At 41.9% G+C, this 494,498-nt stretch overlaps 5 protein-coding genes, 6 long non-coding RNA genes and 3 pseudogenes across 60 annotated transcripts; 4 read left to right on the forward strand and 10 right to left on the reverse strand.

Moving 5' to 3' along the window:
• Window positions 1-292: 292 nt before the first annotated feature.
• LOC144306877 (uncharacterized) lies at window positions 293-15,001 on the forward strand. Of its 2 annotated transcripts, none has more exons than XR_013373937.1 (5): window positions 293-579; window positions 9,440-9,551; window positions 12,465-12,559; window positions 14,343-14,510; window positions 14,748-15,001. It is a non-coding gene; the product is annotated as an uncharacterized LOC144306877 (long non-coding RNA). The 2 variants fall into 2 exon arrangements; XR_013373936.1 differs by having other exon boundaries at window positions 14,756-15,001.
• Window positions 15,002-35,310: 20,309 nt separating this feature from the next.
• Window positions 35,311-41,239, reverse strand: LOC144306356 (uncharacterized). Its single transcript, XR_013373426.1, has 3 exons — window positions 41,142-41,239; window positions 35,693-35,839; window positions 35,311-35,459 (listed from the first exon to the last, which is right to left on the reverse strand). It is a non-coding gene; the product is annotated as an uncharacterized LOC144306356 (long non-coding RNA).
• Window positions 41,240-129,373: 88,134 nt separating this feature from the next.
• ECI2 (enoyl-CoA delta isomerase 2) lies at window positions 129,374-150,138 on the forward strand. Of its 6 annotated transcripts, none has more exons than XM_077886171.1 (11): window positions 129,374-129,470; window positions 130,831-130,973; window positions 132,725-132,868; window positions 135,582-135,680; window positions 135,914-136,099; window positions 138,079-138,148; window positions 143,127-143,229; window positions 143,919-144,039; window positions 148,068-148,157; window positions 148,949-149,092; window positions 149,790-150,138. In XM_077886171.1, the coding sequence occupies exons 3-11, from the start codon at window positions 132,725-132,727 to the stop codon at window positions 149,943-149,945; spliced, it is 1,113 nt and encodes a 370-aa protein (XP_077742297.1). In that variant the 5' UTR covers window positions 129,374-129,470; window positions 130,831-130,973; the 3' UTR covers window positions 149,946-150,138. The 6 variants fall into 6 exon arrangements, with proteins under 6 accessions (XP_077742297.1, XP_077742294.1, XP_077742296.1 ...); XM_077886168.1 differs by having other exon boundaries at window positions 129,380-129,470; window positions 132,715-132,868; XM_077886170.1 differs by having other exon boundaries at window positions 129,380-129,470; window positions 130,921-130,973; window positions 132,715-132,868.
• LOC144306683 (testis expressed protein 56-like) lies at window positions 136,132-167,665 on the reverse strand. Of its 8 annotated transcripts, none has more exons than XR_013373792.1 (8): window positions 167,056-167,665; window positions 158,203-158,401; window positions 150,192-150,414; window positions 146,029-146,144; window positions 138,967-139,028; window positions 138,406-138,567; window positions 137,834-137,901; window positions 136,132-136,308 (listed from the first exon to the last, which is right to left on the reverse strand). XR_013373792.1 is itself a non-coding variant. In XM_077886174.1 (5 exons), exons 1-4 carry the CDS (start codon window positions 167,648-167,650, stop codon window positions 146,046-146,048), a joined length of 1,116 nt encoding a protein of 371 aa, XP_077742300.1. In that variant the 5' UTR covers window positions 167,651-167,665; the 3' UTR covers window positions 136,132-136,308; window positions 146,029-146,045. The 8 variants fall into 8 exon arrangements, 2 of the variants coding, with proteins under 2 accessions (XP_077742300.1, XP_077742301.1); XR_013373790.1 differs by having other exon boundaries at window positions 137,826-137,901; XR_013373791.1 differs by lacking the exon at window positions 138,406-138,567.
• FAM217A (family with sequence similarity 217 member A) lies at window positions 167,394-183,594 on the forward strand. 8 transcript variants are annotated; one of them, XM_077886159.1, is made up of 9 exons: window positions 167,394-167,616; window positions 169,665-169,897; window positions 174,867-174,989; window positions 176,008-176,095; window positions 178,281-178,365; window positions 178,526-178,539; window positions 179,160-179,234; window positions 179,322-179,389; window positions 182,069-183,594. In XM_077886159.1, exons 1-9 carry the CDS (start codon window positions 167,599-167,601, stop codon window positions 183,282-183,284), a joined length of 1,920 nt encoding a protein of 639 aa, XP_077742285.1. In that variant the 5' UTR covers window positions 167,394-167,598; the 3' UTR covers window positions 183,285-183,594. The 8 variants fall into 8 exon arrangements, with proteins under 8 accessions (XP_077742285.1, XP_077742288.1, XP_077742289.1 ...); XM_077886162.1 differs by having other exon boundaries at window positions 167,395-167,716; window positions 169,634-169,897; XM_077886163.1 differs by having other exon boundaries at window positions 167,395-167,716.
• Window positions 183,595-187,301: 3,707 nt separating this feature from the next.
• PRP4K (pre-mRNA processing factor kinase PRP4K) lies at window positions 187,302-224,242 on the reverse strand. 17 transcript variants are annotated; one of them, XR_013373781.1, is made up of 19 exons: window positions 224,028-224,241; window positions 215,452-216,654; window positions 212,733-212,909; window positions 208,702-208,857; window positions 207,211-207,292; window positions 205,664-205,874; window positions 202,257-202,330; window positions 200,633-200,723; window positions 199,839-199,986; window positions 198,600-198,737; window positions 197,853-198,006; window positions 195,230-195,344; window positions 194,493-194,644; window positions 193,048-193,134; window positions 190,669-191,963; window positions 190,061-190,146; window positions 189,731-189,803; window positions 189,230-189,275; window positions 187,302-187,479 (listed from the first exon to the last, which is right to left on the reverse strand). XR_013373781.1 is itself a non-coding variant. In XM_077886156.1 (15 exons), the coding sequence occupies exons 1-15, from the start codon at window positions 224,162-224,164 to the stop codon at window positions 191,760-191,762; spliced, it is 3,129 nt and encodes a 1,042-aa protein (XP_077742282.1). In that variant the 5' UTR covers window positions 224,165-224,241; the 3' UTR covers window positions 190,464-191,759. The 17 variants fall into 17 exon arrangements, 2 of the variants coding, with proteins under 2 accessions (XP_077742282.1, XP_077742284.1); XR_013373777.1 differs by lacking the exon at window positions 189,731-189,803; XR_013373779.1 differs by having other exon boundaries at window positions 187,302-189,275.
• A 2,418-nt stretch (window positions 224,243-226,660) lies between these two features.
• LOC144306687 (uncharacterized) lies at window positions 226,661-227,708 on the reverse strand. Of its 2 annotated transcripts, XR_013373803.1 has the most exons (4): window positions 227,470-227,708; window positions 226,970-227,181; window positions 226,754-226,818; window positions 226,661-226,704 (listed from the first exon to the last, which is right to left on the reverse strand). It is a non-coding gene; the product is annotated as an uncharacterized LOC144306687 (long non-coding RNA). The 2 variants fall into 2 exon arrangements; XR_013373802.1 differs by having other exon boundaries at window positions 226,661-226,818; window positions 227,470-227,705.
• Window positions 227,709-227,965: 257 nt separating this feature from the next.
• LOC144306686 (uncharacterized) lies at window positions 227,966-384,833 on the forward strand. Its single transcript, XR_013373801.1, has 5 exons — window positions 227,966-228,106; window positions 230,521-230,617; window positions 235,319-235,486; window positions 324,557-324,604; window positions 384,381-384,833. It is a non-coding gene; the product is annotated as an uncharacterized LOC144306686 (long non-coding RNA).
• Window positions 245,017-246,310, reverse strand: LOC144306690 (uncharacterized). Its single transcript, XR_013373805.1, has 2 exons — window positions 246,264-246,310; window positions 245,017-245,212 (listed from the first exon to the last, which is right to left on the reverse strand). It is a non-coding gene; the product is annotated as an uncharacterized LOC144306690 (long non-coding RNA).
• Window positions 246,333-317,960, reverse strand: LOC144306688 (uncharacterized). The gene is made up of 3 exons (XR_013373804.1): window positions 317,868-317,960; window positions 317,180-317,258; window positions 246,333-246,868 (listed from the first exon to the last, which is right to left on the reverse strand). It is a non-coding gene; the product is annotated as an uncharacterized LOC144306688 (long non-coding RNA).
• On the reverse strand, window positions 250,602-365,494 carry LOC144306684 (ATP synthase peripheral stalk subunit d, mitochondrial pseudogene; annotated as a pseudogene). The gene is made up of 2 exons (XR_013373795.1): window positions 365,487-365,494; window positions 250,602-251,132 (listed from the first exon to the last, which is right to left on the reverse strand). The product of XR_013373795.1 is annotated as an ATP synthase peripheral stalk subunit d, mitochondrial pseudogene (transcript).
• Window positions 288,979-289,849, reverse strand: LOC144306484 (large ribosomal subunit protein eL8 pseudogene; annotated as a pseudogene).
• A 15,525-nt stretch (window positions 384,834-400,358) lies between the features above and the next one.
• LOC144306685 (uncharacterized) lies at window positions 400,359-428,993 on the reverse strand. Of its 12 annotated transcripts, none has more exons than XM_077886181.1 (10): window positions 428,611-428,993; window positions 414,860-415,457; window positions 414,595-414,651; window positions 414,124-414,247; window positions 411,599-411,657; window positions 411,435-411,496; window positions 404,723-404,928; window positions 403,775-403,996; window positions 402,987-403,106; window positions 400,359-401,930 (listed from the first exon to the last, which is right to left on the reverse strand). In XM_077886181.1, the coding sequence occupies exons 8-10, from the start codon at window positions 403,878-403,880 to the stop codon at window positions 401,704-401,706; spliced, it is 453 nt and encodes a 150-aa protein (XP_077742307.1). In that variant the 5' UTR covers window positions 403,881-403,996; window positions 404,723-404,928; window positions 411,435-411,496; window positions 411,599-411,657; window positions 414,124-414,247; window positions 414,595-414,651; window positions 414,860-415,457; window positions 428,611-428,993; the 3' UTR covers window positions 400,359-401,703. The 12 variants fall into 12 exon arrangements, 7 of the variants coding, with proteins under 7 accessions (XP_077742307.1, XP_077742308.1, XP_077742306.1 ...); XM_077886182.1 differs by having other exon boundaries at window positions 414,860-415,196; window positions 428,611-428,992; XM_077886180.1 differs by lacking the exon at window positions 414,860-415,457 and having other exon boundaries at window positions 414,595-414,678; window positions 428,611-428,991.
• Window positions 428,994-444,486: 15,493 nt separating this feature from the next.
• On the reverse strand, window positions 444,487-446,062 carry LOC144306327 (26S proteasome regulatory subunit 4 pseudogene; annotated as a pseudogene).
• Window positions 446,063-494,498: the final 48,436 nt, after the last annotated feature.

Here is a 494,498-nt window from a genome sequence, read left to right on the forward strand (position 1 = left end):
GGAAAATGACTCCTGCTCATTGGCATGGACAATGGAGAATGATAAGAAGACTTGAGTCAGGGAGACTAGTTTGGAGGCTGAAGGCATGGTGAAGGTCAGAGAGGAGGGCAGCCTCAGCTAAGACCAGGACCAGGAGGAGAAGAAAATATATGAAAGGCTTGTCTGAAACAGAATCAGTGGATGGGTGACAGGTTTGGTGATGAAAGAATTCAGGGAAATCTAAATATCTAGGCCAGATGACTGGGAACATTATGATGCAAGAAAGGCCAAGAGCCACTACTCCAAGGAAACTGACTTGGGAAAGAGCCACTAACCAAGAGAGACAGAGTTGCCTTAGAAATTGTAAGGTGTTTTGAAGCTTCTTCTTAAACACCCCTGCTGATGACCTGGAAATTTCCTGTGTAACTGACAACCGTCCTCAAGCTCTGGAGCATGCAAGGAAATAGGGAGAAAGTATGAAATACCTGCTTCTAATGGTTCCCAGTTTGACCCTCCACAATGGGGTTCATGCCTTCAGCTAAAATAAGAGTTGCATGGTGGTGAAGGGGACAAACATGAAACCGGCCCTGACCTCTACCTGTAAGTCCTTAAAGTCTTTGTAGTAGTGAAATAAATATTAAATAATGATTAATATCTATAAAGAGACATTATTAACATTATTAAATTAAATTGCTATTAACAGTAGCTTTGTAAAAGCTTTATAATTATGGCTGTCTTAATCATTAATGTTATTTACCAAATGGCGGAAACTTCTGCAGTGTTCCTGATTTCTTAAAAGGCATAGGAAATTGGTAGAAAATGCCATAACCCAAGATGACAATGGGGTTATCTTGTTGGACATTCAACGGAGAGAAATAATGTAGGTAAAGAATGACTCTTTAACAAAATAATCGTTCTCCTTTTAAAAATATATATTTTATTATAAAATATATATTTATTAAAATACATATTATTTATTTATTTATTTGAGAGAGAGATTGAGCATGAGCAGGAGGAGGAGCAGAGGGGACAGAGAGGGACAAGCAGACTGCACTGAGTGCAGAGCTTCACAGCTCAATCCCAGGGTCCCAAGATCCTGACCTGAGCTAAAACCAAGAGTCGGAAGTTTAACCGGCTGAGCCACTCAGGAGTGCCAAAATAATCTTTCTTCTAAATGCAAAAAAATAACACTAGATCATTGTAAAACTAGTAAAAATAATTTTATTAAAGATTTTATTTATTTATCCATGAGAGAGAGAGAAACAGAGACACAGGCAGAAGGAGAAGCAGGCTCCATGCAGGGAGCCCGATGTGGGACTCGATCCCGGGACTCCAGGATCACACCCTGGGCAGAAGGCAGGCGCTAAATCACTGAGCCACCCAGGAATCCCCAACTAGTAAAGATATTTTTAAAAAGAGTAAAAGAATAAAATAAAAGCCAAAGCCAAACATAATTCCCAACAGCCATAATTATTACTAATATTTTGATGTATTTTTTCCTTTTTTCTATAGATAAATATATTTTTTAAAAAGACATTTGGGATCATATTGCATATAATGTTTTCTCTTTTTTTTTTACACACTGTTATAATTAAGGTTTCCTCCACTATTACTAAATATTCTTCAAAAACATAATGGTAATAGCTCTTTTCCCTTTACATGTTCCTTCAGTGAAAATCCTGTGGTGAATATAAAATATATTGCTGATGTTCTGAAGATACATAATCAGGTGTATATTTACATGCAATCCCAGAAACTTGGCTTTCTTGTCTCCTTCTAGTCTTGATTATGTAGATCTTTCAGTAGGAGCTCTCTTAAATGACCTTCAGTTAACAACACTACGATTAACTGATTCTTGATTTACTCTCTACTTCCATGGGCAGCTGAATTCTTGCAGTTAGTAGACTGCTAAATCCATGGAGACACTTCTGCCCTCACCAGTTCATGTCTATGCTTACCAAGAGTTGGTTGAATTTATTCCCAAACCTGTTTATGCTGCTTGGACCTACTATAATCACACAACTTAACTTATACACTGTACAAACCAATGAAACCTCAGTGGTTTGAAAAGAGTGGTCATTTCCATGAATATCAAGGAGAATGCTTTGGAAATATTCAATAAAGACAAGTTGCTTAGAATATTTTTGTTTGAAAATAGGTGTGGGAAAAATCAATCGTTTCAATACACTGGCAATCTATAATTCCAAACTGAAATTTGTTTTTAATAGTATTTATAATAACTCACAGAAAGTGGTATCTCTGTATCCAACAAAACATGTTCAGAATGTGTAAGTTGAAAACTACAAAACATGAAGGAAAGAAATAAAAGAAAATGTAAATAAAAGGAGAGACATGTAATATACATTGACTGAAGGACTCATCATAGTAAAAATGTCAATTTCCCCCCAAGTAGATCTATGGATTTAGTGCAATCCCAGTAAAAATAGCAGTTGTATCATACATAGACAAGCTGATTCTAAACTTGAGAGGAGAAAACAAATTAAGATAGCTGAAACAATTTCAAAAAAGAATAAAATTGGATGGATTACATTACTACAGTAATCAAGACAGTGTAATTTGGTGAAGGGATAGATCAATGGAACATAATAGAGTCTAGAAATAGATCCACACAAGCATAGCTAACTGATTTCTGACAAAGGTACAAAAGTAGTTCAGTGGAGGAAGGATAGCTTTTTAACAAATGTGTTGGAACCATTGGACATCCATATGCAAAAATATGAATTTTGACTTGTGCAACACGTCTCATACAAAAGTTAACTCAAAATGGGTCAGAGATCTAACAGTGTACAACTATAAAGCTTCTAGAAGAAAATCTTTGTGACCTGAGGTTAGGCAAAGGAACATGACACCAAAAGTACGATCCACACAAGAAAATATTGACAGATTGGACTATGGCAAAATTTAAAACATTCACTTTACACAAAACATTGTTAAAAGAATGAAAAGGTAAGCTACAGACAGGGAGAAAATCATTGCAAATCACATATCAACAAGACTTTATTGAGAACATGTCAAGAACTCTTAAAATTCAACTATAGGAAAGTAATGATGCAGTTTAAAAATAGGTTAAAGACATGAACAGACACTTCACCAGGGAGGCTATAAGGTAATAAATGAGCACATGAAAAGATGTGCAATGCCTTTAAATTTCAACCATGATGAGATATCAGTATGCCCCTCGAAGTATAGCTAAAGTTAAAAATACTGAAAATAGCAAGTGCTGTTTAAATCAGAGCAACTGGAACTCTGATATATCACTGGTGGGAATGCACTCAGGAAATTGGTTTGGCAGTTTTTGATTAAGTATATACGTATCATCTGACCCAACAACCTCACTCCTACGTATCTACCCTTGAGAAATGAAAACTTATGTTCACACGAAAACCTAAACACAAGTGTTTGCAGCAGCTCTATTCAAAATAGCTAAAACTGGAAACAAGCCACATGCCCTTCAACAAGTGAATTAGATAAACAGACTGTGGTACATATGTACAATGGAGTATTACCTGGCAATAAAAATGAATGAACTGCTAATAAAAGTAAAAGCTTGGATAAATCTCAAAAGCATTATGCTGAGTGAAAGCAGTCAGGCTCAAAAGTTGATATATTCTACAATACCATTATATAACATTCTTGAAGAGACAAAACTATAGTGACGGAGATCAGATTAATGGTTGCCAGGGATTATAGGGTAGGGGAAGAAGTCACTATAAAGGTGTCCCATGCAGGAATTTTCTTGGATGTTGAAACTGTTCTGTACCCTCATTATAGTGGTGGTTCCACGAATCTATACAGGTTTTAAAACTTGAAGAACTGCACACCAAGAACAAAAGGTCAACTTCAGTGTATGATAATTTTAAAAATAAATTTTCAAAATTAGGTGTGGTCAGGACAATCCTAGAAAAGTAGAGTGAACCTAACCTTCTATATCTAGACGATTTCTGCGCTCAGGTTGTTTTGAAAGTGTTTTAAATTCTGGCTGCACTTAAATATGCTGGAATAATCATGGAAGACACATTATGGCCAGGATTTATTCAAGAAAGATAATGAGGAACTCTTAGTCAGAAGACCATACAGAAAGAAAAAATCTTGGCCTTATCTCAAAAGATTACTGAGTTCATGCTGACATAAATTAAAATTATCATTTTTTACGCTTCCCTATGAATTTCTACTAACCACTGAACTCCTGATTTCGTTGGATAAACATTTTATTAGGGACATTGTATTGCAGTTATTTACTTTTTTAAAAGTATCTGAGATCCCTGGGTGGCGCAGCGGTTTGGCTCCTGCCTTTGGCCCAGGGCGCGATCCTGGAGACCCAGGATCGAATCCCGCATCAGGCTCCCGGTGCATGGAGCCTGCTTCTCCCTCTGCCTATGTCTTTGCCTCTCTCTCTCTGTGACTATCATAAATAAATAAATTTTTTAAAAAAGTATCTGATAGTTCATGTGAAATACTTTATTTTGAAACACATTTTCAAAAAAAAAGAAACACATTTTCTTAATGGTATTTTGTTACATCTTCCTCTTCATCTTATGACAAATAAATTTGTATTTTAGGTGTACACCATATGCCCTTGATGCAAATGGATTTTGCGGATAAGGCATAATATTGTTTAAGAATATATGGTCCTGGGAGAGAGGTATGGGTGAAAACCACACAACGTTTGTTCCCAGCTTGGTGCCTTTGTTGCTATGTAGTAAGGTTAAGATAATGACTATAAGATTACTTATTGATTTAAGCTCCCAATAGTCAACCTTCATTCATAGAACAGTTCTTTCCACCCTCTTCCGATTAAATTATCACTGAGTGTTCAGGCATTTAAATTATTAGCACAAAAGTAGTGTACTTTTGATAGAATCACTCAGCTGAACTGAGAGGAAAATCTTTAGTCATGTCAAAGAGAGAAGATGAAGTCACCTGTAGTTTTCTTCAAAGTCTTGCCCACTCCACAGAGCCATCCAAGGGTACTGGATCATCTCTGTTGTAGCCATTATAATAGCAAAGCTTCGAGGGTAGGGATAGTGATTCCATGCAGAAATTTCTTTTTGGTATTTCTTAGGAAATTTGAATGTTTTAATGTATCCCAAGAAAAACCAATCAAGAAATTGGGGAATCTGGAAAAAGTATAGTTCTCCTGCAACAATTAAACAACAATTAAAGTTTACCAATCTACTTAGAGAGGTTGCTGGTTCTAAGTAATTCAATGACATCAGACAAGAGCTGACGTCCAGAGGCAAAGGTTAAGGTTGACATTTCCAGGAACTGGGACAGAAACACAGATTGGTCATGATCTCATCAATGGGAGCTGCTGTAGCTGTTGCCTTGTGGGTGTGTTGGCTGCTGCTAGTGGTGAGTCACTCTTGCAAATAAAATAAATGTTGATGAGTTTGTGTTCATTGTATACTTTACAGATCTGTAAGTGATATTCTAAGGAATAACAAGTTTTAGAAGCCAAATTAGTTCTTCAACTGACAATTTCAAAAGTAATGCTGTGTAAGGCTACTAACCATGCTAGGAGACCCCAGTGTTACATGATTCAAGTACTATTCCCAATATTTGCTGGCATTTTCCAATGTTTGAATATTGTCTGTAACTGTGCTTATATGTAGTAGCTACAGGCCACTCATGTCCATTAAACCCTTGAAATGTGGCTCATTCAAATTGAGATGAGATGGACTCCATAGAATACATATGAATAAAAAGAAGCAAAGTATCTCATTAACAATTTTAATATTGATTATATATTCATATAACATTTTGCATATATTGGTTTAAATAAAATGTCATTAAAATTAATTTCACCTGTTAATTCTTTACTTTTTTAACATGGCTACGAGAACATTTAAAATATACATGTGTCTGGAGTGCTTGGATGGCTCAGTCAGTTAAGCATCTGCCTTCAGAGCAGGTTATGATCCAGGGTCCTGGGATCAAGCCCCACACTGGGCTCTCTGCTCAGCAGGGAGTCTGCTTCTCCCTTTCCCTCTGCCTGCTGCTCCCTCTGCTTGTCAAATAGATAAATAAAATCTTTTAAAATGAAATGAAATAAAACAAAATACATGTGTCTCACATATGAGCACTGATCTATAGGTTACAGTCCCTTGTAGATACAATGAAAACTAACTTATAAAATTTACAAAACAATCTTTAGATATTCATAATAATGAGTAAAGAGTGTAAAGAATGTTGGAATTATTTTAAGTATGACATGATTTCTGGAATTCCAAAATCCTAAAGATTACTGTCAGGAACTTGGAAACACTGTCAAGGGCACCTGCTTTGGAGTACAACACTCAGTTTCTGCCTCAACTCTGATGCCAGACTTCCTTGTATGTAATGGGATGAAAATAAACACCACACAGTGTCATGAATATTGTTAAAAAAAATAATACCCGGCACCATTCTTCCCCCTGAGCTTCTTTATGGTTCCTGGAAGCCCCACAGCTCGCCTGCCTCTGGGACTTGGCGCCTGTAGTTTGCAGTGTCTTGCTCATTCTCCTACCAGCCAGATGAGAGTCCTTATTCCATTCGAGTAAAATGAACAGGCAACTGTTATAGAGTGCCAACTTAGGCCAAGACCATCTTCTGTGAGCTTTGTGGGGTCCACAAATAGATCCTATTATCATATACCTTTACAGACAGGTGTATCGAGGCCCAGAGAAGTTAATTAACATATTCTAGATAATCCACTTCGTGAGTAGCAGAGCCTGGATTTAATCCAGGCAACCAAGTTCTAGAGTCTGAAGACTTCTGCTTCCCTTCCTCCATCTCCTCCCTCCCTCAATTCTTGCCCTTCCCTTTCTCTTTATTGAGCCTTCAAGCTCAAGCACTTCAAGCCTTAGCATTCCCTAGTTCAGGGCCAGTTGCCATATGTGTCCACACCGGGCCCCCATTTCCCTCATTCTCTGTCCTCCCCATTTCCATTCCATTCCTTTCTTACCCTAGTGGCAACTACCATTATGTTCTTAATGTGTTTCTTTTTATTTGGTTATGTTCTTGCAGAACGTGGGGTGCCTAGCTGGCTCAGTCGATAGGGCATAAGGCTCTTGACCTTGGGGTCCTGATTTCAAGCCCCACGTTGGGTGTAGAGATTGCTTAAATAAATAAACTTAAAAAAAGGTTCTTGCAGAATGTATATAAGCCTCATCTTGCTTGTCTATAAGATAGAGTAATAATAGTACCCACTTTGTAGGTGTGTTTGGAGGAAGAATTGATTGCCTATGCTATAAATACATCAGCAATGCCACCAGCACTCATAAGGGTTCATTGACCACATGGAGTTTTGCCAAGTCGATCTTTTTTTATTTAAGGAAATGAATTCTATTTTTTTAAAGATTTTATTCATTTATTTATGAAAGACACACAGAGAAAGAGGCAGAGACATAGGCAGAGGGAGAAGCAGGCTCCATGCAGGGATTCCAATGTGGGACTCGATTCCAGGACCGCGGGATCATGCCCTGAGCCACCCAGGTGTCCCATGTCAAGTCAATCTTGTAAATTTATTCCTTTTGGTAGATTTACTTCGATTTCCCTGATGAGTGAAGGTTTTAAGCAAGTTATATACTTGTTAGCCTTGTGGGATTCCTCTTCTGTAAATTGCGGTTCATGTCTTTTGCCCATTTTTTCCCATTGTGATTGCTGTCCATTACTTGTTGACTCAAGGCCCTAGATGTTCTAGACATAGATCTCTCATTGCTTTTAAATTTCAAGTTTTATTTAAATTCTAGTTAGTTAACGTATATGGTAAAACGGGTTTCAGAAGTAGAATTCAGTGATTCATCACTTACATAAAACACCTAGTGCTCATCACAACAAACACCCTCCTTAATACCCATCATCCATCTAGTCCATCCCCCACCCATGTCTTTCCATTAATCCTTAGTTTGTTCCCTATAGTTGTGCATCTTTTTTTTTTTTAGAGGAAGAAAGAGATAGAGATAGGGAGAGAGAGAGAGGAGAGAGAGAGAGAGAGCTCATGTAGGGGGAGGAGAGACAGAAGGAGAGGGAAGGAGAATCTTAAGCAGGCTTTAAGCTCAGTGTGGAGCCTGAGGCCCTAAGATCATGACCTGAGCTGAAATCAAGAATCTGATGCTTAGCTAACTGAGCCACCCAGGCACCCCTATAGTTAAGAGTTTCTTATGGTATGTGCCCCTCTCTTTTTTTTCTGCTTCTCCCATGTGCATCTGTTTTCTTTCTTAACTTCCACATGAGTGAAATCATATGGTATTCATCTTTCTCCAACTGACTTAATTTGATTAACATAATACCCTCTAGTTCCATCTGCATCATTGGAAAAGGCAAGATTTCATTCTTTTTGATGGTTGAGTAGTAGTCCAGTGTGTGTGTGTGTGTGTGTGTGTGCACTCTCTCTTGCAGCCTCTGTGTTTGGCCACAGTTTCCACATCCAGTCACTAAATGAAGCGGTCTCTTTAGGCCCTATTCCTGTCATACATGGGACAGTTTGGGTCCTTTGATCAGGGAAGACCGCTTTCTGGATAGCACTTCACAGTTATCTCTAATGCACATTCATTTGACCTTTTTCCTATGTTCTAACTCTCATTTATTAATTCTTTATTTGATAAAATATTTATTGAGCACCCATCATGTGCAGTCAGAGTTCCAGGCATTGGGATATAAGAGTGAGCAAATAGGCATAGTCTCTGCCCTTAGAATGCTGGAGGGATGAGGGAAAACAAACAAAAACTAGCAAGATATATGTCCCCAAACTTGGAGACAACTGAGTTGTTCTTCAGAAGATGGATAAATAAAAGTGGTCCATCCAGACAATGGAATATTATTTAATGTTAAAAGAAATGAGCTATCAAGCTATAAAAAAGACATGAAGGAAACTGAAATGAACAATACTAAGTGAAAGAGACCAGTCTGAAAAGGTTCTATACTGTGAAATTCCAACTCTCTAACATCCTGGAAAAGACCAGACTTTGGAGGCAATGAGAAGATCAGTGGTTGCCAGGGGTGTGGATGAGGGAGAGATGAATACATGGAGCATGGAGAAGTTTTTGAGTCAATGAAAGTAGACCTTGTGATATCATAATCATGGAAATGTATCATTATGCATTTATCCAAACCCACAGAATGTTCAACACCAGGAGCAAGCCCTAATGTAAACTATGGACTTTGAGGGGTGATGATGTATCAGCCTAGGCTCACTGATTCTAACAAATGTAGCACTCTGGTGGGGGATGTTGATAATGAGGGAGGGGGCAAGGGGTCTATGGGAAATTTCTGCACTTTACACTTAATTTTGCTGTGAACTTATATATATATATATATATATATATACACATATACATACATATCTACATATATGTGTATTATGTAAAATGTGTCAGCTGGTGCTAAGTGTTATAGAAAAAAATAAGCAGAGAAGAAGTTGAAAAGTAACAAATGCTTTTTTTTGAATGTTTGGTCCTAGAAGACCTCATTGAGGAAGCACATTTGAACAGAGACCTGAAGGGAGTGAGCCACGAGGACATCAGGAGGAAGAGCATCCCAGGCAGGAGAACAGCAAGTGCAAAGATCCTGAGGCAAGAATCAGCATTGTATGTGTTCCAGGGACAGCCAGCAGGACACTGTGATGTGTGAGAGAGAGAGATGCAGGACCGGACAGGAGCTACAGCATTCCGGAGCCAGTCTGTAGACCATAGCAAGAACCACTTCATTCTCTTGATTGACATAAGACATTTTTTCTTGAGCTAGCACCGTAAGCTCAATCTCTTTTCAAGATGACTGGCAGTTCATGTCTGATTCATTGTGTATGATTTTATGGTTTAAAATAAATTTAAAATAAAATTCTTTTATCATTCTTGGAGAGATCATCTCCTCACCACCCACTAGTTATAGGCTGTTGAGCAGTTTAAGGAAGGTGGGAATCCATGGAAAGGGTAAATTAGCTCCTGTGTATAGAGAGACTATAATCATTATTGGAATTGTGCACATCGACACAAAGATTTTTATTTTTAATTAGCAGAGATAAGTCATTTGTAGCCAACTGAGAGTTTAATAACTCTTTTCAATAAGATTGTTGTAAGAGTTTGGAGAAATTAATCCTTTGAAAGCTGGGATGTTAAAAAAAAATAAAGAAAAGAGAGAGAAAAAGATTTCTTTAGTGCTAGCCCTGTCATTTTCTGCATAATTTAGTGCAGTATTCTATTGGTTCAAAATGTTTTCAATTAAGAAAGACAAAACTTCCTATCCCAGATTAATCAAAATTCACTTTAAGTGACTTAAATTAGTAACAGGAAAGGAAGTTTCATCAACTTGAAAATTAAACTAAGCAGCATTTGGTTTGTTATTTGGAAGTGCAAGTCAAAGGAAAATTTAATAAAATTTAATAGAACGTCTAAATAAAACAACACATGCTTTAAATTTCCTATCACAAAATTCAATAACAAGTATCATGTTAGACCATGTATCAGGCCGCATGGTTAGAAGACATCTCTGAGAACATCCCTTGATCCCACGGGAAGCAGACAGGTCGCGATTGTGCCCTCTTCCTTTGTCCAAGCTGGACATGATTTGCTGTTTCCCCATGAAAGTTATTTTTCAGTAGCTTGTGCCCACTGGGTCCTCCCTACCACATGGCTTTTGCATGCTGTTCCTTCCACCAAGGACACCCTTCCATCCCTTCTTCATTTAGTTCTCTCCTACTGGTCTTCAAATCTCGTTGTCACCTCCTCAGGAAGGCTTCCCTTGGCTTCCCACAACAGAGAGCCACTGTCCCTCTGTTTGTAGCTCTTGTCAAAGTGGCATTTGTGGGGGCAGCATCCATGCTTTTAGTCCACACCGTGTTTTTAGGGCACCTCAATGAACATTTGTTAATGAATGACTGATAGGAGGATTTGTACAATCACTAGGAGGGTGATTGCTGTTGAAATACTTGAACAAGCAGATGCAAAGATCCAAAAAAAAATGCTTTAACTGGGAATTCTGGCTTTATTGTGATAAAGCTGGATCCTTAATTTTTTTCTTAATGAGCAGGTGATTTTGTTTTCCTCAAGGTTTTTGATCCAAGATTTAATGTTGTCAGGGCAAGGTAAAAACTGCTAATGGCTCCTCCTGTTATTTTTTTTTTTAAGATTTTATTTATTTATTCATGAGAGACACAGAGAGAAGCAGAGATACAGGCAGAGGGAGAGGCAGGCTCCCTGCGGGGAGCCTGATATAGGACTCAATCCCAGGACCCCTGGGATCATGACTTGAGCCAAACCAGATGCTCAACCACTGAGCCCACCAGGTGCCCCTTCTCCTGTTCTAATAAAAATCCCCCAAAGCCAAAGAAAGGGTGCTTTGTGATGACATTGGATGTGTACATCAACCAGGTCAAGTTTGAGATCAACTCTCACTTTTACATTTTTGGCAGCAGACTTTTCCTTATCCCCTTCACCATATGTGATCAAGAGAACCTAAAAATAAAGCATAGGGTCTGCTGAGGGAGGCAGGAGAGAAGGAAAATGAGGCAGGAAAAAATATGCAGGAAGGAGAATTATAACCACATGGAATTCTTTTCTAGAACATTTTCTGTAGAGTAGCTGCTATACAGCCAACTCTTCATCTGTTTCCTTAGTATCCTTAGCTCTTTGCCCAAAGGAACTCATCTTAGAACTATTACTGTCTTAAATACTTCCAAACACAATTGTGATAGATTGTAAATTCCCCAATAATTAAAAAATAGTTTGCGTACATGAAAATAAATGGAACACCAACATTAACTAGAGAAAATAAGCTTAGTATCACAGGTAGGGCCCCTCGGAGCCTCTGGAGGCCAGAAGGTTTCTATCTGGTCCAGCATTTTCACAACCGTGGTTCAGAGACCATAGCATCAACATCCATGGGGAGTTTTTAATATCAGAATTTCTGGGAGAAGCCCTAGAGGTCCTTGTTTTTAACATGTTGCACAGATGATTCTTACAAACTGCCTGGTTTGAGAACCGCTGATCTAGGCTGGCCCTCTTGTTTCATAAATGAGGAAGATGAAGCATGTTCCTGGAATTGTCCAGCCAGTGAACAGTGGGAGGGAGACTGGACTCTTCCTCTGTGGTCGCCTTCAGGCCGAGCACTTTCAGCGAGGCCTGCTAGTGATAAGAGGAGAAGACTACTTCCTGCAGAATTGCAATATTGCTGCTTCTTGTTCACACTGTTCTTAAATCGCTCAGGCTAGTAACGTCTTCATCATTGGAGCTCACTACAGCACCGAAGGCTGGGATTGGGGAAATTGAAAATACGCTCCCCAAGTGTTCCTGCTCAGCCCTTTGTAACGCAGGCCACTCTAGATGGGGAGAGGGGCACATGGTGGCAGAGGGAAACTCACTTAGAAAGGAACTTAAAACCCCAATGAGTGCAGTCAAGCCACGGACACATAGCCTTTAGGTAACAATTTCCCTCTGTGTTCGCAATGGTACCTACTTCATCATTAAGTCGAAATTTTTATTTTTTTTCAGACTTGCTGCAAAACTTCACAGCTTGCCCGGAATGTCACTAACATTTTAAAAGTTCAGGCCCTGTCATGTCTTTGGGGTGTGCAATCCTCAGAGAGGTCAGTGAAAACCACAGGACTGAAAGACTGTGTAATCAACGCAGGCAGCAAAAATCCCATCGCTCTTTAGAAAGCAACTTATTTATTTGTTTTCCAGAACTGAGAGTTATGTTTACTGAACATGAAGTCCTAAGTAGGAAGTATCACTTTTTCATTGTGGAGGCTTGGGGGCGGGGGAAAGAAATAGTGATTACTCAGAATAACTTTCCCATCTTAACCAAGGTTTAACTGTAAAGGATGAACTTGAGAAGTCTCCCCTCTGGGAACAGAGCTATTCATAACTCTAGAAAGTACAACAGGCACCCTGCAAAGATCACTGCTGTTGTCCCTCCTGCCCTTCATCACCAGAGCGGTTGGTACAGCAGCAAATCAGTGCCTGCATGGGGCAGAGGAAGGCAACAAGGCAGGCGGATTTATTCTAGTTGAGAGGAGGTTACAAGTGGTTGAAAGTCCTCCTGGAAACCAGACAGTCAGCCCGTATGTGGGAATGTGAGTGGGGGCTACCTCTGGAAGGACAAAGTCTTTCTGAGAATGGATGATCCCCAGGCTGGATCAAGAGCGAGAGCCCACCCTCGCCCCTCCCAGCTAGGCCATCGGACCCGGAAGCCAGTGCCATGGTAGGGGGGCACTTGAGCCAAGGTGATGGCATTGGTAGGAGGCTACCATAGTTATTCTCACCTCAGTCAATTCCTTCTCCCTGGCACCCCATTTTTCTCTCCAGTCCCACCCAAACCAAACACCCCAGGTACCCACCCCACATTGCATTCTTTAGCCCTATGTTTCCAGTTATGGGATCTCAAGTATTTAAAATTTCATTTTAGTGCTAAAAAACCACTTATGAAGACCCTGGACTGTCTTAAAAGCAAACAAAAGTTGATGACATGTTGGTGACCTTCACTGCTACCATGACACCCATACTTATCTGCCACCTTGTTCCAAAGCATAAGTTCCGAACAAGGTTTAAACAAGAAAACACAAACTCTCCCACTTTGTACTGCCTGCCAGTTTCAACCCCCCACCCAATGCCCGAATGGCCTACAGGATACACGGGGCACATTTTTATGAGGAGACGTGAGCAAAGTCACTGAGTCACGGTAAACTTCCTCCGGGATTTATTCTTGGATCTCCTCCCATTCTTTCTTCTTCTGGGTAGTTGCCCTTGTGAGGCCCTCTAGCTGCAAGCTCTGATGGAATCTGAATCTCCTCAGACCCTGGGTACCAAGGGAGAGCACATGAGCCGTAAAGTGACGTTAAAAATGAACATATCAGATGACTAAGGCAATTAAGGCAAAATATTCTAAGACAGAGGGGGATGCAATGAGTCAGCACGTAGCTCTCTGGCAGGAAATGCAGGAGTCCAGGAAAACAATACAAAGGAATATTCACTTTTCAGTTTTTCCCCACAGCTGAGGAGGCATAAAGCTAAGAAAATCCCTCCACTTCCATGGGGTGATGGTTAACAACTATTCTTCTTCCTGGCAGCTTGCTCACCATGGTCATAGCTCCCATGGAGGCTTCAGATGCCACAAAGCTTCAAAAATGCTGTGACGGGGTGACAGGCAGTGGTGGGTGTGCCCAGTGGGAGCTATAAATATCCCGGCGGGGAACTGTGATGACCAGCTGGGCCAGGCCTGGCCTGGGCTCCCCACGGAGAATCAGTGGCCGGGGGAATCAGATGTGACTTCTCTCCCTATGTCTTTCGCTGATTATTTCAACAAGCATTAGTTGGGTCCTATTTAGTGAGGTCCTTTGTGATATGTCAGGGATGTCGTCTCTTCCTCAGGCTGTTTTCTACACAGTATCCTGCATAATCTGGTTCACATCTGTACAGACTTGGTGGCCTGCTCTAGTTTGCCAAAATCCCAGGACACGAGAGTGCAAAAGTCCATCACTCCGGTGCAGAATCCAACCAGATGAGGACGTACTGTGGCAGGACTTTGCAATGGCCACGGTAGAGTTTTGAGTCACTATTTTTGCAATTCCAGAGCCCACCCTTGCCCCAGAACACTGTCTATACTCTCCCAAAGGGGGCTAAGTTAGATCCTACTAAGAGGATGAATGTTGTCCTTCGTGACATGAGAGGTTCTGTGTCAATCACCCCCAGGGCCCAATCTCCCTGTCCTCTCCAACATGTCATCTTTGTTTTTGTTTTTGTTTTTTTAACATTTTATTTATTTATTCATGAGAGACACACAGGGAGAAGCAGAGACACAGAGGCAGAGGGAGAAGCAGATTCCCTGCAGGGAGCCCGATGCAGGACTCAATCCTGGATCCTGGGATGACGCCCTGAGCTCAACCCTTGAGCCACCCAGTTGTCCCAACATTTCACCTTTGCGAAGTCAACTTAAGGTAGATATCTTGACTTTGGGAAGAATAGAAAATTGTTGCTTCTGTCATCTTTAATGGTATGTGAATGGCCTTGAATACAAGTCTCAAATACAATGAGAAAGGATTGTCTTATTCTATTACATGATATAATAGTATAGACCTAAAAAGGATTTTGTATTTTTAAGCATAGCATCATGTAGGCACTGTGACATGGCCTACAACTACAGAGTAAGAGGCAAACCAGCACTCAAGACCCTTGCTGATAGAATGATTGAGTTCTTGAAATAAAATAAACATAAATATCATGGCCAAACCTCACATCTTGAAGAAAAGGACAAGTACCCATGAAGAGGAACAGCATGAGTGCCTGTCCTGGGAGGATACAATGGGACCAAAAAGGGGTTATCTTTGCGAATTTCATTGTCTTGTAAGCCCAAGCATCCACGGACAATGCCGCCGTGGACCTCGGGAGAGATTGCCTCATTTGTCAAGAGCTCAAGCCTGAAATGCACCCAAGACCTCAGAAATAATTGCCAAACAAAAGTGGGGAAGACCAACCCTCAACTTAGTTTATCTGACAAACACCTTTATTTTCGCACAAAAGTGGAAAATGGATTGGCTGTATTTGAAATAAGCCTTATTTCAGGGAATTCCCCATCTATTTATGATAATCCTATCGCAAATGAACCGCTGCTCAAATGAAATGCATTTACCCTGGGGCTGTTCAGTGAAATCGTCTTATGAAGACAGCGTCAGTGGTTGAGGGTTAGCCTTTCAATAATGCCTTATTTAAGCTAAATGGATTTTGAAGGCCCTATTAAACTCCCAACAATTTTTTTAATTGAGGGTGGTGATGGTTTAGCAGAGATTTGAAGTGATCTGGAAATTACGATGCAGAGGAAATAGGAGGGAACACATTGAGACATCCTCTTGTTTCTGGAGCTGTCATAATCTGAGCACAAATAGGAATGTCAAGAGGAGACTAACTAATTATTTTCCCCCCATGGAGAAAGAAATGACAGCTATAATCCGAATAGTGATGCCTGAATCAAGACATTCAATCTTTTGTTTAATTTAGCATCCCATGGTCAAGTTCAAAAAACTCTTATCTGAGACAGGATTAGAAGGCACACAGTGGTGATGGGAGTGAGGTTTCTGCCCCAAATGCTAGCAGACAGCTGTGCTCTGAGGTCTCTTTGGGCTCCACAGAAATTTCCTAGGTGTGAGCTAGTGCTCCGTCTACATCTGCCCCTCTTTGCACCTCATATGGTGCATCTGTTTCTAAACACAGATGCTGATTCTATCGCCTAATTTATCAGACTGAGCACACAAGGAGTGACCCATAATCAGTGCCTGATTAATATTTGATGAAAGACAGGAGTCCCCAGAAGAGGGGGGTAGGTGCTGTAGCACCCAGGCCAGGATCTACAGCTCTCACTACTCAACTTCTGCTTCTCAGCAATTCCAGAAGTTACCCCTGTTGCAGTGTTCAGGCTCCATAAAGATATACTTTTCTTGTTTTTTTGTTTTGTTTTGTTTTGTTTTATTTTTAATCACCAGGGAAGCCTTTTCTTCCCTGGGCTCATGAGCACTCCAGGGGAAGTTGGTCCTGGTGAATTAAACACAGCTTCTCACTCTCACTACTCACACCCCTGGCTAAACCCCACTTGTGGACCAAGCTCGGACTTCCATCCTGGGGATTCCTGATCCCGGGCAAAGCACAGGATGTGCTTAAAGCACCCTCTCAAGCATCTCTGATGCATACTTCTTAGACTCTAGTGGTCTCACACTCACTTAGAGGGTTTATTAAAACTGAGATGGCGGGACGCCTGGGCAGCTCAGCAGTTGGGTGTCTGCTTTTGGCCCAGACAGATCCAGGATCCAGGATCCAGGATTAAGTCCCACATCGGGCTCCTTGCAGGGAGCCTGCTTCTGCCTCTGCCTGTGTCTTTGCCTCTGTGTGTGTGTGTGTATCTCTCATGAATAAATAAATAAAATCTAAAAAAAACCCCAAAAAACTGAGGTTGTTCCGTTCCATCCCCAGAGCAAACGGGTAGGTCCTCAAATTTGCATCTCTAACAAGTTCCCAAGTGATGCCGTGCTGATGCTGCTGGTCTGGAGACCCTACTTGACAACCTCTGGCTCTAACTTGACCCCAGGGGCCCATGAGGAGCCCCAGTTGTCCTCAAGTTCACTCCACCACATTTATAAATCACTTTCGTACTTTAGAACTTTTCATGCCTTAGCCTATAGCAATCCAGACTCCTCTACGCTGGAAGTGTTGCTTGTCCATCAGCTAAGTAGCTCTGGGAGCTGAGGTGGCTCTTTCAGGCCGGGCAGGATCTGATTCATCACCTGACTGCGCTGGTTATTTTGAACATTTCAGAGTCTGCTGCTGGCTCCAGCTCATATTAAATGTGTGGACTTGGGGATTGAATGTGACTTCCCAAGGAGCCTCATAGCCAGGGAGTCATTACCGCCGACATTTGGCACAGTGCCCGGGCAGCCTAGATTCTAGAGAAATCCCTCCTGCTCAGTTAAGGAGCCTGTCACCCGTGAAATGCAAACTTCCAGACCAACCCGGATGTTAGGTGGGGCCCGCCTCCCAGAAGTGCTGCCTTGGTGAGAAGAATCAGAGAATGTGGCCGGGACCCCTCAGGACCACAGAGGAGCCATCTGGTGACTCAGGAGGTGAGGCCATCAGGATGCTCAGATGAACCCTTTCTCTGTGCTATGGCTGAGGCCTCCATGACCACAGCCCCCAGACTCTGGATGATATGAGTCCGGCTGCACAGCACCCACCAAGGTCCCCGAAAGCATTAGCGATCTCCTACAAAAAGGACCAAAGTAAGGGCAGCCAAGGAGCCGGTGCTGCCTCTGGGAAGAAGTGATGGAGTCTTGCAGATCCCCTCACCCCTCATCCCTTTCCACTTGCTTCATGGCCTATAGGGTGGGCTGCTCCTTCCACATGAAGCCAAGTGGCTGGGTTTTGGGGGCTCTCCTGAGATTAGGGTGCGGAGGGACAGCTAAACACTAGTGCCTACACTGCCCTGAGGCCCCGAGTGGAGGATGCGATTCACCCACCATTGAAAGTGGGGCCTCTGGTCCTCCTTGTTGGGGATTAGATTTGAGCCGAGTGGACGCTGCCTGCTGGAGTGGGGCAACTCACAGAAAGTGGACACCATGGCGCTGAAGGAGCTTCAGCAGCAGCCAACAGGAAGAAGGGGTGTCACCTGCATCCTGGAATCTGCAGCAGGGTTGGCAAGAAGGGAGCCCTGAGAAACAAAGAAAGCCCCCTCCAGAAAGCAGGGCTTGGAGCATCTGCCAAACCCAGAGGATTTCAAAGCAGAGCATGCAGTGCCAGCCATGGAAGGCTTTGTCCCCCATAAGCAGGCCCTGAAGGGGTCCCAGGGGCAGCCATGTGGGGGACAGGTGAGTAAGGAAGAAGCCCCCAGGTTCCCTCCCCCATGCAACTTGGGAGGGAGAAGATATCACCTTCAAATGAAGTTTGGAGTTTTACACATAAGACTAAACATTTTATTTTTTTAATTTAGAAAAATGTTTTAAAGATTTTATATATTTATTCACAAGAGACAGAGGCACAGACAGAAGGCGAAGCAGGTTCCTCACAGGGCGCCCGATGTGGGACTCAATCTCTGGACCGGGATCATACCCTGAGCCAAAGGCAGATGCTCAACCACCAAGCCACCCCGGCGTCCCAAGACTAAACATTTTAATTATGGAAATGAGACTGTTTTGGTGCCTAGAGGCATCAGAAAAGGCTTGGGACATGCTCAGACTTTATCCAGGTCCCAGGAAAGCATCAACCCAGAGAGGGACTTCCAGGACCAGTGGGAAGACTCCAGTTTCTGGAGGATAGTGGTGTGTGGGGTTCAGCTCCATTCTTACACCTAGTGCATTTATCCCTCTATAATGCTCCTCCCCACACACAACTAGAAGGAGATCTTTTCAAAATCAAAGCTCACATTTTTGTGCATTTTACTGTATTCCAGGAACTGTACTGATCATTCAAATGTATTTTCTAATTTAATTTGCAAGCAACCCTATGATGTACCATCATCTGTTTTACAGATGGTGAATCTGAGGCAGATTTACCCAGTGACTTGCCCAGATTATGAATGGTGGGGTAGGTTAGGACCAAGGTTGCAGGATGCCAGAGTCTGAGCACGGATTCCTCCCCCGTACTGATTCTCAACATGGGGCAACAGTTGGCATGACCGGAAATGTTCTTGCTCATGTCTGGGGGTAGGGGTGGTGTGTGCTGTGAGCGGCTAATAGGTCAAGGCCGGGGACGCTGCTGAACCTCCCACAGCACACAGAACAGCAAAGAATGATCCAGCTCAAAACACCAATAGCAGGTTGGGAGATTTGCCTTCTTTTGTTTGTCAAATGGAAAATAGTTTTATTTTTCTGATTATAAAAATAATATATCATCATGAAAAATCAGTCATTTTAGAAAAAAAAAACATTAGAACATGAAAATTACCTGTAATCTCATCATCAGAGATAACTACGGTTAGGGTTTGTTTATATGCATTCAGGTTTGTCCCTGGATGTACCCGTGTGCACACACACATTTTTCTTTCATCAGCCTTTTCTTTATTTATGGTTTTCCTTTTCCAAAAATGGAGTCATGTTGTAGACACTGATCCCTACGCCAATATTTTTACTCAACCATACATTGTAATAAAAACTCATATTGTAGACTTTTTTCTTTGTCAGTAAACACAGATCAGTGGTAATTGGTTCACGAAGCAGGCACTCTCCCCCATAGCAGAAGTGTGTTGGAAATTTTTGGGGCTGTTTATTTGGGGGGGGGGGTTCTTAGAATTTAGTGGTTGTGGACCCACCGCTGCTGAGCATTCTATATTGCATAACTCAATCCTTCATATGAAGAAGTAACCCTCATAATTTTGAAACATCACCCCAGACATTTGTGTAGTTGAAAAGCCTGTATCGAATGATTTGCATCAGGATCCAAGGTTCATTTTAATTTAGAGGCGAATCATTTTTGCAGGGTTTTCACATACGTTACGTATTCCAGGAATCGCAGAGGGGTTCAAGGGAGGGTTGTACCTTGCTTTGTCCATTTTGGATAATCCCACCACCAATAGCAAAGCAGCTAATGAGATCTGAGCTCCCAGTGCACCCTAGCAGCTGAAGGGTATACATTTGTACCTGGTATATTCCTGATGATTCCACACATAGGGGCCAACCTTGACCTCCATATGTCTCCTAGTGTACGCCTGTCTGTACAATTATATATATAGAAACATTTTGCTGTCAGTTTCCCTCCTTCCATTTCTCTTTTAGGTTACAGTGAAGGCAATATATTGATCTTTTAAACTTACGTGTGTGATTCATTGTGTCATTATATTGATTTTTTATGAATCATGTGTGTAGGTTATATTATCTATGAATTTTATTTCATGATAGTAAAGGGAACATTATAAACATTGATTATAAAAAGGGGTCATGGGGTATGACGGAGCTCGGAACCACTGATTTATATCATTATCATTATCATTAATGTAACCTCACTCCTGGGCATATTTTCACCATGATTTATTTAACCATCTGCCACTGATGGATATTGAGGTGTTTTGGTTTATATAAGCAACACTCTAATCACATTTATAAATATATCTCTGGGCACTGAAAGAATTCATAAGAGTGGAATCGCTGAGGCAAAGGGTGTGTATGTTTTGCATTCCAATAGAGTTTTGCCAAAGTATCCCACTAAGAGAGTGTAAGACACACTTGTGTGGGGCTCTGCTGTGAGGAAGCCATGTAAGGCCGCAGGCACTCTACGGTACTCATTCTTTGGCTGTGCTGGACAGCAGTGGCCCAGATCCTGAACCCAGCAGCAAGTGAGGCCCTGGGAGCTGTGTGTCTGTGCCTAGCAGTACGCACTACAGCATGACCACAGAGCAGTGTGTCTGTCCAGCAGCCCCTCTGGAGTCAGTGATTATCCTTTAATTCCTTCCCAGCATAAATTGGCATGAATGGATTCTGTTGTTTGCAACAAATATTCCTGACTCATGTAGAAATCTAACTCAGTATCAAGTGACTGGTTTACTTGTCACTTGATGGTGTTTTTCTCCACTTGGATTTTATTGTTTTTTGAATTGGGTCCTCTAAAAATTCATATGTTGAATTCCTAATTCCCAATTCCTCAGAATATGACTTTATTTGGAAATAGGGTCATTGCCAATATAATTAGTTAGGATGAGATCCTACTGGATTAGAGTGGGTCCTGCTCCAATATGACACACAGGAAGAGCATCATCTAAAGACGGGGGTAGAGAGTGGGCTGGTGCTTCTACACGCCAAGGAACCTCAAAGACAGCCAGCAAACCACCAGAAGTCAGAGGAGAAGTCTGGAACAATTTTTCCCTCACAGCCTCAGAAGGAATCAGCCTGATGACACCTGGATTTTGTACTTCCATCCCCTGGAACTGTGTGACAGTAAATTTTGGTCATTCAAGCCACTCAGTCTATGATATTTTGTTACAGGAGCCCTAGAATACTAATACAGATTCTTGAGTTTCAATTACGGAATTTGTCATATCCTAACAGCAGGGGCTCCGTTGTTGCTCAGCAGAATTGTTGAATGATGAAGCCTGAGGTAAGATCAGGAGTCAGCTGGTCCACCCCCGACTCTGACATACAAAGAATGAAAACCCCAAAGGCCACGTGACTCCTCCAAAATCAGACAGCTGGTGGCAGCAGGGCAAGGTATAGAAGACCTGACTTTTAAGTTGTGTCAAACATCATTCCCACTGAGATGGGAACTGAAAGGGCAGCAAAGCTCCAGAGGTAGGTTTGGACAGAAGCCGCCCTGCAAGGTTCATAGCTACTATGTTGTTTCCCATCAGAATCACCCGGGGAAGTCTCTAAAAGTACAGAGCCTTGGCCTCTCCCCGAGACCCACTGAATCACATTTCTGGGAACGGAGTCAGAGAATCCTGTATTTTAAGAGCTCAGTCAGGTTTAGAGAATCTTTTTTTTTTTTTTTTTAATCTTAGAGGAAGAGGTGGGAGAGGGGCACAGGGAGGGGGAGAGAGAGAATCCCAAGCAGACTCCCTGCTGAGTGTGGAGACCCATGCAGGGCTTGATCTCACAACCCTGAGATCATGACCTGAGCCAACATGGAGAGTCAGACACTTAACCGACTGAGCCACCCAGGCTCCCCCAGGTTTAGAGATCCCAGCACACAACCAAGGAGAGTGAGTGGGGCCTGGGCTGAGGGGCAGGCAAAGCTGGGGTGAGGGCTGCCAGCTGTGTGACCTTGGACACCTTACCCAAACTCTCCAAGTCTCAGCTTCCTTGCCCGTAAAAGGAAAGTAATACCGCTTACTGCCTCCGTAGTCTGTATAGAATTGAAAGAAAATTCACGTACAGCACAGAGCAGTGTGCCCAGCACATAGTAAGCACTCCTTAGAATTCAGCCACTACCGTGCTGTTATTCATGAAGAAGTGAGCGCGACATTTACCAAGCCTCATCTTTAGGCCACATCGCTCCCTCCTGACATCCGAGACCGGGACTACTCCTGTTATCTTCGCCTCTAATAAGGTCAGAGTCTCATGCTGGCCTCCCCAGTCAAAATCCTACTCACTCTGCAAGGTCAAGTGTCACTTCCTCTTGACACCTGTCTCAATCCCCTTCCTGTGTCTTCAGCCCCTTGCCCCAGCCTCTGGAGGCTGTTTCATTGCTGTGTTGATTGTCCCACATCTGTCCCTGTTACTAGCCTAGCCCAGCATTGAGCACTGGGTCTAGCACAGAAGAGACGCTCAGGAAACTTTCCCCTAATCAGATGCATTGTGAATGCTCATTCCAATCCCAGCAAGGCCCTACTGGACTTTTCTAAGCTGAGACTCAGGATTCCAGGTGACAGTGATCCGTTGACAGCACCTTATAGAGGAAGTCAAAGGGTCACCAACAGAAAGGTTTGAGTCAAGAGTGGCACTCAAACTCAAACGTAATTATTAGGGAATGGCAAAAGGATTCCGGGTCATGGGTTTCTGGAAGACTCTTTCAGAGTCCGCAACAGGCAGCATTGTGCATCTGGCCGTGATCTCCAGGGAACCTGGGTAGCGGATCCTGACTCTGATGGGGAGAAACGCTCTGATTCCCCAGAGGAATGAGTGGCAGTTAAGGAATAAAAACATCACCTGTGTGCGGGGCTATATTAATCATGGTTGTGCTCTGCGAGGATCCTGTTCCATAGAAAGCTCTATGTGCCTACATTTCTTATCATGGATGGTTCGGGGTATTAGGTCAGGCAAGATGAAAGAGGGAGAGAGAGAAAAATTGATGAATGGTATACTGCTGGGCTATTTTTCTCTTAAATATCTTCCCTTTTTTTTATATCTGTTATAACATCTTGACCTGAAAGGAAATTTCTATCTCTCTCTCCTCTTACTGAAATGGGGCTGCACAGGTTTGAGGTAGACGATGTCACTCAGGTGGACCATTATGAACAAAAATAGAGGCAGCTCTCGGGGGCTGAGGTAATAGATGACACAGATGATTAAAACCTGGTGGAAATCTCCAAGCTCCTATTTACCATAACTCTTCTCTCTCTGCTTTCCCAGGCTTACCAGCCCTGCCAACGGTCTGGCAAATGCCTAGGAACCTGGTGACTTGAGACTTTTCTGCCATTGGACAGTGAACTATTAATTGCAAGAGAGAAAGAAGTGTTCCATTTCTTTCTAGAGAGCGTATTCCTCCCAAAAGCTAGTCTTTAAACTTTGCCTCCTCTTATCCTTACATTCCCTTGATGTCTGTTATTAATTGCCTGTTCCTCCTCTGCAGTGTCTTTTAAATTTATCCCTTTCTCTCCACCCCCCACACCAATTGTCCCATTAGAATTTCACTGCTTCATGCCTGGATCAGTGCAACCCTCCTTCCTGCTCCCAGACTTCTCACATACAACCTCAGCCATGTCTCAACGGTCAAACACCAACATACTATGCATCCTGACATTCAAAATCCTGTCGATTCTGACCCCTCTGGGCCCTGTCCGATATCTCTCTGCCCATCTACCATCCAACCATCCATCCAACCATCCATCCATCCATCCATCCATCATCCATCCATCCATCCACCCATTTGTCCACCATCCATTCATCCATCCATCCACCCATTTATCCATCCATCCATCCATCCATCCATCCGTCCGTCCGTCCATCCATCCATCCATATCATTCATCTATCCATCCATCCACCCATCCATCCATCCATCCATCCATCCATCCATCCATCCATCCATCTATCATCAGCCTTTATTCTCTTACATAGGTCTTTACCTGAATCAGGACCATGTTCCCTCTGCCCTTAGAAACATTTCTGTCCATTCCTGAAGCCATGCCTTTTTTTTCCTAAGTCCTACAAGATGCTCTTCACATAAATCACAGACCTATGTCAACAAGCCTGGGAAATGCTGCATACCTCAGCCCCTCTTGGGGTTCACAATGCACATTTATACTTTAAAAACCTTTTGAAGTCTTATAGCCAAATATGTGTTATTCTTTCTACCTCAAATATTCCCCCAAGCCCCCCGACTAACTAAATCTTTACTCATCTTTTAGACCCTGTTTGGATGTCACTTTTTCAGGGAACACTGCCCTCACGCCTCCTCTCAACGTAGGTGCTGCTCCATTACAGCTTCTAGAGCATCTTCCATTCCTCCTGCAACCCAGTCACCCTATTTGTAACCATCATAATGTCTGTATTTCCAGCTGGAATGCAACTTCCACGAAGGCAGGGGACACCACTCTCTTTTTTGGTGCCTTATCCTCAACAGACAGCACAGTATCTGGCATACAGTGCGTTCATACACATTATCCACCAACTAAAGAGAAAAAAACAAAATGTAACTTTGGGAAACATTACAGCAAACAAATGCTTTTGGCTTGAGAACGTTTCTCCCTTTTTGTACAATAGATGTTGCTCCACCATGAAACACCCTTAAAAGATGTTTCCCTTTCCCTTTGCCTAAAATGCTTCACCTCCTCAACAGACAGCAAATCCTATCCCTCACTATTAGTTAGAACTCTTTTTGTTGCAAGCCACAGAAAATCCAGTTAAAACTAGTTCACATAATAAAGGACTCTGAAAAGTCTAGAACTAGGACTAGTTTCCAGTAAGGGTTTATATAGCAAATCAAATGATGTCACTGGTGGCCTGGTTTCTCCCTGGCTCCCCTCTGTCTTCTATTTGCATTCCACAGTGAGGCTTCCTCCCAGTGCCCACATCCTGCCCCCGGGTTCCCCCTTTGAAGTAGAGGAAAGGTTGTCCCACTGCCTCATATCATACTGAGTCTATTCTGATGTCCTCTAAGCAAAAGACATGAAGCTTTTCTTTCTAGGGGAGTTCAAAGTCTGGCAGTGACTCAACGGTTGGGGACAGGAGTCCTCTGGAGGTGTCTTCGCTCATCTATCTGGCAGTTGAACCGCAACTGGATTCGCAACTGGGACTATGAGCCAGAACTACCAAACGTGACCTCTTGCTGTGACTTCACAGCATGGTGGCCTCTGACCTCTCTTACATGGGGGCTCGGGGTTCCAAAGGCAAGTATTCCTAAAAAACCAAGGTGGGGCTTACCTTTAATGAACTAGCCTCAGAAGTCACAAAGTATCACTGCCACAGTAGTCACAAGCCCACACAAATTCAAGAGGAAGAAACAGATGGCCCACCACTCAATGGGGGAGTATCAAATCATATTGTAGAGTGTGGGTTAGGAGATATCACTGTAATCATCTTTCAGAAATACAATATGCCACACACCATTACATTTTTTGAGTCTCTAAGGGCAGGGGCTTTTTATAAATACTGCTTGAACCAGCCATTGAATCTAAGAATAGGAATAATTTGCCAATTATATGTTAATTTAGTCTGTAACAAGATCAAACAAACCTTTGTTAGGTTTTCTATTTAAAGTGTTTAAAAGATTCAGTTCTGTTAGAATATGCATAAGAGAGATAGATGGCTGCATGCAAGATTAAAATAGGAAGATTCTAGGGACAACCACTTGAGGACTTGAAATAATCATTGGAAGTAGATTTGGTCTTAGGAAGAAACTGCGTCTAGGAACTGTCCAGTTTTCCAAATTCTCCATCATCTGCTCCTCCTCCAAATCTTCGCCTTGAACTCAGTTCATACCAAATTTCCTGTGGTTTCTCAAAGCTTGCCACAAACTCACTCACCTCAGGACCTTTGCATGTGCTAATCCTCACAACTGAGACTATTTCTAGTCCTAATGCTGGTCTAACTTAGATGACACCTACTCCAGGAGGCCTTCCCTGACATACTCTTTTCTACCATCACAAAATGTCCCATCTTTTGGGTACTGCCTGGCCACTTGTTTGTCCCCTCCACTAAACTGTACACCCTATGAGAAGACAAACAAAATCCATCTCATTAGCCATTATATGGTTGTGCCTGACACACAGGAAGTCTTCAAAGAATATGTGGCAGACGCTGTCATTGCTCAGTTCCAGCTGCCAGTATTTACACTATTTTGGCTGAGCACTTTCTGTGGCCACCAAAACCTGTTTTGCCTACTACAGTTGTAGCACCAAAGTTCCAGGGAATCCGTGCTCCCTAGAAGCAGTCCTCAGTCAATGACTAATGGGAGCTGGTGTACGAATATCCCTATTCCCTCAACCGTTGGGTGGGATAACTCTGGGGCCTGTATTCTACACTGGACTCCAAAGTGTGCCAGCTGACCCAGCAACACACCCTTTATTGGATTCTTTCCTCCCTCTTATTTTCTCACTTCACAACTGGCGGTTTCTTCAGGTCTCCAGCAAAGCACTTGCTCTCCAATCCTTGACTTGGGATCTGCTTCCCTGAGAACCTACCTTAGGACAGAATGTTTGTTGAGTGAACGAGGGAGCCTCTGTTCTAGTCCCTCCCCCTCTCGCCACAGCACAGCTGGTGCATGCAACCCAATAGCCAGCAGCCATGCATGATCCGAGCCAGGAAGAGCAAACACCTAGCAGGAAATTTTAAACCTTCATTTCTGTCTCCACTGACATGTGTAATCAAGACACACACACACACACACACACACACACACACACACACAGGAACATTATTTTACTTAGAAGTGCAATGTTGAGAAGTGGCACTGGAAAAGATGGTTAAATCAGTAAATAACATGGCACCTGTGAATGAAATTAGCTTTAGCAGTCGAAACAAAAGGCTGGCTAGATCAATTTCCAGATGAATAATACCGCTTGCTTTTCATTTGCTTGGCACTTGACTGGCATTACACAATCTTTCTTCCATCCTGCTGCAGAAATGGGGGTCAAAGGCACTCTAGGATTCACCCAACACTGGAGAGGAAGCTGATATTGGAGGTAGGAATGGAATTTAGGGTTTGCCTTCTTTTTCTCCTCTCAAGCCATTATTATAATTTGGAAAGAGATTTGCAGTGGATTACATACTGCTCTGGGGTCAGTGAGGGTACTACGCTTTTATTAGCCCACCATACTTCCCCTACAATTCTCTCTCTTTTTTTTTCCTTCCAGTTAATTAATAGGTGTTTGCTGGATATGGGAAGAATAGGGCACATTTCTCTGGGGGATAAACACTGGAAAAGCTTGAAACGTATGAGGCTTAATCCTGCAAGGGGCCCTCTAAGGTCAGGAAACCAATGATCCAGGATCTGATGTTCTCTTTCCGCCACAACCCAGCTCCATATCTGAGGGGAGAGGAGGGCACAGAGAGGAGCAGCGAGCCCTAGAAAAAACAATATTTGTACTTCCCTCCTCTGTCAAAAGAAATAATCTTTAAATTGAACACAAATCTAGAGAGGGTAAAGAAATCCAAGAGCTCAAAGTATGGAGGAAGAAGGAGTTATTTGGCCATATTCAGAGAGTGTGTGTGTACACCTGCACCTGGGCACGTGAAGGGCATGTTTCTGATGTTACTTGAATCTGTCTCCTCCCTGATGCTGACTGCCAAGTCCTCTTGCTTCCAACGCCCTCCTCTCAGACCCAATCACCCACCAATTTTATCAATCCAAATCCTACCATTGGACTCTCCTACTTAAAACTAGTGGTTCTCAGTTGGCTGCAGGGGCGTGTTGAAATGCCCACAGAGCCAGAGGGAATGGCAGGGACTGGGACAAACAGAGACTACCCCCACCACCGCCTGGTTCTTAGGAGAGGCAGCTATAACCAATCGAGTGCCAGCTCGTTACAGGACCATGAACCCAATGATGTCAGATCTGGTTCTTCCAAGGGACGCCAGAAAGGTACTGACTTCTAAAACTTTGTGAGAGCTAAACAAAACATGTCCTTAAGATAAAATAATAATAATAATAATCATCATTATCGTCATCATCATCATCATCTCATGGTCACTAGCTTGCAAGCTCCTGCCCTCAGGATGAAATGTAAAGCCCTTCTACATGGCTTCCAACGCCTTCTAGGGTCTTATCTATTCTTGTTTCTGTCCCAGTCATCAGGTTAACATCCAGAATTGAAAGGGGAGAGTATAGACTCGTCTTGAGTGGAGTCCTCAGAGCAAGCTCACCATTTCTGCTCAGATTGCTCATTACAGGCGGCCTTGAAGGGTGCTGAGATTATGGGAACACCAAGTCCCCCTGGGATTCCTTCCCGGTGCACATTCCCCTCCAGTTCACCCTCTGGAAGTTCAAAGACCCTGTTTCCACCAACAGCATGGTCTTCAGCAGGTTCTCATCCACCTGGAAACTTGCATTCATTTTTCAAAACCCAGCATAAACCTTACTTCTTCCTCCCTGAAGACTCTCCAGAAAGAATTACTCCTTTTTCCTTCCGTACCTTGCACTCATTGTCACTATCATATGGTCCCAAGGTGGTGTCTCTATTGCTTCCCGTTTCTGACTCCCCCCCAGACTGAGGCCTCTCTGAGTCCGGGCCTGCGCCTTGTGGTATTGGTGTCCTCAGGGCCTGGTTCACAGAGCCCTTCTTCTACTTCTGTATTCCAACATCTAGAATCATCTCTCACACCTCTGCGAACACACCAGACATTCAGTAACTGCTTGTTGAAACGAAACCAAACTGAGAACTGAGAATTCACGTTGCCAGGCTCCTGACTCACAACTTCCTTATAGAATGCACCTCGCCCGCCACCTGCCTAACCCACTTATGTAACCCAGTTTGGCATTTCTGATTCCTCACTCGGCCCGGGAGGTTTTGCAATGGGCCGCACCTGCTGTGGGGTCGGGGACAGCCGGGGGGGAGCAGGTGGGCAGCCGAGCGCAATTATGCAGAGCCGCGGCTGGCCAGATTGGAGAAGGGACAGCTTTGTCAGGGTGCCTGGATGCGGCACCTGTGCCGAAATCAGAGCAAAAGGAAAGGGGATGCAGTGGCTGGCCAGTGCCTGCCTTGGAAGTGGTGCCAGAAAGTGGCAGGGGTGGGGCCCCCAGGGTGGAGGAGGAGGACCGGTTTCCTAATAGTGGGGATTTCTGGGGAGGAGGAGTCACGGGAAAGACCTCGCACAGGGTGGATGAAACAAGCTTCTATTTTTGTCGAAGCCAAGGGCAGTGACTGTACTGAAATGCCCTGGCCTTGTGGGCAGAAGGGTGAGCCGGGACACCCTCTGTCCCTTCCTGCCCTGGGCAGAAAGCTCAGAAGAGGCACTGTGCCCCCATGTTCTGGCACCAGCTGGCCAAACCCACAGACAGGCAGTCCATCATCCCCGAGCGCCTGGCAAGTGAGCAGAGAAGGAAGCAATTCTAATTCTAAGTTTGATCCGCGCTCTGGACTGGATGGAGCCATGTGAGTCCATAGGAAGGAGGGGGGCTAGCCCAGCAGTCTTTTCTGGACTCACAGGCCCTGGGGAAAATTCCCCAGGGGCAGTGAGAAATATTTGGAAAAGGTTCCTTTAACCAAAAAAGGAATCTTGTCGCTTTCAATATTTTGAAACCCAAGAGCCAGGCGCCTGGGTGGCTCAGTCGGTTAGGCATCCGACGCTTGATTTCGGCTCAGGTCATGATCTCAGGGTCATGGGATGGAGCCCTGCCTGGGGCTCTGTGCTCAGCAGGGAGTCTTCTTAGGATTCTCTCTCACCCTCTCTCTCCACTGCTCCCTTACCTCTCAAAAAAAAAAAAAAAATTAAACGCAGGAGAAAATGTCTTCTTTGAACCAGGGACTTTTTTTTTTTTTTTTTGCACTATTTTATTTTTATTTTGCATTATTTTCGTGTATTTTTATTTGCATTACTTGAGTTAATCCTCGTAACGCTTCTTGGGGATGGGTCCGTTTTCAACCAACAGAAACTCACGTTGGCCCCAGAGAGCAGATAGCTCCCTGAGTGAGTGAGGTGGCCCCCAGCCCTCCTATTCTTACATTCATTCAGCTTCTTTTTGGCCACCAGAAGGAAGGAGAAGACTGGGGTGAGGTGGAAATAGGAAGAATAGAGAAGGTTATAGATGGGATGCTGCCTATTTCCCCTGGAGGGGCTTCAATGCGGTTGCAGTATGGTTAAGGATGAAAGGGCCTGAGGTTTTTTTGGATTTTTCCAATGATTTGGAAAATCACTTTCCAGTGATCCAGAAAGACTCAGGACTAGGTACGATTTAGGATCAAGAAGACCATTCTCTTCGTCTATACAGAAATGGCATTGCTCTGGTGCTCAGTCTCTGCTCCTCTGGGGAGACTTAAATGAATCCCCAAATGGCACTCTTACGTGGTTTTGGCAATCCAGCCATGAGTGTCTCCTGGAGGCCTAGCAGAAACAAGGTGGGGTAGGGGTGAGGGCCAAGTGCAGAAGAGGCAACAGGGGACGCTCTAGCAACTCTAATCTGTCATTAAAATTAAGTGTGACTTTGGGGCACTTGGCTGGCTCCATCAGTGGAGCATGCGACTCTTGGTCTTTGGGTTGTGGGTTCAAGCCCCATGTTGGTAGAGTAATCATTTAAAAATAAAATCTTAAAAAAATGTAAATGTGACTCATATTACGGACACATGCTCACAAAGACACCTAAAAACCCAGATCACACCACTTTCAGAGACATTAAGTACTATTTAAAAACGGCACACCAAAGAGTGGCACGCGAACGGAGAACACGCAGGATTCAAAATGAGCACTTGCTAATACTCTGGGAGAGCATCGTGGTACGCAAACCCAGAACTTTGCCTTTTCATCACACTTCCACCTATTCTTTTGTGGCAAATAGGTCAGTCATTTGGATATTTGGTTTTTTTTGCCTTGGCATTTCCACCTTTTAGTGAAATTCATATTTTACTCCTAATAACTCACTAAAAAGAATCATATAGAAATATAAATAGTTGAGCTTGTCTGGTAAAAGAAAATAATTCATTTACAAGGCAAAGCATTCCATTTTAAAAGGTAGTTGGAGGAAATAGGAGCTATCCACACTGCGGAAAAACAATAATTGTGGTTATGTGAGTTAAGTAACTGTTGAGGTTTGTGGCTTGTTTTGTTTTTTAAGAATAACACTGGAGAAGACTAAATAATGTTAAGATGGCAATACTCCCCAGACTGGTCTACAGATTCAACACTATCCCAGTCAAAACCTCAGTTGCCTTTCTTGCATAAATTGACAAATTGATCCTAAATTCATATAGAAATGCAAGGGACCCAAAATAGCCAAAAGAGTCTTGAAAAAGATCAAAGTTGGAAGACAGAGTTTTCTCAATTTCAAAACCTATGACAAACCTACACTAATCAAGACAGTGTGGCACTGGTATAAGGATAGACACACACTGAGAGTCCAAAGATTAACTCCTATGTTTATAGATAATTGATTTTCAACAAGGGTGTGAAGACAATCCACTGGGAAAAGAATAGTCTTTTCAGCAAATAGTGTTGGGATGACTGCATATCCATACGAAAGAAAGAAAGAAAGAAAGAAAGAAAGAAAGAAAGAAAGAAAGAGAAAGAGAAAGAGAGAGAGAGAGAGAGAAAGAGAGGAAGGAAGGAAGGAAGGAAGGAAGGAAGGAAGGAAGGAAGGAAGGAAGGAAGGGAGAAAGAGAGAAAGAGAGAAAGAAAGGAAGGAAGGAAGGAAGGAAGGAAGGAAGGAAGGAAGGAAGGAAGGAAGGAAGAAAGAAAGAAAGAAAGAAAGAAAGAAAGTATCTGTACCTCACATCATATACAAAAGTAACTCAGAATGAATCAGACACTTAAATGCAAGTGCTAAAACTATGAAATTCTTAGAAGAAAACAGGAATAAATCTTTGTGAACTTGAGTTAGACATGACGCCAGAATCACAACAAAAAGAAAAAATAGATAAACTCCATCAAAAATAAAAACATTTGTGTTTCTTGGATACCACCAAGAAAGTGAAAAGTCAACTCACAAAATAAGAAAAAATATTTGCAAATCTTATATATGATAAGAATCTATATTCAGAATATATTTTAAAAAAAACTCTTACAACTCTACAAAAAAAGATAAATAACCAGATTTAATACTGGGCAAAGGAGCTCCTGGGTGGCTCAGTTGGCTAAGCGTCTACTGTTGGCTCAGGTCGTGATCTCAGGGTCCTGGGATCCAGCCCGGAATCAGGCTCCCTGCTCAGTGGGGAGTCTGCTTCTCCCTCTTCCTCTGCCTGCTGCTCCCTCTGCTTGTGCTCTCTCTGTCTCTCTCTCAATAAATAAGTAAAGTCTTTTAAAAAACAAAAACAACAACAACAAAAAACCCGGGCAAAGGATTTGAATACACATTCCTCTAAAGAAGATGTACAAATACTCAATAAGAATGTGAAGAGACGTTTATCATTACTAAGCATTAAAAAAATGCAAACCAAGCCTCAATGAGATCTCACTTCACACCTACTAGCAAACCCTTGTTCTGGCTTATAATAAAAAAGATGGACAAATAGCAAGTGTTGATGAAGATGTAGAGACATTGGAACTCTTACACATTGCTGGAGGACATGTAAAAACGTGCTTGCCTTCTGGAAAACAGTTTGGCAGTTCTTTAGTTAGTTAAACACGGAGTTAATAGGAATTCTAGTCCTGGGTATATACCCAAGAGAATTGGAACTATGTATCCACACAATAACTTGTACATGGTTAAGTTAGAATTCAATGTTCAAGGGGAGTCTCAATGGTTAAGAGTCAGACTCTTGGTTTCAGCTCTGGTCATGATCTCAGGGTCATGGGATTGAGCCCTGTGTGGGGCTCTGTGCTGGGCATGCAGCCTGCTTAAGATTCTCTCTCTTCATTTCCCTCTCTCTGTACCAAAGTCCCCAGCCCCATTCTTGTGCACTCTCTCTCTCAAAAAAAAAAAAAAAAAAGAAAAGAAAAGAAAAGAAAAGAAAAAAAAAGAAAGAAAGAGAGAGAGATAGAGAATTAAGTGTTCACAGCAGCATTATTATTCCAAAAAATGGAAACAAGTCACAGGTCTGTTATCTGTTGAGTGGATAAACAAAGGTGATCTACCCATACAGTGGAATATTACTTAGCCTTAAAACATGAAGTATTGATACATGCTACAACATGCATGACCCTTGACAATACTGCGCTAAGTGAAAGAAGCCAGACATAAATGCCCACATGTCATAGACCCCACTTCCACGAAGGTAAAATAGGCAGGGACACCTGGGTGGCTCAGCAGTTGAATGTCTGCCCTCAGCTCAGGTCATGATCCCGGGGTCCTGGGATTGAGTCCCACGTCGGGCTCCCCGCAGAGAGCCCGCTTCTCCCTCTGCCTGTGTCTCTGCCTCTCTCTGTCTCTCTCATGAATAAATACATAAAATCTTTTTTTAAAATAGGCAAATCAATAGACATGGGAAAGTAAATTAGTGCTACTAGGAGCGAAGGGTTTGGACAGTGAGAGAAGGACTGCCAATGGGTACACATTTCTGTTTGGGGTGATGAAAATGTTCTGGAGTCAGATAATGGTAATGGTTGCACAACTTTGTGATTATATTAAAACCACTGAATTATGCACTTTAAGAGGGTGAATGTTACAGCATGTTAATTATAGTTCCATTAAAAAAAACTCAGGTGTTGGTCAAAATAATAAGTAAAAAGGAACAACCCTCAAGAAGTATGGCCTGCATAACCACTAGCTCAAGAAACAGGAGTCTGGACTCTTCCAAGACAGAGGGCTTACCTGGCCCTCAAAGAAAACTGGGGGAGGACCCTCCATCATCCCTCATGCTCAGACAGCTGCGTACTTCTCCCCAGAGCTGGTGCAGAAAAGAATTTTGCAGCCCAGTTCCCACAGCTGACCTCCCTATGCTGTTACATTCCAGAAATCCGGTTATTTCTAACACACATTACATTTTCTCATGTATTACCCAAGTCTAAAACCTCAATCACCTTAAAGAATTCAGACTGCAAAGGAAGAGACCCAAAGTTTACAGATATGGCCATTGCAGCATGTTGTAGAACACTGAGAAACTGGAAAGGATCTACCTACCCAACAGTATGAAATTGGTCAGGAAAACTATGGTATGTCCTTGCAACGGGATATTACGGAACTCCTGAAAGTAATAAGTAGTGTTTAGTGACACGGGGGAGAGGCTTAGGTTAATGACAAGCAAAAGTACGACAGATACAGAATCGTATGGGCATTATGTTCTCAACTCTGATAAAAAAAAATATACTTAGGAAATATTCCATGATCTTAATAATGATCATCTTAGTGGCTGGATATTTTCATTCTAAATTTCTTTTCAGATCTTCCACAGTAAGTATGCCATGTTTTGTATTGGGAAAAAAAATTATTTGGAGGAGAAATCCCAGGTGGCAAAACAGAAGAATTTTAACACAGCCTTGGATGTACTATGGGTACCGCATTGGCCGGAATCTGTCCCAGGGCCACTGCTCAGTTGTCCTGTGTGCTCAGAGAAAAGGCAATGATGTGAGGAAGCACAGGCAACCTCTGCCACAGGGCTGCAAGCGTGTACAGGCATTGGTTGAAGATCACACAGCTGATAAGAGTGAGAGCAAAGGTTCAAAATCAGGGCTGAGTCTTGGTCTTGTCTATCTTGTGGTTCTACCCTCTTCCAGGTCCCGACAGTCCTTTCGCCTCTGGAATGTTCTCTAGTCTGTTGATGTTAGACTCATCATGAGGGAGAGTAAAAAAGTCTGATGAAAACATTCATGCTTAAATGCAATTTGAACTTTCCTACACCCATCAACAATTTCTTGTACAATATTTTCTTCCCAGGTTTTTTTTTCCCCTTGCTTCATTTCTGTAATTCTCCATTAAACATTAATGTGAAGCTGATGTAGGTAATTGCCGAAGCACTGTATTGTGCATCTGAAACTAATAGAACGCTGTATGTTAACTATACCAGAATTAAATAAAAACTTAAAAAAAGAAGAAGAAAATAAAAAGAAATACACTGATATGTTAAAAAAAAATAATAAAACCACTAAAGGGAAGCAGACACCAGTTTTAAGGCAATTCATTACTGTGCTTACGATATAGGCCATCATTTATAGGTTCGTTTTTGCAAAAGCCCGACTTCAAAGGCTCTTCCCTGCTTCATAGGGCCTTTCCCAGACGTGCGCTCTGCTGCCTCCGAGTGGTGGGCAGTGCTTGGCTCTTCCTCAGGTTCTGATGGTGAGCTTTCCCCAGAAATGGAAAAAAAAAAAAAAAGAAAGAAAGAAAAAAAAGCTGAGTGTAAACAAAAACTTGATTGACTAATTATTATCATTAAACAAAAGGCCTATAATTCAAACATGATTTAAAGAAATACAGATGTGCCTGGGGATATTTATTTGCAAATATTTATTTTAAAAAATGAGAAGGGATCTAATTAATATCATCTTGACACTTCAAACACATTTCCTTATCTAACCTTCACACGAACCGTGCTGGGACAGGTCTTCCTATCAGGGTTCTGTCGACGGAACCTGGCACGTGGGCTAGTGAGTGAGTGGGCTGCGGTTCATCTTCTTGGCAATCTCTTGTTCTGGCTCCTAATCTCTCTGACCCATTTCCTTATCTGTAGAATGAGAAAGGAGTGAAAAATAGTAACAAACAAACAAATAAATAAAATACCTACTTCTCGGAGTGCAGGGAGAGCTGAATGGGATGACAGATCCACAGCACGGAGACATGATTATGACAACTCTTTCATTTACAGATAAGGAAGGTAGGCGCAGACAGTCAGTTTCTCCAAGCCACTCAGACAGAATAGTAAGGCTGGGGCTTGAGCCCAGGCTTCTGTAGGTCCGATGCCTGAACTCTTTCTCTCACCTCTTACTGCCTTGAATATTCTAGGAGACACAAAGACTCAGGCATAAAGATGCCTACGCTGGACCAGCTTGTAGTTTGCAGGTAAGCATCCTTTCCATTTAATTTATAAAATGCCTCAAGGTGCCTGGGCGATGCAGTCGGTTAAGTCGATCAGACTCCGGGTTTCCGCTCAGGTCTCCGGTGGTGACCTCAGAGTCTTACGATAGAGCCTTGTGTGGGGCTCCATGCTCAGCAGGGGTCTGCTTGGGATTCTCTCTCTGCCTCTGCCTCTCCTGCTTATGCTCTCTCTCTCTCTCTCTCTCAAATAAATCATTTTAAAAAACAAAATAAAATAAAAATCGAATGTCTCAGTCACCGTCTACTCAAACTCTACCGCTTTTTAAATTGCTCTTCATCCCAAGGTGTGGGGAATCGAAAGCTTAGCTCATTTACCTTCAGTCTTTCTCACCCCAGAATGAATGCTTATCTGGAAATACTGGAGTTCCTGGAGCCATCTCTCTAACATGCAGTAATAATTGATCAGAGTCTCCACCCACCTCCTGCTGGACAAGGGTGAGAGATCCCAGGACCTGAGTTCCAGCCCCACCACGTACTAGTTATTGCACCTCATGTGATTTCTCCTGCCCGAGTCTCAGGTTCCTTCACAAGGAACTGGAGACACCTGTAGTACACCAACTCACCTCACAAGCTTGTGGGATCAAACGAAGTGGAACCCGTTGCAAATTACAAAGTTCTGTGTGATTGCCACAATCTATCGCCAGGCAGTTCTTCAAATAGGAGACAGATTTCTTTCCTTTGGCAATAATCGTGAGTAATATATTCCAGGATGTTTTGCATTTTCCTGTGCTTAAAATAAAACTGAACCCAAACAAGAATGCAGACATGGTCCTGCGTTCTGCGACTCTTGCTGAGTATCTCCCATGTGGGAGGCCCTATGCTTAGTGCACTGGAGATGAGATGTAGTCCCACCCCCAACTACTTCGCCGTCTAGTGGAGGAGGCCAGACATTTATATAAAATGTTGTATACTTGAAGAGAGGGACAAATACTGTGTGAGAAAAGTCGAAAGAAGCAGCGGTTACTTCCAGTTTAGGGAAATCTGGGAAGACTCCTTGGAGGACAGAATATTGGAGTTGGGTCTTAAAGTCGGCTAATAATGGGGCAAGTAAAGAGCACTACCTGAGCAGAGACTTGGAGGCAGGAAAATGCAGGCTATGTATGGAAAGGGAGGAGTACTTGGACTTAACTGAGTCAAAGGGTACAAAAAGAAAAAGATGGGAAACAGGGACAGGTTTGAGGGTACTTGAAAGTCTGACTGATGGCTTATTTTTTGAATAGGAAATCAAAGATTCATCCAGCACAGGGTTTGCAGGATGCCCTTGAGTGGGTGTAGAGACCAAGGGCAAGCAGAACACTTTGGGGGTCATTGCAGTGGTCCTGTGATGTGTAAGGGAATTCTGAATTTAGGACAGCAGCAGAAACAGGGATTCTATACCTTGTATCTCTATCTTATAGGTACAGAATGTCTTATGATGTCTGTTATTGTCTGTTTTTGTGTGTCTTATTCTGGATTCTAATTCAAAAGACTTGCCGGAATAAGACATACAAAAAGGCTGGGACTCTAAGAACCGGTAAGCAAATCAGGGTTTGTTTCAGGATTTTAAATGCATCTGTTTAACAAACATGGCCCAGATGTGTGCTAGGGGCTGAAAATACCGCAGTGAGGAAGATAGACAAGTTCCTTTGTGGGAGGGAGGCAGACTCGAAACAAGTAACCCAGTACAGAAAGGAGGGAGTAAGTAATAGGGTGATATGACACCGTGTCCAGGGGGGCAGGGCAGGGGTGTGGAAGGTAGGGGAGCGACTCAGGTAGGTGACATTTTGACTGAACTTTAAGTGATGAGTGTAAGACTGCCAGGGGAAAGTTTGAAGGAAGAGTAATCTTCACAACTTTGAATCCAAATTACTTTTTTAGGGAGTTACCTTTTGCCATTAAGACAACAATGTGTGGCCCCCAAACAAGGGACAATCTCTTATTTGCTATCTGGTAGAGTAGATGACCTCGCTTGTCACTTGGGTATAGTAGATTCTCAACCTCTAATATGACTTCTTTCTCCCAACATGACTATGGGCCAATTTCCTATCCCTTCTTCCAAACAGATGACCTTTGGGTGTCCAAAGGTGTGTTTTTTATTAAGTTTCTCTAAAAGATTAGCTTTATAGATAACATTTAGCACCAAACCAAAGTATCCCAGAAGCTCATATACATTGGATAATCAAGACTTCTACATTGATACATGATATAACAAATGTCCCTGCTCCATTTAATAGACCAGTAGGCAGTTTTCACAAAAAGACAGGTGAATTTCTAGTCCAAAGGGTGAGTCAACCCATCTGGTATGACAAATGCTGTTTCTGGCTTCATTCCTTGTCTGAGACCTTTTGCCAAAACCTTTTTCATGAATCAATAGTTAAGATAATCTAAGCTGTTCCCAATAGATTCAACAGTGCATTGGTTCCAGGCATAAGACATCAATTTGGTTTGGATATAAAATTTAATATTCTATAATTCACAGAAAATCTAATTCATGTACCATCTGGTTTTGGAAGAAAGACCTCTGGAAAAATTCAGGGGCTTTCAGGATTAACATTTCTTATCCTCTTCCTGATCTCACTCAAGACCTTTCCACTCACACTAAAAAGTAATCATCTGTCTGGCATATTACCCCTTATTTCAAAAATGATAAGTTCATTCCACCTGGCTTACTTTGTAATATGTCCATGAATATTCTCGTTCCCTTGCCCTGACTAATAGTCTGAAGCCACATTACATGTTTCCTGCTCCCTAGCTGAGGGCTATGAGGCATATACCCATCAGGTCACCACCTGGTTAATCTTCCTGAACCTCCCCATTTGATACTTTGCAACCTAAAAGGTTTACAAAACGTTTATCTCACTTGGTCCTCATGCTGACCCTGAGAACATTCCCATTTTACAAATGAGGCCATCAAAGCCAAGAAGGTGACAGGTCTACCAACTGGGATCCTTGGTCTTTGGTGTACTTCCTGCCCAAGATATGTAACATGCCTACTCCAGAATGCAGTTATGCTCCTGGGACCTTGCCATTAGAGCCTGTCCACCCAGCTTTCCAACCTCTTCTTCTCTTCTCCCATCTCAACCATCAGTCCCAGGGGAGCTGGTGTTTCTACCACTCCCTGAGCCTGTTATGCTCCAGGAGGCTTTATCTGGCCGCCTGGGATCCATCCCTAGAAGTTGGTGGGTGGGTTTTGGGATTGAGTAGGTACTTTGCAAGACGGCATGTGGGGTTTTGTATGCATATGCTTGTGTGAATCTGTCTAGAGAAAGAATCTACAGTTCTTATCGGATCCTCAAAGAAGTCAAAGGCAGCCTCCAACCCCAAATAGTTAAAAATTAATTTTATACACTGCTTTTCTTTCACCAGATCTCTCCACTCTCTTGACCTATCTACATTTCATAATTTCTCTTCAGAACCAACACAGGCTCTCCAGATCTCCCTTTCTAGTATAATTTAATTGTTTTCTTCTCTCCAAATATTAATTCGAAAAGGGAGAACCCAGAGTATTCCTAGGGTGGCCTGTACATATGCAAATAATGTGTGATTACTTATCCCAACCAGGAGCACAATGACCTGCAAACCTGAGTCATCCCCTTCAGGGTTGATCTGAAGCCTTTCATTAGTACAATGCTTCCTAAGAGATAAAGGGTGGGAAGAGCTGAGTGAAATATATTTAATTACACTGATACAGATACAGTATCAATTATAAAAAGAAATCCTCTTACGTAGGGATTGTATAGTGATATTCTAGATGAAAACACAAAACTGGTAAAAGTTCAGCCTCTCACTCTCAAGACACCAAAGCACACCAACCCCACTGCTTATTGGGGACATAAAAGCACACAAATCCTTGTAAGAGATTTGGTCTAGGGAGTTCAAGGGGAGGGGCTGGAGTGGTGAGGTGAGTGGAACGTGGGAGGGGACTGCAAAGGATGGTGGCAGGTACTGGCTGTTGGTTCACCAGCTTTGGCCTTGACATCCTTCTAGACTCCCCGCCTTATCACACATTCCCTGACATTCTCTCACTCTGTTTGCCTGAATATCTTCTGCTCCCCTACACTAGTCCATCTTCTGAATGTGGCATACACTATGTCCCATCAGGAATCTACTATATTTTGGGGTTGCTCTTTGGGTTACACTCCCTCTCCTTCTGACTCTGCTGAAACCTTGCCATTTCCCATGAGCAGTGCCGTCACTGAAGCCCTATGCCTAAAGCTGTAGATTATCTACACCCTATATTGCTGGGAGGTGGAGGCAGCCTCTCCACTTCCTCACTGTTACTCATTAATTATTATGAAATCCTTCCTCTTATAGGCAGGCCCATGTCACCTGCTTCTGCCACTCTCTGCCTTATCTTGCCACCTGGTACTTCCAGCACATTCATTAAAAACATGGGCATTGCCATGGGGTGCATGGTAGCCCACCCCACCCCACTCCCAACCCCGCCAGAAGATATGTCCACATCCTAATCACTGGAACCCATGAATGGAACTTATTTGGGAAAAGGGTCTTCACAGATGTAATGAAGTTAAGGATCATGAGAGGAGGAGATCACCCTGGATTATCCTGATGGGCCTGAAATCTAATGACAAGAGTCGTTATTAGAAGCACACAGAGAGACAGAAGAGGAGGAGGGAATGTGACCAAGGAGGCAGAGGTTAGAGCAATGGGACCCCAAGTGAACGAAGGAATGCTGGAGCCACCAGAGGGAGGAAGAGGCAAGGGCTGGAGTATTCCTTAGAGCACCTGGAGGAAGTGCAGCCCTGATGACACCTTAACCGTGGACCTGCAGCCTCCAGAACTGTGCAAGAACACATATCTGTTGTCTCAAGCCACCCCGGTCGTGGTAATTTGTTGTAACAACCACAGGAAACAACCACAGGGAGGACCAGGTTGCATAACTCCCATCACCTTGGATAATAATAAACAGCTAATATTTACTAAGTACTTACAAAGTGCTAGGTATTGTGCTGAAGCCTGTTCATGGATCATGTGTGGAATTCTCAGAATGACACTGTAGCACAGGTACAGATAAGGACAGGAAAGCCCTCAGGAGAGAAGTGCATTCCCACCGTCACACAGGCCAGTGTGATGGACCAGCCGAAGCAGGTTGCCTGTCTGGCTACAGCCCATGTGCATCACCACTCAGTGACATTGCCCTTAACGGGGGACGTGGGGTCCACTGGGACCTACAGTGCCACTGGCTCTGTAGCACCTCCACCCCCTCTCTAGGTCACACAGCCTCCGTCCTCCAGCATGGTTGTCCCCAGACCTGCTCTTCCTCTGCTTCGCCAGCTGCAGGATCCCACTTGCTGACCACCCCCCCAACACACACTTTTAGGTGTCTCATATATTCCCTCCCACTCCATTTGACCTTTGGTCTCTAGGCCAGTAGACTTCAAAGTGGACTACCTGTATCCTTGTGAGCATGCAGAGACTTTCTAAGAGGCAAACAGGCAAGAGTAGTTTTAGGGAGCCATATTTTAGAATCTGAGTTTCCATGGGAACATAACTTGCATCATTCAGTCACTGCCACAAGAATGTTGCGCAACAAACCACCCCAACACATAGTGACTTAAAACAGCAATCGTTCATACTCATGGCAGCTGTGGGTCAGGTGGAGGCCCCGATCTAGGCTGCAGCTCTGCCGTTTGCTGTGCCAGGACTGGCTCCAGGTTGGGTGATCAGATTTACAGAGCCCTACACTCAGACAGACCTGGCACTTGGGCTTTAATACTCTGAGATGAACCCAAGGCGTTCATGTTTTGTGAGTAAAGTCTGATGAAACATGCACAAGAGGCTTCAAGCGTCAGTTCACCCGTGGTGCTTCTCTCATCTCCCTGCCCCCCAGGATAGGTGCTTAGCCATCAGCTCTCTGTTCATGCCCAGTGACCACTGCTGCCCGCTGTCCCCATGGGGTTCTGGACATGGGCACAGGGAGGGCCAGTCAGGCATGTGCTCGGGAGTGTCTTCAGGTGGGGCAGGGTAGTGGCTACTTAGGCAGTGTCATGGCACATTATTGGGCAATGAGCAGGGACTTTTTGCTCATTCTCAATCCAAATACCAAGTGCATCCCTGCATGGAGCTTTCTGCCCTTTGGGTGTTGCCCATCCACCATGGACTGAGGTGGTGAGGCAGGAGAAAGAAGGAGTGAATCCTGTTGCGCCACATTTTTATTTTGCAATGGGCCCTACCATTATGTGACAGGCCCTGGTGGGGCCAGCTTAGTTCCGTATCTCATTTGGGGCCCAGTGAAGGGCAGCAGCTACCCAGAGCATGGTCTTCTCATAGTACTAGAACCCAAACCAAACAGTGCGAGCACTTTTCAAGCTTCTGCTCACATTTGTCCAGTCAAGCAAGTCACCAAACCATGCTCAAGGCCATGAGTGGGAAACACACCCCACCAGCCACCAGGCGGCCCCTGGTGAGGGTGTGGCCGCATGATGTTATGGACAGTAGAAAAGTAGGAGTCTCCTTCTAAAATGAGTCTCCTTGGGATCCTGGGTGGCTCAGCGGTTTAGCGCCGCCTTCAGCCCAGGGCATGATCCTGGAGTCCTGGGATCGAGTCCCGCGTCTGGCTCCCTGCCTGGAGCCTGCTTCTTCCTCTGCCTGTGTCTCTGCCTCTGTGTGTGTGTGTGTGTGTGTATCTCTCATGAATGAATAAATAAAATCTTTAAAAATAAATAAATAAATAAATAAATAAATAAATAAATAAATAAATAATAAATAAATAAATGAATGAATAAATAAAATGAGTCTCCTTCAGAATGGAGGGCCTGATTCCACTAGCCCTTCTTTCCACCTCCTGTCTCACAAGCGTCCTTCTTCCACCTTACCAAAGAAAGGCAGGGGTGTGTGTGGTTCAACCAATGATGCACTAGTGTAATCCAGGAAAAGGGGTGAACATTCCCAGCTTAATAGTCAGAGGAAATATTTTAACATCTTATTTCAGTATATGTAAATACTTTTGTTATGGGGAACTGTGATATGGTCAACAACTAAAGACTTTTGAGCACAAGAACCTACAATTCTTTAGAGAGAGTGGGATCAAAATATGAAAAGGAGTAAAAGGAATGTTGAAAAACCCCTTTGTTAGAGAACAGCTATGCTGGTGGCTATTAAGGCAGTATGGCATTTAGAAGAGCCACAGCTAAGTCAGAAATGTAACCATTTTATTTTAACATGTAAATATAATAAGCTAGAAATGACGTTCTTTGCTACTACTTGAATTTAAGATGAAAAATTTTAAGTGTTAACTTAGAAATGTTGGAGCAGGTACCTGGTTTCTCAAACCATGTCTCCCCCCAACTGCCCCGCAATCAAAAAAAAAAAAAATGTAAAGTCCACTCCTCAAGAGCAGAAGAACCTTGCATTTTTATCCAACCTACCACTTTGAGACTTTACTTTCTTCCTTAACCCCATAAGTATAATAAGCCAGACACAGAAAAATATGGCATCACTTACATTTGGGATCAAAAAGGATAAATGCTGAAGTCACATCAACAGAGTAGAATGCTGGTTGACAAGGGCTAGAGGGTTGGGAGAAATGGGGAGATGGTGGTCAAGGGGTATACAAACTTTCAGCTCTAAGGCGAATGACTCCTGGAGATCTAATGGTGACTACCGTCAACATTACCGTACTGTATACTTGGCATTTGCTAAGGGAGTAGATATTAAGCGTTCTTACCACCCAAAAAGGTAACTATGTGAAGTGATGGATGTGTTAATGAACTCAATTGTGGTAATTATTTCACAACTATACGTATAAATCATCAAGTTGTACACCTTAATGAAAAACATCACCCTGTACAACTTGAAAAAAAAGAAAAACTTCTAACCACCATCAATCATGGCGTAATTTATCTCTTCTTGATTTGAGGAGGATGCAACTATCTAAATCATGTCAAATTTTTCTTCTTAGGACCTGTTTGTGACGTTCTGTGGCAGAAACCCTTGCAAATAGCTTCTTGTCAGTCCTGACATTTTTTTTTTTTTTAACAAGCCAGGTCTCCTGACTCTTTACAAATAAAGGGTGTTGGGTTGCCTGCCTCCTTAGGACTCCCCATCATCATTCTGACAACCAAGAGTTTTTGAAGTTTTTTCTTCTATATGCTGATAAAAAAAAAAAAAAAGTGACACATGCTTCCACTATCTATTTAGACATGTGCCATTAGGAAATCCAGTGATTTCTGTGTTAGCATCATCCTTCCTATCAGAAGGGAGTCATTTCCTCTTATTTTTATCTGGGCAATTTGTCTTGTGAAGTGGTTGTTTAGACTGGTTCTAATATCTGTCCTTTAGGAATCATCAGTAATTTCTTTTTTTTTAATGATTTTATTTTTTTAATTTTTTTTGAAGATTGCATTTATTTCAGATTGAGAGAGAGTGCAGGTATGAGCAGGGGAGGGGCAGAAGCAGACTCCCCACTGAACAGTGAGCCAGACAAGGGGCTCAACCCAAGGACCCCAGGACCATGTCCTGAGCTGAAGGCAGACACCCAACCCACTGAGGCACCCAGTAGCTCCTCATCAGTAATTTCTGATTCAACTTGCTTCAGCAACATAGCTTTCGATAACAGTGTGAGATGATCAGTCTATAATCCATTATAACACCCTTAAAACAAATGTAACAGCTTAAAACATGGAAGAGGTGTAGCCCATCCCAGGTTCAAGCTTGCAAGCCAGAGAGAAGAGGGATGCCTTTTAGGACACTACCTGAGCAATCATGGCTGGTGTGCTAGCACAAGTTAGTGCACTGACACCATTGTAAGTCTATTGACACCATTGTTCCAAGACCATTACAGTCACCTGTGCCTGTGGTACCTCTACCATCACTAAATGTGTGTCTTCCTCATGTCTGAATAAGCTGGGGATTTATATAAGAGGCCATATTTCTGTCTTATCCAAGTTGCTTAAAATAAGCCTTAATGCAATTAATATAGGATATTGGGCTGCTGCTGTGATGGTTAATTTTATGTGTCAACTTGACTGAGCTAAGGGATGCTCAGATTGCTGATAAAGCAATATTTCTGAAAGTGTCTGTGAGGGTGTTTCTGGAAGCATTTAATTTAGGAGACTGAGTAAATGGATCTGCCCTGGCCAATGTGGGTAGGCATCTTCCAATCCATTGGGGCCGCCAATGGAACAAATGGGCAAAGGAATGGTGAATTCACTCCCTCTTCTTGAGATGGGATGTCCATCTTCTCCCACCTGTGGGCATTGGAGCTTCTGGGCCTTTGGGCATCAGGGCTTAGACCAGCAGTTCCCTGGCTCTCCGGACTTTGCCCTGGGACTGGGAACTACACCATCAGTACTCAGGACTTTGGACTTGGACTGAATTACACCATGGGCTTACCTGGCTGTCCAGCTTGCAAACAGCAGATTGTAGGACTTCTCTTGCTCCACGACCGTGTGAGCCAATTCCCATCATAAATCTCCTCTATTTGTTGTGTTTCTCTGGAGAATCCTGTCTACTACAGAGGCTGTGAGGAATGGTTGCAAAAGGAGCATTTAATAATGAGAATCTTAGTTATATCACAAGAAGGGATTGCTGCTCTGCCTGTGGCCTAACCCCACTGTTAGACCTCTCCTTTGGAGAAGAGACAAAGGAGGAGCAGCTCAGAGGCAATCTCTGCAGCTTGGTGCAAATGAAGCTGTCATTCTTTTGGCTGGCAAAATATAACCTGCCAACCACTCTACCAAATAGATATGCTTCTCAAAGGTGCTAACCATTCTATTATCTCTATTCCCACCTCTGATTTAAGAGCCTCAGAGGCTAGTTTGTAGTTTACATTTCAATGAGATCACAGATCAATTCTGACATGTCAGAAAATCCAATAAGAAGAGACACTGGAATTTATGTGTTTATTTAAAGCTTGCTGGTAAACAATTACATACATCTTACTTATAATAATCTACTACAGTTTATAAGTTACTAGCCACAGCAGGTTGTGGGGTTTGTTTGTTTGTTTGTTTGTTTGTTTGTTTGAGATAGAAAAATAAATTAAAGTCCCCAGAACCTGTAGTATGTCTTACAGTCCAAGATGAGAAGCCATGAAAACAGGGGCAGGAAAAGATTTCTGTGGTCTCGTGTGTGTGTGTGTGTGTGTGTGTGTGTGTGTGTTTTCTTCTCCACTTCTGCAGAGAGCATAGCTAAGGAATAGGACACTGTGATAGTCAACCAATAGCTATTTACTGATATGTACTTTGTACAAGGCTATACCCAAGGGCTACGCAAAAGTTCAAGGTAGCACCCTTTCAGAAAGCTGAGTATCCATCTGAAAATCAGGCTAACAGCACAAGACAGAATGTGCTAATTTTCAAAGGAACATCAGACAGTAGGAGCTGTTGGAGATGGAGGGGACAAAGATGTATGCCTGGCCTGGGCAAACAGGTGAGGCTCTCCAGAGAGGATGGCATTTAGTATGAGTCTTGAGAACAGGTAGCCTTTGGGAGGCAGGGACAGGGGGAAAGAGGACATTCAGGAGGGGAAACCACCTGAGCCAAGATACAAAACTGGAGGTACCCCTCCAGAGGTATGTTGGGGAAGAGTGATGATGGCTCTCAATAGGGCCAGAGGGATGAGGAGATAAGGCTCAAGGGGAGGTAGAGGCTAGAATTGGAGGAATTGGAATGCAATTCGTTCTCTGTAGCTGAGTAATGCTCTAAGAGGCACGGGTCTAGAGTATTTTTTGGAGTGCCTACACCCTGGAAGGTACACTGGGGGTGGGGGGGTGAAGACTTCAGGAGACTTCTTCATCCCTCCAGCTTCTGAAAGACCCTTGGGTACCATATAGTCTTAGTATACTAATTGGCTCCCTGGTGTCTTCATTGAGGGAATGGGAAACTAAGATGCCATCCTCCCTAACATTGGTAGACATTAACTAGGAATTCCACTTTCCCCCCTCTCTCCATCAGTTCTCAGGATGAAAACGAGAAGCCAAGAGAGGAAACAATTTCCAAAAGTCTTTCCTCACAGACAAGAAATGAACTAAGCGAAACACCAAGAGGATTGGGGCCAGCCCTGCGAGGAGAAACTTCATGCACTAAATCGAGCTGCTGTTCTTTACCAGATGCTCAGCTAGGCTCCGAAGACACAGCGATGAATGAAGCAGACAGGGTGCAAGGCCTCGTGGGACCAATACGCCATTGAGGAAGGCAGATACTAAACAAATGGAGGACAAGTTTAGGAAGCTGTAAGAGGCTATCACAGGGGGTCCGAGGACTGTGTCTGAGGAAGTGGCTCCAGGCTGAGATCTGAAGGACCAGAGAGCATTAGTCAAATGACAAGGGGCTGCCATTGCGAAGACCCTACTCCTTCATTTATTCTCCAACTTCACTGCTGGAAACACTCCTTTAATTATTTTGACAACCTTTACTCACAGTGACTCCGGTCGCCTAGTAATTCTCTGAAGGCTGAACAGTCTGTGCAGATAAGGTGAGTCTGCAAATATTTTTTCTCTTCATGCTACAGAGGCATCTTCCAGACCCCAAGATGTAGGTCAGCTGGCACGTCCTGAGTGTTTGCAGATGCTGTGAAGAGGCTTTTCATATGGTTTGGTTTGCAGTTAACCTTGGACAGTGTTCACATGAAGCGACCAGTGACCTTTAAGCTGTCAAATATAGTGTCTTTGTCTTCAGGCCTCATCCTCCTCCGCACTGCGGGTCACTGCTCTGAAATTCTGACTTCCTTGGTTTCCAGGACACTGAATTACTCTTGTCAAACTCTCTGGCCCGTTCTTCCATCTGCTGTCCCTTCTACTGTGTCAGATGGGATTAGGTTTGGCTGCAAACAACAGACACCTATAATAACAGTGGCTTAAACAAGATAGACGTTCATTTCTCCCTCATGTCTGATTCTGGGGATCAACAGTTCAGGGCCAGGATGGCAGATCCACAAAGTCACCTAGAGCCCTGGCCCCAAGCCAGCTTCCATGGTTCCATCTTTAGTGTGCAGCACCCATTCTTGTGATCCAAAGAGGCTGCTCCAACTCCAGCCTTCCACATCCAGGAAGCAAGATAGAACATAGGACAAAAGGGATGCCTGGGTGGCTCAGTGATTGATCATCTGCCTTCAGCTCAGGTCATGATCCAGGGGTCTTGAGCTCGAGTACCACATCTGGCTCCCCACAGGGAGCCTGCTTCTCCCTCTGCCTATGTCTCTGCCTCTCTCTGTGTGTCTCTCATGAATAAATAAATCTTAAAAATCTTAAAAAAAAAAAAAAAAGAACTTGGGACAAAAAATAAGAAGACAAGAGACATGCCAACCAGGATCGGTTCCTGAAAGCAATTGCGTGACAATGATTCTTAAAGCTCTTGGGCAAAACAGTCTCATGGCAACACCTAGTGACAAGGGAAGCTGGGTCTTAATAAAGTCTTAATAATAATAATAACTAATCCCATACCCAACTAAAAATGTGGGCTCTGTTATCATGGAAAGAGGTGAAATTGGATCATAACGGACAACATCTAGTCTCCATGCATACCATAGAAATCCACAGGATGAGAAATTTTGACTTGATCCTTTTTCTTTATAGCTTCGCACCTGCCAGTTCAAAAAAAATTTTTTTATTCTATATATAAGTGATACCATACTGTATTTGTCTTTCTGGGTCTGGCTTATTCATTTAGCATAATGTTCCTCAAGCTTATCCATTTTGTTGCAGATTGCAGGTTTTCCTCTCTTTATGGTTGACTAATATTCCATTATGTATATAAATACACCACATTTTCTTTATTCACTCATCCACTGATGGACAATTAAGTTGTTTCTATTATCTTGGCTACTATGAATAATGCTACAATGAACATGGAACGTAGATAGGCCCTCAAGATACTGGTTTTATTTCCCTTAGATACATATCCAAAAGTGGGACTGCTGGATCATATGGTAGTTCCATTTTTAATTTTTGGAGGAACCTCCATACTATTTTCCAGAGTGGCTGTACCAGTTTATGTTCTCCCCCAACAATGCACAAGGGCTCTCCTTCCTCCACATCTTCGTCAACATTTATATCTTATCTTTTTGATAATAACCATCCTAACAGATATGAAGTAATACCTCAAGGTAACTTTGATTTGCATTTTGCTGATGATCAGTGATATGGAGCACCTTTTTATGTACCTGTCACCTTTGGAGAAAAACTGTCTATTCATATCCTCTGCCGAGTTTTTTCATTGGATTATTCGGGAGTTTCTTTGTCAGAGAGTAGTGTAAATTCCTTCTGTTTTGGATATTAACCCGTTATTAGATATATGGGTTGCAAATATTTTCTTATTCCGTAGGTTGCCTTTTCATTCTGTTGATAGTTTCCTTTGCTGTGCAGTAGCTTTTTAGTTTGATAGTCCTGCTTATTTATTTTTGTTTTTGTTGCTTGTGCTCTTGGTGTCATGTCTCAAAATCATTGCAAAGACCAATGTCAAGGAGCTTTTTCTTATTTTTTTTCTGGATGTTTTATGGCTTCAGGTCTTAGATTTGTCTTTAATCTATTTCAAGTGAATTTTTATGAGTGATATAAGATAGGGGTCCAGTGTCAACACTTTGCAGTTGTCCCAACACCATTTATTGAGGAGATTATCTTTACCCCATGGTGTGTTCTTGGTGCCCTTGTCAAAGATTAGTTTGCCACCTATGTGTGGATATTTTTCTGGGCTATTTTGTGCCATTGGTAAATGTGCCTGTTTTTATGTCAGTACTATACTGTTTTGATTACTGTAACTTTGTACTATAGTTTGAAATCAGCTTTGCTCTTCTTCCTCAAAATTGTTTTGACTTTTCAAAGTCTTTTGTTGTTCCATATGAATTTTAGGATTGTTTTTTCTATTTTTGTGGAAAATGCCTTTGGAATTTTGATGCCTTTTGGAAATTTGTGTTGAATGTGTAGATTGCTTTGGGTAATGTGGATATTTTAACAATATTAACTCTTCCAAACCAAGAACACAAATTATCTTCTCATTTATTCATGTTTTGATCAATTTCTTTCATTAATACCTCATGGGTTTAGATTAAATTTATTCTTTTTACTGTTTTTGATGTTAATTTTTTCAGATAGTTTGTTTTTAGTGTATAGAAATGCAAATTATTTTTGTATGCTAACTTTGGATCCTGCAACTTTCATGAATTTATTAATTTTAACAAGTTGGGGTTTTTTGTTTGGGGCTGGTAAGAGCACTAGAATTTTTAGAACAACAAATGGGCATTGGCTTCAACTTTAAGTCACCAGCTGCATTACCCCCTAACAAGAGAGTCAGCCTGTCCTTTGAAGCTTTGAAGGCAGTCACTGACTTCTCCTCTCTAGCTATGGAAGTCTTAGATGACATCTTCTTCCAATAGAAGGCTATTTCATCTACACTGAAAATCTATTGGTTGGTATAACCACCTTTATTAATGATCTTAGCTAGATCTTCTGGTTAATTTGCTATGGTTTCTACATCAGCACTTGCTGCTCCACTCTGCACTTTCATGTCATGAAGATGACATTGTTTTGTGAAGTCATAGGATTATCTATAAGATTAGGTCATCCAGGGACGCCTGGGTGGCTCAATGGTTGAGCATTTACCTTCAGCTCAGGCATGATCCCAGATCCTGGGATCAAGTCCTCTATCTGGCTCCCTGCAGGGAGCCTGCTTGTCCCTCTGCCTGTGTCTCTGGCTCTCTCTCTCATGAATAAATAAATCAATCTTAAAAAAAAAAGATTAAGTCATCCACAGAGACAATTTTACTTCTTCCTTTCTTATTTGAATGCCTTTTACAGGCATACCTTGTTTTATTGCACTTCACTTTCTTGCACTTCATAGTGCATTTTTTTCTTACAAATTAAACATTTGTGGTAACCCTGCTTCCAGCAAGTCTATTGGCATCATTTTCCACAGCATTTGTTCACTTCCTGTCTCCATGTCACAGATTGGTAATTCCCACACTATTTCAAACTTTTCTAAGGATTATTATTTTTTTATGATGATCTGTGATCAGTAATCTTTGATGTTACTATTGTAATTGTTTTGGAGAGCCATGAACCTCCATGTGCCCATATAAGACAGTAAGCTTAATCCATAAAAGTTTTATGTGTTCTGATCTTCCACTGACCTGCTGTTCTCCCATTTCTCTCTCCCCCTCCTCAGGTCTTGCTATTCCCTGAAACACAACAATACTGAAATTAGGCCAATTAATAATCCTGCAATGGCTCTTAAGTGTCTAAATGAGAAAGGAAGAGTCTCATGTTTCTCACTGTAAATCAAACGCTAGAAATTATTAAGCTGAGTGAGGAATGTGTGTTGAAAGCCAAAGGAGGCCAAAAGCTAGGCCTCTTGTGCTGAACAGCCAAGTTGTGAATGCAAAGGAGAAGTTCTTGAAGGAAATTATAAGTGCTACTCCAGTGAATACATGAATGATAAGAAAAAGAAACAGCCTTATTACTGATGGAGAAAGTTTTAATGGTTTGGAAAGAAGATCAAACCAGCCACAACATTCCTTTAAGCCAAAGGCTAATCCAGACCAAGGCCCTAACTCTTCAATTCTGTGAAGGCTGAGAGAGGGGAGGAAGCTGCAGAAGGAAAGTCTGAAGCTAGTGAATGTTGGTTCACAAGGTTTACGGCAAGAAGCAATCTCCATGACATGAAAGTGCAGAGTGGAGCAGCAAGTGCTGATGTAGAAACCATAGAAAATTAACGAGAAGATCTAGCTAAGGTCATTATTAAAGGTGGCTATACCAATCAATAGACTTTCAATGTAGATGAAATAGCCTTCTATTGGAAGAAGATGCCATCTAAGACTTCCATAGCTAGAGAGGAGAAGTCAGTGACTGCCTTCAAAGCTTCAAAGGACAGGCTGACTCTCTTGTTAGGGGGTAATGCAGCTGGTGTCTTAAAGTTGAAACCAATGCCCATTTGTTGTTCTAAAAATTCTAGGCTCTTAAGAATTATGCTAAGTCTACTCTGCCCATGCTCTATAAATGGAAAAACAAAACCCGGATGACAGCATATCTATTTACAGCATGGGTTACTGAATATTTTAAGCCAACTGTTGAGATCTTCTCAGGGAAGAAAAAAAAAAAAAGATTCCTTTCAAAGTATTCCTGGTCATTGACCATGCACCTGGTCATGCAAGAACTCTGATGGAAATGGACAAAGAGATTAATGGGGTTTTTTTAATGCCTGCTAACATAGCATCCATTCTGCAGCCCATGGTTCAGGTAGTAGTTTTGACTTTCAAGTCTTATTATTTAAGAAATACATTTGATAAAGCTTTATCTGCCACACATAGTGATTCCTTTGATGGATCTGGGAAATATAAATTGAAAACCTCCTGGAAAGAATTTGCTGTTTTTGATGCCTTGAAGAACATTTGTGATTCAGGGGAAGAGGTCAAAATATCAGTGTTAATGGAAATTTGGAAGAAGTTGATTAAAACCCTCATGGATGATTTTGAGGGCTTTGGGATTCCAGTGGAGGAAGGAACTACAAGAGAACAAGAATCAGAAGTGAAGCCTAAAGATGTGACTGAATTCCTGCAATATCATGATAAAATTTGAACGTATGAGGAATTGCTTCTAAAGGATGAGCAAAGAAAGTAGTTTCTTGAGAGAATCTAATCCTGGTGAAGATGCTGTGAAGATTGTTGAAATGACAACAAACAATTTAGAATATTATACAAACTTAGTTGATAAAGCAGTGGCAGGGTTTGAGAGGCTTGACTCCCAATGAAAGATGTTGTACTGTGGGTAAATGCTATCAAACTGCATTGCATGCTATAGTAAAATCAATCATGAAAGGGAGAATCAGTTGGAGGTACCAAACTTCATTGTTGTCTCATTTTAAGAAATTGTCACAGCCACTCAATCTCCAGCAACCACCACCTTGATTAGTCAGTAACCATCAACATGCAAGCAAGACCCTCCACCAGCAAAAAGATAATGACCTGCTGAAAGCTCAGAGGAAGATCAGCTCTCTAATCAATAAAGTCTTTATAATTGGGGAACATGGTATTTTTAGACACAATGATATTGTACACTAAATGATATTGTACAGTAAACTGTAAGAATACTTTTTATTTGCACTGGGAAAACAAAAAAAAATTATTTGACTCACTTATTGTGATAGTCACTTTATTGTGATGGTCTAGAACCAAACCCACGATACCTCTGAGGTATACTATTTCTTTTTCTTGCCTAGTTAGTCTCACTAGGACTTCTAGTACTATACTGAATTTAAGTTACACACATGGACATTCTTTTCGTGTTCTTGATCTTAGAGGAAGAGCTTTCAGCTTTACCCAAGTGAATAGGATGTCAGCTGTGGGCTTGTCATATAGGGACTTTATTATGTATATTCCTTTCATACCTAATTGTTGAGAATTTTTATGATGAAAAGGTGCTGAATTTTTGTCAAGTGCTTTTTCTTGCACCTATTGAGATGATGATATGATTTTTTTATCCTTCATTCTGTTTATGTGATGTATCTATCAGATTTATTGACTTGTCTAGATTGAGCCATCCTTGCATCCCAGGATAAATCCTAGTTGATAATGATGTATGATACTTTTAATGTGTTGTTTAGTTTTGCTGATATTTTGTTGAAGATTTTTGCATGTATGCACATAAAGAATATTGGCCTGTAATTTTCTTTTCCTATAGTGGCTTTGTCTGACTTGAGTATTAGGGTAACGCTGCCCTCATAAAATTATTTTGGAAGTATTCGGCTCTCTTCAAGTTTTGGGAAGAATTTGAGAAGGATTAGTATTGATTCTTCTATAAAAGCAAACTGCAAATAATTAAATTATTTCCCACATGCCCTCTTTGTTCTCTGTGTTTCCTACTTTTATGCATTGCCATTCTTTCTCTGCCCCATTCCCACTTCCCAGTCTTGCTGTCATGTATGGCTTCTCCTCGTCTCCCTCTACAAGGGTTTGATCTGTGGTCAAACCCTTATTATCTCTTATCTGGATTCCTGTACAGCCTTTTGGCTATTCTCCAATCTTCCAGATGTATGACTGTCTGATTCTAGATAATCTAGAATGGGTCACCACTTTCTTTTATTCTAAAACATTCAAATGTCTCCATGTTACTTACAGAAGAAAAACCAATACTCCTCAACCCAGTGCTCGGCCCTCTATTAAGTGTTCCTAGACCCTCTTCCATTCTATAAACAGTGTTGAGTTTCAAGTATGTGGCAGACTCTATTCTAGGAGGGTTTTTTTTTTCCTTAATGAAATTCTAGGAGTTTGAGGCCCACCATGAAACACACACATGCACACACACACACACACACACACACACACACAGTCTGTGGAGCTTACATTCTATTTTTCCACTGTTTGAGAGTTCTCTTCACATACCCTTCATTCCCTGCAAACTGATTTGCCTGCTGTCTGGGGCAGGCTTCTCCTTTGTTTTCTCTCTCTCTCTCTCTCTCTCTCTCTCTCTCTCTGGAATACTTTTTTGCCTATTCCTTTATAATTGTGATTCTCAACCAGATGACTTTTTTTTTCCAGTGAAGGACATTTGACAATGTTTGGAGACACTTTTTGTTTGTCACAACAGGATGGAATCCTACAGGTACCTCATGAGTAGAGGTACCTACACTTTTAGCCTGCAGTGCTGCTAAAAAAAATCTTACAATGTACAGGACAGCCCCCTGAGTATTAGAATAGAGAATATTCTAGAGAATATAGAGAATTACCTGGTCCAAAATGTCAGTAGTGTTGAGGTTGAGAAACACTGCTATAGATAAAGCCAAGTTATACCCACCCTTCAATGCCAGCTCAAATTTCTCCTTCAAGAAATATTCACAATTCTTTCTTCCATTCCTGTTTTCTCAGAGCTATCTGCTGGCCTAGCTGAATTCCCATTCCCTCCGTGTGTAGCTCATGGTGGTACTCATCGCTTTTCATGAACTTTAAGAGTCTGCAAGGGTGGATTTTCACCTGATGGTTCTGAATTCTCAGCGACCAGCCAGGGGCTTAGTCCACAGAAGAGGGCACCCACATTTTTGTTATATGCATGAGTGGGGAATACCCAACGTCTGTCTCTTTTCCCAGACTTCAGTTCCTAGGAATTAAGCAGCCTGAAAATTCCCGCTTCAGAGGGGAATCTGCCAAGCCCCTTCCAGCCATACCTGGCTGAGACTCAACTGGCATCAAGCCACAAGAAAGACTGCCTCTACCAGTCTGGAGGAAAGAGGCCGGCGGAAAAAGAAACTAAACAAACATGGCAAGAAACATGACTCTGTGTGCAAACAGAGGTTCCCTACAAAAATAATTGAAAGCAGGAAGGACATTTGGTTGGAGGGAGCTTGACCAGTTTTATAAATGTGTTAGGGTAACTAGGAACCTCAGCTGCCCTTGAAGTCACTGCCCTAACAGTGCAGAAACCAGGAGCCACATGCAGCCACAGCCAGGAGTGGCTCCCAGCCAAGGAGTTCTGTGCTGTCGCTGGGCCATCGCCCGATGAAGGCCTGAGCACAGACACACTGCTGTTGCAGGGTTCAGAATTGTGTGTCAACCATCACTCATTAACTCAACTTTTCCTGTCTAAGTCCTTGAGCTGTCTGGGAGGCTGAAGTGTCTTGGCAGGCCTAGGAAACTGCTGGATCTAAAGAAATTGGCTCAGTTATCTCAGGCTTCTCCTGAATCCAAATGCGCCAGCTTCAGCCTCTTCCTCTTGAGCTGCTCAGAGCAGGGAGCTCTGCTATGCACCATTTTTTATCTGCCTGGCAGCTGCAATGGCAAAAAAGTATGTGGAGTCCCAGCTCTGAATCCCTAAAGTAGACACAAGGGAGCTTTGGAGCTTTTGCAAAAGGAGTGATTGAAGTCAGGTGGAGAAGAAGAAAATGACTCAAAGCTGCAGCCAAAGCCCAAAGACACAGAGCGTTTGGTGAGTGCTTTACTGCTATGTTTGTTCCACCTGGGAGACTGTCACTCAACCAATTTAATGCAGAATGGATCTTACAATTAATAAAATAACATAACCAACCAACCAAGTTAGTTCTCTCATCCATTACCTAACTTTGCTTCTACATGCTCTGGGAGACAATGAGTCAGGGAGAGCTGTGCTGACATTTTTTTTTTTTTCCCTTACTGAGGATTCTGGAGGCCTGAGCTGAGGAGGGGGATGAGGTGCTGTCTAGAGAGGGAATGTTAGTATGGTTCCCCAGGCTCTAACTCTTGCCTCTAAATTGGCCTTTCAAACAGAAATACAACACCAGCCACAAATATAAGCCACATATGTAATTTTAAATTTCCTAGTAGCTACATCAAAAACACATAACAATAATTAAACTAATTTTAATAAAATATTTCATTAAATTCAACATATCTGAAATATTATCATTTTAACATGCAATCAACATAAATAGTATCATCAATAAAATGATTTGTGTTCTTTTTATCATACTAAGCCTTTGAAATTCATTGTGTATTTTATACTTACAGAATATTTCAGTTTTAACTAACCATATTTCAAATGCTAATCTATAGGGTGGATCTAGAATATTTCAGGACTTTCACAAGTCATCAGTTGGTGCTCAACCACTAATGCATTGCGTTATACACCAGGGGGCTAAAGGAGCACTTGAAATATAATGAAACAGAGAATTTTTTTTTTAATTTACAAATCTCCCCCCAAGGGGAACACATACCACATGTGGCTGAAAGAAATACTCTGAAAAGCTTGCAGTGGCCAGGATAAGGGTAAGAGATGAAAGTGGGAAACCTCTATGGAGAATTTTGGGGTAACAAATTGACAGCTGAACTTGAACGTCTCAGGGATTTCAGTGACACTTGAACTGAGAGCAACCTTTAATTATTTTTCTATGACCAAGACAGAGGACACAGGGAGATATAACAACAGTGACTCATTTTATTACTGAAGAAATTATAACAATTTCAATGTCTAATGAGAGGAAATTGTGAACCCATATGAAAGAATATTTTATTATGATGAAAATACTATTTAGAAACATGGGCATGGGGATCCCTGGGTGGCTCAGCGGTTTAGCACTGCCTTCAGCTCAGGGCGTGATCCTGGAGACCCGGGATGGAGTCCCGTCGCGCTCCCAGCATGGAGCCTGCTTCTCCCTCTGCCTGTGTCTCTGCCTCTCTCTCTGTTTCTCATGAATAAATAAATAAAATCTTTAAAAAAATAGAAAGAAACCTGGATATGTATATAATATAAAATTGTCCAGTGGAAGAGAAAAGCAGAATGAAATGTAATTGCATGTACAAGCTGATCTATGTTTAATAAATGCAAAAAAAAAAAAAGAGAGAGAGAGAGAGAGAGAAATGCACCAAAATGTTGCTGTTGCTTTTACTAAGAAATAGCATTAGGGGTTATTTTCCTGGACTTTCCAATGCTTTTCTAATAAACACATATTACTTTGAGAACTAGGACAAAAGGATAAAATAAAAAAACAAAATCCAATGATTCACTTGTCAGAATTCCCCTACTATACAACTAGTAAGTACATGTGTATGTTTGTAGTTTGTATGTCTAGGTAAGTATGCAACTGTGTGTGTGCATGGGTGTACATGAGTGTACGTATATTTCCCTGAACCATCTCCTGAGCCTGATCCCAGAGTAATGCTCAGTAGATCTGGAGAAAGGCAACCTTCTTCCACTTGAACATATTTCCTTGGATTCTGTTAAATTGGCTACAGTAACCTTTCTGAAGCCATTGCAGACTCATTTGTAATCCCCACATCCCCTATTTGATTTTTGAGTGACTATATCTCCCATGAACATTTTCAGCTAAGAGTAGAATGGTTTTCTCCTTCACTTTATGTGTAAATAAGAAAATAAATCACCTCTGACTTCCAAGTTCTCGACCTAGAGGCAAAGAACTCAAGATGATTATGCAGGAAAAAAAAAATTAAGCCCATCACTATCATGACATCTAATCATATCAGGCTGACTACACAGCTTTTCAAAGGATCATTTTTCAGTTGCCTGTTTCATATTATAGGGTTAAGAGGAAGAAGGAAAGCTGACAGTAAATTGAAAGTAGAAATTTTAAACTATTCAGATGATAAAAAAATGTTTAATCATTAAATATTTATGGCTGTGACATATTCAGCTAAGAGATATGTGCTAAAAAGATAAGAGTTTATAACAGAAAAATCATATATTGTGAGAAATCTCTTTTTCCAGCAGGATGGCATATTGGATACCCTGAATAACTCACCCAAATAAAATAACTCATATATTGGATAAGAAATCTTTTAAAATCTTTTTTGAACATTAAGTTTGTGTAAAGTACATGCCAATCTCCAAAGTGAAGTGAAACGAGGAACTTGAAATGCCAAAGCCAGCATCCTTCCTGGAAAATTTTGGCAAAACCTAGAATCCTTGAGCTTGCAGTTTAATGATTGCACCAGTACAGGGAACAGAAGGAAAAGTCTGGAGCACACCCCAGATAAGGACTGAGATTGAGATTCTCATAAATATTTCAAACTCACAGTGAAGCCCCACTATGCAGAAGGGCACAGCAGGGAAACTGCCAGTCCTAAGGTTAGCAGGAACAAAAATAAAGTAATCCCCTGGGAATTCATAACCATAAATTGAACTTATGTGGATTCAGGTTCCTATTAACTATGTAGTCTGAAAAATCCCAAAGGGAAAAATCAACTTGAGGTGATCATTGATTGGTTCATATTGCTCCAAGGTGATTGGCAGGAAAAATACAAGTCTTCAACTTCAGCCCAGGACTCAAAGAATCTCCATAGATAAATTTCCAGGAAAAATGAACAGTTCATAGTAAAAGATAACAAAACTCAAGAAAATAAGGCACAGAGACGCCTGGGTAGCTCAGCGGTTGAGTGCCTTCAGCTCAGGCCGTGATCCCAGGTCCCAGGATCAAGTCCCACATTCAGCTCCCCGCAAAGAGCCTGCCTCTCCCTCTGCCTGTGTTTCTGCCTCTCTCTCTATCTCTGTGTGTGTGTGTGTGTGTGTGTGTGTGTCTCATGAATAAATAAATAACATTTTTTAAAAAAGAAAGAAGGAAGGAAAATAAGGACATTCTAATGCCCTAAAAGAATGAGTTCATTTTATGGACAAATCCTCCCAATGAATAAAGAGTAAAAATTTTGGATTAAAAAAAAACCACTGGGATAATCCCTTGCCAACAACACAGAATTGGTTAGAAAAAATAAATAGTCTCCACAAAAGCATTTTTTCCCAAGAAAAGAGAAACAATTATGAGGATATAAATGAGGTGCAATAATAAGAATGTATGTTTAAAATGCTTGTGGAGCATTCAAGTGAGAATGTCCAGTGGCAGCAGCAAATAAGAGACTGAACCTCAATGGAGAGGCTGGGGCTGGAGATATGGCTGTAGAAGTTGAGGGCATAAAGAAAACATGGAAGTCCAGGGGACTTGGCACAATATTTTTCAAGATCTTAAAGAAAAAGTAAAAACTTGTGAACTTAGAATCCTATACCCAGATAACATGTCCTTTAGGAATAAAAGGAAAATTGAGACATTCTCAGAAGGAAAACAAAACAAATTTGTCACCAACACTCTTACCCTAAAAGAATGGCTAGAAGATGTTCTGTGAACAGAAAGGAAATTACAAAAGAAGGAACCCTGGAATATTGGGATGCATAGAAAGAACATAATAAGCCAAAATATGGGTAAATACAAGAGGCTTTCTTCCTCTTGCATTTTCTAAATTATGTTTGATAGTTGAAGCAAAAAAGTATAGCACTATCTGATTTGGTTCCAAAAAAAATATTTATAAAGGCATCAAAGATTTGACAAGAAAGCAAGGTATTATCAAGGTATCTAAAATCTGTATCTTGGGATAGAGGTTAATGAACATAAAAACAATTAAAGGTCTTCTCTTCTGTCTATCAGAGCTTAAGAATAAGACAATAGAGGAATAGAAAATGTTCTACAGATAAAAGCTGAGAATTTTCCAGAATTATTGAAATATATCAATGCTCAGATAGAAGCCAAAAAAAATATGCCCCCAAGTCAATATCTGACTTATTATAGTGTAATTTCAGAATACTGCATAGATAGAGATCTTAACAGGAAGCCAAAGACATCGTCCACAAATAAATAACAACTAGACTGACTGCTAACCTCTCATAGCAACAATGGAAATAAGAAGATAATGAAATATCTTCGATAAGCTGAAAGAAAAAATAATTGTCAGTGTAAAATTCTGTAACCAGAATACTAACTTTCAAAGAAGAGAGCAAACTATTGTGATGAGCAAAAATTAAAGGTTTGTCACCAGAACGTTCTCAGTAAATTAAATTCTAAAGGCTGTATTTCAGGTAGAATAAAGGTGATCACAGATAGAAGGTCAGAGATCCAAGAAGGAATGGTGAGCAAAGATTCTGGTGAGCATGTGGATAAATTCAAACAGACATTGACTCTGTCAAATAATAATTATAAAAAGTTGGAAAATAGGCTACAAGTTAAAGTACTGGAAAACTGTAGTATATGGTATGGGATGGAAGTGTTTAGGGTTAATGCATTTCAAGGTTGTTATATTATTGAAAAGACAGAAAAATAATGTAAAACTACAAGTACTTGAAAGTCAAATATGGAAAACAATAAATCAAATGAACATTAACAAAAAATCTGAGTATTTATATCAATATCACAAAATACAGACTTTAAGGCAAAAGATATTACTAGCAATAAAGAATGTCACTTAAAAATGATAAAAAGTCTCAATTAACCACAATTCTAAATTTGTATGCAGTTAATAACACAACCAGCCTCAAACTATATGAAGTAGAAACTGACAGATCTACAAAGAGAAACTGTTAAGTCCACATTTATAGTAGGAACTTTTACTCCTTTGTTAGTACTTGGTAAATTAAGAAACAATAAAATCGGAAAAGATATAGAATATTGGAACAGCACAATAAATAATGTCCATTGTTCAAATGGACAAAATATAACATTCAAATATACAGGAAGCATTTATGAAAATTTATCACATGTTGGACCTCAATGCATTTTAAAGAATTGGTATCATACAGCCCAAATTTAATGACCACGATGTACTTAAATTACAAATGAATTATACAAACAAGACACAATTACATGCTATTTACAAAGATGCAAATAAAAAGGTAAAATATACATATCATGAAAACAGTAACCAAAAGGTAGCTGGAGAGGTTATGTTGATATCAGAAAAGTAGTATTTAGGGCAAAAATTATTACTAGATAAAGAGGGACATTTCATAAAGATAAAAGGGTAAATTCAGAAGGACAACATAGAAATCATAAATTGATATACACCTAACAGTTAGCTTCAAAATATAAAAAGTAAATGACAGAGCTAAAAAGAGAGACAGATTTTCTTTTCCAGTCATAATTGGAAATTGTTTTCATGACCATACAGTTGGATTCACACACAGTAAACACAGGCACTTCAAAAATAAAGAAATAACACTATTTGTACCACAGAAGCCCCTCTAAAACCCCTTCCCAGTCAACTCTCCTTCCCTTGACTTTTTAAAATAGATGTTAGTTCTTAGAGCAGTTTTAGATTTACAGCAAAATTGAAGGGAAGGCACAGAGATTTCCAATAACCCCCTTGCCCCACACATTCATAACACATTCATTATCAACATTCTTCTCACTCCAAGTGATACATTTGTTATAATCAATAAACCTTAATTAATGAATGCATCATTATCACCCAAAGTCTATAATTAACTTAGCTGAGGATTCACTCTTGGTTCTGCAGGTTTGGACAAATGTATAATGGCACGTATCCACCATTACCATATCCTACAGGATAGTCTCGCTGTCCCCAAAATTGTCTGTGCTCTGCCCATTCATCCCTCCCTCCCCTCTAACTCCTAGAAAACACTGTTCCTTTGTTTTTTACTGCCTTCATTATTTTGCCTTTCCCAGAATGTCATATAATTGGGATCATACAGTAAATAGCCTTTTCAGATTGGCTTTTTTCACTTAGTAACATACATTTAAGTTTCCTTCATATCTTTTTATGGCTCAATAGCTCATTTCTTTTTAGCACTGAATAATATCCCATTATCTAGATGTACCACAATTTATTAATTCACCTACTGAGGGACATCTTGATTGGTTCAAAGTTTTGGAAATTTTTAATAAAGCTGCTATAGACATCAGTGGGCAGGTATTTGGTTAAAATAATTGGGGATTTTAATACTCTCTCTCAGTACCTGATAGACCAAACAGGTAAATATATCAGCAAGAATATAGCAGATTTAAACAATATGATTAACCAAGTTGATCAAATTGACTTGGGTAGTAAACAAAATTCAACAACTATAAACTATGGATTCTTTACAAGAGCACCTGGAACATTGATCAAGATGGACTGCATGCTAGGCTATAAAGCAAGTCTCAATAAATTTCAAAAGATAAAAATCACACAAAATATGGAATTAAACTAGAAATCAAGTTTTTTTAAGGTCATTAGAAAATACCCCAAAATCACAAGAGATCATAATACATACACCTCTGTTGGTTCCCAGCTATTTGTCCCTAAGAATGCCATGTTTTATTAACATCTCCATAACTTCCCCTGCAGGTCAGGAAGTTATCCTGCATCAGACCACTATGGCAACTTGACCCCAAGTCTCTGTGTCCCAAAAGGTGTACCAGAGCAAAAACTGCCCTTTGGGAGATCCCTGTCCCACTATTTGTTTCAGTTGCTAGCGGAGAGCTACTCTAAGAAGAGCATGCAATCAGTTACCACTGCTTTGCTTAGACATTGGCCAAGGAGGTTTCTCCAAGAAGAGTTTGACCTTAGCTTTAAAAACCAAAGTAGACCCTGAGGGAGATAACAGCTGGCAGCTGGCAGATGTCCTTACTCATAGCAATTGGGCAGGTTCTTTTCTTGAAGGATTATCCAATTGGCATTCTCATGTCTGCCATGGCTTATACTGGAAAAGAAGGGTTGGAAAATCAATAATCCAAGTATCCATACAAGATGCTAGATTACTGGAAAGTAAATAAAATTAAGGGAGGAAATAAAGGTAAGAGCAAGAGGCAATGAAATAGCTGATGAATAAGAGAAAAAAATCCACAGTCAAAAATAAGTTCTTTGGAGAGACTTAATAAAACTGACGGCCACTAGCAACACTTATCAAGAAAAAAGAGGGAAAAAAGAGAAAGAGAAGACAAACTATGAATATCAAGATTCAATATATACTAAAAAGGAAGTAAAAAGATATTATGAACGATTTTATGCCAAGACATTTGACCACTTAGATGAAATGGATAGATTCCTTGAAAAGTACAACTGGAAGAATAACACACACATATGCAAAAGCAAATTGAAGTAGTCCTGTATCTGTTAAAGTAATTGAATCCATAGTTTAAAACCTTTCCACAAAGAAAACTCTAGTCCCAGATGGCATCACTGGTAAATTCTTTCACATATTTAAGGAAGAGGTCATACCTCTCTTATACAAACTCCATAGAGAACAGAGAACGAGGCAACACTTCTCAACTCATTTTATGAGCTGTGGCCCTAAGACCAAAATCTGTAAAAGGTATTACAAGAAAGTAAAATTACAGGCTGGTTTTCCATCAGACTAAGACAAAAAATTCAAAACAAATCGAATCCAGCAAGTATGATTTATCCCAGGAATGCAAGATTGATGCATTCAAAATCAACCTATGTGATTCACAACATTAACAGAATACAGGATAAACAAATAATCAACTTGGTAGATTCATAAAAAGCATTTGATAAAATTCCATACTCATAATAAAAAACCCTCAGTGGATGAGAACTAGAAGGAGATTTCCTTAATCTGATAAAGGGACGATCTGGAAACCTCCCACTAACAATATACATAAAGTCAAAATATTGAACACTTACCTCTGACTTTCAGACTGAACCATACAGGGATATCCAGTTGTCACTGCTGTCAACTTTGTGTCAGTGGTTAGTCTCTGTAATGTGGCTGGAAAAATAAATTAAAGATGCAAAGTCTCCATAGGAAAATGTAAAACTCTCATTTTAAAATAATATTTGAATACATAAAATATTTAAAACAACCTACAACCCTGATGTTTCTAGCAGCAATGTCCACAATAGCCAAACTGTGGAAGGAGCCTCGGTGTCCATCGAGACATGAATGGATAAAGAAGCTGTGGTCTATGTATACAATGGAATATTCCTCAGCCATTAGAAATGACAAATACCCACCATTTGCTTCGACATGGATGGAACTGGAGGGGATTATGCTGAGTGAAATAAGTCAATTGGAGAAAGACAAACATTATATGTTCTCATTTATTTGGGGAATATAAATAATAGTGAAAGGGAATAGAAGGGAAGGGAGAAGAAATGGGTAGGAAATATCAGAAAGGGAGACAGAACATGAGAGACTCCTAACTCTGGGAAATGAACTAGGGGTGGTGGATGGGGAGGTGGGTGGGAGGTGGGGGTGAATGGGTGACGGGCACTGAGGGGGGCACTTGACGGGATGAGCACTGGGTGTTATTCTGTATGTTGACAAATTGAACACCAATAAAAAATAAATTTATTATTTAAAAAAATAAAAAATAAAAAATAAAACAACCTACACACTTAGAATAATGGTTGAATTCAGCAAGGTTATTAGACACGTGGTTAATCTAGAAAAGTCAAATGATCTAGGAAGTAGCATCAACATTCTAAAACTTGCCTTGAAGTCTTCCTATCCTTGGCAATGTATTTTCTCCATTCCGATGATCTTCTTAGTATAGATGGGAGAAAAAATGACTAGAGCAATTTCCACATTCCTTGGAGGAGGGCAAATGGTGCTCCCAAAGGGGGAGCAGTCTTTTGTTTAGGGGAACAAATCTTTAGAAGGCTGTTAGTTAGGAAGAGAACCAACCCAAGAGCCAGAAGTGGTTTAGAAGTCAATTAGTGGGGTTTACAGATGACAAACTCTAGGAATTCTCAGAAATATTTAGGAGGGGACTGGATTTATTAGAGCCAAATATGGGATATGGATCCAGGTAATCCTATTTGGATACCCAAAAACTGGTGATTTGTAGTTATTTGTAGAATCAGGGACATTCAGTTTACACTCAATTACTATATTGATAATAAATAACATTTGTGTGAAGATATAACATGACCTGGCTTACAAAGCATTTTCACTTTTTACTATGTTATTTCACAGGTGATTCATCACTACTTTACTTTCCAAATCTATCCCCATATTTGGAAAAGACAATGTATTTTTTCTTAAATAATATATTTAATGATATTTAAGCAAGACCTAACACTACTTTAAACTAGAGCTATACAGTGATTTATTTACAATTATTAAATAACTCATTCTCTCTACAAAAAGCAAACATCTCAGGTTGTTTGAAATAACTTTTTTGTTAAATTGAATTTATATGCAATCTTTCAGGAGCATCTTTATTAAAGAGCCTTGCTGATACTCTCTAGTGGCATAGGCCAGATGGTCTTCTGAGCCTCCTCCTCTCAGATCCCACAGTGTGTGCAAATGGAATAGAGTGAATAAAGAGAAACTCAGAAAGACTCCTGTGCCAAAAGAGAAATGAAGTAAATATCCCACTTCCCCCAGCAGATCTGAACCCGTGATCACCATGGCAGCAATGGAGGTCATGCTTGTGATGAGCAGAGGCATCATTAAATGGCATTTGCTTTATCAGTGAATAACTGATATCATCTGTTTTTTCTTCCCCTAAACTGAAGCTAATCAGTTCTCTTTACCTCAACAAAGTGTCCATTTTCTACATTAACTATAAAAGCACTTTCAAAGTTTTGCCTGATGTGGCCCACAGCAATGAAGGAAAGAAGCTCCATATGTGAACAGGAGGTTGGAGCCACCTAAAATTCTGGGGGGGAAGGATAAGGCTAATGTTAAAATATAGTTTTTTAAAAGGTAAAAAACATGATTCTCATATAAGTATCAAATGAACCTGCTTTTCATTAATGAAGGAACTAGCAGAATTGTAAAGCTCATTCAAAGAGAATTGGAGGTACTGAGCAAATACAGGTATTGAAGGAAATAATGCTGTAATAAGGTTGTTAAGTTAGATATAAAGCTGGTTACAACAGGGCAATAAAACCATAATGTTTGTCACTACCTTTTCTAAAGGAGAAAAATTGTGTGCATCTCTGGGCAAAAATCACTTCCGCTTTATAAGTCTAGAGGTTAACATCTTGAGTTCACAGAATCTGAGCCCTAACCAATACTAAATAGTAAGCAAAACAAAGGTACAACTTCCGTAGAGTTGTTGAGTATGACAACAAAGGCACATGGTCATCCATTTACTTTATATCTAAGTTGGGATATTTTTTCTCAACACTTAGAATTCATAATAGAATGAATATAATAATCTTGAAGTACATGGTTGTAAGGATTTAGCCTTTTCAACCTATAAATGGCAACAAGTTTCACTGGGATTTATGTCCGTATTGGTGTGTTTGTTTGATCACTTACTTATTTTTGCAACAAGCAGAGACTCCAGGGCTGACTTGCTTTCTCCAGAGGAAACGCTTTTTTGTGAAAATATCTGATCTTCTTTCCTTTGCTATTACTGATATCTTTACGGAGGAAAGACTCTGCCAGAAAAAGTACAGAGTTCAGAACATTCAGACCTTTCCCTAAACTGGACAGCCAAATTTAAAGAACTTGATTATTATGTCCTAAAAAAAAAAAAAAAAAATACAGGAACAAACCTTTAGGAAAAGAGGTCAGAAAAAGAAAAAAGAAAAGAAAAGCTAATTCTTGAAAGGAATAGTTTGAAGTTCATTTACTTTCTGTAGGAATTTACCTATCAAAATTTACTAGAGAAAGTAGTTATGAAAAGGCAAAACAGACGCTAGGGTCGCCCTGGGGATGTGAGTACGCTTCAGTCCTTGGCTTTTGCTACAGGAGTTAGGGGGCAGTTACATGGGAAGTTCCACGATGCAGCACATGGGGGATCCATCCCTTGCTCGACTTGGGCAGGAAGGGGCTCTGAACACAGAATGCCAGCTACACAGGGAGATCACAAGCAAGAGAGAGCACACCAGGGGAGAACACAGCACTTTGACGAATCAGACAGCCAGGGGGTCATGGCGCTGTGCAGCCAGTCCCCTTAACTCATGAAACAGCCATAACATCTTGTAGAGATATTTGGAAGGAAGTGAAGGCTATACTATAAAAATCAACAAATGAAAATTGATGCTCAGTGACTCTTTCATGTCCAGGCTGGTTTGGAATTTTAAATCTGAAGCCACAAATGCTAACCCGTGAGTACTGTCAGTCACATGGCCTACATAAATGTCATGAGCCCTGTGGGGGTTGTGGGGAGCTACACTCCCTGTTCCGCTGAAGGTGGACAGCCACTTCCCTGGGCCACTGATTGCTGCCATGTGAGAACAATGGCCTCGGGTTGCCAAGTCTTCAGAGTGTTTTTAAGCTGGAATCTCAAGGTGTATGGGCAATCTCCTAGTTCTAACTTTGACTCAGGTTTTTTTTTTTAAATACCAGTGAAAGGAAAACAAAGCATATCTGTGAGCCAAGACTTTGTGACCTCTGCAATGATGGTTGCCTTTCTTCTCATATCCAATATGCTCTATAAAAATCTCTCTTTCAGACCATCTGATCTCCTTTCCCAGATGCTTCATCCCCAGATTATCTCTTCCTGACTTGCTTCTTTGCATGGAAAACTCTCTGCCAAACTTTTGATTTAGCCTCTCCTAAGATTTGCCTTTCAAATCATTTTTCTTGGCTTATCCATTGCAGTCTTTTAATGAGTGATGTTCTATCTCTGTTTGACCTTGGTATCCAGAGAATACACCCCAGATTCGGTCTGGCATCCCTACTGCCACTTGTATGAACAGAGGTTCTGAGCTAGAGCATGTCTGTGCCTCTGTGTGTGTGTGTGTGTGTGTGTGAGAGAGAGAGAGAGAGAGAGAGAGAGTGAGAGAGAGAGAGAGGGAGATAGGTGAGGTGGGTGAGGAAGAGAGAAGGAAAGAAGTAATAAGAACACTGAATTGAGTTGAGAGAAAGGGATTTGTTCCAACACACAGATGGGATATGAATAGCATGGAACATTGAGAATTCAAACTTGACAAATTAAGACTATTCCCTTAGCCACACTGGTTAATAATTACTCGCAGTGGCTCTCAACTCTGGCTTCATATTACAATTACTTAGGAAGGCTTTATAACATACAAATGACCGGGCACTACCCCCAGGGATTCTGATGCAATTTGTCTGCATTATATGATTTGGCATCAGTACTTTTTAAAAGTTCTCCAGTGATCTTAATGTGCAGCAGGGTTACAAACCACTGAGTGCGGAAAAGCCCCAGAGCATAATGGTTCAGAAGGTGGACTTTAAAACCAGCTTTGAAGTGAGCTTCAGCTCCAATTTTCTCACTCAATAGCTATGTGACCTCGGCCAATGTGCCTACGATGTCTAAGGTTCACTTGGTCATGTAAAACACAGAAACAAATGCCTACTTCATGAAGCTGTGTTGAATGAGGCACTGTTTGTAAAGTGCTCAGCAAGTGTAGAATAGATGATGGTGATTATTATCGGCAAGTGCGAAGGAGACCTGCTGTTCTCCATTGATGACCATTGATTATTTGACAATATTTTACATAATCTTGTGATTTAAAAAGAATTTGTTAAACACTCATATTAAAATACTGCTGGAGATATGTGTGTGTATGTATTTATATACACATATGTGTACTCATACATGAAAGGTTCTTGTATATGTACATATATGTATGTATACGTATATATACCCATACACACATGTGTGCGTGTACATGTACTCATTCATACTGTTTCAGCAAATCATTTCAATGATGAAGTAGAGATTACAGCTGAAGAAGTCCTTCCAGCATTGTAACATGGACATCTGGGCAGAACAAGGTCCTTCCACACATTATGCTCATGTGCAGGGAGGCAATACAAAAAGAAATACATATGGCTATTATGTACATGATAATATAAATATATAGAACTGGTAATATACATATATAGAACCATCCTAGCAACCTAACAAATTTAAATTAAAACAACAGTGAAATGCCTTTGTTGTCCATCAGATTGGCAAAGACTTTTTAACAGCAGCATGAAGAAATTTGAATTTTATCCACTGATAGGATAGTAAATTGGTGTGCAAATATTAGAGAAAAATGTAGTGATATGTGTCAAAAGAGCTAAAAATACAAGTATCATTTGGTTCAATAATTTCACTTCCAGAAATTAATCCTAAAGGAAAATAATCAGAGATACATGAAGTTTTATATGTAATCATCATTATCATAGTGCTATTTATAATAGCAAAATGGTTGAGAAACAACTTAAATGACAAATGGAATACAAATAAATTGTGGTGCATCCATATAATGGAACACTACAAACCCATTAAAAATCATGCTTTCAAAAACTACTAAATGACTAGAAAAATCCTCACCAAAAAGTATAAGTAATAAATATATACCCAAATAGAAAAAAATTACAGGAAAAATCCAAATTGTTAGTAGTGATTATCTTTGGGTGGTGGGATTGTATAACTTCTGTATTTTTTCCAAATTTTCTAAGACATATATATTATTTTTATAATAAAAAATGCATTATAAAAGTTTTAAATATTATATTGACAAAAGAAAGTAAAGCAAAATAAACAACTTCCTTGATAGAATCCTATTTTAATAAAGCTTATTTGTGTTCTTTAGACCAACATCACAAGTAATTTCTGTTCCAGACATTTGAGGACAATGAGAGAATCTCTTGCCAACAACATAGAATTGGTTAGAAAATAAACCCTTTCCCAAAAAAATATTTTTCCCAAGAAAAGAGAAACAGGTGTGAGAATATGGAGGAAACACAATAGCAAAGATGAATGTTTAAGGTGCTCATGGGGCATCCAAGTAAAGATGCCCAGTGGCAGCAGAAAGTAAAGGACTGATGCACAAGGGGAAGGTTAACCAGAGATATGGCTCTAGAAGCTGAGGACATAAAGATGAAAGCAAAGGATATGATAAGTTTACTTAAAAATACGTATGTAAAAGGACTAGGTATTCAAAGACTGAAGTCTGGGGGAAATTATCATTTAAGAAATGGGAATGGGGATGCCTGGGTTGCTCAGTAGTTGAGCGTCTGCCTTCAGCTCAGGGGGTGATCCCTGAGTGCCGGGATCGAGTCCCACATTGGGCTCCCTGCATGGAGCCTGCTTCTCCCTCTGCCTGTGTCTCTGCCTCTCTGTCTCTCATGAATAAATAAATAAAACCTATAAAAGAAAAGAAAAGAAATGGGGATGGGAAAGACAGCAGTGGTGGTAGCTTACTTTTAATTTCCTCAAACTCCTCCATAAAAGTAATAAAATAAAATTTTAAGAGTAGGATGATGAAAAGGCCCATGGACAATATCTACAATATAACGAGGTTGACAAGATGTTTCACAGATTTCAAATCCATGTAGGTGCAGACAAACATGGGCATCTACAAGGTCTACATGGCATTAGCATCTGTAACCAAAGGAAGTTGAGGGAAGCAACGGGGTATCTGATAGACCCAGGAACTCCAAAATAACCATCAGTGGCCACTTTGAAAAGCTCAGCATGCCAAACTAGAACACAGAAAAGGAACCTGGAAGGGGTTTGCACATCCCAATTACTTGTGAGTTGGAGGGGTTTTGAGGAAGGTGTGCAGGGCTGAAATGGTCTATAAACTCTTCTCAAAACAATAGCCAAAACTCCCTTCCAAGTGTCCCACACTGAGGAGAAACTGCTGAAAACAGAATTGAGCAGGGCAAGGACAATTGGCACAAAGGAAGAAGAAAGTGCAGGTAAATGTGGAGGAGGGGAATGGAACCAAGAAATAGAAGTAAGCAAATTGCCGTATTTTTTAACACAATGTAAATCAGTAAAAGAGGGAGGACCGTGAAGTCAAGAGAGCTCTCTTAAACCAACTAGCTCTAAAAGCTCGGGAAAACTAATTTCACACGAATATGATCAATAGAAATGAATGAGGTGAAAGAGATAAATAAACAGGATAAAATCCCTCAGAAAGAATCCCACAAAGATAGAACGGTATAACAGAACATATCAAAGTGAGCAAAAAGACATCAAAAATGGTAAAATATATGGAAGAAAAATATGTTTTTGAAATAGCAGCTCAAATAGTGATAAAACCATCAAAGAATTAGGAATATAGAAAAATCATTTCAGAAGTGAAAACTAAATTAGAGGGAACACAAGAGCACATAAACACAACAGATATGGAAAAAGAACATTAAAAATTAAAATAAAAAATTAAGGGAAAGATAAATTGGATTAGGTAGAAAGTGATTAATTTAGAAGACAGGCAAAGAAATTGCAATAAATGAATAATAGAAGTCTCTGCAAAAGAAAATTAAAGTGAGAAACAGAGCAAATACTAAAAACCATAATTCAGGAAAACTTTTCTGAAATGAAAAGAGATTTTAATATATCTAAACATTGATGGGGTACTTCACATGCCTGGGAAAATTGGCTCCTATTCATCAATATCAAGGTGTATTCTAGCAAAATTATTAGACATTAAAGAAAAAGGGGAAAATGTTAGTTATCCCTGCAAAAGTAAGTTACATAAAAGGGAAACAAAATGTGATTACCATCAGACTTTTTGATGGCAATACTTCTTTTCTAGAAGAAAATGGGATAACATATTTAAGGTACCCAGAGGAAGAAAATGTGAGCCAAGGACTTTACATCCAGGCAAAACTTATTTTCAAGTATAAAGGCAGCAAATTGTCACCAGCGCGTGAGAACTAAGAGAATATTGCTCTCCGGAGTCCTTCTTTAGAATTGACTAGAGAAACAGCTTTAATCAACCAAAATCTCTTACACATCAGCTTAAATGCTGGCAGTGAGCATTAAATATGTATTTAAATGTACAGTGAGTACTGACTATATTTAAATGTACAATAAACATGTATTTAAACATACAGTTTATTTATTTTAAAAAGATTTTACTTTTAAATAATCATACCCAACATGGGGCTCCAACTCACAACTCTAAGATCAAGAGTTGCATGCTCTACCAACTGAGCGCCAGGCATCCCTAAATGTACCCTTCAAATGTACAATATATTTAAATGAAAGATATGAGAGCAAAAGTACAAAAGAGCTCTGTGTCTTAGCAGTGTCGATTGTAGTGCAACTATGAAAAAGGAGGAATACATATGTCAAAAAATGTTTAATTGTAATTGCCTTTAATAATTGTACTGGCAAAGTGATGAGATTGTTACTCTGAAAACGTTTTTGGAAAAGCAAATTAATGACTTTGTGATATGTAATTCTATCATCGGTATGTCCTTGAGAGCCAGGATTCTTAGTTTGGGAACAAATGGATGTAAGTATACAATAGGAAAGGTTAATCATCCTATACTCCTGAATTTAAAAAGGAACTAACATCATAAACTCATGAGGTGTTTTTTTAAATCTTCAAATACCCTAGTTCTGTCCATCGAAAAGCCCTGAACTGATAACCTAACCGGTAGCCAAAGAATGTCACTTAGTTTCCAGATTGCAGTTTGGAGAAAATGGCTGATTCCAGGCATGGTGCAGCAAATGTCCAAGATGAGCCTGGAAAATCATGTCATTCAGCAAGAAAGCTACCAAAGACTCTAAGGGCTTGTCAAAGAATGCAGGAACCAACTTGAAAAGAATCCTACTGACCAAAGGTAGAACAATGTGACCATCAACAAAGATGATCGCTGTTGTCAGGTAAAACACACCAGATATTATGTGATCCCTAGGTTTATGAATTGTAACCATCAACCCCCTTAAAGACCACCCTAACCCTAATCAGTTGCCTTTGGAGGATGCTAGGGAATTGACTATTTTGAAAGCTAGAAAATAAAAGGAAGATTTCAAGCTATCATTTTGCCTTTCCTTTGAAAATTCTACCACTGGGTAATCAAATTGTAAATGAGGGAAAGTTCCTCTTTTGAAAAGTATTCCAGCTAAAAAATAAAGGAGCGACGGATAGGACTATCACCATTTTGCAATATCTAAAGAAGCAAAGGATCTAGGCATTGATTATCGGTGGCTGCTAACAGCACAGACATTAGACATTATGTGCCTCTCAGTGAAAAATAAAATGCTACCTAAGGGGGCACGTAGGAATTAAAATAGACTTAGGAGACTCATTTTGAAATAAAGCAAACAGACAGACCTAAACTATAGTGTAAAGTGATAGTATGTGGGTGATAAAATTATAAAGAAAAGTACGTAAGTGATAATGTAAAAATCTGAGAGTGGTTACTTAAAGTGAGAAGTGTGGGACTGATCAGGGAAATGTGTCTGCCAAGATCCCATTCCTTGACCTGGATGGTAGTTATAATGGTTACTGCCAAACAGAAGAGAGTGTGTGGCTTGAGAAAGAAGAAGGAGGGCAAGAGAATCAATACCTAGGGCAAGAGTGGAAGAAGGAAAAAAAAGCAAGGGATGGGAAAGGAGTGGACAAAGATCTAGAAGAAAACCAGAATAAAGTGGTCTAGAACCCAAAGAAAAAGGAGGAAGGTGTGAGTGATGTAGACACCAAGTAAAATAAGGATGGTTCTCCAGAAAGACACTGATATCCTATATGACCTCACAGTGACATCTCACAGGACTAACCACCCACATCTTGAGAAGTACTCTTGCCCTGACTTAGGTCATGTTCTGGTTCCATTCTCACTCTGTGCCTGGATCTTCACTGGGACATTTTCCTGCTCAATACCATAAATGTTGGGGACGTCTGGGTGGCTCAGTGGTTGAGTGTCTTCCTTTGGCTCAGGCCGTGATCCTGGGGCCCTGGAATCGAGTCCTGCATCAGGCTCCCTTCAGGGATCCCGCCTCTCCTTCTGCCTGTGTCTCTGCCTCTTTGTGTCTCTCATGAATATAATAATAATAATAATAATAATGGGAATTTTGAAAAAATACCATAAATATTGGATTTCTTCCAACAACCTGGCATTATTTTCTCTTCCCTTTTTAGGTATTCTCCTGTGCCAATTTCTAATGCTCCAGTGACTTTACTATCACATCTAAGGTATTAAACCTGTGTCTAAATAAATAAATAAATAAATAAATAAATAAATAAATAAATCTGTGTCTCTAGCTCTAAACTTTCTCTTTAGCTCCAACTGCTTGTTGAACATTCCCACAAGGATTCCCACTGGCAAACCAAGGCCAATATCTAGGAAACCAAATCAATCTGCTTCCAACCATCACCTCCTCCTCTTCCCTGAAATCTATAGTCACGGTCACCATGCTTTCTATCACATGGCTTTGAAATCTTGTGATCATCCAGGCTTTTTCCTTCTCCTTTCTTTCTAAAAAGTGCCCCATCCCAGAAAGTCTGCACAAAGAATGTCTCGTGAACCAACAACCAACGTCTATTTCTCCTGCTACTTCCCCAGTGTAGGATGTCTTCTCTATCTAATCAACCCAGCCCCCACCACCTTGGCTGTGCTGCAGTCTTATCGCACCATCTTTCTGGTCCATTCCATTCTGCCTACCTGCTTTTCCAGAACAGTTATTTTGACTATAAGAGGAAAGCAAGATTTTCTGAACATTCCTAAAATCATACCAAGTAAGTAATCCTCACCAACTATAGCAAACTATCATTCAAATAAAGGAAAACCAGTAGTGTGTTATGTGTTGTGGCAGATGTGAAATAAATACAATATTCTTTTTTTAAAAAAATACAATATTCTTGTATGAGCAATAGTTTACTGTTATCAGAAAATAAAGCAACTCTCCTTGTTGCTACACTCTTGATTTTAAGAGATTCAAAAGGAAAAGCATGGGTATAAACAGCATGCACAGAGAAGACAGGCCCAGGGACACTGCTACAGGAAAGGGGGACATGAGGGACATGTGCTGTATTATAACTGACACTGAACACCATGGTACATTGTCCTGATCCTTGGCACAGACCCATCTCACTTCACTAACACTGGCACAGAGTCAGCATCACAACTGGCTGAAGGAAAGTATGTCAAGGGTCCGAGGCACATATTAGAACAACTAGTCACTGTAAGGAAGCCCTTCTCCTCTTTTTTTCCTTTTAAAGATTTTATTTATTCATTCATGAGAGACAGAGAGAGATACAGAGAGAGAGGCAGAGACACAGGCAGAGGGAGAAGCAGGCTCCATGCAGGGAGCCCGATGTAGGACTCGATCCCAGGTCTCCAGGATCATGCCCTGGGCTGAAGGCAGGTGCTAAACCGCTGAGCCACCTGGGCTGCCCTTCTCCTAATCCATCACAGGAGGACACTCTCAGGCTACACCCCTCTCCTCATTAGCATAGTAATCAAGTAATCATGTGCCTCCTGATTTTGGGTATTCTGAAATCTCTGTCCCATTCCATTTAATATTTAATCCATTTTCTGCAAAGCTGAAAATTACAAGAGCAAGAGCGAGTGTGTGCATGTGTCTCTGTGTGTGTGTGTGTGTGTGTATGTGTGTGTATGTGTAGCAGTATCTAGAGGAGACAAGCATTAGGGAGAGGATCTCTCAGTGGTTCTAAAACTTGGCTGTACATTAGAATCATTTGGGAAGATTTTTAAATCCCAATGTACAGGCTCTTGCCTCCTCCCCAAACCAAGTTCATCAGAATCTCCCTGCATCGGTATTTCTTAAAACTCCCCAGGTGATTCACATGTGGAGCCAACGTTGTGAATCACTGTCTTCTCCCACAATCACTGAACTCTGCCTTTCTCTTGGATCATCACCAGTGCTGTAAAATCATGCCTTACTCTCCCCTATACCTTAAAATTCTTTTTTTGAGGGGCATTGAGTAACAAGGCTGCAGATTGAGTTCCCTTAGGTTCACCCTGGTATGGCTTTGCTCTCCTCGCTACTTATTTTGAGAGATTGACCTTGGCCTAAAGTGAGAGTCATACTTGCCTCTTTCTACTTTAATGTGCTGTTGTTTGGTGTGATTATCTGTGTGCAGAGAAGCAGCAGGCTCCCTAAGGACAGGGTCACATTTGACACCTGCCCCTTCCCAGCACTTCACATCATGCCTTGCACACAATAAGTGCTCTATGTATGGCCTTCTGATTTGTATAGGGTCTTCCACTCCCATTAAATAGAAACAAAAATACTTTTAAAATTTAACACACTTTTTTTTTGCTGCCTCTGACCATATATTTGTGCACATTTCTAATGTAATCCTGAGATAAATGCCTTCTCCCCTCACCTCTCTTGTGGTTTCAGCCACACCCTGCCTTGCCAGAATGTTCCTTCTGGGTTTGGTTTCCATGGAAATCTGTCTCTGGGGGACAAAAGTGTATCTGCTGAAGAGCCATAAAAGCCTGTTGCCTCCTGGTATAATGAAGTCACCACAGGAGTAGAGAAAGAGCTGGCAAAGGGTTGGCATCAACTCCAGTGGGAAGCCCATGCTCTTCATGCCGGTTCCATCCAGGTCTGTAGGGTAGAGATTATTTTTGAAAGCTCAACTCAAGACAGAAGCAAGTTAACAGTCGCCTTGTCGCACAGAATCAAGAATACTCTTAAAAACTAAATTTAACTGAATAAACTTTAAAGGTCTTCTTGACTGTATTCAATGATTCCCCTATTGAGCAGATAGAAAGGAGCTCTGAGGAGCTATACGAAATGAGTTTTGCAGGCATAAAGGAGTGAGGCAAGAAAAGTATTCTAGCAAAAGCAGGTTTATCAAGCAAATTACTTCACTAGTGCTGGCCAGGTAATTCCTGATTGACTGATTAGATTCCATTCCAGAGAGAGAACAAAACTGTAATTAATATTAGGTCTCGGTTTGGTGACATGAAGCTTAACATAAGTGACTTCATTTTGGGTCCATTGTCTTGTTCTTAACAATACCAATTTCACACACTCCTACATTAGAATGGTTGCTCTTCAGAGAATGATGTGGAGAGAAGTGAGAGGAGACGCAGTGGGGCTTTCGGTGGCGGTGGCGAAAGAGTAAGCCTTGGCCTGCTACTACTACCTAGAACAACGGAAGGCTGGGATGCAATCCCTAACCGTGCCCACAAGGTGTCACAGTGATTCTATATAAGGCTATTCTTCATCTTCATGAGGAAAAAAAGTAACTGCCCAATAGCTAGCTAGTAGTCCTCAAAGATGCTGGAAAACCTCAGAAAATCCAAGATGTTGGCATGTTGAAAAGGAAGTGATGGCATCAGGGACACAGGCCATCCAAACAGAGCCCTCCAGTCCATCTAGGTCGCACTTACCATTCACTAGGAGCCACAGTTCAAGACACAGCACCAAAGATGTGTTTCAAATTCATTACTAATAGGAACAGTGACTGGCAGAGATATTGTAATAGCGGTCTTAGTTTTTAAATGCTTTCATTTAGGTTTTTAAATATGCATACACTTAAAACCACTCTTGAACCTAATGACTATTTTTTTTTTCAATCAGGCAGTCAGGATGAACATTTGGAAATAAACTGTTGGAGGGGGTAAAGGTAAAAGTTCATGCCCAGCTACCTTTCAGAATTCTCAGAGATGATCCCAGGCCCCAGGTAGAAATGTGCATCTCTGAGTCCTGCCTGTTGCTTTGGCCACAATAGCAAACTTTACAATAAGCCACTCCAACTACACAGAGATATTTTCCCTGTCTCCTCTGCTTAATCATTTAATAAATACTTATCAGCTTTCACCGAACTATACACATGCGATAAGATAAATTATATTGGGCACCTTTATAATCGAAGATGGTGGTGGTTGTAGCTGAGACCACTCAGCTATTGGGGCATTCTTGCTGTTTGAACCCTATGAACGAACCAGCTGAGACCTGAGCACTGTGGCAAGTCAAGGGGCGGAAGTTCAGAAATCAAAACTCAGTTCACAAGGTGTCATAGTAATCGACTGAATAAGCCTCAAATAGGTATATTCAAATGCGTAACACTCAAACCCTAGGTCCGGATACTAGATTTTAATATAATTGACTCTGCCTTTTTTTGACTCCCTCCTCCTTCTGCTCCCTCCCCTTGTCTCTTCTGCCCTTCTATTCCAGCAGACACTCTATTTTGGTTTATTCTATCCCATCTCTTTATTACCATCTTGTTATTTTACTGTTGAGATGTTTCCATGGTGATGCGGAAGCACACCTGCATAGAGATTTGGATAAGCTCTTAGGCTCTTAGCATGCCATTGAGGTTGTTTAATCCACCTCTGGGATCCAATAAGTCCAAAGAGTGGTTGAGTATCCCTCTTCTATCTCCTGCATCTGTGTGCTTTATGGGTGAAGAAAGTTGAATATTCTAGAGATAAGCACTTACCAACGTGGGTAGAGGAAGCCCTCCTCGAAGGTGTGTGTTTCATGGCCATAAACCTGTCTGTATCACATATTCATGAGGATCTTCACGTCAAAAACCTTGAGATTGGCATGAAGGGACAGTCTGGGGAGCCACCTTGGGTGATGTTCCCGAAATGTTCCCCTCAAACTCATCCTTTAGGAATTCACTCCAGTCTGCATAAGAGAAAGAATAGACTACTTTGGGGGAACTGTTCCTGACAAAATTGTGACTTACCTAAGATTTTCCTGGAAGAGTTGCGCTGATTAATTTGGGGTAAAATTATTCCCTCCACCCAATTACCCCAGTGGTCAGAACTATAGCCAAAAAGAGAGGGGGGAACATCGCAAAGGTAATAATACAGAGATCTTTCACTTAATCAGTTATATTTGTTGTAGGTCTCTTCTATGCCCCATAATGGATAAGTAAAGAGTGTAGTAGAACTGTCACTTGGGGCTGGTGAGGACAAAGGGAAGAAGAAAGCCAATGATGGAACACCAAGAACGTGTTGAAGCCTGCAGAGGTGGGGCACAATCAGAACCCAGCATCAAAGAAAGGATAAGAAAGAGTTTAGAGAAGGGGTAGCTCCACTGAGCGTGGTGCCACTGTTATTCTTAGGTGTGCTCATGTGGCCGAGGGAAATTGGAGACATCTAGGTAATTACAACACAGTGTAGTGAATGCTATTAATAGAGGCAGGAACAAGGTCATGTGGGAACACAGAGAAGATAAGTTTCTTTCTTGTCCTTCGGGGAAAAGACAGCAAGAAAGGAATGAACTTTGCTTTCGATAGTGATTGCTCCTGGTGGCCACGTGGAGCCCCAGGGGGGAAGGGGGGCTGACTGAATGAGGTAGAGCAGGTGCCCAGGGAAAGGGGGGGGACACTGGGATTGATCAAAAGCATACAGAGACCCTTAGGTGGATCCAAACGGATTGCTTCAAACACTTAGTGAAATTGCCCTTGGTCATCCAGAAAAGTACTCACAAGCAAGGAACATAAATTTAAAGAGGAAAATGTGCAGATAAATGTGGTCTAAAAAGTATTTAACTCACGGGTGTCTGGCACCATCTTTCAATTATCTGCAAAAGAATCCCTTGCTCCTTAATTACAGTTTTCTGGAGTCCATGGGGCTTTCGGAAATAAGCATATCACATGGTTGGAAGCAGGGGCCCTTCCTTGGGATAAAAGTGTAACAACGCATCAGGACTAGGAAAGGGAGCTAGGACATACCTCACATCCCCGCTGGGCCATGGCTGCACACCTCTGGTGCTGGCCACTGTGTCCACGAGCACAGAAGTCTAGTCCAGGTGCCACCAGGTCCCCTATAGAGGAAACTAAGGGTAAATTAGCAAAAGAGGAGGATGTTGGGCAGTTTGCTGTTTTGCTGTAAATAACACTTTAAACACTGTACAAAGAGCCTCAAAGCAGAAGTAAATGAAAGTCATTTATCTGAAAATCTGGAAACAACTGCGGGAAGACAGACTAAGGGGAACTGTAACTTTAGCAAAATTTACAATAAAAGGGAAAAAGAAACTGTCTGAAGTTAACTTTGGAAATATATAAAATTAGTAAAATTCTTCATGACTGTGTCATAAGAAAGTATTTATTATAGATTAACAAGATGGCCACAGTGAACAGAAAAGCCTAAGACAAATTCTATCAGATTTACCAATCAATTTGGATTCATAGCTTATATTTCTGGTACTTTCTATAGCTTAAGTAAGCTCCATCAGGGCTGAGAAGGATCATGTGCTGCTGCCCAGAAAGGAAAAAACTGAAAACAGAAATTGGGCAGAGTTGATGTTCTTAAGGGATTAGCACTTTCCGGTGCTCTCAAAACTTGACTAAGGAAATATTAATTAGGTGGTTCTTCTTGACCTTTAATTTTTCTCACCTTCACTTTACTAAGCCCCTTTCCTGATATTTCCTATCATTGTATGACCACTTCTTTTTTTTTTTTAAGATTTTTCCACCCTTTTGTAGTGATGTGCAGTTTCCCCCGGCAGAAATAAAAAGCATTAAGCACTCTCGGTGGTGGCTCTTTTCCTGGTTTTGCTCACCTTGGACTTTAGATTTTTAAATATGATTGATGAGTCAGGGTTTGTAGGATCCAAATATTTACAAATAATTATAGTAGTTTGCTTTTTTTTTTAAAAAAAAAAAGATAAATCTCAAGACTTTAAGCAGATAACTAAAGTGTTAGTTGAGAATGACTACACTCACTGCATAACAAGAATTATGTTGAAACCACAATATATGATTATAAAGGAGATATATTGCATTCTGAAATCGATTTCCTGGTTCCTCCAAGGAAACTAGAGATAATTAGACTGAGCCCACCCCTGAGTGCCCCACATTGTTCCTAAGTGCTTTGATTTGGAGAATGCTGAGATAGATAATAGGTGAGAAAGTTCTAGACCACATTGCTCCAGTGAAGTACAGGAGTAGAAGGGAAAAGGTACAAATAATCTTTCAAAGCCTCCAGGAAAAGGTCTAAAACATGTCTCAGGATCATTTCCCCAGAAGAGAGAGAGAGGGAACTGGGGTAAGCCAAGCCCTTTACACTTTGATTGTGAACTGCTTCCACAGGATATTAATTCCCCAGCACTTTCACGCTTCTGTGGTTCTGTAAAAGCCCAAACACATGTGTTGCATTGGGTGTATGAAAGAGGTAACCATACATGTGAGTGAGGGAAAAACGGACTAGTCAATAAATGTTGGGCTAATGACTATCCATATGGCACAGATAAACTTAGTTCCCTATCTCACACTATACACAAAAATAAAGTCCAGATGGATTAAAGACCTAGATGTTAAAAAAAGAAAAAATATATAAAAAATCATGGGCAAATATCTTTATGACATCCAGATATGGAAAGATTTGTTAAGAAGTGGAAGTCATAAATTAAGATATATGTGTATATATATATATATATTTGACTTCCTTAAAAATTAAAACATCTGCATCACAAAAAAACCACAAAGAACATGAAAAACCAATCTACAGATTCGAAGACATTACTGGCAGCCAACAAATATGATAAAAGATTAATATCTACAATTCACAGTTATCCTTTCAATTGACAAGGAAAAGACAGCCCAGCTGATCAATGAACAAATGCTATCAACAGGATTCACAGAGAAGGGAACCAGTGTCCAATAATCATATGAAAAAAAAATGTTAAATCTCAATAAACTTCAGGAAAATGCAAATGAAAACAATAAGATAATGTGCCATACACATCAAGGGGGTGGAAAGTTGTGTGGAGTAACCCCAAGTATTAGCAAGGAGGTGGAGAAGCAGAAACCTCCGGACACCGCTGGTGGGAGGAAGAAAGCAACTTTGCAACAGTGGGGGCGGGGGGACGCGCATACTCTACAGGGGGCAGTTCCACTCTAAGGATGCACCCTAGAAAATCTCTCCCACAGAGAATCCAGGACACATGCAAAGAGATGTCCGCTGCTGTGGGTAATAGAAACTAGAAAGGGGAGAGGAGAAAGGGAGGGAGGGAAGAAGGAAGGATCCAAATGTTCCTGAGTGGGGGCAATATATAAATACACGATGTTACACTGCATATGAAATACTGTTCCGCAGTCAAAATGGCCAAGGTAGGTATAGGAACGTGGTTAAATCTCAAAAAGCATACTGTTTGGTGAGGTGGGAAGGGAATTGGCAAAGCATACTTAGATGATACCATGATACTGTGTAAAGTTTTTAAACAAACAAAAAACGGTGTAATTGTCTCTGGTTACAAAAGAACCAGACCACGTGGTGGAAGGTTGGTGGCCTGGAAAGGGGTGGTGTGGGAGATCCCAAGGAGGGAGATGGCTGCTCAGGAATGTTTTAATGCTTCTTAAGAAGATCTAAGCAAAGGGCATCTGGGGGGCTCAGTGGTTGAGCATCTGCCTTCAGCTTAGGGCGTGATCCCAGGGTCCTGGGTTCGAGCCCCACATCCGGCTCCCATGGGGAACCTGCTTCTCCTCTGCCTGTGTCTCTGCCTCTCTTTCTGTTTCTCTTATAAATAAACAAAATCCTAAAAAAAAAAAACAAAAACAAAAAACAAAACAAAACAAAAAAAAAAAAAAACAAAAATGATTTAAGCAAGTAGGGCAAAATCTCTGCTTGCATTTAACATCAGTGAAGGATACCCAAGTCCTTGTTATATTATTTTTGTACTTTCGGGGATGTTCCAAGTATTTCCTAATTTAAAATGCTGAAGTGCCACTAAGTCAGAAAAATAGCTCTCACATTCGAGGTCCTGTGCTGGGGTCTTCCCACACTCGGATAGTCATCGCTCTCCAGGACATCAGCATCACCCACGATGGTCCCTCATCTGCATCTCCCGCACTTGGCTCCGGAGCATTCCTGTTCTCCCCAAAAGTCATCAGTATGAATCAGATTGATTTGCTAACCTCAGGACAAGCCAACCTTGTGGCTTACAATATTATTTCATTAATAAATAACCAAAGAAAATAACTAATATAACTCCCCTCAGCAATTTTTTTATTTATATTGATATGTATATTATATAACTTTTTTGGGTAGATGTTAACTGTTTTTATTCCCTTTATGACATAAAAATTTATTTAATGTATTTTTTTTAATTTTTTACATATTTTTTTAATTGGACTTCAATTTGCCAACATAGAGCATAACACCCAGTGCTCATCCCATCAAGTGCCCCCCTCAGTGCCCGTCACCCAGTCACCCCCACCCCCTGCCCACCTCCCTTTCTACCACCCCTTGTTTGTTTCCCAGAGTTAGGAGTCTCTCATGTTCTGTCTCCCTTTCTGATATTTCCCACTCATTTTTTCTCCTTTCCCCTTTATTCCCTTTCACTATTTTTTATATTCCCCAAATGAATGAGACCATATAATGTTTTGCTTTATGATTGTGCTTGTAAATTTTTTTTACAATGTTATCCTATTTATGATTTTGTAAGTTCTATTGTGTACTTTATAATTTCATGTCTAGAATTATACACTTGCGTAGAAATATAATTATTTCTACCCCTCTGTTATAGGTAAGTAAACTGAGGCTGGGGGTTACCGGGCCTGGTCTGCTTCTCACGAGTACTGGGGACAGAGCTGGAGTGTAGACTGAAGTCTATATTTCTCTAAAGTCGGAGTTCCCTTTCTTCTCCCTGAAAGAGCATTTGCAGACAAGCTCAAAGTTTCAATCTGAGACCTCAAGTTTTTATCACTTTATGGGTTTTATTTTGGTGGTGTGTACTGGAGGGGAAATAAAAGAATTCTTGAAAGAAAGAGGCAGAGGGGCGTCTGGGGTGGCTCATTCGGTTAAGCGTCTGCCTTGGGCTCAGGAATGGTCTCAGGGTCCTGGGATGGAGCCAGAGCTTCTCTCTCTGCTGCTCCCCCTATTCGTGCACTTGCTCTCTCTCTTTCTCAAATAAATAAGTAAAATCTTAAAAAAAAAAAATAGTAAGGAGGAAGGGATCACAGAGGTGCGTCTCAGGTTCAGTTGGAAGCATCATTGATAATCGGTGTCTTTATCAGCAGACAGCATCGTCTCTAAAGCAGGCAGCGATCAAACAGTGCTGCTCCTGCCCGGGACCTGGAGCTGCCCCAACTCTCAGTAGGAGGAAAGTCACATTTGGAACACAGGCCCTCACTACAACGGATGTGTGAACTGTCACTTCTTGCCCTAATCCTTCTTTCTTCCCCTATGTTACCTCATTTTTGTACCCCTAACAGCTCAGGGCTCCTCCACTCTCTGAGACAATCCTCCGCCCAAGTGGCCCAACACCATAGGATCAGCATCAAGTCCATGTTGCTGCTGCCATGGCCCTACCCTCATGCCCCAAGCCCAGATGCTGTCTCTCCTGAGCTAGAGCACCTGCCCGGCACCCGGGGCCGACCTCCTGCAGCCCGGGATCCCTATCGGTTCACAGGCCCCACTGGATGTTCCTCATAAGCCCAGGTTTTATTTAATCTCAGCTCCTCTTCCTACATTTCCTACATGCAAGCTCTATGGCTTCAATCATGTTACTTGACTTTGCTGGGTCTCAGTTTCCTCACCAGGAATAGAGATAATAATAATGAGGAGCTTAGAGATGAGAGATGAAAAGTGTACATTAGTGCACTGTCTGCTGCTAACAGGTGCACTCACTGTAGCCCTTGCTGGACGTGAGCTCGTGGGAGTGCCAGCTTGCCCTCCGTGCTGCTCTCACCTCACAGCACTTTGTCCTGGATTCACCCCTACCCTGTCCTGTCCACCTGGAAGGCCCTTGGATACCTCTTCTCTGTCTCCACACCCTTCAATTCTGTCTTGTTTCTACAGTTGGATTAACTTCCAGGGCCTATGGCTGCTTCTGCACTCCCAGTGCCCACAATAACCCGGAAGGCAAAGACAGGGCCAAATACGGATCCTGGACTCTCCTGGTCACTGTGTCCCTGCAGTAAGACAGACATCCAGGCTGGACCCTGCTTCAACATATAATGGAAATGACGACAGGCTGTTCTGTAAATGATGTTTGCCTCAGGGATAGCAAAGTTGGTGAGCTAAGAAGATGCAGCCAAATCAGAGCCCGCAGGTTTAAGACCCATCATGGACCTAGGTCCTTAACTGCAAAGGCGGGGGAAGGATCACGGTTTCTCAACCTTGACGCTATTGGCATTTGGCAGATGTCTGCTCTTAGCACTTTTGTTCAGCATTGTACTGGGGGGTCTAAAATTGGAAGAAGGTCTTGAAATAGGGCAAGAAGGTGGGGATAGATGATGTAAGGTTGAAAAGCAAGAGGCAATGCTATCATTATTTCCAGACAAATTTGGGAATATATATAAAATCCAAAAGGAAAAATTTACCACTTTTATTTCTATTTATATTATTATTTTAAATGTATTATTAAAAAGAAGTAAATTTAGTATTGCTGCAGCTCTAAAGACAATGTGCAAAAATTAACTTAATTTCTATATACTACCGGGCAAGTATTAGAAAATGATATTTTAATCTGAATAGACATTTTTCCAAAGAAGGTCGACAGATGCATGAAAAGATGCTCAACCTCACTCATATCAGGAAAATGCAAATCAAAACACAAAGAGATATCACCTCACACCTGTTAGAGTAGCTACTATCAAAAAGACAAAAAACAACAAGTGTTGGGGAGGATTTGTAGAGAAAGGAATCCTCTTGCACTGTGGGTGGGTGCAGCCACCCTGGAAAACAGTTTGGAGGTTCCTTAAAAAGTAAAAATAGAACTACCATCTGATCCAGTATTTACACTTTTGGCTATTTATCTAAAGAAAACAAACACACTAACTGGAAAAGATACGTGCGCCTCTATGTTCATCACAGCAGTATTTACAGAGGCCAAGATACAGCAACAACCCACGAGTCCATAGAAAGATGAATAAATATAGTTATGTCTATCTGTTGATCTACCTATAGATTGATAGATAATGGAATTATTATTCAGCCATAAAAAAGAAAGAAATCTTGCCACTTGGGACAACATGGATAGACCTTGAGGGTATTAGGCTAAGCAAAGTAAGTCAGAGACAGAAAGACACATACCATATAATATCACTAATATGTGCAATCTAAAAACAAAAATAAGACCAAAACGATGAGCTCATAACAGATTGGTAGTTGCCAGAGACAGGAGTGGAGGTGGGAGAAATGGGTGAATGGAGTCAAAAAGTACAAACTTCCAGTTATAAAATAATTAAGTCACGGGGATGTAATGTACAGCACAGTGACAATAGTTAATAATACTGTATCGCATATTTGAAAGTTGTTAAGAAAATGTTAAAAATTCTTATCAGAAAAAAAAATTTTTCTTTTTAGAAAAAAAATTTTTGTAACAATCTATGTATGGTGACAAATGTTAACCATATCTACTGTGGTGATCATTTCACAGTATATACAAATAATGAATCGTTATATTATATACCTGAAGCTAACATAACGTTATATGTCAATTAGGTAAAAAAAAGACATTTTGGAAATGCTACACAATAGCATTAGAATAAAATAAATATGTAGGATAAAGCTAATGGAAGATTTATAAGAACTCTATGCAGAAAACTATATTTTCTAGAAAAAAATGTAAAAGCCTAGAGAAATAGAGAAAATTTTCATGTTCACAGATTGAAAGAAAAATGTTGTAAATATGTCATTCTCACCAAATTGAACTATGGATTCAATAAGAACCAAATCAAAATCCCAGCAGAGTTTTGTGGGGTTTTTTTGGTTTTGATTGATTTGGTTTAGTATGGAAAGATTCACGCTAATTCTAAATACATATGGAAATGTCAGCAACTATAATTGGCAAAACATTCTTAAAAACAGAAGACATATGCCCATATACATGAAGGCCTATTACAACAATTAAAATCACATGCTATTGAGGGAAAGCTAGACAAATTGGCCAATGGGATAGTGTTCAGGAACAGACCTACATATATATTGCAATAAATAAATGTTTTCAATAAATGGTTCTGGGACTATTGGATATCTCTTATGGGAAATAATAAATCCTGGCCCCTACTTCATACCATATGCAAAAACGTGGTCCAGGAGGATTTTTTTTAATCCTCAATAAATATGAGAGGTAACATAATAAAACTTCTTAAAAATAAAACAGGGAATTACATTTTTAAAAAAATCAACCCTAAAGGAGAAGATTATTGAATGAGAAAAGTGAAGAACCTCTGTACCTCATGAAAGCAAGTCATCAAAAGACAGCAAATATTTGCAACCATATAACTGACATAAGATTCATATCTGGACTAAAATAAACTATTACAAATCAGTAAGAAAAAAGGCAGGTAACTCAATAGAAAAACAGGCAAAAACTCAAATAGGCATACAGTGAAAGAAAATATGTAAATGACCTGATGATATACAACACCATTAAGTTAGTCATTAAGCATATGCAAATTAAAATCAATGAAATACCAAAGTGGCTCACATTTTAAAACTGACAATATCCAGCACTGGTAACAATGTGGAACGACTGGAATTGCCAGCGACGGCATAAAAAGTTGGTGCATTGGGACGCCTGGTGGCTCAGCGGTTAAGTTTCTACCTTCAGCTCAGGGTGTGATCCTGGAGTCCTGGGATCGAGTCCCACGTCGGGCTCCCTGCATGGAGCCAGTTTCTCCCTCTGCCTGTGTCTTTGACTCTCTCTCTCTCTGTGTGTGTGTGTGTCTCTCATGAATAAATAAAATCTTAAAAAATAAAAAAGTTGGTGCATTTATCAGGGAAAATCGGCAGTATGGAGGAAAGCTGAAAAAAAAAAAAAAAAAACATTTCCTAAGACCACAAATCCCATTCCTACACAACTGCCTAACAGAAATGCACAAAAACGTACGCTAAATGCGTTAATGTTAGTGTTTACAACAGCATTATTTGTACAACAAGAAAGAGAAAGGCACGACATCCAGGAAAGCAGGGGTAGGGCTCAGGAAAAAGACAAGGGGGATTCTGTGAGTAAGAGCAAACAAAAATCCTAAGACATCACACAGTGGGGCCCCGAAGGCAACCAGCACAGGGAGAAGGTAAAGGGAAATCTCCAGAGGGGGATCTTTGGCAGGAAGAATGGAACCAATGGTATATTTAATGTGAGTCATCTTGAGGAAAATTGCCCAGGGAGGCTGTGAGATGTTGTGATGTGTGCGAGGAATTGGCAATGAATGCAAAGAAAATGGAGCAAATAAGACACAGGTAACTGTTAAACTTTCAAGGGAAAAAAAAAAAAAGGTAATGATCTTAGTACATGACAACTTGCAGCTGTGAATAAAATCTGTCCATGTGTGTTAATATTCTGAATACTGTTTTCACCAATTTGGAGTGACTACACGGACGTGGGAAAGGGGCATTCAGATATAAAGACCCTGTTAGAAAGGTAAGTCCCCGTTGGTCACAATAGGTAGTGAATTAGAGAAGGTCTAAAATTTGGAAATAATTAGGATGTGCAAGGCCAGATGAGACAGAAAAAGGAACTGAAAGTTATCTGCAGCAAGAATTTGGAGGGAGACAGGGATTCATTGCATTTTCATAAACCTTTTCAAACTATTTGATTCTTTTAAAATGCTGGGCTCATATTACTTTGACAAAATAGACAGTAAGTAATTTAGCAAAGAATAAAATGAGAAAAAAGTCTAAAAGAACATAAACCAAAATATTAATAGTGTATATCTTTTTAAATTTTTTAAAAGATTTTATTTATTCATTCATGAAAGACCCAGAGAGAGAGGCAGAGACACAGGCAGAGGGAGAAGCAGGCTCCCTGGGGGGAGCCCGATGTGGGACTCGATCCCAGGACTCCGAGAGCGGGCCCTGAGCTGACGGCAGATGCTCAACCCCTGAGCCACCCAGGCGTCCCAATAGTGTATATCTTTAAGTCATGTGCTTATAGGTTATTTTTTCTTTTTGCTCCTTTCATTTTTCTACAAGGGATATTTTTAACAGTAAAAGGATACGATGAGTTCTCAGGCAGACTATTTCATTTATCTAAAGTCATAATTGTCCTACCTCCAGAAACTCCCAAGGGAACCAGTACAGGTTGCTTAGCGATAGAATCAGTGCTCAGGAGGCCAGTTGAGGCACTGGGGAGAGAAACCAAGTGCCCATAGAGCACCAGGCACAGTTCTTAATTTCTGAATCTGTCAGTGGGCAAACCTGAAGGTGGGGCAGGGACCAGGACGGGGGATGGTGGCATATGGAAGCTGGGCAGAAGTTGAGCACTCAGGAGTCCAGGGCCAGGCTGCCATTATTTCAAAAGATCTATCATTCAAGAGGCCCTGTCTTCTGGGCTTTTAATGCCCAAAGGATCTGGTTTTAGGGAGAGTCCTTGAAGCTAGGAATAGCTGAGGTCTCATCTTAAAAGGGGAAACTAGAGAATTAGGCTAGCAACCATTCTACACTCAATGAGTTTAGAAAAACCCAACAAGGAGAAGGCTCTCCCCAGGCTCCAAACCCTAGTTTCCTGAACACTTGAGAGCAGCTCAGAAGGGAACCCAGTTATTGTACCTGAGCCCCTAGGAGGGAGCAAGTTCATTTACAGCCTGTGCTAGTGTCCTCAGGCTACCATAACAACACGCTACAAGTGGAGTGGCTTAAGCCATGAGAATTTATTGTCTCACAGTTCTGGAGGCCAGAAATCCAACACCAAGGTATTGGCAGGGTTCATGTTCCCACTGAAAGTGCTAAGAAAAGGATTTGTTCCAGGCCTCTCTTCCAGCTCTGGTAGTCTTTGGTGTTGACAGCGTAATTCCGATCTTCCCGAGGCCTTTGGTCTTTTCATACAGACACCAGTCATATTGGTTTTAGGACACACCCTATTCTAGCATAACCTCATCTTAACTAATTACATTTTCAAGGACCCAATTTCCAAATGAGGCCACATTCTGAGGTCATGGAGGTTAGGATTCCAACATATGAATTAGAGGGGAGGACATAATGCGACCCACAACACAGCCCCACATTGACGTGGGTGTAGGGTCTGGATTCAACCTCAGCCAGCAGTAGGGCACACCAGTGGACCCCATGTCAAGGAGCTAAGGAAAGCAGAGGCATGATTAAAGAGCAAAGCCACAGCACTCTCAGATGTGTTTCTGAGGTCAGATGAGGGAATGGCCTTACCCACTTGATTTCAGATGTGTCCCGGGGATGTGGCACAGCAGGATGCTACAGAGGAGTCCTCATTACCATCACCACCATGGTCCTATCCTGAAAACTCATAGCTGCCAAGTGCTGAGCACTTACAGAAATGTGCTGTTTTACGTGACTTGACATAGTTAATCCTCAACCCAGACCGATAGGGTGGGTGTGACTCTTCACCCCATTGCTTTTTTATTTGTTTTTACATATTTAATTAATTTATTTATTTCAGAGAAGAGAGAGAGAATACAAGCATGAGCAGAGGGAGGAGCAGAGGGAGAGGGAGAAGCAGACTCCTCACTGAGAAGAGAGCCCAACTTGGGGCTCAATCCCAAGACCCTGACATCATGACCTGAGCTGAAGGCAGATGCTCAACCGACTAAGCCACCCAGGTGCCTCTTTCCCCATTTTATAAATAAGGAAACTGAGGCTCACAAGGATTAACTAGTTTCGTCTGAAAAAAAAAAAAAAAAAACTAGTTTCGTCTGGGCTCACCTTAATCACTCTGCCTGTGACGACTCTAGGTCTCTGGTGGAAGAAGATGCTGAGGTTCGGTGGGAATCACTCCGGCATTGACTGTACATGTCAGCCATGGACTTGGGAGTGGGAGGTTAGGACACATGCGCTGTGTACGTGCTGTGTCTTCCACTCCTGTGGTAGAAGCACTAAACAGAGAGTCCGGCGAGCTGGGTTCTAGGTCTGGCTCTGCTCTTTCCACGGACTACAGGTGTCACTCAGCTTTCCGTGCACCAATGGTCTCACCCATAAAACAGAAACAGTGAGTGATTTAAAATTTCCCTACGTGTCCTAAAATTCTACGGTTTCTGTAAAGAAAATAATTCACTTACTCTTCCTGTCTCCTGAAGAACAGTTTGTAAATGTGTAAATTTACATATATGTGCCTCTTTGGACATAAAATACAAATATTTTATAGGGAAAAAAGAGCATATATTTCTGAGCAGGATTATCCAGCAAGATTGCAGGATTTCTTGCCCAAAAGAGGAGTAAGTTTATCAGAGAAATATCTGTCCAGTTGTTGGCAAGAGCCTCTTGGATAACTTGTATTCAAAATAATGTAAAAAGTGGGTGCTCCTTTGGTGGGAGCTCTCACTGTCCCATCAACACCCCACTGGCGCATAAGAAGGAGTTCCTCCCTCGTTTGTTGTTCAGTCTGGGGTTGGGTGACCATAGGTGGGAGATCATTTGCATTCATCTCAACTATTCAACTGTATTCTTCATTTCTCAGAGGAGCTAGAAGGATTAATGACTGTCTGGCAATTTGACATTTGTAAGGCATTTTGTAATCCTCGAAGCAAAGACACCATAACCATGTAAGGTCTTTGCCAGGCTGAAATAACAACCTCATCTCTCTCTCTCCTTCAGAATCTGCCAATAAGCTCTCTCTACATACAAATCCTGTCATGCTGCTGTGAGAGAATTTAAAAGAAAAGCCATGCAAACTTATCCCACCCTTTCCCCCCCGTGATTCACCATCATTCTCAAAATAAGTGCGTCTTTATATCTGAACTTTTCAGACCTTGAGAGCTCGGGGCAGGATCAGACCATCTCTGTCCTTTCGGAAGTTGGCTCCACCACTCCACGGCAGCCAGCCTTTGATCAAAAACTTGTCACGAGCAAAGGGCAGGCTGCTTTTGTCCTCCTCTCTACTACAGGCTCCCCCCTGTACTAAGGGTTGCTCCCCGCGAGCCCTCCTGGGGAGCAGGAGCAAGGAGGCAATATGTAAGCACACGCACACACGGCTACCACCAAAAGTCACTGGATAAGTGCCTGCTAGAACTGCAGTAGGATATTAGCACAGAATGAATTAGCTCCCACCAGAATGAATAAAAATCAACAGACCGACCATACCACGGTGCTGGCTTACCTACCGGTGCCGGCCGAGCTCTCGTACGCTGAGGGGGAGAATGTGAAACGGTGCCACCACTTTGGAAAACAGCTTTTTCTTAGAAGGCCGAACGGACACATACCCTACAATCCAGCCACTCAACTCCTAGATAGTCACCCAAGAGAAGTGAAAGCCTACACATACTACCTTAGCAGTGTGTGCACACAAATGTGCCGCATTATCCGCAGCAGCGTTCTTTTAATGATAGCCCAGATCATGGGAAAATGGGAAAATAACCCAGACGCTCATCAACAGGTGAGTGCTACTTTCACACGACAAATATCTACCCTCCAAGAAAAAGGAATAAACTGTGGACACGTGCAAGTGATATGGCTCAATCTTAAAATCGTATTGCTGAGTTAAAGAAATCAGGTCAGAGTGGGGACGTACTATATAATTGCATTTATGTCAGAGTTAGAAAATGCAAACTCAACAATAGTGACAGATAGATCAACAGTCGCCTGGGGAGAGAAGGTCCCCAAAGGGCACAAGGACATCTTTGGAGGGGATGGATAATGCTCACTATGCTGATCCGGGTGGTGGCTTCACAGATGTTTCCAGATAGCCCAAACCAGCCAGCCGTACACTTTAAGTATATGCAATTTATTTCATGTCAACTGAATATGTTTTCTTTAAATGCTGTCTTGATCCAGTGGAGACCCTGGAGAGGGGCTGGTGGTGAGGGCCCCTTCGTGAGCAGCGGATTAAGCCCCCCCTGGGGCTTAAGACCTCCTCCCTTATCACACCCTCACACTCCCGGCCACTGTCCATCTGCCCCATCAGACAACTGGGACCTGTGCCCCAGAGCCCACGGAGTTACCCCAACTGGCCAATCCTAGGCCTGCCTACCCTGCCTCACCTGTTCCTACCTGCAGACCACAGTCCCCGCCCCCGCCCCCCGGCTCCTGACTGACCCTGCTGCTTTCAGGGAGGCCCCGCTTGGCCTGGGGAGTTCTCCCCGGGGTGCCGCGGGTGCGACAAACCCACAAGGCCGGAGTGTGGGGGTCAGGCCCAGGCCCCAGCCCACTCCCCAACTCCGGGGCTGCCTAAGTGCAGGAATGCTTCACCCAAGTCTCTGAACTTCCTTTAATGGGCAGAGAAAGGAGCGGGAAAGCATAGACCCTGGGGTGCTACAAGCTCACCCCTGCAGGGAAATGACAACTGGGAGCCCAGGGTGCAGCGGGGCACAGCGGGGCACAGCTGGCCAGGGGGGCGAGGGAACGCCCCGGGGACCTGAGGCCCACCCAGGCAGCTGGTGAGTGCAGGGGGGCCGTCCTGTCTGAGCCCCCCCAGGACTGCAGGGCACCCTCTCCTTTCCTCTGGGTCCCCACACCTTCGCCGCATGTCACTTCTCCCCTCTCGCACACTGGGCCCGCTCACTGCTGCAGCCCCCCCCCCCCCGCCCCAGTTCTACGGGAGCCTGGCTCAGGAGGCACGGGGGGGGGGGGGGGGGCACACAGGGGCCTCGGGAAAATTCTGCCCCACTGGCAACACACCTGTCCCTTTTAAGCTCCAACTCGACCGAGAAGGCGAGCTAGTAAAACTCTCTGACCTCACTGTGTCCACCAGACTGTGAGACAGGCCCTGGAGGGTTCGCGTTCATTTCTCCGAAAATCAATGCTTCAAAAACTAATTCACCAAATGACCAAATTTGCTGAAGGGCTGATTCACCAAAAGCCAATGTGCTGAGTTGTTGATTGAGGCTCACAAGTTATTGATTGGGGCCCAACGATCCAGGCCAGGGGCTTGTCCCCAGGGCCAGGGTCCAGAGCTGTGGAGTAATAAACAGATTTTGCTTGGTGTCCCTTCATCTTCCTTGTACAGCTGTCCCCAAAGCCTGGAGACACCATCTGCTGTGAGTCCAAGGATTTGGGGATCGTATGTTCCCACTATTGCTCCCTCAGCCACTTGCCCTGGAGAGGAGACCCGACACTAGGGTGGCCCTTTGCTGGATATCTCATCACCATATTGCGACCACCCTCTACCTTCCACTCCTTTACATAATCTCAACATTGTAAGAGATAAACCTGTAGATAATTTATTGGGGGGGGGTATAAAAGCCCTTTTATAAAGTCATTTTTTTAAACAAAACAAAAGTTCACAAAAGAAAAAAAGATACATAAAAAGAATAACTTGCTTCATATGTCCCAAAAAGAGAAAAAAATAAAGGGGATCATGCTCAACAATAAAGGGTTCTTTTTCTATTCCATTTATTTATTTATTTATTTATTTATTTATTTATTTATTTATCAGAGAGAGAGAGAGAGAGCATGAGCAGGGGAGAGGGGCAGAGGGAGAGAGAGAAGCCCAGACTCCCCGCTGGGCAGGCAGGATGCTCAATCCCAGGACCCTGGGATCGTGAGCAGAGCCTAACTAAGGCAGATGCTCAACCGACTCCGCCACTCAGGGACCCCTTTCTTATTTTTTTTTAATACAAAATACATAACTTAAAACAGAGCTCAGGAGCAGACACACAGTCCTGGAGACCCTCAAATAAAAGAAAGCAAGAGTTTATTTTCCTTTGCCTGTGCAGATACATGCAGAGGCGGGGGTGTGTGCAAACCAAGTAGCACAAAAGAGCATCTTCCGAATCTACCAACGCAGGTTGCCTCTGTGACTCACCAACATGGTAAATGAAATCACGTTCATCTCAACTTCATTTAAATTAAAAAAAAAAATCTTGTAAATAAAATGGTGATGTCGAAACTTTAACGTCCCTAGTACCTGCTGCCAATAGGCCTGCACCGTGAAGGTGGGGCGAGAGTGGCCACACCTGGTGTGTGATCGCATCGCCAACAGCGCGGCAGCAGCAGGGCAGGGATGTCCCCTCTCAGCCCATGGACTAACTACATTCATCCAAACAGGCTCCGCTCTAGAACCCTTCTTGCTCAGGCTAAGAACTAAAATCGAGGAAGACTGGGAGTTTCAGAGCCGGCAAGATGAACCAAGGCAAACAATTACTGAGAACTTGGCTGCTGCTTCACCTGGCAAAGCTTGGCCTTCCCTTAATACCTGCGTATAATTTAAATAATAACTCTGAAATGCGCTCTCACTTGCATGGGAACTAGATTCTGCAGACTTTCTCATGGTCTGCCTGGAGCGCTGCCCCTTGCCCTCAGGACTGAGAAGCGATTTGTCACTGAGAGCCACCTGGTCAGCCCCCATGGAGGACAAGCCGGCGGGGGCCAGTCCCTGTGCCAGGTGAGGGTGGCAGCCCCTCGGTGAGGGCAGCTCGCCTGCTCGGCAATCCCCTCTGAGCTTCTTGGAGACTTTTGGGACCTGTTTTCCTGATTTCTTTCATTACCCAGCATTTGACAAACTTTTTACAACTTTTCTAAGACCAATGTTTTATTAACTCAGGGGTCGATTCCATTTGAGAACTTCCCATGCTGTTCTACTTCCCTTCTGGACCTTTTTTTTTTTTTTTTTTTTTTTTTTTAAGATTTCATTTATTTATTTGAGACAGAGCGTGTGGGAGACAGAGCCCAAGCGGGAGGGAGGGACGGGGGACAGGGAGAGGGAGAAGCAGGCTCCCCGTCGAGCAGGGAGCACTATGCTGGGCTCCATCCCAGGACCCCGAGATCATGAGCTGAGCCCAAGGCAGATGCTTAACCCACCGAGCCCACCCAGGCACCCCAACCCTCATGTGCCCCTTGGCATCGGCCTCCCCACTCCACATGCCAGTGCCCCTGAGGGCTGTTCCCTGAGTGGAGGCCATGGAGCTGCCCCTCTTCCCCTAGCTCCCTGCTCGCTTCAGGAGAGGGAGAGCTGACTGTGTATTTAAAAGCTAGCTCATCAGAATATCTTGTGTTTGATCCCTCCTCCAAATGTTCTAGAGCAGGAAGAGAATGAGGGTGGCAGGGTACCTGAGTCAGGTGCGAGTCCCCACGGCCCCCCGGTGGAGGAAGGCGGAGGGCATGCTGTTGGGTGGGTCTGTCGTTCCTCAGTTTCTCTACTATGACGCCTTTCTGGAAAGCTTTCCAAGCAGTAAGAGAGCTCTATATCTCCCGAGCCGAAAGGCCCATGCACCGTGGCAGTGCTCTGTCTAGGTGAACATGACCATTGCCATCCTATTCAGCCTGCCGCTTTGAGCTGTAAGTGTCTCAGAGACCTGCTGTCTCCCTAACCGTCTTGGTGCCTCTGAGATGTGTGGAATGAGAGAGCAAAGTTCAAGGACAAACAGAATCGATATTGGTATTGAAAACTAGGCTGAACTTTTTTCCCACTACAAGGACTGGAGTCCATGTTTTTGTTGAACTTCCTTGTCAACAGCTGAAACTCTCTCCAATGACATGATACTCTACATAGAAAACCCAAAAGCCTTCACCCCAAGATTGCTAGAACTCATACAGCAATTTGGTAGCGTGGCAGGATACAGAATCAATGCCCAGAAATCAATGGCATTTCTATACACTAACAATGAGACTGAAGAAAGAGAAATTATGGAGTCAATCCCATTTACAATTGCACCCAAAAGCATAAGATACCTAGGAATAAACCTAACCAAGGAGGTAAAGGATCTATACCCTAAAAACTATAGAACACTTCTGAAAGAAATTGAGGAAGACACAAAGAGATGGAAAAATATTCCATGCTCATGGATTGGCAGAATTAATATTGTGAAAATGTCAATGTTACCCAGGGCAATTTACACGTTTAATGCAATCCCTATCAAAATACCATGGACTTTCTTCAGAGAGTTAGAACAAATTATTTTAAGATTTGTGTGGAAGCAGAAAAGACCCCGAATAGCCAGGGGAATTTTAAAAAAGAAAACCAGAGCTGGGGGCATCACAATGCCAGATTTCCGGTTGTACTACAAAGCTGTGGTCATCAAGACAGTGTGGTACTGGCACAAAAACAGACACATAGATCAATGGAACAGAATAGAGAACCCAGAAGTGGACCCCCAGCTCTATGGTCAACTAATATTCGATAAAGGAGGAAGGACTATCCACTGGAAGAAAGACAGTCTCTTCAATAGATGGTGCTGGGAAAATTGGACATCCACATGCAGAAGAATGAAACTAGACCACTCTCTTGCACCAGACACAAAGATAAACTCAAAATGGATGAAAGATCTAAATGTGAGACAAGAGTCCATCAAAATCCTAGAGGAGAACACAGGCAACACCCTTTTTGAACTCGGCCACAGTAACTTCTTGCAAGATACATCCACGAAGGCAAAAGAAACAAAAGCAAAAATGAACTATTGGGACTTCATCAAGATAAGAAGCTTTTGCACAGCAAAGGATACAGTCAACAAAACTAAAAGACAACCTACAGAATGGGAGAAGATATTTGCAAATGACGTATCAGATAAAGGGCTAGTGTCCAAGATCTATAAAGAACTTATTAAACTCAACACCAAAGAAACAAACAATCCAACCATGAAATGGGCAAAAGACATGAACAGAAATCTCACAGAGGAAGACCTAGACATGGCCAACACGCACATGAGAAAATGTTCTGCATCACTTGCCATCAGGGAAATACAAATCAAAACCACAATGAGATACCACCTCACACCAGTGAGAATGGGGAAAATTAACAAGGCAGGAAACCACAAATGTTGGAGAGGATGCGGAGAAAAGGGAACCCTCTTACACTGTTGGTGCAGCCACTCTGGAAAACTGTGTGGAGATTCCTCAAAGAGTTAAAAATAGACCTGCCCTACGACCCAGCAATTGCACTGTTGGGGATTTACCCCAAAGATTCAGATGCAATGAAACACCAGACCACCTGCACCCCGATGTTTCTAGCAGCAATGTCCACAATAGCCAAACTGTGGAAGGAGCCTCGGTGTCCATCGAAAGATGAATGGATAAAGAAGATGTGGTTTATGTATACAATGGAATATTCCTCAGCCATTAGAAATGACAAATACCCACCATTTGCTTCAACGTGGATGAAACTGGAGGGTATGATGCTGAGTGAAGTAAGTCAATCGGAGAAGGACAAACATTATATGTTCTCATTCATTTGGGGAATATAAATAATAGTGAAAGGGAATAGAAGGGAAGGGAGAAGAAATGGGTAGGAAATATCAGAAAGGGAGACAGAACATGAGAGACTCCTAACTCTGGGAAACGAACTAGGGGTGGTGGAAGGGGAGGAGGGTGGGGGGTGGGGGTGAATGGGTGATGGGCACTGAGGGGGGCACTTGACGGGATGAGCAAAGGTGTTATTCTGTATGTTCACAAATTGAACACCAATAAAAAATAAATTTATTTAAAAAAAAAACAGCTGAAACTCAGAGCTGAGCTCCTGAATTTGGGAACAAATGCTCTTCCAGAGATGCCTGGAAAAATCTCAGCATGAGGACTAAGATAAGTCTAATTGTCCCCACACTACACAGGTCTTGGAATGGACGTGGATGACAGTCCCACAAGGGTTTGGCCCCGTAGCAGCCTCAGTCCCCCAGTAATCCTCCCCACCCTCTGCGTGTAGACCCCAGATATTTCTCCTTTTTACTATTTTTGCTTTTCACTTCTCAGAGTTTTCTTTATAATCCCTTGTGCTCTGCTCTTGCTCAACTTTTGGAAGGACTGCCTTCAATTATTATGGGCCTTTTAGCCAATGAGCATCTGGCTGCTTTAAGTCTTCAGCTTGGACTGAAAAAGCCAAAACTAAGAAGAGACCCGGAGAGTGGTCATAGGCTGAAACAAACCAACCAACAAACCAAAATACACTTAAGTGCAACCTCATATGTTCTGCTCTAAAGAAATAGGTTGATGTCAAGGCCTGAGTTAATAGCAGGCAGCTCTTATCTGGATGATGTGATCCTCTAAGGCTAAGAGCACTCTGAGATAGGAGGTAACAGGGCTGAGGAGGAGGCAGGGAAGGAAAGGGGGGTTTTCACCTGTATATGAGGCAGGTGTCTCTCAACTCATCTGATAGTCCCTCCTTTGATGGTCTTTAAGTAAACAGCCTAGATGTGACTAAGCCTCCAACATGGCTCTAATAAATCAGATTTATAAAGCCACCTGCTTAGAAACATCAAGCATTGTTGGAGTGCAATGTCCACTACGCACGTGAAACCATTCCTCTGGAATGCAGGCCAGTTTTCTAAGTAAGAAGGCATGTCTTCTCACTGACTCGTGAAGACTGAGGGCCTCAGGGATTAGGACAATGCATTTGTCAGAACTTCGTTAGCAAGCTCTTTCTTAGGAATTAAGTTATCATAAATTATTTATTAAGTACATAAGAATTTGTTGGAAGGTACTAAAGTGCATCATGTGATCCAGGGAAGGGTCAACCAGCACGCCATAAGTCAAGTGGGGACGTATTTGGGCCTTAGGAATGATCAGTGTCAGAGTCCGGATGTCCCCAGGACTCTTATCTCTTTCTGTGCCTTCCCCCAGTGGCCTCCCCTCTCCCTCACTGCTGGATAGCTCTCTCCAACAGACAAGAAACACAAAGGCCACCTCCCAAGTCCCACATCTTGCTACTCTTACCTCCACAAAGACCGTGTTTTATTGACAAATCGAAGCATTCCAGAGGAGGATTCTCAAAGGCTTAGTGAGGCAGTGCCCGACTGAGCAATCACGTGTAGTCAAAGGGATGTGGGGCTCCACTTAACTCACCCATAATACTAATTAACTGAGGGCAGAGAGAGGTAGAGTAGAGCATTCCATGAATATGGCAGCTCCCAAGAGAACCATAGAGATGGACTGTAACGGCCATTCCCAGAGGAAGGGAAGGGGCTACACGTCCCTTAACACAGATGTCCAATGCAAGTCCTTCTCCTGGATGTCTCCCATTTTCCCTCAACTGACCTCAAGAAAAACCTTCTGTGATCACCACGTAGATGAAGTGTCCTGCCTATGCTTCCCCGCACCCGGTATAGACATCAATCCCTATACTGGGCTTCTGGTCAATTGCCTGTGGCTCTACTCGAGACTGTGCTCTCCTTGAGAATGTGATGGTGGCTATATCTCTTTGCATTTCTAATAGGCTAACCCAAGGCCTGGCATGTGACATGCTTTTCACAAAAATTTGTTGACTAACACATCAAAGAAACTTTGAGAAATAAGGGCCAGTACAGAGGTGATGGGAGAGAGGCTACAGACTCACTAGCTAGAAAGCAGCTCCTGCGCCATTGGTGCAGGAGATAAGACACTTCAGAAGACCCTGAGGGCAGCATCACATGCCAGCTCAGAGCAACCAAGGGTATTCCCAGAGTCCTCAAGAAAAGGGGTGGATTTCGTTAGTTTATGTATATATTTTTAAGGTTTTATTTAAAATGATGACAAAATAAATCTCCATTTCCTTGATTTCTGTGAAATTGTGCTTTCCTGGTTCCCTTCTCTGTTTATTTTTAATGAAGGCGCACAACAAGCCCTTACCACGTGCCAATTATTGGACAAAGACAATACTAGGTATCAGGGCCATAAGGCATTCACAGCCTGTCAAAGCCAGGCAGGGACTTTAAAAGCAGAGGACAGTGTGTTCTTGGTCAGGCTGAGGGACCTGGAAGCTTTCAGGAACAACAATACAGAGAGTGAGAAGGCGGGCTTTTGGGTTGCAAGCACAGAATCCAACTCTGGCTAACTCAAGCAAAGGGAGATTATGGTAGAAAGACACTAATGAAGACAGACTCAGGAAAGGCAAGAGTCAGAGCAGATCCAGAGATCCAGGAGTCCAGCCAGCAAGGGACTGCCGACCATCTGTCAGAGCTGGGTGAAAGAGCTCCTAGCATTTCTTATCCTTCCTTTGATCATGTTTCCAAATCCTGAGATGAGGATCCAGGGGCCCAGCCTAAATCCCACATCTTCTTCCCCTTTGCCAGGGGAGGCTAAAACCTGTAACTGGCAGATCCACAGTCTTGCACATACTGGTGGAGAGAAAATGCCCCCTAAAGAATAAGGAGGACGAGATGCTGATAATAAAACAGGAAAGTAAGTATGGCAGAGACTAGCTAAGTGAGGAGAAAGAGGAGATCCCGGCAATTGTATGGAGATGCAATTGCTTCTGTTATTGGAGCAAAAGGCCAATGTCAAGATTGAGCAAGAGGAGTATTGTGTGGACCGGCTGCCATGAATTTTCTGGGCCAACTTACAGTCTGGGCTTTCTCCCAACAGCCTGGAGAACCACTGGAAGGTTTGAGGCAGGGAAGTTGACATGATGAGTTTGTACTTTACAAAGATCCCTGTCAGAGATGGAGCTGGCTGGTAGGGGGGCATCTGGAGGGAGGCAGACCTATTTGGAAGCTACTACAGGTTCCAGGTGAAGGTGGTAAGGAGCAAGGTAGGAGAGGAGGGAAAGAGAGAAGCAGGAACCAGGAATGACTGGTGGGATGGAATCCTAGAACTTGATGTCTGGACCTGGGAAATGGGAGCAGGGAATCGAGGATGTCAGGATTTTGGGCTTGATGACTCAATGTGTAGTGACAAGGATAAAGGCAGAGAAGTAGCTTGGGAAGAGGACAAAAAATGGTGAGTTCAGTTTGGGATATGTTGAGTCTGAGGTTCTTATGAGGCTTCCCAGGGTCCTAAAACCACAAATCGACCCCAAGTGTAAATAAACAACACTAAGAATGGCAGCATTATTCCTTCTTTCATTCATCAAACATTTACTGACCACCCACCATGTGCAGGTGGTGGGAATATAGCAGTTAACACAACCCCTGTCTTTAAGGACTCACCATCTAGTGGAGAGAAGCTAACAAAAGAATACAGCACACTGAGATAATGTGCTATTACCGAAGTAGAGTAACAGAGCTACAGTAAATTTCCTCATTTACTATTACAATTTGGTCTAAAGCCAACTCTAAATGGAAGAAAGATTAGAAATGATTTTCAATAAAGACCTGATGTCATTTTCCTGTGATCCCTAAAGTTTATATTTTCAACTCTCCAGAGGTCTTCAATTTTCACACTAAGACATGAAATTAGCAAAAAAAAAAAAAAATCCTCCATAATTCATTTTAGTTTGTTTCGATTAAATCAGTCTATTTTCACACCTAAATATATATCACATTACTGAACACCCAGTAACTGAAGGGAGTTGCGAACGGCTGCAATAAACAACAAGCTGATGAAAACCTAACTTGATAGAAAGCCAAGCGGGAAGTGAACCCCAGTCAGTCTCATGACCGCCATACGCCCTGACACCAGAGCAGCCCTGGGAGTATACTGCAGGCAGGAAATCTGGAATATCCTGCCCCTTGCTATTCCCAGGCCTGGACCCAGAGGATAATTTATTGCATCTTCATAGACAACACAGATCCCCACAGTCATTTATTTTCAAAAAAAATGATGATGCCAAACTCATCCTGGGAAACATACTCTGAAAATGTGTTTTAAAGTATGAAGTGTGTTGTGAAGAGTCGAGAGCACAGGTGAGTGGAAAGCCTTTCTAGCTGCCCCGGATTCAGGAGTGATACATGCTTGTGGTTGGCAGCTGGCTGCTCTCTAACTGGAGACACACAGCCGTCTAACTGGTGTCTAACTGGTGGTCACTAAACACATCTACTAAATGTTTCCCTGGTGCTTCACTCTGATGGTTAATCTTATGTCACCTTGGCAGGGCCATGGTGCCCAGATACTTGGTCAGATATTATTCTGGATATTCCTGTGAATGAGGTTTTAAAAAAATTAAGATTTATTTATTTATTTGAGAGAGAGTAGGGGGAGGGGCAGAGGGAGAGACTTCAGACTCTGCTGAGTGTGGAGCCCGACACAGGGCTCGATCCCACTACCCATGAGATCACAACCTGAGCCAAAGCCAAGAGCTGGATGCTTAACTGACTGAGTCACTCAGGCACCCCTGTGAGTTTTTTTTTAATGAGATTAAGATGTAAATCAGTGGACTTTGAAATAAAGCAGATTATTCTTGAGAATGTGGGTGGGCCTTGTCCAATCAGTTGAAGGCCTTAATGAAACAAAGACTCATCTATCTCTCCCAAAGGAATTCTTCCCACAGACCGCCACTGTGTTTGGAACACAACTTTTACCTAGGCCTCCAGATTCTCGTCCAATATCCTGCAGATATTGGACTTACCAAGCCTCTACAATCACATGAGCCAATTCCTCCAAAATCCCCCACCTCCATCTCTTCCTTTCCCCCCCCCCCACACACACAAACTGTTAGTTCTGTTTCTCTAAAGAACCCTGACTGTACATTTGGCTTGTCCTCAGCAGTGTTTTCTGGATACTGCCCCCAGGACTGACAGTGCCTATTGCCCTAAATCCCACATGGTTTCTAGAACCTGCCCCTTTGTGGAGCAGAAGGAAAGGTGGGAAGCAGTTGAGTGGCAAAAGCAAGCCCCTCTCTCTGGCTTTCTGTGATCCTTCCCTAACATTGGTGCCCATCTCAAGTCACCTCTGAGAATTGGGGGCATCCAACCGTGTGGGATTTCATATGAGAGTGGCAGGAAGGGACCGTACCAAAAAGTTCCAGTCCATCCAGGCCATCACTAAGGGACCAATGAATGCATCACCCCTTGCCCCCCCTCCCACATTCATAAACATTTCAGGAGCACCAACCGTACCCCAGCTGATGTTGGAACAAGGGATGCAAACAGTAATAAAACAGAGCCGGCCCCCAGGGGATCAGAATCTCATATCCAGTCTCTTATTTTTCTTTATAACAGAAAGCATCATCCAGACAGCAGAATTTCAACTACCTTTTTAATCCTTTCAGAAACCATTTAAAGGAGAAGCTTCAGAGGAAAAGCTACAGATCATCAACTAGGGACCAAATTTTGACATCCCATAGTCTTCAGGTGACTCTACCCAGGGGCTGGGTAAGTGCTGAAGAACCGGAGGCACTTATTTTCAGATAAACACAGCAGCATACTTAGAGGCTGCTATTAAATGCATCCTCTGTCCACCCAGATCTGGAGGGAGACAAAATTTTAAGGTTCTTCAAAGTGAGGATTAATCCCTCCTGGTGCAGGTTTTTTAGACATATGTAAGATTTTTTGAAGCTTAAAAATCCTATTTTTAATTTGAGCCAAAACACAGCATTAGGAGGGAATGCAGGCTTCATTTTGGAGCGAAAACTGCAATTCAAAAACTTGAGTTCCCCGAAGACGGGGCACACATGTGTAGTTGAGCGACTGTTGTCAGTAGATGGCAGCAGAGGGACTTCTGTGATTTCCGTCCTTGGCCTTGAGAGGGAAGGGGAAGGAAGGGAGTGGAATCCTGACCCCCCCCCCCCCACCCTCTGTCGGTGATTGCAGTGCTTTTTCGGTTGGCATCAAATATGTCAAAACCCCATAGTGCGGATTATATAGAGAGATATATAAAAAACATTACCCCGTGGTGTAGAATTGATTAGAATACAGCATCATCCATTTAATACGTGGGCTGGAGTTGGGGTGGGATGAGGCACGGAGAATCTCCTAGATCCCAAACCCACTGGTCTCATGTGGCATTTCCTTGGCATTCATGAGCAGTGGTGGTATCCTAGTTTTACACCTGTTGGGTTTTCGGGAAGTGTCTTTCTCATAGCCCAGTGTCCTGGACACCCCTGGGTTCAAAAGTATCTGCTCCCCAAGTGTGTGGTATTTGTTACAGCAGCCCTAGCAGACTGATACAGTCTCCATTGTAATTACTCAGCTTTGCCATTGCAGAATGAAAGCCTCCACAGGCGATGGGTAAACAAAATAGGTGGTTCTGTGATCCAATAAAACTTTCATTTCAAAAATGGTGGGAGCCAGGCACCACAGTTCAACTCCTGATCTAGCCTGATTCATCGCGTCCCTTGCGAGTATCATTAATTATGTAGCATGTAAAACTATAAATGAGGACAGGCCCAGCGAATGGATGAAAACACAAGTCAGAACAAGTTCAAGGCTTTGGGTACTATGATAACAGATACTATTCTGTATCCAATTTGCTTCTGCAAAAAAACAGAGATTTTTCTCTTAATTGCACTTGAGGAGATATTGTATGGTTTGCCAAGGAAAATAGTAATTCTACATCATTTCATTTTCTAATTAGTAATGGGAACTGTTTGTGTACAGGAAAGTAAACCAAGTACTATAGCCTACCACCACAAAATCACTGCTGGCCCCTGTGCTGTGGAATGTCCTTGGGTAGAGTTCAAGATCTCTGACTCTGCAATCTTTGTACAATAGGTTGCCTGGGACAAATGCTCTCTTAGATAAATACTCTAACATTTTATGATTCTTTTTATTGAGGTCCTAATCAACACATAGCACAACGAAAGGCACTGAGGAAAATATGAAAGAAACAAACTTGGCTACTCATAATCAGATGAGACAATCCATAAATAATTAAAAACCGTATATCAGGGGCACTTGGGTGGCTCAGTTGTTTAAGCTACCAACTCTTTCAATTCAGGTCATGATATTGGGGTTGTGCAATTGAGCCCCATGTTGAGCTCGAAGCCCAGTGGTGATTCTGCTTGTGATTCTCTCTCCTTCTGCCCCTCCTCCCCACTCATTTTCTCTCTCTCTAATAAATAAATAAATAAATAAATAAATAAAATCTTTAAAAAAATACATTATAAAGCACTATATTCTATACCCTGAGGCATCACAGCTTTGTAGATACAATGAGAATTCAGAGGATAGATAAAAAGATCAGAGACGGGGGCACCTGGGTGGCTCAGTTGGTTAAGCATCCACCCCTTTATTTTGGTTCAAGTCATGATCCCAGGGACATGAGATTGAGCCCAGCATTGGGCTTCACACTGGGCATGGAACCTGCTTAAGATTCTCTCTCTCCCTCTCCTTCTGCCCCTCACCATCCCCAAAAAAGAAATGTTTGAATATCAAAAAAAAAAAAAAAAAAAAGATGAGCCCATATCAGAGAAAATATAAGAGTTTAGTTAATGAAAGATGTCTGGTGCTTTGACAGTGGAAAGAGAAAGGCACTTTATTTTATTTTATTTTAGTGTTTCATCTAAGACTGAGATTTTTACTGTATTATAATGGAATACATTCATAAATAAGTCCAGTAATACAGTGATTTCTCCTTATCTGCAGTTTTACTTTCCATGGTTTTATTTATTTATTTTTCTTTCTTTCTTTTTTTTTTTCATTCAAATTTTGTTAGTCAACATATAGTACAATGTTGGTTTCTGGAGTAGAACTCAATGATTCATCACTTGCATACAACACCCAGTGCTCATCATAACAAGTGCCCATCTTTTCATGTAACTATTAGCCATCTGGATATCTTCCTTGGAAAAGTCTTTATTCATATCTTCTATTTCTTAACTGGATTATTTGGGTTTGGGGGCATTGGGTTTGGTGAGCTCTTTATAGATTTTGGATACTAATCCTTTATCAGATATGTCATTTGCAAACATCTTCTCCCATTCCAAAGGCTGCCTTTTAGTTTTGTTGATTATTCCTTTGCTGTGCTGAAGGTTTTTATCTTGATGAAGTCCCAATAGTTCATTTCGTTTCCCTTGCCGCTGGTGATGTGTCTAATAAGAAGTGGCTATGGCCAAGATCAAAGAGGTTTCTGCCTTTGTCCTTTTCTAGGATTTGATGGTTTCCTGTCTCACATTTAGGTCATCTATCCATTTTGAATTTATTTTTGTGTATGGTATAAGAAAGTGGTCCAGTTTCATTCTTCTGCATATCGCTGTCCAATTTTCCCAACACTATTTGTTGAAGACTGCTTTCCATTGGATATTCTTTCCTGCTTTGCCGAAAAATAGTTGACCATATGGTTGTGGGTCCATTTCTGGGTTCTCTACTCTGTTCCATGTATCTGCTTTTGTGCCAGTACCATACTCTCTTGATGACTACAGCTTTGAAACATAGCTTGAAATCTAGAATCATAATGTCTCCAGTTTTGTTTTTCTCTTCCAAAATTGCTTTCGCTATTCAGGGTCTTTTGAGGTTCTATACAAATTTTAGGATTGTTTGTTTTAGCTCGTGAAAAATGCTCATGGTATTTTGATAGAGATTGCATTAAATGTGTAGACTGCTTTGGGTATTAGAGACATTTTAACAATGTTTATTCTTTCAATCCATGAACATAGGATGCTTTTTCATTTCTTTGCGCCATCTTCAATTTCTTTCATAAGTGTTGTATAGTTTCAGAGTACAGATCTTTTACTTCTTTAGATTTATTCCTAGATATCTTATTGTTTTGGGTGCAGCTGCAAATGGGATTCTTTGATTTCTTTTTCTGCTGCTTTGTTATTGGTATATAGAAACGCAGCAGATTTCTGCACATTGACTTTATGTCATGTGACTTTGCTGAATTCATATATGAGTTCAATTTTTTGGTGGAATCCTTCCAGTTTCCACAAAGTATCATGTCATCTGCAAATAGTGAAAGTTTGGCTTTTCCATTGCCAATTTGGATGTTGAGAAAGGCATTTTAGATGTGAGAAATGATGTGAATACAAGAATGAAGACTTGTAGAGGTAGGCAGCCATTGGAGCGACAGAAGCGTATCACGAAAGACACGGAAGCTAACACAGTGGTTCTCAATTGCAAGTGGGAGAAGAGGAGTGTGAAGTAAAATTAGCTAGGAAGTTTCCTAAAATACATACGCTATCACTTCCAACCAGAGCACAACCTAAGAGATAAGAGATGGGTATGATTTGATAGACCTTCCCCGGTGATTCTGATGCCCCATGCCATTCTAATGGGTCAGAGGTCAGTGGTTTTCAAAATGCAGCCCATGTGCATCTACATCACCTGGTAACTTAATAGAAATGCAAATGTGTATGCCCCATCTCCAATGAACTGAGATAGAAACTCAGCAATCTGTGTGTTAACAAGATGTCCCTGTGCATCTGATGCATGGTAAATCTGAAAATTCTGGGCAGGAGGCCAGTACTTGGGGAGCTTTTAACAATTCTCCTGGGCAGGTATCTCAGCATGTATTTTTTTAAAAGATTATATTTATTTATTTTAAAGAGAGAGAGAGCGAGTGCAAGTGGGAGGAGGGGCAGGAGAGAGATAATCTAAAGCAGGCTCCGTGCCCAGGACAGAGCCTGATGTGCGGCTCAGCCTCATGACCCTGAGATCATGACCTGAGCCAAAAATCAAGAGTGGGATGCTTAACCAACTGAGTCCCCCAGGTACCTCTCAGCATGTATTTTTAAAAGGAAGAAAATACTGATACCTGCTACAATGTGGATGAACCTTGAAAACATGCTAGGTGAAGTAAGCCACTCACAAAAGGCCATATATTGTATGTCCACATTTATACGAAATACTCAGGATACATAAATCAATAGAGATCAAAAGCAGATTGGTAATTGCCTAATGGGGTTTTTTGGAAGGCAATGAAATGTTTTGGAACCAAACAGTGTGGTGGTTACACAACCTTGTGAATGTACTAAACGCAACTGAACTGTACACAGTGGTTCATTTTAGGGGATGCCTGTCTCAGTTGGAAGAGCATGTGACTCTTGACCTCAAAGTTGTTGAGTTCAAGCCCCACATTGGGTGTAGAGATTACTAACTAACTAAATCAATAAATAAATCCTTAAAAATTTTTTAAAAAGAAAATACAGTGGTTTAATACATTTTGCAAATTTCACCTCCATAAAAAAAATAAAAACTAAAAAATATATAGAAGCCCTTCTAATAAGAGCACATGGTGAGAATGAGCTCACATGTATGATTTTACTGCCAACATTGCACTATGGTCCTGGACTGTTGGTTTTCTCCATGTGTGCCTGTTCCCACTCTCCTATATCAAGCAGAGAGACTGGCTTTGTCTCTCTTACCTCAAATTTAAGTTTGTGGCTTAAAGCCAAAGTCTTCTGTAAAAGTCTAAGGAATTTGCAATGGTCATGTCACGGGTTGATGAAGAAGAGGAAAAACTGAAGAGAAAGTTTGAGGGTGCCTGGAGACATGCAAAAGATATTTTCCCCTAGGCTAAGTGGAAACAAGGGACTTTGGGTCCAAGAGAATAACAAGTAGACCATATTCCTTGGTGGTCCCTTTGGGAAGATGACAGACCTTCACAGCATTGAAAGGTAGTCCCACCTCTGCAATAACTACTGGGTACCTTGAATATCATGTAGGCTCAATCAATGCAGCTTCTAGCAGAAACTGTTATCCTTTGGATCAGAGGATCCATCTTCTCACTATCACATAAGCTTGTGACCCTAGAGAGGGAAATAATCTTAAAGTTTGCATTAGACAGGATAGGAGCTTTGAACGGAATTTAGGTTGAATTTAAGTTGATATTTAAAGATTAAGAAATGTGAGTCTTCTTAGAGCACACGCATGTAGACTGTGTTAATAGAACCACGTTGGGACGCCTGGGTGGCTCAGCAGTTGAGCACCTGCCTTTGGCCCAGGGTATGATCCTGGAGTCCTGGGATCAGGTCCTGCATTGAGCTCCCTGCATGGAGCCTGCTTCTCTCTCTGCCTGTGTCTCTACCTGTCGCTCTCTGTGTCTCTCATGAATATATAAATACATTTTTTAAAAAAATAAAGCTAATTCTTTAAAAAAAAAAATAGAAGCACCTTGCAGAGACCAAAGTAATGGAGCTAATATAATAGTTCATCTTTACTTTAGGCTGTAGGCTGTAGGACTACATCTGGAGTGTTGTGGCTAGGAACATTGATGAGGTTAGCTAAAAATAACCCTTGTAATGATTACAGTAGTGGTTAACATTTGCCATGCCCTAGGAACTCTTTTAAGCACTTATGCCATTATCTTCCACTGCCTTACCTTACTTTACATTATCCTTTATGCCATCTTACAAATTTATAAACCCATTTAACCAATATGGCAAGTGACAGAGCTAAGGGCTTAAGGCTTCTAGATCGCAACCTGAGCCAAAGGCAGATGCTCAACCACTGAGCCATGCAGGTGCCCCTGGAGTCTCTTTTATAAGGACACTAATCCCATTCATGAAAGCTCCACTCTCATGACCTAATCATTTCCCAAAGCCCCCCCCCCCCCGCCAAATACCAACATAGGTTTCAACATATGAATTTGGTGAGGACACAATTAGTTTATAGCACCTGCTGATATGTTAAGAGCTATACACATTTTTTTTTACTTCAGAGCCAGATCACACATTTTCACCCTCTCATCTGAAACAACTGGGGAAAATGAACAAAATATGCGAAACAATGGTTTTTGGACAATAGGTAACATCACAAGCAAGTCATCCCAGAGAGAAGGGAAACAAAGTGATGCCTTCAATTACCTCCAACTTACTGCTTGGAGAAATATTCCAGACCATGACACAGAAAGGAGGAGCTTGGTCAAAGCCCATTAATCTGAGTTGAGGACGTAGAAGTAGGAGTCCAGGGAGGTCAAGGCAGCTCAAGTTCACAGGGCTGAGTATCAAAAGAGATAGCTGAACAATGAGACAATTCCAGAGACGTGCAGATAGTCCTCCCCACATATATGGTCATGACAAAATTACTCAAGGGCAATGAAAAAACTACCCAAAAGGATTAGAAGAAACTATGACCATTAGAGCAAATTATGACATACCAGGTCAGGAACAGTGCCTGCTCCCACTAGTCAGAGTGGAGAACACTGTAATTCACAGAAAATAGGTATGGGGAAAATCAGTATTAGACTAAACCCTGTTCTGACCATCCCAAACAAAACCTGGAAACAACACGCAAAAGAAGCAAACTGTTTCTTTGATAAGTTAAACACATTCTAGAACAAAACTCAAGAATATTTATGGAATATAAAAATATCTAGCACCAATCAAGATAAAATGCACAAGGTCTGGCATCCAATGAATAATTATCAGGCATGCAAAGAAGCAAGAAAATGTAACTCATTATGAAGAAAAAAGCAACCCATCCAAAGTGACCCAGAAAAGACATATACAATGAACAAAGACAAAGACATATACAATGAGCAAAGACAAAGACACTAAAATAGTAATTATTACTATATGCCATATGTTCATGAGACTAGAGAAAAGACTGAACATGGTAAGACCCAAATCAAACTTCTAAAGAGAACAATACAATGTCTGAGATGCTAAATTTACTGGATAGAACTAATGGCAATTTAGACACTGCAGAAGAAAAAGATAAGTGAAATTGAAGACAAAATAATATAAACTACCAAAAATCAAGCACATGCTGGGGAAAGAGGCTGAAAAAATGTACATAGTGCCAGTGGGTTGTGGGACAACTTCAAGAGATTAATGTATATGAAACTGTGGTCTCCAAAGGAGAAAAGAGAAGGTGATAGAAGATTTTTAAAAATGTGTTGAAAACTATGAATCCACATATCCAAGAAGCTCCATAAACCTTGAGCATAAGAAACATGAAGAAAATTATCCCACAGCACATCATAGTCAGATTGCCTAACACTAACACTAGGGATAAGGTCAATATGTTACAAGTAACTGAACTGAAAAAGACGCATTACATACAAAAGAACAAAGAGGAGGAGGATGGCAGATTTCTCACGAGAAACAATGTAAGCCAGAAGACAGTGAAATAATACTTTTAAGGTGCTGAAAGAAAAAGATCCTATCAATGTATTTATTTTTTCTGTTCTTTCTTTTTTTAGAGAGAGAGGAAAAGTGCACACAAGTAACAGAGGGGACAGGGGGAGGGAGGGAGAGAGAGAGAGAGAGAGAGAGAGAGAGAGAGAGAGAGACCCAAGTAGCCTCCATGCCCAGCATGGAGCACAGAGCCTGACATGGAAATCAATCTCACGACCCTGAGATCATGACCTTGAACCAAAATCAAGAGTCAAAGGCCCAACTGACTGAGCCATCCAGGCACCCCTCTATAATTCTTTACCCCCCCAAAAAAAAGTTTTCAAAATTATTTACATTTTTGTATAAAATTATTTATACTTTTTTATTAAATTTTAAATAAGTATAAAATAAGTATACATGATTATTAAATAAGTATACATGGGTCCATACTAATTGTATCTGCCTCCCATTGCTATTTTAACAATTACCATACACTTAGCAGTTAAAATAACAGAAATTCATGATCTTATAGTTCTGGATGTTGGAAGTCAAAGTCAGTCTTACTGGGCTAAAGTCAAGGTGTTGGTAGGGCTGTGTTCCCTCTGGAGGATGTGGAAAAATCTTCACCTTTGTCAGCTTCTAGAAGGTGCCTGTACCACTCCAGTCTCATCTTCCATCATCTCTTTCTCTTACTCTAACCCTCCTGTCTCTCTCTGAAAGGGACACTGATGATTGCAGTGGGCCCACCCAGATAATCTAGGATAATCTTTCATTTCAAGGTTCCCAAGTCACATCTGCAAAAATCACTTTTGCCATATAAGGTAACACAGTTACAGGCTTTAAGGGTTAGGATACGGACATTTTTGGGAGGCTGCTTTCAGCCTATGCATATGAATAAATAATAGCATGAATTTTTAAACTGGGGAGAAAAGACAAATCAGAGTTAACATCACCAGTGAGAATTCATGACAGTAGAATGTACCCCTGATATGATGTTAAGAAGGGCACTCTGTCTCTGTGGTATCTTTCCCAGAAACCCATAATTCCAGTCTTGTGAAAAAAAAATAAAATAAAATCTGACAAAATCATACTGTCACAGAGCAGAGGAGACTAAGGATAAATGAGGACTAAGTGCCACATAGTATCTAGGATGGGATCCTGGAATAGGAAAAACCTGTTAGTGGAAAACAAGGGAAATCTGGATAAAGTCTAGAGTTGAGTTATTAGTAATGCATTGATGTTAGTTCATTAGTTTGCCAAGTATACCAAGATGATGTGAGGTCTGAATATCAGGGAAACTGTGAGGGGCATTAAGGAGCTCTGTCTACTAATTTTATAACTTTTCTGTAAATCTTAAATGATTCTCAAATTTAAAAATTCAGGTGAAATGAAAACTATTCAAACGTACAAAAGCTGAAAGAATACATCACCAGCAGACCTACACTACAAGAAGTGTTAACGGAAGTCTTGCAACTAGGAGGAATGTGATACCACATGGACTACTGGTATACCTGTGGCCAAAAAAAGAACTAAAGGTACCAGAAATGGTTACTATATAAGTAAATATAATGACTCTTTTCCTATTATTTATATCTCTTTAAGAGACCATTAATAGGAGTGCCTGGGTGGCTCAGTAGGTTAAGTGTCTGCCTTCAGCTCAGGTCATGATCCTGGGGTCCTGGGATCAAGCACCACATCTGGCTCCCTGCTCAGTGGGGAGCCTGCTTTTCCCTCTCCTTCCTGCTGTTCTCTCTCTCATTATCTGTCTCTCTCTCAAATAAATAAATAAAATCTTTTAAAAAGAGATAATTAAGGACAGCCCGGGTGGCTCAGCGGTTTAGTGCCACCTTCAGCCCAGGACATGATCCTGGAGACCCAGGATCGAGTCCCACGTCGGGCTCCCTGCATGGAGCCTGCTTCTTCCTCTTCCTGTGTCTCTGCCTCTCTTTCTCTCTGTCTCTCATGAATAAATAAATTAAATCTTTTTAAAAAAATAAAATAAAAAGATAATTAATAATATAATATGGAATTTGTAACACATGTAGGAATAAAAGATGGGAAAATCATGGCACAAAAGTCAGAGGAGGGGGATCCCTGGGTGGCTCAGCAGTTTAGTGCCTGCCTTTGGCCCAGGGCACAATCCTGGAGTCCCAGGATCGAGTCCCGCGTCGGGCTTCCGGCATGGAGCCTGCTTCTCCCTCTCCCTCTGCCTGTGTCTCTGCCTCTCTCTCTCTATGTCTATCATAAATAAATAAAATCTTAAAAAAAAAAAAAGAAAAAAGTCAGAGGAGGCAAGAGAAATGGAAGGATATAGTTGCAAGGTTCTTTTTTTTTTTTTTTTTTTTTTAGATATATTTATTTAGGGACTCCTGGGTGGTTTAGTGGTTGAGCATCTGCCTTCAGCTCAGGGCGTGATCCCAGAGTTCCAGAATTGAGTCTTGCCTCCCCTCGGGGATCCTGCTTCTCCCTCTGCCTATGTCTCAGCCTCTGTGTGTGTGTGTCTCTCTCGTGAATAAATAAATACAATCTTTTTAAATTTTTTTATTTATTTATTTTAGATGTGAGTGGGGGAAGGGGGAGAGAGGGAGGAAGACAAGCAGACTCCCCACTGAGTAAGGAGGCCAATGTGGGGCTCCATCCAAGGACCCTGAGATTATGACCTGAGCTAAAACCAAGAACTGGATGCTTGACTGAGTGAGCACCCACGCACCCCTACAGTTGTGGGGTTCTGATGCTATATGTGGAATGGTACAATATCGCTTGACTGTAGAGAGTAATAAGTCAAAGATGTATACCATCAATTCTAAGCAGGCACAAAAATAACAACAACAAAGTTATAGCTAATAAAAGCCAGTAAAAGGGAAAATGTAATAAAAGGTGAGACAAAATATAGTCATAACTCCAAAAAGAAGAAAAAAAAGAGGAAGAAGGTAAATGGACAATAACAGAAGGGGAAAAAAAGGAAAAAATAGCTAGGTAATAGATTTATGCCCATACATATCAATAATCCCATTAAATGGCAGAGATTGGATTAAAGATAAATAATGTCCAACTATATGCTGCCTTCAAGAAACTCACTAAGTAAAGAAACACAAACCAAGTTAGGAGTAAAAGGATGGAAAAAAATCGTGCTAACACTAATCAAAAGAAGGCTGGAGTGCCTATATTAATATCAGACAAGGTAGATTTCAGAGCAATGAATATTACTGGCAATAAGGAACATCATTTAGGGGCACCTGGGTGGCTCAGTCCGTTACGTTAAGGAACTGCCTTCAGCTCAGGTCATGATCTCAGGGTCCTGGGATCCAGCCCCACATCCGGCTCTCTGATCAGTGGGGAGTCTGCTTCTCCTTCTCCTTCTCCCTCTGCTGGCCACTCCCCCTGCTTGTGCTCTCTCTCTCTCTCTCTCTCTTTCTGTTAAACAAATAAATAAAATCTTAAAAAGAAAATCATAAGGCAGCCCAGGTGGCTCAGAGGTTTAGTGCCGCCTTCAGCCCAGGGCCTGAGCCTGGAGAGCCAGGATGGAGTCCCACGTCGGGCTCCCTGCAGGGAGCCTGCTTCTCCCTCTGCCTGTGTCTCTGCCTCTCTCTGTGTGTCTCTCATGAATAAATAAATAAATAATCTTAAAAAAATAAAAAATCATCATTTTATAATGATAATGGAGTCAAGATAATCATTAAGAAAATATAAGAATCCTGAATATTTATGCAAGTAATGTTGGATTTTCAACATACAAAAGCAAAAGCTGATAGAACTGCAAAGACAAGTAGAAAAATGCCCAGTGATAGTGAAAGACTTCAATATCCTTCTCTCAATAAGTGCTAGAACAAATAAACTGAAAATCAGTAAGGCGAGGGAAGACCTGAACAACACTATCAGCCAAATTAACCTAACTGAATTCATTTATAGGACACTTTATGCAAAAATCGTAAAACACACATTTGTTTCAAGTGTACATATAACATTGTACAGACCATATTCTGGGCCATAAAACAGGTCTTGCCATGTTCTAAAGGATTTAAGTCATACAAACTACATTTTCTGACTACAATTAAAAAATCAACAACAGAAAGAGATCTGGAAAAAAAAAAACCCTCAGATATTTGAAAACTAAATAATAGATTTCTATTCCATTTTAAAAGTATAGCAGTAATGGATAACTTATGCCTTCTTTAAATCAGTATATTTCCCCAGAGTAGCCAGGAAAGCAGCCATCATCAATATTCAATATTTTATTAATTGCTGAGGAGCAACTAATCTGGCTAAAACTCCAGAGGCCCACTCAACCCTCTACTCCATTTGGTTTTGGTCCCAAGGAGGTGTGTGTTTCTTGGGGTTAGGAGGGCAGTTTTCTGCCAAGGGTGTCTTCCTACTGGAGATATCACATTGCCAAAGGTAGTCTGTGCTTCTCCCCTTCTTTCTTTTCGAACAGCTGTTACAACCAATTAGTAGCCTAGAATAAACTGACCAGTAGTCTTGACCACTAGTAGCCATGGCAGGAATAAGAGCAAAGGTGTTTTATCATTTTATTCTTCATAGGGCCAGAGCCATGAGCAGAAATCAGTGTTCATCTCCAGGGCTAAAAAACTGGTGGCTTGTCTGAGAGCAAAACTGATAATCCTATTGTTCTGGGGGATCTGTCTTTAGCCTTGTCATTTATTTAACAAAAACGTACTGAGCATTAACCATGTACTGAGCCCTGTACTAGGCATTCAGAGTATATAAGCCACAGTTCCTGACCTACAGCTACTCATGAGGTGATGGGTGAAATCAGGTGATTGAGAAATTTTAAAAGGATGCAATAAGTTGTCACAGCAACATAAGTGTGCTATGGGCTGCTACAGGAACACTAGGTACTTGGAATTTAAAGAAAGAACAGAAATAACATCATCAGGAACAAAAAAAAATAAGCTTAAGATGTCTATGTATTTAGTGTCCAGTAGAGTGATGAGAACAGATTATTTAAATGTTGAAATGACTCAAAATGATATCACTCAATACAGGCTCTCTTCTTCCATTTTGTTGGTGGCGGTGATGGTGGTAGTGGTGGTTGGTGGCATTTATTTCAATTGCTGAAATAAATCAGAACTTGTACAGCTGAATCAAAAATGTGCACAGGTGAGAATTTTCAGATTCCAATGAAAAATGTTCAGATCCCACTTTAATTACAGTTTCAGAGATGGTTTTCCCCTAAAATAATGTTAAAAATGCATGAAGAGTATGCCCTAAAGGATGTTAATTACTATGGAACTGGAAGTCTTTTTCATCACAAGAGATTCTTTTCTCACTCAAACCTGCACTTGGATCAACCACAAAAAAATAAAATAAAATAAAAATAAAAATCCTTGTTTGCAGAGCCTTTCTTTCCCTACCTAATTGTTCCCAGGCCAAAAAAAAAAATGCAGAAATATAATCATAGTATATAGGGTGGTTCAGCTGTGAACAATTTTTATATAATACAATAATGACTGAATATTATTCAGCCGAAGTGTAGTAAAACTCCATTGGGAGAACGGAGAAAAGGGGAAAAAATCCTTATTTGCTGCAGAACAAAATAATCCCTAACCACAAAAATCCAGATATAAAGAAATTTACAAGTAAAAGTATTATCTAGAAATAAATGAATTAATGGCTAAAGGAATTAAAAGCAGTACCTTTGAGAAAGGTATGATGAGAGATACATCAGGGGTGAGCTAGTTTTCATTATAAGCTTTGCTATACTACTGACATCCTAAACTTTGTGTATAAAGTTAATAAAAAATTTAAATATTTTAGGTAAAAGAAATATAAATTTTGCAAAAGAAAACTGCCCAGCCTTGGCTGATCACAGCATTTTGTACACTGAGACTCAGGAAAAGCTCTTGGGAAATACTTTCCTAACTGAAAAGTTTTCTCAGTGCCATGGTGACCGGCAATAGCTCTGCTCCCAGGAGTCATCTGGCCCTTGTCTCCACTGCAAACTACGTAAGGTGGCATGAAGAACATCACTTTTGTCCATTATATATTACACTTTGTAGATGTCTGAGAACTATTGAAGTCACTGATAGTTTCTGAGGTTTTAGAAGTATTTTGCTAGATTTCAGCAAGATATCATAGAAAGCCATTATTGCAGAATAACTACCTAATAACATATTCGTAGAGACACAAAATTGCATGTCAAAAAAGCTAATTAAAAGGTTTGTTTGGCCTAGCAGTGAGGTTCACCTTCAGTACATCACTTGTTGGGCTTTAAGTCTGATCTTTTGCATTCTCCTGAAGCACTTAAATTTATTCACCCTTCCTCAACTCTACCGTGAGTTAGCTGTTTGCCCATACAACTGTGTAGACCACAATCCAGGATTCCCAATCAGCCATTCTCTTTATAGGCTTCTAAACTTTGTTGTACATTAGAATCACCTGGGGAGTTTCAAATGATCCCAATGCCCAGATTTCACACCACAGCAATTAAATGAGAATGTTGGAGTGTGGGAGCTAGGCATCAGTACATTTTAAAGATCCCAAGGTGATTCCAATGCATAACAAAATTTGAGAACCACTGCAGTATCATAATTACTTCTTGGGAGTCAATTTTGCAAATATTAAATGGTGCCAACATACACACAAGCTGCTGTTCTCATTTTCCTTTGAGTGCCTGAATTTAGGGAAACTTTCTTTTATATGTCATATATTGCTGGTAGAAGACAGTCACAACTACTTCTGGGACAGGTTGCATTATGCGTGTTCTATTATGCATGTTGCATGCTGCGTGGAATTGATCTTCAGGGCCTCATGCTAGATGGATCCAGAACTGATTTCTAAGGAAAATCTGGGTTGGGAAAAATACAAGTTCTACACTTGGTCCACCATAGGAGTCCGTTATTGAGGCCCAACATAATCGTGAAGATTTACTCAGCATAAAGGTGATAATTCATTCTGAAGTTTCAGAACACTGGACATAGAGAGGAGATCGTACAAGCTTTCAGAGAGGAAAGCAAGACAAAATAAAGAGGTCCCGTATGAAAAGGTCTGTTATCAGAATATCTTTGCTTTCTTAATAGTAACACTGGTAGCCAGAAGATAATTGAGAGGCACACCATCTCAAAAATTTACTTTCTATACACAATGTTTAGAAAGCCACTGAAGATATGCTTTACAAAAACAAATAAGTAAATCACGAAAGAGAATGACACATAACATAAGAAACAAGATTTCTAACACTAGAGAGAGGCAAAGAGAGTACTTACCACAATGGTGAAGGGAGAATTCAGATAATAGCTGGCACCAATAGAAGGCAACAGGTCAAGATAAAAGGTTTAAGGAGAGACTTCTTTTGGAAGATAAAATGATAAACTACCTCATGCAGATGAACGTATTGAGAGGAGGTTTAGACAAATGGTGAAGAATTTAGGATTGAGTTAGTAATAAGTACATGGAAAACTTACCAAGCAAACAAGAACCTCATAATCACTAGGAAAAACAAACAAACAAAGAAACCATATAGGAGAGAAAAGTAATCACAATTACTACATAGTTTGGCTCTTAATAGCAAAAAAAAAAGGATCAGAATAATTAAATTCTGAATAGTAATCTACTTAGAATTATAACATGACCATATTAGAATGAAGGGACAGGAAAAGTTGGATGGAGGGGAAGGAAGTTGATAAGAAGAGTGGGAAGCCAATAGGCAAATACCTAAAACCCAAGAGTTAAAAAACAAAAAGAAGTATATTATCTTGAACTATGGCAGGCAGTACCAAAATCAGCTAGAAGAGTTGAAAGTACCTGAAATGGCAGGGGAGACATGTTGAAGATTGCTCCTTGCCTTGACAAATCTCAAAATATCAGTTGGCTCTTTAAATCATATATGTGTAGAACTTTAATAAAAACTTAAAATTTTTAAAGTTCTGAGGATTTTTATTTATTTGCCTGCTTTGTAATGTTAAGGTGAACTTCATCTGCCACTCCAAAAAAATAATCAGTACGATATGCATTTCCAACAAATATTCTGTGGAGTAGATTCCTGTGATGGAATTCATGCTACGAGGCTGGCACTGGCAAACTAGCAACTTCCAATGAGAAGCCAACCACATATGGTTTGCTTTCGTTTATATCTTTTGTGAGGGTTCAACTTGAATACAGTTTTTATACATATTACAATTCCAGCATAGAGCCTCAAGAATTTGGCTAGCCAATGATTTTGAGGGTCTGTGCTGATTAGTTAACTTTTTAAATTGTCATATGTTGGCTAATAGCCCATGTTATTAAGCCCTACATAACATAACTATAGCAATATAAAGTATCTTAATCTCAGAACATTATCAGTTCTTCTATTAGTAGATTTATTAGATATTTCCTATTAGTTGAAAATAAGCTATTACTACCCATTGGGGAGTATTCTGGGAACTAAATTTAAGGAACCACTAACAGGAAAAGGAAAGCGGAGGGAGAGGAAGCAAGAGGATGAAGGTAAAGAGAAAGGCTGGACAACTTTGACAAGTCAGCCTATGCAACTGGTGCATGAAAATCATCAATTTCACATGGAATACTGTCTCTGGTTCTCCTTATAATTTACATCTACTTGTCCTCATTTTTGCTGTTACACTTACAAATCCTCTTTCCATACTCAACCTTTGCATTTTCTCCATGTTCTGCTCTATGATGACATTGAACTCAGTCATATTTCAGTTAAAAATTCATTCAGCTTCACTCATTCTTCAGAACATTAACTTTTTTCCCCCTAAATTAATCTTCCTCCTTGTTATAATTTGCACACACTCCCTCTTTAGAGAAAAAAAAACAATAATCCCCACTTTCCATTGCCTGCATTGTGTACCTTTCTTTCTTACTACTTTTCTGGCTCACTGAGCACCTTTTTCTAAAGGTATAGGCTTCTTTCTTGTCAATTAAAATCAGCAAGAGTATCAATGATCTGTCCTAGCCTATGCTGCAGAGTTATTTACTGAAATACACTGTTAACCAGAATTTATCTAATAAAACAATTTCACAAAGGAGGTTATACAGATATTTATTTACACACATATGAATAAGAAATGAAGCATTCAAAATTTTCTCTCTAATCCAAGCAAAAAAAAAGAAAGTGAACAAAAGTTCCAGTCAAATTATCAGATTTTTTTTTCCTATGCTAACTTACCACAAAGGGACCCAAGACCCTGAATTTCACCGTGAATATAGCTTTACATGGTTTCAGTTGTACTCCAACAGACTATGAGATAAATGAAAAACAGCAACTCAATAAACAAGATACCAAAGTCCCTATTTCCTCATTGTGCTGAATGGCACCCTTAAATCCCTTAAATGAAAAGGGTATGCAAACTATACACGTGAATGCATGCGTTTTCTTTGGAAGATGTACCACAGCCTTTATGATTTTATTAGGTTCTCATTCCAGTACTCCACATAGATTGAGAATTACTGGCATAAGGTAAAAATAAGTACACTGAGCATTAAAACTAATTTAAAATGTAACAACAACAACAAAAAAAATGTAACAAGTTAAAACAGTCACCATAAAGATGATACTAAATTAACCACAAAAGACAAAAACTATTTTTTTTACAAAAACTATTTTAAAAAATAGTTTAATAAAGAAAAATTGGTAATAAGCATTTGACCGGTTGTGCATAGATTTCATGTACTTTTCTATAATTATGGTGTATTTCACCTCCAAAAAATGCTTTTTAAAACTGTACATCCCAACAGAAAGAGAAACCAGTGTTTGCAGTCCCTGAATAAATCTTAAAGGACTAGAAATTTTTTTAAAAAGGATTCGAGAAATAAAAGCATGATGTGTTTCCATGTGTAGGGATGAGTTTAAAATGTGGTTTTATTCTTGATTCTCACAAATCAAGAAATGCATGTTTAAGTATATATTTAACAAACAAAAATAAATGCCTATTATTGAAATTACCTATTATTTAATTTGTGTATAAAAGAGAAGGACAAGGAGGAAGGCAGGAAGGGACGAGGGAAAAAAGAGAACAAAGGAAATGAGACTGGCCATCCTCACGCACACACACAGCAAAAAATAACCACATGGAGACTAAAATAACTCTCCTCTTGGGACAAAAGGGAATTTAAAATTACTATCTACAAACTACATTCAAAACATATGGAATGTGATCATGGTGCCATTAATAATAATTCCCAGGTGATGAAGTTTTGGAATACAGGTGAGGTCTGGAGCTGACGACCAAGAAAGAATTCTTGAGACATCTTTGGTGCAAGATGGTGATTTTTATTAAAGTGTGGGGACAGGACCTGTGGGCACGAAGAGCGGCTGCCCCGGCCTCTGAAGGGGGGCTGACTATGTACCTGAGAGTTGGGAGGGGTGTGAGGATAGCGTCCTCTCTAAGGAATTTTGGAAGCAAGGTTTCCAGGACCCCGAGGGGGCTGCTACTGTTGGGAAAGGTCACTTATTACCGTCTAATAAAACCTGAGTCATGAGACCCTTCAGATGTGTATCCGTGGGCCATGTGCTTAGGGGATGATCGCCAGCATGTATCTTGGGGGGTAGAGATAAAGGAACTTTCTACAGGAATTTCTATATGTTAAAGTAGACTTACAGGATCCTGGGGGTCGGGCTCAGATTGCCTGTTGTCCTCAGCGCAGTATGAAACTCGAGGCAGTTGAGTCCGTAGAGGAAGGTCCCTCTGCCTGTTTCAAGGACTTGTCAATGTGCTGCCCCCAGGTCGTGCTTTGTCCTCAGCTGGCCCTGCTCCCCCATCACAACCGTTACCATTTTATAATATTTGTAAATTGCAGCAAATACAAAAGGAAAGATGAAACAGAAATAAGAAACATAGGAATAGCAGGGAAAAGAAAATGTCATTATTTGTGGACAACACAATTATATTCCTAGTAATCTAAAAGTTTAGTTTAGAGTCTGTAGAGTTCCCTTCACTTTTGGCAACTTCTCCCCTTTCCTGGAAACTGTCCCTGCGCCCTGCCATTTTGTCCCTCTGGGCACTTAAAGAATGTCCCTCTGGTCACTTGAAGAATGGTTAGTGCAATGGGACTCCACTGTCTGGCAACAGTTGACTGATGGAGGAAAATCCTTAGTCTGAGTCCCTTCCCCAGATATGTGGACTTGACCCTGCCTTAGTCCTCCTTGGAATACTTAAACTGTGGTGTGTGAAACGCTGGGGTAGGTAGTGGCCATAACTGACTGAGACTCTCTCCTGTTCTCAGACTCCAGGAAGCATTCCTAAATCCTTAGAATACACTTTCCTTTTCTTCACACTAATTCAAATTCTATTTCTGTTACTTGCATCCGAAAAGTTTTAATTTGTGCGTCTACAAAGCTTATTTATTTTTGTTTAAGATTTTATTTATTTACCCACGAGAGACAGAGAGAGAGAGAGGCAGAGAAGCAGGCAGAGGGAGAAGCAGGCTCCCTATGGGGAGCCCGATGCGGTCTCGATCTCAGGACCCCAGGATCATAACCTGAGCCGAAGGCACACGGTCAACCACTGAGCCAACCCAGGCGCCCCCATCTAGAAAGTTTAAGTGAATCAACTGCAAACTGTTATTTTTTTTTTAAATATTCATTTCTAAATATTTGGGGGGCTTTGATGGTTAGATTTTTTTTTTAAGGTATTTATTTATTTATTTGTGATAGTCACAGAGAGAGAGAGAGGCAGAGACACAGGCAGAGGGAGAAGCAGGCTCCATGCACCGGGAGCCCGATGTGGGATTCGATCCCGGGTCTCCAGGATCGCACCCTGGGCCAAAGGCAGGCGCCAAACCGCTGCGCCATCCAGGGATCCCTGAAAACTGTTATTTATTTTTAAAATTTTGAAGTAATACCAAACTTACGAAAAGGTTGCAAGTACAATACAAAAAACTTCTTTCCTAAACCACTGGAGAATAGTTTTTGTTGTGATAATCCTCACCTCTGAACAGTCTGGTAAATATTTTCTATAAACCGGACATTCCCCAACATAAAAACAATATAAATATAAAAACCTCCACCTCCTTGATACATAGATAATGACCTTGCCCTACCAGCCTAGTGGCTTTAGGATAGAATTTTTCAGCAAAAAAAAAGAGTAAGAACTATTAAATATTTCTTAAATCTTAGAAAGATATATGAATACAAAACAAATTACACTTTTCTCTTTGAGTTTTTAATAGCACATGATTGATCACTAGGAAATACAGTTTGCAAGTATAAATTTCATAGAGATGGTTGCCAGAAAAAAAAAAATGCTATTGCATGTCAGAAACTTTCTGCCCTGGAATTTTTCTCACTGAAATAATTTTATAACATAATTTTTGATATTTCAAATTTTCTTGGAAATACATAAAAAATATTAAAACAGAGGCACCTGGGTGGCTTAGTTGGTTAAGTGTCCAACTCCTGATTTCGGCTTAGGTCATGATCTCTGGGTCATGAGATGGAGCCCTGCATCCAGCTCTGTACTCAGTGTGGAGTCTGCTTGAGAGTCTCTCTCATCCTTTCCTTCTGTCCCTCCCCTCACTCACTCTCTAAATAAATAACATCATATATATATATATATATATATATATACACACACATAATATTAAATATATATATAAACAAGAGTCATTATGCATAACTACTGATGCCTTTCCTGAACATCAGCAATAATCAGAAAATAACTCTAATTCAGATCTGACTTCTGAACTCCAAATTTATTTTCCCAACTCCCTACTTAATATATTAATTTGTATTTCTTACAATCATTTTACACTTAATACATTCAAAATTAAACTTTTGATTTATAATCCACCAAATACATTTTCTGTTCTCTCACAATGCTCCCCACCCTGCCCTCAGTCTTCCTCAGTCCAGAAAAACTTAAAGCCAGCCCTAATTCTTCCCCTTTCTTAACTTCCCCCAATAGCTCATTAGGAACATTTTGCTCCCAAAATATACCCCAAATCTGTCCACTTTGCTCTCCTCTGCTATTCTATTAGCCAGGCTCCGCCATCTCCAAGAACACCAATATGGTGCCCACATTGGCTCTCCACCGCTATAGTTTCTATCTCTGCAATCAATCTTCCACACCAGAGACATCTTTGTAACACTTGAAGTAAATCAGGCTGTTATTCATTAAATAAACGAAGAAACAAGAAGTTTTACAATTTAAAAAAATAGATCAAAAACTACCTGTTTTTTAAGAGAAAATATCTAAAAATCTTATCTGGGATGCTTTCTAGAATATCTGAAGGATTCGGAACTTTTGCATGTCCTCACCAACATGCATTGGATTCCAGCCTATTGCAATCATAGGGGCCTGATAGATGCCAAGGAAAAATTTAGAGATGTAGCTATCTACATGCAATTCATTCATATGAGGGAAATATAGCCCATAGTCTAGTCAACAAAGGCAAAGACAAGAATCACGGGAGAGGGGAGTGACAGGACAAATGATAACTGCAATGGACCAGGCAAATCATACTTTATACTTTCCAACTAAAAAGATCAGTTAGAAAATAGTAGTCAGTTTAGGTCATCTGCACTTGAGCAAGTTGACCAGGGGATCTGAAAACAAATGTTAACTGTTTCTGGGTTTTCCAAAAATCAAAGGCATTGAACTCTGCAGTGTAAGTGACAGGTTGCCAATGTCCTTCCTCAAATACCTCCATCTTGACTAGGTTAGGTCTCACCAATTCTCTCCATACAACTTTTCTGATACGAGAATTTCAAAAGCTACTTTAATATTTTGCAAAGAGCTAATTCAAAGTGAGTCTTTCAAGGCTAACAGTTTACTCTCAGACTATACTTGCAGTAATAATGTTCTCTTCTAATTCAAAAAAGATCATACCATCACCGGAATATACCCTACCCTTCCTCAGCTGGGATTTTGGTTAAGCATTTACCTCCACCACCCTGCACCTTACCTGTCCCCGCCTGTGAAAGTCTGCTCAACTCTGATCTGCTCTCGGAGCTTCTCAGAACCCCTCCTCAGTTTTGAGGGGATTCTCTGTCCTCTTTCCTTGATTGCACTACAATGATAGCACAAATAACTGCCTGGACCTTAGAAAGAAATCCACCTGAGCTCAGTGGAAACCTTAAACCAGAAACACTGCTGAGATGCAGATGAAGTCTGAAGCAGCTGGCTCCCTGTCAAAACCAACGTGAGGGACTCCCTGCCACAGCCCAGTCCTGCAGCCCCTGTGACCCAAAGTCAGCCACAGCTTTATGTCTTTACAACAGTCCTGGAGAGAAGGCATTACCTCTCTGGCCCATTCCTATAAGGCATGGGGCTTTCAGGGCTGCTGGCTAGTAGTTCAATCTATGAATATCAAGTTAACTTTCCAACTCAACTTACCTGGTTATCTGAATCTCACAGTAGATGGGAAGCTGCTGAGGGCAGAGGTACTGTTTTATTCTCTTTGGTCTCCCCTAGTCCTGAGTGCAAATGGATGCTCAAGAACTGTGGTTGAATCTAATTGTCTTAACTCTGGCTTAACACCTCCATTTGGAAGTCTAATACGTATTTTATACCAGTTGCATCACATTATATTTTGATATAATTACTACATTGTTTTAAGAGGCATATTATCCGTGATGAAACATTCTTCATTCCCACCACACTCAACTGTCCTGTCCTAGGCTTTAGTTTTATCTGAGTGGTACCACCATATCAAGCCAAATACCTAGAATTTATCCATAATTCTTATCTTTCCTTCATCTCCCAAATCCGTCCTTTCATCCTAAGGCCCTGTAGGCTGTCTATCCAAAATACATGCCAGTTCGAACTAATTCTCTTCATCTTTTCTGCTCCATTTGGTTCAGGTTCATCTCTTATCTGAACTACTACATTGATCCCCTAACTACTCTTCGCCTCTTTGATCCATTTTCTAGAATATATCCAGAATATATATGTTTAAATGGGCTTGAGATCAGCAATTAGGATTAATTGATATGAATATGAATTAATATGAATCCAAAAAAAGCATAGTAGCAAGAGACAAGTTGATCCTGGCTCCTGAAAATTAATAAAGGTGAGTACAAAGTTTAAGAAATCATTGCCTTGAAATCCGCAATTTAGCAAATTAACCCCAGCTACCAATGAAGATTTGTGGCCTTTGGTTTATCTGTCATTACTTTATTTGAGTTAAGAAGGAATTTATTGCCATTAAATACCCAGCACCAGCAATAGAAAACAGACCATGAATCATCTCGTATCTTATCTACTATCTCTTTAAAAATTTACCCTTTTACTGAGTCCTTAATCCTTTGACTATATTACACAGTAGAATTCCCTGAAAGATGCATAGCTTTAGAACTCTCCACCTTCAATGGAGTCCTTAAAGAAGAGCAATAGGGCAATGCAGTGTATATCCTAGGACAGTGCATACTACTGATCTCATTAAAAATCTTAAAAAAAAAAGAACAATAAAATAGAATCTAATCAGAGAGGACATTCCCCTTCCAAGGCCTTCATAAGCAACAGGAGAACCTGATCGTATAACAGGGTGGAGATTCGACCTCCGGATGAGGTCTTGACTGGGCTTCTGCATTTCTTGTTCTTATCGAGGAGCACTGCAGCCTGAGGATATAGTGGGAGGTATTACTGCACTAAGAGCTGGATGACCACACATACCACTGACATCTTCAGCGGCTCTCCCCTGGCTCAACACAAAATCCAAACAACTTGTGTGTATCTGGTGATCTTCATGCCAAGGAGAGCATCCAACCAATGTTTCCCTTTAGCTGAGAACTGGTTTCTTTGATTACTGGCCACAGGGCCATCATAATCATGTTTAAATGGCATGGCCTGAACTTCTGGCAACAATTTCATAGAACAAGGGCAGGCCCAAGATGAACTGTCAGGAGCTGTCGACCTTCTCAATCATCTCCCCTCACTCATTCACTGGCATTTAATTGTCTTTTTTTTTTTAAATAAATTTATTTTTTATTGGTGTTCAATTTACCAACATACAGAATAACTCCCAGTGCTCATCCCGTCAAGTGCCTCCCTCAGTGCCCGTCACCCATTCACCCCCATCCCCCGCCCTCCTCCCCTTCTACCACCCCTAATTCGTTTCCCAGAGTTAGGAGTCTTTATGTTCTGTCTCCCTTTCTGATATTTCCTACCCATTTCTTCTCCCTTCCCTTCTATTCCCTTTCACTATTATTTATATTCCCCAAATGAATGAGACCATATAATGATTGACTTACTTCACTCAGCATCATACCCTCCAGTTCCATCCACGTTGAAGCAAATGGTGGGTATTTGTCATTTCTAATGGCTGAGGAATATTCCATTGTATACATGGACCACAGCTTCTTTATCCATTCATCTTTCGATGGACACTGAGGCTCCTTCCACAGTTTGGCTATTGTCATTTAATGGTCTTTAGTGAATACAACCAGCAGGGATGCAAATGATTTGTCCAACAGGAAAAAAAAAAATCACCCCAGAGTCTATGGTTTTATTACTCTGTAAGACATTTTTTTATACTAACTATATAAACGAGCATTTCAAATTGTTGTTTTGTTTTTTGTTTTTACCATCCTTTGGTTCCCTAATTAACGAGTTAAGTAAACCTTTGACAAATGCACCTTCTAAATTTTTCAAATTCTACTTTGGCAAATATAGCTAATTTCCCACATCTCCCTTTTCTGTGTGAAATGTAGTAGGCACAAGCATGAGAAAAGTTCTCTTGTATTATGGAAGGTTTCACAATCCAAATATGCTCACCATTAAGGGACTTCTTAAAAATACTAACACGTCCTCAAGAGGTGTTCCATCTTCTGGAATCCAGAGAATTTCCCAGTATTTCTGCCACTTAGGACTAGTATATTTCCGTTGCCTTTGAGGGTCACCTAACTCAGTGGACGAGAGGATCTGGGCCTTTGAGAGACATCTCAGCCTCCCAACCACCACCTTGTACCATCTGAAGTTTTATTTTATATTTTTTATTTTATTTTTTCCATCCGAAGTTTTAGAATAATTCCAAAATGCTGTAGCTGGCCTTGGGTCTTGCCCCTACCTGCACCATTACCCAGATCTACTACCCAGAGGCATAAATACTAATGAGCCATTAGCATGAAATCATACAATTACTGGGGATTTCAACTGCGAGCTGTTGAGTTGAAACAGGATTCTGACCTCCAAGTCTCAGATCTTTGGGCAAGACACCTCATTAATCTTTCTTGATCTGCATTTCCACAGCGGCACAATGAGGCAACACCGTGCTTCCCACAGGCTTACAAAAAGAATGGCGAGCAGCCTGGGTCACTGTGTATAGGGAATCCAGTGTCAGCCTCAAAATCCGGCTGGCCCCAGGCCTACTCAGATGCTCCACCTTGAGCACAGTAAATCACACACATTTAGACACCTAACTGACTTTACTACATGACTCATGAGCCCGGCAGCACGCCGCCCTCTAGTACCTAGAAAGGAGTGCTGCTGAGCTGCAGGAAAGGAAAAGTTCTTAAAGGCTGAAAGGGAGCAAAGAAAATCTTTAGCAAAGAATGCATTGTGTTTGGCAAGGTCACCCTCCTAAAAAGAACCAGGAGGGTCAGTCTAGTAGGGACCAGCGGATCCCCTGTTGACCCTTAAAGGTCCCAGGGGGGAGGGGGTGGCCAGGAAGCCGCAGGTGGGGTGGGGGCCGGGTCTTCCTTTGCTGCCCCAGGGCCTGGCCAGAGGGGTCTGTATTTGGGGCCTGTGGTTTTCGTTTTGCCCCAGTTTAAAGCAGCGATCTTTGCGGTTCCCCTGGAAGGGGGAGGGGATGGCCCGAGGCCCTTCCAAGGCTCAACTATTCTTTCCGAAGAAAGCACTTTGTCAGGTGCGTGGGCAGAGCTCCAAGGAGGCCGAGGGTTACGGACGGCGGGACGGGATTTCGAGACGCTGAGCCGCCCGGCTCTGCTCCCAGGTGCGCTCCCAGGTGCGCTCCCAGGTGCGCTTCCCCGCCCGGAAGCCCTCCGCCCTCGGTGCCCCCTTAGGGCACAGCCCCGAGGCAGCCGGGGGGCGGCCCTCGGGCCTTCGCTCCTCCTCCGCCTCCGCCTCCGCCTCCGCCTCCGCCGGGTCGCGCGTCACCCCGGGCGCTGCCCCGCCCCGCCCCGCCCCGCCCCCGCTGTCCCGGCCGCAGCGCGTCAGTCATGGCCTTGGCGGGCGCAGTCCGGTGCTGGCGGCTGGGAGCAGGCCCGAGGTGAGCGCCGGGGCCGGGCGGGGGGAGCCGGGGGCCGGGGGCCGGGGGGCCGGGGCGGGGGCCCCTCCCTTACCTCGTCGGGGCAGCGCCAGGGCCCCGGGCAGGGCGACGGCGGGCGGCCGGTTCCTCGGGGCGGAGGCGGCCCCCGGCGGCGGGTGCGAGGGCCCGGGAACCCATGGGGTCCCCCCGCGGCGGGTACAAGGGCCCGGGGGCTCGTGGGTTCCCCCCGCGGCGGGTGCAAGGGCCCGGGGGGCTCGTGGGGGTCCACCCGCGGCACGTGCGAGGTCTCGGGGGCTCGTGGGGTTCCCCCGCGGCGGGTGCGAGGCCCCGGGGGCTCGTGGGGATCCCTCCGCGGCGGGTGTAAGGCCCCGGGGGCTCGTGGGGCCCCCCCACGACGGGTGCGAGGCCCCGGGGGCTGGTGGGGGTCCCCCCGCAGCGGGTGCGAGGGCCCCGGGGACCCATGGGATCCCTCTGTGGCTGGTGCAAGGGCCCGGGGGCTCGTGGGGTCCCCCCGCAGCGGGTGCGAGGGCCCGGGGGCTCGTGGGGATCCCGCCGCGGCGGGTGTAAGGCCCCGGGGGCTCGTGGGGTCCCCCCACGGCGGGTGCGAGGGCCCCGGGGGTTCGTGGGGTCCCCCCGCGGCGGGTGCGAGAGCCCCAGGGCGGCGGGTGCGAGGCTTCGGGTGCTCGTGGGGTCCCCCCGCGGCGGGTGCGAGGCCCTGGGGGCTCGTGGGCCCAGACGCAAGTGGCCAAAGGAGCTCAGCCCCCCCGGCTCTCCCACCCAGGGCAGAGGCCGCGTGGTCGGGGTGCCGCCCCCGGGGTGCCGCTCAGAGGACGCTCCCCTGTGAGTCGGGCCCCTGTGAGTCGGGCCCCTGTGAGTCGACACGCCCCAGGGTGTGAATGAGCCTCGGAAAGCGGCTCTGCGCAGAGCCAGAAAACCTGGGCGCGCGGTCGTTGGGACGCGGTGGGCTTACGAATGACTTTCTCGATTTTATGAATTAGATGGTTGTGTTTTGTCATTTTTTTAACTCCCTCTGAAAGAAGCTGTATGTCGTGAGAACTTGCGCACTTGGGCTCTCTTATGGACATTTTGTTCTTTCGTTTTGTCTTGGGAACTTAACGTGCATCATGTGGGATGCAGAGTTCTCCCGTTTTGGAGAAGAACCTGATTCAGTTATTTGATATAGAAATTATTGACGATTTTATCGAGTTGCTAGTATTTCAGAGTTTGATCCTAGGGTTCATTATACTCTGTGAAAAAGTTATATTATTGCAGAGGAAGCGATCCATTAGGTGTGAGCGTTCCGGAGGACTGTATCATTTTAAACCTCATTGATCCCATTAACTCTAACTTTATATCTCAGGGTCATTGTGGGGAGCATCTGTTTTTTTGTTTGTGGCCTCAATACCATGCACTGAAATTTTCTCCTCTGCCAACTAAAAAACTGTACCAGGTTGCGCTTGCTGTTTCTGCTCTGCTCCTAGCTGGCTGGTTAAACTTCCCAGGGTGAGTATGTAGTTACGGGGGTTCAGGGCAGCATCACACACTAGCATCCACAGCAGTTAGCATCCACAGCAGTTAGACTCCCCCCCTAGGTAGCCCCCACCAAGGGGCTCTTTGTCTGGAATGCCAAAAACTGCTCATCTGCTTTTTGAACATTTCTCTCGTATCTTAACCCATCCTTCCCTCCTTCCGATGTGGGAGAGAAGGCAAAAGAAAAATTAAATTTCCTCACTGCTCACAGCCCACTGACACGTCCTGGCAACAGGCGGATGCCCTTCCTGTAGGAGCCCCGCCGCCTCCGGGCTCAGGCTTTGCTGAGGGCCGCAGGGATCCGAGCCCGAGCCCGAGCCCAACCCTGACCCCAGGACCTGGGAGTCTCCTCTGACATAGAAAAGCCCTTTGGAAACATCCTCTAGCTCCACCCCCAAGATGCAGGTTGGTGACCCCCGCCCAAGCATGGGACCCGCCCATATCCACCTGAAGGGTCTCCTGCATCAGGGTTTATTAGGAATAAGTGACCTTTTCCCAGCAACAGCTGATCCCCTCAAGGTCCTGGAGACCTTGCTTCCAAAATTTCCTTAGAGACCTGCGCTCTCCCTCACCCCCTCCTAACTTGAAACTGTATAATGGGCCACTCCTCGTGACCCCAGGGCAGCTCTTTCTGCCCATGGGTCCTGTCCCTTCTAATAAAACCACATTATTGCACCCAGGATGTCTCAAGAACTCTTTCTTGGCCTTTGGCTCTGAATTCCAACTTCTCTCCTACATCGCTTCCATCTGTATGTTGGGACACACATTTTACTGGACAGAATTGACCTGATAATGGTTTATACTTTGTTCATCAGTGAGAGCAGACAGGGTTTCTGGTCCTTAGAACACAAAGGGCCAGTTTCTGTGCACTTAACCTCTTCAGGCCCAGCGTCCTGCTCACTTCCATCTTGCATGCCTTTCATTTAATTCTTCTTACCTGTGTCAAAATTTACAGGGCCATTCAGGTTCTGGCTTCTTTGGTCAGTAATTTGAATTGCTACAAATACTATGCTGGCTTATAGCTTCCTTTATTTTGAGATTACTACAGTTAGCCTCTGTATTGATTTCGTCTTCTAGGGATCATTTTGGAATCCACTGTTGGGGAGGAAGAAGCTTATTCCCCCCTCACAGTCCTTCCAGCTGGATTAACAATCAAATTGGCATGCGACAGATTAACAGGAGAAAATCAAATTTAGTTTCATACTATGGGGAATCCATATAGACGTGAAATTCCAAAGACCGGCAACCTGAGGCCGACAGGACTTCTATTTTAAAGCCTCTGTTCAGAGCTAAGGAGAAGAGTAGGGCCCTGAGGATACAAAGCAGAGGCGGGAGACCATTAGCAGAAAGGGGAGAGGAGGTCATGGGAAAACAAAGGTTCTCCCATTATGCAAAAAAAGTTTATTAAATAAGAGGAATCTCTGTTCATGGCCCTCTTCCAGGTACAAGCTCCTCTTTCCAACCTAAACTTGGGCAGTTGGTGGGGAGGCAGAGCTTTTCCTGAATCTTCCGGGCTTTGCTCACTTTTAGCTCAAACTACTCCTCATGCCTAAGTGTCCCATGTTGGGACTGCCTGCCCGTGGCTTCTGCACCACTAACCGTTGGCCACCAGCTTGTAAAGGGGCGGGTATAGGGAAGGGAACATGTTTCAGGAGAAATAGAACATTTGGGTATGCAAGGATTGGGAACAATTAGAAATCAGTCTTATTTGCAGTTCCCTGCAGATGCAAGCACTTTCACTGCACATGAGCAAAACAGCAATGGGAGCGAGTCAGAAGGATTTTGAGAGTGCGATGAATCAGGTGAAACTGTTGAAGAAGGACCCAGGAAATGAAGTGAAGCTAAAACTCTATGCACTGTATAAGCAGGTAAACATCTGAGGTCTGATGTGATTGAGAGACGTTTTGGGCAGATGGCCCCTCAAATAGATCTGCTGCGTGTTTTACTGAAATGCAGGGTTTGTGCTGCTGCCTTTCCCCTGAACAGTGTATACGTGACAGTTTTCGTATATTGGGCTTTGCAGTATTGTTAAGGCAGGAAGTAACCCATCGGGATCACTCTGGAGTCCAAGAGACTTAAAAGAGGTAACCACCAAATGTGTAGACCGATGAGGGAACAGAGGACAAAGCACATTGACAAGTCCTTGAAACAGGCAGAGGGACCTTCCTCTACGGACTCAACTGCCTCGAGGTTCATACTTCGCTAAGGACAGAAGGCAATCTTAGTCTGACCCCCAGGATCCTGTAAGTCTACTTTAACATATTATAGAAATTCCTGTAGAAAGTTCCTTTATCTCTACCCCCCAAGATACATGCTGGCGATCATCCCCCAAGCACATGGCCCATGGATACACATCTGAAGGGTCTCATGACTCAGGTTTTATTAGACGGTAATAAGTGACCTTTCCCAACAGTAGCAGCCCCCTCGGGGTCCTGGAAACCTTGCTTCCAAAATTCCTTAGAGGGGACGCTATCCTCACACCCCTCCCTACTCACAGGTATACAGTCAGCCCCGCTCACAGGCCTGGGGCAGCCGCTCTTCCTGCCCACGGGTCCTGTCCCCACGCTTTAATAAAAATCACCATCTTGCACCAAAGATGTCTCAAGAATTCTTTCTTGGTCGTCAGCTCCAGACCTCACCTGTATTCCAAAACTTAATCACCTGGGAATTATTATTAATGGCACCATGATGACGTTCTTATGCACACTACATACGTAGGGGTAAAGTAGTATGGTGTTTGGGATTCACTAAAATGAGCAAAAAAGGAAAGAGAAGGATGGACAAAAGCCCAAAAGTGATAGTTACTGAGTTGGGCTGAGTATTGGGAATTCATTATAATATTCTACTTTGATGTACGTTTGAAAATGTTTGTAACAAAATTTTTTTTTAATATATTTTATTTACTTACTCATGAGAGAGGCAATGACACAAGCAGAGGGAGAAGCAGGCTCCCCATGGGGAACCTGATGCAGGGCTCGATCCCAGGACCTTGGGATCACCCCCGGAGCGGGAGGCAGACGCTCAACCACTGGGCTACCCTGGCGGCCCTATAACAAAAATTTATAACTGAAGTTTTTAAGTTGTAACATGTGTAAAGACCGCATTGGGAAGTCGGCTGGTCTGGGCACCTGCGTGTGATGGGCACGAGCCTCCCTTCCTGTTCTCTGGGTGTGTGTCGTGAAGATTTTGACTTTGCTTAGAAAGAGGCCTGGCCTTTGGCCCTGACTTCTAGGAGGTAGTCCCTGAGCCGTCAAAATATCATGCCTGATACGGAGTGTCTGTCTGCCCTGAGATTCTAACAGCGTGAGTTAGAGCTGGGGGGAGGAGGGAGGGACGGGGGGGGGGGGGGGGTGGTTCTGACTGTTTAGCAGGCCCTGCGCATGCGATAGAGCTCCAGATGAGACCCTTGGACTCAGGCAAGACTCCAGTGAGCTTCCCTGGCAGGAGTACTCCCGGGGTGTTGACACACATCCATTCTGGGAGGAGTATTGCCGACCCGACTCCATGGTGGGTGTGGGAAGGACAAGGCCAGGGGCACCACGTTGCCTCCACTTCTCCAGGGCCTGCCTCTTGCGGGGTGACTCTTGTCTCTTTGTCTTTGGAAAGTCTAAGCCACCTCTACTGCTCTTGTTTCTCAAAGCCTCTTTCTTCTTTCCCCCTTTAGCTAATTAGGGAATTCAGAGTTTTTAAATGTGCCTGTTTGGGGCAGCCCGGGTGGCTCAGCAGTTTAGCGTCTGCCTTCGGCCCAGGGCCTGACCCTGAAGACCTGGGATCGAGTCCCACGTCGGGCTCCCTGCGTGGAGCCTGCTTCTCCCTCTGCCTGTGTCTCTGCCCCTCTCTCTCTCTCCCTCTGTGTCTTTCATTCATGAATAAATAAAAATAAAATTCTTAAAAAATAAATAAATGTGCCTAGTTAAGTGGAAAGCAGTTAGATGGGATATTCATCTCAAAACCCTCATTCCACCTACTCTCAAGTAAAATTTCATTGTTTTTATGTCCTACTTGCATAGCCTTCAGTTACGTTTGCAGAGGGCCAGTGGCTCTGGCCCCTGCCCATTCCTACTACCCTACCCCAGTACGCCTCTGTTCACTTAGCAGAAAGCCCACCGCTGAAACAGTGGTATTTTTCTGTACCTCTGAGTGAATGGGCTTACAGAACATACCGTAGGTTTCCACATGTTTGTTGGCTGGTTACTTTTGAAGATAGTTTGCTTGGATATTTTGATTGTGTGTGAAAAATGGGATCATCAATATAACACTAATGAACTATTAGAACTTTTTATAAAATACTTTGCCCAAACCCTTGTCTTGCATTGTTTTCGGATGCAGGCATTTTAACTTACTTTAGGGACTGGTAGCTGATGGCGCATTTGGTCTCTCCAGTCTTTTTTCTGTTGTGGATTTTTAGCAGCAGCATCAAAGAGAGGGGAAAGGGAAAGTTAAGTTGAATTCAAGTATTTTCTGAAAGTGTTTGGGAGGCGAAGGCGCATTCACACCAGATGTGTATTTTATGGATCTTAAATATTTGACACTCTAATTTGCATGGATGTTTGACTGATAGTCACCCTCTCGTTTTCACAGACCACTGAGGGGCCTTGTAATACACCCAGACCAGGTGTGTTTGACTTGATCAATAAGGCCAAGTGGGATGCATGGAATGCTCTTGGCAATCTGCCCAAGGTAAAAAATTTACTTGCTACTTTGCTTTTTATTTTACTTGCTCTACTCCTGAAGGAGGCTAGGTGCTTCTCACTATTAAACCATTGAAGATGGAACCTGTGAGGCCTGGACAGATTCTGTTGAATCAGACCTGTTCTTTCTTCATCGCAAGGTGCTGTTTCTGAGCATCGTAAGTTGCTCAAAATGCTTATTTGTTGACCATGGGCTGGAGCTCCTTGTCCTCTTCTCTTCAGGAAACTGCCAGACAGAACTATGTGGATTTGGTGTCTGATCTGAGTTCGTCTGACTCCTCTAGCCAAGTGAAGCCTGAAGCAGACAGGAAACAACCTGGATATGAAACCCTGGTGGTGACCTCTGAAGACAGCATCACAAAAATCATGATGAACCGGCCCGCCAAAAAGAATGCATTGACCATTCAGGTAACGTGACCTGCCCTGGGAGTTTGTCCTGCTTTTCTTGGTTCCTTCGGTGTATTTTACTCAAAAACTCATTGCTTTTTTTTTTTTCTGATCTCTTGTTTGATTTGTGCAGGAAGATTCGTAACAGTGGCTACTTCATATAACAGAGTTGGGCATTTGTTATTTAGAATTTGTTGACTTCGGGTAGGTTCTATGTGTCCAAAACTTTCCTAGTGACAGAAGCATAAATAAATTAAATTAAACATTTTTTTTTTATTTTTTAAATTTATTTATGATAGGCACACAGTGAGAGAGAGAGAGGCAGAGACACAGGCAGAGGGAGAAGCAGGCTCCATGCACCGGGAGCCCGATGTGGGATTCGATCCCGGGTCTCCAGGATCGCGCCCTGGGTCAAAGGCAGGCGCCAAACCGCTGCGCCACCCAGGGATCCCAAATTAAATTAATATAAATGAAACATATATCTATATAAGAGAATATGTGTAGAGGTTGATATAGACCGTCTCCGGGCTTTGCTCATGTCACTTAGACTGGAGAGTGAGCACTGCTCAAGTTGCATGCACCTTTGTTTTGTACAAGGAGAGGGAGAAAGGAAAGAAGACGTTCATCTTAAATATAACATAACGCAGCTCTGCTTCAAATGAGCTGCTTCACGAGAGCACCTTTGGTCTTTGAATCTTTCATTGAACTAGAATGATAATAAAAATAACCACTTCCACCCCTTCCATTTGAAAAATTATAGGGAATTAATTGGACACTTGGTGCTCATCTACAAGTAAAATTTGAGAGGGCTATAACCTTTCTCGTTGGGTTTATCATCTACATTGTACCAGAAAGAGCATGCTCACTTAAAATAGTGTTAAATAAGAATTTCCTGAAGTTGGCTATGTGCCATTGACTTATAGAACATTCGATTCTCAAAACTTCATTTCCCTTGCCCTTGCCTCATTTCTGTGTAATCATGGTGTTGATGATGATGATGATGAAAATGATAGTGATAGTAATAGCCACTACTCTTTACAGAGTGCTGAGTATATGTCAGCACTTTCCACACAGAGGTTTCTTTAATTCCCACAAGGAGCCTACTTTTAATACTATTTAACAATAAAATATTTAGGCTAAGTAGTAACGTGCTCCAATTCACATAACTAATAAGCCAGGAAACCTAAATTGAAACCCTCATATATCATATATCCATCTCCTAATCCCCACTCTTGCCAATTACCCTGTCATGCTGCGTCATCATAACCATAATAATAATGGAGTTATTTTGTCGTTCCCTCCCTCAGTGAATACGATTTCATCTTTACTTGTATATTATGTCAAGTCCAATTTTTTTTTCAGTGTCTGCATATCCATAAATATCAAGCCTCTTCATCATTCCCTCCACACTGATGTCTTATCTGAGGTAGATACGGCACCAGTGCATTAAAAGCTATAACAGTGACACATCCAAGATTTTCAGAGACGCTGCTGATTTAAAATATTGAGCCCATTGTCTTTGGCTACCATTACAGTGTCTTGAAATCCCAGCCTTTAACACTTTCTGGACTGCCTGGGACACATGCTCTTTTTTTGAGGTCCCAGCTGAAAAATTGCTTCTTGGAAATCTTTTTCTGGCCTCCTCCCATCCTACCCGTGCTAGACGCATCAGTGCTTCCTCCAATCTATCTGCATGTTAGAGCTCCCCCTCTCTATTAATTCCAAAAGCTCAAGGACTGTGTCTTACTTGTTCACCTTGGGGAGAGGTGAATATATCCCCCAGTGTCCACGAGAGCAGATGGTACATAATACACAGCAAGTAACTGTAAAAGGAATGAAAAGCCTTTTGAGTGTATTGGGCCACCGTTTAGTTTATGTAAATACAACCAGTACAACAGTTGGCACTTGGCAGAGGCCAGGCTGACTGAGTGAGTGAATCCCATGTGATGATTGTCATTTTCAGAGTCCCTTTCTTTTTCTCGTCTCCCCCATTCACATAGATGTATCGGGAAATCATGCTTGCTCTTGAAGCTGCAAGCAAGGATGACTCGACCATAATTGTTTTAACGGGTAAGACATTCTCTTGGATTTTTAAAAATAATTAAATTTCTATTTAGGGGGATTTCCTACCAGATAAGAAATGGAGTAAATAGCCCCAAGGTCTTTTCCAGTACTGAGATACTCTATTCTTTTTAAACTTTTCTTTTTAGTTTTTAATTTTTTCCAAGCTTTCTTACAACAAATTCAGGGAAGTTAGGCTCTATAATTACTCTTATTTTATAGGTGAGAACACTGAAAGGTTAAGTTTTGATAAATAGTGCTTTTACCATAGTTAACTTTTTATATATTCTTCACTTTTGGTTTCCATTTCCTCTTTCATCCAAGCTTTACGTAATAATGATAGTTCCTTAAATTTCCAGAAAGTTTTTGTTTGTTGGTTGGTTGGTTGGTTTTTGGTTTTCCATTTCTGTTATTGATTCCTGGCTTCACTGAATTATAATCAGAAATGATCAGTTCTATTAGATTTACTATTTATTTATTTTGGGTTGGGGATGGGGGTTGGGGAGGAAAGAGAGAGAGAATCTTAAGCAGGCTCCATACCCAGTGCAGGGTTCAATGTGGGGCTTGATCTCAAAATCCTGAGATCATTACCTGAGCTGGACATTCAAGAGTCGGACAGATGCCTAACTGACTGAGCCACTCAGGCGCCTCATTAGATTTATTTTTTAAAAATCTATTAAGTTTCCTGTAGTTTGCTCTAAATTGAACTCTCTACCGTCAAGATAAAGAACTGGAAAATGGCCAATTTTAAATATCATCCAGGAACTACTCCAAAATAAATTCATTCTTTTAAAGTATAGAATTAAAAATATATTGATTAGACTTACCTTTCTAATTTATGTTAGGTTCCCTCACTTCTGTTTTTTTCTTCTAATTAATCTCTCTTAGACTGAAAAAAGTAAATTAAAGGCAATTATTGCTATTGTGTTTCTTTCAGTTTCTCCTTCATGTCAAAAAAATTTTTTTTTGCTTTAAAGCAAGTTTTTATTTTTTTTGACACTAAAAGACTTGTGAATGGTTATCCATCATTATAAAATGGTTATCTCTTATCTCGTGTAATGCTTTTTGGCTTGAAGTCAACCTTGTCAAGTATTAATGCCATAACACCTGCTTCAGTACTCTTTGAACTTGACTGGCAAACCTTTACCATCCTTTTGGCTTTTTGTCTTTTTGAATTACTTTTTATAGTCTATGTCTCATAGAACACATTGTTAGATTTTCCCCCCTTTGATCCGATCTGATTGATTGATTGATTGATTGATTTAGTAAAGGACCATTTACCTATTTAGATTTATGTGTATGACAGATCTGTTACATTTTAGTTCTGGGATCTTACATGCTTACTACCTCTAATGCTTCTTTTCACTGTTATTTTTTATTTCATGGTCTGTTTTTATCTTTGTATGTGTTTTATTTCTCATGGTTTGAAAGGTTTTTCTTCTGCTTCTGCTCATTGCTTTTATAGCTTTGTATGGTACCCATCAATATGTCTATCTTGTATTATTCCCCTTGGATAGTGTCTGTTGGTTGCCCCTATAGGGAAGGGATGAGGAAGGTAGCATGCATTTCTCAACACCCCACAGACCTCACTTGCAAGTGTATAGGTCTGTTAAGTAGTGTTCCTTTGTCTTCTAGCATAGAATGTTGCCCCAGAGAAGTTTGGGGCTATTATTACTTTTGTTTTTAGCTCTTTTATAAGATCCCTGCCACCCCCAGAAGACCAGGGGATACGTTCCCATTCTTTTTCTTTTAGATTTATTTGTTTATTCATGATAGACATAGAGGGAGAGAGAGAGGCAGAGACACAGACAGAGGGAGAAGCAGGCTCCATGCAGGGAGCCCGACACGGGACTCGATCCCAGGACTCCAGGATCGCGCCCTGGGCCAAAGGCAGGCGCCAAACCGCTGAGCCACCCAGGGATCCCCAACTTTCCCATTCTTTATCACTTTTTCATAGGACGTGTATCCTGCTAAAACTGATTATGAAGGGCTTGTTTTAAGTTTTCTTTGATAATATCTCTGAATTTTTTTGTTTCAATTGGTCTGTTCTTTTTGAAAGAAATCCTAGTTATAGAAAAGAATTGTCTGGTCTGCTGGGACTATTATCTTCTAGTTTCTCTGAATTCTTAACTCTTGTCTTCTGTTATTTTGCTCACTAGCCTTGATCCTGTACTCCAGTTCCCTGGTTGCATTTTTAGCTTCTAATGCTCCATTTTACAGCTTCTAATGGCATCACTTCTTTGTGGTTGTGGTTTTCTCTCTAGCTTTTTTCCTGAATGCTTCCAGGCGCTTTTCTTCTCTGTCTCTTGTCCATCACTCAACTTGTGTTGAGTTCATGAGAAAGCCCAGCTGTTAACTTTTTATATGTACGTTAAGGACCAGCATCAAAGTGTCAAAGTATTCATAAAATTATTAAAAATAGTATTTATGATAGTATTTGCTCCTGATAGAAATGTAGGGAAAAAAATTAAAGAAAAATTTATATGTAAAAATACTGTGGATAGCAAATATAGCTGTTTCTCAGCTCCCCAAAAGGAACTGTCTAAAGTCTGACTACAAAATATGTCTTCTGAATTTTTCCTTTGAAATTTGCCCTTGAGCACATTTCAGTGTGGTCTCTACCTTTTGATTAGATTCCCCACTCTGACCTTTGTATCATTAAATCCAGGGACATTTTTCAGGCTTCATCTGACTTTCCCTCCTTCTTAAACTCGGTCTTCCCGAGGTTTCTTTGGCACAGCCTGCCCCTTGATCTGTTGTCTCTGATTCCTTTGTAGGTTCATCCTCTGTGTGGCCATCAAAAGCCTGAAGGCTCAGTCCTTAGCATGGTTTTCTTTTCGCTTCTTGCCCTCCCTGGACCCTGCATCCGTGTCCACTCTCCCAACAAAAGTCTACATGCCGGTGCTTCCCCCCTTGGTATCTTGGTATCTGGAGTCCCCAGGGCTCCCAACCTGTGTACCCATGTGACACTTTTTCACAGGTGTCACCTCCCACATCTTTCTCTCTGGAGCTTTTTCAGTGTTCCAGATCACACTGGGTGCCACATCTACCCTGTTCTTGTAGACCAGAATCCTAACATTCATTATTGACCTTGTCCCTCTCTCACTTCCCATGTCCAGTCTAATCCCATTTCACTTCATGAGTATCTCTGAAGTTAGCCCTTTTTTCCATCTCCTCTGCAGTAGTCCAAGCTACCATGGACTCTTGTATGAACTGAAATAAGCCCTAACATATTCCTCCCCCATTTAAAACTTCTTTAGGGGCACCAAGACAATTCAGTGGAAAAAAGAAAAATCTTTTGATAAGTGTTGCCAGAGCAACTAAATATCCAATGGGGGAAAATGAACTTCATCCCCATCTTACACCCTCTACAAAAATTAATTAAAAATTAGTTTAAAAGTTATGTAAGCATAAAACCCAGAAATATAAAGCTTCTAGAAGAAAACAATGTGACCTCTGTGACCTTGAGGTGGGCAGAGATTTCTTGGACAGGACACAAAAAACACTAACTAACCGTAAAAGTAACTTTACAACTTAGACTTCATCAGAATTTAAAACATCTGCTTATCAAAGACAATAGTAAGAAAATGAATACACAAGTACTACAGGCTAGGGCAGGGGGAATATTTGCTATACGTAAATCTGATTAAGGATTAATATACACAATATATAAAGAACTCCTTAGAAAGCAATAAGAACAACAATCAGATGTAAAAGCTAAAGGACTTAGACACTTCATAAAAGGAGACACACAGATTGCCAATTAACACATGAAAAGATGCTCACTATCATTGGCCGTCAAAAAACAAATTAAATGCACGAGATATTTCACCCAGTAGAGTGACTAAAATCTAAAAGATAATACAAAATATTGGTAATGATGTGGAGCAACTGGAACCTCTACACGTATCTAATAGGAGATCACTTCTGAAAACTGTTGGCAGCATTTTATGGAGTGAAACATAGTGGTGTATCAATCCGCTCCTGAGCAATTACTTCAGATAAATTAAGCGTGTATCCACAGAATGCTTTGTAACCCAATTCACAGTAGCTAAAAACAATTCAGATGTCCATAAAGAAAGTGTTGACTCGTCATACAGTGGAATACTACTCAGCAATATAAAAGAATGAAGAACTGATATGAGAATATAGGTGAATCTTTAAGACCTGGTTCAGCAAAGAGCACACAGACACAACAGCACATATTAGAGGATTCGGTTTATAGAATTTCTAAAATAGACAAAAGTATTCTGTGGTGACTGAAGTCAGAAGGTAGTTGCACTAGGGCAGGGTGGGGGTGGGATGGCTGGAAAGGAGCTGCAGGAAATTTTCTGGGATGGTAGAAATGGTCTACATCTTGTTTCAGATGGTGATCACACAGGTATTTGCAGCCATCAAAAATCACTGAACCAAGCGTTTAAAACTGGTGTTCTTATATGTAAATTATGCTTTAACACAAACCACCTTCAGTGGCTCTTAGAATAAAAGTCAAAACTTCATGGGTCAGCAAAACCCCACACAGTCCGTCCTGCTTGTCCTCATCCTCCACTGGCTTCCCCTCTGGCTTTTTCTGCTGTGGCACACTGGCCAGAGTCCCCACCTTCACAGGACCTTTGCACATGCTGTTCCCTCTGCATGAACTCTTTCTAACCCTCTTCTTCTAGCTAACATTGCCCGTCCTTCAGCTCTCAGTTCAGTTGTTCCCTCCTTAGGAACATCCCTCCCTAAACTGCCTGATGAGAACAAATCCCCTGTTACATACCCTCGTGCCATCATCAAATACTTCTTTGTATCAGAGTTGCATTCTCCACATTTGCGTGTATGCTTTTAAATCAATGTCCAGCCTACTTACTAGTCTATAAGTTAGGACAGAAGCCCTAGCTGGCTCACCAGTGTACTCCCAGTGCGTGCCGTAGAGCCTGGCACACAGTACATACTCAGTCATTACAGAACGAATGAATTGTGAATCTGTTGATTCTATTTACAGGAAATGGTGACTATTACTCTAGTGGGAATGATCTGATGAATTTCATGAATATTCCCCCTGGTGAAATGGAGAAGGAAGCTAAAAATGGTGCCATCTTACTGAGGTAAGAGTGACATTTGTCTGATGCCAGAGAGCTCATTCTTACTCATCAAAGTGTGATTTAGTCCAGAAGAAGTAAGATAAATGCTTCTGTGTGTTAGTGTAATTAATGTGTCTTTGGACAAGCATATTTCTCCAGACTGCCCCTGTCAATATGTGGGCATTGATTCTATCACTTTAACTTCTGTTACCCGTTCAGCCTGCTGCTCCACAGGAGATTCGATTGCAAAGCACTAAAGTAAACTACAGTTATAAAAAAAGTTCTCTCATAATGAAGCAAGCAGAGCGATTTAGCAAATTCTCATTTGGCCAGAGGAATGCATGATTTCCATGACTGCTGGTAACGGGACAGGTGAAATAGTCTCAGCATAGAGGCCACGAAGGCCTCTCTCTTCCTAATTCATTTTGCCCTACAAGGTTTCGAATTCCCACTGAGCTATAATATTGTAGCATATACTCAGCCAGCCATCCTAATCTTGAAGTCTGCGACTGACAGCCCTGACCAGGCTGCCCAGAATGCGCGACTGAGCCACGGTCAAGCTTATAGGACCCACTGTGTAAGCTTCCATCAAATGCCATTCAGATGGGTGTCCAGCCTGGCCAGAGTTTATTTCAGACCCATGCTGTCTTGCTTGTGCTTCAGTCATATGCTTTGGGACATTTAAATGCGGTTTTGTATTTCCATTTCTGTAGGGATTTTGTAGGCTGTTTTATAGATTTTCCTAAGCCTCTGGTTGCAGTGATAAATGGTCCAGCCATAGGAATCTCCGTCACCATTCTCGGGCTATTCGATCTTGTGTATGCTTCCGACAGGGTAAGTCAGCCCCCAGAAACTTACTGAGTCACGAAGTAAAAATGAGGTCCTCTGAATTCTCTTTTGTTGTTGCTAGTAGTAAACAGATTATATAATTTATAGTAGAATAGACTAAATTTTGATTTTTCCCAAAGAATTACTCTAATTTAATTCAACGTGTCTTATTTGTCCTTCATTATTAACTTGGGTTTTCCTAAACACCAATATGGTTGTGAACATTGTCCCAACTATTTTGGTTCTATATTCTAATCAAATTATGTAACAGTCACTCAACTTTTGGTTTTCCAATTAATCTGAAATGGGAGATCTGGAAAGCTTGTTATGGTGGGGAAATAGCATTTTTTCATGTTCTGCAAGTGGATAATGTGATACTTTATTCCAAGTAAACAAATTGTGGACTTTAAAATTTTAGAGTATTTGAATTTTTTTAATAAGAAGGGACTTCCAAGCCCTCACTCCCTTCTATGCAAATAAGTAAACTGAAGTTCAAGTTACTTCCCTGAACAGTTTAGCCTTGGGTTCACCACTGAATTGCATTGATTCTAGTTTCTGTTCTTCTGATAGTATTAATGTATGTCATAGTAGAAAATAAAATGTTGAAAAATCTGGAAAAGCATACAGAAAAGGGTAAAGTTGAAAATCCCTTCTTATCTTACCACTCAGAGATAATCAGTCCCTTGACTCCTGGAACCCTAGGCTCTCTGCAGTTCTGTCGTTATGATCAAAGATGTGATGACCATTTGTCTCAGAAATTTTACTCTAGATTTTTTACTATGGAACTAAGAACCACTTGTAGGGTTATCAGATTCTTAGAGTACTTTTTGCTTATGCAGTGGTAAAATTTCCTGCTCTACAACCTTGTGGGAAACATTCGGTTTTTGCCACTGAAGAGATTCCTGGTTTCATTTGGAGATGTTTTCCCCACTGATAGACATAACCATATTTTAAGATTCTTATCTCTTGGGTTCGTTTTTTTGTTTGTTTTTGTTTTTGTTTTGTTCTTTTGCTGGATTCAGTTTGATTGGATTGGGCATGTTGTTAGACCTAATTGTTTTTAATAATTGTCCCATGAAAACATCAACTAAGATTCTAGGGGCCAGGCTGCCTAACCTTCATAGATGGAAGTTTCTGCTCATGTGAGAGGACTGATTGATCAACCAGTCTTGACCAGGGGTGGGGGTGGGGTTGGGAGTTCCAGACTTAAACGTGGGGGTCTCATTCTCCAGTACTTAGAGAGCAAACATATCATCCTATTTGAATATTGTCCTGATTCTCCCTCAGAATTAAAAATGACTGTCACATGTGTCTTCTTTTTCAAGGTTCCTAGGACTTCTGTCCTATGATACAAATTGGAATTGAAATTGAAAGAGAACACACATAGATCATTTAAATGCTGAAAGATTTGGCCCAGAGTAAAATATTTGACAAACAGTGACCACTTATAAGAGTTCACCCAACTGAATTAAACCAAGGTTCAATTTAAAATCAGAAAAAGACACAGAAGAAAGAACCTGTGAAGAAGAATGCATTTTATAGGATTTATCATTGACTTCATAAACAGATACCATATTGAATGTGGATTAACACTCATATAATTGAATCCTTCTTTATTATGGGCGGTAGTTAACAATGCCTATTAGTTTCCTTGTCGGCAAATTGTGCATTTTCCCTACGAGGTAATAAAAGGGTGGACATCTTAAAAATTATAAATACTTGAGAACTCACCACATACAGGGCGCTCTGTTGATGCACATTATGCATATTCGCTTAATATACCAGCAGCCCCGTAAGATAGCTACTTTTGTCTCCATCTTATAGAGTTTGCTATGGCAGAAAGAAGTTAAAAAGCTCCCAGAGTCACCAAGCAGTCTGATGCCACAGCCTAACACTTAATTACATCTACTGTTTCTGAAAATAAAAGCTAAATGCTTACTTATAAGGATGATTATAAATAAGTTAAATGTGGTTTACTATCAGTTTTTCACATACCTGTCTGCGGCCCTTAGCTATGGCTGGTGTTTCCTTTCAATTTCCCACTTACACGCCTTAGGCTGTGACTTCTCAGTATGTCCTGACTTCTCAGTATATCTTCTTGAATAAACTTTCTTTGAGGAGGAAATGATAGGTGACATTAGTAACTTTTTATTTTACATTTTTGTTTTCGTTTATATACTACATACATTATATATTTATGTCTTCTAACAATATTCATTAAGAAATAGCACCACATCTGATTATGGGAAGTGAAGTCTGAATGTTCTGTGTACATATTATCAATTACCAATTAATTTCCTTTCATAAAGACTTGTCATTCGTCAAGAAATACACAAAAATATTTGTTAAAAAAATTCGGGGGGACACTCCTGGGTGGCACAGTCAGTTGAGCTTCTAACTTGGCTTCCAGTTTAGGTCATGATCTAGGGATCATGATCCCAAGGCTCCATACTCAGCAAGGAGTCTGCTTAGAGTTTCTCCCTCTGCCCCTCCCCATTCCCTTCCCTCCCTCTCTCTCAAATAAGTGAATAAATCTTTTTTAAAAAGCAAAACAAAAACAAAGGACACCTGAGTAGCTCGGTTGGTTCAGCATCCAGCTCTTGATCTCAGCTCAAGTCTTGATCTCAGGGTTATGAGATCAAGCCTAGCAGTGGGCTCCGTTCTAGGCACTGAGTCTACTTAAAAACAAACCCAAAAACTAAAGATGGCTCTATAGTCTAAATAACCAATATTGAAATAGATTCTACTGTTTAAAGCCAATTTAATAACCTCTCTGAGGTAAAATCAAGACAGATGACAGAATGAGGAAACAATTTTCCAATTGGTATAATAAAGGCTAATCTCTCTAATATATTTTTTAAAATACAATTATAAAGCAATAGATCAACAACTTAGTGTAAAAATGGGCAATGGGGAGGAATGTATAGCCCACAGAAAATTAAGTATAAATGGCCCTTTACAACATAGGAGAAAGGCCCTATCAAGAAAATTACTTGCAACCAGAATATGTAAAGAACCACAACTCGATAATAAAAAGACAACCAATCTAACTTTAAAATAGTGGACAAAGTATTATAATGGTTACTTCACCAAAGAAGTTAAATAAAAAAAGATAAAAAGCACATGAAAGGATGCTCAATGTCATTAGTCGTTACAGAAATGTAAATTAAAACCACAGGATACTACTAACACCTCCTGGGATGGTTCAAGTTAAACAACTGACAGTAACAAGGTTCCCTGAGGATGTGGAACAACCGGGACTCATCCACTGCTGGGAGGAGTGGTCAACGATGCACACGTTGGAAATTGTTTGGGCTGCTTCTTCTAAGGTTTTTTTTTTTTTTTTTTTTTTTTTTAATTTATTTATTTTTTTTTCTTCTAAAGTTTTAAACCACATTTTGCCACACAACCCAGCAATTCCACCCCTCAGTATTTACCCAAGAGAATTGAAAGCACAATCATGCAGAGACCTGTATACAGATTTTCATTAGCGGTCTTAGTCATCCTAGCCAACCTACTGGAAATAACACCAGTGGCTTCAACTGGTGAGTGGATAGACGAATTGTGATGTCCGTGTGATGAATTCTACTCAGAAATGACAAGGAACAAGCTACTAATACAACAGCATGGTGATTCTCAGAAAGTCTTAATGCCAAAGACCAAAGGCTACCGAATGTATGATTCTGTTTATACTACATTCTAGAGAAGGCAAAAAGAGGGACAGAAAACAGATCAGTGGTGGTTTGGGGGTGACAGGAATGGGTGGACTGCAGAGGGCACGAGGAGCCCTTTGGGGTGATCTAGATACTCTACATCTTGATGAGGTGCTGGTTAAGTAAGTGTACATTTGTTAAAACCCACCAAGCTGCGTATTTAAGAGTGAATGGTGTGTATATATCGTACCACAACACTCCTACTTTTAAAAAAAAAAAAAAAGTTCCTCACTTAAGCATTGTGAGGATATATACAAATAATTATTTTTAAAAATCACATACAGAAAGTAATTTTCTTTTCTTTTCTTTTTCTCCAAATAGGCAACATTTCACACTCCTTTTACTCACCTGGGCCAAAGTCCAGAAGGATGTTCCTCCTATACTTTTCCCAAGATAATGGGCCAAGCCAAGGTAGCTTTTGGAAACCTTAAGAATAAGTTGTAATAAGTAACTTCTGGGGGCGCCTGGGTGGCTCAGTCTGTTAAGCATCTGGGGATTCTTGATTTCGACTCAGGTCATGGTCTCAGGGTCCTGGGATCTAGTCCCATGTCGCACAACATGCTCAGTGGGAGTTTGCTTGAGGATTTTCTCTCGCTCTCCCCTCCCCACTTGCACTCTCTCTCTCAAGTAAATAAATAAATCTTTTTTAAAAAATAAGTAACCTCTGTGCCAAAAGCAATTCTGTATTCTCTTTTCCTTGACAATATAGACAGAAGAAGAGTGAGTTAATTGCTCAACTCTAAAAATGTCAAGTATAGAAGAGTTAGGCTATGGGAAATATCTAATATGAGGGAAAATTAGAAACTCTCCACAACTCCTCAAACAAAGATCTGCTCTTGCAGCTGGGTGCCTGGTGCCTCATCCTCCACTGCTGTGTGGCATTAATCATTAAAGGACCAGGGCTGGGGCGCCTGGGTGGCTCAGTGTTTGGGCATCTGCCTTTGGCTTGGGTCATCATCCCAGGGTCCTGGGATCAAGCCCCATGCCTGGCTCTGTGCTCAGCAGGGAGCCTGCTTCTCCCTCTCCCTCTGCTTCTCACCCTGCTTGTGTTCTCTTTCTTTATCAAATAAATAAAATCTTTAAAAAAAAAAAAAAAAAAGACCATGAGGAAACTTCCCTCTGTTTCCTAAAAGCCCCTAGTTCTGAGGTTAACTGACTTGTGTATCATTAAGTTAGTGTCTTAATCTTGCTTTTCTTTGCAGGCAGCAGAGATGCTCATGTTTGGAAAGAAGTTAACAGCTAGAGAAGCCTGTGCTCAAGGACTTGTTACTGAAGTTTTTCCCGATAGCACTTTTCAGAAAGAAGTTTGGACCAGGCTGAAAGCATATTCAAAACTCCCCCGAAATGTTAGTGTTGGTTTTTGGTTTTTGGTTTTGGTTTTGTTTTTTCCTAGTAGAAATGGAAATAATTTCTTTGCCTTAAGAAAATAAGCATTTTAAAAAACAAGATATACCTTGGTAGGCTTTAAGCACATCTCAATTTGAGATTAAAAATAACTGTTACAGAAAAAAAAAATAACTGTTACAATGTTAGAAGTACTGATTTTCATTCAAGTTCTCAAATAAGCAGTTCATTTTTCTGATATGTATGAAGGCAGAGGGGCGGTCCTTTCTGGAGGTAACTTTGAGGAGAATGATAAGCCGTATGTGCCTGTGCCGAACACTTTCATTCTTGAATCCAGATGAGAAGCTGGATAGGTTGACTTTTAGGAGATTCTTAGCATGTATCACTTTCATTTTTACATGTGATAAACTCGCGACTAACTGCTCTGGTATTATTTCTGCTCAAAATGTGGTCCCGGAACCAGAAGCTTTAGCATCTCTCTGGGGCTTTTTAGAAATGTGTGACCCCAGGCCCTATCCCGCATCTACCGAGAAGGTCTGTATGCACATTAAAGTTTGAGAAGCACTGCCCAACGTTACACGTACATCTGAAGGCACAACAGAATTACATGATCAATGGAGAAACAAAAATCAGAACTATCGAATAATCCCACTCCCGTTAGAATGCCTCTTGACCTCACTGTTGGTTTTGTGTTTTCAGACCTTGCATATTTCCAAACAGAGCATCAGAAATCTTGAGAAAGAAAAGCTACATGCTGTTAACGCAGAAGAAAACAGCGTCCTCCAGGAAAGGTGGCTGTCAGACGAATGCATAAATGCAGTCATGAGCTTCTTATCCCGGAAGGCCAAACTGTGAAGCCTATTCTAGAAGAGTTAAGCATTTCAAAGAATGGGATATGCTATCATTTCTGATTTCTAATACTTGAACTAAATAAACCGTGCCTTTCTTCAGTGCTAAAATACCACTTATGATTATCATATACCACTAGCACAAATTATGTACAACATAAATAAATTAATTAATTAAATAAATAAAAATTAAAAAAATATGTACAACAAGCTTTAAGAATTTACATAGGATTTCAGTCATAGGGAGTCTTACATCTTTCGACATGAATCGCTGTTGCCAGGAACACTGAAACATTGTGCCAGGGGCCCTGCTTTGAAAAGCGTTCACAGCATTACAGGCTGAAATCATGTCTTCAAACACCACGATGGCACTTTGCCGTCCACAGAGGGTGACTGACTTAATTGGCCCAAACACGGACAGCCTCTGGATTACTGACTGAAGGTCTTCGGTGGGTTGCATGTTTTCTTTCAACCATCTAGCAAAGGATCAAATGGAGCAGTAGTAGTATTAGAAAACAAACACAAAAAAAAGATAAAAGAATCTTTGTTTCATTTCCCCCCATAATTTAATAAAAGGGCTTGAAGGGAAAATTGGGTTATTTCCCTGGAAATAAAAGCAGTGTTCTGGATCAGTTATTATATACTTATTTATCACATAGTCTTCATTCCTTTTTTAAAAAAATAGACTTTATTTATTTATTTGAGAGAGAGCACAAGCAGGAGGCAGGGGCAGAGGGAGAGGAAGAAGCAGGCTCCCCACTGAACAAGGAGCCTGACTCAAGACTCGATCCCAGGACCCTGAGATCATGACCTGAGCTGAAGGCAGACACTTAATTGACTGAGCCACCCCGGCGCCCCTACACCTACATAGTCATTCTTGTTTAATGTGGTATGTTCTAAAAGGCATGCCTGCAAGCTGCCTTAACTGTCTTCACAATTTTCTGTTTTGATTAGTGCCATATATGTTAATTGACAAAGACAAGGGTGTAATTCCAGTGGCTACCAAACTGGCAAGGAATATTTTGCTCTTCTAGATACCCTCTTTCCTTTTCAATCTTTTCCTTCAAGCATCAGCGTCCAGGTAGCCAACCCACTGAACCTATTACTTTTTAGGTCTTCATTTTTTCACTCCTAGTAACTGTAATCCAAATTTTTAGTCTTACAGAAAATATATGAATAGTAGTAGCCATGAATGTTTACTGAGCACTTACTGTTTGTTACTAGCATTCAATGGCCATCATCCCATTTTATCCTCAAAAAGCAATGCCAGAAATTGAAAATGAGGTAGGTACTGTCGCTACTACCTTTGTACAAGTAGGGATGTAGGGGCACAGGGATTTAAGTAGCTTTGGCAGAGTCCAACTCCCAGCAAGTTTTGGCAGAGAGTTCCAGTTCCTGTATGTTACCCTGAGCCAGCCATTGCCTACCCTCCCATTCATTTCAGCTAAAAGCTCTGGGCACTGCTTGCAAACGCCGAAATTGAAAGCAGATCGATTGTGGTAGGGCATCAAAACAGAGAAGCAACTGCACAGGGAGGAGTGTCTCAGATTGTGGGAAATGCAGAAACAGTTGCTGGGCTCTCCTGAAGGTGTGACTTCCACCTCAAAGGGAGACCCCTATTAAGCAGGGCTGTGGTGGCCACAGTGCAGAGGGCCAAATAAAACTTGAGATAAAAACATCTTTCTGACCAGGAAAAGGGGGATAGAGAATAAGGACAACCCCAGAGCAGAAAGAGAGAGAGAGATGTTCCCTAACCCTGAATGAACACACGCGGGTCTCAGGTTCATAAGACCGACAAACAGAGTAAAATCTTCGAAAACTGAACTGGTATTTTTTTTTTTTTAAGATTTTATTTACTCATGAGACACACACACAGAGGCAGAGACACAGGCAGAGGGAGAAGCAGGCTCCATGCAGGGAGCCCGACGTGGGACTCGATCCCAGATCTCCAGGATCACGCCCTGGGCCGAAGGCGGCACCAAACTGCTGAGCCACCCGGGCTGCCCTGAACTGATATTTTAACCACCACCCAAACAAGCTCCAGATGGTGTATGTAGTTTGAACCTTTAGCAGGTTGATTACTTGATAAAAACAGAAACAGCAACATTCTCCAGACAACTGTAACAGGGCACACAAAAACAATATTCTCCAGATAATGTCAGCAGGACCCTGGATCCATGCAACCCAATGTTCACATTGTCCGTGGTACAATCTGAAATGACATGCAAAACCCACGAAAATGTGAACACTGGGGTGAAATAAAAACACATGCCAAGAAAAAAAAAAAAAAAACATGCCAATCCTGAGATGATCTGGATGGGATTGTCATATGAGGACTTTAAAAGTGTATTTTTATGAGTGTTCCACAAGGTAAAGCACACTTGAAATGATTAAAATGATATGGTTCTTCACAGAAACACAAACTACAAAAGAAGTACCAAATACAAAATGTAGAACAGAAAATCTGAAATTAAAAATAATTCTCTGCAGGGTCTCAATAGCAGACTCGGCGACAAAGGAAGGAGTCAATAAACTTGGAAGATAAATCTACAAAAATTAATGTGAAAAACAAGAAAACACTGGGCAAAGATGAATATACCATGAAATCCACAAGATGGTGAACTAGGAAGTCCTAGGGCCTCATTTCTCCACAGAAACATCAAATAAACAACTACAGAAACTAAAGAGCTATGGCAAACAAGTGAATGTCCAACAAAGAAAAATCACATTGAAAATTAGAGGAAATCATGTGATGTTCTTACTTGTCCTTGTACCACTCACTACCCTACATGGTGTGGTTGGAAGAAATTTGCCTAATTCCTGGCTCCCTCCCATGGGATAGAAGGAGCAGAGTGGAACTTGCTTGCAGCCTTCTGGCCTGTCTGGGCTGCCTGAGGAACTGTTTGCTGTCCCGCCTGACTCACAGCTCAGAAGGGAAATGTTGACATAATTTGGATGTGAGACAAGAAACCATGAGAGGCAGTGGCACACAATGAAACACATGAAAAGTATAAGCTGACTGCAGACCTATGGATGCAGGGAAGGAGATCATCAAACAGGAATCCAGGGGCACCTGGGAGGCTCAGCCTGTTAAGAGGCTGACTTAGCTCAGGTTATGATACCAGAATCCCAGGATCAAACCCCACATCAGGCTTCCCACTCAGAAGGAAGTCTGCTGCTCCCTCTGACCCAATCCCCCCTTATGCACTGTCTTTCTCACACTCTCAAATAAATAAATATAAAACATTTCAAAAAACAAACAAACAAACACAGGAATCCAATAGAACACTTAAGGCACTGAGAAGAAGCCAGAGACTCTTCAGGAAATTAAGACATTTAAGAGCAGCCGAGGGAAAATTAAAAAAGAAAAACAAACAAACAAACACACAGACCTAGACAGAAAGCATGACCAGAAAGACATGAGAGGGCCCAGGCTGATCTGAAGAGTCACAGGCCCACTCATTATCTTAAGAGGGGCTTGTTTTTGCAAAAATGTCCAATTTTCAACAAAGGGTCATAAGGTATGCAAGGGAACAAAAACATGGCCCATTCAAAGGAGGAAAATGTTCAGAAACAATTTTTTTAAAAAGGCATCAGATCTACTAGACAAGAACTTTAAAACAAATGTCAAATACCTCAAAAGAGCTAAAGATAAACATGAACAAAGAGCTAAAGAACATCAGGGAAACAGTATGTGAAGAAAATAAGAGTGTCAACAAAGAGATGCAATTTTTATTTTTCTTAAACTAAACAAATTTTGGAGCTGAAAATGACAATAACTAAATGGAGAAATTTGCTAGAGCATTCAATAGCAGCTTCAAACAAGTGGAAGAAAAATCAGCAAACTTAAAAAGAGGTCATTTGAAATGATCAAGTTTGAAGAGCAAAAAGAAGGAAAAATGAAGAAAAGTGAATAGAGCCTAAAAGACTTACGGGACAGACTCCATCAAGCCGACCAATGTAATCACAAGGGGAGTTCTCGGCAGAGAAAGGGTAGTGAGGTGGGAGGAGGAGAGAAAGGGACAGGGTGATTATTTGGAGAAAAAAAAAAAAAAAAGAATGGCTAAATTTGAGGAAAGATGTGGATATACAAATCCAAGAAGTTCAATGAACCATCAGTAGGATAAACACAAAGAGACCTACAGTGAGACACATAAACAGATCTGGCAAAGACAAAAAGTGAATCTTGAAAGCAGCAAGAGAAAAGCAATTCATCACATAAAGTCATCTCCAGTACAATGATTAGCAGATTTCTCACCAAAAACCTTGCAGTCCAGAAGGCAGTTAGGATGATATATTAAAATACTGGAAAACCAAACCAAACCAACAATTATCAAATGATAGCTCTACATCTGGCAAAACTACCTGTCAAAGATGAGGGCAAAATTTAAGACATTCCTATACAAAAACTGGGGATGTTCATTACCAGTATCTGCTCCCCAAAAGAAATACTAAATGGTGTCCAAGTTGAAATGAAAGGATACTAGTAACCCAAAGCCACTTGAAAGTATAAAGTTCTCCGGTGAAGGTAAATACATACACATATATAAAAGCAGTATTTTTGTAATTTTGGTTTGCAACTCCACTTTTTATTTTATCTAGGATTTAGAAGACAAATACCTGAGATGTAATTATAAATCTATGTTAATGGGTGTGTAATATATAAAAGTAATTTGTGACATCAGTAACTAAATGGAGGGTCGGAGCAGCCATTACAATTAAGTTGGTAATAATTTAAGATACTTGTTATAGATTATAGATACAGATATAAAAAATATATAGGGGTGCCTGAGTGGCTCAGTCAGTTAAGTGTCTGCCTTTGGCTCAGGCATGATCCTGGGTCCTGGGATCGAGCCCCATGTTGGGCTCCCTGCTCAATGGGGAGTCTGCCTGCTCCTGCACACTCCCTCTCTCTCTCAAATAAATAGATAAAATATTTTTTGAAAATAATAACATATATAGTTAATAATCTGTGATATAATCTGTAATCTAGATTTTTATAACTATAGGATGTTATATGTAATCCCCATGGTAACCACACACACACAACACACACACACAGACACACACACACACACAAAACCCCTAGAAGATACACAAAAAGAAATGAAAAGAGAACCAAAATGTGTCGGTACAAGAAATCAAATAAGCACAAAGTGAAGCAGTAATGCAGGAAATGAGGGACAAAAAAAATATGTAAAACATAAAACAACATGGCCAAATAAGTACTTCCCTACTAGTAATTACTTCAAATGTAAATGGATTAAACTCCAAAAACCATAGACTGAAAGAACGGATGATAAAACCAGTCAGAATTCAATTATATAATGCCCACAAGAGTCTCACTTTAGATTTAGGGACATACGTGGGTTAGAAATGAAAGGATGAAAAAAATAATCCTTGCAAATAGCAAAAAAGAACAAGGATGCCTATGCTAATATCAGACAAAGGAGACTAAAAAGGTCCTATAAGAGATAAAGACATAATGGTAAAAGGGTCAATACAGCAAGAAGATAGAACAGTTATAAGCATTTACATGCCAAATATTAGGCCTCCAATAAATAGCAATACCATATGATATATAATAATAATATTTATATGTATATATATCTACACGATGTGCCGTATGGCATAAGGGCAGACCTATAAACAATGGAATAGAGAATTCAGAATAAAAGTTGGTGTACACGATCAAACGTTGTTGTTGCCAATGGTGAAATGATTTGACGAGGGTACCAAGACCATTCAATAGGGAAAGGATGATCTTTTCAGTAAATGGAGTTTTTTGTTTGGGTGAAACAAAATGTGTTATAGACAGACAGTGGAACAGCATGCAGCCTTTATTTTTTTTTAATTATCTGTCTTTTTTTAAATTTTTATTTATTTATGATAGTCACAGAGAGAGAGAGAGGCAGAGACACAGGCAGAGGGAGAAGCAGGCTCCATGCACTGGGAGCCTGACGTGGGACTCGATCCTGGGTCTCCAGGATCACGCCCTGGGCCAAAGGCAGGCACCAAACCGCTGCGCCACCCAGGGATCCCTTTTTTTTTTTTTTTTTTTTTTTTAATTATCTGTTTTTTGTTTTTTGTTTTTAATTTTTTCATGCAGCCTTTAGAAGGAAGGAACTTTTGTCACAGGCTACGATGTGGGTGAACCTTGAAAACACGCTCAGTGAAATAAGCCAGACACGAAAGGACAAGTACCGTATGGTTTTACTCATTTTAGGTGTCTAGATTAGGCAAAGCCGTAGAGACAGAAAGTAAAATAGTGTTTGCCAGGGGCCAGAGGAAGAGGGAACAGGGGGTTAGTGTTCAATGGAGACAGAGTTTCAGTCTGGGAAGATGGAAAATTCTGGAGATGGATGGTGGTGATGGTTTACACAACAACGTGCGTGTACTTAATTAATGCCACTGAACTGCACTCTAAAAAACACGGGAAAAATAGAAAAGTTTGTGTTAGGTACATTCTACCTAAATGTAGGTAGAATTGATACTGATAAAAATATTTTTAAAGCAACAATATTTTAAAAATATTTTTAAAAACAACACAATTCACCATATTAGTGGAAAAAATTAATTTGATCAACTTGATGGATATAGAGGAATCATTTGGCAAAACTCAGTGTCCATTATGATGAAAACTAAGCAAACCAGCAATGGTTATGGACTTCTTCAAACTGATAGAAGTAACCTGCAAAAGCCAATAGCCAACAAAATACTGAATTATTTTCCCCTGACAGTAAGAACAAGTAAAGGACGCCTACTTTTACCAGTCTTAGCTCTAAAGGATACCAAATGAATGTTTGTGGAAGAAAATGTGAATAAATATGTCATGTTTTATGTTTTAACAATCTCTGGCTATCTTTTCAGAAGCCAAACAAAGTAGGTTGTAAATTAAAATATGTTAGTTCATGTCAAGACATTTATGGCCTGAAACTGAGGTGTATACACTTTCCATGATTGTAAATTGCTTTTTCTTCTTTTGTTTTTTTTATAGCCCTCCAAAGTGTGGTCAAATAATCTTAACTCAAGTCATCAGGAATCATCACTTAAAATAATTTATACCCTTAATCTGGATACGAATGTCATGCCTTGCATTGTCCAAGAAGAAAATACCACAGTGAGAATTATTTTATAACGTATCTTTGGCTTCTTTGAATATGGATTTTAAGCCAAATTGCCAGGGTATGCCACTGAGGATACAGGGGGTGGGGGGGGCAAGTAAACAAGGAAATTATTTCCATAGAACAATGACCCCAGGGGGAGCTTCCAGTACAGGCAAAGTCATGAGCTGGAAATCCCTCCCTGTGTCTGTTACCTCGTAAGTGCTAAGTAGAAATTCTTTATTAGATAAGGTACAGCAACACATGCAGGGATACTAAAGAAACAAATATGGAAACATCATCTGTCTGGCATAATTAGGGAAAGAAGCAGACCAACAGATATAATTTGCCAAGGAACTGAAGCTTGTAACTTGTTGGGGGTTTTGTTTGTTTAAGAGGGAGCATGTGCACATGAAGGGGGAGGGACAGAGAGAAAGAGAGAGAGAGAGAGAATCCTAAGTAGGTTCCACAGCCAGTGCAGTGCACAGCCCAAAACGGGGCTTGATCTCAGGACCCCGAGATCATGACTCCAGTCAAAATCAGTAGCCAGATGCTTAACCAACTGAGCCACCCAGCTGCTCCCAAAGCTTATAACTTTTAGTGTCAGAACCCAAGCAATTCCACGACCCCACTGTTACCACCTGGTCTGAGGCCCACCATTCCTCTTCTGCTTCCACTCTTGCTCCCCTACGGGCCAGGGAGGTTTCAGATCTGATGCATCACCCCTCTTTCCAAGACCATGAAACGGCTCCCATCTCTATCAGTCGACTACACAGAAAGCCAAGTTTCTATTATTTATGTTATTGTGTCCTAGGCCCCAGGTCGTGCTGGGGCGAGCTGGTGCTTCCTGACTCATGCAGCATGAAAGTGCCACAGCTCCATGAGTGGGTCCCTCCAAGAATCCCATTCCAGCCTTGTTAGATCTCTGCTCACACCTGTCCCTGTCTCCCTGGGTTTTCTCTCACTGAGGGCTCCTCCAGACACCTGGGTGTGTGAAGATGGGGCTTATGTGCTCTTCTACATAGCAAGACTTGTCTTCATGCTTACCATATACCTCAAAAAGGACACGAAGTCATTGTTTTAGCTAAGGCATAAAGGGGGTGTCTGGTCACCCTGTATATTTCTCAATATGTTGGTGGCAGACAAAAATTAGACACCTACCTGACAACTATGGTTGACATTGGAGGCTCCTCCATTTTTTTTTTCCATAAATGGCATTTCTTCCACCCACGATTTGCATTGTTGATGGATTTTCTTCTCCACAGGGGTATGCTACTTGGCTTTGGGGTCGCATTAATCTCTTTTGGAAGTTGATGTCGTGCTAAGATCCTTTCTAAGCCAGAGAATTCAGGATTCTGACCTGGTAAGGGAATAAACATTAGTGCGATTCGGTGTGCCTTTCCATCTTTGCATAGCAAGAGTAACATGGCCCTGATTTGAGAAAGAATATCTATGCCACCTCGTAATTGCTATTGAGCTCTATGATTCCTTCACCACAAAAATATTGCCGAGCAACACTTAGGCCCTAGCCTGGTCCTGGACACCTAACAGACGCACAGCAAATGAATGAGTGAACGAACAAACGAACCAATGTGCTGCCGCCACCATAAATACTGAAAGCTATTTAAGCAATTTGTGCCTGATTCTCAAATTAATGGCAATTTGCTCTACAATTACTTTTATCTTCAGAGATATTAGCCAGACTCTGCATTGACATCACATCCACTGCTTCACATGGACCTCATTTGGCCTCTGACCAAATCGCTCATCTCAACGGCACCGGGAGCTTGTGCCAGAATGTAATTCAATATACTGCTTCCTCCATCAAAATAGTCCTGGTACCAGACGGAAGGAAGAGAGGGAAGGAGGGAGGGAAAGAAAGGGAGTCAGTAGAACTACATGGTGGATTTGGTGACGTAGCTGATTTACACTGAAGTGTAAGCTTCTTCTCTCTCTGCCAGCTGGTAACGGTTTGAGAACCAAAAGCCAGTGTGCAGGCTACACTACGCGTGGCTCTGCAATCCATCTGGGAGCAGTAGAAACTAAGAGCACGGTCATTGACCTAATACAGGATGAGGGCTGAGCCCCAGTGATTCAGGGGAACCCTGCGTAGAACTTAGACCAGAACCCATCCAGCCTCCCTTGTTTCTCAGACTGAAACACTGATGGTCCCTCCCACTCAGGCTAATTGGCACAGACCACAAAGAACCAAAAAGTGACTCAAGGGGCCATAGCTCGGCTATCTCACTAGATGATGTAATGACTAATAGATTGATCCTTAGAGGCACTGAAAATCCTTCCAAGTGACCAGGGCTGGAATCTGGGCCTGCAGCCCAGGGGTCTCAGGCCTGGCGCAGCCAGCTTCCTCGTACTGCTCTTAGAAGCAGTGTATTAGCTCAGGATCCCACAGCTGGGCCCCCAGAAGCTCTCACAGGCACTGGCATGATAGGGGTAGCATATGGTTTGCTTTGATTGTCAGAATTGCAAAGTCAATATTAAACTGAATTAATTAATCCAATTCAGTATTTGATGACATCCAGCTAAAAATATTTTTTTCATCTTGAATGAATTGTTCTTTATTGTCTTGTATACACATATGTTGGTATTGTAAACTGCCTCAAATCCTTTCTGTAAGCAAACAGGGATACCAGAAAGAGAGAAGAACATTTGAAAAATACCACAAATTTTCATATTCTCCAGGATTTAGTACTGGGCACCAAAATGAGATAAAAACTCAGAATTCACTTTGAATATTTAACTAGGTCTTACTGATGGCTTCCTTTGAAAATATAAGCAAGTTCCCGGTTTTGAACGAAAGCACAAAAACTATAGGGATCCCTCAAAAAATTATTAGAAGTAGGGGCTCCTGGGTGACTCAGTCAGAAAAAGGGCATGTGACTCTTGATCTCAGGGTTGTAAGTCTGAGCCCCATGTTGGGTGTAGCAATTAGATGACTTAAATAAAACTTTTTTAAAAAAGAAATTATTGGAAGTATAATTTTATTGAATATAAATTCATAAGTGAAATTTTACTTAAAATTACCTAAAATTTACCTAAATTTTGGACTGTGGGCTGCTTGGATGGTTTTTGTATTTCTTATTTTTATTTTTTTTAAGATTTTATTTATTAGAGAGAGAGAGAGTAAGTGAAAGAGAGAGAGCATGAGTCTGCAGAGGGAGAGGGAGAGGCAGGCTCTCTACTGAGCCAGATGTAGGATTCGATCCTGGGACCCTGGGATCATGACCTGAGCCAAAGGTCAACGCTTAACCAACTGAGCCACCCAGGTGCTCCTGTATTTCATATTTTAATGTATAGAATGCAATACATGTTAGATGGGTGGATGGATGGACAGAAGAATTGGCGGATGAATTAGTAATCACGTTACAAATCAGCGTAGATCAAGTACACAAGTACCTGAGCCAAGTCCACAAGCCAGTGTGTGTGTGTGTGTGTGTATGTGTGTGTGTTTGTACCAGAGGCAGTAAAAATAGGTAACTGACAACTTCAGATTTTAAAATTATTTGTTGCTTTTGCACCTTCTAATGGTCTTCTTTAATGTGCACATGGGAAGTCATGGATTTGGTGGCCATCAGTGGCCGGCTGGCGTGTGAACCGTACACACACACTGCTTCTAGAGTTGCCCCCGCTGGTCTCTCCTCTGAGTCCCCTTACTCCGTGGAAATCACTCTTCCTGTCTGCCCTGCTTCTCTCTGCATCCAATTAAGCAACCTCCCAAATGTACCTGGGGGACAGGGGCAGGGAAGCCATGAATTAACCAAGAGAGGTATCTTCTTAAGCATGAAAAACAACATACCAAAGCTTTAAACTTCCTCCCATTGTCTACTTTTTTGGTTTGGTGCCAGTCATTGAAAGAACTCGTTTGGAGAATGTATTCAATGTCACAAAACCGATACTAAAGCCATCTCAGGATAGCTCCTTACACGGCTGTGCTGGGACCGGGGCTGGGAGGAGGAAGGCGGCCTCTCCCATAGGCTTGCGATGTTTGGGGGGCAGTTATCTGAGCACGGTAGATCTAAATGCATATGGTATAATGGATCCTCATTTCTCATTTTATGTTGTTCGCATGATTTAACGTCCTATTATTTAAAATTCAAGAAAAAAAAAACCACCCTGTGGTTTCTAACTCTAAATCTTCAGCTCTTTTTTTCTTTCTTTTTCTGATGGCCCTGGGTAACAAATATAGTCTACTGCAGGCCAAGCTTCCCTGCAGGTGCAGATGGGGGGCACAAGGAGAAATAAAACTTATTTTTAAGGTCAGGTGAAATTTCTACCAGATAGAAGGCTTTAGACATATAGCAGTGAGACCCTGGAATCCATTATTGAATTCGTAATCTGACGGATGATCGGGTGAGAAACAGGGTCACCTCTTCCAGATGCACCTTCAGGGCCATCACTGAAAATGGTGTTCTGGAAACGAAACAGTCTTTTAGTGAAGAATTCAGGGTCGCAGAGGCTAATGTCCCCTCAGTGACCCCTCAGTGACCGGATTCTGCTCTAGGCCCAGGTCTTCCAAGGCGCACACATGGGACTCTGAGGAAACATTTCTACCTCCCAATACCATTCACCTCGTCTAGATCATGCACTTTCAACAGCTTTCCAACCACGGCCAAGAATCCCTACGGCCCAGCACCTCTGAGACAAAGGGACCTCAGTGATCTCGAGCAGCACTTTTCCCTGGCAGGAACACCACCAGTGGCTGAAGGTGCATCGATACCTATTAGTGTCTACAATGGATGCTAAGGCAACAAGACTGAAATCAACATATCATCGGAATACCACCGGTTGATGGTAAATCAACCCGCTTCTCCAACCTCACATGAACACTGGATGCATTTTCAATGGTAAAACTGCGTTTTAATTACAAAGATACATGAGAAGATTTCCATTGGAATAAATAAAACCAGACAATGGAAAAGTAGTGCACACAGTCAAAGGGAAAGTCTTCATTCCTCTTTCTCCAGAGGTAGATGCCGGCCTGAATGCGATGTGTCTCCTTCCAGAACTCTTCCCTCTGCAGGTACATACATGTTTGTATGTACAGGTGTATAGGTTTGGGGGCTTTTGGGGTATAAATTGAATCACTGTTTCTTATTTTGTTTAGAATTTTGTTTCTTATTTTGCTTATTTATTAATATTCTAAAGTGCGTTTTGTAAATATTTGAACGTCACCTTCCTTTTTTATAGTATTTCGCAATATGGGTGTATCTGTTTATTTAGTCATTCTGCTGTTGAATGACAAGAGGCTCTTTACAGTTTGTCACGGTTATAAACAATGGTTCAGTGCACACACTCCTTTCTGCATCTGAGGCACAGGTGTGAGAATTTCTAGAGGACACTAACTAGAAGTGGAATTGCTAAGTTGAAAGTCATGCGTAGATAATGGGACGTCAAAATGTGAGCTATTCTGTTGTTTCAGTTTTGTCCTAAGGCCATACAGTCTGAGAAAAATCCAGTAGGTGGCAGTTACCCACCTACACGCAACATACCTATCTATTTAAGAAAAAGCTAAACATTCTTTAAGGCATGGTGAGATTTCTTTAGACTGAGTTGTAATGCTGTGTAATGTAGAATCTCTCCTCCCGCTGGCGACTGAAGGTACTTTAATAGAACTACCCAGGACCCACGATTCTATGGTCAACTAACCTTCAACAAAGCAGGAAAGAATATCCAATAGAAAAAGTCTCTTCAACAAATGGTGTTGGGAAGCTGGACAGCAACATGCAAAAGAATGAACTGGACCACTTTCTTACACCAGACACAAAAATAAATTCAAAATGGATAAAAGACCAAACTGGACCACTTTCTTAAACCAGACACAAAAATAAATTCAAAATGGATAAAAGACCTAAATGTGAGATAGGAATCCAGCAAAATCCTAGAGGAGAACACAGGCAGTAACCTCTTTGACCTTGGCCACAGCAACTTCTTTAGACATGTCTCCAAAGGCAAGAAAAACAAAGGCAAAAATAAACTACTGGGACTTCATCAAGATGAAGAGCTTTTACACAGTGAAGGAAACAATCAATAAAACTAAAAGGCAGCTACAGAATGGGAGGAGATATTTGCAAATGACATAGCAGATCAAGGCTAGTAATCAGAATCTACAATGAATGTATCAAAACCAATACCCCCAAAAAAACCCAAAAAATCCAGCCGAGAAATGGGCAGAAGACACAAACAGATATTTCTCCAAAGAAGACCTACACATGGCCAACAGACACGGGAAAAATGCTCCACATCACTTGTCACCAGGGAAATACAAATCAAAACCACATTGAGATACCATCTCACACCAGTCAGAATGGCTTAAATTAACAACTCAGGAAACACCAGATATTGGTGGGGATGTTTGGAAAGGGGAACCCTCTTACACTGTTGATGGGGACGCAAACTGGTGCAGCCACTGTGGAAAACAGTACAACGGTTCCTCAAGAGGTTAAAAATAGAGCTACCCTAAGACCCAGCAATTGTAACTTGCCCAAAGGATACAAAAATGCTGATTTGAAGGAGCACATGCACCCTAATGTTTACAGCAGCACTATCAACACGGATAAAGAAGCTGTGGTGTGTGTGTATATATATATATATGGAAAAAGAATGAAGTCTTGCCATTTGCAACAACGTGGATGGCTAGAGGGCATTATGCTAAGCAAAATAAGTCGGTCGGAGAAAGACAGACAGCACATGATTTCACTTATATGTGGAATTTAAGAAACAAAACAGATGAACACAGGGGAAGGGAAGGAAACATAAGATAAAAACAGAGTGGGAGGGGCGCCTGGGTGGCTCAGTCAGTTGAGTGCCCGACTTGATTTCAGCTCAGGTCATGATCTCAGGGTCCTGGAATCCAGCCTTGTGATGGGCTCCCCGCTCAGTGCAGAGTCTACTTGTCCTTGTCCCTCTCCTTCTACCCCCTGCTCACTTGTTCACTCTCAGTCTCTATAAAATAAATAAATAAAATCTTTAAAAAAAAAACAGGGAGGTAAAGCATAAGAGATTCTATACTTAAGAGAACAAACTGAGGGTTGTTGGATGGGAGGAGAGTGGGGGGGATGGGGTAACTGGGTGATGGGCATTAAGGAGGACACTTGTTGGGATGAGCACTGGGTGTTATATGTAAGTGACGAATCACTAAATTCTGCTCCTGAAACTCATACAACACTGTATGTCAACTAATTTGAATTTGCTATTTTTTTAAAGATTTTATTTATTCATCAGAGACACAGAGATTGAGAGAGAGAGAGAGAGAGGCAGAGACACAGGCAGAGGGAGAAGCAGGCTCCATGCAGGGAGCCTGATGTGGGACTCATCCAGGGTCTCCAGGATCACGCCGTGGGCCGAAGGCGGCGCTAAACCACTGAGCCACCCAGGCTGCCCCTAACTTGAATTTAAATTTTTAAAAAATGATAAACGAACAAACAAATAATTAAGAGAACTACCCGGGGGAGCTGGGCTGTGTTCCCTAACACCCGATGTATTCCTTTCCTAGGACTGCCATACCAGTGTCACAATCTGGGTGGCTTATAACAACAACAACAACAACAAATGTATTCTCTCCCAGTTCTAGAGGCTGGAACTCCAAAGCCAAGGTGTCATCAGGCCCATGTTCCCTTTGAAACCTCCAGGAGAGAATTCCTCATTGCCTCTTCCTAGGTTTTAGTACCTGCCAGCAATCCCTGGTGTTATCCTGACTTAGAGCCGCATCAGTGCAATCGTTCCCTCTGCTGGCATGTGGCCACCTTCCCCCTCTTACAAGGACCAGTCATGTCGGATTAGGAACGCACCGCGCTCCAGTCTGACCTTACCTTAATCACATCCGCATGTCTCTCAAGACCCTATTTCCAAAGAAATCCACATCCTGGGATACTGGGAGGTTAAGACTTCAACATATCATTTTTGGGGACACAGCTCAGGAAGCACAAGATAAGTGGCTAGGACCACAGCTGCCTGTGGCCACAGAGGCAAAGGTCAGTGCTGAGAGCCAGTTGTGCTTTTGCCAAGTGGGTGAAGGTATGAAGGACAGGGGGCCAGGTTTTCTACAAGCTCTGTGCTGATCCCCTGGAAAGGGGTTAGCCTTGAGTCATCTTGAGTAGGATGTCAAGAGGGCTTCCGTCCACCGGTGAAGCAATCTTCACTGAAATACATCGGGGGCGCAGCCGACAGAAGCTGGGGCAGGGGTGGGGGTGGAGGAGGAGACATATCAGCAGGGGGTGAGTGACTGAGACACCTGCAGCAGGGGAACCCACCAATTCCCCGGGAAAGAAGAGGCCGGCTTTGGAAAGCTGCCACCCCTAGAGGCAGGCACGGCTGACAGGTGACAACCTGATATTTCACTGTCAAGGAAATCGTTTCAGTTCTTCCTACCCTCACGCTTGTCAAGCCAACAGCAGCCCATGAGCGGGGATGGAGGGATCCTCCAAGGAAACCTCCCGCACCACCAGGCATCCTCCCGGCCCGAGTCTCCGTCAGGCCGGAGCGGTGGGGAGCACAGAGGTTTTACTCTGGATGAGCGTTTGGGATTTGGACATTAGGGTGGGCTTTTTGTTATCTGAGTAAGACCAGGAGAGCTATGAGATCTGCTCATGATTTCACTCAAAGGTGATGAGCCAAGAACCACAGAATGGGCCAAAGGGGAATGCTGTGAGAAAAAAGAAAACTATTTTCTACTTCCTCTTTGCCAAGCTCACCTCATTTATTAAGCCAGTAACGTACATTTTAAATTTTTACAAAGACTTTCAAATCGTCTTCGAAAAAGCCTGCATCAATAGGCATGATCGCGAGGGCACTAATTTCCCCCACGTGTCCATCATTATTGATCTTTCAAAATGTGACCAGTATGATGGCCTAAAAAATATCGCCTTGATTTACCTTTTACTTCCTTGATTACCAGAGTGTTTGAACATCTCTCCCGCCTATTGATAATTTGTATTTCATCCTGTGAATTGCCTGTCTACGACATTTATCTCTTCTAGTAGTTCGTTCCTTATGTTTTCCTTGATTATTTTTACATAACCGTTAGTATGACCTGGATGATGGGGTCAATTCATAACACTGTGCCTTCAGGCGCCAGGGACTACCCGCAATCCAAATGGACAAATCTGCCATCAAGCCTTCTTCCCCCGGACTTGTGTCTTAATCACTGTGGCAGCTGCTACTTTGCTTTTTTAAGTTCATGGGCACAATCGGTTACCAGCCACCTTTGTCCTTCACTGAAGCTCGAACACTTTAGGAGGAGGCTCCTCCCAGTTCTGCGAATCAGTGCAGTTATCACCTGCCCTGAGGACTCTCCAAACCCCAGAAAAGGAAGGTCATTTATAATCTTCAGGGGATGTATCTGGCTTCTCTCCAGGGCGTTACAAACGGAGGCAGAAGCAGCAGGAAATAGAGCAAAGGAAGAAACTTCAGAGCCTGACCTTCCGCTTGGAAGTTCCCTCAGTCGTGTCAAAATCAAATCTCCGCCTGTAAATCTAGTGGTCACATCGCACTTAGTCCACTTCCCATCCTTCCACAGGTGAGCTTTGCCAAAAGAAGAGTGACACGTCTGTGGGTTCATCAAAGACCAGTGAGAGAAAAGCAATGTGAAGGGGTGATGGTGGGGCGCAATCGGAGAGCCCGGGGCCCGTGTGGCATATTCTGCATGCAGGGGGGCCCTGGGTCTCAAGGATGGAGCATGCCTGCCGTGGAGAGAGTCAGTCTCGGGGCGCCTCGGTGGCTCGGTGGGTTGAGTGTCCCACCCTTGGTTTCAGCTCAGGTCATGATCTCAAGGTTGTGAGATCAAGGCTCTGCGCACAGCGGGGAGTCTGCTTGAGACTCTCTCCCTCTCCCCCTGCCCTTCCGCACCTGCTAGGGCATGCCCTCTCGCCCCCCTTCCCCTGTCTCTCAAAGAAAGGAGTGGGTTCCTACTGTTGGCTGAAACAAGAGGCAGCTTGCACCAACATCAAGTGCACCCTCACCAAGAAGCCTCCCCCGCCCCACCCAGCTGCACCCACGTACAGTCTTGCTTGTCCTCCGTCTTGTAGGAATGGAGGGTGTCCACGAGCCGACTGGGCAGCAGCCTGTGGAGGCTGGACAAGGTCTCAAAGGTGCGACGCAGAACCTCAGGCTGCGCGTAGCTCTTCGGGGTCCCGGGTTTGCCCAGGAGGGGAAGCTCCAGCGTGGAAGGGGGGCGGGCGGCTGGCCCCGCGGGGACCCGCCTTGGCAGCGGGGAGGGCGCACCGGGCATCGGAGGCGGAGCCGGCGCAGGGGCCCCGCGGACCGCGCGTGCAGGGGGGCCTGGAACGCGCCCCTGGCGAGGGTCACAATGGCCCGAGCTGGAACCCCGCGCTCGCCCGCTCTTCAGCCCAGAGGAAGCCAGCCCGTCGGAAATAGCCGGCCCAGCCTTCCGGGGACCGCGGGCAGAAACGGGGGGCCCTGCTCCCCTCGAGGGCAGCGGGAGCCCGGGGCGCTCCCAGCCGGGAGCAGGGCCGCGCAGGCCTGCGGCCCCGGGACCCCCGAGGTGGGCACAGCGCCCCGGCAACGCCGTCGGGGGCGCGGGACATGGCCAGGCTGACCCAGGTGAGGGGCGCACCTGCTGCTGGTCTTTCTCCATCTCACAAAGCGGGATTCCGCCCTACCCGCAGGAGCCCTTCTTGGCGGTGGACCTGGTGACATCACTGTAAGCCACCCCCGTGCTAAGGAGCATAGTCAATGGTATTACAATAGCATCATAGCCTGAGCTAGCGCAGGCCTGAGCAAGACAGAAGGTGCGAGAACAGCCCCCAGACTGGGGGCAAAAGCACAGATAATAAGAAGCCAAGCCCCCCTCCCGGCTCTACCCCCAGGACTGGTGCTCCTCGCTCTGCCAAGCGCTAGGAGGCAGGGGGAGCAGGGGGAGCAGGGGGAGCAGGGGGAGGGAGGTGTGGGGCCAGCTGTCTGCCAGCCTTAACACCCTGGGCCAAGGGGGTCCCCTGGGGGTGGGGTGGGGGGGTGGCTCAGTGGATTAAGGCTGGTCTTCGGCCCAGAGCATGACCCCGGAGTCCCTGGATCGAGCCCCACATCCAGCTCCCTGCGTGGAGCCTGCTTCTCCCTCTGCCTGGGTCTCTGCCTCTCTCTCTGTGTGTCTCATGAATAAATAAATATTAAAAAAAAAAAAAAAAACCCTTGGCCAAGACTATATGCACATGGTGGTGACCTCATGGGACACGTCGGCATCCAGAGCAGAAGATGCAAACTTTTGCTTCTTAACTTGCAAACTAATTTTTCGGTGTGCACAGTTAAAAAGTGAGCCTTTTAAAAATAAACAAAAAAGGTATAGTGTAAATACAAATGTATGTAAAAAGACGTTCTAGAATCAGAGCCACTCAAGTATAATGGGATTCTTATCCTTTCATGGGTGTTTTTGGAAAGGGAAGGGAACTGGTGGAGTGAGGGGAGTAGAATAGGGAGTGAGGGGGAGACTTCTTTCTTCCAGGGGAACTTGAGTGTATTACTCTCAATATTTACACGATCAGAAAAGAACAAACCATGTTATAAGCCATTCCACAGGCCAAGGAAGCGATATATTAAAATGGATCCTTTTTTTTTTTTAAGATTTTATGTATTTATTAATGAGAGACACAGAGAGAGAGGCAGAGACACAGGCAGAGGGAGAAGCAGGCTCCACGCAGGGAGCCCGATGCGGGACTCGATACCTAGACCCCGGGGTCACACCCTGAGCCAAAGGCAGACACTCAACCGCTGAGCCACCCGGTATCCCAAAACTGATCCTTTATACTGCATGTAAATGGATATATGTAATATTTATATATATCACATACACAATCAACTATATATATCAATATATATCAATTTACATCCAGTATAAAGGATCAATTATAACAGCATTATATATATATGACGCTATTCTAATACCATTGACTATGTTCCTTATACTGTACCCTTCATCCCTGCCATATGTGCATAATCATTGCTCTAAATAGCAACTGTTAGAGTGTTTCTGCTTATCTGGCTTATTGACCTTGGCTGAAATCAGAAGTAGGCCACATTATGATATTTTATTGTCAAATACACTGATGGATAAATGTCCTTTGCAATGGATAAGACTCCTTCGAGGAATCCATCTCCTACCTTTTCTCTAATTGTGCTGTAGTGGGAAGAACACGGTTCAGGACCAGTTGGCAGTAGGCTGGCGACCCCCTGCTGCTAACTAGTCGTTAACTAGTCCTGTGATCTTGCTTTCAGGCCCCCAGGTCTCAGCCTACAAAACTAAGGTTCTCTGACAAAACGGATCCTTCTCTTGTGTATCTTGCTTGGAATTCAGCTTCTTCCAATTCTGTTCTCCCACAATCAATACATTTACGTTTCCACAACCACATTACTAATATATTATTATTTTTCAAAGAAAAGATGAGACAGTTCTCCTAAGCCAGAGGAGGCTCCCTTTCTTAGGGTGACAGTGAGTTGCTACGAAGAGCCAGGTGCGCCCCTTAGGTAGCAGCGCTGCGTTATTAGCTAAATTGATCCCACAGCACAGCACCTGCAGGACACCGGGTTGTTTTTCTAGCTCGGCTGATCTCTTATTCATGGCTTTTAGGTAAACGGCAATTCCTTTTTTTGTCCCAAAGAGGGCTGTTGTGTCTCCAGAACACCTTCCCCTTCCCCTCGGCCACGGTGGATGTGATAAGATCAGCTGGCTTCCAGAAGAGAAAGTATTCAGTAATGTTCAAAGGGAAAAGATCATCTCCAAGTTTCTTAAAGAAAGCGTTCTAAAGAGAGTGTTCCGATCAAAGCAGATGAGGTGGGACAGTTCCGACCACCAGAAAGAAGGCCCAGGCTACAGCTTTCCTGGCACCAGAAAGTAAGTCCCGATCCTGAAACTTAAAAATCCCAAGTACACTGGTGATGTAAGGCTAAGAAAACAAAACTGCAGGGCATAGGCATCTAGGAGGAAGCCAGAGGGCTCTTCAAACTGCAGAAATCAAGTTCTACAGAAAAATCTAAATATAGGTAGATATTTACAGTTGAGAATTTATTTAAAAAATACTGGCACTTGATGGGATGAGCACTGGGTGTTATGCTATATGTTGGCAAATCGACCTTCAATACAAAAAATAAAACAAACAAACAAACAAAAGTACTGGCTGCAACTTACGCAGGTGTAGAGTTTCCCGATGTGTGTGTTTCTCTTCTGGAAATCTATTCCTATGCATCACCACCACATTCATTCTAGGAATAAATAGATTTTCAACAAGATTTGGTACATTGTTTTGCATCTAAATGGTGGTCTCGCAAATGAGGGAGCAAAGTGTTCAAGGTTAATTTTTAAAAGAGAAACACAATTTCTAACTTTAAAAAATATTTTTATATGTATTTCCTAAAAAAGAATTCTACAAACCCAAGAAAGTTGGGACATTTAAGGTAAATGCATACAGAAATGGAGTCCTACGTCAGGGATAGATATAACTGGCCATTGAGAGCAAAGTAGAAGAAGTAGAAGCTGGAAAAAAGGGAAGCACAGGACTAGTTACCTCGCCCTACACGAAATACAAATCACCCATAATTGAACTGAAATGTTTCCCACTGAATAGACTCTTATTCACTTGAGAACAAAAAGGCATGCTATTAATTAGAAAATATGGCCCTGACTTTCTGAAAATATTTACATAATTACACCGAACAAGATTCCATCACAGTAGATAGCCAGCTGCGACGTTGACAGTACAGCAGGGACAAATAGAGGGAGGTGGAGGCAAATGCACGAGTAATATAAAAATATGAAAGGTTTTGAAAGAGGTGGAGCGGAATAGAAGGATTTCCCCGCAGAATAATTAGAAGCTAAGGAGTGTCGTCACTGACATTTCTTTGCATCACCCTGGACCACAAAAAGGAATGGGTAATCAAAGTGCTTTCCAAAAGAGTTTTCTGTTGGTCCAAATTGTCACTTCTCCGAGTGGGAGAAATGAGGTGAGCGGCAAGGCGCGCTTACCTGCCCAGTGATTGGCTCAAGGCTTTCCTTCTTTCCACCAATTCAGACCACCTCCCTCGTAATGAATGTAAGAGCTTGTTAAATGCCACGAGACAGAGGACTCGAGCTCTCCTTCCTTCACTGGGTTAGCTAATGAGGCAGAGGTTTAAAATATGGCAAGCCTGATGCTACCATTAAAAGCTGAATTCCAAAAATAAATAAATAAATAAAAAATAAAAGCTGAATTCCCGGAGTGGCCCTGGGATGGCCTGTATGGGATGTGCATTCTGTTGGGCCAAGGGCTGACGGTAGAGCTGCACCGAGCCACTGTGGGAAACAGGCCTCTATCCAAGGACCACCCCCTCATGGCTGCATGAGAGCCAGCTCAGACTCAAGGGTTTGGAGCGAGTAGGATTCTCTTAGTTGCTCACCTTATATTTCCCACGACCACCACATCTCACGCTTGCCTTTCCTCTCTCTCAGCCTTGTCTCCTCACCGCCCGGGCTGGGTGCTCTCCCGTAGAGAGTGTAAGGGGCCAATGCTGTCACCAGAGCTCTCACCTGCAATACTAACAACTTTATCAATTCAACAAGTGATGCGGGGGGGGGGGGGGGGGCATGATTTTTATGCTGACATCAAAGCATTCCAAAAGTCTCCAGAAAAAGGAAGATGAGCCAAATTGATAAAGTTTTTAGGAATATGTCCTGTCAAGAAAAAAAAGAGAGAGAGAGAAAGAGAGAGAGAGATTCTTAGAGGATGTATTTATGGATGACAAATCTCAGAGGGACTTTAAGAGATGAAGGATCAGCTCATGTTCTGAAACAAAAGGAAAACATGGAAACCAACATAAAGCAAGGAAGACGGGAGGTACGGAAGCTAAATAAATGGCATGCATGCATGCGTACACATAGGCACACCTCTTTTTTTGTCTCCTGTCTAGAGAACATAAAAGGACAAAATATTTCCCAGCTAGATATACTTGTAGAAAGTGTTAGCTGGGAGTACACGGACCCCAATACTTACCCAATTCACTGCTTTTCAAGTAACTGTAAGCTGGGAAAACAATATATTGAAGGCTCAGGTTGCTCATTCATGAAACAGGAATAGCTAGTAGGACCACCTTCATTGGGTTAAAAATATACTATTGGTTGATCCAAATAAAATGTTCAGCATTATGCCTGCCACATGGTAATCGTATCATAGCTAATGTTGTTTTTAGCAAATGTTATTTTTTTTAGAATAATTAAATGAATTCAAATACATCTTGAGTGCCTACTATATGCCAGGTAGCAGGCTAGATAAAATAAGGCCAGGTCTTGCCTTTAAGATACTGGAAAAGATAGAGAGTGAGATATGGTAAGTGAATAATCATAATGTAACAGTGAGAAGGGAATCATAAACAAATGACTCATAATAACCTGATTGGAAATCTTGGAAGAGGTTGTGATCTATTCTTCCCTGACCCATTTGTGAGGTAGATTTATAAGGATAGGACTTAGCTTAGGAGGGAGGAGGGAAAATAAAAAAGGGGAGCTATTATAGGAAAAGAAAAATGATGTATGTACTGGAGGAGAGAGAGTGTTTAGAAACGTTGCAAAATGTCTGAGGTGTTGGACAGGAAAGCACTGGAACTGATAAGCGGACCCTTAAAGCCTGGCTACAGAATTCGGGCCTCATTCTTTGGCATTGGGAGGGCGTTAGAGCAGGTCTGCGTGTTTTATCAGCAGAAGGGAAAACAGTCTGAAGGAGGAGAGGGCCTAGGAGGCCTCCCGGGAGGCCGATGCTAATCTTATATTCATTCTCCTATATTTACTGTGCACCTACATGTGCCTAGAACAGCTTGCAGGGGGCAGCGTGTACCAGTGAACGAGACCACCAAGGCCACTGCCCTCACAGAGTTTTATACGCTACTGGGAAGAAACGGGCCATAGAAAAGCACACACGGTTACCAAGACTGTGAGGAGGCCGGAGAACACGTTGAAGCAGGGTGTTATGAAATGGAGTCAAGTAGGCGGGAAGGCTGCTTGGAAGTTGAGTCAGAGAAGGCCTCGCTGGGAGGCAAACAGAAATGCAGAGGAAGGAGACAGATACCTCTGGGCAGGGGATGGGGGTGGGAGACCCGAGCGCTGACCAACCCTTTAAATTGTATGGGACCTATGGGACCTATGGTTTACGTGTGCATTTTTCTGGGAAGACTCTCAGAGGAGTGTTGCATCTCTTCCCCCCATTTGTTAAGAACCAGCACGTTGAGATGCTTAATGAAACATTTTGGGGCTCAAATCTACAGTTGGGTGTTCAACCCAACAGAACGCAATAGCGTCATCAGCAAAGGGCTGCAGCCGTGTCTTCCTCAGATGTCTGTGCTTTATTATAAAGGGCATCTCTGACACTTTTAGTATTTGTTTACTTACTTACACACATGTACCAGACATGTTCACTTACATATTTATGTGTTATATATGTATGTACGTAATAATGCCTATGTAATAGGATATCCATGCAGATGTGTGGCTATATATGTGTGGATATATATGGATATATGCCAACACACACATATTTCGGGGAACTGAACTAAGACATAGGCATTTGGGGGACAAAACTGGCCTCCTCTGTCAGCTAAGTATATCCCAGATAGAAAAAAGTAATAATACTCAGCTTTTTTTTCCCACTGTAAGACCCATAACTAATGTGGCCCAACCAGGGGTGGGCTTGCCCTCTGCTGGGGAGCCTTCCATCTTCTATTCTGGCTGTTTCACTATTCTGTCCCCAAGCGCAGCCAACTGTCTGCGGCTCTGCAGGTGATAGCCCGGCTGGTTAGGTCCCCTGTGCACTGGGCCCCTGCCTCGCTGCCACAGGTGCTTGCAGGGCTCTCATCCCGGGGTCAGGGTCAGGGACAGGGTTAGGCCGCGGTCAAGGGAAGGCCGTGGATGGAAGGCCGCGGAAGCAGGATCCCAGCCCTGACCCCAGCCCCTGCCTCACTGCTGCAGGTGCTCGAAGGGCTCTCAGCCCGGGGTCAGGGTCAAGGTCAGGGTTAGGCCGCGGTCAAGGGAAGGCCCTGGAGGGAAGGCCGTGGATGGAAGGCCGCGGAAGCAGGATCCCAGCCCTGACCCCAGCCCCTGCCTCACTGCTGCAGGTGCTCGAAGGACTCTCAGCCCGGGGTCAGGGTCAAGGTCAGGGTTAGGCCGCGGTCAAGGGAAGGCCCTGGAGGGAAGGCCGTGGATGGAAGGCCGCGGAAGCAGGACCCCAGCCCTGACCCCAGCCCCCGCTTCACTGCCGCAGGTGCTCGCAGGGCTCTCAGCCCGGGGTCAGGGTTGGGGGGTGCAGGGTTAGGCCGCGGCCCGAGGGAAGGCCGTGGAGGGAAGGCCACGGAGGGAGGACCCTGACCCCAGTCCCCACCTCGCTGCCGCAGGTGCTCTCAGCGCTCTGAGCCCGGGGTCGGGGTCAGGGTCGGGCGCAGGGTTAGGCCGCGGCCCGAGGGAAGGCCGCGGAGGGAAGCGGCGGAAGGAGGGCCGCGGCCCTGACCCCCGGCCGCCGAGCCCCGGGCGCCCCCCGCCCCCCGCGATGGCCGAGCGCGCCGGGCCGCCCCCGGGGAGGCTCGGAGGGGGGGCGCGGGGGCTCCCGGCCGGGCTCCTTGCCCTGCCCCCGAGGCGCCGGCCGAGCCCCGAGGACCCGTGGCCGCGGTGGAAGGCGCCCGCGCTGGGCGGTAGCTGCGGGGCTGCCCGGCGGCGGGGGGCGGGGGGCGTCCTCGGGGTCGCTGCCCCCGCCCCGGCCGGCCCCCGCGGTGCGCAGGCCTCCCGCCGCCCTGGGGCCCGTGCTCCCGGCCGCCCGCCGCCCGCTGCCCTCCCTGTCCTCCCGCCGCAGGAAGCCCGAGGCCGCGGGGGCGCCCGCCCAGCCGTTCGCGCCGCCCGCGGAGGGGCCTGGGGCTCGGGGCGGCGGCCGCGGAGACGACGGCGGGGACCACACGTGGGCCTGCGGCGCCCTGGGGTAAGAGGGGGCCCCTGCACCTGCGCTCCCCGGGCGGGGGGGGGCCGGGCTGCAGATTCCGGGGTCCCCCCCGCCCCCCGCAGCGGGGCTCCCCTCCCGCCCCGGCCGCGGCCTCCCCGGGGCGCCCAGCCCTGCCCCGCGGCCCCGCCAGGGCCTGGCATCCACAGGTGACCAGTACCCCCCCGTTTTTATTGATATTCTATTTATTTATCCGCGAGAGACACAGACACAGAGAGGCAGAGACACAGCGGAGGGAGAAGCAGGCCCCATGCAGGGACCCCGAGGCGGGACGCGATCCCGGGACCCCGGGGTCACGCCCCGGGCCCAAGGCAGCCGCTCCACCGCCGAGCCCCCAGGCCCCCCTGGATCTGGACCTCTTGATCCAAAACTTCCCTGAACCGTATTTTCTACGGATTTCTTGAGGGCACACCTCTCCCCGCAGGAGCCCATACACTGTAAAGGAGTCACGGATACTCTGGCTCCGCGGCTGTCCTGCGTGACTCTTTCCAGACGGTCCTGCCGTGACCCGCAGCCCGTCCTACCTGTTAGCCGGGGACTCCCTGCTGCTCCGGCCTCACACAGGTGCCCGGAGAGTTAGTGTTTGGGCCTGTGGGCCCTCGGTGTCCCCGCCCCGAGCCCCCAGGTCAGGCCCGTTTTCACACCCCGGCACCTGGTGTGAATGATGAAAAGCAGACATCCCGGGCCTGGTGTCTAAGTTCCAGAGAATTGGTCATGTTGGTTCTAATCTGCATCTCAGCTCTTTGATAGTGTCTCCATCCCCCGCCCCCCCCAAGACCTTAGTTTCCTAAGCTTCTGTGGGTCAGGCCCTCCAGTTTGCCTTTGTGGGAGCTTTGGGGCGCCTTGGGCCTTGCGGGGCCCATCTCCACCGCCCCGGCCGGGCCCTCGCAGCCCCCCGCCCCAAGCACCTTGGGACCTCTGGGTGCAGAGCCAGGCTCCCACTTTTCAGCGGCCCCTGAGGCACCTCACCCGCCCTGTGCCTGTCCCACCACCTGTGTAGGATTCTAAGGAAACAGAGGAGCAAAATTGGGAGAAGAAGCGGTGAGAGCGGCGGCAGCAGCCCTGGCGCCCCCGGCACCCCTCCCCAGGTAGGGCGGTGCTACCCTGGGCGGCTGGGCGCCCCCACCCCGGCCGAGCTCCCCCCACCCTGCCCCAATCCCTGCGCCCAGTGTCCTCGTGGCGCATTGGGAGGAGCCAGTGGGCCGTCTTTGTGCTTCTTTTAACAAAGGGAAAAGTCAGCCAGCAGCTCCCCAAAGCTCCAAAGCGGTTCTTGCAGCAGCTGGATTTGGGGAGAGGCCGCGCCTGGCTCCTCGGGCCGCGCCCACCTTTCCTCATTCCCTCACACGCACCCTGGGAAGACGGGGTCAGGGGGTGGGCTGTGGGCAGCAGCAGTTCCCAGGACCTCCGGGGGGGCGGCAGCACGCCTTCCCAGTTGACCAAGTTCTCGCTGTGTGACCTCAGCCGCGGTTTCCCTTCACTGTGTCCCCCCAAGAGTCTTCCCGCCACATGCTGTTTTGCCCGTTAGGGGACTAGGACCCCAGAGCTGAAAGAAGCCTGATCCTCTGTCAGGGAGGTCTTTAAAAATCCAAATAACTGAGACTCACCTCCATCCCCACGGAGTCAGAACTTGTCATTCCTCCCCCCTCCCCCCCAAGGATCATTATTTTTAAAAGATGTATTTAATTTAGGGAGAGAGCTCATGCACCTGTGTGCAGGGGAGGGGCAGGGGGAGAGAGTCTCAAGCAGACTCCTCACCTGGGACTTGATCCCATGACCTTAAGATCATGACCTGAGCCAAAATCAAGAGTCAGATGCTTAACCGACTGGCCACCCAGGCGCCCCTCCAGTGTTTTATGTATGTATGTATGTATGTATGTATGTATGGGGTTTTAAAAAAAAAGATTTTATTTATTCATTCATTCATGAGAGACACAGAGAGAAGCAGAGACACAGGCAGAGGGAGCAGCAGGCTCCTTGCAGGACTCGATCCCGGGACCCCAGGGTCACACCCTGAGCGGAAGGCAGATGCTCAACCCCTGAGCCACCCAAGGCGTCCCTCAAGTATTATTTTTAAAACACTCCCTAGGTGAGGCTCATGCAGAGACTGGCCGTAAGTCCGTGTTGTCTGGGGGAGCAGGGAATTCACCTCCAGAGAAAGATGACCTGCAGCCGACCTTCCGATGGTCAACTACCCTTCCCGCCAGGGGATAGTTTTCTCATGGGCCGGTTACGTCCTCATACTATCCTCAAGCTTAACCTGCTTAATCTCCCTGTTCCTCCTTTCGTTTGGGGTGATACCTAACATTTTAGTTGTGTATTGCTTAGAGTTTAATTTACAAAGGATTTTCTCTTTTGAGATAGAAAACAAACTGAGTTCACTCCTTAAAAATTACTTTAAAAAAAAATGAACTCCTCACCTCTTCATGTTCCCTAGTACAGGGTAGATTGCTACAGTCCTCTCCTGTACACGCCCCACATTCCCCCCCCCCCCCCCCCACAGCACCTGGCACGTGCCTGGAACATAAATAGTACATATTAGGGCCTTTCCCTATTCACTTTTTGGCTTGCTTTTGAACATTTCCCAAGTGGTTTTCAACATCCGGAGTCTAGAATGAGTAGCGGACTGGTCAGCGTTGAGTACAATGTGCAGATTAGAGAATTTTCGTTGGCGGATGGAAAGATTTCATAGGCTATCAGATGTGGTGCTCAGATACAGAAAACTTGGCAAATGTGCCATTGTGCGCCAGGCACACACTGAACTGGATATTTTATTATAGCTTTATTTTTTTTTAAGATTTTTTTTTTTAATTCATGAGAGACAGATAGAGAGAGAGAGAGGCAGAGACACAGGCAGAGGGAGAAGCAGGCTCCATGCAGGGAGCCTGACGTGGGACTCGATCCCAGGTCTCCAGGATCCCACCCTGGGCTGAAGGCGGCACTAAACCACTGAGCCACCGGGCTGCCCTATTTTATTATAGTTTTAAAACCAATTTTGAAAACCTGTGTGTCTTTACTTTTAATAAAATAAGAACAAAACCATAAGTTAATGGAAAAGCCTTTCTATCTCCTACTAGGTGTTACCAAGCTGGTAATAGTTTGAAAAGAGAAAGTGCATGCTTCTCAAAAATGCTGTTAGTGTCCTTATAAGAGGGAGAATGGGTCATGGAACTTTATGCCTTTCTCACACTTTAGCCACAGACATGAAAAATTATGTACTTGAGCTTTTAAAGTGTTCTTAACGTTAAGTTTATCCTAAAACAAATATTGTTTTAGAACTTGTCTCACTGGAATTTGGATTCGGAAGTACCTGCTCCTGAAAATAAAAATCTCCCACCTGGAAAGGATAGTGCAGCAGGTGGTAAGAAATCCTAGACGTGTGTATTTATATTTATACATGTTGCAAATCTATATTCATATTTATGATATCAATGGCCTCTCATATTAGAGGGGGTTTGTTTTTAATACAACCAGTTTTGTGTAACTATTAATTGTCATTTTTTCCATACATATTCTTTCAGGCAAAATTAACAAGGTAAGGATAAATGTTTGGTTTTAAATCGTTCACAAAACATTATTTTAAAACTATATGTTCATTAAAGAAAATTTTCTTTCTTTAAAAATTTCAATTTCATTTCTGTAGAGTTCTTCAAACAAGTCAAAGCTCTTTCTGTTCTGCAGGGCTGCAAACTGGTCATTAAGTTAATATATATTTTATCATATATTTTGTTCAGTGTGCCAATACCAGAAGTGGAAACTAATGTTGCGTGACTAGTGTTTTGTAGTCACTGCCAAAGGAGAAGTAGTCTCAGCTCTTAAGATATACTGAAGCCGTTAAGATGGTTACTATTTTGTTTTGAAGTAGTGAGGAATCTTTCATCTACTTTTTTTTGATCGAAATATAAAACACTTAACTGTTGGTAAAATAAAGTTAATCTTAATGATATTCGAAGCTCATTAGTTAACACTGCTGGTATTTGTAACAGATTATGCTAAATTGCTGCTGAAGTCAGTAAAAACAAATGATATCTGTATGTATAAAAGAGAGTATTTTATGACTTTATATTTCTTGGTTAGAACAAGAACTGTATATTCTTAGAACAATAACAGGAAATAGGGATGTATTGTGTTTAAAAGTCTTCTGCTTCTTTATAGAACCATTTGGAAATTCCAATAGATCAACTGATGCTAGAACTTAATTCGTCAGAGCATGCTCACAAAAGAACGCAGGTGAGATTTTATTCATTATACCCAAAGCATTTTTCTTGAAAATGCATGCAGTTACTAAGATGTTGTCCGTGGTTTTTCTGTTATCAGAATAGTAAACAAGGGATGTTTCAGTTATGGAGTTATCCTCTTAACGAAGGAAGTACCATGGAGAACAGGTGAGAGAATATTGATTTTCGTAAACCCCTAAATTAATGAAATACACTTAAATACACATGAGTTAAAAAAAATACTAAAAAAAGATACACGTGAGTTTACTCATCTGAAATACCAGGAGAAAAAAACAACCGGAAGAAAAAGTATTGTGTGCCACTTGTGGCAAATTATGGAAGCTCACCCTAAAACAGGAAGTGGCTGGCATACACTGAGGGCATCACTGGAATGTGAAGAATTCAGAGTTTTCTGTGCCCTTACAAGGAGAGTTTACGTGGGTAGAGTTGGAGCTTCTTGTTGAAGGGAAAAAGAAGTGTAACAGAAAAATCATAGTGCATCGGGTAGGAATGATTTCTGTCCCTTGCATATGTGAATCCATTTAACCGCCACAACGATCCTATAAGGCACTGTTGTCAGCATCCCTCTTTTACAGATGAGGACATGGAGTCAGGGTGACAAGGTATGTGACTTGCCCAAAGTCATGCAATGAGTGGATGGAAGAACCAGGCTCATGCAGTATATTGCTTCTCAGACCTTGTGTGGGTTTGATTTCTTAGTTTTTGGTTCTTAAACTTTGGTGCGTGTTGGGACCAGCTTGAACGCTTCTTACAAACAACCACAGGTTACTGCTACGTGGGGATGACATTTATTCAACACCGCGTCACTTTTACACACAGGATGTTGTTTGATGGAGCTCCTGAATCTGAACTAGAGAATTAGTTCCTCAGTTTCGTGCCCACTTTTGAGGGTAGGGTGGCTCACTGGATAGTAGCCGACTCCCCGGCTCCCCATCAGAGGGCCTTACGTCTGTGAGGCTCCCAGTAAAACTCACCTGATGCTGAAGTTTGAGGCGTGAATCCAAGATGTGCTATGGGGACCATAAGGACTAGTGTCCTAAGGGAACGTCAGTGTGAGGGGCATAGGAAAGCCACCTTCACTAGAAAGATCTCCCCTGGGAACAAGGATTTCAAGGTAAGAGGTCAAACGAAATGAATGGAGTTTTATCACACTAACACGGAGCAAACATAAACTGAGTCAGGAGCGGGGCAGTGGCCAGGATTACGAACCAGGGTCCCACCACTCAGCTCCACCACTTAGTAGGTGTGTGACCTTAACCACTCTGTGCCTCAGTTTCCTTACTCATAAAAGGTAGAAAGTAAAAGTCCCTATTTTATGGGGTTGTTGTGAGGACTGAACAGTATGATGTGTTTGATAGGCATTAGTCACTACTACCGGGGAAGCCTACGTATGTTGCAGAGTTAGAAGTCAGTGTCAATGAAATATCCTAGGACTGAGATTTTTCTCCTCAGTAGCCATCAAGAAGCCCAGAGCATAAAATCAATATCTTTCATCTAATGTTTTACATTTTGCAAAGTACGCTCATGTAATTGTCCTGCTGCTCAGCCCACCCCAAGGTCGGTACGATCATTACCATTCTGCTCACTGGTGGCAAAGGGGTTCAAACCTAGGTCCTCACGCCCAGATTTCATGGTCTTTTCAATAAACAACATGGACTGTGTCTATTATCAATTGTAGGTTTAAAGTGACTTCCTTGTGGTTTTACAAAGTTTACAAGTTAAATATTTAGCTAAATCAATACATTTTTACTATTTTCTACAGAAATGAAAGTATTTTTCAATATCCTTTAATTTGATGTGTTTAAACTGGCATGAGGGGCAGGCCGGGTGGCGCAGCGGTTTAGCACCACCTTCAGCCCAGGGCCTGATCCTGGAGACCCGGGATCGAGTCCCACGTCGGGCTCCCTGCATGGAGCCTGCTTCTCCCTCTGCCTGTGTCTCAGCTTCTCTCCTTTTGTCTCTCTCTCATTAATTAAAAAGCAAAAAACAAAACAAAACAAAAACCCCAAAAAAACTGGAATGAAAGGAAGCAAGAAGATAATGAGACTGTATATGTCAATTAATGCTTCAACTCTTCCAATGTCAGTACTTCAATAAGCTTGAAAAAAAAATAAAGTAAAAACCAGACTATAAACTCAGTATTCTATGGCATGGCTCTTTTGCAGTTTTCATTCTAATACACTACCTAGAAGCATTACTCATAAAATAAAAGAACACCATCGGATGAAAATTACTATGGGATAATTTTTTTTAATTGTATAGTTTTTTGGTTTTTTACTATGAAATAATTTTTGGTAAACATTGTTTTTGCTTCTTTTTATGTTAGCATGACTTTTTAAAACCACAACAGCTAAAGTAGAAGGCCTTCTTGAGAAACCTAATTACATCCTTTGAGTTTCCTTTTATCTAATACTGGGTGCATAAACATTTCACTATAATTTCACTTTGAGTTGGAGAGCCCGCTTCTCAGATGTCATCACTGCACGTACAATATTAATAACAGGCAAACATATAATTAGCCATCGTTAACCGGTGGCCACTCATACCATAGATGCAGCCAGCCATTTGTGGGTATGATGACCTGGTCACCTGGGCATGCACGAAGGGATGTCCAGATAATAATCTAATCTATATTTTTTTAAAAATGTATATAGTTGTATATAATTGAGCATATTTAGAAATGAACATACACCTGTTACAGATACACGGAGGCCGTTGGAAACTAAATGTTAACCAGACTTTGATAATTTTGCTTATTGATTACCATTTTAACAGCATTTTAAGTCTAGTCCACAAACCATTCATTAATTAAATCATTTTTTAAAGGGATTTCAAAAAGTCTGCAGTGGAAACTGGCTTTAATGTAACCAATAATCCCATGAGGCTCTTCACTCTGAACCACTCACTGACAAGTGCTTCATTCGATAAGCAAGTTGATCCTTACCCAGGACTACAGATGCCGTCAGGTCTCTGCTGGCCCTATGCCGATGGAGACTTCTTTAAGGACAGAAATGAGCCTTATATTAATTTATGTTCAACTGCAGAAAACAATAGTGGTGAATCTTTATGTGCCCCAAACTGGAACTTGAAATATGGAAACAGCAGTGTGGAAGAAAACTTAACAGACGAAAGTGATTTATCTGAAAATGAAAAAGCAAACGATAGTTTGCTCAGCTATTTTAAAAAGATGGACCTGAACTTAAAGCCAGAAACAATAGAAAATGTTGAGGAATCTTTCACAGAGGAACCAAGTGAAGTATTTCCATATCCCGATTTTCTCCCTTCTCCTTTCAATACCCTGGACTTGCACAAATTAGCCCTCTCAAAATCTGAAACTTGGAAAGCGACAGTGGAGCCTCCAGAAAGCTCTGTTGAACATTTGATCACTCGTTTACTGGAAATGGAAAGATTACAACATCTGACTATACAAAAAGAGAGGCCCAGACTACAAACTACCTTCTGTGCTCCTGCAGCTACTGAACGACCTTTCTCCTCCAAAGCTATCCCCAAAATGAGACAGCCCAAACTTTCGGACTCTCTGAGTCTTCAGACAACTTGTGTCAATAAAAGTCGTGAAAAAAGAAAAAGCACTTGTGGATCTTGCAAGCTTGAACAAAATGCTTCAAAATGGAATGGGAGCAATGCCGGCAAATGCAAATGGACTTCCAAACCACCATCTCTCAAAAGTTCATCCACCACCAAACAATTGGTTGCAACTTGTGATGACATTAGGAACCTCAAAAGCTCCATTTTAAATCCATGCCAAGAACTCTCAACCAAGGCCACTACTTCCCAGACAGCCCAATCATTGGTTAAAATGGTCTCAACCAGATGTCTGCCACCAAGGTCTCCGATCCCAGTTTCAGCTATACCTCTGTCTTTTCCCGAAAATCAGAGAGAAGAAATTAAGGCACCAAGGACCAAAAAGAAAACTTATCAAAAAAACATTGAATTAAACAAATCACTCTATATTCAGAAGTTAAACTGTTTATCACCTTCCTTTACAGCTAAGGATAAGTGTTCACCCATTGACCAAAAATAACTTTTCTCCTCCTCTTCTCAACGTGAGCAAGTCTTATTTCCAAGAAGCTTGACTAAAACATGCCTCATCATTCCGAGATGCAGGTATTACACACATGAAGAACTTGATGTGACGTGGAGTGGAACTCGTGAAAAGCACTGCTGAGATGTCTAATGTATAAATCCAAGGGCTTCCATACTGACGTACTTGGCAATCTTTTGCATGTTGTGTTTCAAAGGAATGTTTCACTTAGTAAATCAGTCAAAAGACTATTCTTTTGTTGTGATTGTTTCCCAGAATTCCATCATCAATAAATGCTGTAATCGACTTACTGCTGGTATATTTTTGTGTTCTGTGACAGTCTTAGGAGTGCAGTTACCTCTAGTAGGGACTTACTCTTTGGGTTTTCCTGTTCTGGTGGTATCTCTTTTTCTTTACTATTTCTAAAACCCCCTTAGTCTATCACTTTGACCTATTTAGTTGACCATTAACAGCTAAAATACTTGATTTTGTTGAATTAACATGCAAGATCCTCTAGATCCTCCCATGAATCTTTAAATTTTTTTCCTTTCCCAGGTCCTTTGTCACATACATGAAAGCGAGATCAGTTCTCCCGGGACCTAAAGAGAGCTGTAGGCATGAAACAACCCTCTTCCACTCAGACCTAACAGTTTTCAGAATGTCAAAGGAAAAATGAGAAAAGGTTGCTGTCCACATAGCAGCCAGAGTCTATTGTTAATGGCACTTTCCCCCTTAAGTTCTTTGTTGCTGGAAGTCTTAGCCCTGGTTAGTTCATATGCAAACAGCTAAGGCCTCTTTTTCTAACTTTCTTTTCTTTTTCTCTTTCTTTTTTGTATATATATATTTTTAATTGAAGTTCGATTTGCACCAAGGCTTCTTGACTCATTAAAAAGAACTGTGTGTGTGTGTGTGTGTGTGTGTGTGTGTGTGGAAGGGAGAGCGTGTGAAACAAGTGAAACAAACCAGTTGAGTCGGGGCTCTGGTGCAGGCCCGCGTGCACAGAATCTGAGAGTGGGGTTCAGGGACCCGCATGATAAACCTCCTGCGTGATTTTAATGCAGGGGGTTCTTGGATCACATTTTGAAAGATATTGTAAAGGACAAACTTGATGTAAAATGCACAGCTCAGTTTGGATGTTTGGGGGCGAGGGGATAGTATGTTTTGGTTTTTAGTGGATGATTGGTGAATTCAAATGAGTTTTCCTTAAACATTAAAAAAAAAAAAAAGACGAAAACTTCAAGCACTGCCCAAAGGAAAATGAGAAGTAAAAGGCTATCCCCACTCCCAGCCACCTGCCAAGGCATGGTCAGTATTACACTTAGTGGATCATCCTCCCGCCACCCCTCCCTCCCCCCCCGCCCGCCCCATCCCAGCAAGATGAAATATTCCAGATAGGGACAGGGCAGATGAATTAAAGGATGATTCAAGTCCATGTTGAAGAGAGCAACTGCAGCTTCAGTTTCTTCTATTTTTAGTAAAAGAATAAGGCTCAAAGAGTTCTTAGAAGCAGAGGACAGAATGCTTAGTTTTTAGGTTAATTTCAAAGGATTTTCTGGAACCATACCAACACAATAGAAAATAAGTGTAACTGTTCAGGACCTTATTATAGGACAGGATTTTACCTCCACCCCACAGCTGGTGTCACCATCCACAGAAACAGAGAATGGGTCACAGAACAGATGGTCTCGCCACTGGTCTTCCCCACCAGCCACCCTTCCTCCCCTCAAAGTTCTCATGGAGTCTTGAGCCTCATTCGGCAGCCCTCATCCCCCTTCTCGTTTCTACCTTCTTTACCTGCTTGGATTTTACCCACTCACCGTTAGGGTTGTAATGATGTAATTTCCACCTGTGAAAACATCAGGAAAGGGACATGCCTGTTCCACTGTACGTACCCCCAACAATCATCGCCCGGCATTGGAGGCGCCCTTCAAAGTACTTGATTAAGGAAGGGGCTTGGCCCGGCCTGGAGGACAGTTGGGGGACACGGCAGCTACGAGCACTGGCCGCACAGCCAGATGGAGTTTGAACCCAGGCTCTGTCACTTGACAGCTCCGCACTCAGGCAGGCCCCTTAAGCTCAGTTCTTCACTTTCCTAATGGGTAAGGTGAGTAGAGCATCTTTTATCTCACAGAATCATATGAGGATCAAGTGGCTGGCAAGTTAAAAAACTGATGAGGGAAACTAGGAGTGACACAGAAAGGCCACACTGAATGGAAGGAGCTGCCTCGGCACTGGAGTTAACAACTCAGATGATGAAGGTCCTGCTTCTCGCGAGGCCAGTGCCAGGCATCCGGTACATGGTAGGGGGTAGTGAAGACACAATCCCGTTTTCAAGAAGACCCAGAGTGGGAGTGGACGTGGGAGACGGCAAACAGGAGCTGGGGAGTATTTTAGAGGTAGAGGTAATAAAGGATCAGCAGTTATGAGAAACGGATCCTTGGTACTCAAGGATTGAGGGGTGGGAGGAGATGGATTCTAGGCTTTGAGGTCTGAGAGGTAGGTAGGCCAAATTCTAACTGGAAGCATAACCAGGCTACTTTATTTAGGATGCCATTAGACCCAAGAAAAAGGAGCTACTGAAAACACCTATCAGAGTTTTCAATTAGTCCCAATTGTTTTAAATGTAACTATGCAAAATACACATTAGCAGCAATGCTGACGTCAATAATGAGGCAAAGGCACTCATTTTAACATGATCATTAGGAAAAATAGTTGAAATTTTTTGTCTGAGCCCCTAAAATGAGGACAGAAGAGGCACATACATCGCAAGTAGACGTAGCCATCTTAAGTTCATCTTGTGAAATGATGGGAGTAAAATAGGCAATATTTGGCTAAGAGAAAAACTGACCATTGGGCGAGTGGGAGCAAACTCGAAAGACTTGGCTGTTTTTCAAACCCGTTCGAAGCCAACTTCCACCACTATCCTTGAAGAAACACTTGGTAGCTTCTAGCACACACACAAGCTGAAGTAATTCTATTTAGGCAATTCGAGTTGAATTTGGCTTCCTGGCTTGCTCATAAACTCCCCATGTTTTGGCTCTCCTGTATGGGCGCTTTTTCTTAGCTCTTTTTTGGATCTTAACTGTGGCAGATTCTTACTCATCAGTGAAAAAACATGTAAGAAAGTTCTCTTGAAAGCGTGCCATACCCCCTCCCAAGCCCAATGCACCCGGCATACTACTTTCCCTAATAAAACACAGGAGCTTGTGACCCTCGTCAGTTGCTTTAGACAGAGGAATACGTAGTTCTCAAACCTCCGCTGGCCCACGTAGAAAACTGCAGCCGGGGCCTTGGCAAGGCGGCTGGCCAGAGCCACTGCCATTATGGCCCATTTCTTACAAAAACCAGGGCTCGACCACGAGGTGGAGAAGGTAGCATCTGCTAGGTCAGGTGTGCCCCACGTAGCCAGACACTCTGGCCCTGCATCCTCCAGTCCCGCTTTGTGTGTTAAAAGATTCATTCAATCTCCTGGCCCTTCTTAATGCTTTACATTTTAAGCTGAGGACATTTCCTTAAAAGGAAATGAGGAGTGGAGAGACGAAGGATACAGTCCAGTATTTGTCAGGCTTCCCCATCTGCAGTGGACCAACTGGTTTACATCATTACAGCAAAGGGAGTCATCTCATTATTTATGTTTCTATTAGCATAATCAAATCAGAAATATATGTAACAAGAACACAAATACCATACCCTTTGGTGTGTTCTGCATGGAGTTGCTGGGAAGTATTTTGGGGTCTGTAAGGAAGATCATACCAAGTCGGCCGTTTCCTCTACAACTTTCCCCTTCACGGGTACTCACAATGCACATCAGGTATCTTCTGAGGAACTTTTAACACAAATATCTAAACTTTAACCTGGCAGCTGGCAGTCCTATTTGGGCACAAAATACCTTTCAAAGCACATCTATGAACACCAGTGAAATAGCATCTAAGAAACTTTAGGTAGGAAATGATGTTTTTAACTTAAAACTAAACATAAAATACCAAACTACAACGAAGGAAGAATCAGGAGACAGTATGGTAACAAGAGACATATTTTATTAGTTTTCCCAATAATTGGAAAACATTGCTGCTAAAATTTAAGTTACAATTCAAATGATACCATGATTAACTGGGATACACATTGAGTATTTTCAGAGACCAGCTTCCATATCTTGATCACTAAATGGAAAGATTCTTCAGAACAGTCCCTTACCCTACATACAGAAGGAGAAAAAAAAATTAAAGATGCCATGATGATATCTATCAAACTGGAAAACATTTTAAAAGTCAATTTAGCATACATTATTGACATGTAAAAAAAACACAAACGAATTTGTACCGAACATTTCCATAAGGAAGAAATGCCATCTAAAAGGATGATAAAACTCATGTTGAATACAAACTTGAACTAGGATACTACTACAAGAAACACTTTATGAAGCCCAGTTTCTAATCAGGTCATCATAACTAATGAAAGGAAATTATTCGAGTTTCTACTTTTTTCCTATCTCCAACATTTAAAAGGGCATTCTTTAACTACTTCTGTGATTCCGGTTTCATTTCAGAGATTCTATTTCTACCTAGCCAGCTAGCGTTACGAAATGATAAAGAACACAGAAGGAATGCAAATATGAAACAGATCTGAGAACATTACATTTCTTTGCCTCTATCACATACCATGAAACATACACATTTTTTGTATTGTAGAAATGTCCTGAGTATTTGTTTTGGAGAAAAAAGGTAATTATTATAATGGCAAATAAATTACAATACCTTAAAAAACAATTATTTTGAAAGTAGTAGAATGGAATGAGTTATACATTGGGGAATAAACAGGATGCTATTAATAAGGACTTAAGGGTGAATATAAATACTGGGAAGGTCTTTAAAATTTATGACAAGATGCTTCCCCCTTCCTTCAAATCTTTGATACCTCATTCAACCTGATTTCTGATACCTTCAAGTATAAGGTCCATCTAGAGAATGGGGTCTACAGTGTATCTGCTTTCCGGATCTCACCCCCCAGCTACAGAAAGAACTATGACGTTTTTGAGGATTATGTCCTAAGATTTAGGAACCCCGACGTCTGACAATCACATGGTATTTTTGCTCAGATGTGTATTAAACAAATGCTTTATCTGAGATTAACTTGTTTGAAAACTATACAGCTACTCTGAAATACGAATGCAGGATAAAGATAATTCACTAAATTAGAACCATCATCTAACAGAGGTCTTACGAAGTTCCAAATTTCTGCCTCAGAAAATTACTAATTCTAATAAAATCACGTATATGTATGTAAAGAATGTTTACAGGGTTCCCTTCAAGTAGACAAATCTAGGAATGCTAAATTTGGGAACAAAGATCTACTCTCACTTATGAAGAAAAACTGACAGTGGTTCTAAATATTTTGTCTATCTTAAGACCATGACTGGACCACTTGTAAAAAAGTTATTAAAAGGGAAAGTTGGGGAATAGAGTATTAAAGGAGTTGGGTAACACTGTTCTTAAAATTCCACTTTCTATTCTTTTGCATCTGCAAAGGAGGTAAGATACCTAAAGACTACTTTTTGATGTATGTGATCTTGGTGGTTTTTCTCACAACCCCTAGGAACCAATTTTGATGGCCATGTGTTCTGTGGAATCTCACCATTCAAGAGTCTTTCATAGTATCACTAAATCTGACCACAGTGTTTATTTGGGGGGGGGGGGCGGGGGGGTGGGTGGGTATGGAGAGGAGAGAGTGGGGAGCAGGGAGAGGAAGGAAGCATGATAAAACAAGCACTTTACAGATGAACACCACAACAGCACTACTACTCTAAGTGCCAAACATTAACGAAACCCAAATCATAATGCTGAAAACTAAAAAAATTAGACAAAAATTAAATGGAGGATTCTTTTTTTTTCTTTCTCTCTTTTTTTTTTTTTTTTTTTTTAATTTTAAATCTTTTATAGGACAGAAACCTTAGCTCATGTCTTCTGGCTGTCATCATCTTCCACTGAACTGCACCTAAAACACAAAGAACAAGTAACAAGCAACTTTGTTTTTTAAAGAATAGGTTAATAGTTTTGAAGGCATAAGATGAACTGTTTCTAGTGGAAGTTAACTTATTAAATAATTACATAAAACGAAGCCATGAAAATCACCAGAAGCATCAAAATGTTAACTATTTTGAGTGCAAATAACTACAAAAGACTCGAATATGCAGCATATTATCACCAAAATAAAGTAAGTCATGGTGGGAAAATCACTACCCATTTTATTTTGTTAAGGTAGACAAGCTGCACCTGTGATGCCTTATTTAAAAGGCATCACTCTACCTGAAGATGGAAACCACCTTTAATTTATTTTAGTAAGTCTAAACCATGAAGAGACGGGGTGTAGATTCAAAGTTGGCTTATTATATCATCTATCACCTTCCTGGCTGTAGTTCATTTCATGTCTTTAAATGGAGCAAAACCCACCAGAAGAATGCTGCTATTCTGATTTTCCATTCTTGAATGCACCAAAATGTGCATGCTTGTTGTAATTAGGTGCCTGGGTGAATAAAAAAATCCCATTTACAATTTAAAAATATTATTTAAACCCCTAAAATCTGGTTATTTTCCACAATGCTCAGGAAGACAAGCATTATATTTTACCACCCAAACAGAAAAGATGTACATACATTTCTGAAAAGTCTCTCCTACCATGTTAAAAATATGAATTCCTTTGTGTTGCAAACCCAAGCTGATTTACATGATTTGTTTTAAATTGTTGCTAAATGTTTATCTACACATGCTGTCAGAAATAACCTTGTTAAGAAGGTGAAGCTGGTGTCTCAGCAAATCAGACCCCTTGGAGAAGGCGGTGAGTGGCCTGTGCCCCGTTTTCCTTTTCTCTTTCCGCACCATCAAAAGGAAAAGTGAGAAAATAGCAGAAACATTAGTTAAATCCTGAATTACACCCCGTAACCTACAGGAATTATCTCACTACACTGAAAACTGACAATACTTGTAGGATTTTTTTTTTTTTTTGACGAAATAACTTAGAATCCTGATTATTACTAAAACGATTAACTTGTGGCTAGGCTTAATCTTTAACAAATAATTCTTTTAAAGACTTAAAGGAAGAAACGAAAGGTTGCTTTTTAACTATTTATGGTTTACCTGACTTACCAGCACTGAAGACAAAAACTTTTAAAAATGGCTACAAATGCCTTGTTCACAAAAGACTTTATTATCTAGTGATGCATACTGAGAACATACAGAAATCTGCATGGTCCACTTCACATGCAGGAGAACAATCTTCACTTTACAATAAGTGAGTGTCAACTGTTTTATGCAATAGACAACACTTTAAAGTCACATTCTTAAAGAAAAGCTTCATTTACAAAAGAAATAAAAGGTAAAGAAGCAATTACCGCTTTTAAAAAGCAGCTGCTTTGTTCAAGAGTGGAAGGTTTATGCCTGTATTGAAAGACAACATGATCACAAATAATGAAAACAATGAACAAATGAAAAACACTTTTACCATAAAGCAGTACACTTTCAAAATGACATACAAATAGTTAAAAATTTCATTATGTTGTCTAACTTTTAAATATGAGGACTTTCAGAATTAGGCCTCAACATGTGTAATTAGTAAAGGAAAACTATGCCTTGTTTCTACGTCACTACGAACTGTATTTAACAAAATGTATATAAAGTCTATAGCAAGTTGATTTAAAAAATTAAAGTTAATAAGAAACAGTACACTGAAGGCGCTCTATCCATCAAGCGCATACTCTTCCAATTTTAAATGTGATGAACAGAACAGAAACTGTAACTATGCCACAGTTGCAATGCCAAAAAATAAAAAAGATCAGTTATCACACATGCAGGGAATTCCGCCACAAAGCTAATATCCCTCATTTGTCAACTGTTCCAATAAAATAACATCTTAAAACACCAGTGATGTTGATGGTTTAGCTTACCTTCAGTGTACTGAATGTTGTACACAACCTGCTTTAAAAGAGGAGACCATCCCTGCAGGCAGGCTCAAGAAGGAACAGACCCCTTTCGGCACTGACTACACCAAGGGCATGCTGCTGTGGCCTGCACACACACACCTAGGAAAACGTGAATATAAACAGCATTTATGCTGGCCATTTTATCTGAAGACCAATATGAAGCCAAGTTTGCTAAAAATAAATCAACCACCCAGTATTACTACTCATTTTATAACAGATGCTTTTTGTCTTTTATGTGAACTGCAACCATATACATTAGCACTGTAATTTTGTGCAGTCTTGGCAATTAAAACAGTTCTACAGTGAAATTTCACATAAGACACAAAACAGATTAACTAACATTTCTAAAAGAAATATCACCCTTGGTGTTAATTCAAATATATCATGCTTCCTCAAATTTGCTGGAGAAATATTTATAAGTTTATATACATTAATAAACTGCTGTGAAATTTCTTCAGTCTTTGTATTTAATTACTCAAACCCTTGGAGCTTCTTCATCTCGTTTAAATTTTTTCCTGGATGAAGGCATGCTGTAGGGCCTGGTTGATGCTAATTCGTTTAGCTGGGTCCAACATTAGGATCTGGTCCAACAAGTCCTTTAGCTGGTGTACTTTTTTACGCTGGTCTTCAGGAAGTCGCTGGCACCCAATCAAGTCAGCCAATAGGTCCTTGGTTGGATTAATGGTGCTCATGACAGTAACTTTCTCCTAAAAATAATTTTTAAAAATGTGTATGTCTACATGAGTTACTAAGTATATGTACCTTAAACCAGACTGCTTGGTCTATCAGAACTTTTAATACATTGCTATATATAAATATATCATCATCTACTCATTTAAAACTTCCCCATGGCTTCCTCTATTCTCTACATCTTTTTAAGAAGCAACCAAAAAACCTGAATGAAATGAAAAAAAAAAAAAAAAAAAAAACCAACCCCAAAGTAGCTATGATAGTTTAAAAAAAACATACTGTTAATTTGGTAAAAAGATCAAAATGCTAACAGAAAGGCAGTCTATGAAAATCGACACACAGTTAAGTAATTAATAATAATTAACAGCAAACACTTGTTATTTGAACTGTCCTTTCCCTACCCTAAAGTGGTAACAGGAGGACACGGAAATGTTACGTGCTCTGACAAAGTTAGGAATAGACAATATAATAGGGACAAAAACAGAAAAGCCCTTACTTCAACCTGTAGGTTTTGCAAAGCCTGATACAGAATGTGTATTTCCCCTGAGGCTTGAAGCTGGATCAACTTTTTTTAGGGGATGAGGAAGTACAGGTGGCAAATAAGGTCAGGATGGTCTGTAAGCAGAGAGGTCTGACACAGCATGCCCTTCAGCTAACTGCCAGATGTGGAATGGTGGGGTTTACAGAGCACCTACCACGAGGGGTTGCAAACTGCTGAAGATGGCAGAGTTCCATCAGAGAGGAACCCAATGAAGAGATTTTAAGCAGGGAGAATAACACGATCAGATTTGTTTTTAAAAAGTTCACTCTGGCAAGCAGTACAGAAGCTGGATGGGAGGCCAGAGAAAGAATGATCCAAAGAACAGAGGAAGAGAGTCTAAATAGGACCTATAATAAAAATAGACTCATTATCCTAGACAAACATTTTTAAATCCCTTCCTCTTTCTCATAGCCTGATTGTGTTTGATTCAGGAATTGGCCAACAGCAAAAGGAATTATTTTTAGTGTTTTAAATGTTCACAGCTCCTAGTACCACCCAGTATTTAGTTCATTCACAAATAAGACAATCATTTCACGTAAGGACAGTTAAAAGAGACTTACCCTCTCTGTTACTTTATCAACTTCTATATACATGAAGTTGAGATTTTGATCAAAATGTTGGTCTTTGAATACGCCTTTCCGAATCATCTGGCAATAAAGCAAAACAAAACTTGGGTCTTGAACTATTATGAAATAGTCTGGCCTACCAACAATTTAACACATAACCAGTCACAATTAAGACTTATTTTGTCTCTCTGGGTTTGTCTTCTCATTTAGGAATCTTTTAGATTCCTTGCTCTAGAGAGTTTAACATCTTTGAAAAGGCTAATATAAATGCTGTGCCTAGAACTACTTAATAACTTGAAATTGTATTTTCCAAGGCAGTGACTTAAACCAACTATACCATCACATTGTGCTTTCACTATTCAAAACTGAGGCTTAAGCAAAGACAAAATCATTTGCTCTCAGATAGGAAAAATATAACACATTAGGGGCCTTTTCTCTTGGCAGTTTAAGAAACCCAGTGACATTTTAAAAATTAAGTTCCAACAGCCCTGAAATGATACAGGTCAGACCTCATTAAAACAAATACCAACGTTAACTAATTTCTGTGTAAATTATTCTAAACAAGTGCAACATGATTGAATTTGGACAGTACCTAAAAAACATAATGGCTTCTGACCTACTTTGGGAAAAATCTGTAAACTCCCAGAAATTCAGCAAATTAAGCTGAAGTCATCGGAAATCTAACATATAGCCCTCAGACAAGTTAATAAGTGCCTAAAATTTCTGCTTCATTTCTGAAACTAATTATTGCAGCTGAAGCATTAAGGGCAAGTTTTATGTTAGAAGGACGTCAATTTCAAGTGAGTTTTTCTTGGTACCTTCCTTTCCCAAATAACTTCCAATCTTTAATAAGCTGATTGCCATCAAGTTCCTTTTCCAATATTCACCCGTCATTCTCTGGCAACTGAGCCCTTCTTCACATCTGAACTAACCTGACCTGCATCTTTTTTCATTCCACCTCTCAAGCATGTTTGGTGCTGTTACCAATAACGGTGTGCTCCCAAGGCTGCTTCTCTGCCCATCATTAAAGGATAATAAATGGAACAAGGGAAGAACAAAGATATGAAACAGTCATATATACATGTATGGTTGCTTAACAAATGTATGCTCATCAATCTCTCTTCCTCAATTCCAATTCTATTCTGTAGGCCCCTACTCTTCTGCTTAAAAGAGTAAAGAAAAGCAAAGAGAGATGTTAGAGGGGAACAGGAAAATGGAGCTCTCTTATTCACTTCTGATAGCTCTTCGCTGACTAGAACCACTACCTTTAGTAGCAGAAATGAAAAAGAGCTAAGGAATCACAGTAGCCATATAGCTGCCTTTCTGAAATGGTTTTATAGCCACTAGTGAGTGGTGAGTGCAGTAATGCATTGGTCTACAGTAAACTATTGCTAAGACGTTAAAAAAAATAATAATAAAAACTCACATTAATGCCCTACCTTATTTGGCATCTTTCCTTTGAGGTCCATGGCGAGCTTCAACATATGGTTATTGGTTTTGCCAGGAAATAAAATTTTTCCAGTGTAGAGCTCATATAAGGTACAACCTACAGACCACATATCTATACCATAGTCATAGCTTTTACCTATAACTGAAAACAAAACAGAAGTTTTAATACATGATGATAGTAACAATCCACTATTTACTTTCATTAATAGGGGATTAATTTAGCTTGGCTTACATAACTGCAATCTTAATACCTCACTTTGGCATTAGCTTCATGTTTTTTTTTCCCCCACTAATTCTTAACTTAAAATCTTAAAAAATGAGGGAATGCAGAAGGAATTGAAAGGGGGGCAGGGGGCAGAGGAAGTGTGTATTTCTTTTATTTCACCTTTGGTGGAGGTGCTAACCAGCCTCAACCAAGGCACAGGAAGAGCAAAAAAAGGTCCCATACAATCCATAAATTTGATAATCAGACCTTGAGTAATCAAGAGCAGTCTTCTAAAGCCGAAGATTTTCCACAACTGTTTTGCTACTCTTGCCAGACATGATCAAGACTCCTGTCACAACTACCACCATTCCACCTGAGGAGGATGAACTTGCTACGGTTCCCTTCCTCATCAATGACCTCGTGCAGCTGCTGAAGTGCGATGGAAAACAGTACTTAGACATTAAATATGCTGTTTCCACTGCATATGATGGCCCAGGTCAAAGAACATTTGAAGAAACTTACTGATTTCAGGAGCACGATAAAATCTACTGACAAGATAAGGTGTTATGTCATTATCCGCAACATGTGAAGCCGACCCAAAATCGCAGAGCTTTAAAATAGTTTTTGATTCATTAACCTGCAAAACAGTTTATCATGGAAGTTTAATTCATGTCCAAAATAATTATGACAAGTAATCAGATAAAAATAACTGGCTTTGAGAAGTTACTTCCAATACTGAAAACAAAGTTACCCATTTTAAAATTCCTTTTCTAATTATGTAATAAGTCAATTTCCTAATTATAAAAAAATTAAAAGCTATTAAATATTTGATTACTATGAGTAAAAAAAAAACTTTTTTCAGTGAAGAAATACGGGCTAATACCAAGGACATTTAATTTTAACCAATGCTACTTAGAAAAGGGAGGGGTATAGTAAGAGAAAAATCTCATTGAAGCAAAGCATCTTCTAAAAATCCCCAGAATACCTGAATCAAGTCGAGTTACTATTTAAAGGAACATGAAGACAATTCATTAATAAGGATCAGATTTAGGTTAACTTTCAAGTGACTGTAGTTAACTTTCAGTTGCCAGAAAATTATGACAGCAATGAAAGCAGAGGATGATTCAGATTAAATCTGGACAAAAACAGAATAAGAACATTCTTCATCCGAAGCGGCTAGACCATCCCATATTTAGCAATCACTTCAAGTCTAAAAAGTATCAAATCCCTTAAATATAAAGAAGGTATTAGTTAAGAAAATGTTAAATATATTTGGCACAACTGATAAACACGAACTCTATATTAGTTATTTGTTTCTTTTTTCCTTTGTAAATACTTCAACATACACAGTAACAGTGACATCTGCTGAGAAAGGCTGGAGTTGCTCCCATGGCTGCTGCCACTCATGAGTCAGAAGCATGTTCAGGTCTAACAAGTGAAGATAATTCATATTCCAGAGTCCCTTCCCCCCTTCAAAAGAGACACACACAAATTCCGAGTTGGGACTTGAACTTGGCCTACAGTTCCCACCCCAAAGAAACATAACACTTTAAATAAACTAGGCACTTTCTATTGGGACACCAGAACACTTGGTCAGTGTTAGATTGGCCCATTAAAGAGGATATCCACAGAATTAAGCTAGTAACGGAAATGATTATTTTTCACGGACAATTTTTAAATGAGAAATTATCAGTTGAACTCCTGGGCTGGCTAAGACGCCTTAAATAATCACAGGATACCCACACTTATCTGCACTCTCCAGTTTGGCTACACAACCTCCATGAGAAACATGGAACTCCTACCACACTGATGGCTGAAATGCTGGGCTAAAGGGTTTGGATTTTCATTCATAAACTCCCTCTGGTTTCTGATGTCTACCTCCTCGTTCTCAGGAAGGAGAGAAACCTGTAATGTCTGAAGTCCATGTGTAAACTACCAGAGTAGCATTAACTCAAAGAAAATGAAGTTTTAAAAACAAGAGCTCCTAAGATACTGGCAAATGTCTTAACTTCTATGGTGGTTACACAGATGTTCACTGCATAATTACCTTTAAATTTTACATATTTTATACAGTCTTCGGTACAGATGGTGTATTTCACAATTTAAAAGAAACAAATGGAGATAAACATTAACTTTGAAGTTGACTAGACAGGTCTATAATTCACTTATTTCACTGTAATTACTTAGCTTCTCTAATCCCAGGTCATATTAGATGTGTAACACATTGTAAAGTCAAACAAAATCTACTACGATGAAGGTCTCATTATTAATGCGGTAGTCTGGAAAGAAATATTTTAAGATACTAAAAAAGAAGAAAGCTCTGAACTAACAGCAAAGTTATTGATGAGGAGTCCTTAACAAACTTTAATGGGATCATAATCTTTTAAAAGCATAGAATGTTATCAGCAGACAAGCTAGGAATTCACCAAGTTGTGAACACATCCCCAACGTTGAATACTTCAGTATGGGGTGAAGAAATGGGGCCAGGGAAGGAAGTAGTACGTGTACACTCACCGCTCCCTAATGGGAATGTATTACTTCTAAATTAAAACAAAAACAAAAACAAAAACCAAACAAAAAAACCACACAAACCCTGTGAAAGCTGTGTATTACCACACCAGAAGTCTCTACTAGGGAGGTAAGATTATGAAAAGGGATGCCTTTCAACCTTAATCACAACCGAGCTCTGCTGTGTTTGGGCTCCTCCTGGGCACCTATAAAACACTACTCCATGTATCTACTTAAGAAATAATTCATTTAAATGTCTCTAACCCTGTTAGACCACAAACTAGAGAACAAAGAGCCATGAACAGTCCTATTTCAAAATGCATTTATTCTACTTAGATACCAGAGGAAGCCCATCATTATTATACTAAGGCACTCTTGGGAATTGTGTGTACTCTAAATCTACCAATTCAAAGGAAAAATTGGGACAACAGCCTATTTCCTCTTTCTTTATACTTAACTATTTAACACTTCATGGACCAATTTCCGAAAAAGTAAACACTGGTTAAGTCCTTTCTAATGGGTAACTAATATGCTGAGTTGTTCTTTTAAGACATCATTTCTACAATAAGACAGTGGTAATCACGTTACTGGTAAGAATCTAATTGGATGCACAAGGCAGCCTGATCGTTTGACTTACCAGGATATTGTCTGGCTTGATATCTGCATGTAGGATATTGCATCTTTTAAGGAGCTTTAATGCCAAGAACAACTGCTGACTGTAGGATCTTACAGCTTTAATATGAAGACCAACATCCTTACCGTATTTTTTTAACACCTCTCGTAAATTCATACTTTTAGGAGAGAAAAAGAAAAAAAAATCACAAAATTAGGGGTGAAAATGGAAATAAAAAAGGCAAAAACATGTTTAAGTATAAAGTAAAATCAAATCCAAAATACAAACTAAAATTAAAGTTCTCTGTTCAAGAGCCCTCCCAGAAATTTAATAAATTACGCTGAAATGAGAGCACATGAACCTGTGTGTATATAAGACAATTTTCCAATAAAACTCAATTTTCAAAATAAATAGAAGGGAAGACATACAATGCCAAAATTCTTATTGATTTTAGAATGGGTTTATATTTGAAAGCCTAAAACCAAAGCTACACTTTTGAAGATCAAAATTGTTATTTCTACTCCACTACTTCCATTTCTTTTTATTACATTGTGAGAAATCTCTCTGTTGAGCTGAAGGCTACATGAGGTTAGTGCCTGACATATAGTACATGGTCGATGAATGTTTATACATTAATGATTGCCAAAAAGCTAGCTCTTAACCAAAAGTAAAAAAGAAAACCAGAGCTAACTGGAAAAAATAAACACACAGAAATCTGTCATGGCGTTTATCTAAATTTTTAGCAATGTACAGGTTTGACAGTGTACCTACCTTAGAGGCTCAAATACGAGACAGAGATGCTGTTTGTGATAAAAGTGTCTGAAGAGTCGCAAACAATGAAATTTGTCATCAGGATCAGCATCATTAAGTTTTTTCAGGAATTCTAGTTCTTTTAAGCCAGTTTTTTGCCTGAAAAGAAAAATAAGCTTACTTCAAAACTGAATGCAGCATTTAAGAAAACTAAACAATATTTTCTAGTATCCAGTCTCATCTATCGCAAGTGATACCTTATATTTCTAAAGTACCAAGAGCCAATCTGTTGAGGAATGACAAGTGTCTATGTCATTCACACAGTACTTTACACTTCCAAATATTGTTTTCATGGCACTTATTTCCACAATAATCAACAGAAAGAAACACTGGAGGAACAAACTCACCTTGCTTTAAGGAAATTCAATGTTGCATATTTTATTTTCAGGGAGGGGGGGATGAAGAGGGAAAGAGAGAATTCTAAGCAGGTTCCACGCCCAGCATGGAGCCAGACACGGGGCTCAATCTCACAACCTTGAGATCATGACTTGAGCTGAAATCAAAAGTTGGATGCTCGACAGACTGAGCCACCCAGATGCCCTCAATCTTTATATTTTTATTTTAAAAATGTCTTGATGTAAATGCTTTAACAAAAATGGAACCACACTAAGAGTCAAAGAATGGATGTCTTATCAAATACTAACATTTGATTTTCCTCTAAAATTCTAGTTCTAGGGATCCCTGGGTGGCTCAGCGGTTTAGTGCCTGCCTTTGGCCCAGGGCGTGATTCTGGAGTCCCAGGATCGAGTCCCTCCGTCGAGCTCCCTGCATGGAGCCTGCTTCTCCCTCTCTCTGTATGTGTCTATCATGAATAAATAAATAAAATCTTAAAAAAATAAATAAAATAAAATTCTAGTTATAATTTGTCAATAAGCCATATTTTTTAAATGACTTTAAAATATTTTCTAAGCCTAGGGCAGATGAAGATGTTGATATACATTATAACTGTTCTTTCTAATGTTTTAAAGCCAATGGCAAGTTGACTTTAACATCAGCTCAGTGTGTGGTACAGACTGTACTTATTAAAACTTATGGGTATGACAATTACTTCTATTTTACAAAAGACCAGGGGCAACAGATTCAATACCAGACTTGTCATTTTATAACTGCAATACTTACAGACTGTGTTAACTTTTAAAAAATGTTCACTTGTGAATATCTGTGTTTTTTGGTTTTATTATATAGGTCTTCTGAACTTACATGAGCTCATTGTTTCTGATGATTTTTACAGCCACTTCTTGGTTGGCTCTTGCATTATCTCTGGCTCGTACAACATTACTGAAGACACCCTGGCCAGTGTAGCCATACACATTGTAACGCTTATCTAGGACTTCACCTATGTTCACACCTATAAAAGTAAATTAAGAAATGGAATTTCGACCATATTAAGTAATTACTTAAAACCATGAGACACACATAATAAATCAAAAAGAAACAGTGCAGTCACTTAAAAAAAATGTGTCAAAGCTCTACTGTGTGCCTGATTTCCTGGACACCACGGAGAATCAAAGACGAGCCTCCATCAGTCACTCTGTCATAATGTGGTTCAAGCTGCATGCCCAGTCCCTATCAACTGAAGATTTTAACATTGAGTAGGGAAGAAACGTGCTCACTGAAGTGTTTCCAACTGTAGTCCTGAATGACAAATACTGCATGACTGGTATCCCAAGTTCCTTGTATGTCGTATTTCTTGGTTTCAGATCAAGACGAAGCAAGTGACATTCCCCTTTCCTCCTGGAGGATTATCTCATAGCTGAAAACAACTTTGAATAGATTTAAGTTGCACATCAAGTCTTTACCTCACTTCTATTCATGAAGCTCCTACGCTGCTTACTAGAATACAACATGGGTTCATGCAACTATTAGATGTGCCAACATTTTAAGTGATGGCACTGTAATGTGACTTTCAGAGCTCTCCAATGTGTGACTGCATCAAGCAATATATTTCCACAAAATGTAATGAACTCTAAAATTAATTAGAACTGTGAACTTACGGTAATAGCCTTCTGCATCTGTCCAGTTATCCCTGAGGTTGGGATTCTCTTTGAAATCTTTTCCAATGCCAGCAGCCCGAAGACGAGCACTCTGAAATGAAGCAGGTGACAACAGAGCGATTTACCTACTAATCAGGCGCTTCCTTTAAAAAGCAAAATGGGCCAAACCAGCTATAATTCAATATAAACATTTTAGCCAATTAAGTCAACTCTTACCATCACCTGTGTAAATGCAATATAGCTAAAAACATTATTACCCAAATCTCACATCACAATAATGATCAGAAAAAAAATTAACCAAGTATCTTCAAAAACTCTTAGGAATAGGACTAGGGCATTATAAATGAAAATAAGAACTTGAAACTTGATCTGGTTTTCCTTTTTCTTTTTTAAAGACTTTATTTATTTATTCATGAGACACACACACACACACACAGGCAGAGACACAGGCAGAGGGAGAAAAAGGCTCTGTGCAGGCAGCCCGACGCGGGACTCGATCCCGGGTCTCCAGGATCACACCCTGGGCTGAAGGCAGCGCTAAACCACTGAGCCACCCAGGCTGCCCTAGATCTGGTTTTCTATTGCTTTTAATAGACAAAGGAGGACAAAAATTACAGAAGGGCACTCAGTTAACCAGTGTTCAACTCTCTCCCCTACCAATTTCCGTATTTCTTTCACTGCTTTGTCCACGAAACATCCCTTGGCTTCTCTTCCCATATACCCATGAAATGTCACTGGCTGCACTACGGTTTGTGTGGGAAATTAACAGTATTTAGCACTTCTGAAGAGTATTACATCACTTTCCATGATACCAAGAAGACCCTGAACCATACATAGTCTAAGCAAGCGATTGGTGCTGATACTTTCAGTGGCTTAAACATCCTGTCATCCTGTCTTAACTTTGTTTTGGTGTTCTTGTAGCAAAAATACATACATTACTTAAGCCAATGACCAGTGTTTTCAGGGTCCTGGACAGATTGCTTAACCCTACTCCATTTTTAATGTTTCTATTTTATGTTTATCCCTCCACTCTCCCTTGCCAAAGCCTCCTTATTTTTTTGTGTTCTCTTGAATTTATAATGAAAATGGTCTCATACTTTTGAATATGTTAAGACTTTTCCAAGAAAAAGTACTGATAAAATAGCTTTAAAAAAAAATTTCTTAACCCCCTTCCTTGTATTAACATTCCCAACTCTTCAGTGAGTGTATTAGTATCCAAATCCTAAATTCTCAATCACCTACAATATCAAAGCCCAAAGTGGACTCTCTTCTAACACAGGCCTAGAAAGTACTGACATCTTATCTCAGCTAACTAAGCACCCCCACCGCCATTTGTAAATCCAAGAAAAAATTTCAAAACAATAACTACAAAAAAAACCCTACATGTTTAAATCATTTGTTTTTCTGAAGCTCTCAAATTATTCTGCTATACTCGTTTTTAAAATCTTGACCTAATTTTACACTTAAAAAATGTTGTGACACTAGTACAAAGAGTTTTCAGATACACCTCAGACTGTCCAAATGTTAACAGTTATTAATTTGCTTTATCCTTCTCTATATACAACACACATACTTAGTATATATTTTTAATAGCTCTGTTTTTATGACTTTAAAAGTTACTTACATCAAAATAGGCAGCAAACATATCATCAGATTCTGTAAACATATCAGGTGCCAAGAGCTTCTTTTGAGATGAACCTTAATGGAAAATAACAGTAATATTTGAAAAATGAAGGGATACGAATTAAAACACAAATAAGTCATCAACGTAAATCATTAGCAATTCATACTTTCCCCCCCTTTTGTACATCAGTTTTTCATTAACCAACTTAAAAGTCACTTTGTAACACTTTATATAAAGCTATCTATTTTTTACTAAAATAATGCATTTTAGAAAGCTGAAAGACCTAATGGCAGTATTTTCTCCACTGTTAAATATGCTAATAGCTAAATGATTATGTATTAAAATCAAAGTTCCTCTTTAAAGTATTTAATTTCCAAACTGCAACTCAATCTCAAAAAGTTAATACTCCCATTATAGATCTAGATCTGTATATATTTCTCCCCTAAAAAGTCCAATAACCCCAGAGAAAAACTGGGCAAAATAAAAGGAGCTAAAAAAAAAAAAAAAAAACCCAGGCAATGGTTTTAAGCATATGAACCTATACCCAATCTCATGTATAGTAAGGGAAACACAAGTTAAAATTACTATGAAATACCATTTCTCTTTTGAGACAGGCTAAAAAACCTGAAAGCATGATAACATTCTGGTAACAAGGCCCTGATAAACAAGTATTCAGACATTACTTGGGAGGCAACCGTACAAGCCTTACAGAGTAAAATTTGTAAATATAGCAAGATTATATTCATCGGATACAGCAACCCCGATTCTAGGAAATCATCTTAAAGACACCATGGTGAACATTAAAAAAATGACTTAATGTGCAATGCTACTGTAATTAATGCTCCAATGAATAATCAACAAGTGGATACAACACAAACATCCACTCTTAGAAGACAGAGTGAATAAACCTTGGTATACTGATTACACTGGAATAGCACATAGCTGTAAATAGGAATGAAGATCTTTTCATACTGATGAGTTTGTCTATTTTTGTGTGTGCTTGTCTAGGCAGCATACAACACACAGATGTGAAAGACATTTTAATAATCAAACAGAAAATTCCTAGAAATCAAAAGCAAACAAAATAAACCTAAATCTATCTGGTGTGTAGTATAACCATACAGAAGTATTTCACATGAATTTATACCTTGGAATGTATCCCAAAAAGAATCATTACATTTTCAATTTGCATTCACTACATTCAATATTGGTGATTATACTGAAAATTATGTACATGAAAGCCTCAAAATAATCTAAATAATCATGTTATTAGGAATCATGTTTTTCACTATAAAAGAAATAGGAAATCAAAGAAGTTAATAAAAACCCTATAATCTTAAGTTCGAATTGGCAATTTTTCAGTATGAACCTCCTCTTTCCAAAAATATATGTATATCCTAGCTTTGAACTGAAAAGTCCCATGAATGATGAACACACCCTAAGTGCCTTGTGAAGTCTAAATGGCATTTCTTATTAAATGGAACCAGGGTTTCACGGAGCAATAGCTGCTTCTGTTCTGGGATAAGATATGCACAAGGTGACTTGTGGTATCCTACAACATGGTAGAACAGGGAGTTTGCAAACTACAGAGTGGGGGCAAATCTGGTCCCTTGCTTGTTTTTATATGGTCTATTTTTACATTTTTAAAGGTTATGGGGAAAAACATAAGAATATTTTGTGACATGTGAAAACTATATGAAATTTAAATTATGGTGCCCACATAGTTCTGGGAATGCAGCTGCTTCTGCATTACGACAGCAGTTTGGTAGTTGGAACAGAGAAAAAAAACAAATTACGAAAGCCTAAAATATTGACTGACTTTTCACAGACAGTTGCCAACCTGTCCTAAAAAGAAACATATTAATACCAATAAATCCCATAGGATGTGGATCAAAAGCATATTAGAAACCAACTTAAAGGGGCTCCCTCCTCATCTCAGTTGGAGAGAGAATTTAAGTACATAATGATACCAAATAATAAAAACCTGACAAAAGCCACCTAAATCTCACTGGTCATCTCTGGAGGTTGTTAATGTACCAATACTATTTTATACTAAGTATTAGTCAATAAAAGCAAAATAATCAAGCATTTATCCCAACTTTCCCGTACAAACCATCTCTCTTGGGTAATCAAAGAACAGAAACCTCTTCTTTTATGGAATTACAGCTAACCATTCAAAAGGAATAATGGACATTTAAGAATTACCACTTCAGAGTGTGCCCACCTACCCTCAACCCCTGAGAAATAATGGATCTAAGTAATGATCACCAATGGCTGCTGAAGCTGCCAGGTCAACAGCTGAAGGGAAACTTCATGTGAGACAGATGTGATCATCTTATCTAAACACAAAGTCTCAACATCAATAAAAATAGGACAAGCACACACCACAAACCACCTGATGTGATGCAAGTACACACCACCATTTATGCAGTATTCTTGCCAAAAAAATTAACTTAAATCTACTCAAGTCTTTAACACTTTTATTCGATTCAAGAAACACTGAGATAGAGGAAATAAGATAAATGATGCAAGAATGTGGCAAAATCAGAATGGAAAGAAAAGTTTATGGGACACATGGCCCGAGTTATCTCCACAAGTATATGGAAAGAGGGGGAAGAGAAGGATGAGAATAACTCTTAAAGACGGAGATTAAGAGATATGTGCATCTTATTTGGATTTTGATTTAAACCAATTATAATTAGAAAGACATTAAAAAATGATCAATTATTTAGATATAAGTAGTGTTTTTTTTATTTTTTAAAGATTTTATTTATTTAGAGAAAGTGTCAGCAGAGGGAAGGGAGAGAAGTAAAGGAGGATCTTCAAGCAGACTCCCGGCTGAGTGTAGAGCCCAATATGGGGCTTAGTTCCAGGACCTTGAGATCAAGACCTGAGCAGAAATCATGGTTGAACACTTAACTGGACTGAGCCACCCAGGCACCCAAGAACTGTTTTTGTTGTCGTTGTTAAAGTCCTTATCTAGCAGAGATACAAAATGAAGTATTTATAGATGAAATGAAATCATGGCTGGGATTTGCTTAAAATACTCTAGCAAACAAAACAGAAGGCAATGACATTTTTTTTTTTTTTTTTTTTTTAAAAGAAGCTCTATGCCCAAAGCTGGGCTTGAACTCAAACTCAAGATTAAGAGCCACATGCTATGACTAAACCGGCCAGGCAGCCCTGACGGAAGGTAATGAATACATGGGATTCAGTATAATACTGTTTAGGTTACGTCAACTAGTCAAAAACATTTATAGGGAACATTTAATATTGTTATTATCATAAGACTTAGCAAGGGCAATGTTTCTAATCCTTTCCATATTTCCCCATCCTAAAACAATCTTTCATTATTTACAGAACTAAAAATTCAGAAAAAGAATGGTCCAAATAGAAATCTAACTTACCATTATTCTGTTCAACGGTCATTAGATTATGCTTGGCTTTTACTGAGGCCTCAAATGTATCAACATTTTCTCGTTCATACTCTTTAACATCAGCAGCTACCCTTTCCAGAATGTCATCTGGAGAGGGTGACCGTGTACAGGTACTGCTCTGGGGACTGCTTGGTTCAGATGGCACAGACATATTGCTATCTTCAGCAAGATATTTATATTTCTGTAACAAAAATACAACATATTATTTTCATAAAATCCAACGCATATTTGCTAAGAGGTATTGCACTGAAAAGAGTGTAAATGTTAAAAATTTTAAAAAGGTACTGATGCCTTGATTGAATCAGATCCGCAATCCCTTACATATAACTCCAAAACTCACAAAACTCTGAATAAGTTTTTCTATGTTTGGTGCACACTCCTTAGGAGACAAAGCCTCACCTAATAGATGTGAAACTATTTATAGTCTTTTTTTAAATCTCCCCCATTGTGAACATAATATGCCTCACTGCAGAAACACTAATGTGTTTGATAATGGGGTGCTGTTCCTGTTCTAGACCCCACTAGTGGGGCTAAATAATATACATAGATGCACCATATTACCTTTCTAAAATTCAAATAGTTCTGAGTTCTGAAGCACATCTGGCCCCAAGGGCTGGAGATAAGGGATTGTGGACCTGGGCAAGAACAAAAAAAGATTCAACCAAGTCTCTAGGGATATCAGTCTAATAACAACAATTTCATCAGTGCCCCAGAAAAGTGTTTATCTGAAACTCCAGTTTTGGCCCATATCCTCTGGTGATTCAAGTTCTTTCCTTTCCTCTGACCCACCAGTGCCTGATTTATGATTTGCTATGTATATGTAGGGGAGCTGGCACATCTCTTCTTTCCTTCTGTCTGCTGTCTTCCTTATAGGACCTAAACATTTTTTCACTTCTTCCAGAATGTGTTCTCAACTCCATCACTCACCCTGCCATTATTAGGAGAAAATTTTACACTTTACAGGGACTGCCATCCACAAAGGATCTAATGGCCATGGCTCTATCTCAGGATGGCCAAGATGTAACTGATAATCTATGAAGGCAGGTAACCTGATCATTAAATGACAATACAAAGATCTATGTACAATACCCCTTTCTCCACCCCATTTTCTTAATTACCTACCTCTAAACTACTTTTTAAATTACTGAGATGTTCTATTTAAGCAATCACATCTACACAAGGAAATGTACTTTTTTTAGTCATTAAAATGCCCCCCCCATAGAAAAAGGCATAATTTTTTGTGAAACAAAATTCCTCCAATTTATTCTATACTCATTTACGAGGGCTTTCTTAAAAAAAAAAAAGGAAGCTTCAAATGTTGTTAGAGTCCTATATGTAAAAAGGGGCAAGTATTTCAACTTTATTAGGAAATTATCTTTTCAAGTCTCATATAATTTCACATATATGATTTTTAAAGACTTACTCAATTGTTACTAACATCACTTCCTTATTAAAGTAAAAAACCTTTTACTAAGAATAATTGTTTAAGGATTGCTCAAAACTTTAATATCACATACCTGAACAATTGCCTGCCTCTGTATTCTTCTCTGTTCTATTAGAGCTTCTTCATCTTCTTCCTCTACATCAAAGTCTTCAAGGCTTAAAAAAAAAAAAAAAATATATATATATATATTATATATACACACACACACACACACACACACACACTTAATTTCAAACATCCTTAGGGAGCCATAAACCAGAACTATTACATAATTTAAAAATAAAAACTGAAAACACAGGTCATCCACAAGCTCCAGCCTAAGTCTTAAGCCATCTTACTCTTTTTCTCCCGTTTCTAAACTCTCTCAGTTGCCTGGTTTGGAATCCTGGCAACTAATTCAACCTTCCTCTGTCTCATTATTTTCATCATTTGTTTCATGGCACCAAACTAGGGAACAGAAGAAAGATCCTTAAGTTCAAAAGAGTAATCCCTGGCTCTACCATGACCGTGGTATTACTCAAGTCATTTCACTCAGCCAGCCTCAGTTTTAACCCCAACAGATTAAGAGAGTGAGACACACAAGCAACCAGTACCTTCTCTGGGTCACTGGGAAAGCTATGGATCCTTTCCCCATCAAAAACACACATGTAAATTTTCACATGCACTCTGAAGGGGAATGTGACTCTACCTCCCAGACCTGCCTGATTAGTCCCAATTTCTTCCCAAAGAACTCCGTAATCTTTACCATCCCTTCTCGCACCTTTTCTATGATCTGCTATTTTGCTGCAGATGAGTAAGCAAAGTGTATTCTCAAGGTACCAGGATCTATGTTTAACATTCCTCACTTAATTTGCATATCACTAGCTCTGACTGGGCTTTCTTGACCTTAGCACTATTGACATTTTGACAATTCTTCGATATGGAAGAGGGCGCTGTCCAGTATATTAGCAAATGCCGAACAGTATCTCCGATCTCTAACCACAAGATGACAGCCAAAAATACCTTTAGATATTGCCAAAATGTCCTCAGAGAGGCAAATTACCCCAGCCGAGGGCCACTGCTCTAAATTATCTTAGTTCTTGAGATGTTCCATCTAGACAACTAAATTCGCACTAAAAAACATTTCTCCATTAGACAATGAAATGTGTCTGTAGCTTTTACACTGTAACAGACATACCCATTACCAAATAGCCTCAACTGCAAAGTATGTAATCTTTTTACACAAACTAAGAAGTTTAAAAATTCGTATACCACCCCCTGCTCCTCCAACCACTACGAAACTGCTAGTCAAGATTGCTAGGGCTATTTAACAGATCTGTTGTCCCTAACAAAAATGAAGAGAAGGCTCATGATATTCACTCCAGTCCAACTGAAACCTCTAAATTCAGAAAAGCATGACCTCTGTCACATAACCTATAAGATATGCACAAAAAATTAACTTTCAAATTCAAGACCTAATTAATAGATTCACTTACAACATCCAGGTGGAAATCAAAGAATTTCAGGTCAAATAGTACTTGTCTAAATTGGAAAAAAAGGAAATTATGGGATATTCCATTCTTACTTATCATCAGATGAAGATTCTTGTTCAACTTTCATTCCTTCTGATAGACTTCCTTTAAATTTATCTTCCTTTACTTTGCTTCTGCTCCTACGTCTACGACCACCCCGTGATCGAGACCGCCTTCTCAAGCGTGACCGGCTCCTCCGACCTCTGTCCCTATTTTGGGGAAAAAAACTTATATATATATATATACACACATTTAAAGTACAAGGTGGGGAAGCTGTGGGTGTGCTGGGGGCAGGAGTATACAGCAACTTTCCGTATTTTTCCAAAGCTCAATTTTGCTGCGAACCTAAAACTATTTTAAAGATGAAATCTTTGGGACACCTGAGTGGCTCAGCGTTTGAGCATCTGCCTTGGGTTCGGCGTGATCCCAGGGTCCTGGGAGGGAGTCCCATTTCAGGCTCCCCGCAGGAAGCCAGTTTCTCCTTCTGTGCATGTCTCTCTCTGTGTCTCTCATGAATGAATAAAAATAAAATCTTTAAAAAATAAATAAATAAAAATGAAAATTTTTTTAAAAAGTTAATTAAAAATTTAAAGTAAAATAATGTATCAGAGAGACTGGAGTAATCAACTTAATTGAAGGTAACTAAAACACAGTTATTGTTCTTACTGGACTGTGAAAGGGGCACAAAAGAACTTTGTGGGCAATGGAAATGTTCTTGATTATGATTATGGGACTATGTGTTCATCAAAACTCATGTAACTACACCAAAAAAGGGTGAATTTAGTTTATGTGAATGTTTCAATAAACCAATATATATATATATATATATATATATATCACCAATAATAAGGTATAGAAAAGAAACGTGACAAAAAGTCTAATTATTTTGGTCTTCAGACATTTTTATAAGTGCATAAAGGTCTTGCCTCATGTTAAACAAAAACTATTATAGCTCAAGAATTAAAGGCAAAGTTTATGTTAGAAAGATGCTGTGGAACCTCCAAACAGAAAAGGCTGCTAAGTCTAGAAGGAACTGGCAAACTCTGTTAATGTCACATCTGACTACCTTGCTTATGTCACATTTCTCCAAAACCCTTACTAAAATGACATGAAAAGAACAACTGAAAAGAAAATCCTCAGGCAAAGAGACTGGGAAAAACTATGACAGCAGAAATGTCAAGAACATTAACAAATCAAATCTAAATATTAGTCCAACAAAATCAGACAAAGTAAATAAGAAACAAGTAAATTGCATGCCACAAAACCCAGGAAATCCTCAAGAATTGGAGACACCATATTCTGCTGGATATGTGAGGTAAAAGCTAAAAAGAACTGGTTGAAAGTCTTTAGAAATAGGCTCTTGTATACTCCCTTTTCTAACTCAGTAGAAAATACTAACCATCTCCCTTCACATTCTGGCAGAGTACTTAAAATTTATTTTATTGAGAGGTGTCGGTTGTTATAAAAACTGACCCAGGTAGCAGGGAGGCACAGTCCTGAACATGAAAGGATTAAGCGGAAGTCTACTTTATGAAGAACCATAACTCTCCTGGCAGCCATGTCAATGTTCTCCAGCAGATGAGAGGATTCTAGAAAACCGCTAGCCCAAAAGAAAAGAGCTTCAGTCATTGATATGCTAAAGAGATTTAATCACACTGAAGTGATACCCACTAATCCACAAATTCTACATTCTCAGAATGAAGAAAGCTTCCATTCAGCTTTCTCAGCAGCTAAGTTTTAATTGAGAATAGGCAACAAGAAGGACCCAGCTGTTTGAATGAAGTCCTCAAAAAGGTAAAGGAACAGCAAAAGGGATCTGGGAAGAAACAAAGTACAGGTAAAAAGAACTATCAAGAATAAAAACTCCCAAAAATAAACTCATTACCATCTTTGAGATGTTATTTCTATAAAACATGAGTAAAAAGGCATATAAAAAATTAAACAGCCGGTAAGTCTTAGAAATAAAAATACAGAAGCATAGGAGAAAAAAAAAATCAATAGAAAGGAAAAATTCAGACAAAAAGTAGAAAAGGACAAACATAAAAGATGACTGTGGTGGGGGGGAAACCAGTGGAATATAGAAGGCCCAATGGAGGGAGGGGAAGGGGGAGAAAATAATGGGCAGGAAAGCAAACAAAAACAAAAACAAAAGAGAGAAAATTTACCAGAATAGCTAGCTATCATCTTCCTGCTTTAAAAGGGCCTATATAGTGCCCAGCAAAATCAATGGAAAGAAAAGAACCATGCATCAAGGCACATTATAGCGGAATTCCAGAATGTAGAACATTTATTATAAAAGGAGAGGAAAAGAGAAAAATTAAGTCCTGTAAGAAATGCCCAAGCATCAGAATAGGACACTGGGCACCTTCCACTCAGGTCATCACCTCAGGGCCCTGAGATGGAGTCCTGCCTTGTGCCTGCTTCTCCATCTCTCACTCTTACTTATGTACGTGTCAAATAAATAAATAGATAGCACTTCTCAATAGCAATATTGGAAACTAAAAATCAGTGAAATAACAATTTCAAAATTCTTAAGAAGAAATGATTTCAACCTGCAATTCTATTCTTTGACAAATCAAATCAGCAATGAGGATTAAAAAAATAAAATAAAAAGGCTTTTAAGAAACAAAGGTCCCCCAAAGTGTCCTTTCCATAGGAAGCTATCAGAGATGCATTAACAAAGCAAGGAAGTAAAACATGAAGATGCTGCATACAGGGAAGGGAACCACAAAATAAGACAGAAACAATGGAATACTCAGAGGACAGAAAAGGGAAAACAAATTCTACAATGATGGTAATGAGCAGGCCTATCAGTCAGTCTGGAGACAGAAGGCTAGAAGCATTAGCTTGTCCCCTTCCTGTGACTATCTGCTCAGCAATGAGCAATATTGTACAAGATCATAATAACTGTAACTGGAAGCAGAGAGAAATGTGATCCAATTAGGTAGAAAAGAAAGTGTGAGGGGTGGGATTAAAAAAAGTAATTGTTGGGGCACCAGGGTGGCTCAGTTGGTTAAGCATCCAACTCTTGATGTCAGCTCAGGTTTTAATCTCCTGGTTTTGATTTCAAGCCCCACATGGTGGAGCTTACTAAAAAAGAAAGAAAAAGAAAAAAGAAAGAAACATAATTTTCCAAAGTAAGAAATAGATAATACGGCAATAACTTCAAAAATTTAAACATATACCACCTCAGACAAAGCCCTTCAAGAAATCTAGTATATGAAAATACTCAGATGATGTCAAGATGTACTCACTGGTTGGAATATAAGCCTTTGGAGTGCTGTCTTTTTAAACTACATTCATGTATTAGTTCAATTAAAAAACATTAAAAAATTGGCATATGAAGTCCATTTATATTTGAGTGAAAATATTTAACACACGGGGCACCTGAAAGGCTTGAGTTGATTAAGTGGGGAGTCTTTTGAGGTCTTCTCCCTCTTCCTCTGTCCCTCACCCAACTTGTGTATACACTCTCTCTAAAATAAATAAGCCTTAAGAAAAAATATTTAATGCATATATTTTTAAATGATTCCTGCTTCACAAATCAACACTTTGATTAACCAACTCCCTTTATGTGCTTCACGTAAAATGGTTTCTATTCTGACTTAAACAAGTGTTTTGCCCAGTCTTTCACAATTACTGAGGATATCATCTTGAGTTAGGTTTGTTCTAAGGGAACCAAATATAAATTAATAGAAAAACAGACACAGTATTTGCAATTACATAATGCCAGGAAACTGGGCTACTTATTTATTACCTTCTGATCTACCCTGTTTAAAAAAAAAAAACCAGTAAGCATCGGTCACCTATTTAGCTTAAGAAAGGGAAAAAAGCATTCCCCCTTTAAAAGACTGAGTTTTCAATTAATGCTGATTTATTTAAATTTGAAAGAAACATCTATTAAAGAAAAACCAGTGTGTGCTTGTGAAATATCACACTAGTAAAAAGGAAACTACACAGGATCACAGCTACAACTTTTCAGAGAAAAATGATCTTTAAGAAAACCTACCAACTGAGCTAATACAAAGCTTCAAAGCACACAGTTTAATAAATTATAAGGTCAACATATGTAACATATCTCTACCTCCTCCGTGGAGACCTGCTTCTTCTCCTCGGTGACCTACTACGTCTGAGTGGGGAACGAGACCGTCTTCTAATAGGAGATCTACTTGTCCTTCTTCGGGTCGGAGACCACCTATTGAGTGGGCTTGCATCTTTTGATCTTTCACGTCTACTGAGGAGATCATCTCGAGGTCGTGTTCTTAAGGGGACCAAATACAAGTTAATAAAAAAAATACATCGAATTAATGAATTTGTTTTGCATATAAAGGACATCTTAAGAAAGGGTACACTAACCTGAAGACAGTATGCACATATTAACATGTTTTTTTAACAAAACTTGAATTCAGAAAATCACAATGACATTTTGGTATTATGGTACGCACATAGTAAAAGGTCTACTTCCTCCTTCCCACAATTTGAAGAATTACAAAGGTTATTCATGTTGTTAAAGCCACGGATTCTAATTCCAGATAAAACTTGCCTAAGGGACAGTACTCCATTTCCTCAGTTTGAAGACTGTCCTCTGCCTAAATTTTGACATTTTTGCAATATAGTGTCTCATTTTTAATATATTACATATAACAGCATCTTACAATCAATGTTAACCTTAAAACAGCAAATGCATGTAAGGGATTAGAGAAAGGGACAGTCCATCTAGTCCAGGATATATGTATTGGTATATCCTTCCTAGAAAGACATTTGACAATACTTTATAAAATGTAAATGCACATTACCTTAGACTTTGCAATTTCACTTCTATGCATCTATTCTATAAAGAAACTTCACATATAACCAACGGACATCTTTGCATACAATTGTGAAAAACTGGAATCAACCAAAATTTTCATGTTTCTGCAAGGGAATGATCAGAGGTGACCCCTGAACATGTAGTTTTGAACAGCGTAGGTCTACTTACAGGCAGATTGGTTTTTTTTTTTTAACACAATACAGCACTGTAAATGTATTTAATCTTCCTTATGATTTTCTTACCTCTAACTTACTTTCTTTTAAGAATACAGTATACGATACTACAGCATACAAAATATATGTTTTCTAAGGATTCCAGTTAGGAATAGGCTATTAGAATTATGTTTTGGAGAGTCAAAAGTTATAGGTCCATTTTTGGCTGTGTGGTAGACCGGCACCCATAACCCCTGTGTTGTTCAAAACTCAAATGCATTACTGTGTATCTGTACTGTGAAATACGGTGCTGCTATATAAAGAGCTAAAAAAGATGTTTATGGTCATAGAAATGTTTCATAAAATAAAGCAAATCACATGTTAACATGTAAGACTCCACTTCTATAAGTAAGAACATTCATATAAACTGTATTTATGTCCATAAAAAAAAAAAAAGGCTAGGAGGACACAATAGTATGACTGGTAGTGGAGGGCTCAAAAAGGAGAGATTTTACAGGCTTTTGCCTATCTGAATTTCCCTTTAATTAGTATCTTTTCTGTAAGCAAAAAAAACTTTGTTTCATATATTCAACTCTAGTCCTTAATAAAAAACTGCTCAGAATTTCCTTTTCAAATGGAAAGCAAATTGAAACAAAGATCGTTTAGAAACACTTTAGAGAACATAATCAGCAACACTAACAACTCAATTTAGAAAGCTAAAGGAAACGAAGAAGGGGGCCATTTAATTACAGTGTCATAAAAAGCAAGAGTATTTAAGACACAGCACTTTGAAAACAGCATTCTTGAAATTTTTCAGAAAATAATTTAAACTTCAGGGTCATCTTGCATTTATACTTACACACAATACGTGGCTAGGAATTTGTATCTTTACATAGTATAAGCCAACATTCTTTTAAGCTAAACTTGGCTAATTTCACATGTCCAATTATTCAACATAGAGATTCTAAAAAAATCGTTTCTAAAGCAGTTTAAACAATTCCCACTCACTCTGCTAAAATCCTTCATGTGCCTTAATCACCTATTAGTTATATGATGCTCAGTAAACTAAATAATCTCTCAATCTAGTTTCTCATTTATAAATTGAATAGGAGAATCACTTCGCTTTATGAGAGAAAATCACGAGAATTTGAGAAAAAAACCCAATGGGGTAAAAGTATTATGCAAATGTGAATTATTACTATTATTGGTAAAAAAAAATAAAAATCATTTCTTACACACTATACTTCTTCCTAAACTTAAGCCTTAAACAATGAGATTTATGTAAAATAATTAGTAATAGAAAAAGATGTCCACATTTGCTTTAAATTTATTTTGGGTGCAAAAAAGATTTGGTAGTCCCAATTTATATTAGAATTCAAAATCATGCCAATTCAAAAGAATGGACACATCATAATCCTTAAATTGATACCTTTTTTTTAAAGTTAAAAATTTCAGCTTATACTGTAATAATCCTTGCTCTAGAAATTCCCCTCACTTCCCATAAATGGGTATACATAGATTCATCAGCCAAATCACTTGGATTTAAAGGAGTGTTTCTGTATATCGGATACTAAGTCAATAACTTAAAAAAAAAAAAAAAAAAAACCACACTGATTCTGTTACCAAGTCCAATATTTGTAAATCCCTTGGTCAAGTTTCTCATTGAAAAAAGTACAAATATTAATATAGTTAGTGGATAGGATCTACCTAAAACCATAAAACTCTACTTAACATCTTAAGATTGATTATACTACCTCATTTCTTGTCCACAAGTTCTAGTTTCTTCTTTTTAAAATATAGTGCATTGGTAAAAAATCACTAACATTCTAAAAACAAGTTACCTTGGAGAAGAAAGTCGTCTCCTTTCTGGTTCTCTTCGTTTTCTTTCCAAGGATCGGCTCTTGGCTCTTCTCCCAGGAGACAGAGTTCGGGAAGGTGATTTGCTCTGCTTAGACCTTCTATCATTTACAAGTGGAGATCTACTTCTTCTTGATTTATCCCGTTGTTTTGGAGACAAACTTCTTCTTTTAGGACTTCGACCAGGTCTTCTACTGGGTGACCGATTTTCTTTCCCAGAAGAAGCGTCTTTAGAGGGAGATTTAATTGGCTTCTTTTCTTTATCTGTGTCAGATCGTTTTGATTTTCTCTCTTTGGATCGTGATCTTCTGTCTTTGGATTTACCTCTTAAGTCAACTGGGGATCTGGATTTTTTGCCTCGATCACGACTTCTGCTTTCATTTATAATTGGGGATTTTTTTCTATCTTTTGATCTACTTTTATCTTCAATTTTAACTTTGTCATCAGGAGGAGACCTGGCCTTCCCAATTTTCTCTTGAGATCGCCTTCTAAGGGTAGGAGATTTTGATTTTCTTGCTTGATCTTGAGACTTACTTCTCTTGGATGGACTTTTAGACTTTTTCCTCTCCTTTGACTTGCTCCTAGTTGTCTTCTCTTTAACTATTTCAACACCACCCTTACTTTTCTTTTTATCAGACCTATGTCTAGTCCGTTCTTTGGATCTGCTTTTACTTCGCTTTTTTGTACTATTTTTATTGTCCATAAGTTCAAGTTTACCCCCCTTTGTACTTGAAGATCTGGTACTAGACCTATTTCCATTTCTTGCTTTTTCATGAATCTCCCCCTCTTCTTCAGAGCCAGACTCATAACCTTGCAATATGAGCCCCATCCCAGACTGGACCTTTCCTTCCATTAACTCATTATCAAGTTCAGCTTTAATCAAGGCTCTCTGTTTTTCCAAGTCTTCCAGCAAAGCTAAATCATCAAGTTTAGTTCTTTTAGCTGGAGACATACCTTCTTTGTCAGAAGCATCAATAACTTCTTTTCTTTTGTGTTTCTTATGTTTATGCTTATGTTTATGTTTTTTATCCTTGTCTTCTTCTGAGGAATGTTTATGTTTCTTATGTTTACTTCTGTGTTTATGTTTCTTTTTTTTGTGACGACTGTGCTTATTTTGAGACTGGTCTTCTGATACTTCTCCATTTTCTTCATTTACACTCTTTTCGGAATTATCAGCATCTTCCATCCTATAAATGTATCAAACACATTTCAAAATTATATCATTTATCAAGTGTTTAGTCGCAACAAAATAATAATAAAATACATCTCAGTGTAATACACAAAGTTTGTCATTGAAATATCTTCAGAGCAGCTTCAGATATTTTATTAAAAAGACATATGGCAACAACAGACTTAATGATTTAACTTTGTTTCTAATAGTTGAACTCAAATATATAGATTACATACATAGATTAATCTTTAATAGAAAAAATTTAAAAATCAGTACCGTGAAATGTTAATATTGATTTTAATAGTCATTCAGTTACTTGTTTTTAAATCATAATTCCCCACACAGATTTAACATCAAAGACACCCCTCCCCATTTTCTTTTTCCGTAAAACATACTGCAATATGTTGGGAGACTACTCTCTTTCTTCACTTTAGGTTGAGAAGTATACTTTTTCTTTCTAAAATCTTTACAGCCAATATTCAGTTATACCCAAAACAAGCACTCTTATCAGTGTGCACTGGTGGCTGGTTGTTGAGCGTAACATACCCCCAAGGGTTAAAACTTCAAAGTGAGCTGGCCAAGGAGTTAAGACACTCAGCCTGTGGTGGCCACTGAGCAATCATGTGGTACTAGATTCAATCACATCAAAGGGTCTCCTGCAAGTCAACAACAGTCCAATGTCAGCAAAAGCCTGTGGTTCAACTAGTATTTGTTCACTGTGCTAATCTCTTTAAATTTCAAATGAAAGATTAGTTTCCCAAAATATGCTCATATTGATAGGTACCATGCAAATAATAATAATAAAAGTAATTACATCAGAGGGGTAGCTTTTGCTTAAATGTTTGGGCTATGCTGAAATAGTTTATGATTCTAAATTATTTTGCTAAATCCTTACTGTTTATTAATCCCAGGTTAAAGGCTACAACAGCATTATTTAACCCTCTCCTTTAAAATCACTCCATACTAAATCATCACATTCCAGAATATGGGACTAACTCCAGATTTTAAATCATCTGGATGCAGACTATCACACTATTATTGGAGGAAGATATGGATTATTTTGTCAATGTCCTTCAAATTATGTACTCCTGTACTTTTAGTAAATTTATTATTTGTTCTTATTTTAAGAAATAAGGAATTCATTTTTTCCCCCCAAGAGTAAGCAGGGTAGAGGTGGGTGAGGAGGAGCAGAAGGAGAGGGAGAGAGAAAAATCTTAAGTAGGTTCCACACTCAGCATGGAGCCGGATGCAGGGCTCAATCTCTTGATCCTGAGATCATAACCTGAGCTGAAATCAAGGGTCAGATGCTTAACTGACAAGAGCCACACAAGGGCCCCAGAATCAATTTCTTCTAATATATATATACATATACATATATGTGTGTGTGTGTGTGTGTATATATATATATGAAATATATACTCACTATACCACTTAAGGCATTAAGAAAGGTAGCAGGAAAACAAAGATGTACAAGACCAGTATCTACCACCTTCAAGGAAATTACAGTCCAGTGGAAAAGAAAGTCACATGAAACACTGGAAGAATGCAATGATAAAGACCCAAATAAGGGCATTACAGAACACTGAAGATCACCTAGAATCATTCAGAAAATGGTCAAGGAGATCAAAGAAAAACCCAAGCTAATTGTTAGGAAGGGACTCTGAAAGGAGAGAAGGAATGTTTATTGAGAAGGTATGTAGATTATAAAGACTAATACTGTCCTAGAGAATGAGTAAGAAATTAACCCGAAGGGAAAAGAATACTTTACCTAGGAAATAAAGGTGACAAAGGCACAGTTATAAATAGCACACTATAAGCAGATCGGTGTTGCCAGGGATTAAACTTCTGAAGAAACTGGTCTAATAGTTACGATCTCAAATAGACCTAATCCAGGAGATAAAAAGATATTAAACAAGATTCTGGAAGTCAGTAGTTGAGACAGACTTTGAGGCTCACTGGGATCAGAGGCCCAGGATTAGGTTGCTGGATAGGTGGTCTATAAGGATACTGCCATTAGGCAGGAACTGGAAGAGAGGGGTGACACACCCGAGGTACACTTGCAAAGTTGTTAGTTGACAACAATGAGGGGTGTGGAGAACATGAAGAACACACAACTACTACCACAAGGCAAGAGCTTTGGTACTGTGGACTGTGAGAAAGAAGTACTTAAGAAAGCTGCAGAGAAGGCTGTATCTTCTGGTTCAGAGATTTTGGCTTGGACCGACTTCTCTCTAATGGGATACAAAGAAGACAAAGATTGTCTTCTTTGTATCCAATAATCCAATAATCTGGATCATCAAACTTTCTCAAAGAGCTAGAAAAAGTGTGGTATCTTTATGTGAAAAAAAAAAAAACCTCAATATGGTTCTATTATTGAGGGGAGAAGGTGAAATCACAGATTTAAGAAGATACAAAGACCTTTTAAAAAAAAATTTTATTTGAGAGAGAGGGAGAACACGAGCAGGGGAAAGGGCAGAAGGGGGGAGAGAGAGGATCCTTAAGCAGCTGTGCGTAACACGGAGACCAAAATGGGGCTCATTCCAGGACCCTGAGATCCCGACCTGAGCTAAAACTAAGAGTCAGACGTTTAACTGAATGAACCATCCAGGGGTCCTGATACAAAACATTTTCAGTTCTTTATACAGTTCTTTATACAGTTATATCGTCATATAGGTAACCACATCCCTTCCCTTGGCATCATCTCCCATCACACGACCTAAAAAAGTGGTGGTATGTATCTTTTTTCCTGAAACTTAACTTACGGGGGAAAAGTATGAGAAAAACTAAATGAAGCTAATTCGATATATGGAGAACCTGTTTAAAGGCTGAAAATGATTTTCAGGTATATAAAACCTCAGTGGCCAAAGTACACAATTCTAGTCAATAAGCTAAAGGTTAAACTACCTAAAGATCCTCTAATGTGTCTTCAGGAACCAGTCTCCAGAGCCAGACTGCATGGATTCAAATCCTGGGTCCAATACCTACTACTTATGTGGCCTTAGGCAAATTTTAAGATCTGTCTGGTCTGCAGGCACTTCATCTACAAAATGGAGAAAACAGCACCAACTTCAAAGCAAGCTGTGAGGACTGCATGGGTTAACGCGTCATTAAGGCTCATAACAGTGCCAAGCAGAAACTAAGCGCCCCCAAAGTAAGAGATTATTCTTCCTCAGAGACTGGATAAGTAAATTTACTTGCCATGACACTATGGAGCCGTCAGGGCGGATACTAGAACGTTACTTTAAGCAATATGGTCAAAGAGCAAGGATTAAGTCAAGCTAATTGTTCAAATGCTGTTTCCAACATAACACACCTAGCGTCAGTTTAGGCAAGTTACTCCTCCGGGCCTCAGTTTTCTCAACTGTACATATTAGGGAAATAATAGTATTGATAAATCAGAGGCTTGTTGTAGCGGTAAGTTCATGTATAAAATGCTACCAAAGTATTAAAGAAACACCGTATATAGGATAGAGAAGACGAAGTTTCAAGGAAGTTTTAAGGGTCTTCTTGCCTTTGGTCAAACACACATCAAGTTACTGAGAAGGCTAGTATTCCATTACTTGGAAGATGCTTTTAAATGTCAGACCATCTCATTACTCTGTGTGAAACTTGATTATTACTTCCTATCATATTCAGAGTAAAAACCAAATTGTTCACAAGGCCCCACACTATCTGCCCAACCTCCCCTACTACTTTCCTCCCACACTCACTGTGCTTCAGCCACACCACTTTCCCTAACAATAGGTAAATTCCTACCGCAGGGCCTTGATAACTCATACTTGCTGTTTCTCCACCTGCAATGCTTTCCCCACATATGCATTGCTGTTCCTTTGCCTAGCCTCAGGTCTGTGCTCAAATTACTTTCTCAATTTTTTCCCCACCGATTCCTTTTAATAATAATCCTCACCCTACCACACACGTATCCCCTTTCTCTGCTTATTTTTTCCTCTGAAGTAACTGCCACCACCTAATTCTTGTCTCTCCCTGTAACATACGCCCTACTAGAGACGAATCTTAATCTATTTAGTTCACTGCTCAATCCCTAAGGTCTAGTAAACTATCTAACCTATAGTAAGCAGGTACTCAGTAAGCAATCTGTTATGTCAATGAAATGATTTGTACTGGCTAACACATAAAAATTGTATTCATTAGACTATACGGCTGGGCTTATACTGGCTATCCTACACTCATCTCTTGTCAGGAAATATTTTGCTTTTGCTCAGTTATATCTCCAATGCCTCACACTGAATATAAGTATCTGGTGAATGCAACATCCCCAAATGATTTAACTATCTCCCTCCCCAAGAAAAGTCTATTCTTTGAATCCTTTCTAATGCTTCCTACAATTTACAAGTCTTTAAGGCGTTGCAAATCAAAATCCTTAAGAGTTTACCAACAGAAGTAATTTTCTTCAAAAGCAAATCTAGCTTCTAAAACTTCTGAGAATCCAAAGCTACATCATGGTGCCCAGTGCCACTCAAGAGTTATTTCCATGAGCGTCTCTAGTTTCTAATGTAACTTAATCGAAGAAATAAGGACTACATTACTGATGTAGACACTGTAAGGACTTAGGGCCTATTAGTTTAATCTTAATAATTTTAGACTTCTTTTACACTAGTGTTAGCTCACCCTCCTCAATGCAAATTCCATAGGAAATACCAATTGAAGTCAGCAATCAGGAAAACCTGAAATCAATGAGTCAAAGGCATATAACAAGCTTGTGCTAAGGCAGCTAATTTAGGTTCATCAACAACTTTCTTCTAAAATTTTAGGAAGAGGTACCCTTATTAAGAAACTTGATAGTCTTCTTGCATAGCTCCTATTTATAATAAATACAGGTATTTAAGTTCCATATACGTAAACTTACATTTTAGCAGTTACATTTTGCAGTTTAACACTTGCAATTTACACATTCAGCAGGTCTACGTTTAAACTAACGTGGTCTACAACAGGTTTGTTATAAAACAGGACTTACTGAGAATTGAGCAGTATCCTTCAAATCACATTATTTGGAAACGAAGCTGATCTGAAGTGAAGACTATATGTAAGTGTTAACACTATTTCTATCACTTATTTTGTTAAATGTAACAGTCATCCTTCAATGGTCTCTGGGCATCTGGCACAATGAAACAACTTTAAAGACTAATTACCAACCACTAACGTTATTTTAACTTCTCTTTGAATTTTTTTAAAAAAAAGATACTCTTAATGACATCTTATTTGGGAGGCATTCAATTTATGCTTTGGAAACAGAGAATGGTGAGCAAAGTGAATGCCATTACTTCTTTACAAAGAAAGTAATTAAACTCGTTTCTCTGACAACTTCAACTACTTTAATGCAGAATTAATGTAGATGTAAAAATAAGAATGGATCTGAAGGATCCAGTCTTAAAATGAACTCCTCCACCCCTCCTTTTCCAAATCGGGTGTGGAAAATTAAGCTTCAAAGAATTAGAACTGTCACATCAAAAAGATGGACCTTTCTGGAACACTGTAAGTCAATAAAAAGGATTTCAAACCATAAAGGCTATGTTTAAAAGGAGCCACAATGGGGGATCCCTGGGTGGCGCAGCGGTCTGGCACCTGCCTTTGGCCCAGGGCGCGATCCTGGAGACTCGGGATCGAGTCCCACGTCGGGGCTCCCGGTGCATGGAGCCTGCTTCTCCCTCTGCCTGTGTCTCTGCCTCTCTCTCTCTCTCTGTGTGACTATCATAGATAAAAAAAAAAAAGGGAGCCACAATGTACAGTGGGTGACTTACACAGTACCATAGTTAGGAGCAAGGCTCCTGTATTAAGACTACCTGGGTTTAAATCCTGGGCCTGCCACTTAGCGTGACCTTGGGCAAGTTAACTTAATTTCTCTATGCTTCAGTTTAATCATTTGTAAAATACAGGAAATAACAGTATCTACCTCCAGAGGGTCGTTATAAGGATAAGATATTTGCTCAGTGCTCTGAACAGTACCTGGTACTTGCTAAGTGCAAATAAGCAAATGCAGATAAAAATTTAAATGTTTAAAACCATCAAGAGGCTGAGTTAAGAGGATGGACAAAAGTAAAAGCCATTAAAAAGCTAAGTAAGTGTTCGTTATGAAGTCTCGTATTTGAATATGCATGTAAAACGACAAAAGCGCTCCTGAAAAATGAATCTGAACTGTACCTGAAATCAAATAAACGGACACGAGGCTACAGAACTTTGAAGAGACTGCTAGCAATAACAGCTGCACGACATTTGTACCGCACTGGCAGAGGCACAGAAGCCGTGCCACTCTGTCAACTCGATGAGAAACAAAAAGAGGTGAAGTCTAGTAGAAACTTCACAATCCGTCTGCTCTCTTCTAAGTCAAGTTGGGAAGAAACAGGGCCGCCTCCAAAAACCATTAATGAAAAGACTCAGCGTGATTCTCTGAGTAAAGCAAACGATTAAGGAGTCCAGAACTGAATGCACAGCAGTGAAATGCCGGGGAGCCCGTGGCAACAATTTCTCCTCTCCGTCCCCTAGTTGCTGGGAGACCATAGCCACCTCTTATCCTAAAACGAATTTAAAAGACAAACAGGTAATGCTAATTAATGCACAAAAACAGTCGCGGCGTGCACGGTCTTGGAATCCACTCTCTCTTCCGGGGGTTCTTGCGTGAGCCTTCCCAACCCGAACCGGAACGTAGAATAACTGCTCTCGAGCAAAGAATTAAGACTCTGCGGCATTATGCGAGTGACGGGCTCAACTTGGCCCGCAAAGATTCTCGCGTTAGCTTTGATCACAGACCTAGAGCGCTGGCGGCTTGGAAGCAGCTGGGACCTGTTCCCCTCGGGCTCCCAAAGAAGCCCTGCAACCCGAGGCCAAAAAACGTCAGGCCTCAAAAACCAAGAACTTGATCCCGGTCCGCCTCAAGTTTGCAAGTTGGCCCGTCGGCTGCCAAGGGGCGGAGGGGGGACGGAAGCCCCACGGGGCAAGGCTGGCCCCGGCTCCCCAGCTGCCCTTCTCCTCCCTGCAGCCAGGACGAGCACAGGGCCCCGCGCGCACAGCCTCGGGGCTCGCTCTCTGCAGCCGCCGCCGCCTGCAGCCCGGGAGCTCCGCTCGGCCCCGGGGGGGGAGGGGGGGGCACGAAGGCGCGACCGCACAGTGGCGGCAGCCGCCTGGCGCCCGGGACCTGTAGAGGCCGCTCGCGCGTACGCCTCCCGGGGCAACGACGCGCGGCAGGCCGCGGCCGCCTCCGAGCCAACAGCCGCGGCCTCCGGGGCCCGCCCGCCCCACCGCGTACCGCGCGGGGAAACGCAAACTTTGCTTCTCGCCGCGAGGCCTCAACTTTCCCGCCCGCCCGCGCAGGTCCGCGCCGCTTCCCGCCCGGCGGCCCCGGCCTGCCGCCCCGCGCGCCCGCAGACTACTTACTCTGGCTGTTCCCGCAGCGACAGGGTCTCCGCGGCGGCCATCTTGAACTTCCTGACTCCTCGGCGGCGGCGGCGGCGGCTTCCCGGGCGGCGGAGGCTGGCGGAGGTGGAGGAAGAGGGAGCGGCGCCGTCGCGCATGTGCTAACCGCGGAGGGGACCGTGGAGCTCGGAGACCGCTCTAAGAATCCGGATGGAGAAGTGCATCCGGGGACAGGGCGCACGAGCGCCGTGACGCAACTTCCGGGGCGGGGCCTGGGGCGAGGGGGCGTGGCGCGGGCGAGGGGCGTGGCTGCGCGCGGAGGGCCCCGCGGCACCTGCTAAGGGTTTAGGGGCGAGTGCCCCAGGTCTCCCCCGCGGCCCGGTGTCGGCGCCGGGAGGGGCGGCGGGAGGGGCGGGCTCGGGGCTCCGAGAACGGCCTTCGTCGTGCGGCCAAGTTGAGCGAATTCTCAAACCAGGGCAAACGGGGTGATCTCGCTCCTGGCACGCAGCGCGTGGGACGCTTCGTAAATGCCTTTTTACCGGCTGGTGGCAGGAAAAAGGAGAGAGAAAAATCCTTTTTAATGAAGGGGCATCAAGGAAAAGCCTGCGGCGAGACGTTTTGAGAATACTGCGAAGTTAGGACTGAGTCTACGACGCAAATGTTTTTTTAGACTGGGATTATGATGGATACATTTATTTGAAACTTTTCTATTTCCTTTCAGCCTTTGCTTAATTTAAAGGTAACCGATTCAGGAGTCGTTAGGTTTGCTGGTTCGGTGATATGTTTCGTCCCAAACACTACGTGATTTTCTTTTTCTATAATAATGAATTCTACGGTAATGGGGCCAAATATTTTTCTGAGAAAAGTTTTTGACTTTTACCACCACGCAGGTTTCTATATTCGTTTTCTTTCTCTCAAAAATACCTTTCTTTATTCTGTGGAACCCGAAATCAGGGTGACGATCGTTTTCCTTCCAGAAATCAGTTGAGTTTGGTTTAACCATAGAAATCTGACATCAACTGGGGGGGACACTTGATGGGATGAGCACTGGGTATTATGCTATATGTTGGCAAACTGAACTCCAATAAAAGAAAGAAAGAAGAAAGAAAAGAAAGAAGAAAGAAAAGAGAAAAAAAGAAAGAAGAGAGAGAAAAGAGAAAGAAAAAAGAAAAGAAAGAAAAAAAAGAAAAAAGAAAAGAAAAGAAAAGGAGAGAGAAAGAAAGAAAGATCTGATAGCAGGGGAAAAAAAATCTGACCTCAGAATATCTGGGCTTGTTATACATGCATCTTGGCTTTCCGAGGCAAAGATTTGCAAATATTCTTACAGAATGAGTCCGCCATTGGCTTTATCCTAAACGTTTACAATGTGAAGCACTTTTCCTTCGTGGACTCTGTTAATACAGAGCACTAATCCTTGGATAATTACGGATTTTTGTAGATTCCCTCTCCTTCCCAACTCCGCTGTAGCACTTCTTCATGCGGTCCTTAATTATATTGTTTTCTTGGTGAAGGCTTTTTCTTTCTTCTTAACAATGAGATTCAGATATAATAAACTGGAAGACTTTTCTCATGGGATAAAGTTTTCAGAAATATGTTAAGGAAGGCTTATATCTTCAACCATGTCTCTGTTTAAGAGCTAATGGTGTGGGACGCCTGGGTGGCTCGGCAGTTGGGCACCTGCCTTTGGCTCAGGGCCTGATCCTGGAGACACAGGATTGAGTCCTGCGTCGGGCTCCCTGCATGGAGCCTGCTTCTCCCTCTGCCTGGGTCTCTGCCTCTCTCTCTGTGTGACTCTCATGAATAAACAAATAAAATCTTAAAAAAAAAAAAAAACAAAAACTAATGGTGTATTGGTTGGGACTTCAGAGTTCTGATTGTTTTCTGCCTTGGGATTTTCATCCCTATGTATCCTTTCAAAAATAGTATGAATTGAGTCATATTTATGGTTTATTATATTCTCTGCCCCACCCACCAGGAAGGCAAGACCATGTGTCATTGCATCCAGACTGGCTAAAGTGTCATTAAAATAACAAATTATTTAGGGGGATCCCTGGGTGGCTCAGCGGTTGACCACCTGCCTTCCGCCCAGGGCGTGACCCCGGGGTCCCGGGATTGAGTCCCTCATCGGGTTCCCTGCATGGAGCCTGCTTCTCCCTCTGCCTGTGTCTCTGCCTCTCTCTCTCTCTGTCTCATGAATGAATAAATAAAACCTTAGAAAAAAAACAAATTACTTAAAAATAAACTTTAAGATTAAAATGGACAAACACCGGAGCGCCCGGGTGGCTCATTGGTTGAGCGTCTGCCTTTAGCTCAGGGCGTGACCCCAAGGTCCCAGGATCGAGTCCCATGTCAGGCTCCCTGCATGGAGCCTGCCTCTCTCTCTCCGTCTCATGAATAAATAAATAAAATCTTAAAAAAATAACATTATTTAAAAATAAATTTTAAGATTAAAATGGACAAACACTGGAGCGCCCAGGTGGCTCATTGGTTGAGTGTCTGCCTTCAGCTCACGGCGTGACCCCAGTGTACCAGGATCGAGTACCGAATCAGGCTCCCCTGCTTCTCCCTCTGCCTCTCTCTCTCTCTTTGTGTCTCTCATGCATAAATAAAATAAAAAAATAAAATAAAATGGACAAACACAGACATAGTGTAGGTATGTGCAACCCCGTACCATTTATTCTTGGAAATAAGAGCAAACCTGTAAGAGATCTCCTCTTGGATATAAAGTCTTGGAAATAAGAGCAAACCTGCAAGAGATCTCCTCTTGAATATAAAGAAGAATATCCGTTAAGGCGAAGGAAGTCTGGCACACCTGGCAACAGCAGGTAAAAGGTAACATACTTAGGAGGACTCAGTTCCGACGTGCCAAGCCCGGGTACGGGAGGAAACCTAACCCCCACGCCTGCGCGCGTTCCCACCCTGCTGCTTCCCCCAGGATCGTCGTTTGTCTAGACTCTACTTACAGAGCAGCCCCCTGCACAGCTCGTGGATGCTTAAACGGGTTTTGAGTCCAAGATCCTGGAAAGAGCTCCGGATGGGCATCCGCACGCATCTTGGTTTCCCGGGTCCAAAGGCTGTAGTCTCTTCCTTACCGCTGAGGACTGGAGAGCTTACAGGCAAGTCTCAGCTTCCTCTACCATAGTGTTACCTCCTTTGTCCCCTCTGCTCTAGGATTCTAAAAAAAATAAAAAAAAAAAATTAAAGATTTTTGTTTATTCATCAGCGACACAGAGAGACAGAGACACAGGCAGAGGGAGAAGCAGGCTCCCTGCAGGGATCCCAGGACCCCGGGGTCACGCCTGGGCCCAAGCCTGGCGCTAACCACTGAGCCACCCGGTGGAGAGGGGGCGGGGCCCGATTCTGAACAATTTAGCTGAATCCTTTACGCGTTTCCGACCAGTTGGTGTCCCTTGCACGGTTCCCGCCCCACCGGCCGCGCCAGGCGGACCTGTCGGGGATTCACCCAAAACTGTCGTAGTTTTTTGTTTTTTTTTTGCAAGAGCGGGGTTTGGTTTGGGCGGCGTTGAACGAGGGCAAGCATCGCTGACCGCCGGATAGTCCGGCGGACGTTCACTCCGGGACCCACGGAAGCCCCAGTTCGGCCTCGTAGCTCTCCGCACCCGAGCCCGGGCCCGCCAGGCGCCCCCGCACTCCCCGCCGGAAGGCCCCGGAGGCTCGGCCCCCGCGAGCATGCGCGTCCCGGCCCACCGCACCGCCGTCCGCCCGCGCGCCCAGGGCGGCGTGTGCCTGCGTGCGTGCGTCCGTGCGTGCGTGCGTGCGTGCGTGCGTGCGTGGAAGGGGTGGGCGTGCCCCAGGCTCCCCGCTGCCCCCGCCCTGTGGCCGCGCAGCCCGGCTCGGAGCCGCTGTTCTCCGCCCCGCCAGCCTCGCGGCTCCGGCCGCCTTCCCAGCCCAGCGGTTCTCCGGGCGCGGCGCCGGCCCCCGCGAGCGAGTAGGGCCGCGGCCGGGGCCGGGGCCGGGGGGGTGGGCGGCGGCTGGTCCTCGTGGCCGCCCGAGGCCGGAGCCAGAAGACGCGGACGCGCCCGCGGCGGAGAGCCTGGGACCGCGGCGCCTGCAGCCCCGCCGCCGGGACACCGCGGCCGGTCCGGGCCCCGCGGGCGGCGGGGGCGGCGGGGGAGGCGGGGACGGCGGGCGTCTTCGACCTCCTCTCGTCTCCCTCTTCCTCTCCTCTTCCTCCTTCTCTCCTCTTCTTCCTTTCCTCTTCCTCTGCTCTTCCTCTCCACTTCCTCTCCCTTTACTCTTCCTCTCTTCCTCATCTCTTCCTTCTCTCCTCTTCCTCTCCACTTCTGTCCTCTTCCTCTCCTCTCCCTCTTCTCTTCCCCTGCTCTCCCTCTTCCTCTCCTCTTCCTCATCCCTTCTTCCTCCTTCTCTCCTCTTCTTCCTTTCCTCTTCCTCTGCTCTTCCTCTCATCTTCCTCTTCCTCTCCACTTCCTCTCCTCTTCCTCTGCTCTTCCTCTCTTCCTCATCTCTTCCTTCTCCTCTTCCTCTCCTCTTCCTCTTCCTTTCCTCTCCTTTCCTCTTCCTCTGCTCTTTCTCTCCTTTTCTTTTATCTTCCTCTTCCTCTCCACTTCTGTCCTCTTCCTCTCTTCTCTCTTGCTCTCGTCTTCCTTTCCTCTTTTCCTCCTCTTTATTCTCTCCTTTCTCTTCTCTTTCCTTCTTTCTTTTTCTTTCTCTCCTTTCTTTCCACTCTCTCTTCTTTCCTCTCCTTCCTTCTCTTTCTCTTCTTTCCTCTCTTTCCTTTTTCTTTTCTTTCCTCTTTCTTTTTCTTTCCCTCTTTCCCTCCTTCCTTCTTTCATCTTTACTTCCTTTTAAGTGTTACTACTTCCGTCCAAGATCCACACTCCAGGGACAGTTGGAAAGTGCTTTTGAATTACGTTCCTCCGGTGGAAAAGACAGTTACATCTGGGCCATGGAAGCTACCGGGTCTCAATCCAATAAGCTCTTAATTGGCTAATTTTAACGAAGTTTTTGCAGACAAGAGTATTGTGAAATCCATGGAGAGTTCTCAGGGGTCAGAAGAATGTAGATCGCCTTTTAGATGAAACTCAGGTTCTTTATGCAGTTTAGATCTAGACCCCGAATCCGTAGCTGGGAAGACCCTGGAGGCTGAATTTTCTATTACGGGACAAAAGGTTTTTGCTTTAGTTCCACGAGATTTAGTTTTTTTGTTGTTGTTGTTGTTTCGGAAACAGAGTTCTGATGCATTCATGAAAATCTGCAACATATAAAAAGCAAAACAAAACCACGCAGAATTCTATTGTCCAAGCTGAACCAGCATTCACTTATTGGCTTTTGACCTATTTTCATATGAAATATTCAGTTTTCTTATGCTTACAAGTAGGATGGGACGGTTGGCTTTTTCACGTAACACATGCATCTACTTTACATGATCCTAGTTTCAAGAAACACTTTTAGAACTATGTGATGTCCATTTTTCTATCGTTAGTGGATATCTGTCTTTTGCACCATTGCATAGGACTGTCATGAAGCGATGTTTAGTGTTCAGAACATGACCGTTCAAGGGGGTAGACCTGGGCTTCACCAGTCGGCCACTTCAAGCAACTTAACCTCTCCGAACCTCATTTTAACTTCAGTAACACGAGAGTAATAGTTGCATCACAAAGGGTTGTGATAGGGGATCCCTGGGTGGCTCAGCAGTTTAGTGCCTGCCTTTGACCCAGGGCACGGTCCTGGAATCCCAGAATCGAGTCCCGCGTTGGACTCCCGGCATGGAGTCTGCTTCTCCCTCCTCCTGTCTCTTTCTCTCTCTATGTCTATCATAAATAAGTAAATAAATTTAAAAAAAAAAGGGTTGTGATAAGAATTAATTGAAATGGTGGATCACATATTAGCGAATACTAGCTATTTCTACATTTAAAGTTTTTTTTATATATATTTATTTATTCATGAGAGACGGAGAGAGGCAGGCTCCCTGCAGGGAGCCCAGTGCAGAACTCGATTCCAGGACGCCGGGATCACACCCTGAGCCAAAGGCAGATGCTCAACCTCTGAGCCATCCAGGCATCCCTCTACATGTAAAGTTTTTTTCATTTTTTAAAATTTCTTTTGTTCTTATTTTTTTTTTTTTTTTGTAACCTGCATGGTTTATTTCCAGATTTTGTATATGGCTAAATGCTATCACCACGCTGGGTGTAAGGGGTTTTATACACAGCCTTTTATACATTTCACTACATAAGTTAACCATAAAAACATAAATGTAGAAATACTTTTTTGCAATGAAAAATTGTATTTGTCTATAATTTACCTATAATTACCATTCACATGTTATAGTAGGGCCTATTCTTTCTCATTTTTTGTACATCATATGTTATTTTTAGGAATTGCATTATAAACAAAGGGCTCAGTGTGGAGAGAGAGCAGTGGTTAAGGAATAGGAAAAAAGCTGGAAAGGGAGGTAGTAGAATTTAGATTTCATTTCAAATTTACAGAATAAGTTCAGGGTTGAGGAATGACCTGATTTAATTTGTTTTGGAAGGTCCACTTGGCTGCTGTATGGAGATAGACAGCAGGGCACCAGAAAAGGAAAGATGGAATCCAGTCAGGAGTGTCAGGAGTGTAATTCCGTAATCCTGGTGAGTGATGGTGGTAGTTTCAACCAGGGGGGAAATGGAAAAACTGGCTGGATTCTGGATATATTTTTGAAAGGACCGGTTATAGAATTGATTGATTCATTGCATGGAGGGTGCAAGAGCCCATGACTTAAAGGTTTGTGGCCCGAGCAATTGGATGGATGCAGTTGCTGTTTACAAAGATAGAGACCGAAGGAGGAGCAGATCTTGGAGGGGGGGTGGGGAGAGGGAATGAAGAACTGTTTCAGTCAGATACGGCTTTGGAGTCTGTTGCTGTCTAATTGAAAGCGGGATCTTTTTTTCAAGATTTTATTTATTCATGAGAGACAGAGAGAGAGGCAGAGACACAGGCAGAGGGAGAAGCAGGCTCCCTGCAAGGAGCCCGATGAGGGACTAGATCCTGGATTCCGGGGATCAAACCCCCAGCTGGAGTCAGATGCTCAGCCACTGAGCCAGCCACTCAGGCGTCCTGAAAGTCCTGAAAGCAGGGTCTTAAAGACTTCAGTTATAGTTGTTTCTCCTTTCACTTCTGCATGAGATACATTCCTGTTTACAGACCTTTTCCATTTTGATAGACACTTTCATTTTTATAAAATGTCCCTCTAGTAACTTTTAAGAAAGTGTTTACTTTGTTTTATACAGTAATTTCAGCCGACTAGTGGTTGCTGCTTGCGTGACATCATTGCTGTAGTGTCTCCTGTAGACAGCACACAGTTGGATCTTGTTTTTTTAGTCTAGTCTAATGATCTCTGCCTTTCGATTAGAATGCTTAATTCATTTGCATTCAATGGTATTGGTACAGTTGGATTATGTCTCCATATTACTTTGTTCCTTTTATGTCTAATGTGTTTTTTATTCCTCTCTCCCTCTTTTACTGCTTTATTTTGCAGCAGGTGAATATTTCCTAATGAAGCAGTTTATTTAATGATTTTTGTTTACCTTTTCTCCTTTTTTTAAAAAATTGAAGTATAATTAACATACAATATTATATTTGTTTCAGATGTATTATATAATGATTCAGCAATTCTCTACTCAGTGTTCATCATGATAAGTGTACTCTTAATTCCCTTGATCTATTTTACCTATCCATCCACTTCCCTTCTGACAAACACCAGTTTTTCTCTGTATTTAAGAGTCTTATTTTTTGTCTCTTTTTTGTTTTTGTTTCTTTAATTTCTCATATGAATGAAATCATATATTTGTCTTTGTCTGCCTGACTTACTTCACTTAGCATTATACCCTCTACATCAATTCCTGTTGTTGCAAATGGCAAGATCTCATCCTTTTATGTGGCTGAATAATATTCCATTGTATATATGTACCACATCATCTTTATCTATTCATCTATGGAGGGACACTTGTGTTGCTTCCGTATCTTGGCTATTGTAAATGATGCTGCAATAAATATAGGGGTGCATATATATATATTTATATATATATTTTTAGATGTATTTATTTTAGATAGAGAAAGAGAAAGCATGCTTGTGGGGGGAGGGGCTGAGGGAGAGAATCATCAGGGAGACTCTCCATTGAGCATGGAGCCCAGTGCCATGCTTGATCTCACCACCCATGAGATTATGACCTGAGCTGAAACCAGGAGTTAGACACTTAACCAACTGAGCCACCTAGGCCCTCCTGCATATATCTTTCTTAATTAGTGTTTCAATTTTCTTTGGATAAATACTCAGTAGTGGAATTACTGGACCATTCTATTTGTAATTTTTAATCTTTTTTTTTAACTCTGTTTTTGTAATTTTTAATCTTAAGAGGAACTTCTATAATATTTTCTACAGTGGCTACAATAATATACATTCTCACCAGCAGGGTACAAAGGTTTCTTTTTCTCCACATCCTTGTCAACACTTGTTACTTCTTATCTCTTCAATTCTAATAGGTGTAAGAAGGAAGAAGGTATCTCATTGTGGTTTTAATTTGCTTTTTCCAGGTGATTAGTAATATTGAGTATCTTTTTATATGTCTATTGGCCATTTGTGTGTCTTTTGGGGGAAAAATTTCTATTCAGGTGCTCTGCCCATTTTTAATCAGATTATTTGTGGTGTGTGTGTGTGTGTGTGTGTGTGTGTTGAGTTGTATGAGTTCTTTATCTATTTTGGACATTAACTCCTTATCAGACATACCACTTGTAGTATCTTCTATTCATAAGGATGCCTTGTCATTGTTGATGGTTTTCTTTGCTGTGCAAAAGCTGCCTCTTTTTTTTTTTTTTTAAAGATTTTATTTATTTATTCATGAGAGACGGGAGATGGGGGAGAGGCAGAGACAGAGGCAGAGGGAGAAGCAGGCTCCACACAGGGAACCCGACGTGGGATTCAATCCCAGGTCCCCAGGACCATGCCCTGGGCTGACGGCGGTGCTAAACCACTGAGCCACCTGGGCTGCCCAAAAGCTGCTTCTTTTGGTATAGTCTCAATAGTTTAATTTTGCTTTTATTTTTGTTGCCTAAAGAGACATATTTAGCAAAATTTTGTGATGGCTGATGTCAAAGAAATTACTGCCTATGTTTTCTTCTGGGAGTTTTATGGCTTTATGGCTTCATATATCACATTTAGGTCTTTAATCCATTTTGAGTTTATTTTTGTGTATGGTATAAGATAGTGGTCCAGTTTCATTCTTTTGCATGTCCAGTTTTTCCAGCACCATTTGTTACAGAGACTGTCTTTTCTCCATTGCTTATTTTTGTCTCCATTGTCATAGATTAATTACCATATAGGCATGAGTTTATTTCTGGGCTATTTTGTTTTATTGATCTATGTGTATCTATTTTTGTGGTGGTACCATACTGTAGTGATTCCTATAACTTGAAATCTGGAATTATGATCCCTCCAGCTTTGTTCTTCTTTCTCAAGGTTGCTCTGGCTATTTGGGATCATTTGTGTTTCCGCACAAGTGTTAATATTATTTGTTATAGTTCTGTGAAAAATGCTGTTGGTATTTGATGGGGATTGCATTGAATCTATAGATTGCTTTGGGTAGTATAGACATTTTAACAATATTGCTTCTTACAATCCATGAGCATGGAATACATTTCTTTTGTGTCATTTTTAATTTCTTTTTTTTTTTTTTAAGATTTTATTTACTTATTCATGAGAGATACAGAGAGAGAGACAGGCAAAGAGAGAAGCAGGTTCCACACAGGGAGCCTGATGTGGGACTTGATCCCGGGTCTCCAGGATCAGGCTCTGGGCTGAGGGTGACACTAAACTGCTGAACCACCCGGGCTGCCCACATTTTTTATTTCTTTCATCAATGTTTTTTGGTTTTCAGAGTACAAGTCTTTCATCTCCTTGGTTAATTTTATTCATAGGTATTCATCATTTTTTTTAAAGTGGTTTTTTTTGGGGGGTGTGTGTTTTTTTTTTCTTTTAGTGGTTGCTCTAGGGCTTACCATAAACATCTTAATTTACTAGACTCAGTTTTATATTTACACTGACTTAATTCTGGTGAAATTAAAAACCTCACTACAATGTAGTTTTAATCTATTTCTCTGTTTTTTATGGTATAATTGTTATCATATATACACATGTTACAAACCCTATAGTACATTGTTAAAATGATTATCTCTCTTAAAGAAGCTGAAAGAGAGCATATACATATTTATAGCTTTTGTTATATTGATCATGACTTCTTTTTTTAAAGATTTTAAGTAATCTTAACACTCAACATGGGACTTGAACTTAGAGCCCCAAGAATGAGAATCACATGCTCTACCAACTGAGCTAGCCAGACACCCCTGACCTTGACCTTTTTATTTATGATTTTTGGTTCTCTTCATATGGGTTCATGTTACCATGTGGAGTAATTTCTTTAGCCTAGTACAGCTTTGCACCTACTCACCTTGTTTAGCAAATATGTTGTGTTTCCATGTATCATAGGCTCAATAGTACATTATGATTTAATTTTTCATTAAATTCATTTCATTTGTTCATTAAACTTCATTTCATTAAAATATTTTAAATTTAATGAATCTGCTTGGAATTTAAAATACTTTGTATTAAAAAACTTTTTTTTTTAATTGCAGCAATTTGTGAAATAGACATCTGCATGCACTATATGGTATGTTGTTCAATAGGCCATGTTCTTTGGCCTTGCTTTTAAGTAGGTAAATGGATAAACACATGGTGGTACATCTATCCAATGGAATACTATTCAGTGATAGAAAGAAATGAGGTATCAAGCCATGGAAAGACATGGAGGAATCTTAAGTGTACATTGCTAAGTGAAAGAAATCTTAGGGGCATCAGGGTGGCTCAGTGGTTGAGCATCTGCCTTTGCCTTAGGTCATGATCCTGGGCTCCTGGGATCAAGTCCCACATCAGCATCCCCACCCTGCCCCGCCCCGGGGGAACCTGCTTCTTCCTCTGCCTATGTCTCTGACTCTCATGAATAAATAAATAAAACCTTTAAAACAAGAAAGAAATCTTAGTATCTGAAAGAAGTCATAGCATAGTATGATATTATAATGATGGATACAGGTCATTAAACATTTGTCCATACCTATAGAATGTACATCACTGAGAGTGAAGCCTAATGTAAACTGTGGACTTTAGTTAATAATTCATCACGATTGGCTCATTAATTGTAAAGAAGACTATATCACACCAATGGAAGATGTTAATAACAGGAAACTGAGGGGGGGGGACAGTACAGTAGTTCCCCCCCCCTTCATGGTTTCACTTTCTACAGTTTCAGTTACCCATGGTCAACTGTGGTTCAGAAACAGATGATCCTCCTTTGATGTACCTTCAGAAGGTTAGTAGTAGCCTAGCACTATGTCACAATGCCTACATCATTCACCTCACTTCATCACATCACATGGATATTTTATCATTAAACATCATCACAGCAAGAAGGGTGAGTATAGTACAATAAGACGTTTTGAGAGAGAGAGACCACATTCACATAAGTTTTATTGCAGTGTATTATACTTGTTCTATTTATTAATTATTGTTAATTTCTTGTCTAATTTATGAATTAAGTTTTATCACAAGTATGTATGTATAGGGAAAAACATAGAAAGTATGTATAGGGTTCAGTTTACTATCTGAGGTTACAGGCATCCACTGTTGGTCTTGGAACCTATTCTTTGCAGGTAAGGAAGGACTACTGTATATGGTGATACTGTTTTTCTGTAATCTTTAAATGCTACAGAAATCTATAAAAAAGAACTCTTAGTAAATTTGTGAGGTAGAACTCTGTAGGTTATAAGTGTATCATTGTGTTAGTAGGTGGAGTCACAGGTAACTAAATGTCATTTCATCAACATTATTCCCTCCACATTCATAATAAATATTTTTAAATGATTTTATTTATTTATTTGAGAGAGAAAGAAAGAGTACAAGAGAGAGCCTGTGAGCAGGGCAGGGGCAGAGAAGGAGAGAATCTAAGGCTGAGTGCAGAACACAGTGGACGAGGGGCTCAATCTCATGACCCTGAGATCATGACCTGAGCTAAAATCAAGAGTTAGACACTTAAGCGACTGGACCACCCAAGCACCTCACACAATAGATTATTTTTAAAATTTTATGCCTGTAGTAAAGATTTAATATCAGCCCTTTTGTATTTTGATTATATCTCAATAAAACTGTGAGGAAAAAAAGATTTGACACCAGTCTTTTTTTTTATAATAAATTTATTTTTTATTGGTGTTCAATTTACCAACATACAGAATAACACCCAGTGCTCATCCCATCAAGTGCCCCCTTCAGTGCCCATCACCCATTCACCCCCACCCCCCACCCTCCTCCCCTTCCACCACCCCTAGTTCATTTCCCAGAGTTAGGAGTCTTTATGTTCTGTCTCCCTTTCTGGTATTTCCCACACATTTCTTCTCCCTTCCCTCATATTCCCTTTCACTATTACTTATATTCCCCAAATGAATGAGAACATACAATGTTTATCCTTCTCGGATTGACTTACTTCACTCAGCATAATACCCTTCAGTTCCATCCACGTTGAAGCAAATGACACCCGTCTTTTAAAATGCCTTTTCATGCATTCATTTCTCTAGGGTTTTTTTTTTTTCTATTTGTAGGTCTGTGTTGTTAAATTAATGAATTCAAATGTAAAATTTAGTAAATTTCATGTGATTCTGACGTTATCAGAGGAAAGCATAATGCCCAATCCTTTTGCTTCCCTAGGGGAAGACTTTGAATCTCATGTTGCAACTGGTAGAAATGCTTTCATTAGTTATATAAAGTACAAGCTTTGCCAGTGTATCAGCAGCACAAAGAAAAGCCTCAAGAACCAACCACATTTTGATTTTCTTTTAAAGGATAGGTGGCATTACAGTTTTCAACTAGAAATAAATTTTGAAACTGATGAAATATCAACAATTTTAGAGTATAAATTAGTCAGAAAACAAAGAAAATTCAAAAAAGATGCCTTTTCTGTTACCAACATAGAATACACCCAAACCCAAATTCTGTGTGTGGTCAAAACAACAGACCTCATGTACCCCCCACACATAAAGCAAGCACACTGTTTGAAGAAGCTGGACAATTTCTGCTAATGGGCTTTTCTCTCTTGTGGCTAATATCCTCTGAGTTAAAACCAGGTAGAAAAGATGCGGGGGGGTGGGGGCGGCAGCCCCTGGTGGCTCAGTGGTTTAGCGCTGCCTTCAGCCTGGGGTGTGATCCCGGAGACCTGGGATCGAGTCCCATGTCAGGCTCCCTGCATGGAGCCTGCTTCTCCCTCTGCCTGCTTCTCTCTCTCTCTCTAATAAATTAATAAAAAATCTTTTAAAAAAAGAAAAGAAAGAGAAAAGATAGGGGATCCCTGGGTGGCTCAGCGGTTGAGTGCCTGCCTTTGGCCCAGGGTGTGATCCTGGAGACCCAGGATTGAGTCCCACATTGGGCTCCCTGCATGAAGCCTGCTTCTCCCTCTGCCTGTAGACACAGTCTGTCTGTCTGTCTCTCATGAATAAATAAATAAATAATCTTAAAAACAAGGATAAAAGACCCAGTCTGAGTGCTTTACAACTGTCGGTTTATGATGAATTTCTAGTGTACAATCTCAGAACCTTGATTTAATTAAATGTCCAAAGTAGTTTCAAAACAACTGATAAAAGGCAGAAAAGGAAGAAATGACAAGAGTTCACCTGTTAAAATGTTACGGTGAAAGAAGCCTTCTATGTAGCCTGATATCTTAGACTGAAGTCGTACTTACCCTGGAAATGTCAAAAGAGACATTTTGGATTTGCATGTTTCTACTGCAGTTGAGAAATGACTGAATAGAACTCAAAGGGAAGACACTTAAAATTTCACAGGCTAGTAAGAGTGCTTGTATGGAAAAAGTTTTCTTCACTCAAAATGATTGGGGAAGGGGTGCATAGGAATTAGTCACCAAGAAAAGGGATCAGTCATTGTATTTTTTAATGTGTAGAATGTTTAGCTTTCTGTGAAGCTTAACATGTAACCTCAGGAGACTTGTCATTATGATAACTTGTTTAAGTCTGCACATAACTTTACTGGTAAGTTTAGAACCTTTTTTGTTGCTGTTCTTATTCATTCATCTTCTATGATGTTCAGCAAATTGTATTTTAGACACGAACAGTCAGGGCACCTGTATTTCTTAGTGCAACTTGCAGTTTCCATCATTTCAGGGAGTTTGATACAATTGGGTATGATCAAAGTGCGTGGGAGTAGAAAATGACTTTCTAGTGTATATATTACATTGTCTTAAACTGTGCTTGAATATATATATCCCTAATTTTGTAGAGTTAAAGACATATCTTAATAGAGTTACAGTGTGTTTGCTGTGAGTAAATACTGGTGAAGAATACAAGAATTGCTTGTATGGTTTGGGGCTACTGCTTTGATTTGTACTAAGGTGCTAGCAGTTTTACCACTTTCAATTTCGTACCATCAGTACAATGTCAGCACAGCCGGAAGTCCAGCAGCATCTTGGTGTTACAAGTATCCTCAGATCTTTGAAAGTTTGCATTACGCCACCTGGCATTTATGAAATACTCTTTCCTCACTAATTGAAAGAAAGCCATAGAGGATTTCCACTTTTACCTAAAGCAAAAATAGTGTTTAGCATTTGTTTTACAGCAAGCAGTTATAGAGACTGTGCACCCCAAGTAGAGAGGATGGCGCTGCCGAGCTCTTTCCCTAGAAACTATACTCAGCATCTCGGTGTGGAGCCACTACAGCTTTGAATTGTGTCCTTTGCATCCGTGATTTATCTCAATTTATTTTGTGCATCCATTAGCAAGACATGTTGTAAGGTATCAGAAAAGCCTAAGAGGATTTTATTGGGTCTGGGAACGCTTAAAACATTTTTTGTATAAATTAATGGTAATTCCTTCTTCGCTTCACCCCCTTTTGACTAATGGACGGTTTCATAGGAATGCTTTGCTTTTAGGTAATGAGGGAAACTTGTTTTATGAAAGTAGTTTTGACATTGTAGGCCACGGAAAATTTTTGGAAACCCCTCATGATTCATGGACCATACCCTGAGAACGACAATTGTAATTACAAAGGTTAATCAATAGACAAAATAGGGAGGATAAAATGCCAGTGTTAACAATGCCAGGAGAAGACTCCCAACTATATGGAGGACAGCAAAGCTCATCATTACACCAGCCACCAGGAATAGTGCATTTTGTCTACTGCACTTAGTACCAGAGTTGCCAAGGAAAACACAACACAGTTACGCACTGGATGGAACACTGCTTTTACTCATATCTAGGAAAGCAGAACAAGATCAGCTCTAATAGTGTGCTTTGGTCCTCCGTGGCAGCCCATGCAAGACAAACAGCCTGCATCAACCCCTAGTGTGCTGCAGGGGAAGCACCTGACACCTCCCCTGTGGAGCCTGAAATACAGAAAGCTAGGGGCACGTCTCAGGGCCTTCCACGCAGCCGCTTAAGTGGAATAAAGGAGTACACACTGAGCCTGAAACAGAGATATATATTCCTATACAAGGTGATAAGATCAACACAGGTCGTGTGGGCTCTTTGCCTTGGTAAGGAAGTGTTCCCACCCAAGGCCTGTCATGTGGATGAGACAAGTGGCAGGACTGTGGGCATGAACCTGCCTCGGCCAACAGGTGTGTCTTCCCTGCTGCTTCTCTTTTAGCCTGACTAGGCTATGTTCTTTACTTTTCTGTTAAATCATTTTGCTTTAATGTATTATGAAATGTTTTCATGTTGAAATTATTATAAAATACAATTGTACAGATGTTTGCTTTTAAACTTATAAAATTAGTAGGGGAGGGAACTAGGCATAATTTAAAATTTATAATCAATAGCAGTGAATCCAAAGTGTGAATAAATGCTAGATAGCTACATGCTACAAATGTCAAGACCAAAGAAAACATAAAATCAGAACTTCCTGGACATAGGGCATTTTTATACACCAGGAAAGCATGTTGTTAGTTTCTGTCACTGGTTCCTCAAGGTTTTTTTTTTTTTTTTAATTTTTTCTATTTATAGCCTTCTGCCATTTCAGCAAACTATTTGGAATAGATACTGCCTCCTTTTAGTGCTTATTAAACTGATGACAGACTTCCTGTTGTAGGTATGATTATTAGTAAAGAATCAGCAGATTTATCAGTGAAGAGATCTACAGAATTGGATGATTTCTACAAGGAACTATTCCTGTACTTTTCTTGTATCTTGAAAGAGATACTGGCTACTTGACTCTCCATTTTCAGTTGAAAACTCTTTCCTTTTTTTTTTTTTAAGATTTTATTTATTCAGGAGAGACACACACACACAGAGGCAGAGACACAGGCAGAGGGAGAAGCAGGCTCTTGATGTGGGACTCGATCCTGGGACTCCAGGATCACGCCCTGGGCTAAAGGCAGGTGCTAAACCACTGAGCCACTCAGGGATCCCCACTCTTTCCTTTTTTGGTAGCAACTTTGGTGTTCTCTGTGGAAGAAAGTCTACTATTTCCTCTGTTTGGTTGGCAGTACGCCAAGTTTTAAGTCCTACAAAGTATTTTGGAGAAATTGGAATTGCTTTGTATTAAATGTCCTAATGTGTACAAAAATTAACTATTAGGACTACACCAAAATAAAAGCTTTTGCACAGCAAAAGAAACCATCAACAAAATTAAAAATCATCCTATTTGCAAATAATATATTCAATAAAGGGTTAATATTCAAAATATATAAATAACTCTTATAACTCAACCTCAGATAATCCCATTAAAAGTATTCAGAGGACATGGATAGAAATTTTTTCTGAAGAAGACATACAGATATGTGAAAAGATTGCTCAACCTCACTAATAATCAAAGAAATGTAAATCAAAACCACAATGGGATTTCACGTTGCATCAGTCAAAATAGGTATTATCAAAAAGACAAGAAATAAATGTTGGCAAGGATGTGGAAAAAAAAAAGGAACCCTTGTTCACTGTCTGTGGGAGTGTAAATTAGTGCAGCCCCTGTGGAAAACAGTATGAAGGCTCCTTAAAAAATTAAAAATAGAAACCTCATATGATCTAATAATTCCACTACTGGGTATTTATGCAAAGAAAACAAAAACACTAATTCAGAAAGATACATGCACCTTATGTTCACTGCAGCATTATTTGCAGTAGCCAAGATATGAAAGCAACAACCCAAGTGTCCACCAATAGATGAATGGCTAAAGATGGTATCGTGTATATATACACAACGGAATATGACTCAACCATAGAAAATGAGATCTTGCCATTTGTGACAAAATAGGTAAACCTAGAGGGTATTATGCAAGTGAAATAAGTCAGAGAAAAACAAATACCTTATGATTTCCTTTATATGTAGAATCTAGAAAATAAATAAGCAAACAAATATTTGAAATAGACTCCTAAGTATGGAGAACAAACTGGTGTTTGTTTGAGAGAGGGGAGACGGCTGGAGGGAAGGGTTAGTTAAAGGTGATTAAGAGGTACAAACTTCCAGTTATAAATAAGTCACAGAGTATAGCATAGGGAATATAGTCTATATTATTGTAATAACCTTGTATGATGACAGACGGTAACTGCACTTACTGTGGAAAACATCCTGTGATGTATAGAATTGTTGAATCACTATGTTGTGCATCTGAAACTACCATTGTATGTCAACTATACTTCAATACTAAAAACTTCTTAAAAAGTATATAGTGTATAAGAATGGCTTGTAAATTCTTTAATGGTATAAACTGGAGGGTGCCAATGAGATGACTTCTAATTCTTAGATATATATAAGTTCATTCATTTTTCCAGGGACAAAATTGATAAATGTCAAGTTATAATATTACTGCTACAAGGAATTATATATATACTATCTGAAATACTTGAGACCATTCTACTGCATTATCAGTCTTATTTGGATATTCCTAGTGGTTCCCCTTGATTACACAATGTATGTAAAAAGTACATCGTAATCTATAAGGGTATATACAAATACTAGTTACTGAAAGTTACCAAAGTAAAAGAGAAAGAGATGAGAGCAAGGATAGGAAGCAAGGATTGAAGGAAGAGGAGGCTACCTTAAACAGAAATATGAGTTCTGGATGAATATGCAAGGATGATTTTTATATTTGAGGCAGTATTTCAATCTTTTGGTATTGTACCCTTTTATAAATTATGACTTTGTTCTTGTGCTTTTTTCATCTACATAGGACTTAGTTTGATATATTGATCATATGATCGTTGTGTATTGATCTGTAAACATGTAGATACAGATTTAAATGATATCTATAGTAACTAAAATTCATAGAATTAAAATAATATTTCATATTGGTCTTCACAATCATTTTTGAACATTATAGATAATTTGTATATTCCTGTGGTTTTTTAGGCAGATAAGATTTTGCCTGAGATTCCCAAGCATCTCAGTGCTCATGCCTACAATTTCTATTCACATTTGCACACTGAATGTGAAGGAAACAAATGACAACAGCAGCAAAGCTGCATCAGCATGTGAGTGGCTTCCTCTGAGGAGATAAGCTAGGAAATATGAAACACTATAAAGTGAAAAATAGGTTATTTGTGTTTCTCCCACCAAGAAATCATCCTAGTAACATTTTAGTACACTTCTTTCTAGTTCCTTTTTTTTTTTTGTGGTGTTTTCCTAAATTTTTTATTTTTTTATTTTTATTTTTTTTTTAGATCTAACATGACACTTCTGTAGGTTATTTTTACTCACTTAAAATTTAGACAGTACTTGGGGAACCTGGATGGCTCAGTCAGTTGAGTGTCTGGCTCTTGATATGAGCACAGGTCATGAGATCAAGCCCCATATCCCCCTCTGTGCTCAGCTGGGAATCTGCTTGAGATTTTCTCTCCTTCCTCTGCCCCTCCCCCACTCACATATGTGCACCTGCACACACTCTTTCTATAAAATAAATAAATCTTTATGACCCTGAGATCATGGTCTGAGCTGTAACCAAGAGTTGGATATCCAACCAACTGAGCTACACAGGAGCCCCTAAAATAAATCTTTAAAATAAAACAAAATAAAACTTAGGTAGAATTAGTGAAGGAGGGCAAAACTTGATGAAATCAAAACAAAAAACAATTTTTAAGATTTTACTTATTTATTCATGAGCTACACAGAGAGAAAGGCAGAAACACACAGAGAGAGGCAGGCTCCTTGCAGGGAGCCCGATGTAGGACTTGATCCCCGGACCCAGAATCACACACCCTGAGCCACAGGCAGAGACGCTCAACCACTGAGCCACCCAGGCATCCCAAAACAAAAAGCTTTTTTTTTTTTTTTTTTTAAGATTTTATTTATTCATGAGAGACACAGAGAGAGAGAGGTAGAGACACAGACAGAGACACAGGCAGAGAGAGGCAGAGACACAGACAGACGGGCAGAGACCCAGACAGAGGGAGAAGCAGGCTCCATGCAGGGAGCCCGATGTGGGACTCAATCCTGGGTCTCCAGGATCATGCCCTGGACTGAAGGTGGCGCTAAACCCCTGAGCCACTCGGGCTGCCCAACAAAAAGCTTTTTAATTAAAATATTCTACCTCACTGTTTTAAAAATGGAACTTGGATTTGGAAATAGTATAGAGCCCCTCCAAAATTACATACTCTCTTGACTTTTAATCAGTACACTTTATGAATAATTTGATAATCCTGAGACTATGAAAATTAAGAGAACTCAGGGTCTATGGTTTTTCACTTTATTGATACTAACATATTTTAGAAGGCTTTGAAATTCTTACTACTTTCTTACAACTTATAAGTTATAACTTATAACTTAGTAACTTATTACTAAGTTACTTTTTAGATACTCATAAATGCATTTAACACTAATATGTATCTCTCAGAATCTTTTAGTTGACTGTATGCCTTTTATAACATTCTTCAAAGCTTTTTATATAATTTGATTTTTGTTGGGATTAGTTCCTCTCTCTTTGGAAAACCTTCATAGAAGGAGGATAGGCCCCACCCAGAATTTGTTTCTGATGTTGAAATTGATGACCCCACAAATACAACAAGGAGGTATGGAAAAGTTTATGCACACAGTGGGGGCTTTCTGGGAAGAACATGGCTGGCTCCTAACCTGGTTTGAAAATGGTTTGAGAGAGCAGGGGAAGAAGATAGGGTTGGGTCAGGGGTGGAGTTCCTGTGCCTTGGTCCAGGCTTGTGTGGTCTGAATTTACATCAAAGAAGACAACATTTGGACTATATCACCTTGCTCAGATGTGGGGCAAGGAGGATAAGGAGGAATGTTGGGCTTGAAAGCTATTAATAGTCAAACATCAAAACTGACATCAAACTCTGTAAGCCAAATCAGTCTTCCTAACTACTGTTTGTAAATAATTTTGAAAAATTTGTTTTTCGTAGCATTTTCCAGAATAATAATAATGTAGTAATGATGATAGCAAACACTTATGCTTACTATATACTAGGCACTGTAATGAGTGCTTTATACATAGTAGTTAATTTAACCTTCATGATAAATCTATGCAGTAGGAAGTATTATCTTCATTCTACAGATTAAAAAATCTGCAGAATAGAGCAGTTAGGTCATTTTTCCAAGTACACATTGCCAGCAAGTTGGCAGAGACAGGATTTTAAAAGAAGATTTTATTTTATTTATTTATTTATTTATTTTTTAATTTATTTATTTATGGTAGTCACAGAGAGAGAGAGAGAGAGAGGCAGAGACACAGGCAGAGGGAGAAGCAGGCTCCATGCACCAGGAGCCTGACGTGGGATTCAATCCCAGGTCTCCAGGATCGCGCCCTGGGCCAAAGGCAGGAGCCAAACCGCTGCGCCACCCAGGGATCCCTAAAAGAAGATTTTAATTCTTTAGTTCTCTTTTCTTTTCTGCTCCTTTGCAGTGGCTTGTTGCGCGCGCTGCGGCATCACGATCAGGGGCCTGAGGATAAGGGGATGAGGAGAATAAAAGAAAAGTAAAGAGATGGGGACAGGAGGTTTCAGTGGATGATGTCCAAGCAGTGCCAGCTTTATTCAAGGTTTTACAACATTTTATAGCATGAGCAAAACAAAGCCGAGAAGGTGTTTATTTTTAGCAGGTTTGTGAAACTCTCCAAAGTTCCCTTTTCTCAGCATGCAAGACAGACTCACAGGTGCCAGAAGACCTTGGTACATAGATAAGCTTGTTGCTCCAGATGTGCATACTTCAAAGGAATATTGGGTATGGTAAACAGACCAGCAAGGACAGACAGACCGTTATTTACATTTATGCCCAGGTCAGAATAAGTTGTATCTATTGTGTTATGTGGGCGATCACGCACAAGCGAGCCCTGAGAACCACTGCTCAAGCCCTTTCTCAAGCGTCTACCAACTATTCACCCTTTAGCCTCTCGAGCCTTTTGAGTGAATGAGAGACGCAAGTCCGGGCCTGGTTTGGTTCAGTTACTCCAGCTAGTTCGTGGTCGCCCACATTTCCCCCTTTTTTGTTTTAAGATTGATGAAATGCAATTGAGCATCCATGTTGAATCTGTGCTGTCTTGCTTTGGCCTGAACCACACACCATGCAAAGAATGAAATAATCACAATAGTAAATATGATCATAAACATCCAGAATGAATATCATCATAAATTGCCTGTATTAAATCCGTGCAGGCCATCCAAGATAGGAGCCAACTTTTCAGCCGGGTTTGTCATACCTATCTGAGAATGACTGATAATGGAAATTTCCTTTTGCAACTTTAACAAATCAAGACTTATATTACTATGTAACCATATTCCTTGTAGATGTTTCCTAATTTGTCCCCATGTTACATTAGTGGCTTTTATAGGGGTGACACATATATGCTGAAACCCGTCCTTGGCAAACCAAGGACATCTGGGTTTTTAACAGGGATAGTTGATTCCCTAGGAATTCTACTGCCTCTTCAAGCCCATCAAGCCGACTGAGAACCTTTTGATCTACACGCTCCTGAGTAGACAGCGCATAAGAGATGTTTTTTGCTAAGTGGTTAACGTATTGTGCTGTTTGTATACCCTGGGATAAGGCCACAGAGGCTGCAGCTGCAGTAGCTGTAAGAGTAACCAAGGCTGTAATACCGGCCATCAACAGCCCAAGGAAGCATTTCAATCTTTTCAATTGTAGCTGCATTTCCACAGCAAACTGATGATAACCATAATTAGCATACCAAGGGCCTTCAATCTCAACAGGTAATAGTAAATAAGGCAGTTGCGTAGTTAAAAAGACAGTGACAGGACCTGTTTGAGGTGAGGGCAAGTGCACAGGCAAACAATTGGTTAATACACAATTTTTACATTCTAGCTCAAATTACATATCAGCTCCATTATTTTGTATAAAGGAAAAATTGGTCGTTCCATATCCCACCACCAATAGGAACGGCCTAGGCACACAAGCCCGTATAGTAAGATTCGAGTCCTCTGTGTTTGTGTAGCTGGTCTTAGCCATCTGCATCTTGGCCGGTCCCATCGCCACGACCAATTTCCAGAGTTCTGCGTGGTACATTTCTCCGACGGTGGAAAAAACTCCTCTGGGTATAGTCACATTATGCATTGGTCGACCAGGTGGATATGTAATATAGTGCAGGGGCTCCTTTCTTGTCATTCTCGACCAGTCCGTGATAGAAAATTCAGGGATGCCATGAGGAGAGATGACCAAAGGTGTCTTAACAGGGGGGCAGCCTGGGTGGCCTAGCGGTTTAGTGCTGCCTTGGGCCCAGGGCGTGATCCTGGAGACCTGGGATCGAGTCCCATGTCGGGCTCCCTGCGTGAAGCCTGCTTCTCCCTCTGCCTGTGTTTCTGCCTTTCTCTCTCTCTCTCTGTGTCTTTCATGAATGAATAAAATCCTAAAAAAAAAAAAAATCTAACAGGGACTTTTAAAATAATAATTTAACTTCTACAAACTTGTTATATAATAAATCTAATTATGAAGTGCTTTGAGAATTTAAAAAGCATTACTGAAAACAGTTTGACTGCTTTTAGGGGAGTATTTTACTTTAGCTTTTTGGGCTGCCTTGAAAGAGCTTTTGTTTCAATGCCCTTCTAAAGTCATATTAACTATATGTGACCAATTCCATTTTTTCTTGAAATCTGTTACAACACATATAGTTTCTTACACAAGAAATGTATTTTCAGTGAAGGAAACTTTTCTTTGATGTTTTGTTTTAGTCATTGTGTAATTTTAGCTTATCCAGGTGACTTTTTTGTTACAGTGTTAGATAAGAATCAAGATTCTTTTTATTTTTTTCTATCTTATGACTATCCAGTTGTCCCAACACCATTAAATTACCTTAGTCCTTATGCTAAGAGGTCAAATGCATAGGTATGTTTTTGGACTCTCCATTCTGTTCCAGTGCTCAGTGTGCACAGACCAATATTGCATGGTCTTAATTACTGTAGCTTTATAGCAAGTTTTTTTTGAAGATCTATTTTTATTTACTTTAGAGATGGGGGCAGGGTGGGACAGAGGGTGAGGGAGAGATATCACGACCTGAGCTGAAACCAAGAGTCAGACACTCAACCACCTGTGCCATCCAGGCCCCCTGCTTCATAGCAAGTTTTGAAGTCAGGTAGTATAAGTCCTTCAACTTTGTATTTTTTCCAAATTGCTTGGCTATTCTGGGTCCTTTCCATTTCCATATGAGTTTTAGAATTTGTCAATTTTTAGTTTTCTGAGTAACTATCTCTTCTTCATTTTTTAACAGTTTTTAAAATTGTGGTAAAATATACATACATAAAAAATATACATACATGATATTTTATCATCTTAGCCATTTGTAAACGTACAACTCAGAGACATTAATTATGTCCACAGTGCTCCGTACTCATCACAACTATTTACACACAAAAGCTTTTCATCATCTCTGGCCTTTTATTGTCAACGTAAACTGTATTCCCATTAAACAATAACTCCTCCTTTTCTCCGTCCCCATGTTCTAGTATAACCTTTATTCTGCTGTTTGTCTCTATGATTTGCTTACTCTCACTACCTAATATAAGTAAAATCATACAATGTTTGACTTTCTGTGTCTTATTTATTTTAGTTAGCGTAATGTCTTTGAGGTCCATCCATGTTTTCATTCAGTTTTATGGCTAAAGCATATTCCATTGTGTGTATATACACCACACCTTATTTGTCCATTTATTCATTGATGGACGCTTGGGCTGCTTCCATAATCTTACTACTATAAATAATGCTGCAGTACACATAGGGGTGCCTATATCCTTTCAAATTTGTGTTTTACTGGATCATGTGGTAGCTCTATTTTTAATTTTTTGAGGAACCTCCATAATATCTTCCACAGGAGCTGCACCACTTTTGCATTCCCACCAACAGTGCAAAAGGGTTGGTTTTTCTCTACATCCTCACCAACACTTATTTTTTTGTGTTTTTGATTTTAGTCATTCTGACGTGTAAAGTGATAGCTCATTTTAGCTTTTATTTGCAGTTCCCTGATGATTAGTGATGTTGACCATCTTTTCATGTGTTAGCCATCTGGACATCTTTGGAGAAATGTCTGTTCATGTCTTCTGCCCATTTTTAAAATGGATTTTTTTCTTTTGGTGCTGAGTTATTTAAGTTCTTTGTATGTTTTGGACACTAACTCTTTCTTGGATATGTCATTTGCAAATATTTTCTCCCATTCAGTAGGTTGTCTTTTTGTTTAGTTGATGATTTCCTTTGCTGTGCAAGAGCTTTTTTATTTCAATGTAGTCCCAATGGTTTATTTTTGCTTTTGTTTCCCTTGCCTCAGGATACATATCTAGAAAGATGTTACAGCCAATGTCAGAGAAATTACTGCCTGTGCTCTTCTCTAGGATATGACTTCAGGTCTCACATTTAGGTCTTTAATCCATTTTGAGTTTATTCTTGTGTATGGTATAAGAAAGTAGTCCATTTTCTTTCTTTTGCATGTTACTGTCCAGTTTTCCCAACACCATTTGTTGAAGAGACTGTCTTTTTCCCACTATATATTTTTTCCTTCTTTGTCAAAGATTAATTGACCATATAATTGTGGACTTGTTTCTGGGCTTTTTACTCTGTTACATTGAACTATGTGTCTTTTTGGGTCAGTTCAATATTGTTTTGATTACTACAGTTGTGTAAATATAACTTGAAACTTGGAATGGTGATGCCTCTAGCTTTGTTTTTCTTGTTCAAGGTTGCTTTGGCTATGAGGGATCTTCTATAGTTCCATACAAATTTTAGGATTATTCTTGTTCTGTGAAACATACTGTTAGTAGTTAGAGAGAAATTGCATTAAATGTGTAGATTGCTTTGGGTAGTAGACAATATTTGTAGACAATCAGGATCTGTAGACAGTCATATTTGTTCTTCCAATCCATGAGTTTGGAATATCTTTCCTTTTGTGCTGTCTTCAGTTTCTTTCATGAATGTTTTATAGCCTTCAGGACACAGGTCTTTCACCTCTTTGGTTAAGTTTATTCCTAGATATTTGATTATTTTTGGTGCAATTGTAAATGGGATTGTTTTCTTAATTTCTCTTTCTTCATATTAGTGTATAGAAATGCAACAGCTTTCTTCACATTGATTTTGTATTGAGCCACCTTACTGAATTCATTTATCAGTTCTAGTAGTTTTTTGGTGGAGTCTTTTGGGTTTTCTATCTATGGAATCATCTCATCTGTAGTTTCACTTCTTCCTTACCAGTTTGAATGGCTTTTGTTCCTTTTTCCTTTCTGATTACTGTGGCTAGGACTTCCAGTACTTACTGAATAAAAAGATGAGAGTGGACACCCTTGTCTCATTCCTGACCTTAGGGCAAAAGCTCTCTGGTTTTTACCATTGATCATGATGTTACCTGTTCAACTGAGCATTTTCAATCTCATTGTGATCCCTAAACTCATTGGCCCTTCCATATTCTCTTTTCTTTTTGTTCTTCTCTCTGCCTAGTTTAGATTCCATGTTACATTATTTCACTTATTCTCTTGATCATATGCTTGACTCCCTTGTCTCTCTGCCTTCCATAGCCTCTCCCTCCTAAAATCCTCACCCTGAGTAAACTCTGTTACCTGCCTTCCCTCTTTGGACATAGGAGGATAGGCTTTCTCACTTCTGTTTGTTTGTTTTTTAATGTTTTTAAAATTAGGTTTATTTATTTAGGTAATCTCTACACCCAACATGGGGCTTGAACTCATAACCCCAAGATCAAGAGTAACGTGCTCTTCCAACTAAGTCAGCCAGACACCACAAGCCTTCTTACTTTCGAAGGATAATTTCATGTGACATGGAATTCTTGGTTAGTGTTTTTGTTTCTCCCAACATTTAAAATACATCACTCTGCTCTCTTTATGCTTGCATAGTTTTCAGTGAAAAATCTGATATAATTAATATCTTTGTTTTGCTCTAAGTAAGGTATTCTTTTTCCTGGCTTCTTTCAAAATATTCTCTTTATCCTTGATTTTCTGCAGTTTGAATATGATATACCTAGTGTTTATCCTGCTTCTAGTTCTCTGCATTTCCTGCTCCTGTTATTAATTTAGGAAAATTCTTAGCTATTATTACTTCAAATATTTCTTTTTTTTTTCCGTATCATTATTTGTAATGTCCAATGTTTATAATATGAGGGCCGGGGCTGTCTCCTCAACTCAAGTTTATAAATTTTCAATTGGCTTGTGAGGCCAATAGGGATACTTCTTCTTGTCTAATTTGGTTTCTGGGAAGACTTCATTCAGGTCCTCAGTGGTCATCTGATCAAATGGAATTATGTTCTTCATCTTCTCCAGCTCTTTTTCATATTCTTCAATCCTGGCCTTTGAGAGGGACAAAAACTCAGCACAGCTTTTCACATCTTCTTTTTCCTCAGTATCCACCTGGACAGTGTATTTATCCTCTGGCACAGGAACCTTCAGGGCATTAAACTTCTTCTCAAAGTCATCTACCAAGCCAGCCTTTGCCACATTGGCCTTGTAGTAAGCCCAGTCGATAGCAGGTGGTTTCTCAGGAAGAGTAGCCAACCTGGAGGTAAGCATCTCATTCCAGGATTTCAGGGAGTTGGCAATGGCCTTCTGGTTTTGGGGTATGATCTCCCCAAAAGCTACCCAGTCAATGGTTTTTAGAGCAAGTTTTCGCCCAGCCATCTTGAGATCCTTCACCGACCCCGGCGGCCCACAGTCCACAGCCTACTTCAAATATTTCTTCTTTTTTCTCTTCTTAGCAGTTCCAATATATATATATGTTATACCTTCAGCAATTGTCTCATAGTTTTTGGATATTCTGTTTCATTTTTTCTTTTTTTTTTAAAGATTTTACTTATTTATTCATGAGAGACATACACACACACACACACACAGAAAGAGAGAGAGAGAGAGAGAGGGAGAGACAGGGGGAGAAGCAGGCTCCATGCAGGGAGCCTGACATGGGACTCGATCCTGGGTCTCCAGGATCAGGCCCTGGGCTGAAGGTGGCGCTAAACCGCTGAGCCACCTGGACTGCCCCTGTTTCATTTTTTTCAATCCTTTTTTCCTCTTGGCACTTTAGTTAATAAGTTTCTGTTGTCTTTTCGAGCTCCTGATTCTTTCCTTGGCCTTGTCTGTTTTACTGACAAGCCCATTCATTCATCATTTCTTTCACATTTTTTTTTGATTTCTAGAATTTTTAAAAATTCTTTTTTAGCATTTCCATCTGCCTATTTACATTATCCTTGCATGTTATCTACTTTTTCCTTTATGGCTCTTAGTATATTAATTATAGTAATTTGAAATCTCTGGTCTAATTATCCCCAAGTCCCTGGCATATCTGACTCCTGTTCTGATACTGGCTTTATCTCTTCAAACTGTGCTTTTTTGCCTTTTAGCATGATTTGAAATTTTTTGTTGAAATTCATTGGTTTTCAAATGAGATAGATAAGCCTTTATTATGAGGTTTTATGTCTATCTGGCTGAGAGTTAGGCTGTTTGTTGTAGCAGTGGTGTCAGAAGTTAAAAATCTCCTTTAGTGTTTTTGGTTTAGTGTTCCCTGTTGTCTTTGGGTATCCTTAGATATTCCCTAAATAAGTCCTGAGACTTGCAGTTATTTTAGCTATAATATCCTGTGATTTATAGAGGATCTCTACTGATATGGTGGTGGTAGGAAAGCATTCTATAGTCCTATGATTATATCTCAGTCTTTTAGTGATCCTGATTTGGGCATTTTCCTTCCCCCACATTGAAGGCTATAGGAGGATGGAGTTATTTCCCTCCCCTTAGGTATTTAAGCTAAGGTAAACATCCCCCACCCTCCATGCCCCCTCCAAGTTAGTTATGCTCTGATGAAATAGTTTACCTCCTGGGCAGAACTTGTTAAAAAGAACAGAATGCTCTGGGCACATTTTTTTATATGGTTCCTTTTCCAGTACCACTCCTGTAAACACAGGGGAATTTTTTTCTGACCTTCACAGTGGTAGGACTCATGGAGGTAAATCTTCTGTAATGTGGAATTGGCCCTCTAAGGTATTTTAACCTTCAAGTTTCTCCACACTAAAAGTCTCCAGCGATTTATCACAGTTTAATGTGATTCTTACAAGGTTGACTCTAGCTGCCAGCTGCTCCTGGGCCTTTATTCCTAGTAAACTATGATTCTTTGGATCTATTTGTCTGCTTCTGCAGTTTTGGGGGAGCAGTTTACCCCTGTGATTTTAATTTTCTGTTGTATCAAAGAAGAGTTCTTGATTTTTTGGTGTACTATTTTTCTTGTGAGAGTGGGTAACAACTTAAAAGCACTTTATATGTCTGACTAGAAACTACAGAAGTGTACTTGTTGATTTTTCAAAAGATCTTGCTATGATTTTGATTGGAATTGTTCTGAATCTATAGTTCAATTTGGAAAGAACTGACCTGTTAACAATACTGAGTCTTTTGGTCCATAAACATTGTATAGGTTTCCATTTATTAATATCTTTTAAATTTTCTCTGATCAGTATTTTCTAGTTCCTAGCATACAAGTCTTACATACACTTTATTGAGTTTATCCTTACCTGTTTCACATTTATTGGTGCCATGATATTTGTTAAATGTCAATTTTAATTGTTTACTGTTGTATATAAAATATAAAGGATTTTTGTATATTGTGTGTCTTGTAACTTTGTTAAATTAGTAGTTTTACTTTAGATCTATTAGTATTTTCTATATATAAACATCTTATTTTCCAAATAAAAACTTTTACTTCTTCCTTTCTAAGTCATATGATTTTTTAAGTTAATAGATTTTATTCCTTAGAACATTTTTAAATTTACAGAAAAATTGAGCAGAGAACAGAGTTCCCATATTCCTTCTCCACCTGCACAACTCCTGCTACTAGCATTTTGCAGTAATGTACACTTGTTACAAACAGTGAATCAGTATTGATATATTATTATCAATCAATATTGATACATTATTAATGTTGGTAAATTATTATTTACTTTAAAGTTCACTATTTGCATCTTATACTTCTAATGGTTTTAACAAATGTTTAATGTCATATATCCATTATTATAGTATCACACAGAGTAGTTTCATTGCCCTAAAAATCTCCTGTGCTTCCCCTATTTATCCTTTTTTCCTTTCACTAAGCCCCTGGCAGCCATTGAACTTTTTACTGTCTGCATAGTTTTGTTTTTGTGTTTTCTAGAATTATATACTTAGAATCATACAATCTATTCCCTTTGCAGATTTGCTGCTTTTATTTAGCAATATGTATTTAAGTTTTTTACATGTCTTTTAGTATGTGTGCAGAGGGCTTGATAATTCGTTCTTTTTATTTCCAAATAATATTTTTTGGCATGTACCACCGTTTATCCATGCACTGTGGAGTTTTCAGTTTTTAGCAGTTCTGAATAAAGCTGCTATGAAATATCCATGTGCAGGTTTTTATATGGTCATAACTTTTCAACTCACGTGGGTAAATATGTAGGAAAACAATGATTGGATCATACAATATCTTAATCTACTCAGCTGGCATAGCAAGATACTATAGACTGGGTGACTTAAACAATGGAAATGTATCTTCTCAGAGTTCAGGGAGCTCAAAGTCCAAGATCAAAGTGTGGGAAAACATAATTTTTGGTGAAGCCTCTCCTCCTGGTTTGGCTTTGTTGATGTGTTCTCACGTGTTCTACAGAGAGATCTCTGGTGTCTCTTCCTCTTCTTATAAAGACAGTTCTATCAGATTAGGGCCCCTCCCTCTGACCTCAATTAACTTGAATTACCCTTCCCTAAGGCCCTATCTCCAAATATAGTCATATTGGGGGATAAGGCTTCAGCATATGAATTTTTGGAGGACACAGTTAAGTCTATAATATACAGTAAAATTTTGTAGGGGTAGGGGTTGGAGGTGGATTCTTCTTTTTTTTTGGAGGTAGATTCTTAAAATTTATTGCATAGATCCTGAAAATATGGTATGGATTTGTGTAGTTGAAGAATATCTTTGTTTTACTTTCTTATGTGTATCACAACTAAATTAACAACTTCATATGCCAGACAGTTGAATGCAATATTAAGCATCATTTAATAACGTCACCATCATTGTCCTTCTAGGAATATAACATTTATTAATAACTAATTCATTAACATCTGTGTTAAGTGCTTCTTAAGGTTTACTGCATATAAAAATGATCTAGAGAATCTTATTAAAATGTAGATTCTGATTTAGTTGGTATGGGCTGAGGCCGGACTTTCTGCACTTTCTCCACTATGAAAAGCAGAGTTCATTTTTCCAGTATCATAGAAAAAGCATGTTTGAAGTATGTCAAAACAAGGATACCAGTTTAGGGGGTGAACAGAAGATTATATCTGATACTTTAAAAAGATCATTGAAATTGGAAAGTGGGGATCCCTGGGTGGCGCAGCGGTTTAGCGCCTGTCTTTGGCCCAGGGCGTGATCCTGGAGACCTAGGATCGAATCCCACATCGGGCTCCCGGTGCATGGAGCCTGCTTCTCCCTCTGTCTGTGTCTTTGCCTCTCTCTCTCTCTGTGACTATCATAAATAAATAAAAATTAAAAAAAAAAAGACTTTAAAAAAAAAAAAAGAAATTGGAAAGTGTTTTAGTCATTTTACTAAATAAGTCAATTATTTTAGGATTCTTACAAAATCAAGCTCCCAGTTTATATCAGACGTTCTGTGGATAAACTTTCAGTTCAATTCTACAAACATTCATTGAGTCCCTTTTGTGTACTTGGTTGCTTTGTTCTGGAAGCTGAATGATATCACTTAAAGCTAGGTAAACCTGAAATAGTTGTGACAAAATGAGACTGTAGTTACTGGCTGGGGACTTTTGTGTATCTGTGTACCTCTCCCATAAGGGGGCAGCAAAGCACCAGCATGATGTTATGTAGTCTTGCAAGAGGTTGGCTCCCAGAGAAAACTTAAGTAATGGAAAGCTTCCAAGTGTAAGGGGAAACGGAGGGCGTGATTACAGTTTTACTTGGTTTCTAGGTTATCTTTTCTATGGTGTAATATGGTTTTTGCACAACACAGTAGATTATCTCACAGGGACTGTGATATCAGTGGTAGTCTAGTGACTGAATGTTGGTCATGGGGTCAGTTGTGGTTTGAATGCTAGCTGTGTGACTTATCAGCTGTGCAACCTGGAAAGACCACTTCACCTTTCTAAGCTTCAACTTCATGTATTAAAAACAAAGGGAGGAGGGGTTAGGGAATAGCAGTGCCTACTTCACATGGTTTTAATAGATACAGTGGAATTTCTGTATCCTGGAGAGGCTAAAAGATGGAGCTAGAAAAAACTAACCAGTAACCTCCTAGTCTCTGATGTATGCTATCGCTTGAAATCTTGTTCGAGGTCCAATGAAAGAAAGTATAGGCCATTACTGTAGTAGTTACTTCTATATCTTTAAATTAACATATATTTATGTACGAATGATCATTTGTTCATATAATTTCTAAAGCCAATTAAATACATTTAATTTTTTTGCAAACTGCCAGTTATAAAATAAATCATGAGGATGAAAAGGAAAGCATAGGGGGCATAGTCAATAATACTGTAATAAGTTGTATGGTGGCAGATATATAAACTATATTTATCGTGGAAAGCACTGCATAGTGTTGGTAATTGTCAAATTACTGTGTTGTACACCTGAAACTAATACAGCATTGTATGTCCACCTATACCTCTATTAAAAATAAAAAAATAAATTAAAAAGTGAGCTTGTTTCATTTTCAGTTCTCACAAATTTATTGTGATAATTCTGGGAATTTTTGAATATCTAACTTCTAACTTTCAAATCAGATGGACCGATTTCTTTTTTTATATCTCTCCTGTGACATGCCATGCCTATATTTTGAGAAATAATCTAGAATTTTAGCCTGAGATGATTGTTAGTTTTTGTTTTTTTGTGTCTTTCTAAAATGGAGCTCAAGTGGTACATAGAAATAGATCAATAATATCTGGTTCTTGACACATTCTCACCCATGCAAGGACCTCATTTATTTTTTTACTTATTTTTAATGCTGATTAAGCATCCATGAAGTTGCCATCGAATTCAGCAGCCTGGATCTGGATATTAACCCACAACTATTATATGGTATAGTCCCCTCTTCTTCCTTGCCTACCTGAATTTGGGGCCTCTATCATTCCTTTGTTTTTTGCCCATTTTCCCTTTGCTTTACATGGCTTTATTTTATCTCTGTGCTTCCTAAAATATTATTTTATATACTTGTTTCTGATTTTATGTATTTATTTATTTATTTTAATTTTTATTTATTTATGATAGTCACAGAGAGAGAGAGAGAGAGAGAGAGGCAGAGACATAGGCAGAGGGAGAAGCAGGCTCCATGCACCGGGAGCCCGATGTGGGATTCGATCCCGGGTCTCCAGGATCACGCCCTGGGCCAAAGGCAGGCGCTAAACAGCTGCGCCACCCAGGGATCCCCATGATTTTATTTTTAAAAAAGGATTATGTTGTAGGTAATCTTCCAGGACTATATGGAATCTTCTGATAACTGTTCCACTGTATGGATATAACATAGTTTATTTTCCATTTTTCTGTTTGTAGACATTTAGGTGATTTCAAGGTTTTTCCTACTTTTTGTTGTACTTAAGCAGTAATTTCTCTGGGGCTTAAACCAAGGAGTAATACTGCTGTGAATGTTCAGCTGTACGAATAGCACTGCATATTTTAAAAGGGGTTGTATGCAATGAACTGAATGTTTATGTTCTTTTAAAATTCTTGTGTTGAAATCCTAACCCCACAATATGATGGTCATGAGAGTGTAGCCCTCACGTATGGAATTAGTGCCCTAATAAAAGAGATTCTAGAGACCTCTTTCTTCCTCCCTCTGCTATGTGAGGATACAAGAAACAAACCTTCTCCATTCTGGAGCTTAAACCTGACCATGCTGGACCCTGATCTTAGACTTCCAGCTTCTAAAACTAAAGAAATAAATTTCTGTTGTTAATGAGCCACCCAGTCCATTTTATGAATGGCTAAGACATTGTACCATTTACAGTCCCGTAAGGATAAGAGATTCTGTAAGGATAAGAGATTCTGTAATCAACATCTTTAACACTTGATATTCTCATACTTGACATTCTCAGGCGGAATAAAGATAGGAAGTTACGTATTGTAATCTTGAGTAGCATTTTGTTTATCATTAACAAGGTTTAGCATTTCTCCATGTTTACTAGTTAAATGTGTTTTCTCATCTTGAAGTTCCTGTTTATGTCTTTTGCCTATTTTCCTTTTTTGTTTTTTGTTATTAGAGTTCTTAATTCTTGATACTATTGATCAGTTGTGTGAATTATAGATGTTCTCATTTGTAACTGTTTTATTTCTTGGTCTTGAAAATTCTTTTGGTGAACAAAAAAAAAAACCCTCCTAATTTTAATAGTCAAATTTATCATTCCTTTATAGTTAGTACATTTTTGGTATTTTTTAAATTTTAAAAATTCTTCCCTCCCTCTAGGTCTAAAATATTTTCATCCATACTTTCTACTAAGTTTTACAATTTTGCTTGTGACATTTAAGCTTTTACTATGTCTGGATTTGGATTTTACACTTTGTTATAATATGGAACCTTAATTTTACCTTTTACCACACAATCATTTTTTTCTAACTTCATTTATCGAGTCCCTAATTTTTCCCATCAATATAGCATGTTTGCTCTGATATAGCCAAAGTTTCATAGATGTGCAGATCAATAGTATATCTCTACTGAGTTCTGTTAATTTGTTCAATTTTTTTTCATACTGTCTAAACTGCCATATAGCCTCATAGTAAGTCTTGATTTCTGCTAGTCATCTTTAGAAACTTTCTGGCTTTTTTGCAACCTTATTCTTTATGCTTTATTTTAGAGTTGCTTTAACATGATCTATGAAAAAAACTATTGGAATTTTTATGGAATAGCATTGAATCTATAGATCAATTGGTTCTAATACTGAATCTTCCTACACATGAACATAGTGTATCTCTCCATTTATTCAGGTCTTTATTTAATGTCTCTTAGTGTCTTTTTATAATTTTAACCTAGAGCTATTGTATATCTTTTATTAAATTTATTTCTAGGTCCTTGTTATTCTCTAATACTGTTGAAAATGCTGTCTTCCTTTTAATTATATTTTCCAGATACTTGTCATTAGTATAAAGAAATACAATTGACTTTTGTATAACAGTCTTATATCCATTCACTTTGTTAAATTCTTTCATTTCTAGTAAACTGTAGATTTTTTTCCTACAGAAATGATCATATCATCTGCCAATAAACATAGTTTTATGTACTTCTTTGCAAATATTTTGGCTTTAATTTTAATATTTTATGTACTATTCAGGGCTTCAGTTTAGTGTTATTTTTTGATTTGTTAAAGGAATGCTTTTAATGGCTCTTCATTTAGGATGATATTTGCAGTAGATTATTTAGAGATACTCTCTGTGGAGATTCTTTCTATTTTTTTTCTTTTAAGACCTTTTATTATTAATTTAATATTGAATTTTGTCAAATGCTTTTTCTGAATCTATTGGAATAATCATTTTTTCTTTCCATCTATTACGATGAATCACATTTATAGATTTTTCTAGTATTAAACCATTTTTGTATTCATTGGATAAATCCAACTTAGCCATTTTTAAAAATTTCTCTTAACTGTTAAGTAGATATCAAATTTTATTTCAAGGTGAAGTTTGACAGTTATGAAAACTAGTGATACTAAGTCATAGAAAATAGACTTCATTTTATAAAAAGAATATAACTTTCAAAAGTAAGAAAACTGGAATTTGAATCACTGACTTCACTTCTATTACTTGTTCTTTTCTAGGCAAATAAAGTTATGTTACAGGTCAGAAGCAGTGTTCATGTTTTTATGGGAAGATTTTTTTGATAACAGCTTTATTGGGATATAGTTCATATACTCTAAAATCCACTCATTTAAAATATACAGCTTAGTGGGTTTTAGCCTATTCAGAGTTGTGCAACCACCTTCAAAATCTGTTTGAGCACATTTTTATCATCCCCAAAAGAAATCTTGGGCTCATTAGCAATCACCTTCCTCTTTTGTCCCTAGCCCTCTTGTCCCTCCCATGCAGCCACAAATCACCTTCCTGTCTCTGTATGTGTCTATTGTAGATATTTCATATAAACGGAATCCTAACATATGTGATCCTTTGTGATTGGCTTCTTTCACTTAGTGTAATGTGTTCAAGGTTCATCCATTTTGTAGCGGATGTCAGTGCCTCATTCCTTTTCATTGCAGCATACTATTTCATTGTATAGACATACCACTTTGTTCACCAGCCAATGAACATTTAAGTTGTTTACATTTTTTGGCTATTTTGAATAATGTTTCCATGAACATCAATGTATAAGTTTTTTGGTGGGCGTATGTTTTCATTGCTCTTGGGTACTTAGGAGTAGAATTACTGGATCATATAGCAACAAATACTAAACATATAACTATGTTTAGTATTTTGAGGAACTGCCACACTGTTTTCCAAAGTGGCTGCACTATTTATATTCCCACCAGCAGTATATGAGGGTTCCACTTTCTCCACATTCTTTCATAGTGGTAAGGTACACATAATATAGAATTTACCATTTTTAGTGTGTAATTCAATGGCATTTTGTACATTCACAATGTTGTTGTACAACCATCACCTCTATTCATTTCACAACTTTTTTTCACCCCCAAACAGAAACTCCATACTCATTAAACAAGGGCTCCATATTTCTCCTTCCCCCTGAGCTACTGGTAACCTCTATTCTACTTTCTGTCTTTATGAATTAGCCTTTGTGAATTGTTTATTGATGTGAGTGGAATCCTACAATAATTGTGCTTCAGGGTCTAGCTTATTTCACTTAGCATATGTCTTCAAGGTTGTAACATGGATAAGAATTTCCTTACTTTTTAAGGCCAAATAATATTCCATCATGTGTATATATCACAACGTGTTCATATGTTCATCCATCAATGGACACTTGGGTGGTTCCCACCTTTTGGCTATTGTGAATAATAATTGCTATGAGCATTGGCTTACAACTATTTGCTTGAGTCCCTGCTTTCAATGCTTTGGGTATTGTGATAATATTGTTGACCCTAGAACAGTATGGGTTTATACTGTACCAGTCCACTTATACATGGATTTTTTTAATATAAAAAAGTATCATAAATGTATTCTCTCCTCTTTTTTTAAGATTTTATTTATTCATGAGAGAGAGAGACAGAGATAAAAGCAGAGGGAGAAGCAGGCTCCCTGCACGGAGCCTGATGTGGGATTCAATCCCAGGACCCTAAGATCATGACCTGAGCCAAAGGCAGACACTCAACCACTGAGCCATGCAGGCATCCTCTGTATTTTCCCTTATTTATGATTTTCTTAATATTTTTTTCTAGCCTATTTTATTGTAAGAATATAGAACATAAAAAGTATAACAAAAAATGTGTTGACTATGTTATGGGTAAGGTTTCTAATCAACAGTAGGTAATCACTAAGTTTTGGAGGAGTCAAAAGTTATTTGTGGATTTTTACTTGAGAAGTGGAGGGTTGGCATCTGTAAACCTCCACTTTGTTGAAGGGCAGTTGTATTAAAAAGTAAATATTTGGTTTTTGTCCTCAGTTTCTGGCATACGGATCCTAAAACTCTTGAAATCCCGAGTGATAAGTGTCTTTGTATGCTAATAAGGTGACTGGTGGCTGAGACCCCCTAGAGAGCTGCAGGAGTTGGACTGGTCACTAGAAAGAACTAGCCATAGACATTTTCAGTCCCCCTCCATATCCTTCAGGCAGGGGTAGGAGGTGGAAATTGGAGTCAATTACCGGTGATTTAATCAGTCATGTTTACATGATGAAACCTCCATAAAACCTCCTAGATGACAGGGTTCAAGAGAGCTTCCCAGGTGGTGGATGCGTCCACGTGCTGGGAGGGTGATACACTCAGAAAGGGCTTGGAAACTCTGCTTCTCTCCTGCCATACCTTGCCTATGTATCCCTTCGTGATGAACTTGTAATAGTAAATAAAATGCTTTCCTAAAAAAAAAAAAAAAAAAAAATGCTTTCCTGAGTTTTGGGAGTTATCCTAGGAAATGATAGAACCTGAGGAAGAGGTTGTGAGAACGTCCCTGAATTTATAACTAGTCAGAAATACTGGTGACAACCTGGGATTTGTGACTGTCATCTAAAGTGGGGACAGTCTTGTGGGCCTGAGCCCTTCACTTGTGGAGTCTGACAACTCCAGGTAGATAGTGCCAGAATTGAATTGAATTGTAGGACACCCTGCTGGTGCCTGAGAGTTAGAGAAGTGGTATTGGGAAAGACACTAAACGTTTGATGTCAGAAGTGTTGTGAGTGAAAACAGTTCAGGTATGTACCTGGAAATGGGACTGCTGTATCATCTTGCAATTCTATGCTTAATTTTTTGAGGCACCACCAAACTTTTTCTTATAGCTGTTGAACCATTTACATTCCAAATGACAATAGAAGGTTCTAGTTTGTCTATATTCTCACCAACACTTGTTATTTTTCCTTGTATTGGTAAGAGCCATCCTATCAGGTATGAGGTGGCATCTCACTGTGGTTTTGATTTATATTTCCCTAATGGGTAGTTGATGTTGAGTATCCTTTCATCTGCTTATTTATCTATCTTCTTTGGAGAAAAATCTATTCAGGTCCTTTGCCCAGTTTTGAATTGTTTGGGTATTTGTTATTGTTGTTGTTATTGTTGTTGAGTCATAGGAGTTCTTTATATATTTTGGATATTAACCCCTTATCAGATATGTGCTTTGCAAATATTTTCTCACATTTTATGGATTGTCATTTTACTCTCTTGATAGTGTCCTGTGATGCACAAAAGTTTTTAATTTTAATATAGTCCAATTTAATCATTTTTCTTTAGGTTGCTTATGCTTCCAGTATCATATCTAAGAAACCATTACCTAATCAGAAGTCATAAAGATTTATTCCTACATTTTTTAGGAGTTACAAAATTCATAAAATACAAAGTTATGAAATATATAAATTTTAGCTACTACATTTAAGTCCGATTCACTTTGAATTAATTTTTATATGTAGTATGATGTAAGCATCCAACTTTACTTGTTTATATGTGAATATTCAGTTTGCCAAGGACCATTTATTAAAAGGATTATTTTTCTCCCATTTATGAGTTTATATCTGGACTATTAATTCTATATCATTGATCTATATGTCTATCCTTTTGCTAGCATCACACAGTCTTGATTACTTAGCTTTGTAGTATTTTTGAAACCAGGAAGTGTGAGTCCTCCAACTTTGTTCTTTTTCAACACTGTTTTGGCTATTCTAGGTTAATTACATTTTATTTTAAAGATTTTATGTATTTATTCACGAGAGACACACAGAGAGAGGCAGAGACACAGTCAGAGGGAGAAGCAGGCCCCCCACAGGGAGCCTGATGTGGGACTTGATCCCTGGACCTGGATCAGGTCCTGAGCCAAAGGCAGACGCTCAACTGCTGAGCCCCCTTAGGTGCCCCGGTTCTTTACATTTCTATATGAATTCTAAGATCAGTTTGTCAGTTTCTATAAGGAAGCCAGATGGAATTTTGTTTGCATTGAATCTATAGATCGATTTGGGAGTTTACCATCCTAACAATATTAAGTTGTCCTAAGCCATGAAACAGAATGCCTTTTCAGTTATTTATATCTCTTCTTGTACAGCCATACCTCATTTTATTGCATTTCACAAATACTGCATGTTTTACAAATTGAAGGTTTGTGACAATCCAGCATTGAGCAAGGCTATTGGTACCATTTTTTTTCTCTTTACTTCCTTTCTCTTCTCCATCTTTCCTTTCCTTTCCTTTCCTTTCCTTTCCTTTCCTTTCCTTTCCTTTCCTTTCCTTCCCTTCCCTTCCCTTCCCTTCCGTTCCCTTCCGTTCCCTTCCGTTCCCTTCTGTTCCCTTCCCTTTCTCCTCCAGAGTGGCAGGGAATACTTGGTCATTTTTAGCAGTGTACTTGGACCCACCAAAGCATTTGGCACAAGGTCAGAGCTCAGAGCATAGTTGCTGAATGATATTGGCACCATTTTTCCAATAGTATTTGCTCACTTTGTGTCTCTATGTCACATTTTGATAATTCTCACAATATTTCAAATATGTTCATTATTATTATATTGAATTGCTGCAGTCTCATAATGAAACTTTAATGGATGAAGGATTGTTGTTGTGGCTGTTATGGATAGTCAGTGAAAGAAGTTTCTTGAGATAGAATCTATTCCTGGTGAGGATGCTGTGAAGATAGTTGAAATGACAGCAAAGGATTTAGAATGTTACCCAAACTTAGTTTATAAAGCAGCAGCAGGATTTGAGAGGATTGACTACAATTCTGGAGGAAGCTCTGCTGAGGGTAAAGTGCACTCAAACATCATTGCATGCTACAGAGAAATTATTTCTGAAAGGAAGAGTCAATTGATGTGGCAACCTTCATCATTGTCTTATTTTCAGAAATTGCCACAGCCACAAAACTTTCAGCAACCACCACCCTGATGGGTCAGCAGCCATCCGCATGGAGGCAGAACCTTCTACCAGCAGAAAGATTACAACCTGCTGAAAGCTCACATGATGATTAGCATTTCTTATCAATATTTTTAAATTTATGTACATTATTTTTTTAGACATCACGTTGCACACTTAATACACTACAGAATAGTATAAATATAACTTTTGTATGCATCGGGAAACTGACACATTCATTTGCTTTGCTTTATTGTGTTATTCACTTTTTTGGTGATTCTCTAGGACTGAAGCTCCAGTGGTTCTCTCTGAGGTATGCTTTTTTTTTTTTAAGATTTTATTTATTTATTCATGAGACACACACACACAGGCAGAAATACAGTTAATTTTTGTATATTGATCATGTATCCTGCAATCTTGCTGAAGTTGCTTATTAACTCTAATAATTCTCTGTGGGTTCATCAGAATTTTCTACATACCAGATCATATTATCTACAAATACAGTTTCACTTCTTTCTCTCCAACCTGGATGCCTTTTATTTTGTTTCTTGCTTAATTGCTCTGGCCGTAACCTCCAGTAGGATGTTGAATGAAAGTGGTGACAGCAGATGTCTTTGTCTTGCTCTTGATCTTTGAGGCAAAGCTTTTAGTCTTATACCATTAACTATTTTTGCTTGATTTGTTAATGCTGTGTTTTCCATATGTAAACTTTGTTAGGTGGAGAAAATTCCTTCTATTCCTAGTTTGTTAGGCATCCTTATCATGAAAGTTTGTAAAATATTTTATTCTTGGGACTTATAGCTCTATTTAGCAAGAATTTAAGCAAGTTGTATCCTTGATAAGAAGTATTATCAGAGACCCAGGACTTCTGTAGTTTCCAAGCCATACTCAGGATAGAAAGGCCATTTCTCAATCAAAGGAAGAAAGGAGAATCAGTGCTCAGGTGTTGCCAAACAGTACCTCTGTCTCCAGTTTGTCAGTACCCTGGAAAGCAAACATTTTTTAGCTTGTCTGCCTGCCTGTATCTATCCTGCCCTTCATGGATGGGAGGGATTTATCTTTTTTGATTATTTGTTTATGTATTCCCAGGGCCTTCAAGAGTACCTGGCACATAGTAGATACTTAGTAAATGTTTGTGACATGAATAAGTTGTGAATTACATAGTTATAAAAATTTTTTAAATTCAGAAATGCATAATAATAAATACTTGATATTTATTATAGGACAGGCATATTTTTGGAAAGCAACAGGATATAAATAACTATAGGCAATGTATTTGCAGATAAGCTTCATATTTGTTTCAGAACTTTCTTGCAGTATGGTGCTGGTGAGGTGGTGTGGTAGCTTGAGATTCACAGTACACACAGATAAAAACAAAGAAGTTACTCAGGGAAAGTGCTGAAAATGGAGAGTTTATTTATTCCTCCCTCCTTTTCTTTCCTCCTTCCTTTCTTGCCCAGCTTGTGTCAGGGGCCTTCTGGATCCTGCTCTAGACTGTGGCCAGCCTGCTTTCTGAGTGGTCAGGACCCATACCAGTGGTTTTTGAAGTCATCCCTGAATTGAGCATAATTTACCATGTTTTTGGTGAAATTTCATCTGTTTATTGGGAAATATTTTTCCGTTAAATATATATATATATATTTAAAAGTCTCTTTTTATTTCTCTGAAATTAAATCATATCTTGATGAATATGTATGTTTTCATTGGAAATTGGTCTCTGAAAATATCACCACCATTAGTATAATATAAATTTTTGGAGCAGTGGTTTGGACATATAAAATCCAATTTATACCAGAACATATAATTTGTTTCCTTCTCTGTAGAGCAGAAACTATAGCAGTTGGCTTGAAATTCCAACTATGGCAGTTGGAATTCACTGTTTTTGTGTCACTTTATATTTCAGTCATTCAGTGAATTTCTCTTTAAATATGATGATTTTTTTTCTATAATAGTATATTGCACATCACCATCCTCCAGTACAGCTTGATCTTATACTTCTTTATTTTCTTTCCTCACTTACCTCTTCCTAATACACCCATTTGTATTTTTCTGATATGTCTTTCATATTTTGCAGTCTCAACTAGAATTTCATATTATATGGCTAATTTCATATAATCTAACTTTCTACCTTTGTTTTCATTGTAGCTATCAGCTTTCACCTGTTTTAAATAAGCAGCCTAGCTCTAAGGCTTATTAAGGAAAGAAAGAAAGAAACCTACAAATTTTTATTTACCCAAGTCTTCAGAATGTGTTCTTGGTTGTTTCGTTTGGTTGCTTTTAAAATATTTGTGAAATGGCTGTGAACTTTTTTTTTCCTAGTAGGTTCCAAACCCAGTGTGGACCCCAACACGAGGCTTGAACTCATAACCCTGAGATCAAGACTTGAGCTGAAATAAAAGAGTTGGACATTTAACTGACTGAGCCACCCAGGCGCCCCTGGCTGTGAACTTTTTATCGCAGATTTCCAAGTTGTGTGTTTTTGGCCCCAGGAGGATAATTTTTCTTTAATTCTTACACTGTGGTTGCCACCACAGTTTAAAATAATTGTAAGGTCTAGGTCAGCCCGCTCTTGCTCCTGCAGTGATGTCCTTTCCCTCTGCTAATTAACTTAGGTGAGAGGAAGGCAAATGCCTGCCTATTGACTTTACCATAAAATATGTATATACTGCATAATTTCCTCCTATCTGTGTCTCCATTTCTACCACTCTTATTTAAGCCACCAAAATGTTTTTCCTAGTCTCTGCCTCTATTCCTTTTCCCCCAAAGCAGTAGAGTGATATTTTAGAACATTAACTAAGCAAAAATCTATCAGTCTGGTCAACAAAGGCCTACACTATCTGTAGTGTAGTGCCCTCCCTAAATTCTCTCTTATGCTCTTTAAGCTCCAGGAACACCCTCTTTTGTGATAATACTCCAAGCTTATTCCTGTCTCAAAACCATTCTGTGTGCTGTTCGTCTGCTGACAATTCTCTTTTCTACATTTGTGTATGGTCAGTTTTCCTGGCTTTCAAACCTTAGCTCAAAGGTCACATCTTCTAAGACTTCTCAGTCTCCCACCCCTAAACCAGAATCCTCTTCATCATTTTGCCTTATTTTAGTTTCTTCTCACTGTTTAAGATTATATTTACTTTATTTAGTAATGGCTCACTAAATTAGGTATAAGATCTATAAAATTAGAGATACTATTTTTGTTGGCAGGTGTTTGCCTAGCACTTGACCATGTTACTATACAATAGATATATAATACATATTTGTTAAATCAATGAATTAATCCCTGTGTTGTTAGTTTATACTCCAGCCACTTTGACAGGCAAATGTTAATCGTCTTTATAAAAATTTGCACAAATTTTAGTTGTTTCCAATTAGATGTAGACCAAGAAGGATCCATGTCCCCTAAAAGACTACTCTCCCGTTTCAAGCAGGATGTGAGGAATATCCTGCTTTGCTGTAGGATTAAGATGCTGCACCACAATTATCTCAGGAAAGTGGCTGGGTCTAGCTACCGAATAATAGTTCTTCTTAGGAAAATTTTAGACACGTATTTTATTTCTGCAGTTGCTGACAAGTGTTTTGTTTTACAGAATAAAAGCCATCTTGCCTAGAGTAAAAGCAAAAGGCCTTGTCTTTGTAGCGTTTTCTTTCTGTTTTGGAAAGCACTTCTTTTTAGCTACTCTGTGTCATGGTAATGTTGAATTCTCTGTTGAAAGTCTAGGGCTCTTGGTTTCCTTGATGTTCCTAGGCTTTGGGGTTTTGTTTCAGATTTGTGTTTTTAGAAGGAACATTTCCATGGTTACACTCGTTCCTTCTACCATTCTTGAAAAAAAAAAATGATGACAAGTAGAGGAATCTGATTCCTGGATTACTACACAGATGTCTTTTGTAACTGCCTGCATATGAAACTCTTGGGCAAGTTCCATTTCCGTGCATTTATTCCCTTGAATGCTTTTATAAAATGAAGCGTGTTTTAAGATTAGGAATAAATGACTTGGATTGGCAAATTAAACAGGGTATGGCCTATGTTATGTTAATGGTTTGAACTCAATGTCAGCTGAATTTGGAAGGAACAGTGTATGAAGGGAGAGACTGTGTCAGGGGCCAGACTAAATAGGAGCTTTGGGAAGTAATAACACACATGTGTGAAGACAGTACTCTAGTCGGAAAGACTGTTGTGTTCAAATACAGTGTTTGGTTCTTTTAAATGTAAAGCTTCATGTAAAGTGTTATAATAAACATACGTACTTTTACTGATTTGGAGCAGTAAAACTCCCTTTTCCTGGGAACAATTTGTATGCTTATTGCCATGCTACTCAAGCCTCGTCTAATGACATATACAATCTAGCACTTTTCAGAGCATTGCAAAGCATTTGCACAGACTTGTTTGAATTTACAGTCATGAGATAATTTTTTTTTAACTTTTAAAAGATCTATTTATTTGAGAGAGAGAAAGCATATACAGAGGGAGAGGGGGGAGGGAGAAGCTGTCTTCCCACTGAGCAGGGAGCCTGACATGGGGCTCCAACCTAGGACCCTGGGATCATGACTTGAGCTAAAAGGCAGATGCACCTGACCAAGCCACCTGGGTATCCCTCATGAAATAATTTCAAGTAAGAAGGGGGAGCAAGAGAAGGACCTACTCTTCCAAATTAAAGAAAATTTAAATTACAAAAAAGTTGTGCACATTTTTTTAAAGTTAGTGGTTGATTTATATGACATTTCTCAATGAGTATATGAAAAATTTAATTTGAGTATTAGCTATTGGTTTGCAGACAGCTTGGCTAGAGGTTTATGTTGAAGTATTTAAAATGACTTTTAGGGGTGCCTGGGTGGCTCAGTTGGTTAAGTAACTGCCTTTGGCTCAGGTTATGATCCCAGAGTTCTGGAATCAAGCCCTGAATGGGGCTCCCTGCTAAGTAGGGAGTTTACTTCTCCCTCCTCCCCCCACCCTTGCTCTCTCTCACTCCTCTCTCTCCCTTTCAAATAAATAAAATCTTTTTTAAAAAAAATTAAAAATGACTTTTTAACCCGGTATCACTCCATTTTGCCTGAGCTTTAGATCCTATCTCTTTTCCTCCTGAGGGGCCACATTTTATACTGTGGTATCTCCTCTCCTCCCCCATCTTAATTCAATTATAAATTATCACTAGTGTATAATTATTACTGATTTTTTAAAAAGATTTTATTTATTAAAGACACAGCGAATGAGAGAGAGAGAGAGAGAAGCAGAGACACAGGCAGAGGGAGAAGCAGGCTCCATGCAGGGAGCCCGATGCGGGACTCGATCCTGGGTCTCCAGGATCACACCCCGGGCTGAAGGCGGCGCTAAACCGCTGAGCCACCCGGGCTGCCCAATATTCTGTAATTAAATTCATCTTCAATCCTTTCTAATCCTTTTGATTCCATTTATTTTTAGTTTTTGTGCTACAGGTCCTTAAATATTATGTTTTGATTTCTAAAAACAACAACAACAAAATTCTTTAATACTGCAAACCTAGCGCTGGAGTAGCTGAAAACTAAACTCAAATTTTGAAATTTAGGGTTGCCAAATCACTCTATCAGTTAAAGCCACCAAGCATGTAAGTAAAAGTTGGAACATAGAGTTAGGAAAAAAAAATCAAGACTGTGAATTGAAATGAGTATACCTGAAATGATTCAGAGAACTCCATGGAGTACTCTGAACTCTAACAGCATGAGCCTCCCCTACTTGTCATAGGAGCCCCTCCTTCCTTCTAATCCTCCTGACACCAAATTCATGGTCTCTTTATTAATAACAACCAATTTTCCAATTCTCCCAACACCAGTTGGCTACCCAGCAATTCAGTTCACTTCTGACCCTACTACCTGGGGTTAGCTTCAGATTCCTCAAGTTAAAGGCTCAGTCCCACAAGACTGTGTCTACTTCAGAAGCCAGCCATATATGAGGTGTCTAGGCTACCCACATCTCTGTCCAGCTGACTACAAATCTGGGGGTTTCCACAATCCCACTCCTTCAGGTTCAGTAGTTCACTAAAATGACTCATAGAACTCAGGAAAAGGCTTTACTTAATATTACTTGTTTATTATAAAGGATACAACTCAGGAAGAGCCAATTTGAAGAGATGCATAGGGCCATCTTAGGGGGAAGAGTGTGGACTTTCCATGTCCTTTTTGGGCACACCAGCCTCACAGCACATGCGTATACTTCAAACTCCATCATTTAGGGGATTTTATAGAGGTTTCACTGTGTTTGATAAAATTGATTTAATCATTGGCCATTGGTGATTGAACTCAATCTCTAGCCTATCTCCCTTCTCTGGAGGTTGGGGGATAGAGTTGAACCCAACCCTCTAATCATGCCCTGGTCTTTCTGGTGACCAGCTCCCATCCTGAAGCTTTCTAGGGACTCTACCACCACCTCCACCCCTCTGCCACCAACCATCTCAGTAGCACACAAAAGATACTCTTATTACTGAGGAGATTTCAAGGGTTTTAGGGACTTTGTGCTGGGAACCAGGGACAAAGACCAAATCACACCTCCCTTTTTAAAAGATATTGTAACTCCTTATTATGGGTTGAATTGTGTTCCTCTCACCCCCTAAATTTACATGTTGAAGTCTTAATCCCAAGTACCTCAGTGTGACTTTATGTTGAGATAAGGACTTTAAAGAGGTAGTGAAGTTAAAATGAGGTCATTAGAGTGGGTCGTAATCCAATGACTGGTGTTCATACAAATAGGGAAAATTTGGATAGTTAGATATGCATAAATGTGAAGAAACACAGGGAGAAAATGGTCTACAAGTCAAGGAAGGAGGCCTAGAACAGATCCTTTCCTCACAACCCTCAGGAGAAACCAACCCTGATGACACCTTGACTTTTTACCTTAAGCCTCCAGAGCAGTGAGAAAATAAATTTCTGTTATTTAGTCCACCTGCTCTGTGGAACTTTGTTGTGGCCGCCAGAGGAAACAAATGCATTTCTTTATCTGAGAAAATTACTTTGAAAGATGAAGTAAATTTTCCTCAGTACCCTTCCAACCACTTCTGTTGTATATGGGCCAAGAAGTAGAGTTAAATGCCAGTATGTCCCAGGGGATGGTTACAAATTTAACACAAGAAAAGACTTACAGCCAAAAGACTTAGACCTCTGCTAATTTGTATCTTTCCTTTCTTGAGGTAATTCTTCCAAAGTCTAGCATTCATTGGCTTTTAAAAAAATATTATTATGGTCCTTTCTATTCCCTTTTTTGGTATGCGCTTAATTCGTAGATCCCTTGTTAGATCTTTTGTAGTCATTATTCATTTGAAACCTTTTGGACTATGTTAAAGCTATCCATTAGATCTTCCTATGGCACCCCACAGTTCTTTTTTCATTTCACTCAGTATTCTTGTAAAATTTTAATATACATTTTCCCCAGTAGGACCTGTTTTGCCTAAGGATTCTTAGTGCTTAGCACAATGCCTGGTACAAACTAGGTGTTTAATAGATCTTAAAGGAAGAAGGGAAAGAAAAAGAGGAAGGGAATTCCATTCAAGACTGCTATCCAGGAATAATGTGGATTTTTCTTCCATTTACTGAGGAGTTGTATTTGTAGTACCCTTAGAACTTGAGCTGGAGAGATAAATATTGGGAACTTGTGATTTCTTCACCCTTCAAATACTGCATGTAACATAAGGGACTGAATAGCCTAATATGTTGTCTCCAGATACTCTCTCACTAAATCTGAGGCATATTCTCTTAAACATTGGCCTTCCTCTTTACCCTTCCCCTTGCCCAAATCTAGGGACAATAATTGTGATGAGAACTCTGGGTCAGAAAGCTTAAAGATGACTTGGTCTTATGGTCCCGCCTTCTGTTCTCTCTCCTAATATTGTTAGTGTTTAATAACTTATAGTTCCTATGCTGGGTATTTTCCACTTCTTTGGAGAGCTTCAGTCTTTTCTCTAAGGTGATATGGTGCTGCCCAGCCCTTCATTTATGTTTTGAAATTAACATTTTACCCAATATTAGAAAAGATGGTTTCCAACTTGCAGTTTTTTGCTTGGCTCAAATTCTCTTATATTTTGCAGATATTTTTCAGAATCTTCAATTCAAGATTATGTTCTTTCCCTAGTATCAATGTAGATTTCTTCTTCTTTTAGTTAATTTCCATACATTTTGAGAAAAGGAGACAGATAAATGTGCACTTATTTAGCTACCTTTCTGGAAAATATTAGCATCTCCCCTTCTACTTCGAATATGCTCTCTTCCACTGGAAAAAAGAGGGGGGGTTGTATATGATTGTCTTAATAGAAAACCAAAAGAATGTATGGACAAGTTGTTGGAAATAATGAGGAAGCTTAAAAAGATGAATATTATAACACCTCTATCTTTATCCATATACTTCTAGGTTCTAACCAATTCTCCTGCTTTTCCCCATTGATGAGTTCTTAACATTGGTCTTCATCATTTCCCTGCCAATTACTTTTCTTTCAATTCCTGCATCCTGACATATATCCCTGTCATATTGTAGAAGCTAATCTCTCCCAAAACATTTTGGGATTTTCTAGACCACTGCAGTAGCTTTTTTTGTGTGTTTATTTTCCTTACACTTGGGGCCATATTTGATGCTGTTGATTAGCTATTCCTTAAAACCTCATCTTTACTTTCATGATTCTGCACTGTACTGTTTTCTCTAAACCAGTGCTTTCTCCTTCAAGAACCCTTTTGGCTTTTTGGAACTTCTTTTCTTTAAGAAACATAAGTATCCCAGTTTTAACTGTGTGTGTTTTTTTTTTTTTTTTCCCTATGCCAGAAGCATGAAGGTTTATCTCTACAAGCTCCTTTTTGGTCTAGCCTCTACTTGTCTTTCTTTTGGGTGGAGGTAGAGGTGGAGAGCAGGACAGAGATGGAGAGAGAGAATCCCAAGCAGGGTCCATGCCCAGTGTGGAGCCCAATGTGGGTCTCACTCTCACAACCCTGAGATCATGACCCAAAATCAAGAGTCGAATGCTCAACTGACTGAGCCACCCAGGAGTTCCTCTACTTGTCATTTTTAATAGTATTCTGGATGCTATTGTGAGAGATTTAAAGACAGAGGGGCTTGGAGACAAATGTGAGGGAAAAGTTGAGACTAATGTCTGACTTGAATAATGGCAAGGACAGCAGTGCTATTTCACATAGGAAATGTAAGGGAAAATAGGGTTCAAGAGAATCATTTTAGTTATAAGAAACAGGAATAATTCAAACAATTGGAGTCTTAATTCCAAACCACTGGTGACATTAGTCCAACCACTTTAAGGGATTCTGAACTAAGTAGAGAGACGAACTGACAAATAACTTAGCCAAATTTATTATGTTTTTATTTGATTTGTGTATCCCTGAACATAAAGTTGTTTTGTTGTCATTTTTAATAAAAATTATCAGTGTTCCTTCTTAAAGGATAAGAATTATACTTGTTATAAGTACTACCATTGAAGAAGAGTTTACATTTTTAGTACATTTAGGTTACCCCAAAATAATTGCCAGGAAAAGAGTGACAGATAAAATAATTGCTTTTTAAAAATGAAGCTGTCTGTGAGAAATTCCCTAAAACAGAGACAAATATAAAAAATGCCACATTTGTTTTGTTAGAAACTATTTGAAAAATGACTGGATTGTAAATATTGTCAGCAACTTTAATATTCTAATTTTTACTTGAGGTTCGCAATGAAATTTAAAATTGTGACTGATGGAAAGATTTCTTGTCTCTGCATTGTGGTTAAATCTTTACTTGTTATCAAAATACTAGAAACATGAACAAGAATAAGAATCTATGTGTGTCTTGTGCTCTGTACATAGGTAGAAACTACCCATATGCACATAGTTCTTTTAAAACCGTAAAGAGGATGTCACAAGTAAGCTCTTTATCATTCTCTCTTAGAAAATCTGATATTATGTCCTGGGACTAGTAAATTAAACAGATAATTACTGGTAAATTATGTGTAGACCTCTGGGCTTCAAAAATATCTCCATTTATAAACTGAGTTGGGCATGCTTGTAATTCTGTCAATAACATCAACTTCATAGTTTTTTGGGTCACATTGTGCTTTCATGAATATAAAATCTTTAATTAGCTCTCCTTGAGAGGTATAATAGCAACATTTTAGTGAAGGAGAACAAAGTTTGCTTCATCTGAGTCAATTAGTGAAGGAAAATATGCCTTTTTTTTTTTATAAAGACACTAGTGATAAATTTATTGGCTAATAGAATGCATCATTCAGCTTCTTACTTACAGTCTCAAGGTTAGATTTTTGGTATATTAGGAAGAATTACATATAACATGTTCTAATTATTATTAACTAGAATTTATTAATCCCCTGATAAACTTATTAGATAATGTAGGTTTCTAAGCTGTATGCAATAAAAACAGATTTGTTTTACGACTAACATCTACATACATTGATGTTATCCAGAAAGTGAAATATAGGTTAGCTGCATACAAAGCTCTTCTTTTGTATTCCTGTTTCCTCTTCTCTAGTTCTTCTATTCTGTTATTTTGTTCTCTTTATAGCCTGTTTTTTTTTTGTTTGTTTTTGTTTTTGTTTTTTTTCCTCTCAGGAAAGAACATCTATGAAGGACTTACCCAACAAAGCATAGCACCAGCAAGCCTGGTGCAAAATCAAGGGAAAAGTTTGAAAACAGAGAACTGCCTGGATTAAATGTTTAAGCTTTATTCATTGATGACCTTGGATTGTGCAGAGTGGTACTACCCTTCTGACCCTTATGCTTTGTCCACTTCTGGATGATTTCCTTATTGTATAAGCTGAATTATGCATCTGTACTCATTTTGGCCTCCCTTTAGAACTGAAAGATGAGTAACATAAACCCTTTAAATTTACTTTTAGTCACATTTTATAAAACAATGAGTCACATTTTTAAATGAATCAAATAACATTTCTATATCTAGAATAAGCCATGTGCCTCAGGAAGACATTGACCAGCATATTAATAATAAATGTCAACTAAAGATTGTTTTTTTCTAAGAATTCTGAAGTCTTCTGGAACATTTAGTGCTTTTCTTTAGAAATTACTTTCAGAACTGTAAGTGTATTTTATAATATTGTCAATGGTGATAAATCTTCATCCACCAACATTGGATTTGATTTTTGTGTATAGTCAAAAATTCAGAGTTAATTCTGTTGTATAATGCAAGTGATTAAACTGGATAATGCCAAATTTTTATTTTAAGCAAGAGATATGGCTATAACATAAGTCACTATGTTTTTGAATATGATAGATAAATTCACTTGTAATCTGCTCCGGTAGGGGAATTATAAAATGATATTTTATATAGGATTGTCATTCTAAGGATTATTGAACAAAGAATATAAGAGGATATTTGCAAATGGCATATAGGATAAAGGGTTAGTATCTAAAATATATAAAGAATGTTTAAAACTCAACGCTTAAAACATGAATAATCCAAATAAAAAATGGAGAGAAGACATGAATGAATACTTTTTCAAAGAAGACATGCAAGTGACCAATGGACACATGACAAGATGCTCAACATCACTTATCATCAGGGAAATGCAAATCAAAACTACGAGATATCACCTCATACCTGTCAGAATGGTTAAAATCAACAACAGCCAAATAGCAGGTATTGGCTAGGATGTGGAGAAAGGGGAACCCTCTTGCACTGTTGATGGGAATGCAAACTGGTGCAGTCACTCTGGAAAACAGTGTGGAGGTTCCTCAGGAAGTTAGACATAGAACTAGTCTATAATCCAGAAAGTGCACTACTGGATCTCTACCCCAAAAATACAAAAATACAGGGGCACCTGGGTGGCTCAGTCGGTTAAGTGTCTGACACTTGATTTTGACTCCGTTTATGATCTCATGGTCATGGGATCGAGCTCCACAAAGGGCTCTGTGCTCACTGCAGAGTCTGCCTCAGATTCTTTCATCCTCCCCATCTTCCCCTCCCTGCTCATGTGCTCTCTCTCTTAACTAAATAAAACCCTTTAAAAAATAAAACAAAAATACTAATTCAAAGGGATGCATGCACTCTGATGTTTATAGCAGCATCACCTACAATAACCAAATTGTGGAAACAGCCCTTGTCCATCTACTGATGAATGGATTATAGAAGATGTGGTATATATATACAATGGGATATTGCCTAACCATAAAAAGGAATGAAATCTTGCCATTTGCAACAGTGTGGTTGGAGCTAGAGGGTATTGTGCTAAGTGAAGTAAGTCAGAGAAAGACAAATACCATATGATGTCAGTCATATGTGGAATTTAGGAAACAAAACAAATGAGCAAAGGGAAAAGAGAAAAAGAGTGAGAATGGCAAGCCAAGAAAGAGACTCTTAACTATGGAGAACACACTGATCTCGCTAGGAGGGACGTGGGTGGTGGCATGGGTTTAAATGGGTGATAGACATTAAGCAGTGCACTTGTGATGAGCCCTAGGTATATATATATATGGAAATGTTGAATCATTATATTGTGTACCTAAAGCTAATATTAATTACACTGTATGTTAACTAACTGGAATTTAAATAAAAACTTTAAAAAATTCTCGTATTATAGTCAAATTTATAGAAACATAGTATTATTTTTAAGTAATATAAAGAAAAAAAATTCCCCAAACTACTTCTTTAATAATGAAATTTATTTTTAAAAATAACATCTGTTATGCTATTTTTCATATCTGGTGTTTTTTATAACAAGCAAGGAAAATATCATTGTCTCCATTGAAGAGGAGATTTCTTTCATAGGAGTAATCATCTTGCTCAAGATAATATGGCAAAAAGTATTGAAACTGGGCTAAGAACCTGAATGCTCTAACTCCAAATGCTATGTTTTTATAAGGTAATTTACATAATGCTTTGCAGAAGGAAATTGGAGTATAAATGAAGAGCATTAGATAAAATCTAGTCCTGGCTGTGTCCCTAACTAGCTGTGTGATCTTCAGACAGTTTATTTCACCCCTTGGGGCCCTTAGCACAGTTATTTGTCAAATGAGGGTTTTGTATTTTTTTGTTTTTGTTTTTGTTTTCTTAGTTGTAGGCTAAGTTAAGAAACTCTGTAAGGAAATACTATCAAACACTATTTAAAGAGCAGGATAGAGGAAGTATTTAAATAAGCCTTACAAATATTACAAAGAAATCAGTCAGCTTTACCAAGCCAACTTCATATAACAACCACAAAGGATTAATACAAATTTTATTGAATGGAAATGAAGAATGTTTAAAAGCACATGAGCCACTATGGAATCATGAAAGTTAGTAAAATATATTTATGATTGTCTTGTTAATTTAGTTAAACTTGCTGAGCACCCTTTGCATGTGTTTGCTTATTACAAAACCAGCTCAGAGAATAGACAGATGTGGAAAAATCTGTAATTTAAGGAAAGAACAGAGACACAAGAGTTGTTGCTATTAGTATATCTCAAACTCTATTTCTAGGATTCACATCTGTGTGACTTAAAGCCAACGGACAATAAAATGATGTATGTGATTGTAAATGAAGTTATACAATTCTGTTAAATAGTGTCCCGGGTTGGTTTTCCCAAGAAGTACACTCTGAGGGGGAGTATAGTACCTAGAAAGTTTATTAAGGGAGGGAGTACACTTCAGATCACTGCCTGTGGAATAGAAAGGAACAAATTGGGTGCAGGGAAGGCTCAGCCAACCCTGCTGGGGTTCTGAAGACATAATGCCCCTTCAGACCTGTTCCAGTTAGAATACAAAGGCAGAGTCTTTATGCCTCCACTTGGATCAGTCACTGGATATGGACTATTAGGGCTTTAATTTTAAAGAACAAATGCAGGTCCTGAGTAATATTGTTTATTAATCATGTTATTTATTATGATTGATAATTATGGTCGTTTATCATTATAGGAATCAAGTATGCAGGTTCAGCATAGCCCTGTTGTGAGTAATACTCATCCTTTATCTGGGATTCAAAATCACCTAACTGTGACTTTGGCCTCCTACCAAAATGGAGCTAACTAGGCCACAAGTTGTGTTACCTCTAGATGCCACTTGATTTATTTGCATGTGATTTTTCTCACTGCAATGTCTTTACAAAATGTGGAGGTGCCATTGCCAGGGCAACAAGGAATGTTGCACATGAAGTTGAGCCTTTACTAAAATTTTAATTCTCCCTGTCTGAACTCCCACTGACTCCTGGCTTATCCTTATATTGTAGCCAGAAAACAAACATCATGGAGTTCACACTTCTGTTTCTCTGTTCCCTCTGTTTCCTCCCATGGTCGTGGTAACCTATACACTTTCTCCTAAGTTGACACACAATGAATTTATTTCTTCTAACTAATGTTGACACTTTTTCCTTGTTCGATTCAATAATTCCCCTTTGTGTTGAATACTATCTACTCAACATAGCTCATGGTATGGCTATGCCATATTTGCCTTACTGTCCAGTCCTATTAACACTTAGTTATTTACCATTTCTTGCTACTACAAATGTTTTGTGAAACATTTTTTTGTAGACTAAGTTTTTCTGAAGTGCAAGGTTTAAAAATAAGTATGTAATGCTAAATTTCCTTTCAAAAAGGTTATTCTCAGTTCCTACTGTCATTGAGCATCAGTTAGGTCATTTATTTCTTTATACTTTTGCAAACTGAGGTATTATTAATCTTTTAAATATTACAAATCTGGGGATCCCTGGGTGGATCAACGGTTAAGTGCCTGCCTTCTGTCCAGGGCACGATCCTGGAGAACTGGGATCGAGTCCCACGTCAGGCTCCCTGCATGGAGCCTGCTTCTCCCTCTGCCTGTGTCTCTGCCTCTCTCTCTCTCTCTCTCTTTGTGTGTCTCTCATGAATAAATAAAATCTTTAAAAATAAATAAATAAATAGATAAATAAATAAATATCATAAATCTGGGAAAACTATAACTCATTAATTCACGTGTCTTCAATTGTTAGAGAATCTGAGCATCTTTTATGTTTTATATTTATTTTTAAGTGAGTTATGCATTTATATCTTTAGCACACTTTAAAACAGGATAGTATTGGTGCAAGAAAAGACATAAAAGTTCAATGGAACAAAAGAATTTAGAAACACACCTGTGTATATACAGGTGTATTGTGTATGTTAAGCCAGTGGTAAAAAAGTGCTTTATTTATACGTGATATTGAAGAACTGGCCATCCATTTGTCAAAAATAAAATCAAATCTTTATATCTCACCATTCAAAAAAATAAATTTTAGTGGATTAAGGGCAAAATATTGAAACAATATTCTAAGAATTGGTGATTTATATTAAGATAAAATATTTTTTAAATCTAACCTGATTCAATTTTAAAAATTGAAATATATTTGACATATAACATTGTGTAAATTTAAGGTATATAAATGTCAGCTTGATACATTTATGTACTGCAATGTGATTTTATTGTAGCCTTAGCTACATGTCTGTCACATCATATAATTATTATTTCTTTTTGTAGTGGGGATACTTAAGATCTAGGCTCTTAGGGTATTTGATGTTAATAATGCAGTACTGTGGTCTATAATCACTCTTCTGTGCATTAGATCTCCAAGGCTAATTTATCTACTTGTTGCAAGTTTGTATCTTTAAGCAGTATCACTCCTGTTACCTCATCTTCCAGCCCCTGAAACCACATTTCTACTCTCTATTTTTACCAGATTGGCTTTCTTTTTAGATTCCACATATAGGTGACATCATACAGTATTTGTCTTTCTCTTCCTGACTTATTTCACTTAGCATTATGTCCTCAAAGTCCACCTTGTGACCAATGGCAGGATTTCCTTCATTCTCATGGATTGAATAATATTTCATTATATATGCACACATACCTTGGAGATATTGAGAGTTCAGTTACAGATATATTACAATTAAGTGAATATTGCAATAAAGTGAGTCAAATAAATATTTTGGTTTCCCAGTGCATATAAAAGTTATGTTTATCCAAGATCTATAAAGAACTTATTAGACTCAACACCAAAGAAACAAACAATCCAATCATGAAATGGGCAAAAGACATGAAGAGAAATCTCACAGAGGAAGACATAGACATGGCCAACACGCACATGAGAAAATGTTCTGTATCACTTGCCATCAGGGAAATACAAATCAAAACCACAGTGAGATCCCACCTCCCACCAGTGAGAATGGGGCAAATTAACAAGGCAGGAAACCACAAATGTTGGAGAGGATGCGGAGAAAGGGGAACCCTCTTACACTGTTGGTGGGAATGTGAACTGGTGCAGCCACTCTGGGAAACTGTGGAGGTTCCTCAAAGAGTTAAAAATAGACCTGCCCTACGGCCCAGCAATTGCACTGCTGGGGATTTACCCCAAAGATACAGATGCAATGAAACGCCGGGACACCTGCGCCCCGATGTTTCTAGCAGCAATGTCCACAATAGCCAAACTGTGGAAGGAGCCTCGGTGTCCATCGAAAGATGAATGGATAAAGAAGATGTGGTTTATGTGTACAATAGAATATTACTCAGCCATTAGAAACGACAAGTACCTACCATTTGCTTCAACGTGGATGGAACTGGAGGGTATGATGCTGAGTGAAGTAAGTCAGTCGGAGAAGGACAAACATTATATGTTCTCATTCATGTGGGGAATATAAATAATAGTGAAAGGGAATATAAGGGAAGGGAGAAGAAATGTGTGGGAAATATCAGAAAGGGAGACAGAACGTAAAGACTGCTAACTCTGGGAAACGAAGTAGGGGTGGTAGAAGGGGAGGAGGGCGGGGGGTGGGAGTGAATGGGTGACGGGCACTGGGGGTTATTCTGTATGTTGGTAAATTGAACACCAATAAAAAATAAATTAAAAAAGTTATGTTTACATTATAATGTTGTCTACTAAGTGTGCTATGGCAGTATGTCTAAAAAAACAATGTACATATCTTAACTAAAAAATAATTTACTGCTAAAAAAAGCTAATCATCATCTGAGCTTTCAGGGAGTTGTAATATTTTTGCTGGTGGAGGGTCTTGCCTCAGTGTTGATGGCTGCTGATTGATCAGGGTGGTAGTTGCTGATGGTTGGGGTGACTGTGGCAATTTCTTGAAGTAAAAAACGAATACAACAATGAAGTTTGCCACATTGATTGACTCTTCCTTTCAGGAACAATTTCTCTATAGCAGGTGGTGCTGTTTGATAGCATTTTACCCACAGTAGAACAGAATGTTTCATCTACGTTGAAAATCTGTTGCTCAGAGTAGCCACCTGTACTAAATATCTTAGCTAGATCTTCCAGATAACTTGCTGCAGCTTCTACATCAGCCCTTGCTGCTCCACCCTGCACATTGATGCCATGAAGATGGCTTCTTTTTTTTTTTTTTTTTTAACATTTTATTTATTTATTTACGAGAGACACACACATATAGAGAGACAGAGGCAGAGACACAGGCAGAGGGAGAAGCAGGCTCCATGCAGGGAGCCCGTCGTGGGACTCGATCTTGGGTCTCCAGGATCACGTCCTGGGCCAAAGGCAGGCGCTTAACTGCTGCCCACCCAGGCTGCCCATGGAGATGGCTTCTTGCCTTAAACCTCATGAACCAACCTCCACTAGCTTCAGACTTTCCTTCCATAGCTTTCTCCCCTCTCAGCCTTCACAGCATTGAAGAGTGAGGGCTTGGTTTGGATTAAGCTTCGGCTTCAGGGAATGTTGTGGCTGGCTTGATCTTCTATCCAGACCAGTAAAACTTTCTCCATTAGCAATAAGGCTGTTTCTCTTTCTTATCTTTCATGTGTTCACTGGAGTGGCACTTTTAACTTCTTTCAAGAACTTTTCCTTGCATTCACAACTTGGTTAAATTTCATGCAAGAGGCCTAGTTTTCAGCCTCTTGACTTTTGACATGCCTAACCTCAAATGGTTAAACTAAGTTTAACTATTTCTAGTATATGATTTAAAATGAGGGACATGCTACTCTTCCTTTCACTTGAAGACTTAAAGACCATCTTTGGTTTATTAAGTGGCCTAATTTCAAAACTGTTGTGTCTCAGGGAATAAGGAGGCCTGAGGAGAGGGAGAGAGATGGGGGTATAGCTGGTTGGTGGAACATCAGAACACAAACATTTATAGATTAAGTTTCACTGTCTTATATGGGCATGGTTCATGGCACCGCAAAATAATTACAACAGTAACATCAAAGATGAGAAAGTTTGAAATATTGTGAGAGTTACCAAAATGTAACATGGAGACATGAAGTGAGCAAATGCTGTTGGAAAAAATGGCAGATAGACTTGCTGGATGCAGGGTTGCCACAAACCTTCAATTGGTAAGAAATGCAGCATCTGTGAAGTGTAATAAGAAGTATCCCTGTTAGACCATATCGTCTTTATTCATTAATCCATTGGTGGAATATTTACATTCTTTCCTGTCTTCTGTATTGTAAATAATGCTACAATAAATATCGGGGAGATTTTTTATCTGCACGGGAGTGCAGATATCTCTTTAATATCCTTTTTTCCCCTCATTTTGAGTATATACTTAGAAGTGGATTTGCTGGATCAAATGGTAGTTTTATTTTTGCTTTTTTTGCAGAAACCTAATACTGTTTCCCACAGTTGTCGAACTAACTTACATTCCCACCAACACTGCACAGGGTTCCCCTTTTTCCTCATCCTTGCCAACACTTGTATTTCATGTCTTTTCCATGATAGTCATTCTGACAGCTGTGATGTGATATCTCATTGTGGTTTTGATTTTGCATTTTCCTGATGATGAGTGATGTTGCATACCTTTTCATATGCCTGCTGGCCATTGATGTTTTCTTTGGAGAAATGTGTATTTAGTTTTTGTGCCCATCTTTTAATCAGATTGTTTCTATGTTGTTGAGCTGTATGAGTTCTTTATATATTTTGGATATTAGCTTCTTATCTGATTTGTGATTTAAAAATTTTTTAATTTTAGTATAATTAACATACATCATTAGGTTAATTTTAGAAGTACAATGTAGTGATCCAATTCTATACATTACTCAGTGTCCTTTGAGTGTTTTTGACTCTCTTGTCAAATATTAGTTGACCGTATATGTGGGGATTTGATTCTGAGCTTTCTATTCCTTTCCATTGATCTATGCATTTTTTTAAAGGCCAAGACCATACTATTTTAATTACTATAGCTTTGTAGTATAGTTTGAAGTCAGGATGTGTAATATATCTAGGTTTGTTCTTTTTCAGTACTGCTTTGATTTTAGGATCTTTTGTGATTCCATACAACTTTTAGGATTTTTTTTCTATTTTTTTAAGATTTTATTTATTTATTTATTTATTTATTTATTTATTTATTTGAGAGATAGAGAGAGAGAGAGAGAGAGGCAAAGACACAGGCAGAGGGAGAAGCAGGCTCCATGCAGGGAGCCCGACATGAGATTCGATCCCGGGTCTCCAGGATCACACCCTGGGCTGAAGGCAGCACTAAACCGCTGAGCCACCCAGGCTGCCCAGGTTTTTTTTTTTCTAATTCTGAGAAAAATGATATTGGAATTTCACTAGGATTGCTTTGAATATATATATGGCTTTGGATTGTATGGACATTTTAATATTGTTTCTTTTAATCCTTGAACACAGAATGCCTTTTCATTTGTTTGTGTTGTCTTTGTTCCTTTCAACAAAGCCTCCTAGTTTTCATTATATAGATTTTTCTTTCCTTGGTTAAATTTATTCCTGGGTATTTTATTGTTTTTGATGCTATTGTGAATGGGATGATTTCCTTTATTTTTTTTCAGATGTTCCATTTTTAGTTTATAAAAATGCAACTGATTTCTGTATATTGATATTATATTTTGCAACTTTACTGAATTTTTGTTGTTGAGTCTTTGGATTTTCTTTTTGTTGTTGAATCTTTGGGATTTTCTTTTTTTTATTTCATTTCATTTTATTTAGATTCAATTAATTAACATATAGTGTATTATTAGTTTCAGAGGTAAGAGTTTAGTGATTCATCAGTTGCATTTAACACCTAGTGTTCATTACATCACATGCCCTCCTTAATGCCCATCACCAACTTACTCCATGACCTCACCCACCTCCCCTCCATCAACCCTCAGTTTGTTTCCTATGTAAAGAGTCTCTTATGGTTGGTCTCCCTTTTGGTTTCCATTTTATTTTATTTTTCCTTCCCTTCCCCTATGTTCATATGTTTTTTTAAATTCCATATACAAGTGAGATCATATGATAATTGTCTTTCTCTGACTGACTTATTTCACTCAGCATAATACCCTTTAGTTCCATCCATGTCATTAGAATGGTGACTTTTTCATGGCTGAGTAATATTTTATTGTATGTATGTACCACATCTTTATACACTCATCTATCGATGGACATTTGGGCTCTTTCCATAGTCTGGATATTGTGGGCATTTCTGCTATAAACATTGGGGTACAGGTGCCCCTTCAAATCACTATGTTTGTATTCTTTGGGTACATACCTTAGTAGTGCAATTGCTGGGTTGTAGGGTAGTACTATTTTTAAATTTTTGAGGAACCTTCATACTGTTTTCCAGAGTGGCTGCACCAGTTTGCATTCGCAACAGTGTAAGAGAGTTTCCCTTTCTCCACATCCTTGCCAACATCTGCTGTTTCCTGAGTTGTTAATTTCATATCAGCATAATGCTGTCCTCATAAAAGACTTTGGGAATGTTCCCTCTTCTATTTTTTGAAAGAGTTTGAGAATAATAGGTATTCTTCTTTAAATGATTTATAGAATTCACCAGTAAAGCCATCTGCTCTTGGATTTTTGTTTGTTAGGAAGGTTTTGATAACTGATTCAATCTCCTTACTAGAAATTGGCCTGTTCAGCAGGATACAAAATCAATGCCCAGAAATCAGTGGCATTTCTATACACTAACAATGAGACTGAAGAAAGAGAAATTAAGGAGTCAATCCCATTTACAATTGCATCAAAAAGCATGAGATACCTAGGAATAAACCTAACCAAGTAGGTAAATGATCTATACCCTAAAAACTATAGAACACTTCTGAAAGAAATTGAGGAAGACACGAAGAGATGGAAAAATATTACATGCTCATGGATTGGAAGAATTAATATTGTGAAAATGTCAATTCTACCCAGGGCAATTTGCACATTTAATGCAATCCCTATCAAAATACAATGGACTTTCTTCAGAGAGTTGGAACAAATCATCTTAATATTTGTGTGGAATCCGAAAAGATCCCGAATAGCCAGGGGAATATTAAAAAAGAAAACCAGAGCTGGGGGCATCACAATGCCAGATTTCCAGTTGTACTACAAAACTGTGGTCATCAAGACAGTGTGGTACTGGCACAAAAACAGACACATAGATCAATGGAACAGAATAGAGAACCCAGAAGTGGACCCTGAACTTTATGGTCAACTAATATTCGATAAAGGAGGAAAGACTATCCACTGGAAAAAAGTCTCTTCAATAGATGGTGCTGGGAAAATTGGACAGCCACGTGCAGAAGAATGAAACTAGACCACTCTCTTACACAAGACACAAAGATAAACTCAAAATGGATGAAAGATCTAAATGTGAGACAAGATTCCATCAACATCCTAGAGGAGAACACAGGCAATACCCTTTTTGAACTCAGCCACAGTAACTTCTTGCAAGATACATCCATGAAGGCAAAAGAAACAAAAGCAAAATGAACTATTGGGACTTCATCAAGATAAGAAGCTTTTGCACAGCAAAGGATACAGTCAACAAAACTACAAGACAACGGACAGGATGGGAGAAGATATTTGCAAATGACGTATCAGATAAAGGGCTAGTGTCCAAGATCTATAGAGAACTTATTAAACTCAACAGCAAAGAAACAAACAATCCAATCATGAAATGGGCAAAAGACATGAACAAATTTCACAGAGGAAGACATAGACGTGGCCAACATGCACATGAGAAAATGCTCCGCATCACTTGCCATCAGGGAAATACACATCAAGACCACCATGAGATCCCACCTCGCACCAGTGAGAATGGGGAAAATGAACAAGACAGGAAACAACAAATGTTGGAGAGGATGTGGAGAAAGGGGAACCCTCTTGCACTGTTGGTGGGAATGTGACCTGGTGCAGCCACTCTGGAAAACCATGTGGAGGTTCCTCAAAGAGTTAAAAATAGACCTGCCCTACGACCCAGCAATTGCACTGCTGGGGATTTACCCCAAAGATACAGATGCAGTGAAACGCCGGGACACCTGCACCCCGATGTTTATAGCAGCAACGTCCACAATAGCCACACTGTGGAAAGAGCCTCGGTGTCCATCGACAGATGAATGGATAAAGAAGCTGTGGTCTATGTATACAATGGAATATTCCTCAGCCATTAGAAACGACAAATAACCACCATTTGCTTCAATGTGGATGGAACTGGAGGGTATTATGGTGAGTGAAATAAGTCATTCGGAGAAGGACAAACATTACATGGTCTCATTCATTTGGGGAATATAAAAATTAGTGAAAGGGAATAAAGGGAAAGGAGAGAAAATGAGTGAAAATATCAGTGAGGGTGACAAAACATGAGAGACACCTAACTCTGGGAAATGAGCAAGGGGTAGTGGAAGGGGAGGTGGGCAGGGGGTTGGGGTGACTGGGTGATGGGCATTGAGGGGGGCACTTGGCGGGATGAGCACTGGGTGATATGCTATATGTTGGCAAATTGAACTCCAATAAAAAAATTAAAAAATAAATAAGTAAATAAATCCTTTCCTCCAGTCTCAAAAAAAAAAAAAAAAAAAAAGAAAAAAAAAAAAAGAAAAAGAAAAAGAAAAAAAGGCCTGTTCAGGATTTCTCTTTCTTCTTAATTCAGTTTTCATAGATTGTATATTTCTAGGAATTTGTACACTTTTTTCTGGTTTGCTCAGCTTGTTGGTGTATACTCATTCACAGTAATCTTTTATAATCCTTAGTTTTTTATGGTACAAATTGTTATTGTTTGCTCTTTCATTTGAGTAATCTTTTTCATGACGAGTCTAGCTTAAGATTTGTCATTATATTTATGTTTTCAAAGAACCAGTGTTAGTTTCATTGATCTTTTCTACTATCTTTTTAGTCTCATTTATTTCTGATCTGATCTTTGTTATTTCCTCCCCTCTACTAACTTTGGGCTCACATTTCTCTTCTTTTCCTAGTTCCTTGAGGGTAAAGCTAGGTTGTTTATTTGAGATTTTTCTCAAATAATGTAAATGTTTACCACTACAGACTTCCTGCTTAGAATGGCTTTTGCTGCATCTCATACATTCTGGTATATTGTATTTCCATTTTCATTTCATTTTCATTTGTCTCAATAAAAAAAATATTTTTATTTCACTTTTTATTTTTTCTTTGACCCATTGGTTGTCCAATATCGTGTTGTTTAACATACAAATATTTGTGAATTTTCCAGTTTTTTTCTTGTAATTGATTTTTAAATTCATACCATTGTAGTCAGAAAAGCTTGATATGACTTCAATCTCCTTAAATTTACTAAGCCTTGTTTTGTGGCCTAACATAAGATTTGTCATGGAGAATGAATGTTACATTTGTACTTGAGAAAAATATGTATTCTTTTGCCTTCAGATGGAATGTTCTATATATATATATTGAGTCCATGTGGCCTAAAATGTCATCTAAGGCCTATGTTTCCCTATTGATTTTCTTTTTTTTTTTTTAATGATTTTATTTATTTATTCATGATAGACACAGAGAAAGAGAGAGAGAGGCAGAGACACAGGCAGAGAGAGAAGCAGGCTCCATGCAGGGAGCCCGGTGTGGGACTCGATCCCGGAACTCCAGGATCACGCCCTGGGCCAAAGGCAGGCGCTAAACCACTGAGCCACCCAGGGATCCCTCCCCCCTATTGATTTTCTGTCTAGATAAACATTCATGTAAATGAAGTATTAATGTCTCCTATTAATATTATATTGCTTTCTATTTCTACATTTAGATCTGTTTTTGTTTCCTTTATATATTTAGGTGCTCCCATGTTTGGTGTATAAATACTTGTAAATGTTATATCTTCTTACTAGATTGACCCCATTATTGTTATGTAATGCCCTTCTTTGTGTCTTATTATAGTTTTACATTTAAAGTCCATTTGGCTGATATAAGTATATCTACTCCAGCTTTCTTTGAGTTTCCATTTGCATGCACTATCTTTTTACAATACTTGAATTTCAGTATGTGTGTCCTTACGTCTGAAGTCAGTCTCTTGTAATCAGCATATAGATGGGTCTTGTTTATTAATTCATTCATCCTTCTTTTGATTGGACAATTTAGTCCATTTACATTTAAAGTGATCATTGACAAGCATGTCTTTACTGCCACTTTGTCAATTGTTTTGTGACATTTTGTAGTTCCTTCCTCTGTTCCTTTATTCTTCTGCTCTCTTCCCTAGTAAATTGATGATTTACTTTAGTGGTATGTTTAGATTCCTTCTCTTTATCTTTTGTGTATCCACTATATGTTTTTCTTTCAAGTTTTTATTTTAATTTTAGTTTAAAATTACATACAGTATAATATTAGTTTCAGGTGTACAGTATAGTGATTCAGTAATTCCATACATCACCTGGTGTTTATCACAAGTGTACTCCTTAATCCCCATCACCTATGTAACCAATCCCCCCCCCCCCACCTACCCTCTGGTAACCATAAGTTTGTTCTCTATATAAAGAGTCTGTTTCTTGATTTGTCTCTCTCCTCCTTTGCTCATTTGTTTTGTTTCTTAAATTCCACACATGACTGAAATCATGGTATTTGTCTTTCTCTGACTGACTTATTTCACTTAGCATTATACTTCCTAGCTCCACCCATGTCATTGAAAATGGCAAGATTTCATTCTTTTTATGGCAGAATGATATCCTGATGTGTGTGTGTGTGTGTGTGTGTATATATATATATATATATCATATATAAATCATATGTATGTGTATATATATCATTTCTTCTTTATCCATTCATTAGTTGATGGACACTTGGGCTATTTCTATATCTTAGCTACTGTAAATAATGCTCTTATAAATATAGAGGTGTATGTATCCCTTTGAATTAGTGTTGTCATACTTTTTGGATAAATATCCAGTAGTGCAATTGCTGGTTCATAGGGTAGTTCTATTTTTTTTTTTTTGAAAGGGAAACTTTTATTACTTTTATGGATAGAAAATTCAACAGTGTCCACTCAGCCCAGCTTGGTGGCCAGTTCTTTAGCCTTTGCTTTTTCCAGCTTGGCAATGTGAGCCACCAACTTCAGACCCAGGACACTGCCTCCCCAGTGGCAGCGGATCTCATCATATCCGTCATTGTAATTGGTCCTGATGGCTTCTACCAGCTTAGCCAGAGCTCCCTTGTCTTCTGAGTTAACCTGTGTGAAGGCAACAGTCTTGCAGGTCTTCCTGTGGACGAGATGCCCCAGCCTGGCCTTCTCCTTGATAATGCAGTAGGGAACCCCCACCTTAGGACACAGGGGAGGCAGGAAGACAACCAGCTCAGTGGGATCCACATCATGTGTGAGCACTACCAGCTGAGCCTTCTTGTTTTACACCAAGGTGATGACAGTGTTAGCCCCAGCTCGAAGGACAGGAGGCCTCTTAGTGGGGACATCTGCTTTGCCAGCAGCTTTCTTCTCGGCCTGGGCCAACAACATCTGCTTCTTCTCTTGCTTTGTCTCTGGTGTGTACTTGTGGGCCAGCTTAAGCAGTTGAATAGCTGTTTGGCAGTACAAGGTCTGGGTGAACTGGTTAATGGCGGGAGGTACTTTGAGACGTTTATAGAGAATGACCCTCTGCCGCTGCAGCCGGATGTAGTGCACCCATTTGCAAAGCGGGTGAGGTCCCTTTTGGGCTAGATGTCCTGTCCGATGCCAAAGTTTTTGGGCCTTTTCTCAAACAGGGGATTGATTGACCACCTTCTTCTTGGCCTCCTGCTTCTTCACTACAGCAGGGGCTAGGGCCACCTTCTTCCCCTTTGCCTTCTTTCCTTTCAGCATCTTGGCTTGCTGGAGAAGAGAGTGGGTAGTTCTATTTTTAACATATTGAAGAGCTTCCATGTTGTTTTCTAGAGTGGCTGCACCAGTTTGTATTCTCATCAACAGTGCACAAGGCTTCCTCTTTGTCCACATCCTCATCAATACCTGTTGTTTCTTGTGTTTTTTATTTGAGTCATTCTGACAACTGTGAGGTCATATCTCATAGTTTTGATTTGCATTCCCCTGATGATCAGTGATGTAGGGCATCTTTTCATATGTCTATTGGCCATCTGTATGTCTTCTTTAGAAAAATGTCTATACATGTCCTCTTCTCCTTTTTTTAACTGGATTATTTGTTTTTTTGGTGTTGATCCATTTTTTGGTCTTTAATCCATTCTGAATTTATTTTCGTGTATCACATAAGAAAGTGGTCTAGTTTCATTCCTTTGCATGTAGCCATACAGTTTTCCCAACACTGTATGGCTACTTTGTTGAAGAGACTTTTCCCATTGGATGTTCTTTCCTGCTTTGTTAAAGATTAATTGATCCTATAGTTGTGGGTGCATTTCTGGGCTTTCAATTCTGTCCCATTGATCAGCCTATTTTTTGTTCCAGTACTTTTTTAATGACTACAATTTTGTATTATAACTTGAAGTCCAAAATTGTGATGCTTCCAGCTTTGCTTTTCTTTTTTCAGGATTGCTTTGGGTACTTGGGGTCTTCTGTGGTTCCACAGATATTTTAGAATTGTTTGTTCTAGCTCTGCAAACAATGCCACTGGTATTTTGATAGGGATTGCATTAAATGTATAGATTGTGTTGGGTAGTATAGACATGTTAACAATATTTGTTCTTCCAATCCATGAATATGGAATGTTTTTCCATTTCTTTTTTTTAAAAGATTTATTTATTTATTTATTCATGATAGACATGGAGAGAGAGAGAGAGAGAGAGAGGCAGAGACACAGGCAGAGGGAGAAGCAGGCTCCATGCCGGAAGCCTGACGCGGGACTCGATCCTGGGACTCCAAGATCGCACCCTGGGCCAAAGGCAGGTGCTAAACCACTGAGCCACGCAGGGATCCCCTGTTTTTCCATTTCTTTATGACATCTTCAATTCCTTTCATCAATGTTTAACAGTGTTCAGAGTACAAGGATTTCACCTCTTTGGTTAGGTTTATTCCTAGGTATCTCATGGTTTTTGATGCAATTGTAAGTGAAATTGTTTCCTTAATTCATCTCTCTTCAGCTTCATTAAGGGTATATAGAAATGCAACAGATTTCTCTTTATTGATTTTGTATCTTATGACTTTACTGAATTAGTTTAACAGCTCTAAAGTTTTTTGGTGGAGTCTTTGGGGTTTTCTATATATAGTGTAATGTGAAACATGTGAAAGTCTTATTTCTTCATTACTAATTTAGATGCCTTTTATTCCTTTTTCTCGTTTCATTGTTGTGACTAGGCCTTCTAATGCTATGTTGAATGAAAGTGGTGAGGGTAGACATCCTTGTCTTATTCCTGACTGTAGGGAAAAGAGCTGAGTTTTTCCTCATTTAGGATGATATTAGCTGTGGGTTTTTCATATATGGCCTTTATTATATTGAGGTATGTTTCTTCTAAACCTACTATTTTTTTTATCATTGTGCTTTGTCAAATGCTTTTTATGCGTCTATTGAAATGATCATATGATTCTTATCCTTTCTCTTATTGATGTGATGTATCATGTTGATTGATTTGCAAATATTGAACCACCCTTGTAACCCAGTAATAAATCCCATTTGATTGTGGTGAATGAGTTTCTTTAATGTATTTTTGAATCCATTTTGCTAGTATTTTGTTAAGGATTTTTGTATCTATGTTCATTAGGGATATCGGCCTGTACTTTTCTTTTTTAGTGGAATCTTTTTTTTTTAAATTTTTATTTATTTATAATAATCACACACAGAGAGAGAGAGAGGCAGAGACATAGGCAGAGGGAGAAGCAGGCTCCATGCACCGGGAGCCTGACGTGGGATTCGATCCCGGGTCTCCAGGATCGGGCCCTGGGCCAAGGCAGGCGCCAAACCCCTGCACCACCCAGGGATCCCTTTAGTGGAGTCTTTATCTGGTTTTAGTATCAGGGTAATGCTGGTGTCATAGAATGAATTTGGAAGTTTTCCTTCCCATTCTATTTTTTTTTTAAGATTTTATTTATTTATTCATGAGATACACACAGAGAGAGATAGAGAGAGGCAGAGACACAGGCAGAGGGAGAAGCAGGCTCCATGCAGGAAACCTGACGCGGGACTTTATCCTGGGTCTCCAAGATCATACTCTGGGCTGAAGGCATCGCTAAACCGCTGAGCCACCCAGGCTGCCCCCCCATTCTATTTTTTTTTTTGGTTCTATTTTTAAAAATATTTTGAGAATAATAGATATTAACTCTTCTTTAAATGTTTAGTAGAAATCACCTGTGAAGCCATCTGGTCCTGGACTTTTGTTTGTTTGGAGTTTTTTGATTCCTGATTCAATTTCTTTGCTTATTGGTGTGTTCAAATTCTCTGTTTCTTCATGTTTCAGGTTTAGAAGGTTATATGGTTCTTGGAATTTATCTATTTATTCTAGGTTTCCCAATTTGTTGGCATATAGTTTTTCATAATAATCTCTTATAATCCATTGCATTTCTATGGTGTTGGTTGTTACTTCTCTTTCATTTCTGATTTTTATTTATTTGAGTTCTCTCTCTCTTGGTAATGAGTCTGCCTAATGATTTGTCAATTTGGTTCATCCTCTCAAAGAACCAGATCCTGGTTTCATAGATCTGTTTTATTGTTTTTTAGTATGCATTTATTTCCACTCTAATCTTTATTATTTTCTCTCTTCTGCTGGTTTTGGGTTTGGTTCTTTTTTTTTTTTTTTTCTTTTTCTAGCTTCTTTATGTGTAAGGTTGAGTTGTTTATTTGAAAATTTCTCACCTCTTGAGGTATAATTTTTATAATCTGAATTTTCATTTGTCTCTAAATATTTTTTTCCTCTTTGATTTCTTGGTTGACCAATTCATTGTTTAGTAGCTTGTTATTCAACCTCTATGTATTTTGTTCTTTCCAGATTTTTTTCTTGTGGTTGATTTGTAGTTTCATAGCATTGTGGTTGAAAAAGATACATGTCATGATTCCAATCTTTTTTAATTTATTGAAACTTGTTTTGTGGCCTAATGTGATCTATTCTGGGGAATGCTCCATGTGCACTTGAAAAAACTGTGTATTTTACTATTTTTGGATAGAATATCCTGAATATATTTGTTAGATTCATTTGGTCCAGTGTGTATGCAAAGCCATTCTTTTCTTGTTGATTTTCTGTCTGGATGATCTAATTATTGATATAAGTGGGGTATTAAAGTCTGTCACTATTATTGTATTACTATTAATTTCTTCTTTTATGTTTGTTAACAGTGGTTTTATGTACTTGGGTGCTTCCATGTTGGATGCATAAATATTTACAATTGTTATATTTTCTTACCTAATTGTTTCCTTTATGACTGTGTAGTGTCTTTCTTTGTCTCCTGTTACATTCTTGGTTTTAAAGTCCATTTTTTTCTGATGTAGATATTTTTACCCCAGCACTTTTTTCACTTCCATTTGCGTGATAAATGTTTCCCATCCCTTTGCTTCCAATTTGCATGTGTCTTTAGGTATGTGAGTCTCTTGTAGGAAACATATTGATAGTTTTGCTTTTTAATCCTTCCATCACCCTGTGTCTTTTGATTGGAGTGGTTAATCCATTTACCTTCAAAGTAATTATTGATAGGTATGTACTTACTGCCATTTTATTACATTTAATGGTTATTTTTGTAGTTCTCTGTTCCTTTTTTCTCTTGATCGCCTCTCTTGTGGTTTGATGGCCTTCTTTAGTGATATTCTTGGGTGTCTTTCTCTTTATTTTTTTGCATACCTATTATAGATTTTTAATTTGTGGTTACCATTAGGTTTATATATAATATCCTATGAACATTGCAGCCTATATTAGGTTGGTGGTCATTTAACTTTGAACCCATTCTAAAAGCAATGAATTTTTACTCCTCCGCCATCACATTTTATGTATATGGTATCACAAAAGTATAGAACACATTGGTAAAAGGAAATTTACAGATTTTTAAAACCCTAATTCTGTAATATGATGCTGTGTTAGCCATTAAACTATAATGGTTAAGGGAAAAAGCATTAAATTAAAAATTACTATGGCTACAATAATTTGTATTGTACACATATTTAAAATATACACAACATAAAAAGTGGTAAATCATGACATCAAAATATAAAAAGTGGGAATATAAGGGAAGAGCTTCCATATGCAATCAAAATTAAGTTACCATCAGCTTAAAATGTACTGTTTTATCTATAAAATGTTTTATGTAAGCCTCATGATAACTACAAAACAAAAACCCATATAAACTCACAAAAGGTAAAGAGAGGAGAATGAAAGTATATCGCCACAGAAAACTATCAGTTCACAAAGGTGGGCAGAAAGAGAAATGGAACAATAAAAATACAAAACTACCAAAAAGCAATAAATAACATGGCACCAGTAAATTCTTACATATCAATAATTACTCTATGAATTATATGAATATACCAACAGAAGGTACAGAGTGCGTGATTAAAACAAAATAAGACCAACAATATACTGCCTACCAAAGACTAAATTCAGGTTTAAGAACACACTTAAGCCTAAAGTGAAGGTATAGAAAAAAGACATTCCATTCAAGTGGAAGCCCAAAGACAACAGGGCAAGCTACTTATGTTAGAAAAACTAAGCTTGGATTGTTTGTTTCTTTGCTGTTGAGTTTAATAAGTTCTTTATAGATCTTGGATACTAGTCCTTTATCTGATACGTCATTTGCAAATATCTTCTCCCATTCTGTAGGTTGTCTTGTAGTTTTGTGGACTGTTTCTTTTGCTGTGCAAAAGCTTCTTATCTTGATGAAGTCCCAATAGTTCATTTTTGCTTTTGTTTCTCTTGCCTTCATGGATGTATCTTGCAAGAAGTTACTGTGGCCAAGTTCAAAAAGGGTGTTGCCTGTGTTCTCCTCTAGAATTTTGGTGGAATCTTTCCTCATATTTAGATCTTTCATCCATTTTGAGTTTATCTTTGTGTCTGGTGTAAGAGAATGGTCTAGTTTCATTCTTCTGCATGTGGATGTCCAATTTTCCCAGCACCATTTATTGAAGAGACTGTCTTTTTTTCCAGTGGATAGTCTTTCCTCCTTTGTCAAATATCAGTTGACCATAAAGTTGAGGGTCCACTTCTGTTGGTGGGAATGTGAACTGGTGCAGCCACTCTGGAAAACTGTGTGGAGGTTCCTCAAAGAGTTAAAAATAGATCTGCCCTATGACCCAGCAATTGCACTGCTGGGGATTTACCCCAAAGATACAGATGCAGTGAAACGCCGGGACACCTGCACCCCGATGTTTATAGCAGCAATGTCCACAATAGCCACACTGTGGAAGGAGCCTCAGTGTCCATTGAAAGATGAATGGATAAAGAAGCTGTGGTCTATGTATACAATGGAATATTCCTCAGCCATTAGAAACGACAAATACCCACCATTTGCTTCAACGTGGATGGAACTGGAGGGTATTATGCTGAGTGAAATAAGTCAGTCGGAGAGGACAAACATTACATGATCTCATTCACTTGGGGAATATAAAAATAGTGAAAAGGAATAAAGGGGAAAGGAGAAAAAAATGAGTGGGAAATATCAGAAAGGGAGACAGAACATGAGAAAGTCCTAACTCTGGGAAACGAACAAGGGGTGGTAGAAAGGGAGGTGGGTGAGGGGTGGGGGTGACTGGGTGACGGGCACTGAGGTGGGCACTTGATGGGATGAGCACTGGGTGTTATTCTATATGTTGGTAAATTGAACACCAGTAAAAAATAAAAAAAAAATTAAAAAAGAAAAAAAGAAAAAGAAAAACTAGGCTTGGGATGCCTGGATGGCTCAGCAGTTGAGCATCTGCCTTTAGAGTCCCAGGATCAGTCCCCACATTGGGCTCCCTGCATGGAGCCTGCCTCTCCCTCTGCCACTGCCTCTGCCTCTGTCTGCCTTTCTCTCTCTCTCTCTCTCTCTCTCTCTCTCTCTGTGTGTGTGTGTGTTTGTGTGTGTCTTTCACGAATAAATAAATAAAATCTTAAAAAAAAAAGAAAAGAAAAACTAGGCTTTAAGTCAGGAGATACAAGGAAAAATCACAACATAATATGACAAAAGTATCAATTCATCAAGAAGATATAACAATCATACATATAAACACACCCATCGGAGCACCTAAGTATATTAAGCAAATACTAACAGATCTGAAGGGAGAAATGGATAGCAATACAATAATAGTGGGGGACTTCAGTATTCCACTGGCAGCAATGGATATATCATCCAGACAAATAATCAAGAAGGCAACATTGGCATAACCATATTTATGACCAAATGGACCTAATGGACATATGTAGAATATTTCATTCAACAGCAGAAAAATACACATTCTTCTCAAGTACACATGGTACATTTCCCAAGGTAAATCATATAATAGGACACAAAATAACTCAGCAAATTTAAGATTGAAATAATGCTAAGTATCTTCTGATCAAAATGTTCTTAAACTAGACTTAATAAAAAGACACCTGGTAAATCTACAAATATGTGGAAACTAAACAACACACTTCTGAACAACCAATGGGCCAAAGAAGGAATCAAAAGGGAAATAAAAAATTTCAAAATAAGTAAAAATGAAAACACAACATATCAAAACCTCTGGGATGCTGCAAAAGCAATCCTTTGATGGATGTTTATAGCAATAAATGCATTTATTAGGAAATAAGAAAGATCTCATCAAAAAACCTAACTTTACAGCTCAAGGAACTAGAAAAAGAAGAGCAAATTCAACTCAATGTTAGGAGAAGAAAAGCAATAATAAGGATCAGAGCTGAAATAAATGAAAGGAACACTAGAAAAAGAGTAGGAAATATCAACAAAACTAAAAGATGATACTTTAAAAAAGATAAACGGGCAGCTCGGGTGGCTCAGCAGTTTAGTGCCACCACCTTCAGCCCAGGGCATGATCCTGGAGACCCGGGATTGAGTTCCATGTCGGGCTCCCTGCACGGAGCCTGCTTCTCCCTCTGCCTCTCTCTCTGCCTCTCTCTCTGTCTCTGTGTCTCTCACGAAAAAATAAATAAAATATTTTAAAAAATGAAAAAATAAAAAGATAAACAAAATTGACAAACCTTTAACTAGGCTAATTACACAAAAAGAGAGCTTAAGTGAAATCATAAATCAAAGAGAATTACAACATACTAAGAAATATATAGAATTGTAAGAGATTACTATGAACAATTATATGCCAACAAAATATATAATCTAGAAAAAAAATCAGTAAATTACTAGACATATGACCTACTAGGACTGAATATGAAAGAAATAAAAAATCTGAACAGACCTCTAATAAGTAAAGAGATTTTAATAGAGTAAAGTTGAATTAGTAATAAAAAACTTCCCAATGTAGAAAACTTCAGGACCAGATGGCTTCACTGACTAATGCTACCAAATATTTAAAGAATTAATATCATCCTTCTCAAACTCTTTTAAAAAATAGAAGAGGAGCCACTTCCATATCACTCTCTACAAGGCTAGCATTACCCTGTTATTAAAGTCACATAATGACCTTACCAAAAAATAGAGAAAACCATAGACCAGTATTCCTGAAAAATATAGACGCAAATATTTTCAACAAAATATTAGCAAACTAAATTCAAGAACACTTGAAATGGATTATATCCCATGATCAAGTGGGATTTATCTGGGATGCAAGGGATGGTTCAACATACACAAGGCAATAAATGTTATATACCTCATTAGTAGAACGAAAGATAAAAATCATATGATCATCTCAATAAATGCAGAAATAACATTTTACAAAATATAACATCGTTTATATTGAGGATAAAAATCCTCAACAGATTGGTTTTTAATAGAAGGAATATACCTAAACGTAAGGAACCCACAGCTAACCTTATACTAAACAGTAAAAAATAAAGCTTTTTCCTCTGAGATCAAGAACAACACAAAGATCCCACAAGGATGTCATGAAGGATGCCCACTTCTCTTATTCATTATAGTACTGGATATTCTAGCTAGAGCAATCAGCAAGACAAAGAAATAAAAGACATTCATATCAGAAAGAAGGAAGTGAAATTGTCACTATTTGCAGATGATATGATCTTATGTACCGAAAATCCCAAAGACTCAACAAAAAGAAAAATTGTACTTCCTCAAATTCATCTGAAAATGATGCTTGCTTGATGTAAAACTAACAGTGCATCCCTTTTTTTTTTTGTATAGTTTTTTTTTTTTTATTAAAGTTCGATTTGCCAACATATAGCACAACACAGTGCATCTTGAAGAACCTGGCCATGGCATGGACACCGGCTGTCTTATAGGAATCTTCAACATCTTTATGGACCTAGTTAATTAGTCAAGAAGCCCTTCCAATACATTTTTTAGTACATCGCTTTTAAATATAAATGTCTAAAAAATAAATAAATATAAATGTTTAACCAACATTGATCATCTAAAATGAGGAAAATGTTCACAGGAGAAACAGTCTTACACAATCAAAGAAACAGAGGAACTCCTAGGGAACAGAAGCAGAGCAAAGAATAGAAGAAAATATTTGTTTTAAATTATAATTAGTACCTGCTAATATAAAAGAATGTCTTTTACCCAGAAAGCAAAAAGAAGGTGCTATAAAAAGAAACAATCAAAGAACAGGAAAAAAACTGTGGGAAATTAATAATATAGCAGAAACAAAGGTAAATAAATAGATATATAAATTTTCATAGCAGCTTTGTTTGTAATAGCTCCAAACTGGAAAATACCTAAATATCCTTCAATGGATGGATGGTTGGAGAAATTGTCATACATCTACGCCATGGGAATAGTACTCAACAATAAGAAGGAATGACCTGTTAATACATACAACAGCTTGGATGAAATTATGTTGAATGAAGAAAAGCCAATTTTAAAAGGATACATGTTGTATGATTCCGTTTATGTGACCTTCATGAAATAACAGGACTATGGCCCCTGTGGGGTGCCCAATTTGCCAATAGCAAAGACCAACATTGAGTCCATATGCGGCACTAGTATTTGGGGGAACCGACCAGCTACCTGGTGGTAGTACATTGGATTTTCTGTCCTTTTAAGAACAATGATTTTTTTCTCATGGATATACATTTTGCCTCACTGCCCATATGCTTCTGCTGTAATGATCATCCCTGGACTTACAGAGTATGTTATTTATGATCATGATACTCTTCTTAATGGTACTTCTGACAAGGAACTCATTTAAAAGCAAACAAAGTGCAGCAATGTCTCATGAAAGTATGGTGTTGTTAATGCTATTATTTGGAATTCACTGTCTACCATGTTTCCTATCATCCTGCAGCTTGGCCTCATAGAATGGACTTCAAAAATTCAGTTATTGTGTCAGCTGAGTGAAACCACTTTGTGGAGCTGGCATAAAACCTGAGATGCAGGGCATGCTCTGAACCAGTGATTAATTTGTAATGTAGTTTTCCCCCCAGTAGATACGCAGTTTCAGAAATCAAAGGGTATAAACAAGCACTTTTAAAACTGTTACACCTAATGATATACTAACAGAGTTTTGGCTATCTTCACACTATTGAGCTCTGCTAGTCTTAGAGATCTTGGTTCCCAGGGCAAGGAATGCTTCTACCAGGGGAAAATCAATAGTTTCATTAAATAGGAAGCTGAGACTGCCATTTGGCCAGAAAAAAAGAGGTTACTGTACTGGTTGTGACAATTGATCTTGATTATCAACAGTAATTGGTTTGCTCCTACACAATGGTAATACCTGAGGTCCAGGAGATTCTCATGGTAATCTCTTAGTACTCTCATGTTCTGTAATAGAAGTAGTAGGAAACGATAGCAACCAAAACAGGCAGGCCCTTTATGGCACAGAAAGTTCAAGAATACGATTTAGGCCACCTTAATAGACTAAAAAAAAAAAAAAAAAAAAAAAAGAAAAAAAGTAACTGGTTTGGGTACTAGCTGGGGAAAAGGGGAAAAGGGAATGTATGGCAAGAGGAGGGAATTATAAATACCACTTATGGCCATATGGCCATTTACAGAAATAAACACCTGGTAGTTAAATATATTTCCTGTCTTGTTCTTATGTTTGGACATTTGTGTATGTACTGATATTTTTCTCTTTCTCCTCTCCCATTCCCATGCCACCTAAGAGTATTAATGTGTAAATCATGCTTTTTTCTATATTTCAGTTTTAGTTTATAGGATAGCAAAAGTGGACTGTGAATCAGAGAATAAAGAAACAATTACTCAAAGATGGAAAAGTGGAACTTTGGGTTTCTTCTTCTGGGTTTGGTTGTATGGAAAGAGTTAAATCATATAATGGGGAAGTACAATATTGCTAATATCTTCATTTGGAAGTTAAATGTTGCAAATGAGGGTCTTCAGATGCTGAGCTGTTGTACACTGCATCCACAGTCTGTTGTTAACTCAGCACTACTATCATTCATCTTTGAGGCTAAACTACATTTTCCAGAATCCCTTTTCCTACATAGTTTTTGGGTAGAGTATGCTGGTGAGAGAAACCTGCCAAATGTGTGAGTAGAGAAGAGATTCATAGTGGCTTCCTGGCAAACTTTTGAGAACCCTCTTCATTACTGAACTCTGAGATGATTGGTGGAAGTTCAGAGATTTTTAAGAACTTCAATAAGTTTTTGAGAACCACCTGCCTTATGCTTGAGCTGAGATCTTTAGCATGAGTTCCTCTGATTTTTGGTGATGGCTCCCATGTTCTCTGCTCCTTCAGCTCTTCCAACAGTCATGAAAATTCCTAATTCTATGTTAAATTTGTTATATAAAGAATACATAAAATGACTTATTTTTCTTGATGGTACCCCAACTGATACAAAATCCTAAAAGCTTCCTAAGAGAAAAAAACCAGATTGCCTACAAATAATACATCAGTATGGCGTTGAACACATCAACAGCAACATTGTAAGCTAGAAGAAAATGGAATAAAGCCTTCTGAAGGGAAGGCTGAAGGAAATTGATTTCCAGGTCAGAATTCGTATCTAATCAGTAGTGAAGATAAATACATTTTTAGACATGCAAAATTTCCACATTTTTTCCCTTGTTTCCTTTTCTCAGGTTGCTATTGAAGGATATATAACATTAAAAATAGGAAATGAGGGTGAAAACCCAAGAAACTGAAATGGAGTCTGGGAAAGACGGGTGCCAATATAGGAGAGAGGTGAAGAGAATTTAGAGGATAATAAGGAGAGTAAATTCCTAGTATGGTGATTGTGCAATAGGCCTGCAGGGCAGGGCAGATAGGTCAGTTTGGGCAGGAGGATAGAAAGCTATAGGTGAAATCAATAGCTTACTGAATGACTTTGGCCACATAGAAAGGGGTTTATTAATGTTCATTAAGTTTGGTGTATTAAATGCATTTTTGACTTACAATATTTTCACCTTATGATGGGTTTATTGGGATGTAATCCCATTATAAGTTGAGGAAGTTATTTGGACTATACTAGAAAGGTCACTAGCAAACAGTATGTATATAGTCATAACAATATAACTATTAAGCTTCAATTTAATCAACTCTACTGGGAAAAGGATTCATGTATATGGATAAGGTGGGCAAGTGTTTCATAAGAGTACTAAATTCTTAGGCTCAACCAGAAGTCACAATATAATATTTAAAATAAAGTATAAGTAGGGACTAAAGAATATTATTTAGAAATATGGAGATAAATATCAGAAGAAACAGCAAAAAGAGTTAAAAGAATTGCCTCTAAGAAACAGAAATTAAGTTTGGACTGCTTTTTTTTTTCCCTCCTACAAAGCCTAGAATATGATTTGATTTCAAAAAATAGATATATTTATTACTCTAATAAAAATAATGATTAAACAAAGAAAAGTATAAGAGAAGTTAGCACTGTAATACAAAAAAAATGGGCAAGGATATTAACACACAATTCGCAAAACACAAAGGACCACTAGACATGAAAAAAAAGCTTACTCTCACTAAAAAACCAGTGAATTGAAAATATACACAATGTTTTCTAATGTAGTTCCAACGGTTCATTTTTGCTTTTGTTTCTTTTGCCTCAGAAAACATTCTAGAAAAATGTTATGGCTGAAGTGAGAGAAATTACTGGCTGTGCTCTCTTCTAGGATTTTTATGGTCTCAGGTCTCAGATTTAGGTCCTGAATCCATTTTGAGCTTATTTTGTGTATGGTGTAGGAAAGTGGTCTAGTTTCATTGTTTTGCATATAGTTGACCAGTTTTCCTAATACCATTTGTTGAAGAGACTTTCTTTTTCCCCACTGCATAGTCTCACATCTTTTGCTGAAGATTAATTTAGCATATAATTGTGGTTCATTTCTGGGCTTTCTGTTCTGTTCCATTGATCTAGGTGTCTATTTTTGTGCCAGAACCAGTACTGTTTTGATTAGTATAGCTTGAAGTCTGGAATTGTGATACCTCTACCATTGTTTTTCTTTTCCAAGAGTGCTTTGGCTAATTAGGGTCTTCTTTGGGCCCATACAAATTTTAGGATTATTTGTTCTAGTTCTGTAAAAAATGCTCTTGGTATTTTGATAAGGATTGCACTAAATCTGTAGATTGCATTGGCTAGTATGGACATTTTAAGAATATTGATTTTTCTAATCCATGAGCATAGAATATCTTTCCATTTGTATGTGTTGTCTTCAATTTCTTTCATCAGCATTTTATAGTTTTCAGAGAATAGGTCTTTTACCTCCTTGGTTAAGTTTATTTGTAGATATTTTTTTCTTTGGTGCAATTGTAAATGGGATTGTTTTCTTACTTTCTCTCTCTGCTGCTTCATTATTAGTGTATAGAGACACAACAGATTTTTGTACATTGATTTTTGTATCCTATCACCTTGAATTCATATCACCTCTAGTAGTTTTTTGGTGGAGTCTTTGGGGTTTTCTATATATAGTACCATGTCATCTGCAAATAGTGAAAATTTTACTACTTATCAATTTGGATGACTTTTGTTTCTTTTTCTTGTCTTATTGCTGTGGCTAGGACTTCTAATTCTATGTTGAATAAAAGAGTGAGAGTGGACATCCTTGTCTTGTTCCCGACCTTAGGAGAAAAGCTCTCAGTTTTTTTGCCATTAAATATGATGTTAGCTGTGGGTTTTTCATATATGGCCTTTATTATGTTGAAGTATGTTCCCTCTAAATCTAATCTGTTGAGGGTATTTATTACAAACAGATGCTGTACTTTGTCAAATGCTTTTTCTGAGTCTGTTGATTACATGATTCTTATTCTTTCTTTATTGATATGATGTATCACATTTATTGATTTGTGAATATTGAACCACACTTGCATCCCAGGAATAAATCCCACATGATTGTGGTGAATGATTTTTTTAAATGTATTGTTGAATTGTTTGCTAACATTTTGTTGAGGAGTTTTGCATCTATGTTCATCAGAGATGTTGGCTTGTTGTTCTTTTTTCTCATAGTGCCTTCATCTGGTCTTGGTATCAGGGTAATGCTGGCCTCATAGAATGAATTTGGAAGTTTTCTTTCCTCTTCTATTTTTTGGAATCACTTGAGAGTAGGTAAATCAAAATAAAAAAAATTATGTACAGCAGAGCCTACTGAATGGGAGAAGATATTCACAAATAACATATTCAATAAAGAGTTAGTATCCAGAATATATAAAAACTGTATACAACTCAATATCAAAAACCCCAAACAACCCAATTTAAAATTGGGCAGAAGACATGAACAGACATTTCTCCAATGAAGACATCCAGATGGACAACAGACCTATGACAAGATGTTCAACATCACTCATTATCAGAGAAATGTAAATGAAAACCAAAATAAGCTATTACCTCACATCTGTCAGAATGGCTAAAATAAAAAACATAAGGAACAACAAGTGTTGAAGGGGATGTGGAGAAAAAGGAACCTTACCTAGTACACTATTGGTTGGAATGCAAGCTGGTACAGCCACTTTGGGAAACAGTACGGAAGTTCCTCAAGAAGTTAAAAATCGGGATGCCTGGGTGGCTCAGCGGTTGAGTGTCTGCCTTAGGCTCAGATTGTGATCCTGGGTCTGGGGATCGAGTCCCACATTGGGCTCCCTGAGAGGATCCCACTTCTCCCTCTGCCTATGTCTCTGCCTCTCTCTCTCTGTCTCATGAATAAATAAATAAAATCTAAAAAAAAAAAAGACTTATCATATGACCCAGTAATTGTACTACCAGGTATTTCTCCAAAGAATATGAAAACACTAATTCAAAAAGAAATATGCACCCCTATGTTTATTGCAGCCTTATTTACAATAGCCAAATTATGGAAACAGCCCAAGTGCCAATCAATTGATGAATAGATAAAGAAGATATGGTTGGTATGGTATATATATATATATATATATATATATATATATATATATATATACTACTATTCAGTCATAAAAAAGGATGAAATCATGACATTTGCAATGATATGGATGGAGCAAGAAAGTATAATGCTAAGCGAAATGAATCAGTCAGAGAAAGACAAATACCACATGATTTCACTCATAGGTGGAATTTAAGAAACAAAACAAATGAACAAAAGAAAAAAAAGAGAGAAACCAAAAAACAGGCTCTTGACTACAGAAAACCAGTGGGGAGGTGAGTAGGAGGATGGATGAAATAGGTGAAAGGAATTAAGAGAACATTTAACATTTTTAAAAAAGTTTTAATTTTAATTCTTTTTTAGTTGACATACAGTGTTATATTAGTTTCAAATATATAATATAGTAATTTAACAATTTAATACATCACCTGGTGCTCATCACAACAAGTGCAAGAGTACACTTACCTTGATGAGCACTGAGTAATATACAGAATTATCGAATCACTATACCATACACCTGAAACTAATTTAACACTGTACGTTAACTATCTGGAATTAAAAAAACTAATATAATATTTATTTTATTATTAGATTATAAAATAACCTTACTTCTTTGCATATTGTTCTCCTTTTTTAGTAAATTGGATAGGTTATACCATTTGCCTTGATTAATTTGTTTTAAGGATGCAATGTAATGCACAGGAACTCCAAAGCCACATGACTATAAAGGGTTGAAAGCTGCCTCCGTGTTGTAACCCTCAGATAATGCTAAAAAAAATAGTTCCAGTCTTCCCATTTGACAGACATTTTTTTATTTAAATAAGTAGATAATTCAAATTGTAAAAACTATTCCCCCGTGTGATTCAGTAGAACTGGAAGGAAATTTTCATGTTTCCTGATTTGCTGTCCATTAATCTGCCTAATTACACTGGTGGAAAGAGGACTGGGAAGAATAAACATGTAACATACATGTTAGACTCTTAGATATTTGAAAAGGGTTCCAGGTTATGTTTAGGATCATCGTACATCCTGGTTTGCCTGAAATAGTCTCAATTTGTCCCTGTTTCTGGAAGTAAATATTAGTAGCACCTACTTTTGTGGCACCTGGGTGGCTCAGTGGTTGAGCTTCTGCCTCTGGCTCAGGTCATGATCCCAGGGTCCGGGGATGGAGTCCCGCATCCGGCTCCCTGCAGGGAGCCTGCTTCTCCTTCTGCCTGTGTCTCTGCCTCTTTCTCTGTGTCTCTCATGAATAAATAAATAAACTCTAAAAAAAAAAAGCACCTATTTTTATTCTCAAAGTGTTCCTAGTTAGATGACAAATTATATGGTTACCCCCACCATAGTTCCCTTAAATGCAGGTATTAATTTATGCTAAAAATACAAGTGAAATGCTTTTGATACCATGCGGAAGAGGGTAAGTTTGTTACATTGTATGTATTGTGAGACATTGAATTATATTCTTGATGGCACAAAAGATGAACCTGTTTGGCTAATGCAGTGAAAATGAGGCTTTTTTCCTATCAAAAGATAACTCGCATCTGCTCTAATGGTTGTAGAAATTCTTCATTGTGGGCCTATGCTGTGCAGCATACTGTCATGGAATACACAGTTTTATCCTGGAAATTACTAAAGTTAAAGGCTGTAGAGAAAGTTTGACCATAAAGGAATGCCACTGTAAGTCCAATGGAACTCTTTACTTTTAGCAGGACATTTTCTTGATGGTGCCATCTGATTTACTGCGGAGTGTACCACGGTTAGTAACTGATCTTCACAATGTGATCCTCAGTAGCCACAACATTGTAGACTTTTTTTTTTGCACATTTTGTTTATTTTGCATATAAACAAAATTATATTTATTATGATATCTACCTTCTCCACTAACCCAACTTTTTCTTGGCATTGTTTGAAAAAGGAATGTACTTGTATAACTTAGTGCACTGGAAAGTGCGAAAGCGTGCCATCAGCAAGCTGAAACTGTGAGAAATTCCTGCAAGAGGGAAAACAGACAGGGTCACATTTATAGAGAAACAAGTCTACAGGAAATTTTATCCAAAATAGGGGCAGGAGAGAACTTCTGTGAAAGTCTAGGGCATGTCCTCAGGATATAACATTACAAGGAGGGGTCCAAGTCACAATTGCTGGGATGATTCCTTAGGGAACTGTGCTTGGAGCAGCTTGGCTGGTTTCTGCTTGGACTGAGCAACAAACAACAGTGACATTTTCTATCCATATAAGCAGACTCAGGTTCCAGGGATGGAGAGGCATGGAAGATCCCTATTAACTGTGAACTACCAATGCAATTTTTCCAATAATATTGGAATAATATTTCCTTCTATTCCATAGTTGTTGTCAGAAGCTGCATTCATGAACAAGTAAGGATCCTGGAAAGCACAAAGACAGAAGAGAAAATCACCATGTATTTGAGAAAACACATCATGAGAGAAGAAAGAAATGTAATTAAGAGAATGCTTAATAGAGAAAATAAGAAAAGCTCTAAAAATAAGTATAGTATCTTCAAAAATATTGAGAAGCCCATTTGTTTTCATAACAAAAAAATAACAAAAGTCCTTAGAAATTAAAATAGCTGTTTATCCTCCTCCATCACAGCCTTCTGCTGCTGCCTCTGGTGCCGCTTTGGTGCTCATTTGTTACATATCATATATTTACCTTAATGGAGCAACTGAGATGCTGGTGTACATCTTGGCCAACAAAAGATCCCAGAAAGGAGTTGAGAGGCAAAGTGATCTTTTCAGTGACACCTGATTGCATTAACCCCTTTTGCGTAAAACTATTTAAATGACTTCCTGAAACCCTGAAGATAAGTACAAAATCGTTAACATGGGCTTTAAAGTGCTACGCAAACCTCCTTCTCTCTTCATTTTAGCTTATTCCATGCCTTTGCTCATTTTCTCCCTCTTGGGCCTTCTTGTATTGTGTCTTTTACTTGTAACACTTTTTATCCCCTCTCTTCAGTGAAATGAGTTTCTCCTCTTCCTTCAGACCTCAGATTACTCATATTTAAGAAAAAAAAACAGAGTTCTCTGACTTTCATAATTGGGTCAAAGCTTCCTGTTATTTATTCTTGTGGACCTATTTTTTGGAATATTTATTAAACATGCCAAGTTGTCTAGGTGATGTGCAGTCTTTCTATCAAGTCTGATGGAATTTCTCTTGGTCCAAAGACTTGGGAATTGTGCTCCATCCTCCAACTCTGCACATACCAAAAATACAGGATAGTTACAATAAAGATTGGAAAACACAGGCAGTCCCCCTGGTCCGTAACATTGATGGACCTGGTGGATCCCGAGATTGGCAATGAAGGAGGTTACTTCATGTGATCACATATCTTCTCTCTCTGAGGAACCACCCATTTTCTTCCACAGCCCCTGCTCTGGGATGTTTTAACTGAGAAAGTTCAGATTATTTTATTGTATAGTAATTTTGCAATGGTTATTTCTTTTTTTTTTTAAGATTTTATTTATTTATTAATGAGAGCGAGAGAGAGGCAGAAACACGGGGTGCAGAGGGAAAAGCAGACTCCATGCAGGGACTGATGTGGGACTCGATCCCCAGGTCTCCAGGACCAGGTCCTGGGCTGAAGGCGGCGTTAAACCGCTGAGCCACCAGGGCCGCCCTGGCATGTTATTTCTTAACTTCATTCAACAAATATCTAGGTACCATAGTAAATACTAAGATATAATAGTAAACAAAACCAGACCCAGTATTTGGTCTCTAGAGTTTATAGTCAAATCGATAAATCTAAAACACGGCTACACAGGAGTAAATAACTCATCATAGCAGGTGTCAGTACTTTATTAGTCTTCATGGTCAAATAATATTCCATTGCATAGATAATGTAATTTGTCTGTTAATTGGTAGACATTTCAGTTCTACTTTGGAGCTGTGAACATTTGTGTAAGTTTTTGTATGAACATACATTTCCAGTTCTCTTGGGTACATACCTAGGAGCAGAATTGCTGGGTGATTGGGTAACTCTATTTTTAAATTTTTCAAGAATTGCCAAAAACCGCTGCACCATTTTACAGTCCTGCCAGCAATGTGTGAGGATTCTCATGTCTTGTTACCAACATTTGTCATTGTATACCTTTTTGATTATAACTCCTAGTGGTGATGGAGTGGTATCTTATTGTGATTTTAGTTTGTATTTCCCTAATGATTAGTGATATTGACCATGTTTTCATGCGTTTATTGGCCCTCTGTATATCTTCTTTAGAGAATCTTCTCTAAATTAGATTTATCTAATTCAAGATATTCACATCCTTTGACATTTAAAAATCGGGGTGATGTTTTATTGTTAAATTGGATGAATTCTTTATATATTCCAGATACAAGTGTCTTATCTAATATATGATTTGCAAACATTTTCTTCCATTCTGTACGTTGACTTTTCACTTTTTTGATGATGTCATTTGCAGTCTAAAATTTTTAAATTTTTATGAAGTCCCAATTTTTCTCATTTTGTACTTTTGGTGTCATAGCTAAGAAACTATTGCCTAATACAAGGTCTCTTAGGGTTTATTCCTGTGTTTTTCTTCTAACAGTTTTATAGTTTTAGGTTTTAGACTTCAGTCTATGATCTGTGTTATTTTTTTTTAATGGTCTGAAACAAGGGTCCAACTGAATTCTTTTGCATGTTGCCCCACCTGGCATCATTTTGAAAAGACTACCCTATCCCAATTGAATTGCCCCTCGTCAAAAAGGAATTAACCATAAATGTATCAGTTTATTTCTGAACCCTCAATTTTATTCCACCGATCTATATGCCTGTCCTTATGTTGTCATCATAATTTTTATTTATATTTATTTCATTTAATATATTTCTAGTGAAATTGTCACATGTTTGAAATTGTTGATTTTTTCTTTTTCAAAATAAAATGCAGGTAATTTGAAAACACTTAACTATAATCTGAATTTGGCCTACTGGCATTGATGGTTCTTTCTAATCATGTGAATTTTAAAGATTAAATACATTAATTTGGGAACTAATTCATTTCACAGTGACATTAAACAATTTCAAGGGGTGCCAGGGTTGGTCAGGCATCTGCCTTCAGCTCAAGTCAAGATCTCGGAGTCCTGGGATTGAGCCCCACTTGAGCTCTCTGCTCAATGGGGAATCTGCTTCTCCTTCGCTCTGTGTGCTCTCTCTCTCTCAAATAAATAAAAAAAAATTTTTTTTAATTTCAAAATTATATCTAATAAATTTTTAAAAAATATTTTATTTATTTACTCATGAGAGACACACAGAGAGAGGCAGAGACATAGGCAGAGCGAGAAGCAGGCACCCTGCAGGGGAGCCCAACACAGAACTCGATCCCAGGACCCCAGGATCACTACCTGAGCCAAAGGCAGATGCTCAACCACTGGGCTACCCAGGTGTCCCAATAAATGTTTGACAAATGAGAATTTGTCACTTTGCCCTTATACAGTGATGATTGCAAAACAATACTTCCTTATCTGTAATTATAAACTTAAATGGAAACTCTTTTAATTCATGAAGGAGGCCATTAGACTAAGTTGGCTTTAATGCCCTATGAAAGCAAACCAAATCCAAGCCTCAAGGTTAAGAAATCATATCCTAATGAAAACCAATCACAAAGAGCCAAGTGGGCTTTCCCAAATAATGCAACTACTTAAGCAACAGGCAATTTCTTTGCTTTGCCCTCTTTTCTGTAAAAGTCTTTCCTTTAGCTCCTGTCAGTGGATTGCTTCTAACAACTTCCAATTTGGCACTGCTTGATTTGAATCAATTTTTGCTCAATAAACTTGTAATTGTAATAGAGCTCAGTTTATCTTTTAATACCCTGATTGGTTTAACTGCAATATGAAGTGATTATGCTGAGTGTATAGGGCTACCATAACAGAGTACCATAATCTAGGTGGCTAAAAGCAACAGGAATTTATTGTCTCACAGATCTAGGAGCCAGAAGTCCAAAATCCAGGTTTTGGCAAGGTCATGCTCCTTTGAAACCTGTAGGAAAAGAATACTTTCTTGACTCTTCCAGCTTTTGGTAGTCTTACATGTTCTTTGGCTTGAGGCAGCATAATTCCCATTGTCACATGGTATTTTTCCAGAGTCTCTTTGCAGTCTTCCTTCTGTGCATGTCTATCTCTGTATCTCAATTTCCCATTTGTGTAAGGATACCAGTCAGTTTGAATTAGGGCCCACCCAAATGACCTCATTTTAACTTAACTACCTCTGTAAAGACTTCTCTTTTCAAATAAGGTCACATCCTGGGCTACTATGTATTAGGACTCCAGCATATCTTTTTTGGGAGACACAAGTCAACTCATGATATTGAGAAGAGGCGTTTTGCTAGACCAATATTTCAATTTTAAAATTTTCAGTTATTTTATTTATTATTATTTTTGTGTTTCTGCTGACCTTAGAACTGAACAGTTTTTAATTATTATATCTCTGATACAGACATGTTCTTCAAAGTGCCTGTAGCTATATCGGGTCACTTACAGCCATCACCATTGCTGTGTACATCAGTAATCTCTCTTCCCATTTACGCTTTATCCCATATTCATTTATTCAGCCATTTATTTATTTAAAAATAGTTATTAACTCCTTATTATGTGCCAGACATTCCGCTGGGCATTGGAGTCTATCAGCCTTATTTCCATCTAACTTAGGGGAAATTGCCGATAGAATATATACTAACACTGGAACATTACAATACTACTCAATAAATTTTGTCATTCAGCTTGCTAAATTGTATTCTTAATATAATGAAACATTTTCATTATGGCTTTCTGAGCTTTCTAACCTAGAAAAGGATGGAGGGATACTGTTAGATGGGTCCTTTCTAATGAGAGACCATATTTTCCCCTATGATTTTTGGTCACCATTTATCATTTAGGTGATTTCTTCAACTTCTCAAAAAGTCCAAAAAAGAAAATGTACAGAACAACTATACAGAAGATGATGTATGAGTCCATATGAAAAACTCATAGGAATGTGAAATATCTTATATTTTATAATCAACCCTAAGGTTGAAAAGCAAAATATAAGTTTAATAACAATTCTTAGGGCTTAAGGAATGGAGTAGGCATTCCAGAACTGCTGCTCAAAAAGATTCTAACCAGTGTTTCAGCTCTGAGTCCACAACTTGGTGCTCAAACTCCAGTCAGGTGAGATGTCAGGTGTTGATCTGACCCTGGTTCTTTTTGGGTAACCTGCCTCTTCACCAGTTACTTTTGGAAATTTATCCTTGGTATTCTAAAATTTCAATACTGTATGCCTGAGTATTTGTTTTTATTCTTACTTATCCTCTCATATTCAGTTGGGCCTTTCTTTTTATTTAATTATATTATATTAATTATATTATATTATATTATATTATATTATATTATATTATATTATTATTTATTTTATTGCAGTAGGCCCTCCCTTTCAATCCAAGGATTCTTTGTTCCTGGGCAATTCTCAGCCATCATTCCTTCACACGTTGCTGGCTTCCACCTACCATATTTATCCTTTTGGAAAACCTTTGAGACAGATATATCTTATATGTCTCTCCACTTTTAAATTTTCATCATTGGATGCTGAAAGAATTCCTCCCTGGGCCTTCTTGTCCTCTAATTCACTCTTTCTCTCTCTCTCTCTATATATATATGTCCATTTTGCTTTTCAAAACCATCCATTAAATTATTTTTAAATTTCAGCAATTATAATTTTCATATTCAAGACCCCTATTCTGTTTTTCATAACATAGGTCATTTTTCATAAAAACCTATACATACACCATGGATATGACATTCCTCATCTCTCTGATACAGGATCCCTTAAGCCTTGTGGGTTCTGAAGATTCTACAATTTGAAATACTTCCTCTAAGGGCAAGAATACAAAATTGTTTATGAAAACGAATAGTTTAAAAAAAGAAAATGAATAGTTATTTAGGATGTAAATTGAAATAGATTTCAGGAGTCTTGGAGCTTCAGATTCCTTTCGTCAGAGATCCTTTAAGTATGATTGGAAATGCTTACCTAAAAATGGGCTTCTCCTCTTTTCTAGAGTTCTCTATAACCTTGGCAACTCCCAGCCTTTACATGAGGCCCTTTAAAAGGCTCAAGCTTAAGAACATCCACAGGGGTGCCTGGGTGGCTCAGTCAGTTAAGCATCTGACTCTTGATCTCAGCTCAGGTCTTGATCTCAGGGTTGTGAGTTCAAGCCCTATGATGGGAGCCTACTCAAAAAAAAAAAAATCCATATGCATGTGCATATAGTCTTTTCTGTCATTTCTGCTTGATGTGAGGGAGAGAGCTGGAGTATGGGCTCAACCTGTTACCTTGAAAACAAAATTCTATTTTTTCCTAGGTAAATGGAAATAATTTTTACCTCTGTTTTTCTGTCATTACTTTGTCTTTGTTTTCATTTCTTTTTATTTATTTATTTATTTATTTATTTATTTATTTATTTATTTATTATTTATGATAGTCACACACAGAGAGAGAGAGGCAGAGACACAGGCAGAGGGAGAAGCAGGCTCCATGCACCGGGAGCCCGATGTGGGATTCGATTCCGGGTCTCCAGGATCGTGCCCTGGGCCAAAGGCAGAAGCTAAACTGCTGCGCCACCCAGGGATCCCTCATTTCTTTTTGAAATGAAATCATACTAGCTTATGATTCTAGCATGGTTATATTTTTATTATAATAGAGATTATTAAACTCCTTTTGAAATTAGAGAATAGATACATTGCAGGAGAGGAAAATGTTTTTTCCTTGACCCCATTAGGGTCCATGGCTAGGTCTGAGAATGAAGCTGACAAAGACAGATGAACAGCAGAAAAGCGTGCAAATTTATTTAACATAAGCTTTATGTGGCATGGGAATCTTTAGGAGGAAATAAAGATCTAAAGAAACAGACCTGTGTATTTTCATCCTAAGTTTGGTGAAGAGTGGCTGGTTATGGAGGAATATGAGAGATGAAGGATTATGAAGTATTTGTAATTGTGGGGGAAATACAGCAGGGCTTATTTATTAGGGTTCCTTTTGGTGTCCTCTTTGGACATAAAGATGTTTCTTTCCTGTGGGTATAGGAAGGTTGCCTCTCACATGAGGATTTTATGATTTGTTTCAGGGAATAGGGTGAGGGGGTGAGATCAGGAGGAGCTTCCTGCTTAAAATATGCTAAGGTACCGTATTTTGGGGTAGTATGCAGTGAACCGACACATAGATATGGTGGAAGAAAAAAAACATTGATCCTGTTCCTGATTAAATTTCTTATCAAGGAACATAGTAAAATACAGAAATGTTTTAAGATGTCATTTATGTCAGGCAAATCAACTGCTTTTGGGGAATAAAGATATAATCTAATATGCTGTTAGTTAAAACAAAAACAAAAAACTTTTTTGTTGTTTGCTAATCGCTGAAGTTTACTAATACTATTCTTTGAAAATTTTGCACCCTCTAGAGGGACAAAATACAGGTAAATTAGGATATGTTTATTGTTCAAATGAACAAACAAAGACCAGAAATAGAATACAGAGAACAAAGTGGTGGTTGCCAGAGGGGAGGAAGTGGGGGGAAGGACGGAATAGTAAAGAAGATTAAGAGGCACAAACTTACAGTTATAAATAAGTCACAGAGTTGAAAAGTATAGGGAATACAGTCAATAGCATTGTAATAACATTCTATGGTGACGATGGTAATTACCCTTCAGTGGTGAGCATCATGTAATATGTTGTTGAATCACTACATTGTGTACCTGAAACCAATATAATATGGTAGGTTAACTATACTTCTAATATGGTAATACATTCTTTTTAAAATGACAAAACATTGTTTATTATTCAAAAATGTTCAAAATTGTTCAAGGAATATTATGTTAGGATTTAAATTAATAAAAATAACTTGATTTTTAAAATGGCCAATTTTTTTCCTTTTCAGTGGTGTTGAATTCTTATTTTCTTCTCATTAAACTGAAATTGCTAAAATTGCCACACTTAGTCCATGCAAAGCCCATGCCTTTGTGCAAATTAGAGAAAGCTGACCCTTCCTTGGGAAAATATAAGCATGCCTTGGAGGGCTCCCCTTCCTGGCAGACACAACTTTGCCTGGGAGCACCAGTTCTGATGAGAAAGGTTTAGCTGATTTTGGAGCTGGCTTGTCCCATTGGCCAGAATCCTTGCTCAGAGCATAACCAGCATGCCTGTATGTGGCACCACTGAATACCTGTATTAACTACTTGCAAAATAAGCCCTTTTATAAAATAGCTTCCCATTTGTTAGAATTTTAGTACCTAGTCTATGAGAACAATAAAAGTTTTTTGAGCAAATATATATTCTCTACAGCCTTCGTACTCAACTTGAAGTCTGAATAGCAGTAGCATTCGCATCGCCTGGGAGCTTATTAGAAACTTAGACCAGACCTATTGATGAGAATCAGACAAGATCCGTGGGTGATTATATACACACAGAAATTTGACATGTGCTGCTCTCCGTTACTTTTAGACATAAAGAGTGGACAGAGAGGAGAATGTAGCAAAACCAAATATAAGAAGTTCTAAACTCCAAATGGATAGGGATTCTTAAGATAATTACTATTAATGGCACCTGTTGCCATTAATTCAGCAGATGAAGGTTTGGGATTATAGATATTAACTCATATTTAACTCATCACTGTAGATTTTTTTAAAAGCAGGAAAGAACAGTGAAAAATAAGCCACATAGAAATCTCTAGAAAGAGATTTTGCTTAAGGTACAGCAGAAGTTGCCACTATATATGCACAGCACTTAACAAGTAATTTTGAGTAATTTCAACTTTATTCACCTTTGATCGCTGCACTTCACAGGCAGGTACCCAGAGCAGATAGCTCATTGTGGCCTGTCCCCGAGGGCTGCCAGGGTACTTTCCCTGCCTCTGCCTCCCTCAGGGCTTGGTTGGCATGCTACAGAATGGGGAGTGACTGAAGTCAAAGGGAGGATAGGGCTCACTATTCAGCCCCATTTGTGTTCTAGTTTCTCGCGTTATCCATGGTAACTCTGCCATGTTCGTTCCAACTAGTGTTACCATTTTCTGCTAGTTTAGTTCTGTTGTGCACTTTCTCAGAACAGCTGACTTGACTCCTGTAGACAGGTAAACCTCCCTGTTCATTAGCCTTCAAAGTGCGTCGTCGTAAAGGTGCTCCCTTCAGTAGCAGTTCCTAGGAAAGATCTCTCAATTGCTCACACTTCTGTCTGCTTTCCTGTGTTCAGAGCTTATTAGTTTTGTGATTTAAAAAAAAAACAGATTTATTAATTTATTTGAGAGAGAGAAAGAATGCAAGTTCATGTAGGGGCAGAGGAAGAGGGAGAGAGAATCTGAAGCACCCTCCTCGCTGAGTGCAGGACACCACACGGGGCTCGATCCCACAACCCTGAGATCATGACTTGAGCCAAAATCAAGAGTTGGACGCTTACCCAACTGAGCCGCCCAGGCACCCAGTGATTTTTTTTTTAAGGGTAATTGTGAAGCAATTTATTTAGTTACCCAGAAAAGGCTATGAGTCATGCTTAGCCAACAGTTCCTTGGCTAATAATATGTTATTTAGATGACCACAATTATTCTATTATTCTCTTTCAGAAGTTTAACTCTGAAACCCTGTGTAAATATAACATCTGTTAAGGTTTGACATTTATATTGAAAGATTTTCTTACAATATTCTCCCAATCTGTTCTTGTAAAGTAATGGCACCAAAAAACAAACAAATAAACCAGGATTAACACATTAACACCAAATATGAACAAGTACACAAAAAGAACAGATCTCCAGTTGCTATGAGGTTCCATTGACATGTAGAACCTCACTTTCTGGGTTGATTTACAGAGTCTCACCACTCCCATGTTACTGAGCCACAGTCCCCTCCCTCCCTGATGGTACATCAACCGAATGGTGCCTTAAAATGGCTAGAAGCATCTGTTGTCCAGGAATGGCTGTGGAATGGCCCATAATACCTTTATAATCTTCCAGCAGGCTGAAGCTGAATTTATTGGCAGTCTAAGTTCAGAACAAATTTGCAGTCTGGCTTTTCCTACCTGAGAGTACAGGAACTAAGCTCTGGCTTCACTTTTTATGTTAATGGCCCCTCTTTTATCTATCTGTCTGATAAGGCCCTGATCTATTTTAATTCATTATATTTGCTCAGAGGTTAAGTTTTATCTGTTAAAAAATAACTGGAGGATGTTCTTTTTGTTTGAGATAATAAGCACTCCTCTGAGACTACTTTACTAGTCAATTTTATGTGTGCATTATTTAAATAGAGCTTCATTCATTGCCAGAACTCGTTTTCCCTTCAATTAACTCAAAATGTCCAAAACTGAACTCATCATCTTTGTTTCTGGCAGGCAGCCCCCCTCTAGGTCTCCATTTCTAGGCATGCTGGCACTCTGCTACTACCTGCCAGGCTCTAGGACCTGGGAATCTTTCTTTCTTTTTTTTTTTTTTTTTTTTTTAGTTAATTTATTTATTTGAGTGGGACGGGGAGAGGGAAAAGGAGAAAGAAACTCTACAGGAGTAGAAGGAGTAGAAGGAGCTGGAAGCCTAACGTGAGTCTGGATCCCAGGGCCCTGAGATCATGACCTGAGCTGAAATCAAGAGTCAGACACTTAACCGACTGAGCCACTCGGGCGCCTGCGAGTCTTCTAACTTTGTCAATTCACTGAGAAGTATCATTTTGTTTTTCAAATTTCTCCTTGGAGTTTTCTGGTCCTGTCTGTCTATATGGCTACCACTGAGTCCAGATCTTCATCCCTTCACACATGTCTTTATTCTTATTATACCTCCTAATTATATCCACGGGCCTAACAGTTGTCTCCTTGGTCAGCAAACACTGACTGTCCGCAAGGTGCTAAGCTTTTCTCCTCCAAATCCATCCTACATACCTTAGCAGACCAATCTTCCTCACATGTGCTTTTATTATTGAAGCAGAGGCTGTCAGCAGTTCCCAGGATGCATTCTTCCCTTCAAACATAGAAAGAGAATTTTTAGTTGAGCACATGGTCACCTAGTTAAAGATTCCCTCCCATCCATTTTTCTGCTGGGCCCCCTTCCGGAGCTCTACAATTGAAGACAATGGGCTATTCATTTCTTCTCTTTTATTTTCTATTTCCTATCTCTATCTTTTTGCTCTATTTTCTGGGAAATTTTTTTCAAATTTATTTCGTAACCCTGTACCGAGTTTGATTTTTTTCCTATCATATTTTTGGTTTCTAGGAGCTCTTTTATGTTCTGTATTTAATTTTTATAGCATACTATTTTATTTCACGTATTCAATATCCTCTTGTTTATAAGAAGATATAAATGACGGGCTTCTTAGATGTTCTCTTCCTTGCATTGTCTTTTTTCCTGTGTGCATGTGCATGTTTCATTTTCGATTCCTATTAGATTACCTCATACATCTGGTGCTTCTTGGCTATTTGATCATATTTAAGAGTGGAGCCTATAGCGCTGAGAGTCCTGTGTGCATGCGGTGTGGAGAGGCTCGTCAACTATGGTCTTCACTACAGAGTGGCCTGACGGGATAATTTTTCACTGGAGAACTTCCAAAGTCAGTATTTTTAGATCTTTTACCTCGAGCTGATTATCTTCCCCAGGGAAGAATCTTCCAGCTGCCACCTGGAGATAATAGGCCTGGTTATAAGTGCTCTGAGAACATAGTGAGGGTATAGAATATAGAATTCAGTTACATAAACTTGCAGTCAATCCTTTTGTGTTCCAAGAAGCATCTCCACCCTACTGTGCTTGTATGACACTCTGCTTTACTCTTTCTGGAGAATCACCCTCTAGTCTGCTGCCGAAGTAGGAGAGGGCATCTAAGTAGGGTTGACAGACTTAGCAAATAGAAATATGGGATGCCTAGTTAAATTTAAATTTCAGGAACAGAGTAGGTAATTTTTAATGTAAATATATCTAATGTAGTATTTGGGATATATTTCTACTAAAAACCATTCATTTTTTTAATCTGGAATTCCAATAGGACTGGGCATCCTATATTGTCTGATAATATGCTTCTCAAGTAGACTTTGAATCATACTTCCTGTTTCAGCCCCATTTCCACCCCTAGTAGAAGAGGTACCTGGATCTACCAGTATCTATCCTTTGGGCAACATGAGTCACGCTGTTCCCCGACTTTCCCCAGAGCTGACTGGGGAAAAGACTTTCTTTGCTCTCCTACCAGTTACCAGATACCACTTACCCATCTGCTCTCCAGCTTCCAAAATTGTGTGGCTGTTCATTTGTTTTCTATATATCAATAAGCTTTGTAGGCTTAAACCTTTTTGTTTTTGTTTTTGCTGCTGTTCTATTTGGTTTGCTTTAGTTTTGGTTTTGATTTCTTTTGTCCAGGATAATATTTTTATTTGGTTTCAAAATCAGCTTAATTGAGGTATTCTTTACATTTTTAGCCACATAATTTGTAATATTTAACAAACATACGGTGGGGTAGCCACAACCATAATCAATATGTAGAAAGTCTCTGCCACCTCAAAAAGTTTTATTCTGCTGCTTTGCACTCAGTCCCTTCCTTCAGGCTCTGAGTTTTGGCAACCACTGATCTTTCTGTCATTTGAGTTGTGATTTTTGGAACATTTCGTAATATGGTGTTGTGCAGCATTTAGTCTTTTGGGTCTGGTTGCTGTCATTTAGCATAATGCTCTAGAGATGCTTTATGCAGCATGCATTGTTGCATGTATCATAGTGTTCTCTGTTTTATTGCTGATTAATAACAACATTTGAGTTGTTGAAGAATGGATAGAAGAAAAAAAGAACATTTGAGTTGTCTCCAGTTTTTGACTAATTGAATAAAGCTGCTATGAACTTAGGTATACAAGTCATTGTGTAGTCATATGTCTTCCTTCTTCTTGGGTAAATACCTAGGTGTGAGATTTCTGAGTCACATAGTCAGGTATTTTTAACCATATAAGAAATTGACAAACCGGTTTCAGAGCAGATGCACCATTTTACATACTGACCAGTAGTGCGTGAAAGTTCCATTAGTTTTACATCCTTGCCAATACTTGGTTTTGTCAGTCTAATTTATTTAGCCATTTTATGAGTATGTTGGGCAAATTTATTGTGGCTTTAATTTGCATTTACCTAATGATTTTAAGTATCTTATTTGCCATTCATATGTTATTTTTGGTAAAATGTCTGTTCAAATCTTTTGCCCAATTTTTTAATTGGTTTATTTATTTTTATTGGACTTATTAGAGTTATTTATATATTTCAGACACAGTCCCTTTTCAGGTAAGTGATTTTCAAGTACTTTTGATCCCCATTATTTGTGCCTTTCATATTTGTGAAATTGTATACTCACTAAATTTTTTGTAATCCCCAAATCAACCCTTGTGGTGCTTTCATGGTCATTCACACACATACTCAAAGCTGTGATAAATCTGAGTTGCTCAATGTACACCTTCCCAGTTGAGGTCAAACAAGGCAACCTTCTGCCTTCTTGTTTCAGCTCATAAACAAGTATCCTTTATAAGTTCTATTAAATGCCATGTTTTCAAAATTTTTGTGAATTTTGTTGGTAATTTCACTGTTTAAAATGGCCCCCAGCTGTAGCACTGAGGTGATTTTTGGTGTTCCTAAGTGCAAGAAGGCTGTGATGTGGCCTATGGAGAAAATTTGTGTGTTAGATGCACTTCATTTAAGAGTGAGTTATTGACTTTTGGCGATGAGTTCACTGTTAATGGATCAACAATACATTACACCCAGAAAAAGGACGAGGAAATTTGCCAATCTGTATAAGAGGTTACTCTGGACAGTGCTAAAGCAACATCTATAGTGCACGATGAAGCTATGGAAAAGATGGGAGAGGGGCTACCTGTGGATTCATGAGATGATGACTGATTTAAAAGATCATAGGAGGCATTATTGTGAGGAAAAGCAAAGAAATTTATGGCCAGGAAAACGCTAAACCCTTCTCAGGGCTGGCTCACTTGCATGTTTCAAAGGTGATATGGTGTTAAAAACATTAAACTTGCATGTGAGGCAGATCAGAAGGCTCTGGAAGAATTTAAAAAAACACTCCCTAAACATTATACAGGAAAGGTGTTATGTGGAAGAGCAGGTTTCCAAGCAGCCAGCCGATAAAACAGGCTTCTTTTGCAAGGATGTTGGCAAACAAAGCTGCCTAACACAAATGGGGTTTTGATTGACAAAACGATGCCTGGGGCTCCCCGGAGCCTAACCCTGTGTTTCCTAGGGGCGGCGGTCCGGATTCACTAATGCAGTATTTGCACTCAGTTCCCGGAACATAACTACTGTGCACGGTGAGAACCGACTGTCCTTCCCGCTGGGCCTGCCCTGTGGGCTCCACTATCTGTGGTTGCCTGGGGCGCCCTCTTTTTCCTCTGGTCCGGTCTCCTGATCCATCCTCAGGCCTCCTCACCAGTTACCCTCAGGAAGTCTCTGGACCCGAGCCCCGGGGTGATGGAGATGCTCCTCTTCGTGTGTAACACACTGTGCGTATTCCTCTGGCTCCGCGATGCAGTCGTTCAAGCATCTGTCTGTCTCCCCCCATCGTCTCTGAGCTGCTTGAGGGCAACTTCTCCCTTCCTTCCCCTTCTCCTTCCTTCCTCCCTCCTTCCTTCCCTCCCCTCTTCTCTCCCTCCCTGCCTCCTTCCTTCTTTCCCTCCTTCCTCCCTTCCTCCTTCCTACCCCTTCATCCATCCATCCACCCATCCATCCATCTATACACACATACACACACACACACGTGTATATATGTATATTTGTATTTGTGTACACATTTAAATATATATTTTGTGGGTGGCAAAATTCAACACTTAAAGATATTTCTTAGGTTGTACTTCCATTTTCTTTTTTAAATTACCCTATGGTACTCCATCACATTTGATTGATCTGTGTTTCCGTGTCCTGGTACTTAGCAAAGAGCCTGCCCCGTAGATAGGAGCAGTAAATATTTGTTAAAAATAAAAGCATAAATGTTAATAATATTGATTCATTCTACGCAATTGAAGTTTTCTGAGTCATAAATTTTTAATAAATAGATAAAATAGTTTGAAATTAACATATTAAATTAATAGCTTGTTCCCTTCAATATCCTAAACAATTGCTCTGCTTATTCTCTCTTTAATTTGAGCTATCTATAATAAAATTTTGCTGAGCAAAATAAGCTTAAGTTTAGTCCAAAAGGAATAATTAGAAACTTGGAACAAGTGGTCTGCATTAATGAGTTTTTACTGTGCTTGGTGGGTGTAATTCTAGAATTTTAGAACTGGAGAGTTCTTCTTGTACATGTGTTCATGAGGCTCCTCCAGGTTAGCTAAGGAGACAGGAGGAGAGACAGAGCCAGCCCTCCGCAGGGGGCTGCGGGGCCTGGAAGGAAGGTCATCCGTGGACAGCTCTGCTCCCGGCCCCTGGCAGCAGCCCAGCTGTCTTTTCGAGAATGAACGTGAGCTCCTCCTTCAGCTGGGGCTGCTGCTATGAAGACTCGGCTGCTCCAGACAATGCTTGGTCTTGGCTTGTCTGGACTCGTCACTTCGGCCACTTCTCTCTCTGCCTGCCCAGATCAGCAAGTGCCGATGGTCTCCATAGGTCTTTGTAGGGGTGGAAAAACTTGTTCCTCTACCTTCGTAGGCTTCGTGACTGGGGCCCTGCGAACTAAACCGGCAAAAGACAGGTTAACTGGAGAAAAAGATACAAATCTTATTTGATATTAATATTTTAATTTTTATGTGTACAAATGGTCTCACAGAAAAGGAAGTAAATAAAAAACCCACAGAAGCAATTAGGCCTGAGATTTTGCATACTATTTTAATGAAGAGCAATAAATTAGGGAGAGGTCACAAGACGAAGGAGAAAGGTTTGTGCTTCTAGGGGAGGCAAATTGTAAGAAGGTAAATATGTAAAGGAAACTAGTGGAAGATAAGGGATATTTCAGTAAGGTTTGCTTATGTAGATTCAATCTGACAGTCATCTCCTCTTCCTGGTATGGGGGAGGGAAGGGAGACAACCAATGTATGCCCTACCTTTAGGGAGGGTAAAGGGCTTGTCTTATGCCTTCTGTTTGCCATTTGCCTTCACCTAAAAACAATCCTATGTCAAAGTTGTGTATTTTGGAATAGCATACTCTGATCCGCCCATCTCAAATTCAAACCCTCACATAGAAAGGATTCAACTGTGACAGATAGTTATTCTCCTTCCAGCTAAAAAGAGATCACATACCAATCTCCCTCCTAAGACCACTCCATAAAGTAGCTGCCCTTGGGGCCAGCCCTTTTTTCTTGAACCAGGGTGATGAGAAGCACAGCTGCTTTCTCAGAAGGCCTATGAGCATGAGATACACTCAAGTCACACCTCTGAAAGCTGCCCTCTGAGTCAACAGAGGCAGATGCTGAAGCCTGGAATGTCAGGTGGGTCATTCCAAGGAGAGTCCTTTCAAAGTCCACTGTGATCTTGGTCTCTGAAGGACATCATCTCCCAGATTTTGAGAAGACTTGCCTATTTGGCTAATTCCTTTTGATCTGCTCTAAATGTTTGAGTTGTCTGTAGGTATCAACAGACACCTCTCATTTTGTTTCCTCTAGTTTTATTTATTTGGGATATAATTGCTATATAACATGGCGTAGGTTTAAGGTGTACAGCATCATAATCAATATATGTATATATTGCTAAATGATTACTACACTTGGGTAACATCCATCACAGGTAGTTACAGAACATTTTTTCTTGTGATGAGAACTTTGAAGATATTTTCTTAGCAAATTTCAAATATACAATATAGTAGTATTAACTACAATCACCATGCTGTGCATTATAGCCCCAGAAATTATTGATGTTATAATTGGAAGTTTGTGCTTTTTGACCATCTTGACCCATTTCTCCCACTCCTCACCCCCCCACCTCTGGTAACCACCAATCTATTCTCTCTTTCTATGGGTTTTGTTTTTTAGAATTCACATATAAGTGAGACCATACAGTATTTCATTTCTATACACCTTATTCTCTTGTCTGACATATTTCACTTAGAATAATGCCCTTAAGTTTCATCTATGTTGTTGCATATGGTAGGATTTCCTTCTTTTTATGGCTGAATAATATAAATACATAAATGTTCTCTTTTCTCATTCATTCTACAATGGCCAATTAGGTTGCTCCCATGTCTTGGCTATTGTAAATAATGCTGCATAAACATGGGAGTGCAGATATCTTTTTGGGATAGTGATTTCATTTCCTTTGGATATATACCCAAAAGTGGGATTGCTGGATCATGTGCTAGTTCTATTTTTAATTCTATGAGGAAACTCCATACTGTTTTCTACAGTGACTACCTTTTTCTCCACATCCTTGCCAGTACTTGTTCTCTCTTGTCTTTTTGGTCATAGTCATTCTAACAGATGGGAGGTGATATCTCATTGTGGTATTGATGTGCACTTCCTGATGATGAGTGATGTTGAGCACCTTTTCATGTACCTGTTGGCCACTTGAATATCTTTTTTTTTTTGAAAAATGTGTATTCATTTCCCTTGCTTATTTTTAATTCAATGATTATATTGCTATTGAGTTGTAGGAGTTCTTTATATATTTTGTATATTAACCTCTTATTAGATACATGATTGGCAAATATTCTCTTTCATTCTGTAGGTTATCTTTTCATTGTATTGATTAGGCATGTCTTGTTTATGGATAATATATTACCAGTGGGTCTTATATCAGAATTACTTATGGTTGAAAATTAAGGATGGGGCAGCCTGGGTGGCTCAGCGGTTTAGCGCCGCCCTCACGTCAGGCTCCCTGCATGGAGCCTGCTTCTCCCTCTGCCTGTGTCTCTGCCTCTCTCTCTCTTTCCCCCTGTGTCTCTCATGAATAAATAAATAAAATCTTAAAAAAAAAAAAAGAAAATTAAGGATGTCTCACATAACTGGAACACTGAATAAGTAAGCCTACAACATGTTTCTTATTTTCATTTGTTTTACTTAATCTAAATAAAGGAGTTGCTGCTTTAAAAATAAATGTGTAACACTGCAAGGGAAATTGGTATAAAGCTTACCAGAGTTGCTCTTTCTTAGAAGTGATTAATATTGTTTTAGAAGTTTGAAGCAAGGCAGTATGGAAGGTAGTATTTAGTTAACTGATATTTATTGGGAACCAACTACAGGCCAGACATTGTCCTAAGCCCTGGGAATATTGCAGTGAACATGAAAGTTGTATTCCCTGGTCTTGTGGAACTTAAATAGCATATATTCAATCAACCTATTTTTCCTTTTTTTTTTTTTTTTTTTTTTTTTTAGAACATGGGAACATGGACAGTAGGGCAAGGAGTGAAGTGAGAGTTGAAAGTAAGTCTAAAGTCCTACACCAAAGTTTTCTAATTAAAGTATGAATGAAAGACTTTAAGCAACCCATGAGCAATTTGAACATTGAAAACAGCAATTTAACTCCAACCTGAAGCAAACTGTGAGTCAGAATAATGCCATAATGATATTGTTAATCATTGGTGGGCTTGTCACCTATTGGGGTTTCTTTCTTTTCCACCTCCCCCACTCTCACTTCCCCTGACTAAAAGGGACAAAAAAAAAAAAAAAAAAAAAAAACCTTCAAGAAGTAATTAGTCATAGATACATTAATTATTGGACTGGCTATAGACTTTTCATAAACCCAGTGATGTATGATGAGAACCTCAGGCCCCAAGGCCACCAGTTTCTTAAACAAGACTCATTATTGGCTCAGCCAGCCTCCATCTGAGTTACTCAGCCCCAGGCCAGCGTGGAAGACGCTGCCCTATTTCCAGCTCTGATTTACTTTATCTACAGCAGATTCATTACTGCTCACCAAGCAGTTCTCTTACAACAGATCCATTAGAACCCCCAAAGCACAGGCCTGTGAACGGGGGGCTCTTCCCCGTTGTTACTCTCAGCACCGGGGAGGGCATGCTCACTGCTGCCTGTGGAGTCTTAGCAGATTTCTGGAAAGCACGTCGAATATGCTTGACATCTACCACTCATCCCTTAGAACTGATAAAGGCCTGCATTCCCGGCGGGGTGGGGGACCCTGTTACCCAGAGCATCGAACCACAGATCGGGGCCAACAGATGACGACCTCATCATTCCCCAAGACAAAGGATACGGAGCCCCAAAGTCAAACCTTGTCGTGTGCCTGTTCCTCACACTTTTCATCTCACTTTATATCAAATGGGACGTGGATTTACACCTTTGAGCTGAAGAAGCACCCAACTGTGCTTCTGTATTTGACACAGTTTGTATGCTCGGCTTCTTCAACCAAAGGCTCTCCCTGCCCTTGATCCCTGGACCACTTCTGTCTATAATTAGTAGATACACCCCCTCCCACCCTAGCTGCTCCGCTCCCAATTCAGACAGTACTGTAATCCCTAATAGCAAAGGTAAGCACCCCAGGATATTGAACCACGGGACAGTTTCACTGGAGAAAGATGTGTCTGACGCCCTGTGCCTCCGGGAAGTGAACCAGCAGTCAGATTCACCTGGAAGCCACCCTTACATTCAGATGCCTGATGGAAGTTCAGCTTTGGACACCGACTGACTCACAAGTAGAGGCAGAGTATCTCGGCAGCTTCATGCCTGCTCTGGTAGGCGGGTTGTTGGAGTCAGTCTCAGGACAACACACTTATCATGAATGAAATTAAAATATTTGTCACACTAGTAAATTTATAACACTGGAATAGATTCTCCTGAAAGCATATTTGCTATTATTTTGAAAATCTATCCTCGTATTTAAAATAATATAATATTAAAGTTTATAGCTTTCTGATATGTAAAACACTGGGCAGCATAGAGTCCTCATCCAGTAGTTATTTCTTGTCAAGCACGTAAAGTGAGGCCTATAGGTTTTTGGTCAATCTGTGACACATATGGAAACCTAAAGAAATTTACATATTGCTCTCTGGCTTTCCTTGTTGTAATTTTGGGCACAGGAATTACATGATTTTGTTATAAAAATGTTATAAAAACAACATGTTATAAAAATAAAGGTCATTTAGAAGATCAAGAATATGCTATTTCAATTTTTAAAAGATTAGTTAAAACAAAGCATTGAAAAATAGTTTTGAGAAATCTGAACTCATTGAGAATATGTTGTGAGACCCCTAGGAATTTGAGAATCCTTCCATAGTTTTTTTTTTTTTTTTTGTATATTTTTTTATTAGAGTTCGATTTACCAACATATAGCATAACATCCAGTGCTCATCCTGACAAGTGCCCCCCTCAGTGCCCATCACCCAGTCACCCCAGGCCCCCGCCCACCTCCCCTTCCCCCACCCCTAGTTCGTTTCCCAGAGTTAGGAGTCTCTCAAGTTCTGTCTCCCTTTCTGATATTTCCCACTCATTTTCTCTCCTTTCCCCTTTATTCCCTTTCACTATTTTTTATATTCCCCAAATGAATGAGACCATATAATGTTTGTCCTTCTCCGGTTGACTTATTTCGCTCAGCATAATACCCTGCAGTTACAACCATGTTGAAGCAAATGGTGGGTATTTGTCGTTTCTAATGGCTGAGTAATATCCCATTGTATACATAGACCACATCTTCTTTATCCATTCATCTTTCGATGGACACCGAGGCTCCTTCCACAGTTTGGCTATTGTGGACATTGCTGCTAGAAACATCGGGGTGCAGGGGTCCCAGTGTTTTACTGCATCTGTATCTTTGGGGTAAATCCCCAGCAGTGCAATTGCTGGGTCATAGGGCAGGTCTATTTTTAACTCTTTGAGGAACCTCCACACAGTTTTCCAGAGTGGCTGCACCAGTTCACATTCCCACCAACAGTGCAGGAGGGTTCCCTTTTCTCCGCATCCTCTCCAACATTTGTGGTTTCCTGTCTTGTTAATTTTCCCCATTCTCACTGGTGTGAGGTGGTATCTCATTGTGGTTTTGATTTGTATTTCCCTGATGGCCAGTGATGCAGAGAATTTTCTCATGTGCTTGTTGGCCATGTCTATGTCTTTCTCTGTGAGATTTCTCTTCATGTCTTTTGCCGATTTCTTTTTTTATATAAATTTATTTTTTATTGGTGTTCAATTTGCCAACATATAGAATAACACCCAGTGCTCATCTCATCAAGTGCCCTCCCTCAGTGCCCGTCACCCATTCACCCCCACACCCACGCCCTCCTGGAGCCTCACAGGATAAACAACCCCCACTGAGCCTCACAGTGGCCTCACCGGATAAACCCATAGTTTGTTTTTGTGGAAATGATTAAGAGCTCCATTTGTCTCTCCTGGGATTTGGAGATTCTCACAAAATGCTGGATTGACCCCCCAATCTTGATTGAATAGTTATGCTAACAAATCTGTTCTAATGACCAGTTATAAGCTCTATCTGAAAGAACTTTCTTCTTGCAGGATATATTTAACACTTAAAGATTATGTAAAATACTGTCACTGCTTTCTGATAGTTTGTAATCCCACTCTCATCATCTATTAAGTATCATCATCATCATCATCAGAACACAGAAAAAATACCATTCTGAAAAAATATAAAATTTGATGAACAATTAACAAAAAAATTCCAGCAGGGCTTTAAAAATGCAAACTGGAAATCTAATTCTAAAATTTATATAAGATATAAAGGGCCAAGAAAAGCTAAGACATACTTTAAAAAGAATAACTAAACAAAAGTAACTATAGACACAAGACATACTATAAATTTACAGGAATTAAGACAGTATTGTTGAACAAAGAATAGAAATTAGACCAACTGAAAGATCAGAGCCCCAAAGTCACCCCCATGCATGTGGATATGTGATCTATGAAAAAGGAAATACTGTAGATCATTGATAAAAATACACTTAAAAAGTCAGTGATGTTAGGTCATTTGGATAGCCATATGTAAAAAGCCAAATATTCAAACTATCTTATAGTATCCACAAAAATCAATTACAGAAGGTATCTTAAATATGAATGTTAAAAGCTTTTGTAAGATAATTTATGGGTATAGCCATGAGTTAGGGAAAGATTTTTAAAACAGATTACAAAAAGCACTAGCTTTAAAGAGAGAGATTGGTAAATTGGCTACATTCAAATTAAGCACTTCTGTTTATTTAAAGACACCATTAAGAGCTTGAGGAAGAAATTAGATAATGGCAACAGGTGTATGCTACACATAAAACTGACAAAAGGCTCATACCAGAATATATAAAGAATTCCTACACATCAAGAAGAAAGAGGACAATCTAATAGAAAAATGGGTAGAAGACCCGAACAGGTAATTTATGAAGGAAGATACCCAGATGGTGTTCAGCTTCATTAATAGTCATAAAAATGCAAATTAAAATCACATATACCCCTACACACCCTCCAGAATAGCTAAAATCAAAAAGACCGACAATACCAAGTATGGGTGAAGATGTAGAGCAATGAGACATTTATGGCTAGAAGGAGTATATTGTATTTAGCATTATATGCCAGATGTAAAAATTAACATACTCTAGGACCCAGGTAGTTCAGTGCTAAGGTAATAGAAATGCATGCATATTAAAAGATATGGACAAGAATGTGCATAGCATCATTATTTGTAATAGAGAAAAAATCTTAAAAAGAAAAGAGTCTTCTGGTTTCCAGCATAGAAGTTGTCACTCCCATCCTCACAAGAAGAAAAAAGCTAAACAAAGTAAACAACTTTTTTTGGAGATATAATTGACATATAACATTTTGTAAGTTTAAGACAGACAATGTGTTGTTTCATATATTTATTTATTGCAATAAAATTACCACATAGTGTTAGCAAACACATCTATCATATCACATAACTATCATTTCTTTTTAGTAGTGAGGCATTTAAAATCTAGTCTTTTAGCAACTTTGAAGTATATAAAATACTATTATTAGCTTTAGTCTCTACATTGTACGTTAGAAATCCAGAACTTACTCATCTTCCAGTTGCAAGTTTGTAGTCCTAAATGACATGTCCCCAATCCTCCCACCCCTTAGCACCCAGTAACCACTTTTCAACTCTGTTTTATGAATCAAGCTTTTTAAGTTCCACATATGAGTGATATCATACAGTATTTGTCTTTCTCTGTTTAATTTATTTCACTTAGCCTAGTGGATGGCAGTTTTCTTTATTTTTCATGACTGAATAATATTTCTATATATATATATATATATATATATATATATATATATATATATATACATATACCACATCTTTTTTGTCCACTTATCTTTTGATGGGTACTTACATTGTTTCTACAATTGTGGCAATTATGAATAATGGTGCAATAAACATGGGAGGGCAGATATCTTTTTCATATTTTGTTTTCATTTTCTTTGGGTATATAGCCAGAAATGGAATTGCTGATAATATGGCAGGTTTATTTTGAATTTTATGAGGAAACTCCATACTATCTTATGCAATGGCTGCACCATTTTACATTTGCCCCAGAGTGCACCTGGGTTCCCTTTTTCTCACATCCTCACCAATACTTATTGTCTCTCATCTTTTCAATATTGTTGTCCTAACAGGTGTGAGGTGATATATCATTGTGCTGTAGATTTGCATTTCCCTGATGAAAAGTGATATGGAGCATCTTTGTATGACCTGTTGGCAATTTGGATGTCCTTGGAAAAATTCAGGTCCTCTTCCCATTTTTCTGAACTGGATTTTTGTTTTATTTTTATTGAGTTGTATGAATTGTTTATGTATTTGTGATATTTTTGGCTTGTTTTTATTTTTTTAAGTTTTAATTTTAATTCTACTTAGTTAACATTAGTGTAATATTAGTTTCAGGTGTACATTATAGTGACTCAACAATTCCATACATCATCTGGTGCTCATCATGACAAGCTCATTCCTTTACCTCCATCACCTATTTATTCCATCCCACCCCCATTCCCTCTTTTAACCATTAGTTTGTTCTATATAATTAAGACTGTTTCTTGGTTTGTCTTGCTCTTTTTTCCCCTTTGCTCTTTTGTGTTGTTTCTTAAATTCCATATACAAGTGAAATTATATGGTATTTATCTTTCTCTGAGTTATTTCCCTTAAAATTATACTTTCTAGCTCCATCCATGTCATTGCAAATGGCAAAGATTTCATTCTTTTTATGGCTGAGAAATATTCCATTGTATATGTATACTACCTCTTCTTTATCCGTTGATCTATGAATGGACACTTGGCCTGTTTCCATATCTTGGCTATTGTAAATAATGTTGCTGTAAACATAAACATGCATATATTCTTTCGAATTAGTGTTTTTGTATTCTTTGGATAAATACCCAGTAGTGTAATTTCTGGAGCATAGGATAGTTCTATTTTTAACTTTTGGAGTAAACTCCATACTGTTTTTCACAGTGGCTATGCCGGTTTGTGCTCCTACCAAAAGTGCATGAGTGTTCCTTTTTCTAGATATCCTTGCCAACATCTGTTGTTTCTTGTGCTATTGATTTTAGTCATTCTGACAGATGTGAGGGATAGTTCATTGTAGTTTTGATTTGCATTTCCCTCATGGCAAATGATAATGAGTATCTTTTCATGTGTCTGTTAGTCCTCTGGAGAAATGTCTAGTCATCTCTTCTGTCCACTTTTTAAGTGGATTATTTATGTTTTGGGTGTTGAGTTTTATAAGTTCGTTACTTATTTTGGATACTAATCCTTTATTGGATATGTCATTTGCAAATATCTTTTCCCATTCCATATGTTGCCTTTTGGTTTTATGGATTGTTTCCTTCACTGTGCAGAAGCTTTTTATTTTGATGTGGCAGGGTGGTTTAATGTTCACGAATCAATCAACATGATACATCACATCAATAAGAGAAAGGATAAGAACCATATGATCATTTCAATAGATGCAGAAAAAACATTTGACAAAGTACAAATATCTATTCATGATAAAAACCCTCAACAAAGTAGGTTCAGAGGTAACATGCCTCAATCTAATAAAGGCCATATATGAAAAACCCACAGCTAACATCATACTCAGGAGGAAAACCTGGGAGCTCTTCCCCTAAGGACAAAAGCAAAACAAGGGTGTCTACTCTCACCACTTCTATTCAACATAGCATCCAACAACTTGGAAGTCCTAGCCACAACAATCAGAAAACAAAAAGAAATAACAGACACTCAAATTGGTAAGGAAGAAGTAAAACTTTCACTATTTGCTGATGACATGATATTATATATAGAAAACCCTAAAGATGCCACCAAAAATCCTGCTAGAGCTGATAAATGAATTCAGCAAAGTCACAAGATACAAAAATTAATGTATAATAATCTGTTGCATTTCTATATATCAATAAAGAAGCAGCAGAAAGAGAAATTATGAAAACAATCCCATTTATAATTGCACCAAAAATAATAAGATACCTAGGAATAAACCTAATAAAAGAGGTGAAAGACCTGTACTCTGAAAACTATAAAACAAAGATGAAAGAAATTCAAGATGACACAAAGAAGTGAAAAGAAAGTCTGTGTTCATGGGTTGGAAGAACAAATATTGTTAATATACCTATACTACCCAAAGCAATGTATACATTCAATGCAATCCCTATTAAGAAACCAACAGAATTTTTCACAGAACTAGAACAAACAATTCTAAAATTTTTAGAGAATACAAAAGACTCCAAATAGCCAAAGCAAACTTGAAAAAGCAAAGCAAGAGGCATACAATTCTGAACTTCAAGTTATGTTACGAAGCTGTAATAATCAAAACAGTATGGTACCAACATAAAATAGACACAGAGATCAATGGAACAGCATATAGAGAGCCCAAAAATAAACCCATGACTATATGGTCAATTAATCTTTGACAAAGGGGGAAAGAACATCCAATGAGAAAAGGACATCTCCTCAAAAATGATGTTGGGAAAACTGGACAGCAACATGTAAAAGAAAGAAACTGGATCACGTTCTTGCACGATACACAAAAATAAATTCAAATTAAAGACCTAAATGTGAGACTGGAAACCATAGAAATCCTGGAAGAGAACACAGGCAGTAACTCTTTGACATCGGCCATAGCAACTTTTTTCTGTATATGTCTCCCGAGGCAAGGGAAACAAAAGCAAAAATAAACTATTGCAACTACATCAAAATATTTTGGATATTCCTATTTGATATTTGGCTTGCAAATATTTTCTCTCTCTGTAAGTTCCCTTTTCCATTGTTGTTTCTTTTGCTGTTCGGAAGCTTTATAGTTTGATCTAGTCCCACTTGTTTATTTTAGCCTTTGTTGCATGTGCTTTTGGTGCCATATCAAAAAAAAAAAAAATCATTGCCAAAACCATTGTTAAGGAGCTTCTTCCTTACATTTCATTCTAAGATTTCATGGTATCAAGTCTTATGTTTAAGTGTTTAATCCATTTCAAGTTAATTTTTGTGAGTGTTTTAAGATAAGGGTCCAGTTTCATCTTCCTGCATGTGGTTATTCAGTTTTCCCAAAACCATCCATTGAAGAGACTCTCTTTTCCCCACCGAATGTACTTTGGGTCCCTTATCAAGTAATAGTTGACTATATACACAGAGGTTTATTCCCAGGGTCTCGATTCTGTTCCATATCTTTGTGCCAATTTTATGCTGGTGCTGCACTGTTTTAATTACTAAAGATTGTAGTATAGTTTGAAATCAGGAAGTATGATGTCTTTAGCTTTGTTCTGCTTTCTCAGGATTGCTTTGGCTATTTGGGGTCTTCTGTAGTTCCATAACATTTTTAGAATTGATTTTTTTCTATTTCTGAGAAAAATTGGAATTCTGCAAAGGATTGAAGTGGATCTATAGATGCCTTTGGGTAACATAGACATTTTAACAATACTAAATCTTCCAATCCATAAATGTAGAATATCTTTTGGTTAACTCTTTGTAAACCAAAAGAGAAACCATTTGTTTCTCTTTTCTGCCAGAGTGCAACTATGCATAGTCCCTCAAACAAGGGCATGAATGAATGTCTTCTTAATTTTTTTTTTTTTTTATCAATCTTGTAGTTTTCCTTGTACAGATCTTTCACTTGCTTGGTTGGATTTTTTCCTAAGTATTTTAATGGTTTTAATGTTATTATAAATGAATAGGATGGATTTTTAAATTTGTTTATCAAATATTTCATTGTTAGTATATAAAAATGCAACAGACTTTTGTATGTTGATTTTATATCCTGCAACTTTATTGAATTTGTTGATTAATTACAACAGCATCTTTAGGAATTTCTCTATATAAGATCATACAATCTGCAAATAATGAGAACTTTACTTCTTTCCAATTTGGATGCCTTTTATTTATTTTGCCCAATTGCTCTATCTAGGACTTCTATGTTGAATAAGGGTCACAATGGTCATCTGTTGGTTCAAAACTTCTCAGGAGCTTCCCAGGTACAATCTGAAAGTGGCCCCTATATGTGGATGGCAGGGAGAGACTAACGGAAGAGGTAGACCATCCTACATTGATAGGTGGCAGGTTTAATAAGCAAGGGAACTTAGACACCGAGCTTGTCTTGGGTAACCTCAAGATGAAGTTCTCCAGATCTGCCCACCAAGTCTCAAAAGTTTATATGGGTTTAGGCACATATACTAGTCTCAGTACCACATCACTATCTCAAGGCTGCATCCTTGGGGCAGCTTCTGGGAAGTGGGTAGGCAAATGGAAGGTACATTTCAAGGGCAAGGGAGCCTTCTATTGTCTGGGTCCAGTTCATGGGTCAACCAGTAGTCATGTTTTCTTGTTACCTCCCCCAACACTCAATCCCTTGTGTCTGGCTCTTAAAATCTCACATGTCTCTTCTCTTACACAGTGTGCACTGAGCCATTAGAAAGGGATCTCGTTAGTATGGAGGCAGCTCCTTTGGCTGTTATCTGGCTGCATTCAAGGCAGATGCCACAGCAACTGTCCAAGCACATGAAAACTCATGACAATGATTCCTCAAATTAGTGACAACTTTTTCTATCAAGAGCCCCATGATCTGAACCCTTGGGTTAGATCACTCAAAGCATGAAAACTCATGACAATGATTCCTCAAATTAGTGACAACTTTTTCTATCAAGAGCCCCATGATCTGAACCCTTGGGTCAGATCACTCAAAGCATTCACTTGTATCCTCACGTGATTTCCTAAAGACAACACATTAACAGACGCATCAGTTGTGAACAGTTGACATTCTGTTTGAGTAATGGCATAGGTGCCTTCTTGCAAGGCAGTAATAATGTTCAAGACTATCCTATTTTGGAAGACAGCTTTTCTAAGTAGAGACATTTCAGTGTTCAGTAAGGACACATTTTGTTGGCTATCACTTAAGGCTTGGTAGATAAATTTTTTAAGGGTTTCCATGTGTGCTATAATATGCTCTAAGCTAATGGAGGGAACCGACAGCAGCCAAATAAATGATCCTACTCATGGAAAACAGAATGTGTCAACTCCTCTCTTTTTTCTTCAGTCTCTGTGGAAATTGTTTCAGTTATCTCTTAGGAGGTTTACACTTCAAAGACATGATAAGACTTACAGCTTCAAGGGACCAAGAAAGAATGTAAATTTTCTGCTAGGAATTTTTTTCTTGCTATTTAAAAGTTTCCTTTGTATTACAGATTGGATGGCATGAGGCATTACACCCTTTTCCCCATCAATCACCACAACATCCTCCTCTTCACTCTCTTCACTTTTCCAGGGATTCCACCTCTTAATGTTTTAATCAGGCTCTGTTACAAGAGCTCAGATCTTAACCTGGCAGCTTGCAACCTCTTGGTTTTGCAAATGAACATGCTAAGGACTCCAGCTGATTATCCTGCCTTCCCACCCACCTTATCTGTCAGCCCAGAAGCCAGCAGAATAGTGAACAACCACATGTCCTTATCTATGTCAGCTCATCTTCCAACTTTCTAACTCAAGCTTCAACTTCTAGTTGGGTTGGTGTCTACTGAACTGTGCTAAGTAGAGGCCAGCCCACTGCACCAACCATTTGTTTCTCTGCAATGTGCATAGTCCCTCAAACAAGAGCAGCCAGCATTAGGGGGTGTCCCCATACTCATGTGGCAGTCCATAAGCATCTGACATATGGGCCACCCTTCTATACGTAGAGGTTGATGGCCAATTCAGGATTTCCCCTGTTGATACCTCATTCTCAAGGCCCATTTCTTTGGTCTCCTGCCTCGTTCACCGCTTATTGGTTTACACCCTCAGAGGCTTCCAGGTGTAATCTGAAACTGGCCCCCAAACACAGAGGCCACAGAGAGACCAAAGAGAGGCAGACTATTCTGGATTGGTGGATGGTAGGTTTAATAAGCAAAGCAACTTAAATAAGAGGCTTATATTGGATGGCTGCAAAATGAGGCAATCTCTGCACCTGCCCACCAATTCTTAAAAATTTATATGGAGGTCGTAACTGGTTTCAGTCACATATACTGTCTAGATGGTCTCAGCACTGCATCCCTATCTCAAAGCTATATATTTGGTGTAGCCTCTGGGGGCAGAGATGTCAAGTGGAATGCACGTTGCAAGAACAGGAGGTGGGGAGAGCTCTGGTTGCCTGGATCCAGCCCACAGATCATCTGGTGGCCAAGTCCTAATGATGATCCCCTTCAGCTGCACCTATTTCTCATTCCTGGTCTTCAAGAAGAGTTTTTAACCATTTACTGTTGAGTATGATGTAAGCTGTGAATTTGCCATATATGGCCTTTATTATGTTGGGCTATTTTTTATTCTAGGGTTTTCATCATGAAAAAAGATGTATTTTTGTCAGATGCTTTTTCTGCATCATTGAGATGATCATATGATATTTATACCTCAATCTATTAATGAGGTGCATCATATTTATTGGTTTGTGTATGTTGAACTATCCTTGCATCCTAGGAATAAATTCCACTTGATCATAGTATATGATCCTTCTAATGTATTGTTAAAATCAGTTTGCTAATGTCTTGTTGAGAATTTTTACATCTATATATCAGGGATATTGGTCTATAGTTTTCTTGTAGTATTCTTTTTTTTTTTAATTAAAAAAATTTTTTTTTTCAGAGAGAGCAAGTGAGTGGGGAGGGGCAGAAGGAGAAAGAAAAAGAATTCCAAGCAGGGGCCACGCACATCCTGGAGCACAACAAGGGGCTTGATCTCATAACCCTGAGATCATTACCTGAGCAAAAATAAAGAGTTGGACACTTAACCAACCGAGCCACTCAGGTGCTCCTGTAATGTTCTTATCTGGCTTTGGTGTCAGGATAAATTCTCATAAAATAATTTTGAAAATGTTCTTTCCTCTTCAATTTTTGGGAAGAGTTTGAAAAGGATTAGCAGTAATTCTCCTTTAAATGTTTAGTACAATTCACCAGTGAATCTATCCAATCTATCCTGAGCGTTTCTGTTTTGGAAGGTTTTAGATTACTTATTCAATCTATTTACATGTTTTTGGTCTGTCCAAATTTTCTATTTCTTCCTGATTCACTTTTGGTGGGTTTATATTTTTAGGAATTTACCTGTTTCTTCTAGGTTATCTGGTCTGTTGGCATGTAATTGTTTACAATTATTTCCTATGGTTCAATGTATTTTCTGTATGTCTTATACTACCACAATGCTGACATCATTCTCAAAAACTTTTCTTAGGTTCATCAGAGAACTAAGGTCACAGGGCAAACTGTGGCCCCTAAAAGTGGAGAGACAAGTGACTACAGAGAATTATAGCTTACCAGGAGCAGAAGGCTAGGGACAGAGGCTAATTACTGGAGCTGGTACTAGAGTAAGGAGGCTTAAACTTTAATTGGCAAATTGCTGGAAGCTCAGTGTGCATAAGCTTGAGAATTAAAAATGAAGAAGGGCCCAGTATTACTTGAGGGGCTTCACACTTTTGTGAGTCTACTCCCAGGAGCCCCACCAAGTGTCCAGGGTGAATAGCAGAGAAAAACTACCTCCTCTCTTCCACAGGGGAGGGGGGGAAATACACCCAGAGCATTCTGTTCTTCCTAACAAATGGAACACTGTTTTGATAGAAGCCTAACCACCTTGGGGTTTGCCAGAGTTTAACGGACCTGAGGCATGGGAAATACCCACCTACAGCTCCCCAAAGCTCTCCTGTTTTACCTAAGGGCAGGGGAATGCAGTGGTTGCCTGAGAAGCACTTTGTGAAGGTCATAGCTGAGGGCACAGGCTCATTGACAACTGAGGTCTGATAGCCTAGGTCCGAGACACTTCCCCTCCCTCCACACATCCTCACCACAGCAGCAGGCTCCCAAACGATAACAGATTACAACTGGACTACATGACTCAGATCTTATTGAAATCTCTAGGAAAACCCAGAGCAACAGAGGAAAAAAAAAAAAAAAAAAACAAGAACACAGGGGAAATTTTAGCCTCTTAACGCCTACAGCTACAGCAAGGAGTAAACTCCTAGCCAGATAAACAAAACCTAACACTAAAACATATTTCTTTCAGTCCTTTAACTTAGTAACCATGTCCATCTTTCAACAAAAAGTCACAAAACATGCTAAAAGGAAAAAAATGTAGCTGGAAAAGACAGAGCAAGCTTCAGAACCAGACTCAGATATAGCAGAAAGTTTAGAATTATGAACAGGAATTTAAAACAACTATGATTAATATGTCAAGGGCTCTAATAGAAAAAGTGGACATGTTGCAAGAACAGATGGACAATGTAAGCAGAGAGATGGAAACTCTAAGATAGAATCAAAAGGAAATGCTAGAATCAAAACCACTGTAACAGAAATAAAGAATGCCTTTGATGGGCTCATCAGTGGCCTGAACGTGTCAAGAAAAGAATCAGTTGAAGATGTGTCAACAGAAACATTCCAAGTTGAAAAACAAAGTGAAAAAAAAAATGAAAGAAACAGAAGAAAATATCCAAGAACTATGAGGCAATTTTTAAAAAATATACGTATAATGGGAATACCAAAAAAAGAAGAAAGTAACAGAAATATTTTAAGTAATAATGGCTGAGAACTTTACAAAACTAATGATAGACATCAAACCACAGATCTAGGAAGCTCAGCAAACAGCAAACTGTAAGCCGGAAAATACAAAAAAAAAAAAAAAAAAAGATACTAGACGTTCAATTGTAGAAAAAGTAAGGAGAAAATCTTGAAAGAAGCCAGAGTGGAAAAAAAACTGAACTTAATCTATAGAGAGGGACAGACTTCAATTCAGAAACTATGCAAGAAACTATGCAAGAAATCAAAACCAGCAAGACAGTAAATACCCATGAACCTGGAACTTCATATCTGGCAAAATCTTCAAAAGTGAAGGAGAAAGTGTCACTGGTAGATCTACCTGTCATGAAATGTGAAATGAGCCTTTTAAAGAGAGAGAAGGGCAGCCTGGGTGGCTCAGCGGTTTAGCGCCGCCTTCAGCCCAGGGTGTGATCCTGGAGACCCGGGATCGAGTCCCACACTGGGCTCCCTGCATGGACCCTGCCTCTCCCCCTGCCTGTGTCTCTGCCTCTCTCTCTCTCTTTCTCTCTCTCACGAGTAAATAAATAAAATCTTAAAAAAAATAAAGAGAGAATTACATACGTCCAACACTTGGATTGACCTAAAGAAAGGAAGAGTGTTAGAGGAGGAGTAAATGAAGGGGTTTCTTGGCTCTCTCTCCTGAGGTACTGGCAGCATATGCAGCACTGGGACCCCCATCCATGCTCAATAATACAGAGCACGATGGATTGTTGTTTTACAAAAGAGGAGACTTGCTTTTTCAGTCCACAGCTATAGGCTCTACATTTAAAGATATCAAAATGGACATAGTGAATTCTCTGGCTCGTGGAAGAGAAGAATCTTCTCTAAATACTCTCAAAAAAACTTCAAATAAGAAACGAAAATATGGTGATAGCATCTCCTTCTTAGCTGTATATTAATGTATTCTATGTACTGTGCTATATTAACATAGCTACATATTAATGTTAATAATGTATCTATTGTGTATTATGCTCCCGAACATTTTCTTATAGCATTGTGATGCCAGTTAAATTGTGGTTCCGTTTTGAGACCAATTTTCCAGAGTTTTTGTTTTTTAAGAAAACAATTTGAATTATTTAAGTATAGACATAATGAGCTCTTTAAAAACAAGAATGGTTAGCTTTTCTGTTGTTTTTCTCTTTCTTTTTTTTTTTTTTTTTGGTTAGCTTTTCAAACTACAAGGAAAACGTCACTGAAGCATCCTATAGGTTTTAATTTCTAATAAAGTAAATACTGATGGCTAGTATCGACAAAAACAAAAAAACCACTGGGGTCCCCATTCCCTTTATTGAAAGAGTGCAGGGTTCTTGAAACCAAAAAGTGAGGAAATCACTGTGGATTATTCCCAGCTGTGATTGGTCCATTTTTTGCTATGCTATCATAAGCAACATTGTTAGAGAACTCTAAGTACCTGTATAAGTCCCTGGTTGGCCTAGGTTTTTTTGTCCTGTTAACCTACAAAGCTCATTTTGGTGACCTGAGGGATTTGGACCACAGTTACCTTTATCCCTCTTTGACTTTTTGCCTATTTTATTTTTCTTTACTCTTTTTTTTCCTTTTCTTCACTTTTTCTTATTCCTTTTTTGTTTTTTCTTTTCATTTTTTGCTTACTTTTTCTTTTTTATTCTACTTTTTCTTTATTTTTACGTTTTTTAGTTTTTTATTCTTTGATTTTTATTTTTTTCACCTTTTTCTTTATTTTTCTAATTTTTCATTTATTATTTTAATTTTTTATATAGTTGGTTAGTATTTTGGTATTGCTTTGTTATTAGTATACAAGTATTTTTGTTCGTACTGTTAGTATTCTTGATGTAGTTATCAGATCACCACTGCAGGGCCTCTCGGCCACCTCTGCTGACAAGGAAACCCATATTGACAACTACGGGCTCCTCTAGACTGTCAGCCAGATCAGTGGGGCTGCGATGAGGTTGATATGGCCCATCCTGGCCAGGACAGGTCACCATGAAGGTCATTAACAAGATCAGTTCCTCCAGCCTCCAGAGACTATTCCTCAAAGGTCAAAGCATGAAGGCCTTGAATCATCCCAATATCCTGTAGCTATTTGAGGTCATTGGGACCCAGAAAACACTCCACCTGGTCATAGAACAGTGCTGGTGAAGGAAAGGTGATTGATTGCTCACTGCAGCACCGCCCCATGAAGGAGAGCGAGGCTTGTAGCAAGTTCCTCTAGAGGATGTCTGCTGTGCGGTGCTGCCACCAGGAGGGCAGTGGCCACAGGCATCCAAAGCCAGAGAACCTGTATTTGGTTGCCGACCCTAATGTCAAGGTTGCAGACTTTGGCTTTGGCAACAAATTCACCCGTGACAACAAGCAGGCTACCTTCTATGGCAGTCCCTCTGATGCTTCCCCAGAGCTCTTTTGATGACCCCACCGTGGGTATGTGGAGTCGTGTCATTTTCTATACAATGGTCACCAGATCCTCGCCATTTAATGGACAGAACTTCAGAGAGCTGCGGCGACGGGTGCTGAGAGAAATATGCAGATGATATGACTATCTACACAGAAAAATCCCCAAATATCATCAAAGCCTCTAGAATAAGCAATTATAGCAAGGCTGCAGGATACAAGTTTAATATACAAAAGTAAATTGCTTTCCTGCCTACCAGCAATTAATAATTGCAATTTGAAATTAAAAACACAAGGCCATTTACATTAGCACCTAAAAAAGAGAAATGTTTAGGGAAAGGTATGTACAAGATCTATATGAATAAAACTATAAAACTACAAAACCCTAGTGAAAGGAGTCAGAGAACTAACTAACTAACTAACTAACTAAATAAATAAATAAAATCCATGTTCATGATAGGAAGACAACATTGTCAAGATGTGAGTTCTTCTAGACTTGATCTACAGATTTCACACAGTCCCAATCAAAATCCCAGCAAATTATTTTGTAGGTATTATCACACTAATTCTAAAGTTTGTACAGAGAGGCAAAACAAACAACCCCTGCCCCCCAAAGAAGAATATTTAACAAAATATTGAAAGGGAAGTATAAAGTCAGAGGAATGACACTGTTCAACTTTAAGAGGTAGTATAAAGCTATAATAATTAAGACAGGGTGCTATTAATGAAAGAATAGAGAAATAGATCAATGAAACAAAGCAAGGATCCCAGAAATAGAGGCACAGAAATATAGTCAACTGATTTTTCACAAAGAAGCAAAGACAATTCAATAGAAATAGAATAGCTTTTTCAACAGATCATGGTGGAAGAACTGGACATACACATGAAAAAAAATTGAATCTAGACACATATCTTACACTCTTCACAAAATTTAATTCAAAATGCATCATAGGCCTGAATGTAAGATGCAAAAATATAAAACTCCAAAGAAGATAACATAGGTAGGAAAGAATCTAAATAACCTTGGGTTAGGTGATAGCTTCTTAGATACAACATCAAAAACGTGATTCATGAAAAGAAATTGCTGACTTGGACTTCATTAAAATAAAAAATTTGCAGGCAGAAGACACTGTCAGAGAATATATATCTGGTTTGATGGCTTTCTTTAATGATATGCTTGGATTCCTTTCTCTTTATTTTTTGTATATCTATTATAGGTTTTTGATTTGTGGCTACCACTAGGTTTATATATAAAATCTTATGCATATAGCAGTCCATATAAGTTGGTGGTCACTTAATTTTGAACTCATTCTTTATTCCTCTCCACTTAAGTTTTAGGTATATGAGGTCATATTTTATGTCCTTTTATTTTGTAAATCCCTGCGCTGATTCTTAAAGTTATACTCAATTTTACTGCTTTTGTGCATCTTACTTTTTTAACCCGTGCTTATGGTCTTTCCTTTCTACTCAAAAAGCCCTTAAACATTTCTTGTAGGGATGGTTTTCTTTTGTGTGTGTGTGTGGGGGGGGGGGGGTTAGTGGTCATGTACTGCTTTACATTTTATTGTCTAGAAATCTCTCTTTCTCTTTCTATTCTGAATTATAGCCTTGCTGGATAAAATATTCTTGGCTGCAGGTTTTTTTTTCCTTCTGCACTATGAATATATCATTCCATTCTCTTCTGGCCTGCAAAGTCTCTGCTGAAAATTTAGCTGGTAGACTTATAGGGTTTCCTTCATATGTAACCATTTTCTTTTTTCTTGCTGCTTTTAAAATTCTCTCTTTATCACTACTTTTGACATTTTAATTACTATTTGTGTTGGTGTGGACCTCCGTGGGTTGATTTAGAAGGGGGACTGCCTATGCCTCCTGACTCTAGATTTGAGAAGTTTTGAATTATTTCCTAAATTTCTGCCCCCTTTTCTCTCTTTTCTCCTTTTGGGATCCCTATAATATGAATGTTATTATGCTTGATTGTGTCCTTGAGTTCCCTAAGTTTATTTTCACTTCTCATTAGTATTTTTCTCTCTCCTTTTCAGCTCAATTGCTTTCCATTACTCTGTCCTCCAAGTCACTGATCCATTCTTCTACTTTCTCCATTATACTATTTTTAACTTCAGCTATTGAGTTCTTCTTCTCTGATCCATTCTTTTTTTTTAGGTATTTTGTCTCTATATTAAGGGTCTCACTGGATCTTTTATCAAGTACAGTAATATCTTTATGATCATTAAATTCTCTATCAGGCATATTACTTATCTCCATTTTGTTTAGCTCTCTTGTGATTTTTTCCCCTTGTTCTTTAATTTGGGACATTTTCCTCCATTTTCTCATTTTTTCTAACTCTGTGTCTGTCTCTCTGTGTAAGGAAAATCAACTATGTCTCCTGTTCTTGAAAGTAGTGACCTTATGAAGAAGTCCTGTAGTGTCCTGCACCTGTTCACCAGAGCCTGGTGCTTAAAGGGTATCTTCTAGTGTGTTGTGCATGTCTTACTGTTTTGCCCTCAGTCCAGTCATCTAAAATGGCTCTCCTTGCCTGTTTTAGGCAGGGCTGGGTATCTTTTTTGTTAGTAGGCCAGTCTGGGGCTGCCTTGGGCTTGAGTTGAGCCAGACCAGGTGTTTTCCAGAGATGCAGTAGTACCAAGCTGCAGGTCAGTTTCCCTGTGTTATTCCCTGAGAAGTTTTTATTGTTGGGTGGGGCCTGCAGACAGACCAGTTGTCTGCCCCCAGCTCACTACAGTGGAATCAGTGTGTGTAGTTATCTATCTTCCCCTCTCCCTCAGACAGAAGTCATTTTGGGGTGGTGCTTGTCCATGTTGGGGCTGCTTGCACACTGCCAGGCTTGTGGAACACTTCAGATTGACTCCAGCTAAGGCATATTGGAGGGGGCAGTCTGCAGGAGAACATGGGAGTGGAGTGCATAGTGTTAGCAAAGTTGAAGCAGGCCTGTTGTGGGAGGGGTCCTGGAGCAGAAGCCAGGCTGGAGGGGACATGTCTGGAGGAGAACATGGGACAAGGCATGCTTTTAGCAAGTTAGGTAGCAAGGGTTGGTGCTGGTTCCTGCAGGTGTTCCTGTGTCTAGTTTGGGGGATGGGAAGGAAATGGTGCCTGCCAGCTCTTGAAGTCTATCAATGATCCCTGCCCTTCCAGTACCTGTTCTGAGATTAGTAAACAAATCTGACTCTCATATATCCCAGGCGTTTTTCAAACTGCTGCTTCTATGCTGTATCTCCATAGGGACTGTTTCTTGTGCTATATCTTTAAGAGCAGAGACTCAATTTCCTTTTGCCCTTCTGACTCTCCCTGAGCCAAGCCCTGATTTTTAAAGTTTCACATCTTAACCCCTGCTGATTATAAGAATTCGTGAAATTTGGCCCTTTTGGTTTTCAAAGCCAAATGTTATGGAGATTTGTTCTCCCATGCATGTTCCTTGATGTGAGAGTCTGCTTCTCTCCTCTCTCTGCATTCCCTGCATCCCTTCCTCCCATGGACACTCTTATGGGTCCTAGCCATGACTCTGCCTTTCCTACCCTCTTCGATATGGCCCCTTTTCCACATTTAGCTGTGGAGAATCTTCTCTGCCAGTCTTTGTATTGTTTTCTGGATGATTTACACTGATGTGGGTGTTATCTAGTTGTATCCATGGAACAAAATGAGCTTAGGTCCTCCTACTCCTCCATCTTCCCCAGAAGTCTCTTCAAATCAACATCTTTAAAGTGCAGAAAGAAAAGCCTAATGTCAACATAGGATTCTATATTTGCAGAACTCTTTTTCAAAAATGAGACAGAAGACAAAATGAGATGCCACACACTTTTTAGAATGGAGAAGATGAAAACATTATTGTAAATACAAAGCACTGGTTAGAATTTGGAACAACTAAAACTGGAAACAAACTAGTACCGTGACTTTCGAAAAGAGTTTAGCAGGTTTTTCTAAAGTTAAACATGCACTTATTATGACCCATATATCCTACTTTTAGGTATTTCAATTTTTGAGAAAATTAAAAGGTAACATTTCAGCAAAAATCTTATGTGAATGTTTATATCTACTTTTGTCATATTTGCCAAAAACCGGAAATAAACCAAAGCATCCTTTAATAGATAAATAGGTAGACAGACTGGTACATCCATACAATATATAATGCTTGACAATAAAAAGGAGCAAACTCGGGCAGCCCAGGTGGCTCAGCAGTTTAGGGCTGCCTTCAGCCCAGGGCATGATCCTGGAGACCAGGGATCGAGTCCCATGTTGGGCTCCCTGCATGGAGCCTGCTTCTCCCTCTGCCTGTGTCTCTGCCTCTCTCTCTCTCTCTCTCTCTCTGTGTGTGTGTGTGTGTGTCTCATGAATAAATAAAATCTTTAAAAAAAAGAACAAACTATTGATTCACACAAGAACATGGATGCATCTTGAAGACATTCCTCTAAATGAAGTCAGAGCCAAAAGCTTATCTATTATGTAATTGCATTTATAGGACATTCTAGAAAAGGCAAAATTATAGGGATGGAAAATGATCAGCGGTCATCAAGGCAAGAGGTGGAGGAAGGGGTTGACTCTGAAGGGGCAGAATGAGAGAATTTTGATGAAATAGTTTTGTATGTGTAAAGAAAGCCTCAGTATTCCTTCTGTGTTTCTCCATTCTCATACTGCACACTTCTGGCACCAGATGTGTGGGACTTTCCTCCACAAGTAATTTTCTGTGTCATCAGCTGGATGTCCTACAGTTTGGCTCAGTTCTGACACTATCGGCCTGGAGATAGCATCAGATTCCACAGGTTAGGACTCAATCCCACAAGATTGCCCCATTCCCCAACTTCAGATGTCATTACAGTCCAGGTTGTTACCTGTGCACCGTATATTGGAGGTCCCCAGGACCTCCTCCTAGGATTGATTAGTTTGCTAGAGGAACTCAGGAAAATAAGTTACTTACTGTTTACCAGTTTACTATAAAGGGGTATGATAAAGGATACCGATTAACGTTCAAATGGAAGAGATGCATGGGGCAAGGTATGTACATGGGAATGGCCAGGCATATGACTGCCAGCACTTCCATGTGTTTAACCTGGAGTCTCTCTGAACATTGTACTTTTTATGGAGGCTTTATCACATAGACATGATTGATCATTAATTAACTCTATTTCCAGCCCTTCTCATCTCTTTAGGGTAGGGCTGAAAATCCAAAGCTTGGTCTTTCTGTTGATCAGCCTTTTCCAAGGGTCCCATCATGAGTCAGTTTGTTAGAACAAAAGATACTGCTATCATCCAGGAAATTTCAAGTGATTTAGTAGCTTTATGCCAGGAACTGGGGTCAAAGACCTGCTATTAGAAAAGCTGCTCCTAGTGTTCTTATTACATTACAAGGAATTTAGGAGGTCTGTGCCAGGAAGTAGGAGTAGTAATCAATATATATGTATATTTTTAATTATCTCACGTATGTTACTAAGGAAGTAGATATATAACTATACAGTTGTCAAAATATACCTCAAAGAGTAAGCTTTACTCTATGCAGATTTTAAAAATCAACCAGATGTCCCTTCCCTTGGAAACCACAATAAAGGTTCTTGCCCACAGATCTCCCCTCCTTCTGCTTTGTGATCAACCTTGGTGCTTCCCCATGTGAGCCTCATGACATGGTGTGCACCCACCTGTTGGGATTTGTAATGAATTATCTTTCCAATGGCAATCTCCTGATCTATTGGCCTTATTATACTTGTATTTTTTCTATTAATTTTCTTATTATAAAACAACTGACACAGTGAACAGAGTGGTTTAGCCTTAGACTGGAATGATACTCCCTTAGATATTACTGACTTGGTTCTACCAAACAGCAGGGACAGCCTGGGGAGGTACCACTCCTTGCTGGCATGAGCTTATGCTGTGATAAGACTACTGTTTGGTGCATGTGCTAGGTGTTACCATTGATTCCCATCCTAAATTCAGAATTTGAAAATTAAGTTCACAGGTTCCTACTTGAGTTACTTGCTTAGATTCTGGAATATACTCCTGGGGCACCTAGCTAAGTTTACAAAGCATCCTACTGAAGGGAACAAGGTGTGACTTCTGTCAAAGTGCTGGAGGATAGTCCTGACCAATTAACCAGGCAGCACTGACAAGTTGTGGGGCATGTTGTGTTGCTATTTTTTATACATCTTAGACTAACCCATTGAAGACAGGGAGAATGTGCTTTCTCAAAAAAAAAAAAAATAGAGGCCTTATACTAAAAATTCAAAGTCTCAAAATACTGTTAGGCTACCATTACTCTCTGAAAGTGGATCAAACCCCTCAGAGGTCAATCTGGACACCCTAGAGAGGGAGGCCCCTCTCTAGGAACAGCCTATTCAAGACTACTATGAATTTATCCAGTATGCCCTCAAAGGGTGAAAACAGTCTGAGATAGACAGGAAACTTAAAAAAAAAAAACAGTGAAAATGGATCCTTTAGACAGCAGAGTTATCTGCATTGCATTAGGAAGAGGATTCTATAGCTCTGTAAGTGCAAACCTCAATCCCTGGGAGACAGATTAAGCAACCTTGGAATGAGAACTGGCTGCCTTTGAGACACCACCCAGTCCCCTTATCCCTTTTCTTATAATTGCCTACAAGTTCCACACTATGAGTTATCAATAAAAAAAATCATGGCTTCAGGCTGATAGATTAGAAGAATAAATACTGTTAAAATGTCTATGCTACCCAGAGAAATCTACACATTCAACGCCATCCCTATCAATATACCATTGACATTTGTCACAGACCTGGAACAAATAATCCTAAGATTTGCATAGAACCAGAAAAGACCCCGAATAGCCACAGGAATGTTGAAAAAGAAAACCAAAGCTGGGCATCACAATGTCTGACTTCAAGCTATATTACAAACCTGTGATCATCAAGACAGTGTGGTCCTGGCACAAAAACAGACACGTAGATCCATGGAACAGAATAGAGAACCCAGAAATGGACCCTTAACTCTAAGGTCTACTCATCTTTGACAAAGCAGGAGAGAATATCCAATGGAAAAAGGACAGTTTCTTCAACAAATGGTGTTGTTGGACAGCCACATGCAGAAAAATGAAACTGGATCATTCTCTTGCACCATACAAAAGATAAACTCAAAATAGATGAAAGACCTAAATGTGAAACAGAAATCCATCAGAATCCTAGAGGAGAACAGAGGAAGCAATCTCTTTTTTTTTTTTTTTTTTTATTTATTTATGATAGTCACACACAGATAGAGAGAGAGGCAGAGACACAGGCAGAGGGAGAAGCAGGCTCCATGCACCGGGAGCCCGACGTGGGACTCGATCCCGGGTCTCCAGGATCACGCCCTGGGCCAAAGGCAGGTGCCAAACCACTGCGCCACCCAGGGATCCCCGCAATCTCTTGCAAGACATGTGTCTAGAGGCAAGGGAAACAAAAGCAAAAATGAACTATTAGGACTTCATCAAGATAAAAAGCTTCCACACAACAAAGGAAACTGTTAGCAAAACTAAAAGGTAACCTATGGAATAGGAGAAGATGACATTCCAGATAAAGGGCTAGTATGCAAGGTCTATAGAGAACTTATCAAACTCAACACTCAAAAAACAAATAATCCAGTCAAGAAATGGACAGAAGACAGGAACAGATATTTCTCCAAAGAAGATCTACACACGGCCAACAGACACACGAAAAAATGTTCTACATCACTTGGCATCAGGGAAATACAAATCAAAACCACAGTGAGATACTACCTCACACCAGTCAGAATGGCTAAAATTAACATGACCGGGAATAAAAGACATTGGCGAGGATGTGGAGAAAAGGATATGCTTTTACACTGTGGGTGGGAATGCAAGCTGGAACAGCCACTTTGGAAGACAGTACAGAGGTTCCTCAAGAAGTTAAAAAAATTGGGTTGCCTGGGTGGCTCAGCGGTTGAGCATCTGCTTTAGGCTCAGGTCGTGATCCCAGGTCTGGGGATCGAGTCCCGCTTTGGGCTCCCTGCGAGGATCCCACTTCTCCTTCTGCTTGTGTCTCTGCCTCTCTCTCTGTGTCTCTCATGAATAAATAAATACAGTCTTAGAAAAAAAAAAGAAGTTAAAAATAGAACTACCCTATGACCCAGCAATTGTACTACTGGATATTTACCCCAAAGATACAAATGTAGTGAAATGACGGGACACCTGCACCCCAATGTTCATAGCAGCAATGTCCACAATAGCCAAATTATGGAAGGAGCCAAGATATCCTTTGATAGGTGAATGAATGAATAAAGAAGGTGTGGTGTGTGTGTGTATATATATATATATATATACATATATATATAATATAATATATATATTAATTTATATAATGTATGTATTTATATATATATAAAATGGAATATTACTTAGCTATCAGAAAGGATGAATACCTATCATTTACATCAACATGGATGGAACTGGAGGGTATTATGCTGAGTGAAATAAGTCAATCGGAAAAAGACAATTATCATATGGTTTCACTCACGTGGGATGTAAGAAATAGTGTGAGGACCATAATGGAAGGGAGGGAAAACTGAATGGGAAGAAATCAGAGAGGGAGACAAACCAAGACAGATTCTTAACTCAGGGAAACAAACTGAAGGTTGCTGGGTGGGAGGATGGGGCAACTAAGTGACGGGCATTAGGGAGGGCATGTCATGGGATGAGCACTGGGTGTTATATGCAACTGATGAATTATTGAAAACTGTATCTGAAACTAATGATGTACTGTATGTTGGCTAATTGAATTTAAATAAAAAATAAAATTAAAAAAAATCATGGCTTTGGGTGGCTAACAGCCTAAAACAAAAACCAAAAGACAATGGCAATGGAGAAAAAAAAGGTAAAAGAGAAAAGAAAAAGGTCACCTAGATACAGAGGGAGAAAATACAAGGTAAATAAGTAAGTTACTTTTATAAATATACAATATTTTGATATATATAATAGTGATATATAGAAAATAAGGTAAATAAGTTATTTTTATAAATATACAATATTTCGATATATAGAATAGTGATATATATGTATATGCATTAAAACTAAATTAAAACAAAGGTTCGTAATTTGATCCTACTGGAAATCCAAAATTTATATACTAAAAGAATTTATATAGGGATACTTGAGTGAATCAGCAGTTGGGCGTCTGGCTTCAGCTAGGATGTGATTCCAGGGGCCCGGGATCGAGTCCCACATCAGGCTCCCTGCATGGAGCCTGCTTCTCCCTCTTCCTATGTCTCTGCCTCTCTCTTGTGTCTTTCATGAATAAATAAATAAAATCTTTTAAAAAAAAGGAATTTATATAACAACAAAAAATGAGAGCACCGATTGGCTTTTGTGCCTCTACAACACAGGTTCTTCTTTTTTTTTTTCTCTATGATTTTATTTATTTATTTGAAAGAGAGAGAGAATGAGAGAGGGAGCAGAAGAAGCAGACCCCCACTGAGCAGGGAGCCTGACTCGGGGCTCGATCCCAGGACCCTGGGATCATGACCTCAGCAAAAGGCAGATTCTTAACCAATTGAGGCGCCCAGGTGCCCCTCTACAACATAGGTTCTAAATCAACTTTAGCATTGGCTAAAATAAAACAATTGACAAAACTTAACATGCTTAATCAATATGAATAATTTCATAGGGTATGTGGGGATCTCACTAAATTTAAAACTATACCCCCTATAATCTTTGGAAAATAACTATAAAACAGAGGAAAAATAACTATAAAACTGTAGCTGTAGGCTTGCCTCAATTTCTTGTGCTCATAGTACCCATTGCCCTAAAATATTTTATTTGGACATAGAAGCTCCAACAAAATGAACGATAAAATAACATTAAATGAAGTATTTAGCATTTACAAATTGGCATGATAAAATAGGATTCACGAACCCCAGGTAAAATAGATAATATGGCCCAGTGTAAATTAACACAGGACCTTCAAGGATCAAAACTTACTATATAACACCTAATTAATAAACAGGTTATTATCCTCACTGTTTCCCCACCGGACAGCCCTGTTCTTACACTTTGCCTATTCCTAAACCTGGGGAGACGAAGTGTTTCCTACAACGTTAATGCTGTGGTCCCAGCCATTAAGGCCACCATACCCAATATTTAAAAAATGACTCCTATAGTTTTGACTGATACGTTCTGCTCAGCACCTATTTCAACAGTCTTTCGGTCAGGCTTCCCTCTGAACAGACCTGATCTGTCTTTTCCAGGCTATCTATTGGGGCCTCAACAGCTTTGCCATCCCACATTATCTTTGCACAAGATCTTTAACTCCATCCATCTTCATCTGGGAGTACAGGTTTAGCATTACATCAATGCCAGCCATCCTCTTCCCAGGAGATTCACACACTAAAGATATATAAGTCCGATATCTTCTCGTCTTGCCTGGGGTTCTGGTGACAGTCTGTTCCTCATTTACAGATCTTGCTTATCTCACTGATGCTGCTAATTGCAAATCAGCCCAGCTTAAATGAGGATCCCTATAACAAGAGGCCTGCCTACAGGCTAATGCTAAACTTCCAGCCTTACTACAATATTTTAATTGGCAAACAATCTTACACCCTATGAACAACATGCACTCAAATTAGGCTATATATATATTGAGATATAATGGACGTACAGAATTATATCAGTTTTAGTTGTACAACATAATGATTCAATATTTGTGTGTATTGAGACATGGTTGCCACAGTGTCTAGTTAATTATCACACACATAGTTACAATTTTTTGTTTATGATGAGAACGTTTAAGATTTGCTCTCTTAATAACTTTCAAATATACAGTATAGTATTAACTGGTAACCATGTTGTATCTTATGTACCAGGACTTACTTAGTTTACAAATGGAAGTTTTTCACATTTTGCCCATTTCCCACCCCACTAATCTATTCTCTGTATCTGTATCTCATATATACACAAATTAGAATCTACATATAAATGAAATCATATGGTATTTGTGTTTCTTATCTGACTTATTTCATTTAGCATAATGCTCTCAAGGTCCATCTATGTTGTTTCAAATGGCAAGATTTCCTTCTTTTTCATGGGTGAATAATATTCCATTGTATATATACACCAGAACTTTTTTACCCATTCATTCATTGAGAAACACTTAGGTTGCTTCCATGTTTTGGTTATTGTAAATAATGCTGCAATGTACATGGGAGTACATCTATTTTTTTCAAGTTAGGTGTTTTGTATACTTCAAATAAATACCCAAAGGTGGAATTGGGATCCTATGGTAGTTTTATTTTTAATTTTCTGAGGAGCCTCATAATGTTTTCCATGATGACTGCAGCAATTTACATTTTCACCAACAGTGCATAAGGGTTCTCTTTTCTTCACATCCTCACCAACCTTTGTTATTTCTTGTTTTTTTTTTTTTTTATAATAACCATTCTAACAGGTGTGGGGTGATATATCATTGTGATTTTGATTTGCATTTACCCAAAAGTGATGTTGAGTACCTTTTCATGTATCTGTCAGCTGTCTCTATGTCTTCTTTGGAAAAATGTATATTCAGATCCTCTGCCCATTTTCTAATTATATTGTTTGTTTGTTATTGAGTTGTATGAGTTCTTTTTGTATTTTGGATATTAATTCTTTGTCAGGTTATGATTTGCAAATATTTTCTTCCATTTGGTAGGTTGTCTTTTTCTTTCCTTTTTTTCTCTTCTTTGTGTCTTGCTTGCTTGCTGCGCAGAAGCTTTTTAGTTTGATGTAGTCCCATCTGTTTTTTTTGTTTTTGTTGTCTTTGACTTTGATACCAAGTCCAAAAAATCACTACCACAGCCATTCTCATGGAGCTTATTGCTTATAATTTCTTCTAGGAATTTTATGGTCTCAGGTCTTATGTTTAAGTCTTTACCCAATTTGAGCTAATTTTTGTGTGTAGTGTCAGATAGTGATCCAGTTTATTCTTTTGCATGTGGCTGTCTAGATTCTCCAACACCATTTATTGAAGAGACTGTCTTTTCCCCATTGTATATTCTTGTCTCCTTTGTTGTAAACTAATGGGCCAAGTGCATGGGCTATATATTCTGTTCTATTGACTTATCTGTTTATTTTTATGCCAATACCATGCTATTTTTATTACTATAGATTTGTGATATAGTTTGAAATCAGGAAATGTGATGCCTCCAGCTTTGTTCTTTCTTAAGATTGATTTGGCTATTTGAGGGCTTTTCTGGTTCCATACAAAATTTAGGATTATTTGTTCTTTGTCTGTAAAAAAAAAATGCCATTGGAATTTTGATAGCAGGCCATATGATTTAAAACCTATTTGCAGCAGAACTCCTCTCATCACCAACCTGAGGAAAACCTTGAGTTGTTGGAAACTTTAAGTTTCAACCACCCCTAATTGGGGCTTGAATCAAGTCAGTTGGGCTCTGGTATTGGTACCAATGTCACCTTTGCTAGCTTTTCACCTATGAGCCCCTTGACATATAAGATAAAGATATTTGCAAGCCATATATCTGATAAGAGGTTAATATCCAAAACATATAAAGAACTCATACAACTCAATAGCAAAAAAAACCCCAAATATCCCAATTAAAAAATGGGCAAAGGACCTGAGTAGACATTTCTCTAAGCAAGATATATGAAGGGCCAACAGATACATAGAAAAATCCTTAACATCACTTTTGAGGGAAATGCAAATTAAACCACCATGAGATCATCTCATACCTGTGAGAATGGTCATCATCAAAAAGACAAGAGATAACCAAATGGATTGGAGAAAAAAGAACCCTTGTTCCTGTCCTGTTGGTAGGATTGTCGATTGGTGCAGACTATGGAAAACAGTATGGAGGATACTAAAAAATTAAAAATGGAACTACTATGTGATCCAGCAATTCCATCTGGGAATATGTCCAAAGTCAAAACAGCAACTTGAGAAAATGTCTGCACGCCCATGTTCATTGCAGCATTATTTAAAATAGTCAAGACATGTAAACAACTTGAGCCATCAATAGATGAATGGATAAGAAGTTGTGGTATATATTATACACAATGGAGTATTATTCAGCCATACAGGACGAGGAATTTCTACCACTTGTGACGACAAGGATGGAACTTGAAGGCATTTTACTAAGCAAAAAATGTCAGACAGCAAAAGGCAAATATGATCTCACCCATAAGTGGAATCTAAAACAAACACCAAACTCATAAACAGAGTCTTATGGTTACCAGAGGCAGGAGATAAGGGGAGAGGGAATTGAAGGAAGGTGGTCAAAAGGTACAAAGTTCCAGGTAGGCCATAAATGAGTCCTAGGGATGTAACGTACATGGTGACTGTAGCTAACACTGCCAGGTGGTAGAAAAGCTAAGAGTTAATCCTAAGAGTTTTCAACACAAGAATTTTTTTCCCTTTCTCCTTTCCTCTTCCTTTTCTTTTTATTGTATCTGTATGAGAAGATAGATGTTAGCTAAACTTACTGTGGTAATCATTTCACAATATATGAAAAATCAAACCATCATACCATACACTTCAAACGTATACAGTGATATAAATTATCATAAATTATTTCTCAATAAAACTGGGGGGCGGGGGACTGCTCTATCCCAGCCTGTAGACTGCCTCTCTTAAGGTGCTAGCAATTTGGACTCAGGACATTTAATTGTCTTTCTTCCTCTGATATTAGGGTTTCTATTATGTTTCATGATCTACTTTCTGCTTAGTCCATGATCCTGGCATATTTCTTGCTCTCTGCCAAAACGTACACCCTACTCTCCTATAGCTAAAGGGAAATCTGGTAGAGATACTACTATTAGTGTCATTCTAAAATTAGTAGAGATCATTTTTTTCCTCAACACGCACCTGCCTCATATTAATTAACCCCTTGACCCCTTGAAGAGAGGACTGCCCACTCCTTAGTGCCTTCTACTCTCTTCTCCAACCTTCCACCAAGGCATCATATGATGTCAAAGCATCCCAAAGCCAATTGTATTAACTACATCTTTTATTTTCTGTATTCCGATGCTTTGACATCTGAGGGCTTGCTGACCTTGAAGTGAGTGTCCCTTCCAGTGGGATTATTTTTAGAGATAAAAAACAGCTCACTCCATAAACACACCTTTCAAATGTAAACCAACCCACAACCAACCACCTCCTTTTTCAGGATCTTGTATTCTAGGCAACTATTTACCTACACTAATCACCTTGGAACAAGGTACCTGACAACTAGACAGAGACCAGATAGTCTCTATGTCTCATGACCTGTTGAAATGATTCAATCTAGCCAATCATAAACCTGCTTACCCTATTCACCCATTTCTTCTCATGGAAACCACAATAAAGGCTCTTACTGGTTTCCCCTTATCCCTCTGACTCCTGACCAACACCAGAGCTTCCCTGTGTGGTCCCTGTGGTGTGGCATGCCCCCTTCTTTGAGTTCTGTGATTATAATAAGCTTTCTTCTAAATACCAGTTGTCTCCTGATCGGTTGGCATTACCCAGGCTAAAGCCTATATTTTAAAACAATCTTGTGTTTATCTTTGTTCTGACTACATGGTATAGAAAGGCAATGGTTTTTGATCTGTATCCCCAGCTAGGACAGGGATTGTATCTAGAGTCAAGTACCTAGTACACGGCAGGCATATAACACATAGTTATTGAATTTGACTCAAATTTTATTTATAGTAGGTCCATCCTCTTAATTATTTGGAATTTTCTCCACCTCTGAGACCCATTTAAAAAAATTTGAGTAGAGTTGATGCACAATGTTACATTAGTTTCAGGTGTACAACATAGTAATTCAACAACCTTATATATTATGCAATGTTCACCACTAATGTAGCTACCATCTATCTACATATATTGCTACTGAAATATCATTGACTGTATTCTCTATGCTTTGTCTTTTATTCCTGTGATTTATTCATTCCATAACTGGAACTCTGTAGCTCCGACTGCCCTTCACCCATTTTGCCCAAATCCCTCCCCCCTCCCCCCGGCAGCCATCAGTTTGTTTTCTGTATCTATAGGTTTAGTTTTGCTTGTTGTTTATTTTTTCATTTGTTTTTTGGATTTTTTTAAGAGTCCACTTACGAGTGAAATCAGATGATATTTGTCTTTCTCAGTATAATTTCTTTCTTTTTCTCTCTTCTTTTTAAAAATACCTGTACTGTCAACATACCATGTTGTATTAGTTTTAGGCATACAACACAGTGATTCAACAATTCTATACATTGTTCAGTGCTCATCACTAAGTCTGACTGAATTGGATTTCACTTAGCATAATGCCCTCTAGGTCCATCCATGTTTCCTCAAATGGCACCATCTTATCCTTTTTTATGGCTGCAAAATATTTCTGTGTGTGTGTGTGTGTGTGTGTGTGTGTGTGTAGCACATTTTCCTTATCCATTTGTCCAACACCCATTTTTAAGCTACAATGGCTAGAACTCCTTGTGCCATTCCAAGCCAGGACCCATTGCAAGACTGGGAGAAAAAGCACAGGAGTGGAATTAGCTGTTCAAGTTTTCAGCCTTGGTTCTGCCACAAGCTTGCTATTTTTCTAGCTGGATTATTTTATACAATATCTAGAACTTAGCTACTCATCTATAAAGTAAGGCCTGTGACCTACATAGTCTTTGAGACAGTGCTGCCTACAAGAACTTCCATGGTGACAGAAATGTTCCATGCGCTGTCCAGTAGGGCAACCATTACTTGTAGCAACTGAAAACTTGAAATGTGGCTAGTGTGGCTGTATTGGAAGCTCAGCTCTAAGATCCCTCCCATCTTTAAGATATCACTTCTTTATGTTTTTCTTCTACACATTCTTTTCCCTCTAGTCTTGTTTTCAAGTCCTAATACATAAGATTAGAAAACTCAGAGATCTTTTTTATTTTTGTTTGTACAAAATATCAACATGTTATGACATAATTAATGATAAAGGAAACTTTTTAGATAATTATTTTGGAGAACTAAAGAAAAAAATCAAAAGGATGCCCTAGCTGCAGAGCATAGCAAGGTGAGGCATGAGCCCTGGGAGAACCTGAGCAGTGCTGTGAGCAGACAAGATTTGCCTGCCACCCCAGCTCATTCAAGGTGCCATGCAAACATTCCCTGTTGTGCCTCTACTTCTGCCTAGAGACGTGAAGTGGGGTCATCCATGCATCTGGAGGCTGCTGTATCTGCCCAACCAGTGGGAAATGACAGTTTGGAACGCAAAGACCTGTCACCACCTATGCACTTGTGTCCTCAGTGCATTTAAAAGGGGGCCACTTGTGCACAGAAATGCTATTGGAAGAGTAGTGCTCAGATGGTTCTCAAAGGTCTCCCAAGGACACTTGGCCATGTCTGGAGATATTTGTTACAAATTGGGGTAGGGGGTGCTATCAGTATCTAGTGGGTAGAGGCAGGGATGCTGCTAACCATCTTAAAATGCACAGAAGATCCCCCCAACCCTGCTAACAACAAAAAACTATCCACCGTTCTAAATCCCAGTAGTGCTGAGATTGAGAACCCCTGATTTATACCAGCGTTCTATCATTGTATACTCTTGGATATCTGAATTTTTTATTATATTGATCAACTCAAATACTCAGTCTTATGTGAAGGATATATTTTTCTATTTTGTTCTTTAATAATTTTGGCTTTCTTTTCCTTTTGGTGTAGATATGCATGCATATATTTGTATATATTTTCAAGTGGGCTATAATTTGTAATTCTGAGTTGGCTGTAGAAACGCGACTTCATGTTTATAGTTAAGTAATACTTTCCAGACAATATTCATCAAGTATTTAGTATTTCATACATATTAATTAACCATGAGCAGTCTTGCAAGATGACATTGTTTTCATTTCATAGTGAGGGAAACCAGGATGGAATAGGGAATAAATCATTTCCCCAAGGCTGTAAGAAGATCAAGTTTCAAACATTCAAATATTTCTATTCCTTGGATCTTTATATACAAAATAATTTAGCAAATGATTATTTTTTTACCTTAAATGGCTCAACTTTTTATTTGCTCTGCCTTTAAAAACTAAGTTTTAAGGTATACTTTACATATGTTGAAATTTAAATGTACAGTTTGATAAGTTATGGTTCTTACTAATTTCCAAACGTATTATTTACAGCAAAATTTGTTGAGTACAAAATAAATAGATTTAAGATTTATTGCACAGATTGACTATATGGCATTTTAGTACATGGGAAGGTTAACGGTTCTGATACATCAATAAAATCTCACTAATTTATACATTGGGGAAAAGTCCTGTGTGACTGAATAGGAGCAATTTTGAATTTTAGGCTGTTTGTTAGAAAAAGTGTTTCATTACTCCTTAGGCATTAGAGATCCTGCTATGAAATCACAGTGTGACTTCAAGCAATTCACTTTACTTGTTTGAATCTCAATTTCTTCATCAGAAGAGCCAAAGGGATTAGATTAATAGATCTCTCAGATCACTTCCAGCTCAAAAGTTCTATGACTTTCAGTTAATGCTTTCAGGACACTAACTGAACTCACTTCCTGCCAGGAATTCCCTTCTGTGCTCTCCATTATCCCACGCTCTCCTGGTTTTCCTCCTCCTCCTGCTGCTCTTTCTTGATCTCCTTTCCATCCTCTGCCTCTGTGCTGGAATTCCCCAGGCTTCGGCTTCGGACCTCTGATGCTGGAACTGCCCATTCTTTGTGGTTGTTGCTGCCACCTGCCTTCTCATCACTTCCAAGTCGATCTTTCTCTCCCCCAACTTCTCTGCTACTGGCCTCCTGGGAGCATATCAAAGAGCTTTGTACGTGGATGCCCACAGGCACGTCCAACTTACGTGTCCAGTGGGACTCCCCTTCTTCTCCCCTCGACCCCATGTGCTGTACCTGTTTTCCTTAATTTTATGTGAAAACACCAGCATTTATTTCAATCTCAAAATAAGTCTGAGGTGTTATTTTCCCACCATAGGGAATCTGTCTACTAGAGAAGAAAACACTGAAGCTCAGAGAATGGCGGAGAATGTCTGTGGCTACACAGCTAGTAAGTTGGTGGAATTTGGATTTAAACTCCAGCATCTCTGACTCTGAGACTAGAGCTCTCACCCACGGCCCTGAAACCCTCCTTTGCCCAAGCCAGAGCCCTGGGAGTTGTCCTCAGTTCCTCCCTCAACACTCACAGCCAGCCAAGGCTGGCACCTGGACTCACATGGCTCTCAGAGCAGCTCCTCAAACCTCTGCCCTGGCTGAGTTCATTCACTCTCACCCTCACCCAGTACAGCCATGCAAGACTGGGAGAAAATAAACTCAGCCCCTGCCTCTCTCCAGTCTTCCCCCTTCAAACCACACTTTGCATTTAGAGAAAAGTCCTTTTTCTACAGCAAAGATCATGTCACTCCCTTGTTTAAAAGCCTTTGGTGGCCGTGCACAGCGTTCAGACAAGAGCAAGCCTTTCCACTTACAGCAGGACTCTGTCGGCTTCACTAGCAGGGCGGCCCATCTGCATTATCTGTGGATTCTGTATTTGCCAGTTTGCTTACTCTCTACAATGTATTTGTAATTCCAAAATCAATACTCCTGGCATTTTTGCATAATTCACAGACATGTATAGAGTGGCAAAAAAATTCAAGTTGTCTGACATGCGCATTGCCAAAGGAGGGTGAACAAGGTGACACTCTGCCATCAGTTTCAACTTTCATGCTATAAACAAATATCCTGTCTATAGTCTGTTCAGTATCGTGTTTTTCACATTTTTGGACCTTTATTGGGGATTCACTGTTTAAAATGTCCTCCAAGCAGAGGGCTGAAGTGCTATCTCATGTTCCTAAGTGCAAGAAGGTGGTGACATGCCTTATGGAGAAAGTACATGAATTAGATTAGCTTTGGTCAGGCATGAGCCACAGTGCTGTCAGCCATGAGTTCAATGTTAATAAATTAACAACATATATTACACAAAGTGTGTTTAAACAGAAACAAAAAAACAAAAAAACAGAAACAGAAACAAGGCTATATGTTTTGGCTGGTTAATGATGATGTGGCCATAGGTTCACAGGAGCCTAACCCTGTATTTCCCCTAGTTCAGCTAGTTCAGTATTCATGGCAACTTTGTTTTTGAGTATAACAATCTCAAAGAAAGAGAATCAACTGTACTTTCCCCTAGTCTGTGGCTTGTCTGTTCATTTTCATAACAGTAAGTTTTGAAGAGCAGAAGCTTTTAATTTTGACATAATCCACTTAAATTTTAAAAACATTTTATGGCTTGTGAATCTACAGGTTTAATGCAATTCCTGTCAAAATGCCAACAGCATTTTTCACAGAACTAGAAGAAACAATCCTAAAATTAGTATGAAACTACAAAAAAATCCCCCAGAGCCAAAACAATCTTGAAAAAGGAAAGCAAAACTGGAGGTATCACAGTCCCAGATTTCAAGTTATACTACAAAGCTATTGCAATCAAAACAGTATGGTACTGGCACAGAAATGGACACATAAATCAATGGGACAGAATAGAAAACCCAGAAATAAACTCACAACTATATGGTGAATTAATCTCCCACAAAGCAGGAAAGAATATCCAATGAGAAAAAGACAGTCTCTTCAACAAATGGTGTTGGGGAAAGTGGACAGCTACATGCAGAAGAATGAAACTGGACTAAAGAAAGAAACTGGACTACTTTCTTTCTTATACAAGAAACAAAAATAAACTCGGATTAAGGACCTAACTGTGAGACCTGGAACCATAGAAATCCTAGAAGAAAACACAGGCAGTAATTTCTCTGACATTAGCTGTAGCAACACTTTTCAAGTATGTCTCCTGAGGCAAGGAAAATAAAAGCAAAAATAAACTATTAGAATTACATCAAATTAAGAAGTGCCACACAATGAAGGAAATGGTCAATGGAGCTAAAAGGCAGCCTACTGAATAGGTGAAGATATTAACAGATGACATATCTGACAAGGGATTAATATCCAAAATATATAAAGAACTAAAACTTAACACCCAAAAACCAAATAACCCAATTAAAAATGGGGAGAAGACATGAACAGACATTTATCCAAAGAAGACACACAGATGGCCAACAGACACATGCAAATATGCTCGACATCACTGATTATCAGGGAAATACAAATCAAAACCACAAAGAGATATTGCTTCGCATGTGTTGGAATGGCTAAAATCAACAATACAAGAAACTACAGGTGTTCACTAGGATGTGGAGAAAGGGGAACCCTCTTGCACTGTTAGTGGAATGCAAACTGGTGCAGCCACGGTAGAAAATAAGTTTTTTCAAGAAATCAAAAATTGTACTATCCTACAATCCAGTAATCACACTACTGGGTATTTGCCCCCAAAATACAAAAGCATTAATTCAAAGGGATACCCAGTGTTTATTGCAGCATTACTTACTTTTTTTTTTTTTTTTAAGATTTATTTATTTGAGAGAGAGAGACAACATGGGGGGACGGACAGAGAGAATCTCAAGCAGACTTCCCACTGAGTGTGGAGCCAGACATGGGGCTCAGTCCCACAACCCTGAGATCATGACCTGAGCCAAAATCAAGAGTCATAAACTTCACTGACTGAGTCACCCAAGTGCCCCTGCAGCATTATTCATAATAGCCAGGATATGGAAGCAACCTACCGTGCACAGAAGTTTCACAACAGCCATGTTTTGTTTTCAAAATGGAAAGAAAACTTTATTATTTGTACAGGAACCTAATAGAAGCAGTAGAGGAAGGGAATCTACACAGAAAGGAAAGTAATAGTAGGCAAACTGGGTACTTACAACATCCAACCAGGGAAGCCCCATGGAGAGAGCCAGGCTGAAGCACAGATCGAGAGGCCTGGATAGACTGTCCTCCCCTCAGGTGAGACTTCCAACTTCCAAAAGTATATAAAAATAAAACAATTCATAAAATTTTATGGCTTGTGCTTTTTTGTGTACTAAGAAATCTTTGCCTAACTCAAGGTGACAAAATTTTCTCCTATGTTATGTTACAGAAGTTTTATAAATTTAGCTCTCTTATATTTAGGACTATCTCCTACTTTGAATTCATTTTTTTTTCATTTATTTTTTTTTATTGGAGTTCAATTTGCCAACATATACTGTATCACCCAGTGCTCATGAATTCATTTTTGTATGTAGTATGAAGTAAGGGTCAAAGTTCTTTTTCCTTCTCCTCCTCTTCCAACTCCTCCTCCTCGTCGTCCTCCTCCTCCTCGTCCGCGTCCTCCTCCTCCTCCTATTCCTCCTTCTTCTTCTTCCACTACCATTTGTTGAAAAGCCCACCTTTCCTCATTGAATCACTTGACAAAGTACTTTTGTTGAAGGCAAATTGACTACATTGTGTGAGTGTATTTGTGGATTCTACTTTGTTTCACGATCTATGTCTATCCTTATGCCAATACCACACTGTCTTGAAATCTTGAAATCAGATACTGTAAGTCATTAACTTGTTCTTTTTCAAAATTGCTTTAGCTATTCTAGGTCACTTGAATTTCCATATAAATTTTAGAATCGGTTTGGAAGTTTCTGTTTAAAAACCTGCTGGGATTTTGATTGGAATTTGACTGAATCTACAGGTCACTTTGACAGGAATTAACATCATAACAGTATTACATTCCAATTTTAAATGGTATATTTTTTTATAATTGAGATTTTATTAGTTTTTGTTTGAACATTAATACTCAGGCATTATGAACAATATCCAAAGATGTATGGAGATCACCCAGTTCTGTTAGGGGTAGCAAAGATCAGGCCACAATTTTACAAAGTATGAGAGAATAGACATTAAGGAATTCAATTCTTTAAGACATATTAAATCCATGTTCGTGACTCCAAATTGCCATTTACTGATCCTTCTGCCAGCTTATGTAATATTAACATTCAAACAGTGAAAATCTCTTTTTTATTTCAATATCCCAATGTTTTGGGGTGCCTGGATAGCTCAGTTGATTGACCATCTGCTTTAGGCTCAGGTCATGATCCCATCCTGGGATCAAGCCACATGTCAGGCTCCTTACTCAGCGTAGCCTGCTTCTCCCTCTCCCTTTGCCGGCTGCTCCCTGTGCTTGGGCTCTCTCTCTCTGTGTCAAATAAATAAATAAATAAATAAATAAATAAATAAATAAAATCTTTAAAAATTTTCCACTATTTTTTGATGAGAAAAATAAACAACCAGCACTTCATTTCACTTCTTAAAAAAAACAGGCATTTCCACTTATCTACATACATTTTAAAAAATGCTCAGTTGAGATTCCTTTTTGAAAAATATGTTTCTTGGGTTATAAAACTGGTATTTACAAAACAGTTGGTAAACTATGTCCCTAGATTTTATGGGAAGAAAGATTTAGGACCACTGATAAGACTCAGTGTGGGTTGTTAGTCAGATTTGGCTCCCTTCTCTCTTTCATTGGAGGCTGGCCTTTCCTTTTTTTTTTTTTTTTTTTTTTTTTTTTTTTTGGCCTTTCCTTTTTTTATAGGCAAGCCTTCTTCATTTTTCATTTTCTTGATTGACCACTTTGTCTTTTTGTTCCCCTTTTACCTTTTGTTTCCGTGTGTGTGTGTGTGTGTGTGTGTGTGTGTGCTAACTTCTACTTTTGTAGGAACAGATTTATCTGATAACCTTGTCTGTCTCCTCTTGGGCTCCTCCTATATTGTCCCTCTGGCTTAACTGACTTTCCCCTGGGCATCTTGGGATAATTTCACCAGGGAGAGGGCTGCTTGGCTACTGAGTAGGAGATTTCCCAAAAAGGAGCTACCTGGCTACTGTGTCATCACACTCACAGTGCTGGGACCTGATGCTGTTGATGGGTGTTTTCTGTGCCTCCTGGATCTGGATATCCTTCTCCAGATTAAGGAAGTTTTCTGCTACTTCTTAAAATAAATTTTCTGCCTCTTTTTCTCTCTTCTTTTGTGACTCTAATAATATAAATGCTGTTACACTTGATGAGGTCACTGAGTTCTCTATTTTCATGTTGCACAATTCTTTTTCTCTTTTGTTCAGCTTCATTATTTTCCACTATTGTGTCTTCTAGGTCATTAATTCATTCCTCCAGCCTGCCGTTCACTGTATCAAGCTTGTTTCCAATCTCATTTACTGCACTCTTCATCTCTGATTGATTCTTTTTTAACTCTTTTATATCTGTGGTAAGGGTCTCACCGATGTCTTCTATTCTTTTCTCAAGCCTTATGATTGTTGCTTTAAATTCTCCGTCAGTCATCTTACTTATGTCTATTTCACTTAGATCTGCCTGTGGCCTTATCTTGTTCTTTCATTTGGGATAAATTCCTCCATTTCTGCATTTGTCTAAGTCTCTACCTTCTTCTCTGTGCTAGAAGAAGCCAATTATGTCTCCTGCTCCTGAAAGTAATGGGCTTATGAAGAAGAGGCCCTATAGTGTGCAGCATGGCGCTTCAGTGTGCAGCATGCACTATGCTGTTGTGTTTTGGCTGCCCTGTCCTTCAGGCCAGTCATCTACAGAGGCTCTTCTTGCCTGCTCCGGGCAGTGTTTGACTCCTTGCCTGAAAATGGGAGTTTTAATTAGGTGTGCTCTGGTCTGCTTGTGAAATGAGACCTGACATTACCTCCACCAGAACTGAGGCTCTGTAGAACTCTCTGATCTGGAGACATGGTGTGGGCAGAGGTGTGTGCTGGTTTTCTGGAGTGGGAGGCCCATCATACTGGGACTGAGACAAGCTTGACTGAAGGGCTGTCCTTCCAGAATGCAGAGAGTGGGGCTTGTTGTAAGCAAGTTAGGCAGCTAGTGTTGGTGCAGCACCACTTCCTACAGGTGGGTCTGTGTTTTTGATGAGTTGTGGGGAAGGAAATGGCTTTGTTCCCAGAAAGGCATTTCTGTGAATGCTGCCTCTCAGGGATGCACTCTGTGAAGAGCAAATAATCTCCTCTCTGTGTGCTTCAGGAATTCTTCAGATCACTGTTTCCAGGCTGCCTCCCTCCCACTCCTTGAGTTGTTTGCCTGCTTCTCTTCAGGAGCAGTGCAGTGCCCTCTAGGTTCTCTTTTTGTTCTTTAAAACATTTATTTATTTATGAGAGACACAGAGAGAGAGAGAGAGACAGAGAGAGAGACAGAGACAGAGAGGCAGAGACACAGGCAGAGGGAGAAGCAGGCTCCATGCAGGGAGCCCAATGTGGGACTCGATCCCGAGACTCCAGGATCATGCCCTGGGCTGAAGGCAGTGCTAAACCGCTGGGCCACCCAGGCTGCCCCCTTCATATAGAAGTTATACATATTTTGTTAGATTTATTTCTAAGTATGTCATTTTGGGAGGTGCTAATGTAAATGGTTTGTATTTTTAATTTCAAATGCCACTTGCTCATTATCAGTATATAGAAAGCAATTGAGTTTTGTATACTAACTTTGTATCCTGCTGTCTTGCTATAATTGCTTAGTTCCAACAGGGTTTTTTTTAGTCAGTTCTACATAGATAATCTATAGATATCTATATCATGTATAAACAAAGATAGTTTTACGTCTGTGTACCTTTTTTTTCCCTATTGCATTATCAAGGACTTCCAGTGCAATGTTGAAAAGGAGTAGTTAGAAAGGACATTCTTGTCCTGTGTCTTATCTTAGTGGGAAAGTTTCAAGTTTCTTACCATTAAATATGATATTACCTGCAGATTTTTTATAGATAGTCTTTATCAAGTTGAGAAAATTTCCCTCTACTCCTACTTTACTGAGAGTTTTTTTTTATTTGCAAATGGATATTGGGTTTTATCAAATGCTTTTTCTGCATCTATGACATGTCTATTTATGACAGATTACATTAATTGATTTTTGAATGTTGAAACAACTTTGCATACCTGTATAAATCCCACTTGATTGTGGTGTATAATTCTTTTCATACATTGTTGGATTGTGTTTGCTAATATTTTGTTGGGGATTTTTGAGTTTATGTTCATGAAAGATATTAATCTATAGTTTACCTTTCTTCTAATACCAGTCTGTTTTTAGTATTAGTGTAATTCTGGCTTTATAGAATCAGTTAGGAAGTAGTTCCTCTGTTTCTAACCTCAGAAAGAGATTGTGGAGAATAGATATCATTTCTTCCTTAAATATTTGGTAGAATTCACCAGTGAACCCATATAGGTTTGTTGCTTTCTGTTTGGGAATGCTATTTACTCTTTAATAGGTATAGATCTATTCAGAAAGACTATTTCTTTTTGTGTGAGTTTGGCGGATTGTGTCTTTCAAGGAATTGATCCCTTTTTCTAGGTTAATAAATTATTTGTGGCATAAAGTTGTTCAAAGTATTCCATTATTATACTTTTAATTTTCATTGGATTTGTAGCTGTGCTCCTCTTTCATTTCTGATATTAGTAGCTTGTGTCCTCTTTTTATTTTTATTTATAGTGTTACCATGGTATATTTTCCCATTCATTTGCTTTTAATCTATATCTTTATATTGAAATTTTTTAAGATTTTATTTATTTATTCATGAGAGACACACCAGGTGTCCCTACATATATCTTTATATTTAAAGTGGGTTCCACAAGAGCTAAAACATGGAAAGAGCCCAAATGCCCACCAACTAAAGAATGGAAAAGAAGATGAGATGATAGATAGATAGATAGATAGATAGATAGATAGATAGGGGAATTTTACTCAGCCGTTTGCAATGACATGGATGGAACTAGAGACCATTATGCTAAGCAAAATAAGTCAGAGAAATTCAAATATCATATGACTTGTCTCATAGGTGGCATTTAGGAAACAATACAGATGAGCATAGGGGAAAGGAAGGAAAAATAAAATAAGAAAAGAGAGGGAGGGAGGCAAACTATAAGAGACCCTTAATTAGAAAAAACAAACAGGGTTGCTGGAAGGGAGATGGGTGGGGGACGAGGTAACTGAGTGATGTGCATTAAGGAGGACACTTGATGGAATGAACACTGGGCATTGTATGCAGCTGATGAATCACTAAATTCAACTCCTGAAACTAATACTCCACTATATGTGGACTACTAACCTGAATTTAAATAAAATCTTGAATGAAAAAAATAATAAAGTTTCTTGCAGACAAAATATAGTTGGGTCACGTTTTTTAATCTCCTTTGGCAATCTGTTATTTGTTTGTTTCTGTGTTTGTTTGGCGATCTCTTTTAATTGGTACATTTAGATCATTGACCGGGGCATGTGATTGTGATGATGCCCTAGCAGGTCCCAATAGCAAACAGCTCTTGTTGGATATATTTCAACGGTACATAAGAAAAGGCAAATAATGCACTTGGTACAATGCCTAGGACATAGCAAGTGCTCAGTAAACCTTAGGCATCATTATTGGCATTACGATTTTTGCTTGTCAGCTTCAAAATTTACCCCTTGGATGTTCCTCATAGTGCCTTAGTGGGACCAAAGAAATTGCTGTTTATTACTCTGTCTTGTTCTATTCATATATTGTCACTTCTAACACTCTGTTTCAAATTACATCAAAGTAAGCATTCATTTAGCTGACAACCTATCACAGGGCATCTTTCCATGTAAAATGAACCAATTTATAGTCATTGCTGACAGCTGGTTTTTGAAGGAAAGGCCATTTTCCTTAGTTGATTGTGAAGAACAGTGATTAATTCAGCTCATCAGACTGCAGCAGCAAATGCTAAAAAGGGCTCATTGTGTGAAGCGCCCCCCACCCCCCCCAACCAAGTCTCTTAAAACCTACATTTCCAAATCTGTCAGAATTTCCTGAGCTTAGGCTGGACTTCAGAGGTCACTTCATCCATCTACCCTCCCACCTCCTACACTATTTTTAAAGACTTCTAAATAAAAATAGGCCCTGTTTTTCCTTGGCAATGGGCCATCAGGAGAGGCGAATTTGGCAGCATCCATATTTTAGGATTCTGTGGACTTAAGAAAGGGAGGTCTCCTCCAAAAAGTGACTTGCCAGTGCTTGAAAGGGATGAATTCTGATGCTACCATAACAAGAAATGCTTACAGAGAAATCCTAAATGGTGAGATTGGTTGCTGTACTCCTCTTTGCATCTAGTGGGAGAGGAGGTACGTGGTACCATGGAGTGGAAACAGAAATTTGTTACTATGATACCCAAAGGACACTTGCTACAAGAGACATCACTGTGCTCCTCCTCATGGTCTCCTGTGAGGAGAAATTTTGAAGATCGTATTCAAAGTGACCTCCAGGACCTCGCTGTGGACCCTTCAGGAGAACTCTGGGGGTAGAAAAGACTAGGAGAAAGTAGGGAAGGGAAAGAGGGAATGAGTAGCAAGAGAAGGGATCTCCAAACACAAATCCCTGTGGAATGGATGCCAACTAGATGGGATAAGAGGAAGCTGAACTGTGTTCTGGACTGTGATCAGGTGGCCCTGAGGGCATTTTCCTTCTAGTCACACCTGTTCACTGAACCAGACATCATCATTGCTGACCCTCGGGTTCTCTCTGCAGATCCAACCTCAACTCCCTGCAGATTCATCTGAACCCATCTGCAGAGCAGGGACCACAATGAGGGGCAGAAGGGGTGTCTGAGGGTGACCTCACACCCTCTCAAGTATGCCCTGCAACTCTTTCAGCAGCCGGTCCCAGAGGTCCACATTCACGGGAGTCCCCAATGTTGAGAATGTGCTTGCTTTCTAGCCCATATCATCGGTCTGGGGGGGGGGGGGACAGTGAAAACATAGACACCCGAGCCTCTTCATGGTGGCCCAGATAAGAATTTAGGAAGCAAACTTGCTTCCTATCATACATTTGCTTATCATATGATTCACTGAAGGAGGGAAGAGTTCTGCTGTCTTGGGAGGCATGTTGAATCCAGGTGGGTTGAACGTGGGTGTTTCAAACAGCTGCCCTTTTGGCAAACCTGGTCAGAAAGTTGACTTTCAAAGTTTTGGGCCGTCTGTGCCGGGAGGGGGAGATTTATGGCAGATCTTTTCTTTTCTTTTCTTTTCTTTTCTTTTTTTTCTTTTCCTTTCTTTTCTTTTCTTTTTTCTTTTCTTTTTTTCTTTTCTTTTCTTTTTTCTTTTCTTTTTTCTTTTCTTTTCTTTTTTCTTTTCTTTTCTTTCTTTTCTTTTCTTTTCTTTTCTTTTCTTTTCTTTTCTTTTCTTTTCTTTTCTTTTCTTTTCTTTTCTTTTCCTTAGGTCTATTCTTTATGAAGCAGCGGTGTCGCTGTGCTCCGTGGGTACATCTGCACATCCACGAGCATGGCAGAGGGTCAGATTTCCAGAACGGTTGGCAAGAACTGTGCCCCTTATTTTCCAGAGAACACACACTGCTCTGAAAGGAAGAAATAGCTGGTTTTCCTCAAACTGCTGAGCCAGGAAGCAAGAAGCCATCTCTCAAAGGCAGCAGCAGTCGGCTCCAGTCTCCTATGCGGAGACAGTAGGGTCCTTCTTCAGGAGGGAAGAGAGACTGCACAAAGGCCCCGGAGCTAGCTCGCACGGCTGCCCCAGCCCTAGTAGGCCCTGTTTTGTGCCTGGAAACACATCTAGCCGAGCAGGTCAAAGGGGACCCATTCTGCAACACCCAGAGCAAAACATCTTCCTGTTACTGCTGAACTCAACGTGCCGGGAATGAGCAGTTTCATACCTTCTGCTTGGTTTGTCAAGACATTTTTAAAAATGCTGATGTGACTGCGAGTCATTTCCCAAGACCCATGAGGCAGATGTCAGTAACTGGTCATGTTGTTATTTACTGGACGGTTTGTTGCCTCTCGCCTCGCGGTGCTTGGGAACCAGGCCCTATTCTGCGGAGAGAGCAGCCTCTTGCAGTTGATCCAGTGAGTTTGTGAGTTGAGCCTTGAATCATTTGCTTGATAGATTTTTTTTTTTCCTTTCCCTGGAAACAGGAAAAAGACTTTCCCCCTAAGCCTCAGGCAGTAGGGCTCATGCAGGAAGTCCCTTTCCTTTCCTTACGGAGAAAACAAAGATGCACACATGTTCCCAGAGAGCTGCAAACACAGCTCTGCTTTCAGCAGTGGCTGGGACCCTGCATCACCTTCCCCTCCCCTGGGCTGGGCCCAGTGTAAACCACCACATCTTGGGGTTCCTTCTTTCTTACACAGGCTGCGTTGTAAGTGGGAGACACAATCCACAAGACTTCACAGGGCCTGGGTGGGTCACACGCATACCTCTATGTAACACGAACCAACCCAGAAAGATGGTGACTTGACTGATTCATAAGGATTCTTACCAGTAATACAGTCAGCATCTTAGGGCTTCAGGTCATCACCCCGACCGTCTGAAATGGCTTTTTTTTTAAGCCCGGAGATAGCCCAGGGGCAGACATCCAGAGCTTTCAGGGTAGGTCTCAGCACCCATGTGTCGTTCACCTTTGTAGCCTGGATGGGCTCCCTAAAATGCTTTCCCAAGCCCCTGGGCCTACCCAGGACCCCTCCAGTTGCTCAGCTGGCCAACCAGTGAAACATTCCCAGCCGCAGCGGAGGTGGATGCCTCGAACACCCACAGATGATCACTGACCGCATTTGTGACTCTCACTGCACCTTCAGCATCTCTTCTCGCAGAGATCCGAGGCCAAGAAAGAAGCCACCAGTTGTTGTTTTTGGAAGTGGACAGCCTGGTTTTCAGTTTTCCCATTGAGTATTTGCTAAAATAGCGTCTTAGGAGTGTGTTATGAACTCTGCCATCGTAGCTGCAGTTCCTTGGGACATGGATGGCATCTTATGGAAAGTTCTGGGGGTCCCCTCCAGCCACCTGACTCCCAGCAGCTCCCCCAGCTTGTAGGAGTTTAAATCACCTCGTCTCTTCTCAATTTTCCCCACTCCCTTCCTCCCTTTATGAGTCTTTTTCTCTTAGGAGTAATTTCCAAAACACCTCAGTTAAGTTTTCAGGGTGCTTTAGATTTTCTTCTTTTTCTTCTAAATAAACTTTTTAAAATCAAGGCTAATGTTCATACAGAAAACCAGACATTCCCTGAGGGTTCAGCTCACAAAGTGAACCCATGAATGTAGTAGGTGCTCAGATGAGGAAACGGGATCTCAGCAGCCTCCTGGAAGACCCTTCTGCTCCTTCCCGTCACTGCACTGCCACAAGGCTAACCCTCAGGTGACCTCGTTACTGGAAATTGACTTTGCTCAGTTTTCAGATTTACTTACATGGATCCATGCAGCAGGAGCCCTGTGGGATTCATCCCTGTGGCCGAGCGTGGAATTGCTGATGAGTATTCAAAGTTGTGGTTTTCTCCAAAAGAAACCCTCAAAGCATAACAAGTGCAAAGGAATTTTAAAACCAGCTTGGGTGGAGCTGGGAGATCTGAGGGTCTTTGACCTCATGAGCTGAGCTGAGCTGGAGGTGGAAGGTGAGGAGCCACCTGGCCTCTGCTCTGCCCTGAGACGTGCTCACAGGACAGTCCCAACTTCTCTCTTTCCATCCCTGATGCGATGATTGAAATGATGACAAGTTAAATGTCATTTGTTGTCTCGAGTTGACATATCGAGCTATGCGTACCTCTTTGAAAGTCTGCTCACCTGAGATTTGGATTCAGAATAAAGTGGATCGATTGAGAATCTAATTCCGAGAGACGTAGGGTCAGGACCAATCAACCAGTGAATTAATCAACAGGCATTTGTAGGCGCCTCTTTACTTTTCCTTCACTCACCTCTGCCCACAGGTTCTGAACTAACACCTTCATTTTTCAAATATGCAAATGGAATTACCGTATCATAGAGATAAAGTGCAAACAATTATTTTATATAGCATCGATTTAAACACAACTTAGAAATTAAAAAATGCCCAAGGTGGAGACCTGCACATAAAACTGGGGCACCAGAGTCATGCTCTGGGTGAAAGTAAAGAGAAATGACTGCTGTGCAGAAAGGTCGGTGGGGAAACATGCCTGCCTCCATCTGGAGACATGGGGCAGAGAGAAAAATAAAACTTCCATGAGGCTGTGTACCACAAAACAGTGTTCCGGTCACTCAGTGGATGGAGTCCACACTAGCAGGCATAGAATTCATTCTGAAGTAGCCTCTGCTTGGAGTGTCCCAGGTTCTGACAGAAGCAAATGCAGGTATTCCCTGGAAGCAATCAGACTTCCATCACAGTCACTGCAGTTGTAAGATGCCACCAGTTGTTAAGATGCTTCAAATTTCAGATCTGTAGAGTGTGAATCCACGACATTAGGTAATAACATGAATAACTCGAAGTTCTCGGATTTGTGGTAGAGATGGAAGAGGAAGCAGACACACTCTCTAGTACCTAATAGGCTCAGTAAATTGTAATCACCACTGAGTAGTGTTCAGTCCCTCTGTATTTATGAATAGCTAACCTGGAGACCACCTGCAAGTCTGGCCAGAGAGCAAAGTAAAAGTAGCAGCGGAGAAGCCGGGAGCGGCCAGGGACGGCTTCAGAGACAACAGAGGTCTGGAGACTGGCTGTGAAAGATTGAACAAGTAAAGGGAAGAGAATATTCCAAGCTGTAGAAATGGTATGAGCGGAGGCTTGGAGGTGGCTGTGAACGAGGCATACGAAGGAAAAGGGAAGAGATAAGGCGGCAGGAGATGAGTCCCGCGGGGCAGATGTGAGAGGGAGCGCACTGGGGCATCTAGAGCTGTGATGGGATTCAGCAAGTGTGCTGTAGGGAGTGCATTAGGCCAGTGTGCTGGCTGACTGGCTGCACTGGTCCACCCAGTGGACGAGGAGAGCCCCTTGGCCAATAGGGTGGCTGTAGGATGGAGAGGAAAGGGGTGCCTGAGAAGACAGGAGAAAGGTGAGCAGGATTTCAGTCTACTGATTTGATAAATGAAAGAGATGAGTACAAGGGAAGGGGTAACAATGAAGAGCCTTCCCTTCTCCCAGCATGGACCTGAGCCCAAGGGGGAGGCAAAAAGCACGTGGACCTTACAGAGGCTACTCTAGGACAACGCGCCTGGGGAGGATGTCGGGTCTGCTGTTCCTCTCTCCTGGCCTGCCTGAGTCCTTCTCTGCCTGAGGTCCTACTCTCTACTTCCCACCAACCCAAATGAATTAATTTATAACCTTCTTCATTTTCTCCAACTTCCCAGAGTCAGCCTAAACCTCACTCATCCAGAGCGCACCTTGGTTGAGCCTTTGACAAAAATGGCACAGGAGCCCCAAACAGAGGACTGGTTCCCTTATCTCCTTCCTTTCCCTTTCAGTCTTTCCCCTGCTTCTCTCTGCTCTGGGATGGTTTGTAGCAGTGGGAATTGGCAGGGACAGCCCCCAACCCCAGGCAAAAATGACTGAAAGCACAGGTCTCCCACCGATGAACCGGCACAAAGAACAGAATGTTTTGAATGCTTCTAGAACCTTCCAAATTCATCCTCACTATGCATACAAATAATCCACCCTGAGACAAACAATCCAATGGAAAGTAACATGAAGCTGAATGGAAGGAAGTTGGCAGGTCAATAATAATAATAATAATACAAAGACAGCCTCATGGTAATTGAAAAAATAAAGGTCTGATATTACCAAGTGTTGAAGAGAATAAGGCAGATGGAGCTTGTAAAACAGAAAGTGCACATTATACCAAAATTCAGGGAGGAATCGGCCACTTTCCACTAAAGGTGAAGATGGATATGTGGGGGGATCCAGTAATTCACCTACACTCAAGGAGTCCCAGGAAAGACTCTGTGCGGAATGTCTGTAGGAGCAACAAAGCGGCAACAGGCTAACCTCTCAGCAGGAGAGTGAATCAGCCAGACTCCAGTCAACACAGACACAGCCGTGGCAGTGGAGCAGGCGTCCACAGCAGGATGCTGAAAGGAAAACAGGCGGGAGATATCCTCGGTGGTCATTCGTGTACATGCAAAAACACTCAAAACAGCAGTAGATGCTTATGGAGACAAATACGATGCAAGGTCAGACCTGGGCGGGGGAGCCTGCTGCCTTCTGCACAACGTGGCCTCAGCATGAGGCTGTGAGGGGGCCCATGTGATCCAGGGTGGGAGCTCTCCCCGGATCGGTCACCATTTACTCATTTAAAAAGAGAGATAAATATAAAAAATAGTGAAAGGGAATAAAGGGGAAAGGAGAAAAAATGAGTGGGAAATATCAGAAAGGGAGACAGAACGTGAGAGACTCCTAACTCTGGGAAGTGAACTAGGGGTGATGGGCAGGGGGTGGGGGTGAATGGGTGACGGGCACTTGACGGGACAGACACTTAGGGGGGCACTTGACAGGATGAGCACTGGGTGTTATTCTCTATATGTTGGCAAATTGAACACCAATAAAAAATAAATTTATAAAAAAATAAAAAATAAAAAGAGATAATAAATAAAAAATAAAAAGATATCTGCAGTCACATAGTAATCATGTATTTTTTTTTTTAATTTTAGGGCTGAGTATGTAGATGCCGGTTATTTTATTTTCTTTTTTTTAATGAATTTTTTTTTTAAGATTTTATTTATTTACTCATGAGACCCACAGAGAGAGAGGGAGAGAGAGAGAGGCAGAGACACAGGCAGAGGGAGAAGCAGGCTCCATGCAGGGAGCCCGATGCGGGACTCAATCCCTGGTCTCCAGGATCACACTCTGGGCCAAAGGCAGACACTAAACTGCTGAGCCACCCAGGGATCCCCATTATTTTCTATGTTTGAAAGGTTTCATGATTTTTGAAGAAAGTGAAACAATAAATTATAGCAAAGCTTTCATAGGAATACGTTACAATGTTCGCAGTTTTTAGCACCAGCAGGAGAGCAGCACGATTCCTTTCTCCCCTTGATTTTCTGAGTTTTGTGACTGTAGCATATTTATAATTTAAAAAAGAATTAGAGATGGTTATTTTAATTTGTTTAAAAAGTGATTATATGGAAAAGATAAATGAGGAGAAATCTATGGCGTGGTTCTTGAGGCCTGTGGCTTTGTATCAATCTCTTAGCAAAGAGGGGCCCCTTTGTAAGATGCGATTAATAAAATCCAGCGGGGAGGGCATTAGTGGGTTCTCTATGAGAGGGCTCACGTCCTACAAAGAGCACAGTGTTGCTAATTCTGACACCAATATTTCCGCAGGAGTGAATCGATGGAATCTTCCTGAATGTGTTATTTATGGTACCAAATGAAAAAGATCTTGTTCCTCAGCCAGACTCCAGCCAGGAAAAGGCCAGACAGATTCGTATTCAGGTTCTTATTGCCCGAGTTAAAAGCAGTATCTTCATGGTCACCAAGGTGAATTCGGCACAAAGTTTGCTGAGTTAGCTCCTGGGCCTGCAGGAGAGGGCGCATCCAACCCACAGCTGCACCGATGGGCCCAGGCTAGCTGCTGGGGTCACCACCTGTCAATACAGTTCCTCAAACCCTGATTCCATGAATGCTGGGAAAACCGGCGTCCTTCTCATATTGGCAGGGAAGTGGGAAGTTTAAGATTCCGCGAGGTCACTTCTTTTTTTCTTCTTCTGGAATCCTCTTTCCCCAAATTATTGATCATCTTACTGTGTTGTTCCTCTTGAGCTTGCAGCGTTCCCACTGGGGGATTCCTCTCCCCTCAAGGTTTGAGGAAACGGGGTGTGTGTGGGGTGGGGAGGTCATACAGGTGACTCCTGCACCACAAAACCTTCCCCAAATGACCATAATTGCAGATAATTAAAATCCTTGTTATTGCAAGTCCCTGCCGCCTGTAACTTCTCACCGGTTCTTCTTTCAAGCCGAATCCCGTGTAACTTTGTTTTTTACTCCTCTCTGTCTACCTTTTAACATTTTTTTCCCCCTCGTCTAGAGTCTCCTGGCCTTTCACTCTTGGGCTACTCTAAGGACATTTATTAAATGGGACACTTCTGTTCATGGAGTCCCGCTCCCTCTTGGCTTCGCCCCAAGGGCTATTTATTTCACAACGAAGTGATGCCCCCGAGGGTATGTCGAAAAAGAACTCTCCATGCCAAGGGAAAGCCTGCCACAGAGGTTAAATGGTCGCCACCCTGTCCCACAGTGCCACCCCGGCCTCACCCCCCGATACGATCATCTGAGAACCGGAGAGTATTCAGGACAGCATTGGCTCACGTTGTGCCAAGTGTGAAATAAGTGATCAAAGCAGTGCGTTTTGCAGGTATTGGTGTGGCAGCGGGGAGAGAGCTGAGGCGCCACCTGGTCCCGCAGATCACTGGGATCGTGGAAGTGAGAGAAACCGAGGCAGAATGTTCAATGACAACATCTCTGAAACTGGCCTTTGCCTCCTCAGGCTGATTTCATGGGGGGGGGGGCGCTTCCCCTTGGCTAGAGGTGGGGGGCAGAGTAGTCAGCGCTTCTCGAGGGGAGTGGGGGTGGGTCGGATTGCCAAGGACAGAGGGAGGGCCGTGTTTTCCTGCCTGGAGATGGGCGTGAAAGAACATTCTAAACAGGAAAAGCCCTGAGTCCTGGCCCAGCGGGGCAGGGAGCTAATTTCTGAAGGCAGAGCGACGGTCAGAGCCACCTGCGCCATCGACGGCCTCTTGCACCAGACACGGTGGAGAACCCGCAAGAGAAGGAAGCCGAGGCCTCCCCGCAGCCTGAATGCTGCCTTCGGCCCTTCTGGAAGGCAACCTGCTGCCAGCACACGTTGCCCAGCGCGGCGCTCCGGCCACAGCAGCTACTCGGCCTGTCGAGTGGATGGAGAACAAGCAGACGTGGGACCTAAGGACTAAGTGATGACATGACCGATTGCAGCTCTGCCTCCAGATTCCTGGGGTCTCACCCGTGCCCGAGACGACAGTTGGCTCCCGGGTGAACCCAGAGGCATGACGTGGCTGCATCTGAGACGCCCGGCTGCCTGCGAGAGCCCTGATCTGAGCTGAGGCCATCTCGGGGAGTCCGGGTGAGGGGGGCTGTGGCTTGGCTGCGGGAGGAGGGGGACGTGTGCACCCTCATGGCACCAACGGGGGGCAGGGCTGCGGCCTCCTTGCTCTGGCTTTTTGGGTTCTTGTTTTGTTTTGTTTCTCTCTGTGCATTTGTGTCATTATGATGAGGAACTAGTTTTTCTTCAATCTCCTTTCCATTTGTAGATTCGGGACGACCCTGGGGTGGCCGTAGCCAGGGCCTGGTGGGGGTCACGGGACCACTTCAGGGACACTTCAGGGACAACAGGGCTTCTCATCTTTGAAGTACTTTCTTGACAGCTGTTAAAAGGGCCCTGATGCTCGGAAGGGGTGTTGTAAGAAAGGAAACAAATGGGGCGGGGGAGAGAAAGTACCGGCAGGTCCTCAGAATTTGATCCTCCCAATGGCCCCCAAACCTATACAGAAGTGGATCCTTGGACGGCAGCCTCCCCTCCAGATGGCAGCAGTGGCTGTGACCCTTCCCACTTGGGCTGGACGCCACTCCAAGCACTAATCACCCAGCACGTGAAAGTGTAGTGAGTGCTTGAGGAGAGGACATTTATTCAAGCACACGGAATATTTTTTTCTTTTTTAAAGATGTATTTATTATTTGAGAGGTGGGGTGAAGGAGCAGAGGGAGCGGGAGAGAGAATCTCAAGCAGACTCCCCGCTGAGCGTGGAGCCCAGACACGGGGCTGGATGTCACGACCCTGAGGTCATGACCTGAGCCAAAACCGAGAGTCAGACGCTTGGCTGACTGGGGTACCCACGCACGCCAAGGACACAGGATTTCTGAGAACTCTCCAGTGGTGCATTTCCACTGCCTGCTCTTCTTCTGTGGCTGCAACTTTAGATCTTATGTACATCCTTTCTGCATACGACAAGGTGAAGCACCTGTGGGACTTGAAAGACTTAACCATTTGGCACCGGGCACACGATTTTACAGCGAAGGGCCCTTCCCAGCAGGTCTGACGCTGGCACAACTGTTATGGGACAAGTGCTTCCTATTGTCCACCGACTGGCTCCCGTGAGTTCTCTGTATCCACTTCAGGTCTGCTGACCCCCGAAGCAGACCGCGGAGCCGGGGAAGAGCTATTGCTGCCTCCCGCGGGAAGGTGTGTGCTCCAGTATCCCAGCCGCACGAATCACTTTCTAGCCGATCGGCAATGAAACGTGACCTAAAACAAGCCTGCTCTCGGAATGATCTAGATAGAAAGGGGGAGTAGGGCAGGGAAGATGGCCCAAGTGGTCAGGAGAGCTTCTTGTGACCTGCTTATGATGACAAGGGTGCATGTCACCCCCGAGCGACAGAGACGGGCACTGCGTGGTATTGCATAAAACCTCTGATTGCCGGGATGCGGGCGAGCGGGTGACTGTCACCACTCACGTGCACGCATACCTGCGGTGTCTCGCCTACAAACTGGGTGGTAAGATACTTGTGGTCAAAGATCACTTCTTACACATCTTTCATCCTTAACAGCGCGTCACACTGAAACTTGCTTATTTTGTGGACACTTACTGCACCTACACCAGCAGGAGCCGGTGACTCGCCGACCCAGGAAACAGAGCCCAGACAGGTTGACTAGTCTTACCGTCACCCCTGGTGCAGGTTTGCACTAAGTAAAATATCTGCTGAGTGCAACATATCCACTAATTATCCTAGAGATAAAAAAAAAAATTTTAGGAGAGAAACTTGATTATGAAAAATTTCATAAAATTTTCATAAATATTGAGAAGAAAAATAGTAGAGTGTACTAGACCTCCATGTATCCGATAGCTTAACCGTGATCAACTCATGCCCAGTCTTTTTTCATCTAGACACTCCCTCTGGGTTATTTTGAAGCAAACCTCATATATCACATTATTTTGTCTGTAAATATTTCAGCAGGGCTCTCTAAAATAGTAAAACTCTTTAAAAAAATAACCATACTATCATTACCCTACCTAAAGTAATTAACAACAATTACATAATATCATCAAAGACGCATTGATTTTGCTGCCTCGTACATTTTTTTTATATAGTTTGTTCAAATCAGGATCCAAAGAAGTTCAAATCGTTCCAATTAGTTGATGTGCCTCTTACATCTTTTCTAATCTGTACTTGCTCCTTTTCTTTCCTTGCCCCTTTTGGAATACATTTGTTGAAGAAATCAAATTATTTCTCCTGTAGGATCTGGATTTTGCTAATTGCATGCATGAGGTACCTTTTAGGATGTGTCTCTGTCCTCAGGCTTTCCGGTAGTTAGATCTTGGGTTCTTTGGTGTTTTGTTTGTTTTCTGTTTTGTTTGGGTTTTTTTTGGGGGGGGGTGGGATCCAGGATACTTCACAGGTGGTTATCGTGGGAACCACAGAATGCCTGGTTATTCATGCTTACTTAGATTGTGTCATTAAAGATTGCAAAATGGTGATTTTCTAATTTTTAAATCATCTCTTCATTTTGTTTGCTGGAATGCTTCTACGAGAGAAAGTTTTCTTTATCAATACAGAAAAGGTCAGATAAAGCCTTCATGCTTTCCTCCTATTTACCAGTTTTTAAAATATTAAGTTGGTCTCCTAGTACAGGGGCAACCAGCAAACTGGTGTCATTGTTGTTGTTTCTGAGTGTCAGAACAGGCAGGTTTGAACACGGAATGTGTGTCAGTCCATTACTGCTTTTGTTCTTACCGATGCCCAAAGGGCCACAGCGTCCGCAAGGGGCAGCCTTAGAGACATCGTCTCAGGGATGCCTTCCGTTTCTAGAGCGATGGAAGTTCCGTGCAGCTGTGTAGATGTCATCCATATCGTGGGGACGTAGCTGTGGTTCGTTAATTCTCACCGCTGTATAATTTGCCATTATGTGAATATACCATGATTTATGTGACCAGTTAATGTCCAAATGGTTTCTACTTTTTCGCTGTTATAAATAACACTGCTCTGAACATCTTTTCTCCTAAAGCACATGAGCAGGAGCCCCTAGAGCAGAGCCACTTCGCTTTTTCACATCAAGGCACACGCGGAAAGTGATAGTCTGCATCACACATGTGGGTAAATTTTTTTTTTTTTTACATGTGGGTAAATTGAGGTGATATTGGGTTATCTATAGGGGCTTGGTGAAAAAAATTCATTACACTTTTCACGTATTTTCTAATTACAATTCTCTCTTCTTCTGAATCTTTCCTCTTCTACCCTTGGCCTGTCTTCACTAATAACATTTCGATTCCAAGGATTTCTTTTTTTCTTCTCTTATTTTATTTTTATTTTTATTTTAAAGATTTTATTTATTTATTCATAGAGACACAGAGAGAGAGAGAGAGAGAGAGAGAGAGAGGCAGAGACACAGGCAGAGGGAGAAGCAGGCTCCATGCAGGGAGCCCGATGCAGGACTCAATCCCGGGTCTCCAGGATCATACCTCAGGTTGCAGGTGGCGCTAAACCACTGCACTACAGGGGCTGTCCTCTTCTCTATTTTATTTTAAATTTTTAAATTAAAATTCAATTCAATTAGCATATACTGTATTATTAATTTCAGAGGTAGAGCTTAGTGATTTATCAGTTGCATATAACACCCAGTGCTCATCACATCACATGCCCTCCTTAATGCCCGTGACCCAATTACCCCGTACCCCCACCCACCTCCCCTCCAGCAGCCCTGTTTGTTTCCTAGAGTTATGAGTCTCTTATGGTTTGTCTCTCTCTCTCTCTCTCCGTTTCTGTTTTATTTTTCCTTCCCTTCCCCTACGTTCATCTGTTTTGTTTCTTAGATTCCACATAGGAGTAACATCATGTGATATTTGTCTTTCCCTGACTGACTTATACCACTTAGCTTAATATCCTCTAGCTGCATCCACATCATTGCCAATGGCAAGATTTTATTATTTCTGATGGCTGAGTAATATTCCATTGTATACATACCCCATCTTCTTTACGCATTCATCTATGAATGGACATCTGGGCTCTTTCCATATTTTGGCTATTGTTCAACTCCCAGAATTTCTGGTCAAAGGTAGGATGTTGGGTACAAATCATTCTAAGCCAGTGTTTCTTAAAATGTAGTCTGTGAGCATCAAGTAACACTACATGACACAGTCACTAGCTCGCAGGGATAGATGTAGAGCTCCTTTGTGCCAGATGTAAGCTAAGTGGGATCAGTCTCAAGGATGAACAAAACGCCACAGTGGTGTGAGTTCACTCAGTGAACAGGACAGTGGAGAGAGGCTGGTTTATCATATGACACATGCTTCTATAGCAGCTTATTCATGTTGAGAGTCGCTGTTGGCTTCTGCAAAATAGCGTCTTTTGCCTGGCACCTTAAATTAACGTTGACAATTAATTTCATCGGTTTTGTACATTTGTACTGAATTTATAAATTGGCTTTAGTTTTGTAGCTATAGGACCATATGGAGAATATTATCATGAAGATCACAAAGCCCACATTCATTTAATAATTTTTTTTTCATTTAGAAGAGGTTGATCGTTACTCAAAGTGACCATAGTGGTCTACCCAATAGCCATTACCTCTTACTTTCTGCTCCCTAACAGAACCTTAAGTTTGTTCAGTGTCCTACCCTCCCATGCAGCCATGTGTTTAGGGAGGACTGGCACTTTCACCACCCCAAGGTCCTAATGGGTGTGAGGCAATCACGGACCTCATGTACCCTGCCAGTGACTGGTTTAAACATGAGTGTGGAATGACGCAAGTTTATCCAGTAAGACCCAAGGGATAATTTGGTGGTGGGGGGGCCTTCAAGAATGATCTCTCTTAGCAAGAGACAAAAGGAAGAAGAAAGCCCTTTTCCTCTTTCTGTGAGTCGTGACCAGAAGTGTCACTTGAAAGTGCTGCAACCATCCAGTGAGCACTTGGGGACAGTCAGTCCCAGGTGGAAGCCAGCATGCCCAGGTGGAGGGGCAGGAAGAAGACGACGACCCAAGTCTTGGCGACCCTCTTCCGCTACTGTATCATGAGCCCTGTCTCCTGACTTCTTGTTTTAAGAGATAATGTTTTCCGTGCTGCTGATCCCTCGAGTGTGGGTTGCTGTTACCTGCACCTGGAAGTGTCCCAACCGGCACAGGGGCCTGAGGGCATCACGAGAGGATGAGCTCCTGGGCCTTGGTACCGCATCCTGGGGTCAATGGCTTTGCTGGCTCTTCATCCTTACCGGGCTGTGAGTGTGGGCAGGCCTATGATCGAAGTGCCTGGCATAGGCCTGGCAGCCAATGCACGTTCAACAAACAGTGGTGTGATGAGGGAGTGAGTCCTGGTTACAGGAGAAGGGACCTAACTGTGGGCCACCTAGGGTGTGGGCGCCTGAGGCCACCGCCACGTCCTCTTGAGCAGCAGAAGAGATGCTGAGTGTCTGAGTTTCCTTGCACTGCACAGTCCGAAGAAGCTGCAGCGAGGCATAAGTTACTAAACACTGTGAGGCAGCTGAGGAGAGGCCCAGCGCGGAATGGCAAGTAGTCGGCACAATGAAGGGCAAATTAGAACGATTAATAAGAATGCAATCAGAAACTCTGCGGGAATAATGGGGAATAATAGATCATAAATGAAGTCTGGGATTGGCTCTATGGGTATATTTCCAGCCCAGCAGGCAGCATGCTATATTCACGCTTCACATCAATAATAGCCGGAGAAAATAGATGTGATTTTACAAAACAATGAACCTAACTAAGCAGGCATATTTAGTTCTCTTCCAGAAGGAAGGAGGAAGCCACAGCTGACTCAAATAATTTGACACACTCCGTTTCCAGCTGAAGATTTTAGAACGAGGAGAAAACGAGTTTTTATCATTTTTCATGTTAACTGGGTAAAATTGGCTTTTATTCCCACAGTTGGGTGAGACTCGTAATAGAAGATGTTACGGCTCCAACTAAAGGTGTACAATTAGGTATTATAAGTACTGCTTAATAAGTTTCGAAAAGTAGTAAGCAGGCAATTGCTATTATAATTTTCTTTTTAGATAAAATATGTACAGAGAATGTGTGAAAGCCGTAATTATAGGCCTATATAGCCTTTGCAACTATACATAAAACTCTAGTGGGTCACGGAGATAAAATAATCAGAGCCTTGGCCTTTAAACGGGCTATGGAACCAAGCATCCCGAGAAGGAAAATCAAGCACTTCGTCTTCAAAATAACTAAGTTTTTAATTTAAAAAATAAGTGATGTAAGCAAGTTTGTACAAGAAGTGTAGACAAGAGGTGCAGACAAGACTTTGGCAGGAACCTGGCTGAGCTGGGCCGGGGAGGGGGTTGGGGGGATGTGAGACCTCGTTTGTCCCCATGCTCTGGGGGGAGCAGGGTCCTCATGGTCACCTTAGCGCAGCCGGCTGAGGACCTGGCGTAGAATGTCACAGGTTCCACCATCGGTGAGAGTTTGGGGCCCTGGAAACTTGATGTTGAAAAATCATACCCTGGAAACACTGATTTTGAGAGCTGCCCGGAGGTTGGAAAAACTTACTTGACTCTGGTGAGGAGAGAGCATCGTGACTCAGAGCCCAGGGTCTGGAGCCGAGCCTGGGCCCGGGCTTGGCTCTGCCAGCGGCCAGCTGTGTGCCTTCAGACAAGGGGCTCAGACTCTCTGTGCTCTGGCCTCCCCGGGCCGTGAGACCATCTGAGCGCACAGTTTAGGAGGCGCCTGGGGGGCTCCGCTGCTGAAGCGTCTGCCTTCAGCTCAAGTCCTGATCTCAGGGTCCTGGGCCCTGCGTCGGGCTCCCTGCTCAGGGGGGAGCCTGCTTCTCCCTCTCCCTCTGCCTGCACCCCCCCCACCCCTGCATGTGTGTGCTCTCTCTCCCTCTTTCTCTCTGTCAAATAAATAAATAAAATCTTAAAAAAAAAAAAAAAGTGGAGTTAGGAAGCAGGTTCTGGAAGGTAGTGCAGATTTCAGCAGGCCCGGGAGCCAGTCGGCCTCAGCCTGGCCTTGCACCCCCAGGGGCCCCTGTGGAATGAAGGAGCCAGAGGGGCTTGTGTGCTGAGCAGCTGCTCGCCCCCACCCAGCCGGCCACGGGTCAAAGACACCTTCTTTCAGCAAAGCTGTCTCTTTTCCTTTCCTTTCCTTTCCTTTTCTCTTTTTTTTCTTTTGTTTTTCCTTTAGTTGCCTAGTAAACACTTCTGCTGGAAAATTCCAACTTTGCCTTGGATGAGCTAAGAGGAAACGCCACGTGTCCACACCCAGGGCAGCCTCGCCAGGGAGGGCGGAAGGCCCCAGCGGACAGGCTTGTCAACGTGGCCAGGGCTGCAGCTCCAGCTGGCACTCCGAGGAGGCTGCGGGGGGGCAGCACGGTGGGGGCGACACGGGGCGCCGACAGCGGCCACGGCCTCTCTTCTCTCCCCAGCTCTTTTGTACCCACTGCTTGCTTGCTTTTTTTTTTTTTTTAATTTTTTATTTCCCACTGCTTTCTGTACACACTCATAGCACCTGTCACGTAGATACATGTCTCAGAGCCACAGCCTGGTCCTACTCATTTGAGTGTCTTCGGTGCCCAAGGCCAATGGTGTTACACTGAAGGGGGGCAGGGGCTGCATGAGCAACAGAACTGTCACTCCCTTCCTTCCAACTGGACACCCCAACACACTGAGGACAGACGCGTCTGTGGGAAGCCAGAGGTGTCACAAGGGAATCTTCCTGGAGGGCAAATCAGTACACAGCGTCGGGTAGGCCTTAGCCGGGGAGATTAGAATTATTAACTTTTTTTTAAAAAGATCGTATTTATTTACTCATGAGAGACACAGAGAGAGAATGGCAGAGACACAGGCAGAGGGAGAAGCAGGCTCCCTACAGGGAGCCCGATGTGGGACTCGATCTCAGGACCCCCAGGATCATGACCTGAGCCAAAGGGAGATGCTCAACCACTGAGCCATCCAGGTGCCCCTAGAGTTATTGGCTTTTAAAATTACTCTGATTTGGAAAAAGTTGAAAGAATGTTGTCCAATACCTGTTCCTAATGCGCTCGAGTCAGAAGATGGTGAGGATGGGGGGAGTCTGGCAGATGCTTCCCCCGGGAAGAGAGGTTGGGGGCGCACAAGGCCCCAGCACCCGGGGTCTCTCCACAAGATGGCGCCCATCTCTTTCCTTAGCTCCAGTATCAATGGGAAACTTGTGTTTGAACTGCTGGGCCCGGGTGGGAAGAGGACCTACGTTTCCCGTATCTGGTTTCCTGCACCATCTTATCACCTGTCCTATAACGTATCCTACATTCACATGTTTTATTTCCCAGGGAACTCAGGTCATCGCACGGGTACCCGCGTGTGATTCTGAAGTGGAGCGAGAGGCCCTCCGAAGTGTGCCCGCCGCACGCGGAGCCTGGACCCGTGGCTAGGTCCAGCACAGGTGTTTGCAGGTGATGACCCGGGTGAGTGGGGAGAGCAACCAGCTTTATTGGATACTGCGGGCTTCGGGGTGAGACCCTCATTCTCTGTGGTGCTGCCAAGAGGCCCTCTCACAGGGCCTGGTCTCTGGAAACATGCCTGTTTTTTCTGCTCAAGAGTGTCCATGGATACGAGAAAGATCCCTGGTCCCTGAACTTCATGGGAGGAATTTCTGAAAACAAAGACCTGAGTAACCCAACATGGGCAGTGAGGAGAATCCTTTTACCATCTCTTAAACCCTATTACCCGCCCCCTTGGCTATGAGGGGTGCACCAGTAAAATTGTTTCGTTATCAGAGATAATGTACTTTGTCCAATTGCTTCCCCTCATACAATTTTTCAACCGTCTGTCCCTGAAAGAATGGAGTCCAGGCATTTCATAGAAAAGGGAGACAAATTCGGAAGATGCTGCTCTGGCCTCGATAGATCTCCAGAGTCTTCGGGCCAACCCTGGTTTCCACCGGGGTTGAGAAACTGTGGACCGTCCTTCCTTCGGCCACACAGCAGGGCACAGGGGTGCTGGGGGCGGATGCCGTACTTGGCAGAGCCACCTGATTCCATGTGAAGGCCACAGGGAAAATAATTGCCAATTTGAGAACATTCGAAGCAGCGCGCACGTAGGCAATTTTCCCACGTGTCACCAACTAATGATAAGAGTCTGTCAAGCTTGGGCACCGTCTTAGAGTAAACGTGCCCTCACGCCTCGCTCAGTCCGCGGGCGACCCACCAAGTGGCCCACAGAAGGACGGCTGGGCCCGCTCTGGACCGGAGGAAACGAAGATTCAGGAATGCCACGTGAGTTGTGCGAGGTCACACAACAGGTGAGTCTCAGCTTTGGAATCAGGGCCTGCATTGCCCGAGGCCTGGCTCCCTCTGTGCTTTATCTGGCTCTGCCGTTTCTAGGCCCAGGCCCTGTCCCGGATATGAGGACACAGCAGCAAACCACATCCACAAAAATCTCTGCTTTTGTTTGCATTCTAGGGGGGACCGTGAACGCACAGACAAGTGATGCCAGCAGAGGTCCTGTAAAATGGGGAGAAGGGCTTTGGGGAAAACGAAAGCAGGGCAATGAGGCCCGCAGAGGTGGTTCTAAATGGGGGGCTCGGGGGGCATTGGAACAGAGGCCCGAAAGTGGGAGGCGGTGGGTCATGCCGAGCCCTGGAGGTCATGCCCCCTCCAAGCAGAGGGAGGAAGGGCCATGGAGGCCGCCTTGGAGGTGGCCTGGCATGTCCGGGGGCAGCCCGGAGGGGAGGGTGAGTGATGAAGTCAGACGGCCACGGAGACCAGTAGAGCCATGGGCAAGTGACGTGTTTCTCATGTGTCCCCAGGGTCACTCTGCAAGTTTCCCCATAAATTTCCAATAAAATCCAAGCAAACAGTGACACAGGAAAAGAGTATTACATTTGCTATTATCGTGTGTCCCCGAAGGAGATAGAGCATCGAGCACTGTTTGCTGGGCGTTGGCTCTGAGCAGGTGCCTGGCAAGGGGCTTGCTTTAGCCACATCATTTCGTTCTTATCCTCGCAAACAGCTTCCTCACATAATTGTATTTGAGCCATTTTAACACCGAGGCTCAGAGAGGTTACCCAACTGGCTCAATTTCACAAATTAACCAGTGACATTCCTCCAGCCTCAACTGCACCCCCTTTTCCTCTCTTGTGAGCGTGTGCTCCCATCAGTGGCTGAAATGATTTTTTCGGGGGAAGAAAATGTGATCCTTGCCAAAGTGCTTCATAAGAAATACTCTTATAACACAAATTGGTGAATTTTTTTATTTTTAATTAAAAAAAGTTTATAAAAAAACATTTATTTATTTTAGAGAGGGGGGAGGGGCAGAGGGAAAGGGAGAGAGAGACTCTCAAGCAGACTCCCCACTGAGTGTAGAACCCGACCGATGGGGGGGCTCGATCTCATGACCCTGAGATCATGACCTGAGCCAAAACCAAGAGCAGGATGCTTAACCAACTGAGCCGCCCAGGTGCCCCAAAATTGGTGAATATTTTAAATGTTGTTCAGCACAACGGCATTTGCACATGTCATTCAATCTGAAAATCTTATTTTTAAACAATGCATCTAGTAATATTGAATGACATTTAAAAGGGGTCTCTGATTAACCCTTGGTTCTATTAACAAAAACTAAATAACATTTAAACACTATTTATAATCATGTGATTTCCTTAATTGTCTGATTAACAAACAAATCTTCCCAAACGCTTACGTAACTATTCCTAGAAAGATAACAAACCAAATCTAGACACAGGATGAATTTTACATCCTCTGGAAATGTCAACATAAAGATCATAACCCAAGTCAACGGTGTAACTGCACATTTTAAGTTAGAATTACAAGCTGGACCTGCCGCTCTAGCGCACGGGTTCCTCTTGAACCCAACACGGAAGGAAAATAGCGAGGAGCCACCGATTCTTTTCCTGACGTCGATATATCCAACCCAGGTTCTTCGATTTACCTTCCTCATGTTCACACTCAATTCTGCATCTTCTCAGTATTAAGTCATGTGTCCATGAAGGAAACAATTACGTCACTGCAGGTGAATTTGGGATTGGATTCTTCAGTGGATTCGGGGGGATGCCTCCCCAGCCGGCTTGTGTTTCCGCAGATGCAGGAGTGTGAGGGAGACCCCGTGAGCCGGGGGTCAAGATGCCCAGGATGAGTCTTGTCGAGGCCACGCAGAGCTTGGTCCATCCTCGCAGCTTGTTGGGTGCACAGCTTGGCCCCTGCACCCTCTTACGTGTTCCCCACTACTCCCGCCCGGTCTCCGTGCTGCACGACTGCACTGGGCCGTGCTGTTTCTGGCTCACTTCTCTTCTGAACTCGTTTCAATATCCTACAGATTTGCTGCAACCATAACCTAACAGTTATTTAAATGATGCTGGATCAGATTCCCCGCCTGCGCGAGGCTGCCTCCGTCTGCCCCTCCGCACGGTGTTGAAGTCGGGCCAGCGCAGAGACATGGGCTGGGGTGGGGGACGAAGGGGGAAGCGAATCAGAACGATCTGGAGAGAAGCAGGGGGAGAAGTCCTAGAGACTGGACATGGGGGGCAGGGGACGAGGACCAGTGGAGCCACATGCCCCCCCGGGCCAGGGCAGTGATGCGCAGGACTTGGGGTGAGCCCCCCTGGCACCCTGCCTCGGCCCTTCCGAGAGCAGGCCTGAGGCCACAGCTGGGAACTCGGGTCCAGGGGGTGGGTGCGGGGGGCCGGGGAGGAGCCTGGGCGCTCCTGACATGACAACAGGGAGGGGGAGCACGTTCTCTTTCTCTAAAGATTTTATTTACTTATTCCTGAGAGACCCAGAGAGAGAGAGGAGCAGAGACGCAGGCAGCGGGAGAGGCAGAGACACAGGCCCATGTGGGACTCGATCTCGGGACCCCGGGGTCGTGACCTGAGTGGAAGGGGGATGCAGGTGCCCCGGGGCACTTTTTGAAACAGGGTGCAGGGGAGGCAGGAGGGGGCTGAGGGGCAAGATGGGGCTCCAAGCTCGACCGTGCAGGGAGGCCAGGCAGCGTGAGAGCCGCACAGCCCGCCGTGTGCAAGAGCCCTGGGTCGCGGGCGCCCTCAGGACACCCGGGAGGGAGTCGGCACAGGGCGTCTGCCCCTCTGGAAGGGCTGCCCGGGGAAGGATTGGCCGAGGTGCCTCCTCCATATGCAGGAGGCGGGAGGAGCTGCACAGGAGCCTTGGGAACCGCCCTGTGATGGTCTGCTCTCCGCAGCCGCCCTGCACCCCGAGGCGCGGGGAACGCGAGCCGGTGAGCGGAGCCCGTGTGCTTTCTGGGCATGAAGACTCTTCATTCTGCATTTGTCTCACTACCAAAACCAGGCCCTTGATCCACGACAGCCTTCCCGCCGAGGGTGTCTTCCCAGGGGTGCAGGCCCCCGGCTCCCCAGCCCCCCAGCCCTGCAGCTGCTTGCTCCCTGGGCCCACACTGGGCCCGGGCCAGACGCTGTCCCTGGACGTGGCCTATCCCAGAAGCAGAAGCCAAGGGCACCCTCAGCCCCGGGCTGTGTGGACAGGGGAGTCGTCATCCACGCAGGAAATTATAGTCTCTACACACGTGGGTCTGGAATGTGAGCAACAAGTTATCTGGTTCTGGAAACACTTCATCATAGCTTGAGATGACGACCCTGTGCAGTTAGGCTTTCTCTCCGCCCGGGCACCAGGACGCGCCGGAGGTGGGGACAGGGCGCTCTGGGGTTGCCGCTGGCACAACTCCAAAGCCACAGCAGGAATGAGGCAGCCGCCGGGCAGCATCTTGTCTGGAAGTAATCAAGCCCCGTGCACGAAACTGTGGGAGTCTACAGGGTACAAAGCACAACATCTGCACCTAAGTGCCGGGGACGAAGTTCCCCTGTGGCTTGGACACAGGTGGGACTGAAACTCCGGGTGGGAAAAGAAAGCAAGTTTTTAACCCGTGACCCACTGCTTCGGTTAGAGACCTTAGACTCGGGGCACCTGGGTGGCTCAGCGGTGGAGCGGCTGCCTTTGGCCCAGGGCATGACCCTGGGGTCCTGGGATCGAGTCCCGCATCGGGCTCCCTGCATGGGGCCTGCTTCTTCCTCTGCCTGTGTCTCTGCCTCTCTCTCTCTATGTTTGTCTCTCATGAATAAATAAATAAAATCTTTAAAAATAAATAAAGTGTTCCTCTAAGAAAAAAAAAAGGAAACCTTAGACTCAAAGCCATGTTTGTTACCCTATTAAATATTGACAGATTTATGGGTTGGGGAAGCTTCAAAAAACAAACAAACAAACAAAAAACAAACACTGAAGAATTATCTTTTGTTGTGCAGTTTAAGACCATGATTCTCATGATGTTAAAAGCATTCTAGAATATTCTAGTATGTTGCTTTGGTCTCTGCAGAGAGCATGTGATTAAAAAGAAGTTGACTTTGCAGATCCCATTCGTTAGCTGGGAATTTGAGACACAAAAGAGGCACGAGTTTCCTCATTTGGTCTGGACTCGATTCCTTTTCCAAATCAAAGAAAACGTGCCATACTGCTGACGTGGTGAGCAGCTTTGATTGTAGAACATGCCGTGTTCCAGGGCGTGGGCAGCATGGGGCGAGGCCGCTTGGCCTGCTCCCGTCATCTGACCCCCTCTTACTCTTTCTTCTGCCCAGCAGAGGGACCAGAGTTTGCAGTCCCAGCGCTGGGCACGAGGACACCAAGCTTCCAAAGAACAAGCCCAGAAGCATCTTTAATTTGAGTCGCACACAAAACTAGGCTCTTGTGACGTTGCGAGCCTTAGAAGTGAGATGGGCACATTTTTAGTTTTACCTGGTTTTCCTCCTGCGGTCACTGCGTTTGAGAACGCAGATGCCTAAGAAGCTGGGGGTGCGGGTGGCGGTGGTGGTGGTGGTGGCGGTGGTCTGGGGGACGGGGGAAGAGGGAGTGGGGAGTTAGTGTTTAATGGGCACAAGTTCAGTTCTGCAAGATAAGAAAAGTTCTGGAGATGGATACGGTGATGATAGCATAACCGTGCGGATGTCCTTGATGCCGCTAGACTATCGGCCCACTTAGAAATGGTGAAAACAATAAATTTCATGTGTATTTTACTACAATCAAAAATAAGTTAAGAAAAAAAGCTAGGGGGAAAGTCTACTCAGGTAATCAGAATTCTAAGATGGCCCACATGATGCCTCCCCCCGCCCCCTCCCTTGCACATGTTCTGTATGATCTTCTATCGAGCGTGGGCAGGACTTGTGAATATGATGGTGATCCACTCCTGTCATTAAGTTGCTTATATGGTAAAGATAAAGGGATTTTTCAGATGTAGTCAAGGCCCCTACTCAGTTGACTTTGAGTTCATTAGAAGGAAGATGGTCTTGGGTGGGCCCTGCCTAACCAGTTGAGCCCTTAAAGGAGGACAGCCTGAAAAGAGAGAGTGGAAACAGCAGGTCTCTTTGCACCCCCCCACCCCCACCATGTTGCTGAGGGAGCCACATGGCAGGGAACAAGGGTGGCCTCTGGGCTTCACTCATAATCACAAGGACCTGGATCCTACCAGGGAGCTTGGGAGGGGACGCTGGGTCTCAGTGAGATCAAAGCCCTGGCCAACACCTGAAGTTCAGCCCGGGGAGTCCCCGCAGGGGACCCTGTTAACCTTGTAGTTGGTCCCCTGACCCACGGGAACCGCGAGTTAATATGTGTGTGTCCTCGTAAGGGCCTAGGTTTTTGGTTAATCTGGTGGCAGCAGAAGACAAATACAAGCTCGTGGTCACCAGGCATCTGCCGTGGTGCACTCTCCGCGTCTGGCCTTCTACTGGAATCCCCCTGCGCGGGGGGCTGGGATTCTGGAAAGGCCAAAGGTGAGAGGCAAGCACTGTGCTGGAGACAAGGTGCCGATGACCTTGTTTAATTTTGATTAAACAGATCTAAAGCTGAGGGGATCCAGAGGAAGAGCCCCAGGGAAATCAGAGCTTGCGTTCTAGGAAATGCCTTCGCCTCTCAAGTGAGACCAAGGCCTGGGCCTGGGTAATAAGTCTACCCTCATAAATCACACTGCCTCTCCCGCGTGTGGGTCCACAGGGACAGATCTTGTCTCGTGTGTGGTCAGGCATGCAACTTAATTGTGTGTATACGTAAAGAGGCTCGCCGGGGACAAGGGGGAGAGCCGAGCTGTGAGTGCTTGGAGCTGGGAGAGGTCGGAATGGAAGGTGCCAACAGGAGCAAGAGGACAGGAGTGACGTCCGTGACCCCAGGCAAGTCACCTACAGCGTGAGAGGATCGATCGGAGCATGTGCTGCGCCAGCACTTGCATCCTCGGGACTTGTCATCCATCCAGCCTCGAGGTGCTCACAGATGCCTGTGACTCATCAAGCATGTTCCGGGCCAGCAGCCAGGAGGGGGATGCCGGACAGACAGCCCTGGAAGTCAAGGCCCACCTCACCCGACGGCGCTCGTCCAGAGCAAGCGAACCGGCATCACCCAGCTCATCGGCGTCCCCGCTTCCAGCGCGGGCAGTGGGGCTGGGATGGGCGCAGCTGGGCCGCCGCCTCCTGGGCACACGGCGTGCTCCGCTCCTGCCCCGGCGCAGCCCCCACTCCGCAGCTCCACGAGGCCCGGGCCCATAAACCAAACCATACCTCGCCCCTCCTTTAACCCCCGGCGTCTTCTCATCTCTAGCATGACCCCGACTCCTCACCTGGTCCTGGTACCAGCACCGCGGCCTCTCCGCAGTTCCTGAACACTGGGCCTACGCGTTCCCGAGCCCTTGGCACCCCGTGGACTTGTGACCCAGGCTCACCTCCTCACAGAGGCCTTCCCGGATAACTGACCTAACGAGGTTTCGCTCCTTCGCCAGGCTTCTGCACCATGTGCCGCAGAGGGGCGGTGCCAACAAGGAAAGGGGGATGGCTGGAAAGAACCTTGAGGTACTGGGGTGTGTGTGTGTGTGTGTGTGTGCACGCACGGATATAGACCACAACGCTGTGGACATTCGCAGAGATGCCTGCATGTGTGAGTGTGTACGCATGCATATTTATGTGCACACACATATTTCCAATTTCCGTCGGTTAAAAGGACCTGGCAGCAATGACAGCTGGTAGGAACGGGCGCAGGTAGCACTCAGATCCTGGGTGGAGAAATGGAGCTGATTCCAGAGCCGGGCTAGGAAAAGTATGAGACGAGCCTGGAATATGTTTTTGTGCCAGAAAGTAAGGACACACCCAAGAATGATGGTGCCGGAAAGACACATGAACGGGCTTGAAGGGGCTCACACTGGCCAGTTGTGGAATAATTTAAGTATCAAAATAGACAATTGGATTACAGCTCATCGTATGAGATAGGAATCAATGAGTCCATACGGAAAAAATAAATGAAAAGGGGCGCCTGGTGGTCGGTTAAGTGTCCAACTCTTGTTTTCAGCTCTTGTTTTCCATCTCAGGGTCATGAAATCCAGCCCTGCATTAGGCTCTACTGGGCATGGACCCCGCTTGGGATTCTCTCTCCTTCTCTCTCTGTGCCTCCACCCCACTCATGCACACACATGCTCTCTTTCTTTCTAAAAAAAAAACAAAAACAAAAACAAAAAAACTAAGTAAATGAATAAATAAATGTGATTAAGGGGAAGCTCTTCCTTATAGTAGAATCCAACTAATGAAGGTAGGAGTAACAAAAAATGACTATTAGGCAACAATAACAGTAGTAGTTGATACACGTGTAAGTCATTGGCAGCTGGAGGGTTCATGAGAAATGGGAAATCATGGGATCCCTGGGTGGCGCAGCGGTTTGGCACCTGCCTTTGGCCCAGGGTGCGATCCTGGAGACCCGGGATCGAATCCCATGTCGGGCTCCCGGTGCATGGAGCCTGCTTCTCCCTCTGCCTGTGTCTCTGCCTCTCTCTCTCTCTCTCTCTCTCTCTCTCTGTGACTATCATAAATAAATATTAAAAAAAAAGAAATGGGAAATCAGCAAAACATTGGACTCTCAGCCCACAAAACATTAATCAAATGCAAAGGGGAAGGTGGCAGACAGCTTGACTAGGTGACCAAGGTAACACCACCACAGGTGGGACAGGCAGACGTGGTGAACCTTCTGAAGTGATGTGCTAGGAGCAGCATCATGCTGGTGGTATTCCCGCTGGTAGGTAGAAGGTCAGCATGGAAGAAAAACCTGTGCTCTTGAGGATAGATCAAGGACACCAGAGGCAGGCAGACACGGGGGTTGCTCCAGATGGAAGGACACTAATGGGATGGACAACTCAACGCAACGCATGCTCCATGGTGGAGCCCGCAAGGCAGAGGACAAGGAACACTGTTGAGACAGTTGATAATATTTGAACAACTGTTGGATGGCAGTGCTGTGTCAGTGTGGATTTCCTGACTTGGAGAGCCATGTAGCATGGGAGTGTGTTCTTGTTTTTAGGAGGTACATGGGGGAGTATTTGAGGGGTGATGGGGCATGATGTCAGAGTATCTATCATCTATCTATAATCTCTATTTATCCATCCATCCATCCATCTATCCATCCATCTATCCATCCATCTATGTCTGTCTATCTATCTATCTATCTATCTATCTATCCATCTATCCATCTATCTATCCATCCATCCATCCAGTCTGATACAAACCTCAACATATACAGATATGTAATCAAATATATTCATCTGCATGATAGGAGTTGAAGTAACTGCCATTTAAAGAGCAGATAAAACCTGAGGAATAGGATGGATTTTCTATTACAGACACATAGTCCAAAGGACGTAGGGTGACATAGGCCACACCCCTGCGCAGAGCTAGGACCTGGGCTTTGTGCCGTCACACAGGCTGCCACTGTCCGTCTCCCAAGACGACTTTCCAGCAGATAGAATCCTCTCATCGTATAACAGTTTGGGTGAATTTTCTAGGCTGGTGCAAAGTTACAGCAGGACCAGTGAAGGAAGGAAGAAAAATGAAGAAACATTTGTTCATGTCAGAGCCAAATCAATGTGAATAATTTTCCAGTTTGTCACTCCAAGTGCTAAAACATTCCAGGGGGATGGAATCTGATCCATGGCCTTAACTGGGAACAGTGTGGGCAGGGATGAGGATCTGGTTTTTATAAATGACGACTTCAGCCCCTTAAGACCTAAGACATAGTCTGAATGCTCCAGAGAGTGTGTCTGATACAAGGCATAAATGGTATTATATAGTTTAAAATGTTTTTCTTAATAAAAATCATAAAAATTGCTACAGAAATAGTTCTTTCAATTTTTAAAATTTTCTCAAGGTATCTTCATAAACCTCCACCAGCCCCTAAGTCAAAATCTGCGCTGTGATTCCTGTTTCTTTTCCTATCACCTTACATTCCTGCCTTCAACTCCAAAAACTGTCGCTTTAATCTAGGAATGTGGATTTAAAATAATCTTAGGGAGAACCTGAGACAGGTTATCATTACCAGGGATATTAGGTCTGGAGAACACACTCGAACACGAATGTTTCAAGGTTAAATTGAATCACGGATTCAAGCAGAGGGATTTCCTGGAGCATGAACATTCTAACATCTCAATGAGTAATGGGACTAAAATCAATTTATCTGTTTGTTTGGCTCCATTTTATGTCTATGCTTATTTGCCTCTTTCCTTCTCATCTCCATCTAATTTTTGTCAACCTGTGGAACTTTGCATCCCCGTAGTTTGCCTTAAATTCTATTTGTGCGTGTAATGCCCACATCACCAACCACTTTGTGAGCAATCCTTAGTTACGTTTCATTGGCTACAGTCATCGGTAAGTACACTGTAATATCAAAATCACTTTCACGAGCCATCTGTTGGCCATATTCTAGATCTTCTCTGAAGTCATAGCTTGTTAAAAGTCTGATTCATAGGACCCAGATGTCCAACAATAAGAAAATGGCTTATTGAATTATGGTACGTCAAGATCGTGGAATATTATGCCACCACTAACAGTGTGACTTATGTCTTGAATTTGGAACCTAGAACAGTGTCATGAATATCTTGTGGGAAAGAAATACATAATAAAAGACATGCATACTCTATAACTATGCTAAATATTTATGTATTGGAGAAAGATACATATGCAAAAATGATGGGGATATGCTAAATTTAATTTAAATTTTAAATTTAATAATTTTTTTAAATTTAAATTCTTAAAACAATTTAATTTTGATGCTACATTCTCTTTAAGTAAAAAAAGAGAGAGAGAGAGACACGATTTGTGAAATTTCTGCAGGAAAGTATAACCCATAAAGTTGATCCTGAGCTTTGCAGTTTATGCACTGAATGACATTTGGTCATAATGTTGTGCAAGAATGCCAGGGAGTTTTCTTTCTCCTGGTTTGTAATATGTTAAGTCTGTAAATAGAGTTAATTATGTCCCATCTGCCCAGAGCTGTAAGGGTGATGTCACTGGATAAAGCAGTGGAAGAAACAGCAGGCAAAATTTATTCACAGAATTCATTCAAGGAATATATACCAGGATACTCCTCATGTCCCAGACTCTGGGTGACACCATGTCCGATACAGTCCCACCCTGCGTGGGGTGTTAGTGTTTGTTCTAACCAAGAAGACACATTCATCTCAGGTAGATCTGTTACTTTTACATTGCAACTCTACATTTTTTTTTTCATAAGACATTCAGTTTTCAAGAGCTTGATGGACATGTGACAGGCCTGTCTGGCATCCATGACTCCCAACTTTCCCCTGCTACATGAGGTCTTGGCAGAAGCTATCCTTGTGTCGGGATGCATCTGTGTGCGTGAGCGTGAGCCCTAGGCTTGGCCGATTAGACACACTATCTGGGACTCTGACTCTTGAGGAAAGGCGGGGGGATTGGGTTGGGTTATTCTCAGAAGCGAGCCAGCAGGCCTGGCTACCTGCTTCTGTAGGGAGACCATTGTTGTGTCTTAGGATTTCCAAGATACTTTGCTCCTACTCGTTCCCAAGTGTGGTCCTGCACTCCCCTACTGATGCTGTGAGCCATGCTCATATCCTCCTCCACTTACCACCAATCCCTTTTCCATCCAGTAAAGTCCTCTTTGCTTATCAGGGCTGTTTCCTGTCAAGAACTCTGACACAAAGAGAAATGTCATCTATGTGGCTTAGCAGAAGACGAAGGCTGGGAGGAAGGCAGAGCTAGGGTCAAATGCTGCTTGGACCACTTGAACATCAGGACATGACACTGAAGCTCTGAACGCCTGTTTCCACATTTGACCTCAGGGACCACAGTACCTACCTTCTTAATGAAGCCTGAGCGAGAAAATGCAGAGCCTCACAAAGTATCTGGCTCATTTTAAGGTCTAAAAAGGTTTTCTTATTCTTCTTTCCTTTCCTGTCCCTTTTCCTCAAATAAATACTTGATGATGTATTGGCTGGTTGAACTTTAAAATCAAACCAAAGAAGGAAGAATCTGTAGTTCTTTGCTTCCTAATTTCCAGCTTCCTCTCCCCTAATAAATTTGCAGGGTAATCACTGGCATGACATTTATATTTCTAGAACTGGGTCACTGGATTCAGTAATCTAAAAATCAGCAATTTGCTAATGGAATAACATATCTGTTGACCAGAGTAAAACGTGGAGTCATGCATCTTTGTTAACAATATTGAAAACCGGGATCCCTGGGTGGCGCAGTGGTTTAGCGCCTGCCTTTGGCCCAGGGCGCGATCCTGGAGTCCCGGGATTGAATCCCACGTCAGGCTCCTGGTGCATGGAGCCTGCTTCTCCCCCTGCCTGTGTCTCTGCCTCTCTCTCTCTCTCTCTCTCTCTCTCTCTCTGTGACTATCATAAATTTAAAAAAAAAATTAAATTAAAAAAATATAAAGTTTTGGGATCCCCGGGTGGCGCAGCGGTTTGGCGCCTGCCTTTGGCCCAGGGCGTGATCCTGGAGACCCGGGATCGAATCCCACGTCGGGCTTCCGGTGCATGGAGCCTGCTTCTCCCTCTGCCTGTGTCTCTGCCTCTCTCTCTCTCACTGTGTGCCTATCATAAATAAATAAAAAATTTAAAAAAAATTAAAAAAAAAACAATATTGAAAACCAAAGCTGAATAACTCCAGCTTATGGCAGCTAAAAAAAAAGAAAGAAAAAGAAGAGACACACACAGGGAATGTAATCCATTGTAAAAATGAGAATCATATGGGAAATACACAATGACAAAAACAAAAACCCCAAGCTCCCTTGCCAAGATCTCAGCGCCAACACACTGGTCCCAGAGCTTAATACCAAAGCAGTAGGATGAGCAAGAGCAGGGCTCCCAGGACTGAGAAATTTGATCTCCTGCCTCAGTAAGTGCCTCACTGCGGGAGCAGCACATTCAGCCTGTTTAGGAAAGACATATCGATTTTTTTTAAAGTTTTATTTATTTATTCATAGAGACACACGCAGAGGGAGAAGCAGGCTCCATGCAGGGAGCCCGACATGGGACTCGATCCCGGGTCTCCAGGATCAGGCCCTGGGCCGAAGGCGGCGTTAAACCACTGGGCCACCAGGGCTGCCCCCCGATTTGGTTTTTTAGGCAGCAGATGATATTGTCATTGTCCTTCAGGCCACGGAGGTGGGCAGGCCCCTGGATAATCAGCCTGAATCAGCACAACGCCCCAGGTCCCTCGCCCCCTGCCTCCCGCGGTGACCTGGCCTGAGCCCGACAGAGGCCCCCTTTGTCCTACACACCCGGCCAGACAGGGCCGGGGTTCCTGCAAGTATGTCATTGCTTTGGGGACAGGAACGTAGTTCACAATTGGGATGCGATAGCTAAGACTTGGGAGCCAGCATCCCCTCCCGCCACACTCCTTAGGGCTAGCGTTTATGCTTCTCCCCGCCAACTGAAATGCTGTGAATAATTCAGGTTCACAGGATAATTCTGTGTGCGGAGCAGACAGTGGTGCCGATCACCATTCTCCACCTGGACCTGAGGGAAACGCTCTCCAGAAAGAAAAAGGATTTTGGAGACAGTGCACATCTCCTGTGTGTGGCCCCGGGATTCAAACATCAAGGGTGATGCCTAACAAGGCACCTACTGAGCGAGTCTCCCCCAAACTGGGTGGCTTTTAAAACACAATCATGATGATCTCCCCTGGTTTCCGTGGGTCAAGAATTTGGGGGCCATCCGTCGGAGTCTCCCTGGCTCCCGCGTGTTCGCCACCAGTTTTGGCTGGAGCCCGGGTGTCTGGGGCTGGACCCACTCTCGGGTGGCTTTCCTACAGTGATGGCCCCTGGGGTCCGTCCTTGGCTGGGGGGCACTCAGTTCCTCCCTGAGCCGTGTCACGATGTTTGGGAGCTGCTTTCCCCCGAGCCAGCAGTTGGGGACAGCTTTACCCCGCACCCCGAGGTCCTTCAGCAGGGTCTGGGGACATTGGTCTCTTACAGCTGAGCCCCTAACGGGTAGAGACCCGGGTGCTTGAGACCCCTTACAGCACCCAAAACGGCCTCCCAAGGCAAAGAATTCTCTGGCCCCAAATGTGAAGATGCTGCTACCGACACCCACCGGTCACCGGGGAAGCTCCGCGGCCTTCTATGGCCTCGGCCCCCAAGCTGCACCTTTGCCCTGGCCGCGGCACGCAGGGCCGGCCTCGAGTCCGTGTGTGAGGGGATGACACGCGGCCCTGAATGCCGGGAGGCCAGGGCTGTCGGGGCATCCTGGGGGGAGCTAGGGCGGCAACCAGGTCTTAAAAGACACATCTTTGCGTGACTGCGAGGGACTCCCCCCCCCCCCCTTTCCTGCTGCTCGCTCTTGCTATACGTGCACGACTCGCATATAATGCAAAACAGACGTGAGAAACACTGGGTTAGAGCCCTTAGCACTGCCTGGGGCTTTGCGAGATATTGTCCCCCGAGAACCACCGGGTCACTGGCCTCAAATAAGTCATCCGTGCAGGATGTTTTTAACAAGAGGGTCAGTTAGCAGCCACGAGGAGAGGCTAGGACTCCAATCAGCCCTTTTTTGGTGAGAAGATAGAGCCATTTCTCCTGAACATCTGGGAACCGCTGGTTGGGCTCCGACAACTAGAGCTTTCCTGGGTATGCATTTTTTTTTTCTTCTCTAAGTCCTATTCCCTATTTCAACACTTCAAATAAGTTCAAACGACCAAGCAACACTTGTATAGGAACTTTAGGACTCCGTCCATTTACTCTTATCCCAGAAGGTTCCTCAGGTTGCCTCCTGACTCCGAGGATACAGTTCCCTATTCCTCTGCAAAGCTGGTTGGTCTCGCACTGGCGATGAGCTGGATCCTCAGTGCTCTTACCTCCTGGGGCCTAGACTCCGGTCATCTTCTGTTCTCCTGTAATCTCCAACCTCTCTATCAGTCCTTTCATTTAAGCACATAAATACACTTAAATCTTGCCATTCTTTTTTTTTTTTTAAGATTTTATTTATTTATTCATGAGGGACATAGAGAGGCAGAGACACAGGCAGAGGGAGAAGCCGGCTCCCACGGGGACCCTGATGTGGGACTTGATCCCAGGACCCCAGGATCATGCCCTGAACCAAAGGCAGACGCTCAACCACTGAGCCACCCAGGCGCCCTAAATCTTTCCATTCTTTAAAAAAAAAAAAAAGGTACACGGTATCTTCCTTCCTCCTGACACCTACCACCAGCTATTGTTCAATTTCTTCCTTTCCCTTTCTAACCATCTTTAAAAGGATGTCCATACTTACGACTTCAACTTCTTCACCCCCTAAGCTTCTGGTCCTCCCCGAGGCCTACAGGCTGCCAGAGCCAGAGGTGTTTTGCTCTAATTTGCAGTGTTTCTCAGCGACTGCCCCTCCCCAACTCACTTGCTCCAGAGTCCCCTGACGGTGTGACTGAGCTGCATCCCTTGGGCCAGGACTTCACAGTTTCAGGAAGCTCTTGTCACTCCTGTTCCCCAACGTTTAAGAGCCGCAGCTTATCCCTCAATGCTGGCCTCGTAGACGAGATACCCTTCGTTCCCATAACTGCACTTGGCTGCCTCTTTCAAAGGCAGAGCTGGGTCTGACTTGTAACAGAAATTCTTGGGATGTGAAATCATATACAATGGGACAGGCAGGAAAAAGAGAGAATACAAACACACCCTCTTTTTTTTTTTTTTGTCCTGGAGAAAAATTTTAAAGTTTGATTTCATTTCCTCATTCTTCTTTTTCTTTCTTCTCTTTCTTTCTTTTCCTTTCTTTCTTTCTTTTTTTCTTTCTTTCTTTCTTTCTTTCTTTCTTTCTTTCTTTCTTTCTTTCTTTCTTTCTTTCCTTTCTTTCTTGTTACTTACAGTTGAAATGGAGATTGAGATTCATCTTGGCTTCTTCCGACTTTCTGAAGGCCGAGGTGGAGGAGATTTGAACCTCTGCCAAGCAACACAGACCAGACTGACCCACCTAATTTGGCCTAATATATATATATATATATATTTTTAATGTTTTTCTGGCTATCGATTTATTCAACACAAAACAATCTCCAATTTTACTGAGGTGGCTGACCATGTCCACGACCAAATCCGCCTCTAAACTGGAACTCGGTTGCTGGCCCAGCCCCGGCCTCAGCTTTCTTGTCGGCACCAGGGGGTCCAGCGCTTCGTCTGTAGGTGTCTCTGTCAGCTTCCCCTTGTGTGAGTCTTGCAGGTCGCTCTCCCTCCAGACCTCTGGGCCGTGGCCTGCCAGTCTCAGGTCGGCTGCGGCGCAGAGTGGCAGGCACAATCTCGGGGGGTAGGTGGAGGTAATCACGGAGATACTGGATACCCACATTGGTAAGGTACCAGTAGAAATGTCTCCAGGGTAACTGTTCCTTTACGTAGCCTCGGGATTTGAGAGACTGCGTGGCCTTCATGACGTGAAGGTTGGGCACAAAGGGAACAATGGTGCAAAGACGGAAGGAAATAGGTTCAGAAGATCAATGTGTGTAACTCCTGCCCATCACTTCATGTGTGTGTGATGTTAAGTGGTTGGTACAGTTAGAAATCTGGTGTCTTGAAAAATCACAGCTTCCTTGAAAAGACAAGACTAGACTATTGTGTGTCGCCAAACCAATGTCCTTATCTCCTGGTTGAAAAGCGCTTCAATCCGTGGCTTGCAGACTGGTGGCTGATAGAGCCCAGGGATGCAGCTGTGGAGACTCAGAGGCTGACGGAGCCTGAGGTCAGCATCGGTAGGAAAACACAGATTCCTGGGCTCGCCCCCCTTTGGAAGGAATGCTCGGCATCTCTGCAGGGCCGCCCTGTCCAGGTCCGGGTCCCCTGGGACCCTGTGCGGGTTGGGCCCTGCACGCAGGGCGTTGGTGGTTCTGGGCTGCTCCTCCTCCCTGCAAACAGCCTTTTCCAGCTCGTCTCCTTGTCACTCAGGCCCCAGTGCTGTCCCTGCAGCCTGGTGCCCTGATGCCAGGAGAGGGAGGAAGACCTGCCACCTCGCAGCCCTGGAGGAGGAGGAGGACGGCTTTGTACCAGCTCTCAAAGGCAGGCCCGGGCCCTCGGTTCCTTGGCACCCGGAGAAACCCGGGACGCTCTGTCCCACAGCACCTATGTGGCCCAGGTGAAAACTCCGAAGCTCGTTGGGACACACTCACTCAAGGCCACACAGAGGCCCCGTGTAGGTGGCATTTTACTCCCCGTCAGCTTCCTGATGGGGCCACTCCATGGCCCAGAGGCCTAGTGTCCTTATTTTCTCTTTCTTGAAGCCGCTTGGTGCTGGAGAGCCAGGAGTAGAGCCGCCTTTGCAGTCGAGGGTGGCTGGAGGAAGAGCTTGGGAGGAAGACCACAGAGATCACACATGGTCGGCGGGAAATTTGCGGCTTGTCCCGTCCTTGGCAGGAAGGCAGGCGGCGGCGCCATCTGGGCAGCGAGGTGCCCTGTCCTCCGCGGGCCGGGCCATCAAGCCTGCGCCCCGCACTCGGCTCCCAGGGGGCTCTAGAGGGAGGCGGGGGAGGGCTGGCTTGATGCCATCTGCCTTAGGTCCTCTAAGAAAATCCGAATAATACTGTAAGTGTACAGCTGGAGGGGGACAAGAGAAGAGTTTTATAATTTTTTAAAAGGTCCCTCCCACCGGCTCCTACTTTCTATGCCCAAAGTGAAATTAAATATCCCCCCCCCAATAAAATCCATTAAGTTTGGAAGAATTCCCATTTCCCAGCAGTTATGGAGGGTTCTAGAGTCCTCTGTCCACATGTTTGAAAAGGCTGTGCCTCAAGGTCGGGGGACTGCAAACCATGTTTTAATGGGCCCAACTTAACCTCACAATTACTTGATTTGAAAAGAGACTTTGTTATTTCCCCCTTCTGAAAAATCCAGCATTCAGATTGGTAGACTGTCCCCTTTTTAAAAAAGTAGGATTTTAATCCTATTTAAAGCGTTCTAGGCCTCTTTCCCAGGAGACACAAATGCACGTCTCAGTAACCACCAAGTACAGGAGGTGGTTGGTGTTAACTGTCACCCTACAGAGAGAGCCTAATTTCAAAGCAATTGCAGAAAATTTTAAAAAGGCCTGTATTTTCTTTACTTTGGCCTATCATTGCCAAGGACACTAATTTTTAAAATCTAGAACACCCAAACACTGCATGTTCCAAATCTGTTTATCTTTGAAGATATTGACGGAGCACACACATATTTTTTGATAAGAATGAAGGAGAAATTGAGATAAAAATATTTTGTGGGATGCTTTTGAAGACAACATGGGGAATATAATGGGGAATTTAAAAAGCAGATTACAAAATTGCATATACAGTTTAATGATTCCAATGCATCTCAAGTACACTCATGCCTGGGATAAAATGAGTGAAAAAAAAAATCAAAACAATAACTATAGTCTTTGAGTAGCACGATTATGACTGATTTGTTTCCTTTTTTATATTTTAAAAATTCTCTGTAATATGCATGTTAAATTTATATTATAAAAAATAAAACCCAGGAAATGCCACGTTCATGTCATGTACAAGCTTTAGAGAGGGCAAATGAATCCAGGTTAAGCAATATTCCAGGACAGTTAGGTTAGGATTTCTTTTGTCCTTAATACCCATTGCTTCATTAATTTTCCTTGCCCTGTGAACTGACCTAATTCACACTCCAGCAGTGCCCCCCGCTTCTCGCTGTTTGCATGGGGCAGCAGGTCCGTGGCAGACATGAGGTTATTCAAGCTCCATAAACCCACAAATGAGCATTCCCCATTTGTAACTGCACAGATGTTAGACACGGTCCATTAAAAGAAGGGAGACAATTCCATAGCAATTTAACCGAGGGAAGAATAAAGAAGGCATAAAAAGCCATATGCTTCTCTAGAATAACAAAGAACATCTGTCTTTAAACTCACAAGGCTGGGCATGACATCTCTAGGAACCAAGCCCTTTGCCACCCTTTCTGGGACACACTTGTTTCTTGAAGCCAGACCCCCTCTTCCAGTGCTAGGCGAGGACTCCCTTTCTATGTCCACAGCTCTGGAAGAGATCTCCAGAATGGTCCCTGCCGGCTACTGGTGTCTGGTGGTGAGGTCACCCAGCCTTTTCGGGACGGGGCAAAGGTGTGACTGGCAATGGGGGACACAAAGACTCAAGTACAAGCTTGAGGGCAGGTGTAGAGCCAAAAGGGTCCTAGGACAGCAGTTTGGATTTCTGAAATAAGTGACTGACTGAAAAACATGTGTTCAGCTGTTGCATGGGCGAGAGCTGTCTGTAAGGGATGTAAGTCTTTCTGCTGCCATCCGTCACCTGTTCTCATTCTTCTTTACAGCTAGACAGTTGACACTCACTGAGCTCTGATCTCTTACTCTGCATGAGAAATTTGCAGCTTATCACGTCATTAGCAAGAAGGAAGGGGGTGGTGCCATTTCTGAGGCGTATCTTCACCTGCTGGTCCGACTCCTTTTGGTAAAAGGTATCTTCTCTCTCCTTCTTCTCCATAAGGCCTCAGTGACTCCTTTTGGTAAAGGGTATCTTCTCTCTCCTTCTCCATAAGGCCTCAGAGAAGAGACATAGTAAGTCTTGGCTACTGAGAGCACAGTGTCTTTCAAACTATGGCTTGAGACACATTAGTGGGTCAGGAAAATCATTTCATGGATTGGAACCAGCCTTTGAAAGGAAAAAGGAAGAAGGAGGAATGGAATGGAACAGGAATGACTTAAACTGGATTAAAAATATCAGAGTATATTGCATGCAGTGAGGGTGAATATGATTTCCTAGAAATTGTATAAAACTTTAGTTTCAGTGTTATATATGCATCTACATATATCTGTGTGTGTGGTGTTTGCATACGTGGTTAGAAGGTGAGACATATTTAAGGATCGTGGCCAAATAAGTTTGGAAGACACTGATTTAGGTAGATGTTGCTTATATAGGGTTGTGGTATAAGAAAAAAATATATATATTTGGTCTATGTCCCTGGAGCACAGAGTTCTTGAGACCCTTGGAATTTCCTGAGTGATAAGAGTATAAATTATCCATAACAAGTTCCTTAGACTTCACCTCATTTTATATTAATGAGGTGACTCCTGGTGGTGCTCCAGATAGCTTTGGGATGGAGGCGGGCAGCCAGAGGAACCAACCATATGATTAGAGGGTTGAAACTTTCATCTCTACCCTCTGACTTTGGGGAGAGAAGAAGGGCTACAGATTTTCAAACATGAATGGCCAGTGATTTCATGAATCATGCCTATGTAATGAAACATCCTGTAAACAATAGGGTTTGGGGAACTTCCAGGTGGGTGAACACACTGAGTCAAACTTCATGGCTTAAAATAACAATATCCAACAGCTATTTTATTACCTCTTATGATTCCGTGGATCTATTGGGCTTACCTGGGTGGTTTGGCTGTGGATGCTATCTGTGGGGGCTGAAGTCATTTGGGGGCCTCATCTGGGCTGTAACATCCAAGATGGGTCACTCACATGGCGGGTAGTTGGTGCTAGCTATAGACTGGAAGCTCAGTTTGGGACACCAACGGAAGCACCTCAACATTGGCTTCTGCATGTGGATTGGCTTCTCAGATCTTAGGAGAGTGTATCTTGGAAGCAAGTATTGTGAGATGCAGGGAGAAGGTTCAAGGCCAGTTAAAACTCCATCCAAGGGAACAGCATTACTTCCCCTATATTTCACTAGTCAAAACAGGCACAGGGCCTTCAACCCACCCAAGGAAATAGGGAAAAAATCCTCAACTTTTGATGGAGATCACATTGAAGAAGAGCATGTAAGATGAGAGGTATTATTCTTACTGTCTTTGAAATGGAACCAGATTATTTATATCTAACTAGAGACCTTCCCAAAAGCTAGGTCAAGGCTAACAACCGAGGGGCAGCTCCCATCTCCTCCAGCTTCCTGAGGTGGAAGATCTAATGTAGGCACATTTGGCAGCTGATGAATACTGGCATATTCCATCTTCTACTCCAACCCCCAAACCTCACCTCTGGGCTGTTATACTGGGTGGTGGGGCAGCCAGCTGACAGCGCCAGTTCCTACCTTCCCCACACACAGCTCCTGCTTGGTAAGGATGGTGGTGCAGCTGGTAAAGAGTGAGTTCCCTACCTCCTCACCTCCCTGACTCCTCATCCAAAGCACAGACATTCTTCCCAGGAAAACGTTGGAGCGAGCCGTAAGACTGCCAAAGCTCTGATCCTGCCAAGGAGCTCTACTTTCACTGGATCAGACTGTGGAGCAATTTATGCCCCAAGTCATTAGTAAGAACAATGGAGCAATTAACCAGCAATTAGTGGAGGCTAACAACTGGGTATGATACATATAGAAGCAGATGAGCCAGAAGCTTAATGAGGAGGTCATGGAAAAAGACAAAGAGAGTTCAGCTAAACCTGCAGTCTCCCCAGTGATCAGGAACTCTGTGTGTATGCCCAAGGCTGAGTCCTCCAAAGAGTAAGTGAAAGGAGACAGAAATTCTGAGCTACTGGCCCCCAGCTGAAAGAAGGGCAATGGATAAACTCCCTGAACAGTAAAAGCAGTCTCTAAACCATATCCAGATCGAGTACAAATCATTGATTCAGGGGGCTTCCCTACAAGCTCTGCACAGTCAGAGGCTCACTGATAACCTATGCTGACCCAGGGGGGACTGTAGGAAGTCAGGCTTCAAGATAAAATTGAGGGGAAAAAGCTTGAGCAGAGATGTCAGAGGCCGCACAGTAGAGGAAAAATAGATTTTGCTGAACTGGTCATGCCAACTCACTAAGTAAACAACAGCAGCAACAGTCCTTAGAAGGGAGAAAAAAAAAACAGTATCCCTAGTTGCTACAATATATTATCTAAAATGTCCAGGTTTCAACAGAAAATATGAGGACATGCAAGGAAACAGGAAAGTGTGACCAAGCACAGGAGGAAAAGCAGGAGATAGAAACGACCTTTAAGGGGGCTAGATGTTGGACTTAGCAGACAAAAACGTGAAAGCAGCTATTTTCAATATGTTCAAAGAAATAAAGGAGTCCATGTCTGAAGAACTAAAGGAAGGTGTAATGATGATGTCTCATCAAATATCAAATATAAAAGAGATATAAATTACAAAATAGGGCCAAATGGAAATTCTAGAGTTGAAAATGTAATATCTGAAATGAAGATTTCAGTAGAGGGACTTAACTACAGATTTGCGCTGGGAGAAGGAGGAATAAGCAAACTGGAAGATAGATGGAGATTATGCAGTAGGAACAAAAGAGGAAAAAAGAAAAGAAAGAAATTGAGTCTTGGAGAAATGTGGGACATCTTAAGCACATCAACATATATATGCTGTGTATACCAGAAGGAGAAGATAGTGAAAAGGGAACTGAAAAAGATTTTAAAAGAAATAATGACTGGAAACTTCAAAATTTGCTGAAAGGAATTAACCTCCACATACAAGGGGCTCAATTAATTCTCAGTAGGATGAAAGCACAGAGCCAAAAAAAAAAAAAAAAAAAAAGAAAGCACAGAGCCACACCTAGACACATCACAGTCAGAATGCTGAAAGCCAACAATAGACACAATCGTAAAAGCCACAAGAGAAAAATGACTCATCATATGCAAGGGAATGCTAATAAGATTGAATCCTCAATAAACTGACTTCTCATCAGAAATAATGGAGGCCAAAGGCCATATTCACTTTGACAGAAAAACCAACCAGCCTCTGAATCAAGAAGCATATGATCAGCAAAACTATCTTTTAAAAATGAAGGTGAAATAAAGACATTACCAGATAAACTAAAAACTGAGAAAATTCATTGCTTGGAAAAAGGAGAAAAAGTTGGAGGACATGTACATCCCTATTTCAAAACTATCTAAAAGCAGCAGTAATCAAAACAGTGTGGTACTGGCATAACAATAGACACATAGAAGAAGGGAATAGAATTGAGAGTCCAGATATAAACCCATATGTCAATGGTCAACTGATTTGTATCATTTTGGGTGGTGCCAATTCTATTCAATGGGGACAGAATAGCTTTTTCAACAGGTGGTTCTGGGACAAGATAGCCACATGCCAAAGAATTAATTTGGGCCCTTTACTTCACACCATATATAAAAATCAAATTAAAACAGATCAAAAGACAAATGTAAGAGATAAAACTATAAAACTCTTCAAAGAAAACAGGAGTACATTTTATAAGCCTGGATTCGGCAATAGTTTCTTAGATATGATACCAAAAGAACCATCAACAAAATTTTAGAAAGTAGATAAATTGAATTACATTAAAGTTAAAACCTTTTGTGTTCAATTAATACTATCAAGAAAGTGCAAAGACAACCCACAGAATGGAAAATACACTTGCAAATAATACACCTGACATAGCACTTGGATTATTGTAAGTAAAGGACCCCTAAGACTCAATAATAATAATTAATAATAATAATATTAATAATACCCCCAAGTAATCCCATTAAAAATGGGCCAAGGATCTGAATCGAAAATTTTCCATGGAAAATATACAAGTGGCCAATAAGCATAGGAAACGATGTTCAACCTCAAAAGCCAACCAGAAAATGCAAATCATAACCACTATAATGAGATACCACTTCACAGGTATGGCTTTAATAAAAAAAAAAAGATGGATGATAATAAGTGTTGATGAGGATGTAGAGAATTTGAAACCCTCAGATATTATTGATGGGAACATAAAATGGTATGGCTGCTTTGGAAAGCAACCTGGAAATTACTCAACAGTTTCTGCATATAGTCACCACAGAGATCCATAATTTGCTCCTATGTATATACCCAAGAGAAGTGAAAACATTATGTCCACACAAAAACTTGTACACAAATGTTCACAGTAATATTATTCATAAAGTCAGAAAATCCAAACAACCCAAATGTCCATCATCTACTAAATAAAGGAAATGTGGTATACCAATGCACTGAAATATTATTTGGCCATAAAAGGGAATGAAGTACTGATACATGGAAAAATCTTGAAAATATTATGCTAAGTGACAGAAGGTGGACACCAAAGGCCACATGGCATATAACACCATTGATATTATGTGTCCAGAATAGGCAAATTAGTAGATGCTTAGGGCTGGGGAGATGGATGATGAGTACGGGGTTTGTTTTTGAAATGATGAAAATATTCTAAAATCATATTATGGTAGTGTTTGTACAGCTCCATGGATATACTAACAACCACTGAAATCGAAATGAGTATATTTTATGGTATATAAAATGTGTCTCAATTAATATATCTATATTAGTTATATACGGCTCAGGATCTCTCATGAGATCAGTCATGGTTTTGGCCTGGGCTGCAGTCATCTGAATGCTTGACTGGGGCTGGAGGATCTGATTCCAAGTTGGATGCTTGCAGAAGTTTTGGTTGGCTGCCAGCAGAAGGCTTCGGTTCTTTATTTCTTGCCAGGTGGCCCTGTCCCTACAGCTGCCTAAATGTCACAAAGGGATAGCTGGCTTCCCCCAAGTGAGTTGTTCAAAAGAGCAAGGTGGAAAAAGGTACAATGCCTCTTATAATCTTGTCTTAAATGTCACACACTGCCATTTTATCAAAATCCTATTGGTTATACCAGGGCATAAAACCAAGAAGAAAAAATCATTGGGGGCTCTCTTGGAGACTGGCTCCCACATGTGGGGTTAAATTCTTATGGCTTTCTTAGTGACTTCAGCTTCTCCAGCTCATTAGCTGTAACTAGTACTCAACACTGCCCTAATGAAACACACTCGGTATCCTGTGATCCCTGAGGCCTGAGAAGGGGCACTTTAAGTTTCTGCCGGAGATCCAAATAAACACACACACACACATGCTCACACCACACACACACATGCACATACCACACATCTACATACACTCATGCTCACACCATGCAATGTGCATACATAGATATATATATCAACATAAATATAAATACATGTTACTTTTCAAAAAGTCTATACGTTTTTCAGCATGGAATTGTTTTGTCTTCATCTGTTTTTTTCTTTTTCATTTTATTATCATTTATCATTATATTTACATGGAAAAAACATGAATCCATAAGAAATGCCTTTGCTTGCTGCAACCCTTCGGTTAGGAATGTATAAACTCTGGTCCATCATTCTGAGAAATAATGAAAAAAAAACAAATGAAACCCTGACCCTGAGATCCCTGTGATGGCTCTCAAATCAATATACCTGCCTGGCATCTGCTTGTGTCAAGCTAGTTGACATTCTTTGCTGTTTACCCATTAATACTTTCCTAAGTACCTCAATTAGGGTGTTTGAAGAGATGGGAGATCTTGTGATAATCCCCAAGAGCTCATCCATACACAGGCTTTCTCCCATGTTTTATAAGGAAATGTTCAAGGTTGAGTGGTCTTCACACTCACCCCACATAAAAGCATTTTTGCCGTCATTGCATGAGGATTGTCTTGTCTATCCCCCAAAGCAAGTCAAAATAAATCAAATGCTTTCTAGCTGGCAAAGGGAAGAAACACAGTAGTGCCCAGTTCTGCTCTCACTGGTGTTTAAATTTGAGGAAATTACTTAAACCTCTCTGTTCCTCATCTGTAAAATGGGAATTACAAAACCTGTCTCATAGGATCCTCATAAGAATTAAATTAGTTAAAATAGCTGAAGCTCTTAGAACAGTTTCTAGCACAATCACATATACTACATGTTAGCTCTCAATATGAATAGTCTTCCACAAGGTTTTTCAAGCTGAAGAATAAGCAGTTGGCTAATAATAAACAGACCAATAACAGTGGGTGCTGAAATGCAGCACTTTTGTCAGAATACAGACTTCATCTTAGAGGTGGTTGCAATGACAGGTGTGTCCCCATGGTGTTAGCTTGGCGTCAGCAACAGAAGAAGGGGGATGGGTTGTGTGTTGTGTTCTGTGGAGTCATTAGTACCACTCAGGGAGGTGACAACTTTCCCCTAAATTCATTTGGATGGGAACCTCCAAAATAATGCGCCTGTCTACTTCAGTACTGAATTCCATGCAGAAGTATTTGGGCTAAATGATGTCTGTGCATATACACTTTTTGTATCCTGGAATGAATTTCATCTCCACTGAATTCAAGTAAACAGTTTTTGTGGCCTAGTCACTCTGGGGAGACAGGAATCGTAAAGCCTTGACCCCCAGGCTTAAGTTTACAAAGGAATACATGGAGATGAGGCGGGGAAAGCACAGCACAATACAGAATACATGACAAGTACAAAGTGATATGGGCCATAAAGGGAGAGGATTTACACCTGGGTGAAGACATGCCAGGGGGAACACTGGGAAATCGGATGACCCAACAAAGGAGGGATTTCTTCCTTTGAGAAGAAGTCTTCTCTGGACAGGCAGAAGCAGAGCAACTTAAACATGCAGAGGAAGTAAGGGGCAAGAAGATGGGCAAGAAAATCTCAACCATTCCTCCATGGAGGGTCTGGAATGGTCGTCCTAGATTTTATGTATCCACCTCTACATTTGACCTTCTGCCAAATGTATTAAATGGAATAGTCAAGAAAACAAACTACGACTCGATGGAAGAATGCCTTTTAACAGAAATTGAGTTCCACCTGCCAAACTTTTGGTCCTGTAGTAGGGTAAAATGAAGAAAATTTTACACATTCAAGCTCTAAAAACAAATACTTCTCAAATATCCTTCATCATCAAGCAATGGGAAGATGTACTTCATAAAAAGGAAGAAGTAAACCAAGAAAGAAGACAAGAAGACCCAAGATATGGGAAACATGGAATTTAACAAATAAGGCAGGTGGAGGGTATTTCCAGGATGAGGGTGAAGGGAGGTTCCAGAAGGTCAGCCATGGGCCACAGAGAGAAACCAACCCAGACTGGGATGCTCAGAAGACTAAAGAAGATCTCTTTCTCAAGAAGCTGAAATTATTAGAATGCTCAGTGCTTCCTAATATTGAGGGGATAGGAATATTCCTGGTTTCTGGTTTAGGCATGTAAAGAGCTTATAAGTATCCATCCCCTCTTAACAAACAAATAAAAAGTCAAACAAACTGAAAAATCAACAACTCTCATTAGAACCATTAGAGAAATAAGGTCATGGAACAGACTGCCGCCCTGGAACTAGAGAAACAGACAGATGAAGAAAATTCCAACTTACCACAGCAGAAACACATGAAAGGAAACCTCTGTGGGAACCAGTGCCAGGATGCAGAAACCCTCCTGGAATACAGAAATATGAACTGTAATTGACAATTACTTCAGGCTCAGTGTGGTCAACTCTTGAGATATAAGAACTCCAGGGTCCCCCTACTTTTGTTTTACCTTTAGGAAGTCAATCAGATTCCCACAGCAAATATCAGAGAAAAATTCCTTCCTGCTTCCTGCAAAGGGAGGGGCAAGGAAACAATGTTGAATGCAACAGAGCACTCTGTTCTTAACAAGGTCTGCCCTCAGAAGAAACTAGTTAACTAGAGCCCAATCTGCTGGGATATTATCAGAGCTTAACTGACTTGAGAGAAAGGAAATACCCAATTTGAGCCCACTTTTGCCATCCTGTTTCATTTAAGGGAGGAAAGAAAAAAGTAGGAAACACTTCTGAAGTTCACAGTGCAGGGGCATAGTCTCACTAAAAGACTTTTACCTGGTATATCATGTCCAGGTATCAAGAAAAAAAATTACAAGACATATTTGAAAAGACGGAGAAAGCATCCAAACGAGATATGGCAGGGCTGTTAGAATTTTCAGAACTGAAAATTTAAACAGGCGCAGGGCTCTCATAGAGAAAACAAACAGCATGTGAAAACAGGTAAGTAATGTAAGCAGAGATGGAAATCTTAAGAAAGACCCCCAGGAGAAATGCTAAAGATCAAAAGCACTGTAACAAAAGTGAAAAATGCCTTTGATGGGCTTACTAGTAGACTGAACATGGCTGAGTAAAGAATCTCTGATCTTGAAGACATCTCAATAGAAAACTCCAAAACTGAAAATCAAAGGGAACAAAGGAAAAACAAGAAAAGAGTAGAATGGCCAAGGACTGTGGGACAACTACAGGAGGTGGAACATGTGCATAATGGAAACATCTTAACGAGAAGAGAGAGAGAAACAGAAGAAACATTTGACATGATAATGACTGAAAACTTATCTAAATTAATGTCAGACACCAAGCCAAGATCTAGAAAGTTCAAAGAACACCAAGAAGGATAAATGCTTATATATATGTATGTATATTTATATCCCCCTAAGTGTATCATTTTTAAATAGAGAAAATCAAAGATAAAGAAAAAAAAAATCCCAAAACAAATCATAGGGAAAAAACACCTTATCTATGGAGGAACAGAGACAAAAATGGCATCTGACTTCTCAGAAACCCTGCAGTTGAGAAGAGAGTGGAGCGAAATGTTTAAAATCTTGAGAGGGAAAAAAACCCATACCAACCGACAATTCTGCAACTTGCAAAATTATCCTTCAAAAATGAAGGCGAAATAAAGATTTCCTCAGACAAACAAAACTTGAGGGATTTTTCCCCCCCAGTAGACCTGCCTTGTTAGAAATGTTAAAATAACTTCTTTAGGGAGAAGGAAAATGCTATAGGAAAGAAACTCAGATCTACATAAAGAAAGGAAGAGCACTGAAGAAGGAATAAGTGAAGGTAAAATTAAATATTTTATTTTTCTTATTATTGATATAATAGATAACAATTGATTCAAAATAATAGTAACCATGTATTTGATCATGTAAGCTTCTGCATATGTCATATATATATATATATATATATATATATATATATATATATAAGCTTACATAGAAGCCTATGTAAGGCTTCTACATAAGTTACATGAATGGCAGAGATGATACAGGGGCCTGGATGGGGGGGAATTGGAATTATTTTGTTATTATAAGTTACCTACACTACCTGTGAAGCAATACAATGTTATTTGAAAGTGGACTTGTACTAACTATAAATGTATATTGCAAACTGGGCAACCACTAAGAAAAAATATTTTGAAAAACTATAGCTGATATGCCAAGAAAGGAGAGAAAATAGAATTATATAAAATGCTCAGTTAAAACCATGAGAAGCAGAAAAAGAATGGAAGACAAAAATAGAGGTAACAAACACGCAGACATTAATCCACTATATCAACAATCAGTTTGAACATCAGTGGCCTAAACGCAACAATTAAAAGACAGAGATCATCAGAGCAGGTCAAGAAAACATGACCCAGCAATACATTGTCCACAAGAGACCCACTTGAATTATAGACACATGTAGATTGAGTAAATGGATGGAGAAAAAATATACCATATTAATCAAAAGAAAGCAGGAGTAGCTACACTAATTTCAGACAGAGCAGATCCCAAAGCAAGGAACATTATCAGGGAATAAAGAAGGTCATTATATAATGACAAAAGGTCAGTTCTTCAGGAAGACATAGTGATCCTTAACATGTATGCTCCTAACAAAAGAGCATCAAAAACAGGTGCGGCAAAAACCGGGAGAATTGCAAGGCTAGAGAATCCACTATCATAGTTGGAATTGTGCTTCCATAGCGTAGTGGTTATCATGCTGACCTCACTGTCATAGCTGGAGACTTCTACAACCTCTGTCCGAAATGGACAGATACAGGAGGCAGAAATTCAGTAAGGATGTAGTTGAACTCAAGACTTCATCTGCCATAGAACTCAACACTGAAAAAAACCCAAATCATCCCACTTAAAAATGGGCAGAAGACATGAACAGACATTTCTCCAAAAGAAGACATCCAGATGGCCAACAGACGCATGAAAAGACTCCAACATCACTGATTATCAGGGAAATGCAAATCAAAACCACAACGAGATATTACCTCATGCCTGTCAGAATGACTAAAACCAACAACACAAGACATGGCAGCTGTTGGTGAGGATGCGGAGAGCTGTTGGTGGGAATGCAAAGTGGTGCAGCCATTGCAGAAAACAATTCGGAGCCTCCTAAAAAATTAAAAGTAGAATTACCGTATGACCCAATAATTGCTCTACTGGGAATTTATCTAAAGAGTATGAAAACACTAGTTCATACTAGTGTTCATACTAGTTCATACCATCCAACATAGCTGATCTAGGTGGTATAATGCTGAGTGAAATAGGTCAGTTAGAGGATGAGAAACATCCTATGGTTTTACTTGGATGTAGAATTTAAGAAATAAATAAAGAACAAAGATAAAAGAGACAAACCAAAAAACAGACTCTTAACTATAGAGAACAGATAGATGGTTACCAGAGGGGAGCGGGTGGCGGGGGAGGGTGACATAGGTGAAGGGGATTAAGAGTGCACTTACCACGATGAGCACTGAGTAATGTTTGAGTCGCTGAATCACTATATTGCACACCTGAAACTAATATAACACCGTATCTTAACTGTACTGAAATTGAAAAATAAAAAAACAAAAAATTAGGAATTAACAAAAAAAAGTCCACATCGCCCAGCCTTCGGTACAGCAAGCTGTGGCAAAAGGGATCGAAACCAAATTAGTATTGGTCAGTTTACAGGCATCCTTAGGAGACAGCCGTTTTATGCCTTTGGGACCTCTTTCCTCCCCTTACCTTCCTTCTGTCCCCGGGATGCAGATCTGGTGGCTGGGGTTGGAGCTTCCGTCTTGGCTCACGAGGTAACTGTGGGTACGGCGGCGGCCACGTGGATAAAGGAACAGATGGCAGCGGCCTGGTCTCTGGCTGATGCTGTGCAAGTCTACCTCTAGGCTTGCACAGGAAAACAGACAGGCTCGCTTAAGCCTCCGTCACTTGGGGAGTTTGGTCATGCATGGCAGAAATAAGTACATCTAAGTAACACCAAACCGATGAAAAAATAGATGCAGGAGTCGGACTGCGGCCAGCATGTCAAGGTTTAAGTTAAAGCTGGATCAGAAAAGGTGGTTTTGACCTGCAACAAAAGATCCAGTACCCTCTAAGTCTAGGTCTTGAGTTAATATTTTCGAATTAGCTGTGTAGCCAGCCACAGGTTTCTGTGTGCGTATCCGTCACCAGTGACCTTGTTGGACCACACGTTCCGATTCAGTAGGTATGGGGTGGGCCGCACGGCTCTGCTCTCTAGTAAGCTGCCAGGTGCTGACGCTGCTGCTCCAAGGACCACACTCTGGGTTCCATTTCACACCCCACTGCTGGTCCTCAGCCTGTCCTGGGCCTGGAATCTCAGCGAAGGATTTAGTAAGACACACTCACCCATGCGGTTGCTCCCGAATGAAACGTGCACACGCTGGACGCCGCGAGGCTGGCTGCGACGGCTGGGCCCGCAGAGGGGACTCCGCTGCCGGGGTGCCCTCCTCTGTCCGGGTGCCCCGCCAAGCCCCGGGCACCCAAGGGCACAGGCCTGTGTGTGTGGGGGGGGGGTCCGGTTGGGGGGCGTGGAGCCCGGAACAGCAGACTCTGGAGGCCGGGTGTGTGCGGGCCCTGGAGGGGCAGCCCCTGTCGCCTCCATCGGGCTCGCTCCTCTGGGGGGTGCGAGGCAGCGCCAGGACCAGGGGCAGACGGAGGCGACCTTTAGCCCTCTCCCGGAGGGTGGCACCGTGGACCCCCGCCAGTGAGGTGGGCCCAGCTGGCTACCGGCCCCTAGGAACACGTTCTGCGGGGGGTACTGGCCGGCTCGGCCTCCCCCCAGGCCCAGGCGCGCAGCCGAGGGCACCGCAGGGCAGGAGGCCGGGGAGACCCAAGCCCAAAGCTGCCTTCTCGGCGTTTCAGCCAAGCAGAGCGAGGCCTCCCCGGGGACCTATGGGACCCCACTGGAGCCCGCCCTCCTCCCTGGGGGCCAGCCTCCGCCTGCCTGATGCACCGCAGCCCCGTCATCCTCTGGACCCTCACCCCGGTAAGCCCCAGACAGGGTCGCATCCAGCCAGCCCCACCCTCTCAGAGGCCTCCACTCGGGCCTCCAGAAGGCAGCGCCGGGTCAGAGCAAGCTCTCCTAAATCCTCAGCCGCCTCTGGGAGCCTTCCCTGTTGCCTCCCTGCCTCGCCCTGGAAGGCTGCTGTTCCCCAAGACCATTGATTGCCCCCCACAGCTCCCTCTGACATCCCCATCATCCCGAAGTCTAAAAGTGAGAGGTCTTCGCAGTTTCACAAGCGTTTCTCCTTCTTCTTCCTTCTTCTTCCTTCTTCTTCCTTCTTCTTCCTTCTTCTTCCTTCTTCTTCCTTCTTCTTCCTTCTTCTTCCTTCTTCTTCCTTCTTCTTCCTTCTTCTTCCTTCTTCTTCCTTCTTCTTCCTTCTTCTTCCTTCTTCTTCTTCTTCTTCTTCTTCTTCTTCTTCTTTTAAGCTCCCAGCTGCCTCAGAGCTCCTGTGACCCACTGATACTACCCCGGCCGTTGCTGTCATCTCTGGAATTCCCCGCGCTCCTGAACCCTTGAGGATTAGCACCTGGCTCCCCTGCCTTCGCCCTCCAGCCTCCACCCATCATAATCCGGGGCGGCATCAGCAGAGCCTCCCTAACCCCCACACCTCCCCGCTGCCTGACCCCTTCCTTTGCCACGCCCTGGTTATCCTACCAGCAAGTGGCCCGTCTCCCCAATGTGAACTCGGTCACCGCCTCTACCTTCAAATTATTAGCCCTGGTACCCCAACCCCAACCGTCCTCTGATCCAAAGACCCGTCACCTCTTCCTTTTCGTCACGCCCTCCTGTGCTTCCTCCTTCCTTACCCACCAGCGGCTGCACAGATTCTCAGTCTCTGCTCCTCTCCTTCCCATTTTTCTTGCCTGGAAAAGCTCTATCCTGTCTCCTCGACTCCTACACCCAGGCAGCTGGAGAGCATCGCACGGCTGCTGCCTCACTTTGAGTTCATGACCTCAAACCTCCACGGGGGACTCAGCGGTGTCTGGTAATTCTATCGTCCGCCGTCTTGCTCTCCCAGATGAGGATTTCGTGTTTCCTCCTGTATCTCTAACACCTTTCCCCTCTCCTACCTCCCCCGCCCCCCCAGGTCGGCCCATAAACATTCATGGACATGCCACCGGATACAGTTCTCTCTTCTGACTCAAACACAGCGATTCTTGGTTAACTGAATCCTCCCCCCTCTCAAAGTTCATAACACGAAAACCGTATCTAGGCTGGTTAGATCCCCTCAAATATGGGTTCTGTGAAAAAGGGCTTCTAAACCCAAGTAACGATGGGAAATTCTGAGTTAAAGATGTTCAAGAGTCTCTTTACTGTGTCTCTAATGGGTTTCCGCTGGGACCCCCCAAGCGCAGTATAGTATTTCATATTTCCCCAAAGTTTTGGATTCCTCAACATTTCTTCCTCCGCAGAGTATCTGTTCACATTTCTCACAACTGGTGCTTCATGGGAGCGCATTTAGAAGAACTGGCTGTGAACTACCTGCCAGCCTTTCAGCTAGTCCTCCTAAAAGCAGTGATGCCTCTGAGCACAACCTCAAGAAGGAACCTCTTATTTTAGGATAGTCAGATACGGCACCTACGTGCCAAGAAGAAAATATTGTGGCGTTACCACTCGTCGAATGGGCCAAACAAGAAATCTAGGTGATCTCTGAGACTACTGTCCTTCACACATAGCCAATTAAAAAAAAAAACAAAAAACAAAAAACAAAAAAACAAAAACTTGCATATATTTTCCTTTTCTCTCCTTTCCTACCAGTGGCCTCAATGTAGGAATTGTGCTTTTTCTTTCCCACCTAAAGCCTCCTCGTAGGTGCCCTATCCTCGGCACATTCCCATTCTTGTCTACTTTCCATACACCATCCAGTGATCCTCAAAAGAAATAAAAATAAACCTGATAATGTCACTCCCTTTCTTGAAAATCTCCTCCGATTCTCTCTTTTAAGATAAAAGTGGAATGTTGAATTTTTCCTACCAGGTCCCGAATCACCAAATCCACTCACCCATTTCCCAACACTCCACACCATGCAGCAGCCACCCAGGAATGTTCAGTGTTCCTGAGCACATGATGCCCTTTCATAAACTAGTTCCTTCGGATGTACCCTTCCTAGAACCCTGCTCTCCACGGTGCCCTCACCGTCAGCTCCAAGGTCAACTCCTACAGAAAACCTCCCGCAGCCTCCACGCAGATACACAAAGTTACCCATACCTTCTTCTCTCCAGACTCCCTGTATGATTCCCTTTATTAGATAAAGCATAAATCAGATTGCTTGACCACCTCCTTTTTCAATGAGATAATCCAACCAGCCACATCTTAATCCAATCAAATATAATATGGCCACGTCAACTATAACTGCCCTTTCCCCAATCTAATCAGAAGCCAAATGTCAACGTAGTCCCCAAACTTCATCATTCCTATTCCTATTATCTAGCATCCATCCTCTTAACTCAATCATGGTCTTCAAATACCAAAGCCAGCCAGCCTCCAGAATTAAAAAGGTTAGTCTGAAATTCTTCCAAAGGCTAAGAAAAACAAATAACAGAAGGAAGCAGATTTATCCTTAGAATCTGAAATCCTGATTTTAAGAATTTCTCCTGCAGGCTCCAAGATGAGACCCACCTGTGGCCTCAATTCTCAATGAAAAGTACTGCTGCAAGCTCCGAGCTACCGTCTCAACCCTTTTAAACGGTATCAGCAACGACAACAACAATAGATGGCATCGGCTCCCGCTCCAAGGAATCGGAAATGCTGATTCAATATGCGAATTTAATTTAGAGGAAATGTCACTTCCTTCCAAATTAGCTACCCGGTAAAACAAATATGCAAGCAAACCGGCAATTTTTAAAAATCCCACAAAACTCAAAAGCTACAGCTTAAATGATTTTAACAGAAAAAGTGACTCCATTGCCATTGCAAACAAAAAAGAAACAGATCAAAAAAGAAAATTTTTTTCAGCCCAACCACTCCCGCCCTCCCCACCCCACAGGTGGCTCAGATCTGCCTTCTGCCTAGGGTGTGATCCTGGGGTCCCAGGATCCCACACCGGGCTCCCCACAGGAAGCCTGCTTCTCCCTCTGCCTGTGTCTCTGCATCTCTCTCTGTGTTTCATGAATAAATAAGATCTTTAAAAAAAGAAAAAAAGTGTCTACCAACATTTGCTTGGGAGAAATCCAGTATTTGAGGACCTTTCAAAGTGGAGGGAAAACATATTCAGAGACAGAGAAGGGCAAAATGTACTGGAAGGAAAAAGCTTAGATAAACATGACTGCAATAGATGTTCACTAAAAAAAAAAAAAAAAAAAAGAAAGATGTCACAGATTTCAAAATAAATTCTGCACCATAGATGTCTCTGAGTTTTGTGGAAACTAAATGTGTCCCTTAGTTTTTATCAGAGTGATACATATTCATGGTTTAAAAAGAGAAGTAATACTGAGAGGGTTATTTTAATAAACAAACCAAAATAAAACAAAAGTAAATCAAGCAGTTCCCAGTTTGGTGGCTCTTTTCTCTAGAGGCAGCTCCTTTCAATCCTGTTGGAAGTTTCTTCCCACATTTACTTTCTTATTCTTCAATAATTCTTATTTTGCTCTTTTGTGGCTAATCAGTTTTTACTTTATCTAGTATTGACTTCTTATGGTGGATGAAGATTTAGTTTTTCCCTACAATAAATTGAAATATCTGGCCAAGGGGTGCCAGGGTGGCTCAGTCGGTTAAGTGTCTGGCTTCCGCTCGGGTCATGATCCCAGGGTCCTGGGGTTGAGCCCCACTTCAGGCTCCCTGCTCAGCGGGGGTTGGCTTCTCCCTCTGCCTCTGCCCCTCCCCCCTGCTCATTCTCTCTCTTTTCTCTTAAATAAATAAAATCTTAAAAAAAAGAGAGAAATATCTGGCCAAGTCATATGAGGAAGAAGGCATTATGGATGTTGTATTTAAACTAGATTTTTAAAAATGGGATGAATTATATAGTTGCAAAAATCTCAAGCAAAATTGAATCCAGCAGTTTATGGACATATACATATGAAAGTCGGCTTTATTCAAAGAGAGCTCAACACTAAGGTATGTACCTGTGTAATTTGCCACATTAATAACATCTCAGATCCCTGCAGATAAAACTAAAAAAAAAAAAAAATTGGGAAACTAGACCTAGATGGGAATTTCCTTAACTTGATCAAAGGTATGTTTAAGAAACCTATGGCAAATGTCATAGGTAATAAAGACTTACGTTTTTTTTTTTTACAGTTTTTTAAAAAAGATTTTATTTATTTGAGAAAGAGAGCAGAAGCTGGAGGGAGGCGCAGAGGGAGAGGTCGAGGAATAAGCAGAGCCTCGCTGAATGGGGAGCCCCACACGGGGCTGATCCCAGGGCCGCGGGATCATGACCTGAGCTGAAGGCAGATGCTCAGCCGCCTGAGCCCCCCAGGCGCCCCTGTTCTTTACAGTTTAATCAGAAATAGAATCCCGGTGCGCGTTGGCCGGTGCCTCCATGGCTGCAGGCTGGGTGTGGGCAAACAGGCTTGCGTGGGCACTCGGGAGGCGAGGGCAAAGGGCAGGGGAAGCTCTGATTCTCTTTATCTCTCAAAAGGTGTACATCATGGGGCACTTGGGTGGCTCCGCCAGTTGAGCATCTGGCTCCTGGTTTCGGCTCAGGTAACGGTCTCTGGGTTGTGGGATTGAGCCCCAAGAGGGGCTCCTCGCTCAGTGTGGTGCCTGCTTGACATTCGCTTCCTCTCCCTCTGCCCCCCTCCCCTGCTTGCTCATGTTCTCTTTCTCTCCCTCTCAAATAAATAAATAAATAAATAAATAAATAAATAAATAAATCTTTTTAATAGACACGAGAAGGTATACATCGTTTGTTTTAGATGCCCAGCCTCCCTTGAAACACAGCTTCTGGGAGTATGGTCAGGGACGTGAGGGGGCAGGATAGAACCCGGGGAGAGGGAGGCGGGTAAGGGCCTCACCCCTACAGATAAAAGGCAGCGAGAAAGAAAAAGTCAGATGCCTTCCCCGGAGGGAAGATATTCTACATAAATCAGGACTGTCTCTCCACCCCCCTGGACACTTAGAGGAAAGCAGTAAAGGAAAGTGCTATTTTATGCAGGACCGTGTGGCAGGCATGACAATGCCACACTGTCACCGCCTTCCCAAGGACACTGTGTTTGAAAGCGCAGTGACGGCGCCTTTTTGCCTTGCTTTCAGAAGACCGCTCCGAGTCAGAGGCGGGCCTCGTGGTCACCAGCCACGGAGGTGCCAGAGCCAGCTCTGCCCTCGGTCAGTGTCTTCTCTCGTTTTTGATGTTGCTGTCCCGGGAGATTGGTGGCATCTAAACACCGCCCCGCCCGTGTGCTGTTGAAGGAGGCTGCCTCAGATCCCAGCAAGGGGACGGCAGTGGGGTTAATGATCTCAAGACCTTTCTTTTCTCCCCACTGGGAGTGATCATGGGTCAGGGCGGCACCTGCCGTTCGCAGGCCCTCTGGCTGGGGCTCGCTGGTAGCCGTGCACCCCCCATGGAGCCCCGCCAGTGCCAAGGGGCTCCGCTTGCTGGGGAGCACTGCGCTGACGGCAGGGAGGCCTGTCTGTCCTTGGGCTTGCGTCTGAGACGGTCCCTAGAGGATTCATGGATAAGGAGGCCAGTGGAGGGGAGATTTCCCGTCTTGGCACAGGAGGTAGACCGACCACGATTGCCCAATAAATGCAGATAATTAAATTCTGAGATGAGGATTAAATATCTGAGCCTCGCGTTGACCTTGGGTGGACAGGGAAGGACCTTGCACTCCTGAGGAGCTCTGAAGAGCAAACCAGAAAACCAAGAAATGTCACTTATGGTGTTAATACAGTCACTAGGTTGTTCGCGGTGTCCCCGACAGCATCGTCGCCACCAGCCAAAGACAGAACGTCCTGTTTAACTCCACGTGAACTTGTTTTCTTAATCAGTCATTTTCTAGAGAACTCCTTCATACCAGCCGGAGCTCCTGGACATCCACTCTGCTTGCCGGGGGACCCGCTGGCCTGGAGCGTCCTGGAGCTTTCTGGAAAACGTGCTCCCACTCCATGCCAGCCAACCACTCGGTCGGCTTGTATCTCACGGGAAGCCAGACTGGTCAGTCATTCTCCTAAAGCCATTAGGATCCTCCAGGGTCCCAGCAGGCCCGGGGGAGATTTGATATCACCTGTGGTCACCATGGCAAATTTTACTTGGTCCATCGCTATGAGGATTTAATCCTCAAACAGCTTGTAAACGTGGAAGGTACCAGGCAGCTAACAGGATGGTCATGAGACAGATAAACAGACCAATTAATGCTCACACTCCTAACAGGTCAGACTCCCTGCCCTCCAGTTTCGACCCCTCCGCCGACTTCTGTTTTTTCTTTCCGGTAATAAACTGAATGACAAAAGAAGAACCAACCTCATGGTATATATTCTTGCCACTCACCGTTTTAATTTGAGCCCAAATAAACGGAAAGACATGAGCTGGTTGCTTAAAAAGGTGTCTTTAGTCACAATTTCAGGATACGCTTTTCCCAAAGGTTAAAATAATTTTTTTTTAACTTACATGAAATGTAATTTGCTGTTTTTGATGTGCAGCTATGTGTGTTTCGGCAAACACCTGATGCCTACAAACTTTGACAAATTCTTAATAGCATTCTTTTCTTTCCAGAGGTACTGGTCAGGGCACATGTGGTTTAAAAAAAAAAAATCTCTGTGATCACAGCGCTGGGGTGGCTCAGTCACTTAAGTGTCTGATTCTTGATTTCGGCTCGGGTTGGTCCTGAGATCAAGCCTCAAGTCAGGGTCTGTGCTTAGCAGGGAGTCTGCTTGAGGTTCTCTCTCTCTCTCTTTCCCTCTCTCCCTCTCCCAACCCTACATGCTCCCTCTCGCTCTCTCTCTCTTTCTCAAATAAATAAATAAATCCTAAAAAGAAAAGAAAAGAAAAGAAAAGAAAAGAAAAGAAAAGAAAAGAAAAGAAAAGAAAAAAGAAAATCTCTCTTATTAATTCCAGTTGACACCAACTCCAGAAGCAGCCACTGGACTGACTTCCTGATGATGAAATGTGGGACATGCAGCCTGCTAAGGTCTGCAGAACATGGTTCAGCCTTTTGGTGGTTCTTGATTCTGTCCCTTGGGATTGGGGGGTGAGGGAGGCAGGTGCACACATGAGCTCATTAGATCCTGGATTCTGGTCTTTATGTCCTGTGACCCCAGGGCTCTGGCCATAATGTTCCATTTTTATTGTTGAGTTCCTACTTACTTAGAAAAACTCTTGGCTCAGGCACCATCCCAGCGTCTTGGCTGATTGCTTACCCTTCTGGGGGAGGGGAGGGAAGGAGGATACTTCACTGATGACTGTTGCTTAACAGAGAGAATACATGTGGGACACAGCTGAGGGCCCTGCTACAAAATCTTCTTTGCCAAGTCCTTTTAAAATAGGGAAGGAAAGCATGTTCTCCGACAACTATTCCTAAGATGTGGTGGTGTGTGAGTTTACTAACATACAGCCATGGCTTTTTTGTAGCCAAAATTAACTAGCTGGAATCATTGCCAAACCACTGGAATTTTCCAGAATTGTTCCAGGGATCAGGACTGGGTCTTGTCATTTGGTTGATAATGCAGCTTGTCCTACCTGCCAGCAATCCCTGTGAGTGCTATAAAGGATGCTGAAATCCCACTGGGAGATGTAACGTAAGAGGTGAAAATTTTTTTATGTCCTGACTCTCAGAGATTGCCACCCGACCGCCACCCACAGGGGCTGCACCCAAGAGCTGATTGCAAGTGAAGGCTGCCAGAGGGCCTTCAGAAAAATGAGTGTTTTACACTGTTGTAGTAGTTCTTTGTGCGAGGGTGGCCTGGACCAAGGACCAAGGACCTAAAGGGCAGGACCAGACTGATCGGATAAGGATGTATGGCTTAAAATTACTGCCAGGTTGTATGGTTCCTTGCTACTGCCCTGTGTTTTCATTTTTTCTGCTTCGGGGCCTGGAATATCGTCTATATTGCTTAATAAACGCTTGATGAGTTTGTGAACAAACAAATGTCACATCATTTGACTGTGTGACCCTGAAGCGCTACTGCCAATAACAGCACCAGGCATCACCTTAAAAGCGCGCAGTGCTACGACTTCGTTTTCAGTTCTCTATTTAGAGTGAAGATGTAAAAGGTCATTCGCTACTAACCCCTGAAACTCTGAGACACTTGCCACTGGAAATGGGGCGGCCAAAGACGTGTGGCATGGCAGGATGGGATGTATGCTCCATGAGGAGGACTGGCTTCCCGCGTCAGCTCTAAAACTTGTCATGACCTTGGAGGAATGCAGATAACTTATCTAAGCTTCAGTTTTCCAATCTGAAACATTACAAGCTGCAACCGTCCGACCCTTTTGAGTCATATGGCCTGGGATGCAACCAAAGAACTTTCTCAGAACTCACCACAGTGGATGCCCAGCCTGCGACTAAGGGAGCCTAAAGCTTATGGGTGTGTGCAGTGCCTCCTTGTGCTCCTTATCTAGAACCCCAAGCTCCAGGTTCTGGGGGTGACAGCAGGGAGATGTCACCTGACTCAGCTAAGGGCTTTGGTGCATAGCGTCGTATCGGGCTTCGGCTGTTCATAGCAGTGCCGACCTTATCAAATCAGTTCAAAGGCAACTCCAAAGGCCCGGGGAAGGACGAGACCAGGCACGGAACATTCCTGGTTTGGTGGCAGAGGAGATGGGGCAGCCCTTGGCCCCCGTAGGCCGACCTTGGCAGATGGCTACTTCTCACACTCTCCGAGGGGCCACTTCTGGACGCCGTCGGCAGGAGTCGAGGAGCCTGAACACCAGAAACTCACTCCCTTACTTTGCCTGATGCTGATTGTGCAATCTCTGCATTCCTGGGCTCCTGGTTGGGAAAGTTCTGTTTGCTTCTCTCCTACTTCCCTGGGAAGCCTCACCCTAGGCCCCCTCTGAGCCTCCAAGCCCACCGCACGCTCTGCCTTGAGGCCGTGGAGTGCAGGTCTCAGTGCTGCCCCTCCCCTGCCCGCCCTGCTTCCCACGCGAGAGCGAGAGCCACCACCGCCACCTGCCAGGCGCCTCATCACGTTTGGGGACTAAGGACGAGAGGAACCAGGAACGCATTCAGTCATCAGGGTGGCCCATAGTCCTCAACCCCAGCTTCTTTCTGATTTGTGCTCATTCTATTATTTACTTTATAAACAAACTTTTTTATACCATATACGTTTTCTAAAAATTTTTTACATAAAATGGTCTTGCGGCAACTACATTTGAGAAAAATAGCTATTATTAGTAGTTGGCATTTAATTCTAGACCGTCAGTGTATATGTAAATATGTATAGTAACACAATGGGAGCATTCTGTACCTTGTTTGATAAACTCAAACTGTATGTTCTACTTCTTTCCATGTTAACATATAAGGGCCTATTAGATTCTCTCCCCCCCCCCCCACTTTTTTTAAACTTACACTCTTAATGAATTTTTAAAAGATTTATTTATTTTAGAGAGCTGGGAGGGGTAGCGGGAGAGGGAGAGAAATCCTTAAACAGACTCCCTGCTGAGCACAAAGCTTGATGTGGGACTTGATCCTAGGGCCCTGAGCCAAAATCAAGAGTCAGATACTTTAACTGACTGAGCCACCCAGGTGCCTCCTTACTAGATCCTAATTTTTAATGGCATCAATGTATCTCAGTATAGGAATATATCATAACATAATTTTACCAATTTTCTATTGATTGGCATTTAAGTTGTTTTCATTTGTTGGAACCCTATAGTAATCATTCTCATACCTGTATCTCTGTGAGAGAATTCTTATAGTACCTGGTGTTAGTTATTGCACATTACTGTACGTGTTAGTTATTACAATTGTTAGTAATCTCTTTCAATCATAGCCCTTGACTTTCTTTGTTCTTAAGTTCCTCACCTTTTCTTATGGTCTTCAAATAATGAAATCTTTTACTTATTTTTTTTTATTATGGAGGTTTCCTATTATTGATTTATAAGCACTCTTTATATATTGTGAGTTTATCTGCCATATAAACTTCAAACATTTCCCCTAGCTTGTCTTTGCATTTTAACTTTGTTTATGGTAATTCCCCCCTCCCCGAATTAAAACAGTTTTCGTATTTTTATTTTGATGTAGCCAATTCTGACAGTCTTTTATTTTATGACTTGGGAGTTTAATATGTATTTTTAAATTCAGTCCTTTTTTTGTTTTGTTTTGTTTTTGTATTTGTTTCTTTCTATGAATACAGTTAATCTAGCTGGGAATTATTTCTGCACATACTGTAAGGCAGTGGCTTATATTTTTTTTCCAAAAGTCGGTACTAAATTATAGTGAAAACTTAGGAATTTTTCTCAACCTGGACTATGGGCATTTTTGCTAACTAGTAGTGATAAAAATAGTAAAAACTAATGTTTTTATAGTTATTTCAAGTTACAGCGCTTATTTACATACCTTATCAGTTGGGAATTCTTCTATTCCAAGTAAAAGAGAGCCTGACTCAAACTGGCTTAAACAAAATATTTAATGACTCACTTATCTGAAATGATCAGAGGTCATGTTGGCTTTGGATGTAGCTTGGTTCAGAAGTTCACTAATCTCATCATGTCTCCTTTCTGCTTTATCTTTAGGCTGACTCTCATTAGGGCCACTAGGTGATGTCCAGCGATTTCTAGGCATTACGTGCCATCCCATTCATATTCAGGGCAAAGAGAGATTGTTTTTTCGATAATTCTCTCAGAAGAGCAAGAGTTTTTTTTTTTCCCAAATCTCATAGCAAATTTCTTCTTCTTCTTCTTCTTTTTTTTTTTTTTTTCCAATCAGCATGTTCAGGAAAATGACAAGTGGTCTCTTTGGATTTAGTCAATCAGAACCTACTTTAGTGCAGGACAGAGCAGTGGGGACAGTGTGAAACGTGGGATATATTGAGGAAAGGTGAATATCCATCTGAACAAAAACTAGGATCACCTAACTAAGAAGAAGGGAGAACGTAAACTGAGCCCTCAAATTAGTAAGTGTACCAAATGTACGTTGCTCCTGTTTGGTGCTTATAGGAACCCTATGAAGGTAGGCACTTATTAACTTCCCTGTTTTATAGATGGAGCTACAGAAGACTGGAATAGTTACCGACTAGCCTAGTCGGTAGCAAAGCTCAAATCCAGATCTCACGACTTGAAATTCTTTGCTCTTCCCAGGATTCCAAATTACCTCCCTACATGCCTAAAACCACTGCTAGTATATGGGACTGCATCAGCTCTACAACCTCATTTCTTTCTTTCTTTTTTTTTTTCTTAAAGATTTTATTTATTTGAGACAGAGAGAGAGAGAGAGAGAGGCAGAGACACAGGCAGAGGGAGAGGCAGGCTCCATGCAGGGAGTCCAACGCGAGACTCGATCCCAGGCCTCCAGGATCACTCTCTGGGCTGAAGGCAGGCGCTAAACTGCTGAGCCACCAGGGCTCATTTCTAAAAAATAAAAGGTCAAGAGGAGATATTAGCTATTGGCTATATTGAAGTTCCTAATGGGAGCAAAACATTATGTGAGATTCCATCGTGGTGGCTTCAAAAGAACTGGATGTGAAATCCTGTACTAGTCTAGCCCAGGCCTCCCTGAAGAAGAGAATGTTATAAAGGCTTATGCGTGGGTGGTTTATTTGGGGATGTGGTCACAGGGAGCAGGGCGGAGGGTCAGGATGAGGTGGGAGAGTGAAGAGGAAAGCCAATCCAATCCAATCCAAGCAGCCATCTCTATAGTGACTATTTGACTCCATAGGGACTTTGGGAAGCTCCATGAAAATGTATCATGGGAGATAGGGAGAAAAGGGAAAGCGTTTACCCTACAGCACACATCCCCCGTGGTTGATGGTTGCTCCACAAGATATTAATAGATATTAATAACCCTACATTGTACATAAGTGCCCAGTGTGTTGATTGGACACCCCAGCTAGCCACCATATCAGATCAGCCAAGGGTGGGAAAGGAGAAGAGGCACTCCTAGGGTGCTCCAGCATGAAGCTGGTTCAATAGAACAGCTCACAGCAGCAGTGGCTGGAAGGAGATGGGACCAGAAGATTTAAGTGGGACATTCTAAGTAAAAGTCAATTTATGAATATACAATTCATTATAAGCTAATAAGAAACTTGAGTTAAAGAAGTGATATACAAACTAGCACAAATTACTAGTTAATATCTGATAAGTTCGTGCCTGGATTATTACAACCACCTCCTGAAAAGATTCCTGTAGTTTTCCCCTCATTCAACTACTGCTGTAATCTTCCTAAAATAAAACAAACATCTCCATTTTGTTATTGTTTTACCGAATGATTCGTCGTCCCCCCCGCCCCTACTGGTTTCAGGATTATGTACAAATTCCTTTGCTTGACATTCAATATTCTTCCTAATTTGTTTTAACCATAATTAAATAGCTGTCCTCCCCATAACTGCCCCAGCTGGACCCAAGCCAGTCTAATTTCCTTACCGTTTGATAAGCAGGCCAAGATTATCCCTTCTCCGTGTCTTTGTTAATATGCCCCTTCTAACTGACAGAGATGATGTGCAGAACATTTTCCAACTGCTATGGGAGGCATCAGCCAATCAGCATGGAGACTGAGCCAATCAGCACCGATGTCAGGTATAACTGACTGTGGATTGACCAGTTGACTCAGCTCTGCCCTCAGCTTCCATTCTTCTTCTATCTGTTGAAATCCCATCTGTGCGTCGACCTTCGTGATGTGTTCCTATACTACACCTGCTTGTGTTGGTCTTTCTTTGGGATTTAATGACCGCTTTGCATCCCGAATATTCTTGAAGACATATATATGATGATGGAGCAGTCTAAAACACCTGTACTTTTGGGGCAGCACATTCTTTACTGTCTCTACATATGGTAACAATTTCATGATATTTTTGATAGAACAGATACAATTCAGTCTTTCCAATAGTATTGTTTATCAAAAGTATCTTCATTATTGTTACTTAAGAAAAATTTCTTTTAGCTTTAAAAAGTCATCACTGATACACACATTTTTAAGATTTCTGTCAAATGTGAGGAAAACCTATAGTAGGTCTCTTTTACGTATGAGCTAAAATTTTAAAGAGATTTCAGGTTTCCCTAGAATGCTCTTTGAATTGCCATTAGATATATTCTTGGAAGCAACTGAAGCATCAGAATGGCTAACAACATTTTAATCTGAGAGGTAGTTTGAAAACATAGCCCCCAGACTCTGACACTTCTCCCATTGAGAGACAGAGCCTATGTCTCCTCCCCTTGGATCTGGGTGGGCTTGTGACTTGGTCGTAACCAATGGAATACCACTGCTCCACTTCGGGATTCATTGGAGCCCTCATCCAACATGTAAGAAATTCAATTCCACTGTGGCTGCCATTCATTGAGGAAGCCTGGGCCACGTGACATGCTGTGGCTGAGATCCTACCTGACAGCCAACATCAACGCCAGATGTGATTCCCGCCCCCGCTGCAAAGTCATCTCTACCGTGGAGTCTTCTCCCATATTGAAAAATATGCCTTCATAGTGACTGGGAAGACTAGGTTTAGATTTAGAATTCCCACTGAAGGCTGGCCCCTCCTTTTCCTTACCCATCCCACACTCCATCCAAAACCTTTCAGGGCATCACACATGCACATGCTCACATTCCATCCTTATGCCCTCGAAATAGCCACCTCCTAGCCCTTCTTGGGCCTGGGAGAGCACACCCAGCAGTGGTTTGTCATTCATAAGAGGGTAGATTCAGATGAGAGGCCCACCCAAGGAGGCCTCAGGTATTGGCAGGAAATCCCAGGTATGGTGTAGAGTCTGGGGCTTAGGCGGGGGCGGGGGCGGGGCAACAGCTTGGTCCTCCAGTCAAGGGTCAGAGAGAGGAAGTCTTGCTGTGGCCCATGGACATTACTTGTCCTAACCACACAAAAACATCTTCCACAACTGAAACTTCAACTCACTTCCCCTTTGTCGTTTCCCAAGAATATCCTTGGCCAAGTTTAGTACCACTTGAGACAAGGGGAAATGTGGCAGAGGGGAAGTCAGAATAGAAAGAGACAACAGTCCTACCCAGCCCATTGTGATTGAAATTTCTTACTTTGGAAAGTGCTAAATAGATAGCCCCAGGGAAGGAACTTATGCAAGTACAGGGCTGACAAGTAGAGCTCCACTAGCTTCAAGGAAATCCACCTTTATTTTGATTTCTTGGTTCATTCATCCCCTCTTGATAGACACTCTTGGGAAAACAAGATATTCCTCCTAGGTGGCCTTTGTGATCCAGGAAAGAGTTTCTGCTGGAGGAAAGGCCAAAGTTAGTGAACCACCAGCTGCATTTGACCCGCGAATGTTTTTATTTGGCCTGTGCAGCGTGTTACAATTTTTTTCTGAGTAAGTGGTTAGCATTTTAAGACTGGGAGACTCCACATTTAAAATCTAGATTTCTTGCCATTCCTGGAAGTTAGAAAGATCTAGAAAGCTGGGCCTGCATCCCCACAGAGAAATGAGTGGCTGCCCCTTCAATGAGACATGGGCTTCCTAAGTCTCCATGGCCTCCCCAGTTCGTAAACCCATCTTCATCACAGTGTAGTTTCTGGGGACATTTGCATATGCAACGTGTGGGTCAGAGCAATAATGCACAGACACAGCTCCCTGCAGAATAAGACAGGAAATGCTGACTAATGGTGCCGACTAATAATGGCAAGGGGCCTAATATTTGCTGAGTGTGTAAATGACTAGCAAAACGAAAGGCCATAGCGTAGTCTTAGTAAACAGAAAGCAAAGCAGTAATCAACTGCTTAGAATCTTTGAGGAGTAAATAGAGTAAATAGTAGAGCTTTCTTCTATTATTTATATTATAATACTGAGCATATGCTAATGTAGACTACACAAGAATATAATAATAGACCCTACTTTGGATCCTTAAAGAAACGGAAGCTTATAAAATGTCTCAAAGGTGTGGATAAATAAGAAAGAAAAGGCAAAGCTGCAACCCCATCAGAGAATTACTTCAGATTTGAAATAATTAATGAAACTGAACTTCATTATGATTTAAAAAAAAAAATTTAACCACAGGAATTTGAGAAGTCACACGTCGGTCTTCCATAACCCTTTAAAAAATAAGCACGACAGGGTCCCTCAAAAAACTAAACAGAATTACCGTAAGATCTGGCAATTCCACTTCTGAGTCTATACTCAAAAGGATTAAAAAGTGTTGAAGAGAGATTTGTACATCTATGCACATCTACGCTCACAGCAGCATTACCCACAGTAACTGAAATGTGAAAGCAAACCACGTGTCTATCCACAGACACACGGATCTACAAAATGTGAACATCACCTGGAACATTAAAGTCACAAAGGACTGGATGATCCCACTCCTACGAGGTCCCTACAGTAATCAAATTCAGAGACAGAAACTAGAATGGGGGTTGGTGGGACCTGGGGGGAGGCGAGGGGAAGAGTTTGTGTTTAATAGGACAGAGTTTCAGTCTGGGGAGAGTGAAAGTTCTGGAATGGTAATGATGTTTGCATGACAATGTGAATGTACTTAATGCACAAAACTGTAAACTTAAAAGGGATGAAGAGAGTAAATTCAAGTTATGCGTATTTAAACACACAAAAAATAAACACAGAAGATACACTTGTGATCTGTAGCTTCTCATTTAAAGTCAATATTAAATTCAGCTTGCTTGCCCTTGGAGGATGTGGACCAGGTGCCGGAGAGGTGGGGGAAATGGGGGAATGAAAGGCAGGGTTCGCTGGGCTAACTGTTCCTTAATTAGACTAAGCCACTGCCTGACTTCCAGAGGCCTCCTGGCCAATAAATACCTCCTCCTCTTAGGTGCTGTGAGAATCAGAATTCAATGGTCACAACCTTTCTCAAAATAGCTGTTATCCAAAGAAAATGCGAGAAAGGCAGTTAAACGTGGACAAGTCTGGCCTAAGCAACATTTGTAAAAAATAGCATTATTTGGTCAAAGTTACATCCCAGCCAGGCGGACGGGAGTGGGGAATCATAAAAGATCTCACTCCCTGTTCACATTCAACGTCTGCCTTTGCAGAGGAGCCGAGCCGCAGCCCCAGCCCGGGACTCGGAGGCTCCTGGAGCGCCAAGAAGCAGTATTACGTGCACAGTGTGCATTCACGTCGTGTATGTACTAAGCTGTGTATTTTCACAGCACACCAATGTGTAGTCCACGGGGATGTCAAATCTCATTGCGCCAAATATTATTGTACGAAAATAGGCATTTCTGAAATAGGTACGTGCATTTTTAAAACCCCATATTCTTGTTTACAATATTATACTCCTATCACATGCACGCACATGCCCACAGGTGTCCGAATCCTCAGCATCAGGACAGGCTCTGGCTCTTGCTACCCATGTGACCTTTGTCAAGTGACCTAGCTTCCTCAGTTTCCCTATCTGTAATATGGTGACAGCAAGACAATCCACCTCATAGGGTTGTTAGGAAGATGAAGTAAAGCTCGAGCCCAGCCCGGCCGCAAGCGCTGAATGACTGTGTGGTCCGTGATTGCCTGCAGGTGGGCACACAGGTGGGCACCGCCCAGGTAGCTGCGCAGCCGCTCTAGTCCTGCCTCTGTTTACAAGGCCTCGGACTCTGGAGTCTGAATGCTCGGTTAGATCGCGCCCTTGCCCCCCACACTTTGACCCGAGGGCAGGGCCCGTGCGGATGCTACGGTCCAGACCCAGAAGTGTGGCAAGGGAGGACGGCTTAACACCCCCAGAGCTCGCGTGTGCACCTGTCAGTTGCACAGGCTGGGGATTTACTTTTGTGAAGACCCTCCGATCGTGCACACCCCCCCCCCCCAGGTGCCCAGCTGCCACCTTGCGCGGGACCCGGCCCGCCTCCGCCTCCGGCCCAGCCAGCGCGGGCCTTGCACATGACGTCACCACTGTCTGGCCCGGGAGCGGCGCGCTGGGCCAGAAAACTCCAAATTAAGCCAGATGCTGTGCTTTCCTCCCGCCCGGAGCACATGTGTTCCAGTTGTGCAAGGACAAGGCAACTCGTGTTTTGATTGCGCTTGGCTCCCGCCTGCTGGAGCTCCCGACGTTGGTGGAGCAGGGAAATGAGCTCGGAGTCCACGGAGATGATTCATGGGGGGGGAGGGGAGCGGAGGGGAAGGAGGGGGAGGGGGCGGGGGCAACAGGAAGCTTAGCCGGCGGCTGCGGGGCTGTGACATCAGCACTCGGGCATGCAGCCTGGCGCTGGAAAAATGCAGCCTGCACCGCCTTGGGGACCGTGCGACCCCGAGCCCGAGGCCATGTGGTCGGGCCAGGCCCAGGGGCAGGGCCGGCTGAGCCCCGAGGTGAGGGAGGGGTGAGTGGCGCCCCGCTTGCGGCCAGAGCCCGGGAGCCGCGGGAGAAACAACAGCCTTCAGTGAAAACACCAGGGGAAAAACACTTAAAAGCAAACATCGGGAGCACAATGTGCTTTTATTGTGCCTGGGATACTTTTTTTTTTTTTATTAAACTGGTTTTAGAAAAATAGTCTCTTGATGTTTATAAAGTTCCTCCCAATCAAGGGCTACTCCAGGGCAAGGGGAATTAGGCCTCCCAGGCCGAGAGCCAGCCCCTCCGGACGCATTCCTGGCGGAAAAGGGCTGGGGGCGGGGGGGGGGGGGGGTGAGGGGTGCTGGCGAGCGACCTGCCTTCCGGGGGGAGGGGGAACCGGGGTCCTGGGGGGGATCAGTGTTCCCAGTGGAAGAGCGAGGTTCCTGGGGGAGGAGCGGGGTTCCCGGGGGAGGAGCGAGGTTCCTGGGGAAGGATCGGGGTTCCCGGGGGAGGATCGGGGTTCCTGGGGGAGGATCGGGGTTCCTGGGGGAGGAGCGAGGTTCCCGGGGGAGGAGCGGGGTTCCCGGGGGAGGATCGGGGTTCCCGGGGGAGGAGCGGGGTTCCCGGGGGAGGATCCGGGTTCCCGGGGGAGGAGCAGGGTTCCCGGGGGAGGAGCGGGGTTCCTGGGGGAGGAGTGGGGTTCCCGGGGGAGGATCCGGGTTCCCGGGGGAGGAGCGGGGTTCCCGGGGGAGGATCGGGGTTCCTGGGGGAGGAGTGGGGTTCCCGGGGGAGGATCCGGGTTCCCGGGGGAGGAGCGGGGTTCCCGGGGGAGGATCCGGGTTCCCGGGGGAGGATCCGGGTTCCCGGGGGAGGAGCGGGGTTCCTGGGGGAGGAGTGGGGTTCCCGGGGGAGGATCCGGGTTCCCGGGGGAGGATCCGGGTTCCCGGGGGAGGAGCGGGGTTCCCGGGGGAGGATCCGGGTTCCCGGGGGAGGAGCAGGGTTCCCGGGGGAGGATCGGGGTTCCCGGGGGAGGAGCGGGGTTCCCGGGGGAGGATCAGGGTTCCCGGGGGAGGAGCGGGGTTCCCGGGAGAGGAGCGGGGTTCCCGGGGGAGCATCAGGGTTCCCGGGGGAGGATCCGGGTTCCTGGGGGAGGAGCGGGGTTCCCGGGGGAGGATCCGGGTTCCCGGGGGGCGAGCGGGGTTCCCGGGGGAGAAGCGGGGTTCCTGGGGGAGGAGTGGGGTTCCCGGGGGAGGATCCGGGTTCCCGGGGGAGGAGCGGGGTTCCCGGGGGAGGAGCGGGGTTCCCGGGGGAGGATCAGGGTTCCCGGGGGAGGAGCGGGGTTCCCGCGGGAGGAGCGAGGTTCCCGGGGGAGGATCAGGGTTCCCAGGGGAGGATCGGGGTTCCCGGGTGGGATCGAGGTTCCTGGGGGAGGAGCAGAGTTCCTGAGGGAGGATCGGGGTTCCCGGGGGGAGGAGCGGGGTTCCCGGGTGGGATCGGGGTTCCTGGAGGAGGAGCAGGGTTCCCGGGGGAGGATCGGGGTTCCCGGGGGAGGATCGGGGTTCCTGGGGGAGGACTGGGGTTCCCGGAGGAGGATCGTGGTTCCTGAGGGAGGATCGGGGTTCCTGGGGGAGGAGCGGGGTTCCTGAGGGAGGATCGGGGTTCCTGGGGGAGGAGCGGGGTTCCCGGGGGAGGAGCGGGGTTCCTGCGGGAGGACTGGGGTTCCCGGGTGCGTGCTCTGCCCAGAGTCGGCACGAAGGCTGACGTCAGAACCGAAGCCGGGGCCTGCGGGGACCTGCGGTGGGTGATGCGCGTCGGTCCGGGGGCACCTGGGGCCCCTCTGCTCCCCCTTCCGCGCAGCACCCGCGGGGCCCCTCGCTGACCTGGGCCGCCCGCGGCGGTGTTGGGGCGCTCCTGCCCTCCCTGCCCCCGCCCTGACCGCGCCCCCAGGCCCGGGTCTCAGCTGCTCCGTTAGCGCCGCAGGGTCGCGCGGGGCCCGCAGATGCCCCAGGGCCCCGGGTCACCCTCTCGCCCTCCCGGGCCTCGGGCACCTCCCCGGAGCTGTCGGAGCTGTCGGGGAGCCTGGCCTGTGTCCGCGGGCTGATCCCCCAGGGCTGCTCACGCCTCGGGGGCGCTGCCTCCCTTCTGGCCTTTCTGGCGGCCTTTGGGGGACCTGCAGGACCCGCCCCTGTGCTCCCTCACCCCCCTAGTCTCTGAGCTTGGCGGGGAGGGCTCATTTTTGCATTTCTAGGACCTCCCAGCACATATGTGCTCAATAATGAAGAAGCACACAAACACTGGGTTAAACTTTTAAATTTTATTTATTTATATGAGAGAGACAGAGACAGAGAGAGCAGGAGTGGAGAGAGGGAGAAGCAGGCTCCCCATGGAGCAGGGAGCCCAATGCAGGACTGGATCCCAGGACCCCAGATCATGACCTGAGCCCAAGACAGACACTGCACTGATTGAGCCGCCCAGGCACCCCTGGTTAACCTTTTTAAATTAATAAATGGGTGCGGACCTAATCCCATCTGATGGGACCCTTATGACACCCAGACGGAACCTCAGTCCAGGACGGGACCCCGGCATGAGGGTTTCTGGGCAGCCACAAAGGTAACCCCCCTCCCCTTAAGCCAATATTCTTTAAATATTTATCCCACATTTATTTAGTGGGAAGGAACAGATTTTCTTTTGCTAAAAACTGTACATATCTTTTTTTTCCAAAAAGGGGTTAGCTGCGTTGCATATAGCAGAGCGTCTAAGCTTGCTGTGTTCAGACTCCGTTTTTCTGTCACTTGTGGCTGAATTACAATTAGTCACTCACACACACAAAACAATTGAAATAACACAGAGTCTTATTCGAAACAGTTGTAGAAATTATTTTTCCTGGCTTTCACTACCCCAAAAACATTCCCCGTTTTTTTTCTGGAGTCCTGAGTATCTCTTGGGTTTTCTTTTGAACTTTTTCTGCACACAACAACTTCTTGAATACATACTAAACTGTCTAAAATGTTTGCAGTAAAACAAAACACTCAGTCCCAGAAAAGATCCCTGTAGCGCGCACTAGTTGGCTTCAGGACTTCAGCCTACCATGTGGCGACTTCAGCTGGCTGGTCTGGAATTTGGTGACCCAGGAACATTGGCAGCACCCTCACCCTCGCAGTACTGAACCAAGAAAGACGCAGTGTCTACCTTCCCTTGAAGGAATTGGCCACTTGGCTGGGTGTGGGACCAGTTTATATAGAGCCATGTATCTAAAGGGTCATACATGTGGGGCGCCTGGATGGCAGAATCGGTTAAGTGTCCCACTCTTAATCTCAGCTCAGGTCTTTATCTCAGGGTCGTGCGTTCAAGCCCCAAAGTGAAGCCTACCTATAAAATAAAAATAATGGGATGAAATGAAATGAAACGAAGTAAAATATAATGAAGTAAAATAACAAAAGGCCACACATGGAAACTGGAATTGCATGTGATCCCAATGAGGTGTAGACACATCTCTATAGCCTGGTGCCTAGAGAAGGTGCCTGGAAACCTTGCCCAGTCATCTGACTCATCATTTACTTCCATCACAAAGATAAAATTAATTCATCAATCAATTCATGTGGTACGTGGCCTTGAAATAAAAACAAGGACGGTGACAGCCACCACTGGAACGTGGGCTCCATCAGGGCGGGAGTGTCCATTAGTTCTGCTCACGCTCTGCCTCCAGGCCAGCTCCAGGGCCGCGTCCAGCACCACCCCTGGCAGAGGAAAAGAGGAAAGTAGAGCCCAGCTAAGCAATGCGTCGGGGGGGGGGGGGGGGGGGGGGGGGGGCGGGGAGGTAAACGGGCCTGCAACTAATACTTGTTGAACAAATGAATTTGCTGAAAGATTACTGTGGGTAAAGTTCTCCCTGTGTCATTTGACTTAACCCTCATGATGTGACTATGAGTAAAGCGTCATTACAGCCATTTAACGGGTGAGAAAATTGAGGTTCTGAGGTTTAACTGACTGGCCTAAGAACATACAACTGGTGAACGGGAGTGTTGAGTTGAACTCAAGCCTGTTTGACACCAAGACCTTTGCTCTTGCCATAGTCCTCTGGGGCGGGGGATGGTGGCAATGGAGTTTGTGCTATCAGACACCCAGTCATGGTATTTTGATGGGCAAGACACAGAGAACCGCATCAGAGTATGACTCACCGCACAATATTCATGACCCCGGGGAATAAGTTAAAGGCCATCTGCAGGGCACCAGAAAGCCTTATCTGTCGCCAGCTATAGACAAGGACCAGCCGGAGGGGGTAGCATGTGTCTGGCAGGGAGGCGGGGCCGGTGTGGGCAGGTTTTGCAAGGTAGAGAGGGCACCAAGTGTGGGGCTGCAGGAAGCAGCCTACAAGCATGTCCTAAACCCTCTCTTCATTTGCCCAGTAAAGGCTGGTTTTATGACAGATGGGGGCCCCGGCTCGTGGCTGTGTGGGCTGGCAGGGAGAAGTACAGACCACATGCAGTGTGGTCCCGTGTCTGAGCGTCTGTGTTGTGTATGATCCGCATCACGCACCACGTGTCCACTTCTGCAAGCTGCTGTGTGCATAGGTAAGTGTGCAAGGCGCACATCAAGCGGTCAGCACTAGTTGGCTCGAAACAGCTCATCTTCACGCCAAGTTCACTGGCCATTAGCAGAGAATCACTGAGGTGGGCTGGGGGCTTGCTCTAAGTGAGGACTCTCGGACCTGCTCCAGATCCCGAACATCAGACCCTCTGGGGGTGGGACCCGGGAATACGTGCTTTTTAACCTGTGTTTTTGACCGAGGTGGTCCTTGCACATACTAAGAGCTGAGAACCATCATTCAAGGAACTGGGTAGAAGGAGGATGCTCACCTCCTCCTCTTTGACATACACAGTATTAGATACTTTTGTAATTACAAACACAGAGGTATGAGGAAGAAGAGGGAAAACACAGTATGGTGAGGAAGGGGGGCTGAGCGAGGCACAGGAGCCCCATCTCCCAGACTCTGGGACAGTCCCATTTAAAGTCCCCATTTAAAGTCTCCATGTCTTTCATCTACTTTCCCTTGCCATTCTCTCTCTCCCTCTCTTCCCACCCCCCTCAACATGGTCACCACTACCCAGCAAACATCACCACGATACTCCCCCTACAAAACCGTAAACAACCCCAACCCAGTGTCTGGAAGGTTCCGGGTGCTGGAATTGTTTGTCTCGCTCAAGAGACAGACCTTAATGTTTTGTGAGCTGCGGAGCGAAGCCAAACCTCACAAGGATTGTTTACAAAGTTGCCTTCTTAATAGGAACAGATAAATCCTCCCTCTCCGAGCTTCCTGTCCCTTCTTCCTTATATGATGAAGGTTGTTTTGTTTTGTTTTTCAATGAGTCTCTTCCACCCCCAGACGCAGAAAAAGTACATTCCACAGTTGACCTTAAATTCTGAATTATTTCATTTTTCACATGTGGAGCTTCTCAAAGGAAGTCGGACATGCAGGTCCGGGCCCCCCTGGCGCAGTGAAACTGAGTAACACACCACAGATGCTGGAAGATGCTGGAAGGGCCTGACATTTACCAAAAGGCATCTCTTCCCACCTGGCCATTCACGTTGGCCAACGCTGACCCCAGCTTTAAATCCCTCTTGGGTTCTGTCCCTGGGTGTTCAGGCTTCTTGCTTCTGGATTCATGAATAAGGGCTCCCAATGGCCGAGTCCCTCATGGGCTTTGCCTTTCCCCGGCCTGCCACCCCCGTGAGGTGGCCTGAACATTGTCTCGCTTAGACATCAAAGTTCTAGAAACATGGTTTTGGATGGCAACTTCTAGCCCGCCTCAAAAGTCTGACACCCTTAGCATGGCCCTCAAATCCCACATGCCCCGCCAGCGGCATCCTGGTCCTTGGCATTTAACGGTCACCATGGTGACAACAAGGGTTCTTTTCTTGTGTCTTCATGATTTTCGGTCGTGTAACAGAGCAGTCTATAATTTCGCAGCTTCAAATAATAACTATTTCTTCAAGTAACACCTATTTTTAAATCACAACAACTTATTTGCTCAAAATCCACCATTTATTCGAACTGTGTGGTTCAGCAGTCTGGGGGGAGATGGGCTGGGAGGTTCTGATGGCCTGGCCAGGGGGCACTCCCGCAGCTGCGGCCGTCTGGTGGGTGGTCCCCACGGCCGGGGGGGCCACCCCACACATGGCCAGGTGAGCCTGGGCTTCCTACGTGGCAGTGGCAGCAGGTGCTTCCAGGGGAACAGGAGTGCCAGGTGCAAGATCTCTTCCGGGCTTTCCTAGAAGGTGTACAATGTCATTTCCAGCACTTTCTATGAACTTTATAGAGCAGGTGTTGGGGCAGGCAGATTCAGGGGGTGAATCTCCCTCTCTCCTCTTGATGAAAGGAGCTGCAAAAATTTTTGTGGTTATTTTTAATCTACCCCATTTGGCTCTTCAGCCACAATTATTATTATTTTTAAAAATTTTATTTATTTATTCATGAGTCACAGAGAGAGAGGCAGAGAGACAGGCAGAGGGAGAAGCAGGCTCCTTATAGGGAGCCCGATGTGGGACTTGATCCTAGACCCTGGGATCACTCTCTGAGCCAAAGACGCCCCTTGGCCACGATTATTTACAATGTCCACACTTGCTCAGCCTGAGAGTCCTTGAAGGCTCCCCAACAGGGCACTGGGCTCAGAACCTGTTGTCTCGTGCTCTGGAGCAGGTCCAGATATATGTGAGGCTCCGAGGCAGGCGCTCAGGTGCCGTTTCTCTTTATCTGGACACTTATGAGCTAAAAAGCGACTTGCCTGCTCATCGCCAACCTATAACGGGGTACATGGGGCCCTCATATTAGAAGGGGAGGGGTCAGGGCACATGGCAGTCAGGTGCACACAGCAATTCTGAGGCCCAACTGGGCCTGGGGGGCGGGCATGTTCCGTGGGGAGGGCCTAGTTCTGCTCCTTGGGAGTGGCTCTCAGGGCCACAGCTCTTGGCTTGGCCCTTTGGACTCATATAAGTCACTGAGAAGTCCTTCCTTTTCCAGAAAAAGGGCCATTGTAGTAGCTCAGGCCCTTTCTCAGTCTGCTTCCTGCCCATGGGAATTTAGGCGTCTGGAGGTGTTTCGCATCGGACCCGTCCCAGCCGCTGTTCGTCTAAGCAGGTGGGGCTGGTCGGTCCAGCTCCCTTAAAGACTCGTGGGCTTCCCATGAATCCGACATTCCCGAGCACACCTGCACATTCATTCTGAGGCAGGCCTCCTGCGACTTGGCCACGTCACACTGCTCTGGGTCAATGCCTTCTTGTTCGGCTGAGTTTCATTTTCCGACCTTGTGAGTCCCGGGCCCTCGACCTTCACTCCGAATTCTGCTCACAAACCCACGGTTTCTCTTAGCTCACCCCTTTTCTGCAGTATCTTTTCCTGTTCAGCAAAAGCATTCAACTGACCCTCTGCCTTCCACGTAGAGATGTTCTAGCCAGAGCTGCAAGGTTATTAAACACATTTTCTATTTTCCAAGTTGCCGCATATGACACTGTCCTCCATTGTGCCCCCACTACATAACATGCATCACATGTTTTCTGACCTTAAATAAGAATCTCCTCAGTGGTTTTCCAGTCGCTGCCATTCCCCCTGAACTTTGCTGACAGCTTCCTCCTTGTTTTTCCAGACTCAGCTTGCCTGGTTGCAAAGATGTGCCATATTCTTGCAATTTTTATGAAGCTGGTACCTCACTTCCGGGGACAATTTCTCTATCGATTATTTATCTATCATTGCAGCATAACACACCATCCCAAGCAACATTTGTATATTCGCCAAATATTTTGCCATTTGGTCTGGACTCAGTTGGGTCATCCTTCTACGGGTCTTGTCTGGGGTCACTCTCCAGGGTCTACTCAGGCTGCTTGAAGATATCTGCTGGTTAGCTGAGGCTGTTCATGGGCTCTCCAGCAGAACAGCCTGAGCTTCTTACAGGGACAGCAATATTCCAGGACAGCACAAGTGAAGCTACAAGGCTTTTTGAGGTCTTATCATGTTCACTTTCACTGTATCCTATTGATCAAATCAACTCACGAATCCAAGGGTTGGAGAAAGAATTTGCCACTGTGGAAAACAGTATGGAAGTTCCTCAAAAAATTAAAATTAGAAATACTGTATGATCCAGTAATTCTTTTATTGGGGTGCCATCTTTGCCTTACCACATCTTGTAAAAGAAATTACTTCTTTTTTTTTTTTGAAATTACTTTTTAATAAATATGTCATACAAGACAAAAACCTTCAAATCATGGAGTCCATGAAAGTCAATAATTTTAAGCAAGAGCCTGATAACAAATGTTACAACTATGGAGACTTAGGAGTGGAGACAGGAGACCCCTCACGAGAGGAAAGGGTGGGGTGTGAGAGGGGCCAGAGCACCAATATGGGAAGTTCTGAAGTATTAAAACCTAGATTTTGAAATATTAAAACCAACTCTATTGTGACTTTATAGAGTCAAAAGTCTAATTTGTTCAGGATTTTGGAATGCAGAGGTGTCTATACTATTGGTTTTTGCAGGTGCTCCTTCACCCAATAGGCATTTGTTAAACATAGAATAGACATTAGTTCAAGGCCTCAAACCAGGCCTCACTCTTGTACAATGTCCTTGGCAGTTCAGGACATCATCACAAAGCTGCTCGGATGTGTGTACGAGTGTGATCAAAATAAGTGAAATATGAAATGGCAGCATGCATTGAGACCCAGGCAAGACCGCACCACCTCCCTGGGACTGGTCACCACGCAGCTGTGAGGTTCTGTGATTCTGGAGAACGGACCTTCGGCTTTTGGTTTCAGCTTCCGTGATGCATTTAGCAGCTCTCCATCTCCACCAGTCGGGCTGCTGTGGGTCTGTCCCAAAGCCAGGATTTGCCCGACTCCCAGGAGCTGCTCCGCCCGATGAGCACTCAGGACACCTTGGCTGGTTCCTTGTTTGCTTCCATCGTGAGTGTAGCTTTGGGCTGCGTGCCCGGCAGGGAATGGAAAGGCTGAGGCCTGGCATGCAGCCGTGGGCGGCTTAGCTGCCTTCAGGAGTCCGGTGCTCAGGAAAGTTCCTGAGGGGCGGAGCTGGGGGTGAATGCCAGGTCACAGGTTGTCATGGGGAGTCTCTGTCTTGTTTGCTTCTGCTCGTCCCTCACCCTCTTCTCTGCGCGGCAGCTGGCAGCTCTCACCCATCCATCCATCCATCTATCTATCAATCTCTGTCTGTCCCTGTGTCTGGCACAGCTCCCCTCCCTCCCTCCCTGTCTTTCTGTTTATTTCCTGCCTGAGACAATTTACCATAAAAATGTATAATAAGGGGCACCCGGGTGGCTCAGTGGTTGAGCATCTGCCTTCAGCCCAAGGCGTGATCCTGGAGACCCGGGATCGAGTCCCGTATGGGGCTCCCTGCAGGGAGCCTGCTTCTCCCTCTGCCTGTGTCTCTGCTTATGGATAAATAAAATCCTTAAAAAACAAAAAAAAAAGCACAATAAAAGAATGGCAAAAAGTAAATGAATCAATAAGGCAACTTATTGATTGAGAGGCAACTAAGACAAACCAAGGTAGAAAATCAGAGATTCTCTGTTCTTGGCAGGACGCAGGGAGGTTCGCACCCGCAGGTGAGTCGTGCTCCGGCTGCCGTCGGGGGCTGAGCCCTCAGCCGGGCCTCGGGCCTCGGTGGCCTGCGCAGCCCCGCTGACCGCACATGGGGGAGCCCGGCGCTCCCCCTCTCACCAGCGCCAGCTAGGGGCCCTATTTAGATGGAGCGAGGACACATGAGACGAAGGATGGTCCCTGCCATCACTGTGGTCCCGGCTCTGAGGCTTCTCGCCTCCCCCCACCCCTGCCCCGGCCACAGCCTTCGTCGTATCTGGGATGGGGCGCAGGTGCTTGACAGGACAACAGGCTAGCGGGGACTCGGTTACTCCTAAAAGAGGAGAGACCCTGGTTCCACGTCCGGTCCTGTGCGCACCCCCTGGACACCCAGCCCTGGCAGTCTTAGGTGAAAATTGCTCCTGTTTCACACTGTTTGGGGCACGTGTCTCTTCCCACCAGACTAAGGCTCCTTTAGCGACAGAAACGGTGTCTCTTCTTTTCTGTGTCTACAATATCGGGCATGTTGGGCACATGGCGAGGGACCGATTACTTTGGTAAAGCAAGGTGCATGTTTTAGGTGCAGAGAACTGCCAGAGAAGCCTGGGAGTGTGTTGGAGCCCACCCAAGCACCCTAGCCCAGTGCTGCGCAGCCTGGGAGGCGGGACGTAGGTCACATAGGTCACAAGCCCTCACAGGATGACAGTCCTGGAGTCCTTGAGGCTTCAGCAACCACAGCCACTGTCCAGCATGAACTTCCATAAAGACATCCGGTGACTTCAAATGTACACAACGTTCAAAAGAGAATAACCGGAAAGTTCTGATAAAAGTATACGTTACCCGTTCAGGACCAGTTGACTTTAACCTTTGTCCTCTCCACACAGGGCAGGCATGAGGATGACCCTCCTTACTGTTCTAGAGCAGTGGGACCACGCAGACCACCCTGCTTACCCTAGTTTAATGCTCTTGTGGATTTATCCAGACCTCGTGTGTTTCTGATATGTGACTTCAGGGTTCCTTGATCCTTTCCAGTGACTTCAGTGGTCCTTGATCCTTCCTAGTGACTTCAGGTTTCCTTGATCCGTCCCAGTGACTTCAATGTTCCTTGATCCTTCCTAGGGACTTCACTGTTCCTTGATCCTTCCTAGCGGGGCATAAATGCGGGAAGTGTGAGGGATGCAGGTCCAGGAAGCAAACTAGTCATTGACTTCCTGCCCTCAGGTTTCTGATTGGAAACCACGCTCACTTGGTTCAGTGTGATCATCCTCAGGCCACCAGGTAACCCTTTCCTGGTGACGCCTGCCCAGGGAAAGGCAAAGCACTTGTGCGCACCTGCTAGAAGCAAAAGACATTGAGCGCTGATTGTTTTCCTCACGGATGCATGTACACTCAGGGACAAAACAATCACACTTAAAAAACATTTTAACTCCAGTGTGGTTGACATGCAGTGTTATATTAGTTTCAGATGTATAATATAGAGATTCAATGATTTTTTTTTTTTTTGGAGGGGGAGCATGCTTTATTGGGGACAGAGCATTGCACGTGACCCACAGAGGAAGGCAGCCCAGGGAGTGTCCTACACATCACGCGCAAAAAGGTACACGGGAGGTTTTGCTAAGAAAGATCAACTGGAACATGGTTTCCTCCGGGGGCTTCCCCCACCTCCTCCCTTGGAGGGGTCAGGACACGCCCAACCATCTCCTTGAAGGCAACTCTGGTCCGCTAGAGATACAGTCCCTCGGGGGTGCCCTCTTGTTTTTTATAAAGAACATTTTCTTTAGATTTCTTGAAGTCTTCATTTGTTACTTTCATCCGATGCTCTCTCAAGGCCATCAGACCAGCCTCTGTGCAGATGGCCTTGATGTCAGCACCAGAGAGGTCATCCTTAGCCATGATCAAGTCATCCAGGGTCACATCATCAGCCAGCGTCATCCTGCTTGTGTGGATCTGAAAGATGCGCTTCTTAGTCTTTTCATCAGGCAGGGGGAACTCAATCTTCCTGTCAATGCGGCCTGGTCTGATAAGTGCTGGATCCAAGGTTTCTATCCGGTTTGTGGCCATGATGACCTTCACATCACCCCTTGAATCAAATCCATCCAACTGGTTCAACAGTTCCAACATCGTTCGTTGAATTTCCCTCTCCCCACCAGAATTTGAGTCGTATCTTTTTGTTCCAATGGCATCGATTTCATCAATAAACACAATGGATGGTGCATGTTCTTCCACAACTCGGAACAATTCCCGAATGAGTTTGGGCCCATCGCCTAGGTACTTCTGAATAAGTTGAGAGCCAACCACTCTCAAGAAAGTGGCTGAGGTTTGGTTTGCTACTGCTTTGGCTAATAAGGTTTTACCTGTGCCAGGTGGACCATAGAGAATGACACCCTTTGGGGGCTTTATACCCATCTCTTCATAATATTCAGGATGAGTGAGAGGAAGCTCCACGGTCCTTAATTTCCTGGATTTGGTTGTCCAATGCCCTGATATCAGCGTAGGTTTCCTGGGGGGTCTTCTCTACCTTCATTACTGTGACCAAGGGATCTGTGTCATCCATGAGCACTCCTATGACAGCATGCACCTTGTGGTTGAGCAGGACAGAGCAGCCTAGTTCCAGCAGATCCTTGTCTACAAAGGAAAGAATGCTGACATAGTGTTCTGAACCCACAGATGTAGACACGATGGCATGATTGTCATCAATGATCTCTTCCAAGGTTCCTACTGACATTGGGGTTCCCCTCAGATCATCCACCGTAGATCTTTCCTCCTCTTGCTTTTCTTTTAAAGGCTTCATTTGTTCCTGATTTCTAATGAATTCTTCCTCCATGAGAAGATAGTCTTTAATTCTCTCTAACTTCAATAATTTTAACCGGCATTGAGTGTGAGGTGTCACCAGTGGAAGCTTGCTTGCAGCATCTGGTCCCTTTGTTTTCTTCTTCTTTTTCCCCACTCTAGTTGGTACGGGAGGTTCATATTTCTTTTTCTTGTCCTTGTCATCCTTCTTGCCACCTCCAGGGCCATGACCACCACTTTGACTTTGACCCATCTTGCTTCGGCCGCTCGAACCACCGCTCGAGATTCAACGATTTAAATGTTACTCAGGGCTCATCATGAGAGGTGTCCTTTTACTCCCCACCGTCTATTTCTCCCATCCCCCCACAGCCCCTCTGGTAACCATCTGTTTTCTTGTCTAGTGTTAAGAGTCTGTTTTTTGGTTGTCTCTCTTTCTTTGTTCATTTATTTCTTAAATTCCCCATATGAGTGAAATCACGTGGTATTTGTCTTTCTCTGACTGACTTATGTTGCTTAACATCATACCCTCTAGATCCATCCATGTTATTGCAAAGGAAAGATTTCATTGTTTTTTTATGGCTGAATAATATTCCTATATTTCTCTGTGTGTGTGTGTTGTGTATACACACACACCTCTTCTTTATCCGTTCATCTATTGGTGGACACGTGGGTTGCTTCCATAATTTGACTATTATAGGGGGATCCCTGGGTGGCGCAGCGGTTTAGCACCTGCCTTTGGCCCAGGGCGCGATCCTGGAGACCCGGGATCGAGTCCCATGTCGGGCTCCCGGTGCATGGAGCCTACTTCTCCCTCTGCCTATGTCTCTGCCTCTCTCTCTATCTCTGTGTGACTATCATAAATAAATAAAAAAAATTTAAAAAAAATTGACTATTATAAACAATGCTGCAATAAGCATAAGGGTGCATGTAGCCTTTCAAATTAATTTTCATATTCTTTGGGTAAATACGCAGTAGCACAATTATTGAATCATAGGGTAGTTCCGTTTTTAATTTTTTGAGGAACCTCCATATTGCCTTCCACAGTGGCTGTAACCAGTTTTCATTCCCACCAACAGTGCATGGGGGTTCCTTTTTCTCCACATCCTTGCCAACAATGGCTATTTCTTGTGCTGTTAATTTTAGCCATTTTGACAGGTGTGAGGTGATATCTCATTATGGTTTGGATTTGCATTTCCCCGATGATGAGCAATGTTGAGCATCTTTTTATGTGTCTGTTGACCATCTATAATTCTTCTTTGGAGAACTACCTATTTATGTCTTCTGCCTGTTTTTTAAAAAAAGGATTTTATTTATTGTAGAGAGAGAGAGAGAGTACAAGTTGGGGGGAGCAGAGGGAGAGGAACAAGCAGACTCTATGCTGAGCGCAGAGTCAGATGTGGAGCTTGATCATGATTTGAGCCGAAATCAAGACTTGGACACTTAACCGACAGAGCTACCCAGGTGCTCCTTTACACCTATTTCTTAATTGGATTATTTGGGTTTTGGGTGTTGAGTTTTATAGGTTCTATATATATTTTGGACACCAATCCTTTATTGGATATGTCATTTGCAAATATTCCATAGGTTGCTTTTTAGTTTTATTGTTTCTTTTGCTGTGCAGAAGCTTTTTATTTTGATATAGTCCCAATAGTTTATTTTTGTTTTTGTTTCCCTTACATCAGAAGACATATCTAGAAAGATGCTGTTATGACCAATGTCAGAGACATTACTGCCTGAGCTTTCTTCTAGGATATCATGGTTTCAGGTCTTGTGAGACTTTCAGTCCTTAATCCATCTTGAGTATATTTTTGCGGATGGTGTAAGAGAGTGGTCTAGTTTGATTCTTTTCCATGTTACTGTCCAGTTTTCTCAACACCATTTATTGAAGAGATTGTTTTTCCCCAATGTATATTCTTTCCTGCATTACCAAAGATTAATTGAATATATAATTGTAGATTTACTTCTGGGCTTTCTATTCTGTTTCATTGATCATGTGTCTATTCAAAAATAGACAAGGCCAGTACCACACTGTTTTGATTACAATAGCTTTGTAATATAATTTGAAATCTGAGATTGTGATTCCTCTAGTTTTGTTTTTCTTTTTTAAGATCGCTTTGGCTACAAGGAGTTTTGGTGACTTCGTACAAATTTTAGGATTGTTTCTTCTTGTCCTGTGAAAAATGCTGTTCGTATTTTGATAGGGATTGCATTAAATGTGCAGATTTCTTTGGGTAGTAGAGACGTTTTAACAATATTTGTTCTTCCAATCCATAGACATGGAATCCATAGTCCACATTGTGTCATCTTCATTTCTTTCACTAACGTTTTATAGTTTTCAGAGTACAGGTTTTTCACCTCCTTGGTTAAGTTTATTCCTAGGTATTTTGTTATCTTTTTTAAAAAAAGATTTTTATTTATTTTACTAGAAAGAGAGGGAGAGAGAGAACAAGCAGAGGGATCAGCAGAGGGAGAGGGAGAAGCTGGCTCCCAGCTGAGCAGGTAGCCAGATGTGGAACTCCATCTCAGGACCCTGAGATCAGGAGATGAGCTGAAGGCAGACACATAACTGACTGAGTCACCCAGGCACCTTAGGTATTTTATTATTTTTGGTGCAATTATAAATGGGATTGTTTCTTAGTTTCTATTTCTGCTGCTTCATTATTAGTGTATATAAATGCGACAGATTTTTGTGACTTGATTTTGTAACTTGCAACCTGACTGAATTTATTTATCAGTTTTAGTAGTTCTTTGGCGGAGTCCTTAGGGTTTCCTATAAATAGTATCACATCATTTGCAAAAAGTGGAGGCTTCACTTCTTCCATACTAATTTGGAGGCCTTTTATTCCCTTTTCTTGTCTGATTGCTGTTGCTAGGGCTTTCAGTACTATGTTGAATAAAAATGATGAGAGAGACATCCTTGTCTTATTCCTGACTTTAGGGAAAAGAGCTCAGCTTTTCCCCATTGAGTGTGATGTTATCTGTGGGTTTTTATATATGGCCTTAATTATGTTAAAGCATGTTCCCTCTAAACCCACTTTGTTGAGAGTTTTTATCGCGAATGGATGCTGTACCTTGTCAAATGCCTTTTCTGTGTCTGTTGAAATGATCATATGGTTCTTCTCCTTTTTCTTATTGATGTGATGTATCATGCTGATTGATTTGCAGATACTGAACCACACTTGCATTCCAGCAATCAATCTCCCTTGATCGTGGTGAACGATTTTCTTAATGTATTGTTGGATTCAGTTTGCCAATATTTTGTTGAGGATTTTGTATCTATGTTTCTCAGAGATATTAGCCTGTAGTTCTCTTTGTTTCTGGTGTCTTTATCTGGTGTTGGTATCAGAGTAATGCCAGCCTCATAGAATGAATTTGGAAGTTCTCTTTCCTCTTCTACTAGTTTTTGGAATAGTTTGAAAAAAATAGCTATTAACTCTTCTTTAAAAGTTTGATAGAATTCCCCTGTGATGTGATCTGGCCCTGGACTTTTGTTTGTTAGAAGTTATAAGTTTCTAGAAATTTATCAATTTTTCCTAAGTTGTCCAATTTGTTAGTATATCATTTTTCATAATATTAATAAACGATCCTTTGTATTTCTGTGGTATTGGTTGTTATTTCTCCTCTTTCATTTCTGATTTTGTTTGAGTCATCTTTCTCTCTCAGTTTTTGTTTTTCTTTGTTGTTGTTTTTGATGAGTCTGACTAAAGGTTTATCAATTTTGTTTATCTTTTCAAAGAACCAGCTCCTGGGTTCATTGATCTGTTCTATTGTTGTTTTGTTTTGTTATGTTAGTTTCTAGGTTATTTATTTCTGTCCTAATATTTATTATGTCTTTCCTTCTGCTATTTTGGAGTTTTGTTTGTTCACTTTCTAGTTCCTTTAGGTGTATGGTTAGATTGTTTATTTGAGATTTTTCTTGCTTCTTGAGGGAGGCTTGTATTGCTATAAACTTCCCTCTTAGAACAATTTTGCTGCATCCCCAAGAATTCGGACCACTGTGTTTTCATTTTCTTTTGTATTTATGTATTTTTAATTTCTTCTTTGATTTCTTGGTTGATCCAGTCATTGTTTAGTAGCATGCTACTTAATATCCATGTATTTGTGCTCTTTCCAGATTTTTTTCTTTTGATTGATTTCTTGTTTCATAATGCGTGGTACATCTTTCATCTTTTTGAATTTGTCAGGATGTGTTTGGGGCCTAATATGTTATTGTTATCTATTCTGGAGAATGTTCCATGTGCACTTTAAAAGAATGCGTATTCTGCTGTTTTAGGTTAGAATGTTCTGAATATATTTGTTAAATCCATCTGGTCCAGTGTATCATTCAAAGCCACTGTTCCCTTGTTGATTTTCTGTTTGGACGGTCTGACCAATGATGTAAGTGTGTATTAAAGTCCCTTACTATTGCTATATTACTGTTATTAACTATTTTATGTATTTGGGAGTTCTCATGTTAGGTGCATACAATTTACAATGGCTATATCTTGAAAGCAGTCGCATTTAACAAGTAAGGGGATCTGCAGGCAGTACTCTTTGGGGTCATGGGCCTTGACCAATGTCAGGGTGGCTCCTCCAAAGAAAGCCAGCTGTCCTCACAGAGAGACAGTGAGAAAGCTTCATGGTGTCAGTGGTGGGATTGCGACTGGGTCATGAGCAATAGAAAAGACTTAAGTGAAGGTGCCAGGTAGGAGAACTGTGGGGAGAAGAGATGGCCCAAAGTGAGACCAGGGAGGAAGATTTTCAGATTGAAATATGTAGCTGGAGAAGAAAGAAGACTGGTATTAATTGATGGATATTCCACTCTGAGCCAAGGTCTTTACATCTGTTCTAGTTATCTGTTGCTGTGTGACTTAATGACTTAGAACAATCCTATTTATTATCTATCATTATTTTGTGGGTTGGCTGGGCCCAGAGAGTGGATCTCCTACGGTATGTGTTGCTGGCTGTGACTGAAGACATCTGGAGGCTCCCCTAGTGCTGGAGGTCCAGGGTGGCTCACTCACCTGGATAAGATTGACAGTGGTTACTGGTTGGGAACTCAGCCAGAATTGTAGCCCCTGGGTCCTCAGCTCACGTCCATGTGGATTCTTCACATGTGTGGGCTGCTCATAGTAGGTGTGCTGGGTTCCAGGAAGAATTCCAAGTATACAAAAGTGGAAACTGCAAATCTATTGAGGTCCAAGCTCAGAAATTACAGTGTTATATTCACTTCATCACACTGGCTGATGTGAATAATGGGGCTGGTCCAGATTTAAGGGGAGGAGAAAAATGGCGAGAAATTTATAGCCATCTTTAATCTGCCACAATTACCTTCCTAATAACCTGGTAAATTAGGTTATTTATTCGTTCACATATTAACTATCTATCTATTGATCCTCCACTAGGTGCCCATCTCTATGCTAGCTGTGGGAAATGCAGTGGTTAGCAAGGAGCTACATAGAATCTACTGCAAGGAGCTTATAGTCCAGGGGAGGAAGAGGACCTTGGTCAATGAATGTATGTGGAATGATAACTGGAGATAGTGCTCTAAGCGGAAGAAACACTTTCAGGGGAACTTATAATAGATGATCCTGACCAAGACTAGGGTGGGATGAGGGAAGATGGATGGTCAGAAAGGGAATGATACTTGAGCTGTCATCTTCATTTGCTCAGTGAAGAGTTTAAACTCAGAGAGGTTAAGTAACTTATCCAACTTTACCTAGTCTGCAAGTGGTCAGTTGATTTCCCTTGAAAGAAAGCCACATTTGTCTGGCTCCAGAGCCCCTGTTCTTTCACCTATACCACATTGTATAATGGGGTGACGAGGAGGGAGAGAAGAGAGCTGAGTCCGTGAATTCAGGGTGGGGGGAGGTAGAGTGTTCTTGAACGAGGTCCACAAATTTATATGGGGGGAACACAAGTTCTATGAGACATTTTTTTTGCCATTTTTAGTATTTTTATTTATTTTGATTATATAAATAATTAGTGAATACATTCTCATTGTAAAAAAAGCATTAAAAATTATACAGATAAAGGCAAAGTCTCTTTTAATCATTGGTTAATCCCATTCTGCTCCCAAAAAGTAATCACTGTTGGGAATTTGGATGCCTTGTCCTAGGTCTTTTCTTCATGATATACACACACAAACACACACACAGGCTTTCCTGTATATTCCTAGCCATACATAGATAAGTTTGAGTTTTTAAAAACATAAATGGCATACTATATTTTTCTGTATCGACTTTACCTCTTAAGATATCTTGGGGAGTTTTCTGTGTGTGTATAGAAATCTACATCATTCTTCTATGAGATTTTTTAATTTTGTGCTTTTGTTTCAATGATAATAAAAACCATTTTACCAGGTTTTTTTTTTTTTTTTTTTTTTTTTTTTTTTTTTTTTTTTTGCATTTTACCAGTTTTAAAAAGAATTTCTCCCTGGGAATAATAATTAGCAGTTGAAAGACATTTTTATGGAACAAGACTTTAGAATAGCCTAAAAGTCTATAGTCTAAAGAATAGAGAATAAGGCACATTCTTGAGGCCATAAATGCAGGTTTTCTTCCCTTTAAAAAGAGTTCCATTACTATTCAGGGCATGCTGAGTCAGTAGCAAAAGTGCCCCCTCAGCAGAGGCCAGCGACTGGATGTGAAATCTCTGGTGAAGACTCCGTCTCATAAGGCTTCCTTTCCCCCATCCCTAAGTGGAGAAGGACAGGCCTGCAGCCTGGGCACCACCTGGGAGCATGCCTGCCTGCCGGAGTCTCAGGCCCCATCCCAGACCTACTGACACATAATCTGCATTTTAATAGGATCCCCAGAGGATTTGAATGCACTTTGCTTTTGAGAAGCCCTCCTCTCAATGGCTTCTCAGGCATTTCCAACGGAAATGGAAGTGCCCAACTGGTGGGAAGCCCAAAATGCATTTTGGGAGCTCCATCTATGAAGTACCCACAGAGGATGCTTCTCCTGACGCCAGGGTTCCCCATGGCTTCTTCACTCCAGGGACTGCTATTTCAGGAGCTCTTCCTTCTGTGGTGTCACCAGAGGCAGAAGCTCTTGCGTCCTGTGGGGTCCTATGGGGCAGTGGCAGGCAGGTAACTGCTGGAGAAGTGGGAAAGAGAGCCCTGGCCTCACCCACTCTGCACAGGGTGAGGAAGCCCTCACACAACCCCGTGGTGGGATCTGTTCAACACGTCTCCCCACTCCTACACACCTGGTTTCTGGAAGTTGTCACAGGATGTAAGATGGAAACTGATTTATCCTTCCATCTAAATCCAAGCAAATATAAATACACATCCTTCTGCCTCCTTGTCTGGCACCGCATGGGCCATTCTGTACCTTTGCTTGCTGACTTGATACGTGCTGAAGACTGCTCTACGTCAGTACACATGCAGAGCTGTTTCCTCTTCACAGACCTGTGGTATCCACTGCATTTGTTCAGCTAGTTTAACTTGCTTATATAACTAGTCCTCTGCTGATGGATACTCGTGTTGTTTCCAATAGAGCCAAGTTTTAATGTTTAATACTCACTGGTGGATGGGGCCCGAGAGCTAAGAATGCCTGCTATAGGCCAGGGACTGTCTTTAACCTTCACATCATACGTTGAAGCCCTAACCCCAAGTGTGATAGTATTTGGAGATGGGGACTTTGGGAGGTGCAGTAGTGCCCCCCTTATCTGCAGGGGATCTGTTCCAAGACCCTGAAACTGCAGATAGTACCAAACCCTATATATACTATGTTTTTTTCTATATGTACATATAATGATAAAGTTTAATTTACAAATTAGGCACGTCAAAGATTAACAACAATAATTAATAAAAGATTAACAATAACTAATAAAAGATTAACAACGAACTTATAAAAGATTAACAACAATAACAATAACTAATAATAACAATAACTAATAACTAATTAACAACAATAAACTAATAAGATTAACAACAATAACTAACAACAATAACTGATAACTAATGGAACAATTTGGGGCTCCTGGGTGGCTCAGTCAGTTGAGCATCTGCCTCTTGATTTCAGCTCAGGCCATGGTCTCAGGGTCTTGGGATCGAACCCCTCACCAGGCTCCACACTCAGCAGGGAGTTGGCTTGAGGATTCTCTCTCTCTCTCCCTCTGCACCTCCCCCTGCTTGAGCTCACTTTGGCGCTTTCTCTTCCTAAAATAAATAAACCTTTAAAAGAAGAACAATTATAACAATTTACTGTAATAAACGTTATGTGAATGTGGTTTCTCTCTCAAAATATCTTACCGCACTCACCCTTCTTGTGGTGATGTGAGGTGACAAAATGTCTGTGTGAGGAGAAGTAGTGAGGGGAAGTGACGCAGATGTTGTGATGCTACTACTGATCTTCGGAAGAGAAGTCGAAGAAGGATTATCTGCTTCAGGGCTGTGGTTGATGGTGGGTAAGTGAAACCAGGGAAAGCCAAAGAAAGCCCTGGTAAGTGGGGGGACTATGGTAATAGGGACCGATGAAGTCATGAGAGTGGGACCCTCATGACGAGATTAGTGTTGTTATAAGAAGAGGAAGCATTTTCTCCCTCTCTCTGCACACGTGCACACTGAGGACACAGTGAGAAGGTGGCCATCTGCAAGCCAAGAAAAGAGCTCACACTAGAACACAACCAGGCTCACCCCTTGACCTCAGACTTCAGCCATTGGAATTGGGAGATAGTAGACTTCTCTGGTTTCACCACCCAGCTGAGAAGACTAATATAACATCATTTTCCTCGGTTTCCTGATGGGGAAATGGAAGCTCCTAGAGGCTCCGTAACTTGATTAAGGTCACACAACTGGGGAGGGTAAAGCCGGATTCTCAATCCAGGACTATGTCCTACACCACAAGCTCCACGCCACACCAGATCCTCCAGTCACTGCAGGAAAGCTGCTTTATGACCACCTTGAGTTCTAGATCATTCCTCTGTGATGACATAAAAATCTATTATGAAAGTACAGACACAAATCGAGGAGTGGTGTGGCGGCAGGGTGGGATTCTTGCATGCCCTGAGCTCTATTTTGATACTGTCATTGAAATCCCACATTTCCTGGGGTAGGAGGCATCTCCAGGCTCTCCAACCCGGCAGGCCGTGGCCACGGTCAAGAGCAAAGCACATCCCTGGTCCTTTTGTGTTTCTCCTCCCTCTTTCAGGTCTTCTGAAATCCCTTCCCTGGAAGCGTCTTACTTTCTGCCTAAGACTCCCTGGTTAAGAGGCAGGCAGAGCTGCAATTCAGAGCTCAGTCTATGGAAACAGAAACGAAGCCCTTGTGCTTCAATAATCACTCAGCAGATGTATTCAAGGGAGGCATTCACCGGAGGAAAAGCAAAGAGCAAAAGCATTCTGGAAACACCGAGGATTTCCATGGGGAGCCCAAGGCCCAAGGGTTGGCAGGACTGTTCCAGAGTGAACCACCGCCTCTCTGCCCGCTAACAGCCTGAACTTATTCTGCGGAAAATCTCACATACAATATGCATCCGACGGGGGGGTGGGGGTGGGGTACGTCTGAGGTGTGTTAATGGCATTTGTTCTCCAGGCACCTGCCGTCCCCAGAGCCGGAAGCACCACGGTGTGATGCACTATTGAGGAGCCCCAGGGGTGGGTTTCAGGCTGGTCAGAAAGGTGGCGGCCCCAAAGAACCAGCACTATTGCTGTTGTCGGGCCACAGAGGGCTGTCACGGCCAGCACGACCCCGTCCTGTGGACTCAGCCTCCCTCAAGACTTCGTAGAGCGGAGATTATCACGTTGATGAGTTTGTACCCATATTACTCGCCTGATTAGCAGTATCCACTCCGGGTCCTCATCCTCGCCTGTGGAGTCGTGCCGCTCTCGTGCTTATTTTGGATACAGAAGCCACACAAACCACCACCCGAGGGAGACAGTAGTGAAGCCAAGGGCCGGCTCCAGTGACAGGTATATAGCAGACATAGGATCGGGGCCCAGGAGGCCTGGCTGCAGAGCCTGGGCTTAGCTTGGACCTGTCAGCCTGTCACCTGTCGTGAGCACAGTGTTCCCTGCCGCAGGGCCCGGCCTGTGCCTGGAGGGACAGGCAGGAGCAGGTGAGCGCAGACCTTGGCCCAGTGGGGCAGGTGCGCTGGGCGGAGGGCCTACCGCTTCGCTGCCATCCCCAGCCTGAGACTCAGAGGAGCCGCCCTGCCAGACACTCGTGTCACCGCAAGCAGGGCAAGGCAGACCGGACTAGCAGACGTTAGTGGCCATGTGTCCCCTTCGGCCCCGGGGCGGGTGCAGGTGGCCTGCGTGGCCCGCCCGGGAACCCAGCAAGGCGTGGAGTTGAGGGCCAGCACACCGGGTGTAGACGGCATGACCTGCCGTGGAGGCTGCAGTGTAGACAGCCTTGGCCGGGGCTGCAGGGTAGGGGTTGGCAGGCCGGCAGGGCTGGGGACGCGGCGGGCGCCGCAGAGTACGGCAGGGGCCGCGAGGGCAGATGACGGGCTGCGCTGGGGCAGGGCAGGGCAGGGCGGCCCACCCAGGGACGGGGAGCGAGGGCCACCCCGGCTAGGCAGGCTCGGGCAGCGGATGGCCCCGGGGGCGGCCACGCACACGAGCCCCTGGCAGCGGCAAAGCTGGCCCCAGGACGCAGCACCCAAACAGGGAACCCGGGCGCAGGGGGGTGCACGCAGGCTCCGAGTCCGCGCCCGCGCCCCTGGGGCCACTGGGGAGCAGGTGCGCCGCGCGGGAGGCACGTGATGGGGCCGCTGGGGGGTGGGGCAGGTGCGCTGCAGGGGAGGCACGTGATGGGGGGGCAGGGGCGCCGCGCGGGAGGCACGTGATGGGGCCGCTGGGGGGGGGGAGGTGCGCCGCAGGGGAGGCACGTGATAGGGCCGCTGCGGGGGGGCAGGTGCGTCCCGCGGGAGGCACGTGATGGGGCCCCGCGCACCCTGTGGCCGGGTCCCCGCGCTGCTGAGAAGCTTCCCGCGCAGCTGCCCCCTCACCCCGCGGGTTCACCGAGTCCTGCCGAGTCCGCGCCTGCGCAGAGGCACCGCCCGCCTCCCCGCGCCCTCCCCCCCCCCCCCCCCCCCGGGACCGCGACGTGGGCGCTCGTGGGCGCTCGCTGCAGGCCCCGCGGGCCACGGACTTGGTCCACGCCACCCGTCCTCCCGCGGGCAGGTGGGCCGCAGCCCGAGTGCGCACGCGCTGTGCCCGGTGCTGCAGGTGCTCCCGCGCTCCGTCCGGCCGGTGTAGACGCCCCGTGCGCCTCCTCCCAGGCCGCGTGGACGCGCCCCCTCGACGCGCCAGTCCCGCCACGTGACTCGACAGAATTCCTCGTCCTTGGGAATCGTGCTTGGGCTTTGCAGCCCGAACAGGCGGCGCCGTTACGCGTGTGGCTCGATCCTGCTGTTCTGCTCGCGGACACGCTGCTCCGACTCCTAGAATCTAGGACCGAGGGTGCCCCGAGGGGCCGATGCTCCTCTTCCTCTTCTGTTCCGTGCACGCCGGGCCAAATGCCCCGAGTCACTCCTTCAACGTGACGGACCCTCCTGACCCAGGAAGACGAGGGTAACGGAAGCTGCCGGCACCGGCCGGGCTGATGGGGACGCTCCTGTCACCTCCCCGCTCCGGACTCGGGACCGCTCATGACCCCTGGGCGTGCTGCCCTTTCCAGGCTCCCATTATTTTAAACATACATGATACGTATTTATTATTATCATTAGATACATGTTTTTTTCATTGGAGTTCGACTTGCCAACATAGAGCCTATCACCCAGTGCTCATCCCACCCAGTGCCCCCCTCGTGCCCATCACCCAGCTACCCCCATCCCCCCGCCCGCCTCCCCTTCCACAACCCTGTTCGTTTCCCAGAGTTAGTCTCTCATGGTTTGTCTCCCTCCCTGATATTCCCCACTCAGTTCCCCTCCTTCCCCCCTTAATCCCTTTCACTACTTCTTATATTCCCCGTATGAGTGAGACCTTGTGATGTTGGTCCTTCTCCCATTGACTTCACAGCATCAGACCCTCCAGTTCCATCCACCGAGGCAGATGGTGGGCATCCGTCCCTTCGGATGGCTGAGTCCTATCCCACCATGTACATAGACCACATCTCCTTTATCCATTATCTGTCCGCGGACCCCGAGACACCGAGGCCCGTTCCTTCCACAGTGTGGCTGTCGTGGACACATCTGTACACATGGCCAACAAGCTCATGAGAAAATGCTCCGCGTCACCTGCCATCAGGAAAATATAAATCAAAACCACCGTGAGATCCCACCTCCCACCAGTGAGAATGGCTAAATTTAACAAGAGAGGAAACCACAGATGTTGGAGAGGATGTGGAGAAAGGGGAACCCTCCTGCACTGTTGGTGGGAATGGGAACTGGGGCAGCCACTCTGGAAAACCGTGTGGAGGTTCCTCAAAAAGTTAAAAATAGACCTGCCCTACCACCCAGCATTTGCACTGCTGGGGGTTTACCCCAAGCTCCCATTACTGTAGAACGATGGAGTAGCTCCAACTTTATCAACTTTGGCAAACAAAGGGTATCATTTATGGTAATGCCTTCCTTTAAGAAAGATCTGCCCGCACCAAGCGGTATCTGAGTGAGAAGGAACATTCAAGTATTTTCTTTCTTACAACTGGCGTGTACTGGCGAGGGAGAGAGAAGAGGGGGAGGGGGAGGGAAGAAGCAGCACAGGTGCGGTGGTGTAGGAAGGGCGGGCAGAGGCGTCCTCCCCACCAAGGCCCTACAGAGCCCAGGACCCCACTAGTAAGATGTGGATGGCAAGTCCTGAGGTTGATCACGTTTAAAGGTCTGTGAGGAGGTAATTGGAGACAGTGTCCTCAGGGACGGGAAGGGTTAGCCTTGCAAGCAGGTGCACAGCAGGTATGTCATCGTCCGTACCACCGCGGCGTCACACAGGGCACTAGCGATCCCTGCCTCAGTTTCAGCACCTGTAAAATGGAGCTGTACGGCGCATAGCGTTATGGGGAGGGTGACCTGGACTTAGAATAGCGACGGGCACATAGTTAGAGTCACATTTACTGTTATTATTTGTAGCAAAACTCTCAGCCCCAGCTCCTGTGTCCCTGGAGCCCCACCGAGGCTAAGAGGGGCCCGGAAGCCATGGGCACTGGGATTTCCCTGGGGGCCGGTGGGTAGTGGGCCAGGGCTGAGGGCTGGGACTCCCGGCCCTGGGGGGGGGGCGGGGGGGCTCAGGCTGTCCCCCCTGGAAGGGGACACCAGTGAAGGTTGCCCTGCCAACAGCCACTCGTGGGCCTCGTCCCCAGGGGGACGCCACCTGCCCTCCCAGGGCCTTGGGGTTAACCGCCTGAGCAAGGCGCTCCATGGCCCACGGGGACAGGGCGACCGGAGAGCCGCCGGCTGCTGGGTGGGAGCACAGGGGGCCCTGACACGGGGCTCGACAGGCCAGCACGGTCTCCTGCACGTCCTGCCCTGCTTTCTGGAAACCCCACCATTAAAACGTTGGCTTGGGGTTAAAGGCCTAGTGGCAGCCGCAGGGGCAAGGACCTTGCCGCAGACCCATTCCCACGGCCGCCTCAGAACACTGGGAGCCAAGGCAAAGGCCTGGGGGTCCCCACGTCTCTCGCAGGGCCCTCCCTCCTCGGGGAGCCTCCTGGGCCCAGGAGCATGGAGGAGGAGGCGGGCGGCAGAGGGCTCCTCGCCCCCGGACCCGGCCCGGCAGGATCCACTGACCCTCTTGCTTAGGGGGCTCCTCCACTCGTCCCTGCGCCCCGGGGCCTGTCCCCTCGTGTTGCTCTTCCCGGTGCCCAGTGTCCCTCTGGGCGCTGTGCCCGCCACGGCTGCGACCTCAGTTGGTAGCTAGTGGCCCCTCACCCCGCTCCGGGGCTTCAGGAGGCCGAGCACCGTAGGATGGCGGGGGGGGGGCATCTCTACAGGTTCTACGATTTATGCTTTTACACACACACACACACACACACACACACTTCGACTCTATGAATGTGCACACAGGGCAATTCATACTACCGTGATTTCTAGGACATTCAGGAAATGGAGTTGGAGCCTTTTCAAAGTGTTTTGAGTAATAAAGGGTGAGGCCCCTGAGGTAAGGATTTTCCTCAAAACTCCTCCCCGAGACAGTACATGTCATCACCCACGTCTTTACCGAACACCCACTATGGACCAGTAAGCATCGTGAGTGCTGGGGACACTGTGGCGGACAGACAGGCCGGCACCTTCCCCAGCTTCACAGAACGTGGCATCATTCCAAATGAAGTGGCGTTTCCAGAACCATGTGACCTGGTATCGCACCTTTCTCTTGCGTCTGCTCTCAGCACCGTTGCTTTTCCTTTGAGGCAGGTCTTGATCAGTGATGAGTCTCCACAATTTAAAATACACCTTTCTCACTTCCTGTGACATCGATTCCTTACCCGTTTCCAAAGTAAAACCTGACCTGTGTTTGAGCAACCGTCCGTCGTCATGATAATGACTCAGCTGTCGGCCTTGGGGTTAAAGCCAAAACGGTATTAAGTGGGAGACATCACGGATCGAGTCGTGCGTCCCTGTAAGGTATGTTGAGGTCCTGACCCATGGAGGAGGATTGTTTTAGATCAGGGCTTCTCGGCTTTGGCCCTGTTGACGTTCTGGCCTCCATGCGTGGTTGTTGGGGGCTGTCCTGTGCTCCGTAGGATGTTTGGCAGCATCCCGACCTCCACCCTCTAGATGACCCCCAGTCATGACAACCAAAAACGTCTCCGGGTATGGCGAACTGCCCTCGAGGGAAAGAATTGCCACCAGTTGAGAACTAACGATTATATAATCAGTCAGACATACTCAGTCAGGAGGTTGACACCTGATGCGCATTTATTATAACATCTTCACAGAAATTGTGAAAAGTTGGCTTAACCAGGACAAAGAAAACCCAGCTATTGTGGGTTCAATTGTATCCCCCCTCCCCCACAAAGGTTAGAGTCCTAATCCACATACCCATGAGTGTGAACTTATTTGGAAACAGAGTCTTTGCAGGTGTCATAGGGATGAGGCCCATCTCCATGGTAGGTAGGGCGAGCCCCTCATCCAGTGTGACTACCGCCCTTACAAACTCGTCCACGCATCTGGGAGGAGACAGCCCTGCACTGAAACAGCTCACCTGAGGGCTGACACTCAGTGTAAAACTCCCAGGTGACTCATCCCACTCAGCGAGGGCACAAAGCCTGGGAGGCCCAACGATTCTCGGCCAACATGAGCAGTACCTGCGGGCATGGGTTGCGTGTCCTAGCGCCGAGCGGTAATGACAGTGTGGTAGCGAATCCAGAAAACCCCGCACCTCCTTCCCCACCATGCCAAGTCATCGTAGTAATGTAAAGCGTCCCTATATGCATATGAAAACTCAGCCTTATACAATATATAGGGACACACATACCCAGATGTAAGAATGAAGCTGTAGCCCTGGTCTAGTAGCAAAGGGGCAGACGCGTGGAATTTCTCAATCTATGTGAGAACTGTTCTTTCAGAAGGTTGTCTTGTGACGCTGCGCACGTAGGCTGTTGATCATTCGCAGCAAGACTGGAGCCCCCACCGAGCCCCCTCCTTCTGGAAGAGCTTTTAAAGCAGTTTATGGAACTCTCCAAGAATTTGGTCATAATACTCACAGAACATTCCACAGCTTGCCTGTCTCCACATTCCTGAGACATAGCTCCATGTGAGTTTCAGTTACTTAAAAAATAAAATCTACCCGACATCCTTGAGGATAATCAAAAGAATACGCCGCTAAGTGCGTGTCAAGAGTGCTAAAAATCGGGGCACCCGAGTGGCTCAGTCGTCAAGCGTCCGGCTCTTGGTTTCAGCTCAGGTCATGACCTCCCGGGTGTGAGACGGAGCCCAGCGTCGGGCTTCACGCTCAGTGTGGAATCTGCTTCAGGTTCTCTCTCCCTCTCCATGCTGTGCTCTCTCTCTCTCTCAAAATAAATAAAGTCTTAAAAAAAAAAAAAACGCTAAAACTGTTCATAACTTTTCACCAGATATGCCAACGGGAATATTATGGGTCTATATAAGGGTAATGATGCAGCAGAGGGTTAGTTACGATCAGAAAAGAATGACAGGCACCTGGGTGGTTCAATCTGTTAGGGATCTGACTGTGGATCTTGAGTCTTGATCTCAGGGTCATGAGTTCAGGCCCTGCCCCATGCTGGGCAGGCATGGAGCCTCTTAAAAAAAAAATTAATGCAACCTACAAATGTCCCCAAAATGCAAACTATTGAGGAACTTCTGGTGCCTATGTATGATGAAATACTGCTAAGGTATCAAAAGTTACGTTTCTAGAAAAAGACTATAAAATGCTGACAGCGCAATCCCAATTCTTACAACAAATACTGAGAGGATACTCCTCAAAACTGTGGGTAACCCTGATGTTTTTCTTTGGGTGTTTCGTGTTTTCCAAGTTTTCTGCAAAGAATATAGATTCTGTTATAATTAAAATGAGGTTTACACACAAAAGTTGACCCACTCTAAGTGTGCAGTTCTACGAGTCTTGATAGACGTAGACAGTAGCGTGACCACCTTACTGTCAAGATCTGGAACATTTCCGTCACCCCCAGAAAGTTCCCTTGTGCCTCTTTGTCATCAACTTCTTAGCCCGATTCCAGCCCCTGGCAATGACGGCTCTGTTTTCTGTTGCTATAATTTTGCCTTTTCTAGAATGTCACATAAATGGAATAATATAGAATGTGGCCTTTGAGGTGTGGGTTTTTTTTTTCCCCTCTTAGCGTGTTTTTGAGATTCATCCAATGAGATTCATCCGTACTCCACATAAGATAATGAAACATCTTTAACCCCCCAGCTGCTGTCAGTTGGATTTTCTATTCCTTGCAATTTGGCAGCGCTCTTAACTGATAGAATAATGGGCATCACTTGAGAGTCTATTCATTCTTCAATATCCTTTGAGCAATTTCTGCCAAGGTGCCTTTCAAGAGAGCTCTGCCCCCACCGGATTATGACTTTTTGAATCCTCATGGCATATTATGGATCCAGTAAGGCACTCAGATCCCCCTTTGTAATATAGTTGATTGCGTCCATCCTCAGACACCCAATCAATGAGATGTTTGGCTTCTGAAAGCCAAGCACTATCTCATCCCCCTACGACACCTCACGATCTAAGCACATCGTTATTTGCCAGTCCTATCTGTGCTCCCATTACTTTTCCAGAGCGTTGCCCTCTGTGGCCTCCTCCCTGTCCTACACATGTGTCATGTTCACTCCCACTCCTGTCCCTGCAGTCTACAGCAGGCCACAGGGCTTCCAGGCCTCCCAGACGGCGTGTCGGTCACGAGTAAGAGGATGGGTGTGTGAGTCTGTGGATGGTCTCTGCATGGCAGGACAGGCTGGCTCAAAACCTACTTCTCAGCAGAGGTGGCTCAGAGCCCTTGTGAATTCTAGTGTCAACCCATGGCCTCTCCAAACTTTGTTTCTGGTCTGGACCTCCTTAAGAAAACAGACTATCCATGTCATGAGTCTCTATTATATGTGAAATTAGGTCATATGTCACCCCCAGCCCCCACATGAATCCTGTTATTTTGCAGGACTTCTCAGAACCTTTGGAAAACCATGTGTTTTTTTTTAAAACAGAAGGATACAATGCTTGGCATTTCCCCCAATGTATTTAACCACAGACCCTGCTCCATTTAAAAAATGCTTATTTTGAAATGATTACAGTCTCTCAGGAGGTCACAAAAATAGTACAAAGAGGTCCTGTGTTTGCTCCCTATTTTCTTTTTTTCTTTTTCTTTTTTTTTTTTTTTTGTTGTTGTTGTTACAGTAACAAGGACTCTGAGGACTTTTTGTAGGACTGTTTTTAGGACTCTGAGACTTGGAATCCACCCTCGAGAACTGTGCACTACCTTTTACTTGAGCCCTGCTTCAACAAAGACAGCCACCTCCTGCGAGAAGCCTGAGGAGTCTTCACACTTAGTGAAGGGCTACATTCATTTGTGAGCAGCACACACAACTGTACTTTGCAAGATTTCGCTTCTGTATTCCAAGGGCCAGACCCATGCTGTATTTTTTTTTAATCTTTAGCGGCAGCCACAGGCAAATTAAAACCCAAACAACATGCCATATTTCGGAGTAGAGTGCATGTTAAATGGCTTATTTCTCCCAAACAGCTTGTCATTGACACTGGTAATCAGGCACAGATAAGCAAGCCCTGATTACAGAGGGACCAAGAAATGAGAGGTCTGTAATGAGGGGAAAACCAGCCAAACGTGGCATTTCACTCTCAAATGCTGGCCTACAGATTGCCACTTGCCCGAGAGTAATTTCTACTTAAGGACAGGCTAAAAGGATGACAATCCTTACCCTGGATTTTAGGAACTCCTCACATTTGAGCATTCGAAGCTCAATTACACACGCAAAAACCAACAAAAACAAAACAAAAAACAAAACAAAACAAAAAAACCCCACAAAAACCCAAAGCTCATCACAAATATCCTGGCCTCACTCTGCCTTTGAGTTGTTTCTCTTTCTTCTCATCTTCTCTGCAGTCCACCCCCCCCCACCCCCCCCCACCCCCGCTGTATTTTTTGCACGTGCTTTACCTGCTGCCTGTTGTGCTGTTCTCTTGCCTTTGCCTGTAGAAATCTTAGTCTCCAGGTCTCAGCTGGAGGTTCTCGCCCCTGGTATCCGGCTAGAAGCAACCACTCCCTCTCCTCTGCTTTCTTGGTCACATTTTTATTAGAATTATTTTTGCAAGGCCTAGAAACATAACTCAGACTAACTTACACACACCTGGGCGGTTTACTGGTTTCAGAGGCAAACTGTGGGAAAGGTGGGGAGGCCGGGAAGCAGAGATTTGATTGAGGTCCTAGCACCGCTCCTGGCTTCCCTCTGAGCATCGCCAATGTCAGTGCCCCAAACTCCACCCACGGGAAGAGCACATGGTGGCTGTGTTCTGTCTGTACCTACAACTTTGCACCCAGGAAGCAAGGGCTTTATCCACCCAGCAACACCTGGGCAAGTCCCAGGAAGGACCCTGGACCCCTCATTGTGGCCAGGAGCAGGAGGCACTTGGGTTGGGCTGGACAGGGCCGTGCTGATCTGTGTTTGGCAGCCTCCACTGACATGACACAGTAGGGCAGGGGCAGGAAGCAGGTGGTGCGGTCGGCAGGAGAATGAGGGAGGTGTGATGGGAAGACCGAGCTGTAGCCGCCTCTGGCAAGATTGTCCTACCTCTACTAAGAATACATCACATTTGCCTTATTTGGACCCACACTGACTCTCTGTCCTTTCCAGTGGGATTCACAGCTCATTCAGGGTAAACACCTGGGTTTCCTGGTTTTTCTGCAGCCCCAGAGCAGGGTACAGCCATGCCTTATATCCAGTAGGCCCCAGTCATGTTTGTTGAGTTGAATAGTCACTAATATGGTGATTTTGCACTGGTGGACTTAATGTGGCTCAATTCATGACCTTTGTAAGATTTAGGCATTCTCACAGATCCATGGGGGTAAGAGGGAGGCTGATGATGGTTGAGAGTTCCTCAAGGTGATCCTGCCCCCATAGCAGGCTTCTTAATCTGCCTTGAACCTATCACGAATCCTCTAATTAAGATAAAGAAATAAAGCGAAGATATATTGTCAAGTCACCTAGCCACTACTTTGTTAAAGGTTTATCTCTTAAAGATTCAATTACCTAATACTGCTTTATTTGGATTAGTATAGTCATGATAACGATTATGAAAAACACTTCTATAGATCTTAGCTTGCCAGATTCAATATCGCTATATTTTATTTAAGAGGCTTCTCTTTATTTAAGTCCTCTGGATTTCTAGGTGGCATTAGATGAAGTAATGAACAATATTTCGATGAGCTATTAGCTCAAAACAGAAGTGTCCGTTTTTAGCATATTATCTCAGGCTTTCTAGAAAAAAAGGTTATTCCCATTAATATAGGCGTATCCTTGAGAAACCTAAGAAGTTTGCCCTATTGGGCATCAGGAAATGTTGGGCATGTGTACTCAGGGCTATGAGGTGGGAATGAGATCTCTTGGAAGCAAAGGTCCCTCTATCCAGGCTCCGTGGGTGAGGTGGTCTGTCTCCCTTTCTCCGGCCCCCATTCTGCTCTCTGGATGCCACCTTCTAAAGTTCACCAGATTCTGTGTCCTCATCTTTGTTTCTGTTGTCAATGTATTAGTCTAGGCCTGTAGTATCTCTTCCTAGACCAGACGTTGACCATTTTTCTGTAAAGAGCCAGATAGGCTTTGTGGACATATAGTCTCTGTCCTACAACTCAACTCCTCTGTGATAGAAGAAGCCATAGACAGCATGTCAATAAATGGATGGGACTGTCCTCCAGTAACCCCCAGGCCATGGGCTGGTTTTGGCTCCCAGGCTATAGTTTGCCAACCCCTGGAGAGCATTCTTCGACCACTTCATTCTGGGGTCAGTGGCCTGTGTGTTTTCTTTCTTTCTTTCTTTTTTTTTTTTTTTTATGTCCCCAGATCCTTGCAGAGTGTCTGGCACCTAGGACACATTCAATACAAGTTTATCGAAAGAATGAATCCCCCAGTCCAAGCACACATACCTGTGATGTCATTCCTATTACTGAGCTGTCAAGTGTTGCTTTCAATTTTACTAACTTAAGATAAAAGATGTAGAGCTCTTTTGAGACTTACTAAAAATTAGAAACCTGTTTCTCTTTTAACAACATGTCTACATGTTTCTTTATTGCTCTCTATATAATTGTTTCACAAACACACAATCTATCATCTCTTATTGTAAGCATTTTAAAACATGTTCCTCCTGGCGGTAAGTTGGATCAGGGCTTAAACAAGAGGTTTTTGTTTTTTGTTTAAATAAGAGTGTCTCAGACATAGGTAATGATGAAAAGACCTGCTGGCTGATGAGAAGAATATCATTATCATTAAACTTTGTGTTTGGTTAGACATTTTTTGCATGTCTTTGGGGTTAATCATTCTTGGAAGAAATTCTTCACCTCGTTACTCTAAGTCCCAGCAAAAAGATTTTGCTTTAATTGTTTGCTTTTATAAAGAAGGGTTACCATGGGTCACCCAGCTTCCCTCTGTCTGAACATAACTCCATGTGAAGTGGGTGTGTCCTTGGGACTGCCATGAGGCTCCTGTGTCCTATGTTAAGTGGGCACAGCCATACCCAGGATGAGCCTCTATGTCAGAGCACGATTTGGGTAAATTATCCACCAGCCCCAAACCTTTCTAAGGCACCATGCTTTTGAGAAGTTATTAGTAGATCACAGAGTCTAAATGCCACCCAAAGAGTCCAAGGAGGCATGGGGTTTGACACCTTGTGCATGCTGCAGGAGCCAGGGAGGTGCTGGAGCCAGCCTCGACCATCTCTTGAGAGCCAGCTGTGCATGCCTCTTCCTGTGCCTTCTCCCTAACAGCTTAAAATTGGCCATCAGTGTCTGCACAATAGAAATAGGCAAACAATACAAATCAGGTATTTGTCCCTAGAAGGGCCAGGTTTTTTTTTTTTTTGTTTTTTTTTTTAACATTTCTCAGTGAGCCATTGGCTAATTCCCTCCTCCTTCTCGTGCCCCTATACTAGGATATATTATATTAAAAGACCAAAGTGCATTACTTCTATCATTATGGGTTCTAGAAGGATCAATATTATTTAATGCTTGTCTTCAAGGAATTTGGGAGATAAAATGTGAACAAATGAAAAGATAATAATGTCAACCTCTGGAAGTGAACTGGTGTTTTTCTTAACCTCCCTGCATCTCAGTTTTTCGGTCTGTAAAATGGGGATTAAAAATACCTTGCAGAGGGACGCCTGGGTGGCTCAGCTAGTTAAGTGTCTGGCTCTTGATTTTGGCTCAAGTCATGATCTCAGGGTCATGAGATCAAGCCCCATGTCAGGCTCCAGGCTCAAAGGGGAGTCTGCTTGGGATTCTCTCTCTCTCTCTCTCTCCCACAACCCCATCCCCTCCGTCGGTGCATGAGTGCACTCTCTCTCTCAAAAATGATAAACAAATCTTTGAAAAAATATCTTCCAGAGATCAGAGGATTAAACTAAATGATGTATGGAAAGCATCTAGACTATAGTAAGGCTAATAGTAAGTGCTTAATAAAAAAGTGGCTACTATTATCATTGATTAACTGAAGAAGAAAAGAAGGCAGAGATGAGGAGAGTAGCAGGAAATTAGGATTTGTAGCAAGTAAGCCTGTAGTAGTAGTTTCTGTCTAGCAACTACTATCTTGACCGAAAGGGCCAGCACCAGGCATCTGGTCTACCACCGAGGTCCAAGTAATTTAAGAGTCTGAAGAAGAGGAAGCTTGGGTTTGCTCTTGGCTCTCACATCATCCTGCCTGTGCCTTTAGGATTCACTCAGAGCCTCACCTATCAAAGAACTCAAAATAGGACCAGGAAAAAAATAACTGCTTCCAGAAATCTCATCTGGCTCCACACCAAGGGCTGAGGAACTTATGTAGCATAAGGTTTGTATAAAGGAAGGAGGCCACAATGCATAGAGCTTACAGTGATATCGGTGTCTATGGGAGCAGGAAAGAATCATAGGACTGTCAGAACATGTTCTGAGCTGGCTGTCTCTCCACTGTGCTTTGAAAAGGAAGCTCTCACTATGGTAACTGGGTCACTGTGGACAATCCGAGCAACCACAAAGGAGAGTCGAGCTAAGCTCTTGTCTCCTTCTAGGAAGTAGAACATAATATTTCATGTGTGTTTGGGGAGGATTATTGTAACAATTAATGGAATTTTATACCTCTCTCACCATGGAAATCCAAATATATAAAAGGAAACACATTCTTGTTTTTTTTTTTTTTTTTTTTTAAACACGTGAAGATGTAGAGATGTATCTGCTTATAGGCTCAAAAGAGATGGCGGGTGGGTATTTTGCTAACAATGGACTTCTTTTAGATAGTATTATCCAAACTTACTACGGGATGTGGGTTATTGTATCAGTTGGTATTTTAGTTGCAAGCAACAGAAACCAATTTTGCTATTGTAAGCAAAATGGGAATTGATTGAAAAGATACTGAGAAGCTCCAAAACTCTTAGAAGGAGGAAGAGCCGGGCTCAGAAGCTATGCTGCTGGGCATTCCCTCCCCCACCCACTCCAAAATAATGGCACTGCTGCTGCGCCTGAGGTACTCCTGACGTCGGACATCGGTGGACCGCAGATGCCACCACAGCCCGAGTCACTGCCATTGCCACCTGTGGACACTGGACATAGCTCCTGCTGCCTTCACTACCTTGGTTTCTACACTACTTCTATTTCTTTATGCTGCTTCTGACTCTAGGCTCAGCGTGGGTGCTGATGATTGGTGGAGCCTAAATCGTATTCTGAAGGGTGCGGGCAGCTGAGCAAGTGAAGCAATTGGCATATTCAGTGTCTGTACTGAGACAGGTGCTCTACCATTTAAGGTACGGGATGCTTGGCTCCAGTAATAGCATATCCAAGTCAAAGTGCCTTAAACTAGGACTTCTTTTCTCACATCAACAGAAAGCCAGAGGTAAGTGATCCCAAATGTGGTAAATGTAGCCATAAAGAATGCCATGCGTCTCTCTGCTCCACCATCCTTTCATTTTTAGGTTTGGCCCCTTGTGGTTCCAAGGCCATGTCAGCAGCCAGTGGCATTACATCGTCACACAAGCAAAACTCAAGCATAAAGAGTGTTTCTCTCTGCTCATCTATTTTGTCATGGAGGGAACTGTGGCATCCACTTCTGCCCCATTGGCCAGGATTAGGACAAAGACCTACGTCCTCACCACACAGCAGCCTGGAAAACTGAGTACCTGACACTTTTTCAGCCCCCATAATGCCACATAGATCTGCCAAGAAAGAGGAAGAGTAGGGGAATAGCTGTCAGGTAGACAGCCAGCAGGGTCTGCGATCGCCACCAGCCTCAGAAATGTTGAATGGCTAGCGTGCTGATATCATAAAATGGGATTGCCTTTAGATTTCACTCTGTACGAAAAGCCCAGTCTTTCAGCACCATGCGTCTCATGTGCTCTGCTGGGAGGGATTCCGAAGTTCGGCCTGGGCTCAGCAGAAAGAGTGGGGCCATAAGTTAGTGAGGTCTGTCTGCCACGGGGGTGAGAAAAGGGAGTTAGCACACGTGTGGCAATTTGCCATACACATTCTGGAAAGGAATTCTGGAAAAGCCTGTTTTATTTCCTTGCAAAGTATTTCAATCCACTCTGGGGGAGCTGGGCATAGGGCTGAAGCTCCAGGGGGGACATCTGTGGACTGGGAGCTACTGTGGTACCCCACACAGACACCACCACTCTGGATTGTTCTCTTCTCCGTGGCCAGGTTGTCCTTTGGCACACTTCTCCTGCTGAAATGAGTGGAATGAATCCTTGGTTTGGGTATGAACGCTGGGTGGTGCCAGTACTGGCCGGGGGAGAAGATCAACCTTGCTATGGATTCGATCCAATGTTTCCTTCTGCAACATTCCTTTCACCTGTAGTGGCCACTCCAGGTGAATTGGCTCTTATCTCGCGTGGTACAATTTTTGCTCCTGATATCCAGAGGTGCTTGGTTGGCATCTCCATGCTCCAGGGTAAGGAGTAGCTGACTCATTTGGTCTTTCTTAGAGCATAACTGCAATGAGAGGTATTAATAGTGAGCACGCCACAACCACAGCTATTACCACCGCTAATGATACGTAACGCGACGGAGTAAACTTTACAGTTGACAAAACACCTTCCTATACATGTTATTGCTTTAAGTTTCAAGAGTGATGACAATGTGAGTTAGTCAGTGTGGGTCATCACACTGGCTGACTTTGACTGAATCCTTATAACCTTCTAATCACTATGCCCAGGGTTCACTTACATACATTTATTCATTATTTTAATCCTTGCAAAAATATTCTGAGGGAAGAACTATTGGTTTTCTTTGGTGTCACATAAGGAAATCGAAGCTCAAAGAATTTAAGTAACTTCACCGAGGTCGCATAACTTGTAAGTATAGACCCTGGATTGAAATACCTGGTCTCACTCTAAAACCTAAGCGTGGACCCCTCCTACTCAGGTGCTCTTTATTGTCACTATTTTCATTTTAACATCATTATTATTCCCATTTGGGGGCTGAGGAAGCTGATGTTTCATGACAATTGCAAGTGGTTCGTTTGCTATGGTTAGGGTTAGAGTTAGGGGTTAGGGTTTAGGGTAAGTGTTAGGGTTAGGATTTAGGGTAAGCGTTAGGGTTAGGTTATGGGTAGGGTTAGGGGTAGGGTTAAGATTAGGGATTATGGGTATGGGTAAGGGTAGGGGTAGGGTTTGGGTTACAATTAGAGTTAGGTATTAAAGTTTGAGGTTAGCTTTTAGGGTATAGGGTTATTTTTAGGGTCAGGCATAGGTGTAGGGCTAGGAATAGATTTAAGTTGGTAGGTATGATTTGGGTAGCATTATATTTAGCCTTAGATTTTAATACTATGTTTAGGATTAGGATTTAGTGTTAAGGTTATTGTTAGTTTAGGGTTAGGCATCGTATAGGGTGTTAGGGTTAGCATTAGTGTCAGTCTTAGGGAAAGGGTAGGTTCTAGTGTTAGGTTTATGTTCATGTTTGATTTAGGTTAAGGAGTAGTATTAGGGTAGTGTTCGGGTTAGGTTTAGGGTTAGTTTGGAGATAAGGTTATGGTTAGGTTTAGAGTCAGGTTCAGCATTAGTTGTTAGGGTTTCCCACCCAGTCGGGAAAGTGAAGACCTCCAACAGGTTCTTATTCCTTTACCCTAGGGGCTGAATACCATGACGTCTCACAGCAAAGAGTTCAGTGACTGCTTTTAGAGAAGTTGAAGATTGGGAATCCATTGTTTGATTGCCTCCTTCTTCAGATGTCACCATCTTACCTGACGTTTCTCACAGACATCCTCAGAGTGCAGTGGATGGACATCAGCCTGGAAGGCAGGCAGGCCTGTTTGATACCTTGGTCAATTACTTATGCTTTCTGAGACTCAACCTATTGGAGTTGCAATCTTTTTGGGAAATGCAAACAATTTTATAGGATTTCTGGGAAGATTAAATATGATACCTGCATGAACTATGCCCATACAGTCTATCTTACCTTGGCCAACCATCTTTTGCCAATTCTAGCTGTCTGCGTTCTTTTTCCAGTTTCCTGAGGTCTGTCCTTTTTACATTTTAATCAGAGAATGCTTCAGAGTAGTGTACCCTGGTCATGGGATTTTCCCATAGGAAGTGGACCAAAAGCCCTCTACTTGCATTGTTTTTTTTTTTTTTTTTTTAATTTTTTTTTTAATTTTTTTTTTTTATGATAGTCACACAGAGAGAGAGAGAGAGAGAGAGAGAGGCAGAGACACAGGCAGAGGGAGAAGCAGGCTCCATGCACCGGGAGCCCGATGTGGGATTCGATCCCGGGTTTCCAGGATCGCGCCCTGGGCCAAAGGCAGGCGCCAAACCGCTGCGCCATCCAGGGATCCCTACTTGCATTGTTTTGTGCTAAATGTATCCATAAATGTTTTGGGTCTTGTAAAACAAAGATGAATTTTATTAGGTGTCCGTCTTCATGTCAAACAGTAAAAGCAAGTCTGAGCCAATAGTTTCACCTGTTTGGAAGCAAAGATGACTTTATAAGTATCAGAGGGTCTCAAACCCAGGACTTCCTAGTGGATAAAGACAAAAAGGCTAAGTGTCCACATATGGTTAACAGGAACTCATTTCTCATTATTCATTTCTTCTCTTGAAAGTGGATCCTGAAACTTTCAAATGACAGCTACAATTTAGTCATGCCTTATGCCAGACTGCTGGTGACCTAGAGCATTGTCCCTGATGATAGCCTATGCACAGCTACGTGTGGGTGCGTATAGTGACTCCATTGAGTGACTTATATCCTAATGTCATTCCCTTCTAGTTGCTACATTCCATGAAGGCAAGGACCCTAAAGATGGGTACACAGTGCGTGTTCAGTAAGTGTTGATGTTGGATGTTGCTGATTGACGGATGGATGGTCCTAACTTCTTAAAAGTGAAAGCACTATAGAAAGGAGACCCCCAGGCTTTAAAACACAAGGGGTATAAAAATAAGTGCCACTTCCCTCTGGGTTTTTTGGTAGAAACTTTCCCTCTGAAATTATTTAAGCACACATGTAAGAAGAAAAATCGGGCAAAGGAAGTGAGCTCCTTGGGTGACATCATTCCTGGCCATAGTCAGCCACAGCCAGAGAAAGGACTGTCCCCAAGCTCCTTGGCTGGCCACAGCCACAGTGACAACAGTGCCACTTCAACATTCTTGCAAAATTCATACTTATGCCCACAGTCTCCGGTCCTGGGGTTAAGAAGGAAGTGTCACCAGAATTCAAGAAATCTATTTCAGGTTTTTCTTTTTTGACTGTACAAGATGAGTAAGCATGAAAAGTTTTTCTCCTTAATCCTATAACAGCTTTGGGCGGTGAGTAACAGCTGCATTTCAAAAGATACGGACTTCATACAGAATTGCTATAGGTGTTTTTAATAAGAGCTTGTAGAGGAGAGGAGAGCAACCACTTACAGAGCATCTAGTGTGGGCTGAGCACAACGCAATTATCTCCCCTACTCAACATCCCCGTCAGCCAGGTTTCATCTTCGGTCACGGTACATGAGATATCACATGACTCACCCAAATTTGTAAAAGTAACGGTCAAGATTCAAATCTAGATCTAAAATAAAATAGTAGTTTTAAACAAGAAATATTCCAGTGAGCTAACAAGGAAGGTAAAATGCTTGGTGGATTGGCACATGTGCACCCCTGCATAAACCATAAATAATAATACAATAAGCACAGACATTTGTGTTTTGATTTACTGATTCAGTCTACAGATCATATGTTTTAGGTTAGTTTTGTTTTCTACTCCTGGAAATAGAGTTGGGCCAATGCGTCTGTAGTCTTTCATTTGGTTCCTCTTGCAATCATCTGTGATGTTTGCCACACCTTTACCATCAGCATTTCCCAAACTGGTGCCTGGAGGAACACATGTCAACCAGGAATTATAAAATGAGACTCTAGAAAGTCTTACATGCACAAATTTAAATTAAATAAAATGATCAGACTTATTTAATGCAAAATTTGCAGTTGGGGGGGGTCTTTAATCTGCTAATGTATATTATGCATTGTCAAGAGACATGTAGTATACAGCATCTCCCAAACTTATTTGAGGCCACGATATTTCTTTTCATCACACTTATTAACATCTCCAAAGTGAGTATGGAACACAGTTTGGGAAAACTGCAACTAAATGGATTTGGTTTTCGTGAGGTCAGTCCTCAGAAGCCATTTCTACCTAGCCACCTTGTCTACAATTCCAGAAACGACCATCAGATGAACCATGAGCTTGTTTTTGTTGCCTAGTACAAGTGTTTTCTACGGGGACTGATAACCTGGACTTAGTCAGCTCCTAAGATTCCCGGACCAGCACTGCCTCCCAGGCTATGGTCATTCCACAGATGTTCAGCAGCAATAACTCTTCATACAAAACATTGCAAAGTTTCCGAGTTCTCTCACCCACACCCAGAGTTAGTCATTTACTTGTTGGTTTCCATTGACAGCAGGGACCATGTCTCACTTACCCTTCTCTCTCCTTCACTAACCCTCCAAGTCTGTTGGAATAATCCTTGGTTAGGTGCCTGCCCCCACTCTCCAGGTAAGCAAGGCAGGTCCTTCTGCCTCCACTGACCGTCGGTGAAACGAGACACACAGAGGTGGATATATCCATGTCCAATTTCAGAAGCAGCACAGCCAGGACTAGAACTCACGACTCAGGATGCTGAATAATAGGAACATTCTCCTAAAGGCATACTGGCAGAGGGCTCCCAACTGTCACTGAATAGTAGTCTAAGGAGGAGAGAAAAGTGAGGCTGAGACTTAGACAATGCCCTAATCAGTTTGTAACTCATGAACACAGACACAGAATACCTATGTAGGAGGAACATGCAGCCCTTCTCATCCTACAAGGCTCTCTGAGCAGATGCAGAGGGTAGTTGCTGTAGGGAGCCAGATGTTAACAAGCATAAGAATGAAACAAACTCTTCCACCCCTGGGTAAGTGAGAACAATCAAACACAGAAGAACCATCTTGCCACTGCCCATGGGAAAAAAAACATGTGCTTGTTGAAATCATTCCCGTGTGGGCAATTATATAGAACTTGCCTCCGCTTTCACATTTTCCAGAACTCTGCCGGGGAGTTATCAGATTGGCCAAAATTCTACATTGATTGTTCTTACTGCTTTGCCCATTAACTGAGTCCAAAGGAGAGTCGTACAGGAGATAAGAAATATCTTATAGATTTAATTTAGGGATAGTATTCATTTTATGTGCCAGTTAAAGTACCACTGAGAATGCTGCTGGGCAAGTGAGGGCCATGAGGCTGGTGTTCTCCCAAGGGCCTTCATCGAAGCTCCTGGTCCGCATAGAAGGGATAGTGAAAGACTGTCTAATGATCCAGTTACTGCTCCAAAACCCATGATGCAGGGATGGGATTAAACACAAGACCACGGCCCTGGCTAAAACATTATCCAGAGAGCCACGATGGAGAAACTCAGAAAAAAGCCTCCAGAGTCTAAACATCATTTTGATAAAAAACTTTTATTTTGGAAAAACTCAGATGTAGGAGCATTTCCAAGGGAATGTATTTCCTCCAGTGTGATTTGCTAGAAGCATGAAAGAACCACGTAATTTCCATGATGACAAAGAGAAAGGTCCATCCAGAAGGAAGCATTTTAACATCTTCACTTAGGGAAATAATTCTGAGAAAATTCAGAGAAGAATTTTCATAAATGATCAATAAAGTCCAAATCCATAATATTTAATAATAGAACATATCTCTTGATACTGTCTATAGGAGTGAGGGGGTAGGAACTCAGGGAGTCATGGGATATTAGACATAGTGCCTTAGAGCTCTCGGGGGCTTCCCCTCATACAGAGCTGGTCAGACCAGAAGCTGCCCTCCTTGCAAAGCTGAATCATATCACTGGGAAGGAAGTGGGTTTCGAGATAATCTAATCCAGAGCTTCTCAACTTTTTACGAGATGCAATAAACTACTATAATTAAGAGCATGGATTCTGATTCAGACTGTCAGGACGGGATCCTGGCTGGGCCGTTACCACCTGTGAGTTGAACAAGCACCTTGACCACTCTGTGATTTGGAAGAAACAATGCACAGAATTCATGGCAAACAGGAGCTGGCACAGAGTACAGCTCAGCAAATGGTAGCTGTTGGCAGTACACCTTAGATCCACACCCTTTTGTCCCAGGGCCCCAATCTAGGGGTGGCGGTGAGGTCCCTGGAGCCCATGTCTCTTCCTGTAGATCATTTTCCAGGTAACTGAGAGCCTGAATTTCCTGCCCAAACTGTTTTCTCCACTTTGAGAGCCTACATGGATCTATTTCACAGGGTCTTCCTCCTGGGATCACACCCCCAGACTCTAGAGGTAAAGTGTCACAGCTGTTGGTGGGGTGTGGACGAAGCTTGGAGGTCCCTGAGATGTTGGGGATGAGAACAGAAGTGGGCAGCCCACAGGCCTAGGACAGGCTTGTCCTGCACTGCTGCTGCATATAACCTCAAAGAGCCCCAAAATTCTGAATTTGAGCCTGGTCTTCAGGTAGTTACAAAGGTATATTTGCAAAGGCAAGAGAATAAGAATGTATTTTGTTTAACAGTTAGGTCCATGTATGTGGACCTCTGTTTGTAGACTTGCTTGAGGCCCCACAAATATCAGGGGCAGAACTGCTGTCTACAATTATTATAGTTTCATCAGCCACCTACCAAAGATCCCGGATGCTGTCCTGTCGGACAATAAGTCCACTATTTCCCGAGAAGCACATGGATGTGGCTTCCTTATTATATTTATGTTTTAAGGGAAGTTTGGACAAACCTTAATGGAACAATAGGCTGTAGCTGGAGCAGGCTACTGGACATTACAGTTTGTTTATGAGAAGCTGGTCCAGAGTCAGTGCAGCCCTCGGGGATGGTTATGTCATCCCCTCAGAAGCAGAAATTGGCAGATACCTGCGCTGTGCTCCTCCTTTCACAGGGCTCAGCTACTTCCTCCAGCTCAGCACCCCCACTCCCTCCCAGAGACAATTCCACTTCTAGAAACTGATTCTGAGAAAACGGTCTGTAACTGTGAGCTCCAGGACAAGAGTGATGACATCCGCTTTTTAGTTGCTGGCTTCCTAACCCCAGAGCGGTGTCTGGCATGTCACGAGTGCTCAACATACAGTTGCTGCACACGTGAGCAAATGGCTGAGGATTTGTGGAGAAAGACACTTCCTGAAATATTACTTGTAATAGTGAAACTATTGGAGGAAAACTCATAAATGTTGAACACATCTATACTAAGCAGTCATTAAAATTAAAATTTTTTTAGATAAATTCCAGTGGCGTAGGAAAATACAATAGAATTTTAAATAAAAAATCAGCATATAAAATTGTATGCCAAGTATAGAGTAAAAACTTAATTGTGTGTGAAGAAATATACACAGACACCGATTTCATTAAGGTGTTAACACACTCATTATGTGTAGTGGTCAGGTTCTGAGCAATTCTTATTTTCTAATTCATCCTTTTTGTTATTTTTGAGTTTTTCTACAATATGTAGGTGGGCATGTATTAACAAAGGTTAATTTTTTTTAAAGATTTTATTTATTTTTAAGATTTATTTATTTATGAGAGAGAAAGGCAGAGACACAGAGGAGGGAGAAGCAGGCTCCATGCCGGGAGCCGGACGTGGGACTCGATCCTGAGACTCCAGGATCGCGCCCCGGGCCAAAGGCAGGCGCTAAACCGCTGAGCCACCCAGGGATCCCAACAAAGGTTATTTTAAAGAGAAAATTCCATAAACAAAGTGAAACATGAAAACGGTTGCCCAAGAAAAATTTCGCAATATGCATGAGTCAAAAGGTTATTATTGTTCATTTATAAACTCCTCACACATATCAAAAAGCAAAAGATAAACAGTCCCCCAGAAAAGTGGGTAAAATATAGGGTGGCAGAGATTAGCTTTCCACTAAATTTTACTTTCTGTCCATGTCCTCCCCACTCCCCGCCCCTGGCAGTCGGGGCTCTCTGTTGGGTTGGCCAGCCCAGCCATACTGCGCTTCTCAGCATCCAGCAGAGGTGGGTGGGATCTTACAGCCAAATTCCCCCCAGGGCACAGTGACATGGAAATGGAGTGTGCCAACTTTATGGCCCCCAAACTCCCCAGGGTAGTTTATCAGTAGAACCCTATTTCCGAAACCTAGCGTATAGTGAGCTATTGACACGAGCCCAGTGCTTTACAGACATGACATCATTTAATCCTACCAACAACCCCATGAGGCAGGTTTTAAGAAAAACCTATTTTTTCCTTCCTATGTAGGGAAACCCCCGGTTCCTCCTACTGTCTTCCCGTCCTGTGTTTCTTCCGTGTGTTCCCTTTTACACTATGACCACACTCACATGGCACACTCACACGTCTGACTCTGCTGGCCACCAGATGTGATGGGCGGTCTTCCCCACACCAAGCCGATTCTCTGTGACACCAGCTGGGTGTCCTACAATTTATCCACCCAGAGACAGTGTCAGATTCCACAGTTGTTAAGGGTTTGGTTAATCCTCTGGGACGGCCCCCTCACCTTCAGGTGCCAGTCACGAGCCCAGGTAATCTCCTATGCTCCTGACCAACCTGCTACAGATTGCAGTTTCAACGTCTCCCTCCAACTCAGGATGCCAATAGCAAGTCCAGATTGCTACCTGGCTATAAGCTATAAATCAAAGGTCCCTGTCACCTCTTCTCCTCTAGTTTGATTAATTTGCTACAACAGCTCAAAGAACTCAGGGAAACACATTTACCAGTTTGTTAAACAGTGTTTTAAAGGGTAGAGGTGAACATCCACATTGAAGGGATGTGTAGGGCAAGGTATGTGGGACAGGGCAGGCATCCACTCTCCCAGAACCTCCTTGTGTTCCACCTGGAAGCTCTCCAAACCCTGTACTCTTGGGTTTCTGTGGAGGTTTCCCCAGGTAGGCATCGTTGATCATTAACCCCATTTTCAGCTCCTCTCCCTTCTCAAGACAACTGGGGAGGGAGACTGAAAATCCCAAGCTTCCTACTGGGGTTTGGTCTTTCTGGTGACCAGCCCCCATCCAAGAGCCCACCCAGAATAGCCTCACTAGAACAAAAGTTGTCCCTAGTGCTCTTACCAGTTAGGAATATACAAGGGGTTAGGAGCGCTGTGTCAGGTAGGGGGTCAAAGAGTAAGTATCAGAACAAGAGTTGTTCCTCGTGTTCTTATCACTTAGGAAATTACCAGGGCCTCATGAGCCTTGCATTCAAGGACCTGGGGCCAGAGACCAATCAATACATTTTATTACTTCACACAGGTATTATTATTCTCCCCACTTTAGAGATGAGAAAACTGATGCCACGGCCTCAGTTTACCCTGTGCCATGTGGTATGTGTATATATAGAAATGACCTAAGGCACCTACGTCGCTCAGTTGGTTAAGCATCTGCCTTCGGCTCAGGTCATGATCTCAGGGTCCTGGGATCGAGCCCAGTGGATGTCAGGCTCCTTGCTTGGTGGAGAGCCTGCTTTTCCCTCTCCTTCTGCTGCCACACCCTCTGCTTGTGCTCTCTCTCTCTATCAAATAAATAAATAAAATCTAAAAAAATAAAAAGACCTGAAAAGTTACCTGCTAAAACATCCTAGTGGTCATTTTTGGATTTTCAAGACTATAAATACTATATATATGTTTTCTCAACATATTATTGTATAATTTTATATGTAAAAAACGCTTATAAATGGCAGTAATCCATTAGAATTTTATGAAGAACAGATTCTACAGCCTAAGACATTAGACCAAGAACATTCAGAAGAGTACCAATGATCTATCCTTCCTTTTTGGGGCCCACACTACCCATTTTCACTACAAAAATTGTAAACCAAATCTGAAAGCTTTGAAGGGAGGTCAGAAGAGCTGATAATCGCTGGGATTTCAAAAATCACCACGACCCTCCTGTGAGACCCTCTGATTCACTGTCGTCTGGTAATGAGCACGGCACACTGACCTGGGTCGTCCCATTCATGACATATGCGCCGGCATCAACCTGTTATAAACCAGAGGTCAGCACACTTTTTCGATAAAGAGCCAGGCAGTAAATATTTTAGGCTTTCTTTTGGGTCATATGGTCTAACTACCACGCTGGGCATGACTGTCCCCCAATAAAACTCTATTTACAAAAATAGGTGTGTGGCCTGGGAGCCTTGGTTTACCAAGCCCTGTCACAGACCCTTGCTACTCGGAGTGTAGTCCCTGGGCCGGCAGCATCCCGACCATCTGAGAGCGCGTCAGAAATGCAGAACCCCAGGCCCCTCCCCAGACCTGCTAATTCAGAATCTGCACTTCAGTTAGATGCCCTGAGGATTTGCACGCACATTCGAGTTTGGGAAGCGCTGTTATATAAAAGCTGATTCACAAGTACAGCTGCTTGCTGGTATCATCCAGGGATTTTTTTTTTTTTAAGTATAGATGCCCAGAGATTCTGATTCATTTGGAATGGGATAGAGTCCAGACAGACCTGGGGATTTTTAAAAGTCCCCAGGTGATTCTAACGTGAGGGCAGAATTGCAGCTCTGTAGACATGGTCACGTGAGCATTTTTTTTTTTTTAAGATTTTATTTATTTGTTCATGATAGACATAGAGAGAGAGAGAGAGAGAGAGGCAGAGACACAGGCAGAGGGATAAGCAGGCTCCTTGCAGGGAGCCCGATGCGGGACTCCATCCCGGGACCCCAGGATCATGCCCTGGGCTGAAGGCGGCGCTAAACTGCTGAGCCCCCCGGGGATCCCACGTGAGCATTTCTGATCAATAAGGAAGAACTCTGCCCAACAGAAAGGTGAAGAAAACATTCGGGGACCTTGGCTCAGCTACTGTGAGACAAATGCTCATTTGCTTCCACCTTTTTGGGGAGCGGGCCTGCACCCCTAACCCTGGGGATGACACCTGTGAGGACCCCTCCGCAGAAGGGAGCTGCCACCTGCTGATTCATGTCATCCCCGACCAGTTCCAGGGAGGCACAGCCAGGGCCGGGAGCCGGGCACAGCCACACAGGCAGCGGGAACCCGGGCCCCGGGGTGGAGCCGTTGGGAAGCGTGGAAACACTGACAGGCCTTGAGCCCGGAAGGACGGAGGGCTGTGGAAGTCAGGGAGGATCACGTGAGCAGAAAGCCTAACCCTTCATTTCATCATATTTATAAAAAGAACAAACATAAAGATGCTGAATGCCAGATGGAATGAATCCTTTTGAAATTTCCTGGGAGGGCGGGAGGAGGGAAGGCCTTGAAACGCTTGCAGCGGCTCCCACATCTGTGGGGGGGGGGGGGACCACCAAAGGCGAGGCATCTCATTTATTAGAAAATACGATGCTAATTGTGCAGAAGACCCGACTGGAACTGAGGACCTGCTACCATGCTCGTGGCGGGGACATCCAAACCTGCTCCTGTGGAACCTGAGGATGGATTTCTGGGCAGCTTGGGTGGGGCTGGAATCAGGAATCTCTGCTCCTTACCTCAAATCTTGTGTCTGTACCCTGATCCCCAGAACGTACCATGCAGGGGTGCAACAGAAGGTGTGGTCCCCTGGAGGTGGAGGCGCAGGGCCGGGAGGCACACTCCTGTCGTTCCGGTGGGGCAGCTACTGTTCCTGCCTCCCCTTCCAAAGATGCTCAGAGAACCCTGTGGCGTCCCGGCAGCCAGCACCCCAGAAGAGCACTTCCCACAACAGGCAGGGAAACGTGGGACTCGAATCCGTCCCCCACCGGCCTGGTGATGGCAGGCAGCGCCCTTCTTGGGCCAGCGCCCCCCTCATTTGAAATCGTCTGATCTCCGAGGTCTTCGGCAGCAGGGACATGACTTTGGGGCCCCGCAACCACATGATGAAGTCTCTACTCAGCTTCCTTGACCACAAAGTCTCCTCCACCACCCTGACCCTATTTATCCCGGGGAGCTGATGTCGTTCTTCCACAGGGAGGCCTGCGGTGTCCTCGCCTTGGAGGGCTGACCTGGCCCACTGTTCTCCAGGTCTGGGGAGTGGGGGTCTCGGAGGCTTTGGGCAGGAAATACAGCCCTCCCCAGAAACCAGTTCGCATGGGAAGCCTGCTTAGAGCAAAGAGAGAGAAAAATATATGCTGTGTTTTCCAAGTTGGGACAACCGGCACAAATTGGGGCCGATCTGGACAATCCAGGTCCCTCCCTGTGTCTTTTGGCAGAAAAACAGAATCAGAACCTGCGTTTGTCTGGTCGGGACGACGTGAGCACAGCACCCACGAGCCCCGCACCACGTGTACGTTTCTTTTCCGGGCCACGGGCTCCTCTCCGGACACAACTGTCGTGAGCTGCAAGAGCTGCCCCCCTTGCTTCCAGACGCCCCGTGTACGGAGAGCTCACGGCCATGGCGTGCTGTGGCCTCCCGGGGGGTGAGCCGGGCCGTCTCCGTAGGGCCCAGGAAGTGACTTAGAACCCGAGGCCCCCGCGCAGGCCTCCCGGCGGGAATTCACACTCACGCCGCCGTGCCCCGGGCCATCCAGATGTGTGAAAATGCCCTTCCTCGGGGTTTACAAGATCCCGTGGCCCAGATCACCTCACAGTGTGAAAAGTGCGGAGATAAGGCCCTGGTGAGGGACTTTATTTAAAAAAAAGGGGGGGGGTATTCCTGGGTGGCACAGCGGTTTGGCACCTGCCTTTGACCCAGGGCGCAATCCTGGAGACCCGGGATCGAGTCCCACATCGGGCTCCCGGTACATGGAGCCTGCTTCTCCCTCTGCCTGTGTCTCTGCCTCTCTCTCTCTCTCTGTGTGTGACTATCATAAACAAATAAAAATTAAAAAAAAAAGATTTATTTATTGATTGATTTATGAGACAGAGAGAAAGAGAGAGAGAGCATGAACGGGGAGGGCCCGAGGGAGATGGAGAGAGAATCTCAAGCAGATTCCACACTGAGCACAGGGCCCCATGTGGGGTTCAATATCAAGACCCTAAGATCATGACCCGAGCCTAAGTCCCTAAGTCGAGAGCGGGACACCCAACTGACGGGGCCACCCCATGAGCGACTTTCCATAGACCCTCTGCTTTGCCTTAAGGAGGCCAGCCCAGCTCTCAGGACGACAGGAGATACGGGACATTTGGAGGCAGGTGAGCAGTGACCAGCATTAAAGAGCCAAGGGTACGACGAAACAGCTGGAGAATGCCCGAGTCACAGTTCTGCTGTAGGGACGCTTCCTCGGAGAAACGTTTCTGGGGGTTGTTAATAAAACCAGGGAATTAAACCCTAAACCGTTTCCACTTATTTGCTTTAAGACCTTGATCCCAATGCCAGATCTCACCATGTGTTCGTTTTCTCTTCTGTAAAGTTAGAAGAAAAATAGGACACGCGTCTCTTGGAGAGAAAATAAGATACTGTGCGCAGGGCTCTACTAGCACCATGTAGAACGTATCATAAGGGCTTGACATGGGCCTCTATGTCTGATGGTGTGGGGTCTGGGGCTCTATGTCCCTGCTAGTCAGTGGCATCCAGCTCCCTGCACCCAAACTTCCCCCGAATGTCCTCAGATACCTCAAAATCAGCATACAGCAACCTGCAGTCCTCATTTTTCCTGCCCCAACCTGCTTCTTCTCCCTTTGCTGTCAGACAGTGGCGCCCCTGGCTCCCCATCCTACCTACCCTGGTAGGAAAGCTGAAGGCATTCCACCTCTCCCTTCTCCTTGCCCTCAGGTGGGCACCAGGTCTCCCGGGGTCTCAAGGTACAGTCCTCTGCTCTGCTTCCCCCTGCAGCCCCTGCCTAAGTGAGGCCCTAGTAGTGAGCAACTGGAGGGCCCCACCCGCCCCCCAGCTCCAGGACCCTCAGGCCAGACTTGGAAAGCCCAGCTCCACGGCCTGGAGTTGAGGCTGCACACCCTAAACCCTACCCCACCCCACAATTGGAGGTGGGGGTAAGGCTTCCTTCTACAGATGCGGACATGGGAGGCTGGCCTCCGGCCCCATCCTGCTTCCCCCACCCCTCCCCTCAGGTCTCCTCAAGACTGCCTCCTCAGCGGACCTCTTGCTCATGAGTCCTTGTCTCAGAGTCGGCTTCGGGGGCACCTGACCTCCAGCAGCCCTCGGCACTTCTGCTCTGGCCTTTGCTGACGGCCTCTTCACCCCTCTCCTGCTTGCAAATGTCTCTCCACTGCATTATTTTTTACCTGTCGTCCGCAATAGTGAAGATCATCTGACAATCCCTCCATTTCAAATGAGCCAAGGCTCAAATTCTCTAGAAGGAGGAGTGCCGCAGTGTTGGGCGTGAGGTGTCCTGGAGGCTCACGCTCAATATACCGATAATCAGTGACTCCAGATATTCATGTTACCCGTTCAACTCGCCTGTGTATTCGTAATTAATAGAATGGGGAGGAGTTCAAAAGTCTCTACACGAATCAGGGAAGGAACGCAGATCAAAACTGCAATGAGACACCACCTCACGGCCGTCAGGATAGCCACTACCCAAACCCAGGGATACGTGTGGGCGAGGACGTGGAGAAATTGGAACCGTGTGCCGTTGGTGGGAATGTAAGGTGGTGCAGCCACTGAGGGGCTTGGTTTGATGGTTGCTCGAAAAACTAAGCATAGATTATCATCCGATCCAGCGTTCGACTTCTTTTTTTTTTTTTTAAGATTTTATTTATTTATTCATGAGAGAGAGAGAGGGGGGCAGAGACACAGGCAGAGGGAGAAGCAGACTCCCTGCGGACAGCCCAATATGAGACTCGATCCCAGGACCCCGGGGTCACGACCTGGGCCGAAGGCAGATGCTCAACCACTGAGGCACTCAGGGATCCCGAGTTTCAGTTTTATAAGATAAAAAGAGTTCTGGGGGTGGATATGGTGATGGCTGCATGTGACATGGATATATTTGATACTAGTGAACTGTACACTTAAAAATGGTTAAGATAGTCGGGGGACCTGGGTGGCTCAGTCAGTTGAGCCACCCGACTCTTGCTTTCAGCTCAGGTCATGACCTCAGAGTCATGAGATCGAGCCCCGTGTCAGGCTCCATGCTCAGCGGGGAGTCTGCTTGGGATTCTCTCTCTCCTTCTCCCTCTCTCCCTTCCCCCCACCCTGCGCCCTCTTAAAAAAAATGGTTCAGACAGTAAACCTTACGTTATGTATGTTTTACCATAATAAAAAAAATGTGGGGGGGGGGGAGTCTCCAACATGCTCACAAACCCTTCCCGAGTTGTCTCCAGTCCCCAGCGGAGTTCCCACCTGCCCACAGACCTCGCACCCCAAGCGTGTGGACTTCTAAGCCATTCTGCTACATGCCCTTTACTTTTTCCACTTTGGGAAAACTCAGCCTCCCTGAAACCTTCCTGGGTGTCTCACCCGTTGGTGCCACCCACGCTCCAGGGCTTGCAGGGCAGCTACTCCAGGAAGCTCCTCATCCCAGCCCGGCCTTGGGCTCGAGCTGCCGCGAGCTGTGCAGTCTCTCTTCCCAGCGCCTGCTGTCACTTCAGGGTTGGCCACGACCTGATGAGCTTCGTCTCCCAGCCCCTGGATCATTCCAATTGCTCAGGAAACCCCTCTCCAACGGACGTGAGTCAGCAGTAGAGGGACCGCCTGGTTAGCAGTCAGCGCTGAAACATTCCGCCCTCTTCCAGGAAGGCCACAGTGATTTTGTCGGAACACTGCAGCACTTTCAGACTGGTTGGTAACCTGTGGCCGCCTCTGCGCTCTGGCCTGTCTGGTCCCCCCCAGCACCCTGGATCTCCCCAGGAGCCACCCTCTGATGGGTAACCCCTGTGCCTGCAGAGAGTGTCCCATCTGATCCTTTGGTGCCCATTCCTTGTGTGCGATCATGTATTTTGCAGTAAAAATTCCACGTGTGCTGATAGCTTCAGCTAAGAATAAACAAGAGAGGAGAACGCACCGACTGCCCGGGCACCAAGGTCGGAGTTGGCGGGCTGGGCCGCTCAGGGCCCTGTCGCGGCAAGTCGGTCCCGGCCCGGCCCGTGAGTCTCCGGGGCTCACGCTCGCCCTCGGGAAGGGGGAGAGCCCCGGCAGGAGGCGGAGTGGGCAGGGCCTCCTGTGCACAGAGGTGCCCTTGGCTCTCCGACCCTGGGAACGAGTCGCACGTTGCTTTGGAAAGATTGTCACCAGGCACCCACCTGGGCCAGTCCTGGAATCAGCGGCTGAGCGTCGGGAGGAGCTCCCAGGCCTGGCCGAAGGGCCACCGCGCCCCGTCGGGGCCCACCCGGCGGGGAGGGCACCGTCCCACAGGCAGCCTGTTCTCAGGTAATACACGAGTGGAGGTTTTCTTTGGTTTTTCCAGCAACACAGAAGTGATGCATACTCAGCATTTTAAGAAGGAGATCATCGCAGTTCCCTTTTCAATGCGGGCACCCTGAGAGCTTCAGGCTGGTTTGGACATGCAGGGCTCGAGGCAGAGAACGGTGCAGGGTTCAGGATTAATTAGGGCAGGAACCAGGGCGATGTTTCAGGTGCGGTGATATTGCCTTCCACGCTGGTGTCCATGGAGCCGAGGGGGGCGGGGGGCTGGTGCCAGCAGAATAGCAAGCGCACCCGGCAGTCAATGCCGCCAGCCGCGGGAGCTCGCCTTCCCAGGTCTTCTAGTGATCATCTGGCTCTCAGTCTGTTTCGCAGAACAGGACTGTGGGTGTCCATAGCTGTGGAAACTTTGAGAGATAATGTATCCTTGGATGAGTGAGGAGTAAGCACCCCCCACACACACATGCTCGCCAGACGTTGAGGGGTCTGTGCCTCGATGTCGTATAAAAACAACAAATTAATGTGAATATGGCTTGAGAAGTAGACAGCGATTTCAGTTATGAGGGAGGGAATCAGAGCTGAAATTACTTACCGTGGGCTCAACTGGGTTGACTTAAACACATACTGCTTTTCTGGGTAAAGAAGAGGCTGTATTTTCATCGTGGGCAGGCGGCGTCAGGTGAGACGAGCTGAGGCGTTGGCGGCGGCCGGCCTATGGGCATCACCAGGCCTGTGGCTGCACATCCTGGCTGATTTCATCTCATTTTGTTTTCTTAGAAGGAACTTCAAGCTGCTGCATGAAAATGGCATGCTAGTGGGGGGAAAACAAGAAACGAACCAAAAAAAAAAAAAAAAAAAAAAACCAGTTTTCTCGACTAGCTTTCAGTGGCAGAGACGGGGCCTCTGGGTGTCTGAGAACTGCGTTGCTGGCAGTGGTCACTTGTCGATCTGTTTATCTGGAGGAGAAGAGCGCTGACTCGAAAAGGCTCCCTCCTGAATCCTGCTGGAGAACCAAGGGCACAGAGAGGAGAACTGGCTGGAGACAAGGGGCCCAGGGTTCCCCGCCGCTCCCGCCGAGCACCCTGCTGGGCCTTGACCAGAGGCTTCGCCACCTGCTTCGGGGCCGCAGCATCACCCTGGGAAGGCAGGAGCCCCGTGCACGTGCTGGGCCTGGGCTTGGGTGCATCTTCCACACGGTTTGCATGGGCCACGCAGAAGACCCCTCCGCCAGGGACCGTGGGGCGTGGGGCAGCTCCGCACTGTCCTAGGTGGTCCTCGGGGTGCTCTGGCAATTCCCGATTCTCTCCTTAGCGTGTCTCAGCCATTTCGAGGTCTTGACTCCTATATCCGGCCACATTCAGAGGACAGTGTGCTCGCCTGGGATGCAGAGCTGGCCACACTGCGGGCTCAAGAGCTCAGGGACCCGCTGCTTGAGCAGCGAGCCTTCCGCCCAGGTGTGGGCCTCACCAGCCACTCCCCCAACACCTCCTCCCACCCTTCCTCTCTCATCCACAATATTCTAACTGGTGTTCTGAGGATCGTGGTTCCTTGAGCAACAAGGTGTCTCTATCGCAAGCTACAGACGACCTCAAGGCCTCGCCCCTGTTCCCTCCTGTGGTCCCCACCTCCCTGCGAGGCACCCCAGGGGCAGAGCACAGCTCACAGCCACGCTATCCGTCCCCAGGCCCCCACATCTCGTTCCTGGCAAATTCTAACACCAACGCCTTTTCCATGTTTCCTAACCTGGCCCCTTTCCTCCTGTTTCCTCTGGTATTTTCTGAGTCACCAGCCCCCTACCAGCTGTCCCTGCCCCCAGCCAATGCCTCCTACACGCTACTACCAGGTATTCACCAGGATAAGTCTACTCCTGTCACATATGCTCCTAACACACATGAGCCTATGCGTGCGCGCACACACACACACACCACACACACCCAGCATATCCACCCGTCCAACACATTCATCACATACACACACTCAACACATTCACTCAAAACACAGATACCTAACACATTCACACCCAACGAACTACCTAATATGCACACCCTGAACACATTGTACTCAGTACTCACCCAACACACTTACCCAACGCACATACATCCAACACACTCATACCCAACACCCCACTTAACACACACTTCCAACACAGTCATCCAACACACCTCCCCAACATGTACACATACCTGACACCCCACCCAACACAAATACACACGCGGAACGCAACACACACATACACCTACATGTGGTGTACATGCAGATCCAACATGTACACCACACACACACACTTACAAACTCCTGTCAGCTCTTCATAATATACAGAGTGAAATGTCCAGCCTGGGGTGCAAAGGCTCCCATAGTTACCCCCACCTACTTATCTAGCTCTTCTCCCAGTAATCCCCTGCTCCAGGGCGACAGGGATGATAGAGACAATGTGGAATAAGCTCATAACTTACAGTGGAAAAAAATTTTCAGTGGAATATTTTGTGGTTATTTATTTGTTCTATAGACAACAACAAAAGCTATATATAGACTTCTGCACATATACACATATGTAGAGTAGACATGTGAAATATAATATACGCTATATCATGTGTAATATGTATGTGCGTACAAAGAAGGAGAAGTTGTCCAAATGCTGGTCTTTGTTGTTGTAAGTTTTGGAGTCGAAGCAGTGTTAGGGTGATGCTACTTACTTACTGCTGGTGCCCCATCACGTCTCTTACCACAGCTAGCTGTAATCCCAATTTGCTTATCTGTCCCCAGGTGGACGGGGATTCCTCAGACAGGGTGGGGAGGAGGGCACTTCGTCTTCATCAGTGTGTTCTCAGGACTCAGCATGGCATAAGCCAGCATGGATCCCCTGAATCTCCTATAATGAAACAGGATCTGGAGAGCACTTCCGTACTGGGGTGGCAGGGAGCATGGCAAGCGTGGTGCTCAGTGATATGGGTGCGAGCCTCCATGAGCCTGCATTTGCAAATTTGTGATCTTTAAAGGGTAAGTTTCCAAAATCCTGCAGACAAAATGGTTTTGGGGGGGTGTGTGGTTCCCTTAAGCCAATCCACACCATTGTGGACTCACTGAGGCAGGGGCAGGCCTAGGGGAGACGGCTAGGATCCTATAATAGCATTTCATATCCGAGAAACTGCTACTTGCCCCCAAATATTTTCCCCTACTAAGTTTGTCATAGTGTCCGATTCATCCCTTTGGGTTGTGACTCTGGTTCTCAACCCTGGCTACACGGTTGAATCACCTGGGGTGCCCAGTCCTGACACTGGAGGCTTCCACCAAAGGTTCAGGTTAATGGTCTGGGGTGGGCAATCAGGATCGAGAACACTTGCTACGCACCAGGAGCCACAGTTTGTTTCTCAGTTCCCAACCAGTGTTAGTACAATGTTCCATGAGGGTTTACATTGTTGAAGGTGCTAATGGCACCTACTTTTACTTTCATTTAAAAATTTTAAAATAATAAATGAGGGGCTCTTGGGTGACTCAGTTGGTTGAGTGACTGACTCCTGATTTAGGATCAAGTCATGATCTCAGGGCTGTGAGATCAGTCCCGCTGTTGAGCTCCATGCTCAGCATGGAGTCTGTTTGAGATCTTTCTCCCTGTACCCTTTCCCCCCACTCACACTCTTTCTAAATAAATAAATAAACAAGATCTTAAAAAAATAAAATAATAAATGAATAAAGCAATTATTCGGAGATTTTTCTCTTTCCTGCCTAACAACTTGCACCTCTGCGTATTCAGGGAGTGAGCCCACATGGTGGTGCTTGGAAGCTGTGCTCAGATTTTGTCACTCCGTTTGCTGAGTATCACAGTTAGCCATGCTGGTGCTTGTGACAGCCTCCAGAGTTTACACTATTCTTCATCTCAGGTTTACATTGTTAAATTCATGCCCATAGTGGGCCATTGGTTAAACTTCATAAACACAAGTTTATGAAGAAAATAACATAATCATTCCTTAAATAAGCTTCAAAAACTCTACCAGTTACATTTATTGAATCAAAATTCTTAAAGGACATCAGTCTCCAGTAACTCAAAACCATTGTCCAATAGAGAAAATACAGGAACTACTTTATGCAATTGCTTTTCCATTCACTGAAAAGAAAGTTTAACAAAACAAACACCCTCTCCCTTATCTAATCATTTTGAAACAAAGTATGAAAATGATTTTTAAAAAGATGTTTATGGTCTACTTTTGATGCCCTTAACATGGCAAACTTTCAAGCTGCATTTTAATATTGGTTGTTTGCCCAAACCAAACACAACATAACAGGTCATTTAAAATATTATTTTGTTAGGGTGCCTGGGTGGCCCAGTCGGTTGGGCATCAAACTCTTGATTTCCCCTCAGATGATGAACTCAGGGTCATGAGATCAAGCTCCATGTTGGGCTCCACACTGAGCATGGAGTCTGCTTGAGTCTCTCTCTCCCACTCCCCCTGCCCCTCCCCCTGCCTGTGTATGTGTTCTCTCTCTCTCCCACTCTCTCTCTGTATAAAAAAAAAAATTAGTTTGTCAACCAATTGTGCTTTCTCATATAAAATGAAAGCATATTAAGTAGCACAAGCCACTCATGACATGGGAAAAAGTAAAATACACCTTATAAACTGTGAGTAGTATGATTACATTAGAAATGCTTTATGACATCCTTTGATATCAGATTGATCTAAAATAAGATATGAAAATGAGAATAACTTTTGGTCAAAGTCATACAAAAATAAAATCATTTTTCTTCATTTTGAAGGAGTTCTTCAGATTATATATTATAAGAAAGAGGTGCAAGGCACCTGAGTGGCTCGGTTAAGTGTCCGACTTTTGATTTCAGCTCAGGTCGTGATCTCAGGGCTCCGGGATGGAGCCCCATATCTGACACTGAGCGTGGAGCCTGCTAATATGCTCTCTCTCCCTCTCCTTCTGTCCCTCCCCCTTTTTTTCTCTGCCCCTACTCTTCCCCCAAAAAAAGAAAAGAAAAAGGTACATGAATCAAAAACTTTGGGGAAATAGCATCTTTCCTCCAACTTGATTAAAAATCGTCCAGGGAACTTGTTGAATAAAGAGACTTCTGGTCCCCACCCCACCCCCCAGACCCATGAATCAGCTTCCAAGAGATGCTGGGGCACCTCTATTTTATATGCACCCTAGATGATTCTGATGATGAGCCTCTTGGGGAAATATCCACCTTGTCAGAAAGCAGTTTCTGGAGACAAAAAGAAGCCAGAAAAGCAAATGTGAAAGCTGGCAAAAAAACACAATTGGCAGAAAGCAGCCAGATCTGCACATGGTCCTGCCTGGAAGATCTTAGAAAGCTGGAGAGGAGGCAGGAAGATACTGGAGAGATAGAGCCAGGATTTGGTGAGGATTAAAGCTGCAGGTTCTTGCAAGCCGGCAGATCCAATTACTCGTCTCAGAACTGCCTCTTACCGTGGGATTTCAGGAAAGTCACTTGCCTCAGGTTCCTCATCTGTATGATGAAAATTTAAAAAATAAAATAAAATCAACCTCCGAGGATTGTTGTAAAATTAAAAGAAATTGTCGAGGCAAGGAATTTGGCCCCAAAGCAGCCCCAACCCAAGTAAGAGAGACACTAGGGAATGAATTTGAAGGATGCCTTTGACTCTGCCTTTGACCTATCTTGGGAAATTATTATTATATTTTTTGAGACTGCAATTTGTCCATTGTCCTATTATTTTAGGGATGGACAGTTTATTCTTAATCTGGGATCCCATGCTATTTCATTCGGCTGGCACTTTAATAGTTGAACACTGTCTCCAAGCCTGGAAATGATTCTTTGGGGTGATCCAGGTGGAGCACCTTGGTAATGGAGGGTAAGCAACTCTGTGGTTTGAAAATTGTTTCTGCAAGGTTCTCTGGGTGAAGATGAAAGTGCTGGAAAGGGAGTCTTACAAGGCCTGCCTCCTCTGGAAAAGCAAAGTGGCCAGACTGGGAGGTGGGGGCAGCACGTATGTTGAGATCTTTGATTTAATTCTCATCACAAAGCATTCTTTTTATTTAACATCTTTCAAATATGAAAATGTAATTGTTAGCTAGGCTTACAAATTGGCTGTCCTATTCTAAAGCCTGTAGACTAACTCACTGGAAGCATACGGGCTGGTAATGAGATTAGAGACTCAGCTCTCAGATATCACACAGACTAAAATACATATTCAGGAAGCCGGAGATGGGGTCCCGGAGCGGACCAAAAATATGTTATGCAAATACAGTGTGTCTGTATTAGTCTGGGAAGTAATGAAAAATAGACCGAAAGTCATCCTGAGGCCTTTCTTTTGCTTAAAGAAAAGCTGTGGCAGGTTCAGAATTGCCCCCGTGGGGACGCCTAGGGGGCTCTGTGGTTGAGGATCACCCAGGGGTGTGATCCCGGGGTCCTGGGGTCGAGTCCCACATTGGGCTCCCCACATGGAGCCTGCTTCTCTCTCTGCCTCTCTCTGTGTTTCTCATGAATAAATAAATCAAATCTTAAAAAAAAAAAAAAATGCCCCTGTGAGATGATCCCTCCAGTCCGGGCCGGCTGGCTCTGCAGAGCATGGGTGGGGGCCTCTGTCTGGGACCTCACGTGCAAATCAGGCCCCGCCTGGCTGCTGATGAGGCCCAGGACCTGCAGCACTAAAGTGAAAAGCAGGGGAAAGAAAGAAATGATTATTTTCTTTCTTTCTTTTTTTTTTAGAAGTGATTATTTTCATCTTTATCCCTCGAGGTTGGGCATGGCTACTCTCAACCCATTGTTAGAATTCATTGTGTTTTCATATCTCTCCCTTTCAGACACAATGCTCTTAACTGCTACAAATTATTAGCATATCTCATCAAAAATTCTTACAGCAGAAGTATGCCACATGGTGATAACTCTTGTCATCAGAAGAATGAAATGGGAAGTTTGGGACATTGCTATTCAGAAAGTTACGCGTAGCCATAGCTTCTCTCGTTGATGAATTTTTCCCTAGTCCACAGGCTGCCTAATTTCGGGACTAGAAATGTGTACGTGAATGTGATAAAGAGAACACGAGACAATTTGCTAGGACAAATCTAATGTGCTGTTTTAAGTTTCCCAGAGAGGTCCAACATGGGAGCCTCTCAAAATGTAAACTCAATCTGTAAGTGAGCTCATTACCACGGGGAACCTGTGTCTTAAAATGAGTGAGAAAATTGATGCAGAAATAAATGGTCTGATGTCTGGGGCTGGGGGCGGGGGGCGGTGTAGAAAAAAATCCCAATCCTCATTTTCCAGGTAGCAGTCTGTAGAAGGTAAGGATAGCATAGTGACCTACTAAATGCGAAACAGGATCTTTTTTTTTTTTTAACAATCAAACTTTATTTCCTTGTACATAACATTGATTGACAGCAAGATTTCTAAGTAATCATCCCTTTATTTAGTTTAGATAAAGACTTCCAGCACAGAACTCTGTTAGAAATTAACCATTAGGAACCATGTAAAAGAGATGTAAGGCACGTACCATATAATGACCAAATAGCAGTTTTAATTTTTCTACAGAATTTACTGCAAGTTACCACATAATGAAAACAAAAGCAGGTTACTCTAAATGTGTTGAATTTGTTTAGTAATTTAAATAAAAACATATGACTCCCATTACACAGATAGTTCTAAAGCTACTCTGAAAAACAAATCAAGAAATATCTATCGGGAGATGACATACCTATCCTAGCACACCAAAAATTAGGCTGTTCTCTTCACAGAATATATGGAGAATGAGTAACTGACTATCAACACAGTGAATGTTTTAATATTTGGGGGAATATTGGAAACCTATTTGTTAAAAAACAAATTTCTATGGACATTGTTTATCTCGTCCTTGTAGATCCAGATGAGATTAGTTTAGAAAAACAGTCTTCTTCAAGCTAATTCAAAATAAGACTATGTGATTTCTAAGCCTGTTTGTAAGGATTCTTTAGTATCTGATTAGCCCAGAACTGTCCTGGACTGAAGATTTTCTAGACTGATGAAGATTTTCTAGGTGAAACAGCATCCTAAAGGGTTCACGGGGATTGCAGTCAGGGATGAGGCAGGTATGGCTTATGTTATACCACAGATTTCTCCTTGAAAATTAAACTGTGATGGAGTTAAAAACTGATATATGAACTTATCAGACGTACCAGATGATCAGCTTCTGGAATACCAACTTTCCTTTCCCCTAGTCCCCAAGAGCCGCGGAATCATGATCTCTTAGGCTAACAAATGTCAATTTAAAAAAGATAAATTAAAATAAATAAATAAAAATAAAAAATAAAAAAGATAAATGAAAACCCTGGCCACCTGGGGACTTCTCAGGGCCCAGAGGAATCGTTTATCTTTCATAAAGAAGCAGCCAAAACTAGGGAAGGATTCAACACTTGTATTGAGCTTTTTTCACTTGGTTTACCACCTGGCAATAAAAACAAAATCTGTGGAATGAGGGAATGAATGAGTGGTAAAAGGATGGGAATGTGGATGAAGAAGGACTTTCACAGGGAGAGGTGAGGGCTGGGTCAATAT

This window comes from Canis aureus, chromosome 37, assembly GCF_053574225.1.
Source record: "Canis aureus isolate CA01 chromosome 37, VMU_Caureus_v.1.0, whole genome shotgun sequence".
In the NCBI taxonomy this organism is placed as follows: Eukaryota; Metazoa; Chordata; class Mammalia; order Carnivora; family Canidae; genus Canis; species Canis aureus.

Bases quoted from the DNA above. Each gene is read 5' to 3' on its own strand.
- ECI2 (XM_077886167.1), top strand. From the start codon at position 129,421: ATGGCCTTGGCGGGCGCAGTCCGGTGCTGGCGGCTGGGAGCAGGCCCG. The intron at 135,681-135,913 runs GTAAAAAATTTA...TCTTCTCTTCAG, and splicing joins CTCTTGGCAATCTGCCCAAG to GAAACTGCCAGACAGAACTA. The intron at 148,158-148,948 runs GTAGCTTTTGGA...TTTTCTTTGCAG, and splicing joins AGATAATGGGCCAAGCCAAG to GCAGCAGAGATGCTCATGTT.
- FAM217A (XM_077886159.1), top strand. The intron at 169,898-174,866 runs GTAAGTCCCGAT...CTCCCGCCGCAG, and splicing joins AGCTTTCCTGGCACCAGAAA to GAAGCCCGAGGCCGCGGGGG. The intron at 179,390-182,068 runs GTGAGAGAATAT...CATTTTTTAAAG, and splicing joins GGAAGTACCATGGAGAACAG to GGATTTCAAAAAGTCTGCAG.
- LOC144306683 (XM_077886174.1), bottom strand. From the start codon at position 167,650: ATGGAGAAAGACCAGCAGCAGGTGCGCCCCTCACCTGGGTCAGCCTGG. The intron at 150,415-158,202 runs GTAGGTGTCTAA...ATCCTTTGCTAG, and splicing joins ATGTCAACCATAGTTGTCAG to ATGGTTGAAAGAAAACATGC. The intron at 146,145-150,191 runs GTAAGACTCCCT...TCCTCCTCAAAG, and splicing joins AGCGATTCATGTCGAAAGAT to AAAGTTTATTCAAGAAGATA.
- PRP4K (XM_077886156.1), bottom strand. From the start codon at position 224,164: ATGCGCGACGGCGCCGCTCCCTCTTCCTCCACCTCCGCCAGCCTCCGC. The intron at 212,910-215,451 runs GTAACTTGTTTT...GGTCCCCTTAAG, and splicing joins AGACGACTTTCTTCTCCAAG to AACACGACCTCGAGATGATC. The intron at 202,331-205,663 runs GTAAGTTAGATT...TTTTCCATTAAG, and splicing joins GACCGTTGAACAGAATAATG to GTTCATCTCAAAAGAAGCTC.
- LOC144306685 (XM_077886181.1), bottom strand. From the start codon at position 403,880: ATGGAGAAGGAGAGAGAAGATACCCTTTACCAAAAGGAGTCACTGAGG. The intron at 403,107-403,774 runs GTGAAGATACGC...ACATCTGTGCAG, and splicing joins AAAAGGAGTCGGACCAGCAG to TTACAAATGGGGAATGCTCA. The intron at 401,931-402,986 runs GTCAGTTCACAG...GTCCCCCTCCAG, and splicing joins ACTGCTGGAGTGTGAATTAG to CTGTACACTTACAGTATTAT.